Raw genomic sequence first — 469,175 nt, 5'->3', positions numbered from 1 at the left:
TTCTAATCAATAACAAATACTTTAACCTTTTTATTGTATAACATACATTTCATTGTGAGATGTATATAAGCACAGTAATATTTTATAATTTGGAAGTTTTTATCACTTCTATCTAAAACGTTTTCCCTTTTTGTGTTCTTTTTGTTGTATCCCATCATACCTCCTGAAGTGCTCTCCAAACTGTAGTCAACTTAGTAAATGATATTGATAGTGGAAGTTTGATAATTTTATTTTTCCTGGCTTTGGAGTTGAGGGATGTAATTGTTGAAAATTTTGTCGAAGATATATAGCTTCCATTTGGGAAGTAGTTCCTTCGTAAGACAAGGTACTAGGTGATGGGTCATATCAATGACAAAGAGAGAGCCACTGTTTTCCTGAGATTCCAGTGTGGTGGCAGAAACAAATAAACAAAAAATAAAAAAGTAGTTATTCCAATGTACTCTTCTATTGATTTACTTCCTGGATGGTGACAGGTTATTTTAAAACACTTAAATCAAAATTAATTTTCTTATAATAATAAAAAAGCACGATAGCCATTCCAGTGAGTTTTTTAAGTTGCCTTTCTCCCTTTTCTCTAGGTCACAGTATATAAATGGTTAATAAACAGGCTATTTTTAAAAGTCATTATACTGTGTCTACTTTTTTATTTAAGACATAAAAAAAGTAATTACATAATAGAGCTGCAGATATTTAGCTTCGTTAGCTACATTTTCCTCCATCTTTACCATTATAGGAATTCTTAAATTACATTTTTAGCACAAAGAAATTCCAGCACTTTCTTAATCTTGACAACTTAGTTACATACATTTCAGGTTATGTTTCTGCTAAGGTGAAGCATGTCTCTGACATCAGTGCCCTTTTTTTTTTCTTTTTTAAACAGAACTGGAAAAAAAAATCTCCCTCTTTAATACAATGATGGTGCTTTTTTAGCTGATTCTTCATGTGAGGGCTCCTGGGATGTTTCCTGACAATTTTCAGCCATGATTTTACTTAAAGCTTAAAAACAAACAAGCAAAACCCTCAGGACTCATAGAAGCTCCTAGAATGTATTCTCAGAGCACCTAACAGTCCAAGGGGAGAGAACGCAACATTAAGGGACAGGGAAGGTTGGGGGATGTGCCCAACATCACAACATGGACAACTCTTTGCTTGGCCAACCTGAAGTAACTCCTAAACTCTGCAGTCAGCAAGATCTAAGCATTTTAAACCAGCTGTTTAAATCGTTAACTCCAAAATGACTACATGTATATCTCAAAGGGCATTAATTTCTTTCCCTAGAGCGTAAATAAATCCTAACCAAATTGTGAGCAGAACATAGACTTGTGTTAAAAAATAAAAAAAAAAAAACAGCCAACCCAGACTTGGGGGAAGGTGGTGTAGACAAGGAGAGGGAGACACTGGCACTGAGGAGGAAGGAGGAAGGAGGAAGGATTAGTCTAAGCCAGGTAAAGGCAAGTGGAGGAAGAGCCAGTTGCCAAAAAAACACACAGTCCAAGAGCAGAGCAGGTCCTCGAGGCAAAGATTGTGAGGGGCAGTGATAAGAGACCAGACAGGAAAGGTCAACTGGAAACTGATGGCGAAGGGCCCTACATGCCAACCTAGTGAGTTTTCCTTTGATTCTAAATGCAGTGCGTAGGAGATTGATTTGATCATGTTTCATTTTAGAAAGATTACTGTGGCTGCTGTATGAAAATGGACTGGAGACAGTAAGGCTGCAGTTATAATCCCTGAGGCCATGGAAGAAAAGGTACAGACAGCCAGGATTAGACTGCGGGCAGATAGAGAATTTCCCAGTTATATGTCTCTACCTGGGACGCGGATATGCAAATGTGAGCCTGCTGTAAGAAGAACCAGGTGCACAATCATTATAATTAAAATAACTTCCTTTCATGATGAACGCTTTGCAGAAAACTTGGTTCCTGGTGACCTGACATCACTTTCTCTAACGAATGCAATATGAGTTTCATATTGTATCAGAGTTTTTCCTCGTTGCTAATACTGCTCCCCAATCCCAGTGGGGATTATGAATATTTTTTTAGTCATGTAATTGTCTTGTTAAACTGATTTTACATTTAAAATAGTAATTTGCAAAATTCCAGTGAATCTGGAGCAAAACACAATGTGAACATAACAACTATGCTTTTTCTGCCCCCAAAATATATATAGGGATTTAACTGAGTTGCTAGAATTTGCCATACATTTCATACATACAATTTTATTTAATCCCCTTGAAAATGTATGTATATTTTCTAGTTTGTGTATAAAGAAAGAATAAACTCAGAGAGATCATTCCTCTTGGTCAGGATTACGTAGCAAGTAAATAGTGGAGGCAGGATTTGAACTCAGCTCTTCTGTGGCTAAAACGCATGTTCTTACAACTATACAAAGAATTAGGTTAGTGTAAGTATCCCATCTAATGCCTACTGGAGTTAAATTCACATCAGCAGGCTCAAGGGAGCTGGCAATGGAGTTTTCATTCTGACAGTTATATCTAAGGGGCTGAATAAGAAAACAATAAGGAAGGCTGAGTGACTATGGGAACATCTATGCCCTTCCTCTACTCTGCCTTGAATCACAGGGGTGGATTCTTGCAAACTACCTCTTCCAGGCTTCTTTGCTGGGAAACAAGCTTCTGGCTGATGACAAGAAGGCACTGGAAGGAAACTGAAGGGCAGGAAGAGAGGCCACTCCAGGGTGTTTCTCTTCTCTCTCTGGCTCTGACCTAGGGGACACACCTCTTCCATAGCTCCAGCTGCTCCTACAGATCCCAGTGAATGGCCCTGTCTCCTGAGCCCCAGCAACACTAAGTCCCCCTTTGTCCCCACCTTGGGGGAGGCAATTGCTTCATCACTGGGTAGCTTCACCTTCCCCTGTTTGGTCTTTCAGTTCTTCAGCCTACACCTTTATACCTAGTTCTCTGTGTTAAATTCCCTCTTGAACTACCTGCCATGTGTGTTATTTTCCTATCTGGATTCTCACTTAATCCACACTTTTACTGATGAGTAAGTAAGAATCAGAAAGATTGAGTAACTTGCTAAAAATCACACAGGTAGGATATTATGGGGCTAGGGTGCAGATGAAGTCTGTTTGACTGTGAAGCACATCTCTTTCCTGGGCTAGAGCACAGTGGTGTCATCATAGCTCACTGCCACCTCAAAATCCTGGGCTCAAGTGATCCTCCTGCCTCAGCCTCCCAAGTAGCAAGGAGCTGGGACTAATTTTCCTATTTTTTTAATAGAGATGGGGTCTTGCTCTTGCTCAGGGTGGTCTCGAACTCCTGGCCTCAGCAATCCTCCTGTCTTGGCCTCCCAGAGTGCTAGGATTACAGGCGTGAGCCACCACACCTGGCCAGAAAATAAACAAGTTTATGGTTGTATCAGTCAGGAAACAGACACCACACCAATAATTTATTAGGAAAAGTTTAATATAAAACTTATTAACTAGTAAAACATGATTAACTATTAACAGAGGTAAGAGATAACTCTAAAGAATGGCACATAGGTCAATGCAAAAGAATAGAGAACCCAGAAATAAAGCCTACAACCAACTGATCTTTGAGAAAGCAAATAAAAGCATACATAGGGGAAAGGACTTCCTATTCAATAAATGATGCTGGGAAAATTAGATTTCCACATGCAGAAGGATGAAACTGGATCCCTATCTCTCACCACATACAAAAATTAACTCAAGATGTATTGAAGACTTAAAAAGTAAGACCTGAAACTATAAAAATTCTAGAAGAAAACCTAGGAAAAATTCTGTTGGACATTGGCGTAGGCAAAGAATTTATGACTAAGGCACCAAAAGCAAATGCAACAAAAACAAAAATAAACAAATGGGACTTAATTAAACTAAAAAGCTTCTGCACAGCAAAAGAAATAATCAACAGAGTAAATAGACAACCTACAGAATGGGAGAAAATATTCACAACTTGCATCCAACAAAGGATGAATATACAGAATTCAGGAATTCGAACAACTCAACAAGGAAAAAACAACAACCCCATTAAGAAGTGGGCAGAAGACCTGAATAAACATTTTTCAAAAGAAGACATACAAATGACCAACAAGCATATGAAAATACATCCAATATCACTAATCATCAGAGAAATGCAAATTAAAACCATAATGAGATACCACCTACTGCAGTCAGAAGGGCCATTACTAAAAAGTAAAAAAAAAAAGAAAAGAAAAGAAAAGATGCAAGATGCTAATAAGTATGTGTAGAAAACGAAACACTTATACACTGTTGGTGAGGGTATCAATAATAATAATGCAACCTCTATGGGAAAAAAATATGTTGATTTCTCTAAGAACTAAAAATAGATCTACCATTCAATCCAGCAATTTCACTGCTAGGTATCTACCCACAGGAAAAGAGATCATTATATCAAAAAGACACCTGCACTAGTATGTTTATTGCAGTACTATTCACAACAGCAAAGATATGGAATCAACCTAACTGTCCCTCAGCCGATGATTAGACATAGAAAATGCGTAAGACACAAACACACACACACACACACACACACACACACACACACACACACACACACACTATGGAATACTACGCAGCCATAAAAAAGAATGATATCATGTCTTTTGCAGCAACATGGTTGGAACTGGAGGCCATTAGTTTAAGGGAAATAACTCAGAAACATAAACTGAAAGATCACATGTTCTCACTTGGAAGTGGGAGCTAACTAATGAGTACACATGGATCTAGGGGGTGGAATAATAGACACTGGAAACTCGGAAGGGCGGGAGGGTAGAAGGAGGTGTGGGATGGGAAATTACCTAATGGATACTATGGACACTAATTGGGTGAAGGTTACACAAAGTTCAGACTTCACCACTATGCAATATGTCCAGGTAACAAATCTGCACATGTACCTTATAAATCAATTTTTAAAAAAAGGAATAGCAAATGTGAACAGCACCGCTACCTTTCAGGTTGAAGGGGAACACTCAGGGGAGGAATAAACTTGGAAGAGGCCTCATCCTGAGGCCAAAATTCAGACCTCCTTGAAGAGGGTGAGGTTGCAGCCCACTAAATGGCAGGGAGGTTCACAGGGTGCTTCAGCCCAGAGGTGGTGTGCAGCCACAGGCCACAATGGTGAGCTGGAAGCCAGGTGGTGCAAGCCTGCTGGAGGCTGAGTCCCCTAGGAGACAGGACAGGAACAAGCAGATCCAGGGGAGCGGGCACTGCCTCTGCTACGCCTGCAGTGTCCCTCCAGTGCCCTCTGCTGATAGGCCTAACCTCGCAGCCACTGGCAACTGAGAAATGTTCTCGGCGTCCAGATCTAGATCAATAACTCAGAGCAAGAAAAAGAAAGATGTCCTTGGAGCTGAGAGGCCATAAATTGATAACTGGCACAGTCCCGTTACATTTGTTTTTTTTCACTCCGTGCTATTCTGTCAATATCCATCCATGTTCTATGTGTATGCCATCAAATATTCTATTTTGACACACTTCCTGGTTATCTTTTCCTTTCATTGTTTTTTTTGGGGCTATTTTATAGCTCTGTAATTTGTAGAAAACTATAAATGCAAATGACTTTAGGCCATGGAAATGAAAATTAATTGTGTCTGGTGGAATGCAATGGATTACTTCCCTGCCGTTAGACCATTTTGCATCATTTTCATAAATTCATTCTAGCATTTCTTGTTGCCTACATATATGTGGCTCTTTGAATTCTCCTTTGAGCTAGTTGGAACATCTTACTGGTTCCCTCATTAATTAATGAGCTAAATAAAATCTCTCACACACACTTATTTTGCATTTGTATGAGAGTTATGATTTTACTTTTTTATTTTTTAATTTATTTTTATTTATTTACTTTTTTGGAGACACGGTCTCACTCTGTCACCCAGGCTGGAGTGCAGTGGTATGATCCTGGGGTCAAGCGATCCTCCTGCCTCAGCCTCCGGAGTAGCTGGGAATACAGGTACATGCCACCACACTCAGCTGATTTTACCTTTAAAAAAAATTATACCTTAAATAAGCCAGTCACAAAAGGGCAAATATTTTATGATTCCACTTATACAAGGCACCTAGAGTAGTTAATTTGTAGAGACAGAAAAGAGCCCCTATCAGAAAAACATGAATTCTGCAAAAATTGAAGCAACAGCAAACATCAAATTTATGGTGAAGCTTGGGTGGAAGAATGGTAAAATCATTGATGCTTTACAAAAAGTTTATGGGGACAATGCCCAAAGAAATCAGCAGTTTACAAATGGATAAATCATTTTAAGAAGAGATGAGACAATGTTGAAGAGGAAGCCCACAGTGATAGACCATCCACATCAATTTTTGTGGAAAAAACACATCTTGTTCATGCTCTAAATGACGAGGACCAACAATTCACAGTAGAAACAATAGCCAACACCACAGACATCTCAATTAGTTCAGCTTACACAATTCTGATTGAAAATTTAAAGTTGAGCAAATTTCCACTCAATGAGTGCCAAAATTGTTGTACCCAGATCAGCTGCAGAGAAGTGCAGAGCTTTCAACGGAAAATTTAAACAAGTGAGATGAAGATATTGAAGGATTTCTTCAAAGAATTGTAAAAGGAGATGAAATATGGCATTACCAGTCCCACCCTGAAGACAAGGCACAATCAAAGCAGTGGGTACCAAGAGGTGGCAGTGGTCCAGTCAAAGAGAAGTGGACTGGTCAAGAGGAAAGGTCATGGCAACAGTTTTTTGGGATGTTCAAGGCATTTTGCTCATTTACTGGAGAGCCAAAGGACTATAAGGTCTGCTTATTCTGAGAGTGTTTTAAGAATGTTAGCCAAAGCTTTAGCTGAAAAATGCCCTGGAAAACGTCACCAGAGAGTCCTTCGCCATGACAACATGACAAGGCTTCTGCTCATTCCTCTCATCACACAAAGGCAATTTTGTGAGAGTTTTGATGGGAAGTCATTAGGCATCCTGATTTGACTCCTTCTGACTTTTTTTCTTTCCTAATCTTAAAAAGGCTTTAAAGGGAACCCATTTTTCTTCAGTTAATAATGTAAAAAAAACCTGCACTGACATGGTTAAATTCCCAGGACCCTCAGTTCTCTAGGGATGGACTAAATGGCTGATATCGTTGTTTACAAAAGTGTCTTGAAATTGATGGAGTTTATATTGAGAAATAAAGTTTATATTTTAAAAAATCTCTTAATTCCATTCTCCACAAAATTTTATACATATCCACATACCCATATATACGTATGTACATATGTACTAATACATATGTCTTGACTAGCTCTGTCCCCTGAAAGGAACTGGGTGTAGTGACATCTCAATAGCAATGAGCAAAACTGTACCCAGATATTGTTTTCTAAATACCATTTTAAGAGCAGGCAAAGCATTAGCTCACAGACAAAGGCAGGCATTGACTATCGGGAAACTTACGAATTCCAGGAAGGCAGAAAGTGGAGCCACCTACAGCAAGAACACAGGAGCTGGTAGTGATTCAGGGACCGGGCTTTGGATTCTGACCAAGAAATGGTTGATTTCAGCTCTGGATTTACTAGCTAAGTGATGGATGAGCAAGGGCTTCCTTAACATTGCTGAGCCTTAGCTTCTCCTTTGTAAAATGTGACATTATAAAGATAAAAAGAGACAATGTAAGTAGAATGCCTGGCTTGTTGTAAGCACTCAGTATTCTCACTGGGAATACCAGGAAGGCAGGCTGTCCCAGCACAAATCACTCAGAGAAATAAGCAAAAACAAGAAAGCCCTCTGACAACTTTCCAAAATCTTCATCTGAGCTTAGAAGATCAGGGACTTGGGGGTGTTCCAGGGGCTTTCCAATCCCATGTACCAGCCACGAAATTAATATGCAGCACCTTCATGTTAATTAAACCAATTAAGAACATTTGACATAGGAGCTCTATCTGACCCCTGTCTTGGATATTCCCAAGAGTAGATGGGGGGTGGGATGAGAGGAATTATGCCAATCTGATTTTATTCCACAAAACTAATGAGCTGGGGAAATTCCTATGGGAAAACTGGGATCTCACAACTGCTCACACCAGAATCTTTTAAGGTTCCTACCTTCTCCGACAGCGCTTGCATCAGGCAAGTTACCAAGCCTGCCTCCTGAATTTCCCCACAGCTCTTCTTCTCTGCCTCTCTAAGGCCACTCTGGTTCCAGCCCTCGATTCATGCAAGACTTTGCATGTGGTCTTCCTGCCTCCAGTTTTCATGTCCTCCACACCAATCTCCACCCTGCCACGGAGTGGTTTCCCTTTCCTTAAACATAAATCTGGTGATGCGACATCACACTGACTCCTCAAATCCTGTGCGTGAGCCACACACAGCGCCTAGCCTTGTGTCTTTTTTAGGAGTGAGGAAACGTTTTTCCAGGAGCTTCTGGCCAATTTTACCTCATGTGTCACTGCAGAGAATATGCCACCTGTGCAAGCCTGAATCAGTCAGTGACATCTTGATTGGCTTGGACTAAAGACCATTCCCATGCAGAGGCTTAGGCAGCAGCCAGCATCCCTACGAGCATGTGACCAGGTGCAGGAGGGGTAGATACCCGAATAAAACTACAGCTGTGACAGCAAGGAAGGAGAATGGTTTTAGGAAGGCCATCGACAATGTCTACTATACTCCTGGAAACACTGAGCATAACTATTGATCTTGACTTCAATACAGTTCCCCAGCTGCTCACATTTTTAGATTTCTAACTTTGCATTGACTCCTGCTGTCCCTGTCACCCTCTGGAGGAAGCTGAAGAATGAGCTTGATTTTTGGAGTCTCTCCGGAAGTCATTTATCTCTGTGCACTTGACTGACATTAGATTAACCTTACACCCTCTATCAGAAAGTCAGAGTGTTGATACCTTTGGAGACAGCCAGGAAGCTGTGGTCCTATCCTCTCCCCTTATCTAGAAATGGACCCTCCCCTACCACGGGGATGGCCCTGGCTGCAGGTTTGTACCAAAGCTCCCCCTCTCTCCCTCCATCACCATCAAGGCTGAGTGGTTCAGGAGAAGATGAACCAAGTTTAACCAATCAGATTCTCCCATTTGGTGTTAGGACCAAAAGAAAGTCAGTTTCCATGTGCTTCAGAGTATAATTTTTTTTTGCCTACACCACCCCTCCCCCTCAAACTATAATTTTAAACTCAAGAGGGACATCCGTATTCCATCTCGTGCTTTGAAGAACAGAGAAATGGAGCTTGCAGGGAGAAGAAGCAAATGCAGAGAGAGAGGCAGAAATGAACCGGGGCTTGAAGAGCTCCCGGCTTGCTACTTGATTTCGCACCCTGCGGGAGGGCTGGCTTGCATGCTTGCACTTCTGTCCCAGGAGATAAGCCAGTCTCCTTATCGTAAATCCCCTTTTTGGTTTAAACTAGTTCCATAAAAATTCTATTTTTAACCAACGGACCTTAATTTAAGGGGTTGGGATCCATCCTTCTGCACTAAGATTATGAAACTTCAGAGCTTGTAACTTTCTGGCGTGGCTCAGGGCCTCTTTCTTACTCCCTTATCGCTGGGTTTTATTTATTGTAAACCTTGTGGGGAATCTCGTGCAGCTGGGAAGGGAAGTGGGGTGTTGTAAGCAAGGGCCGGTGGGAGGGAACTTGGTTCATGCAGCATTTGGTAGGATGTCTCACTTGCATGAGGCATATAGTAAGCACTTAGTAAATATTTGAGCAGGTGAGCATTCCACAGCATAAATCTGAATCTGACACAAAATTAGAATTTAAAGTGATTTTCAAAAATTTTAAAAAAAATTATTCTTTTTTTTTAGAGACAATGTCTTGCTCTGTTGCCCAGGCTGGTGTGATCACAACTCACTGTGCCCTCAAACTCCTAGGCTCAAGGATCCCCCCCCATCTCAGCCTCCTGAGTAAAGTGATCGTTAATAGCTGTTGTAGGCCGGGTGTGGTGGCTCACATCTGCAATCCCAGCACTTTGGGAGGCTGAGGTGGGAGGATCCCTTGAGGCCAGGAGTTTGGGACCAGCTTGGGCAACACAGGGAGACCCCATCTCTACAAATATACCCCTCCAAACCCCAGCTGGGTATGCTGGTGCACACCTGTAGTCCTAGCTACTTGCAACGAGGCTGAAGCAAGAGGATCTCTTGAGCCCAGGAGTTTGAGGCTGCAGTCAGCTATGTTCACTCCACTGCATTCCAGCCCAGGTAACAGAATGAGACCCTGTCTCAAAACAAAACAAAACAAAGCTCCTGGGCTCAAGTCATCCTCCTGCCTCCCCCTCCCAAGTAGCTAGGACAACAGGCACGCACCACTACGTCCAGCTGATTTTTCTGTATTTTGTAGAGTGGAGATCTTGCCATGTTATTCAGGTTGGTCTTGAACGCTTGGCCTCAAGGCATCCTCCTGCCTTGCCTCTCAAAGTTTTAGGACTATAGATGTGAGCCACCACACCCAGCCAAGGAGTTTAAAGTTACAATGAGCTATAATCAGGCCGCTGCACTCCAACCTGGGCAACGGAGTGAGACCCTGTTCCCCCTGTGTTTGCTGTGTCGGGGTATCAGCCTTGCGTTTATTTACCAGCTGCCTTCTACCTTCATGCAGCTAGTTTGCTGTGGGTGGGACCATTCTAGGGCTGACGACAGACACAGGGGACCACCCAGAGAAGATTTTGAAGAGCTGCAAACAGCTTGGGACCTGAACAAGCTCTTTTGCCCAGAATCTTTGCATTGATCTTGCAGCCCTCAACCATGTGTTGGCCTCCTGGGAATCCTCTTTCATCACTTCTGGACCCAGCTCCTCACATGGCTGTTACCTTGGCCAAGCTGGAACTACGGTTTCCAGGATCCCCTTCCTTGTATGATCTGTGTTAGAGTTGGAAAAAGAGAAGCCTGCATGAGATTTGGTAGGTAGAAGTAAACCAACGGCCCTGCTGTGGCAGAAAGACAAAGAGAGAGTGGCACATCCCAGCTTGTCCCCACTCTGCATCATATTGAGAGGCAGGCAAAGGTGGTAGTGGGTTCCATATGTCCTTGCCTCTGTCCTGCCTCTTTCCAACTACAGGCCCTGCTGCCCAAGAGTGACCCAGGCTGCAAGGTTCCACTCTGACAGCTGGATGTGCCTGGCTTCCCAGACTGGAACTTGTCCACCTGTGCCGGCGCTTCCGGAGAGCTGCTTAGTGACTTTTCTCTGGTCCTCCTCCAACTTCTGCTTCAGACCCTAAATCCCCCAGATTCTCCAACAAGAGTGGGTAGTGGCTGTATCTTGTTTGCTGTCCAGAAGTCATCACAGCTTCTAGTATATAATGAATCCCCAGTAAACATTTACTAAATTAATGATCTTTAGTTGAGAGAGAGAAAGAGAGATAGAGAGAGAGACAGAGAGAGAGAGAGAAACTATTCTCATTAAACTGGCCCAGATGGTGGAAATTCTCTTCTGCATACTTTTGGCTAAGAGGAAAAGGTGCTTTCCAATCTCTTATTACTTACTTCTTAAAATAATTCCATCAGGCATATTCCTTAAAAAAAAAAAAAAAGGCACCGTTGAAATAGAGAAACGAAAGTAGCTTGCTTAAGATCCTGGGGCAAGAGAGGAAGTAAACCAAAATTAGAACGTGCAGTCATGTCTTCCCTAAGTACAGCTCAAGTCTTTCCAGCAACTCGCTGCATTTTATCTCCCTTTCTTTGTCAAAGCCACTTTCTTTCAGCGCCACCTCTTTTGCTCTTGACCATATACGCTTGTTCAAACACCACCAACTCGCTATCTCTCTGTATGTAAATATATACATATATGTTGAAAGTATGGCTCTCCAAAGGAGAGTACATCAAAAACAATTGGACAAATATTTATTGTGTGTGAGAAGAACTGTGCTTAACGCAAAGCCAGGATGAGGACAGGGTGAACGTGCTGTGACCCTCCTGAACTGGAGAAACTTCATGCAAATGATCTGATGTGCTATTCTTGGTTATTACTGTCGTCGGTATTCTCAGTACCCCACCTCTTTCTCGTCGCTCACTTGAGTCTTGGGGTTGTGGTTTCCTCATGAACATACCCCCAAAGTAGCTTAATGAGGCTCAGCAGAAATAGGTCCCCCCAGGGCTTGGCTGCCTCCAAAGGAACACTTTATTATTACCTGGGCAGGTTGTTCTTAAAATTTACCTGTAAACCTTTAACTGGGAAGAGTTTTTAAAATGCAGAATCCTGAGCTCTCCTCCCCCCACATTTAAAATTCAGGATGTCCAGGGAATTTGTATTTTTCATGAGATTCTAGGGGATCATCTCACAACAGGGATTTTCAGGCCACTCTTGGAGAAATGTCCAAAAACATCTGAAAGAGAATCACCTGGGACACTTATTTTTAAAAAGCTGATTCTTGGTACCTATCCCGGAATATGTGAATGGGCATATTTGGTGGCAGGGCCTGAGAACATGCATTTTAAACTCATTCCCCACTTGATTCTTACGGACTCCAGAGATCTCCCTTCCAGAAGTATGGTTCCAGCTACTCTACATTAAAGCCCACAAAAACCTTCTGGAAAGAGAAATAGGAAAAACGGAAGGCCCTCTTCTGTAATAAGCATTGGTTTTAAAATCACCCCTTGCTAACCCTTAGAATGCGTTCCCGGTCGCTGCAGATCTGAGCATTTCCCGGGACGTGGCGAGTCCCCAAGGCCAGCCCACCCCCTCGCCCTCTGGGGGGGTCAGGGTGCTGATGGGCCCGTCCTGGATGTCACAGGGGGCTGCGCTCTCGGGGGGCCAACCTCGGGGCACCAGCCAGCTGCCCCACCGCACCCCAAAGCCCCGGCTGACGTTTCACAGCAGATGCCAGCTTTGTAAGGGGCACGACGTGGCTGCGAGGAATGAATGCAGGAGGACCCCGGGACGGACTCGGGTCACAATCGTGGCCTCACGGGGCGCTGTCCCGTGCAGGGACATTGAAGGGACTCGGTGCTCTGCGCTGTCCTCTCTCCCCGACACCCCACTTCCCCTAACCTCCGTCCTCCCTCTTCCCTCACCCTGCTGGGACCCACCGCCCGGGTGGCTTGTCCATTTGGGGAGGTCCCCAGCCGTCCCCCTGTGCAGGACCCCCCGCCCCGTCAGGCGCCACTTCCGCTCCGCAGCGTCCCGGCCACCCCCGGTCACCTCCACTGCGGGAAAACCTGCTTGTGGGACTGAAAGGGAACATTGGCTGAGCACCCCGCAAGTGCCAAGTGCCAAGGACTAAATAAGGTGTCACAGGAAAGGGGCTTAGGCCCACGCCTTGCTAGTGAAGGGCATTAGAGCCGTTGCTCACCGTGGTTATGTGCTGGCGTCTCTCGGTGGCCCTGCAGAGTGGTCGAGACTGCTGCTCACCTCCTCTTTGCAAGTGGAAAAACCTGGGCTCAGAGAAAGGAAGCAAATTGCTTCCCATCAGAGAGCCAGGAAGGGGTGGAACTGGAATTTTAACAAGTCTATGTGGTTCCAAAACCCATACTTTCCCCACCGCAATTATTAAGACCTCAGTCTGAGAGCTTACATTCGGAATAAGTAGAGGAAAACAAACTGACACAGAATAGCTAGTTCTGGAGGTATGTACACATATTTAATTTTTTTGTAGAATTAAAGTGATAATTAATTAAGGCATTTACCCAGTGTTTATGGGGAAAGGGACTGATTGTACAAGGTTGAAAATTTGTTGATAGTTGCTGACATTGGGTGATGGGTAGATGGAGATTCATTATATCAATCTCTTTGCTTTTGTATCTATTTAAAATTTCCTTCACTGAAGAATTAAAAACAAATTCATTCCGTGTATGCTCCAGATCTAATGACTACAGTAGCAGGTTATCTGTAAACGCTGAGTAGGGACTTGATAGACTTCATATCTTTGTGAGGATTCTGGTGCTTTTGAAGATTTTTGAATACTAAGTTTTTATAATACTTTCTAAACTCTCAAAATAACGAGAGTTTATATTTGTTACATAATACGGGCAAGGGATTCTCTTATGTACTTAATGGTGTTCTCAATTAATGACCATGATCGTCCTATGATGTAAGTATAATTATCTCCATCTTGCAGATGAGAAACTGAGGCACAGAGGTAACTAACCGGCTGGAGGGCTTCTAGCCTGGCGCAGAAGGAGAATTTGAACTCAGGCAACATGTCTCAGGATCTATATTGTTTTTTTAAAAAAAAAAATAATAATCCAACACTTCCCAGTCCTTGAATATGTGCTCAGACTAATGAAACACTTAAGCCATCCCTAGCAATCGCATCCGTCTTGTTAAGTGAGAGTAGTGAATATTCTTTTTTGCTTATGCCACTTAAGCCATGATTAGTATGGTTTTCTGTTATTTGTGGCAAAATAACATCATAAAATCCCCAACTGATACAATCAGCATTTGCTGACAGGTGGTACACTCACGTGCCGCTGCATAGCACGTACGGACCTGCAATTCTGAATGCGCAGTGTGGCACTTGCCAAGGGAGTGGGACATTTCAACCTAGAATCCCAACTAACAAAAAATATCGGGGACTGATTAAGACACCGTGGGAAAAAGAAAAGTCTTCCTTGTCTCTGGGTCTTCTCTGAGTTGTTCAAAACGAAGTGACTTGAAGAGCACAGTGACGAGCCGGCTCTTGGGTTTGAAGTCACATTCACACTGTGTTAGTTTTCTGTGCTGCAAATAAGCACCGCAGATGTTAGCAGTCAACACCCCACCCGACTATTATCTCACAGATGAGAAGTTTGGGTCTAGGATAACGGGGTTCTTTGTTCAGGGTGTTATAAGCCGAAATGAAGGGGTCAACTGGGCTGCATTCTCATCTGCAGCGCAGGGGCCTCTTCCAAGCTCGCTGGGCTATCACTAAATTAATAGTGGCATCTATTGTGTGTTAATTAAATGAGGCAATGTATATGAAATACACTGAATAGTACCCAAAACATAGTCAATGTTATCGCACTATTGCTGTTTTTGTTTTCTCTGTTATGATCATCATCTGCCTCTTTTGCATTTTTCTTTGTACCTTAGTTTCAACACTAGGTGGCAGCAATGCTCTCTTAACCAAGTAAAATGACATTGCTAACTTTCTGGAATAGGTGAGATTGGCGAAGGCATGCCTAAAAGGGAAAATATGCGTAGGGCACCAGCAAAGCAGGGGGACAGAGGTGGATAGAGACAGCGATGCGGATGGAGATGGAAAGGGAGGGAGGGAGAAGGAGAGGGAGAAAAAGAATTTTTAGAAAGAATTTGATATTTCAAAAGAAAATAGTGAAATAGTCACTATGGGGTGGAAGGTACCAGATCTTTACTGGACATCTTTCTGCTTCTAGAAAATTTAGTGTTATTTGTGTTTTTTGGATACTAGGTAATTTTTTGGTGTTGACAATGTTTAAGGATCTTAAGTGGTCTTGGATGAGATTTAGCAAACTCAGCAATACGGCAAATATCTGTAAAGCATAATGTGTTTTACTGTTCATTTTTATCTTAGCATTAATCTAGATTGTAAAAAACATGGCCATTATCCCCTATGTATAATACTCCTTCTACAGTAAGACATTTAGTGGTATATTAAGTGTTACCGATTGCTGTGTAACCATTACCCCAAAACTTTGGTGGCTTAAAATGAAGAACACGTATTATCTTATATCTTCTTAGGTCCAGGAATCCTGGAGCAGCAGAGCTGGGCGGTTCTGGCTCAGGGTCTTGCATGAAGTTTCAGTCAAGACATCAGCTGGGGCCGTAGTCCTTGGAAGGCTTGACTGAGCCTTGGGGAATCTGTCCAAGATGGCTCACCCACAAGGCCTCAGTTCCTCTGCACTTGAATTTCTCCATTAGGCAGCTCGAGTGTCCTTTCAGCATGGCAGCCAGCCAGCCTCTCCTAGGGTGAGTGACCCAAGACAGACTGCAAGAAGGAAGCCACAAAATCTTTTATGACGTCATTTCCGAAGACATACACGGTAACTTCCACCATATTTGTTCAAAGTGAGTCACACAGGAAATAACTAAACACAAGTGTCAGGGATTTTATACATATGCAGGAAAGAGAGTTCCCACGTAGAGAAATCATGGGCTGTCTGATCTCTTTCAATGTGGCCCTGGACCTATTTCTCCATCTCTAAAAAGAGAACAGGCCAGGGATCCACTTCAACTCTAAGGTGACCTGTCTCTGCGCCAGCTGGATATGACCTCAGATAACTCCTCTCTCTGTTTCCACTCCTCGGTGCTCATTTTCCATTGGTACTCGAACAGAAATGCTGAAGAGCAAGCCCATCCTCACCTAGTTTCTGGGAGGAACAAAAGCACCTTCTAAGGACGGGTCAGCCCTGCTAGTCTATCCTACGTAGGTAGGAGTTACTATCAGAGGTAGCTTGGCAGGTGGAAAGGTTACGGTGTTTAACTTCCAAACTTGGCCTTGCACCTTGCTCAGTGACTCTGGGCAGATCTTTAACCTCTCTGAGCTCATTCCTCCTCTCTACGATTGGCACAATAAGTAGTGTCCCCCTTGCCTATTTCATGAAGCTGTTACTAGGCTCACAATTAGATATTTAGGCACTTATGTGGCAGAGAATCTAAAGGCATTGCTACCGAAAGCTTTCGACACTTGTCTCTGCATCTGGCCAAATCAAGAACTAGGACAAGTAGTTCGAGGTTGGAGGAGAAGGAAAGGGGAGTTTATTAATTTGCCGGCAAATGAGCATGGCACACTCCCGTCTTCAAGTACCATTTTCCTAACTATAAGCGGAAACACAGAGCTGTTAAAGGGAGGGTTTTCAGCTTTAGGTGATTGCTATTCAACTACAGCAGATGCTTCCAACACATCCCACCTGTGGGGAAGACAATCTCCTGATCTCCCCCAGGCAATTCCATTGTTCCTTTGGTGCAAAGAACAAAGGACACTCCTGCTGCTCTGATTCCTGGTCTTGGGCAGGGAGGGATGCAGGTTTCAACTCCCAAAAACAGTAGGGGAGGCCTTAAAGGGACAGCTCCTAAACATGTTTGCCCTGTCTCAGGCGGTTCCCTCTCTTACAGCATGATCTCTAAGGTCACCGCGACCCTCCGAGACACAGACTATTGTCCTTGTTTTATAGATGAAGAAACTGAGGCTTCGAGAGGTGACATGCAAAATCTTAAGGTGAAATCGCAAGTGGCGGAGCGAGAATCCCAAACCAGTTCCGAGTCCCCACTCAGCATGGAAATGTGGACATTACCTGGTGGCCTTGGATGTATTAAAACAGGGACACACGCTGACCCCCCCCCCCCCCCCCGTGCACCAACTGTGCAGGTGGCCGGTCAGCACATGTCGCCTGACCCCGTCTCGCTCGCGACACGAGCACGTCACACGCCACACGTGGACGACCCGCGGCCTCTGCTCCTCGGGGGTCGCCAGTCACAACTGGGCGCATTTCTTTAAGTGGCGACCCCCCCCCCCCCCCAGCGAAGTCCCCAGATCGCTTGGATACGACCCTTAGCGTTTGACAGTGTCCTTTCTGGGAAGGCCCGGCGGACAGCCGTCGCTTTGGCTCGTTCTGTCGCGCGCGCCCTCACGGGGCCTGAGACCGAGGGGACCCGCCCGAGGGGACCCCCCGCGGGGCGGGGCGGACACCACAAAGCCCTTTATTGAGGCTCCGGGTGACGCGCGCCCGCCCGGGCCTCGGCGCGGGGAGGGTGGGAGGGAGGCGCGTGCCCGCGGCGCGTGCGCGGCCACGTGCGCTTAGCCGGGCGCGCTCTCGGCCTCCGCGGGTGCCCGCGCCCCGCCAGCCCCGCGAGCCCCGGTAACGAGGCCGCCCGCGGTCCCCGCGCCCGCGAGTGCGCGCCGGGAAGGGGACCCGGCGTGGGGCGGGCCGCGGCCCTGCGGGCGACAGAGGCCTCCGCCCCTCGGAGAACCGGTTCCTCCCGGTCCCGCACGTCCGCGGAGACGGAGGGACTCGCCCCGGGTCGCGTGCGAGGGTGGGGACGCGGGGGCGGTGCCAGGAGTCGCCGCCGTCCAAGTTCGGACATTTGAATGCGGGCAAACCTGAGCGGAACCGCCGCGTCCACGGGGCCGGGCGGGGGCGACAGTCCCTGTGCCCGCCGAGCCGCCTGGTGCTTGACCGCCACGACCACGGGGACGCAGTTCGGCGACGCGCTGCCTGAGCTGGTTGGGCAGGCTCCGTCCGGGACAAAATGCCATGACAAGACACCGAAACCTGGTGTCAGGATGACAACTCTTTTTTTTTTTTTTTTTGTGACACAGAGTCCCACTCTGTCACCTGGGCTAGAGTGAGTGCCGTGGTGTCAGCCTCGCTCACAGCAACCTCAGACTCCTGGGCTCAAGCGATCCTCCTGCCTCAGCCTCCCGAGTAGCTGGGACTACAGGCATGCGCCACCATGCCCGGCTAATTTTTTTTTCTACATATATTTTTAGCTGTCCAGATAATTTTATTTCTATTTTTAGTAGAGATGGGGTCTCGCTCTTGCTCAGGCTGGTCTCAAACTCCTGACCTCGAGCGATCCACCCGCCTCGGCCTCCCAGACTACTAGGATTACAGGCGTGAGCCACCGCGCCCGGCCTGGATGACAACTCTTACTTGGCATTTTCTCCTTCAGTGGTGGCAAAAAATGATAAAATCAGTGCATGGAAAACAAAAGAGAATACGGTTTTACCTTTGGGGTTCAAGTTCAACAAATATTTGTTGGACTGTCTGATATTCAGAAATGTTTTTTTTTTTTCTTCTGGGTCTTTTTATTATTTGGCTAAGAAAATATTCGAGTGAAAGCCATTGATTAGATGCGTTGCAATCATTTCAGGCCAAGTGAACCGAGTATCTGTGACATTACACCAGGCACCTATGTAAGGAAATTGGACTGTAATAACTCACCATGGCATATGGCCTGCCAAGAAAGAACAAGGTTTTGCGGGGCAGTTATTACACGGTGTAAGTATTTTTATTACGGTTAAATAAAAAGTATGGGACATGCCATGCTCCCCGTGAGATCCTGGACTATATGAGGTATTTGCAGGTGTCTGGAAGTGATTTTTTGAAAGGCAGCTGTTTTTATAAGAATGTATAAATTGTCTTACTTGGTCTTTACAACAAAACAACACTTTCACATTGAGGTTCAGAGATGTTTGGTCCAAGTCACAGTCGTGTAGTAAAGTACCAGGGAGAGTTTGTCTTCTTATTCTATTAATAAAACAGCATTTTCTGCCTTCTCCCACCATCTGAAAATACTTCTTTAGATAGGCGGAATCTACCTAAGAACGCCCTGGTGTCAGGTGTTCTAACAGAGCACTTAATTAGCTGGTACAAAGGATCACTTTTGCATCGGTATACTTTGGGCAGAATCAGGTGACATAAAACAATGTGTTTAACGTTGACAGTGATGAATGTGGTTTGGAGTTTCATCCTTTTCCCCAAGATCACACGTCAGCCTTGGTGTGTGCCAGGTGCTCTGCTCAACGTGTGATCATGCCATTCTTTCCTTCCTTAATGGGACCATATTTTTGATGAGCCATGAAAGGCTTTGGAGTTTACAGTTCTTATCTCTATTGTCTTACATGGCAAGATTGGGTTGCCTCCAGGGAGGCTGTGCTGTGAAAAAAACTTCTTGGCATAATTTCTGGCCATTTTTCAATATATCTCTACATTAGTTAGTATAAGGGTTCTCCTAGCTGGAGTTACAACTCTGGAAAATCCTGAATACCTGCCTGTAAACCAAAATGTCTAATGGCCAGTGGAACTGAGAATTAAAAGATGTTCTGTATGTCACACGGTAGGTGCTTAATAAATATTGATTGAATGAATTAATGGATTTGTCCCCCAGACAGGAACCATGGGATCTTGCACTACTTACAAAGACGTTGTACAATAAACTAGCCAACATCAAGTTGCCTTTCGTGGGAGAGATTACATTTGGGGGTCCTGTAAAGCTCACAACATGTAAAACCATTAAGGATGGTCTGATCCCTTCAGCAGAGGGTAAGTTCCTTAAGCTCTGCTTTAATACATTCTAAACTGTGTGTACCATTTACTTAGTATCAGAGAAATGTTTAACTATGCATATGCATATCCATATCCTCCTATCTCTGTAGCCCTGTCATCTTGTTTATTATCCAAGACTGTGAATTTTGCTGTATGATATTCAGTTTTGGCTTAATTATGTCTGGTAAGAAATGTCAGTCAAATTGCTTCGTGTATTTTATTTTTCAGCCATCCGACTCGAAAGGGAGTATGAACTGAAGCACCTAAATAAACTTAAATGTGAAGAAAATAGATCTGAGGAACTGCAACTTTTCCTAAGGGACAGGCAAGCTGGTTTGAGGAGACCTCTTCCACCTTAGTGACAATCATGGCATTATCAAATCTGTACTCTGTTTTCTGCACCCGAAGGGGATGACGGTCTCGGAAGCTTTCGCTGTGTAAAGTTCAGTGCAGACATACAGACACCCACTGGCGGACCAGTCAGTGCCCGTAGACGCGGGTTAGTGGACAGTTCGGACAGGTCTTCTGGGTCCCCGCCGGGCCCTTGTCCCTTTGTGTCAGGAGCAACAGCATTGTAAGTAGAGGAAAATACGTTTGCAGTTGAATCGTTTGTGATATTCATTTTGATTTTTATAAAATTACGCTGAAGGAAGGGAAAACTCCTTATCAGAGGCATTATTTTAAAGAGACATTTTCAACTTTTATCTTTTAGATCCCAAGGAGGGATCAAAAGGAAGGTGAGAGAGAACTTCTCTTAAAAATGATAAACTGAAACATTTTGTTTGGTTAAGATAAAGGGCAGATTTTATTTTAGTAACTCTTCTCCTGTCTTATTTTCAGTGAAACATTCATTATTCACATGTATTTTAAAGTAGTAAGTAGAACTTTGTTTTTGTTCTAAAAAATTTTCTGTCTTTTTCATCATGCCTAATCTCATATTTTCTGTCTGGAATGACCCGGAAGCATATGGAACATACATACATATGTGAAAGTGACATGCAAATACACAGAAGGTCTTATGAGGAAAATACGGAGTAGCTGGGGAATGGGGAATTGATTAACTAGAAAGTATTGGATTTAGATGAATGAATTTTCCTAGCATTTGAATCCAGTAACATATACTTGGATATTAATGTTCTATTTAAGAGCAGTTTAGTGTTTTTTAGATGATTCAGTAGGTGTTTTAGGATCTTCTTATATCTTATATCTTATGTCTTCAAGTTCACTGACTTTTTCTGCTTGATCAAGTCTGCTGTTGAAGCTCTCTAGTGAATTTTTAAATTCAGTTATTATATTCTTCAGTTCCAGATTTTAAAAAATAGTTTCCCGAACTCTTGACCTCAAGTGATCCTACTGCCTTGGCCTCCCAGAGTGCTAGGATTACAGATGTGAGCCACTGTGCCCGGCCTAAAAATGGTTTTGATAACTTTGTTGATATTCTAATTTTGTACATACATCATTTTATTTATTTTGTTTAGTTGTCTATGTTCTCTGTTAGCTCACTAAGCATCTTTAAGGCGGTTATTTTGAATTCTTTGTCAGGTAGTTCATACACCTGCATTTCTTTGGGAATAGTTTCTGGAGGTTAATTGTGTTTCTTTGATTGGGCTGTGCATTCCTGTTTCTTTGTATGCCTTATGATCTTTTGTTGAGATTCAGCATTTGGTTCAGCCACCTCTACTAATCTTTGGAGACTGGCTTCATGTAGGAGAAGACCTTTAGCAATCAGCCTGACTAGAATGTAGGGGAACCTCTGAAACCTTTCGGGGGATACATCTTCTCTGGGCTTGTGTGTATGATTTCCCAATTTCAGATGTTTGCCTGTTTCTTCACTGTGCCACATAATCTCAGGTTATCTCCTGTTTTCCCTGGGATCTGTCTGCGGTACTACAGTCTCTCTGGTGCTGTGAGAAGCTGTGGTGCTCACCTTTGTTCTTAGTGGCCCCCAACCTGGCATCCAAACTGCCATTCCAGCCAGTGTTCCAAGACAGGCAAGACAGAATCCAGTTACTTGACCAGCCCTTGAAGAACCAGAATATTGGACACACAGTCTACTCTTCTCTTTCCCTCTGGAGGGAGAAGTGGGGTTGGGATTTTTCTCCTAATTGTGTTGCCCTGTGCAGGGAAGAGGAAGAATTGCATTGGGTGTGTAGGAGACACATTGAATTTTAGATATGTTGGTGCTTGAAGCTCTTGGGAGCCACTTGCATGGACGTCTCCAGTAGCCGTGGGCTCTACAGGTGTGCTATTCGGGAAACAGAAAGTGGAGGTGAAAGTCCAAACCATGGATGTCTTTGAGCTCACCCAGGGAGAGTACACACAATGAGAGAGAGACAGCAGACACCCTAAAAGTTTGGTTGGCAGCATAGAAGAGGCAGAGCTTTAGAAAAAAATGGACTGGATACCGAAACCCCAAGTGCATTGCATGCTGTAATTTTTTTTTAACAAAAAATACTTTGGCATAGAAATTTAATATGAATAGTAAATGATTGGAATTTATGGAATCTTTTCATTTTCAGTTGACAAAGTGTATCAAAATTTCCTCAGTGGAAACATTTTACCTAGAGACAGAGGAGGAAGGAAAAAAAAAAAAACATTTAATAGGAATTTCTTCTATACTAGAAACTCTCTAGGGGCTCTATTTATGTCCTTTAGTCTTCAAACAACCCTGTGAGGGAGAAAGGGCAGGACCAGAGCGGAGTTCTAACCTCAGGGGAAGAAAGACGGAGGACAGGGCTGGGCCTGGGTCTCAACGAGGCAGGGCTTGTGCCAGCAGTTGGCCGGGTAGCAAGCGTGGGGGGGGAAAGGCTCTTCCCTTTGCTCGTTTTCCATAAGGATCTTAAGGTCTTGCTTTCACTGGGAAAGAGGTAACCTCTTTTCATCATAGTCTCAAGAACAGGATCTTCTTTCCCACTCCAGTAAATGGCACCATTTCCATTCCATTGCTTGGGCCAGAATCCAGGGGGTTGTCTGTCCTTCCTCCTGTCGCTCACCCCCTCTTCAGTCCAGTCTGTCAGCAGCTCCCGTGGGCTCTGCCCCTGAGTGTGTCCCCGTTGTATCCATTTCCTTCTCCACCACCACCACCCTCACCCAAGCCTCCATCATCCGTTGTCTGTAACATGGAGAAAGCCTCTTAACTGACTTCCGTGCTGGCTTTTCCTCGACAGTCACACTGATCTGCTAAAAATGGCACTCATGGTATTAGCCAAAAAGGTCCTGTCATTCCCCTGAGTCACGTCCTTTCCCATGGCGTGAAGTCCCTGTGCCGTGTGACACTCGCCTTCCTGTCTGACCTCATTCCTCCCACTCGGCGCCGTGGCCTACTTTTTGCTCTCTGACACATCGGGCTCGTGCCGGCTTTTGCGCTTGCTGTTTGCTTTTCCCAAGATTCTCTGCCCTGGGATTCTCACGGGGCTGCCTCCTAATTATTGAGGACTTCAATAATAAATACCTGCTGAGGGAGGCCTCCCGGGACCACCCTCGGTAAACTGGCCTGGCCTTCCACCCAGGCGTTTTCTGTGACAACACCCTGTTTTAGTTCCCTTACCACACTCATAGCTGCAGTTACTTATTTCCCTATGTTATTTCTCTGTGCTGTCTCTAGTGTCTACAATATCACCCACCCAGAGCAGCCACTCTGTCAGTATTTGTTGAATGAATGACTGTATTACCTTAAAATGGCTGAAAAGGGGCTGAGTACGGTGGCTCACGCCTGTAATTCCAGCACTTCTGGAGGTTAAGGCGGGAAGATCACTTGAGGCCAGGAGTTCAAGACCAGCCTGGGCAACATAGCAAGACCCTGTCTCTAAAAAAAAAAAAAAAGAAAAATTAGCTAGGTGTGGTGGTGTACGTCTATAGTCCTAGCTTCTCAGGAGGCTGAGGCAGAAGGATCTCTTGAGCACAAGAGTTTGAGGCTGCAGTGAGCTGTGATGGAGCCACTGCACACTAGCCTGGGCCACAGAGCAAGACCCTGTCTCAAAAAAAAAAAATTGAGCACACTTCTGAAGAGTGTGCTTAGAGGATTTGATTCTTGCTGTTCCCTTCTTATATATTCTTTGACACATATTTTTTCTGCTTTATTGAGGTATAATTGCTGACATAAACCTTACCTGTTTAAGGTATATAACTGGATGAGTTCTGACGTACGTCCGCGCCTGTGGGACCATTCTCACAATGAGGCTAACACGTACGACCATCGCCCCGGTTGTTTTGTGCCCCTTCTAATCCAGCCTTTCTCACTCCTCTTCCCCCACCCCTAGCCCCCTAGCCTCTAGGCAACCACTGACTTATCTGCTTTCTAGCACTATAGATTAGTTTGCATTCTTGAGAATTTCGTAGAAATGGAATCATTCAGCGTATGCTATTTTTTTGCTCTGGCTTCTTATGCTCAGCAAAATTATTTTAAGACTCATCCATGTTGTTTGCATGTGTGTCTCTTTTCATTGCCGAGTGGTTTTCTGCTGTGTGGACATACTGCCCTTTGTTTATCCACGCGCTTCTCGATAAATATTTGGGTTGTGTTCAGTTCTGAGCGCTCCCGAATGAAGCTGCCGAGAGCACTGTGTGGGTACGCGCTCTCGTTTGGGTAAATCCCTCCAGGAGAGAAACGGTGGGTTCCAGGTGCCTGTTTACTCAGGCACATTTGCAAATGCCTATTTCAGTTCTGAAGGAACTGGGGCCCAGGGGAGGGATTTGTAACTTATCCAAGGGGACACAGCTTTTAAAGGAGTGGAACTCAGATGCAAGTCTTGGCCCTGTGAGGACCTGCTTGGCCCACCTTTGTCCTGCCTGCTTGTGTGGCCTATTGGTGTCTGCTGAGACCTTGGTATCTGCTCAGACCATTTGCTCTTGTTACGGCCCCAGGCAGCTGCCAACCCAAGTGAGCAACTGGGACGTGTTGCTTACTTAGTCCTTGTGCAGCCATGTCCGCTGAGGCCACTTTCAGGGAGCACTTTGCTAAGTAAGGCCCTTGCTGGCCCTTATCTCTGATACAGAACTTCACTTAAGGTGGGCGAGGCCAACGTGCTACTGGCTTCAGGCCCAGTGGATGCTGCTTCTTTCTTTAAAAACCAGCTCCCGAAGAACTGCTGTGGCTTCAGTGACCAACCAAAATGAGAACGTCACGTGGTCAACACCTTGCCCAGGTCGCAGTAGTTAAAAATGTAACTGTGCCTTTGTAAAGTGCAGTCGCATTACCGCATAATAATCTTTGGAAATTTTCAAGGTCAAGATGCTCTGCCCGCCTCTTGAATCTAAGGCCCAAAGCCACCTACCCCGGCCTCAGCCAAATCCTTGTTATTTTGGTTCCTACATTCCACCCCCATTCTCAATATTTCTGGTCAAATGAGAGTTTGGAGGGGCATGAAAAACATGATACCCTTGTTTCTTGTCTAGGATTTGAACCAAACGTGAACTAAGACAAAGGAGTAAACAGGAAATCCAAATATCAGCTTTATATTACTGAGAGAGCTACCAGCGAAGGCCATGGCTTGTGTGGGGCAGGCAGGCCTCATACTAAACTCTGGAATAAGGTAGTTTTCTCTGTCCACCCTCTGGCACTCCCGGGCTACAGCAGGCCTTCTGGGCGGTAGGCCCATTGCCAGTGTACTGAAACCCGTCAACAGAACCCAGTGCCCTTGGCTTCCTTTATTTGCAAGAAAGAACATAATCTATTTCTCTTAATTGATCCCTAGAGAAGGAAAAAGCTTGGGTGGGGCACGGTGGCTCACACCTGTAATCCCCATGCTCTGGGAGGCTGAGGCAGGAGGATCACTTGAGTCCAGGAGTTGGAGACCAGCCTGGGCAACATACAGAGATGCCTGTCTCAACAAAATATAAAAAAACAGTTAGCTAAGTGTGGTGGCGTGTGCCTGTAGACCTAGCTATTTGGGAGGCTGAGGCAGGAGGATCGCCTACGCCCAGGAGTTTGAGGCTACAGTGAGCTATGATGGTGCCACTGCCCTCCAACTCTGGGTGACAGAGCAAGACCCTGTCTCTAAAAAAAAAAAAATATTTTATTTTATTTTATTTTTTTTTTTTTTTTATTTTTTAAATTTTTTTTGAGACAGAGTCTTGCTCTGTTGCCCGGGCTAGAGTGAGTGCCGTGGCATCAGCCTAGCTCACAGCAACCTCAGACTCCTGGGCATAAGCGATCCTACTGCCTCAGCCTCCCGAGTAGCTGGGACTACAGGCATGCGTCACCATGCCCGGCTAATTTTTTGTATATATATTTTTAGTTGGCCAGATAATTTCTTTCTATTTTTAGTAGAGACAGGGTCTCACTCTTGCTCAGGCTGGTCTCGAACTCCTGACCTCGAGCGATCCACCCGCCTCGGCCTCTCAGAGCTAGGATTACAGGCGTGAGCCACCGTGCCCGGCCTATTTTATTTTTATTATTATTATTTTTTTTTTTTAGCAGAACCTGATCAGCTAGAAAAAAAAAAAATATTTTAAAAAAGCTGTAGAAGCCGTTGTCCCAGGATCCTCAGGCTCTATTTTGGGATTTTCTCCTAAGAGGCTCCTACTTTCCATTCCTACGCTCTTGTTAGTGTCAGTCCCTTTCCAAAAGTTGCTTCTCTTCATCCACCTCTTCTCCAAAGACGTGCTTTTCACTTTGAAACGTTCACAGCATTAAAACGTGGGTGCGGTCTCCTTGTGGACGTCCATCGTAGGTGCCATGTTCTCGAAGGCCAGATCAGCGCCATCAAATCACCTCTCTGTCAAAGCAGCTTCTTCCAAGAGCCAGAAGACTCCCTTTCTCTAATTGTCTGAGAGATTACTCATCCTGTGGCTATTTCCTGTCGGAATCTAATCTCCTGCTCTCACCCACTGTGTAGAGCAGGTAAGACAAGCACACCTTGAACCCAGCGAATGACCAAACTTTTCCTAGCTCGGGTTCCCTGCACCACCTCCTCCCTCAGGTGCTCTGTTGCGTCACAACTCAGGTATCCCAGGAGAGCGACGGTCAGAATTCTAGCCCTGCCTTTTAACAATATTGAAATCACTTTACACAAGTAATGGAAATAGCTGACATAATTTCCTTCAAAATAAGAGGAGGGTTGTTTCCCAATGGTGGTCTTCTTTTATCATGGAATCACATAATAAATATATATATATATTTTGTCTTCTCATGACCCCTTTAGTATTTTAAAGAAATTTCTAGGTTTTATTAAAAAAAGGCTTTGAAAAAGAAATCAGAACATTGGAAGCAGAAGCAAAGGAAATTTTTTTTTTTTTTTTGATCCTGACGTGTTATTTTTCTGGGCTAGATGCAACAGATGTTATTAATAACAAGCACCACCACAATAACTAATATTCACTAAGCACTTACAATAAAATGCCCCAGGCACCGTGGCTAGAAATGGTCCGATTAGAAGGCTGGAAGTTTGTGCCAGATGCCCGGGATTGATCCTGCTTTTCCTGTGAAATGCTTGAGCTCAGCAAGACTCTTTATTCTGATACATTTTGGCTACAGTCCTATAGGCGCATGTCCTCCTGGCCTAGCCACTGAGAGTGGAGAAAAGCACTTCTGATCCCTCGTAGCTGTGGCTTTATGGTTTAGCTTCAGGTTGACAATGTGTAAGGAAAGGATGGATGTCACTTTGATATTATTGTAAAATGGCTCACTTGCTCTGGTTCCATCCCCTTCTTTGGGGGTAGCTGGTTGACGTGGCCAAGGATCTGTTTTGCTTATGGATTCTTTTAAGGAGGCCACTATAAAGTAGTTCAGAACCTATAACGAGGGCTAGGAAATGTTCTTTGTAGTTAGGATCATGAATGTTTGAATCAGGTAATTACTTAAAAAGGTTTTGCAGACACATAAATTGAAATATCCTTTTCAGCATGGATGTTATTCTTTCAGAATGTCAGTTAACATATTTACTGTGTACCTGCATTTAGCACCCTGTAAAGCACATGAGCTAAAGGTTTGGTAAGGCAAATAGTAGTGATCAGGATGGGATGTTTCGTTGGAGGGGCAAGAATAATATTTAGGTTATTAGGTATGAAATGTCTGATCGATTTCCTTAAGTATTAAGTTTGACAGTTGATATCTCTGATGGTTCACTTTGACACTTCTTGTTTTATTTTATTTTTATTGTGAAGGTACATCCTCAGTCTTTTCTTTTTTTTGGAGACAGAGTCTCACTGTGTTGCCCAGGCTAGAGTGCAGTGGCGTCAGCCTAGCTCACAGCCACCTCAAACTCCTAAGCTCAAGTGATCCTCCTGCCTCAGCCTCCCGAGTAGCTGGGACTACAGGCCTGTGCCACCACACCAAGCTAATTTTTTCTATTTTTAGTAGAGACGAGGTGTCACTCTTGCTCAGGCTGGTATTATCCACTACAGCTTCTTGAAACCTGGTCAATCAATTACAGCAGATGTCTACTGCAACCAGTTGGACCAAATGATGAGGATGCTTGTGATTAAGTCACTGAGATTGGTCAAGAGAGACAAGCCAATCCTCTTGCAAGACAACACTGGATCACATGTTGCACAAACAGCACTGCTCAAAATACAGAGATTGGACTTGGAAACTCTCTGTCATCCACCGTATTCACCAGACCTTGCACCAACTGACTAGCACTTCTTCCAGGCTTTGGGCCACTTCTTGCAAGGAAAAATACTCAATTCTCAACAGGCTGTGGAAAACGCCTTTCACAGTTTCGTTGCCACTTGCTCTCCAGGCTTCTTTGCTGCTGGCATAAGCAAGCTACCGTTAAGATGGCAAAACTGTGTTGCTAGTTTATGTCCATACTTTGATTCATTGTACTGCTTCTTGTTTGAGATATGATAAACTACACTTTTGATTCAAAATAGGCCATTTCATATTTAATGACCTAAAATATTTTATACAAGTAAGACTCATGAACTTTTGTTATTTCATTTGTTTTTGATAGAGAGCATAGGCTTGGGAGTCAACTTCTGTCATCTTGTTGTTTACTGGCAAGTCGTTTAATGGCAGTGAGCCTGTCTTCACCCACGGGTGAACGAGAGTAGTCATGGCTCCTGCTCGATAGTGTTGTTGGGAGGACGAAATGAGTTCCCCAAGGGACCTGTCACAGGGCCTGGTACACAGGAAGAACGCAATATGTGGTAGTTGTTATCATACAAAATCAGTATCAGTCATTTGCTCTCATGAGTGACAAATCCCATCAATCCCATTTATTATCAGTTGTCATAAATTTTCTTCTTGTAACCCTAGGATTTAAACAGGCAGTGAGAATTTATGGTTACAATCTTAATAACATCTCATCTGATAAGCTTAGCCCAGAAAAGGTTGCTGGGAAAAGGACCACAAATAGGATGCCATGGTGCAGGGTCAACAGGCCTTTCCAGTTGGTTTTGTTGAGTCGTGGCTTCATTTTCCCTCTGGTCGTTTTGTCCTGAAGGGGGAGCAGGGGCTGTTGCAGGCTAAACCCTGTGCAGTCCCATCCACCACCCTCCTCTGGGTCCTGACTGGGCCTAGCAGGGCTCCTCACGCCCTTGCATTCCATTTTCTGCAGGTATCTCATCCCTGGAAGCTTTGGTATCTGTTAGGCTCCCTTATAAAAACCTAAGAACAAAGACAATCATTGAGGCACCTCCACAGTCTGGTTCCGCATGGAGTCATGAGCCTGTTGTCAACCTTTAGGGAGCAACTGGGAATCACTACAACTTCCTCTGTTTTTATTCCTTTGCCTTCAGTTCCTTTTTGCTAGATTATAAAAACAGTAATTGACAGCTGTTGCAAAGACAGGAGCTAGGACACAAATATAAAGAACAAATCATTTCTAATCATACACACAGAAGCAATCATTATGAAAATGTTGGAGTCTTTCCATTTAGTTACTTTCCACACTTTTTATTTTAACATGGCTGGGGGCATTCTGTCTATACCATTTGGTCTTGATTTCGTTGTTTAAACTTCTAACATAAACATTTCCCCTTGTTAAGATGATGTCTACATTTTAAATAGCTCCATAATATCTCATTGTGTGGTTGTACCATAATTTACTTAATCAGTCTCTCTTTGGACATTTAAGTTGTTCCCAGTTTTCTGCTTTTATAAATGAAATGTTATTATAAATAAGAAAGTCTTTTTTTTTTTTTAGAGATGGGGTCTCTCTCTCTGTTGCCCAGGCTAGAGTGCAGCTGCACAATCATAGCTCCCTGCAGCCTCGAACTCCTCCGCTCAAGCGATCCTCCTGCCTCAGCCTCCCAAGTAGCTGGGAATACAGGTGCACCCCACCATGCCTGGCTAATTTTTTTCTTTTTCTTTTTTGTAGAAATGGGGTCTCACTATGTTGCCCAGGCTGGCCTTCAACTCCTGGCCTCAAGCAATCCTCCTGCCTTAGCCTCCCAAAGTGCTAGGATTACAGGAGTGAGCCACTGCACCCAGCAATAAGAATATCTTTACAATAATGCTATTATAAATAGGAACATCTGCCCCAAAGAAATATAAATGTTTGCTAGTATTGCAGCTTATTAAGAAAGCTCCTTAGACTTATAGTAACAAAGGTTATTGGTACATATTGCCGGACTTTTCCCAGTAGGATTGTGTGAATTTTCTATCCTACCTGCAGTATATGAGAATGTGTCTTTCACTCAGCTCTTAGCAGTGAGAAGTAAACATAAGATCCTAAGCCCCCCAACCAACTGAACAGACCCCTTCTTGGCCCAGGGGACCCCAGAGAAACTGTAAAAATTGAGTTCCCAGCCATGACGGGATGAAAGGTCAGACGCACCTCGCCCCACCACTGACTTCAGCCAACCACCTGACTCTGCAGCTGGACTCCCCGCCCTTTTTCCAGTTTTGACGCCACTGAGTAGCATTCCTTCCTGATAAGAGGCTCTGACCGTGAACTGGTTCTGGCCGGTTTGCCGAGGCTGCACAAAGATACTCTCGTGTCCTTTGCTTCACCTTTTGAAGTATAAAGCCTAACTTTACTGCATTTAAACGTCAAGTTCTCCACTCCAAAGTGAACTGTGAGATGTATGCAACGTGCGTGTTTACTTACCGTGCCCCCTTCATGACTATGCATAGCTCCTCCTATCACTTGTTAGATACGGATATTAGCCAAATTGCTCGGCATAAATTCCCGACTCACTCTGGGTTTCTGCTGGAGGTTATGGTCCCCAGCCTGCAGGTTGTCACCCTTTATAAGAGATAAAGTCTCCTCTCCAAATTTATGAATCTTGCGATACTTAATTAGTCACCAGCAGGAGATACTGACCTGAAAGTTTTTTTTTTTCCTTATGGATAGCCAAAACATTTTAAATTTACTTTTTAAAAATTACTAGGGATGTTGTCTGAGTTCACGTTCTGTGGCTTCAACAGAATACCTCAGACTGAGTCATCTATAAGGAAAAGAGATTTATTTGGCACACGGTTCTGGAGGCTGGGAAGTCCCAGGCGGAGGGACCCCATCTGGGGAGGGCCCCCATCTGGGGAGGGCCTTCCTGCTGCCTGGCGTGGCGGGAGAGCTCTGGAGGCACAGAGAGGGACGGGCCCCTCCCGTGGTCACTAACCCATTCCCACTAGAGTAGCGCCATTAACCCATTCAGGAGGGCTCTGCCTCTCAGCACCTCTTACTACTGTTACCGTGGCAACTAAATACCAGCGTGAGTTTTGGAGGGAACATTCAAATTATAGCAGGTGTGGATCACTGTAATATGTTTAACTGTTTTGTTGTGTTTTTTTTTGTGAATTTTCATTTTAAGTATTTTGCTCTTTTTTTTTTTTCTGTGAAGCCAATGTGTTTTTATTTTTGAGGGTTTTAAAAAAATCTTAGGCTTTTTACCTTGTGGGCCGTAACTTTGGCTGTGCCTTTTAAAATGTTCTAACTTGTCATTTGGATCACTACCTGCCAATAAGGGCAATGAGTCTAGGATCCCGTATTTGAAGCTTTTTTAATGAATTACCTGAAAACCCTGGGGGCTTACTGTTCCCAAGAAAGCCTCCCTCCCAACCCCAGATGGAAAACCACAGAAAAACCCGACGAGTCCACTGGTAGGTCCTGGTTTTAGCTGCTTTTGTTCCTGTTGGGACTTTTTGCGCCCATAGATTGTGCCCTCTCCACTCCCCCCAGTACCGTGTGCCACCAATGCCACCATTGCCACCATGCCACCATCGCCACCATGCCACCATGCCACCATGCCACCATCACCACCATTGCCACCATGCCACCATCGCCACCATGCCACCAATGCCACCAATGCCACCATGCCACCATCGCCACCATGCCCTCTGGCCCAGTCCTGGCACACAAGGTGGTACCCAAGCTCGGCCTCTCAAGATGACTACTCTTCCGGTCACATCCACATGCTCAGTCACTGTGTCCTGTATCATCCTGTGACATCTGTGCCAGGGTGACTGGCTGCAGAGGAACATGCTACCCATCAAGCTACCCCTTTCTCTTGGGGTGGGTGTCTTTTCCTGCTGGCACCTCCACTGGAAACATCCTAATTATTATTATTTTATTTCTTTTGTTTCTTTCCTCCCATTCCTTCCTGTTGTAGAAGCATCCCAATTAATTTGGGAAATTCTGATAATGCTACATTTCAAAAGGGAAATGGCCAAGGTCACCTTTCTATCCTCCCCTAGGAGCCTCCCTAAGGCCACCATGCAAATATAATCCCCCTCCTCAGCTATGACCACTGAGCACTGAGCAAATCACAGAAGTTTCCACCGCAGCATCCTCATCAGGAATGGGCGTGCTTACTCACCTTAACTTTGTATAACTGAAAAGAGCCAGTCAAGTGACTCTTCCTGGGAACAAAGAATGTCCAATGTGGGCCCTTTGATATTATCCAGACAGAAGTATCTGACACCTTCTCTTGCTAAATAAAAAAATAGGCAGGGTTTGGTGGCTCATACCTGTAATCCCAGTACTTTGGGAGGCTGAGGAGGGAGGATTGTTTGAGCCAGGAGTTTGAGACCACGCTGGGCAATGTAGTGAGACCCCCGTCCCTACAAAAAAGAAAAAGAAAAAAATTAGCCGGGCATGGTGGTGCATGCATGTCATTCATCTCAGCCACTCAGGAGGCAAAGGTGGGAGGATGGCTTGAGTCCAGGAGTTCAAGGTTACAGCGAGCTGTGACTGCACCACTTCACTGCAGTCTGGGTGACAGAGTGAGACCCTCTCTGTAAAAATAAAATGAAGTTCTATTTTGCCAGACATAGCCATGTATGCCTAAAGGACCTGGCTCATCCCTGGCACCCAGGAGAGCTCAGAAAATGTTAGTTCTCTCCTTCCCCTCAGCCTGACCACACCTCTGCATGATTCAAGCCGGCGACACCTGGCTTTCCAGAGCCCTTCCCTGTCCCTCAGTGCCCGTTCTGTGCTTGGCCCTGTGCAAATGCTCTCAAAGCTGACCACCTGTGGCCTCCAGGGACGTCTCCCATTCCGGCTGCTTTCAGGGTGTGTTTGCCTGAAGCAGTTTAGCCTTTCTTCTGAGAGTTAGAATTTACTCTGCATTTTTATACACCCAGAGTGCCCCGAGCATTCTGTCACGGAAAAGAATTTGCTAATCCAAGAATAAACAATACCTAGCTAGTGTCTCTCTGGAGACAGGTAGAGGCATTTATGAAGTGTGTCTTGTTGCCAGCCTGTGCCCCACAAATAAACCGTCCACTGTCTCTGAGAAGGGGCGTGGCACCTGCTTTTCGGGAGGTTTAGTTTCACGGAACCATATTGTCCTTGTCTGGTTTCGCCGAGGGTGCCTGGTTAGGGCACATGGAGGGGCCCCCGGGGCACTGCAGTCAGACCCCGTCCGTTCTAGATCTTGCACCTTACTGCAGCCCCCTGCAGAATTGCCAGGATTCCCTTGGAGGCCCAGGGCTGGGGGTCTCCGAGCAGACTCTAACCTCCCAAGGAAACTGGCAGCTTCCTTGCATGTATTTGGGTGAAGAATTGAGTTTCCACATTCCATGAGACATAATTAGGTGCTGAATATCATATTATTCTTGCAGGTGTTTAATTATTGCCTTGAGACGCAAATTCTAATAGAAATAGAAAGAAGAAAAACTGAGACTCATTCCAAAGCTCTCCTGAAATTAGTGGCCCTAATTGTCAGCCGTAAATGGCCCTAAATGTCAGCCCTCCTGACATTTCCTTACCCGGCCATCTTTCGCTTTAATATTTCCAACAAATGCTTTGCTAATGCTACGAGGCGTGGCTTTGGCTCAGCTGCCCGTGTTTTTTTTTTTCGGGAGTTAGCCTTTGTCTCTGCATAACATCGCATCCTGGCTCTTTGAAATCCCTACTGAATTTGGAGAAATTCTGTCTTGGCATCCAACCCACTTTCCTGGAACACAATGTGATGCTGACGACACGGCCCGGGTCACTCCCCTTGACAATAAGTTTGCTTGTCTCATTTCATGTAAATATTCAGTGGTGAGTGAGAACAGACGTAGCGAGCCTTACTTCCAGTTTGTTATGCTTCATGCGCATGGTAATTACTTTCTATAATGCCGCCCGTGAATAAATCGATGAGATTTGGCTGAATCAGCCGGCTGGCCAATAGCCGTTGGAATGATTCTTCCCGTGTGACTTCGTTGCATTATTACAAAATGTGGCTGGATAGACCTGCCCGGCCATGACTGCTGATGCTCACTTGCGACGCTGCCTTAGGGAGATGAGGAGATGAGAGCAAACTGTTCCAGCAGCTCAGCCTGCCCTGCCAACACTTCGGAGGAGGAGCTGCCAGGGGACCCGCAGGCTCAGGGGAGCCTCGAACTTGTTTTCACGGCGGTGTCCGCCCTGATGATGGCCCTGCTCATGTTCTCTCTGGGCTGCTCCGTGGAGGTCCGGAAGCTGTGGCTGCACATCAGGAGGCCCTGGGGCATCGCCGCGGGGCTGCTCTGCCAGTTTGGGCTCATGCCTCTCACGGCCTATCTCCTGGCCATCAGCTTCGCCCTGAGGCCAGTGCAGGCCGTCGCTGTTCTCATCATGGGCTGCTGCCCCGGGGGGACCATCTCCAACATTTTCACCTTCTGGGTCGATGGCGATATGGATCTCAGGTAAGTCAGGCGGGGGAAGCTCATTTTCCCGCATCCCGGCCTGGGGGGGGGGAATAACTGACACTTGGTTTAAAAACGCTTCCAGTCTTTTGGTGGAGATTCTAGTGGGAAAGATCCCAAACAGAACGGAGACTTGTTCAGCCATGGGAGGACTTTCTGTTCTGAGCTCAGAATTCACTGTGCTGTGTTCCTCCTTTGCTTTACTAGCAAGGCTGCTCTGAGGGGTGCGAGTTGGTCCCCGTGTGACAGGGGAGGCAGGTCTCCCCCTCACCAATGGCCCTTCCCAAGCAGGAGCCCCTTCTCTCACACACTGGGTCCTAAGGGGTCGTGGCTTGGTAGCAGTCAGCGCGGCGTAACAGGACAAAGCCCTCGTAGCTCTAATCAGGAAGTGTTGCCCAAGTACACACTTGATGAAATAAGTATTTTGGAGGCTGGAGGAAGGAGCGTTAGGGGTCTCTGATAGACAGATCCTGCTTTAAGTGCCGTGGTGAGCTGTTGGTTTGTGGTCTGATGGCTCCTGCAACTAAAATTGTTCGTTCTTGTTGCTTTGGGGCTGTTTAAGGTTCATCACTAGACTCGCATTCCTTTCAGTAAGCCAGTGACCTGGTTCCCAATTATGGCGTAGATAAGTACCCCTGGGAGACATTAAGCTTCATCATTCATTGACGCTTTAATGAGGACGAATTAATCACATAGTTTTTGGAGTACAGGTTTTGATGGGGGAAAAAAAGAGCATTTGAGGAAAGAATAGAGGGGCCAGCATTGGAGAATAGAAGGAGCTAAAAACAATGGTCTGTCCAGGTTCTCTGCTTACTTGTGAACACACTGTTTCGCCTCCTGCCCAGGGGCAGAACTGCATATAAACTTCAATCTTTATTTCCTGTGTATGTCATTTAGCTGAGATTTACTATACGACGCGTGAACGAGTCAGAGGTGATGACTGAGCTGGGAGTTGACATGGGTGAGGGTCAGCTGCAGGTTTGGGTCTCTGGTTTCCTGCCTGTGCCGAGTGTTTAGCCTATGGAACATATTTCACCTGTAGATTTTAATGGGCTCATGCCATGCAGACTAGGAATTCACTTTCATACGGCAATGTCTTTCAGTTATCCACTTACAAGAGATTTGGGAAAAAAAAAAATCCCTTGATGAATTTCGTATCTTACCACCAATGCCAGTGCATTCGAATGAATTGCTAATTCAAATTCAGCAATGTTGATTATTTACATAATTGGGAAATGATAAATATTCTTTCCATGAAGTTCACCTACCAGTGATAAATTCCAGAACCTGAAAGTTTTCGGAAAGAAAAAAGAAACTTATATTTATTAAGTGCCCCGATGGGCACGGGATAGATGTTTTCGTGCATATTTTCTTCTTTGCTCTCATAATGACCTTGTAAGTGATCTTTTATGACTCTGAATTTTATAGCTGAGAACACTGTGATTCAGTTTGGTTACAAAGCTTGCCAAATGCTACACATGAGTATGGCAAGAGCTCACATTTGAATTCACATCTGTTTTACATCACTTTTTTCCTATGACATTTAGCAACACAGCTAGATCTTCTGTTTTGAGTAGAAGCATAAATCTTTAAACAGTGTTCTCAAACACTTCTGTTCAGGGAAAGAGAACATTTATTACCTTCAGCTCTTATTAGTCAATATTGTAATAGGAAGTCTATGAAAGATAAAGCTAATTTTACTTCCCTTTGCAACCACGCTCTCTAATTAGATTTTAACTTTGGTCAAATTATTTAACCTATCTAAGCCTCATTTCCTCATTGGTAAAATGGGGTTAAATTTGTCTATTTGTTATAAGACTATATTTTAAGGAGGAAAAAAATACATGCATATGTATACGTACAGTATGCCAAGCATATACTAGGTATGCAACAAATATTATCTACTTTTCCCCTTTTCTTTTTAAATTTTAATTTTGAGTCTCACAAACAAAATAAAACAAAAACCAAGAAAAGCATACACTGTAGAAAATGAAATTTTAAAGTGGGGACTATATATTAAATTTTTAAAAGCTTATCGATATAAAAGTAACAAAATCTTAGTTCTCAGTAAAAATTTCAAATAGGAGAAAAAAAATCCCTATTGTTGTGTAAAACAATATCCAAGTTCATTACATTTCTTCACAATTACCAACAAAATCTTTTTTTTTTTTTTTGAGACAGAGTCTCACTCTCTCTCCCAGGCTAAAGTACCGTGGTATCATCATAGCTCACAGCAACCTCAAACTCCTGGGCTCCAGTGATCCTCCTCCCTCAGCCTCCCGAGTAGCTGGGACTACAGGCATGCGCCACCACGCCCGGCTAATTTTTCTGTTTTTTTTGTAGAGACAAGTCTTATTCTTGCTCAGGCTGGTCTTGAACTCCTGGCCTTAAGCAATCCTCCTGCCTCGGCCTCCCAGAGTGCCAGGATTACAGGCATGAGCCACGGCACCCGCCTTTGTAATATATTTTGAAGTCAGGTAGTGTGATGCCTCCCGCTTTGTTGTTTTTGTTTAGGATTGCTTTGGCTATTTGGCTTCTTTTTTAGTTCCATATGAATTTCAGCATTTTTTTTCTGTCTCTGTGGAAAATGTCCTTGGTATTTTGATAGGGATTACATGGAATCCATATATTGCTTTGAGTAATATAGTCATTTTAACAATATTAATTCTTCCAATGCATGAGCCTGGGATGTTTTTCCATCTGCTTGTGTCCTCTTCAGTTTCTCTCATCGGTCATATATCGACACTGTTGTGCAACTGTCACCAGCATCCATGTCCAGGACTTTGTCATCTTCCCACACTGGAACTCTGTTCTTATCAAACACTAACTACCCCCCCCCCCCAGCACCTGGCAACCACCATTCTGCTTTCTGTCTCTCTGAATCTGACTGCTCTAGGTATCTCATGTAGGTGAAATCATAAAATATGTGTTCTTTTGTGTCTGGATTATTTAATTTAGTGTAATGTCTTCAAAGTTCATCTGCGTTGTAGTGTGTATCAGAATTTCCTTTCTGTTTAAGGCTGAATAATATTCCATTGTATGTGCATATCACATTTTATCTATTCATCCATCAGCGCACACTTGGGTTGTTTCTACCTGTTGGCTGTTGTGAGTAACGTTGTTATGAACATGGGTGCACTAATACCTTTTTGAGTCTCTGCTTTCAATTCTCTTGAATATATACTCACGAGTGGGTCTTAGGTGAGGTATTAAGTATATTGTGACTATAAGAAAAGCAAAGCAAATTATGAAGTCCAAGCGACCCCCTTCCCCTACCCCAGTTTTGTCTCCTGAAACCATTCCACGGAGATGCCTCTCCTCTCTGTGCCCACAATGCCAAATATGTAGCTCTTTCTTACCTTCTATCGGAAGGCGCTGCAGTAGCTGGGCTACTTCCCTGCCTCACCAACTACGTGTGCAAGCTCCTTGAGGGCTTGGCCATTTCTGTGTGCTCAGTGGCCCCCTGGCAGTGGTAGGCACTCAGTAAATGTGAACGAACGCATGCCTGAATGGAAGTTTCTGATCACCTGTGCATATTACACAAGGACTCCTGAAATGCACGCCATTTATCAGTGCAACCCGGCACAGCTCCCACTGCCTTTAGTTTGCCAACAGATGAGGTCCGTTCTTCCCTAGGGTGTATCTGCATCCTCAGCTGCAGAGTAAGGACTCTGACACTGATGGTGGTAGGGCCTGTGAAGGTCCGAGGCCAACTTTGACCTTTGAACTTTATATAGAAGGTCTTGGTCCTTCAGCCGAGACCCTGGAAGCAGGACTTCAGTTTCTTCAAGCCTGCCTGACGTCCTTGTGGAGAACTGCAGGTCCTGTGTTTAAGGATTTGGAGACAGAAATGAGGTTGAATCCATGTGACTCTGTGTGAGCTTCTCTGACTCTCTGTACCTCAGTTTCATTGTCTATAAAATGGAAATAATACCTACACATAGAGTTAATGCATAGAGGAAAAGAGAAGGAATATACAAATCATGAGGCACAGCACCCAGCACATCGTGCTCAGTAAATGCTCATTATTATTGGGAGGCAGCAGACAAGAGTAACATTTATATTTTGGGATGGAAATCGGGCCTTGAACTCTTTTCTAGGTCAAGTCTATTGACGTGAACTTACAGACGCCCCATGTCCATCTGTTTGGCCAGATAATTTTTCATTTCTTTCAGTGGGGAAGCAAGTAGGTACTTTCATAGTTTGGAGAGTCAGAGTTCCTGATTTTCTGGGTTTGAAATTAAAACAACATTTGAATAATTTAAACCCCAATTGCAAAACATTATTGACAGTGCATTGTAATATAATGCACATATATGTAATTTCCTTTTTTAAAGGGAGGTTCAGGATTTACCTGTTTGTCCGGACTTGCTCTCTCTGTCTCCTTATTCTCTGTGATAGTTTGGAGACGATGATGCTATCCTTCTTTGTGCAAGTGGAATCTTGTTATGTTGAAGTTAGATTTTGCCAACGATCTTCCTGTACGTGAGCCGTCACAAGATCCAGTCAGCCACGTCCTCTGTTCATGACACAGCGGAATTTCATGGCAGAAAATAAAAGGTGTGACTTTCTACTGCACTGACACACATTCACCGTGTACTTTTGCAGCTTTGTTGGCATTTATAGCAGTTGGCAGAATACCAGGGTCATCTATTGCCATCCTTGACTGTTATGGTGAGCATCGCGGGCTTAAAACCTGTGCAAAGGATGGAAGCAATAACCTAGGTGGTCAAGGATGTAGAATTCATCTGATCTAAATCTCACACCTGCTCCCCACAATCATGAATCTTACCTTTCTGGTGTTTCAGAGAGAACCATACAGTGGGGAAGTGCTGTGCTAGTTCTCCAGAAGTTCAAGATTAAAGTGATATAACACGGAATTCCTTTCAGGGTTTGGTAACGTGGAGAGCCACGGAATGCAGCACTGTCATAGGCTACGAATTTGGAAAAGCTTCCCAGACACCCTCTTCATGGATACAGAGGTTTGAGAGCCGTGGCCATTGCTTTTCTTCCTCTAAGCCACCCTCTAGCCAGGAAGAAGTCTTTGCTTAAAGTAAACATTCTTAATAGGATAAAATAATTTTAGATTTCATATGAATAAAATGTATGCAAGAATCGCTAATAAAAATTAGAAAAGGAAAATTTATGTGAAGTCCTTTGCCTCACCATATAGGAAAACACACTACGAAAACAATGTCATTAAAACAGTTTGGCATTTGTTCAAGAAAAAAGAAAGTTTTTATCAATGGGCTAGAGAAGAGCTTCAAGAAAATATTTTTTAAAAATTTATATTTTTATTTTTATAAATGTAGGAGCTACAAGTGCAGTTTTGTTACGTGGATATACTCTGCAGTGGTGAAGTTTGGGCTTTTAGTGTCTCCATCACCCAATTAATGTACATTCAAACAACAAAACAAAAGAAACAAACAATGTACATTGTACCCATTAAGTAATTTCTCATCCCCCACCTCCTTTCCACCCTCCCATCCTTCCCAGTCTCCAGGGTCCATCATTCCACACTCTGTGTACACACATTACTTAGTTACCGCTTATAGGTGACAACATGTGATATTTGACTTTCTGTTTCTAAGTTGTTTCACTTAAGATAATGACGTCCCCATTCCATTCATGTTGCTGCAAAAGACATGATTTCTTTCTTTTTTTATGGCTGAATAGTATTCCATTGTGTGTATATAAACAAAATTTTCTTTATGCACTCAGATGTTGATGGACGCTACGGTTGATTCCGTATCTTTGCTATTGGGAATAGTGCTGTGATAAACATACCAGTACAGGCATCCTTTTGATATAATGATTTCTTTTCCTTTGGGCAGATACCCAGTAGTGGGATTGCTGGATCAAACGGTAGTTCTATTTTTAGTTCTTTGAGCAAGCTCCATACTGTTTTCCACACAGGTTGTGCTGATTTAGATTCCCATCAATAGTATATAGGTGTCCCTTTTTCTCTGCATCCTTGCCAGCATCTGTTATTATTTTTTTTTTCTTTTTGATCATAGCTATTCTGACTGGTGTAAGAAGATATCTCACTGTGGTTTTTATTTGCATTTCTCTGACGATTAGTGATGCTGAGCATTTTTTCATATGCTTGTTGGCCATTTGTATGTCTTTTGAGAAATGTCTGTTCATGTCCTTTGCCCACTTTTTAATGCGGTTATTTTGTTGTTGTTGAGTTTTTTGAGTTCCTTATAAATTCTGGATATTAGTCCCCTGTTGGATGCATCGTTTGCAAATGTTTTCTCCCATTCTGCAGGTTGTCTGTTCACTCTGCTGGTATTTTTGGTCTTTTGCTGCACCGAAGCTTTTTGGTTTAATATAGTCCCATTTTTCTGTTTTTGTTTTTGTTGCTCGTGCTTTTGAGGTCTTAGTCATGAATTCCTTGCCTAGACCAATGTCCGGAAGAGTTTTCCCTAGGTTTTCTTCTAGTATTTTTATAGTTTCAGGTCTTACATTTAAGTCTTTAATCCATCTTGAGTTGATGTTTGTATATGGTAAGAGGAAGGGATCCAGTTTCATTCTTCTGCACGTGGCTGTCCAATTTTCTCAGCACCATTTATTGAAAAGCGTGTTCTTTTCCCAGTGTATGTTTTTGTTGACTTTGTCAACGCTCAGTTGGCTGTCCAGAAAGTATTTTGAATACACTTGGACATTTAATATATGATAAAATTGGTAGTTTAGTGGAAAATGGTTTGTTTAGTAAATGATATTGACACACGTGCCTCAGGATGGGGAGGGATCCTTAACAAGACAAGAAACTCAGATGCCATTTAAAAAACCAGCTTTGACTATATGAATGTTAATTATGGCCAAAGTCATAAGCAAAGTCAAAGATATACACTAAGCTTGGCAGAAATATTTGCATTATACACGAGGATATGTATAATTTTGAAAGAACTCCTACAGGTTGAGGGATGGGGTCTCACTATGTTGCTCAGGCTGGTCTTGAACTCCTGGCCTCAAGCGATCCTTCCCACCTTGGCCTCCCAAAGTGTTAGGATTACAGGTGTGAGCCACTGCGCCTGGCCAAAGTTTGGATTTCTGGAAGGAGCACCAATTAGCTAAATATTTGCTTCTTAAAATTTTAGTCACTTTTGTCCTTGAAAGAGCAGGATTTTATAGAAAGTCTCTGTTTTTCTGGATCGCCATGGGGGTTGTCTACTGTTTGCATTAAGTGTCAAGGGGTCATTTCACTAAGATTTTTCCAAGGTTCACCTGCAGATATATTGCACATGAGGAAGACAGAGAGGACGTTTTCATCGCATCAGTGTATTTGACACACTGGTTCATTCTTTGATTCCTACATTTGTCCAATACGTAGCTAATGAGCTGCTCCAGTGTGCGGCAGCAAGAGGCTACCCCAAGTCCTAGAGATGCAGAGGACAGCGAGGCCTGGCACAGAGGGACAAGCACACAGGCACTTGAGCAGGGTTCAGTGTGTGTGTAGTTCATGAGGTAATGTCAAGATTAGTGTGTCCAGAGGGCAAGGGATTCAGTATCCCAGAAGCGGCATTGCTCATTTTGCCAGACATTGCCAAACTCCCTCCAGGGCACGCCATTTTCAGCAGCAATGAAGGAGAGTGCAGGAGTATTTGTAATATCATTGAAGTAAAATAGATGCTGCTTTGCCAATATAAACAATCTTCTGGCCGACAATGTTAAAGTCATCACAGACACGTTGTTTTATAGGCAGGGTGATGAGATGGAAATGTTGGTGACATATACTCTGAGGAAGAATGACAGGTGACCGAAGGCCCAGTTAAGTGCTGGAGGACGCTTGTCATCTCTGCACTAGACCTGAGACCTACGGAAGGTCTCTTTCCTCTCCGTGGTGGAGCAGGACGGTAGCCGGGCTCTCCGTCTGTCAGTCCTTCATGTCGTGAACACACATAGAGCACAGTGGCTCCAGACAGCGTGGCTGTGCTTGAACAGATTGTGCAACTTTTTCCAGCAATTGGAAAGAGAAAATATTTTCTTGGTCTGAAGGGTATCTCACTTCCATTTGTCTTATTTTCTCTAACTTTACTCATGCACTGTTTCACTGGTTCCATCAGCCAGCCTCCCGAGTAGCTGGGACTACAGGCATGCGCCACCATGCCCGGATAATTTTTTCTATATATATTTTTAGTTGGCCAGATAATTTCTTTCTATTTTTAGTAGAGACAGGGTCTCGCTCTTGCTCAGGCTGGTCTCGAACTCCTGATGTCGAGGGATCCACCCGCCTCGGCCTCCCAGAGGGCTAGGATTACAGGCGTGAGCCACCGCGCCCGGCCAAGGGTTACTACTTCTTGACAGATACTTTAACAACACTTCACATTGGGCAGGCGCTCAACCAGCTTTGTGGCATTTTAACTTGCCCTAATCCAATCCCTCTGGTGTCAAACCTAGACAAAGATATCACAAGAAAAGAAAACTACAGACCAATATCCCTTATGAATATATATGCAAGAATCCTCAACAAAATACTACCAAACTGAATCTGGCAACATAAAAAAGGATTGTACACCATGAACAAATGGGATTTATCCCAAAATGCAAGGTTGGTTCGGTATACTGAAAAATCAGTGTAATATACCATGTTAACAGAATAAGGACATAAAAGGAATGAAACTCTGATGTATGGATGAACTTTGAAAACATTATGCTAAGTGAGAGAAGCTGGACACACACAAAAAGGCCACATTAATTATATGATTCTATTCATATGAGATGTCTAGAACAGGTAATCCTAGAAGAACAGAAAGGACATTCATGGTTGCCAAGGGTTGGGGGAAGGAGGAATGAGGAGTGACTGCTAATGGAGATTGGATTTCTTTTGGGGGTGATGAAAATATTTTGGAAATAGTGCTGTTTTTGCACAATCTTGTGACTGTGCTAAAAACTGCTGGATTGTACAATTTAAAATGATCAATTTTATGGTCTGTGAGTTATATCTCAATAAAAAAGAAGTTGTATAAGAAAAGAATCCTGGCTGGGCATGGTGGCTCATGCCTGTAATCCTAGCACTCTGGGGGGCAGAGGCGGGAGGATCACTTGAGGTTAGGAGTTTGAGACCAGCCTGAGCGAGAGTGAGACCCCGTCTCTACTAACCATAGAAAAAATTAAATTATCCGGGCATGGTGGTGTGTGCCTATAGTCCCAGCTCCTCGGGAGGCTGAGGAAGGAGGATTGCTTGAGCCCAGGAGTTTGAGGTTGCTGTGAGCGAGGCTGACACCATGGCACTCTAGCCCAGGCAACAGAGCGAGACTCTGTCTCAAAAAAAAAAGAAAAAGAAAAGAAAAGAAAAGAAAAGAAAAAGGACAAGAATCTTGTAGCACCTAGCAGAATGTAGATGCTTAAATAAATATGAGTTAACGGATGACAAGGACTGCTGGAAATCTCTTCCCAGGGCAAAAATACAGCCATCCCCCATTGGATAATATAAGAGATGCAAGCTCCAAGGAGCTTAGCCCATGTAATCTCTAAGAAATTGCATCCTGGGAGTTGCTTTTGGTAAAGACTAAATTCTTAATTTCCAACTCTTCCTCCTAAGATTCATCTTAATTTTCCTTTCAGCATCAGTATGACAACCTGTTCCACGGTGGCTGCCCTGGGAATGATGCCACTCTGCCTTTACCTCTACACCCGGTCCTGGAATCTGCAGCGGAGCCTCACCATTCCGTATCAGAACATCGGTCTGTGCTGGGCTTGGGACCCGGAGTACTAACAGGGATAGCTGTTGTTCATTACCTATCTCTTTACCCAGGGATTTTTTGGGTGCTATATAATTTAAGTCACTTAATAACCCTACAGTATAGATTCTATTACTAGTTCAATTTCCTAGATTTTCAGGCTTAGCGAGGTTAAAGTAACTTGGCCAAGATCATGCAGCTAGTTAGCGCAGAGCTAGAATTCCAACCCAGCATCTGCCTGCAAAGGCCAAGCTCTTCACCCCTGCAAGAGTTCATTTTTGAAAATAAAGTCAGAGAACTTACTTAAAAAAAAAGCCCTTACATAGTCAGACTATAAAGCAATTGGACTCTTTTCGATCCAAAGTTAACTGGATCTTGTGGCTGTAATTAGACCTTAGTTCTCATTGACTTCACCTTTCTCCCTGCCCGTGAGCCTTGACTTTCTCTTAGACTGAACGTAAATGATTCTTCCTGGTGATTAAAGCTCATCCGCCCGTCACAACCATACCCATGTCTCTTCTCCTGAGTGTGATTTCTCATTAAACCTTGCCCTTTTCCGGAAGCTCTCTGTGGACTAACTCGGCTTGGAAGAGCAATGTGGTGGAATGATCTGCCTCTTCTAGTTGGGCCGGAGTCTTTGAAGACGTGTTGGAAACTATGGTTGTTATAAAGTGTCAATCTAGAGTCTCAAGTCAGCACCTTGGGGGTTTACAATCCGCAGCCCATAGTTGAAAACCATAGATAGAGCCATCTCCTGGTAATGGCTGGAGACCATTAAATTTGTAAAATTTGAGCGAAATCTAAATTTAGAAACCATGATTTCATGTGCAACTTTTTCTGATCAGTAAGGTATTTAATATATTCTGTTTTGATCATATGTTCTGAAAGGCACTCATAAACAATTAAAACTCAAAACATTATAAAAAACTCATATAACTTTGGAGCCAATATTGTAGGCGTTTCCTACTGGGAAATGTCAGTGTTTGGATCCTGTCAACAGGTGGGCAGTCACCTCTGCCCTACTGAGGCTGCCGTCAATGCCTTTATTCACTTGTGCTAATTAAAAAGGCATTTTTTAAAAACCATTTTGGGTTATCTGGCTATGAGAAATTGCTTTGGTAGTATAACAAATGCTGTTTCTATGTCTGTAATAGATATTCTTTACTTTGGAAGCAAATGACCCACTGGCCTCAAACAGGGAAATAATAGCTATGGCTGTAGGGGGGTGGCACATGGCCACCAAAGAATCCCATGAACTTAAAATGGTCCTCTTGTTGTCTAGTCCTTACGTATCTGGTTGTCTTTAAAGTTCCATGTGATTGCCAGAGGGATTCTGCAAGAGCAATGATGGCCCAGGGACGGTGGCTGGCATTACTGTCATACACTCTTCGAAGACTCTTTCCAAGATTCAAAAAAATGATCTATTGTTGGAGGTGGATGCAGAAATAAAATGCAGCTTTAGTTAAGGCTGTTTATCCAGTTGAAATAGAAATTGCTGAGAAGGACTGGCAGTTAGGGTGAGAGGGGAGGCCGGCTGATGGATCTTTCTTCTCTGTAGGAATTACCCTTGTGTGCCTGACCATTCCTGTGGCCTTCGGCGTCTACGTGAATTACAGGTGGCCCAAGCAGTCCAAAATCATTCTGAAGGTGAGCAACTCCATGGCCCCGTAGGCACAGGCTCAGAGATTTGAAAGACAGAAGTGGGCCATGGCTGGAATAAACAAGTCGCTCAAATACAGCCCCATGCCCAGCAATCTTCCTTACGTGTCCCTCGGTTTTGGGTCCAGCTCTCATATTAATTCCACTCCTCTGAGCCCCCTCTGTCACTCCCACAGGCCCACACACCCAGGCTATGGCAGCCTGGAAAACATGGGACTCAATTTAGTGACAGAAAAGCTAAGCCCTGTGCGTGGACAGAGGAGCCCAGGGCCTGTCCCTTCTCAAGGCCTCACCCAGGCACTGTCACAGCGAAAGCTGTTCAAGCTGGGGTGACGTGGAGCCCCGGTGTTCCAGAATATGGCTGCTTTCTTAGAAAAGTAGGGGCAAGGGCTGCCTTGCGGCACATTCCTGGGGGCACCTCTAAAGTTGTAGTTTGTACACATGAGCTAGGCTGCTGACCACGTGAGTAATGCTGTTCATTTTCTATTTTTTTTTTTTCTTTGAGATGGAGTCTCACTCCATCTGCCCTGAGTTAAGTGCCATGGTGTCAGCCTAGCTCACAGCAACCTCAAACTCCCAGGCTCAAGCGATCCTACTGCCTGAGCCTCCCGAGTAGCTGGGACTACAGGCATGCGCCACCATGCCCGGCTAATTTTTTCTATATATATATATATATTTTTTTTTTTTTTTAGCTGTCCAAATCATTTCTTTCTATTTTTAGTAGAGATGGGGTCTCGCTCTTGCTCAGGCTGGTCTCGAACTCCTGACCTCGAGCGATCCTCCCACCTCGGCCTCCCAGAGTGCTAGGATTACAGGTGTGAGCCACCTCGCCCGGCCTGTTTGTTGTTTTCTTTAGTTCCTCTTGACCACCTTCCTTCACACCCCGAATCATTCCAAATCAAGGTGGATGCCATAACGGGGTGCACAGTCTGCTGTCTGCACAGTCTGCTGTCTGCACAGTCTTGGGGGGAGCTTGCCACGACCCTGATTTTCTCAACGTATCCTCGGCCAGGCGTCCTTCGGATTTTTGTTGTTTGTTGATTTTTTGTTTCTTTTCTTGTTAAACAACAAAAGTAAGAGACCGTATCCGTTTGGGAGCGGATAGAGGTCTCCGCTGGGATTTCTCACATCACATGAACGTGAGCTTGGATTGTCTATTGAGGAAAAAGTGAATTCCATCTGGGGGCGAGAAGGGTAGGGCTCCGAGCATCGGGAAGCCGCTGGTGGTTGGAGGGAGGAGACGTGAGCAAGTGGGTGGTCAGGCAGTGTAGACCTCAGGCGACAGGTTACCAGCGAGAGTCTTGGAGGGGTGTAGAGGTGTTGGAAGCTTATCCTCAGATCCCACTTATTTCACAATTTTGTCGTATCTATGAAGAACTCTATCACCCGGTCCCCTGGCCAAATCCTCTACTTGAGGGGAGAAGATATGGATCATAAAATAGGAGGATTTATATCTGTGTCAGATTCCACCGATTTCTAGTGTAGCCAAGTCACTCGACCGCTTTGGAACTCAGGTTTCTCCTCTATAACATGCGACTGGATTCGGTCGTCTCTAAGTCCCCTTGTTTGTTCTAAAATTTCTAGGTTCCAGGCATTTTAGAGCCTTGATGGACGCTGCACCGTAGAGCAGGAACCCCGTGATGCTTGCCCGTGCTCATTTTGTTGGTCTGCTTTAGATTGGCGCCATGGCTGGGGGCGTCCTCCTGGCGGTGGTCGCCGTCGCCGGTGCGGTGCTGGCAAAGGGGTCCTGGAACTCGGATGTCACCCTTCTGACCATCAGCTGCGTCTTCCCCCTGATCGGCCACGTCACGGGCTTTCTGCTGGCACTCTGTACCCACCAGTCTTGGCAAAGGTACGGTTCGCTCATCCAGGAGCTGTTTTGACAGTGGTGGATTCAGCCGAACACTGCCGCGGGCAGGCTTTGCCCCAGCTGTGTCTGGAGACTTACACGTGGGGGGAGCAGAACAGCTGACCGGAAAGCGGGCGGAAAGATCACGGTCGTTCTGCAAACCAAAGGCCAAACGGATGGGAAGCTGCAATGCGTGCAGTCAGCAGTCGGTTAGTGTTCATACCACTTGTTGAGATTTGGACACATGTCTCTTCCTAGTCCAATAATTAAACAGGAGGAATGAGATTGTTTCCTTAAGCACAGAGATCATTCCAGGGCACGAGCAAGTTTCAAGGGATTAATTAGGTCCTTATCCATTGTCGGTGCCAAAGTTTTAAACATTGCTGGGAACAAGAGGCAGGTTAGAGAAAGGAGATCAACTTGAGAATAAAGATAGGAATTTGTCTTAAATATTATCATTACAATTGGGGGCGTGTGATTTGTAAACTGTGAAATATTAAAAGTGATAATCCTGCATGTTGGCATGCCTGTAATGAGGTGGGCATTACCACACAGTGACAGAGGAGACATAAATTGGTGTAAACCTTCTGGAAGGCAATTTAGTGTTGTTACCAAGAGCCTTGTAAATATTTATAGTTAGTCAGTTTAATTTTAAAAATCTGTTCTGAAGCTAGCACTATCAGATACGCACACAAATACTGATGTGTTAAGATGATAATTGCAGTGTTACTTATAAATATAAAAATGGAAACAATTTAAATATCTCACACTAGAGATATATTTAATTTGTGATGTATCCATGGGATAGATAAGATGCATCCATTTTTTTGATTTTGGAAAATAAGAGATACATTTCAGCTAAAAAAGAATAGAAAAGGGTATGTATTTTTATTCTCACTTTGTAGAAGCAAGCAAAAAGAATTCTATGCATGGAAAAATACTGGAAGAAATACACCATATGGTCACAGTTTTTAATTTTCAGTGGTGAGATTAATTTTAGTTCTTTAATATATCCTTGGTATATTATCTAAGTTTTTCAATAAGTATGTGCTATGTTTAAAATCAGAAAAGAATTATTAAAGAAAAGTAAACTATGCAGTTGAATTCCAGTGGTGGAGGTTGGGAATTTTTAATTGGCTTTATGCTACTTCCAATCCACGTGGGGAACATCTAGGATTCTGCCAAGCACTGGGTAAGTCTCCACCCTGTCTATCTCATTTACTTTTTACTACAACCCTGAGAGGTGGTTATTGTCACCGTCCTCAGTCTACTGATGAGCAAACCCTTCCGAGGAGTTAAGTGACTTGACCAAGTTCATAGAGCTAGAAAATAGGGGAGTTAGGATTTGAACCTGGGTTTGTTTCCAAAACGAACCAATAGGAACACAGACTGTTAAGCGGTTGAAATATGATCGGATTTGCAGAGAAAGTTCTCCTGTGACAAGACGCGGTCAACAATCTTGTCTTTTCATACCTGATTGCCTGACAGAGATCGGGGCTGAGATGTCGCATTTGCCTTGTCCGTGGTCCCGGTGTGAGTTCCAGCTTTGTAGCTTAATCTGAAAGAAATGAGGGTAGTTTGAGTAAAGTGTAGCAAGCAATAGGGTAAGTAGAAATAAAACATGAGCTTGCCCTGTACCATTGACGGTGTTTTTACCCCCACGTGACACACGCTTGTTACCTCCACATTCTAGTCCAGCTGGCGCATAGATGCTGTTTTGTCTTCTGAAACCCCTCTCCTGTCTCTTCACTTCCCAGGATAAAAACCCTGCAGGCTCCCTTTATAAATTGGAGACAGGTGAAATCGCTTAACCCAGGCCCCAGGGTCCTGCCCATGTTTCCCTTCTTCTTCCTCTCTTTCTCCTTTGCGAGGTTTATTTAATTTTCTGCAATCAGAAAACCAATAAAATATAGAAAAGTAGAAAGTAGAAAAAATTATTACTAAACCTTTTCACCAAAGGCAACCATTTTATACATTTGGTTTTCATTTAGGGTTTCTGTGTGTTTGTTTTCAAGTGTTGTTTAGTTTGTACCGTGTCATGTCTCTAACTCAACTTTGCATTCTCACCTCCTCCAATCCTCCACTCCGTGCAGCTTGGCTTACAGTATATGCAATGGTCCCTGGTCCCTGGAACTTTAAGTTCTATCGTTTGTCCCCCACATTGAATGCCTCTTCTACTCTTTCCGTCCTTTAATCTCACTCCTCCTCTGTGAAGCCTTCTCTAACCACTTCTCCTACTTCCCTGAATTTCTATGCATCTCCCTGGCCCTTGATCACACTTTGCCTTGTGTTGTTGCTGAACCTTTCCTCTGTGTGTGTCCTGCCTTTTTACCTGGATTCCTGGGGCAGGGTTTGCTAAGTCCTGCTCCACTGTGCCCCTCAGAACTACTGAATGAGTGTAGACCTTTTTAGTGGCCAGAGCTTCATAGCTAATGTTTGTTGTCATACCTATGAGAAAACTGAAGAATAGTTCTCATCGCTAGTATGCAACTCTTGCAAAATTTTTCACTGGTAGGTGCAGGACGATTTCCTTAGAAACCGGGGCTCAGAATATCCAGATGTGCGTCACCATGCTCCAGCTGTCTTTCGGCGTGGAGCACTTGGTCCAGATGTACAGCTTCCCGCTGGCCTACGGACTCTTCCAGCTGCTGGACGGGTTCCTCATTGTCGCAGGTGGGTGACCTTCCGTGGGGCAGGCGCCACTGAAAGATGCTCAGCCCGGCGTGCCGACTGTTTTCCAATCCACACGTGCACGTGCTGCCCCTGGGGTATGTTTTCAGCCTGACATTTCCAGGGACAGTAAAGTGCATACACAGATACTTTGACACGAGGGGGAGTTCCGCAGAGAAATATTTTTTCAAAACCTGAAAGTGAGCTTATATTCATAATTATAAACAAATATGCTTTACAAAAACCCAGCGCATTATCAGAACTTAGATTTCATGACATGTTAAGACAAGGTCTCCGTGAGTAACCGCTGATCTCAAAAGTGACAGTGCTTTACCGAACTGAAGCATTTATTCATGTGTCCTTAAAGGCCTTGAGGTTTCCCGAATGCCAGGTTCCTGCAGTGTTTCCGTAACTAAGACTTGTGCTGAATGGCTGCGAAACATTTTTCAGGTATAATACATATACAAATAGTGAAATACTATACATATATAGATATATATATTTTACCTATCCATACAGCCAAATATATATTATTTTGGAGTCAATCATTATGAAGGTTCACAGAAGTTTAAAAAATATGTGTATTCAAATCCTGCTCACAGAGCCAAAAAAAAAAAAAAAATGGAAAAGAAAAAAAAATATGTGTATACATACACATACATATTTTAATCTTGGGCCATTGTAAAGTTTTCCTGTTGTCAGAGAACAGACTCTGAGCGCGGTCAGTGGTTGCTGATGTAACTGATTATATACTGATTATAGATATAACAATCAGTATAACAATGACAGGAATACTTGGGGTTTAATTTTCCCACGAGATGAGAGAAATCCTAGCGGAGTCAAGCTCCTGGTTTTAGGTCCCCGTTTCTCTTCCCTGTCGTGGTCAGGCTCCTCCCGGCCCCCGGGGACGCCCGACTCATGGTGGGGACCCGGGGGATCTGCTGACCGAGCGAATCAACGCGCAGTCAGCAACCTGGTGAATCAGTGTCATCAGACAGGAAGTGCGCCCGACACGCCGCATCATTGTGTTCATGGCTCCCTCTCTCCCTCCTCTTTGTCCCGTGTGTTTATACGTGTATGATGCACAGCAAACAGATCCCAAAGTATTGACAGGTACACGATGTCCCCAGAGTGCACTGTTTGCTAAAGTGATTTTTAAGACTGTGTGTTTTGACACCTAGCATATCAGACATACAAGAGGAGGCTGAAGAATAAACACAGGAAAAAGAACCCAGACTGTGCAGAAGTTTGCCACGAGCAGAAATCCGCTTCTTGCAAAGAGACCGACTCTTTCTTGGAGGTGAACGAAGGTGCCGGAGCTCCGGGGCCATCGGGGCCAGCGGATTGCCACAGGGCTCTCGAGCCAACTAGCCACCTCGCTTCGTGTGAGTAGTGGGGACTGGCGGAGAGACCCCCGCAGCGGCCAGTACGGACAGCACGGAGCTGATGCATGGATCTCCTTGGTAGGGCCCGGGTGCATCAGTGTCAAATGTTAGAATACTCACGTCGTGGTGTGGATCGTGAATTGTGATAGGATCACTGTGTGAGAATATTCTGCACCCCTTTCAGGGAGTTCTTTGGGGGGTTTACGCAGCGTACTTACCAGCTGCCTTGTGTGTTCTTGTCTTCCCACGCCGCGAATGGTACCTGATTCTTGACTTTGGGGAGGCCCTTTGCAACGCTGGGGAGGAAGCACACAGCTCTACGGGCTTGAAAATCTTTTCTTGATTGTAGGTGTAATACAGGCTTAGAGGCAATTTAAAGAACACATGAGGTTAAAAGCTGAAGGCTCTGTATTTTCACTCCTTAGAGAAAAACACATGCGTATCCTTCTAAGCTATGTATATACATTGTATCATTTAAAAACACTGAGATCATTCTATTAATATATATTAGTGTTTGTAAGTCACCTGATGACAAATTAGGGAACATCTTTACTTGTCTGTTGACCTACCTCATTCTTTAGAATAGTGGCTACATAGAAGTATTCCACTGCACGGAAGGACTGTAATTTATTGAACCTATCCTCATTAATGCACATTTAGATAGCTTTCGACTTAATGGTGTTTCAGTGCTGCTACACACACTCTCAGCCTTGTGCAGGTATTCCTGCAGCTCACTCCCTACAGCCTGCACGGCCAGGCCAGTGGCTCATTGAAAAGTTGGACAAATTGCGTCTGGCCATGTTGCACTGCACCGCCCGAGAGGGCCTGGTTTCCCACAGTCGCACCAGGCTAAGGAATGATCAGTTTTGATTTGTTAAATCATCTTATTTAAACTTACATTTAAGAACTTATGATTGGGTCAGGTACAGTGGCTCATGTCTGTAATCCTAGCACTCTGCGAGGCCAAGGCAGGAGGATCACTTGAGGTCAGGAGTTTGAGACCAGACTGAGCAAGAGTGAGACCCTGTCTCTATTAAAAATAGAAAAAATTAGCTGGCATGCTGGCACGTGCCTGTAGTCCCAGCCACTTGGGAGGCTGAGGCAGGAGGATCCCTTGAGCCCAGGAGTTTGAGGTTGCTGTGAGCTATGATGATGCCACTGCACTCTAGCCAGGGTGATAGAGCGAGACTCTGCCACAAAAAAACCCAAAACCCAAAAAACAACAAAAACCCTTATGACTGAAGTAGAGCATTTTTCATTATCATTTACCTGTTCATGTCCTTTGCCTGCTTTTCCACTGTATTTTTTCATTTATGATTTATCGATTTTAACACATAATAGTGACTATGTATTTGTATTATGTATTGTTCACATTTTACCTACTGTATTTTATGTTTTTCTATAATGTCTTTTGCTGCACAGTTTTATATTTTTTATGTATTCAGCTTTATTAATGTTTTAAAAATATTTTTTGACCTTGATATCTACCAGATGTTAGAAGATTTATATTTTTTGTGTGGATCATGAATTGTGATAGGATCTCTTTGTGAAAATGTGTTTGGTCCCTTTTCAGGGAGTTCTTTTGGGGGGCTTATACCACATACTTACTAGCTGCTGTGTGTGTATTTCTTGTCTTCCCATGGAATAAATGGTGCCTGACAATAGGTAAAATCCATCCTCTATATGACATTATTAAACATTTTTCCCATATACTTTTCTATTACTTTTCTAGACTGAATATGTACATGTTCATTCCATTTGGAATTTATTTTTCTCTATGCTATGTTAAGAATCTATGGTGTTTTAAATAATTACCCAAACATCATATATTGAATCATTTATCTCTTCTCTACTGATTTGAAATGCCACCTTTATCCCATAACTGCCTGCATAATATGCTTTTGTTGGGACTCCGTTTGGTTCCATTTAGTGTCTATTCTTATTTGTACGTTTTGAAATGTGTGAGAAACTGTATTGTCTGAGATTTAATGCTTTACAATTTTATTCTGTAAGTATCCCCTGTAACTTATGGGTTGATACGATGACAATGATTTTTATGGTGTTTGTACAATTCAGAGAGCCTTTGTGGAGGTGCAGAAAGAGCTCCATTAAGCGTTAGAGCCACAAGCGCTTTCTATATGGAAAAGAGCTACGCAGATTTGTGACGTGATTGTCTCAGCTGTTGCTTTACTCCTTGGGGTTTCCCTTCCGTCCGCTCGATCAATACTGGTGTGTGAAGAAGCCGGTCTGTGCTGTGTGCAGGCAAAGGCGACACAGAAGAAAAGAGGCGGAGAGGTTCCTGCCCTCATGGAACCTTCGGGGGAGCAGCTCAGTGCAGTGGACACAGTAGAGTTGCAGGTTAACAGAGTCCCAGGTCTGCAATGAGCATTACCAGGAGTTTTAAAGAATCCATAAAAAAAGCATTTCTAGACGGATTCTTCACCTGGGCACCTGAAGCAAAGTGGTGAAATTTGACACTGCCTGAAAGCATTAGCAATACGGTCAGTGTTTACCACGGTCACGACACCTCCAGGACGAGGGACACGCCTACCAGTGACCACCCTTTCAGACAGAAGCAACACAAATCAACGCAGGGGCTTGAAAGTGGCCCTGTCGGAAGGCTGCCGTCCCCACTCGTGGTTTGTTGTGTCACTGCGAAGAACTAGAAAGAGCGAAGCTGTCCAGGGGGCAGCACGTTATCTTGAGGACAAAGAATAGAACTAAAAAAAAAAAAAAAAGGTCTGCTTGAATAAACTGCATTCTAATCGATCTAAATCGTCACGAGCTGCCAAAAGCGGGGACCTGCATGAAACTCGCGAGCGGGGCCAGAGCGAGCGGTGAGCAGAACGAGCGGCTGTGTCAGGAAAGGGCGGTCAGCGCAGCAGATTGGAGAGAACACCGGCTTCGCCAGGGCCACTTGTCACATTCCACTTAAACAGCCAGGACGGCTCCGGAGCCGTGGGTGGAAGCTGGTCAGAGGCGCAGCTGAACGCTTACCTGGGCTACTTGGGCAGCCTCGGGCGGTGACAATCCTGTGCTGCGGTCTCCTCTCTTCAAAAGGATGAGACACTCAGTCCTAAACACCCTGGAAAGGAGGTCACGTGAAAACACCTGGTACAACGCATGAGAAGTGACCAAGTGTCACACCCCATCTCTTTGCTTGTGCCGTCACAAATACCCCTAACGTAGAGAGGGCCATTCGGCCTAACCCAGCGTGGTGAATCACATCTCAGCAACCTCCCGACCAGCCCTTGCACCTACTTTACCCCTGGGGAGCCCGACTGGAGGGTCCAGGCTTCCCCGTCCCGCTGGATGGAGCTTCCTCGTCAGCTGACACATCGGCTTCAAATACTTCTTATCTGTGACTCTTTTCAACAGTTACAAATTCAAATATTTTGGGGGTTAGGAAAATCTTAGACTGACACCATTCCTTAGTCACTAAGGAATGGTAGAAACTGATGCAAAACCAGATAGGCACACACTGGTTGCTGCTACCCACATCCGTTGCTTTCTTTGTCCTTATGAACAGAACCAAGATTTTGTTCAGGACAGCACCATGCCTAGCTAAAAATAACTTTCTTTAAGCTGGAGGTCTTGCATGTGAACAGTTTTTGCTAAGATAGAAGCAAAAGCCTGCTCATGATTTCTGGGAAATTTTGCTTTCTAGCCCAGGCACTGACTGATCCTTTCTCTTTGTCAATTCCTGTTTCCTTTCTGGAATGCAGATGTAATAGCTGGAGCTGCAGCAGCCATTTCCAGATCATGAAGAAAAGGCCAGGATAATTATAGAGCTGTTGGCATTCTTGAGCTATAGAATCAATCCCAACAACTGCCTACTTCTGAACTTGTTTTCTTAAGAAAATAAATCTCTAGTTTATGTAAGCCTGTTTGGTTGGTTTTTGGTTACTTGCAGTCAAATACAATCCAAAATTGATACAGTAAATTTATGTGTGCTTTATTTTTTTAAATTTCAGAATATTATAAGGGTACAAAGGTTTTGGTTACATGAATTGCTTTTGTACAGATTGAGTCAAACTAGTAAGTGTGCCCATCACCCAGATAGTGTGTGCATTGTACCTGTTAGGTGTGAATTTACCCATCCCCTCCTCCCTGCTTCCACCTGCTTGATTTCCGTTGAATTTTACCACCGTATGTGCACATGAGTGTTGATCTATTAGTTTCAATTTAGTAGTGATTTTACATGGTTTTTCTTTTTCCATTCTTGCGATACTTCACTTAAAAGGATGGTCTCCAGTTCCATTCAGGTTGTTACAAAAGGTATTAGTTCACCATTTTTTTGATGTCTAATACTCCATGGTATACATATACCACATTTTATTGATCCACTCATGTGATACAGTGAAATTTAGATTGGCTTTAAAATATTATGCAGGCCAGCCCACAATTTGTTACATTTATCTCCACCATAACAAGGTACTGTGAATATTTCTGAAAAATGGGAACACATTCCTATCAGTGTACCTATGACTGGAATATACCTGTGGTAAGCTGTTCTTAATTTCTTGGATTTATTACATTACATTTACATAGCTACTAATTTTTAAACTGAAAGACCTGGCAGCTGGAACCACAGATATAAAAGAATCTGATCTTTTCTCAACAGCCATTTCTTTCCTGTTTATCATAATTCAGAAATATCTCTACATATATCAAAGTTTTGATTTTGGGATCAAATTATGTTTCTAATTCTTCAATGCTCAGGACCATACTAAGATACCATTCTTTTGGAATCCATAATTTTAGTTCAGTTTTATAGATATATTCTGTTACAATTTGTGCTTCCCTTTCTCTAGCATAGAGTTGTCACAGGGAACCAGCTAATTAGCCAACGACATTTTCCAACTTCCTCATACTCAGGGGCCATTGCTTGGCAGGTTCTTGCTGATGGACCGAGTGGCAGGTGAGCTTTGCTTCCAGGCCTGGCCCAGCTCACAGAACTCCACGGGTGGTCAGGCAATTCCTAGGCTGACCTTGAAGCTACGTGTCGATCACAGAACCTCCCTCAGCCTGGGTTCCCAAACACTGAGGGAAGGAGAGCTGCCTTGCCGAAGTGTCACCTGCCCAGAACTGTTAGATAAACTAGAAATAAACTATCCGTTTGAGCCATTATAATGTTGTGCATTTATATTTTTTAGTACTTAGCTAATACAAGGTAAGAGTGGAGTTGCATTTACTCATTAATTTAGCATTTGAATGCCCCACGTGCCATCCCTGGCTCTGTGGCCTTGGCCTTGCTCTCTAACCAGAGTGGCCCCTGCACGCCTCACCCCGTTCCATGCTGGTGGATCCAGCTTTCAGATGAGGGCAGCGACATGTTTATTGTAATATAAAGTTTCCATTCGGAGGTCCTAAACCTAGACCTGCATTTTCTTCCCACAGTTTCCATTTCCTAGATACATTTTTTTCCAGAAGAAGTTTCCTCCGGTTTTGCCCTTTCTCCTCCTGTTGACTTCGGATGGCGGCTAATCGCCTCCAGCTGTGCTGGCTCCTGGCGTTCTGCTGGCCTCGATTCACATGCTACGACAGGAAGACTCCAACACACTCAGAACGGGCATTTCCAAACGTCATTTAAAGCAACAGAAACCTTTTTTTCCAAATGAAATCTTCGGCTACCACACAATCTGTAAACACTCGTCTGACTGAAGTGGGAACGGTGGTGGGGAAGCTTCCCCTGCCAGAGTCAGGGCCGGCTCTGAGGTGAGGAGGATCCAAACCTGTTTTCTGGCGGGGAGTCGAACATGTCCCCACGGAGCCGTATGTATCCACAGACACCGTCTTCCACCTTCAGAGAGCCCCAGATATTCTCAAGAACAGGTCCCAGCAAGTCGCTGTCCTTGGGTAAGGTTAGAAATTCAAGCCACTTCGCTCAGAACTGGTGCGATCTGAGGGGGATGAGCCAGGCAGGTTCCAGGGTCTTGGAATGTCGCAGCTGACTAGAGCAATACTGTTAGAATTTAGTGAAATTTAGAGTTCAGTACTGAGAATCAGAGAACCACTAAGTGGAAGCAGGCTCTTTGAGGCCGATCTCTTTTCCTTCCTATTTGGCAGAAGCAAATACAAGCCCCCAAGGTGGTATGACATCGTTTTCTTTGATTACTCCTGAGTATTGCTGAGACTAGGACTTGAAAATATTCTGATTTACCTATCAGTTGGCCACAGTAAGCTGGCAGCACTCCCGGGGGGGAAGATGGAAGGAGACAGGCTCTGAATTTCTTGTCTTCAGCTACTGTTGAGCCAGGACATGACCCTCACGTCAGCCCTTAATGAAGATCTACCAGGGTTTCCGACACTCCCACTCCCTGGGGCTGGTGTGACTGGGGAGAGGGAAACTGGGGTCTGGAGGTCCCTGCCTTCCCAGGGGCCTGGGTGTTGTTAAAAAATAACACACTGAAAAGGTTTAATTGGTTTGCACACAGTTTTGGCTTGTTCATGTTTTACGGTGTCTTTTTATTTACAAAGTGAGATGACGCATTACAAACAGAGGATGCCGTTACAAACAGATAACCGATAACTCCATTTTCATGAAAAAGTATATAAATATATTACAGTAAATTGTATATAGTAAACATTAGAAATTGATACAGTAAACATTTGCTACTTTTTTTTCTATGCCAATATTACTGTCATTTAAAGCTTAAATACTGGTTTCAAGTATCCCCTATAAAATAACTCTATTAAAATACTGGAAAAAATTTTTGCTATAAACAAGATTGGTGCATTAAAAATAGACTCAGCGTGTCCTTATAATAATGTCCACTATAATAAAATGCTGCCTTTAGTTATCCCTAAGATCTGCACTGTTCAGTTAGTGTTAAAATTTTTTTTTAATAATTATCATAGGTTAAAGTAGCTGTAAAAATACAGCATTTCAACTCTGTTCATAATATTGTGATGAAGAATACTCCTCTAAGATAGAAGAGAATAAGCATAATGGTATTGTATGGGCTTGCTGCTCTGTGGTCGTTACTTTAAATAGAGAGCAGGAGTCGGCTGGAGGTAAAGGAGAGAAATAGAAATGCATCCAGGAGGCTTTTCATGTCATTTCAGAAGCTGAGGCTGCTCTTTTTGCTCTTCTTCAGCTTGAAGACGTGTCAGGACATAAAGGATGACTTGATAGCAGAAAATATATTGATCCTAAAAAAAAAAAAAAGAGAGACAGAGAAGTAGCAGACTTTAGATGTACAATGTGAATACTATATGTACATATATATCTATACCACTATTTGAAGTGATGTTTGAGGGGTTTTGAAAATACGGAAAAATTTTGCTGGGATGTTGAGTGTAAAAAGCAGGCCAGAGAATTGTGCGGTGTCATAAAAATTATAAGAACCAGAAACCAGATTGACAAAATGAGGAAAAAGCCTGAGGGGTAGGGGTGGAACTATCACCGGGTGCTAACTGAAGTTGTCTCGGGTTGGTGTGTTACTTCTATTTTTTGTGCTTTGATTATGTTTAATGGAAAAATAACCCTTTTACAAACTTTCTTCAAGTTTTATTAAACTCATCTTGCTCTTTTAAATGTCAAAAAGTTAATAGCTAAGAAGCTATTGAAAATAATTTTCTTTAGATATTTTGTAACAGAAGTATAGAAATCTAAGTTTTTGAAAATGAACTTTTTTGGTGAATCTATTCTTTATTAAGCTAATGGTGCAGGGATCTGAGTTTTTTTTGTTATTTGGCAAGGAATTAATGAATCTGAAAATAAATGAAAAAATCATAATATATTAAATGGAAAGTAATAAAACAATAACCACAGTTGAATCTCATTTAAAATAGTTGCATGTGTGTGTGTGTGTGAGCCTGTATTCATATACACACGCGCTTAGGACAAAGGATATAAGAACATCTCCTAAAAATGTTAACAGCTCTTTGAAAGTAGGAATACAAGAAGCCTTTTAAATTTCTTTTTTGCTTATCTGTATTTTAACTTTTCCACACATTCATCCTTGATTCTCTCTCTCACATCACATACAAGTCATTAGCAAATGTGCTTCATGTCAAGTTCTCCTTCACTATGGCCACACCTACCACTCCAGTCTGAGCCGCCCTGCTGGCCACACACTTGACACCTCCCAGCTCCCAACCCTGCGTGCTCCTCCCCAGATCAGGAGTCGTTTTCACACAACAGCCAGAGTGGTTCTTCAAAATGGGAATGCGATCCCGTCACTCCATGCTGTAATCCTGCAATGGCTCCCATTTCACTTGGAGGAAAGCCTAAGCCCTGACCCGTCACCTCCTCTAACTTCACCCCCTCTCTCACTCCCCCAGCCACGCTGGCTGTGACCATTTTTGAACACACAAGACCCACTTCCTCCATCTTGGATTCCACACACATAGTCCATTCTGCCTGAAAGGCGCTTACTCCCAGATATCTATTAATACTTGAGCCCGTCTTCCACCTCCTTCAAATCTTCGCTCAAGTGTTACTTTCTCAATGGTACCACCCTATTTAAAATTGCACCCCCTATTTGCCATGACTGATTCCCTTTACCTAGTCTCAATTTATTTTTCTCTGAAGCACTTATGTTCAGAGATTCTATATAATTTACATATTTAATGTGTTTATGGTCTGCCTCCTCATCACCACCCAGCTAGAATGTCTATAATTCTAGTAGGGATCTTTGTTTTATTCACTGATGTGCTCTAAGCCCCTAGAAGAGTTTCTGGTATCTAGTAGGCACTCAGTAAATATCTGTTGAATAAACAAATGAACGAATGAACTTCTTGAGTTTAAAGAGCTGCTTATACCAATCAATATGTTTTCCTTACCTAAACAGTTTGATTGTAAATCAGCTTAATATTTAGGAGACTTAATTTGAATTAAAAAGGTTTATAGCTGGAAGGAGGCAAATTCTAATTTTAAAGATATAAACTTCTGAATTTTTCAAGAGGCAAAAAACCGTGAATTTGTAGATACATGAAAACAGCTTCCGTATCTCCTCCCAACCCCTCCCCCCCCCACTAAACAAAAAGGAAAAAGGGATAGTGGAACTCCTTAGTGAAGACAGACACTTTAAACAACTCGCTCCCTGGGAAGGACACAACTCCGTGGGTGATAAAACCCATGGTTTGATTTCAGGTAAGAGAAATGAGAACGGGAGAATAAACGGACCCCCCATTCACTCTCCCTGCTCAGCTCACAAGCACAGCCTGCCGTGCTGTGTTCCCGTCAATGCTGATGAATCCGAAATTCCCCGTAGCAATACTACCTTCTCTTTCTTCCTTAGGTTGGAAATGGGGAAGGAATGCCATTGATTACATGGCACTTTGCACCACTCCCCATCTCTGCCCCAGCATGCCGTTCCATTCTGTGTAATCTACTCAGTGCAGATACTGCATTTCCTTGTTTTTTAAATTAAAAGGCAACATTTTAAAAAGCCTAGACCAATTTTAATTTTTTTCCTAATTAGCCGTCATGCTTTAAAAAATTTCCCCTCACTGCAATAAATGTTTGGTTTTATGCTATAACATGGGAACCCCCCCCAAAAAGAGAAATAGTTTAACAGGAACTTTTAAAACATTAGAATCTTTACAAAAATCCTTATTAGGAGACCCAACCAAGACTCGCCTCAGTCTGAACCATTCCGTGTCTTTGTAGTCTCATGCAGCGCACTACATCAGAGATGTCAAACTGCCAAAGAAAACAGAAGGTATGTTAGATAAAAAGGGAAATAGAATTTGAACCCCAAAAAGATCACAGAGGGATGGCTTATGTAGAATGCTGTACCCGACTCTTCTTCTCATGTAGTAGCCTGGGGAAGCTGTCCTGGACAAAATGACTTCATCATCATTTGGTGTTCTTATTTTTGATCTTTCTAAGAATTACGGAAGGTTATTCCATTTGAAAATCCCCAACAGAAATTTGACTAATTTCTAATATTAAAATAAAAAAATGTAAACTATTTCCCCTACACATTGTTTTTTAGAATAAAATTCCAGATCTTTTGACTTTCCTGATATTTAACAGTTTGAAACAACGGAGAAATAGATTATTTGGCTTTGTCCTACTTAAATTATTATAGCAGTTATAATAGAAAGTAAAGTACAAGATAGAACTGCTTTTAATTAAAATCCTTTAAGAGATGATTTAAATTACATATTTATACAGTAAGTTATTCTAGCATTTTAAGGAAGGTTTAAGCTGGGCGAGGTGGCTCATGCCTGTAATCCGAGCACTCTGGGAGGCCGAGGCGGGAGGATCTCTTGAGGTCAGGAGTTCAAGACCAGCCTCAGCAAGAGCAAGACCCCGTCTCTACTAAAAATAGAAAGAAATTAGCGGGACAACTAAAAATAGAAAAAAAATTAGCTGAGCATGGTGGTGCATGCCTGTAGTCTCAGCTACTCGGGAGGCTGAGGCAGGAGGATCGCTTGAGCCCAGGAGTTTGAGGTTGCTGTGAGCTAGGCTGACGCCATGGCACTCTAGCCCAGGCAATAGAGCAAGATTTTATCTCTTAAAAAAAAAAAAAAAAAAAAAAAAAAAAAAAAAAAAAAGGTTTACACTAATTTAAGTTCAAAAGTAAGATTATGTTCTTATAGTTATTTTTTAAATTGGGAATAATTGTTCAGAGATAGACTATTTAGCATTATTTTGCATAAAAATACACATTTCTTACCCATAGATAACAATAACAAAAAACACAAGCCTTTTCACTTAAAAATATACTTTCTTTTGTGCTTCTGTATTTTTATCCTTACAGTGGGATAATACTGAGTTTATCTTATATAAGCCTAAAGACTTTAAAGGGTAAAATTTAATACTGCCTAAGGGGCTCTTGAGTACATGGTTAAAAAAAAAAACAGTAAAACAAATATTACATTGAAATATTATTTTTTCTTGATTATGGCCTATGCAGTTTTGAATAATAATGTTTACAACTGGGGGGAGGGTGATAAAAGATTAAAAAAAAGAATAATAATGTTTAGTAAAATACAATTCTATATAACAAAAAAAGAAGGTATTCATATGAACTGATAAATAAAAAAAAATCCCAAGACAACACATTATTAAAAATTAGATTCCATTATTGCTCTAGCCAAATGCTCATTCAGCCTAGATCAAATACTCACATCAAGATCTTGAGTGATTAATCCCAGAACCACATCTATGCATATCAGGGTCCCTGAGCGTCCGATGCCAGCGCTGCAGTGCGTGACGACGGGGCCCGACCTGTGGATGTGTCTCATGTAGGAGATGAAAGTGAGCAGGTCGTCTGGCCGAGAAGGCGTGTCGTGGTCTGGCCAGGCAGTGAAATTCAGATGAGAAATATGTCGCACCTCTCCTGTCTGAAATTGTACAACAGAATAAGTAGGCAATTGGCACGTTCTATTGCTCACATACAACTAGTTCTTAGTATTATTTTCCCTCTCTGATTTTGACTCGTCCATTGGATTAGACCAAAGGCAAAGTGGAAGAGACAAAAAGACTCCATTAAGAAATACACAAAGGGCCTTTATCAAGAAGGTTGAGAGATTCACATTTTAAATATTGGCAAAAAATGCTTTTCGGGAGCCCTAAAAACAAATGACATTTTAATATGAATAACAACCTTTTTGGGTGGCTCTAGTCCAAATCTACCCCAGACAAAACTCAAGAGTCACTGCAACAGCCTACAAACCCTACATAATCTAGCCATGTTTCCTCTCAGACCTAACCTCTTTCTCTTCTTTCCCATGGCCACCTTCACTCCAGCCAAATGACCCTCTCTGTGGTCCTTTAAATACGCCGGGCACAGTTTGGTCTCAGGGCCTTTGCACTTGCTCTTTCTGACTGGCCTGCTTCCCCCCAGATATCTGTTCACTGCTCCTTCAACTCCTTTACAGTTTCTTCCCAAATGCCACTTTCTCAGGCCTTCTCTGACTCCTTGTTGAAAATTACTGCATGCTTCTCACTCTGCGCTAACCAACTACCCTTCCCTGCTTTATTTTTCCCACAGTACTAACACCACGAGCATCTCCTCATTAGAAAGTAAGATTCGTAAGGTCAGAAATGTCTTTTTGTCTGTGTTGTTAACTGCTGAATCCCTGGAAAGACCACAACAAGGTCTGAGCTCTATAAAAATGTGTGGATTAAATGAACCAATCATTTGAGGAATTTTGAACAACTGTGCCAGCCCAAGTAAAAGGTAAGCTAATATAAATCAACAAAGAGATATCATTTTCAATATTTTGTAAAATCACAAATCAAAAATCATGAAGGAAATTCTCAGGCTATGTTTACATGACACCAGTAGAATTGAACTGCTGTGCTTTGTTTCTATAAAAGATGACTGTTTCTTTAAGAAAGCTTAACTTCCAGTGGAAAACACATCACTCACAACTAGCTGGGATTACTGGGCAGTAAGGTGAGGGAGTGTGGTGAGGAAACAGCAGCAGCTTTACTTAAGGTATGATCACTTATCTAATTCAAGCTCAATTCCATACAAATTATCTCAATGACAACTGTTCATGCTGTAATTATCCTTGTATACCTAAATATGTTAAAAGTTGCCCCTTATGAGGGAGTATTTCCTATTTGCAGATATTTAAAACCAGTTTTAATGAGTTTATTTAGAGGTTTGATCTTTAAAAAAACCAGTTTCTAGCATGTAGCTTCCTGAGCCATTTTGTGTTATCACTAAGCAAAGGAGGATGGATAATCACATTCAAAGTCCTGCGTTTTCATCTTCATTTTAATACAGCACATACTGGAGGAACCTATTTGGCAGAATTCATGAAGAGAGTCACATTTAGACTTATACTAGATAAAAAAAGAATAGGTGGCATTAGTTCCATTGGAATGGGAACCAGGAAGTCACTGGCTTTCTAGAAATAACACTGGTGTAATCACAGAAAGATTCCAGGCTTGGATTCCAGCAAGGAGACATGCCTTGCTAAATGGAACGATTAAGTTCACTTACCTGAATATCTTCCAGGGTCATTGCTCTCACCACAAAGCCCTTCAGCTGCTGCATTCGCACAAGAGCCAGCCGAAGCCTGTCATTGACCATTGTTGTTTTGCCTAGGACGTTAGGCCAATAACGCTGGCATTTGATTTTTTCTCCTTCTACTTCTTGGGTCATCATGGCTATCACTGTGGACTTTTGTTCCCAAATCATCTGCCAGAAATCTCCGACGGTTGTAGGGAGAGGTCCTTGGCAGGCAATGTAAACGAACTCCTCTTTCCCCACTGGTATCTTAATGAAGCTGGCATTGATGTACCCACCTTCATCTCCTAGAGGCACTCTTGTAGCATCATCTGTGAATTTCCCACCACAGAAGAAAGAGAGTCATCTACATCATGTGTTTTATACAAGAGTCTTACAAATAGTATGAGTCAAAGATATCGAGAAACTCCTTGTAATTGTAGATGAAATCACAAACACATTTTTTTTTCATTTTTATTATTGTTTTTAAGAGATGGGGTCTTGCTACGTTGCCCAGGTTGGCCTTGAACCACCGGGCTCAAACAATCCTCCTGCTTCAGCTTTCCAAATAGCTAGGACTACAGGTGTGCACCACCATGCCTGGCCAAACATGCATTTTAATAGAAATATATTTTCAAATTGTGGCACAGCCAAATTATTTTATATTTACTCTTTTTGCTCATGTTACAAGTATATCTAAGATGTCAGCTCAGTGAGTCTCTGACATGAAATTTGGCATTTATTACTCATATAGATTGGGTTAAAGAAATTAAAATAAATAAATAAATACATTTAGAACTTCTTAATAAGTAGAGAAATAACTAAAAACAATTTTGGTGCTTATTCTCCATCATTACTTTAATGATGATGACAATAATAATAACAGTACCAAATGGCAATGCCAAAAATTTTTTTCATATAAAATTAGTATTACAATAACACTATTAAAGTACTTATATAAATATAATTGGCACAGTTCATTCCTAATAAAATTATATTCCTTTTAATAAGCAGTCAAAACAATAAATGAACACACTAAATAAAAAGGCAGCTCACTTTATTCTCCAGGCATAAACGCCCTTGTCTTTGTCTTATTATAATTTCATATAGTTAAAATATAATTTTTAAAACCAGATTGTCCCAGTGAAAAGTATATATAAGGTATCTTTTACTAAGGTTATACTGTCAATGGTTTATCCAAGAAAATAAATCTATAAGTTATTTCTATTTCAAATATCTATAAATTTAACTGGTAATTCCTGTGATTACCAAATTATAACCTTCTAATAATAGGTTTCAAAATCCTCTATCAATTGCTCTTTATTATTTGACTTCTACCTCTTAGTCCATACTGGTCATTTGTATCATGGCAACAAATCTACTCACTGGTTTTGGATTTATAGCTTGTCTTATTCTAACTTTCAGATATTCATTTGGCCATTTTTCTGTCTAAAATAACTCTCATATACATTATGTTAAACAATGATCTATTCCATCTGGCCAGGTACAGTGGCTCACACCTGTAATCTTAGCACTTTGGGAGGCCAAGGTAGGAAGACTGTTTGAGACCAGGAGTCCGAGACCAGCCTGAGCAAGGGCAAGATCCCATCTCTACTAAAAATAGAAAAAATTAGCTGGGCATGGTGGCACATACCTATAGTCCCAGCTACTCAGGAGGCTGAGGCAGGAGGATCTCTTAAGCCTCGGAGTTTGAGGCTGCAGTGAGCTATGATCACACCACTGAACTCTACCCCAGATGACAGAGCAAAACCCTGTCTCAAAAAAAAAAAAAAAAAAAAAGAAAGAAGAAAAAAAAGATTGACTTCTTATAGGAAGCTTTCTAAAATAAATGTTGTGTCTTCCATCTGGATTAGAAAACTTCAACTGCATTATTGTTTTCCTCAGGATTTGTCACTATTGACTTTGTTTTGTTATTTATTTTTGGATTTATGACTTCCTGGCAAAGATAGCGTCAGTGTATCATATGTTGAAATCCAAAGTGCTAATAGACATAAATGTGTCTGATGATAACGATAAAGTTGCTGGAGGTTAATATTTGACTATGTACATATATTCATTCATATTTTTTAAAAATCACACTGTTGACTGATGAAATGGGTAAAACATGGGTAAAAATAATTGCTTTTATTTCCTTCTTGTATCTGATATGATTCAAAGTCTAATTAGCCTGGTGGTACCACTATATATCTATGTACATGCATGTACATAGCTATTAATCACTGTAGACATTCTCTAAACTAAAAGAGTGGAATAAATTGATGGTGGTTATGACACATGAACCCAAGAAAATGCTTTATCTAGAAGCCAATTTGTACTTTTAGAAAGACTTTAAAATTAATGATTTGGCATCACTGGCTAATTTTTAATATTATTCTAGTAAAAATTTAGGAATATTTTAACAAATATTTAAGATTAATTGATTTTCAGAATACATATACTTTAAAAGAGAATTCATATTGACTATCTAAATTTATCTGTTGCTGATGTAAATCTCTGAATGCATGTTTATGCACATGGTTATGTGAGGGATAGGTAAGTTAAACAGGCATAAAAACTTTAATCAGTTGATATTAAGAACGTATTCAATTTGAAACAAAACTAGAACTTACATGGAAGTATATTTTTATATCTATTCTTTTTTCTATTTTCCTTAGTTTGTCCAATTAGACACTGATCCAAAGGTTTTAATTCTTGAAGATTCTGTAAGCAAAAATGGAAATAAAATTAAATTTGTTGAGATAAGCAGTAACTCAGTAATAGCTACAAATGCTTTAAATGCATAGGGTGCAAAATTAGCTGATTAGGGCTGATTTTTAGTATTAAGAAATAGAGATGTCCTAAATGAGCCTAAAATCAGTACAGATTTGATAAGGTAATGTTGAATATATTCTTTAATTGAACAAGTTGCAGTCAACTAACTTTATAAGATACCACTTTGTGTCTTAATTTTTAATTTCAGTTTAAAAGTGTCTATAATTATATTTTAGAAAAAAGTACAATTTATAAAAACATCTTTGCCTTAAGAGTAATGAGCTAGAGCACAATCTCTTGACAGTATTGTCTATGGGGGTCAGAGGATATTTCATGCGGTAGTGCTGTGGTCAGATCATCCTATGTTCTAAAGCCAACTCTTTCTCACTTTTCATTCATTCACTTACTCAAACAATAAATTCTTGAATGCTCATTTTATGTAAGGCACGGTACTAAGTTCTAGGAATACAGTGGTGGGCAAGAAGGTAAGATTCTGGCTCTTATGGCCCTTACAGTCTATTGGGAGAAAGGAGGCAATAAAGAAGTAAATAAATATTGTAATACATGTCTTGAAGAAATTGATAAGCTGCTGTGATGGAGAAACCCCTATAAACCATAACAGTGGTGATGGAAGTTCTCTGATGGTGACATTTAAACCTAAGAACTTAAAGTGGAAATCATTTCTGCAAAATGGAGATTCGGGGAGAGGAAGAGTACATCTTAATTACTGGGAGCTTTAGTTTCCAAATCTGTATAATGGAATTAATATTTTGAGGAATATAAAGAAAACAACCTGCACATAGCAGAAGTGCTTAAAAGTTATTAGCACATTGGCTGCAAAGCTCAGGAAGTGGGCAGATAAGCAGATGGTTTGAAGCAGAGGGGCGAGGTCAGCCTCAAAACCACAGTGGTTCTGCATTTCTCCTTTGCCTAGTGGTGCATATGGATGATGCCACAAGACCACCGGAGCAAGGTCTTTGAACTACTGCTGCTTTGAACTGGGGCGCACGTTCCTGGAGCTGTATTAAATTAGAAACTGCTGTTAATGATGAACCACATCTATAGTATGTTAACTAGGAAGTTAGTGGGTGCTTGGAATTGATACTTGGGGTTATTTTTTTTTTTTTAAACTTTTTATTTTTACATATGAGGTAGGGAGTATAATCCTCAGGGAATTTTATCAAGTTCTAAGTAGTTAATGTGATCTTCTTAAGTCAAATATTATTAGGACCCTAATTAGAAAAATTAAGTTACTGTTAGGTATGATAAGATGGTGCTTTTATAGTTCAAAATAAGTTAACTATAGGTAGAGTTGGAAAGGAATAGAGATTTTCAAAATTTCTCCTAATCTTGAGCTAGTAAGGACACATCTTCCTTAAAATAAATGCACAGAAACTTTGGGAGAGAATCATTGGCAGATGCCACTTACCTCCAGCTCCTTGGAAGGAATTCCTTGTTCTAGCAAACCCCGCAGCATTCGAATGACTGATTTTAACTTGGCACCAGTGTATTTACCAGAGGGAAGCACTTTGACGACAGGCAGTGCAGCAAGCTCCTCGTTTGTCAGAAATGGATGATCTAACAGGAAGACAGCAGCAATCGATTCTTAAAAAAAAAAAAACATTTTCCCCAAACAGATTTGACCAATAAATGAACTAATTTCAGCCTATTCTCATCTTATCTATTTTTACAAAAGGGGGGATCTTAAAATTTCACAGAATTAATAAACGCAATAGAATTAACAGGTAGGCTGATAAACACAAGCAACACCGGGAAGTCTTTGCCCTAGCATGGCTCTTGTACCCTACTTATAAGGAGACAATTCACTGACTGTTCAGAAGTTCTTAAGGTTTTTGGCTCTTATTTATTTACAGTTTCTAAAGGAGTTTATACTTGTTCCTTTTTCCTTCTCTTGACTCAAATGGCATTGTTTAAATGAGGAACCCATCTAGTCCTGTCATTACTTTGTATTTAAATTAGCCTCTATGCACATGGAAAAAGATGAGAGAGAACTCAGAAATTTCTTACCACGGAAAATATCTCTAGGAACACTGACTTCTCTCCTCACCACCCACCCTTGGCACTCAGTGCAGGCAACTCTGGAATTTGACAGTTTTCTCCAAGCAAATGAAGAAATCTCTTGGTTTTTCAGGAGTTGAGTCAAATAAGTATCTTAGAAGAGGTGTGGGTCTAACGTAGTACCTGCTCTATGGAAATTACTTATAACAGAAGGCAACTATTATTCTAGTAAAACTAGAAAGAGAAAGTTCTTGCTTGAGCCTGCACAAGTATACTAATAGTTTTAATTTATGTCGATCAGTTGACTACAGGATTTTGATGATGTAGCTAATATGCAGACAACAATGATGCTAGGCACTGTGGTACAAGATACCACAAAAGAAGTTTTCACATCTAGCTGGGGCAAAGGCTAGTTGGGAATACAAAATTCACGCATATGAAATGACTGTCAGCTTTCACAGAACTGAGTGTGGACGCAATAGGAGCTCGAAGGCTGGACAGACGAGCATCTGCTGCTGTGCTGGGCAGGTGTATCATACATACGCCAATGTCTGCCTAAGTCAAGAAAGTGTTAAGTCAACTTTGTTAATTTCTTTCAAAAAGAAAGACTTCAAAAAACAAAAACATGTTCTTCCATTACATTAATATAACATTTCCTTATATAAAATAAATAAAACACTGGATAGAATTTTTTTCCTTTCTTTTCTTTTTTGAGACAGAGTCTCTTGCTCTACTGCCTGGGCTAGAGTTCCGTGGCGTCAGCCTAGCTCACAGCAACCTCAAACTCCTGGGCTCAAGCAATCCTCCTGCCTCAGCCTCCTGAGCAGCTGGGTTTTTGCGTGGCTAATTTTTCAATTTTTAGCAGAGACGGGGTCTTGTTCTTGCTCAGGCTGGTCCTGAACTCCTGAGCTCAACCAATCCTCCCGCCTCAGTCTCCCAGAGTGCTAGGATTACAAGCATTGAGCCACCACACCTGGCACTAGATAGAATTTCATTTCCTCACTGGCTCAGTTATAAAATGAAAAGGCGGTAATAGAACAGACAAATTGACTCTTGATCATAAAAGATGAGGTTGGGATTCAAGGATAATAATTCCTTACCTTTCAGCTATTCTACCTATTTTGCTATAAATAAAATGTGCTCCTTGACTTCTCATTCCAGAATAGCAAAATTATGACTTCATGTTGCCATTCCAAATATTTATAGAATATTTGTATGTTTTACTCAAAGCTACTGAGAATTTTACGCTACAACTGTGCAAATATCTAGTTATATAAATGAATGTTGATGTCTGTCCAGGTGATTTAACCTTATGTACCAAATAATATACATATATGGTAAAATATCATATCCATATATTCTGAAAATTGTCATTTTTAAACACTTATTTTCCTATCCATTGTTTTTGAGGGAAAAAACTGCTAATAAAACTCTTGCCTTTATCAGAATCTTCGTGGTTTGTTCTTTCTATTGGCAATTCATCACTTCCCCATGTTATTTCATCCTCCTCAGTCTTCCTTTCTTGTGTCTTCTGAATTAAGCTATGACAACAAAACACATTTGTAATATGTTCTTCATTTTTGTCTTCAAAAATAAATTTAAATATCACAGCCCTGAATTTACTTCTCTACAATTATTATAGCATTTTAAAATAGATTTGATTAAAAAAATCAAATCCACAATTCTTAAAATTTATTGGTAAATGTAAATTGAACTGAAGAACAGAATAGTTCAAGACAGATTTAAATTTATCCCCAAACAGATCCTAAGTCTTTGAACCTTAGACTGAAAGAGTCCCTTTGAGGATGGAGAGGGTGGGGGTTTTGTTTCTATGTTTCAACATGGATAAGGGATTATAATTGTATCGGTATGTAGCTTTCTCCTTCTTTTCAGCAGATGCCCATTATTACTTGTATGGATGCATCTTAATTTATTTAAAAAAGTCCCTATTGATGGACATAGTCTTCTGCTACAAGAGGAGGCCAGAGGACACTCCTGTACCTCGGCACTCACTCAACGTAACGAGAGTCCGTACAAATTCTTAGTATTCCGGGAGTATACAGCAGATGCCATCCCTGGTTAAGGCAGATGGCTAGAAAAGAGAAATTACGTAGGAGTTCAGTGCTAAGGAAGACGAAAAAGGATTATGTAAAAGCCTGAATATGCTTTTTACTTTCTGATATCCAGGGGACCGAGGCAGAGTACTCTGGTCTGACGACAGCACTAGCAGCACACCGTTAGAGCAGGACATGGACTGACACCCCCGACACGTCAACAGGGCAGCAACTAGGCTGCTCTTATGACGGATGTTTTCCTCTGCTGCAACTCACTGTAGGTCACAGTTTACACTTAATTTGCAAGCTCTGCATCCGTGTGGTTGATTCTATGTCCTAGGATGAACACATAGATAGTCGTCCCTTGGTGTCTGTGTGGGATTGATTTCAGGACCCCCGGTGGATATCAAAATCCATGGATGCTGAAGTATCTGATATAAAATGGTACAGTATTTGCATACAGCCTATATATCGTCTTGTATACTTTAAATCACCTCTAGTTTACTTGTAATACTTAATACATTGTAATGCTATGTAAATAGTTGTTATACTATATTGCTTTTATTTGTATTTTTTTTTTTTACTGTTTTATTACTTCTTTTTGTCCCCCCTCCTTCCTTTTTTAATATTTTCAATCTGTGGTTGGTTGAATCCCTGAAGGGCTGACCACTGTTTGTTTCCAAGGACGTATTTGGAGGTCCTTCCATCGGGCATTCCCTTCCCTCTCATTCTTTTGAACAGCTGTTTAGTATTTCATTGAATGAGTACCTCCTAATTTGTTGTCTATATTATGGTGGTTTGCTACTATAAACAATTACAAATTGTTTATAGTAAATAATGTTCTAACAGAATATTCTCTTACAGAAATATCTTTGCAAATATATGGGAATGGGACTGATTCTTATTATTAGAAATAAAATTGAAGGGTATATACCACATTTCTTTGAACCTATGACCCTATCATTGTAAGATACACTATTGTTTTGTTTACATCAAAAAATAAATAATATTGATAATTATAAGACCCTTCATAATTTTAGAGATGTTAAAACAAAAAAGTACATCCAATGATTAGTAATATGCCAAAAAATTTATATTTTAATAGTGTTTCCAAGTGCCTCCCAAAGAGATCACACTAATTTACTCTTCCTCCTTCCATCCCTTTCCCTGCCCAACAAAGCATAAGAGGTACCCGTTTACTGACATCCTTTTTTTTGATATTTGCTAATTATTAGGTGTACACATTTCTACATTAATAACATGTACCCCCTTCTCTAATGCAGTCAAAAATTCACTGTCAATTTGCCTTTCTAGGAAAATGCAAATAGCTCCTTTTGACTGGCAGATTATGATTTAATATGAAGTAAAATTTACGTATAATCACTTTTTTACCGACTATATATAAAAAAACCTTTCCTGGATAGGTCACAAAAAAGATCTTATTATATATCAGAAACTGTTTGCAAAAAGAAGCAGTTTTTAAAAAGTTTCTCACCTTCTTTGATTTTATTTTGTTATTAATGAAAACTAAAAAATTTGAAAAGTATAGATAAATAAGGAAACTGAAAAATAAACGACCCATAATCCTAGCAGAAGAAGATAATTACTATCATTGTTGTTGGCACATTCCCATTTAGATATTCTTTCATTCATTTTTACCCCATGGTTAAGAGAATATTGCTAACTGTATAATAAACACATCTTTACATGTCACTAGAACCTACTCCTTATAACAAAAATTTTAAAACATTCCTAATATTCAACCAGTTCCATAATTTACCCAACACTCTTCATTTTATTGGAAAACAAATGGAAATCGACAGAATGTGTCTTGGAAAAAAGAGAATGGAAGCGTTGTAGACACTTTTAAAAATTATGTTCTTACCTTTCACTTTTTATGTTTCCTTCACAATGTTCTTCACAGCCATTTATTTTGGTAGACTACAATAAAGAGAAATAAAAATCAAATTAGTTCATTATAACAACAACAAAAAAATCAAACAATCTCATAAGGTTAATTTTCCTGTGAATTATTTCCTATATTTACTGTTATTGTTTATTATCCTAATGTTACAAAGAGACATATGTCATTCAATTAATATGTGTTAATTAATATTCAATTAATAATCCCAACAGTGGCTGAGGCATCTTCAGTGGCCCAAGATGTTTGCTGGTTGCACTTAGCCATCTTCATACTTGTCTTGGCTTTTCATTTCTTATATAAGAGATTTTAACAGTAAAGCAGTAAGGAGAAAGCAGGATAAAAATCTGAATTTATGATTATTCAGATATGCATATTTGGCATCTACTTTTATATCACTTTAATTTTAAAGTCTGAAAATGGCTCTCAAGAAGATCTTAGTATTTTCAAATGTGTTAAGTTATCTTGCCTTTCAAGATTAAGGATAATGAGGGGAATTATTCTAGAATACTAAGCAAAATTTGCTTTGTATAAATAGGATGATACTGAGTTTGACGAACCTTAAATATAATTTATCTACTATTTCATGATTTTCTTAGGCCAATGTCCCAGAAGATCCAAAGTTTTAAGATTTTAAATAAGAATTTGAAAAGTTTAGCAATACATTTTTGAAAAATGATCATTTATTTTCTTTCTTTTTTTAATTTGAGGGAATTTGAGTAATGATTCTTTCACTGGGATAGGATGACACTTTAATGTAACAAGTGAAATTATTAATAATATCCATTTTCTCCCTAAATGTAATCTTTCAGTAAAAAGAGCAATAATCTCTGATTATTTCACCTTCTGGATTAAAACATATAGTTCTAACAAGTTGTAGTATTCTGGGCTGTTCTACAAATTATTCTTACCTGAGAAAAATCCTCAGGTAAAGGTGAACCATCACAGTCTGTATCTTCTGCTCTCTCTTCTGGTAACTTCCCATTTGTCTTCAACATACCTGGGAAAGAAATACATAGGTCAAGAGGAATTAATAAAATTATTGAGGAGGTAGAAAAGTTTTCATTTGTCTGCAAAAGAAGGCAGTATATGGACCCATATCCACGAATAGTTTCAATGTTCTAACTAGAAAAGTTAGGATAAATGACACTATACATGCAGTATAAAATTTATGGTTCAACTTATCCACTAAAATTACAATACCTCAAGAATGGTTTAGTATCAACTGGGAGAATGTCTGGATTAACACTTCCAAAAGTAAAAGCCATAATGTTAATGATACATTTTGAAATCTCACTAATAATGTAACCCACTCACAAATATGGAAGAGAAAAAATAGGAGATAATAAATCTTATTTTATTTATGAAATATTACCCACTAATGAGGAACAGGGGAAGATACTAATGCATTACATATTTACACCAAAAATGCTCCCTAGAGATGGCCTTGTACTCCTTAGGGTGTCAATTTATTTATCTGGTTCATCTACCTGAAACACAGGCATCTCCTGCTGCATTATTGTGGTTTAAAAGATTCTGGGCTTCCTCATCCACAACATCCAGCAGAGACTGGATGACTTCAGCTTCTTGAGGGTCATCATAAATGTCATCTTCTTGTATATCAGATTCTTGAAAAGCAATAATTTACATGGGGTTTTACTTCAAAAATAGCGACATAAGAAAGGGACAAAGTGTTGAATAGAATTTGCTAGGTCCTTTCAAATTTTAAGTGATGGATACCCCAATTATCCTGATTTGATTATTTTACCTTGTATGCCTGTATCAAAACATTACATGTACCCTATAAAGATATACAACTATTATGTACCCATAATTAAAAATTAAAATTATAAAAAAAAGAATGCAAAAGTTAAAACAATTTTTTTTAAAGCATCCACTCTGAAAAGTAGCTATGACTGGAAAAGTAGTTTGCACTAATATGATCCAGTCCATGTTTAGTTCTAGAACTACTCTAGTTGCTATGACAAAAGATCACACAAATGCAACTCAAAAAAAATAAACCAAAACCAATGTCGATGATATACTTTTTTCATAAGACATTAACGTTTGTTTTTTTAAATTAAATGAATCTCAAAGTATTAATGCATGAAAGAAACACAAAAGTTATGTTACAAAGATTAAGAATATAATAGATTAGACAAAATATCCTAAACCATTTGGTAACTTATAAATTGCTACTTCACAAAATATAGGAAACACTATTAAATGAAACAGCTATCTTTTCAATCATTTAAAAATAGTTTTAGTCTCAGAGATGAGAATGGATGCTGGACCTTTGTACATTGTTCTTTTGTTTCTATGAGCAATAATCTTTCCTTTTAAAGCCATAGTAATATGTAAGGCAAATAAGTGTGGATACCTAATATTTCTTTATTATCTGAAGTATTAGGGCAGTTAGAGTAATTAGATGACTGATTCGGAAAACTACCTTTGTATAGAGTCAGGTTTGCTGATCCCTTCATTTGATAAGTAGAACATTTTCCTTCAGGGCACAAAACTTCAATGATTTCTTCCCCATCAACCTAAAGCATAAAACCAAAGCAAATCATCTGATTACCATTTTACTAACTTCCAGGATTAGGGAGGGACTGCACATTGCCCTTCTCCTCTTCTCCCTTAGTACAAGACCCCTTTTGTATCTTCCTTCCTTGGATCAGAGTTTCTCGGAAATATCAGTGCAATGAAATGTGCATAGGGGATGGAGCTTTCCATCCATCGTCAAATATGCCTGGAAACACTCGTTGAAACAACATTAAATCAGTATTTTTATTCAAGGAATTCTCGCAACACTTACTAATATAAATTTTGAGTTGCCAAAAGAGAAATTTATTATGTAGTATTTCTTAAACTACTTACATGACTGCAGAAATCTCTTTTTTGAGGCATATTTATAAGATTGTCTTCCATATTTTTGGTTTTTTTTTTTTTTTGGAGACAGTTTCACTCTGTTGCCCGGGCTAGAGTGCCATGGCGTCAGCCTACCTCACAGCAACCTCAAACTCCTGGGCTCAGTGATCCTCCTGCCTCAGCCTCCCGAGTAGCTGAGAGTATAGGTGTGCACCACCACGCCAAGCTAATTTCTTTTAGTAGAGATGAGGTCTTGCTCAGGCTGGTCTTGAACTCCTGACCTAAAGCGATCCTCCTGCCTTGGCTTCCCAGAGTGCCATTCCATATAATTTTTAAAAAATAATTTAATAGGATTACTAAAACTTAGAAGTTGAAAGAAAGGGGAAAATACATTTTTTAAGTATTTATGAAGCTGTTACATGGATATAGACTCCAATTTAGCAACCTGACCATCTGTTAGGTATACAGATTTTCAAATCTATTCTAAGTCCTATGTGAACTTAAGAAAAACAACAGACTCATAACTATAAAATAATTATTGAATAGAATGTAATTTTCTAATGCAATGGTAAATTGTGAAGTACTTCATGGAGTATAGCCTATTGAAAGAAAAATGACTTGAAAAAAATGCAAAATTAAATGATTAGAATAAATCAAAATAATTTTATACAAATAAAAGGTTCTGGTTTATTCTGAAGGTTTTACTCCTTTCATTAAGATAAAAAGTACTCATGGTAGATGCAACAGAAATATATTTTTATAAATAGTGGTAATATAATAGCAAAAGCTTCATGAGATTGTGAAATTCCATTCTAAGTGAGATATTCATAGACATTAGCATTTGAGGACAGAATATTATTTGAGAGACTTCCTGGCAGATTTTAACTTCAACAACAAAATGTTGGCAGTCATAAACAGCAAAAGTCCTAGTTTCTAGGGTTTTATGTTAATTTAACAGAAATTCTATCCTTTTTTCTTTCAACAACGGGCTGATATTTAAAAAGACAATAAGCGCTATACAACATGAATAACACTAGAAACAGATGAAAATTCAGTTGCTTGAGCTACGTGAAATGGAAGATTTTTGAATAAACGGAATAGTGAGTGGTGTTGTAGCTCGATTCCAACACACACAAATACCTAGAAATTTTTGTTTTTGTGTCCTAATCATTTCTGCTTTAAAATTCTTCTGCTGTAATGTTTTTCAGGACTTGTTAAACCAAGTTGCAAGTGTGAGATAACATAGTGAAATAAGAGGCATAGAATTTTGGGTTTCTGCTCACTACATTATTTTTCTCCTCCTACATTAAGGCCAGCTCATGTTGAGATAAGATTTTCAGATTACTAAGAGAGCAATCCCTCAGCCCTGCAGTTCACATGGAAAGCCCTTCAGTCATGAGGTTCGGAATAGACTGAATGGGGTACGTGTGGGATAAAACGATTCCATGAAACGAAGATCCAGCTGTGATCATTTTAGAAATGTACATTCTGTGCCAGGAAGAAAGTCATCAAAAGCAATGTTAGCCAAACAAATGGACATACAAGCAGACGTAAAGGGAGTATGAAGTGCAATTTAACTACGCATCAAACCAGTTTTGTTAAATCACCCCAAGATTTTTTTTGCATTAATCTTAACTGACTTAAGCTCTCTCATTTTAGTACATGGTAAAGCATTTTCTAAGTCTTTCACAAGCAAGTAAACCTATTTCTTTTGCCAAGTTTGTTCTTCCTCACAAGTTGCACAGATTTGATATTTGAGGGTCACTACTGGCTGACAATAACCCAAAGGAGCAATTTCACTCTTATATTCTTCTCTTCCTGTGGTCTAAGAGACAACCAAAAAAGTTGTGCACATTAACTAAAAAATCCCAGCACTAAAGGGATCTATTTAAGTGGTTAGCTTATTTAAGAGTATTTGAGTGTGTGCCAAATGATGTGGGGTTACTTGAATGAGGGTTCTATGTTGTGTGATTTACTTAGCAAGCCCTACTAGTTCACTAAAATATACCCTTATTATCAATATGTGTATCTAAAAAAGGCAAATATTTAAATGTGGAATCAGCTGATTATTTAGATAAGGAGGTGTCACAGGAAAGAAAGAAGGCAGGCCTTTCCTTACCTTGGAGAATGAATTATTAGGAGTGAGGGCAGGCTGGCCACAAGGTTCTGCACTGTGATGACCTGAAAGGACAACACAGGAAGTAAGAGGATGAGCCAGGCAAAAACCACAATAGAGACATCAAAATAATTAAAGAAAACCCACATTTCTGGGGATGTTGTTATTTTTATTAGTACACTAAAAGAGGTCATAGAATGAAGTGACTTAAAACCAGGTAAAAGAAATCAAATGTTAAAAGAAGAGTTTACCCCAAGGAAATAGCCAATTTCTTAAAAGAAAATAGTTCACATAAAAGCTCAGTTTGGACTGAATGGTTCAAGTGTGAGACACTGAATATAAATTATCCCAATTGAATGCGAGAGACATCACAGGTACTGAGCCATATTCACTTGACTATTTAAGGGAAGATAGCAAGCCTTTTAACTCATTTCATAAAGACTACCAATTTAACATAGGAAAACAAGTTATGGATATAACGGAAAAGAACTTTTAATGTTTTTAAACCAAATGGTGATTTTAACTCTTAGCTATCAGTACAAAAATTCAATATATATATTAAAAATGAGTAGATTGTGTTTCTATTACAGTTAAAAAGTCACATACTTAACCAAAATTCTTGATTCATTAAATTACATTTTCAAGAGATTTAGAAAGATATGGTAGAGGTTGGAAAAATTTAAAAGAAACCAAAGAAAGAAACAAACAAACACAGGAAAGTATATTCAAGGACTTCTATTTGAGAATGACCTAAAAATAATTCTGCTGAGAGAGATGAAGGTTGAGGTGGAATTATTATAGATAAATCTCTGTAATTTTACAGATGATATTACAAAGAGTCTAAGAATGCCTTTTAATATTACTTGTAAGAGATATAATAGATTATTAAACTTCTAGGAAAAATAATAAAAGAGTATTTCAATAATAAGCCACTGGTTCAAAAAATCACATTGGAACAGTACGAAACATACTAGTTTGTTTTATTTATTTATTTATTTATTTATTTATTTCAGCTTATCATCATGGGGGTACAAAAGTTCAGGCCACATACACTGCCCATGTCCCGCCTATCCCCCCAAGTCAGAACTTTAAGCGTGTCCATTCCTCAGACTGTGCACATCGCACTCATCATGTAGGTATACACCCACCCCCTCCCCCACCCCCTTTTTATTTGCAACCTCTCCTTCCTGTTCCCCTAGCTGCTTCCTTCCACCCTCTTTGCCCCCAGGCAACCACTGATCTGCTTTCTGTCACTATAGTTTGCATTGTCTGCAACTGTGTATAAATGGAATCATGCAGTATAAACTTTTTTTTTTTTTTGGTCTGGCTTATTTCACTCAACATATTTATTTTGAGGTTATTTTAGGTATTTTGTTGCATGTATCAACAGACTATTCCTTTTTATTGCTGAGTAGTTTTCCATTGTTTAGATATATTGCAACTGGTTTATCCATTGAATAGTTTTTGGACATTTGAGTTGTTTCAAATTTTGGCTATTCCAAGGATAATTGCGAGAGACATTTCTGTCCAAGTTTTTGTGTATGTAGCTTACTTTCCTCTCAGTAAACAAGAATGAGTGGAGTGACTGGGTCATACGATAGGCATATATTTAAATTTTTAACAAATTGTCAAGCTGTTTCCCAAAATGATTGCACTATTTCAAATTCCTGCCATGGAAGGAGAGTTCCGATCATGGATACTGTATGAGTTTTAGAACCTGTAAAGACACTGGTTCTCTGGGAGTCCAAGTCAGAGAACCCCGTACAGACAGATGACCAGGCAGCCTTCACAACGGCAGCAGGGCACAGCTGCTCTTTCAGTCTAGAAGTTACAAACAAACTCTTCTTAGAGATCACCAGAAAAATACTCTTCTGATTTAGTTCACTAATGTGAACTAAAACTATACAGAGCAGCAAAAAGGACCCCCGTGCTTTAGCTTTTAGAAGATAAACACCTATGACAGTTTCTTTTAGCTACCGTTGGTATTTAGAGACTACTGCCTGATAACTAAAAGATCAGTTATGTACGAAGTACTGAATTTACATTTTGAATACTGTACGTTCAACCACATTCCCCTGTGCCTAACCTTCTTCTTACTATATTAACACTAGCAATAAAAGCTGTATTTATTGAGCCTGATAATATAAATGAGTATGAAATCAGAATTCCTGGGTTTAAACTCTGACTCTTATTAACTGTGACCTTGGACAAATTATGAAACTTCTTTGTGCCTCAGTTTGACAAGCATTATGGGAAGTGTTTCACACGTACTACTATATTTATGCCTTGCTGTAACGTTACAAGGTAGATACTAATAATATTCGTATTTTACTTATGGGAAATAGAGGGTTATATGTGGCTCAAGTAACTTGCTAAGGTCACACAGGACTTATAAACTCAGGCCTATCAGGCTCTACATTCCATGGTACCCTCTGTTCTACTATTTTCTATTGTACACTGAATTTTAGAGATGCTTTCCTGTAAAAATATATATAAATGTATATATATATATTTTTTACACAGAAAGATCCTGTAAAACATTCTGGAAGGGCAATGAAAACATTTTAATGACAGTATCCAAATTTGCTATTTGGAAAACAAAATAGTTACCTCTCTATAACCCCAGGTTGAGTATCCCTTGTCTGAAATCTTGGGACCAGAAGTGTTTTGAATTTCAGATTTTTTTGGGTTTGTTTTTGGAATATTTGCATCATATTTACCAGTTCAGCATCCCAAATCCAAAAATCTGAAATCTGAAATGTTCCAGTGAGAATTTCCTTTGAGTGTCATGTCAAAGCTCAAAAAGTTTCAGATTTTTGGAGCATTTCGGATTTCAGATTTTTGGATTAGGGACACCTGTACTCGTGTCATAAAACGACTATATCCTTACCATTGGCTTTGGTTGACTTTGGAGTTGAAATGGCAGACCTCTTGGAACTGGGGACCACTGGATGACCATCTCTGTGTTGTAAAAACAGAAAAGACAATTGAAAACTATTTAAGATATTTATTTAAATATCCTTTGAACCATCTGTTAGGTAGCCTCAGAAGTTTTATTCTGGATGGGCTTCAGGGGGTCCAGCCACTCTCTGAAGCTATAGACAGAATTTAGAAGAGTCTTCATCTATGTATTTTCTGGAGGGAGAGACTCTTGACCCCCAAAACAGTAAGAATCACTTCTTTGCATAATCTTTCTTTGGGCTTCAGTTCAACATATCAGGCTATTTCCCCTTCCATTTAAAACACTGCTAATATTCATGACCAAATAACTGAGTTCACTGCCAGTTGATAGTTCAAAGATAGTTTAACTTAGAAGTCATAGATCACTAAGTTTTATACATATAAAGCCCCTGATGTTTTTCTTATAAAGTGAAAATCAAGATGAAATATTTATATTCAAAGGATTATAAGAAGAATGATACCACCCAAAGTAAAAAACAGCTCCCAAAATAGCACTTTGGAAATAGAGGATTGGAATGCCATCTTATTGTTTCTGATACCTGAGGGAAAAGGGAGGTTGCCTAAGGTGTACAGTGTTGGGAGAGGCAATAAGCCATGGGCACTAAGCATCCCTATACATTCTTCCTGGGTAGCCCCAAAATACAAGGCTCTAATCTCTTTTATCTGGGCTATTTATATTTATCAAGGTTGTGTTTGTAAACAAACAACTTTGAGGAATGAGGTAATTTCTCTCCCCCGCTCAAAAAACAAGCTTTCTTACAGGCTGCTATAAAGTGGCGGGTTGTACTGTATAGCAGTCCTCTTCTACAATACAACCCACTGCATGTGTAGGAAACCTCTAGGCCTACATACGGCATCGTTATGGGACTTAGAGGACAAGTGGAACTGTCACCAACACCATGTTCATGCTGCTTGCTGCGCATTGGTAATAAAATCTTTTATCTCTGATCCAGGAGTTTTATGTCCTCTGCTAGCATCCATGAAACAGTAACAGGCTAGTTTATTAACTTGCAAGTAGGGTAAAATCCCAGACCCTTAACAGTTCCTGACATACAGATAATTACCCTAAACATACATCCCTCCACTATTGCTACCCTGTGGACTTTAATAAAAGAGGGCAGATATATATAACTGTGGAGAGAGAGCTGGAAGAAGAATGAAGGAGAAAGTAATTGTAACTATTATGAATATATCTTTAGTGATTATAGCTAAAAGTAGAAAAATAAAAGAAAGTGATTTCAGGGATGGGGTGAAGAGTGCTCTACTAATTTTGAGGCAAAATATTCAGCTGGAATACATGCTAACCTAAGGTTAGCAGAAATGTTAATTTTCACAAAAATATTTTCATAGTTGTTTAAACACTTTCCTCCCCCACTAATTAACATTCAGCTAGACCTATGTAAATAACTAGGTTAGCCCAATTTTTGGAAACATGAAGAAATCAGGCCAGGGATTACATTCAAGGAAAAAAGTACCCAGTCTAACTTAAAGATTCAGAAGGAACAGATAAGTTTATTATCAATGACTTAATATCAAGGTCTCATATTTTGAAAGAAATAATTCATAAACAAAAAAGTGAATTTCCCCTTTATATAACTTAAGCCTGTAATCTAGACAGCCTGGATTCATATACATTGTGGTAGGCAGAATAATGCACTCCCCCCACTCCCCAAGATGATTATGTTCTAATCCTCAGAACCTGTGAGAATGTTACTTTATATGGCAGAAGAGACTGTGCAAATGTCATCAAGTTAAAGATTTTGATATGGGTGGGCCCACTGTAATCATAAAAGGCCTAATAAGTGGAAGGGGAGGCAGAAAACTCAAGGTCAGAGAAAGAGATGTAGCCACAGACGTAGAGGGTACTGCGGTTGTTGGCTTTGAAGATGGAAGGAGGCTATCAGCCAAGGAATACTGGCAGTCTCTGGAAGGTGGGAAAGGCAAGGAAACGGATTTTTCTCCTGGAACCTGCAGAAGAAATGCAGCCCTGCCGACACCCTGATTTTAGCACAGTGAGACCCATTTTGTATTTTTGACCTTCAGAACTGTTAAGATAATGAACTTGTATTGTTTCTGGCCACTAACTTTGTAGTAATTTTTTACAGCAGCAAGAGGAAACTGTTATGAGGTAGAGCGGATGTGTCAGTTCCATGCCTCCGGGGTAGCAGACCAGGGATTTGGGTAGGACTGACCCCACCCCAACTCTGGGGATGGGCCATGGCTGGCTTAGGCCAATCAATACTGACAGTCCCCGACTTATGGCAGGTGGACTTCATGACAGTGCAAAGCTCATACATGTTCAGTAGAACCATACTTTCAGTACGCATCCAACGATTCTGTGTTTCATTTTCAGTACAGCATTCAATAAATTACATGAGATATTCATCATTTTGTTACAAAATAGGCTTTGTGTTAGATGGTTTTGCCCAGCTGTAGGATGCATGATATAAGTGTTCTGAACACGTTAAGGGAGGTTAGGCCAGTAAGCTATGGTATTTAGTTGATTAGGCATTTTAAATGCATTGTTACTTATAGTATTTTCATCTTGTGATGGGTTTATCAGTATGCAACCCCATTGTAAGTCTAGGAGATCTATATATTCTTATTCCTTTGCCTCAACTTGGGGACTGACCTTAATTTAGGTCTAAGGCAATTGGCACACAATACTTGCTTTAGTAGTAGTGACTGGTGAGATTTCTCCCCCTGCCTGTTTTTTTTTTTTTACTTACTATGGATATATAATAGTTGTATATATTTATAGGGTCCAGTTTAGTCTATGAATTACTAATTCAGCAATATCTTTTACAAGTACATAAGTATAACCAACAACCTGAAACACACACACACACAAACAAAACTCACAAATAAATGCAGAGTACCTTGTTGCTTTCAACACCACTGAAGGAAGTGACATGTCTAATGCTCTGTTAGCTTCCTCTAAGGTCATTCCTCGTGTGCTGACTCCATTCACATAATGGATGACATCTAACAGCTGGAGATTACCCTCGATAGCTGCAGCTGACCTTGGATTGATATCATTAACATATACCACTTGATGAAGGCTGTCATGACCTCCGGATAAGGAAAAACCTTGAAAGAATACAAAATATTTGTTTTCTCAGTCATATGAGTACTTACTTTTAATCTAGCCAAGAAAACTATACTGCAAAAAGCTTGAATTTTCATTACCCAACTCCTCTTTGTTGCATGTTAATGTAATGTCAGGTAGCAAATGAGGCAACACTGGCATCCTGGGTAATTCTAGAACTCGCCCGAGGACTAATCTGACTGTCTTGGGGGCTGCTCGGAGCAGATTCACTGCATCTGTGTGAGTCATATTTGTAACGTCTGTATCATTAACCTACAAAAATGAGGAAAGGATTATAATTTATACAGTTAGGATTATAATTTTTACAACAGAGAAGCTAAATTGCCAAGAAAATACAATAATTTCCCTAACTTTTTATATAATATGTATTAGCAAGTATGAAATTCACAATAAAGAGTAGTTTCTAATTTATTGGTATTCTCCCTTATTGTGGAAATCACAGGTGAAAGAATCAAGCCATTATAATGAAACAATCATGTAAAATCCCTAATAAATGCCTCATTATTTTCCTAATCTAGGAAATTTATCATTTTAGTAATTTAAGAAAAGTTTCCGTACCTGAGAGCTGAGATAGCTTGTTGTATGCCTTAACTGAGATGAAAGGAACTTTAAAATTAAAAAGGAAACTTTAAGCATTTCCCAAACTGTTAACTATATAAGGCCTTTACTTTTAAGTGGCAGAAAAGGAAAGCATAAACCAAACAGAGAAATCCAGTGTTATAATATATTAATTCATCCTTTTTCTTCCTTTTCCTGCCCTGGCTTGCTCTTTGGCTATGTTTGCACAAATCTTCCATTCCTCTTAAATGTTTCACCTTTATGAGCCGGTCCCCAGGTTTTAGTCTTCCATCACCTTTGGCTGGATCCTGTATGACATCATGAACGTAACAACCAATGCTCTGATTGCCTTTGGTGACTGTAAAACCTAGGCTTCCTTTTTCTGATTTAATTAGGGTAATGAGGAGTTCTACTTCCTAAGAGAAGAAAACAGTGATTCCTTTAGGTTGTCAACTTTGCCCCACAGACAAACAGAAAGATGACTATTATTTTCCTTGATTAACAGAAGAGAAAAGCAAACCTTAAAAGGTTACTTAACTTGCCCAAGTGAAGAAGCCAGGTCTGTCCAACTCTAGATAGAATGTCCCCCCCTCTGCTCCCCATGGGAAAGTTGGGTTTAATACAACATTATGTGCTTGTCTAGATACAGCAGAGACAGAACTTACTTGGGCTTCCATTCTTATATTTTCAGGATAAACAAAGATACAATAGTGGTTATACTTTGATGATCAAAGAATCTTTTTGGAGGTAAGAGTCAGGAAAATTCTTCACATATTTCTAAACAACTGAGATAGATGCCAAGAGCCACAAAAGACAGTTTTCTTTTTGGTGAAAATATGAAGTCTTTTGGTGATTATATCTCACAACTTTATTCATTTAGTGTGTAAACAAATGAAATATTTTTGAAAGACTATGGTGAAATAGCATATGTAAAGCATCTACTGTAGTATCTGCTACAGAGTACTTAGTAAATAATATTTTGAAATTGAGTTGAAACTCAGTTGAAACTGAGATGTAGAGCTTGCTTATATGAGTGATGACAAATTTCTAAGAAAAATTATTCAAAGATGATTTTCACTGTCTTGCTAAGAATGCAACAGAAAATGTAGATGCTATACACACACACACTCAAACACAAAATTACAGGCAAGTGAAATAGCTGGGAAGATTAACTTCAAAATGTTAATGGTTTTGGGTAGTAAGATTGTAAGTGGTTTTAATCTTCTTTATAATTTTTCTACAACAAACATTTATTACTTAGGTAATAAAAGTAGTATTAAAAAAGGCTGACTTTTAATCAATGTAAAGGATATTACACTTGGAAATTTGGCTTCTAAATCTAATTTGTACGTTTAGAAGTTCTAGGGCTATTATTACAAAGCAAATTCCATTTGGGCACACAAAAAAGTGTGGAAGAGAAATTACGTTCAAAGTTGATTAAAATTTAAATAAGTAATCGGAATTTGAAAAACAGACAAAATATTATTTACTAAGTATCTACTCTGTAGCAGATACTACAGTAGGTGCTTTACATACGCTATGTCACCATAGTCTTGTGAGGCTGCCAGCTCCATTTTATAGCCAAAGCAACTAAGACTCCTAAGTGATTTGTCTGCAGGTGTCTGTCAAGCTGCAGCAAGTCAGTGGTAGAGTCAGGATTTATACCCAGGTCTTTCTCCCCTTTTCCCTAATTTCTCCACAGAGAAACATACCAGATATGTTATCCACTTAATAGACTCAGATATGGAGCAATTCTAAAAGATAGCTTTTTCTCTAACTAAAGGGAAACTGTGTCTACATCTTCCTTGAGAATATACGGAATTTAAAAAATACAAATGAAATAACTCACCAGCTCAAAATCTTCAAGGTGGTTTTCCAAGTCATTTTTCAGAGATGTCAAGTTTTCTTGTCTAGTTGGTTCAGACGTGTAATGCGTATGATATTTATCCATCGAATTAGAGGAAGCAGATTCTGATTGGGGTTGATAACTCTGCCCAGGAGGCACATCCGGTGGTGGAGGGGAAGGAGGATTACTACGGAGACAAAGAAGTAAGACTACTTTCAAATACATTTCAATGTCAATGCTGTAAGTTTGTGCCCAAAACAGAAAATGCTTAGGAAATATTCACGCCTGAATTTGACTGGGATACTAGCTACTTTTTGTCTGACTCTGGACTATGAATTTATTTCATATCCACTATATGCTAACATTACCAAGAATTTATTCTCTGTCTAGTTCTATTTTGAAGAAGCTCTTTAGGCTGCATAAAGTCAGTAAGATAGGTTAAATTAATATACTTTTGATTCCTAGTTGTTAATTCAAGGATGAAGCTAATGTTATCAGAAGCCTAATGTGTGTTTCGACATAAGCAAAAGAAGAAACAAGAGAAGAATAAAAGTCTTACACCTATGATTATTTTGGATGAAAGAACAGAAAGAAAAATAAAACTTGACCTGCATATGCACAGACATAGTCAAACAGTAAAATGCATGAATGACTATTAGCAGTGCAGATGTGGTCTTTCTCTTTGTATGCATCTATGCTTTCAATCATTTCTTCTTTCCCCATCTTCTGTGTCTTTTGCACATCTTTTGTTTATCTTTTGCAAACTCTGTATCCTCTTTTCCCCTCTTACCTTTACATTTCTGCTCCCTACTTTCCCACTGCATCATTACCTAAATAAGTCTCTTCTCTTTCTGGTTAAGTAGTGTGATTGATCATGAAATATAAATAACTTTCTCAATTACTAGTAAACATGCTCAAGAGGGAAGCAAGGCTCAGGCTGACTGGCTTGAGAGCTTACTGGTTTCGTAACTAAAACTGTCAGTCACAACAGCTAGACATTCAATAGAGTCATCACCAGCCTAACACTAAAGTTCACACATAGACACATTACATTCTTAGAGCAATTTATGTTGCTGCTACTGTTACTAACAACAGCCAGTTGCTTTCAGTGCTTCATACAATATGGATGATACCTGTCTTCAAATTCTGGTTTATTGGGAATTTTCTGAGGATGGTAAAACATGGTACAAATAGTATCTTCTTGACTCTTGGGTGCTTCTTGTTGAGTCTGTGCCTGTGACACCACGTTGCTTAGAGTGTGATGCAAAGCTGAACTCCAGGTCATATTTGATATCTTTGCTGGAGCTTTCAGTAAGTCATCTTCTCCACTCCCACTGCTGTCACTGTAACTGTTTCTTCTGGATGGGGACCTGCAACGTTTCTTGCTTTTGTCAGGCATTTCATTTTCATCTGAGCTAGTGCCTTGTTCCACACACGAGGGTTGAGAAGAGTCTTTACTGTTGCTTGGAAGCACTTGTGCTGGAGAGTGAAGTGGGGTCTGTCATGAACACATATAAAAAGATCAGAGTGTGACAACTTATATTAATTTTAGAAACATTTAATTAAAAATGAACCTATTGAACAACAGTGCTTTCTACCAAAATATTCAATTGATTTTCTCATAATAAAAGTAACATATGCTCATTAGAGAAAGTATTCATATATGAAACTATTAACTATTAATATGTATAATTTATACTTTAAATCAGAATTAGAGTAATACACATTATACTTTATCTCCTATTTCAAAATTTAGGTTTCTATCATGAGTATTTTCTGAAGGCCTTAAATATACTTTGAAATAATTTTAATACCTGGATAACGGTCCTATGGATGGCTCTATCTTTATTTCAGCCTTCTCCTTTTATTATTTACAGAGTTATTTCTAGCTTTTCACTATTAACAGAAATCTAGGAGAACTTCTTTGTAAATTTTCACCTGAGTTTCTATTTCCTTGTAATATTCTACACTGTCAGAATGTAGGATGTTTTTAAAAAGCCTTGTTAAATATTTTCCAATTGTTTTCTAGAAATCGATATCTATCCATATGCTCATCAAAAGAGTTCCATTCGGTTCTTGCTGTCAATGATTGAGATCCTAATCAATGTAGTCTTTAAAAATGCTATTTATAATGCATCTTACAGAAATGTTACTTTCTTATTAATGTCCTCCTAATACTTTCCCTTCCCCCAGTAAAAGGGTTAAAGCTTCTGGTCCAGATAATCCTGCCTTTCACATCCAGGAGTTACCATTCACTGGTAGTGGAAGACTATTTTAAGTAGAAAGGCCAACGGCAGTCTTTCTTTAATTATATTAGTATTCATCTATGTTTAGATTCTGACCTGTCAGTATGCAATTTGTAAGTTATCATCAAAATAGATCGTAGATTCCGTAGCTCTTTCTTGTCATAAGAAAGGGAAATGGGTAAACATATCTCTTTCTCTGTAACTTGTAGTGTTAAAAAAAGGCTAAAAATCTCAAATAACTCATTTTTATCCAAACTAGCTCAGAAGGAGAATAACTTTTCCTTGTTTGGTTCAATGAAGAAATAGAAAAAAGGTTTTTTGTAACCATTACTTTATGTCTTTTTCTATTTATGCTCAGAAAACAAATTCTTGAAATCCTAGAACTGGAAAGGAGAGAAGAGAAAGTAAATTGAATTACTTTATAACTATGGAACATACTCAAAGAGCTTAAGTGACACACACAAAATAATACTCCTAAAGAAGCAGCTACATATAAACCCCAGGAGATCAACCCACGATGAAACCAGTACAGCTGAATTAGTTAATCACTACATTGATATTCTATAAAAAAAAATAAATTAGTTTCCATAGGTCTCACCAGAAGAGCAGTATCAATTTCCGGCAGCACGCCAGGTGGAGGTCTGCAGAGTAGCAAGGATACTTCTGGGGCAGTTCCCCTGAGAGCAGATATGACTTCCTGGGGGGGTACGATGAATGACAAATGAAGGTACAGTATTAAAAAGCCACCTAGAAAGGCCAGTCCCATCTCATCATTAAAAACGCTACATTCTACGTTCTACAGGCTCACCTGCTGAGATAGTCCTTTCAAAGAGGCTCCATTCACTTTCAAGATAACATCTCCCACATCAATTTTTCCACTTTCTGCTGCTGGCTGTCCAGGAAAGAGCTTTTTAACCCTTACTATGCTGACATTCATTTGCTCGGGTATAAGATTATCTTCTCGAGAAAAACTGAATCCTAGGCCTGAGCTATTTTTAAACAATTTTACCTCAAATGTATTTTCTGGAGGAAAAAGATATAAAAAAATTTAAATACTCTTAACATGCTGTGATTATATATGAACATATAAACATAAACTTTCAGACATTTTAAAAAGCCCATTTCACCACAATATTTACAACTCTGTATGTACCCATTGTACCCTTATATTAATACTCTATTCAAATGCTATTTTATAGTATCTCCCTATCACTAAGAAACCTTAATTTAATCAACTAACTGCATGAACTAAGCTGTTTGAGCAGAAAGGAGAATTCTGAAAGCAGCGTTTTAAAAATGGAATTTTGCTTCAGTCCTATGTGTTTTAAAAGACAGTATAATAACAGAGAAAAAAACGGAAAAATCTAAGGAAGGAGAGGATGGGAGGAATTCATTTATACAGTGGGAGAGATAAGGAGCAAAATAAATGTTCGAGGAGGGTATGCGGAAGTAAGTTGACATTACGATATTTTGGTGAGGTATCATTTAATCCAGATAAATTGCAGTGGCATTCCAATAAAATTCTCATCAGCAAAATAAATTAGAAGACAAATAACCAGAAAAGAATTTAAAAACATACTTAAAGAAAGAATGATGGAAGAAATAAAGAATAAAGAACAGTGTGATGAAGTAGGCACGCTAATTTTATTTTCATAATCAGAAAAAATATAGTCTGGGCTATCTTTTCTTCTTATTCTTGAGACTGATTCAGAATTGCTAACATTTGTGTAATCAAATATGGATTTAAAATAAAATAGAAAACAATTACTGTATGCTACCACCATTACTTATAAAAGACTCCTTAAAAGGAATATAGATGGAATCCTACAATAAAGAGTATGAGGCAGTATTATGAACACATTTAGCCTTATGAAAAACTACTAATATATTATCCTTAATTTTCTTATTTTAATACCAATTAGTGATATGTTCAAAGGCTAGCATAGTTGGTAGAACAAAGACCAGTATCTGGGAACTACTAGGTGAATTTCTGCCTAGGGTTAGCTTCACTAGTCCATAAAATTAAACAGAAATACAGAAAAATCTAAGAGTCAAGGTTTCACACAGGGTTGAAGCCATCTCAGCAATTATTTCTACTTATTTTTCCCTTTTGAATTTTACAACTATTTAAGGCATTATTAAATGACCATCACCATGCATGACTTTGTTATCCAAAGTCTTTCAGACTCTGTGAGCTACAAATATGTTTCTGTCTTTTACTTCTGTATGGTGTTGCATCAGATTATTATTTATACTTGACCAGAATAATTAAAGAAAGTAGGGCATGAATTATAATCTAACACTTAAAAATCAAATTTAAATAAGCCAGGAGTAATTTAAATGTGAGATGATAGTCTCTCAAGGCCCGACCTTCAGTGACAAAGCTGTAGTCTTTAGCATGAGCTGTTTTCTTCATCATTTTTTCTGGGGCTTGATCTTGGGCCTTCTGATCCGAAAGGGTACACTGTGGTGTCACAGGGATATGTTCTTTGGATGCTGGAGGCTGTCCCTTTTCTAACAACAGATGGACCACCTGGATAAATGGAATAGCGCTTCATTAATTAGAAGAATGATAAGAAAACATAAATTTTCAGGACTTTCTATAGTCGATGGTATAAAATCATTTAAAGTAACTATCTGGTCCAACAAAATATAGGTAGAGGAAGAGAAAAATAGACAAAAACGAAGATTATTAATAAAAGTTTCAAAATCAAGTGTTCATTATTTTCTGTATGGAAAGACAGATGATTAGAAAGAAAAAAAATCTGTTACAAAAACATGTTAGAAATCTATGACAATAACAAATACGCTGTAGAAAATTTAGGTATTAGAAAAAAAATCATCATTATACTATAATACAAAAACCATTATAAGTAATACCGTAAACTCTCTGACCCAAAATGTATTTGAACATAATGAATTTAGCCTTTGGGCTAAAGAAGGACTAGGAGTAAAAGCCACTTGAAATTAGATGTTTATAAAAAATTTAAAAGATGCAATCTCCACCCTTCCCCCTGTCAGATCTTTTTGGTAATATAAGAGGTAAATAGGACATAGAAAGACAGCTTCCTGAGTAAAACCTCTTCTTATAATACTTGCTTCTCAATTTGGGAAGGAAAAAAACCCCTTAGAATGGTTACATGAAATCAGGCTTGGTTTTTTCATTAACTAATAAATATAGAGATCTCAATGAGAATTGATATTAATCACACATTATTATGTTCTTCTAAGGTACCTTAAAAGGTGAGAATGATGATCTGTTACCTGTCCTGTATTTCTCAGTGTTTCCACAGCTTGCTTATGGGTAGCTCCCTCCAGACTAACTCCATTGACAGCAAGAACACGATCACCTGTAAATTAGGCAGTTATTTTAAAAAACACAAGTCATAAAATAAAGATTCTACATGCTTGTAACACCTTGTGGTCTTATTTCATACTAATTTGTTTGAGGAGAGTCTCAAACAAATTCCGGACAAAGTTGTGTTCCAGAGTTGCTTTAATATGTTACTTAATTTCTTTCTCACTTCTATGGCTAATTTTAGGTATATTTTAGAACAGTATCTTTATAAAAATCAATTTAAATCATGAGAAAAGATAAGCTGACCTACAAATGTAGAGAGATTGAAGGATCCTAATTAGTTCTGATTAGAAATGTGGATGTCAGTGTTTTTACAATGGCACTAACCCTTCCCCAGTCTCTGGCAATTTGCTTCCTAGCACGTGCAAAACATGAATTAAAACACCGTTTAGTTATTTTTCGATAGTAGAAAATAAGCTGGAAAGAGGGGCTTCTGAAATGGCATCAAGGAGTTTCTTAATGTGAAGTTTTATAACTGAGTATGTCATCGGGTGAATTTGAAGGTCAATATCAACTTTGTAATGTCTTATCTATTTGTTGTGATATTCATCTATATAATTCCTACATACATGCAAACACTATACCTTTGTGAATTCTACCATCAGACTCTGCTGCTCCCTTGGGAATAACAGCTTTCACATAAATGCCACCATGTCTGACACTGGTATTCACACCTCCCTAAACAGGAAAAAAAAATATATATGAAAAATACATTCTATTTCAAATCTGAGCCCTAGTAAGAATTCAATTCATCAGCCAAAGCAGTAGCATTGCATCAGCATGTGCAATTATTTCAACCAAGAATATTGGTAGCTAAGTTTTTCAAATGGCAAAGCAATAGCAAAACTCTGTATTCAATTCGGAAAATAACAATATGCAAGATCTTGACTATATAAAGAGTTGCTCTTCCTTTGTAAGTCTACATCATGCATTATGAGCAAGCAGAAAGCAAAATCTATCTATGCAAAATTAGTGTGAGAATGTAACTATCAGAAAACGTATATAAAATAATATTCTTTAGAGCATATTTGCTAATCTGAAAGCAAATCCCATGTGTCAACAAAAACGTTTTTCTTTCATTTTAAAAAGCCTTTGGTAGAGAAAGCTTTTTTATGGTATAGATGAGATCTAATGAGTCAATTTTCTCTCTCTTAGAGACAGGCAGCTTTTGTCTCCTTTTACAATAAGAACACAATAAAATTCTAAAAAAATTAAGTGCCAGAGGAAAAGTAATACAATATTTTAAAATGTGCTAGAAAATTAGGTTTTCTTTTTCACCTCAATATATTTATAGTATTGTTTCTACTATGTTTCCAAATGGCTTTTTATAATTATTAATAACCGTTAAATCTGATAAACGATAATGTTACAATTTGGGGATAGCATATTCATTAGTAAAATTCTAAAATAATTTTATCAAATAGTCTATGCTCATATTTTAACTACCTTAAAAATACATATATTCCTTGGGAACTTCTCATTTTAAGATACTAAACATGTTTATAAGGTAGTATGTATTATGGAGAGAAAATATATGTAAATATACATGGTCTTTAATTATGCATGATGTAGGTTAACGATGTATCATCTCATTAATCTATGCTCATGCAGAAACTGTCAAATGTAAACAAAGCATATGCATTAATTTTATATATATTTTGCAAGCTTATATTCAGATCAAGCGAGTATGAAACGTATGGGGAAAAAAGGCAGCATTTGTCTAATTTCTTTTAAACCACAGGAAAAAAATGACTAGCACAATCAATTCTTTAAAAAGTTTTAGCCTATGATTCAATTTCAATGTTAGAAATATTTGACAAGTGTCCCTTTTGGAGCAAAATAACTCAAACAGTAAGGTGGTATACAACGGCTGCTGAAAATTAAGAAGAGAAGACATTTGAAAACCTTGTCAAACAGTACCGTGACACTTATCCCCAAACTGTTATCATTTTTAGCCAGTTCAACCTCAAAGATATCTCCAGGTTTAGGAGGTGATGAAGAAAAAGTTTTCAAATTCAGTTTGTTGCATGTATTCATTGAGGAAGAAGGTTCCTTAACAAAGAAAAACAAACAAACAAAAAAGGATTTCTTGTTAGAGTCAAAATGAATTATGACTAGAAGACAAACATACGTTTTTTGGAAACATTAAGAAAAAGATATTAATGATAGTGTTGACAAAGAACATAAGGGTTGAGAGAGATCTTTAGAGATCATCTAGTCTAATGCAGTCATTGATTCAAGATTAAAGGACTTGCTTCAGGATAAATAGCTAGATATGACAGAGAAAAACCTGGACAGAACCTAGTTTGAACCTGGCTTTTACATAATTCCCACTCGGTGCTTTTTATATTCCCAAATTTACAAAATATTTTCATTTCCTTCAAAAATACATATCAAGTCGTAGTTTTTAACTTGAGCCTCTGAGTAGGCTTCATATTTTCTTTGCTATATTTACAAATCTAGCATAAACACTGAAACAATACCTAAGCCTTATTTATAAGGGCATAACCCTCTTGTGAGGAATGTTGATTTTTCAGTGGAAAAAAAGGCATTAGGTTTTTTCTAAAACTGCTGGTGAATATGAGTTTAAATTTATACCATTTCTAGGAATGAGCGATTTTCAATGCTGTTGACATTGAAACACCGATTCAGAACTTCAGAAGAATTTAGGCTATGGATAGTAAATTCAGCTGCCCATTATATGAACTATCCAGGAACAATTTTTTCAGATATTAAAGTTCTCGTATTAATATAAACATTAAATATGCAAGAGATGAACTTGTAATAAAATCATAATCTGAATATTCTGTCCTTTGTGTTATTAGGTAGTAAGTTCACAGAGTGACAGCCATTTTAGAGTTAGTATTCAAAGCTTTTAATTTCTTTGAGAGTTAGCATCAAATGCAGTAGCAGTTAGTAGCAGAAGATATAGACTATTCCTCCTTTCCGGAATAATATAAGAAACTTGTAGTAGATTATTCTGCTCTGTAATATATTCACTGCTGTTTGCTTCGTTAAATTAAAAAAAACCTCAAAAGATTAAAATTAAACTATGCCTTTTTTGGTGTTTGATGATCCTGACTGCTGGAATAAGTGGCTTCATCCATGTCTGAATCTCCACGGTCAGAGAAATCTGTTGCATCTGCAATGCCTGGCTTTTTAGCTTTGCTTCGGTTACTGTCAGTGGAAATTCTCTTTTTCTCAGTGGCTTTGGATATCACAGATGGGGAAGAGCTGACATGTTGTGATTCCTGCCAGGTTTGGTCACCTAAGTGGCTGGCAAAGAAACCATTGACTTGGCTCTGGGACAAGCTGGCGCTCTCAGTCCTGGAATCTTGAGAACTCAGGCTTCCTTCCCGCAGGCCCCCGGACAGCCCAAAGGAGCTCTCCGAGATGTGCCTCAGAGTCCCACGTGGCCAGTGGTGATCCTCCGAAGAAGAATCTATAGCACCGTCTTGCATGTAGGAATGTTTCTTCAGGTAGTTTTTCATCCCATTGGCAAGATGTACAGGAGTAGAAGGCACTGAAGTCAAAATCCACCAATGAGAATAGCAAGTTAGTGACATACATGCTTGTGCTTAGACACGTATACAATGTTCCCTCAAGATTGTTGGGAGGATTTTACAAGGATAATACATGCAAAACACCTGACCCCAGGTCTGGAACCACTGTGGGGACTCAGTAAATAGTAGATTCTTGCTATTTCCTTCACTCTCTCCTTTGGTCATTCTTGTGGTAACTTCTGTTGAACTGTGTACCCCCTTTTGCCCTAACTCCCGATTTCCTTTTCCAAGACCCATTTCAAACCAGTCTCCTCTGTGAAGACTTTCCTGGTCCCAGAGATTTTATATATATATTTTGAGTCTCCAATATCCTTGGTCCTCATTAAATAGTTATTTGTACACTTGGTTTATATTGCCCTACCAGACTGCATTTTTCCAAGTAATTACCGGAGAAGGCAACTCCAAATTCATTATATATAGTTCTTATCAAAAGCCACTTAAGAAAGCTTTATGAAGACAGACACAAACCACAGGAGACATGTGGGAAAGAATTACAGATGTGAATGTGAATTTATAAGAAATTAAGTTTTATGTAGCAAGCGACACCAAGTAAAAAATTAAAAGAGTAATAAGCAACTGGAAAGAAAACATTTGTAACAACACAAAATAATCAAAGAGTTAGTATCCCTAATACACAAAGAGGTTCTAAAATTCAATAAGAAAGAGATTTTAAAAACTCCTATACAATAAGGGTATGATAATGTGGACTGGAAATCTGGAGTAAAATACAAATAACTAATAAATATATTAAAAGACATTCTCATTATTGCTCGGAGATATGCAATTTAATGCAGTTTTCTACCTATTTGGCTGACAAAAATGAGAATGACTGATAATTTTCAGTACCACTGATGGTGGGAGAAGAACACTGTTATACCTGCTTAGACTATAAATTGATAAAGCGTTTTGCAGGGCAATTTGGTGGCACTTGTCAAAACTTCAATGTACATACTCTGCAATCTAGTTCTGGGTATCTAACCTCTACAAATATATATACTTTCAAAGGTGTATAAACAACTGTATTTGTTGGAGCAACATTTGTAATAGAATTACAGCTAACCTGGATTAACACTAAAAGTTAGGTAAATTTTGATATGTCTATAACATTAGTGCCACATTAAAAAGATGTGTATGTTCACGGATGTCCAGAATATATTGAGTGAGCAAGTTAAAGAATGGTAAGTAGAGTATAAAACAAATTTTTTAAAAAATAGTATATGTTGTTTTATGTATGTATATCACACATACATGGATATGTGGTATATCACATATATTTCTATAATACACAAAAAGCTACATATATGCTAAATAATTTTCCTAGGAAATGGCGTAATTTCAATTTAGTTCTTAGTTTATAGGTTTTCAATAAATTGAATTTATTCTAATAAGCTAATATGCATTCTATAACTTTAAAGAAATTAGCAAACAAAAAGAAAAATAAAGACCTTTCTCTTTGGTGGTAGATAATTGAGAGGGATGGCCTGGGGTACACACTGGTAATTTCCCAGGTTCTTTAAATTTTACTTCTTTTCAAATGACACTACAGAATAGCTACACACCGTGATAAAATTAATCAACCTTTCTGAAGAAACAATTCCACAGAACTACACTTGAATATTATGCTGTTAATTTTAATTGAGAATGGATAGTAAAAAAATAACCATACAAAACTCTGCTGAGAAGAAAAGCTTCCTCTGCTCCTCATACTAGGTAAAGTTCCTCTGTTACATGCTCTCTCGGCACCTTGGACTTCTTGCTAACACTTATCATAGCTATAATTACAAATTTATTTGTCTAGTTAGTTGTTCAATACTTGTCCCCTTGATAAAGGAGGTCAAGTAAATTCCATGAGGGCAGAGGTCTTGCATCTTGTACACCACAGACACTCTATATTTGTTGAACAAATGAATGAATAACACATCTATTGAAAGCACAACTAACATGGAAATCCCTTAGAGCTTTATTCAGGAGGAAATAAATTTATTTGGAATCCACATGCTTACTTTCTAAGATAATGGTAAATAATGGAAACCAATGTTCTTTTAAAAAAAATTTTGGTCTTGGCTGCTTCAAACTCAGAGGTATGCTACAGCATTTCCAACTGTAGTCGTCTTCCTTTGCCTAAGATGACTAGACTATAATTAGATTATAAGGTCCTTATATTTCCCTTCTATCTGTTGTGTTTGTTCACAATAACAAGAGCTTAAAGTACTATTTATATAGGTACATATTATATATACAACATATATATTTAGTGAAAAGAAGAAAAGACAGTCAAAATGACTCAGCTATGTAAAATTTAGTAAATTTTCATGTCACATTGCAGTATCTATTTATGTTTTTTATCTTCTATTTTATCATAAGTATCTAAAGGTATGTTTAAAATTCACTATCTAAAACTTGTTTTTCAGCTAATTTTTTCTAATTCTTTTAAAAAGTATTTCTCGGTTATCTTTGGGATAAAAGTAACTTACATGTACCTAACATTTCAATGTTTTTGAAACATACTATTAATAATGTCAGCACTCACATTTAACTGATTAACATGTACCAGGCAATGTGCTAATTCTTCACATGCATTATCTCACTTTTACAATTTTCATAATCTCTAAGATAAGCACCTTTATAGTCACCATTTGATACATGAACACACGAGGCTTAGAAAGTGCAAGTGATTTGATCAAGGTACACAGTTTGTAGTGGTGAAGACAGAATCTGCCCCTGGGCCCTGGAGCCGTCCCTGTTGCCCGCTGCACTGTTCTGCTCCACAGGGGCCATGTGTGTGTTTTCACAAACACCGTCTACCACCTGATCCTCCTAACAACTTTGTGCAAGGTAGACAAGGCAGAGCAGAGATCACTGTCTCTTCTTTAAATAAAAAGCAGAACTGTGGCTCAGGAGTACTTAAGTCACACAGGTAATAAGTGGCACAGGTAAAGCTCAAATTCAGGTCATCTGATCTTCACCAGGTGCCTTTTCTACCACAACAGGCAGACAGGGACCATGAAACAAAATGATATGGTCTTCTTTTTAAATTTCTGGTTTGTTGTTGTTGTTGTTTCCTTTTTATAATTTACTTCAGGAAAAGACTTCACAGATAACTATTATATAATATTAATTATATGATGATAAAGAATTCTATTTCTGATTTGACCTAAGAAAAGATGGAACATACTGAATAATCAGAACTTAAGTGACATTAATTTTGCACAATGAATCAATTTTTGTACACATATGACTAAAGAGGAATGAGACAAAAATCTTAGGAGTGACGAAGGAAGAAATTATGCTGATGTATAAAATTAAAACAATTAGAACTACACATGTCAAATTGCCAGAAGGGAAACAAGAAGTGTAAATCTAATTTATTGGGCCACTGTATTGAAGTGCTTGTGAAAAGTGAAACAGAACACACAACTAAGAGACATTCAGAACATTACCTTTGGCTATCTTTTCTTTTGGCTGAGAGATGACAAGCGTCACATCTTCAGGTGCATTTTGCAGTATTTCAATTGCAGCATGGTGGCCGACTCCCTCCAGACTCACACTGTTCACAGATATCAACCGGTCTCCTGTATAAATAGACAATCCAGTATGTTCAACAACAAAGAGAAATTCATTCTAAATCTTAGCAATGTCATCCCCTCCTGAGTATTTTTGTTTAACTCAAGTTCTACTACTTTTGCCATCTTTGCAAATTCATGCCTGTTAGTAAGTGCTTAGAAAATTACCAAAATGTAAAGTACCTGGCTTTAAGCATCCATCCAAGTCGGCTGGCCCTCCAGGGGTGATTGAACTGATAAATACCCCTAGATCCAGTCTTCCCATCTTCTCCCCACCAATAATTTGAAATCCTGTAAAATAGCACATTTAAAAAAGATCTTTATGATACTCATGCTTTCAATGACTAATGATTAGCTTGCTTGAAACATAGAAATGTGGAGACTGTTGAGATAAAATATGATTGATAACACATGTTAGACACATCTTTGGCATTTAGTGATTAGGTGGGTGGGGTGACGGGGTTGTGGGTGGGCGGCCAGTATCTTGATCGGAACTGGGCTGGTGTCTCAGTGCCAACGCTAAGCTACAGACTTTTCTGTGAATCCTCACAGAACTTCCGGGATCTCACGGTGACTTACCTAAGCCATACTTTGCATCCTTTTTCAGGTTCACCAACGTGATCTCCCTTTCTGGTGAAGATACTATGCTCCATCTTTTGTGTAGTACATCTATTGAGAATTCATAATTTTTACAATTCACATGTTAAATCTTGTTAATAGATTGTTCAGTCATTAAAATTTTCATTTTAAGGTTATTGGTATTATCTTACATTTTTATAGTGATTTATATAGTTTTAAAAATGACTGTACTATCACACTTATTCCTCACAAACTATTTCCTTTGAAATCAATATATTTCAGTTACAGATGATTAAATAAATCTCAAGAGGTTAAATGATTTGAGCAGGCTTAGTGAGCTAATACAAGAAAGAGCTAAACCTTTAACTTAGGTTTTCCGACTCCATCTCTTTCTGTTCCTTCACAATTGACTCTGAATTTGACAATGCTCAATATATTAAGAATTTCCCTCTAATAAATAGTTGGCATTTTTATTTATCTTTAGAAAATATTCTTAGTAAGTTCTTGAGTAGAACAACAATAAGAAGAAACTGGATGTTTTTAAAAGTCCCACTAATAATGTCCCGTCCAGCACATCTACTCTCAAAGAATTTTCATTTATCTCACATTTGTGGAATAATCTCATGAGGTAAGTAAAGAGATTTTTAATAATTGTTTTGCAGATGAGGAATAACAGTTCGTTACTTGCTCAACATTGCAGCCAGTATCACTGCCCAGAAAAATGCCTAAAGTCAGTAGTTGATAAATGCTAGTTAAATAAATTGAATGAATGTCAGCATCAGAACTAGAATTTACTTTTTATTTCCACTAGGTTTTTTTTAAAGTAGGCTAATCACTCCCAAATATCTTAATTAAACCAATAAATATGATGCTTAATTGCCACGTTAGTCAAGTTAATTCATCTACTTAGCAATTCAAGCATTTACACACACACACACACACACACCTTTAATGTCAATTACAATTTGATAGTTTGAACTGGTCTGTATGTGAAGGTGGTGGTAGTTGTGGGGAGTGAGTTCAACATATTCAGAGAGATATTTTTGTAAACTGAATCTTCAAATTCAACTCTATATAGTTCTCAAGCGTATTTAAGATTTCTGAAAATTAGAGATACGGCTTCACTTAAGTATACAGAATTTCCTTAATCCTTCATATGCATTTTTATAACAATGAAATCATTATGAACACAGACCTCATTTCTGTATATCAAACATACAACTACCCATGGACTTAAAACTGTATTAGTATGTTATAAAACAAATGGTAATTTTGTTACACAACATATATTTATGCTTAAATGATGTAAGTATGGTACTTCATAATCTAGAAATAAAATCCTTTATTTTCAGAAAACAGTAACAACAATAATTTCCTCTTAGGAGTGAATTAACCTTGTATCTTAAGCACCACTTTAGTGCAAGTTTGCTAGTTCCCTGTAGTGTATATGCTCCTATTCTGTTGTTTCTTTGACTAAAACTTAGTTATAATTAATAAGAGTAATAGTAATTTGGCATTTCTTATTAATTTATCAATGAGATTACAAAAAAATCACTCCATAATGCTGTGAACAGCCTACGTATTAGGTAGTCCTAAGCACTAATTAATGCCCAGCTTAATGAGATTATCTTTATTCTAAAATAGGTAATTAGCTGGAACAAATACAAATTAACACAGAACAAAAATCATAAAATAAAACAAATAAGGAAGTTAGGTCACATGAGGAATTGAAATCTGTATAGCATTTAAGTGACCACATTGGTGAGGTGGTACTAGGGAACAGATAAAATCAAAGTGCTTTGTAAATGTGATTAAATGATGATACTGCTTTGAATTTCCACTTTCTAAGTTTCAGATTTAACCACCTGCTGTCCTGGAATCAGGATACCTAGACCCTGATTAAATTCATCATTCTATGGTACTTAATAAGTCCAAAGGCATGTAGTTCCTGGCAAAGCAAAATCTTAGGTGGTAAATATAGCATAAAATGAACGAAGAAGGAAGAGAAAACAGCTTGGGGGGAATGATGGCTCCTGAGTTACTCTGTTCCTCATCCCAACTAAGAATAGAAAAGTACTTAACCTTGCTAGGTTTTAAATGTCCTAATAAATGCACCGTAAGTTGAAAATATCATTAAGTCAAAAATGCATTTAATACACCTAACTTATCAAACATCATAGCTTGGCGTAGCCTACCTTAAATGTGCTCAGAACACTCACGTTAGCTTTCAGTTGGGCAAAATCATCTAATACAAATCCTATTCTATAATAAAGTATAGAATATCTTATGTAATTTATTGAATACTGCACTGAAAAGTGAAACAGAATGGTTGTATGGGTGCTCAAAATATTGTTTCTACTGAATGCCTGTCACTTTTGCACCACTGTAAGGTTGAACCATCGTTAAGTCAGGGATCATATGTAGTTTGTGGTTTGGACATTACAGGAAGCAACATGACAACAAACTGAGCTAAACCTTTTCAGTTGCTGTATAATAATCACAGAAAAAAAAAGAATCACTGAAAATAAATTTTTTATAATTCTTGTGGTAAGTTTTACATTTTTTTACTCTTAAAAAAATTTTAAATAATATAATTTTTTTTCTTTTTTACAGCCATATGCACTTGAGACATGCATGGCTTAGTCTTTAAGACAGGCACATGCTATTGGCAGGATCAAGCAGGTGGTTTTTACTCTTATAAAGGTTGATAAGGATGTTTTTTGAAAAGTTGAGCAACTTTTTCCCTGAAATCACAATCAAGGGATCATGTGGAATCCTTTCCACATCCGTTTCAAAGTGTGAGATTAGAAGACACATGACTTTTTTCTTTTACCTTCTCTTTCAAGTATTACATTCTTTAAGCATCTCTGGAGGCCATTAAAGGCAAGACCGAATTTAATACACTCATCCTCATTCTAAGTGAGGAATAATTTAACGTTAACTGATGTTCATTTATAATTTGCACTTAGTAATCTCACCCAGCAGGAAGAACACCGAAATTAGAATAACAAGTCCCATATTTGACTCATTGGCAAGTAATTTAACTTTTTGATCCTTTGTTATTTTATTTGGAAAAAACATGTTTGCCATGCATCTATTATGTGAAAACTTGATTTAGGCTACTTGGGCAGATTCAAAAGAAATGTTGAGGGAGACATGGCCTTGTCTGGAAGCTGACGGGGGCACACCTCCACAGGAAGGTGGCCTGGCCCTCCTATAGGAAGCAGGTGGGGAGATCAGCCTTCTAAAGGTTTAAACAGAGAAACTGCTCTGCATGTTGGATATCCAACACAAATTCAAATTCTTTCCCATCAGAACCTAAGTTAAGACACATTTCAAATTCTCATCCTTAAACAGATTATTATCCAGCTTCTTTCACAAATTTAGCAGGGAAACATAATACCTAGAAATACTTAGGCATTATCATAGTAGGAGGAGGTCTAACAAGTGGATCACAAAGTGGGCTCTGGAAACAGACTGCCTTCGTTCAAATCGTGGCTCCACCACTTGCTTTGTGACCTTCTGTACAACTCAACCTCGCTTATATTTCGGTTTCTCATTTGTGAAAGGGAAACAACATTAGTGCCCATCTCACAGGGTGGTTGTGGGGATTAAATGAGAAATACACATAAAGTGCTTAGAACAGTGATCGGTATATAGTACGCACTCACTAATTGCTAGTCAATAATTATTACCATATGGACATCTTCATTTTATTTACGTAGGTGTTCTGAATTCTGTCCAGGTAACCAGTTTGATCATCAAAACCTATATACCAAGGTCTTAGTAACTTAGGCCCAAGTATAAGTTCAATAAATTTTTCTTTAATGATAGGCCCTTAGGTTTTTAGAGGATTGATACATTTAAAAACAAAATGAGATGAAAAAAACCCTCCTTCATTTGCTATAAGTATTTAAGACAATTGTATATATTTTTACTTTTGGAAACAATTTTAATTCTAAGAGAAATTTTCCTTTCTTGAAGAATTTGTATTTCTATTAGAGAATAAGAATTATACAGAATAGAACTCTGGTGTTTGACAGTTTTGACCTATAAAAACAGCAATTCCATATAGTTCAATTTACTCTCATGCCTTCCTTTTGGCCTTAGCTATTAGGAAAATTAGAACTATACTTACATCAAGTTTAGCTACATTAATAATTTTGATTAGCATACTTGCTTCTTTCTCAATAGGCTTTTGATTTTTTTCAACTTTAAGAATCTGAGAGTAAGAATGAAACATTTTTGGAGGAAAGTAGCGTATAGGTAGTAATAAAACATTCTTTTCTACCCATGAAAGTTGTTAGAAAGGTCAAATACGAGAATGTATATGAAAGTACTCTGCAACCTAAATTCTAAAAGTTTTGAAGCTACTGATTTTCAAGTCACTGTACATTTCTGGTCTTCTTTCTACAACTTTGTTTCTTAGATTCCTTCTAAACTACCAATCTCAACACTTAAAGTCTTCAAATTCTCCCTGTAACAATTAGGATAAGATACAAAACCGGTCCCTGCTTAGTTCTCAAGCTTCAACCTGGCCCCCATATGCCTCCATATTAAATCTCTTGTAGTCCCCTAAATCTGTTAACTTCTCTCACATCTCCATGTCTCTGATCATGCTATGTCCTTGATCTGGAATGCTTACCTCCACTGTTCTGTCTGAATAAATCCTCCTTTTATTTCAAGATTCAGTTCAAGCATTGCTTTAAAATAACTGCCTGAGTTAAAACTCTTTTTAATCAAAATTGTCTCTCATCTGAACTATTATCTTAGCTTCCTGATTAGTGCCCTTAGCTGTCATTTGTCATTTCTTTAGTTCATTAACATCATCCTAAATCACAGGTGCCATCACATCACCACAATGCTAGAAAATACAACTCTCCTTTGATTTCAGTGTAAGGCCTAAATCCCTGGCCTTAAGGACAGAATTAAAGACTCTTCATTGTTAGGTCTAAGACTATCTCATAGGTAGAAGAAAAGAGAAAAGATGATGGAAATGAGGGGGAAAATATTAGGTAAACCTACCATTTTCTTTTAAGGATACTTGGGATGAAGCATTTCCAGAACTATGTATAGTCATTCCTGTGGTATAAATTAAATTATTAGACATTTTATAAGATGGTCAGATACTAGATACAGAAGTAATTTATTCTGATAAGTTCGTAAAAAATCAATAAAAATTAAAGCAGCAACATTGTCTTTTATTTACACTGAGAAAAATATGTCTTCCTCCATGGGGCATGTTTACAATTTTAAAATCAGAGTTAAGCATTATTAACTTGTTTTGCAGCATAAATTTAAACACAAATATATTTTGCTATATCAAATATGAAATGATGAAACTGAAATGAGTTTTGCATTTGTCCAAATGTTAAAAGAAAATTCAATATTCAATAAGAATGAATAATTTAAATTAGAAAAGTGTACAAAATTTTCCTTATAAGAGTGAATTTATCTGTTTTTCTATAAAATATTTGCTACTCTCCTTCTGGTATGTGATGAATTTTCATGGAGACCAAAGCCTTCCTAATGAAACTAGCTGAGTATCTATGAGATCCCATTTTATGTGAACTTATTTTGAAAAGTATTTCCTAAAATAAGAGGCTGGCAGCAGGGGCTCACACCTCTAATCCTAGCACTCTGGGAGGCTGAGGTGGGAGGATCACTTGAGGTCAGGAGTTTGAGAACAGCCTGAGAAACACAATCAAAAAAAGAAAAAAATTAGTGGGGCATGGTGGCATGCACCTGTTAGTCCCAGCTACTCGGGAGGCTGATGCAGGAGAACTGCTTGAGCCCAGGAGTTGGAGGTAGCAATGAGCTATGATGATACCACTGTACTCTACACCTGGGGTGATAGAGTGAGACTATCTCAAAAAAAAAAAAAAAAAAAAAATCTAATCAGTCTTTTAGACTATTTTCAACATATAGGGTTACCTATAGGATGAAACTTTTATCTGTTTAATTTTTTTTTAACTAATTCAACTTAAATTGATGATAGTATAATCTCTGAAAGTTGTAAAAGCCCATATTAATAAACTAATATTACTTTCCATAAATATTTATCTACTATAATGTAGAGTTCTCTTCTGACTTCATTTATTCCACATATCTCCAATCCAATTATAGGATAAAAAAATACTTTTAAAATTTCTGTTATTAGGGCTAAATTAACAAATTTTGGGCTTAAGGAGAGAGGTAAGTAGAAGTATTTGGTAAAACACCAGAAGGGGCTATCCTTGCTCCCCTTTTGTCTCCCATGCTGTGTCATATTTTGGGCAACAGTTCAGATTTCTGTGCTTAAATATCTACTCTTCTGAAAGAGTGACTCCAGTGCATTTACCTTTTAAGATACACAAGGCAACAGGAAACCTGAACTATTTATCTTCCAAGGTAGCATTTTAAATAATTAATAGGCTCCAGCTTGCTGGGAGAATTTGAAGAAATGTAAATCAACTACGAATTTATACCTACCAATCTATAGTACACTTCATAAAATTATCTAAGTTTTTAGAGATAATTCTGTTCAGGCTAAGGTGAAAGCATCCTAAATAAACCTTTCTTCAAAAAATATAGCATTACCAGAGTCCACTCACACAGGCTTGTCAGGAAAAGTCAAAGGAAGGTGATCCAAAGCAATAGTGTAAGACTGTGTTTCCTCAGTACGACTGACATGGCTACCAAGACCAAGAGGAAACTGAGGCATAGTCTGTGCCATTACTTGTTAATCACTTGTTAAGTCAACTTTGTTGACTTGGTGTATTTTAAGTAACCTAAAAGTTTATGTTCACAGTTTTGGAAGTTAGGGTATAGAATCCAAAATAATTTCTGGATAATTAACATGATCTCATTTACTTCGCTCTGAGAATGAGGTACGGGACAAAAAAGGTAAGCTTGTTTATGCTGACCTAGAACACATGCTTGACCAGGGTCTTCAATGGCTGAGGAGTCTGATTCATGTTTCCTCCTTTCAGGACTTCTATTTAAACTTGCAACAGACTTTGAACTAAAAAGGGAAAAGGAAGGTAGGAGGGAAGTGTCAATGTAAAAAAAATATGGTGAAAAGAATAAAACGTCAAAACAAAAACAAAACGTATGAAATGTATAATCTACAAATATGCAGTTTGGGTAAGTCAATCGTATTCTTACTTATTAAGGTTTGTGAATCCTGCCAAAGATTCTGTATCAGATCTTCCCACCTGGTGAAAAGGTTTTCCCACCAGCTCCGCCACGGTTTGTGGTGGGGACTCCATGTTAACAATGACATTTTTCCGATGAGGATAGAGAGAGGCCTGACTGAGATCATGGTATGATTTACTCATCCCTCTGGGCTTTTCCTCCCATGAAGCTTTGTCACTCTTCTCTTTTGAATTGTTTTGCAATGGCTGGTAAAGCGACAGCTCAGAGCAGGACAGCCTCTTCAGAATCTCAGCTTGAACTGACAAAGGTCGAACGGCAAGTTTGTTCAGGGTGCTGCCGGCCAGACTGCCAGTGCTGACTGCTCGTCCCATATTAAATCCTCTAACGGACTCTGCTTGGAGATTCAGGCTCCTAAACGAAGCTCTCTCTACAAGGAAATAGGATTGCTTTACATGATGGAAACACCGCAGAGTACCTTTATGAGAAGAGTTATTTTAATAAAGAAAAGACAGCATGCAGTTTTTCATCATTTTGACTGCCAGCATAAGTAGCTTTCAAAGTATGGCAATCAAGGGTTTTAAAGAGGAGGTTTGAAGATCCTGGCTTTCATACCATCTCTCCATCCTTTCAGCTTTCACCTGCAGCCGACTCAGTGTTTCCTACTTCATTTAATGATTCTCTTGGATCCAATAATATTTGGGGCTCAGGCTTGCTGACCCCAAATTCCTTATGGGTTTCAGTTAGAAATGAGAACGACATTTAACAGAGAAGTTTTCAACCCTGGGAGTGTCCCTGCTAAAATATCAGCAAACCAAAGATGGAGAGAAGGAGAGATGAAACCTAGATGAGTTGACACGGTGAATACAAGCCTGAAAAAGAAGCTGAGCAGAGGAGTTCTGCACAGGGAAAAAGTTCTTGATTATTATACTTTTAAAAGCTTAAGGCAGATTGTGGTGATGGTGAATTGTACACTATAAATGGGTGAATTATATGATATGTGAATTATATCTCAATAATGCTGTTACCCCCCAAAAAAACTCTTAAGGCAAATTATTTGTTATTTCAGTACTATGCCACTCTTAACTTCCTACCTTGCTGACTTGGAGGCATGGGAGAACCAAACAGTACTCATCTCTCTGTTTTGGTATCTGTCAATTAATAGGATCAGGGAGATGGGGATCTCTTTATGCTTCAATTCCTTTCGCTCCCAAATAAACATCTAAAGTCTTCTTTTTGAGGCTAAATTTAGAGATACTTTTTATAACAAGTGCTTGGCTATTCTGTTTTGTAAGAACCAATGTCGTATCAATATTTTAACATTTAGACTATTAAGAAAAGCATTGCAGCACATGTAAATAAAGGATAGAAGCAGAGAATTTCTGATGATTTAGTAACACATATTGCAACGCACTCCCTTTGATCCCTCCGGAAAGCAGGAACCCTGTGATGCATTCTATCTGGAATAAATCTTGAGGACTATGTAAAATAGTGGGGAAAAGTTCCTTTTGAAAAGAAAATGACTCCCTGCAGGGTCCCAGGTTGAAAAAAAGAAAAAGAAAAGAAAATGTCAAATGATTACTTAGATCTTTAGATTCTGTTTCATTTATCTTCTAATTCCTAAGAAGATTAATAACTGGTATTTGATCTCAATCATAAGCAGGCAGGAAAACATTGAAGATTTGTAATATTCATGCATAGGAATCAAGTTTAAATAAATATGTCTCATTGTCACCAGGAAAATTCAAAGTTCTTTCTCTGAAGTAGATGTAGACACCAAGTTAAAACAAGACATTAAAACACAAGACCTTAAAAAAAGACTTTCACTTAAAAATCCCCAGAATCATTTTTAACTTAAAATGTGGAATTAAAAGTTTTTCTTAGAGCAGGTAACACCATTTCTATTTTCTTTTACTTTGAGAGCAGCCTTTAAAGAAGCAAAACAGAATCTTATGAAGATTCAATTATCAGGAAATGCCTTTATACCCAATAGATTTTTTCATCCTTAAGAAAAATGTAGACCAAGCTTTGGAAAAAATAAGGACAGCTGGTTCAGTTTAGGTTTTGTCTGTTTTGTGAACATATTAGGAATTACGCTGTTCAAATCCATTCATAAGCCAACTCCAGGATAAGACTTAAAATATTGCATATACTCATGGGATGGGATCATAAACCATCCACTTATCTGGTCTGTCCTACTGCCTTTTACCTGGAAAGGACTCCAACATGGATCAATAGTATGGGAAAGGACATTAGAATGTGCCTGTATCCTAATACTAAAATGTTTCAGATTTGAACACAGAGGCTTACTAGTTCTACACTCAGTCTGTAATCCATGCTTTCTAATCTGTTTCTGCTATTGTTTAGTCCCTTATACCACTTTGTGCTCCTTATATTGTCAGCTTAATCATATGTTGATTAAGGGACTTTACTTATTCTGTTTATCTCACAGTATAAGTGATTATTAATCTTAATTTAATTCAATGCAAATCAGTTCTTGGGAAACTGATCAAACAGAAAGTATACTTGATTAGGAATTAGGACCAGGGTTGTAGTCTAGTGTGACCTCTAACTATGAAGTTAGGGTGAAACACTATCTTCTCTGAACCAGTTTATGCATTGGTAAAATTTTAGACTTAGTGACCTCTAAGATTCTTTCTAGAACCAACATTCAATGACTCTAAAGAAGCAGCATACATTTGTTAGCCTATCAACTTCCGACAGATAACCCCAGTTATTTTCACTTGTCTAGTACACATAGTTAAATAGGCACTGGTTACTTCTAAGCCAATTTTAAGTAGGTAATGATTCCTTTGATGGTTAACAAAATCTGGGAAAAGATGTAGACCACACCATCTTAAAGTGCTTTCACATATGAGTTCATGCATACATAGCTGTCGTGATCCTAGTGGCAAACCTGTGAGATATGTAGAGCACTGCCCCACTTCATGGATGAAGAAAATGAGACTGCAAAAAGTCAGTTACTTTCCTAAGGTCATTCATCTACTACTACTGCTGCTACTACTACTACATAGTAGAGTGGTATATAGTAGTGTACCATGTAGCACACAGTATAGTAGCAGTATCCTCTACTATTGCCGATACTCCTATTACTATGGTAGTGATAAAACAATGTTGATGATGGTGATGATGATAACAATAATAATGAATATTTACTGAATACTTTCTCTGTACCAGGTACTTTTAAAGTGCTCTACATGTATGAATTCATTTCCTCTATACAACCTTATGATTATCATTTTACAAATGGAGTAACTGAGCCAGAGAGTTTAAGCTTGCCTGAAGTTTTAAGGCTTCTAAGTAATAGAGCCTGGTTTGACACTTGCAGTTTGGCTCCAAAGCTCATGCTCTTAACTACTATTCTATATTGTTCTTCAGTATAAGAAATGTTGGGGATGGAAGGAAGGCTAGTTTCATACTTTTGACTTCCGACTGTCTTTACTATACCACATCTGTGATGAAGTAACCTTCAATTGTTCAATTCTGGTTTGTACTGAATAGAATATAAGTACAAGTAGGAATGCTGATGATACCAATACGTTTTATATTTCACTATCTTTGTAATTATATAAGAATACATAAATTTCTTAGCAGAGCAAAGCAGAGAAAGAAAAATTATGAGATTACTTTATAGTAGTGGTGATTACATTTTAGCATGCATAAAAATCATTACTGAAAAAAGCCTGTTAAAATGCAGATTCTAAGGATCCAGTTCCCAAAGACTGTGATTCTCCAAGTCTCTGGTAGGTTCTTGGAATCTTCCTTTTAAATACGCATACAACCCCCACCTCCATCATGATTCTGAAAGTTTGCAAAACATCCATTCATAGGTTGCCATGACCCCAGTACGATTCTATGCGGAAACTATTTTCCTTAAGATTTCAGAATGTGAAAAATTTTGGATTAAGAATTTATAGGGCTGTGCTGCACAAGCTCACCTATTCCATTAAATTTTTTAATCATACACTTCAGAATGTCTGGCTTAAGCCTATCAGAACTTACTTGTGCAGAATTGTGTTTTATATAACTTTAATCTTTAATTGCACAGTAAGCTTTAAATATTTCAGTTCTGAATGAGATATTTTTTGGGAGCCAAATCAGTTTCTTCTACTGGCTCCTTTTTTAAAAAGAAAGTGAAACCACTCTCCTGACCATTTATATTGGATACTGTGGTTATTCACCTCGATCTCAAAATAGAGATGCACTCAAGTAAAACTAACAGGTGGTACACATCTGCCACCCACATAAATGTATGGTCTGTCTCTTCACTCACCTGGGTGCATATCTCTCCTGTCCTCCGCCTGGTTTCCCATGTTCTTTCCCTCATCTGGAAAGTCCTTCCATTTATCTCCGACCTACTTAAATTATTTTTGTCTTTCAAATCCAATTTAAGTGCCATCTCTCCAGTACCCTAGCCTCTGACTTCTCTGTTCTCTTGTAGCATGGATCATAAAGTCTGTATAATAAAATCCGTTTCTAAAATCTAGAACCTCTATTATGTATTATTGTTTCACATATGTTGGTCTTAGCTTCCCAAATAGTGTGTAAGTTTACTGTGGGTAGATGTTACATGGCCCAGACTTTTATAATGTTTACATTATAAAATAGACATTTCAACAGGGACTGCCCCAGTGATCTGGGGTGCTTTTCTCAAAATGAACATGAAATTGAAACCTCAGCTTCATTTGCAACATTTTTATAGCCCTGACTTAGTCATTTCACATATATATACATTGTAAGTTTTTATCCTAAACATGGTAGTTCTTTTAAAATTTGTGGCAAAAACTGTGCACATACGCTGACAACATCTGAAATAGTCTGCTTCTCCTTACCAATATCTTGGGCATCTTGGTTGCTCTGTCTTGTTCTCATCTGCAGCTGGAACTTATGCTGGGAAGAGCAGAGGTGCAGCAGGTACTGGCATACCTTACTGTTTTCTGTCTGGAAGGCATGTTTTATTCCATCTGATGTATTTTGCAATGTGATTTTCTTTTTCTACAACATTAATCAAGAGTATTCAAAATTAGAATGCTTTCCTATAACTTTTTTACATGACCAAATACTATAATCTGTTAACAAGTAGAGATATTACTTATATTTCCCATTATTAGGGATTGGATATTTTTTGACCTACATCTCATATAAATATAGAAAATATAATCCTATACAGTCATGCATTGCTTAGCAATGAAGATACATTCTGAGAAATGCATTGTTAGGTGGTTTTGTCATTGTGTAAACATACAGTGTACATACATAAACCTTGGTGGGATAGCCTACTATGTACCTAGATGATATGTTATAGCCTATTGCTCCTAGGCTACAAATCTGTACAGCATGTTACCATACTGAATACTGTAGGCAACTATAACACAATGGTAAGTATTTATGTAAACATATCTAAACATTGAAAAGGTACAGTAAAGATAAGTATTAGTTGTATACATGGTCCACTGTTGACCGAAATGTCATTATGTGGCATGTGACTGTATTGTTATAAACAAATTCAGGAAATAAATTAAATTAATATTACTTGCCACTTTCAAAAATTGTCGCCTAAATCAGATTGTATAGGGATTGTACAGCCATGAGCAAGGGAAAAAATTTCCTTTAATAAGATTATTAATATTTTGAGTTTATGGCAATGTTTACAAATACCAAAACTGTTTGAAAAAGAGATGATAAGAAATATGTGTTCCACTCTATTGGTTAAAAAAATCTCTGATGTTCAATAAGAATTTTTTTTTTAAATAATATATAATGATTAGAGCTGTGATTCAGTTAAGTAGAATCTGGGTAGCATGAAGGCTGGACAGAAGTTGTGGGAAGTTAAAGAAAATGTGGGAATGGACAGGTATTGGATAATGTAACTGCTGGGTTGAGAGATAAAATGTGTTGATATTTTTGCCAAATACAGGGGAAGTAGGAGAATCACAAATCAGGTCTAGAACTGATTTCAAAGGTCTCTAGGTTGGAGATTATCCAAAGTCCTTCAGGATCTTGATATCTTTATAAAATTGTTCTGGTGAGAGCATATTTCAGCCCAAATATGAACTAAAGGTATCAACAGTCTCTGAATACCACAAGGAAAAAAATATCAAAACACATTTTTGATTCACCTCTGGGGTTTGCTATATGGCACTTCAATGTTCAGATATCCCAACTATGTCCTAAATCAACATATGTTTTTATAGCTGTTTCACAAACATATTTTCTAAAAATCACTTTTCTAACTTTATCTCTATAGACATTATACACTAAAATCTAAGACAGAAAGTCCTGGGACTAGTTCATAAAATCCAGTAAATCTCTGGACTGCTGAGATTAAAATAACAGTTGCTATGAGGGATCTACTACCGAGCTAGACAAAGTTCACTGGAGTTAAGATAATTATCTATCTTAAAAACTTTAAGGGGATTTCTCCAGGTAATAAGTTATGACCCTAGAATAAGTTCTGACTTAACAGAGAATTCAACTTGGTTGTAATTTAACTAAAGTTAACTGAGCATATAACCAGCTAGGAATGTGTAACACTCTTTTAAAAATCACTTCTTGAACAAACCACAAACAAATAAAATCTCAACAATACTTCCTATTAATACAACTAAGAACGAAGAGTTAAATTATATTAAGATATATTAGCTCTAAGGAAAGTCAGTTAATGTGCTACATTGGAAATCAATAACATTCACTTAAAAATATAATAAAAAGAGGTTAAATGGACATACAGAAAAAGAAATCTTCTTGGTTTCCCTCCATGGAAAGCGAAGGACCAATGTGCGAACTCCATTGTGAACTTCAAACACAAGGACACCTTTGGAACAGACGCCAAGCAATATTCCCGTTTGTGACTTTTTCTCAGGGTGCACTCGGTGAAAATGAACTCCATATTCTGTCAGTCTTTGGCAGACCTGTTGGAACAATACCACACCACAGCAATACACCTTGGTAAATGGTGACAAAGATACTGAAGCTGTACCAGAGTAGTTTAATGTGGAAAGAACAGTCTTCAACAAGTGTTGCTGGAACAATTGGATATCCACATGCCAAAAACATAAATCTCAACCCTTAGTTCACCCTTAACCCAAAATGATTGCAGACCTACATACAGGAGCTAAAAATATAAAGTTCAAAAAATTTTTGTGACCTTGGGGTGAGCAAAAATTTCTTCCATTTTTTTTAGGAGAAAAAAGTATACAAATTTATTTAATGTGTATAAACATGGCCAGATAGTTGAAGTTTAAATACCCTCCTATAAGGGAGAGAGAAATGGGGGGAGGGGTGCTGCAGGTGATTTTTAGACGGACAGGAAATGATTTTAGGGAAGATGAATGGATTTGCAAGACAGAAATATTAAATCAATTTTTCTGACTTCCCACCCCTGTGTAAATTAGTTGGTAGTTAGTGGAAAGACCATTTTCAAAGGGTGCAAATGAGTTTTAAGCCTTCTGAGAAAAGACAAAACAAAAGAATTTTAGAATCAGTGTGAACTTGCCTCTCATATCCAGCCATTCACCAAATTCAACTGTTTCTTCTTTATAACGCATCTTGATTTTGAGAGTATGGAATAGGATAAAAGCATAGAATTTATAGCCAGATAGATATGGATTCAAATCATAGTTTTGTCCCATACACTAGCCATTGACTTTGGGAACATTACATTGCCTCTCTGAGACTGAATCCCCTCTTTTATGAAATGAGAAATAAAATACCACAGTTTTAGTCAGCAATAAGTGAGATGAGATAATGCACAGTTTCAGTTATGGGCACTTGAGCTTTTATATATGTGTCCTCCAATACATTTTGCTTAGTTTGAAAAAGATCTAAAGCTTATCATTTGTAATCTTGCATGCTTACCTTTAAAAATTCTAACTCTGTCTCTTTTTCAGAAGCTCCCGCATAGGTATTGTGCAATTTGGGTAACTCTTCTTTAATATAGGATAAATCGAGTTTCTCCATTACTCTGGCAGGCAAATAATGTTCCAGTCTAAAATAAGACACACCATGAACCTAAAAAGGAGAATATTTTTGTAAGCAGTTCTGTTTGCCTTTTATTGGAATAAACTCTCTTCCTCCTATCCTGAAGTTTGTGCTTCAGCCAAGAGATAAAATACTTCTACGTATTTCTGCTTCTCTCTCTGAGGGATGAGTTTTAGAGGAAATGTTATCAGTCTTTTAGCGATGTTGAATGACTGAACTGATTAGCAAGCTTGAGGAGAGTGACATTCAAAGGTTTCAAAACTGGCCTCAGAATCTCCGTATCTAAACGTCAACCCCCTCAACCAGGTTTAGTCCTTAACTACACCAAATATAAGAGCACCAATACAAAAGTGGCCCTGGAGAAAAACATAAATCCTACCTCTGGTTGATAATCTCCATACTCAGCCTGGAGAGCCAAGGATGCCAGCAGTAAGGAAGTCTCGTCATCGCAGTGTGTCCTCTCCTCCAAAATATCTTTCCGCAGCTGAAGGTAATACTGATGACAGGTCAGAGTATGTCTGGAAACAATAAACAGACACACAAACATCTAGGCTTTTGATCTTGAACATTAAGGTGATTTTTGTTATAGACATAGATGTTTAGTTTCCAAGATGGTTTATTATTAAGCTTGTTTTTAAGGCATAAGGATTAAATAAACTATGTTGAAAGAAATATTTCTTTTATGATAAAGAAGACATTATCACTGATCAGAATCAAATAATTCAGTTATCAATAAGCTAAAGGGTCAAAAGACCAGTGGTCAAAAAGAGCAAAAGAGAAACTCTTGTGTACTCACTGTATTAGACTAACATCATCCATGAAAAATTTAATTCGGAAAAACAAAGTAAAATTAACAGTGGCTTTACTCTTTTTCTTTGGTTCTTCTTTCCATCCCTCTGGGGCCACTTTGGTTAATTTTAAATCAGGATCAACAAAGAAATACTCATTATCTAAAACAGAATCAGAAAAACATGCAGATAAAAAAATCTGCTTTGTCCAGCATGTTTAAGAAATTAGATGTATTACAAATAGAAATTCTGATTAATTGAATATCTTTAGGTAGATAGGATTACCTGATTAGTTGAAAAGTGAAATTAATAAAGTGATAGGACATCAGTAGGTACTATCTGAATATTAGATGACTTTAAAAAAATGAATTATTCATTTTTGAGGCACACGAATCCAATAAGCTATGAAAAATATTTATTTTGTGATAAAGAAAACATTATCATGATCTTATAGAGTTTCAGGATCATTTGACCCTTCAATTGTCATTTATGGTACTTTGTTGTTTAAGCTTTCCAAGTTAAATTTTGAGGTAAACAGGAATCTGAAATATTGAAGAGTAATTTATAAATATAATGATTTATTAAAGAAGATTCCAAAGAGTTTCTTATTGCTATGGCAACTATAATTGGTAAATAGGAGAGGTTTCTATTGAAGTTGTGCTCTGAGACTACTGTAGTTGTTAATGTCATGAAGTTAAGTGGATGCAATGTTAAAAGATACATGAAATGACTAATTCAGTTATCGACTATCATTTTAAAAAGACACTATGGTTTTAGGATAGTGGGCTAAAAAATCTGATGTGGAAATTCAGAAATAGGGTCCTGACATATATTAAGACTCATATTAGGATACTAATTTCTAGAGTATATATACAGGCAATTAACATAAATGGTTCCTAAAATATAATGATTAAAATCTATTTTTATATAGCCATGTAGCCAAAAAAACCCCCAAACCACTTCATAGTCAGATACAGAAGGTGCCTAACAAACACAGCTATTAAAATAATGAACATAGTTAGGAGAAGGAAGGGAGTTCCTAACTCACTCTTGCTTCTCAGTGCTGACTTGTTTATTTAGTTAATATTTCCCAAAATGAGGCTGGGCATAATAACAGGTATAGGAAGTCTGCTTATTGCCAAGTTTCCATATTATACTCCGAATTTAAAATGCCTTGGTACCTTTGAGGGTAGCTAAAGCAAACAAATGATGCTCCACTAAGCCGATATGGGCCACAACCATATCAAACACGTCTTTACATATAGTTTTGGTATCACAGGTCAGTTCCAGTCTCTGCCCACTCAGAAGCATTATGTTTACTTTCCTTCGGTTATCCTCATTCTTCCCTTTCTTGGTCTGCAATTGAAAAAAATAAACGGCATTTATTCAAATAAGCATGATAAGAATTTTAACTGGTTTTTTATAAACAGAATTACTGAAATTACTTCCTAAGAGTTACACAAATTGGTTTTATTACTTACAAGGATAGACCGTGGCAAATCCAAAGATATAAATGGTTCAATTGTCATTTTCACAAACTCAGGGCCGAAGAAATTCTGAAAAGCACATAAGTAGAATCAATAGCTTTTAATATTTATTCTAGCTCTTTCTTTGAAAGGAAAATAATGCAATAATAATAGATTACATATAAAACCACCACATTAGAACTAGGTGATCTAAAATAAATGCTGAAACTTTCAATGAAAAAGTACGCAGGAATTTAATGAGAAGAGGAATGGAATGTACCTTATGCTAACTTTTAACAGAAGTTTTTCCTCATCTTTGTTTTCTAACCAGTGATGTCAAATATAATGCCTAACTGTATGCTGTTTTATAGGATTTTCATTTGGCCTCCAGATAGACTCAGACGCTCAAAAAAAAAATAGTAGTCTTACTTATTAAAGTAATACACAGTTATCAAACTCACATAAGGATTAGGTTTAATGTTGTGAATGTATGAAGTGATTGAGCAGAATTTTATTGTTTTAGAGAGTGATATTCAATCTAAAACAGGTTATAGTTAGAGGACATCTACTTTGTGACTATAAAAAATATATATCCATCTGTAATCATGTTCTTAGAACCCTATGACACTGAACTTTCTGTTTTAAATAATGACAACTAGGGATAGTATCACATGTAGTCTCTGACACCCATCAATGCCACCAGCAAGAAAAATATCTCAAGAAACGGAGGGACCCAAGGGACAGGGAAAGTGGAGCCCACGCTCTGCATCTACTGCTTCTCAATCTACCCTTTCCCCTTTCCTGTTGTATTGGTCAGAGGAAGGAACTAGTTTAGGAGATAACTTTAAACAAGTTAGACTCTAAGTGGGAGCAGGGTTGAGAAAAGACTAAAAGATTATGTCCAAATGGGCAAAAGGTACAATGAAACAAAGACTAATCTTGAGCCAAAGGCAGGTGGTGCGTGTGTGCATGTGTTTGAACTAATGGAGTTTTGTTTTTATTGGTTTCTTCTTTGCATTTGCCTTTACAGCTCATTTGCTTGCTTGGTGTGGGAATTCTATTCAATTAATTGAGGGTGGAACATGTGACAGATACCATTTAAGTAAAAGTTTAACATTAAGGGTTTGTTAATATTCAATGAACCAACAGGACACATTTTAAACAAGAATAGAAACAGAGTAGACAAAATGAAAATGGTCTGCTATGGGAAGACCAGAATCTAATAATGATCAACTAGGGCAATGGGGTATGAACAAGTTAAAATGTGTCTAAGCCAAAGGGAAAACAGAAAACAAACTATAAAGGTATCATCTATAATTTACAAATTACAAATGAACCAAAGTTCTAGTTAGCTGTCTGAAACTGGCTGGGTGTGTACATACGTGTGCCATTTATGCAGCTGACTTGGAAGCCCACACTATTTTGTCTGACATCTAACCTATTGCTTAATTTTAACATAGATATTGGGTATAATAATAAATTGATGAAGCCTGATTGAATTCCTTCCTTTTAGTTGAAAATAAATCCAGTTATATTTTATTGGAATCTAGTAACTCACAAATTGAGCTTATGCTTATAAAAATATATTTAAGATCATATGTTGACAGTAAAATACCCCAACTAGAAAAAAAGACACATAAAAAAATCCTCCCACAAGATACAAGAGGCAGACTTGCTCCTTCCTATCTTTGGATATTGTAATGTAAGGATATTATGCTTGGAGCTAATCATCTTTTAACTATAAATTATTGCCAAAATTTTGAGGAGGGTAGAGCAGCAAGATGGAATGCACTTGATAATGATTCTTGAGCTTTCCCACCTACCTTGACTTTTCTATCTCTAATCTTCTCAATTTGTGGGATAATAAATTTCTTAATATTAAAATATAATCCCCATACTACTGAATGATTTTAACGATCATGAATATATTTTTAAAGTATAAAGTTAAGATACTTTAAACCCATAAGTTATTTCTAAAATAAAATAATAAAAACAGCTAAATATTTATTTTAATATCAGGCAACAATTAATCCTAATGGAAACTAATAAGGGATTTCAATTTTATCTACAGGCTACTTTAGGATATGTATTGCAATTTTTTGAAAGTACTTTGCCAAACAGTTCCCTGTGAGGGCAAGTTTAAATGTAGTAACCTGAGAATCAACTTACTCTCAGTTTTCTTTGGGTCATGGCTGTTTCTAGGGCAATTTCTCTTAAGGGATCCCTGGTGATGTCAAGCATGGAAGCTTTGATTGTGTCTCCTGGATACAGGCTCAACCGAGACTGTCTAAGGGCCATTCTGGCTTGCAGCTGCATCATTTCTTCTTCTTGCCGTTTTAGCATGATCTCTTGATTGATTAAGTTGCCTTCAAGGGGTGTTTCATATTGTCTGCTATATAGAAAAGAGGAGAAGAGTAAGGGTTGGGAAGAAAACCATTGTTTTAAGGCCAGTCAGGAAAACTACATGTTAAGAAGGTTGCAAGAATTTAAATAGATTTTACCTTTTCATCTGAGAAGAATCTTTGCATTATACAATGTGGCACAATAAGAAATATATATATCTGATATTTGTCCCTGGTTCCTAACAAAGAGGTTCTAAAACCCTTGAAATTTCCAGAGTGACAGGGATGATAGGAGAATCTTTGTTCTACTAACAGTATTTGGCGTTTGACCCTGGCTCCTAGAACTCTTGGAATTCCTGACTGACAGGAGCCTCTTCTGTTCTAATGAGGAAACTCTTGGTGGGACCCTCGATAGCTTCAGCTGGGGTCACCAGAAAGACCACGCCTTGATTAGAAGCCGAGAACTTTCAGCCCCACTCTCCCCAATCTCTGGGCGAGTTAATAATCGATCATGCCCATGTAATGGAACCTCCATAAAAGCCCCCAAATGATAAGGTTCAGAGAGCTTCTGGGTTGGTCAACGTATCCACATGCCAGGAGAATGACATATCCTGACTCCATGGGACAGAAGCTCCTGCGCTCTGGGCCTTTCCAGACCTTGGCCTGTATACCTCATCATCTGGCTGTTCATCTACACCCTTCATACTATCTTTTATAATAAATCAGCAAAAGTAAGTAAAGTGCTTCCCTGAATTTTGTGAGCCGTGCTACTGTATTATCATACCTGAGAAACCCCTCGATTTATAGCTGGTTGGTCAGATGTACGAGAAGCCTGGGATTTGTAACTGGCATCTCAAGTTGGGGCAGTCTTGTGGGACTGAGCACTTGGAAGACCTGACGCTAACTCCAGGTAATTAGTGTCAGAATTGAATTAAATTGTAGGACATTCAGCAAGTGTCCAAAGACTTGGGAGAACTGGTTGTTGTTGTGAGAAAAAAACCCCATATGTTTAGTGTCAGAAATGTTCCATTTTTAGTGGGTAGATCTGTAGCCTCCACTTCTCTGAACATTCCAGCATTCTCTGAAGACTGCTTCCCTTGTAGCTATTTCAGATAGGGGCTGGTTTATTCTTACAGGCCTGTATCACTGGGCCTTGGAGGCGGGAAGAGATTCTCCTTAATTCTTATTTCAGCTTCCAGACCACTGCTGACCCCTCCTCCAATAACCCTCAGCTCTCCTCAAGTACATGCCACAGAATCATAACATCTACTACTCTTTGTTCTAGACATTTATTGTCCTTTTGGTCACTGTTCCTTATTACTTAAAGAGTTAAGTGCCTGACTCAGCACCACAAATCCTGTCACCATTCGTCGTGATGATATATAGACTGAGGAGTCTGCTAGCACTCTAGCTTCCTCCCTGCCTCAGCCCAAGACCTACTCCCATGGTCATGCAGGCTATTAACAATAAGCATTCCATCTCCATAATTTCCTACTTCTATCCTTCCATGCTCTATGTAATCTCCTTATTTTTTCCACCTCACTCCCTTTAGTACCCTTCTTCAGATAATTCATTAACTCTGTCAAGAAATTTTAGGCTGAGCACGGTGGCTCATGCTTGTAATCCTAGCACTCTGGGAGGCTTAGGCAGGAGGATTGCTTAAGGCCAGGAATTTGAGACCAGTCTGAGCAAGAGCTAGACCCTGTTTCTACAAAAAACAGAAAAATTAGCCAGGCATGGTGGTACATGCCTGTAGTCCCAGCTACGTGGGAGGCTGACGCAAGAGAATCACTTGAGGTTGCAGTGAGCTATGATGACACCACTGCACTCTAGCCTAGGTGACAGAGTGAGACTCTGTCTCAAGGAAAAAGAAAAAAAAGAGTTTTGGCCGGGCGCGGTGGGTCACGCCTGTAATCCTAGCCCTCTGGGAGGCCGAGGCGGGTGGATCGCTCAAGGTCAGGAGTTCGAGAACAGCCTGAGCGAGACCCCGTCTCTACTAAAAATAGAAATAAATTATCTGGACAACTAAAAACATATATATAGAAAAAATTAGCCAGGCATGGTGGCGCGTGCCTGTAGTCCCAGCTACTCAGGAGGCTGAGGCAGGAGGATTGCTTGAGCCCAGGAGTTTGAGGTTGCTGTGAGCTAGGCTGACGCCACGGCACTCTAGCCCGGGCAACAAAGTGAGACTCTGTCTCAAAAAAAAAAAAAGAATTTTAATTCATTGACCCTACTACCAATTTCTCTGTGGCTATTACTCTCCTTTTGCCCTTACAGTGATTGGATCCTAAATTCCATCATTAAAATCACTCCTTTCATAAAAGCTCAGCTCTCATGAAACTCCAAAACCATGCTGTCTGGTCTCAGTAGGTCCTCAACCCTGCCTGGTGCCTCATTTTCCTGGAAAACTATTTTACATCTTCTTCCTTCTCTTTTGAAACCTTCAGTAGTCTCTTTTTCTCTCAATTGATGACTTTTCTTCACCTTTCTTTGTGAAATAAGAAACAATGAGGAAATAATTTCCTCATCCTCCAATGTCAAACCGTCCAAACCTATACCCAGATAGTCTACTTTTCCTCCTGTTATAATGGGTAAACCTCCTGCACTCTCATATAGGACTGAAACCTCCACTGCACATGGTATTCCACTCCTCTCCCCCCTCAAAGACTTTGCTCCTGCAATTATCATTAATAATCGCAAACAATAGCATACAAACATGCTATACTTTCCTACTTAGAACAAGAAGAAAAAAATCCTCCATTGGGTTCCACATCCCCCTTTTTTCTGCTGTCCTTTAGAGTAAATCTCTTCAAAATCGTCATTTAAACTTTATCTTCATCTTCATCTCCCACACTCTCTTGGACATAGACCCATCAAATTTCAGCCCCCGCTATTCCACCAAAATGGCTCACGAAGATGACTGACCTCCATGTTATATGAGCTGAAGGGTAATTTTCAATTTTCACCTTACTTGACCTCTCAGCATCATAAGACATAGTTGAACAATCCTTCCCCTTCTTGAAATACTTGGCTTCTGGGCAACCATGCTTCCCTCACTTTCCTTCTACTTCGCTGGCCCCTCCTTTTTAGTCTCTTTTGCTGGATCCCCTTCATTTCTAATCTCTAATGTTGGACTACAAGCACAGTGCTCAGACCTCCAGCTTTTTCTAATCTCCATTCACACTCTATACGATCATCTGGTCACATGATCTTAATTACTTATATAGTCCCTTGACTTTGATATGCATATTAGCAACTTCAGTCTCTCCCTTGAATTCTAATTCTATTCACCTGCATAGGTCAGTGTTCTGCTTGGATGTTAATATGCATTGTTAGCCTAACATTTCCAAACTCAAACTTTTGATACTTTTCCTCCACATCTAATCTTTTTTCTTAGTCATTTACTGGTTGCCTAGGACACAACTTGGAGTCATTCCTGATTCCCCTTTCTTGCAAATCCCACAGACAACTGAGCAGTAAATTCTGAAAGCATAACCTTTAAGATCTCCGTATCTGACTCTTCTCCATCACTAATAACCAAGCCTGTGCTGTACCCAGCTCTAATGGATTACTGTAACTGTCTCCTAACTGGTCTTTTACTCCTACAAACTGTTCTTCCCAGAACACACCAGAGTAATCCCATTACAATGTGAATTAGATCATGGCTTTCCATACTTTCAATCATCCAATGGCTTCCCGTTACCCTTAAGATAACATCTAAAATGCTCACCTTAGCTTCTGTGGCCCGACATGATTTGGGTCCTGGCTGCTTGGCTGCCATCCACTCCACCCTTTAACTCATTCTCCTGTAGCCACACTGCCTTTCTTGCCGTTCCTCTAACATGAAACACATCTCCTACACCTTAGGGCCTTTCTGCTTGCTGTTCTTTTTGTCTGAATACTCTTCCTGTTGATATCTGCATGGATTACTTCCTTACTCCCATCAGCTTTCTGTTCAAAGTCATTCCTTAAGAGAGATGGTCTCTGATCACATTACCTATATAAAATATAATCTGAACATTACATCCCTGCACTTCCTATCCCTTTAGGCAGCTTTGTTTTTCTTCAAAGCACCATCACTATATGCCATTACTTACTTTATTTTTATGGTTTACTGGCTGCATCTCATCTCCAGAAAGTCCCCCAGGGGCTGTGTTGCTCATAACTCTATCTCCAGTACCTAAAAGTACCTGATACATGGTAGGTGCTCAATAATTACTTGTGGAGTGAATAACTGAATATAATTTTCACTCTCATGTAAGGGGGGAGGATTCATGGACAATAAGAACTTGGATCTATACACTTAAACTTAAAATCTGTTATTTTTACCAAGGATATTAGCCTTCTTGCTCAAATTTTTTACGCCAGAGCTACTAACAGGTAGCAAAAATGATTATTATTTTATCTCTCCCAACACAGTATCTGGCAGAAGTTTCTGCAAGTACTGAAAAGTTCGAGAGGCAAAAAACAAGAAACAAAAACAACTCTGACTCTGTTTGGAGTCAGGATAAAAAAAAAGCTTACCTCAACAAGCAGAGAGGCACAGAAGCAATGGGAATGTACTATGTATAAACTGTACTTCAAAAGCTAACACATAAAAAGGCTTAGAGATTCTCTTTGGAAACGGCTTTGAATATCCTTTTTGGTCACTGAAAGACACTTTTGATAGCTCAGAATACAAAAATTACTCATTCTGCTGCATCTGACTCAATTTCCTGTTAATCTCCCTCCACCCCCTAGGATACAAATTAATAGCACTCTCTGGATCTCTGCCGCCATTTCATTCTAGCTAAAGGGAATGGAAATTTTTATAAAGAAGCATGCAACACGTATAAATACCGCAGTATTTATAGACCTTACAAATATGTGACCTAAAGAACAAAACTGGACCTCCTCATTATGTAGCAGCATGTTAAGAATATTATCAGAAACTTTGTACACATTCAGAAAATTCTGCACTTGAATAAGGAATGTAGCCAATGTCTTAGTTAATGTATACTTCTGTGGGCAGAAAAAAGATGGAAATAGTTTTAAGAAGTAGAGTTTAGCAGCTTACGTTAAGACAACACATACATATGCCTAATAATCCACTTCCCGAAATATTTTTCTTTTACCTATAGCTATATCTAACTCAGATGCGATGAACATCAGACAGGTTTTTCTTCCCCCACAAAGTGTAAATACAGATTTGACAAACTAACGTGGCCTTAATGTTAATATTTCTGTAAATAAAATCTAGAAACAGTGAAAATTAAGATTCTCTTATAATCCTGACACTTTGGAGGTTCCTTATCATGAAAATTAGAATAAGGCTCACAAAATGAGTTAACTTTGTTTGAAAAATGTCTTTTTTTTTTTTTGAGACAGAGTCTCACATTGTTCTCACAAATTTTTAATGTCATGCTTTCACCATCCTGTTATTTCATATTCATATTGACAATTTTAAAAATCAGGCACAAACTGTAAATAACTAGAGCCAATTCTGATTTTAAAAGATTCCAGTACCTTCTCTGTCATGTAATTGGGTGAATTTCTGAGAACTTAAAGAGGAAAGGAGCTAAGAGAAAGGAAGAGACAAGGAAAATGAAAACAATAAAAGGAATGAAAAAGAGGAGAATGTAAAAAACTACCGGACTTTAATAAAAGAAAACCCCAGACACCTGTCCCTGGAAATACATTATTAAAATTTTTTCATATGCATACCTTGGTCTCTGTGACTGGCCTTGACTTGGGGTTTCATCTACCCCTGGGAGACCACTGCTGGATTCAAACCTCTTTGAGGCTTCACTTCTTCTAACTAATTAGGAATGAAAAAGAAGTAATGATACAGGTCATAAAAATATGAAAGAATTCTTATTTAAAACTCAAGCATTTAGCAGACATATATTTGTACAAATCATATTCATAGAACCAAATTAATGACATTATTTTATTAAACTCTTTTGATGTAAGTCATGTTATTTTTTTTATTTTTATTTTTTTTGAGACAGAGTCTCACTCTCTTGCCTGGGCTAGAGTGCCGTGGCGTCAGCCTAGCTCACAGCAACCTCAAACTCCTGGGCTCAAGCGATCCTCCTGCCTCAGCCTCCCGGGTAGCTGGGACTACAGGCATGTGCCACCATGCCCGGCTAATTTTTTCTATTTTTAGTGGTTTCTTTCTATTTTTAGTAGAGATGGGGTCTCGCTCTTGCTCAGGCTGGTCTCAAACTCCTGAGCTCAAGCGATCCTCCCACCTCCGGCTCCCAGCGTGCTAGGATTACAGGCGTGAGCCACTGCGCCCGGCCAACGTTATTTTTAAAGACAATGAATTATCACCTCCATGATGAAAGTGACTGCATTGTTGTCTGATGAAACTGCTATTTAGCTCCTGTAATACTATCAATGAGTAAATGGCATCTTTTTATAATTTAAAAATTTTATATGGAAGTATCCTTCTTGACAACTTATAATTCAACGCTACTGAAAGAAGAATGATAATCGTGGTTTCAGATATATCTCACCTTGTCTGAAATCTGACTCAGAGGAAATAACAGATGGACTCTCACTGGAGGTACTAAAGATGTCACTGTGGTAAGTCTTGTATCTTCGAATTGGTTCTAAAGAATTGAAACAAAAACATTACAAAGCAAACTCATTAGCTGTTCCACACGCATCAAGTAACATATTACGTTTAATCTTGTGGTACTAGAACATTTTCTACACTGCTTTAAACTTACCAATTGGTGGACTGTATTAAAAAAATGTGGTCCCAATTTTGAGCTGGTTTGGTATACTGCTTAAGAGCATGGACTCTGGAGCCAGACAACCTGGGTTTGAATCTCAGCACTACTCCTTAAGAATTAAATGAACGAACACACGCAAAGTTCTCAGAGCACGGGAACAGAGTACATGCTACATATAAACATCACCGCTAATGAGCAGTTTTGGAATTCTTACTATGCAGAACTGTTAGGTGCTATAAGTGATAGAAAACCCAAAGACACAACCCCAAAGAATTTGAAATGTAGAAGATAAGACAAGTACACAAATACTTAATTTGAGACAGATGTTTAGCTCCACCAGAATGAGGTGATAATCACTGGAGGTAGGGTTCTCTGTAGGTTCGTGCAGTGTGCCCTGTACAAAGGGGTAGGGCCCAGCGCCAAGTGTAGACTAAAATTTAAATTCTACCTTCTAAGTATTTCTTTAATTTTCCCATAAATTTTATTTATTTATTTATTTATTTGGTATAAATTTAAGGGGTGCAAGTGCAGTTTTGTTACATGGATATGTTGTATAGTGGTGAAGTCTGGGCTTTTAGACTAACCATCACCCAAATAATGTACATCGTACCCATTAGGTAATTTCTCATTCCTCACCACCCTCCCACGTTCCCGCCCTTCCAAATCTCCAATGTGTACTATTCCACACTCCATGTCCATGTGTACACATTATTTAGCTCCCACTTATGACATTACCTCTCCTTCAGCCCACTGTCCCTATCGTTGAGCACTATTCCTCTTGTGCCCGGACTACTGCATGTCTCCTAAATCCCCTTTCTGCAGTCTTGCTCCTCACATATGATAATTCACATTACAGAGAGGTAAACTTTCCAGAGATGAAAATCTGAGTATGCCATTATATTTCTTAAATTCCTTTAAACTAGAGTCTTCAAAATACAATTTAAAACTCCTTAGGTTGGCATAGAAAGCCTTTCCTAACCTAGTCCCCAACTCCATTTGTAACAGTGGCTCTGCAAGTTTTGAAATCACAGATTCATTTGTGAGAATCAGGTAAAAAAGTATAGATCTCTCTCTCCCCACCCCCCAAAATTTATATATACACAAAAATTTAAATATCAATTTGAAAACTCAATTCAGGTAAAAGCTTTATTACCATCCACTCCTCCCCAAAAATTGTGCACTCACCTTTCTAAATTTGCAGATAATCAAAAGCATATTTAGAGATTTCTTCCTGAAAGATAATTTCTCTGCTAGAAATGCTGTTCTCCTTCTTCTTTACATGAATATTTTTTTTTTCCTTTAAGAGAAGCCTCGCCTTCTACCTAAAAGTTTTTAAGACCACCTAAAGGCTAAATTAGACATTGCTCTCTTACTTTCATATTACCTTATTCTTACCACAACTCTTCCTCTATTTTGTAGTTCTCTCTGTACTTGTTTGTGTCCCCTACCTAAACAATAAGTTATCTGACAAAAAAGATTTTGTCTTTCTTAGATGTACGTCTAGTATCTAGCAAGTATCTGGTGCATATTAAACACAAAGTAAATATTTTCTGAATAAAAAAATGAATATGTGCTACATAAAGATCACTGGTGACTTTCAAGTGAACTCTTTCCATTGTAAAAACAGGTCAGAGGCCAAATCAAAGAGGTTGTTAAAGGAGGACTAGATAGTCAGAAGTTGAGTAAATGAGTATACACTATTCTCTCAAGAAGTTTGAGGGTTTGGGAAAGGAAAAGATTTTTTAAAAATTGACAAGAGTTATGAAGGTCTTTCTTTTTGGCGCAGTGGAATGTTTGTGCCCAATTTCAGGCAACGAGTAACAGGCCTGTGGAGTTGGGGAAACTGAAGCTGTAAATGGTAGCTGAAAAAACTGATTAAAAAATGTGCTGAAGGAAACAGGAGATGGAGAAAAGATCACACAAGGGATAGTTAGTTTGGCAAGGAGGAAAAATCCTTCTTAAGAGAAATAAATTGTGGACACAGGAAAAGGTGAAAATACAGTGGGAAGCCCAAGATACTCATGTCAGAAAATTGCCTTTAATAAAAAGTGAATCACCTCCTAGGAGCCGGTTTGGCTGGAAGCTTGGGAAGAGTGGAGAAATTCTGCTGCGAAGAATGTTGATAAGGGTCAGCAGAAACCACATGAAAGCTCTCACGTAGCCACAAGGTTTCAGGGTAGGCTAGAATGCATGAATGTTAGTGGAACTGATTAGAATTGTTTCATGACCTTTTCTGAAAGTAGACCGTGGGAAATACCTGAAACTGAGGAGTGACACAGGATGTATGGCAGCAGAGAATCAAGAATCAAGGGAGGTGAGAATTCCTTTTCAGTAGTCTACAACACTAAGGACAGGGATTTCACACAATGAATTATTCCTTGTACTGGAAGGTGTTTATAATAGAGATTCCTTGAAATAAAAAAAATAGAGATTCTTAAAAGAAAAAGAAAGAAATGAATGAATTAAATGGTTAAATGGCATCAAAGGAACCAGGTTTGTGAAACCAGAATGAGGATGACGGGCTGGAAGAATTGAGATGTCATGCCCAGAGAAAGGACAGCAGTCATGTTCAGACAAAGCTGTAAATAGGTAAGAGGAGTAGAAGGATAGATGACCAGACACAGACTTGATGGACAGGAAGGAGTGCACAGTTCCTAGGATAATGTTTACCTGCAGAACTAGGTATAATACAGCAGACGTGACTTTGTCTATCTTTGTTTGCAGTGAACATGAATATCAGGTAATAATATAATTAATGAAGTTTTAAAATTGAAAACCAAGGTATTTACCAGTACTTTTTTTCTAAATGATTGCATTCTACTACAAGGAAGTCTCATGGTAAAATAAATAATTTTTTAAAAATCCTCTGATTTAAAACGATTATAGAAGATGGAAAACAATAGTTTTATCTAACACTACTTTAAATTTAACGAACACAGTATATTACACACAAGTGAAATAGTTACTTAGGAAGAAGTGCTATGTTCAAGGAGCCCCAAAATACTTTTGTTTTATTGTTATAGAAGCCCCAAGCTAAATTGTTGAGGGATTTGTCTAAGGAAACTGAACCAAATTACAGACCTAAAATTGCAGCATACAGGACAGTAAAACCAACAAGGCCAAGGAGAGGACCCAAACTTAAAGAATGGTTTTGATAACTTACCAGGAACAGTAGGAAGTCACAATATGCCTATTCAGCGAACTGAGTAGAGAACTTTCAGCCACTTAGATGTTTATACCTTGCAATAACCATCTCATACCCTATCTTAAGCAGTAAATGAATTTACTGTTTCACAACCATTTCTGCAAAGTGGCTTTAAGATCATAGATAAATTTTAATCTAAACTTCCTTCTTTGGTGGTACTTTTAATTGTTCTTATATTGTTTCATGTGTCCATATTTCCTCTCCCTTACTAACCCATAGGCACTAACCAGATAGAACTGGCTTTCTTCCTCTGTTTTGCTCTGCGGAAGAGGGGTAATACCTAATTTTCAATGAGGTGTCCTAACATTATTAATTACTTTCCTTTTTGGAGGATTCAGATAGCTCAAATACGTTTTCCATTTTTGAATGTATAATCCTAACACTTTAGGTTTGGTCCGGATCCCAGGAATGTGGTATTTACAGAGTAATTTTTTAAAAAATTGTTTATTACGAAAATTTCCAAACAGACACAAAAACGATGGGTATAATAAATCTTTATGTACCCATTTTCCGGTATCAACAAAATCTGACTGGTATTTTAACTAGAAAGTATTATGTTTTTTCAAAAGCAAAAAGATGTTCCTACATATTTACAGAATATTACAAAGTTTTCTGAATGCCAAAATTCCTGAATCATGTACAATGGACCTATTAAAGGATATCCAAATATGTATTTTATAAAATGCACTTATAACTACTTTCATTGCAATCTTATAACTGCAATAGTAAAATTTTAAGCTTTCACCATTATAATTGCAGAACTGAATTTAGTTGCCTTTTGTGGGATAAAATTAGTCTCAATATCTAATCTGTTGGTCTGCAAGTTTCTTTTCTCAGCTAGTAAATATCTAAATGAAGCCCACAATGCACAAATCAGTGTACTAGGGTCCATTTAGAGCCATGATTACTCCTCATTTCACTACACAATTTCCTTCCTTTTGATTTTCTATGAGTACTTATTTTTCAGATGCACAACATAGTTTTGGGAAAGAATCACAGTGTTAGAAATACAAATGAGTACAAAAGAGCAAATGGGAGGATAAAATCATCCTGGACACATGTCACCAAAAAAGTAGTACTAAATTGAGTGTATGTGAATGTATGTACATAAACACATAAAACATGTATGAATATATTCTCTCCAAAAATATTTTGCAGAATAGTCATGAGAGAATGAAAAGAATAGGGATTAAAGAAGGATGGCTTAAAGAATTAAGATTTGGAAGTCTAGTTATACAGCTAGTTATACAGCTTCTGTAATCATATATACTCTGAAATTAGAAGATATTATTTAATTTCCAGTACTATTTTACCATAATTAAGAATATACTATTTTTTGTCAGAATATAAGACATAAAAACCTCACCAATATTTTATTATCCTTTAAATATAATCTTATCCTTTGAACAAAATTCACACTGACTCTAACATCATATTGACTCTATATATACAGCAGCAATATACAGGTTTTCAATAGGCTACTGTGTTTTGCCATAAGTTCTTGACAACTAAGAGTTATAGTTTCTATTACCACTTACACTTAGCACTTTTAATCTATAATATTGTGGCATGTGATCATGAATATTATACTTTAAATTTATACTAGATTCCAATTATGAAGATTTGCATCATATTCTGGGCTTACATAAGCTACTTCAGATGAAACACTGAAGTCTACAATTTTCACATTAAAATGACTCTAAGCCAGAATAAACTGTAATCTAAAAACACCACTTACAAGTGATACATATTCAAGCCCAGACAAGTAATATGCAAAAAAGTGAGACTTAGCCATTTGCAACAGCGGGAATTAAATGACCACTTTTAGCTTGACATTTCTTTACCTTTAAATGTATGACTCTAATTACAGGTACAAGTTTCAAAGAGAACTAAACAAAAATGACTGCTTTTGTAGTGTGGAAGTACAAAACATTTTAAAACTCCACATTTTAAAGGATATAAGCCCTAACAGAATATTTTGATTTTCAAACAAAGCAGAGAAACACAAGTAATAACATTATGCATTCATATATTAAGTGATCTTCTCTGTGCTTCCTTTTTAGGAAATTAACTTCTGGAGATTGGAGTCTGTACCTTTCACGTGTTCACTAGCACCCGCTGTATTCCATATTATACCATGTTGCAATCAGTAGAATATGTTCTAAAATCTCTTGAGAGCTAAACATGATGAATAAAATTTTTAACCTAGGCAAACAAAGCTCATGCAAGTGTGAATGTATGTGAGTAAGGATATAGAGAGAAATGCCCTGTAAACTGTCAACCACTCCATAGATACAAACTCCACATACATAGTACAAATGGCAAAAAGAATTAACAGTTTCCAATTCCCTCTTTGGGAGTCTTGTGTGATGTGGAAACCACATATTTGGGCCATGACTTGGGTCTAGGCTTACTGTACCACTTTTCTAGAATCCTCTAGGATTCTCTGTTGTTATGACTTCACTGTCCCTTCTAAAGCCTTCCAAGAGTACAGAGTTCAATAGGAAATTGACCATATTTGCTGGTGGTTGATCAGGTTATGCCTGACAAGTATGTCATTTTACTCTTAGAGTTGAACAAAACAGAAAAGAAGGAGATGTGACTTCTTCTCACTATACATATACCTTGTTAGAGAATATTGTTGTAACCCATATCGAAACTGCCCACACTGCAAGTGCTCCATAGTCACATGTGCTAGTAATTACTAAGTTGTACTGTGAAGATACAGAACATTTTCTCCATTGAAGAAGTTCTATTGGACAACATTGGTCTAAATTATAAATCTCTTTAAAATTCAGCCCTGGAAACACAGTAGACACTTAATTTGTCCTAAGATGTTGATTCCATCTATAACAGTGTGTTCTTCAGGGATACCAACATATTTGCATCTCAGTAGAATAAGTCATTACTACCCGAAATGCATGTGATATCTGACCAATATCACATAAAATCCCTGCTTATTCATATTTACTTTTGTAAATATTTACTTCTGTGTAACTAACATAAATAAAATAGCAACTGAATACTAAAATAATTTATTTTAGCTCATGAAGTAATCTAAAGAATAATCCAATCATATATATATACATGAAATATAAGACACTAAAAGTATCACACATGATGAACCATAACATTTATGAATTCATCCCCTTGCTTTTCTTAAATGTAACTATAAAAATGTAAACTTTGAAATTCAGTCTTCTCAAATGAAACATTAAGGTGCCTCAGTAATAAGAATGGCTCACACACTCGAGTGTTTACATATTCTAGTTGCACAACACAGACTTTAAGCTATATTCACAGGGCAGTGATAGGATGGAAAAACTAGACTAGGACTAGAGGTTACAGCACTAGAAAGAAGGAAACAATATTTAATTTTGATGTGAAGTAGACTAACACCTCATTAAATAAATAACATTTAACCACAATCACTTTTGTAGCAATTAGTTTTATCTGTTTATACTTTCCTTTCTAGTATTGTGCAGGACACAGAGGAGTTTCGACTGTTGGAAGCAAAATGCTATTGATAGTCCCCACCCAGGGTGTGGGAGTACTGTTCATATTATACTCACAGTACTGTTTCCAAGTCAATCTCTCATAATCAGGAATCTACTGCCAACCCACAGAGCAATGGATGGGGTGTGTGTGGTAATTGCATCACCAGAAAGAGAGACAGAGATATTTGACAGATACTCCTATTAGAAAACAGACAACTTCTCAGATCTTAAGATGAAATAGAAAGAGGTAGAAAATATTTGGAGTAAGGAAGAAAAGCAGACAGAAAAATAGGATACAGTCCTATGCCGATGTGAAGAAAAAAAGCGAGTTTAAAAGAATAAAGCAAAAAAGGAGTGACATCAAATTTTAAAGATGGTTTCCACAAGAGAAACCTAAGTTATATTTCTTCCTGCCCCTTCCCTACTGCATCTTTAAAAAAAAATTTAGAAGTAACATGTAGTAGGAATTTTTAGACTAAACCTCTGAAAATCCATAACGGAAATCTACAATCTCCAAAATGATGGCAACTCTATTATTAACTAGTTACATGATCTTGGTTAATTATTAAATCTGTATAAGCCCAATAACATGTTTAGATAACATGTGCTCTAAGACCTCTTCTAGTTTTAAAATTACTAAAACCCATTAGCAACTGACAAATTTAAAGATCACAAAAAATCATACAGAACATTTATTTTTAAAAGTTTTAAAATACAAATATTTAAAAAGGAAATGTATACAATGTGTATTAATGACATTGACTGTTCCGCTTGATTTACTACATACACACAAAACAAGGATCCATGGAGCCTACTTTTCATGAGAATTAAATGAGATAAATGCGATTTATATGAATTTCTACTCTTTTGTCTTCTTTGCTTACTAGTTAAATCTTCATATTACCAATCTGCACATTTGTTTGCACAGCTAACATAAATTACCTTGCCTTTAGAAAAAGACGGCACAGAATAAAACCAACAAGTTACTCAATTAAATAACTAATAAGAATTATTGCTTTTGAATTCTAAACCTCAAACATTTCTTTCAAATAATGTTTTTAGTTTAAAGCAAACATAATTATTGCTACTTGCAAGTTACTATATAATAATGGAGATTTATTTAAGGTGGTGTATTGCCATAATAAACCAACATTTTAAGTGTTTGTTTAACTTGGTTGTAAAATATCCTCTGGGGGAAAGATGGCTAGGTTCTTTGTGAGAACAAATGCTTTTGAAAATTCTTCAAAAGCTAAGAAAAATTTCAGGATAGAAACAATTCAAAGTATATCATATTTTATTTTTAAAAAGAAAGCTTTTCCTTTGCTTCTATATCCTGTAACAAATCTAAAGTTTCTAAATCTGGAAATAATGTATAATAAGTAGTTACCTCTTGAACAAATAGAACTCTACAAGGATTAGGTATCATCTTTGCAGATACAAAGCATATTTAGAAACAAGTTGGTCTATTTGAGTTTCCTTAATACTTACACACATGTGCAAACACATTACCTGAGAAGATAATAGGATCACATGCTACAATAGTCTAATATATTTTGTTATAGGTAATAAAAAGAAATCATCTATTCAAAAATATATTAAAGACTATTATAGCATATTTTAACATATTAAATATTTTTCATCAATGTTTGATATCTTTCCTGTTTAACTCTCAAACCAGGGTTCAAGTGTAAAAATACTCTTTTGAAACTAGATCACATATGAATTATAATTTTATTTTTAATATTCATTTTTAAAAAGATATTACTCAACCTTTTAAATGTTAGAAATAGTCATCTAGATTGGTATGTATCTTCACTATTTATATTCTGAAACTATAATGGTTTTATCTGTTTGAATCATTGAGGACTGTTTTTATCCCCCCAACAATGAACCAAATTTCTTTAAATAAATGTCTCCATGAGGGCACATTCATAAAAAGTCCAGACTAAATTATTGTTGATATACTAGATGTTGTGCAACACTAAATAGGCATGAAAGGGAAAACTTTTTTTTAAGCTATAGGAAGTACCCACTCTTTGCTGTCACAACTCGAAAAGTTAAATATTGAAATTATGCATAAAACAAATTTCTAAATTTTTATTTCCTGTCTTTGAAAGTTTTCAGATCAAGATTATATATAACTATCACAGAGTTGGCTAATTTTTTTTGTAAAAAATGCATGTTATACAAAAATCTATAATATCAATTAAGTATTCAATAATTTCCTCCATAATCTGAAATTCTTTACTAATTTGCAATTGCTGAATTGAAAAAAAATTGCAAAGCTTCTTTTACTAGAAGTAAAGCCCAACTTGGAAAGTATGTTCAGCTTCAGAATTATGCTTAAAACTTCAGTAACAAAGCAACAGACTTTCAGAAGAATACTTTAAAAATATACAGGAACAACAACCTTAAAGATGAATATGACCGTTAATTATGTCACTCTTCTCTTTGAACTAGAAAGCACAGTAAAGTTCCCTTTAATCAGCTATGTCCTCACATTTCTCTAGGAGCCAAGGGCAGTTATAAAACTTTAATCTTAAAAAATGTACAGGATTAGATTGATAATTCTCTATCTGTTTTCTCTTGCATCTATTTATACTAAACATAGCCTCTATATGTCTAGAACATAATTTTATTTCATTCAGTATATTGAATTTTATGTGTGAATCAGGTACTTTTGAAACAGAGCTTTGTCCTGGAATAATAAGCATAACATTTATAAAGTTATTTTTATACTCCTCACACTAATAGTATGAATCACTTTACATTCGTTACATAATTAACCTATTTTTGGCAAGCCCATTTTACAGATGGGTAACTTATATTTGGAGAGATGAAGACCAAGTAAAGATCACATAGCTACTAAATGGAGTAACTAATGCAAACCTAGGCTGTCCACTCTACAACTATGAACCTAAACAGTACTACGACTTTAAAAATACAGATTAAAAACTTTATTCCAGATTAAGCAAATCACAATCTCTTAGAGTTGTGCCCCAAATTTGTTTTTTGAAGCTGGTGGTTGGGGAAGCATCTCACCCTCACCATGCTATTCTGCCTCCCCAGGACAGCTGATTTTGATTAACTGCTTATTTTCACGAACCCACTCATATACTGAAGCCTCCCACGAGCTAGTACATGACAGATGGTGCTGTGGAGAACTGAAAAGAAGTAGAAAACATGCCTCCTGCCCTTGAGAAACTCACAATCTAAAAATATATTACGCAAAAATACTGAGAGACTACAAAGTGACTGGACCAGGCATGTTTGGTGGGGACAGCTTTGTGGAAGCAGAGTACTTTGACTCGGGTTTTGGTGGAAGGGAGAACAGAAATTGACAGAGAAATAAGAGACTAATTTGGGTTCAAAGGTTTGGCAGTGAAGATAAGACTTGTGGCATGATTTAATAACCCTTTTTTATTTCAAAATGCAATTTTAAGTATTTCAATTTCAATTCTCTCTCAAATGCACACAACATTACTGACCTTCTACATTCATGGCTTCTCTCAGAACCTGAAGTTTCTTTTGTCTCTCTCGGATTCGGTCCAAAGCACTTGATATTGCTGTGGAGGCGGGCAATTCTCGAGTGTGATATACTGGATCCATTTTCTGAGGGCCAAAGATATCCAAGGCTATACTTCCATCTGAGTATCTTGCCTCCTTTTTCCTAGGAGTAGTTGAAGTCCGCACTGTAACTGCCTCAGGGTGACAGCGGCGGGACGTGCCAGTCTCTCCGGAAGAGAAGTCTCTGTCAGCCGTACAAAGCAAGTCCATGGATGAAGCCCAGATTTTCTTCTTAGGAAGCACATCAATGCCGGGGATAACTTTTCTTTCTGGGCCACTAGTTTTGAACTGGTAAAGGGAGCACATATTTTCTGAGTCTTCATGCCCAGAATTATTATCTGATAAAATGTCCTTGAAACAATCTTCCTCATCTTGTGTGTCTCTGATAGACAGAAATCCCATAGATTTACTAAGCCCTTTGTTAAGAAAGGTCTGATGAGGGAATGGAGACTTGTGTATGTCTAGTACATCAGAAGTAGAGCTTCTTCCTGGAATGATAAGAATCTATCATGTATGCACAGAATTTTTAGAAAATAAATCGGAATGCAACCCAACTATTGACAATAAAAGTGATGGTAATTTCCTAAATTCTCTAAATGGAAGATCAGAGATGAAATGGGATAGTGGTGATGGTGTTGGTGACAGTGGAAGATGAAAGAGATGCTATGTTTGCATAACCTTTCAAAGTCCAATGTCTCATAATAAAATCAATAATATATTGAACTTGCTTTTTTGACTGGTATTATTTTAAATTCATCAAAAGTAAATTACTTCATCTAAAAAACAGACAAAAGTTTCTCATACTATTTAGTTTGGTAGAATATTAATTATCCAAGAAATTATTTGGGGCAATAAAAGAATGTATAACGAACTACTTTAACTTCTCAAGGTACAACTCAAACATATGTCAGTATAAAGCCCTGGTATATTCTGGTCTTTCAAGTCAATATGTTTAAAGAAGAAACAAAGAATTCTTGCTATATATATTCTGGATGGAAATAAGATTGCAGCATTTGGAATTCTCAAGTACCAAAGTTTTATTATAATCAGATGTTTTTGGAAAATTTTATTATGTTTGAAATGCAGATTAATTTGATTGTGCTTAAGTTATACAAGAAACTTAATTTTTTCATGGCAGACCATCATGTACTACAACAGTTTTTTCCTCTAGAGCACACTGTATCAATATCCGTGAACTATAATAAAGTAGAATGGCTTACTGGTTTTAACTACATCAAGGACTAAAGAATGAGTGAGAATTAGTACATCAGTACGTGCTATTTAAATTCTCAAGATATTGTACTGTATGTGATTATTTCCATCCATCTGTCATCACCCTATTCCCAAGTACCACTACTGCTTGACCAGATCATGGCAGTGGTCTCCAGAACGGCCTGTTTCTTCTACTATCCTTATCCGACAATTCTCCAATTAGCATCCAGAATATCTTTTTAAAATGTCAATGCCAAGATGTCACTATCCTGCTTACTAAAGGCATACTATTACACATTCGATAAAATCTGAACTCCTTTTGAGTCTGCCACTGGAATCGTTTTTAGTCTCAGCTCGGCTTCCCTCATTCTACCCAGGCCACAGGTTTTTCTCTGCTAAGTTCTCTTATGCATTAGGGACTTTGTACATAATTTTCCTCTGCCCTGAATGCCCCACTCTAGACATTTCTTATGAATAGGTGCTTCTCAACCTACAGTTTTATTTTAAATATGATTTCCTCAAAGAAGTCTACACTGACATAACTGTACTATAAATAAATCAGTTTCCAAATGTATCACGAGTCCATTCCATTTCTAACAGGTAAATTTATCATTATCTTTTAGGTCATTAGCATTTACCTGCAATATACAAAGGGCCCATATTATCTTAAGAGAACTATGTCTTCTCACTAGCCACATGAGACTTAAAACTAAGTGCTAATAAAGTGGCTCTCGGATAGCTACTACTTTACAGATGCCAGGTTTTTATTGTCTTAATGCAAATTAATTGGATATCAAAATATTTCAGTCTGCGTTTATTAAAAATCCAAGAAGTTACTTTAAATTCTATCAGGCAGCACCAAATTATATGAAAGTACTTCATTTAAAAGTTTTCACTAATATTCTACTGTTCCTACAAAATATATCAATTTAAGTATGGCTCAATTTGCTCTGTATGTTTAAAATCACATTATTATAGCTAACAAAATATCATGATAATTACTTATAAAAGATGATTTTGAGTCATATAATTAAGATCTCTTCTGGTGGCCAGTGGGACCAAGAAAGGGATGGTAAAATAGAGGAGCTAGAAAGAAAGCTGGGCTGGGTGTGGTGGCTCACGCCTGTAATCCTAGCACTCTGGGAGGCCAAGGTGGGAGGATTGCTTGAGCTCAGGAGTTCGAGACCAGCATGAGCAACAGTGAGACCCCCATCTCTATTAAAAATAGGAAAAATTATCTAGGCATGGTGGCGTGTACCTGTAGTCTCAGCTACTCGGGAGGCTGAGTCAGGAGAATAGTTTGAGCCCAGGAGTTTGAGGTTGCTGTGAGCTAGGCTGACACCATGGCACTCTAGCCTGGACAACACAGCAAGACTCTGTCTCAAAAAAAGAAAAGAAAAGAAAGAAAGAAAGAAACCTAGGTAGAGTAGTAATACTGCTGAGGGAATTGGGCAAAAAGTTAAGCAAGTGTGACACAAGATTCAAAGTGAGATATATATACACACATAGGCACACACACTTGTCAGAGATGGTCTAAAGTAAAATTTTAAGAGCTATGAACCACAAAAGCATTAAAGGGAGGAACTGAGTATGGATGAAGGAGGAGAAAGCAAATGGTCAAAAAGAGATGGTTTGAGCTAAGTGGTTCCTCCAGTGAATCTATTAGCCCAGGACTGCTTTTGTTTGCTTTTGGAGGAAAAAGGAGACACATCTTCAGGTATGGTACATAGGTACATTGTAGAGAGGTGGATTTCAGCTGGTACAAACACACAGTTCTTAAATCAAATATTCCTAACTGGCAGGAGTCTCACTGCATTTTATCATGTTAATGATGCTCACTATCTTCAACTACACAACTGGATATGTAATTGCCTGATTAACACTTCACAGGTTGATAAAGTTCTTATCTTCTGCAAAGGAGGTTTCTTTATGTAAAATAAAATATGTACTATTTTTAACAAATAATCAGTTCTGACAATTACAAATCTTACTAAGTAAAGTGATGGTATAATGTAGCATTATAGTTGCTTTATGTTGCTAAAGCCCTTGGGGAAGTTTTCACTAATCTAGGAACTCAAAATCAGACTTCAAATATAGAATATGGCCATTTAAGTGAGGAGAAACATGGAATTCTAGGCTTGTAGTTATTAGATGCTTAAGTCTGCTACACCAGTCAAGATCGTGTACTGCTGTTAACACTAGTAGAGTCACTTAATAATTGCATTTGAGATGAGATAAAATGCAACTTCTTCAACCGCTTTCCAAATTTTTCTAAATATAGTCCAGGCTACTATAATTATTTTACCTAATAGGCAATAAATAATACTGAAATCATCGAGTACATCTAATAGCTATGCTTACTGTACAGTTTGATCACAGGAAATTAATGTTTTTTCTGAAAGCAATGCCACTGGAGCTACTCTTAAACTGTTTCAGGTGGAACATTCCTCGATAATTCCCCCATCCTGGCAGAGTTTCACTATATTCACAGAGCATGCTGGACCTCAATTAGGACCCTTGTCTCACTGTATTAAAATTATCCACTGTATTATATATCTGTCGCCACTCCCACTTGCTTCCCCCACCCCCACCTGGAACAATAACATAAGGACACAGTGTCTTACTTCTTTTTGTATTTCCAGTTTCTGATAAAATAGATTCCAAAAGAATTCTTGTAGAATGGATTGCTTACACAACTTTCTGCACCCTTTAAAACCAAGTTAGGTAGCATAATCTACCAGAAAGATTACTGTCAACAGAGCTGGGTTTTAATTCTGGCTTTCCACTCAATCTATGAGTTTGGGCAAGCCACTGAATTTCCATGTTTTTCATTTCCATCATCTACAAAAATGCATATAATTTATTATGCCTTCTTATAGATGACAGGATAAATGAACACATATGAACTATTATGAGCTCTTCTGAACAACAGCAATGTAAAATTCTAAATTTTGCCTCCCTTTTCTATTTCTGCTTTATTTTCCTAAGCACATAATTTTCTACTGAGCGGGGATTTAAATATTCTTTTGAAAGGAAATAATAAAGCCAGAGGTCAGAAGATCTCCCATAAAAGTTTTATATTTATTCCGTAATAAAAAGCATCACATTGTTCAAAATAGAGTGAGTAGTGACTATAAGTGGATTTTCCAGCTCTTGGGGAGGCTCCGAGTTCAGAGAAAGTTTTCAGATAACATTAGATTACATACAACTATAACCATACAAATTTAAAATAAATCCCTAAACATTTCCTCTTAGAGAATGCATAGCTTGCTAAAAGCTAAATGGGGGATAATAAATATACTTTATTTATAAATAAAAGATTTTGTTTTTGCATTCCATGGCTAAAATTTCAAGAACATAAAAAGCCTTTGTAACAGAACACATTCCATTTATTTTAGTTAAATGGGAAAAAAAAATTTCCTTGAAAAGCACATAGTATTTTAACTATTTTTGTTATATGTGATTAACATTATCCTAAATTGGATATTATCATTCACCTTTCTCCCTTATACACCGACTCAAAAATTCACAGCATTTCTTGAAAATTAACATCAAAATGACATTTCAATATTAAAAGAGGCTCCCCGATTCCCCATCTGTCCTGACAGATGTGTTCAAATACCAAAAAAAAAAAAAAAGAAGAAAAAAAGAAACATGATATTATCAATACACCCAAGTTCTGAAGCACCATCATGCTGATCTGATAATGGTGTAAGTTTCCACCTTAAGCTTGGCAGGACATATTTGATTTCTTTCTGCTCAGAGAAGCCATTTCCATCACTATTGGTTGTATTAAGTAACAGAGTGGGGGCAGACAGCCCACTAGTGTAGGCCTTAGCTTCTGTGATAGATCTCAGATGTAAGACACAAGAAGAGACCTTTTAAGGTCATTTACTCATAGATGAAAGATTTTATTCAGGTTTGGAAGAGCAATTAAATCATTAGATATAAGGCATTATCCCTAAATTTGCTTACGTCTTTTTATCTAATTCTGTCTCTCACTGCCTATCTAGCTTGACATTTTCTTCACTGATGACTGTGGTCAGGAGCCTAATAAACTAATGTTATCACTAGGTAAAGCTTTTAGGTTGGTACACATTGAAGAGAATATTTTACTATTCAGGTAGTCTCACAAGGTTACTTTGCTGCAAGTGACCACTGAGAGTTAAGAACTGGCATCGTCCAAGTATCTTAGAAGAATATTTCTTCTTCAAGACATAATTTTTGTCTCAATCTTAAACTTTTGAAATTAGTGTATACCACTGACTACAGCTGCTAATTACTTCTACCTCGTAATAGATATAATTAGTATATTTGATGCTGTCTTTGAGGCTTTATAAATTTGTAAAAGGTAAATTAAAAGAGCACCTGGGCAGGGTGTGGTAGCTCACACCTATAATCCTAGCACTCTGGGAGGCCGAGGTGGGTGGATCGCTCAAGGTCAGGAGTTCGAGACCAGCCTGAGCAAGAGCAAGACCCCGTCTCTACTACTAAAAAAAAAAAAAAAAAAAAAAAAAAAAAGAAATTATCTGGCCAACTAAAAAATATATATACAAAAAATTAGCCAGGCATGGTGGCGCGTGCCTGTAGTCCCAGCTACTCGGGAGGCTGAGGCAGGAGGATTGCTTAAGCCCAGGAGTTTGAGGTTGCTATGAGCTAGGCTTTCGCCACAGCACTCACTCTAGCCTGGGCAACAGAGCAAGACTCTGTCTCAAAAAAAAAAAAAAAAAAAAAAAAGAGCACCTGTATAATACTATTGTGGAAAGCAATGGCTAAGAAAGTCTGAAGAATCCTCTTCCATTATACTCGATCCCAATAAGGCTATTATTTAGGTATAAAGACTTCTAATTCTACCCCAAAATATGAACACAGACAAAATTTGATTTATCCTGAGTGACCAACTGTAATTCCTTACAAATTCTCTTGAGTTTAGATATAGGGGAGATTTTATGCTCCAATAAAGAGTTTATTCTCCAATACGACTATTATAGAATAAAATCAATGGACAGTCTATTTAAGGATGTGATTTCTCTGCTAATTTTGTAAAGTCATGACAGTCAATGCTTCATTATGTGCATTAGGACAGTCTATTAATCATAAGAATTCCAAAGAGCTATTAGACAATAATACTAAATCTTTCTTAGTATTATGAAAACAAAATCACAAATAAAAAAGCCATGAAAATTTCGTTTAAAACTTCTGATGACTTTATTGTTACAATAAGGAAATAGTCTAATAATATGGGCCCAAGGTGGTGAACTATAGTTTACTTTTCTCTTTATTTTGCAAACAACTTAATGTTTAAAATAGATTAAATAAACAAGTCATAGAGTCTCATATAAATTTTGTGAGACTATTAAAAGAATTATATTACAAATACATTTCAAAATCTAATATTTTTATAAAACCTTTTCTCATGCTCAATCAACAAATATTCACTGAACACCTACAAAAATTAATGTACTTAATGTAGTAGGTTTTTCCTATCTGTAGCACCTATATGTCCAGAAAGCTTAACTTTTATAAATGTCTTTTATTAAAAAATATATGAATAAATGTAAATGACAAGTAAATAACTTCCTATTTTAAGTATGTTACAGAGTAGGTATAGATTCAATTCAGTCTCTAATTGCTATCTCTAAAATAGTATGTGACAATTAATGTCTGAAACACTAAGACTCTAAATCATTGAAAGTAATATAAATTATATTAACATTTGATATTATTTAAAATTTGATAAACTAAATATGGCAGTGGTGATCTTTTTTCTTTCTATAGGCCCATGATGGATAGGGGAAATGGGAATCTCATATATATATAAATATTCTTATTCTTAGAAAAATAAAAATTATTAATAATATGATATTTACTAAATCAAGAAGTAACAAATAAGCAAACAAACTGTAATTCCATAACATGGCCGCCTAATGGTAGAAGGAAATGATAGTAGGAAACCCCAGAAAGAGATTAGACAAAGAAAAATAAGGAAAGAAGGAGGAAAGGAAGAAAAGAAGGAGGGAGGGAGGAAGGGGAGGGGAGGAAAGGAGAGGGAGGACAAAATAGAGGATAAATAAGAGAAATGATAATATCTTTTAAGTCTAATATTTCACTTATTAAAGTGTTCTTATGCCTCCTTCAAAAAGATTCTTTCAGCTCACTATTGACACTCATCTATAATTTTCTATTATTATTTAGTTCTAGAACAGGAGACTAACTGAACATTTGATAGATTAACAAATTGCTGTTCTTGTTAGCACCAAGGTTCACACTATATCCTATCTCAAATCCTAGTATAGTATAAAAGCAAACAGATTTTTATCTGTAAGAAGAAAGTGGGTCTCTATATATGGGGACATAAGTATAGTAAGGAAACATTTGCAAGAAAGGATTAAAAATACTTTCTTAAAGTGCCATCAAAGCATTGTAAAAAGTTAAGCAAGTCCATCTGTGTGTTTATTTTTACCCACATATAAACTAGTAATATATGTATTAGAAAAGAAACCTGATCTAACCAGAAATAAATTTATTATATTGGTGATATGAAAGCTGAAATAGCTCTCAGAAAAATAACCCTTATTCACAATAAGTAAAATGGAAGCACCAAAACAGACACTTAACTAATTGCACCATTATAGAATCACTCCATTAGAAACAATTTTACTGCTTTTCTTTGACGTCTCAACGTAAGCAGTATACTTACTTAGACACATTCTTTCCTGTCAGATATGAGAGTTCTGAATTCTATAAAACATTGGGTTCAGATGATCAAGTGCCTATATTTAGTTTTCACAGTGAGAGTTTCCCATAGGTTTTAAATAACACAGCTGTGCTCTGATGGTCTGATTAAATTTAAAAAATTAACCATCTTAACTTTTTAAACTATTTTATTAGACCATATGGAGTAGAATATAGAATATATTTAAGCAACCTTTACAATTACCTATCACTAGCCCCAAGATCTAAAACGATAAAACAGTTCACCCACAAAATATTTTTGTTAATGTTTAGATGATCATGATTCTCAATATTCCTTGATGAGAAGAGAAGAAAGACAATCAGCAAAATCAAAATTTTATAAATAAGCCAAGCCTGAAACTTAACACTGAAAAATAAGTTGTCATATAAAATTTATTTAAATACTTTTATTTCAAGTGTTTGGAATTTCCATTCATTTCTTTAAAAAAATCAATTTAATAATTATCATAGGACTCATAATTATATAATGCTATTGGCAAATAACAAAACCACTGTTCATCATTAGTTTTATTTACTAAGCATCATATAACCTAAGGTAGTATTTAATAACCCCAAGTCATGAAATTAGTCACGAAAGTAATTTAGTAGGTTATGACTAGCATTTAAGAAACAGAATAGAAAATATCAGAGTGCAGTAAGAATAATATTTCCTGAAACTTTTGTTTCAGTTGTGTTTATGTTCATAAACATATATATGTGTTTATTTGGTCATGCTTGAAAATGTATTTTTAATATAAAATATTGTGAGATAAAGTAAACGAATGATATTACTAATATAACAATACTGGAAAGGGAAATAATTTACTGTGTTATTAAAAACACTTTCTGCCTAACTTTAATGACATTATTTATGTAGCTAGTTTTCCTGTCTGTTCCCTGTCTCCACTTTGTACACTTATGTTCTAATCATAGTCACAATTATCAGATTTCCAAGCCAGTTAAGTATAATTTTGTATAGGAAACATGGAATAAGATTAAAGCCTAAAAATGGCCTATTAATACACTCTTACCTGTTGGTAATCCTTTTCCTCTCAATCGGTCTCGAATAGCCTGGCTTCGATCAGGCCTTTGTTCACTGTTACCGGAAAGTTCATCTGTCTGTACACAGGTAATCAAAAATCAAGTTTGACAAAGAATCTCCCTTTTGTTTTCACGGTAATTGTCTACAGAATGACCCTAGTTAGACATTTTTTGGAGGATATAACATTAAGAGACTCTATGTCCTATTGTTGTATACAATAATTTGTATTTCTTAGACAAGGTTTATGTAGCTCAATACTGACCAATTCATTTTCAGGAAATCAAAAGGCAAGAAACAGTTACCAAACAGTAATCTGCTAACTAGGGAACACAGGCAGATTAAAGCAGTTAAAATGAGTTCCATCTGAAAACAGTTAAACTTGAAGTGTTTTTTTCCCCCCCAAACTGACAACTACTTTCATCTCAAGTTAATTTATAATTTAAAAACCACATTAATTCTAGTATAATAAAGATTTCTCCTCACTATAACTATGCACTGAGGGATTTAAATTATTTTCAGAATTAATTTTCTAGGTATTGCCTGCCAGAAATAAGTTTGACAGAACATTGGTTTATTTAGATGACCAATTAGAGAGGTGATAGAAATATAAATGGAAGTAGATATAAATGAAAGGAGACAGAATGGTGAAGAGAAATTACTTAAATCTGGCATGGAAAGCATGTATACATGTTTGTTTATTTATATACACACACAAATATTTTTAATATTCCTCCATTAGTGAAACTGTTTTGAGTATGATTGATTAAAAACCTAAGGTAGTATATTTAAAGCTCAAGCATTATGTCTCCTACCTATAAGAAGACTTAAATGGAAGTATTTCTGAAATAATGTTATCATTTAAATACGATGTTAGGCCAGATTACACTATATTATCAGTGACTAAAAAAGATAGTGAACATCCTGCATCTTTGGAAGTCCCTGCATTAGAGATATTATTAATAATAGCTACTATTTATCGAACAGTTACTATATGCCAGGTGCTACCTTAAGTGCTTTACATACTTTATGTTATTTAATCCTCAAAACAGCCTTATATTGAAGATATTATTATCCTCATACCACAGATAAAAGGAGAAATGTCAAAGAAACATTTAAGGACTATAAACTAGCTCATCAATACTGAAATAATTGTCTTCACAACTGTTCAGTAATATGGGTGGCTGGCAGGTACTATTATTCCTATTTTATAGATAAGTAAAACTGAGGTCAAAATATTGTAACATTAAATCGGCAGAAGAACAAGGACAAATAAGCTGGCCTGCTGACTTTTACTCCACACAAATTAATTTTAAGAATTATGGTCACTTAGAATGAATTTCAAACTAACTGAAAGACTAACTCAATTTATCAGCTACCGGAGGCAACAACAGCTTTAAAGGAGCGTAACTGCTGAAGGCATGGGCTTTGGGGTCAGCGACACCCGGACTCTGACTATGTCTCTGTTATTTACCTCACATGTAGCCATGTGCAAGTTATTTACTCTTTCTTGGCTTTAGTTCATCATCTCTAAAATGATGATAAAAAGTATCTCTTTTAACCTGGGGTTGTTATGATGAATAAATGTGATTAATACACATAAACCACCTAGCACAGTGCCTGGCACAAAGTGAACACTTAGCTGTTGGAGTTACTTCTGTCCAGTGACATCTAGGAGACTAGGAAGAGCAACGGAAGGGTAGGGGGAACATTATTACACTTAGTAAAAATCTGCCTCTGTAAAGGCAGGCTGTCTATATGCTGATTCCAATTGATCCTCCTATTCTTCTCTTCCACTAAATAACCCCACAACACCACCCTGTATCAGACTGAGTACTGTTCCCCAAACATATCCTGCTGTTTCCCATTTCACAGCATTTACACAGGTTCACTTCTGTCTGCCAAGATTACTCTAAGCCCACAGGACTTAGTTCAAAGTGCTGTTTTTCAATGCAGTCATAAATCTGTGTCCTTTTCCCTCAAACTCTCATAGCTTTTAAAATTTTTACCCTGTTACTCTGCATAGTCTTCTTTGCATTTCATAATTAAGCAAATGGTTATAGCATTTTTAGATAAGAGCTCCTAGATCAAATATTTTATTCAAATTTGTATCTTTTACAGCCTATTTTTTCTTTATTAAAAACACCTTCATTTTGCTCAAAAGGGCAGTCATAGATACAGAGAAGCCAAAGTGAACAGCCTCCACAAAATAAAATTAACATCAGCAGCAAATCCTCTTGCTGAAGACTTCAGAGACAATGCACACGTGCCAAAGTTCTCCGCTGTTATAAGGGGCACATCGTCCCTCGCCTGTCAGTTTCACACATAGATGAGCAATTAATATCTACTGTAATAAACTGAACTAAATGCTAAACCTTAAAGGGATGGCAATTTTTTTATGTAATATGGGCAATTATTGGATAGACAATAGAATTTCTGTGGAGGAATATTTCTTCATGCCAAGACAAAAAACAAAAAAACAAAACAAAACAAAAAAACACTTCTAGCAATTTTACTATGGGAGTAAAATCAAACAGCACAAAAGTCTTAGACAAGGTATGGTGTAATAGAAAAGTCCCTGGACTGACTAATAGGAAACTAAAATTCCATAACTGTTCAGGTCTCCAAGTGAAATTTTATGGAATATTAGTGTTACAAGAAGATCGGTGAAAAAGACCTCCAATACCAAATAAGTTTGGGAGATGTTTCATCGATGTGCCTATATCCCTCTTGAAGGTTAGCAATACAGTCTAGTATATTAAAGGCTCTGAGAAGTTCTGCAGTGAAAATACATTTAATTCCTTTAAATAGTTTTTTCTCAAGCCTATTTGATCATAGAGGAATTTTTTTAAACAAAAATATATTGAAAACAATGCGAGACACTTTGGTCTGAACAGAGAGCTTTCATAGATTTTTAATAGCTGTATCTTTATTCAAAAAGCAATTACAGGCAGAAATATAAACAAATCAAATAAAACTGGAGTGCTCTGGTTAAGGAGGGGAAGTCAGCAACCAAGAACCCCATTTATTCAGCCTCTACTACTTCTACTCCCCTTCACTACAGAGCCACAAAGATTTCGTGGAGGACAGTTTACAAATTATTTGTCTAGAAGATCTCAGGGTCTGTTTCTTATAAACTGGCAAAGCATGTTGGAATCTGGATAGATTCCTGGCAGCCATCCACCATCCTGGTTAAGACAGGGGAACTAAACCCTTAGTGATGAGGAACTGAGAGGAAGCCAGCAAGAACACTACGTGACAGCGGCAAATTTGTAGCCCACACAAAAAGAAGGATCACTACTCAGGGATCATAATCCTAGAGAGTAAGAGGAGATAAAGTGTAGATCCAGATCAGATATCAAAAAACCAAGGAGTATCCAAACTGGGGCAAACAGGAAAGAATACAGTTTAAGAAATGCACAGCACGGGTAGGACCGTCAGATCCAGCATTTGTTTGTTGTTCTTGAGTTTGATATATTCTTCATATCCAAGACAAGAAAAAAAACGGTAGAGTCCAGGTCTTGGGGTGACCTGGTAGGGATTCAAGCATGGATCCTCTCTACACACCAGGTACAAGTGTCCAGAGAAGGCGGGATGGTAGGGCAGGTTTGGAGAATACCTAGGAGATCCGGACAAATCAGTGGCCAAGGAAGAGGTATAATGCAACAGAAAGTGAATTTTAATATTTTTAAAGCCCATTTTGCAAGTTAATGCATTTCTCTAAGTGCTCTCACAACAGATAGGACCACTTGCTAAAAGCCGAGATCTTAGGAAAAGATCTAAGAAAGGAGGCAGAACGGACATTTCTAGCTCAAACACGCTATGATTCTATGATATTTTGGGGAATAAAGTTCTAAAGAAGACTAACTCTTATGAAATCTGGAAGACTTATTGCAATGGGCTTGTAAATTTTAAGTACTGTTTGAAATAATTTACATTAGAACAAAAAATTCAATTTCCCACTTCTAGTCGTAATTGAGAAAAGGCTACCTATATAGTATCTTTAAAGAAAATTCTGTGATACGCTACTAAATTTTAAAATACAACTATATTTACTATTGCAACTGTAGCTTACCCCAGAAAGATTTCCCAGAACCAGTTTTACCAAGTGTTTCACGTAGGAAAATGAAGGTGCACAATTGCTATTCCTAATGTGCGCACTGCAGGCATCCAGGACAGTCCGAACAGAAACCCGAGCATAAATAACATCCTCACACATTCCAAGCAGTATGCTGTTGAGATGATCTCCAAGTTTGATAGGCTGAATATAGAGAAAGGAAAAGCCATGTTAAAAAACATGAGTAAATCTTCTCTTTAATATGAGACAAACCATTCTAGGAATCACAGGAACCACAATAAACATACTTGGAGGAAACGAATTCCTTTTCTATTAGCATATATATCTTACTGCATTTTACCTTTTTATGGTCCAAAAAAATTATTAGCAGAAGATGGTTAACTCACATATCCCTTGACAGGAAGTTTTAGAGAAAAACTCTGGGCCTTTTTTGTTGTTGTTATGATAAAGAAGTGGAACTCTTTGGTTATTCAAATATTTTGATAAACAGTTATTATATATACAACATTTTAGGGGAATAAACTATTTCCTAATATTCAATAAAATGTAATACATTCAACTTATAATTTGATACTCCCATGATGACTTAAAGGAGATGTGAAATATTGCAATGACCCAAGATCATTTAAATATAAATTCTCATTATGCTGGTCAGAGAAGCCAGAAAGTAAATTTTTTTTATTATCGTATTTTGTAGAATATTACATCTTAAATGGCCAATAAGCATATGAAAAGGTGGTCAGCATCATTATTCATTAAGAAATGAAAATCAAAACAACTAAAACAAGAAGCCACTACATTCTCAATAAAATGGTTAAAAAGAAAAAGATAATAATACAAAGTATTGGTAAGGAGTGGAGCACCTAAAACTCACATGATGATGGGAGTTTAAATCAGTATACTCACTTTGGTCTACACAAATGCTTTCCTTATGACTCTTCCACTTCTCATCCACTTGGGCATTATTTCAACCTTGAGGTCTCAGCTTAGATGCAATGTTCTTTAAGAAACCTGTCCTCACCCTCCAAGTCTACCCAGAATCTCCAACTCTGTTTTTCCACAGCACCCTCCATTTTCCCTAACAACATTCATGGCATCATGTTGTTATTGACTATTTAGCTGTCTGTTCCTTCCAATAGACTCCATAGGTAAGAGTCACTGTAGTCCTGAATGTCTAGTTCAGTGTCTGACACTAGGTAGGCACTTAATATTAAATACTTTAATTATTAAGATAATTAATATTAAATACTTTTAACATTAAATGTTTCTAAAATGATTATGATTTCTGATCATAAAATACAAGTTTATATTTCCTCTCCAATTTATACATTATTAATGTTGACTTTATTTCTAGCTAATAGAAAAGCATAGTGTTAATTATAGACTATGATCACATTTTACATGTAAGTTAGCTTGCATAATATGTGACATCGATATTTCCAGCAATAATTTTTCTCATTTATATTTAAAGAATTAAAACTGAAGTGAGAAAGAAAATCCACAGTATTTTTCACGATGTAAAATGAAACCAAACCAAGTTGAAGAATATCATTTATCTTTGATAGATCTTAAGATATCTGAATTTTAGGTAAAGCCTAAAATGCTTGTTATTTCTTATATTTAATAAGAAAAAAACACACCTAGTTATTTTTATTTTTGACTTCTAAAGGTTTAAAATATAATTCTATACATTATATCTTTGCCTTGATGAAATACAGCTATTTTAAAATTTTTAATTACTGTTTACTACTATGTTTATATTGGTCTTCAGGAATCAGAATTATTTTAGCAAATAATGACTAGAAGTAATCCAACGGTCATCAGAGCCTAAGACCTCAGAAGGCATTAATTTAATGTGTGTGTTGTTACAGGGGTAGTGAAGTACGATTCTGAAACGCCGATAGAAAAAAGTAATTAAGTTCTCTCATAACTGTATATACTCTGAAACACAGGCTACTATTCCTAGAGTTTTTGCATGAAAAAAGGTATTATTATTTTGCATGAAAAAAGGTATTATTTTTCATGGTATTATTTCATCAAAATAATACCATGGTATTATTTCAAGGTATTATTTCATCAAAAATATTTACAATCCCTTTTATCAGCCACTAAATTAAAGGAAATAAAATACGCTTCCATTTCTCTAGCTGTAATTTCTGAAGAGGCCAGCTCCATCTCACAAACTGAATTGTTGAAACCTGAGTAGTGTCTGCTACAATTCTAAGAATATCTCAAAAATGATTTCTTCAGTACTTTGTTAGTTCATTATGAAAGTGTGACATTATTAATGTGAACAACCAGCACCGAAATGCTGGTGTGCCTGACAGCATGCTGTAAAACACAGATAAATATGTGGAAGGGCTTTTTTTAAAAGTGTAAAATTATACAAATGTATAAAATGCAAATGTGACAAATGTAAAAACTGGACTTACCTGGCTCTGAGGTACTTCATGATCAGCCCCCCAGTACAATGTCATTCCAAGAGAATAAATATGGATCTAGGAACAGAATTAAAAAAAAATAATTTTATGGCAAAATAAAATAAAAAAATTTAGCAAGTACTATAAACTCAGAATTTTTTTTCCAAAGAAAATATAACACACGATATGAGAAAATCACCATTTTATATTTTGTGTAAAAGTATGTGAGAGCTTAAAACAGAAAAGAGGAGACTGGAAATTATTAGACTAGACTTTTTTCCAATTCCTGAGCCTTTATGAGTAATCATTTTTTAAGCTTTTATTTAAAGTTTCTTTATGCAAATTCAAGTCAATATGAATATGTATTATTATTCCTCCTTCTTTTATAAAAGGGCAAAAATTGTAAAAATTACTAGGCACTTTGTATTTTTAATTTATCAACAGAGATATTTCCATATGAATGCTTAGAGATCTTATCCTTTTTTCACTGCTGCATAAAATTCCATTATATGGTTGTAGTACTGTTTAGTTAGCCAATCATTATTAATGGGCAATTAAGATTTTTTCAAACTTTAGCTATTATAAATAATGTTTCAGCAAACAGCCTTGTGATACGTCATTTTGTACATACAAGTATTTCTCTTGAACTGATTCTGTGAGATTATCAAGGAAAGGGTAAATCATCTGTAGTTTTGATACAGAGTTTCAGATTCCCCTGTGTAGAAAGTGTACCATTTTATACTTCCACCAGCAACACTTATGAGTTTTTCCACAAGCCTTGTCCATGGAATGTGTTACAAAGATTTGGGGTTTTGCCAATTTGAACAGTGAGGAAAAAACCTGTTGCAGTTTTGATTAGCATTTTTCTCATTATGAATAGACGGCACAGTACAAGGAGAAGAAGCTGAATCAGAGTTTTCTTCTGTGATGTTTGCTTTGTTTGCTTCTTAAAGACTGGGGGAAAAAAAACAACATATTTTTATGCTGATAGCAATGACCCAACAGGGAAAACTGGAAATGCAGGAGAGAGGGGACACTGCTGAAGAACCCTGTTGAGTGGCAGGAGGAGATGGAAGCTAATGCACAAATGGAGGGGCTGGCTTTACAGAGAGCACAGACAGGTATTGTGTGGTAAGGAGGCAGGGAATATGGGAATTTATGTGGGTAAGTTGGTAGAGGGATCCTGGGAAAAGTCTCTCCTGATTCCTTCTACTTTTTTCCTGTGAAATAGGAAGGAAGGTTATTAATTATAAGTAATCATCTTTTTTTTTTCCTTCTGTTAAGAGATTCAGAGCTAAACTCTTAGCCCATCTCTGTCAGTACTGATTCACACCAAGGTTCTTTTTTTTGCACCATCCTCACTCCAGCTTCATCGTATTTGCTTGCCTTTATGTCACTCTGTTCCTGCTTTTTCACTTTATTTTTAAATTCTATAAACTGTCTCAAATCCTCTGTAGAGATCAGTGAGATACACAAATAAAACTGGGTACCCTTGTTATAATCTCACAGCACTTTAATCTACTCCTTAAATTGTTTGCTAAATTATAAAAGTTGTTCCACTTTCCAATTATTTTCATGGCTTTTAATTTTTAAAATTTAAATTTTTTTATAATGACATTCAAGTCTCACTCTGATCTGCCTCCACTTCCATTTTACAAGGAGATTTTAAAGTCTTCTTTCTGTCATTCCTCCTTCCCCTATCATAAGTGAAACACTTCAGCACTACTAGATAGTTTCCTGTTGGCAAAATACATCCTTCCCTTTCTCAACTTTTTTTGAGCTGTTCTTTCCACCAGTAATATTCTTTCTCCACCTCTGTCAGTGAAAGCTTACCCATTATTGATAACCCAGAGATGATGTTTTTCATTATATATGCCATATACTTTTAAATAGGATAAAACATTCTCTCTTATACAGTTATATTTCATTTGTGTCTCTAATAAACCAGTGAACTAATATCCTCTTGTTATTAATACATAGTTAGATGAGTCCTTGCTTGTCTTCCTTGAGAGGGAAAGTATCTGTTTTTTTTTTTTTTAACACATCTTAGTATCCCTCTCAGCTACTAACACAGAACTTTTACATAGTAGATATTCAATACATGTCTGCTGAATTCAATTAAAAGTGCATGAAGTTCAAGACAGCATAGTGCAGACTATTAGTATCATATTTCTCTTTAGGCTTCTTTTCAAAGAGGCTTATATGTAACCACCTTTTCAAAGAACCTCATACGTGAAAAATATTTTTCATAGCTTTAGCATAAAGGATGAATCGCATTCTCAATCATCTTAATTTTGATTTGTGATATGGCCAGTGCTTTATGATTCTTTATTACATTTACTTTTCAATATGCCAAATGAGTTACTATATGTTAATAATTTTTATATGTGACTATAGAAAATTAATAAAGTAATTCTTAAAGCTAAGTTATAAAATTGTATGCTTGCTAATCAACTACATATACAGTGTAAAGGTTAGTTGTATGTATCAACTTGACTGGGACAGATATTTGGTCAAACGTTGCAGGTGTTTCTGTGAAGGTGTTTTTGGATGAGATTAACATTTAAATCAGCAGACTGAGTAAAAGAGATTGCCCTCCTAATGCAGATGGGCCCCTTCCAATCAGTTGAAGGCCTGAAAAGAACAAAAAGGCTAACTCACCCCTGAGTGAAAGAGAATTCTTTCTGCCTGACTGTCATTGAACTGCGACATTAGCTTTTTCCTCCTTTGCACTCAAACTAAAACCTTCCAGGGTTTCGAGGCTGCCAGTCGTCGAACTAGAACTATACCATCAGTTCTACTGGTTGTCTGGTTTTCAGACTTGGACTGGAACTACACCAGCAGCTCTCCTGAATCTCCAGCTTGCAAACTTGCCCTGAAGATCTTAGGACTTGTCAGCCTCCATAATCACATGAGCCAGGAGGGATACCCACTCCCACCCTCTCAGTTATGACAAACAAAATTGTCTCCAGACATCGCCAAGTATCCTACGAAGTAAAATTGCCGCTGCTTGAAAACTACTACTTTAATCTGTATAATCTTTCCTGGAATTAGGAGAGATAAATGAATGTATATGTATGCATCTATGTATTAAACAAAAGTAGAAGTGGTAAATTTGTGCTAAGGAAATTCAAGGAGACAAGGAAAGATTACTTTTGACTATATTGGGTCATTAAATATGAAATGTCTGATTTCAAACCAAGAGTTTAGTTTATTATACCTCAAGCAAGAAGCAGTACAATTAATCAAAGTATGCACCTAAACTAGCGACGCAGTTTTACCATCTTCATGGTAGCTTGTTTATGCCAGCACGAAAAAGCCTGGAAAGTGAGTGGCAATGAAATTGAGAAACGCATTTTCCACAGCTTGTTAAGAACTGAATATTTCTCCATGTAAGAGGTGGTCCAAAGCCTGGAAGAAGTGGTAGTCAGTTGGTGAAAGGTCTGGTGAATACAGTGGATGGCAGAGAGTTTTCAAGTCAAGCCTCTGTAGTTTGAGCAGTGTTGTTTGTGTGACATGTGGTCAAGCGTTGTCTTGCAAGAGGATTGACCTGTCTCTATTGACCAATCTCAACTGCTTAATCACAAGCATCCTCATCATTTTGTCCATTTCGTTGTAGTAGACATCCACTGTAATCGATGGAGCAGGTTTTCGGAAGCTGTAGTGGATAATACCAGCTCTGGACCATCAAACAGACACCATTAGCTTTTTTGGATGAATATTTGGTTTTGGACTGTGTTTCAGCACTTCATCTTTATCCAACCATTGTGCCAAACACTGTGATTGTCAAAAAGAATCAATTTTTCATCACAGGTAATAATACAGTGTAGAAATGATTCCCCTTTATGTTGTGACAGCAAAGAAAGGCAAGCTTCGAGACGATTTCTCTTCTGACGCTCGCTTAATTCATGCAGTACCCATCCATCCAGCTTCTTTACCTTGCCCATTTGTTTCAAATGGTCCAATATTGTTGAAATAGTGAAGTCAAACCTTGTCGGTAATTCACGCATATGTTCAGATGGATTTTCTTCCACTACAGCTTTCAGCTCATCATTATCCACTTTGGTCTCAGGTCACCCACATGGCTCATTTTCAAGATTAAAATCACCAGAATGGAACTTGTCAAACTATCAATGTACTATGCATCCATGAGTCACATCCTTTCCAAACACTTCGTTGATATTTCGAGCTGTCTGCGTGGCATTGGTCCCATGATGGAACTCATATTTGAAAATAACATGAATTTTTGATTTATCCATAGTTTCACAAAAATTGCTCTAAAAATTTTTTTTGAAAGATAATTACAAGCCAAACCATATTCTTGAAAGACTGAGGGTGTACCTTCACAATAAAAATAAAACAAGAAGTGTCAAAGTGAAATGTCAGAGATATCAACTGTCAAACTATCAAAGTCAATGATATCAACATAGTCATACTGGATTATTTCTATCATAACTTTTCCTTCTTCTTCATTATTCCATCAAATGAACTGTCAAACTCTGTCAGTATTGCCTCCACTGTGTCCCCTTCATCTGCTCCCTTATATTCCTGAAGCATTATACTATTAATATTTTCACTTCTTTTCCACAGAATATTAAAACTCCCCAATTAGATTTCCACAAAATCTTCCATCGCCTCTAGGTATCCACTTTTGTCAAACTTAACTTTCAAAATCACAAATCACATCATATTATGCTTCTAAAAATGTGACAGATCCCTACTGCCTGAGAAGAAAGTCTCAAGTCCTGGAATGCCTAATCTTCATTTTGACCTACAGCCTCCCTTTCTTTAACCACATCCTTCCAGGTGGCTAATGCTCTAGCCTAACTGGTCCAATCAACCATTCCCCAATCACAGTGAACAATTTCTTACCTCTTGTCATTGCCCATACTAATGACTCTAAGTGGAATGGCCTTTCTACCTATTACCACTTATCTAAATTCTACTCATTCTTAAATGCTACCTTCTCTGTGATACTGTTCTATGTTAAAAATTAACTGCTCCTCTTACAGACTCTCAAAATACTTTATCTTGTTACATAGCCTTTGTTTCATCCTGCCATATATTATAGATTGTTCTACATACATTAATCAGAGTCAACTTTCCATTTATTTCTGTACTCTCCTCATGAGCAGTGTTTTATACACAGCAGGCATTTAATAAGTATTTGTAAACATGCATTAATAATGGCTAACATTTTTCCATATTTTTCAGCTCTATAAATTTTTATAGGACTATTTTGAATTCTTAGATAAAATAAATATGAACTTCTTGGATTACATGATCATTTTAAATTCAACAGACTTTTCAGAGGGTTGAGGTAGGGTAGCCCATTGTCTTTACTTGACCTACTTCCATCAAAATCAAAAACAAAATCAAACAAAAAAGATTTAACAGGTACCTTTTCAACATCTGAGAGAGAAGTTAGTGATTGATTTTGAAGAACCTCTGGTGCAGTGAATGCTCGGAGATCCTGATTGGAAATATTTTCATCTGTAAATGACACACTCCCAGACGGCAGCAACAGCAGAGACCATGGAGAAATGATGAAGCCCAGGGCAGCAGGATCAGCTATGCTTACTGAGTTGTAATTGCACCAAATAAAAAGAGAAAAAAAAGATAATTGCTTAAAATTATAATCAAAGGAACTAGATCACTTCAATGGATATCTCAGCCTATTTGTATAGATGCTAATGTGTAGTTACGTACACCAAATCAACATGCTACAAAAAGAGTAGGTTTCATATAAATACAACTGTTAGCGTTATTAACAACATTTGATTAGGTTTAACCTTTCAAAATCTGGATGGTAGACCCTAGAAACTAGAAGTAGTGAACTTAAGTTGTTGGTCATAGAATTAAACCTGGTTCAAGTGTTTCATCACAAGGATATACAGACACAGACAAGGATCAGTAGTTCTTAAACTTTTTCTGGATCATGGATTACTTTGAGAAATTGGTAAAATCTATGCTCTCTCTTTCAAGGACATTATTCATATATCTGTATATATCTTGAAGTTTGAGGGATCCATTTATGGACCCCAGGTTAAGCAAGACTCTGTGATTTAGATGATAGCATTCTGAAATGATGAGAAATCAATTCCTTTCAAAAATTCATCAGATTTGGAATTAGTAAGGTTTCTAACTACAATAAAATTTTCTTTCTTGAGTCAAAATATATATTTTGCTTGAATTTGGATTTTGTCTTGTTTGCATTTGTTCATTATTTCATTAGAATGTCAGGCAACTTGTTCTGTACTACCAAATGTGATCAATGGGGTCTCTTAATTTTTGTTTAATGTTTGGCTGTATAAGTGCCTCAGAGCTCATGCTTAAGAGTATTAACAAAAATAAATTCCTTAGACTTCAGCAGACCTCCCCTCAGAAGTAAAGCTATACATTAGGCTCAACAGAACAGATTGATTAGAAGGAACTTTATTCTTCCTCCCATATCAAAATAAAGTAAATATAGGTTTTAAGATAATTGCTAGGTGAACTGGGCTACAGACTCAAGAAACTGCTATTGAAAAGTCATGAAAGGCCTGTTACTGCCAATGTCATTACTCAATCTAAATAGGTTATACTGATATCACTGCATGTCAAATGACAAGAAATTGACAGAATTTCATGGAACAGCTTATCAAACATACATATAATATCTATGCTTTCCTGAAAATAACTTTCATCAGAACTGAATCATCATCTTTCTGACTTTTAAACCTCTACCTATGGTCAAGATCATCAGAATTGGACTTACGTCAAAAAAAAGTAAACTATTAAAATTCCTTCCTCCTCTAAACATTAAAAAGCTCCTTGCATTTTTGGGAATCTGAGACATGTCCTTAATAACTGTGTCAAGGAAGAAAAATGTGTTTGAATCTCATCTTTTAATTAGTCAGCACATCTTATGTTGCACCATAGTGGAGCTAGAAGCCTTAACAACCATACATCAGATCGCTGAAACGGCTCACAATTCTTATGGCAACATACACTTAAATAAATCGTCACAACATATATATACCTGGTAATGCTAGATATATTGTTGCCTTTCATAGCCACTTTACACATTGCCTGTTAAAAGCCTCTTCTTAGGTATTTCATGAACAAACAATACACAATCCAGCTAGAAAAGAACTCAAACAAGGCAGAACAATACTTTCCTTGGCAAAAGAAGCTATTCAAAATCTTGAGATTTCACATCACAGACATTATAAAGCAGTCTAAAATAAATTCCTGTCAAATTACCAAATAAGGGGAACAAACACTAAGAGACCACTTAAAGCCAACGTACTAATATCTAGTTTGAGATAATGGTTTGCACCCACAGTGGTAGCAGTAGAGGTGGTGAGAAGCTGATGGCTTTAGAGATAGTGGTAACAGAATTTCCTGACAAACTGGATGTGGAGGGAGAGAAAAAGAGGAGTCTGGATGATGCCAAGGTTTTGGTCTGAGTAATTGGAAGGCTGGAGTGCCATTAACTGAGATACAGAAGACTAAGATAGTCCACTTTGCTGAAGCGGGTGTTGGGAGGTGGTAGTGGGAATTAGAACTTTACTTTGAGACCTATTAAATTTAAGATATTTGTTAGATATTCAAATGGGGATGTCAAGTAAGCCGTTGGATCTGGAGTGTGGGAGAAGGGTTAGAACTGCAGATATATTTTGCAAGTCACTGGCCTAATAAATGGTATTTAAAGCCATTCTTCCTCCTCCTCCTTGGCCACAAACTGACCTTATTCCCTCCCCAATATGGTAGCACCAACCAGAAACTGTTGAAGGTGAGAGCAATTCATACTTGCTTATCACCCTGAAATTATTAAGAGATTTATTCACTTACCAATACAACCAACATCAGTAAAATTAATATTACTCTGGGAAGAACTAGATATTTCTTTTTTATATAAGTTTTGCTGTTTTTGACACTTAATAATTGTACATATTTATGGGGTACAGTGTGATGTTTTCATAATATATATATTGTGTAATGATGGAACTATATATTTCAACTTTTGCTTTACACAATAGGTTTTTATTTGTTTTTACTGAATATCTAAAGTACATCATTACTGTAAGCACCATACATATTAACATATTCTTCCCAACATTACAGGTCATTTGCTAATAGAATCCAAAGTATTATTGAGAATATAAAATATGTACATAAATAAATACAAGATAGAAAGTACAAGGTATCTAAGGGAGAAACATAATACAAAAGGGACTTCAGAGGACGGTAAAATTACTTTAACTACAATAGAGAATTAATTTCTTTTTTTATATGTGGCCCTTTAAGATAGGTAAGACTTGATCATGGCTAAGGATAGGATTCCAAAGAGAAGAAACAGCCAGAGCAAAGGCATGTGGTCAGGAAATTACTAACTTTGTAAGAGAAATAGCAAAAATCTTGGTCTCAGGGATGGTGGAGAACGGTGAGAAACAGAATTACCAAGGTGGGTCACACTTTGCTTGTTAAAAAAACACACATATTTTCAAGTATGATTTAAAGTAAGTGTATGTCATACTTCAACATTATTAAAACCCCTGTTAAGTATAAAAATTAAAACAACAAATATAGTGCATAAAATTACATTTATAATCCAAGATGGGACTAGAGAGCATGACCTGTTGCAACTTTCCCCTCTAACTATATGACTCTTTAAATTTCCAAAATTGTCTGTTTAGAACATCTAAAGTCAAAATAATTTTAAATAAAAGGAGTAAGTTTACTACAAGTGTTTGATACACTTGTCCAACAACCTACATTATTCATTTTAAGAGTGCTAGATATTAAATTTAATTTCATGTTTTATAGTTTGTTTCCAGAAAACACATGGAGTAATTTTATCTAGTTCAAACACATTTAACTTGAAAGACCTGTTAATTCTAGCCTTTGAATGCAGGGCAAGATGTAGCATGCCAAAGACAACTGATACACTCTTCTTTTTTTTTTTTTTTTTTTTTGAGAAAGAGTCTTGCTCAGTCGCTCTTGCTAGAGTGTAGTGGCATCATCATAGCTCACTGCAACCTCAAATTCCTTGGCTCAAGGGATCCTCCTGCCTCAGCCTCCCGAGTAGCTGGGACTACAGGCATGCGCCACCATGCCTGGCTAATTTTTTCTCTATATATTTTTAGTTGTCCAGATAATTTATTTCTATTTTTAGTAGAGACGGGGTCTCGCTCAGGCTGGTCTCAAACTCCTGACCTCGAGTGATCCACCCGCCTCGGCCTCCCAGAGGGCTAGGATTACAGGCGGGAGCCACCGCGCCTGGCCAATGAGGGTTTCTTGGCAGTGAGTACTCTCAGCTTTCACATGAGAATGTTTTTGGTTTGACCTTAATTTTGAACCACAGTTTAGTAAGATATTAAATTCTATCTGCACATTCCAAGGCAGTAGCCATTAGCCAAATGTGGCTTTTAAAAACCTGAAATGTGGCTACTCTGAGGAAATGAATTTTTAATTTTAATTTTAAAATGAATACTTCATCAGATATTGGAAAACTTCTAAGTATGCACATAACAATTTAGGTATGTAAATCTACTTTTCATCTGTATATTTTATGAAATCTTAATATTTTTGATGAAATTTAGAGTCTGAATTGGGATGTGCTATGAGGGTGAAATAGATTTTGACAACTTAGTACAAAAAAAATGTACAACATCTTAATATTTTTTCATACTGGTTACACATTAAAATGATACTTTTTAACATATTAGATTAAATAAAATACATATTGAAATTAACTTCATCTGTTTCTTTTCACCCTTTTAATGCAGCACCTAGAGAATATTAAATTATATATGTGGCTCATAGTATATTTCTATTAGATAATGTTATTCTAGGTTGAGTTATGTTGATAATTTTTTTTTCTTTTTTAAGTATGAGATATTCTCACAGCAGTTTTAAGATTTTATTTTTTAAAAATTATGTATTTTAAAAAATTTATTTAATGCTACCAAATTCTGATTTTATTATTGCTGTTAAGAATTCTGCTATCAACCTACTTTTTTCTTCTGTCATTGGACTTATTTTCATTTTTTAAATTTAATATTTTTTTTTATTTTAGAATATTACAGGGGCACAAATGTTTTGGTTACATAAATTGCTTTTGTACGGTTTGAGTTGAAGTTGTAACTAATTCTTTTTTCTTTGTAGGTAATGCATCTTTCTTTTTCTCTCTGCTTTAAAAATCTTCTCCTTGACTATGGTGTTCTGTATTTCCAATCTCAAAATCTAGGTGCAGATTTATTTTTATTCATTTTGACTGTGACTTAAGCTTTTAGAACACAAAGGATCTATATATTTCAGCAGTTCTCAAAAATTCTCAACCATTATATCTTCATGTATTATTCTATTTTCTATCTTTTTCATTTTCCTTCTGGAACTCATTAGAGGTATGTTGGATCTTCTCATTCAATGCTCTATGAACCTGAACTCCCTCACATTTTTAATATCCAGGTGATCTCCTCAGCACTATTGTCTAGTTTATTAATTTTCTCTTATTAAAGAAAAAAGAATCTGTTTAATCTGTTGAAGATCTCCACTGAGGTTTTAAATTTAGTGATGATATATTTCATTTCTAGAAGGTTTATTAAATTTTTTTCATTGTGTCTATATTAATTTGCTAGAGCTGTCATAACAAAGTACTACAGACTAAGAAGCTTAAACTACCGAAATATATTATTTTGCAATTTGGACTTCTTTAAAAATCCAAAGTCAAGGTCTATAGAGTTGGTTTCCTTTGAGGCCTCTCTCCTTGGCTTATAGGTGGACATCTTTTTCCTGTATCTTGACATGGTCTTTCCTCTGTATATGTCTGTGTCCTATTTTCGTCTTCTTAAAAGCACACCAGTCACACTGGATTAGGGCCCACCTTAGTAACTTCATTTTAAATATTACAATCTCTTTAAAAAGCTTACCTCCAAATATGGTCATATTTTGATGTATCGGAAGTTAGGACTTCAATATGAATTTTTGAGAAATACAATTCATCCCATAACACTGCCTATTTTTAAAATTCAGTGTCCTGAACTTTTTTTATGGCTTTTAAAAATGTTTTTAAGTCATTTTAATATACTAAATTCAATAAACTAATTTTAATATACTTATTAGATAATTCTGTTACTAGAATTAGATACTATTTTAAAAAATGAGTGATCTATTCCTGCTGTTTGATCAATAAAAAGAAAACTGAACCTCCGGCTCAAAATTCAGGTATAGCGCTCTATTAGAAAACATTTTTCTTTTAAAAATAGAGTTTCAACATTTATATCACCATAATATGCTGAAATAAGTAAAGAAAATTTTAAAAAATAATAAAAAATAAATAAAAATACAGAGTTTCAAATTAATAAGGAAAATGGTCAATCTCCAAATGTTTTGGAAAACATTTAATGATATTCTTTTTAAAGAAGATTTAAGGAATAATTGACATACAATAACTACACATACTAAAAGAGTACAATTTGGTATTCTGACATATGAATATACCTGTGAAATTATTACCGCAATCAAGATGAATATATCCATCACCTCCAAAAGTTTCCTGATGCTCTTTTATATTCTCTTGCTTAATCTCTTTTAATAACTGCAGAATCTGAAGTGATTTCACTTTATATTGTTTTTGTAAATATCCTGTTGCTATACTCACAAGAGAGCCATCAATGTTTAAACTTTATTGTCATGTACACATTAAGTGATTTTACAGCTCTAAATAGGTTTTTAATGACTTTCTTTAAAATAGTTACATTATTTCTGCTCTGTCAGTGTTAAAACTTGTGAGTCATTTAACTGGGCCTTCCTTATTTCTAAAATGATTAGTTACACTGAATGGATTAAAATATTTTTAGCTTCAAGAGTTTGATTCCATAAATTAAAACATATGTGTGTGGTTTTGAGTCTATGTAGGCATTTCTTATATGTTATTTTTTTTCCTTTTAGTAGCAAAGGAATTGTCCTTAAAGTATTTATGCAATGAAAGTAATTCTAGAAGAAAGAAAAGAAAAGAAAGAAAGAAAACAAACAATATTCACTTAATTTTGCTGAACTCTAATAAGTATTTTAAGTTACCTACAAATTCTAATTTTTAAATGCTCCTTAAGGAGAGCAGAGAAGTTTAATATCTGCCCCAGCTTTCTTTAGTAATTTGTCATTTTCACTCACAATAAGAAAAAGTTTATAATGAAACACAAAGAATTTTATACACCCTGTACTCTGCAACTTTACTCAAATTTATTTTCCAAATACAACATGGTTTTCTCAATTTTTGCAGGATACTTGCTGGTATCTCTTTGACTTTTTTTCCATATAGACAATGAACCTTGTTTTTTTTAATTACTCTTCTTTAATAAATACTTTATTATCTTTTTATTTAAATTACTCTTTTCATTAATTATTTTATTTAACAGGGAACCAGAAGTGACTATATAAAAAGAGATTTATATTCTTAACAAAACAAAGGAAATTGAGTCTTTTCCTCTGATTAGTTATGAAGAGGCCATTTTAGCATCAATTAATCAAAAAATCTAACATCTTAAAATCCCATAAATTCAAAAGAGCTGTTTTCTACAGAGAGCAACAGTTCCACAACTAGGAAAAAAAAAAATATAACTGTAAGCTAAATTTTTCAAGGCAGCGATAAGATCACTTCTAAAGATTATCTAGGAAGAGTAGAAGAATAGCATTGTTTTTTTATTACATAGGACCACTGAGTCCCTACATGAATTCTTCCATGATGTAAAAGCTAAAATCTTAAATGCATATTTTTTTCTGACATAAGCTATGCTTCTCAGTTAATAAGATGAACAGAGAGGTATATAATTAATAAGTCATAATATAAAAAGATCTTTAGTGAAATTCCTCCAGAACTTTTACTTCAATGACCACATTTCATTTCCTAATTAAAGAATAGCAACTCCTTAGCTAGGCAAAACATAAAATCTAGCTATCTACTATTTACAAAAAAAAAAAAAAAAAAAACCCAACCCAAATAAAAAACCTAAGTTAAAACACAGAGGATGTGAAAATAAAGGAAGGAGAAAAGATTTACCTGGTAAATGGCAAGAGAAACTAAGCAAAGGTGGCAATATTAAGAGCAGATTATATAGAATTTAATTGCAAAGAGTTGTAAAAAGATAAAAGAAAGTATATTTATAAAAGACGTAGTCCATTTATATTAGTCATTAGCCATTGTAAGTATGATACAAAATTACATGAAAATACACAATTACAGAGGAAGACAGACAAAAACATAATCATAGTCAGTGATTTTAAGTATCCCTAAGAATTCGACAGATCAAGCATACAAAGTAATAAGGATATAAAAATTTTTAAAGCACAAACATTAACAAGCTTAAGCTATAGCCTATACATAGAAAATACACATTCTTTTCAAATCACCACAGAATATTTACAAAGACAGACCATGAGTAAGATCATAAGAAAATCTCAGAAAATTCTAAGAAGTAATTAAACAGATTGCATGTTTTAACAACCACAGGCAATAAAACTAAGAAACTTATAACAAAAGGAGAACCACCTATCATCAAGTCCAACATCTAAACGTTTGGAATTGCATGATTCTTAAAAGTTTTACATGGCTCCTCCTCTAAAAAGAAACTCATTCGAGAAGATGGTGTCTTTCAACTTAGATATCATTATTCTGTCAACAGTAACCACAATGAGTTTGTTTGAAAACATGTTTAAAACCTTGGGAGGCTTAAAAAGATAAGGAATAGATAATTTTATTGACCTTTGTTCAAAATCCCAACAGAAATGCTTATTTCTAGCCTTCTCTTATAGAAATGTCAACAGCATTCTTGCCCTCATATAGTGAAAAAGACAAAGGAGCAACGTACAAGTTCAAGAGGATGGGGGAAAAAGCCATTGACGAGAACACATTTTAGAAAAACAAATAAACTTACAGGTCATTGTATTTACCTGCTTTTTACCCCTCAAAACTCCCAGGATTATTCATAAGAATGTCTACTAGAAAACTAAAACCACCACCATTCATCCAAAATATAAGCAAACTAATAATTCCAGTTTGTTACAAGAGACAGGAGAATGTGTGACAAAAAGACATTATATCATTCAATGCAAGACATGAAAAATCATAGATTTCAGATATTATTAAATCAAATAAGCATTTGTTTCCTTCAAATAAATAGAAATTTCCAATTGGCATTCATAATAGCTGGTAATCTCCAAACTGCTAAAGAAGCCAAATTCAATTTCTCTGTATTACTGATACTCCGTGAATTAGACTGGGAGCCTTATGGTAACCAGCTCCCTTTGGACAGTATTTAAGATGCAGCTACCTCACAATTAATTTTATAACATATTTGGTAAGTCTCTTTTAATGTGTCAATATGTTGTGCAGTAATTGCCTCTCAATGACAAGAACTTTATATTCAAACATTCAATCTCTATAACATTATGAAATTTGAAAAAAAAAAAAAAAAAGCCTTAGGTACTTACAGCATGCAAGATACTTTATAGTTTATGAGTCATAGCCTGGGCAGTGATCTTGCCATTAGTATAATAAAAACAGGTATTCTCTCTCCCTCCTCTGAACATCTGTACTACCTATTGTCTCTGTCACTCACCTGGCACACTGTTTTGAAGTGGTGAACTTTGCACATGCATCTGTCTTATCTGAATAAATCCCTTAAGGGCAACAGTGACACCTACTTATTGGGATCTTCTATATAATATCTCACAAGTAGGAGATGTTCCTTAAATATTAATTGACTATTATTAATTAACTGAGTAATGCCACCAACATACCTTTCCTTCAACAACACCTTTGGGGCATGGCTACCTGCTTTATACTTTCGGGTGCCCACACGTTTGAATTTTCTGAAACTTTTCTGAAAAATTATAGTGAAGCAAACAAAGCAACAGGGCTTATTTAAAATAGCCAGATTTTTGGCAAATGATGTTAAATAAAATGAATAAATTTTCTTTAGATTAATCCTAACTATAATCAAAGATCTTCAACCATCTAGGTTATAGCAAAAATGGGTCAACCCTAATATTGTTTTGTTCAAGTTCCTGTCCCTTAACTGGAAAACAACATCAACAACCACAAAGCTCTACCATTTGTCCCCAAAATACTCTTCCCCTATTCTCTTCACCTTCCTGTGTTCAGTCAGTGGTTAATCTTACATCTTTCCAGAAGGTTCTCATGGCTCCAGGTCTTTAGCAATTCCATCCTATAAATGGTTCTCAAACTTCAGCATGCACCAGAATGTCCTTGAGGGCTTGTTAAAACAAAGGCATGGAATACTGAACAAAAATCTGGTATCTGACCCTATATCTGTTTTTTAGCTACCCAATACTCAAAATAAAAAAACCTCAACTTACCTTTTCTGAATAATTCTTGGAGACTTTCAGCACTTTGATTTAGTACAGCCCATATTTCTTCCTCCTGCAGTGGCCCACCCCGAACCTCCAGGGCCTCAGCTAGTGACACGTGCATATTACCTGGGAAACAAAAATAAGAGATGGTCTAAGCATTAGCAACTCAACTGCGCTTGCACTGGTAAAAGCTCCACATCAATGAGAGACTATGGGCCCCCCGTCAATCTAATTTCTCAATATGGCATTTGATCTAAATATAATCCGGCAGTCGTAAACTCATAGAAGATAAAGGAATTGGAGGGAAAAAACTCTCAAAAGAATCACTTGCCCTAGTCAACCTCGGTGACAGAAGTGGAGAATAGTGGTGGTGACTACTTCATGGGAGAAGATACCAGGAGGCACCAAAATGCAGATGATTAAACCAAAGCAGTCAGACTGAATGGAGGCCTTTCAGATTTCAGTTCCAGGTTTCATCCTATTCATCCCAGATACAAAGAGTGGTGAGGAGACCCTATGGTAGGAGAAGTTGGAAGTAATATGGAACACATTTCTTCCTTCCATTCACTAATTGATTTCTATTATCTCTAATAATATACTATAACTATAAATTTTACGCTGAATGGAATTAACTATTTCTAGACTCTCCTTTGCTGCCAACTCGCCCTTTCCGCTGGGAGTCATTTTACCTCTAAATCTCAGTTTCCCTTCTGTAACACGGGAATGACAATAACAACACAAATGTCATTTTGAGGTGGCTATGCCAAAGAAAGGTTATACCTGTGAATATGCTTTGTAATGAAGATTCTACAGAAGCTGAACAAAAGATCAGAAAAGCGTCTCTGGTGACATTTTTGTAGTGTCAATTTTTCAAATGGCATTCAATTAAGTAGGTGACATACTGATAAAACTTAAGATCTTCTATAGGGCTCAATAATCCTATTTTTTTGTTGGAAGAGGAAAATGCAGCTAGTCAAAATCCTCCTATGTATATTTTCCTGAATTAACACTCCTTAAAAAGAAAATTGTTCTTTACAGTGATTGCTAAGACTTCTACCCAAACAAACCAATTTAAGCATAATGTGTACTGTATATCTACTGGCAGGCAGAAGAAGCTGAAGGATTTGGAAAAGAAGCTAGAGGGAGTTGAAAATGTTAAATACTTATTTTCTGTAATTAAGTCCCTCATTAAATTTTAAAATTAACCTATAAAAACATCTGTTTTAGACAAAAGCTGATTTTGTTTACTCACCTAACAAGAAATGCTACTATTTTCTTCTAATTTACATTTATGATAAAAAATCCAGATTGAAAAAAAGCAATTCCAGCTATAAGTGAGAGCAGCATTATCATTTCACTTTCCTTTCCAAATGTTTGCTAAAACATTTGAGGCTTAAAGTGTGCCTCTGAGTGGTGTCTACTTATGTGTACAATGTGATAGTTAAAAGGGAAGATATAAGATACTGCTTTGAAACAGCCAAAAGGGTTTTTATTTAGCTCGTACAAGAAGTGTATTTATTTAGATCCCTAGTCCACACCACAAATTTCTAGGTTCTCCTGTACTTTATTACACACTAGCACATTTACTCAGGGGAAAAACAGAAGCTTCATTCCTAAGAGACATTTGAGCTATTATCTTTTACATCAAACATAACAATAGCAGAGATGCCTCTGTTGGAAGTTTCAACAGAGGCATCAAGATACTATTAGCAATCAGATACCAGTGTGACCTGTGAGAAAGACTACCCTGTAGCAAATTTCCCAAGTAATATGTCTGAGAACCGGTTAGATGGCTCTAAAGCCTACACACAGTTAAAGAGCGGAGAGGATTGCACAAGAAGGATTTCTTTGAAGAGAGTTGTACTGATTTTCATGTCTCCTCCAAACCGGGAAGGGTGTGGGAAAGATGCCCTCCTTTCATCTCAAGACGCTTCAGTGGGACCCCTTGGAGTACTTGATGTATGTTCCCTGGAGTTTCGGGGGACACAGCACAAGGTACCTGATGCCCACTTTAGGATTCTAAGACTTTGGCTACCCCTGAGGCAGCAGCGAGAGGAAGGAGGGGAGAGGGCACACAGAGTGAAGGAGCACCATGTATCAGGAACCAGCTACGCTGCCACAGGCTGGCGGAGGACAGAAACAAGGAACTAGGGACACGCAGAGGGCCAGCCTGAAGCTAGATAAAATCCTACCGAGTATGAAAATGTCCTAAAGTTTGGATAGTGGCAATGGTTGCACAACTCTGCATGTACTAAAAACCACTAAAGGCACACTTGAAAAAGATGGATTTTATGGCATGTGAATTATATCTCAAAAAGCTGTTAAAAAAAAAGATCCTACCCAGAGCACCACCAAGAAGAAGGGACTCTTGTTGCGGCCGCCAACGAGCCGTCCAGACCGAGGAGGACCCGGAAGCTTCGGGGCCAGGAAAGCCAAGGCTGCGGCCTCACTCGAGCACCGGCAGCACGGGAGGCCGGGGTTACGCTGGTGGCATCATCAGCACAGGGCCAACTTCAACAAATATCACCCAGGTTACTCTGGGAAACTCCGCAGGAGACATTGCCACTTAAGGAGGAATGAGCTTTTGCCCAACTGTCAACCTTGATAAATTGTGGATATTGGTCAGTGAACAAACACCAGTAAAGGCCTCCAAAAACAAGACTGGAGCTGCTCCCACCACTGATGTGGTGGACCCGGCTACTACCAAGCTCTGAGGAAGGGAAAGCTCCCCAAGCAGCCGGTCATCGTGAAGGCCAAATTCTTCAACAGAACAGCAGAGGACATTAAGGGTTTGGGGTGGCTTGAAGCCACATGAAGGGGAGATTCATTAAATGCTAACAAATGCTGAGGTAGAAGGAGGAGAAGGAAGAAGAGGAGGGAGGAGGAAGAGGAGGGAGGAGGAAGAGGAGGGGAGGAGGAGCAAGAAGAGGAAGGAAAAAAAAGGAAGAAGGAAGAAGAATTAGAATTAGATTATTACTACTCTGTGATGGCTTTAGAGAAAACCTGGATAGAAGGGTTAGGGGTTACCGGCTAGCGCTGGAAGAAAAATTTTTCTGGAGTGTCACACACAGGTAGTAGAGTTTCAGTGAAAGACTCTGAAAAACCCACAAAAGTATACACAACAGCCTCAAACATATAGCAAGTTCATAAAGAGTGAAAGCTGTGAAATAATTTTACAACATGAGTCTGCTAAACACAAAAAACAAAACAAAACAAAACCCTGTTTGCCTTGCTACCTCTCTTCCTTCCCTCAGTTTAGGTCCTGATGGGGTCAGATCAGCAAGTTGCCAGCAGGTGAGAAGACAAGCAACAAAGAGAGAAGCTAAACACTCTGCCTCCCACCTCTAGCTAATCATAACTAGGGAAGGGGAAAGTTTTAGCTCTGCACGGAGATTTGTTTTTCAAAGTTATCATCAAGATAGCAGAATAGACTTAATATTTTTAATTGATAGCTCTGTTAGAAAAGAATTCTAAGATTTTTTAAAAACTGCCTTAGCCTGATCACTGAATCTCAGGACTTAATGTAGTCTTATAGCAGCTTTCTAAAAAAGAAAAATAAAACTATAAGCTTATAGATTGCCTACTATCACCATCTTTCTCTCTTACTTATGTTTATTCACCTTTACTATAGCTCTTCAGATCATTATCTCTGAGGGAATGAAGGAAATGCAGAAGTTGAAAAAAATGCAAAAAAAGAAAAGAAAAGAAAAAAGAAAGTGGAGGGAAGAAAGCCTGAAGTCAACCAACGGATGAGGAAAGAATTAGTTAGTAAAAAAAGTTTAAAGTTTATTGCTTCAATTGTTTCCTTTAGACTTAGTACTAGTTAACTTGGGGTACAGATAGGACTAGCACTATTTTACTATCACAAAGGTTGTGCTTTGCAATAAACATAACCATATTATGTATTTTTATTCCCTGGAATGTCATGTGCTACATAATAACTAGAACGTTTTGGGGAAGAATTTCAAGAAAAATAAATTATATTACATAACCAGAATCATTGTGCTTTTTGTTATCACAGGTATTATTGGCATGACCTTAAAACTGCCCACAGAATCAGACAAAGCCACAAAGGGATTCTAACAGATGTCATTTTAATCCTGCAGGACAGCAGCACTCACAGATAGGAAGCACATAAACGTGATTAAGAACAGAATGAAATAGTAAACAGATTAACTGAAGCCAATCAATTAATACAATAACCTGTCTGGGGGCAGAGTAAATAGAAATGGTTAACTTGAATCCAAGGAAACAGGGTATAAGCACCTTGTTTCAAGAACAGAGCAGCTATAAACTAGAGCTCCGTGTGTGCCACTGGTTTTGAACAAGGATTCACTTAACACCCTTGGCTGAAGCCTTCTTTGGTCATTAAGAGACCATAATAAGTTGAGAAGGCAACCCCTGCTTTTAATCTAGGAAAATTCAGAATTAAGTACAGAAAGAAGGAAGCCTATGTATTAGTATTTTTTAAAGAATCTATACTTATATGATATTTTAGCTAAGAGAAGTCAGTCAGTTAATCAGCCTTGTGATTGCAATTTAAATAGCGTAATGAGAAATGGTTGAGAGTTATATTTTAAAATGTAGGAGTTTGAGGCTGCAGTGAGCTATGATGATGCCACTGCACTCCAGCCTGGGTGAAAGAACGAGACTTTGTCTCAAAAAATAACATAAAAAGTAAAATAAAATAAAAATGTATAGAATGACACTGGAATATAAAAGAAAACTTAACGTCTTGCTAGACATAAGTCTCATAAATCTTCATTCATTAGACTACGGTTGCCAACCCCTGGGCCACAGCCTTGGCAGCCCAGTCCCGGCCCATGGCCTGTTAAGAGTCAGGCTATACAGCAGGAGCTGAGAGTTGGGCGAGCAAACAAGCTTCATCTGTATTTACAGCCGCCCCGCATTTTATCACCACCTGAACTCCACCTCCTGTCAAATCAGGAGCAGCATTAGATTCTCACAGGAGCGTGAACCCTACTGTAAACTGCACATGAGAAAGGTCTAGGTTGTGTGCTCCTTATGAGAAATCTGTCTAAAACCATTCCCTGCCCCACCCCCCCACCGTCTGTGGAAAAACTGTCTTCCAGGAAACCGATCGCTGCATTAGAAGATTTATTTAAGTACTTGGGAAGGTTTTTTTTTTAATCAGGCAGATACATGAAATACTTTAAAAATTGGCTTTTAATTGTATGAATGCAGTTGAAAATATTTAAGGGATTTTAATTGAGTAGATTTGAAAACGGGATTATGCACTCAATCAAAGGGCCTCTTAAAAGTGACTATTAAAATTTTCAACAAGTAGAACAAAATAATTAAATTGATCTTAAAAGCTTAGGAACTAGGTTTTAGAATTTTTAATTTAATAAGAATATTCATTTAAAAATAATTTTCAATAAGCTTTTCTGTGTACAATAATACCTTGGAGGCCCATAAAAAGTCGTGACCTGGGTTAGGCAATGTTTTTGTAGTTATGACACCAAGTGCATGATTCATAAAAGAAAAAAATCGATAAATTGGAATTCATCAAAATTAAAATCTCTGCTATTTGAAAAAAACTGTTAAAAAAACGAAAACGATGAGCCACAAACTAAGGGAAAATATTTGCAAATCACATAACTGATAAAGGACTTGTATCCAGAATGTATAATAGAAAAACAAACAATCCAATTTTTTTTTAATGAGCAAAGGATTTGAATTGACACTTCACCAAAGGAGATATATGGATGGCAAGTGAGTACACGAAAAAGTGTTCAACATCATTAGACATTAGGGAAACAAACATAAAACAATGAGATACGGCTACATAGCTATCAGACTGTCTAAAATTTTAAAGACTGACCATACTAAGTGTTGACAAAGATGTAGAGTAACTGCAACTCTCATGCATTGCTAGTGGGAGTATAAAATGGTACCCTTTGGAAAACTGTTTGTTAATACATTTTTCTTAAAAAGTTAAACATACACCTAGCATATGACCTAGCCATTCTATTGCAAGCTGTTTACCCAACAGAAATCAAAGCATATATCCATACAAAAGACTTGTATACAAATGTTCATAACAGCTTTATTTTGAGCATTAGCTAAAAACTGGAAATAAGCAAATGTCTGTCAACAGGTGAACATATAAAGAAATCTTAGTATATCCTCACAATGGAATGCTAATTAGCAACAAAGACTGCTATTGATACATGCGACAACATGGATAAATCTCAAATAATTATGCTGAAAAAAGGAAGCAAGACAAAAAATACATGCTGCATGATTACATTTATACAACATTGCAGAAAATGCAAATTAATCTATAATTACAGAGATCAGATCAGTGGTTGCTTGAGGTTGGCACTGTCCTATGGAGAGGCATGTGGGAAGTATTAAAAAGGGGTGTGAGGGAACATTTGGGGGTGATGGATATGTTTGTTATTTTGATTGTGATGATGGTCTCACAGGTACATACAAATGTCAAAACTTAACAAATTGTATACTTGAAATATGTATAGTTTATATGTCCATTACACCTCAATAAAGCTGTTAAAAAGGAAAAAAAAAAAAGAAACAAACTAAACCCAATCAAAGTTGAAACAGCAAATCCTTTTCTTTGTCCCATGAAGCTGACTGGTTTTTTTTTTTTATTGTCAATTGTTAACTTCAATTAACACATGCTTTTTAAAAAATAATAATAAATGAAGTATTTGTTTTCTAAAAGTTAACTACTCCCATTTTTTTACTGTGGTTAAAAAAATATAACATTTCAGTTTACTATCTTAACCACTTTTAAGTGTACAGTTCAGTAATGTTAAGTATATTCACTTCATTATGCAACAGATCTCTGGAACTTTTTTCACCTTGCAAAACTGAAACTCTGTATCCATTAATACTAATACCCATTAAATACTAATTCCCTCTCCCCCTGCCCTTGGGTAACCAACTTTCTACTTTCTGTTTCTATGATTTTGACTATTTTAGATACTTCACATGACTGGAATCATATAGTATTTGTCTCTTTGTGACTAGATTATTTTGCTTAGAGTAATAAATATCCTCAAGGTTCACCCATATTGTAGCATGTGACAGGATTTTCTTCTTTTTTAAGGCTGCATAATATTCATTGTATGTATACACCACATTTTCTTTATCCATTCATCTGTTTATGAACATTCAGGTTATTTCCAGCTCTTGGCTTTTATAAATAATGCTGTGATGAACATGAGTATGCAAATATCTCTTTGAGATCCTGATTTTAGTTCTTTTGGATATACAGTTAACTCTTGAACAACACAGGGGTTGGGGGTGCTGACCCTCTGTGCAGTCAAAATTCTGTATGTAACTTTTGCCTCCTGAAAAACTCAACTGCTAATAGCCTGCTATTGACTGGAAGCCTTAATAATAACACAACTTGTCAATTAACTCTTATTTTATATGTGACATACATTTTATACACTGTATTAGTATAATAAAGTAAGCTAGGAAAAAAGAAAATGCTATTAAGAAAATCATAAGGAGGATAAAGTATATTTGCTATTCAGTTAGTGGAAGTGGATCATCATAAAAGCTTTCATCCACATCATCTTCACATTGAGTAGGTTGAGGAGGAGGAAGAAGAAGGGTTGGACTTGCTATCTCAGGGTTGGCAGAGGCAGAAGATGTGTTGGAGGTGGAAGGGGAGGCAGGAGAGGCAGGCACATTTGGTGTAACTTTTACTGAAAAAAATCCACATACAGGTGGACCCACCCAGTTTACACCAGTGTTGTTCAAGGGTCAACTGTATACCCAGAAGTGGAATTGCTAAATCATATGGTAATTCTATTTTTTATTTTTTGAGGAAGCGTCATCCTGTTTTTCTTAGTAGCTGTACCACCAACAGTGCAAAGTGTTCCAATTTCTCCACATCCTCTCCAGTAAAAGCACTATTAGAGCTCTAGAAGACTAAGAGCTAACCTCTCTAATAAAATATATACATTAATATTTCTTTAATACCAAATAGCATGCATAATACTAACTTACATAATTATAATTAGTATTTAATACTAAATAATATACATAATACTAAATTATATAATGATTATGTTATAATTAATTAGTATGTAGTATTAGGTGGTTATAGATCAGGTAGTAGAGAAAAAATATTATTGCCTAGTACAGTCAGGAAATAAGCAAGAAAAAATTGGGATTTTTAAGGAGAAAAAGAGGTAAAACTCAAGTGAAATTTTAATTGGATGTTGCCTCAAGGTAGAAAACAGCACGTATCTAAATAGTTTTATTGAAGTTTGAGTAATGTTTAGTTTTTCAGTATTTGTCAACTCTTCCATTATGCTTTCCCTGTGAAACGGAGAAACTAAAATAAACACAAGTCTAAATTCCCTTTCTGGGCCTCTGGCTCATGTCAACTACTTATCTAAATAGAAATCATGTATGCCTGTTCCCTGCTTTCAAAGGACAGCTTCAAATAACAAGAAAAACTCAAATTCTGCAAGCTCTCTCTGCATCATTTACACTTGAGAGAAAAGTAAAAACAAGGAGGAAAAAATCCCTAATTTCACATTTTTTTCTCTTTCTCTTCACCAACTGGGAGGTACCAACAGAAAACAACGCAATGGGAGAATTTTGGTGTTGAGCATTGTCTTTCTACATCACCCTTCCTTTCTACTCACTAATTTATGTTAAAGTCATTGGCTTTAAGATCTTGCTGATCTTCCTCCAGAAATACAGACATAAAACGTCTGAATGGACAGCCACCAAAGGAAACAAATATGGATAAAGCACAAAGACCAAGTAAAAAAATTATTATTTGTCCTTTATGTTGTAATAAACAAATTAGCATGGTAGGTAAAATTCTGAGATTGCCCTCAAGATTCATGTTGTGAATCGCCTATGTAGGCAGGCACCCGGCAAGGACCTAAGGGTGGCCTCTAGGAGCTGACAGTGGATCCAGCTAACAACCAAGAAAATGGTCCTACAATCACAAGCACTGTATTCTAGCAACAACTAGTACGCCTGACAGAGGATTCTGAGTCTCAGATGAGATCACAGTCCTGGCTGACACCTTTACTTCTTATGTTCTACAGATCTCCTGTTTGAAACTTCTCTTTGATCCTCTCTAACGTAACAATCTTCTGTTTTTTCTTATTTTTCAGTCTATTTCTTTGCAGTTACCTTTGCAGGCTCTTTCTCCTCCTCTATCTTTTAATTCGTCTCCCTTAAGTGTCTATATTTGGCCCTTTTTCTTTATACAGTCTTTCTGAGTGACTTTATCCAAACCCTTGACTTTGTCCATCATTTGCATACTGATCATTCCCAAAACTGTAGTTCAATATCTTTATTAGTTCTACTCTATCTTGAAATGATCTCATAAAAATTCAAATTTTATAATTTTATGGCATGCCCTGAAACTTGTCAATGCCTTTCTCCATAGGCTTCAACATAAAATTCAAACTACCTAGCAAATCACAAACGATCTTTTAGAGATACAAAGAGAAGATTTTAGGAAAGAATAGTGTTTATTTAAGGTTCTGTCTGTTATGGATTCTATTACAAACAATGAACTACTGATTTTATTAGAGTCATTTAAAATGTATTAAGGATAGAACTCAGCATATTTGGTATCACTTGTTGGGTTATTGCTACTAACTATTTATTAGGAAGAAGGAAGAAAAATATGACTGACAATAGAAGGAAAAGAATGAGAAAGAAAAAGAAAAGAAAAAAAATCTCACCTCACTTTATCTGTCATGTGTACTCTTATTTACACACAGCTTCCCAGTCACTTGTGAGAAACTCTGGACCAGCTGTGTTATTTCAGAAATGTAATGAAGTGCTTATACTGTATGTTCTGAAACATCTCTAGCAAAGGTATGAGGCAGCACTCAGTAATCAAACACATTAACATCTCTGCAGTAAACCTATGAATATTCACACTAAATGGGATAAATAAAAACTATAAATAGCTTCATGTCAACAGAGTCAGGTTCTGTCACCCAAAAAAGCTCAGGTCAAGTTTTGCATTCAAGTGAGTTACAAAAACACTTTGCTTGTTCAGACCTTTTTGTATTCTAGAATTGTGTTCAAGGGACTGTAAACACATATTTCATTAAAGAGGCAGGCTAACTTTATAAGAAACTCTATTATCTTCAGCAGTGCTTTGCCATAATTCTGAGAATAGAGGGTCGAATTGAACCCAATTAAAATTTATATGGTAAAGTTAAGATGATATATAAAGGCTACATTTTTGAAAATGGAGATAAAATTTTTTTAATTAAACATTCCATTGCCTATTGTGAATACAAGAGTTTTTGATCCACTAATTGTTAAAATGATCACACTCCCAACAAAGGATTTATGTCTGTATCCATAGCCTACAGTGTGTAATCAATGTACACCCCAGGCCAGGCTTTGTCTGCCTTCTGAGCGTGCAGAATTTAATAAGCCAGTGAGAAATTGGCAGGACAAGATCCAGTAAAAAGTAATGGTCTGTGTTTTAGGGAGAAACTGGAGGCTTCAGGAAAAGCAGGGGAGAGTGAGTCTTCCAGAGGCAATATGTAGGTAAACAAAAAGAAGGAAACCATCAGCCCTGAGTAATTACTTCTAAACACTTGGGATTAGAAGTATATAAAGAAAACAGAGCTAAAGTTACAAAATGGTAATAGTTATTTGACATTTATTTCTAAAATCACCTCTATAATTTCCAGAGGTGAAACTGGCTAGCCATTAGAAAGAAGAGAGAGTAATGCACTGAGTTAGGGAAAAATATCTTAAACAAATACTATTTCTTTTGTTAAATAGGGAAATATTAAATGTATATAAGTAAGCACATTTTATGATGTAACTTGAAAGTTAAATTTAATTGAGGTCTAGTATATATGTTTCATTACATCAGCAATGTTGGCTATTTAGACGTGATGTTCTAACATACAGTTCTGCATCATGAAACTTGGAGAAAAGTTCTAGAACTTTTTTGCTCTGTTTCCTTATATAAATAGCTCATATGTGTAATGCATTAATGAACCATCTTGCTATATCACTCATTTTCTCTTAAAAACAGGATTTCCTTAAGCTTTATTTCCTACTCTCATAATCTTACCATATCCAAGTGTCATTTACTTAATATTTTAAAATATTCATATTTATCTTTGAATTTATCTATTTAAAAAGGAAATATTAGATCAATATTATTTCCTTGAATGGGAAACCAGCAAATTGCTCCATAAATAGAAGATTAAGTACAAAAGTCAGTATCAACATGATAAATGAAAACACAATAATGTTACTAAATATGAGCTACAAGAGGGTTGCCTGCCTGTGCAGCAACATTCCAAGCTTGGGTCATGTCTGGATTTGTTAAAAAGGCACATTAGCAAGTCAAACAAACAAACTAGCACCAAACTGGGACTTTCTCCATGACCTCATCAAAAGTACTGGAAGAGAATTAAAAAGAGAATAACTAGCTTATTGTAGGATTCTATTTTCTAAAATTTAGGGGCAGAAATGACCTCTCTTACCACTAATAAATATTACTCTTACAAAAGTTCCACCTTTAGCCAAATGTAATAATCAGAGATCTTAAAAAAGGCATTTAGAAACATGGAAATATGGGGCCTGGAGCCGTGCTCATGCTTGCAATCCTACAACTCCCGGGAGGCTGAGGCAGGAGGATCACTTGAGCCCAGAAATTTGAGAACAGCTTGGGCAATATTGAGACCTAGTCTCTACAACAACAACAACAAAGTTAGCTGGGTCTGGAGGTGCGTGCGTTTGATCCCAGCTAGATTGCTGGAGCTCAGGAGTTTGCAGTTGCAGTGAGCTATGATGACACCACTATACTCCAGCCCCAGCAACAGAGCCAGACCCTATCTCAAAAAAAAAAAAAAAAAAAGAAAAAGAAAAAGAAAAAGGAAAAGAAAAGAAAAAAGAAAAAAGGAAGAAGAAAAGAAGAAGTAAGAAGGAAGAAAGGAAGGAAGAAGAAGAAATATGGAAATGTGATTGAAATTTGGACTCTTGCTTTCCCCAACCCTCTTTTCCACTCCTCCTAAGAAGAAATCAATGTCCTCAGGATTTGGAAAGATTCAGTATGAATATCTCATGTCACTGCTTAGATATAAAAATTATACTTTTAAAAACATTTAAAAATGGAAACTGGTAATATGAAAATCATTTTTAGAATGGAACAATTTGAGTAGAATTTTGACTATTTTCCAAATATTAAGTTGAAATTGTTGCAATTACTGTAATACACATATTTATTGTGCTTCATCTGTGACTTGTGAAGTTATTTAGGCTTAGTTTTCCATTTATTTTCTCTAGAATCAAAATTGTTTCTATTCATAATTAATACACCTAATCTATTAAACATCATAGCTTAGCCTAGCCTATCTTAAACATGCTCAAAACACTTACATTAGCCTGAAGTTGGGCCAAATCATTTAACACAAAGCCTATTTTATAACAAAGTGTTGAATGTCTCAGGTAATTTATTGAATGCAGTAGAGTGCAGAGTGCAGTATCAGTTGTTTATCCTTGTGACTGCATGGCTGACCGGGAGCTGTGGTTCCCTGCCACCGCCCAGCGTCGTGAGAGAGTATCCTGCCTCATATTGCGAGCCCAGGAAAAGATCAAAATTCAAAATTCCAAGTACAGTTTCTACTGAATGTCTATCGCTTTTGCACCCTTGTAAAGTCAAAAAATCATTATGTTGAGAAGACTGCCTGTAGACACGTAAGGCTATTAAATCTTGAAATGTGGCTAGTGTAACAGAGGAACTGAATTTTAAAATTTTATTTAATTTTAATTAACGTAAATTTAAGTGGCCACTTGTGACCTGTAGCTAGCGAACTGGCCAGTGAAGCTCTATAAAGCTATGACAACAGGGTTATAACACATCTCTTTGCTTTCTCTCATGTCCCTTTGCAGTCTATTCCCACTAGTGATACTTTTCAAATGTGGATCTAATCATGTCATTCCTCTGCTTCATGGCTTCCTGTCACACATAAAATCTCAGATCCCTACTCAAGCTTACAGCTCCCTACATTTTTCCTCTCCACCTCAACTACTCTCTCTCCCCTTCAGTCCTGACACACTCAACTCCAGCCATAGTGACTCTTAAGCCCTTGCATTTGCTTAGAACACTCTTGTCTCAAGGATACACATGGGCAAGTCTCTCACTTCATTCAGCTCTTTGATCAGTTGTTACCGCACAGAGAGGCTTTTCTTGACCACCTCAATCTAAAATAGCAGCACTACCCACTTCCTCACTCTCATACCATTATCCAATTATATAACACTTCATGGCATTATAACACCTGATAATATACAATTAACCTTCACTGAATGTCTTTCACAACAATATGTAAACTCATGAGGGCAGATTTTGTCTTCTTTTGTTAACTGATGTGCCCCAAAATGTCTAGGACAGTTCCTGGCACATGATAAATTCTCCATAAATATTTACTGAATGACAATAAACTCAAATCTCATTTATCCTCTCTCAGTCTCACAGTCGTATAAAAAATATTCTTTCAGTGCTCATTATTTACAATGCACTGCAACAGGCAACATGGAGAATTCAAACTGAAAGTAGCTTAGACTTTGTAAATCAGATTACCACTGGAATAATCCTAATCCTAAAATTTTGAGCCTATGTCTTAGAAATAGCTGAAACTGTTTCTCTTGGGGAAGAAAGTAGGAGATATGATGTCTATCTTCTAATATTAAGACATTTGCCATCTGGAAGCAGTAGTCTTTTTATGGGATTCCTAACAGAATGCAGAACTGAGATCAGTGAGTTAAAATTAGGTAGCTTTCAGTTCAGTATATAGATCTTCTAGTAATACACAAAAACTCTTGAGATAATGTCCTGAAGTGGTTAAGCAGAGAGAAATCACCATCTGGAGGGGATGTCATAGAGATTTTTCCCATATTAGGTGAGTGGGGTGGCCTTAGAGGACCTCTAATATATGTTCCAAGTATAACACCTATACTATATCAAATGCTATAACAAATGCATGTTAATCTATCAGTCATTTCTGACAAGTTGCTTCCTGCTCGTTACAAGTAATAACTTTCAAGGTTGACAGACAGCAAGGAATGAAAATGAGAATCAAAACAGAGTTAACACAGATATATTCTACTGAATAATTAAGAAGAATTAATTGTACCTGGGCTTATACAAATGTACCCATGCAAATATCAGGTTTAACCATATGAAACTAACAATATTTGACCATTTTTATGCTTCAACTTAAAAATGACTTGCCAGATTTTATTAGTATAGCCATTATGTAATTTCTGTATCTGCAGTGTTAAGAGTCAGACATTCTTAAAAGTATTGGATTAATAAAAAACAAAATCAATTCAATAGCATTTGCTGCCTTCGAAAATTTCACTTAGACCAACAAAACATAAGTTCTAGTTTCAATCAGTAGACTATGAGTCACTCTTCAAATCTACAACTTACAGGTCAATTAATTCTTAGGATCTTAAAAAATCAGCTAACCACAAATGGTGTACTAAAATATATAATACTAGTAGACATGTTGTTCAGCAGCAGATTCAAACTTGTTAGTGAATAATCAGAATCTGGATGACAATCCCTTACTTCAATTAGTCATTACATCCTAGGTAATCAGTGCAATTATATTCCTACTAAGTTTTTTTCTTTTCTTTTTTTTTAAGGCTGGTCAAGTGAAGCAGTGGGAATGGAGAAGGAACAAAGGAATCTGTAACTGGTTGTGATCAATTAGTTGTAAACATCACTGCCTTCGGACCAACCCTACTAAGTTTTTTTTCTTAATTCAAAAACCAAGCACAAGTTCAGGTCTGTGGTTTTAGAAGGGCATTTCAGCTTTCTTAAACCTAAACCTCCATCTTAGCAGTCTAATGTTAGAGGTATTTCCAAAATCAACAGTACCTACTGGAATTGGTAGCATGCCCTTAGTACTGAGATTTTTGGATAAGCAAGTTTTATATTCTCCATTACAGGGCTGTTTTATTTTAATTCATGGCCAACACAGCACAACTTGCATTTCAGGAAATGTATTCTGATGTTTTTTGTTTCAGAGTAAAAACCCATTTTAGAATCACTTGATAATTCCAATTGGTTTTTGGATTGAGTTGACTATTTGACCATGTCAAGAGTATTCTGTTAGAAGTAAATGAAATTCTTTTAAGTCAAACCAAGAAATAATAACTTTACTGAGAAATGATGAAATTTCTTGTGGTAAAAAAAGCGATCCTTTTTGAAGAACAGTGTCTCATCAGTTTGGAAAATCAGCCATATAATAGTGTAGACGAAAACTCTTGTGTGAAAATAATGATTGCACACAATCGACTGCAGTGTTATAGTTTTAACAAAAGCAATTCCTTTAAACTAATGAATCAAACTAACAGCAATTTAGAGCGGGGTCACTTTGTTCTATTTATAAATGAGGGTAATTTGGGAATTTGTTTTCCTGTTCAGTTTAGTGGTAAAGACTTTGTCTTAAACATTGTTTTGTTGTTGTTTTTGAGATGAGTTTGCACCATGTTTGTTGCCCAAACTCCTGGGCCCAAGCGATCCTCCCACCTCAGCCTCCCAAGTAGCTAGGACTACAGCGGCATGCTATCACATCTGGCTGATTTGTTTTATCATTACTATTATTATTTTGTAAAGATGGGAGTTTCACTATATCACCCGTATTGGTCTTGAATTCCCAGCCTCAAGAGATCCTTCCACCTCAGTCTTCCGAGTAGCTGGGATTACAGGCACGAGCCACTGTGCCCAGCTTATCTTGAACACTTTTTCTACAAATCTGTTTTGTATATTAAAATACAACAGAAGCTCCTCTAAGTAACTGAAAAGTTGCTAACAAATTCTCCCATTATTTTTTATAGGAAAAGTACATGGCCATGGTGCTTATTTTTCCTGGCCATGTATCTCTTAGCACCTTACCCTTAAAAACACTTGAATTGACAATTATGAGTTAGAAAAATATTCAGCTTCCTAACAGACATTTTACCCCCTCTTCTGCTGTCCTTCCTCGTTGTTGGCAGAATCTGTCTCCCAGCACAGAGGCCAGAAATGCCAGATATTTAACTTAACAGCCTCACTGCTGTTAGCATATAAGCAACAACCTATCCTAGCTAATGGTCCTGAGACAAAATCTAGTGAGAGAGAAACCAGGAAAGATTTTCCTTCCTAATAAAAAGATACATGAGAGGAAATGTTTTTACTCTTTTTGTAGCTATGTAGAAAAGAGTTAACTGAGCAGGCTGCTCACAAGGTTGGCCTGTGGCTGACATCTGGGAACTAAGATTTCAGGAGGGTTCCCACCACTCCCAGAACTCTTAAGAGTGGTTCACTGTGTATAATTTGCTTGTGCAAACAATGTGGTTTATGCTGAACACCTGTTTCCCTGATGCGAGTCTGGAATTTTGGTTAAGTGCTAGGCAGAGGGTGCCCACATGATCAGCCCTCAATAAAAATCTTCCGCCACGAGTCTGTGAAGAGCTTCCCTGATAGACAACATATTACATATGTTATCACAACTCATTGCTGAGGGAATTAAGTGCATTCTATGTGATCCCATTAGGAGAGGATTTCTGCAAGTTTGTACCTGGTTTCCCTCAGACATAGCCCCATTGCCTTTTCCCTTTGCTGATTTCCCTTTGTATCCTTTTGTTGTAATAAGTCTGTTGTGCTGAGTTCTCCTAGCAAATCGTGGAATCTGGGAGGGCAGGAGGTTCCTAGGGAACCTTAACACTAGCCAGTGGAGTGTCTACAGGCAATACTTGAAACTGCAGCAGCTATATTTATTGCAACTACTAGAGCATAAAGCTTCAGAATTTAGAATAATATTCAGAACAACAGTAGGGGAAAAAATGCAGGAAAGAAAGAGCAACCTAGGTACCTTATGAAATGCATGACTGAACAAATTATTGAGCAAGACTATGAACCTCCTACTTCCAGACTTATGCTCACCATTTTGAATTCAGATATTTTATCATTTGCACTGAATTCTTACAAATACTTTCTAAAAAATTGATTCTGTTAAATTGAAGTCATCTGAAAGCATTGCTTTTTTGAGGGTTTTTTTTTTTAGTTTATTACGAAAAGAAATATAAAAGAAACATGCTCAGAAGATATTTCATTTAATAACATCTCTTTAAATAGTATTTAAATAATATCTAAAGTTGGACAGTACCTATATTTCAATAGGTTATTCAGAGCATTGTCCATTTCAGCTAAGTTGTCAAATTTATTGACATAAAGTCACTGATAATATTCCCTTTTATTCTTTTAATAAGTCTAGAATCTGTGATGATATCACCTCTCTCATTCCTGATATTGGTAAAATTTCTGTCTTCTCTCTTTCTGATCAGTCTGGTTAGAGGTTTATCAATTCAGCTTCTCAAAGAACCAGGTGTAGATTTCATTGACTTTTCACTATGTTTTTGCTTTCTATTTTATTGATTTCTCCTTTGATCTTTATTCTTTCCATTCAACCATTTACTTTTCTACTATTTATTACTTTGCTTCTTTTTCTAGGTAAAAGCTGAGGTCATTACTTTGAGACATTTTTTCTTCTAGTGTAGATACTTAATGCTATAAATTTTCCCTTAAGTCTTGCTTTAGGAGCTCGCATCCCACATATTTTCAAATATTGCATTTTCCTTTGTATCCCACATAGTACACTTTCTCATTTCCTCTTTGTTCTCCTGTTTGAGCCATAGGCTATTTAGAAGTGTGTTATTTAGTTTCCAAATAGTTGGGGATGACCCAAAGATGCTTTGTATACCTTGAATACTTTTTAATGTACTAAAAGTTGTTTTATGACTGCCATGGTTTAAATGTCCCCTCCCAAACTGTTGAAATTTTGTTGTCATTATGATGGTGTTGGGAGGCGTAGCCTTTAAGAAGTGATTACTTCATAAGGGCTCTGCCTTCATAAACAGATTAATGCCATTTACCACTCAAGTGGGTTAGTTATCATGAGAATAGGCTCCTGATAAAAAAGAAGAGTTCAGCCCAATTTTCTCTGTGATTTCCTCTCTCTATCCCTTGTCCACTGGCCCTTTGCTATGTTATGATGCAGCAAGAAGGCCTTCGTTAGATTCAGCCCCTCGATCTTGGACTTCCCATCCTCCAAAACCATAAGCCAAATACATGGTATTCTTTATAAATTACCTAGTCTGAATAAAAAACAAAAACGAATAACCCAGTATGTGGTAATTTGTTATAGCAATAGAAAACAAAGTAAGACAACGGCACAGAGTGTGAATATCTTGATAAATACTCTGTAAGCACTAGAAAAGAATGTGTACTCTGATGTTAGGTCAAGTTAGCTGATGTGTTGTTAAAGTCTTCTATATCTTACTGCCTTCTTATCTACTTGTTCTGTCAATTATTGAGAAAGGCATATTGAAATCTCCAACTACAATTGTGGATTGGTCAATTTTTCCTTGCAGTTCTTCTGGTTTTGCTTCATGCATCTTGAAGCTCTGTTATTAGGTGAATAAATGTTTATAATTGTCTTTGTCCTTTTGGGCTACTGTAATGAAGTATCATAAACTGGTTATAACAGCTTATAAACAACAAAAATTTATTTCTCACAGTTCTGGAGGTTGGGAAGTCCAAGGTCATGGTGCCAGCAGATTCAGTGTCCAGTGATGGTCTGCTTTCCCACAGACAGCTCCTTCTAGCTGTGTTCTCACATAGTGGAAGGGGCTAGCTAGCTCTCTGGGGTCTCTTTTTTAAGGGCACTAATCCCAATTCATCAGGGTTCTGTTCTCATAACCTAAACACCTCTCAAAGGCTCCACCTCCTAATACCATCACTTTGAAGATTAGGATTTCAATATATGAATTTTGGGGGACACAAACATTCACATCATATGTACCAAGACAGAATATAGTTGGGTCTTAATTTTTTTTAAATCAATCTGATCAGCTCTTCCATTGACTTTGGGTGCTCAAACCATTTTACATTAAATGTAATTATTGATATAGTTAGGTTTAAGTTGATATCTTGCTATTTGTTTTTTGTTTCCCATTTTCTTTTTTTTCTGCCTTTTTTTCTTTTCAGTCCACAGAGTAGGTATAATTTTTCTACCTTTTCTTGATTAACAATATTTTTTAAGATTCCATTTTATCTCCTTTGTTGGTTTATTAGCTATAACTGTTTTGTTGTTTCAGTCATTGATATAGCATTTATAGTATATATCTTTAACTTATCACAGTTTATCTTCAAATGATATTATACCACTTTATATAAGGACCTACAACTGTATAATTCCATTTCTCCTCTCCCAATCTTTGTGCTACTGCCATGCATTTTACTTTTAAATGTTTTTCACTCACACTACATTGTTATTTTTGTTTAAAGTCAATTATTTTTAAAAATTATCTTTAGAAAAAAGTTCATTGCATATAAGAAAATATAAGTACATTAAAAAGTACCAATCTTTACTCAGATATTTTTAAAAACATTCCCTTATAACTTCAACATTGTTAGTATAAGTCAGATTACCCATATTTAAACTCTATTTTTTCTTTTTTTTTCGCCCCTCCACACCCTCCCTAAAACTCTATTTTTCAGTTAGCTTATCTTGTAAGAAAAGTCATGAAATGTTCCAGTTGTTATTAATAGTGAAGAGAAAAATCATTAAATAACGTAGGTCTATCCTCCAACTAGTTGGAAAAAGACCTGGCTGAGATGACGCAAGGGACAGTTATCTGAAAAGAGGAGTTCCTTGACTCCCTGGGGCAGATGAGGATACATGTTTTTCCCCTTTCCTTAACTTCAGATGGCAAATTCTGAACTGTGCTAACCTAGAAACAAAGACCTGGGCTCACTGGCCCCCACATCTGTGTAAATTTTGCATTAAGAAAAATATTAGAGTTAAAAGTGCCAACTTGAATGCTATCAAACTAGAAATAATCTGTGATACTTTTGTAAGGAATTGACGAATCTACCAACCCCTCTTTAGTCCTTCCTCCTTTGACTCTTTACTTGATCCTCTTTGACCTATCCCCTGCTCTGTATAATTTCCTCTTTCCCTGGGAAGTCAATGTTACAAACTGGTAAAGTACCCAAGCTTTACAGTCATACAGAATGAGTTTAACTCCCAGTTTATCAATTTAACAGTTGTGTGATCTTGGATAAATTGTTACACTTTCCTATAGCTCACTTTCTTTTAGGTAATAGGGGAACAATAATGGTACTTAGCTATAGAGTTGCTAGATGTATCAAATAATATAGGTAATATTCCTTACCCATAGTAAGTGGTCAAGATGTTCACCATTATGATTCATTATTGAAGTTTAAGATTCTTACAAAGTAGGCCTATTAATTTACTTTTCTCAGCTTTTATCAATTACTTTTAAAGACACTTAAATAGTAAGAAAAGTATCATATACGTTTATCAATGTAGCTATCATTTCCAGTGTTCATTTTATACATAGATCTATTTGGTATCATTACCTTTGTGCCTGAACAATTGCCTTTAACATTTCTAGTAGGGCACATCTGCTGACTGTAAATTCTTTCAGCTACTGTATCTCAGAAAAGGCTTTATTGCACCTTTGTTTTTGAAAGATATTTTCTTTGGGTAGAAATTCTAGGTTGACAGTTTCTTTCAGTACTTTAAAGATATTGCCGTACTGTCTTACTTGCATTGTTTCTGACAAGAAATGTCATCCTTATCTTTGTTCCTCTGCATGTGTCTTTTTTCTTTGGCTGCTTTTAATATTTTCTCTTTTATCACAGGATTTGAACTGTTTAAACATGATGTGCCTTGGTGTAATTTTATGTTTCTTATGCTTTGGGTTCATGAAGATTCTGAATCCGTAGTTTTATAGTTTTCACAATATCTAGAGAAGTTTCAGCCATTACTTCTTTGTATATTTTTTCCATCATGCCTTGTCTCTCCTCAGTGATTCAAATTTCTCATACATTAGGCCATTTAAAGTTATCCCACAGTTCACTGATACTCTGTCCATTTATGAGTCCTTAGTGGTTCGATATGTTGCTGTTTAACTTTTGAACATACAGAATATAGTTATGAAAACTATTTCAATGTACTTATCTATTAATTCTAACCTTTGTGTAGTTCTGAGTCAGTTTTGATTATTCATTCGTATTCTCATTATAGGTCATAATTTCCTGCTTCTTTGCATGCCTGAAAATTACTGACTGGATGCCATATACTGTAAATTTTATTTTTGTTGGGTGCCAAATGTTTGTAAATATTCTCGAGTTTTGCTCATATACGAAGTTAAATTATTTGAAAACTTTGAAGTTTGATCCTTTCAGGTCTTATATTTAAGGTTTATCAGGCTGGTCCAGGGCAATACTTAATCTAGGGCTAATTATTCTTCACTACTGGGCAAGATTCTTCTGTGTACTCTACCCAGCGCCTTGAGAATTTTGAGCTTTTGCAGTCTTGCTTGTGAGAACAGGCATTATTCCTAGCTCTGTGTGAGCACAAGTCCTGCTTCTTCTAATCCTTGTGTGTAGCTCCTTCCCAGGCCTCTGGTAGTCTCCTCACACACATGTAATGTTGAGTACTCGGCTGCATGCTTGAAGGGGACCCTCTGTAGATCTCCAGGTTTTTTCTCTGCACTTCTCACCTGCCCGGTACTCTGTCTTGTTAACTCTAGCTGCTTTGATCTCAGACTTTCAGCTCCATTTCCTGAACTCAGGGAATCCACCATTTTCCATCTGGTTTCTCCCGCAATGTGCCACAGTCTGGAAACTCTCAATTTAGTACGCTGGGGCAGTCATAAGCTTCATCCTGCCTCTACCTCTCAGAGATTGCTGTCTTTTATTACCTGATGTCCAGTGTCTTGAAAATTGTTGTTTCACATATTGTGTCCATATTTTAGTTTTTGCAGGCAGGAGGGTAAATCTCATCCCTGTTAGTCCATGTTGGCTAGAAGTGGAAGTTTCACTAGGTTATTGTGCTTATTTCTCTGTACTGAATCACTGTAAATGGTATCTCAGTTCAGTCATCCCTGATGGATTGGGGTCAAATCTTACACGGTTAAGAGGTTGCCTCTCTAGATTATTTCTGTGGGTCTTTTCACTAACTGCCTTAAAGGCAGTCATTCTTCTGTTTAAAAAGCACATTTGAAAAAAATAGTATTAAGGCTAAGGAATTTTAATGCTATGGAGAAGAATGCCTGGAAGTTCGTGCAGCTAAGTCACTCGCAGAGTTATTTTCCTTCTACAGAGTTTCTATAAGAAAGATTTTTCTTTTTATAACTCTTGCAAATGAAAAGAACATTCATGGAAGAGCAGCGAAATACTGACTGTGAAAGCAAGAAGACAGGAGAATGACAGACTTTGAGAACAAAAGAGGTTGAGTATAACAGTTTTCTAAGAAAAATAATAGAAATCAAGTCTGATACATTTACAGATAAGACGTCATCTTTTGTACATTTTAGGAGCTAGTCTTCGATTCTCCTTTCTTCCTAGAAAAAATCCAATCATTTACTTAATAAGCTAAGATGAAGTATTAAGCAAAGGAGTCATCTGAAATCATTACTATCACCATTATCTCTTAAAAAATGTGAAAACAAGTTCATGCAAGCATAAGGTTGTTAAGATAATCTAAGGCATAGGTTGCACACTGGTGGCCCATGGGTGTATTTGGCCTGCAGACATATTTTGTTTGGCCTACAGGGCAATGGCCCAGGCACCGAGGTGGCAAAGTATGAATTTGTGACCAACATTTACAAATTAATAGACTTCACAAATTGGAGAGATTTCAGATAAAAATCTTGGAGAAAAAATTAGGAGATGTGGCAGTACTCAAGGGGGTGTAGCAGCTACCTACTTCAGCTAGGTCTGAGCTCTTTAGCTCATTAGTTTCTATCACTCACTATTGTTTACCTACCCTCTAAACTATCCCTGGCTGTTTTTTGCCCCTACATGCACTTAGGCTAATGACATTTGATCTAGGTATATATAATAATATCCTAACAAATTAATTTTTTTTTTTGAGACAAAGTCTCACTCTGTCACCCAGGCTAGAGTACAATGGCCTAATCATAGCTCATGCAGCCTTGAACTCCTGAGTTCAAGCAGTCTTCCTGCCTAAGCCTCCTGAGTAGCTGTGACTATAGAGAATACCACTGCACCCAGCTCATTTTTTTTTTTTTTTTTTTAATTTTTGTAGAGACCAGGTCTTGCTATGTTGCCCAAGCTAGTCTCAAACTCCTGGGCTCAAGCTACCCTCCCACCTCAGCATCCCAAAATGCTGGGATTACAGGTATGAGGCATTGTGGCTGGCCCTAATTTTACATATATATATGTGTATATATATATATATATATATATATATATTTTTTTTTTTTTTTTGAAACAGAGTCTTTGCTCTGTCACCCAGGCTAGAGTGGAGTGGCGTCATCATAGTTCACTGCAACCTCAAACTCCTGGGCTCAAGCGATCCACCTCCCTCAGCCTCCCGAGTAGCTGAGACTACAGGCACCCACCACCACACCCAGCTAAATTTTCTAATTTTAGTAGAGAGAGGGTCTCACTCTTGCTCAGGCTGGTCTTGAACTCCTGACCTCAAGGGTCCTCCCACCTCAGCCTCCCAGAGTGCCAGGATTACAGGCATGAGCCACTGTGCCTGGCCCCTAATTTATATTTTTAGCTTAGAGAATAACTGCATAAAAGCACGACCAAAGTATCAAATTTCTTTAAAGGGGAGATAAGATTCCTAGAAAAATGCCTTGAAAGAGTACTCATTTTCTACCATTAGCAGAAAAGCTATCTTTGGGGCACATTTTAAACTACAGATTCCTGGAGACACAGTAAGTATCCCAGAATGTTTATTTTTAACAAATTCATAGGTAATTCAGATATAGTTCACACCTGGAAACCGCAATCTACCCCACCTTTTGCCTATGTTTCAAAAGGTATACATACAATGAAGCTTAATTACAAAAGCCAAAATAATGTTATTAGAAAATTATGTTCTGGTATACTTTTCTTCTCAATGCACTATATTTAAGCAGGAAAAAATATCTGAACTTTACATCCGTAAAAGTAACTCCATATTTAGTCTTCAGTATTTATGCTTAAGCCAAGAAAACTAGGACAAACATATTTTTAAAAAATTCTATACACCCAAATTTTTGCAGTCAGCACTCTATAAAATGAGAAAGTTGAAATAGTTCCCCTTCCAACAATAAAATGATCCAACTTCGGTTGTACTCAGTATTTGTCAACTCCAGTTAGAAGAAATTTTTCAACTTAAAACAGGATAATAAATAGTGCTAAGACATCCAAGTTTGCTTTTACTAACAGATTTTTAATTGCTAATAAAAGAAGGGGATTAACAGGTCAAAAGTGGGAGAAATGCTTGACTAATGAGGTAATTTGAGAAAAAAAAAACAGAAAAATGAAGTTGTGCTATTTAATAGATAAAAAAGGAAGACTTTATCTGTATCAATTTTTTTCAACAGCCAAGAACTTTTTAGCATACTAAGAGGGAACATACAAAGTTTCACATTGAGAAAGACTAAAACATCAGTTTGGCATGTCATTAATGTTTCCACCTGGCTATGGTGACACTCCTGAAAATGAAAGATACAGAGAAGCACGTTAGGGAAGGGATGTGGAGATAAGAGTAGAAAGATGACTTGCTTTTCAATCTTTGTACATTTTGAACCTTGTACAATATACAACCTTTAATCTAAAAAATAAGATACTTAAGAATGATAAAACAAACGTTATCTGCTACAAAACCTGAAGTCTGCATAACTCATCCGCTTCAGAGGACAACAAAGCTGTTTCTTAATAAAAGAACTGCATGATCATCTAAACAATCTGCATGAGGATAATGATATATAACTCTTAAGTGAAAAAAAAATGTGAAGACAGTTGTGGGAAAGAGTTAATAGTGATTTTAATTTTGTCTCAAAGAACTCCAGGGTACAAATTTCACATCTCCAAAGAGAGCAAACGTCAACCCGTTGTACAGTGAATGAATGTTAAAACCATAAGATAAACTAAAATTTAGAAATTTTTGTAGTTCTTCTATCAGGCACAGTTGTATTCCACGACATACAAAGCATCTAACCCTACTGAAAGAGTTGATTCAAAGGAGAAGAAAAGAAACTTTGTTAGCAGTCACCAACAGTTTGGAGCTCTGTAAATAACAGCTGTCAACCAAATCAAAGGAAAATTTTTAAATGCACTAAGGAAGGAATGGAGACTTCGTCATAAACTATTCTTAGTGACACCACCTTAATAAAATCATTACTTCCAACTCTGAACTAAAAGTTATAAATGATTTTCACTGTTAAAATATCTAGTGTGTAGTGTTTAGGCACATAGGCTTTGGAACAAGATTGCCTAGATGCACTTACTGTCTATATTACCTTGGACAAGTTAATTAATCTAACTCCACCCTCAGTTTCCATTATCTGTAAAAACGAAGTTAATAGTATTTACCATAAAGCTGTTTTGAGGAATTAAACAACTTTAGCCATCTTGACTGTATTATTTGCTAGCCTGGGCAGTGCAGGGCACGACACATGGCTCAGCATTCCCCAGCTGTACACTAGCTGCCTCCAGAAGAGCTGCCTCTTTCTTCATTTTAATTCAAATTATACTCCTTATCACTCACCTTTCTAAAACATGAATAGATATATTATTTAAATAAAGCAAGCCCCCTCTCAAAGAATGGAAATGTGCTACTACAAAGGATATTTAAAACAATATACCATATGCTCTAAAAGTAATTCTAAAACTGGAGATGCAGTGTTCTCAACGTAAGTAGTTTGAACAAAATGACATTCATTTTACAAGTTCTAGTAAGTGTATAAAAATCAGGTACATGTCACATATGTCAACAAGCCCAAGTGATGAGTGGAAGAAACATATAGCCCAAGAAAAAAAGTAGGGCCATAAACTGTGAAACCATAAAAAACCATATTTAAGTTCATATATTACCTGTATCTAACGTTAAAAAAACTTGTATAAATCAAATATAAGTATACCAAAAATAGTAATAGCTAATAGTTATTAAACACATAGTATGTATTAAGCACTACTGTAAATGCTTTATGTGTATTAACTCTTGGTCCTCACAGCAACCCCATAAAGTAGGCCTAGTTATTATACTCATTTTGAAGATGAGGGAAAAGCAAAGATAAGTAACTTGGACAAGGTCATAGAGCTAATAAATCATAGAGTCAGAAATCAAAACCCAGGCATCCTGGTTCTAAATCTATGCTTTAAATATCATGCTATACTGTCTCTCTAAACCAAATGGGAGTGGTCAACACCATACACAGCAGCATCTATTTAATAAAACCAAATCATCTATATATATTTAGATAGGTACTCATGTGTCTATGAAGTTTCACAAGCCAATTTTACATATTATTTAATTTTATCTTTACAGGTATTCTGTGGAATATATCTTGCCAGTAGCTTGGTTTATTCAGCGTGAACTCAGATGATGAAAGGTATGTGGCCAAAAATTGTTCTACTAAGTCTTCTGTCTTGCAAATGTGTCCTTTTTATGCAGCACTAGTACCTAACAGAGTACCTGGCAAAGACTAGGAATTGATGAATAAAATAAGGAACAGTTAAAAAGGAAACTGAATGTAAGAATTGGGTTAGATCAGCCCAGATTCATAATTATAGATTCATCTAGAAAACACTCAAATGATGTGGCTTATTTACAATGATTCTTCAGTATTCCTGTAGGTGGAAGAACAGTATTCATTTTTCAATTAAATCTTAGTATCTCAATACAGTCTTAAAGTTCCTTTGAAGTTAGAAGAAGGCTTATTGTACTAATATAAACATTAAGAAAGATTCAGATGAAATCTTACTTTAAAAACAAAGCTCAGTTTGGTCTTTAATCCATATAAGTGTGATGTATTACATGACCACATTAAAATATTCCCTGTTTAAAAATTCAAAGAAATTCTCATTAAAATTTAATATTCTAGATTTATCATAATGGCTCTAAGAATTACATGATGTAAACTATGAACACAGGAGAATATGTTGACTTGAATTATAACTGAAGTTATAGTATTGTTGGGCACTATGCAATAACACATACCTTACTTTTCATTTCTATACTCCTTAAAGCAATACCAGAATTTCACAGCTCCAATTGAACTCAACTGCAGGCAGCTACAATATAATTTATTTAATTTAGATCTAATAATGGAACATTCTTGAACGAAAGTTTCCATTACATTTGTTGTATTAATTTTTATTTTTAATTTTTAGGTTTAAAAAGAAAACATCTATCCCAGCTTTCATGAAGAACAGCCTCAAATATATTAATACCTTTCAGCATTGGTAAATTTACATACAGTACTAACAAACTGAGACATGTTACATATGAATCACTGATGTAAGCTCATTCCTTGATCTAGGCATAGAAACCAGCATAAAAATAAAATTAAAATGGATTGTATGGCCCGGAGCGGTGGCTAATGCCTGTGGGCCTACCACTCTGGGAGGCCAAAGCAGGAGGATCGCTTGAGCTCAGGAGTTCGAGACCACCCTGAGCAAGAGCAAGATCCTGTCTCTACTAAAAATAGAAAAAATTAGCCAAGAGCGGTGGCGTGGACCTGTAGTCCCAGCTACTCGGGAGGCTGAGGCAAGAGGATTGCTTGAGCCCAGGAGTTTGAGGTTGCTATGAGCTAGGCTGACACCACAGCACTCTAGCTAGGGCTACAGAGTGAGATTCTGTCTCAAAATAAATAAATAAATAAATAAAAATTAAAAAAATAAAACATTGTATAAAGGATAAATTTAATCAATATTATGTTTAAATAAGTCCAGGAAATTACATCTCAGCTCAAGTCAGGAATACGAAAGACAGTGAGGAAGGAATTCATCTATCATTCAAAACTGAGATTCATGTCCCGAAATACCAATTATTTCTTCTCATTTCAAATACTGAATTACATATATGTTCCAGAAGAAATATTTAGCTACTAAGACCTGAAATAATTTGTTAATTTTTAAAATTACACTTTTCTAGAAGAAGCAAAATAGTATTTACATGGCGCTAAGAGAAACTTAATTTCTTAAAAGGATTCTCTTATTTAAAAACTTTCTCAGGCTACATCTTTTTCAAAGAACAAAACACAACTTTGAATATCTTTACAACAATATAAAATTATATAATCATTCTAACCTTAAGTTATTCAACAAGTATGTTTCATTTTTGTTCCATAGACCACATTACAACTAAGTGGAAAAGCATTAAAACATGAAAATGATACTGTACACAAAACATTCCATCAGGCATCCTTTTCACAACATGTTCCATTGCAAACTTTTCTGATCTAAGTAGGTAAAAAAGCGTGTATTTATGTAAAAAGAAATGTACCATCTACAAAGAAAGAATATTTTTAATTGAAATTAATTTTTGTTCTCAACTCTACTCAGAGCATACTAAATCAATAACACTTTGATTAAAGCACATTTTTCTTAGGCATGTTAATGAGGAGGTTTACAATGAACTTCACAGTACAGTTTCTTCTATGCTGTGCATCAGTAGTGAACAAGTGGCAAATACCATTAAATCAGATGACACAGTGTTAACTTCCAACCATCTGAAATTTTTAAGGAACCTCATTTTTTTCAAGGGGGCATGTGGGGGAAAAAAATAAAATTTCTCTTGCATCTGTACACTCATGTTAAAATTAACAAGACAGTTTCTGTTGAAAAATCATGTCATTTGATAATTAATTAAGGGTCTCCTTAGTAAAAGAAAAAAAGAAAACTATCTTTGCCAATAAGGAAAGCCTTTAATCAAATCCCAGCACTTCAGTTGAAATGATGACTATTTCTATTTTCAGTGTTTTGGAACATCACATTTCCAGACCCGAAACTTTTGTAGTATATAAGGGCAATTAAGCCTTTAGATCGAGAGCATACCAAGATAAGTAATAAAAACAAGGACACTAAATTTGCCCTTCTCAGTTAACTTTGAAAAGGAAAACATTATACCTAGGTACAAAAGATTGAGGAAATAGGTACTATATCAGAAATATAGTTATTTCTCATGACTTAAAAAAAATAACTTTGAAAAATAACACTTTATAAATTTTTAATTACAAATCTGAAGGAAATGACTTAATAAGAGGAATTATGTATATATTCCGTTTCAGATGATAGGAAATAGGTATACAAATTTCAAAACCTCTAAGCAGTACAGAACTTTCTGTGATGAGGAAATGTTCCATTCTAGGCTGTTTGATACAGTAGCTACTAGATACAAGTGGCTACTGAGCACTTAAAATATGGTTACTGGGAATAAGGAATAGCATTTTAAATTGTATCTAATCTTAATTGCCTAAAATATAAATTTAAATGCCCACATATGGCTAGGGATACTACATTGAACAGTACAACTCTAGGGAACTGGGAGAAAATATTTGTACCTTAAGTTCTCATCCAAATAGTAAAAAGTCCTATAGACGGGCATAGATGATTCTGAGACATATATATTTTTTAAAATTCTTGTGATTTATATAGATGAAAGGATTATAACACAACATAAAAAAAAATGCCGCTGCATTTGTGGGAACTAAATTGTCTATATTCAGCTTCTAGTGGGGTTTAGAACATTGGTTCCCAAGCTGGCTCCATGTTATAATTTAAATTCTTAAGGAGCTTCTAAAAATATGAATGCCTGGGTCTCACTCCCCCAAGATTCAGGTTTAATTGGTTTGGTTTGAGGCCTGGGCATAAAGATTATTAAAAGCTTCCTGATTCTAAGGTACAGCCAGAGTTGAATACCACTAAATTAGAAAGAAAATAAAAAACTGTTTATTAAGCAGAGATGCAGTATGGGGCTAAAGGCATTTCTTGGCTGGTAAGTGAAGAGGGCCTTTTGACAACTCAGATTCAAGTCAAAACCCCTGAAGGCTAAATATGAGTTACACATACTACACATTTAGGAATGATCTGAGTAGACAGTCATAAGTTTTTGTGATTGCTGAATGTTATTTAATTTTGTAAAAGAGATTAGCAAAGAAGGAAGCAAACTAAAAATTGAGTGTCAACTTGCACTTGCCACCTTTGCATATATTATTTAACTTCATCCTCAAAATACCTTGGGAGGTCGGTAGATATTATTAAATTATTTACAGATGGGCAAAGTAAACTTAAAGAAGGTCTCTAGGACTTAGACACACGTTTGTCAGACAATAAAAGTCCTCCACATTTTTTATACTATTCCAGAAGGATTCTCTTTGAGGCTGCTGGTTTCAGGTAATTTTCACACTTTACCAGTGTGAAAACAAAATGAAACAAAATAAAAATAGGAAAAAAGCAGGATTCGATGGCAGAGCACAGGATAAGGCAAACACATTTAACAAGTACTTGAACCAGTTCCCTGTTCCTATATTTCCTATGCATCTGATAGCAAACTCTGGGGAAAACATGTTAAGTTTATGGTTCAAATCTACACCAGCCTCTATACTAGATCATTCAGGAGTTACTGTCTTTTTAGCCTAAAAAATTAAACAATTGGTCTCCTACTGCCTCACAAACTATTAGTGATAGTTACACATTCTTAAGAAGAAGGTTGGGAATATTGCTTTTGCAGCCGGCCTGACACCAAACCAGAATAAGATAAAGAAAGGTTTATAAAGATGTTTTTTCATTTTTCCACTAAACTCAAAGGATTATTAGAACTTCTCCTCTCAAAGCAGTTTTGATTTGATGTGACGTCTTTACAGCAAGCATGGAACTTTTAACTTTAATTTAGAACATTAAAAGTTCTACATTAATTTACTCATTAAAAGCTAGCCTTTAAAAATCTAGTTGCTGAGTTGCTGGACCCATCTTAATTTTCAAATTAAAAGGGAAAGATTTTTTTCAGGAAAAAACAAGGGAAATCAAGAGCAACAGATCCTCAACTCTTCCCATCAGCACTGATCCTTCTATCCTGAGACCCAGTATCTATCTTTTCTCCTTTCTCAGGCTCCTACCTTGTAAAGTGACATTAACTCAAATGAGTCACACTTGGTTCATCAGAGATGACCATGAGAACACTTTCAGTGGCACAGAGTTCTTCCAAAGCATATTCCAAAATAAGAATATGTTGACAAGAGAGCAATTCTTAAATGCACTGGCTTGGAGTACGCCTGTGTTTGTTTTCAATTTCAAACGGTATTAATTATAATTTAATTATATTACAAAAAGTATTTTGTAGTTTTTTTTTTTAATTACACACTGTGTCAACAGAAGATGAGAAATAAAAAGAAGTAGTTGTAGTAGTTTAACCCTTATAGTCCTTTTCTCCAGTATGTTTGGAGCCGTGCAATAAGACGAGCTGGAAAAATATACACTTGATTGACATGGGAGAAGCTACCATGCTTCCCCATCCAATCCTTAACCTATCAAAGGTGGAACAAAGCAAGACCTGTTTTTCCTAATAATAAATAGAGAATGCATCATTCCATTCATTTAAAGATGAACACCTATTATCTATATCTACCCAAAACAACTGATTAGCCAATTCTCATATTCACATCCTGCATTTAGGAGGCATCCCTCCAAAAACAAACAAACAAACAAACAAAAACCAAACAAACAGAAAAACAAGAGCAATATAAGTTTTACAGCTTTTGACCCTTATCATAGTTTTAAGATCTATCCTTTAAATTGACATTGGTTTGAGTGGTTGTGTGTGTGTGTGTGTGTGTGTGTGTGTGTATTACTTGAGTCGGGAAAAGCCATTTATATTTTTAGATGCTAGTAATCATCCTCCAAAATGTAAGCAGGCTTTACATGCAAGTAAAAGTTTTGGTTGGACAAACGTAAATTCAAAGATAAACCTACACGATGGTAAAGGAAGTCATAATTCTCTAATTGTAAAAGGGAAAGACACTATGAAATTAGTCTTTTTTCTTAACAACTAGCCCCAGATATTTTGTATTTTTAATTCCACCTTCCATCCTGTCCTCTCCCCACACATACTCCCACAAAGCCTCTAGAACATCAAAGTTAGAACGCAATGTTATGAAAAAAGTATAATAAACTTAGGATTGGATAGTAGTCCGTGAGCCTCTGTATGAATTTACTGACTCAATATATGCATGAACTTAATTAAAAAAGGCTCCCAGAGATATTAAAAGGAGAAACAATTTGTATCATAGCACCACCACAAGCAGCCAATGACATGAAGCAAGATTTTACCTGGACCCTGCCAACCGAGTCATCAAGAATTTGGGAAAATACCAACGCCTGTTTCATAATACAGCGACTTTTATTTTATTTTTTCCAACCTTCAGTAAACTCTCTAGTTACAGATTTTAAAATCTTGCTGGGTGGGGTGGAGAGGGGAAAACCAAAATCTTGCTAATTAGTTCCCAGCGCCCTTCATGCCACAGATCAGCTGTCCTACATTTTGTTTAGGTCCCTCCTTGAAAACAAACCCGATTGCCCCATTTCCTGAGAGAGGTAAACTCAGCTCCAGGCAGCTCCCTATGAAGTCACCGCGTTGGTGGTTTCAAAGATGCAATTAAACCAACAAAGACACAAGGCTGTCGAAGAGATTAGCTGGACGTGTACAGTGCTGTCGATCATATGTAAGACGTCTAAGGTCAATGAAAACTGCATTGCTGTCAATCTCTCTTAGTGATGTTTCTTCCCCATTATCCCTTCTCCATTATATTCGCAACAGAAGAAAATTAAACTTCTTAAGACTTTGCTGGAGTTTGGTTTAATTTTAGCTTTCCAGCTTTCTGCATGTAATTGGAGGGGGGCGGGGGGCAGGGGGTTAGAGTGTTTTAACCAAAGAGGAGAAAAGCAGTAAAAGAGCCTGCACGGGCGGCGTGTCTTCCCCACCCCCCAACCCCTCTCCAAGCACACACATTCCTCTGCGCGGCCTCTACCCGCACCATCGCCACAATCATCTGCAGAAATTAGAAACAGACTCCGGGAGCCCGTCCCTGAGCACGCCCGGAGCAGGGCCGTGCGAGCCACTTGGGGCAGTGTCACTCCCCGGGACCCCCCCGCAAGCTCTTACTCGCCCCCTCCGGGCTTTCGTGCCGGGAACCCGGAGGAGACGGGTCCCCCTAATCAGCAGGGAAACCTCATCGCGTCCGTCCCCACGCCGGCCACCCCGCCTCCACCCCGACGTGCAAAACCTGCCCCGCCGCCGAAACCAAGGAGAAGTCCCTTCCGCCGGGGCCGGAGCCCACGCGGGGCCCGCGCTGTTCCGCGCTCGTGCACGCGCAGGGCCTTACCGGCTCGTCCGGAGACCGCGTCCCGCTACTGGGGCGTCGGGCCGGGCCGCCGGCGGCCGCCGCGCGCGCCGAGAGCCACCACCTCTTCTCCCCCAAGCGGCTGCGGGCGTGGGCTGGAGGAGCCGGAGAAGGAGCCTGGGCAGGGAGAGAAGAGGAGCAGCATCTCCTCCTCCTCCTCCTCGCCTCGGAAACGCCCCTCCTGAGGCGACCCCGCCACTGCCTGGCCCCCGCGCCGCCCCTCCGGGAGCTTCGCCCAAATCCCCAGGCGCGGGCGGCTCAGCTCCTGCCGCAGACTCTAAGCGCCGCTGAGGTGACCGAGGCGGACCGGGGAGCTACGGAGGGCGGCCCGCCAGCACGACGGCCTCCGGGCGCCGTGAGCATGGTGTGTCACCCTCGCTTCAGCGCGGCCGCCGAAGCCTACTCGCGCCCCTCGGGCTCCACCTCGGGCGGCCGCGCCGGCCCCGCCCCCCCGGGGCTGTCACTCAAGCCTTCCCGGGCTCCGGGAGGCCCACAGATCTTCGACCGCGCGCTCCCCTCGACCTCATTGGTCCGCCTTGCCTCCAGCCCCGCCCACTCCCCGAGGAGGAGGTCGCTGGGAAGCCCGGCGCCCCGGTTCCCATGACAACCGGTGCCCTGGGCCTGGCTTTTCGCGTTCCTCCGACGAGCCGGACGCTCAGGTTGCTAGCCGCGCGACCAAGTTCCTAGCCCCTTGCAATGTGGACGCGTACTTTTAGGCTGAGTGGGAAATGCGGCCGGCGGCACCTACACGTTCAACTGCAGAAACGTAACTTTACGGCGCTGCGGAGTGAGGGGGAAAGTTAAAAATGCGTAACTGCTGGCTCTTCCCCGCTCGCCCTCAGCTGCTGCTCGGCCCTGTTGCCACGTGCTCGCCCGGCGATCTGGGCTTTGAAAGGATGAGGACCAGGGAAGGGAGAAAAAGCGGGGGCCTTGCCAGCTCCCTGCAACAATGTAGCAACTTAGAAATGGCGGGGCCGACGAAAACAGCTCGGTGAGTTTTCCCACAGTTACAAAGTGATCTTTCAGCTGCACAACCCCAGATGCTCCGGGGAAAACTCAGATGCTCGTGTTTTTGAAAAAAAGTGTGTCAGTACTGGTATCGTTCTTTTCTCTAGGAAACTGAGGTGCTCCTTAAATTTAAAAATGGAAGGAAAATTTTTAATGTAATCTCCAAAAAAAAAAAAAAATCCTCCGTTTTTGTATGCGCAGCACAACTTGGCAAAGGTAAATACAGGTAGCTGGTCCCCTGCTGCCAGCTGGGACGTTTGAGTTTCGATAGTTTTTAGAAGAGTGGCTTTCTGAAGTCATGAGCAGGTGGTATCTGGTGACCTGGGTTTTGAAAGTTTTGGGTTATTTTCGAGTGGATCAGGTAATCTGGTCCACTCTAGGAAGGGGATGTGGGGTGCATTTAGTCCGGGACCCCTAATGTTGAGCGTTTATGTGAATGTGAATTTCATGGCTGGCTCCAAAATGGAGCGATTTTAGGCTTAACTGGCTTCTCCAAGCAAGTCCAAGCTGCAACCCTGAATTCCCTACCCCCTCACCCCCGGAGGCTGCCGTACAGGTGTGATGAATGAGGGAATTAATAGGAATGATTTACTCCTGGCGAGCACTTGAGTTTTCATTATAGCATGTACGAAGTGAGTAACTGTGATGGATGTCTGTAGTCACCTGTTCCTTGCAAGAATGTGATTACACACAGGGCTAAACACAAGGGAAAATGCAAAATAGAATTTTTAAGATGAGGCCCCTGCCCTCAAGGAGCCAACCATGGAGTATAAGAAAGAAAACTAGCCCTCTTGAAACAATTTGAGAACAATTATAGCTAAAATGGGCAGCCAAGGGCTGGCTTTAGCTCAGCGGTTCCTTCGACTGCGTTTGAACAACCTGTTTGCGGAGGCAGAGCGGTTCGAGACCCGCTGGCGCTCTCCAGCCCTTTAAAAATTAAAAAATATATAATAAAAAATAAATAAAATGTGCAGCCAAACTTTGAGTACAGTAGCAGATAAGAGAAAGTCTGGCATGCAGAATAGGCTGGCTTAGTCGGGTTATGGAGGAGGGTTTTGAAGGGTAGGTAGAGGGATGCATGAAGCAAAGAGGAGGAAAGACAGTTGAGAGAAACAACAACAACAAAAAAAACCTAAAGAGCAGCAGCAGGAATGAGTGATGAAAGTAAATAACAGAAGGTCAGCCTAGTTGGACTGGAGACAGAAATGAATGATTGGAGCCCCACTTCCAGCCCTTCCCCCATTATTCAACGTTCTGGTTCATCTACCAGGGAGGTGAGAAAGAGAGAGAGAGGCAGGCTTGGAAGAACAACAACAACAATAAATCTGCCTCTGTTTGCCCCTGAAAGAAAGTTTATGTGTTTATAGGAAAGAAAAGCAATATCTGTAATACCTGCAATAACTTGTGAATTCATGTTCAGAAAGAGGGTATAGAAAGTATAACATTGTAAATCTCTGCAAAAGTAGACAAACCACAGTGTTGTAAGCTTTTTTTTTCTTTTCTGTTTTCCTTGCATTTAAGGCCATTTCAGGTGGTTGCCCTCAAGGCTTTTTCACTGGTAATCCCTTTGTTTTGGATGAACTGAAAGGCTGTTTTTAAAATAAAACCTGATAAAAGAGTACACAAAAGGGAAATCTACAGGTTAATCTCCTTTTAGATATAATGTAAAAGTCAAAATAAAATACTAACAAATAGAACCCAGCACTACAATACAAATGATATGCCAAAATTAAGAGAAATTATTTCAGGTATCCAGTATAGGAATGATTCAGTAGTAGAAAAAAATTTCATGTAGTTGACTATATTAATAGGTGAAAGAAGAAAAATAATATGAGTGTCTCAATTGATGCTAAAAAGGATTTTGTAAAATCCAGCATCATTCCTAATAAAAATTAGAATTTGGAATAATTTTAATATATATATGTTACACTAAAGCCAGCAACTTCCTTTATAAGAAAATATTGTAATTATTCCCATTGAAATCAGGAACAAGGCAAGAATGCTCACCATCACATGTAACAATGGAAAGGATAGCCAATGTAATTAGATATGAAATAGAAATAAGAAATTAAATACTGCAAATAAATCAGGATTGTTATTTGTTTGCAAATGATATAAAAACCCCCAAGGCATCAACTGAAAAACTTAGAAGCAATAAAAGATGAGTTAAAGTAAGCAGTTATAAAATTTACATACAGAAATCAAGAACTTTCCCATGTATAAACGATAACCAATTAGAAAATACAATATAGAAAGAATCCTACTTACAATAACCATAAAAATATTATCTAGTGGAAAAATCAAGTATGGTTTTTAGTATGATCTGACTTCTGTTTAAAAGTATGTATATTGCCAGGCGCGATGGCTCACACCTGTAGTCTTATCACTCTGGGAGGCCCAGGTGGGAGGATAGCTTCAACTCAGGAGTTTGAGATCAGCCTGAGTAAAAGCAAGACCTGTCTCTACTAAAACAGAAAAATTACCTGAGCATGGTGTCATGCACCTGTAGTCCCAGCTGCTTGGGAGCCTGAGGCAGGAGGATCACTTGAGCCCAGGAGTTTGAGGTTGCAATGAGCTATGATGACACCACTGTACCCTGGCCTGGGTGACAGAGTGAGACTCAAAAATATAAAATAAGGAAATTGGAAAGCTGGCATGAACACAAATTTAACTGGCCTCCAAGTGGTATATTGGGGCCTCGGGATGTCATCACTTAGGGACCATCTGTGACACACTCTAAGTCAGGAATATTTTAAGTGAGACTCATAAGCCACCCCATAATGGACCCCCAAGACAGTATTGCAAATATGTGTTTGTGCTTTTTTCTAGGGAAAGTATCAATACTTTTTTTTCTTTTTAAAGATAGGGTCTCAGTATGTTGCCTAGAGTTGAATGCAATGGCTATTCACAGATGCAATCACAATGCACTGAGGCCTTGAACTTCCTGATCCTCTGCCTCAGCCTCCCTAATAGCTGGGACTACAGATGCATACCACTACATCTTGCTTCATCCATATGTTTTGATAAATTCAAGGGATCTATATCTCTCCAAAGTGTTAAGATTGTGTGTTTTAAATGCCAATGATTTTAAAGTACCATCTTTTACCTCAAAGGCTGAAATGAATGCTGGGCTAATCTAAATCTGTAAATAGTAATGTTTTCCCAGCTGGCTTCTTGTGTTCATCTCAATGTGAAATATTTGTCTTTTGGCTTTTACCAACTATGTTAGTGTTTTTCCCTACTCTAAACCCAGAAACACATTATCCTTTCTTGCTTGCAGAGTAAGAACTGTGATGGGAACTTTGCCCAGGTGAGAAGCAGAAGCAAGATAAGTAATCCACCAAAACATGAGCAGGTAATTGGAGTACAAACTCTGACAGTGCTTAAGGAAGACTTTGGGAGGCAATACTAACACTCCCAAGTGAACTAAGAATTAGCTAGGGAAAAAAAAATCCAGTGATGAAAACCAGATAGGACGAAAATTACCCTCATTGAATAAACCCTCCACAGCCTCCATTGAATAAACAGGTGGTTTTTTTTTTTTTTTTTTGGTAGTTTTTCTAAAATTTGAGAGTTCCCCTAGGATGTGGCATTACATGACAGCAATAGCACAGATAGCTGTAAACATTTGGAGGCAACCTGGTAGCTCAGTATGTTGAAAAGAGCATTGCATTTGCACTCACAAGACCTAAGTACAAATCTTGGCAAGCCAGCCTAACTTCTTTGATCATTTTCCTCATTTACAAAGTGACAGAAATAAGAATAGCTAATATGTTTCCACACCTGATAGCCTATAGAGTGTTGTTTCAGTATTCAGCAGGATCAAATGAAATATGTATTTGAAAAGTGTTTGTAAGCTTTAAAGCACAACATGTTTTTTAAAAAATCAAACAACAGAAACAAAAAGCTATGTGGGTTTTTGGAGTTAATGAATGTTTTAGACTTGAGATAATTTTTGAAAATAATCTCTTTCATTTGGAAGGTAAACTTTGGAAAATGTTTCTTTGGTATCAGGACTTGCTAGCCCTATGAAATACTAAGTCAGAAAAAGTTAATTGTGGTGCTCCTGTTAATTTCTACTTTTCCTTGCCAAGCTACTTGCTTTTGTTACTTAGCTCATTTCCACTTTTCCTCCCACTGCCCCCGCACTGACAAGGGCTAGTTAATTAGGGCTAGTTATTAATAGTTAGGGCTGGCTACATGTTAGGCTAAAAGCAGTCACCTGTTCCTGCTTGATTTGCCAGGTGCTGTGAGGCTCTGTCTGAACCAAAACATTTCCCTCACCTAAATTCCTTGGCTGGAAATTCTGACTTTTAGTCATTAATGAGTTAAACTGCAAAGGTGTTATCTTTAAAAGGTCATAGTTAAAATTCACTTTACCTTCTAGCTTTCTCTCTTAACACATTAATGTGGATTGTTTATCAGATTAGGTTAGTTGTCACTTTAAACCCTGAGGGAGAGAGATACTGGAGCAGCAAATTTCAATTAATCAAAGGGAAGGAGGAAAGAGGGGACCTCAGTTTCGGTGATGAGTGGAAGAGAGAGAGAGGCAGAGGAATTTGGGGGGAGGAGAGGTATGTGGCATGAAGGTGACCCTGAGGGCTGATGATACCAAGGCAGAGGATCAGGGAAGTAAATGTAGTACTAAAGGGGTGTGGCACTGTAGTCAAACTGCCTAATTCACAATTTTTACTAGGGTTGGTCCTGTCTCTGACTCATTTCTACTACTTGTCCCAGCAAGTTATGTAACCACCTATTCAATTTGGTTGACGGCAGTATGGCAAATAAGCACAGCCTTTCTGGTTTTTGAAACGGAGCCATGTTGGAGCATACTCTAAGTAATTTAATACGAATATGCTCTAATCCTGACCCATAGGGACTTGCCTTGGGGTTCATGGCTGCTAATCTTGATTTTTCAGAAGTGTTCCCAGAAATGGAGACCAAGACAGAAGTTAAGCTTTCTAGTTTATATTCTGTTTGGAAAAAAGTGATTTCACACTGTCTGGTGGGAGCGAACTGCTACACAAGAAAATTGACCATTAAAAAAAGCTTTGTTAGACGGAGTTGGAGAGTTTAATAAAACAAGGCATCATCTTGAAAAAAACTGGTTTTTAGTTTATTGCCTTGATTTTTACATTTCCCTCTTATGATGTCTAATAGAAAACTTAGAAGGAAAATGGTCTTCCCTACAGAGACTAGTTATCAGCTTAAGGCCAAATCCAGACTTATGATATTCACATAAAAAGGAGAAATGCTGAACTTGCCACATTTGACAGTAACACGAAGAGAGGAAATTTGTCTGAGAGAGTTGAAACTGTTAGAATGAGTAGTTCTTCAGCTACTCTAAAAAGTTAAAGTAGAGAACTATAAAATATATGTGTGTGACTTAAGCATTTCATTTTTACTGAAAACCTATCATTACACATTTGTTAGCCAATCTTTTGATGCTGTGCCAAGGCCATGCATCTGCTGTCGAGAGTTCTAGGTGGTTTTTTAATATAAACACTTGTCATAATGCAAAATCAACAATTTTTTGGTTTCTGTTAACGAGAACGTGTAAGTTGAGGACACTTGTGAAACAGTTTGAGTTTAGAATGCTTCTGTATTCATATCATACGTTCCAGTTTTCTTGCCGTGGTAATTTGTGGCAATAATTTGTCTTTCCACAGCACTTTATTTTTTTGTAATTGTGGTAAAATATAGATAGCATAAAATTTACCACTTTACCCATTTTAAGTATCAATTTTATTTTTGATAGGGGAAAAAACATCATTTTCACTTGTACTGAATAAAGTATATAAAAATTAAGTTACCTAATTACATTAGCAAGAATAATTTGTTATGAGTTTGGGAAACTAAAACAAATGATTTTTTTTTTTTTTTTTTTTTTGAGACAGAGTCTCGCTTTGTTGCCCGGGCTAGAGTGAGTGCCGTGGCATCAGCCTAGCTCACAGCAACCTCAAACTCCTGGGCTTAAGCGATCCCACTGCCTCAGCCTCCCGAGTAGCTGGGACTACAGGCATGCGCCACCATGCCCGGCTAATTTTTTCTATATAGATTTTTAGCTGTCCAAATCATTTTTTTCTATTTTTGGTAGAGACGGGGGTCTCACTCTTGCTCAGGCTGGTCTCGAACTCCTGACCGCGAGTGATCCACCCACCTCGGCCTCCCAGAGTGCTAGGATTACAGGCGTGAGCCACCGTGCCCGGCCCAAATGATTTTTATATAAGCTTTATAAGGACAGGAATTTTGTCCGTTTTATTGACGGCTGTGCTTTCAATTCCTAGAACAGTTCCCTCTACATAGTAGGCTCTCAGACACTATTAAGGGAAAGAATGAATGGCTCTTGGTAATTATAACTCGGCTAGAAGAAGCATAAGTATGCAGGCATACTATGATATAGCCCGTTAGTTTTTTGGTTTTTGTTTTGTTTTGTTTTGTTTTCGAAACAGCGTCTTGCTCTGTCACCTGGGCTCGAATGAAGTGGCGTGATCATAGTTCACTGCAACCTCACAATCCTGGGCTCAAACGATCCTCCTGCCTCAGCCTCCCGAGTAGCTGGGACTACAGGTGTGCACCACCATGCCTGGCTAATGTTTCTATTTTTTTTGTGGAGACGGGGTCTTGCTCTTGCTCAGGCTGGTCTTGACATAACCCATTTGCAAATGTTTAGAGGCCATGGGCATCAGTCTGTGTGTTTTATAGAGGAATGGAGAGCATTGGTTAATCTAATGGTTTAAGTGGAGGTCATTTAATAGAGCTTTGATTTTATTTGGAAAAAATCTGTGTATAGTGCTTAGCATAATATCTTACATACAGTAAGTATTCAGTAAATATTAATCTTTGTTAATTTGTTGGTTGATGTTTTTATTCTTATTACTTTACTGAGGGAGGAAGACAGAAAGAAAGGGGGTTGATAGAAAGGGAGAAAGAAGTAAAACAGGGAAAGCATCAGGGAAGAGCAAAGAGAAGAGATATTAATATTTTGTACAGAGTCTTGGAGTGTGGAAGGGAAAGGAGACTTTCCTTCCTTTCCAACAAAACAGTTACTAAACTGTGTCATTAATATGAACTCAAAGAAGAATAAACTTTATTCCCTTTGATCAAAGAATATACTCCAATTATTCAAATTTCAATAAGAATTTTCTTGCTTCATTGTTGTTTGAATGATCCTCTCTCTCTTGTCCAGTTCTCTTCATGGGAAAGTCTCCTCAAAACCACCAATGGCAACTTGAATTGGATGAAGAGTTAAATCATATGTTAGCCCAAAAAATCACTTTCTTTGTAGCCTTCACCAGGTTGGGCAGCTTGGCCTATGGATTAGAGTTCAGTTATATTAACAATGCAAATTTAGCCCCATCTGCTCTCACGGGACCTCCAGACTCCTGAAAATTTCTTATCTATTCCCAGTATTTCCAGAGTTCTCCAAGAGGTATTTCACTGTACAGTTTGTGTATGTTAAACACTTAAAGCTTCTCTAAAAGTCTAATGCCTGAGCATCACTTGCAGTAGGGTTGCCTGTCACTGCCACTGCTGATACACCCTCCATGGAAGACTCAGTGTTGGTGTTTTGAGGACTGTCTCTCAGTGATCCCCAAACGGCCCCCTGAAGGGTCAGAGCTGGGCTGGCTTGAACTGCAGCAGTGAGGCCACCAGTGTGTCACACTTTGTCACGTGGTTCTTGAAGCAGCACCAATTGTGTTCATTATATCACAAAGTCTCTGGTGAAATTAACCACTTTGTGTGGATGGAAGTGAAGGAAGGTATTCACCATGCCATACCTTTCGTATCATCACCCTGTACACACATGCATGCACACATACAACACACTCATTCTCTGTCCTTCAACCAAAAGTAAAAGCACTTTTATGCATAAACTCATTCGAATAAATGTTTTGAGAGGTCACCAGCCCTTTCTTTCAGCAAACAGCCAGACTCTGATCAGCAGAATATTGCAGGAGGCTAGAGAGTGGGTACCATTCCCCTTAATTAAGATAAGAGAGATATCTTTTATTTACGGCCTGTCACCTACTTTGAGCATCTGATCATATTTTCTCAGCAGAATATGAGCTCTTGTAGGGCAATGCAGAAAGACTACTCGCTCCAAGTAAAAGAATATCTGATAAACAGTGACCAACAAAGAGTTATTTTCTCACGTAAGAAACTAGGTGGTAGGCTACAGCTTCTGATGATGCAGTAGCTCAACAATATCTAAGCCAGGATCACTGCAATTTTTTGCCCTCCTCTTACAATCACAACAGGATTGCTGCAACTATAGGAATCCAATTCTCTTTCAAGACCAAAAGAATGATGGAAAACAGTGGGTCCAGCCGTGGCTGTTACTTTCTTTAATATAAAAAAAAATTGAAGATATCCCCAAAAGACTTCTCTCCCATATGCTTTCACCTACGTATTGTTGGCTAGAATTATATGACCACTTCTGATTGGAAGGAAAGCAAGAAAACAAGTACTTAGCTTTTCTGGCCTGTCGTGACAGTAGGCACAGGAAGCAGGGGTTGAAAATACATGGTGGTTTGCCTGGGCAACTGTCAGTCTCTGATAATTTAGTATCCCCAGCACGGGGAGAGTTAGTGTTCTATGAGTGGTGAGGGTAGGGTGAACAGGTTATTTGGACGTAGTAACAATAAGTTTTTCCATCAATCTCTAAGTAAACAAGCAAGATCTTTATGAGCAATTTCAATTTAAAACAATTTTAAATTATTTGGTTTTTGAACAATATAGTGTGTAATATTTTCATAAAATAATATATTCTTGTATCACCTCAATAATTATATTAATAACATGTTTAACTATAACCAGAGTAGTAAGATCAAAATGTAAATGTCAGTTACCAACTAAAATGCAAAAATCGTATAAAAGAAATTAAATTTTATATAAAGTGTTACTGGTTTCTCAGGTACTATAGAAAGTTTTTTTTTTTTTTTTTAATCAAATTACTAGTTTTTCAGGGTCCATTGGTTTAGTTCCCAATTTCTGTTTGGCGGTCATCAGTGCCAGGCCCCTGCCTCTCTCTCTTCCCACGGCGTGGTTCATACAAGTGTGGTTTCTATATGTTACACAGAGGATTATTTCAGTCTTTCTCTAGTTATAGATTAAGCCAAGTAAAATGTAATAGCACTAAGGCATAAAAGGCCTGTTTTGGAGGGGAAAACAAAGAGCCAAGGTAGTTATTTGATATCAACGTGAATGAAGTTAATGTTGTTGTATAATTTTGGTAAAAACAAAGTTTCAAATTTGTATTTGTGTGATAGGTGCAAAAACCCTTGCTTGGTTTTGCCTGTTTCCTAGTACTGTAGTAATAATTCTCTAAAAAGCATGTATTTATATTAGCAATGTGATATATAGCCCTTGAAAATAATGCTAATTTTATATCTTCTAGCAAAGTGAAAAAAAAAAAAGCATTAGCTAATTTGCCTTGGATTTAAAAATTTTTTCTTCCCAAAAGGGGTTCTTTTTGCCTTTGAAAGAGCTAGAGGTTACTTTTGGCTTCCCTTTTCTACTCTTTCCTATATGGATTTTATATTTGTTATTACTTTCATTTTTACAAATGACAAGTGATGAAATATTTCCTGTATTTTGAAGACAGAGAAAAGTCTATAGATTCAGTATGAAGCTCCTGAGAATTCCTGTTGTAGTTGGCACCTGATAAATAAATACTATTTTAACAAAAAATAAATTCCTATTTGGGTATCAATGGTGCAATCCACTTGATTTATATGCCACCTCAGTGTCAGATGATATGTATAAATGACTTACAATGTTTTAGTAATTTCTGGAAACTCCTCAATGCCAACTAATAACACACAAGAACATATAGTTCAGTTGGTGTGTCTAATTAATAATGTTTTTAAAAATTGATAGTCTATTCAAAAATATATAGATAGAAGTTGTGTGAAGAATTTAGAGTTCTTACACCTCATTTTCACCAGAAAGCACACACACATGCACAATGACAAACAGCTCAAAGAAAGATAGCTTGGTTATATAAAACTGAAGAAGAGTGAATATAACAAATCTGTTCAGATAGAACACCTGCTGGAAAAATTTGGTGTGATTGAAATATCATTGATTGAGTTTTGACAGAGTGCTTACTGTTTTTCTTTATTTTTATGTTTGTGCTTGTGAACATTTATAATTTTCATGGCAGAATCTTGATTGGATATCCTCAATTAGAGAGCTGATATAATCTGTATTTGACAGTTTTTATCCTATTTCTAATAACACATTATTATTTTTCAGCCTCTGGAGTATTAGAAGCAGCATTTGCTGACTTGCTTTGCTTATGATAGTTATTCAGTAGCTATTGAATTTCTTCTAATTATTTTATACATGTTGAAATTATTTCTCTCCCTGTTTTGGGTTGTGGAGCTGATCTTTCCATTTCTTTCTGTAGTTTTTCTTTTAATTTCAGAGAAGGGTATGTCTGTATGCCTTAAGAAATTCAAATAGACATGGTACAGTACCCTCTGATTGTCTGCTAGTTCATCTCCCTGTGTTCTGGGAATAAATTGAACCCGTAAAAGACAAAGTAATTTCTTTTCTCACTTGAAATAGAAGGGGGCCAACTAATTTAATGTATACTCTGAAGATAATATTAATTTGAATTGGAGCAGAAGACTATTTAAAGACCATTGACCATAGAATAGTGATTCTCCTGTGGCTTTAAAGTAGGCTTTGCTCTCTGGAAGAATCTTGGAGGGCCACAGGAAAACTCCCACCTTCCTTTGATTTCAGTTTCAGGCCAAACCAGCCTGACTGTTAAGCCCCAGGAAGAGGGGTATTAATGGGTTAACTTGGTGTATGGTTGTCATGTGCTGCATTTTTCTTTCTCTCCCCTAACAAGTCCCCATTCTGAGCTCCATTCAAAGAAATGTTTCCAACTGAGTTGTCCATGTTGCATAGGGTAAGAGGAAGTGTTTAATTATTTACATAATCCCAAGCCCCTTAACTCCCATTGAAATCTTCTTGGGAAAAAAAAAAAAACGATTTCAATGTGATCATTTAGTTATTTAGCATTTGTTTTATGATCTTTGACTAAATCAGGAATGATTTTTTAAATATGAGAAATTAAAATCTTTCATAAAGCTGCATATTACTTAAAATTTAAGTAATTACTATGTAGACATACAGAAAATAATACAAAATTGAGCCCACTTAAGAACATTGATTTACTTTAATACAAAGGATATTTTGTGTCATTATGAATTTGTTTCTAAACATACTACTTGTTAAAGTACAAATTTTCTTTAAGTGGCTTAACTAGTAACTTTTAAGAACAATTTAAAACACAGCAAATGTATACCTGATTTTAAAAATATTTTTCTTCTTTTTTCTTTGTTTAAAAATGTTCATTTATTTATTTCAGAGTATTACAGGGGTATAAATGTTTTGGTTACATACTTTGCTTTTGTACAGTTGAGTCAAAGTTATAAGTGTACCTATCACCCTAATAGTGTGCATTGTACCTGTTAGATGTGCATTTATTCATCCTCACCTCCAGAATCAAGCTCCCATCTGCTTGATTTCTGATGAGTTTTATTTCCACTTGTGCACGTAAATGTTGTTCAATTAATACCAATTTAGTGGTGAGTACATGTGGTGTTTGTTTTTCCATTCTTGTGATACTTTAGTTAGAAGAATGGTCTCCAGTTCCATTCAGGTTAATATAAAATGTATTAGTTCACCTTTCTTATGGCTGAGTATACATATACCATGTTTCATTAATCCACTCATGGATTAGTGTGCATTTGGGTTGTTTCCACATTTTTGCAATTGTGAATTGGGCTGCTATAAACATTTGGATGCAGGTGTCTTTTTAATAAAATGTCTTTTTTCTTCTGGGTAATCCCACCTAGAAGTGGGATTGCTGGATCAAATGGTAGGTCTATTTTTAGTTCTTTGAGGTATCTCCACACTACTTTCTATAGAGGTTGTACTAGTTTTCAGTCCCACCAATAGTGTATAGTGTTCCTATCTCTCCACATCCATGCCAACATTCGTTGTTTGGGGATTTTTTGATAAAACCTATTCTCACTGGAGTTAGATGATATTTCATTGTGGTTTTGAGTTGCATTTTTCTGATGATTAGAGATGTTGAGCATTTTTTCATATGTTTGTTGGCCATTAGCCTATCTTCTGAAAAGTTTCTGTTCATGTCTTTTGTCCACTTTTTAATAGGGTTGTTTGATTTTTTTTCTTGCTGATTTGCTTGAGTTCTTTGTAGATTCTGGTTATTAGCCCTTTATCGGATGTATAACATGCAAATATTTTCTCTCATTCTGTAGGTTGTCTATTTGCTCTATTGATTGTTTCCTTGGATATGCAGAAGCTTTTTAATTTGTTCAGGTACCATTTATTTATTTTTGTTGTTGCTGTGTTTGCTTTTAGGATTCTTCATAAATTCTTTCCCTAGGCCAATGTCTGTAAGAGTTTTTCCAACATTATCTTCTAGAATTCTTACAGTTTCATGCCTTAGGTTTGTCTGTTATCCACCATGAGTTAATTTTTGTGAGTGGTGAGAGGTACGGATCCTATTTCAGTCTTTTACATGTGGCTATCCAATTTTCCCAGCACCATTTATTGAATAGAGATTCTTTTCTCCAGTGTATGTTTGTGTCTGCTTTGGCAAAGATCAGATGGCACTATGTGGATGGTTTCATATCTGGATTCTCTGTTCTGATTCATTGGTCTATGTCTCTGTTCTTGTGCTAATAGCATGCTGTTTTGATTACTATAGCTTTGTAGTGTATCTTGAAGTCTGGTAAAGTGATGCCTTCTGAGTTGTTCTTTTTCCTTAGGGCTGCCTTGGCTATTCAGGCTCTTTTTGGGTTCCATGCAAAGCGTAGAATTATTTTTTCTACATCAGTGAAAATTGACTTTGGTATTTTAATGGGGATTACATTGAATCTGTAAATCACTTTGGGTAGTATAGACATTTTAACAATGTTGATTCTGCTGATCCATGAGCATGATATGTTTTTCCATTTGTTTATACCCTGTGCAATTTCCTTCCTCAGTGTTTTGTAGTTCTCACTCTACAGGTCTTTTACTTCCTTGGTTAAATATATTCCTAGGTGTTTTATTTTCTTTTTTGCTTTTATGAAAAGTATTGAGTCTTTGCTTTGATTCTCACCTTGATGCTTGTTGGTGTATAGAAGTGCAACTGATTTGTATACATTGATTTTATAACCTGAGACTTTGCTGAATTTATTTATCAATTCCAGTAGTCTCTTGGCAGAATCTTTAGGGTCTTCCACATATAAGATCATATCATCAACAAAGAGCAATAGTTTGGCCTCTTCTTTACCTATTTGGATACCCTTGATTTCCTTCTCTTGACTGATTGCTCTGGCTAGGACTTCCAGCACTATGTTGAGTATGAGTGGTAACAGAGGGCAACCTTGTCTACTTCCAGTTCTAAGCAGGAATGCTCTCAGTTTTTTCCTGTTCAGTATGTTGTTGGCTGTGGGTTTGTCATATATGACTTTTATAATTTTGAGGTATGTCCCATCTATTCCTCCTTTGTTAAGAGTTCTTATAAAAGGGTGCTGAAGTTTGTCAAATGCTTTTTCTGTGTCTATTGAGAGGATTGTATGGTCTTTGTTTTTGCTTCTATTTATATGGTGAATCACATTTATAGATTTGTGTATATTGAACCATTCTTGCATCTCTGGGATGAAGCCCACCTCATCTTGGTGGATTATTTTTTTCATGTGCAGCTGGATTTGGTTTGTTAGGATTTCATTGAGAATTTTTGCATCTATATTCATAAGGGGTATTCATCTATAGTTTTTTTTGTTGTGTCCTTTCCTGACTTTGGTATCAACATGATATTGGCTGCATAGAATGAGTTGGGGAGCATTCCTTCTTTCTCAATGTTATGAAATAATTTCTGCAGTATAGGTACCAGTTCTTTGTAGGTGTGGTAGAATTTGGCTGTGAACCCATCTGGTCTGGGACTTTTTTTGTTGGAAGATTTTTTACTGCTGCTTCAATTTCTGTGGTCTGTTCAGGAGTTCTATTTCTTTCTGATTGAGCCTACAGAGGTTGTATGTTTCCAGAATTTGTCCATTTCCTCAATGTTTTCAAGTTTACGTGCATACAGGTTTTTATAGCATTCAGAGATGATATTTTGTATTTCTGTGGTATCTATTGCAATATCTCCTTTTTCATTTATGATTGAACTTATTAGGGTCCTTCTTTTCTGTCTCTGGTTAATCTAGCAAGAGCCCTGTCAATTTTGTTCATCTTGTCAAAGAACCAACTTTTTGGTTTATTAATCATCTGTATAATTCTTTTTGACTTCATCTCATTCAGTTCTGCTCTGAACTTAGTTATTTCTTTTGTTTTACTGGGTTTGGATTGGTTTGCTCTTCCTTTTCCAATACTTTGAGACAATTCATTAGATTGTTGATTTGTCATCTTTTTGTGTTTTGGACATGGGCATTTAAGGCTATGAATTTTCCTCTTAGGACTGCTTTTGCAGAATTCCACAGATTTTTGGTAACTTTGTCCTCTTTGTCATTTAGTTTGGAGAATCTTTTGATTTCCATCTTAATTTCCTCCTTGACCCAATAATCATTCAGCAGTAGGTTGTTTAATTTCCATGACTTTGTGTAGAGTTGAGTATTTCTGTTGAAATTGGTTTCTAATTTTATTCCACTGTGGTCTGAGAAGATGCGTGGTATAATTTCTATTTTTTAAAATTTGTTGAGACTTCTTTTGTGGCCTAGGATGTGATCAATCTTAGAGAATATTCTGTGAGCTGATGAGAAGAATGTGTATTTGGTAGTTTTGTGGTTGAATGTTCTGTAAATGTCTGTTAGGCCCATTTGTTCTAGAGTCTGTTTAAGTCCATTGTTTCTTTGTTTATTTTCTGTTTGTAGGATCTGTCCTGATCTGTCAGTGGGTATTGAAGTTCTTGGTTAGTACAATGCTGCTGTTTATCATTTTATTTAGATTAAATAAGATTTGATTTATGAATCTGAGCACACTTGTGTTAGGTGCATAGATATTTAGGATTGTTACATCTTCTTGTTGAATTATTCCCTTCACCATTGTATAGTAACTGTCTCTGTCTTTTTTTAATTTTGTTGATTTGAAGTCTATGTTATCTGATACGACAATGGCCCCACCAGCTTTCTTTTGGTTTCCATTTGCATGGAATATTGTTTTCCATCCCTTCACTTTGAGTCTGAATGAGTTCTTGTGAGTTAGATGCATTTCTTGGAGACAGCAGATATTTAGCTTGTATTTTTTTATCCATTCAGCCAGCCTATGTCTCTTCAGGGGGGAGTTCAAGCCATTCATATTGATTGAAAGAATTGATCAGCGGGGTGTATTTCTGTTCTTCCTGTTTGCATAGAACTTTATTGTTTTGTTTTACCTCTTGAGCGATTGTGGTATCTGGGCTCTGAACTTCAGTTTTTGCATGGTTTTACATGGGCAGGTGTCTATTTTGCTGATCAGTGTATAATGCAGACCTGAGTACTTCCTGCAAGGCAGGTCTGGTCTTGAGAAATTCCCCCAGCGTCTGCTCATCTGATAAAGTCTTTATTTCTCCCTCACATAAGAAACTTAGTTTTGCAGGATACAAAATTCTAGGTTGGCCTTTACTCTGTTTGAGAAGACTGAAAATGGGGCCCCAGCCCCTCCTAGCTTGTAGTGTCTCAGTTGAGAATTCTGCAGTTAGTCTGACAGGTTTTCCTTTGTAAGTTGCCTGATGATTTCACCTTATGGTTTGTAGTAGTTCCTCTTTCATGTTAACTTTGGCCAGTCTGATGACTATACGTCATGGTGATTGCCTCATGGTGATGAATCTCCCAGGAGTCTGTTGTGCTTCTAGTACCTGGATGTCCTGATTTCTAGCAAAACCTGGGAATTATATATTTTATTCTTCACCCTCAGGGATGCCTATAATTCTTATGTTAGGCCTCTTTACATATATCGCTTAGTCAGAGAGACTCATTTGAGGTAGCTTCTCTCACTCTCCCACAAGGCAACGTCTATTGTTTTAAAAATTCCTTTCTTCCTTGACAATCCTCATTGTCTCAATAATTGTATTTTTGTTCAACGAGCAACTAGACCTAAACTGAATCCCCCCTCTGGGTTTTGACAACAGAAGGACCTTGAAGATCTTTTTGTGTCTCAACTACATGTCCCTTTCTTGAATCAGTTGTTATATTTTGGATGATTTGAATTGCTACCTTTTAGAGAAAATTCGTGTGTTTGAGAGTATCTTTATAGTCCACCATAGTGTAAGGAAATATTTATTTAATATCTTATACATTTAAGATTTATATCCTCTATACTCTTAGAATCATTACAAAGTAATACAAATGCCAGAATTTAAAACTTTTAGTTCAATTGAACATAGATTTATTCTTTTCAGCAAAGTGAGAAATAAAGATATGTATAATTTCAAAATATACTCAGCATTTTGCCAATAAAAATGTATTGTTCTGAACTATTAGAAAACAAGTTCATATATAAGTGAATTTGATTTGATTAATGTGTTGTTACTGTTGTTATTGAAAGCTTGGCACTTGTTCTCAAGGCTGCATCAGAAGGAGAACAGGTGGTTTGAGGAGGAGAAAAGAGAAATTTTATTACTTTGCTGGTGAAGGAGGAAGATGGAGACTCCTGTCTGAAATGCCATCGTCCTAATAATAATGAGAAATACGGAGCTTTTTAAGAGTGGCCATTCAGCATCAGGCAATTGCTATTCAATTACATCTGATGATTCTGATCTGTCCCATCTCTGCTGAGGACAATCCCGTGACCTCTGCCTAGGACCTCCCTTCACCAGGTGTTGGCTGGGCCATCTTCTGTCCCTCCAACCACTGGCCTGAGGCAGGGATGCAGGGTTTAGTTCTCAAAAGAGAGTGGAGGAAGATGTCTTAAAGAGACAGAAAATATTTTTGCCATTTTTTTAGGCCATTCTCTCTGTTACAGTGTATAGTAGGAGGCAGACTCATCTCTCCTGTCCCCACCACCTCAGAGTGAACATGGGAGCCATCTGGCTGCCACATGTGTAGCTACCTGCTCTCTCAGCAGGCCTGGGATAGGTAAGAGGAATTCTCACAGAAGCACATTTGTAGGGTTAGGCTTCCTCCTACTAGTCTGGATAAGCTCTCAGGATGCCAAATCATTAAGCACAGTTTCCAGTGTGGGAGGCCCTTGAACCTCCCCCACCATCTCAGGCTGGGATAAATGTAGATTGTTCCAGAAGTCTAAGCAAATACTCTATTGTGTTACTCTCCAGAGTGATTTGAGCTCGTACACTTTGAAAAATCCCTTCCCAACGCTCTTTTGCCCTACCGGAAATGCACGCTTTTCAGAGCTTTGAGGCCTAAATCCAGCCTAAAGAATATTTGCCTGTTTCATCTCCTTACAATGGTGGTGGAAGAGGGGGAAAGGGCTCTCTCCCCATGGCTCCATATCTGCATGGGATCACACAGACTCCTCTCCATGGCAGAGTGGGGAGTGGGAAAGGGGGATTCATTTGGTGGTGTCTCAGCAGTTCTTCATTCATAGGCAAATAAATACTATAGGCAACTGTTCCTTGCCTTCTTTCCGTGCTTGCATTCCTTTTCAATTCTATACTATGTCTTAAGGGAGGTGAGGGAGAGAAACTTCAATGAGGAAGCAAGTAAGAGGCTCTGAAATAAGCTGCTTTGGGGGAGGCAACTCCTGCACTACTAACAGTTTTTAGTCCCTTTCCTCTTTCCTTCTGTTTCTTTTTCAAAACACCACATGTCTAACACCTTTCAGTGGCCAGGAGACTGTTCACCTCGAAGCTGTGCAAACCAATGCAAAGCTATGCATAAAAGAGATATAAGTAGGTTAGACATGCAGTAGTCCCCCCTTATTGGCAGTTGCACTTTCCACTGTTTTGGGTACCCACAGTCAACTATGGTTCAAAAATATTAAATGGAGAATTCCAGAAATAGTCCATAAGTTCTAAACTGCACACTATTCTGAGTAGCATAACGAAATCTCATGCATCCCAGCTCTATCTGGCCTGAGATGTGACTCATCCCTTTGTCCAGGGTATATACTCTGTATATATTACCTGCTCCGTTAGTCACTTAGTAGCTCTCTTGGTTATCAGATCAGAAAAAATGTAGTATATATCAGGCTCAGTACTATGCAGGATTTCAGTCATCCACTGGGGGGGATCTTGGAAAGTATCCCCCAGGATAAGGGGGGACTACGATATTAAGTAAGCAGAAAAGTTACTCCTATCCTAAGTAGGCCTAGTTACCATAAACGTAGAAGACAAAAAGTGAATAGATATTTCAGCACGTAAATCTGGTTATTTAATTGGCTACTTTGAACAAGTTCTTTTTTAGATATTCTAATTTTCTTTGTTTCCTGGAATTTTCACAAAGATTTTATCCATTAACCTCAACACCTTTTTTTCACCTCCCCCATATTTTGTAAATGAATAAAATGGTTATGTTAGAAATTGAAAGTTTCTTGTAAGGAAACAATAAGTTAAGATACCATTATGAATAAAATTCTATTCTTCCATATTAAATTTAAACCCCTCCTCTTTCAGTTTACAAAGGTTTCCATGACTTTTATCTCCGCCTACGTATTTGCTCTCATCTCATGTACACTTGCTTGTTCCTCTCATTGTATTCATTTAACACTTCACAAATATTTACTGGTGTTCAGTATATATAAGACACGTACCAAGGGTTATGTCGGGGGCGGGGGGCGGGGGTGGTGGTTTATATGCCTGTAGGGAAGAAAGAGATAAACGTAGCAATACAAGGTAGTATTTGGTGCCACGAGAGTGATACAAAGAAACATTTAGATGAGAGAGATTGGTTTTAGCTGGAATTCTGGATAGGCTTTATGGAAGAAGTGGCATATGAACCTGTCCTTAAATGGGTAGGATTTCAGCAACGAAAATTCTAAACACAGGGAACAGTATAATCCAAGGTAGAAACGTGGGAAAGTGTGCCTCATATATAGGGAATTATTTGCAAAATAGTTTAACTTATACTGTGTGTGGGGAGAGTGCAGGTGGTAAAGTTGATGAATAGATTGGCATCTGATTTTAGAAACATTGATACTAGAAGGAAGAGTCAATCCAGAAAGTATCAGGTGGTGGAGATTTAGCAGAGACTGGATGACCTTTAAGGGGAGAATTGTGGTGATCCAAGAAGGAAGTGATGAATGCCCAAACTAGGATGATAAAAATTAGAATGGGAGAAAATGAATGATTCAACAAGAATTATAAGAAGAAATAGTTTCTATTTCTTCCAGCTAGATTGTCAGTTTTCTGATAGCTAGGACTATGTCTGCTTCTTGCTTCCCCAATACACCATTTATTGCTGGGCATAAAGAAGTACTTATGATGAGTGAATATCCTCCTTTATTATCTATTTTATCCACTTTCATTCAAGTAGTCATGTCTTACCTAGACTATTAATCAATCTACCTTCTCTTATCATTTCCCTCTCATGTATATATAGCCAGCACAGCTAGTTTTCCATAAAAATCAAAGCCTTAATAACACCAAATCAGTTTTTCATTAACTATAAATGAACAAGAGAGAGAACAGTGAAGAGCTGATTGTGGATAAGAAGGAGAAGGTTTTGGTGAATTGCTCTCAGTGAAAAATGAAAGAGCTTTTGAAATTGAGTTCAAATATGCCTGGAGCACGTGAGCGTCTGGACTGTTAAGGCATGACAGAATGATGATTTGGAATACTAGCACTACTACAAGGAAGTATTATATTATTCACATTTTAGCATAAAAACTCATGAAACACAGTACCTGACAGAGTCACCTAGGAATTGAACAGGGCTTCTGCTGCATGTGAGCAGACTTTGAGGTGCTTTGCTCTATTTCCGACATGGACTCTGTATCCGCAAACAGGCTTCATTCCTTGCACAGGTCATTACATATATTCTATTGTGTCCTAGGACTGCACAGGAAAGAACCTACTAAGTGTGGGGAAATGATTTTAAGGCTCTTTATTTTGAACTGATAATAATTTTCCAGGATTTCTATTCCTAACGCTGGTAAGGATTGTTGCAGTTTTTTCTCTTGTTTTGCAATGCTAAATTTATAGCTAGCTGCATTACTTAAAAGGGGGAATGCCAATGTATTACTAGTTAACTGCTTCAGATTAGCTGTTAGAGAGATAAGCGTGATGAATGGTGCTTAGCCCCAAATGGTGAAATTGACCTAGTTTGAAGCTTCCAGATAGAACCAGCAGGTTTATCAACTACTCCCTAAAATAAGTATTTGGGAGTATATGACAAAGGAGTGTAACTGATTCTATCCAAACCTTTGAACAAGAATTCCATTTTAACTTGCAATAAATATTGAAAGAAGATGGGTCCTTCTTTTGAAAACTCTCTTTTAAAGAAAGTAGAGCATATTTCAATTTTAAAAGGAAAAGATTATTTTGTAACATACCCAAGCTGTGTGGATACACACTGGTAGACTTTGGGAAGTCTTTAAAGTATCTACAAATTGAGGTTTGCTAACAACAGGTCTCAATATGACTCTGATTCTAAACCTTGGAGTAAATTATTCATTTATATTGAAAATTATTTGTTATTTTCCTTAAAGTATGTGTTTTTTTTAATATACATATAATGTGTGTAAAATTTAACAACTTTAAATTACCATGATTTAACTTAGCAGATTTTTAAAACAAAATATTTACTGCTGAAATCATATGACTGGTAAGATCCTAAGTAAAAAATTGGCTGGTTTTGTAGAAAGAAGGTGAGTGGGTATTAAGACTGAAATAGAAAATATTTGAATAGTGTAATTTCAAAACTAAAATGGAGCGTTTTTGCCTTTTCTCGCTTCATCTTTTCCTGAAAGTTTATCTTTTGTGTTGTACTTTATACAAACTATCCAAAGTAGAGCAGGGGAAAGAATACAATTCATTGTGGATAGGAGTGGCAGGGCAATTTTCTGGTATCATATTTAGTTTCAATTTAATGGAGTAGGACATCATAAGAAAACCAAGCAGCATAAAGCATCCAAACTTGGAATAAATCTTACAATAGAGATATCTCCCAATGAGCTTTTCATCTAGACAAGGCAAAATTAAATACAATATTTAAAATTTTGTAATTAAAAAAAATTTCTTTGGGAAGATAACATTATCTCTTTTAAAAAGAGTTGCTAGTCTTGTATGGGATAGAACAGCAAAGCCATTGGATTTGGTTACGTCTAAAAATAAACTTGGGGGGGGATGTCATTTCACCAAAAAAAGGGAAAAAGTGATAGAAAAAAAGTATTTTTTTTTCATTTTGCTTCAGTAGCAGACATATGCCATTGAACTCCAAACGAAAAAAGAATATTCAGGTTTACTTTAGCAGTTAATGTGAGTTTAATGCAATAGCAGAGAAACTAGTTATAACTGGGTTTATGGCAGGTCTTCAGTTCACAAAGAACACAAGCCTGAACAAGCCAACATGAGTCACTTCATGAGGTTGTATCATAATACTATTACCTAAAGATTTCTAGTTGAACGGCCTCTGTGGACCCAAAAATGTCCCTGTAAACAATCCAACACAGCATACCACACATTTCCTGCAAGTTTTATATCTAATCATAAGTAATGCACACTCTAATTTCCTTGGGGTACCAACCTGTATATTTCGTTGCAACATGTCAAAATAATGTCAAAAATCCATTTTGTAGCAAAGAGAAAGCAATGAAATAAATCCTCAAAGAGGCAATATAGATTTTTCAGAGTGAAAAAATAACTATGTTGCTAAATAAAAAACATTTTCTGTTGAGGATGTTAAAACATTGATACTGATAGGAAAAAGAAATGAAGAGAGCAACAGCATGTTTATCTGTGAGCAATTTTGTAGCTCACACTGAGTGTATCTCTGATTTATTCTACGTCACTGGGCAAATCTCATGCTAATCTCTTTTTGTCTCTATTTCCTCAACTATAAAGAAGGGATAATAATACCAGCCTGTTTTAGAGGGGTGTGGTGAGCATTAATTAAGGCCCATAAAGGCTTTCAAAGGCCAAACATGAAAGACACCACACTAAGTACAAAGCCTCATCATCAGCACTGAAGTTGATGGAATGTAAAAACTTGTTTATTGATAGAAAAATTCTGAAACATCAAATAAGAATACACTTTCTTAAATTTATGTGACTTAAATTTATGAATTGGTCTGTAAATGGGTTTTATTTAGGTGCTCTATATTTAATTTTTCAACCTAGGCTAATAGAATCAAAGAGGACACTGACTTGAAAATCGAACTTACGAACAGTTAGAATTAAAAATATAAATTTTATTTACTTGTTTCACTTCTGTAATGTGTCAATAATCTAATCAGGCATTTGTGTCAAAAGGATGATTAAGTCTAGAAGAGCTTCTTGGGGGTACATGAAAGAATGAAATATTTAATTTGTTGCAACCATTTAGCATCAAGGTACCAATCATCCAGTTTAGAATAAAGATATTATTAAATTCTATCTGAGTTAGGGCACTGAATCAAGGGAAGTATGTTTCTCCAAAGTGCCTCAGTGTAGGAGCCAACAGAAGGAGTGTATGAAAACAGCAATTACATTTTCAGAAATATGACTCCTATTACATACCCCACATAACATACTGAGTTTCTTGTGTGCCAGCTGACTAATACGAAAACAAAAAAACATGATGAATCAGTCACCTCTACGTTTTGTAATAAGAAAAGATAGTAGTTGTCTACCTTTGGCTGAAACTAAGTAGCATTTTGGTTTCCTTAAACAAACAGCTAGTGCTGAGTAAATGAACAATTTTACCCTTTGAAATATCAATAAATTTATCATTAGTTTGTAAATGATTGCAACTAGAGCCAAGAAGACTCTTGAGATATTTCCTAATTAAGTGATTGCTCAGTTGGACGAAATCCTGGATGGTATAAATCAGCAATGAAATTGTCATACCCCAGAGTTCTACTTTTCTTGGTTTTTGAAGAATGTACTAGTTTTTAGTGACAGTCTACAGTCTTTGCTTATGTCAGTTCGTGGGAACAATTCATGACTGATGTTTATTTTGCCTTGGGTTGGGCTGTAAAACTACTCTACAATAACATAACTTGTTATTTTAGAATTATTGTATATTATACTGGTTGTGGTCAAGAAAAAGACAGGCTGGAAAACAGGAAGTAGTAATACATCTTTAAAACATTTACTATTGCCATTATAAAAAAAGATTAAGTTTCACTCTAGTTAGAATTTCATTAATAGTCTACTTCATATATCTTTTGTTAAAAACTCATTTATCCTTTGTCCCAAATTTTGAATGTAAACATTAACTGTCAAGATTGATAGCCATGCAATCAACCAACTTAATTTTGGTTGGAAGATGAATGATTCACTGCTTTCTTGTGTCTGATGAGTAGGAAGAACATTGTATTTAAAATGGCTCTGTCCCAGAGGTTGAATCTTATGAGTTTCACTGCCCTGCCCACTCAGAAAAATAAGTCAGAGAGGTTACAGCAGAATACAGACTGAGCATGAAATTGTAAGGACATCTTATAACCTGTTTGCTTGCCAGTGTTATAAACATGGTTCTCATTTTTCACATTGTTAAATTTAAAATTTTAAAGATTTAAGAGATATTTTCCAGGTTACCTTTTGGTTCGGTTATTCTTTTTGGATCTAACACTTGAAAGGGCTCCACAAATAAATAAACATATTTTTGGTTTGCTCAGCATCTAATTCTTTTCAATCACAGCTCTGTATTCTGTGAAACAAAAATATTTCTCCTATCTCTGGTGTATGTTTTATATATTATCTCTTTTAGTTGACAGAAATAAGCTGTTTTCATCCCCAGTTACTGAATCTGTAACTACCTTGTGGGTTCCTCTGCCCCAAGATTGTCTAAAAATATTTCTCTACTTATTTCTGCTAAATATTAGGGTAAAAGTAAGACTTTTTTTCTTTCAGGTGCACAAGTGTTATATTTTATTATATCAGACAATATATAAATAAGGTTTTTTAGGATATCATCTAGAATTTTTTAAAGTAAAACATTCCATTTAATATAATTCAGCAAAGATGTATTCATAATGCTTTACTTAGAGAGGAGGAGGGATAAATAGAAGCTCCCTGTCTTTAAGGAATTTATACTTTTCTAGAGTAGCTGATGTAGGTAACTCAGATTTTCTCAAATTTCATTAACCTATGGATACAGAACAGATCACCTTAAATATAAAAACACATCTTCCCTTGCTCTTTCCCATCCTTGTTCATGAATTGTTTCCTGCCCCTCCTCATATCCCACCTGTTTCTGAGATGTTATAGGAGATGTTTTGAGCAGTTTGATAAAATGACCAGAATAAAATGCAATGGACTGTGCAATGCTTGCAATGCTATGGCTCAAATCATTGAAAGTCACATTCTAAGCAGAATATCATCTTAGTAGCTAGAATCATTTCTTGGGATATTTAAATTAAATAATTTGATTTTATTAATGGGCTTTCTGATATTATAAGAGATTATGTGGATAGCAATACATTTATATCTAGTTAAATGGTCATGTTCTTGATTTTTTTATGACCCTGAGGTATGCAGGGATAATTATAGTTGCTCCTCATTTTTACTTTAGCTAGTAGTTTCAATATTCTTTCCTACCCAACTACTTACACTTTCAGTAAGGAGCAAAACTATGACTTGTTTTCTTTCCTATGTGATATTTCATAATGTTTATTTAAATGAGCAAAATGAAGGTGGTCAGGGACAGAAGGATTCAAAGAATAAAATGTGTATAACATAGAATATGCAAAATATGTAAAATACCAGCATTTAGTTGCTTAAGAATTGATTCCAGGCTAAGGAGTTTATTAAATCTTGACAGAAAAAATTAAGTTATTAAGCTAATAAGCATTTATTTAGCCATATTCAAGACATTCTGCTAAGCACTCAGAATTCAAAAATGAAAACCTATGGTCCCTACTCTTATGGAAATCAGTCTAGTGGAAGAAACAAACACATGAACAAATAAATGGAATACACGCAAATAAATGGCATGGTAGACTCTAGGAAGGCCAGAGGTGGCCTGACAGAGCAGGTAAACTTTGGATAGTCTTGAAGACAGAATGGGAATTTGCTATAGACAGAAGAGGAAGAAGGGCATTTGAGGGAAGGAGAACAAAATGTGCAAAGGGATAGAGTTTTGAAAAGATATGTGAGAAGTTCACTGTGGTTTGGAGCTTAGAGTTGTGGTAGGGAGTGGAAGGAAATGAAATTGGAACAGTGTATTGGGGTTACATCATGAAGGGCAATGTATCCATACAGAAGACTTTTGACTTTTATAGGGCAGCTGGGGGGAAATCAGGGGAAGTCATTAGACAAAGAGAAGGGTGTAATCATTTGTTTGGTAAGAAGGTAATTATGACAGGAATGCAAAAGATGGATTACAGGAGAAGCTGATGAAGGAGACACCAGACAGGACAATGTCGTAGTAGTCTAAGACAGAAATCATAAGAACATGAATTGAACTAGTGGCAGAAAGAATGGGCAGATTCCGGACATATTTCTGATATAAAATTGACAGGATTTGGGTATAAGAAGAAAAGGGACTCCAGAATGAGTTTCTTACTTGTGAGACTTGAGAATGTTGATTCTATCAACTGTAATGGGAAATGTGGGAATATCAGAAATATAATGATCATTTCAATCTTTTTTTTAAATAAAATATATTAGGTTGAAGTGGGATAGCCAAGCTGACGAGCATTTGAAAAGCTGGTCTGGAATTTGAAAATAGTTTAGAACTGGGAATATAAACTTGAGAATCGTGAGCATATAAATGGTTTTTAGAATGCGGATGAAATGATACATTTAAAAATGTGGAAGGAACAACCCACCAAGGGGGAAACCCTGGAAGACATCAGCTCTTAAGATGTGTCCCTCATTCACTTTCAACCCATGCCTCATTTTGAAAATATAAAATTCTCAGCCTACTTCTAATCATGGCAGTTCAGATATTTACCCTTACAGACCCATGACTACTCCCTCTTCCTACTTTGTCCTTCCCTATATTTCTTTTAAGAATTTCTAATTTAAGAAGTGGTCTGAAAAGAAGGAATTATTGAAGAAAACCGAGGGGTACTCAGAGAAGTAGAAGGAAACTCAGGCGTAATTGGATGACATCCTGGAAGACAAGGTCATGTTAGCATCACATCCCCACTAGAAATCCTGACCAAATCCTACAAATTGAATTGGAGCACTGCCTGCCCACATGGAACCGTGTAGAATGCGTGACTTGGGTGTCTGTATCCAGCAGAGCGTAGACGTTTGAGTCTTTTACCTCCCTTAAGTTCTCCAGCATACTTGGAAGTGAGTATGTAGCTTTTGTTCCTCCTTGGGCTCAGGGAGACCCCCAACCTTACCTTTAATTGCCCTTGTCTTTTAAGCAGCTGAAGTCAGGGTAGAAAGGATGGTGGGAGGAACCTGGGGGTGTGCAGGGAGAGGGTGGCTCTGTGCCAGTGAGCAAAGCACATGTGTTTTCCACTTTGAGTGGCTGAGCAGCTGCTCATGGCTCAACTAAAATGAAGTTCCAATGTTTTTGGATCACTCCAGCCCTCTGTCAGCTTTGGGGACTCCTTGACCCTTTGTCCTTCCTCTCAGAGGAGAGTGAGCAACAACTAAAACACCATTTAGGTGACTCATTTCAATCTTCTTTCTTGGTGCTTGGACTCTAAATATTCATAAATAGATAGGACAGTGGGAGACCCTTACTCTTCCCATCTGCCCCACCTATATTTACTACTGGGTCCTTGGGACTCTTTTTAAAAACCCTAATTGAGTCCTTAGGATCTCTTATCCTTTCTCTTCCAGAAAGCTATGTCTGTCAGCATCCTCTTCTTTTTGCGAAAAGCTATCAAGTTAGCTTGCTCTACAGTTTTGTGGATGCTGGCAAAAGACATGAGATTCCTGGGTCAGAGAAAAAGGACTTAATTACTTGTAGCACAATAGGCAGCATAAGCTTCCTGTTCATGCCATTTATGCCCCCATAAGTCTCATGGATGTGATATGCAGAAACCCAGATCAACATTGCACACACAGTAGGTTTATATCACTGCTGAGGGACTCTGAGCATAGGAAACCTCAATTATACGGGGGCTGCGAGCAAACTCGCCCAGCGTTTGCCAAGGAGGGAAACATTATCTTAATTATACTGGGAAGCAAACAAACCTGCCCTCTTCTCTGAAGAGAGAGATACTCTCTTCTTCCAAGATTGTTCTCTATACAAACATGCTTAGAAAAATAATCCAGGGAAAAAAGAGAGTTCCTCTTCTCACAAAGATGTGCAGAAATGGGAGAGACACACAGAGAATTATCTTTCAGCAAGTAGGTTCTGGGTATTCTTTTCTTTCTCTTTCTCTTTTGACCATACTTCCTCTTTTTTTCCTTTTAAGATATAATTTAATCCATTCAAATTATTTTTAACAATAGGTATACTCTAATGACAAAATATGCAGAAATAAATTACCTACCTTTAAGCCTATGAAAATAAAATTTAGGCCCAAACTGTTATAGCAATGATGAATTACAAGGGAATATTTAGGAAAAAGAAAACCCATGCTATTTTGCGAAGAATATACTTTACCAACTGAAATGAAAATTCAAAATCAGGAATGATATTTTTGACAAAATTTCACTCACTAATTATGAGGCTAACTCAGTTACAATTATGCAATGAGTAAAGGCAATTCGTAAAATGACAACCAAAATTCTTTTATCTAGTTTTACCTAGTTAGAAAATTCATAGGCAAAAAGCAAAACAAAACTTAAAAAATGGACATTACTGCATTCAGCATATATGCTGTGATCATGCAATAGTAGAAAACACAAACTTCTGTAACATAATATCAGTGACGTGGTTTCATCTGATGGGCTAATATGTATTCATATGCAGTTTGGTTAGCTACCTGTCCTTTTCACTATAAATGTTAGAACAGTGAGGTCAAACTGTACAAGTTGCCACAAATCTGGATGACTGCAATGCACTATGGGTAGCATTACTGTGTTTACTAAGTTCTATATTTTCAGGTAAATGAGGATTGCACTTGCCTGCCTCCTTGAAATTAGGCTAGCTTTAGCCCCTGAAATGTGTGCATAAGTAATGCATGTCACTTTCAGGAAGTAGCGTTTATTACCAGTATTTAAGTGTGCAGCCCGTTCTTCCGCTGCTGGGGTACTTGTGGGAGCATGTGCTGATAAGGAGGTGCTGTAATACCGCAGCAGCCTACAAAGTGGGCGAATAAACGGAGGAATGTGAGCCTTAGGGGACTTTATGTGAGCATGAATTAAAATTCAGCTAAGCTCCTGACATTTGGAATTTTGCTTTTTTTTTTTTTTAAACTGAAGCTCCACTTAGTCCATCCAACTAAGATAATAATGCTACTGCGTCTTTTAAATTCTGAATTCTGAAGCGTATTGAACGCCAAATCAGTCTTATCAGTCTTGCTGATTTAGCACTCTAAAAAAAAATACAACTGTCCATTGTGATGCTTTAACGCCAATGAATCTTCCTGTGAGCCGTGGACTCCCCGGTGGGTATGGATAGCAGTTCTATTAACATACGTGTTTGCTCTTAAGTCCTGAATGAACTAGTTCACCTTGGCTGCAAGCTCTGAATGTTTGTGAGAAAGAAGTCTCTTAGTATAAATTAGCATGGAGAAATTCCTTGTCCTTGAAGCTGATAGTAAATCTATATACCAGGCAGTCATGGTGACTTGAAAGTTATCCTTGAAAGTTATCGATACATAATAACTTGTAGATCACTTGCAAGATTTATTTAGTTTCTGCCCTGAAAAGTTCCTAGAGGCCTCATTTTTAGGGTGTAATGTGTCTTATGTTAGTTTCTTTCTTTCTTTCTTTTTCCTTTTTACACACTCATCTCTAATGGGGATATAATTTTAAGGAAACTATTTTGTTTAAATAAACTTATGTTTTATGTTTTAAATAAACTTCTGTTATATTTTAACTGCTGATCCTTTTGTATACCAAGCATTTAAAATGAAATGTTTATAAATGAAAATAATAATAATGATTTATTAATTATGTCAACCAATAATTTTTGAGTGCCTATTTTCTGTGGAGAACGGTGCTAAGCACAGGGAATACAATGGAGAATGAAAACAGATACTATCCCGATTTTCAGAGAGTCAAACATAAATGATGAGTATATAGTTATAAACGCATAACAATGAGTATATAATTATAAACTGAGATGGCAGTCTAAAAGAAAGAAAAATGATTTCTATAAGAACATATAATAAAGGAAACCAACCTGGGTTGGAGATCAGGAGAGGTTTTCCTGATTTTCACAGTATGAATGGGAGCCAGTGAGGCACAGAGGAGATTGGAGGAAAGGGACAGAAGGCAATGACATGTGACAGGAATATAGGGCTAGGAAAAACTGGGCCAGACCATGTAGAGTTTCATGGTTCTTTTTAAAAAAATTAGTCTTTATCTTAAGAGCATTGAGAAGTCATTGAAAGATTTTTAGTATGAAGGTTAAGGTGACCAAATTAGGCTTTTGAAAAGAACATTTTGGTGACAGCATGAAGAACGGATTGGAAGGGAATCATACTAGATGTAAAGCAGATCAATTAAGAAGGCTTTGCGTCAGGTCAGAGAAGAAATGAAGGTGACTACGACTAGGATAGTAGCAATGGTGGTGGAATAAAGTGTACGCATAGAACCTTTGGATTCAGTTTCTAAGACTTCATGACAGACTGGGTATGCTCAGTGAGGGACAGGCAGATATTAAGGAAGACTCCTTGCATAACTGGGTGGATGATGGGGATTTTCCTTGAGGTTATAGTGGAAGAGAATCTGGTTTCAGTGGGGTTATATGTAGGAAAGATTGTGTAGTTAGTCTGAGACCTCTAAGTTACAAATGCCTTTGTGATATCCAAGGAGAATATAGACATTTGAGTTTATGTACCTGGAGTTCAGATGAGAGGTCTGAGACTTGAGGTAGAATTTTTAAAAATATATTTGTAGATAATTTGTTATGCTTAAGTTCAACTGTGGGTGTCAGAAAATCCAAAATAACAAGGGTTTAAGAAAGAAGACTTTTCTCACGTAAAAGTCTAGAACAGTGCCGTCCAATACAAATACAATGTGAGTCACATATATAATTTCAAATTTTCTAGTAGCCATACCAAAAAAGGAATAAGAAACAGTTAAAATTAATTGTATGATATATTTTACTTCACCTAATATAACCAAAATGTTATAATTTCAACATGTAAATATAAAATTAATGAGATATTTTACATTCTTTTTTCATACTAAGTCCTCAAAATCTGATATGTGTGTTATATAGACAGCTCAGTTTGTGCTAGCCATATTTCAAATGCTCAAAAGTTAAATATGGCTCAGGGTTACCGTACGGAACAGCACAAGTCTAAAGTTAGGAGGTCCAGGGCTGATATAGATAGCACCTCACAGTATCAGAGACCTAGGCTGCTTCTGTGTGGGCTCCAATTACAAGGTCACTTCTTAGTCTAGAAGGCTCATCTGGGTCCGTTCATCATATCTGCATTCCAATTTGCATGGAGGAAGGCAAAGAGAAAGGTATGTCTTTTCCCCCTAAGGCTACTTCACGGAAATGTATATGTCACTTGCGTCTATATCTTCTTGGTCAAAATTCAGTCACATGACCTGAAGACCACATACTTAACTGCAAGGGAGGTTGGGAAATGTAGATTTTATTTCAGGTGGCCATGTGTCTAGATAAAAATCAAGAGTTCTATTGCTACAGAACCTACTGGAGTCCAGTCATCAGTCTTTTTGCCAGTGTCTGCTCCTTAGATCACCTGATACCTGTATGCACTCTTCTTCCTAAATAAATAATACATTTGCTGCTGTCTTTTTAAGAGAGACAATTCCAAAATCTCAGATTAAAGTCTCAAAATCTAGCATCTGAATAATGTACAGTCTTTTCTACTGGGTTGATATTTGGTGCCTCTTGGTTTAGTGGCCCATAAATTAAATAATAAGTATTTGCATGCCTTTCCCCATACTGTAGTGATATAGGATAGGGTAACTAAAATAGAAACACACATTCTAGGAGAATGGGTCGCACCCAGTCCTAATGTACAGAAATGAGGAAGACCGTCTTCTCTGGGAGGAGAGGAAGCTTCTGAGTTAGCCATCCTCCATCCTTCCTCCGCCCCACTGCACGCCCATCCCCCTCCCACTGGAAGCCTTCATTTGCCTCCCTTGGGGGAAATCCCTCACCCATAAGCCTCTGTAGCCCCAGTCACTGCCCTATGCCCTATTCCTTGTTCATAATCTTCCATGATCACAACTGAGATAAACATTGGAAAGTACCGCATCAAATTCACTACTTTATGCTGGCTCAGGTTTAGATGTCTGGTGTGCTTTAGGAGTTGAATAGTCACAGCCTTTTGCAGGCTAGCTTTCTGGGAATTCTCTGCCAGCAAATTTTTGTCAAAAATTTCGTAGACTTCCAGTCTATTTGCTAGTGGATAGTTTCATAGACAAGTAACCACAGCTAAAATGCTTGTCTAGACATAATTTTTTACGTGAAGACTCTGATTTTTATTGGTAGCCTCTGAGTTCTGTTCATGCCTATTTCTTAACTTAATGGCAGCTCTGAAATCAACTAAAGCAAAGAGCTAGTTGGAAAATGCAAAATCTTAAATACTTAAGCGGCTTTAATAAGGTAGGACATACGTAAGATTGTAGTTTCTAAGACATTGCTTAAAACCACTTCTCTTGGGAGAGAGAAGGCTTAGCTTTTATTTAATAAATATCGGGAGGTTCTAATTTATCAGATTTTCAGTTTTCTTTGGTTGTAGGCTGTAGGCAAGGCAGGCCTCTCTCAGGAGATCTAAAGTCATTTCTGCTTTTGCTTGCTCTAGTTGAAGCTTGTAAGAATTTGATGCAACCTACAAGTATGAATATTCTGATTTTTTCTAACCATTTCCCAAGTACTACATTTATTTATTTATTTTTTTTTGAGACAGGGTCTCAATGTGTTGTCCAGTCTGGACTTGAACTCCTAGGCTCATGCAGTTCTCCTACCTCAGCCTGCAGAGTCGCTAGGACTACAGGTACGAGCCAACACACACCTGGCCCAAGTACTACATTCTTAATTAGCAAGTGATCTACCTTCCAAGTTATCATAGGTAACAGTTTTATTGAATGTTTTGCTAAGATATAAGAAAGGTTGCTACCTTTTCAGGCCTTAGGAAAATGTTCCTGCTACTTTTGTTAAGCCAGTGCCACGTATTTCAGGTTTCAGTATTTGAAACAGCCCACTTTTTATGTAGAGTTTTTTTTATTAGTTAGCATTAGATTTGACTCTGAGTGGCAGAACACTCCAAATAATGGTGGCCTAAAAATAGTTTTTTTCTCTCTTGTAAATGTCTTAAAGTAGTTAGTTAGTACAAGGCTGATTTGGCAAATCGTGTCAGGGATCCAAGGTCTTTTTATCTTGCTCCATAAGTGTGTGAACCTCCATTCCCATGGTTACTTCATAGCCCAAGCTAGCTGCCGGCAAAGAGTGAAAACTGGGTTAAAGATGGAGAGTCATTTATGTTAGACTCTTCAGCATACTGTGCCTGTTTTAAAATGGAAATATTTATTGATTGCTAATTGATCTGAAAACTCATTACCAATAATTTTAACCTCAGGGTTTTGATACTACAGAGTATCTCCACTGTTCTCAAGGACAACCTTGAAATTCTCAAAATAAAACTAACTTCTGTGTTTATGAAAGGAGTCGGATTACAAAAGCAAAGGAACCATAATAATGAGTACAAAACTGGTTTTTGTATGTAGGGAGATTTTAAATCTCCTAAATACTGATATTTTTGTTCATTTAATACCGTTATTTTATTGTTTAAAACAATTTCATATCTGAATCATTTATGACTTGAGATCAAGACCAATAACCTCAAAATTCTACCATTCTAGGCCGGGGGCGGTGGCTCACGCCTCTAATCCTAGCACTCTGGGAGGCTGAGGTGGGAGGATCGCTCAAGGTCAGGAGTTTGAGACCAGCCTGAGCAAGAGTGAGACCCCGTCTCTCTAAAAATAGAAAGAAATTAGCTGGACAACTAAAAATATATAGAAAAAATTAGCCGGGCATGGTGGCATCTGCCTGGAGTCCCAGCTACTTGGGAGGCTGAGGCAGAAGGATTGCTTAAGCCCAGGAGTTTGAGGTTGCTGAGAGATAGGCTGACGCTATGGTACTCTAGACCCAGGAAACAGAGCAAGACTCTGTCTCTGAAAATATATTTAAATATAAAATATTTAAATATTTCCGGGACTCTAGTCCCTGAAAAAATGATGGTCCCCAAAATTACCTTATAATTATCAAATAATAAATAAATGGAAAATGAAGAGGAAATTATTTGAAGTTGGCCCATGTAATTATTTCCTCACCATTTTTCCAATTGATGTATAGCCAGAATGGTTTTACAGTGGTTAAAAAAAACTGCACAAAATTTTGCTCAAGAATCAATCATGACATAATCAATGCGTTTGTTTTTATACTCCTTTTAATTAAAAGTACATTGCTTCAGTTTCAACTTTTTATGGTTAATTCAGTTATCTTAATTTGAATATAATGTTTAATGCATTATAGTCATGCAACGTATGATGACATTTTGGTTAATAACAGACTGCATATATGATGGTGGTCTCCGTAAGATTATAATGGAGTTGAAAAATCCCTATTGCCTAGTGACATTGTGGCATAAAGCTATGTGGTTTGTGTTGATGCTGGTGTAAGCAAACTTACTGTGCTGCCAGTCATATAAAAGTATAGCACGTACAGTTATGTACAGTACATAATTCTTGATAATAAACGACTACATTACTGGTTTATGTATTTATTATACTATACTTTTTCATCGTTATTTTAGAGTGCACTCCTACTTATTAAAAAAAAAAGTTAATTGCAGAATAGCCTCAGGCAGGTCCGTAAGGAGGTATTCCAGAACAAGGTATTTTTATCATCTTATCTCCATGTGTGTTATTGCCCCTGCAGACCTTCCAGTGGGAAAAGATGTGGGGGCGGAAGACAGTGATATTAATAATCCTGACCTTGTTTAGGCCTAGGCTAATATGTGTGTTTGTGTCCTAGTTTTTAACAAAAAGTTTAAAAAGTAAAAAAAAAAAAAAAAAAAAAAAAACCAAAAAATTTTAAAAATAGAAAAAAAAGCTTATAGAATGAGTTATAAGGAAAGAAAATATTTTTGTAGAGCTGTAACAAAGTGTTATTACAAAAGAGTCAAAAGTTAACAAAAAGGTTACAGTAAGCTAAGCTTAATTTATTATTGAGGAAATAAAAAATGTTTTTAAATTTAGTATAGCCCAAGTGTACAGTGTTTATAAAGTCTATAGTAGTGTACAGTAATGTCTTAGGCCTTCACATTCACTCACCACTTACTGACTCACCCAAAGCAATTTCTAGTCCTGCAAGCTCCATTCATGGTAACTGCTGTAGATAGGTGTATCATTTTTATCTTTTATACTTTATTTTTACTGTACCTTTGCTGTGTGTAAATATGTTTAGATACACAAATAGTTACGGTTGTATTACAATTGCCCACACTATTCAGTATAGTAACATGTTGTGCAAGTTTGTAGCCTACGAGCAACAACAGGCTGTACCCTATATTGTGCAGTAGGCTCTGCCGTCTACCTTTGCATAAGTGCACTCTGTGATGTTCACCCCAGGACAGAATTGCCAAAAATATATTTCTCAGAACGTATCCCTGTTGTTAAATGACACAGGACTGTATTTTGAATACTTTATTTTTAATAACTGACTCTTTGGACAATTTCCATCACAATAATAAGGTATGGTTAAAGTTAGAGTTTTTATTTCTACTTGATATTTAGTAATATATTTATAAACTTTTGTATGTTCAATGTATTAAATATTTAGTTTCACTGATTTTTTAAATTTTAAAATAAGATAGCACACTTATACTGGTATTTTAGCATTCCATGAAATACACAGTGACTTACCAGTAGTATTTTCACTTTGCTTCAGAATTGAAATCGTTAAACCCCAACAGTGAAAGCATACATTTAGTTGGGCCTCACAATGTTACAAAAACATAAAGGTATTTTAAAGGAACCCAATCTATTCAGAACATATTTTTAGTTTTTTCCATATCTGAGAGCTATATGGGATGTCCGTAGGCGCTGTCTCCTTGTGGCTAGTGTGCAAGCTGTGGTCTAGGGGAATCTTAAAAACTATCAGGATCAGATGTGCCACTGAGGGCATCTAGCCCTGCAACTGCTCATAGAAAAGCAGAGGATAACTGGTCTTCTGACTTCAATATTCTACCTCTTCAACTTTTACAGTAGAAGTTTACAACTGGGATTCCCCCCCCCCCCCCCCCCCCCCCGCAAATCCTTTATTGAAGCCATTCACATCTGATCTTAATTGTAGGGCAGGACAGGCTTCAAGGGCACATGACCTGTGGAGTCACATAGGACGAATGCTTAGAAGGGCCCTTTGCTTGGTTTCACTCTGTTTTTGCTAGCTTGAAATTCTCAGTAACTTTTCAACAAGGAGCCCTACGTTTTTATTTTGCACTGAGCCCTGCAAATTAGGTAGCTAGTTCTGTTGCAGTGGTTTGCTTTTACTTTCAAGGGAAGAATGATGTCGGTACTCTCTAATGCACGTCTAATGTATGACTAGTTTTTAAAAATCTGAAGTTGGTGTTTATTCTATGTGAATGCATTTAGGCGCTATGAGGAAAAACTCAGACTGTGTTTTCCTCTGCTGTCACACGACAACACAGCAACCAACACAGAAGACTTCTGTGATCCCCAAATATGTGGGGATTTCTCTCCACCATCAAGCAAGCAATCAAGCAGTAGACACCAGCCGGGTGTCCCCCAATTCGATCGTAACACTCGCTACCTAGAGATAGGTCAGATCCCACAGGGTGAGTGCCCAGTGGCCTCCTTCAGAGGGGCAAGTCTGGGTCTTTGGGCTTCTGATGGGCCAGCTTCAGGTTAGAATTCCCATGACCCCCTCTTTGGGTTCGATTACTTTATTACAGGGACTCACAGAACTCAGGGAAACACTCACATTTACCAATTTATTACCAAGGATATTTTAAAGGATATCAATAAACAGCCAGATGAAGAGATACACAGAGCAAGGTCTAGAAAGGTCCCGAGCACAGGAGCTTCTGTCCCTGCGGAGTTGGGGTGCGCTACCCTCCCAGCACATGGATGAGTCCTTATTCACCTTTTTGTCAGCCCCCATGTATTCAGCTCTCTGGAAGCCCCCTGAACCCTGTCCTTTGGGCCTTTATGGAGACTATTGGATAGGCATGATTGAAGCATGGACAACCCGGTCAAAATGTGACTGGATAAAAAGGGTATAATCTAAACCCAGCAAGGCCTGTCTGTTCAGATTCTTCTTGGCCTCTCTGTGTAGCATTCCTTTCTCCAGTGTATGAGGCAAGACCCCCCTGGAATGAGGGTCTTATGACCTACAATCAGATTAGAGTCCTGCCATGGGGGCAGGAGAAAGAACAGGAGAAGATCAGAGAGAGAGAGAGATTCTGTTTACTGTAGCAAGAACTGTGGGAGTTGTGAGCCAGGAACCGTGGATGAAAACCTGCATTTATCTCATAAACATATATATAGAGAGAGATATCTAAGTATCTCTCATACTGTCACAGGCACTAAGGCAAAATGTCCCTGGTCAGAGTTGAAGCTAAACAAATATTTGAAGTGCTAGAATGTATCCCTTCTTTCCATTAACACCTCTCTTCTCCTATCCATGCATTAGGATCTTTATGCTGCTTCCTGGACTTCCCTCAGTCTTTCTCCCTAATGTCCCACTATTTGCCCACCGTGAAAAATGCAACATGCATGTCTATTTTTCATTTAGAGACATCCCTATCAAGACATGCCAGTTTTCTCTTGTGTCACCACAGAGTTCTACCCTGTGTCATTGGAAAGCAGCCTCAGATGCTATCTTAGTGATTCTTCCGAGGTCTTTTCATCATGGCCTTAATCACCATGGAAAAGGTGTGGGTTTTCAAGAAAGTTCTCAAGCAGAGCACACCTGCTTCGGGCTTCCCCATCCTCACTAAAATGCCTTCTTTATTCTTTCTTAGCAAAAATCCCCTCCATGCCAAGGATGAGGGGAAAGAAAGGAACAGCAGGAGGGAGAAACTGTTACATCTTTTCACACACTCATTCCCAAGACTCAGTCCTTCAACCTGATGCATTGATTCTATTCCTTTAAAAGTTTTCAGGTAAACAGATCCTGGCACCCATTTCACAACAAGCCTGTGCCTTGTCATGTGTTGTTAGCCTTACGAAGATACACACATGGGCCTTGCAGTCCTTTTTGGTTCCTTCATTACCCAACAGCTTAATATTTTATAACAGAAAAAAGCAACACTCAGAAACTTGACAATGCCATTGCTTTCCGGCTTGATTCCGTCTTTCCATTTTAAATTTCTCCTTAGGAAACACGTCTAAAGATGTTGTTTCCTCTTGAAGTAGTGAAATTAAAAAAAAAAAATCATATTTCAGTTTTGAAAGACAAGAGTTTTGCCGGCCTTGTGTCTGTAACCACGAAGCTGCTGTATCAGCAAAAGTCCTTTGTTCACCACAGGAAGCAATCCGGTCATAACAACTTCCTTTCAATAGTTCAATAGAACTATTGTCTCTGAACTTCATCAGATAGACCTACTACCAGAAATCCCCGTGCACAACAGTATAAAAGAGCTTTTTTATAAGCATTAAACTATACTTCTCTCACAATGGCTACATTTACTTTTCTTTATATTTTCTCTGTTTATTAAATTACTTTGCATTGCTCAGTAATTTTGGTGAAAGAGTTGAAAGTGGAGAGTATACGTAGGTGATGCTTTGATTCACTGAATTAAAACTACATTTGTGACTTGAAGCAACTGACGAGAGAGATATAAATAACTATTTAGAAGACGTTTGCGGCTTCCTATGCTGCCTCATTTCCAGTAAGAATAGTTGGTAGGCAGTAACTATCAAACAGTCTGTAATGTCGGCTTCATCTGCAGTGTCAGCATGGTTTTACTCCCCCCCAGAAAGTATTTTTAAAATCATAATCATGTAAATGCCTTCCTGTTTTTGATTTGAAGGATCTTTATCCTTTCTGTTACCTCCTGCTCCCCTACTTCATATTAGAAAATTATTTTCTGCTTAAAGATTACACCAGTGAGACCAGAAAGACAATGCATGACCTCCTGGGTTAAGAATAATGACTTAATCTCTTGTGGAAAAAACTTCTTTTGGGCCTATAACCTTCTTATTGGAATTCCTCGGTCCCTCCCCCATTCCCTATTCTCTCCCTCCCCATCAGCAGCACTAAATTGGGCAAAGAGACAGATCATTTTTTTCCTCATTGCTTTTCTTCAGTCTTAGTTTAAATGACATTTCTACTGACTGAAGGGATCCAGAAATATACCACTGTGGAGAGTTTTTTTTTTTCTTTAAACTTCCTCACTGCTAGTTATGGTTTCTTGGTTTTTTTTTGTGTGTGTGTGGAATGACTTTTTTTTTTTTCAGTTGTTTTCTGTTCTCCTTTCCCTCCCTCACTTAGTGACTCACTCCATCTCTTCAGATCCCATCTTGAAACATTCCCGTTGCTGTTTTCTTTGGCCTGGCCTTGAGTCCCACACAGTCTCATTCCTTTCACACTCCCCACACTCCCTTAATGTACTTGCCAAGGTTGCAAGTGTGCTTAATTGTATCTTTTCTGCATTCAAATTTTAGTTCTCTTTTTTGTGTTTAAAAAATTCAAGTTTTTCTTGGAATATATTACCCAGTCCATTTCCATTCTATTTTTTTTTTCTCTTAGTTAGAAATAAAGACGAACAGAATAGAGGGCAGTAGACTTTCAGTACACAGAATCAAAGGTTTATTTAGGGGCTTACGTTTTCCTTAGAACCCTGAGATTTTGGTGTCTGTTAAGCCCTGTTTGGTGTGGTTAAGTTTGGTGTAGAATCTCGGGTCATGCATCACTCTGGTGCGTGGGAAGTTTGAGCCCAGCAAGCCAGGGAGGACTTTTAGACATTATATATTACAGAGAGAGGAAGAAAATTCCCAGAGGAAGTTGCAAGACATAGATATAGGAGTGGAAGAAGAAAAAGCTGAGAAATTAGTTTGATGAGGTCATGGTCAGCTTTGAACAGATGTAAAAGTTGCTAGTTTGGTCTTTGTTACTCTTATAGCTCCGTTCCTGGTGTGTACCTACTATGTGCACCTACTTCTTCTGGGCTCCATCTCAGTCCTCCCACCTGGAAAGACTGAGCCTGGGGTGTGAAATATTGCCCCACATCCTTTCAGGCTTCCTTGGCTTTGTGATTTCACGGATTGAAGCAGCAGTAGCAAATCTGCCTGGCACTGGTTCCCTCCCCTAAGCCCTTCCAAGCCCTCTGCGGTTCTGATGACCAACTGCAGTCTGCTTAGGGCAGCAAGAGACAGAGCACCCTCCAGCGTGATAGTACTTGGGTCCTTAGGCTGGATCAGGAGCTGAGGTCAGGGCTAAGCACCAGCTGCATTTTTGTTCTGGTGACGGGCAATGCGAGGTTGTGGTATCCCTTCTGACAGAGATAACATGAAAACAAGACGGATCACATCGAAGTGGTGCTGTTATGTTTCAGCCTCGGAAGCAAAATAAGCAGTATCTGTAGTGTTCCCTTGGAGGTTTTCAGAAAGTTGAGACTTTGGCTGGCATAACTGGGACATTTTGTCCTGTCATGCATATATCTGAGAAATGTTGGGAGTTGGAACCTGAGCTAGGGTATGGTTGAGAGGTCAGTCACCTCTGTGTGATATCATAGGAGGTTTGTGGGTTTTCGTTTTTTTGAGATGGGTTTTTGCTGTGTTGCCCAGGCTGGAATGCAGTGGCTATTCAGAGGCATGGTCGCAGCACACACGACAGCCTCGAACTCCTGGCCTCAAGGGCTCCTCCTCCCTCAGCCTCCCAGGTAGCTGGGACTATAGGTATGTGCCACCACACCCAGACAGGGAGTTTAGCCCTCCATTTTACAGATGAAGGAACTTTAGGCTCAGGCTTATTGGAGGCAACAGAGCGTATTAGTGGCAGAACCAGACCCAAACCTCAGGTCTCCAGTCCGGGTCTAGTATTCCTTCCATTACACCACCCTGTCCACCAACACTTGTGCTCACTTCTGCCTGGCCTAGGATGCCAAGGGACAAAGGCCTATGCCATATCTTTTTAATGTAATTGGGCTTCTGAATGTTATTTTTGTGGGAATTATGCATAATATTTCTATCTCCGTATTCTGAATAAAAATGTTAATATCATGCATACTCATTATGGAGAATAGAAAATTTAGAAACACAGAAGAAAATAACAATATTTTATGATCAACAGTACTGTAAATCACTACAGTACACCTCACAAAGTTCGATCTCATTTTCTTCCTGGATCTCATAGTCCTTAGTGCGTTTACTTACTTGATCAATTCCGTGAGGTGCACCAGTCTGCCTTTGCCACTGCCACCTCTCTCACAACAGTGACCTCTTTACCTCACATGGGTTCCGGCATCCCCTGCAGGGCTGCTGTTGCTGGACCCCATCACGTGGACTCCCTCTTCATCTTACTCGGGCTCTGGTACCCTGAGCTAGGCCACCCTCATGCCTGGGCACCCTCCTCACCCTGCTTAGCCTTGAACATCCCTGCTAAGCTTTCCTCCTAGGAAGATGTTCATTGTACCTCCCTGCAGGCCACCATAGCCTTCCCTATTCTGGTGCAAATGCCTATCCTACTCATCTTTCCCTCCTGGCAAAGAAGGATAGCAAAAGAGGAAAGAAAAAGAGCTGCCTCTAGATCTTTGTTTCAGTTTTGACTATTATCATGGGAATAAAATATGATTTAAAGGTAATTTTACTTAAATCATGCTTTGCTAAGTCATTCTTTGTATTCTCATGTATTTTTTGGAGTAGTATAATATACAACGTTGAAGTAAATGACTTTTTATTTTTGAAGAGAGTGGTAGGAAGAAAACCCGAGTAGTAAGAAAGCTAATTTGTTTGAGGATTCATCTGCAAATAAAGGAAGGAAAATAAAGTTAAATTTTAACAAGGCTAAATTTTTCTTCTCAGAAGACAGTATATAATGTCCAACTTAGGAAAGTTTTAAAATTCACTAGGGAAAGCTATCACTAAACCATGAATCCTCAGGATGGGTAAATGTAATCCTGTCTGGGTTCTGTGACTGCAGTATATTGGTTGCACATGAAGGGTTGTTCTCTAATACACATCTGTTTTCATCTAGAAAAATAAACAAAAAAGCCCTTTCTTACCCTTGGCTCCACTTCTTTGAATTATGTCAAGTAAAATTAAACATTGAAAATGAAAAGCTGTCCAAAGAAAGCATGGATTTATATGAGCATATTTACTATTGCAAGTATTACATAAGAAGACTGCCTGCTGGGTATTCAAGAGGTTTTTTTAGTGTAGACTATGCTTTTCTACATATCACTGAATTATTTAATAGAAATTGTTATTGCCTTAGTCTTGCCTTGAGCCAGACTATCTGTTCCACTTTCCTACATCAATTTTCAATTGACTAGAAAACCTCACAGTTGTCAATCTCTGGGAACATAGGGAAATAAAATGTCCCTATTACCTTTCTTCCTTATTACATTAGTGTAGGCTCACTGTGGACTTCTTCAGGGATACAGACCATGATTCTCTTGGGTCTATTTTATTCCCTAAGAGCACAATGGCTATAGACTTTATAGAAATCTTCTGGGATTATCTCTATCAGATTTGGTAAAATGTTTTGAATTATCTAGTACCGTATTATAATAGACAAGCAAAACATTTCAAACTTTCAGTCCTGGGAATTTGGTAGATCAGATTCTTTTAGCTCAGCTTGTTATGCATTTTTTCCCTGGAGGATTGTTTTACTACCCAGGTAAAGAGCATGTAGAGACATCGATATCTCGTAACATCACGAATACACTCATTTAAGTATATTCTTGATAGAAAGGAATATAGTTAACTTAGGCTGGGTCTTCATGTGATGTTTGGGTTGTCCATCTTGAATGATTGTTAACTCTGTTCAGGCAGTAATTAGATCATATTATTTTCTAGTAAATTTTGGAATTTTGTAAACCTTTTCTGGAACTTTCTGGCTTTGGCAGGAGAATCTCAGGTGATAACATCTCAGAAATAAATTTCAAGGGGCCATTTCTTTTCTGTTACCAATAAAACTCAAAATGGAAACAAGGACCTAAAAATACAATTCTGACGGGATAGAAAAAGAGTATTAAGCCATGTATACAGATGGACATGAGTCTGTGGTATTGGTCTTACAAAGTCCAGAGTAGAAAAGTGGCCTCTTCTACTCTGTATCTGAGCAGCGTCCGATACTTTATCATTTTTGTTCTAAAGATGACTGGAGAAGGTATGAACTGATTTTTTAAAAATAAGATTTTTATTGTTGAATAATTTTAGACTTATGGAAAGATTATAAATATAGTACAGAATTTCCATATACTCCTCACTTCATTTCCCCATTAATTAAACTTCAGACTTTAGTCAGATTTCACTAGTTTTTCCACTAATGTTCCTTTTCTGTTCCAGGATTCAATCTGGGATGCCACATGACATTATTTGTTACATTGCTTAGTCTCCTCTGGTTTGTGTCAGTTTCTCAGTCTTTTCTTCTTTTTCATGACATAGATAGTTTTGTGGTGTACTAGTCAGGTATTTTGTAGAAAATACATTAATTTTGGTGCATCTGATGTTTTTCTCATGATTAGATTGGAGTTACAAATTTTTGGCAAGAAGCACCCTTGTTACCACATCGTATCAGGAATACATGCATTCTACATGACTAACCCTAATCCTGGTGACATTATCAGCTCTTGTCAGGTTTCTCCATTGTAAAAATTGCTCTTTTTCTATTTTCAGACTCTATTCTTTGGAAGCAAGTCACTAACTCTAGCTCCTACTCAAAGGGGATGCGGCTTGTGGGGAATTAATCTTCACCTCCTGGAAGGGAAAGAATTTACACACATTATTTGAAATTCATCTGTGAGGAAGATTTGTCTCTTTTCCTTTATTTATTCTTTCATTCATTCATTTATTCACTTATTCATTTATATCAGTGTGGGCTCATGTGTATTTATTTTATACTTTGGGTTATAATCCAGTCCTACGTTATTTATTTTGTTGCTCACATTGTTCCTGCTTTGGCCATTGGTGGCTCTTCCGTGTTGGCTTCTCTGTACCTTGGACATGTTCTCATCCTCTTGTGTTTCGAGCTTTCTGGCACTGTGGGATGCTCTCGGTTCATCTTATCGTTGCCCTGGCCAAAGAATCAGCATTTCTCTGAGGAGTCCTGGTTTCACTTATTGGAGAATGTTATTTTGATGAATTTTTATAGTGGATTACAGCCTAGGTAGACTTGGGCAGGCGGAGCTCAGACAATTTTTACAATAGTGATCAACAACATGATCAGAAGTCTAAGAATTTCATGGGAAGCCAGCCTATTGAGAAATTTTATAAGAATTCTATCAAAGGCATTTTATTTTTCTTACATCATGATGTTCAATATCAAAGGCATTTAAGTGAATTATAGAATTGAAGATCAGTACTCAGATGATGCCACCTTAGGAATTTCACTACAGTGAGCAGGATTTATCAAACGGACACCGTATTAAATCTTTATGATTCATACCTGAAAGGTGCTTCAATGGAAGTCAGTGGACTCTGAGAACAGCTTGGATGCAATTTGTTGGAACTTAGGTAAACAGGAGAAAACTGTAAATATAATGAATAGATCCATACTTAAAGAAGTTCTTTGATTAATTTCAAAACTAAGTTTTCTTTTTTTCCTGGATTGGTATCATGATATGATTCCTGAAAATGTCTGAGTGACATTCTAGTTATATTTCAAAAAAATGTGGCGAGCATAGTCAAAGGCACTAGAGTATAAAGACATATAAGACAGTGTCTCTGCCTTCTAGGGAGGTAAATAATGTAAGGAAACATTGCGTGTTGGGAACAACAAGTACTAATGAGGAGCCTCGGGAGCCGTATGGTAAATACATTTAGTGGTTATGGCAACAGGATCCCTGGGGAGACAGGAGAGGGCTGTGTCTTTAGAGGCACTGAGAACCCGGGATTCTAAGCTGGGTGATGGTGCGTCTGGGAGATGGGCAGGGAATGGGGACACTGGGGGAAATTGGTTCTTCTCTCTCTCTCTCTTTCTCATGGGAGGAACATGCTCACAAGTCAGGGACCAAAGGACGTTGAGTCCATGGAGCATGAAGTCCGTGGAGGTGGGAAAATCAAACAATAGGACAGCGCGTAGGAAGCAATACTTCAGTGAAATATATTTGCTCAGTAACACTTGGCTCCAAACCACTTATATACTTGGTCTTAAAGTAAAGTCATTTAGAGTCAGTCCACTTTGTGGCCTAGAGTAAACTAAAGAAAAACCAAACATATGTGCAGAGCAAATATTCAGTCTTATGAAACCATTAGTAGGGGAAATACTTAGCCAGCTAGTTAGGAAACTCAAAAGAATGAGACAGTGGAGATCTCCATTTTGGTTTTCCACCAAACCCTCAGTACTGTACTTTTTTGAATGATTCATTTAACACATTTTTAAATTTATTTTATTGTGGTAAAATATACATAACAAAATTTACCATTTTAATACTTTTTAAGGGTATCATGTGTTGGCATTAAGTACATTCACATTGTTGTGCAATTTTCACTATTATCCATCTCTAAAACTTTTTATTCATCCCATACTGAAACTCTGTATCCATTAAAAAGTAACTCCTCACTCTGCCTTCCCCCAGCCCCTGGCGACCCCTGTCCTATTTGTGTCTATCTATGTGACTACTCTAGGTGCCTTGTGTAAGTGGAATTGTACCATATCTTTCCTTTTGTGTATAACTTAACTCACTTAGCATGATGTCTTCCAGGTTCATCCATATTGTGGTGCTCTACCTATATTCCTAAAGTAGTCACAGTCAAATTGTGTTCAGTTTTTGTTTTTACTGAGGAAACTTCATAGGCTGAGGTAAATAGCAGGACTCACAAAACACACACTGGAGGCAAGAGTGTCCAGAGTCAATAATGGAGGCAGATGGCCAAAACAAGGGTCCCAACCCCTTAGTTACTAGAGGTGGAGTTGGAGATCGAGGACCTGGCATAGCACTAGGGATGCAGGCAGTGAGGAACCAAGCCACAGGCTGGGGCAATGGTGTGAGGCTGGGATGCTGGACTGGGGCGGAGTTGTCAGATGGGCAGGACCTGGTAAACTTGTGAGCCCCAGAGTAGTAGTACATATGGAGGTTATTACAGGTTCAGAAAAGTAGAGAGAAAGACTCCAGTGAGTGACTCAGATACTGAGGAGGGAGAGACCACTTGACTCACATGCCAAGGAAGGAAAAGACCAAGAGATTGTTTGACCCACGAAAGTTTTCAAGGAAAAGTGGTATCTAAATGGGTAGCATTTGGATAGTGAGAGAGGACTGGAGTAATGATTTACTCAGAGGAGTGACATTGGCAGAAATATGTGGAAATTGCAACATGCTTTGGAGCTGAATAGACCAGTTTGGCTGGGGTTTTTATGGAATGCAGAAGGAGATAGAAGTAGGTTAATGGAGCCAGTTTATAGAGTGCAGTTATTGACAGATAAATGATTCAGATTACTTTGAAAGCAATAGATATCACCAGAAAATGAACCAACTTTATCCTTTCCTTTGCCTCAATTCCCATTGACCTTCAGTAGAACAGTTAGCATGTTTTGCCTTTTAGTAGGTTGGGAAATATCTGTATCTCCTAGGAGAATATAAACTGTCTGAAGGCAGCTCTGTCTTATTAAAGATGGCGTCGCTTGTATGTTAAGCACAATGTCTTGAACTTCTTAGGTCCTCATTAAGCATTCTTTGAATTGAATGGTAAATACAGTAAGAGGTTTTGATGGGGGAATGGGGTAAAATGGTTAAGCCTATAATTTAGGAAAGATTAATCTGATGACAATGTGTAGGGAAAATGGAGATAGGTTGACTAGTGGGGAAGGTATTTTGATAATGAGGTGGTGAGGTAACCAAAGGCATTTCTCTACTGGGCCTTTATTAGAAGGAAAGAATTTGAAGAAAAATCTGATACCAGATTACCCAGTTTTTACATGCCAGCAGTCTTTCAGAGGCAGCTCAAAGCAAAGGTTTGAAAGAAAAAGAGAAACAAAGAAAAAGCTAAGGAATGAATCCTGTTACTCCTCCTACATATTTTCTCCTGAGGAATTTTTAACAGATTACTTCACATACAGCCAACAAATATAGTTTTTTTCTTTCTGAAATCCTAGAAACTGGAGTTTCTATAGAAAATGCTATCTATATTAAGCAGAAGGAAAAATTAATCTAACTGTTCTAATTTTCTATTTGGACTTGTTTAACTAGTTGGTGACTTTGTAGATTCTTTATAAATGTGGGTTGTTTTTTTTTTTTTGGTTTGTTTTTGAGACTGGGTCTTGCTCTTTTGCCCAGGCTGGAGTACAGTGGCATCATCATAGCTGACTACAGCCTCTAACTTCTGGGCTCACGTGATCCTCCTGCCTCAGCCTCCTGAGTAGCTGGGACTATAGGCGGGCACCACTGCGCCTAAATTTTTTTATTTTTTTGTAGAGATGGAGTCTCGCTATTGCCCAGGCTGGTTTCGAACTCCTGGGCTCCAGCGATTCTCCTGCCTTGGCCTCCCAAAGTGCTAGGATTACAGGCATGAGCGTCCGTGCCTGGCTGTAAATGTGTTTAATACTGTCTGTGAACATTAGGAAATAACATTATATTTGACAAGATTTTGGTTGGCACAGTGAAGCACAGTAAAGTGTTTCCTAGTTCTGTGTAAATAAGATTACTTACTGAGAGTTAAGCCTATAAAATTCACCCACAAGCAGTAGATTAACTACCTGTACAAATAAACCCTGAGAGATTGCCTATAAGTCTCTATCTAAAGAGTTTGGACAAACTTTAGGAGACACAAATTTCTCTGCAATGCTTTGGCACAAGAAAAATACAGTGCTTCATTTTCCAAATCAAATGAAATCTGATTGTGAGCCCTCATTCATAAGGGGCCTGGTGTTGAGATACCAAATGCCAATCTGTATTGAGGATTCCTCCTCTTTCCTTGGAACTTGCCTTCAGTAACTGCCCAAGAACTTCTTGGGCCCATGGGATCCAGTTTGAAGCGAGTGGCTCCTCTCACCCGTTCCCGCTGGGCAGTGGGATCTTTCTGTTGAGGCTCCTCACCTATCCCTCGCCCACTGTGCATCCTCCTTTTCGTGCCATGCAGCTCCACCCTCCCCCAACCCTGGATGCTTTGCACCAGGAGAGACCATGACTTGCCATATGTGATAACTCCAGATTCCGTCCCCAGAAGAATGGAAGGGTTTAAATGGAGAAGAAAAAGAACTAGAACTAAAAAAACAAAAACAGAACCTCTACCAAGATGCCAACAAAACAGGAAAAAAAAAAAAAAAAGAAAGAAAAATAAGTTTAAACGTTTGGAGCTCCATCTTCTGGTCATGAAACAGGATAGAATTGAAATGTGATATTTATCATAAAAGCTAAAATGTATTGACAGGAACTGTGTTAAATGTATTATCTCATTTAAATCGATCTGTCCTGCCAAATAAGCTACACATTCTTTTTTTTGTTCTTATTTTTTAATTTTTATGTATTTTATTTTATTTTAATTTTTTTAGAGACAGTGTCTCACTCTGTCACCCAGATTGGAGTGCAACTTCCAACTCCCAGGCTCAGGCGATCCTCCTGGCTCAGCCTCCCGAGTAGCTGGGACTATTACACACTCACCACCATGTCCAGCTAATTTTTAAAAATTTTTTGTAGATACAGGGTCTCACTATGTTGCCCAGGCTGGTCTTGAACCTCCCATCTCAAGCAATCCTCTTGCCTCCCAAAGATATAGAGTTTACATGAAAAAAATGAACAAAAATATCTAGCAAAATACTGATAAAGAAAAGCAACGATGGGGGAGTAGGCCTACCAGTTACTAAAACATATTTTAAAACTTCAATAATTAAAACAGCTTTAAGAGGTACACCAATGAAATAGAAATTTTAAAATGGACCCCAAATGTAGAGATTTTGTATATGATAAAAGAGGCCTCCCAGATCAATGAAGAAGGCAAATTAGTCAATAAATGGGTTGGGAAACACAAACCACACCTGGAAATGCAGAGCCTACACTCTTGAGCTTGGACATTAAGGCACTTTACAACCTAGCTCCAACCTCTTTTTGTATCACCATTCATTTGTCCATTTTAACAAACATGTTCTAAAACCTACCAGGCAAACTATATTGTGTTTACCTGGCTGGGCTCTGTGGGAAGTACAAACCCATCAGTCTTGTGCCTGCTTTCAAGGAGCGACTGTTTAATTCACACGCCATCAAAAAGAATACATTAAGTATAAACTTCACAAATCATACAGGAACAGTGTTCCTCTCCCCAAACTGAAACTTGACACAATGGCTAAATTTTCCTTTGACTAGCACCCCAGTTGTAATCCCCTCTTCCTCCTATCAGTAGCCATAGCTGTGGGTTTGTGGATGCTTCTGGATATTATTTAAGTTGTAATACACATGTAAATGTACACATAGAAATTATTTGGTACTTCTTGTAAACTTGAGTATAGATGTATTACATATGTGAGTGTGTTTTATACCAACTGTCATCAACTTAAATAAAAGAGAATGAGACTCTCTAAAAGAAAACTATTTATTTATGATAACATTGCAGTGGGAATATACATACATGCCGTAGTAAACTATATGCATGTTCAGGAAGGTCAAGAAAACAAAGGGTTTTAAAAGAAAAATGAGGAGGATTACATAATTGTTTTGAGATAATCATCCTTGGAGACAAGGTTTGATAACAAGAGTGACACCAGTCTGAGGCTGGACAGGCAGTTGCTAGGCAGATGTGTTTACACAAATATTATTTTGTGTGAGATTGTGATGGTCTTTATGCGAGGTTGTGTTTTTTGCAGGGTCTTTTGTAATAGTTCTTGCTTTCAGGCATTGGTGTTTGAGAACCCTACCTCCATGGCCTTCCCTGGCTCTGTTTTTCAGGGTTTTTAATACAAGTAATTCCATTTTGACTCTGAAAGCTTTCACATTTCCCCCTTTTGATTAAGATCTTTCTCTATAAGCATTGGTGATCAGTCATCCTGTAGTTAGGTTTTGATTGTCCCTTCGTGCAAGGGACACTTATATCCCCTTGGGCCTTACCACTTAGCACAGCTGCCTTACCTGTGAGCATCAGTGTGTCTTTTCCCCAGCACTTTCTCCTGTCCTGCAGAAGAATTAATCCCTACTCCTCACTCTGGGAGCTGTTCTAACCTTGACTGTTGTGGTTAATGTTTAATTCCCTGGTCCCTTGCCCTTTGGGTGGACCCTAGCTCTGTAAGTTTCCAGCTGGATTGAGCTCAAGTTTATATAGTGGTAATTTACTTAATAATATACTCTTTGTGTGCTGACATCCCTTTCCTGACTCCATTCCCCACTTTCTTTCCAGTGGATCCTGGGTCACCTTTCAAATAAACCATTTATACTTGTATCTTTGACTCGTGGTCTACTTCTGGGGAAACCCAAGCTAAGTGCTTTCAGTTGCTAAGAATCTGTGCCAGGAGTCCTTTGTGAAATGCGTAATTACATTAACTCCACTTTATAAATGAAGTTAAATAAGATACTGGGGGATGCTCAGCAAGTAAGTGACAAAAATATAATTTGAACCAAGTCTCTCTGACGTTCAGAACCCATTTTTTGACTGTTAGATTGAGAAACAGCTGCCTTTCTAGAGTATCCTTCACTCATTTTTCTCATGAAAATTCTCTGCTCCTTAATGGTTCTGTTCAAAGGACAGTTCCTCAATAAAGAATTCCCTTACAATATGTTCCTGTTCTGGATTAATATTCCCTTCTCTAGATTTCCGTATAACTAACTGCCTGTCGTGTGGAATTTGATACTCTGTTTTATAGGTGTGCATGTATCATTTTCTATGCTGTATAGAATCCTAAGTGCCTAACCATATCAGGGGCTTTAAAAAATTTTTTTTGAAGGAATAATTATAAATTCCTGAGGCCAAGGATCGTGTCTCCACATTGCCTAGCTCATGTCTTACATTAAGGATGAGTTCAACGAGAATTGAGCTTCAGGAACAGTCATCTGCTAGAGAGTATAGTATGTATACTTGAGAATGGACAGGGGAATGAAGTAATTGATAGATATTTTCACAATAAGTAGGGTACTTCATGATTTAAAGAAACTTTAAAACTAGTATAATTTGAATAGACCAATAGGTTTGTGAATCCAGCAAAAGGCTAATCTGGTGTGTTCACAGGCTGTCTTTCAGTATTCCTGCTGTACTGGTCCAGTACTAGGCATTATGGTATAATGGGAAGATACATATAAATGTCTGAAGCTCTTACATCTTAGGCAGGGATTCACATTTAAGAGAACGAATGAAAAAAATGAAACTTAAAAACAAGTTATCAAAGAGTAGAAAATTTGTTTGAGGAATAGTTTATTAAATTGCTGAAGGGCCATAGAGGAATGATGAGGTTGTGCTGTTGGTTAGCCAGGGAAGACTTCCAGGAATAGGTGAAGGCTGAACCCAAACAAAGATGTGATGGGTGCTATTTGGCAGAGAGCAGTGGGCAGAGCACTCTGGCCAGGATGAAAAATAGTTCAGCGTCTAGAATTGCGTGTTGTATTTGTGGGGAATGCAGAGTGGATGGCTTTGCTGGTGGCAGGGCTTTGCTGGGAACATTTACTCACCCGAGGGGGGACTCCAGGCAAACTGGGAGTCAGGTGATGTTGGACTTGGGAGTTCTCCTGAGTCTTTCAGCACCTCCTTTCCCCCTGCTGGCTCCTCCTTCCCTCCCATCCCTCTCCCCAGGCAGCTCACTGTCTCATTGCCAGCTCTCACTCAGGGACGTGCTCACTCCGGTGTAGACGGTGATGATTTAGGATGTGGAAAGGCCAAGCAGTTGGAGGGTGGGGTGGGAGGAGGAGGGGAGGAAAAGATTTTGTAGTTAAGACACAAACGTTAGCAAAGGTACAGGTGTGAATGTTTGTAGACGACTTGATGAAAAGGTAATGGTTTCATTTGGCTAGGGCAGTGGGGTTCCTAACATTTTTGAGTATGAGAACCCCTTGTTAATATGAAAAAAAATTGGTAGGCCCCTACATTATAGTGACCGCACTATTTATATCCTTTGAGAAAATATATATGATAAAATAGACTTTAATATTTAAAGCAGCAGTATATATAGTACTTTACTTAGTTCACAGACATTGATTGAAAGGATGTGGATTCACAGACCCCTTTATGTTACTCTAATACTTCCCAGATTCCACTGGGCTGGCATAGGATTTCCACAGGGAGGTTCATTCTGTTAGACTCATTCATTCAACAAATATTTATTGAGCATCCACTAAGTACAACATGCTCTTTTAGGAACTGGGAAAATACCCATAAGTTGAAAGTTGTTGAAGACTGCATATGAAATAGAATGCACCTCAACATAGGGCACATGGAAACTCAGGAGGCATCAGTTGAACTAAACTTTTAAGGTTATCAATTTAATTTTTCAATTTCCTATGAAATTCAGGTCATTATTGCTAGTTTCAATTGCAAATGAATCAAATAAAATTTAGTTTTTCAAGTTGTAGTTTCACCTCACTGCAGATGGAATCTTCATCTACATAATAAAGTGTAAAGAATTTCATATGTTTGCCCAAGGCATCATGTTTTTACCATTACTCTAACCTTCTAATCAGTTTATATTTTTAAATGTTAAGGGGTTTTAAATACTTACTACAGAGAAAAAGCATACTGCTCTGTTAAGGAGTTTCAGGTATTTACTTTGTAGATGCGATTTAAGTTGCTCTGGGATTTATATTTGACCTAATGTGTATCCATAACTATTTTGGCTGTAGCAACATGGCTTTCATTTTGCATAACTAATAAGGGTAACGAGTCAGACTAATGATATTGCTTTCTGCTTCTTTAGCATCTTTCATCTGTAGCTCACTAAATACTTTATAAACATTAATTAAAGATCACAACACACCTTGGAGGAAAGGTTAGCATTATTGTCCTTTTATGGGGAAACAGATATGGAGGGCTTAGGTAAGGCACATATTAAATATATAGAGTTCTATAGGGTAAAGGTGCCAGTAACGCTTCTTCCTGGGTAGGGAGGGAGAAGCATAGGTGTAATTACTACAAAAACCCGAAAGTTTATGGGGATGTGAGTTTCAGGAAACCCAGAACCCTCTGTGAATTTAATTTCGGAGACTGGGTATTAAGCTGCAGTTCCTGGTTAGAAGAGTGCCCAAACTTATCTTTTTCCTGACGAAGTGGAAAATCAGGTCAGGATTACTGCAATGTGCTTGAACTTAATAACTGAAATAGAATCATATGATCTGGGTGTTCTAGCACAGCCCTGGTTTCAAATAAGCTGATCTGCTTCTCCCATAAGTGGATTCAAACTGTTCTTATCGTGCGACCTAATTTTTAGTTTTGAGAATCAAGTCGCCATAACTATTATAGCCAGTTTTAAGACTTTGTTTCTATCTCCCCAAATGAGGTGGGTATTGAGCAATTATTAGATGACTTGGATGATTCAGATAGCAAGCATATCAATTGTAAATTTCATTCATTTACTAGTAACACAGAGAGGAATTCACCAAGATAGAATTTTATTTTGTTTTCTTTCATAAAGAAAGGCTGAAGAGAGGCCGATGTGGTAGCTCTAAAGTGGTGTCAGTGACTCGGGCTCTTTTTTTTCTTCTCCACCATCCGTCGCGTGTGGTTTCCATTCCTAAGATTGTCCTATGGTCCAAGATGGTTGCTGGGGTTCCAGATATCACATACATGTTCCAGAGAGGAACCAAGAAAGACGAAAAGGCGTATTCTAGCTGTTTGTCTTAAGGAAGTTTCTCTAAAGGCTCACTTACTATTCCTCAACCATCCCTCGCTTCAGGAGAGGTTGGTGAATGCTCATTTAGCTGGATACATTACTACTTGCAATAAAATTAAAATTGTATCATTAAAGAAAATGAAGAGAGTAAATGTTGTGTAGGTGAATAGTGGTCCTTGCTATAGCAAGAAACCAAAATTAACAATTAAATTAACAATAAACTGTTCTCTGGACAGTGAATTATATGGTTTGGCTTTTGGTCTTGCTGATATTGACTGAAGAACTGACACATTTCTGCTGCATTTCGTGATCTGGAGGCACCGCCTATGGGTGTGTACGTGTGGCCCTGGCAAGAAAATAACTGAACCAACAAGTGCATCAGCAGAATTGTCTGGATATGTTCTTGCTCTGTTCCTCCCCACCCTGTCTTTGGTCATGAACTTAAATTGAGCTTCCTGGTGTGCTTGCAACTCAGCTGCTGCTGCTTATAGTTAGGCAGATCGAGGACAGTGTACATCTCTCCTTAAGTGTTTGCTTATGATAATCTGAAATGTAGAGCTGCTCTCCTTCTGGACAGCTTTCTACACTGTGCTCTCTCTGAGTGTGTGTGTCTCTGTACGTGTGACCCTATCCTAAGGTTCGCCAGACACTGACGTTGGGAGGAGTTTGAAAACATAGGTAATGGCTTGCTTGCTTGAAAGCAGTACTTCATTTAACAAAATTGTAATTGCAAAAGGATGTGGGCATCCACTTGTGATTCTTTGTAATTGGATATGGCCTTTAAGAAGCAAATGATCAATACCCCATTTGAATTAAACATATGGTCAGGTGAGCTTTAAGAAGAGGGGGTGTTTTGGAGACGCAGTCTGAAAGAACGCATGTTTAAGTGCTTCATGATTATTAAGAGCATTGTTATTTTACTTTCTCTGAGTGCCACTTCGGTATTCCACAGCTTCATCTATATGGATACACAGGGAAGGGGCTGAAGAAAGTTTGCAGTGTATTCATGGGCAAAAGAGCTGTCAAGGTTGGGTAAGAATGACATTGGGAGATCAGAGGGTCCCTCTACTGGTAGCTGGCAGAGGTACACTTAGCCGACAAAACAGTCTGGAGTATCCTTCATATTTGTGGTGGTGACTTAGAGTTTAGAAAGTAATCCCAGTTTAACTCTAAATTGTTACTATGGCAGGGTTGTTGACGACTAAATTCTCACTAAAAATTTTAATGTTTTGTTTCCTTAATGTAGATCTGGGAGTTTGTGGGTCATTGTCTGAATGAGCCTGGTCTCTTCTCTATCTCTCTGTGTGGATTTGCACTTTCTTCTTGTCCAGAAGTCACAGCCAGTCACTTTTCAGGGCACTCAGTTTGGCTAAGTTTTAAGGGTCTCCGTAATAATGCCTCTGTTGTCACTCCCTGGGCTTGGAACATAATTAGAGCTAGATAAAGAGTCAAGCGGATGGAGCTCAAAATGTCAGCTTTATTACCAATGACAGTGATAGTGAAGAATGTGGCTCAGTTTTGTGGTAACAGCGGATTTCCTAGGGCTGTGGCCAGAAACCAGCAGCCTTTCTTCTGGTTGCCTGCAGGCTTTGCTCTGCAAGGCCGGCCCCTTTTACCCAAGATGACATATAATCTGCTGTGCAAACCAAGACACTTGGGAGAGTTAGAGGGGGCATTAGTAGAATGAAACCAGGACTGTCCTGGGAAAACTGTGGCATAAGGTCACTGACTTTTATCTCGTAACAACAGCCAAAGAAGAAAGCACATCTTCAGGCAGGCAGATTCTCCACGGAAATGGGAGAAAGGGGCTTAGTCTAATGCACTCAGTTCCTTCTTTCGAACACACCAATCAGATAAATCAGTTCTTCTCCCCTGGGGAGAAGCGAGGGATGGTCCAAGAATCCAGCCGTGTTCATGGAAAATCCATCCTCACAGATTCCACAGGAGTATAGAAAGGTTTTCCCCATCAGGCCTGCTCCTAATGTTTGCCCAGCCAGAGGAAGGCCAGAGTAGGATGCTGTAAGCATAGGGCCGGAGGAGTGGTGTGTCAGAGCTGACTGTTGGCATTTCTTTTCAGCTCCATATTCAATGATGCGATGCTTGGTGGACTGAAATAGGCCATGGTGGGAGTATTTATGCCATGGGAATTGGCAAACTACAAATGAGGGACTTCCTTTCCCTTTCTCCAGTAGAGCTGGTTAAAAAGTCATCAGCATACCACTTGCTGCTGGACTGGAATTTTATTTCCCCTAGGCTTACAGTTTATACTTCCCCCACCGCCATTCTCTATTGAGGTTGTTCATGATCCGTGATTATCGGCCCACTTCTTACTGCCATGAAAAAACTCCAACCTCTGCAGCATCTACGTGCCTCTGAGGGATGCACTTCATTGGTCCTGCTCCTTGTGGTCTAAACAGCTGTCTGTGCCCTGAGTCTTCTGTCCTGGCAGAGCCAAGGAGCCTGAAGATGGGTTTCCATTTGGTGCTAAGACTGGCCATTCCGTGCATGCCTGCATAGTTCCTTGCCAAGTCTACAAAGACGGAAAGCGCAAATGTCACTTTGATGCGTTTAGAGTCTTCCAGGCATTGGCAATGAGAAACAGCACTATAAGGAGTGTGTGTATTTTGTGGCAAAAAGGAGAGACTAGTTTTGCCATTTTTAGCTAATTGTTTGCAGCAAGGGAAGTAGAGCTGGATTATCTATATGGCTAAGTGTATGCCTAACCTTCCAGTAAAGGACTATTGACTTATTTTATTTTGGGGGGAGAACTAGATATTTATCTCCCAAACCCCCAGAATAAGTTAATTATCATTGGGAAAATAAGTGTTGGATTTCTTTATGCTTATTTTACAGTTTAGTGTTTTAAAATTAGAAAGGGAGTTGGGGTGTTGCATTCTTAAAAAGTGCTTAGAACCTCTAAAAAAGCTTAATTCAGTCACCATGAAATAATTTCTACTTGGTTTCTTATACTTTTCCATGGCTTGAAAGGGTCTGGGGTGAAGAGAGACTTCAGGAGTATATTTTGTATCATGTACTTTGTACAGAACACAGCAGGACTGCATTATTCCTCCACATTGCAGGCAGATTCCAGATATAAAATTACTTCAGTATGATGTTTCCTAGTAAAACACAAAATAAATAATTTTTATTTTTAAATTAGTTAATTAATTCATTTATTTTTAGAGATGAGGTCTTGCTCTGTCTCCCAGGCTGGACTGCAGTGGCATGATCATAGCTCAGGGAAGCCTCAAACTCCTGGGTCCTCTCACCTCTGTCTCCTGAGTAACTGTGACTACAGGCACGCGTCACCACACCTGGGTTTTTTTTCTTTCCCCATGTTTTTCCCATCTCACTATTCTCATCCAGGCTGGTCTCAAACTTCTGACCTCAAGTGATCCTCCTGCCTCAGCCTCCTGAGTAGCTGGGATTATAGGTGTGAGACACTGAGCCCAGCAAAATAAATAATTTTTAATATTGACTAAGAACTGTGTTTGATATTTTAAAAAGAACTTCAGAAAATGTAAATCTTTTCAGGTTGAAGACCTGTGTTTTAGATGTGGATTTTTCAGATGTATCTTGGCCTCCCTCTAGTGGTAGCTGAGGAAAACTGAACCAAAACCTGGAGCATAAAGCTCATTTCTGAATCAGAAAATAGTTTTGAACAACTAAGCCTCAATTTTAATGGCTAGAAAGCATGCTATTAATCTCAGGTTTGGGCATTCTTTAGATAGTCAGGTTAATTTGCACTTGTTATTCCTATAGTTTTTTGGGCTTGTTTTTGGTTACTTGAACTTTTCTTGTGTTTATTTTTGGTGGTAGTAGAGTGTGTGAGTATGTGTTCTTTTCCACAAAACACAAAGCTGTTGTTCAGTTAGAAATGTCAAGTTTTTGATGTTTTATGTAATATCTTCTGGTATGAATTATAGAAAAAAGAATTTGTTAATAAGTTGGCAAAATCTGAGATTATTCTGTTTTTTTTTTTTCCCCTTGGTAAAAATTTATTGCAAAAAAAATTCAGCCTAGATCTGTTCAAGCCTTTAGATCCAACCATCAATTTACAGAAAATCCAGAGGACAGACAAACATGGCAAAATACACCATGGAGATGTAATCAGCCAAACTCAGACTATGAAAAATTCTAGAGGACATAAAAGCACATTTCTTTAACAAATAAATTTCAAGAGGGGGGAAAAAAAGAGAGATGAAGATGGAACTTAAACATTAAAAGAGACTGCAATAAAATGCTGCGATAATTTACCATATCTGGCCCTTATTTGGATGCTAATTAAAATACACACCATGAAAAACACCTATTTGTCAGATTTGTGAGGCAACTAAAAAGTTGACACTAGATGTTTGATATCATTAAGAAATTATTTTTAGGTGTGATAATGGTATTTTAGTTATGTTTAAAGATAAGCTATTGTCTTTTAGAGATTCACCCTGAATTTATTTACTTATAAGTGAAATTTATAATATTTATAAGTGAACTCATGTGATATCTGTGATGCTTCAAAATAGTCTTGGGCAGAGGGATGCAGGTGTGGATGGGGCGGTTTGGCCGTGGGCTTGTGGCTGTTGGTACCGGATGGTTACTTGGGAATTCATTGTATCATTTCATCTACTTTTGGGTATGTTTGAAATTCTCCATAAAAAACACTAAAAATATTAATACGTTGTTTATGGCACCTTTAATAATAGCTATATAAGTGACTACTGCACATCTTACCATATCATTAAACATCATTGTTTTATGGACTATTAAACAGTTCTCTCCTACCATCCTTGACCCAAGCCAATCTCGTTTTAGGCCTCATCTTAGAGGATTACCCTAAACTTGTTAGAGCATCCCTGAGAAGTCTGGCTTAGTCCAAAGTGAGCCTTGATTTGTCAGATCTCTAAGAAACTGGGTTAGTTAATCCATAATGTTGGAGGTAGGGGATTGACTACTGACAATGGAACAGAAAAAGGGCCATTTGAAGGGCTTAAGTGTTCAGAGAATGAGTTGGAAAGCACTCAAGACATGTTGATTTTGGTGGAAAAAGATTAATCAACTCATTCAGAAGCCATTCAGATCTGCCTGGAGGGAGAGGAGATGAGGAGTTGGAGCAGTGATTTCCTATCTTGAGTACATTTAAACAGATTCTGTCTCTAATGAATATAAGGATGGGTACATTTTTTTCCTTGGGAAGAGAAAAAAGGGACAAACCCAGCAATTCTCAAAATGCTACTTCAGGGGAAATCCTTTCCTTTCACTTTTGGTATCAGTGACAATGTTGCACAAGAGAAAGAATAACAGAGGAAGTGAGGAGGCCCATGGTTGTGCTTTTTCTTGGAGACTACGTGTGTGTTGTCTTATTTATTATGCTTCAACTGCATTTCTAATTTGTATTAGTTTATCAGCTTAGTCAAGGATTTTGAGGTCCTAAGACATGAAACAAATGAGTTTTGATGGTGGAGGAAAGATCAGCCATTGGGTTGGTGGGTGACAGTGGGGTGGAGACGGACCCCCGGGAGGGAAGATGCCAGCAGCACCTGCTTTGAGGACTTGAGTCTGTAATCAGTTATCTATCGTTGCATAAATAATTAGCCCAAGACTAAGTGGCTCAAAAAAAAAAAAAACAAAGTCATTATTAAGCTCACAATGAAGGTATGGGATCAATTTGGTGGTTTCCCCGCTCGTCCTCTCTGGGCTTACTCATGAGTCACCTGCCGTTTCTGGATGAGGTAGTGGGTCAGCTGGGGCTTGGCTGCTCCTCGGTGGCCTCCCTCAGGTCAGGGGCGTGGTTGGCTGCTGCCAGCATATCTTGGCCGTCCTCCGGCCTCCTACCCTCTAGCAGGTGAGCAGTAAGGCTGAAAAGCGCTCGTCTTAGGATTCCAGGTGCAGGCAGGGAGCGAGCCCGAATGCACAAGAACTTTTCAAGCTCAAGCCTCTGTTTATTAGTTCCTTGCTAATGTCCCATTTGGCAGCTCATGTGGCCAAACCCAGATTCAAAGTGCAGAAAAATGGAATCCGTCTCTCAATGGGAGGGATACAATGTCACAGAGAGGGGAAGAATATGAGGTTATTTTACCATCTACACATGAGTCTAGGCTGAGGGGAGGACTGCAGTTTGGAGAGGATGGAAGAGAGAGGTGCAGAGAGGAGGAAGGGTGGGGCACGTCTTTGTCTACTTCACAGCCTTTCCTGGGGCTGCCTCTAACTTGGTCCAAGTGCCACTGTGTAGTATAAAGGACTCTGGAGATATACCCATCAGGCAGATTCCGAAACCAAAGTTAGCAGCAGAAATTACTGGGAAAGGGAAAACTAGTAGAAGAAAGGCATACAGGTGATTAGAGGATACATATTGTAAGAGTATTTTAAAATGCTGCACAAGACAGCCCTAGATATTATTTTAACTCAGCCCAGTAATCTAGAGCTGGTATTATCCTCCCATTATCTGCATAGTAAAACTGGGTAAGGGGATATTATCCAACTCATAAAATTTTGTGCAAGGAGCTTGAGAAAAACAGAATCGTGCTTATTAAAGCTGAAACTCTACACTGATGAAAAGGTATCATTTCTTGTATGGTACCTTTTCCACAGTTACCATGGTTTTCCATGGTTGTGGACAACTATGGTTAAGAGTAGGTGTCTTACAATAGTTACCTCTTCGTTAGCTGAGTCAAGAGAATGAAAGGACAATGTCTATGGCCAATATTACTGAACTGTGCATGCTGGAGCCTTAATGAGATGAAGAACATCTGGGCAGAGTGTCATTTCAGATGTAGGAGGTGGTGGGGGGTGGCGTGAGGGAGCTGCTTTTCCTTCAGTGAGCTCATCTACCAGGGGACTGAACCAAGACAGCAAGTGGGGCCAAGGGAAAACTGCCTCATTCTCTCCTCAGCTGGCCCCCTCCCCTCCCCTCCTCTCCCCTCCCCTCTCGGTAGCTTCCTCGGTGAAATGAGGACAACAATATCTGTCTCTCATACTATTGTGCAATTTACCTTAAAATCAAGACCTGAACTTTACATCACTCAGAACTCCTTTACCTCTCATCTTTTTTGATTGTTCACTTGATTTTTTTTTAAAAAAGTTTTATTTTAAAATAATTTCAAACTTATAGAAAGTTTGAAATAATAATACAGGTCCACCATATACTCTTCATCCAAATTTAACAATTTTTAACCCTTTGTAACATTTTAATCCTTTGCCACATTTGCTTTATTATATTCTCTCTCTCTCTCTCCATCCCCCCAAATTTTAATTTATTTCATGAACTATTTGAGAGTAGCTTGCAATATCATTCTATATTACCTCTTCGTACTTTACTGTGTATTTCCTAAGAAAAAAAGGATATTCTTATATTACCGTAGTACAATTGTCAAATTCATAAAAATTAACATTAAAACGATACTTTAATGCAATTTACAGTCCATAATCCAATTTGTTAATTGCCCTAATAATGTCTGTATAGCATTTCCCCTTCCAATACAGAATTCAGTTCAGGATCCTGTATTGCAACTGATTGTTATCCAGATCTGGAAGATTTCCTCAACTTTTCTTTATTTTTCATGACATTGATATTTTCAAAGAATACAAGAAAAGTATTTCATAGACTGTTTATCACTTTAGGTTTATCTGATGTTTCCTGATAATTAGATTCAGATCATGCCTTCCTAGCTTCATATGACATCAGTGATGTGTCCTGAGTCTCAGGCACATAATGCCTGTCTGCCCCTCACTGGTGATGTTAATTTGATCATCTCGTGAAGGTGTTGCCTGTTTTTTCCACTGTATGGTTATTATTTCCCTCTTTCACCCACTAAGTAATCTCTGGGAGATATTTTGGGACTATGCACATATCCTTTTCCTCATCAAACTTTTCCCCCTGGATTTTGCATCCACTGCTAATTCTTATCTGAATGAATCTCTCTTATGATAGTTGCAGGGTTTTCTTTATTTATCTCATTCTATAATTTTATCTTTCTTTTTCCATAGTTGGAGCTCAGCTCCCAAAATTATCATGTTGTTCATTTTCTCAATATTGCGATACCCAAAAACTAGTTTCTGAATTGCTATTATCCATGTCACAGTGAAAGGTAAACCTGCTAGAAAGTAGCTCAAGATTCGTTTGCAGTTTTTTTATTCCTTAGATTGTGGATCTATCGTCAAGATAATGTGCTCAAAAGTTACTTCCTTTCTCTCCTTTTTCCATTCTGTGTGATGTTTACCCTTTCCCACTTCCCAGTGTGGTTATTTATTTATTTATTTTTGAGATGGAGTCTTGCTATGTTGCCCAGGCTGGAGTGCAGTGAGCTATACACTCTATCTGGGTAAAAGAGTGAGACCCCATCTCTAAAAAAAAAAAAAAAAAATCTATGTCATACCGTATTAGTCTGTCCAGGCTGCCATGACAGAATACCACAGACTAGGTGGCTTAAATAACAGGATTTTATTTCTCACTGCTCTGGAGGGTGGAAGTCCAAGATCAAGGTGCCAGCTGGGTTGGTTTCTGGTAAGGCCTCTCTCCTGGCTTGCAGATGGCTGCCATTCACTATGTCCTCACGTGGCTTTTTCTCTCTGCCCGCACTCTTGATGTCTTTTCCTTTGCTCATAAGGACATCAGTCCTGTTGAATTAGGGCCCTACCATTATGACCTCATTTAATTGTAATTACCTCCTTAAGGGCCCCTTTTCCAAATACAGTCATTGGGGGTGAATTTGCAATGACATGATTCAGCCCATAAAACCCACTATCCTTCCAGCTTTCCCATTCTTTCTCCTGTAAAGCTCTCAAAACTTCTTTTGAAACTCATTGAGGCTCCTGATTCCTTTTGGTTTATTTCCTTCCTTGTTTATCTATTTATTTGCTTATTCATTCTTGTGGAATTCATCTGATCATTCATTAATTTATTTATCTAAAAGCTATTTATTGAACACCTGCTAAGGGATAAGGCACTTCGCTAGACATAGGAGATATGATATTGAGGAGGAAAACAGAAAAAGGCTATATTCTGGAGCTTCATGTCAACTGGGGGAGTCTGACATTAAAAAGAGTCAGCTAAGTAAAAATTATATTTTTAATTTTTTAAACATGTAAAATTTACAATGCAGTTGTGCTCCAAAGAATATGCATAAGTAAGTGCAAGAGGAGGGAATTGACCTAGTTGAGGTGGTCAGGGGAGGCATCTCCAGTAAAATGATATTCATGCTGGGATCTAACAGAAGGCTGAGGGTTAGCTGGGGGAAGGGAAATAAAGAAAAAGGGAGGTGGAGGTAGTAGGGAACTGATAGTTCCTGCCAAGGGAACAGATCACCCTAAGGACCATCATTTTAATGATCTGCATCAATGCCCTCAAGTCCGTTGCCAAAGGTCCAGCACTGTTCGCTTTTTCCATATCCGACAGGCTATGAGGTCAGTCATCTACATCTCTGCTCTTAGGACAACATTGCTGTAAGTCACACCTCTATGTGAATTGCAGTGACGTGCTACGTAGGAAGTTTTGGTCAACAACAGACTGCAGATACCATAGTGGTCCCATAAAATTATAATGCCGTATTTTATTGTACCTTTTCTACGTTCAGATATGTTTAGATACACAAATACTTACCATTATGTTAAAATTGCCTATAGTTTTCAGCATAGTGTCATGCTGGACAGGCTTGCAGCCTAGGAGCAATGGGCTATGCCACATAGCCTAGGTGTGCCGTAGGTTATACCATCTAGGCTGCTGTCAGCACACTCTGTGATATTTGCACAAGGATGAAATCACCTAACAAAGCATTGCTCAGAAGGCATCCCTGTTGTTAAGCGATGCATGGCTTGTAGTTCCATCACAGATTCATCATTTCCAGTGTGACACATGATTGTAGTTCCGCTGCAGATTGGTTACCTTCAGTATTAGTTGTCTGCTTGCTGATGTTTTTGTGTTTCTGGGCAATTCTTTTTCTATTGCTGTTTCTCAACAGCTATTTTAAACCTGGTCCATTTTCCTTGAGCAATTTGGTCTATTACCTCCTTCTACAGTGTGAATGAATATACCTAACCCATAGAGAATAGAAGCTATTATAGGAGAATATCTTAAATATCAATTGTTCCATATGCTAGTAAATTTGCTGCTATCTCTTCAGCCCCCTCACCGCCCCCAGCACCAGACTTATCTGTATCTTCTCTCATTCTTCTCTGTTCCTCTATTATCTCTATTGAAGAGATGGTTTTCTTCTTTTTTGAATACCTGCCAAGAAACAGACTCTCTACCTCTAATTTGCACTTAATCCTCACACATCAAGCATTCAATAAATATTTTCCAATATTTTAATAATGTTTGTGTAAGATATTTATTATATGGTATATTCTATTGTAATAATATTATTTATTAATTATTTATAATATTAGGGTGATGTTTGTAGCTTGGCACTCTGTGTTACTCTTTGTTCCCTCGTACACATTTCAGAATTTCAGCAACATGTTTAGTGAAGTCTCTCTGCTTTAAGTTTGCTCTGTATTCTCACTTAACAGTAAAAGTAATTACGAAGTGATTCTGCAAACTGCTTGCTTTCCTCATTATCCACACAAAGTGAAAGTCTCTAGTTACTTGGATTTTTTTTTTCAGCACACTCATAAGCAAAAGTAATGTCCTTTGTTAAGTTGTTGACTGACCTAAAATATGGGCATTTCCACTAAATCAAACTGAAAATAATCAGCAAGGATTCTGCAAAAGAGACATAAAGAAATAAACATGACAATCAACACAAAGAAGGTTGGAAATCCTTTTAGAGAGATACAGTTTGCTAATCTGACTATGTCTTCTCTTTTCACAAAGATTGAGTGCCTGGAGCCCCTGCTGGGGAGAGGGTAGGGGAGGAAGGGAGGAACTACAGGGACACAATTTAAATGTTTTGACAGCTTAGTCAAAGAAGTGAATTGCCGCAGGCATTTGCACATTTTAACCCCTGCTGTGACAGCTACAATTCTTTTTTGCACTGTCTAAATCCTAGAATCAGCTCTTTGGAAAGCTCAAAAGTCGCATGCCTGACACAAAAAAATAACATGAAAAAATATGAAAAAAATCAGATGAGCAAGTAATTAAATACGCTCAAATCTCTGTTAGGTGCCAGTGACTTACCTTGTCTTAATTTTCCTACTTTCATTTTTCATGAGGCATTAACCTAGAGTGCTGGAGCACTGTGCCTTATTCTCTTGGGCCCCATGTGTAAAATTTCAACAACACATTGTGGCAGGGTGAGCAGATTTTATGGTGAAGAATATGATTATGATATGCTACAATTCGGTTCCAAAGTTTACTGAGCTTGTCCTTCATAATCCATAAATGCGTCTGCCCATTTCTTTTGTCAAAACAATGCTTATCAGAACAGGCAAGTCAACCAACAATAAATTTCTCATTGTTGGAACAAGGCATGGTTTTTAGAATGGCAGGAGCTCTCCTTGTTGTCTCTTTGTCTTTGAGTATCTCTTTCTTCCTTTCTCTGCACCCTGTCCTTTTGCTCCTTATCCCTCAAATCATGGCACCTAACTAGACAGGCAGTAAGAAGAATAAAGGAAAAGAAGAGTATGGTATTTAGGGCATTGACTTAACACAGCATTTTATTCTATCAGCAGGATTTATGTTGTTGATCTGACTATTGTTTGAAATGAAATTCGGTAGCACTAAGCTTTGGGCAGCATTAAAAAATTTCAACTCACAGTTCATAATCACCTACTGCTGTGCTAAGTGCAAGAGAGAATTTACGAGATAAAAAACAATGGCTACATGCCCTGTCCCCCTACAAAGGAACTAGGCTGGAGTGTACAATTCAGCAATTAAAATGCCTGTTTTATAGTTTATTAAGCTAGTAAGAGTTTTTGTGAATACATAAGGCCAGCATTTAATCATTTAAAATAAATTCTCTCCCTGAAATGTTGTACTTAATTGTATTGTGAAGTCAATTTCCAATTTCTTGAAAAGTTTGATTTCCAATAAACTGCAGTATTTTCCCCTTCTCTTTCATTACTGTCATTCTTTCCTGTGTCTTTTCCTTTATAATTACTAAAACTAGATGATTTACTTCCACTTGAATTTAAAATAGTAAAGGGAAATAACTCAAAGTGCTGAGAATTTAGAGGAATCAAGCAGACCAGCTTGAACAGAAAGTATGTATTGCTTTGCTTGTCAGACTGGTGGTTTCTATTAGCTGGCTTCATGGGGTTAATTTGAATTTCTTGCCTTAAAATTGTAAGACAACCACAATCTTAGGCACCTGCTTCTAGCAGTACATACCTGCCTTTAAATCTCTCTATTCATTGTAGTGGACTAAGTGGTTGCTCAGCCTTGAGAACAAATAAATCTCCTTAAGCACTTACTACTGGGGAAAGATTTCTGGAACAGTTCATTACATGTCACAGCAAGGGTCAACACTCAACTACTGAATGAGAACAATACCAAATATTTTTAATAGAGACTAATTAGGAGGTAAGCAAGAGGAATTGTGTGGCCACATGTTGTTGTAGAAATAGAATTTTAGAGAATGGAAATAACAGTAGCAAAGGTTTTTATTCCTCCACTTCCACAACTTTCATGGCAAAAAAATCTTTAGCCTTATCAGGGCTCAAAAACAACACCCTAAAGTACGGTGCTTTGGCTCGCTGAGCACCTTGACCTAAAGGAGGGTGGAAGGCCTCAGAAGCAAGTCTCTCTGTCTTTCTCCTGCCCCCGTCTCTTCCTTCTTCCCCTGCCCCCAGCAAGCCATAGAAACTAGAATTCCTCTTCCCCAAGGTGGGGAATTAGAACCCCCTTTCCCCAAAGACAGCCAAAAACCCTAGAAATACTATTCTAACCTCCTCCCACCCCTTCTGTGTAGGAAGGAGCTTGCCATAAAGAAATTATCTGGCTCACCTTGTCTGATAGTAGATCACAAGACCCTCATTCTAGAGGGTTCCTACCCTCTACCTAGGAGGAAGGAATGCATGCTCAGAGGGGCCAAGAAGGATGTGGACAGACCGACCTTGCTGGGTTTCCCCTTTCAGTCCATTACCTTTTTGTCCAATCACATTTCTACATGGCTGTCCGTTCTTCATCAAATCTAAGCATAAAAATGAAGTTTTCCCTGGGTCTTTATTTCTGAAGTCTTCTGTGTTACATAAAAATTAAAAAAAAATTTTTTAATGGCAGGATCAACGAGGTAAAAACTTTGATTAAATAAAGTTGTTCTGCTTAACCTATCTTTTGTTATAGGAGTGTTGGACATGACCCTTACAATGGGTGAGGAAAGGTATCACTTTTCTGCCCCTACAGCCTGAAAACTGTCCCTGACAAATTGAACTCCGCAAGTTAATTGAATTTTAAAGCCTAAAGCTACAGTTCTTGTCACCTTTGTTTCCATTTTTTTTTCCTTCATTTTGTGCCAGGGTAGAAGGGAGTATTTACAAAGATTCCTGAAGAACTGTCAAAATGTATTCACTCATTTATTTATCCCCTCATTTATTTGGCCAGTCAAGCTTCTTTGGAACGCTCGTTTTTATTAGCTGCTGTGCTAGTCAACGTTTTGCCCTCAGCACACTTTCTGGCTTTGTAAACTAAACTGGGGTGCTGTGGGCTGGGTGGTCCAGGGTGATGATGAAGGTAGTAAATTAATATTTTCAGGGGCTAGTCTAATGTTTGGTGCATGAAAATATTCTCAGTATATTTTGCCAGAGACATTTGATGGAAAGTGCTGAATAATGTTGGCACATATCTACGCTTTTGGAGTAAAACTGCTGGGTCTCTGTTGATAATAACTCCGATTTAAATATTTCGTTTGAGTTTCATCTCATTATGTAATCATAGGTAAATAAATTTTTTTAAAGAAGTATGTTCCAATACTATTGATTCCATCTTGGGATGTCTCAATTATTGTATATACAAGCTATATTAACACTGATTCATTGTCAGAGGTTGTTCCCAACAACCTTTAAAACTTTTCACATTCACCAGAAAAATAACCAAATGTAGGTTTATAGCTACTTCATTCATCTCTAACAAATAATAACTGTGTGCCTATGACATGGCACAAACTTCATAGCTTAATAAAACTGAAGTCCTGATGGAAATACGTACATGACACACTGTGAAAGAAAAAGCAGGTTGCTAAATTATATGTAGTACCTGATCCCATTTATGGATAACAAAGTATCCATACATGCATAGAAACAGGTAGGATGACGTTGGCAATTGGTCTTACCCCTGGAGCACAGCATTACTGGCTGCCCAAATCATCTCACTTCTCTGGGAACGTCCCTTTCAAAACCAAAGGACAGATTTCTTCAGTCACAGATGAATTACAAGCCCCAGCCTCTCCCTGACCTCAGCTAGTGGCGTGGGCGTCAGAACCAAGGAGAGCCAAAGCATTGCCTGGATTAAACCTGTTTGGATTCACTCTGATAGGGAGTTAGAATTGGAACACAGAAATACAGATGAATCGGTAAATTTGCTGGAGCTGGGAGGCTGAGAGTTGGGGCTTGTGTGTGAGGAGCAGAGAAAACTACGCTGGCAGTGGAGGAGGAGAGACTATTTCCTGATTTCTTTCCAATTCTGAGACCCAGCTGTGTGAATCTTTCTGCTTGTACTTTCTGCCTTGGAGTCCCTTGAGATATTTCCTATTTTTTTTTTTTTCTTTTTAAATAAAAAAACCTGTCTGTACTCAGTCTAGTTTGAGTGGAATTTTTGGTAACTCAGAAAACCTTTACAGTAGGTCACTCATTTCTTCTTTCTGAAAACTTCAATCCTGCTGCTCTAGGATGCCATCCTCTATGGTTGCTATGTGATACCCATTCAGACAGGGCCAGTTTTGACCTCCAAATAGAAAGACAATGTTTGTGGTTCCAGCATATTTTAAGACCACTATTTCTCAGCAAAAATTTTTAGAAAGACTTTAAAGTTTTCATAGGTTCTAGACAAAATGTCTAGAGAAACAGCATTTTCATTGTCAAATATAAAGGAATTAGAAATGACATTATTTCCTCTGAAAAATGCCAGGGGATAGTTTCTCTGCATATAGTTTATGGTATAATGACTTTACACGTTTCAGAACCTTACCCTGTCCTTTTAGTTTGCAGCTTTATCTCTTTTTCTGTAGTCTTTAATTTTTTTTCTTTACTTCGTTGTATGAGTAAAATTCTAAACCACTCTTCTCAGATGTTCACAAATGGATAATTGAAAAAACCTGTTAAGCTGTAAGTACTTAAAGATCTCTTAACAAGATCCATAAATACCACTTAGAATTGCTTTTACTAGTTTAAAAACAGTGTAGGAAAGTAAAACTTCTAGAAGACATAGTATTACTCTACCGAAAAAAGGTATTTAAATGAACTAAAATGAATGTCTATTATCAAAGTAAGTTTATGTCTTCTCAGAGTTCTATTTTTTGAAAAAGAAAACCTCTTTAACTTCGAATGTTCATCAATTTGAAGACTAAACCAGCCGAAATAATATTAGAATTTGATATATGATGCACTTCAGTCTCCTGTAGTGTAACTCAATTTAGTACATCAAATCAGTTTATTATGACAATTGGTTTATTTCTGATGAATGTTGCTATCAAATTTTCTCAATGACCACAACAAAACACGCAAACTCTTAAAAAGCAAATGACTGGACTGTTATTTTATTCAAAGGCAAATTTTTTTTAATTACTCTGAGTTTCACATATTTTATTTATACTTTCAGTTTTTACTGTCATCCTCCTTGATTTCATATTAGAGAGGTACCCAGAAGTCACCTGGGTTCTTCTTTGTTAAAAAAAAAAAAAAAAAAGGTGAAACATTTTAGTAATTATATAACACATTTCTGCTGTAGGCAAAAAACATCTTTCAGGCATTTTAATTAAGCCAACTAATTATGCATGCTAACAAATGAACTCCATTTGATCTTCAGAAAATCTATGTTATAGCACATATGATAACAGCAATAACATGGTAAATGTTTTATATTTTGAGGAAATAGGCTTTTTCATATAATCAACTTCATTTTAAATTGTAAATGTATTTCTATTTTTCAAAATAAACTTAGGAATAATTATGTGTAATTTAAGGAAAACAGAGGCCAATTGTTTTGAGGAGAGATGGCTTTGTGTGCAGATTCACTTTTCATTGGTTTATCTCTTGTAAGAATAGATCAGTTTCACACTATGAAATAAAAATTTTTTCTTAGTGATAATTTCTCCATACTATCACATTTTTATTGCAATTGTACTGTATTTTAATTCTCAATTAGCAATAAAATCGGTGAATATTTTAGTAAGAATAGAACTTATATTTGGATTTGTTTGGGTAAGTTGTAATAGCCACTAATTAATCTTGATTTTGAGTCACCTGATTTTTTGCTTTGGTTTATTGGGAAATTCTTTTACTATTTTTTCATAACACCTTTCAACTATCTTGTATGATGAAATGTTTTTAGAAGTACAGGAGGGTCTTCTCTTCTATACGCAAAGTCATTTTTTCACCTAGCATTCAATTCTTTCCCTTAGTATTGGACAGTTATGAATCCTTTTGGTTGTAAAGACAGAATAATGGAGCACAAGATACAGGATGAGAGAAAAGGAAGGCAGGAAGAAAAATAGGGGAGTTAAAATGGGAGCAAGGCAAAGAAACTTTAACAGAAAGAGGTGTAAGTGAAAAGATTAACTTTGGAGAAGATGAACAGATTAAAAGATAAGGAAATAGATAAGTATTGAAAAGGCAGCATGGGATAAACAAACATCCTGTGTTATTTATTTAAGTTAAATCAAAGATAATTTCATGAATAAAAAGAAGTTAAATTCTCCTAGAAGATGTTAATGTTAAAATATCTAGTCAGACTTGTCACAGTTTAGATAAAAGCATAATCTTGAATCATGACAATATTCTGATATTCTTATTTTCTCTGTAACCATAATTCTCTAGGACAGGAAACTCCAAATGACATCAACTTCATGTTTCAATTACAAACCAAATTAAAATTATTTTAGAATAAAAATGGGATGCATCTTCATTTAGAAGCCAGATGTCTTATTAAATATAATTTCCTCTGTTGGTTGCTTTATATTAAGGGCAGATTTAAAACAAGAACAGCTTCTGTGAAATATAATTATAACCCCCTTGTATGACTTTCACGGTCATGAAGGCTGGAATAGGAAAGTAACTGACAAACGAATCTGCAAAATAGTGTTTATTTTTTGTCTAAAGGAGTTGCTTAAAACAGCTATCATTTTCTTTTGCTATTCTAGAACCTTGTATTGTCTAGATGATATTGGATTGATTGATATAACCATTCAAATTTTCCTTCTATGGCTTTTAGAAAAAGCCTCATTGCCTTCTCCAATGTTCAGCCATCAAAGACTTCTTTGGTGGAGCATTTACATTTTTTACAATTTTCTTTGCTTCTTAGTCTTATAAAAGCTTCAATCGGATGCAGTACCATCAAAGACAGAAGCATAAGCTACATCTGGTGTTTGGGAGTCAGAGTTCTTTTTGTTTCTTTCTTTGTGCACATTCTGGTTTTGTTTCTTCCTTTGTGCATATTCTTGATGGTTTTGATTTTGTTTTCGCCTCTTTTTAAAAAAAAATGTTTAAGTATATATGTCACAATGAGAGGTATTTATTATCCTCTTTCTGTCACTTATGCTTAATGAAATTGGAAATTATTAGTATTTGGAAAATCTTGGCAATAAGAGATTGCTTGATTCTCAAAATAAAGTTCACCCAAGTGGTCTCTGGATTACCCAGGAGACAGAACTGTAGAATCTAGAAGCTGTCTGATTACCTGGCTGACAATCTGTCCAGTGCTCTTGTTCTAAGTGTTCATACAGATTGTGTCTGGGCGCTGGTGTGGTGAGGAACTGAGGACTCGCACGGTAGCCATTCCACCTGTGGACAACTCTGTCAGACAGTTCTTTACTAGATGGTGCTGAAATCTTCCACTTATTGATCACAATTCTCTTGGCAACATACAGAGACTTCCTATTCCACTTCCCACATAACAACCCTTCAAATATCTGAAGGCAGCTGCTCCGCCCCTCTGAGTCTTTTCTTTCCCAGTTTCTTCAGTTGTATTTCATATGAGTCCCCTGGCCAGGTGGCCAGTTGAGAATTCTAATCCTACCTTTGCCAGAAAGTGGATATGAGTTGAGTTCTGTTGCTTTGTTTTTTTTCCTACTCGTCAGAACATTTTCAAAAAACTATTCTGTTTCAAGTTTTTAAAATGGCCATTGTTTTTATTTAATAAGAAGCTCTTCAAAATCTATTTTGTATTATAAAGTATTTCAAGATGCGAAAAAGTATATATACTCCATTGTCAAATAAAAAACAAATCCAGACTTAGTAAGGGGAGACTTTATTTGAAAGAATTATTGCAAGGTGGGGAAAGGGACTATTGCAATAGGGAAAATGTCTGGACCATAGGATCTGCAAGCATCTCAAGAGTTAGGCAAAAAGGGATTTTCTTTTATGGGGAGGAGTAACAAGGCTAGCAATTATCAGATGTGGGGAAGAGCGATGAAAGGGTAGCAAGATCAGATAGTAGATTAGAGAATGTTTTACCTTGAGAGGGTCTGGTAAGGAGGTGTTGTATGCTGGCCAAAGTTCAGAGACCTGGAAGAAGGAGAGAAGCTAAACCAAAGTTTGGTTAATAAGCATTTTGTTCCAACTGATCAGTGGGGCCAAGTAGTTCAGCTAATGATTGATGAGGCAGAGAATGGGAATTTGGAGGATCTGAGTCTGACCTTGTCTCAAGGTAAACAATGGGCACGTTTATCTTATCTCATTTACATGGGGACTGGAAGTTCTTTTCAGTAAGCCACTTTCTGGAACACAAAAATGTGGGTGTGGGGGGCTTCTTTAGCCACTGCTGTTTTCCAGGACAAGTGGGCTCAGGTAAATTCAACATTGTCTCTGCTCATCACCTGATTTAACACATGTTGACGTTTTTTTTTTTTTTGGCCATATTTGCTTCAAAAACATTTTTTAAAGGAAATATATACCACAAATACAGTGAACCCACCCAACCTATTTTATTTCCTTACCTTTCTCCCGAAAGTTAACCACTATACTGATGTGCGTATGTATCTTTCCTTTTCATGGTTTTAAACTTTGCTGCTTTTGTATGATGCACCTAATACACACACACACACACACACACACACACACACACACACACACACACACACACGAGTATTATTTGATGTGTTTTAAATTTACTGAGTGGTATCATACAGGTTATATATGTGAAACTTTTTCACTCAATGGTGAGTATTTGAGATCTATACAGGTTGACACATGTTTCTCTAGATCATTTGTTTTAATTATTAAATTACCCTATTGGAATATTCAATTTTTAAAATCTATACTCTCATAGACACTTAGATTGTTTTAATTTTTTTTGTTACTACAAACAATAGGGTCTTTCTTGTATGTTCCTTTTAACTTGTATACATGTAAAAGAGTTTCTCTAGCATGTAGAGAAGTAGAATTTCTGAAACTTTATTAGTTACTGTGAAATTTTTTTCAAAGTGGGCTATGCCAATTTACTAGATACTGTGAAATTTTTCTCCAAAGTGGCTCGCAATTTATAATCCACCCTCCCACCCAGCAGTCTATGACTTTTGCTCCACATTTGTTTTTTTTTTTGGAGACAGAATCTTGCTCTGTTGCCCGGGCTAGAGTGCTGTGGCATCAGCCTAGCTCACAGCAACCTCACACTCCTGGACTAAAGCGATCCTACTGCCTCAGCCTCCCGAGTAGCTGGGACTACAGGCATGCGCCACCATGCCCCGCTAATTTTTTCTGTATATTTTTACTTGGACAGCTGATTTCTTTCTATTATTTCTACTCCCCTCCCTGGCTCCCCAGGCATCAGACACTTGGGTTGCACCTACGTCATGTTTGTCCGACACTGCAGCTACAGTGGGATTGAGTCTCCTCCTCTAATGTGGCTCACGCCTCTGCCTGGCCTCCTTCCCTTTCCAGTCTCACTTCCTCACTCCCATTGCTCCTGGAAATGCTTTGTATTAAATCATTTTCACACAAATCCTCGCCTCAGGATCTAGTTCTGGGGAAGCCAACTTATAGCAGTTGATTCGAGTTACTATCTACATAAAGTGCTTTGCATGTAGTATGTTGTATAAATGTTGGCTGTTATTATTCATGTTACTACTATTCTACGTCAAGGTAGTTTGGTGAAGGTCCTGTTTCCTCACCGCCTCTTCACCAGAGTATCTATTTAATTTTACTTAATAATTCACCATGGAACTGCAAACATAAGGCTGTTGTGTACTGGCTTTCTGGAAGGTTTGGGGATAACAATGTAGGACATATAAACTTAAAAACAGGATGATGAATATAACTTATTTGAAGAGTCCAAGAGAACCCTATTTATTTGCAGAGGACTTTATGAGTACATAGAGTCTGGCCTTTGTTCCCTCATTTATGGTCTATGCTTCTCTCTGATCCTCAGTGAGGGAAAGTTCCTTTAAGTCTTTGTGACTGTAAACCTCTATCCTCTACAAAAACCCTTTCATACTCCCCCCCACCCCAGGATCTCTCTGTCTTGACTTTGGATATAGTTCCTTTCTTTGAGTGGTTGAGGGTTTGGGTTTACATCCAAATAGCATGTCAGACACTAGTTTCATAGCTTTTTATAGTATGTGGGAGAAGAAAAGAAAATAACTTTTAATGGAAAGAATACTTTTGAATACTAGGACCGCAAGCATTAAGGGTGTTTGGTCAGCCAACATTTTATTTTGTAAGCCAACATCTTAGTGTTCTTTTTGAAAGAGATGGAACAGTTTGCTTTCAGACTGAGACATTAAGTGTCAAGTTTGAACCCATATGCTGGGTTGTAAACGTTCAAATAGCTGTATTATGTGAAATTCTAGAAAACTGGGTTTTCCACGGAAATGTTATTATAGCTGTAACTATGGGTAGGCTATTGTGGTTGCATCTCTGACCATAACAAAAGAAAAACACTGAAATTCATATTCCAGGGTAACTGAAGAGGCATAAGCAGAGATAATTGAAGAATTTAAATTATTCTAAAATAAAGCTCTGTTTTTGCCCTCTTTTTTCAGTTGTAAATTAATGTAATACTTTTTTTCATAACAGACTCTTATACTTACAAAAGATTTCAGTTTAGTCAAATTCTGAATGCTAATGATTAATATTTAGCTTAGGTTTTTAAATATGTTGTATAAGAGGGTTATGTCAAAATTTTGAGCTTTGGCGTGTCTGAGTGTATTCTGGAATTTCCTAATCACAGCACTGTAAATTTAGAGAGAGAATTAAACTACATTGTACTGATATTTCACTCAGGACTAACCTCCAATATAAATTTACTAAACTGTAAGAGGTATTTATTGTTTGTAGTTGTAATGTTCAGGCTCAGTATTTGACTTAGTATATTAGTTTTCTAGTGCTGCTATCACAAATTACCACAAACAGAGGCTTAAAACTACACGTTTATTATCTCACAATTTTTGTGGATTAAGAGTCCAGGTATAATTTGGCTAGGTCCCCTGCTTAAGGTTTTACAAGATTGCAAAGGGTCAGCTGGGCTGCATTTTTTTTTTTTTTTTTTTTTTGAGCTCAGGGCCCTCTTTCAAGCGCCTGTGATTATTGGCAGAATTCAGGTCCTTGAGGTTACATTATAGTACTGAGGTCCTTGTTTTCTTGCAGGCAATTAGCCAGGGCAACTCTCTGCTTCTAGAGGCTGCCCATAGTGCTAGACATGTGGCCCTCTTACAACATAGCAACATACTTCTTCCAGGCCAGCTGGAGAGTCTCTCCCTCCAGTCTGCTAGGATGGAGTTTTATATAATGTAATGTAATCACAGGAGCGAATATGTCATTGCGTTTGCCATATAATTTAACCTGATCAAGAAAGTGACTATCCCACTGCCTTTGCCATATTCTATTGGCTAAGAAGCAGGTCAGTGTCCTGCACACTGAAGGGGATTTTGCAAAGGCATGCGTGACTCGTTGAGGGTCATGTTACGGTGGGTCCACCACACTCACGGTAGCCCAAACTATGTAATTTGGCCAGATATCAGAGTTGACTGGGGTCAGGTAGTTTTTTCATTTTATGTCATAGTATGGTAAATTGAGATATAATTAAATAAATATCATATTATTGAAACACATGAACCACTGAAGCCATTGGTGGTCTTGAAGAAAACACTCTTTAGCTTGAATTTATGTTCTAAGTCCCTGAAATAAATAGGAGGTCCATGTTACCTTCATGACCATAGTGATTTTTTTTTTTTTTTTTTCCGGACAGAGTCTTGCTCTGTCACCCTGGCTAGAGTGTAGTGGTGTCATCACAGCTCACTGCAACCTCAAGCTCCTGGGCTCAGGCAGTCCTCCTGCCTCAGCCTCCTGAGTAGCTGGGACTACAGGCAAATGCCTTCATGTCTGGCTAATTTTTTTGTTGTTTTTTGTAGAGATGGGATCTTGCTCTCGTTCAGGCTGGTCTAGAATGCATGAGCTCAAGCAATTCTCCCATCTTGGCCTCCCAGAGTGCTAGGATTCATAGTGACATTTGTTGTGTTTTTGGTTAGTACCTATTGGTGAACTCAGAGCTTCAGATGATTTTAATGGATTTTGGGGGTTAATAAATATTAATAGAGGATCAGATCTGGAGATAAGTAAATGAAACTCCAAAAACAAGGAACACACAACAGTCAGAAGATATAACAAAAGAAAATGCCCTTTTATAATAGTGATAAAAGATGAAATATCTAGGAATAAAATTAACAAAAAATTTACAGGATCTACATAAAAAAGTTAAAATACTAGTAAGGAGCACAAAGAACACTTGCACAAATGGAAAGGCATATCATGTTCTCGAAAAGGAAGTCTTAGTATTACAAAACTGACATTTCTCCTTAAGTTAATCCATAAATCTAAGCCAAAATGCCAACAGAATTCTTTTAAATTAGACACTTTGACTCTAAAATTCATGCGGAAAAATGATCAAGGAACACTAACCTGGAAAATTCTAACAAAAAAAGAGAAAATTTAGGGAACATTTGCTGAACACATATTAATAGGTATATGCTACAATAAAGCCATATTAGTTAAAAGTGTGGTACTAGTATATGAATAGAAAGAAGAGAAAGCTATGAAATAGATGCAAATACATATGGGACCTTAATATAAAAGTGATATTTCAAATTAATGGTGAAAAACTGCTTATTCAATAGATTGTTAAGGGAGAACTGGATAGCTTCTTGAGAAAAAGTGTGAGTGATCCCTGTCTCCCCCAAGGTAAATCCAGATAGGTCAAAGCCATAAATACTAAAATAGCAAACCATAATGGTTCCAGGAGGAGTCATGGAGATGGTTTTAAAACCTTGCTGTTTAGAAAGCCTTTCTAAAAATGACACAAAACCCCTAAAATCCATTAACAATGATTAAATTCAATTTTATGAAAATAAAAAAACCAAAATAAAAACACTATGAACATAGGAAAACATTAGAAATATATTATGAAAAAGTGATAATTCTTAAAATATATAAACTACCTATAAATCAATTAACAAAAATACTAGGGACTGACCAAAAAAATGGGGAAATTTCACCAAAAAGGAAATAAAAATGACTGAGATGAAAATACTTCATTCATAATAACAGAAAGACAAACACAAAATAATAATATCCTGCTTTTTTCACAATATTTAAGTTGGCAAAGATGAAAAGTTTGATAACACATGGTTAGCAAGACATATGGAAACATAGTCATACATTACTGGTAGGAGTAATTGATGCAAATTCTTTGGCGGGTAACTGCAATATCTATCTAAATAAGAAATTCATATAACCTTTGATCTTGCTGTGTATATCCTGTGTATTGATCTTAAGTATACCCATACATGTGCAAAATGAATATATACAAAGATATTTATAGCAGCCTTGTTTATAATAGAAACATTTGGAAACAATTCAAATATCTTTTAATAGAGTATTGGTTCATGAGAATAATAAGAGCTAACTTCTTTGAGTGTTTATTATGTGCCAAGTACTATACTAAGCACTTTATATATATAAAATCTAATTTAACTCCCGCAACAACTACATGAGGCAGGAACTGTTCTTATCAACTTTTGCTGAGCCTCTTTCATTTTTGTTGCCATACTTTAATAACTCATAAAGACCCTCCTCCTTTTGTGCCCCTAGATTAAAGTAAAAATCTTCTCAAAATCCTAGTGGAATCTACTACTGTTTCTATTCATTAACAAAATACCAGGAAGCAGTAGGAGAGCCTTCAATGGGGACAATAGAGGGAACCAGGATGCTCCTTGAATAGGCTGCTTGTCCATTCTGCTTCTCCTCTGTCCCCTCGTGTGGTTGGTGTTTCTGCTCTGATTGACATCCTAGTCCATGTTTTTTAAATCACCAGGGTCTTCATGGCACATCAGGTTGATGTGACCTTCCTTGAGATTGCTTTGAAAAGTACAGTGCTTTCGAAAGACTTGGAAATGCCTCCTGTTTAGGAAAACGCTTGTTGTTCTGTGCTCTGGTTGTCAATAAGGCTGAGACTATGAAAAGAAGATAAAGTCCTCTGGGCATCATGTTCCTAGCTTTGAGTGAAAAGAGATCTACACAGCCATCAGCCATATGAGCTATGAAAGCCGCAGTTTGAAGCCTGAAATTTCTATTGTGAAATAGCATGACTCTGGGATACGTGATTTGTGGCCAAAAGGTTTGTGTGGTTTCTGTAACTATGTAATGCAAAAGTAGGTCTCTTTGAACCTAAACTGAGGGAAACTGTTGAAGCGTGAGTTCCTCCGTGTACTCCATGCTTGTAGCAGAGTAAGAATAAGGCTATTTTAGCGATTCTGGTGCAGGCCTTGGGATGAATCAGAACGTTGCCCTCTGGGTCAAAAATTCTCTGACTAAGTGAGAAAACTTAGGCAGTCCCAGGTTTACTTTGTAGAAACAAGACAGTCATGCACACATTCATGGCATACACAGGCAAACACGCACACAAAAATATGACCTCTGTCCTTTATCTAGCATTGCTGAGGAATGAGATTTTCTCTGTATAAATGCAACTTACTTAATTAAACATAATAGTTTAATATTTTATATGAATCTGCATTCTTTAATAAGTATACCAAACACATTTTAGCTTTTTCTTGGTGATTCATCCATCACTATTAATAATTAACTATGTTTTTATTTCTCAGTAATGCTTTGCTTTTATTCTTCTCCCCTCTCCGTTGCTAAAGCAATACTCATGTCAGAAAATCAGAAAATACAAAGAGAAAAACACCAATTATTACAATTATTACTCTTTATATAAATAGTTCCAAACACACTCATATGCACAGATGTTCTTAAACAAATAGGAACATGCAATACCTTTTATGATCTTCCTTTTTCTCTTAGTAATGTATCATAAATACTTTTTTTAGTATCTATAGATCCATACTTGAAACATCATTTTAAATGACTATATGATACTCCATTGTATGGGTATATTATATTTTATTCCAACAATTTCATATTGTTGGACAGTTTGATTGTGTTCAATGTTCTTCCATCACAAACATCACTATATTGAGTGTATGTGTGTTTTGGTATGTATATATGTATAAATATATATATGTATCTTTATGTTTCTTACCTAGGCCTTTATAGTACAATTTAATATGGAATTTATAGTTCAAAGAACATACACATTTTTGGGGCTTTTGATATGTTCTGTCAGCCAGGGCTAATATCCAGCTAATATATTCAGATTTGGCTACACATTTAGTCTACAGCTGGTGTCTATTCTGATTTTTCAGTGTTTGTGCTGTACCAGTGGTTAAATATCTTGAAATACTTATTTTTTGCAAACTATCTCACAGGCAAGTTAGATGAATTTGAATTCCTACTCAGATTTACATTTTGAGGAGCAATGAGAAGATCTCCTTTAGAGATTTTTGTGTTTATTCTCCTATAAAAGTAAATACCTGAAACTCAGAAAAATGTTTGAACAGAAATTTTGGAGCTAGAAGGTGGATTGTTTTCATAGATTAAAATATACAGTAAGTTCTTAAAAATACTTTGGTGAAGTGAACAGGACTTCACCAAAGAAGATACATAAGTAGTAACTAAACATATGTGAAAGCGTTCCACAGCATTAGTTGTCCCAGCTAGGGAAATAAGGCAAGAAAAAAATGGTATAGGTATTGGGAAGGAAGAAATAAAACAGTCATTATGCACAAAATGACATGGTTGGATGCATATGAAGCCCAAAAGACTCTATAACTAAATTTTAGAATTAAGCGAATGTAGCTGGATTGTTGGATACAAAGTCAATATGTTAAATTCTATTTCTACATGCCAGCAATAAAACTGTTCGAATATAAAAACTTTAAAAATGCAATTGAAAATAACATCAGAAAAGGCTACTTTGGTGCCTATACTAAATAATCATAGGCTTCCATGTGTTTGATGTCTTGTTAAAGTTCTGATAGTTTTCTTATTTCTTGACTCCTGAGTTGTTAGCTACCATTTCTGTTGCTATCATTATGCTTGCTTGTAACTGCAACTTCTTTTAGTAATTTTCTGCCTCAGATGTACTGTGACTAGATATTCAATAAAAACATAAAAAAATAGAAATTATTATAATAAAACTGAAAAGATTTCAGTGCCCCAAATTTGCGGCTTTTATTTTGGCTACCCAGCACTTCACATTTATATTCCGGGTCTAGTTTTGCCCAAAGTGACTGAGATTGCCAAAAGTACAGACTCCAGGGAGAAGTGAGGATGAATTCTCCAAGTTCCCTGCTTGAATAGGACATTCTTCAAAGTTTTCTATGAGGTTATTTTATCTTGAAAGGTAAAGAAAGAGGAAAATTGGTTTCAGCTTCTGTATAAGAATTTTAAACAAAATGCTGTGATTATTTCCTTTTGGGTGAACATTTGGTATAAATCTAGTCAGTAAGTTTGAGGTTAGATATTGACTCTTATATGATTTAAAATGCATAATGATTCTTAGATAATGCGTACCAGCTAGTTAGTCCTGGCTTTAAGAAGGTTTTGTTTCTAATATTAGTTGAATTTGGCTCAGCTCGGTAAATAAGATTACAACCAATAAATACTATTAACTCAGTAAGCCAATAAGTATCAGAACCCCACTCCAAAAATTTGGTTTTAGAAGGATGTAATTCAATGAGCACTAAGTCTCTATAGCTAAGGTAATAGCCAGAGCGAAAGGCACCACTGAAGAACTAGCATTTTCTGGTTGTCAGGAGCCAGTGGGGCTACATTATTAAATATTTAAATTCTGGTCATAGCCTATGGGTGTTCTGATGGCATCGTGTCTTTTCTAGTTAGATTGGTGGCTTTAAAGTTTATTGAATTTAAATTTCAAGTATATATTTTACATAATTACACACATAAACATGCATCTGTATAATTGAAATAAGGGTTTAATGGAAAAATGCTTATTTTTTCTTCATGTGATACACATGGATAGTTTCTATTGTATTGTAATTTGTTGCATTTGGTTTAAGAAACGGGGGTGGTAGCTCCCTAAAAAATGATTTCATTGTTCATGAATGTATCATGAGGTTCAGTTGAAAAACACTGTTTAGATGACACAGATCAACCTTCCTCCTTCAGTGTTCCCTTGAATTGGAAGCATTGGCACTGGGCCCAGCTCAGGCCAGTCACAGTCTAGCAGTTATCAAAGAAGGCCTGAACTGTAAGAATATTTTGACCCTGGACCACAGAAGGGAAAATAAGATGATGTGTAATTAGTGTTACATTTTTCATTGTTTACAGAGCTCTATTTATTAGTCCACTTTCTACTTTTTTTAAATTTCAAAATATTAAGGGAGTACAAACATTTTTGTTACATGGATAGCTTTTATAATGCTTAAGTCAGGACCATAAGTGTGTCCATCACCTGAATAGTGTTCAGTGTACCTGTTAGGTAAATTTTTACCCTTCCCCTTTTCCCTTCTTCCCCCTTCTGGATTTCCAATGACTTTTACTTCTTTCTGTGCCCAAGTATGTCCACTGATTAGTTTTAAATTATTAGAGAGTACATGTGGCGTGTTTTTTTTTTCCCATTCCTCAGATAGTACACTTAGGATAATGGTCTCCAGTTCCATCCAAATTTCTGCAAAAGACACTAATTCATTCCTTTTTGTGGCTGAGTAGTACAGCATGATATACATATACCACATTTTGTTAATCCACTCATGAATTGATGGGCACTTAGGTTGATTCCACATCTTTATGATTGTGAACGGTGCTGCAATAAACATTCGAGTGCAGGTGTCCTTTTGATAAAATGACTTCTTTTCCTTTGGGTAGATACGTAGTAGTGGGATTGGTGGGTCAAGTGGTAAGTCTATATTTATTTCTTTGAGTAAACTCCAATGTATTTTCCATAGAGGTTGTACTAATTTGCTGTCCCACCAACAATGTAAACCATTCCTTTCTCTGCATCCACACCAGCATGTATTGTCTTTTGACTTTTTAATAATAGCCATTCTGACAGGGGTAAGGTGTTATCTCATTTAAACTAGATCTGAGGCACCACACTGGGCCAAGAATTTACTTTTTAAAAATTTTATTTTATTTTATTTTTAATTGACAAATAATAGTTGTGTCTATGGAGTTAAGATGTTTCAATACATGTATACATTGTGGAGTGATCAGATCAGGCTAATCAGCATATCTATAACCTCAAATATTTATAATTTATTTGTATTGAGAACATTTAAAATTCTCTTTTTGCTTTTTTGAAATATACAATCTATTATTAACTATAGTCACCATGCTGTGCAATAGAACATCAGAATTTATTCCTCCTAGCTAACTGAAACTCTGTAACCATTAACCAACATCTCCCCTTTCCCTGTCTCCAGCCTCTGGTAACTATCATTCCATTCTCTACTTCTATGAGTTTGATTTTTTAAAATTCCACATATAAGTGAGATTATATGGTATTTGTTTCTCTGAGGCTAGCTTATTTCACTTAATGTTTTCTAGGTTTATCCATGTTGCAAATGGCAGAATTTCCTGTTGTTTTTTTTTTTTAAAGCTGAATAGTACTCCATTGTGTGTGTGTATGTATTAATATATGCATATGACATTTTTAAAATTCATTCAACTGTTGATGAACACTTAGGTTGTTTCCACATTTTGGCTATTGTGAATAATGCTGCAATGAACATGCAAGTGCAGATATCTCTTCATCATACTGATTGCAATTCCTTTGGGTATATACCCAGAAGTGGAATTGGGGAATTGACTTGTGATATCCAAACTTAGAATACAATAACTTAAAAGCCAGAATGCTACTTACTATGTGTAAAAGGTTGTTTGGCTATCAGTCCATTTTTTTTTTTTTTTTTTTTGAGACAGAGTCTTGCTTTGTCGCCCCAGCTAGAGTGCAGTGGTGTCATCATAACTCACTGCAACCTCAGACTTCTGGATTCAAGTGATCCTCCGGCCTCAGCCTCCTGAGTAGCTGGGGCTACAGGCACCTGCCACCATGCCTGGCTAATTTTTTTTTCTATTTTTAGTAGAGATGGTCTTGCTGTTGCTCAGGCTAGTCTCGAACTACTAACCTCAAGTGATCCTCCCACCTCGGCATCCCAGAGTGCTAGGATTACAGGTGTGAGCCACTATGCCCTGCCTCAATGAATATTTTTATATGAGATAGTGACCTTGTGGGTAGACCCATTGTGAAGACTAAAAGTTAATTATCAGTTGATTCTTGGTGAACTTGAAATTAGGCAAAGGGATATCCAAAAACTTGTCCAACAGACTAGAATGAGAGAAAACTCACCCAAGCCTTTCTTTTTCTAAATTTCCTTCCTGAATAAAACAACAACAGCAAGAGCCACAATAAAAACAACAAAACCTTGTGTGGTACCTTACAGTTTTATGATGTATTTCAGTGTCTACAATCATTGTTGAGTTTACATCTGTTGCATGTTATATCTTTTCTCTTTACATATGGAAGAAGCTCCTTATTCATATGTTAGTTCAAAAACATAATGTAGAATCATATAAAACTCAGCACTATTTGGTTGCAATAAACAGAAACCCACCTCAAAGGTATTTAAACAAAAAATGAATTGGATAAGATTATGCAACTTGAGAAGTCCAAGAGCTGGGATTGGCTTAAGCAAAATTCGTATTGAAAATTTCCTGTTAAAAAAATTGGTAAACTTAATTTTTAAAACAGTACTTGTACTTTTCCACTATTCCAACTGCCCTCATTCTAAGAAACTATTATTTGTAGATATTAAAACTATATGGAGACTTAAAAAATAGCCTTATAACAGTCAAAGGCAGAGCAAATTACTTAAATAAAATTGAGATATTTGCCCCAAACAGTGCATTTTGCACTATTGGTTTTCTAGAAAATTATCTGCAATTAAAAAAAAAAAAGAACTGTGATTTGTTTACTCACATTATCAGTATTTTCTTTCTGTACACAGACTGCAATTTAAATATTAGTCTGTTGAGTTTGGTTTAGTGGGTATTCATTTACGATTTTTATGAAAACAAGGAAACAGAAGAATAGCGCTGTGCAAATGACCTCTGGGGTTCAGGCGCGGCTCAGATGCTCACTTCTCCTCCGAGGTCATCACCGCCTCTTGCTTGTTTGACATTTGGAGATGCTGTATGCGATAGCAGCAGAGCAGAGGTTGACTGAATTTCCAGGGGTGTTTCGGTCAGCTGGCGCTTGTTCCCCGGGGCTGCTGTGCAGAGGGCCCGGGCTGCAGCCGGAGGATTGTCTCTGCAGGTCGCGCAGGCTGGCTCCCCGACGTCTGACGCCGGCTGCGGGCGAGCCCTGTTCCTTTACATTTTGCCTGGTCCTCCTTTCCCCGGAAAGCACAGTAGCTGTGGCTGCACATAGACTTTCCCTCTTTCTCTTTCCCCCTCGTACCCCTCCCTAGACCTCGCTGGGCTTTGACGTCATGTGCGCTCCTTTCAGTTGCCATAGCAACCCCATTCCCCAAGCCCCGTGTCCGTCTCCTCCGGTAGGTTCCACAATGGTACAGGCAGCATCACGCTGCACAATGGTTTCCAGGCAGTGAAAGAGGGTGATTCAGCAAGCCACTCTTCCTCTTTTTTTTCTTTTAGCCTCCCCTTCTCTTTTTATTTTTATGGGGGTGGGTGCTGCTTGTTCTACGCTTACCTTTTTCTTTCCTTTTTTCATTTTTACAAATTTCCTTTTTTCTCCTCACCCCTCAATTATCAGGGGCTCGAGTGAGTTTAAGATTGTGTTTTCTCGGAAATCACCAGTACATCATTAATTTTAAACAATCTACTCATCTCCAAAGAATCTCTTCCTTATTGCAGTTTGGAATGTGGTTAATGAAAAACAAGTAGGGAGGATTTCTGGGGCAAACACTGCCGGATCAGGACCGTAGTTCTCAGGCACGGAATGGTAGGTGGCTCTTTGCTCATTCTGGGTTCTAGCCTGTTTTTGGAGGGTGGGGTGATGTCTATTGATTGCTCCTGGTGGGGCAGGAGGAAGGGTATGGGAGAGCTGGGAGAGATGGGGTGGAAAGCACGTTAATCAAGTGCACTATCTCTGAGGCAGGAGGCCACCAGCATTTCCCCCTGTGCAGAACATCTCTTCCCAGGCTGGGGTGTGTTGAAATCTTTCTGTTTGGAGTGAGGGGTAGCTGGGGGTGGGAGAGAGCATTCTTATTGTGACTAGGGGTTTTTAGACCAATGCAGAGCTACAGGATGGAAGAGAGAAAAACACACACACAGAGAAGGGGGTGGGGGGTTGGGGGGGAGGAGAGAGAGGAAGAAAGAGAAACAGCTGTGCTTGTTAGAAGTGCTGACCTCAGTTCCATGTCTGAGAAATGATATGGGTTCCATAAAGCAGTAAAAAATAATGTCTTTTAGAATGCAGATATGTTTGCTTCCTGAGAGCTACACCTTAAATAAATGTTTTGGAATGTATTTATGCATTTTACTAAGGAATGATATTTATATATTTTTTTTAGGTGAAAAACTAATGTCATTACTCTTACAGTGTGACTGTAGGTTAAATTTGGGCTGAGGAGAGGAAAACAGAACAGGGGTCAGGTTAGAGATAAGAGGAAACGTTGGCACTGCAGTCACATAGGTAAAGGGTCCCTTTAAGAAAGTGATCTCCTAGTCACAGCAGGCAGCATTTTTTTTTTTTTTTTTAATGGCAAGGTTCCCAGGTATTCTGTGTTGGGATACTGTGTCCCCTAGAAATGTCAGAGCTCTTTTGGGAAAAAATTAATCAGAAATGAGCATGGCAATATATTTATTAAAATCTATATATTTGTGCCTTGAGCAAAATAAATGTGATTTACTGGAAAATCTTCAAATAAATCAGGTTAATGATATTTCAAAAAATTATACATATCTATTTTTTTCTTTTTTCCCCCCTACATTTAAATCTAGAGAGAGACTGAGTCTCTGCTTTTGCCCCCTTAAACAGATAACTTCCCCAGCGTACTGCAATTTGTCCACAGAAGAAGAATGGCTTATCCCATGGCAGTAGCTCTGAGGCAATCACAAGGTTGTTTACATGGGCTGCCTTTGCTGCAGAGCCCGACAGTGTCTGTACAGCAGCCCTGCCTGCTTCCGCCGTTGATGATAACTTTTATGAACGAACTGGAAAGAAGCAGGCTAAGTCATATGGGACAGGCCGCAGTTCAGGCTGAAGGAAAATGGTTGCAAGCGTACAAGGAATTGCCAGCCTAAGGTCCAATATCTCGTTCCATCCCTGATCTGCTAGTTATCAGACCCTGGAAGATCTCACTGGTGTTCTCCCTGGTCAACATATTTGAAATGGTTGCAGTAATGACCATTTCTCTCAGAGAAGCTTCTGTAAATTTTCTACCTTAGGTGAGCATGTATGTTATAAATATAGATAACAGTGCTCATGAATGAGCTCACAAGCTTCACAAGCCTCTGACTCCACTTGGGAGCCATTGGATTTTAGGGGCTGGACAGTTTGGAGGTAGCAGTTTTGCTGCCCGTGGTATGTATTCCCACCTCTACCTTGCTCTTACCCTTAAAATTGACAGAAAGTATTGGATTGGCTTATTTTATAACAGGGAGCAAACTGGGTTTTCTCTCCCCCACCATGGGACCAGAAAATCAGATGACAAAGGTGGTGTGACCTTAAATATTCGAGTCTTCATGCTTCCTCATTTGCATATCATTCCCTCCTGCTGTTGCAAAGTACCTTTAATTTGAGGGGCTCCTGTTCTTAGAAAATCTTTGCAGTTTCAGTAAAAAGATTTGGTAATGAGGCCATAAGAGATTATATGTAGAGTGGAAAAATCAGCTGCCTCCAGCTTCCTGCTTGCTCGCCTCAAAACAGCATCTGCTGTTAGGAGTTGTGTTTGCCATGCTGGAAGGGGATGTTTATGCACAGGTCCCAGAGGGACTGAGTGTGTTTTTGCTGTCATTGTCTGGTACGTCTGCAGCTATTAGTGTTTAATGGTTTCATAGTATGGGGTCAATGTTTTTCAAGGTTAGAATGAACTGAGAGTTTATTGTGGATGCTATAAAATGTAAGTATATATTAAATTTATAGGAAAATTCACAGGATTTCCCTTGTTAGCATATCCTGTAGGAATATCATAAGCAAAAAGAATTTGCCCAACCTAAGTAATCTGAAAAAGCCTCCCATGTTTAAAGGTGTATGTATATATTTTTAAAGTTTTATTGTGGCTTCATGTAAATGAATGTTTCTTTGGATGTAAGCTTAGTTACCAAGTCTTTTTTATAGTGATGATAAAAGATAAAGAGACATTAAGGAGAAATTTCTTGTTTTTTAGACATGGGGATAGATGTTCTCCCTTCTTGCTTTCATTCTGGCCTCAGGTCACATTTGTACCTAAAGGACTTTGAGTGGAATTGGTGTGTCCAGATCAAATGATTGCTTGGTTGCTTATTAGAATAATGGACTCACAGCAAGAGAGACTTCCTTCAATTAGAATAAGAAGCAAAGAAATTGATGTTTTAATTTTTTTCTTTATTGCTCTATTTCCTCTTACAGTCTCTTTTAAGCTTTTGGTTGGACATTGCAACAATCATGCAAAAAGAGGTACAAAAGTGTCCAGTAATGACAAGAATGGAGTACAATGCTCTATTTGCTACAAGCTTGCTTGGTGCCTCCCTCCTACCACACACACATCTATTATTGTACCTTCTCCTTTGGACCAAGCACTTGTGGAAAAAGTTGAGCCTATAGACTACTGGAGCAGATGTTTATTGGTAAAGGAGAACAGAATCCATTTGTTTCTTTAGCATATTGGATATATCTATTGCATTACATAAGTCTGAAATGAGACACTGTACTGCTGATTCAGATAAAAGATCATGCTGCATATTGATTGTTTGAAAGAGAAAATGTAATTTAGAATTGGAGCCTGTATTTTCAGAAATTCACCTATCTGTACATGCTTTTACAGTGAAGTTGTAAGATTCTGACTAAAGATTTTTCAGTTCGAGTACATTTTATCCTCATGAGCAAACCAAGGCAAAGGAAGGGAAAATGAAAACTCTATGTTTTGGCTACCATTTTTTTTTTCTGTATTTAATGGAGAGAAGCTTCATTTCTTATTGTGAATCTTGGTAAAAATTCTAAGAGGAGACATCAGGAGACACTGAAAATCCCTAAATAGAAATAAACATTTAAGGTTTCAAAAGCTGACCTCAAACATAAACTTATTTTTGGTAAGGGATTTTCTCATTTAATTGACATTTTGGATCAATGCAAGCCACTGTGGCCTTTCTCACTGTTTTTATCTCTGGTGACTATGAGATGGAAAGCCCATAGGCTTATGGAAATAATGCTCCTAGGAATGGAAATTAAAGCTTTCAATGGAAAAAGAAATGACTGAAGCCTCCTTAGAAGCATTTCTAACCACAGCGCTCTCAAACCCTGTGTGGTGTGCAGGTTTAAGGTGAAGCTCCCCTGTGGGACAATCAGGCATTTGCAAAGTGGCCTAGAGCATAATAAACAGAATTTTTACTACTTTTTTTTGTGGTAGGAAGGAAAAAAACAACAGTGACTTAAAAGTTTTTGAAATCCATCCAGTGACTTGTCCTCGTGGAAGTAAAACTGATTCCTCATTTGTAGATGATAACCTGCCTTGGCCCTCTATGTGCTTCCTGAAAATGGGTTGATTAAAGTAATTGTTCTCTTCTTATACATTGAAAATAGGCTCTGAAAGCATTCATGGTGAAGTAAAGCTCTTAGGTTTGTTTACTTGCCAATGTTAATTCAGTGTTTGTAGGAGGAAGCTCTATCACAGCATTTGTTGTACAATGTGGAAATGGCCTATTCCTGTATTACCTGTATTTGCTACTAAATTATCATCTCTGTCAGGGACTGACTTTATCTGCCGGGCACACAGTAGGGACACAATAAATGTTCATGCAGTGAATGTCTCCCATGTACTGAGTTCTCTGCTAAGTGCTATGGGTAGGAGAGACTGGGAAACTGTGACACAAAGTTTCTGCCATGTACGCTTATAGTCATTTGAGGAGATGAGGTTTAATAACAGTAAAGATGGCGTATGATCAAGGGCCCGTATTAGTGGCTTGAAAGTAAGTGCAATAGAAATTCAGAGGAGAGAGAAAGTCGCCATCTGTGAAATGGTGGTAGGTGAGAATGGGGGCCACATTGGGATGTCAGTAGGTGGTGAGAGCAAGATGCTGGTCTTGGGAAAGGTATTCCTAGGAGTAGTTGTAAGCACCTTGCCAGGGAAGAGACTCTTGTTTGGGGCAGAGAGGAGGTTTATTTGGGGTATGGTGACCATAGTTTCCAAACTGGAAATCAAAACTTATGGTTTGATAGCAGATAGAATGTTGGAAACTGGCACAAATTTTGGAGAATCTGGTCCAATGTAATGTTGGGAAGTAACAGGCAATAGATTGAAAAAATATGTTTGTAACTAGAGCAGATTATGAAAGAATGTAAATACAGGTCTCTTTCCAGCTTCAGATCAACTGCATTTTAGGTTTACTTCATTTCATATATTTCAGAGGTTCTCAAAATTCTCCTCATTCTTTTATTGGTAACTAAGTAATGCATTGTTTCACTGAAATCTTACATGAAAGGCAGAATGTGCAAACGTATGTAACAGTGGAGCTATCCCAGTTAAGGATGAGTGGGGTGCCTTGTCTTAGAAAACCAACTCCATATCACAAAATCCCAAATAGCATATCAACCCTAATAATAATTTGGGTTTGTGTTACCAGTTGGGTTTATGTTCACATTTAAAAATATACAGGAGTTCTGGTACTGATAACATCAAAGTTCTTGTGCTTGCTATATATTATGAAGTGTTAACCATCGTGAGATATTTTATTTTTTCTCCCTGCAACTTCCACACCTGGTAACCAATTATTTTTGATGTCAGTGTTTTTGGTCTTCTAAATGCAGGTAAAATTCCCATTTAAATCTTAAAATCAAACTCATCTGTCTTTTTGCTTTGATTTTAGGCTAGTGTGAGAAACACCAACGGCAGGACCATCTCAGATCTCCGCCATGACAACTCATGCAAGAAGATGTTGAATTAGACCCATTTCCTATAGATGAGAAACCATACAAGCAGTGGTAAGTTACAAATTTAAAAATATTCCATAGCAGGAATCCTATGATTGACATAATCAATTTAAATATTGCATATGGTTTAGTGTACGGATCTGAAGAAATATGGCTCCAAATAATGTCAACCAAAGAAGTGAAAATCAATAGAACAGAGTGTTTAATTGGTGGTGCAATACTGCTAATATCACATATGGTTGTGCAAAGTCTTGAGTTGTGTGGGTGCAGCATGAAACACCGTGATACTACCACCATGAGACCTGCAATTAACAATTTCATGTGGCAGAGTAACAGTTGGGTACCATTATTTTAAGTGACTTTTCTAATTTGCAGCATAATATATTGTATTTTACTGATCCATTTCATTTGGTGGAAAAATTGGTTTTGAGCTAAATTATGATGCTCAGTTCCTTTCAGAAATACACATGCATGCGCACACACACACATACCCCACACAACATTTAGATCTTCAGAAATAAGGGAAGAGAAATCACAGTTTCATAAAACCCAATTTATGGACATTTTAGCCTACAAATCCTTTTGCTTAATGAAACAGTATTAAAAATAGATCTAGTTGGTCTGCCTAGTTGGAATAATTTAAAGAACTTGTTATTTTATAAAATATTAGCACACACAGGCAAAATACCTTTTTAAATCAAATACTTGATGCTTCATAGTCACCAAAGTCAATAATCAATAGATTCCAGCAGAGATGAGTGAGTTATAATCTGTCAAGTAACATCTTTGAGAAATAGAGTATGACAGTGATGCTTATAAGACTCCAAAAGAAGCTGTTTTGAACGAGCGATCAATATCTCTCTTTCATTTGCCTAGTGGCTTATATAATTCTAGATAGGTAGACTGCCCTGTGAATTAATGCCTAGCTTATACCTGTAGAATACTGATGAAATGAATCCTAGAGTTACTTCACACCATGATTTTAAAAAAATACTCTGCCTACAATTACACTGAAGAAGCAGATCTAATAGTTATCACTATGCTGTGCGTAATCAACATGTATTCAATGAGTTTGTTAGAAAGAAGGAATCATCCATAATTGCCAATAACCAGCCATTCTGACCTAAAATAAGGGCAGTTTTATGTGATTGAACTTAATATGTTATGTGTTACTTCCAGTGATGAAACAGCATATATTATGTTCCCCCATCCTAAACATTAACTCATTAAGCATTTATCGAGAATCTGTGGTGTAGGTGTCATGCTCAGCTTTTGGGATAGACGAAAGACTGCCCCTGCTTTACAGGAGCTTTCAGTCTCAAGAGTGTGATATTTATACTAAAATGTGCTATTAATGGGGTAGGTGTATTCTAAAGAGTGTAGTACTTGTGAAGTGCTATTCCATGGGCAGACAGGCAGTGCCAAAGGGAGGGCAGCAGAGGAGAATCTAACACAGGTGTGGCAGGGATTAGTCAAGAAAGACTTCCCAGAGGAAGTGATACTTTAGTGAAGTATTAAGCATGGTAAGAGTGTAGCCAGAGGAAGGGAGCAATCAATGCACAGCGGGAATATTTTTCAACAGACCAGAAGTTTGAGGAACATGATTGTTTGAGGGGACTAGGTGTCATTTACTATGCTGGAGTGTAAGTGGTAGTGGCAGAGATGAAGCTGAAGAGCGGTACCAGAGACAAATCATAAAGGATCTCTTAGACAAAGCTAAAGAGTTTGGCTTTTATTCCAAAGGGAAGAGCTTTTGAAAGATTTTAAGTAGAAGAATGCCATGATCAGTTTATTTTTTAATTGTGAAATATGTCATACACATAGAAGAGTGTATAAAACAAATACAGGTTAAAGGATAATTAAAAATCAAACATCTACCATATAACTACCATTCGTATTAAGGAATAGACTCCCAGCAAGCTTGTGTGTCCCTTTCTGGTTACCTACCTTTCTTTTCCCACCAAAGGTAACCACTAACAGCTATCCTACTTTTTGTCATGCGCATTCCCTTGCTTTTCTTTGTAGGTTTTCCACATGTTTGCATCTCTACACTATAAACTTTAGTTTTGCCTATGCTTCAACTCCATGTATTTGTAATCATAGCGTGTATATTCTCAGTCACCTGATTATTTTGCTAAACAGTGTGAGATTCTTCCATGTTCATGCATGTAGTTTATTCACATAAATTGTTTTATAGTATTCTACTCTATGAATATGCCAACATTTCTACTGTTGATAGACACTTGAATTGTTACATATTATATAGAAATATTTATGTAATTTTTTTATATTTATATAAATTATTGCTTGTAGAGTCTATTACACATGTGCAAGAGCTTCTATAGGAAAAATATCAAGGGAAGGAATTGCTGAGTTTTGTGGAATGTGTACCTTTAATTTACTATTAACTCCAAAACATTTTTCCTAATCAGTTGCATTAATTTTACACTCCTAGCAGCAGTATATGAGAAACTCTACATCACCACAACTTGATTTATAAGTTCTTAAATTTTGCTAATCAAGTGGAGACATAATTGTACTCACAGAAGCATTAATTTGCATTTCACTGATTACTAATGAAGAAGAACATCTTTTCATTTTTTATTGGCCATTTGATTCTCCTCTTTTGTGAAGTGCATGCCCAAATCTTTTTGAGATTTGTCCTTGAAAATGATAACTAGCATTTATTGAGTTCTTACTGTGTAATAGGCAGTATGCTAAGCACTCTATAAACGTTTAATCTTCATATCACCTCTATGATTTACAGATAAACCCTGGTTTAGAGAGGTGAAATAACTTGCTGACAATCACACAATTAAGAAACAGTAGACTAAGCATGTAAGTCCAAGTCTTTCTGACTCTAGAGTTCTTGAGTTTCTCAGAGTGTTTGGAAGATTTGATTAGAGCCAGAGAGAACACTTAAGGTGCTGCTGCGGGAATCCAGTTAAAAAATAAAGGCATAAACCAGAGAATTGCCAGTAGGGAACATGTAACAGGCAACTGGACTTGGTAATGAAGTGGTGGGTGAAGAACAGGGAGGATTTAAAAAGTCTCCAGTTTTAATACCTATTAGCTAGGTAGATTCCATATTAGTCATATGATGTATATTTATAGTCCAGGTACTGTGGTAGCTTCTAAGAATACATTTTATGTATGATTCATAAATTGATTCTGTGATTCAATAAGAGATGAATTTAGTTCATAGGTTCATAACTTTTAGGGTTTAAAGAAATTGCAGTGTTCATTTGGGTCAATTCCTCACTTTTTTTTTTTTTTTAAAGAAGTGGGACAAGCTGCTAAAAAGAGGGTAAAAGTCACGATCACATGTTACTAAGTGTCAGGATTAGAATAGACATCCAGCCTGCAAAAGGTGCAAAGAAATCACAGCTGCCTGATTTTTAAATTAATAAGTAAAAGTACAATCAACTCATTTTATTTCCTAAACATTTCTCATCAGTTCCCTTTGATCTAAACCGATTGTCAGTGCCATAATTTAGACCCCCATCGTCATTTTTAGCAGGTCTATTTAAGTAACCTCATGGGTTATTGTCCGTGATTCTACCAGATTTTTTATTTGATTTACAGTTGTTAGTATATAACTGGCCCTTAAAGAATCTTTGATACACTCTCTCACCCATGTAATAATTTCCCTTCTCCTTAAAATATGCTGTACTTGTAATGAAGAATTACAATAGTGACTAACAGTTATTGAGTGACTACTTCATGACAAGCACTGTTCATAGTACTTTGCATGCACTAGTTCATTTAATCCTCACGGCAATCCTGTTGAACATTTTGATTTTACAGATCCTTCCTTCCTTCCTCTGTCCCTCAGATATTTATGGCTGCACATTCTGTGTTGAATGGGGTAGAAACAAAGGTAAATTAGACTTAGTCTCTGCCTTTACACACCTCACTGTCAAATAGGGGACTTTGGGGTGGGGATGGAAGTGGGAAAACTTGTAAATAAATGAATCTCACACATAGGGTAATTTCTTTAATAGAGGTTAAGTTCAGGGAATAGTGCAATTGTAAATGACTCACCCTCTTTGCAGGCGTTCTTAAATGGGGTTCTGCAGAGAGATGCAAGCCTGCTATCCTAAGGCAACGATTCTCAAAATTTCTGGTCTCATAAACCTTTTACATTCTTGAAAATTATTGAGAAACCTAAAGTGTTTTTGTTATAGCCACTGGTATTTAACATATTAGAAATTTAAAATATAAATTTTAAAATATTTTTGTAATTTATTAAGAAATTAACAATTGTAAACCCATTACATCTTAACACAAATAGTTTTATCTTTCTGTGAAAACTATTTTTTGTGAAACAAAAATAATTTAGTGACCAAGTGGCATTGTTTTACATTTTTGCAAATCTGTTTAATAGAAGACAGCTGAATTCTTCTATCTACTTATGCCTTTAATCTTTTGTTATATCACACATCATGTCACCTCTGGAAGACTCTACTGTATACTTGTGAGAGAATGACAGTGAGAGTGACAATGGTGAACACGTCTTTATATTATTTGAATTTAGTTTTGACCAATTTGGAGGCCCCCTGAAAGGGTCTTGGTGACCTTCAGGGGTCTCTGTACTATATTTTGAGAACCATTTCTGAAAGGTATCTGTTGCGCGCATTGAATTAATATCTCCTTTATGCATCTGGAATGGTACTATTATGTACCACCTTTGGGAAAATTGAAAACATAGCATGATTAGCCATTTAGATGGGGTACTGTAGATGAAAAAGTCTGCAGACTATAATCTCTACAAAGGCCGGGATCTGTTTTCCATTTTCACTCATCGCCTGTCACAGGACCTGACACTGGACCTGACTCTGAATCTCAGTGACAGAACATTCTACTAAGACAGATGTACTTTCATGGGTCACTATTGTCCTAAGTAGAGTGTGGTAAGTGCTATAAATAAAGGTTAAGCATGTGCTTCAGGAGCTGGAGGGAGCAGTCCTTTCCAGCTGAGGTGTCAGGTGGGATTCATGAAGAAGACAGCATTGGAGAGGAACTGGGAACATATTTTTGTTAGTCAGTGGTGGAGTTGGGAAGGTAATTTCTGAAAAAGATGGAACATCATGAACACAGAGCAGGGTGGGTTTGGAGTCCGGAAGTTTAGGCTTGTGTGACCTGTATATAAAGGAGAAGGCAGTCAGAGACATGGCTGGGAAAATAGACTGGGGCCAGACTGAGGGAGGTCTTCAATGATCTCTGAAGGAATTTGGGTTTGTTTCCATAGACAGTGAAGATCGACTGCTGTTTTCTGAGCAGGCTTAAGAAAATGATTCAGGCAGTAATGTTGAAGGTGGTTTGAAGAGAAGAGATAATATCAGCAGGGTGAGCAGGTAAAAGGAAGGAGGGAGGGATTGAGAACTGTTTGAAGGAGAGAAAGTAAAAATCTGTATGGGGTATCTAGTAGATAGAGAAGGCCTCCATGTTTCAGATAATTTGTAGTAAGAAGCTGTCATTGAGTTAGGGTTTTACTCAAGGGAAGGAAAACACTGAGTTCTTTAAAATTTCTGTCTAGGCCCAGGCACAATCTTGCTAAACAATAACGCATAGGTCCTTGGGCTTTGGTTTTTCCATATGTAAAGTGTAGAAAGGCATTGCTTGCCTGTTTGTGTCACAGGAGTCTGTGTGAGGATTAATGAGCTCTTTGATAGAAAGGCGCTTTATTAATCTAAGCCATCAATAATAAAAATGAGAATGTTTGCCAGGTGCTTTTGCTCCTATGTTGAAGGCTGCTGTGTAAATATGAAATACTGCCTGGAACTATTGTCATTGTTAATAATAGTAAAGTCATTACCACAAAACGCCAACACAGCAAACTTGTTTTCAGTCAATTCCAAAGAAGGAAGATGAAGCCAGGCATGGAAGTCCATTGCATTTTGTTTATTATGAATCTTCCTTATTGTAAACTATTTTCCTGGTTAGTAGAGAAGTCATTTTAAGAGTATGTAAATTTTACTCATATTTCCATCACTGTATTCTGGTCAGTTATTCCATCACAATCAGGGACATTATCTTGACTTTTCCCCATGCAAATGGAAGTGGGATAACATTTGCTGCGTCTAGTAACTGCATCTGTGTTCTTGCCAATTTTGGCTACTTTCATTAATTTAACTCATAGCCATATAGTACCGTGGTCAAGCATGTAAACTTCACAGTCAGACTGCCTGGGTTCACATCCAAGTACTGTTACTTTACATGAGATCCTGGCTACGTCACATAACCTCTTAAGCTTCAATTTCCTCACCTGTAAAATGGTACTAATGATGGTGCTGATTCCATAAAGTTACTGTGAAGGTAATAATGTAAAGCAAACAGCATTAGCTCAGTAACTGCCAGGGGCTTTTTTTTTTTTTTGTTTGTTTGTTTGTTTGTTTGGTCAATTTCTATTACCATTATTATCAGCATGTCTTCTCTTTTCCAAATCAGGGTCCTTTTCCATTCCTTGTTAATTGATTATTTGTCTGCCAGTAGTTAATTTGTGACCACACAATATATCATCAACCTTTTCATTACCTAGAATAACGTTCTGAAGAACCCACTAAAATCTTGAATTTTATCCATTGTCCCTTTGCATATTCCTATTGGGCTTTCTTTTGTCCTAGCAAGTCAAGTATTAATTCTGCTGTAAATATAAGGGATACAATAACTTTGTCTTAACTATTGACAAGTATTATTTCCCACGACACATTACCCTCTTCACACACAATTGTCCTATAAAGAAAATTGGCTTGCCATCTTTTTTGGCTTATATGCTTAATCTGTTTTCAAGATCTGTAACAGTATGTCTCGGTCCTTGCTGTTGATCCCGTCTCTCTGAACTTCTAAAAGTACCTCCCATGTTATCTCAGATCCATCAGATCTGTTTGGAACACATACCAAGCCCTTCATATATAGTGCTGAGGCTCAGGGGGTGGTTGGAGTGACAACCACCACCAAACCAAAGCTCATTTTTCTAATTTGCACAAAAACTTCAAGAGTCTATTGGGCCACTGTGTAGTCCTCTTCAGTGCCCTATCGATAATTACCCATTGGTATTGATAAGGGATGCCTGTAAATTCCTGTGGGTTTTGGTCAAATATATCGTTGGCAGATTCTCCTATTTGTCATAGTTGCGTGGAATATTCTGCCACCGTCTCTCCCCATATTGTTTTTAACTTGTTTGAGTCAGGGACCAAATAAAGACAATGGTATTGCTCCCTATGAAAAGTAGATCCACATTTGCTAATAGTGAATTACATTCTATTCAGATTGTATAAGACAGATGGAAAATGACTATTGCAAATAGCTGCTAGTAGAGGTGGGAAAATGATTGAGTAGTAAGGCAAATCAGAATATATTAGCATTTAATCAGTTCCTCCTTTTATTATTCCAGTATTGAGTCTTTATCCTAATCACACTGGCTTAGAAACTGTTTAGATGAACAAACCAGGAGGGAGTTTCCTTTTTGAAAATTGTTGTCCTCTATTTGGCATTAGGTTGCAGAGAATAAAATTTAGCATCTCTACTTTATTTGCTTTTTAGTATGGGGTGTGCTTGCCTTCTACCACATGCTACATGTGTGATCTTGGCCAAATTACCAAATGCCTGGTCCTTTGGTTTTCTCATTTGTAAAGTGGAAACGATAAAAAACACCTGTCTCATAAGGTGGTCATGAAAATTAACTGAGGGAAGAGATGTAAAGTTATTAGAACAATGTCTGGCACAGAGCGCAACTTTAGTATCTGTTAGCAAGTATCTTCACCCAGTTGAAATATTATAGTGACTGAGAGCTTGATCTTGGAGTTAGACTGCTAGGCTTGAGTACTAACTCGATCACTTACTGTCTGGGTAATTCTGGACCCTTTCATTACCTCTCTGAGCCTCTGTTTCATGTAAAATTGGTATAGTAATAGTATCTACTTTACAAAATTTATATGAAGAATAAATGGAAAGCACTTAGCATAATTGCTTATCAAATATTAGTCACCATTTTTGTAATCCTTGTGACACATGCATTATATAATAATTATAATAGCAAATACTTGTAGAGAACTTACTTTGGCCAGGTGACATCTCAAGTATGTTACCTCTGTTATCTGTCTGTCCTGCCCCTTTTTCAAGCCATAAATCTATTCATAGGGTCAGGTAAATCTGATTACAGTGAAGATTGGTAGGCAGCCCTAAGGAAGAAAAGAAAGGTGAGGCAATGTCTTAAAAGGGACACCTGAAACCTCCATGGTGTGTGTGGAAGTGAAGTCTCCAGTCCTTTTTGCCCAAGAGAAGATCGCATTGTCTTGGGGACGAGGTGAGAGCGTGGTTTGCTTGAACACTTCCGGTCTTGCTTGCTTCAGCCTCTTCTCTTCTTGCCTGCTGCTTCCTCAGTCCCTGCGGGACTCTGCCTGCAGCCCTAGGCGACTGCACACATTGGCTTTATACCCTGAGTGTCCCTCGTGATATTTTGGGTGTCTTCGTGCTGTATGGCAGCCCTGCTGTGGGACAGAACAGTGCCTGACTGCAGAGTGTGGTGCCCGCGGGCTTTGGCTTTCCAGCCACAGATCAGATTTAAATTCTCAATCTGCTTATATTGGGCAAAGTAGTCCACACTTGTAAGGCTTCGTTTCTTGATCTATAAAATGGGCATGTAGCACATACTTCATAGTTTCTGAGAGAATTGAATGTAAAATGTTTTAACACAGTGTTTGACGAGAGCAAGGAACTAAATTTTGTTATTGTTATTATAATACTAAAAACTGAAAAAGATCAGTTTGCTTTGGATCATTACCAAGCAGTTTCATCGCTGAAATAACAAAAGAAACTCAGCCGCTACCATGAAAAATGCCCTGGGGTGCTTTTCTGTGTAACAAAATAATTTCATTTTTATCCTCATTAGCATGTGTTCTCCTGGGTGACCCCTGCTCGGATTGGGGAGAGCAAGCTGTAGAAAGCACACAGGGCTGGCAGTACAGGAAAGAAATGGGTCTGCAATATAGCACTCTGCTGTTTATTTACACAAATGAGATAGCACATGTGAATGCCAGGCAGCAGAACTCACCCCAAAAGTGGCGGCAGGGGAATTTCTACAAGGGAGAGCCCCAAACCCTCCTGAGATGGGGCTGGTTGGGATTCTAAAGAAGGGAGCACTAACCCCCAGGGCGACCATTCCAAAGCATTTACTGGGGCGATTTACAGAGTGCTGCAGCAATCCTCACGAGGGACAGAGAGAGAAAAGTGGTGTTCTTCCTACGTATGTCTGCAGCGAGGGGCTCAGGGTATGAAGTTTATGTATATGAGGGTTTAAGAAATGTCGCTAGGACCAGGGCCAGTTTCTTTCAGTGTTGTGGGCAACGACCTAGATGCCTTTATCAGTGCCTGGAAATGTTCAAGGCCCGGTTTGGGTGGAAGCCTGCTGGGAAAAACCTGCAGGTGGCCGGGTCACAGAGCAGTCAAGGCACTCGGATTTTTGGTCAGGACACAGAAAGAAGGAAGTGGAGTTGGGGGACCCTACAGTGAAATGTGCATTTCAGATTCTCAAGTGCATTGCAAATCTAGGATGTTATTTTTATAATTTCCATAGGAAATCTGAGAAGAAGAAGAGTGTGGGATTAGATTAGTCATGGAAGGCAGAGAGAAGAGGAGGGTCTTGCATTATATCTTAAGGAAAGAATGGGTTGGGTTTGAGGAAATTGGAATTTTGAGCAATTGGGTAGCTGGAAAAAGGAGAATAGATAGATGTTGGAAAAGCATGACTGATAAGGATGAAGTGGCACCATAATTGGGTCCTCTGCTTTAGCTCTTGATCCGGGGGCACTGATACAATGACTGCCATAGTCCTTCCTGTAGGTTGCAAGCTTGCTCTGGATTATCTGCCCATGGCAAGCTCCAATGTCCACCATTTTGAGGACCCAGACTTCTCACCACTTTGTATTTCTCCTTTCCATTTCTGGTGTGAGGTGGTTTCTCCTTCATGATTCTCAAACATAAAGGGACTTACTACACATCTTCTTCTGGACCTCTACTCATGTAAATGTGGATAGGGACCTTGAGCAATTTCTGAGGAGTTCATGTGAAGCGACTCATGTATGATTAGCACTTCTTAGGTGATCAAGGTGATCAACGACCTCTTATCATTAGTGCAGAAAACCATTTCTAAATCTAATCTATGGCAAGACTTCTATCCATATTAAACTGGGCCATGTGGACGTAAAGGTAATCTGGGTGTACCATGAGTTACCATACAAATTGCAAGGGGAGATTTGATTTCATTTATTCATTCAGTAAATATTTATTGAATGTCCACTATGTTCCAGATCCTGTTCTAGGCATGAGAACACAGTAATGAATATGATAGAATAAGAAGTCATTCCTGACTTCATGGAGTTTATGTTCTAATGGAGGGAGACAGACAGGTCAGATGAATAAATATGTGCTATATTAGATGGTAGAAATGGCCAAGGAGAGTATTAAGCAGGAAAATGGAACAGGGAGCATGGCAAAGCGTTACAATTTTAGATAGGGTAACCAGGGAAGGCCTCTCTGGAGTGTCACTGAGCAAAGACCTTATTTGATATGGCTTCATAGGCTTGTGTTCCCCATCTCTTGAAGATTCCATGCTTGTCCTGTCCAAAGCTGTATACTTGATATAAGTTGAAGCACTTTTTAGATAATGTTTTTCTCTATTGAAGGGTCTGTGGGTAGCCCTAATTGCTTGATAGAACCTCCAAATAAGTTCTCAAGAATCACTTACAACAGATAGTGAGGTTGTTAAAGCTTAAGTTAAAATGTTTAATTCGGCTTAAGACCAGGTCTCAAACAGCTGAGACCAACTTCTAGAGTGAGTCGTCTGGTTTAGATTTCCCAAAATACACACACCACTAGTTTAAAAGAAAACAATTTAAAACTTTTTGTGTTATCTCTCTTCCATAAAATTGATTCTGCCCTTACTTAGAAATTATCTGACATTAATTTATAGAAGTAATTTCATGTCCTAGTTGTTTTCTAAAGGTCATTGTATGGCATTTCCTGTTCATACATTTATTATTTGATCTCATACTGATTTCAGCACAAATTATAATTTTCCTTTTATATTAGAAAATCTTTCATTTCTAGTATGATTTCCTTTGACTAATTTTCAATTCAGGGGGACATCTCTGACATTATATGAGTAATGTAGCACATTATACATTGCAGCAATAGAGAGAGAGAAAAAAGATAACAGGAAGAGTGGAGAAAGGAAAGGGTGAGAGGAAGAGAGCAAGATGATAAAAAGCAAAAAGATTTTAAGAATAAACATATTTTTAGTCTATCATTTCTATCTTTAGCAAAATTATCTGTTCATCTTTTATTACCTGGCATTCTAAAGCAGGATCATTATGGACAGATTTTACATTTTAAAAATCATTCTTCATATGGTGTTTGTATACCAACATTTTGAACATGTTACATATAAATGGCATGTACGTTTAGTTTCGAAGACCTTTGTGGTTTTTAAGTTGGATTAGAGTTCAGGGCCTACCACAGTGAAACATGCACAACAAATTATTAATATTTCTTGACCAAATCAAAGTGCCTATCAGGGATTATCTCAGCCATTTTATGAATTACCTTTCATTTCATTGAAGCTATGGAGATGATGTTAGAGGTGCAAGTTGGTGTGTGGAGATGGGTGTTGATAGTCAAGGCCTCAGGTGAGTTCTGACAGGAAGTTACGCCATCTTTCTCTCTTCCTTTGCCCTCAGTATTGATGATATTCCTTTGGCATGGATGATATTCCTTTTTTCTGTGGATTTATGAGCGACTATTATTCTAGGCACTGAGTTCAGAAAAGGTCTTATCCTTATGGGATTATAGTCTGATGAAGAAACAGACATATTTTCCTTCATAGCATATATCACAGTTTGGAACTATGTAATTGATTTATGTTTGCTTTCAATATTTAAATAAAGCATGAGAAATAGTATTATTGAGGGACTGCAGTATTTTTCATGAGCATATGACAAGTGTATTGAGCATAATGTAAGTGTGAGAGAAAGTCTCCTGGAGAAAATGTGGTTGGGCAGGAGGAGCCGGATTAAGCGGGCAGGTGGGTGGAGTGGGAAAAGGTTCCAGGCTGAGGAAACGGTACGTGAAGGCCCAGTGGTGACAGACATTTGAGGAGCCGCAAGTTGTGCAAGAGGAAGAGGGATAATAAATGATGTTTAAGAAGTATGCTGAGCCAGATTACATTATGAAGAGCTTTGTGCACCATTTTCATTGTGACATGGAAGAATTTTACACAAAGAATTGGAGACGTGACAGATTTGAGCATGTGAAGAGTGCCTTCTGCTGCCATGCACAAAATGTTTAGAGAAGGATAAGACTGACAGTAAAGAGACAGAGTGACCCAGGAGTGACACAGAGGTGGCCTGGACTACGTTGATGTGGTTAGAAGAGAAGGGGATGTGCCCAAGGGATAGTCAGGAGGTAGGCAGGATCTGAAGGACTTGGGTGCGTTTGGAAGATGCACGGAATGACAGGCACGATTCTCGCTTGCTGGCTTGTGTGACTGTGTGGGAGGTGGTTGCAATTTTAGAGAAAGGGAACACTGGAGGAGGAACAGGCTTGGAAGGAAGAAGATGAATTCAACTATGGACGTGTTGAGTTTGAGATATCCAGCAGGCAGTTGCCCATATGTGTTTAAAGTTTGGAAATAGGTGTGGGCTAAAGATTATGTTTAGGCCTCATCATTAAGTGGAAGGATACTGGGGGAAAGAGCTTGGGGGAAGTGAGATTCTAGGGACAAACCTCAGTGAACACCAACAAAAAAACGAGTGACTAGAAAAGGAGAAAGAAAATTATAAAAATGGTAAAAGCTAAAACACTTAGGACATTTACAAGGTGCCAGGCACTGTTTTATGTGCTTTTATATATATTAAGTCAATTTAATCTTCTCGAGAGGTTGGTGCTACTATGATCCCTGATTTTATAGACGAAAAATACATGAACCCCAGAATGGTTAAGTAACTTACAGACTGTCACATGACTAGTATATAGCAGGGCTGATCTAAATCCAGGCGTTCTGGCTTCAGAGTTTGTGGGCTTTTCCTCTATACTCTACTACAGGCCATGGGAATACAAAGTCCAGAAACTCTGGGAAGAGAGGGAGTCATCAGCCATATCACTGCTTAGAGGTCAAGGAAGATTGAGGCTAAAAGCTGTCCATTAGGTTTACTGTCATTTGCTATTAACAAGAACATGTTTGCTGTTGTGGTAGGTGGCCTAAGACAGATTGTAGTAGGTTGAGGATGTCCTGGGATATGAGGAAATGAAGACAGCAAGTGTAAAAGATGTTGTCCAGAAGTTTGGCTGGGAAGATGAGGAGAGAGGACTTAGGGAATTCTTAACTCCTTGGGATAGGAAGAGAGTCAGGGAAAGAACTTAATATGGGGGTAGAGCGGAAAGGGGGTTTTTTATATGAGAGGAATAATAAAATTTGAGATCCTTTTTTTTCCAAGAAGAAGGGCAGGTATGACCTAAAATAATAATGAAACAATACTTGGTTATAAATTATAGAATTTGTTGCTTTCTTAATATCTCTGTAGCCCCGTGAAGGGGTGCGTATCTGTCGTCCAGAACAGTGCCTACTACTTGAGACACTGAGGAGGGAGGATTGCTTGAGCCCAGGAATCTGAGGCCTGCCTGGGCAACATAGTGAGATTCTGTCTCAAAAAAAAAAGAAAAAAAATTCTCTACAGCCATACAATGATTAGTTAACTACCATTACCCATTAGTCCGCAGCATTAAAATTGGATGCAAAACCTATGGCCAGAAAATACTGATTTGTGACTTTTCTCTTGAAAACCTTGGGAACAAATACATTATGTATTCTAACTAGTCATAAGTAGAGTGCTTCCACCCAGGACAAATGACAACCATCTTTTAGTGCATTTCACTCCATTTGCTCACTCCCTTCCATTTATTGCTCTAAAATTACAGATGGCAAGGATTGCCTTGAGGAAGTTTCCTTAAAAATTATTTTTCCTTGTAACTTCTAATCAGGTTTAATTTTGACCGTAGGCTTTTGTCTAGGTTTGTTGGATCACCATCTCTGCTATAACCTCCAAATTATTAAGAAGCCCTTCTGAAAGATGTTGTGGAAAGTTACAGCATGAACCGGCCTATTTCTTTGCAGGAAGTAGGGCTCAGAAAAATGTCACAAATGTCACACTGGAATTATGCTGTGTCAAACCACCATGCCACCTCCATACAAAGGTGGACTAAAATGTGTCCTCTTAAATTCTGTGTAACTTAATCAGTGATATTCTTTTTGTTTTTTCTATTAAAGAGAGCTGAGATTATTGAAAATACATTTTTACTGAATCTTAAAGGTGTGCTGATTCCACAATTTCTCTTCTTCCCAAGCTTAAATCCACAGCATGGATTTGATGAGCTTGGGAAACTTTTCAGAATAATTTTAAAAAAACCAAACTTCCAGTGAAGGGGAATGATTAATAAAATGATGCATTAAAGTGTAAAGGTACATTTAATGTTAAATGTTATTTCAAATAGAGTTTACTTAACATTTTATTAAATTTTTAGAATGTAAAATGCATTTAAATGTAAAGTTTTATTGGCATAATACCCTAATTTTGTTATACTTCTAGCTTATGTTTTTTTTTGAAACATTTGCAGTATATTTCTGTATTATTTGAAGAAAAAAACATTGTGTATCATAAACGGAACTTTGCTATTTGGGCTAAACTTATATTTTTAGGAAAGAATAATGTGAGAGATTATCTGTTAGTCACTTCAGAATACCATTTAGTCATTAATAAAGGAAAAAGGAAAAGGAAACAAAAGTAACGATGGAAAGATACAGTTAATGGACAAGTGAATTTTAGTTACAAACCCAGCAAAAGCATAAGTAAAACCAGTTAAGGAATCAGTTTGGGACAGCTTTTTTCCCTTCTGAATAGGTCTTGTAGGTAATTATATTTGTTGAGTCATTTGTCACATCGTACATTTCCTCACATTACCCATAAAACATATTTCATGAAGTTCATTTCATGATTGATTTGTTGCTCATAATAAAAAGTGCTTGAGCCTTCCTCTTTTAAAAGAATTCAGTGAAATTCATTGTACATGTTCTTTGTCGGATGAAAAACAAGGCAGTGAAGCCAACTGAGAACATTTTTCTTTGCAGTTCAGTGACTGGTTACGAGAGTGAAGGAGCACCTTGTGCGTTCATACGGCACCCCGCACACTCTAGGCTCAGCATCCTTTTCTAAGAGAGAAACAGAGATGTGGTTTTTCTGGTCTGGGCTTATTCTGATGAGACACTGTCTCGAGTTTATAGGCTAATGAAAGAGTGCAGAGGGAACTCTGTAATCATACTCATATGTGAACATGGCTGTATGTTATGTTGGAGAAATTTCCTGTATTCAGAGAAAATAAGTTTGCCCTGTGTTTTATCTGTGTGCCACTAAATAGGATAATGTATGTTCCTTTCCTGCTTAGACTATTGTCTATTTTGTACAGAATTTTCTACCCTTTTGGAAATTACTCTTTTTCTGGCTGATGCTTTGGTGAGAACCTGAGAAAGATTTTGATTTTAAGAACTTTCCTAGTGGTTTAAGTAAAGCTTGAGAGAGCAAGTAATTGTTCTTCTTACTGTCCTCATACCTCCTTTTCTAGCTTCCCCATAAAGATGGGTAGTTATGACATGTACTCTGAGTTTATAGATATAGGTCATTCACAACATTGATAAGTTGCTTGTCAATATTTTTTCCATTGGTAATTTTTTTCAAACCATTATTCAAACCAATATGTTCAATATTCAACAAATATTTATTATCTGTTATGTGCTAGGCATTGTGCTATAATACCAGGATAAAGACGAATAGGGTATAGCCTCTGCATATAATCTTTTTATACTCAGAAAAAACATCAAAAAGTATATTTAACACATTTTAATTAGTTTAAGGTTTCAAAAATAGATTCAAAATATTAACCAATCACTATGACTATGTCAAATTAACTTACAGAAATCAAAGGAAACTCTTTAGCAGTGGTCCCTATAGCTTATCCTAGTCTGTCCAGAGATTCCCTGAGGTGCGGGAGAGAAGAAAGAGAAAAGTAATAACAAAGATAAAATCTATTTTGAAAGCCTGGTGCTTTGCATCTGCTTTGATGCACTTGGTAATCCTATTAGGGTGAGTTCGTAAAGCTAGCACATTCCTGAACGGTTTCTGAACTTCTACTTGAACACAAAGAAACAGAAAATAAACACCATATTATTATTATTATATTAATTCCAGTAGAAAGACACTGATTATTCTGAACAAACACCACAGAATACACCTTTATGTGGCTTATTACACATGCAGATGCTCATGTAAAGGGATAAGGATACATAAGTCACACACTCACACATAGTGAGTACATGCCACATGCATGTACATTCCTGAATGTTCTCTTTGGTGGCCCCCATCAAACTGAACTTTTCTGAATTAGGGACATTAAATTCTACTATATTAAAAGTCAGAAAATAGATGCCTCTGCCAGTCCTTATCCCAGTAAGATTTGCTTACTGACTGCATGGCTTGTGATATTTGTAACTTTGGGTGTAACTGCATTTGAAAATAATAGAAGGCATTCTTAAGATATGATGGATTTTTCCAAAAGGGTGATTTATTTATTTGTTGATTTCATCTTCGGAAGGTAGAAACGAGGTTACCTGTGAAGACTAGAGGATGAAGTTATTCAGCAAAACTAGGGGAAGAAAAGACTGCAGATCTCTGCATAGGGCATGGCAGATGGAGAACAAGGTGATAAGAACAGCAGAAAAAAGTTGCACTGTTGTAAGCCCCAAATTGGGATCTCTCATTTCTGTTGGCTTGGAACAAGCTCAAGACCTTGCCCTTGTCCATAGTAACAGGCTGCAGATAGGAAAGGGTATCTTTCTTCTTATAACACAATGATGATTGTGCCTACATAAATAAAATTGGAATATAACAGCATAATTTAGTGTCTTTACATTAAGTGTTATTTTTAATCTCTATACTAGCAATAATATGAAAAAGAAAGAACAAAGAGATGAGTGAATTAAAAACCAGCCAACCAGCTGATTGAGATGTGTTTAACTATGTTTACATTTTTGGAGAAGGTTTTATTATAAATAGAGTTTATAACATTTTATAAACTTTAAATAAATACTGAGATTTGTTGTAGTCTATTTTGTGCTGCTGTGATGGAATACAACAGGGTGAGTAATTTGTAAAGAACAGAAATTTATTTCTCACAGTTCCGAAGGCCGGGAAGTCCAAGGTCAAGGTGCTCACATTTGGTGTCTGGTGAGGGCCTTCTTACTGAGACCCCACATGGCAGAAGGTAGAGGGCCCAGCTAGCTAAACACTGTGTGAAACCTCTTTTATATGGGCCTTAATCCAATTAATTAAGCATCATGTAGGAACTGAGATCATATTTTCCTTCAAAGAACTGTCTTTAATGCAAGAGTGAAAATTATAAATGTTTAAACATTTGCAAAAAAAAAGTAGTGCTGTAAGTAATCCAGGGGAACATGTCAGATAGAACAAGATAGAATTCTATGAAGTTTTACTATAGCGTGTTGTCTCTGACTAAAGAAAAAAATCATAGTTTTTAAACCTCAATGTGAGGTACTTTTTTAAAACTCAGGATGAGATAATCTATACTAAAAAAATTCACAGTATTTCATAATCGGTAAACTTCACTTGGAATATTCAAGGTTTCTGAGATTTGTAAAATTTAATGAAGAATTTGACTTTAAAACAGATAGATTACATACTATATAAAATAAAAGGACTTTGAGTCCTTGTACATTACATGCACTCCTGCTACAGAGATATAAAAAGGTTCTTAAAGTTGATTTAAGAGTGCTGAAAGTAATATAACAAGGAACAAGGTACTTAAATACTTGCACAATGTAGATTTAAAATCAAGTAAGTGTGTATATTTCCTGTAGTACTAGGCATGTTTATACAATTGTTAGCATAAACAATTTACTCTATTTTTCATTAGCAATTTTATCTTCCTACTGAATGGTAGACTTTGAGTTCTGTTATTTGTCATTGCTTAATTTGTTTCCTAATAATGAAAAGAAATATAAACTCGTTTGGTAGATTTTCAGCTATTTCATCTTAAAAATCCAGTATAACCTGACTATAGATGACTCTGGGGGCATATTACTCTAGAGGGAATTTGGACTATTATCCTGAAGTCTTAAGACATCCTCGTTTGTCAACATTTAGCGGGAGTTGAGAGAGGAAGAGAGAAGCCACAGCAAGTCATCTTGCTATTAAATCTCCTCTGCACCACTACTGCTCTGGCTCACACGCTTACCATCTCTCAGCTGAGCTACCGCGATTACTTTCCTATTGGTCCTCTGTCTCGGCTCTCTCGCGACAAGTGTGAATATAGCAAACACATTGCTGTCGGAGTAAATTTTCTAAAATGGATTAGACCATGTCTCCTCCTTGCTTGTGTACATCCAGTGGGTGCGCTCATAAAGTCCAAATTTCTTAACGCCGCAGTCAAGTCACGTTATGGTCTTGCCAGCCTCATCTCCTGCCCTTACAAATCCCTGGTTATTCTCTGAACAAGCCACGTTCTTTCATGGATTTCCTTCTGGCTGGAATGTTCTATGCCTTCTAACTCCAGTCTCTTGACTGGGTAAGCCACATTCATTTTTCAGTATCACTGCCTGTGTGAAGGCCTTTCTGGGCTTTCCCATACCCAGAAGAAATATTGCTTCACTTTCTTGGTCCACATAGCTCTACAATATATCTGTATTATAGCCCTTAACATTAATTATAATTTTGAAATGTCTACTTCCCTTTGACTGAGAAATCTATGAGGATAGGGCTATTTTCTTCTTAACATTCTTCTAGCAAGCTACATGAACATGGTAGGTTCTCAGTTTATATTGGTTGACAAATGAATAAATTCTGCTTAGGGTTTTTGCTTTGTAAAAGTTTAACTATTCTTTTCTTTGTGTATAACTTACCTCATTTGATGCTGGCAAACATGTATTAGTACTCTAAGTCATTGTATTGCTGTTTAAGGAAATAATGAAGGTAAGATGCATTACGGTACAATATTCTATAAAAAACTGTTTTTACTTAAAAACTTCTTTGCATTGAAGCTATAACAAAAATAGCGATGTTCTAACACTTTTAATTTTAAAATTCAGATACAGTAAAATCTTTTTGAAATCTAATCTTTTTCCTTAACATAAGCATTTTTTATAATAAACACTCATGAGCAGGGCTATGCTTAGTAATATTATTTGTGAATGATGCTAATTCAGTAAATAAAATTTGAGAGGCAGCATAGTATGGTGGTTATGCAAGCTGACTTTTAGAGCCAAACTATCTGAATTTAAATATTGGCTCCACTAATTACTAGCTGAATAACTTTGGAAAGTTATTGTACCTCAATTTCTTTTTCCTTTGAATGGAGATAATAGTGGTTACCTTTCTCATAAGATTGTTTTATGATTTAAATGAATTTTCATGTAAAAGTGCCTGGGTACCCAGTAAGGTTAATAAGTGTTAGCTATTATTATTATTGTTCCTAAATTACTGCACTCTCTTTTCTTCCTCTGTGCTCTGTGAAACCCTGCTTGCTTAATTACTGGTGTAGATTGCTATATCCTTCCTAAGGTATTTTCCGGTTCAAGTTGCAACTTTAGTTGGAAGCTCTCATGTACAGAAGAAGACTGAAGTAAAATTATAATGGAGGGAGAGCTGGAAATTAGAAACTAAACTGAACTCCCTGTGTCCTTTGTGTAAAAGTCCTTGTCCAAAACAGTATACAATTTAGAAGTCCATATACACAGAGAGTGTGATGGCTCAAGTCTGAGAGCTTATTTAGACCATTAACTAAAAAAGTAATCTTGAAATGGACACGTTTTGCTATGAAGAGCAAATTTTGTAGGGATTGTGTTTGTGTGTGAGTGTGTGTGTATGTGTGTGTATATAACAAGACATATTTTAGAAAGTGCCTAGATTGTAAGAAGGTGCAAGGAATTCATAGTGCAGAATTCCTGAAAAGGGGACTAAGAAATGGGGGGAGGGAGCGGAAACAGGTTCATTAATAATGATTTTTATGATAGAATCTATGCAATAAATTTTATTGATAGTGTGAATTTATGTTTACAGAGACAGAACATATTCTTTTTAATATAGTAATTTATTTGATTATCACATGAGCAGAAAATAATTTCTCAGAGGAAGGAGAGATGAGACTGAATGAATGACACTCCAAATCTCCCAGCTGTAATCACACCTCTGCTTATCGTTGCCTTTTTACTAGACCCCTCTTTGTAGTAGCTATTAGAAGTTGTGTCCATGTATTAAATATTATGAAGGTGGGGTAGTGTAAGGGATATGAAAACAGTCTACTACTTGGTTTCAAACCTTGATTATGCCATTTACACATTTTATGATTTAAACATTTTTAAACCGCAGTAAACCTCAGTTTCTTCCATAAAATGGGGATAATGATAGTGCATAACAGAGCGTTGTAGTGTGGACTGAGATAATCAATGAGTGGTTCTAGCACCTGGCACACACTAACTGATAAATAAACATTGTTTGTTAGGTTTATATCTTGTTATTCTGACGCTGAACTAGCCCCTGTAGAGTATAGCATGGCCCTACTCTTAAACTCTGATGTTGATATTGCTTCTCCAAAACCTTTGCTGGGAACTTCCTACCTCAAACGGCGGCTGCACGGTGTTTTTCCATTTTATCATTTAGAATTGCTCAGTAATAGACTCAGCATTAGTTCAATCCTGCGTTCTAATGATGGCAAAGAAATACACCTGTGATAGCACTTTAATTTCTTACAGGTAGATTATTTCTCTTTAGATTAAGATCAGCATTATTTTCACACAGACTTTCTCAAGTATATATTTTTAGTGGTTCAACTCTGTTATTTATCCCCAAATCAACCTATTAATTCTACACATAATAAATAATATGCTATTGAATATAATAGTAAAATAATTTTTGATGATTCTATTATTGTGTGGAAACTTCTAACCAGGCACTAAAACCACACAGACTATAATAAGGAATTATTAGTTGATCTCTTTCCTAATTAGCAGTAATCTCTCCAGAATTTCCAGTATTTGGAAAGGTTATGATTTTAAAATCTGGTAAATGTGGTTTAAACTTTGATTCTGACACTTGCTTGTTGCATGGTCTTGGACAGGTTAGCTTTTCAAGATGCACAACATAATTTGGTGAGGTTCAAATGTGGCTACGTACATAAAATGCTTAACTCAGTGTCTGGCATGCAGTTGGCAAACACCATTTCTAATTTATGTTTAGATTTGTGCCTTGCCTTGCCTACCCTGGGTTTACGATGGAAATGAAATGTGAGACCACTTTTAGAGACTTAGTGATTATGCAGATTTTGCTTCTGATGGACTGTAAAAACGAGAGCAAAGAAAAAGTTCACTTCTCATAACCAGCGTTTCCTTTCCAGCACGTGCAATGGATTTCTGCTGTATGATAAATGCTATTTTTCAAAATGAACTCCTTTCTTCTCTTCTCTGAGATCTGCAAAGCCACATTTTTCTATTTCCTGGCCTAAATATTTCAAATTTGGAATGACTTCGGTGAGCATATAAGCCACAATTATTGACTTTAAATTCCACAGGAAAGAGAATGGGGCTTCTACAGGCCCAAGGGCAGGTCAGTAATAAAATGCTATAGTAGCATAGAGGACAATCCTTACCTGATACAAACCCTCAGAAACAAACAACAAACCTCTGCTGTTGCTGCTGAGGTCGCAGAACAGGGTACTTAGTTACATGAACAAGTGTGGGATTGAAATGGAATTTGGCTCTAGGGCTGCCTCCCGGTTACTGTCTCCCCTTCCCTTTTAAGCTCTGCAAGGATACTTGAGTAGAAGGCTTTTAGACTTCTGTATAGGCATCATTCAGTTGGTTTGCCTCCTCCCTGCCGATTAATTTATGTTAGATATTCAGAACTTCATGTCTCCTTTTTCATGCTGCCTTATTCTCTGAGTTCTATAAATAGAATCTCTGCAGAATGTGTGCTAGCTGACTAGATTAGATTCTAAAATATTTCACATATAAGAAATGCAGTCTCCCGAAAGGTGAGAAGCTGATGTAGAAAAGATAGGCCAAGGACAACCAAATGCAGAATTTTCTGCTGTTTTTCTGGTCTGTAAACAATATTGGCAGCAGCTGTGCCTTAAATGCTTCCTCATGACTCAAAACATGCTATAGTGCTGTTTGAACATGTGCATTAATTTGGGGCTATATTTTAGTTATCATTGATTGAGACAGATGATTTTCTGGGATTATGAACATTTGATTTACAGTGGCATTAATCTGATTTGTTTTTTTACAGAACTCCATTTTTTTTTTTTTTACAGAACTCCATTTCTCCATTTAAAAAGGAGATATGTTACAAATGAGACCAGTGCATACCTTAGAATTACAAAACAGGTACCTTTACAATTCATTTAGGATATTTAGTAAACCCATCCATGTAGATACTTTATTATCCAAGACTCTAAGTCACTGATACTATTCTTTCTGGCAATAAACGTAGATATTCCACTTGATTTGATTATTAGAGTATGTGGGAACCTGGATTAGAAATACTCTTGAAAATATGAATCAAGTTATATCCCTGGAGGCAGTCATTAAGGTTTTGAAATATAATAGACCGTAGCTGAAATTACATCCCAACAATCTAGGTGCAGTGGAGCCTTACCTATTTGGTCTCATCATTTCTGAATTATGCATTGGGAGATATATTTTCAAATTAAAGACTATTTTAACTGGAATAACGTAAGATATCTAGTCTGACACTTGTATTTTACAAGGGAAAAACCACAGATCGGACAGGTTAACTGACTTGTCCAAGGTCATACAGCCTCTTGGTAAAGAGCTAGACTCCAGGTTTCAAGCCTCCCAATACCACTGTTGCTGTTGGTATTTGACTACTGCTTGTTACTTTCAAGAGCTTCGTTTTAGGAGACAAGTCTTCACAATAACTGAGTCTGCAACGGAGACTGAGAAGGACTTGGGTGTAGGCAGTGTATTTTGAAAGTCATTTCAGAGAGCAGGAGCGAGGGAGAAGAGAAAGTGAGATAGAGGAAGAGGTCTCTGCCATGGGTAGAGACTTCCTGAAGGGCAAACATTCGGGACCTCAGGGTTGGCTGTGCAACAGCCTGAGGCAGAAGCACTTGGGAATAGTGGCTGCTGTCCTTTATTGGTTGAAGGCCACCCTGGGGCCATTAACCCTTCCAGCACTTTCAGGCTGGGCTTGATCAAGGGCTGAACAGGCTGGCTGGGAGGTGGAGAAGATCCTAGAAGAAGAAAGAAAAGAGAAGGAGAAAGAGGAATGGTGCCTGCTGAAGTCAGGATGCTGCCAATATAAGTCGACTCTCAGCTCGGCTGCAGTTGTGGCTGGAAAACCCGAGGTGAGGGAAAGAAGAGAAGCTAAGGGCACCTTTGGGTCTGAGTTTCTGGGAACAGTGTGTGATCACACTGCTTCGAATCTGTGCTGTGGGATGACTCAGGACATTGCGTCCCTCACTCAAGAGTATTTATAATGGCTATTTTGCATAAATTTCCTAAAATGGAGAACTCACATGTCTCCATCCTTGCTAGGTGAGGACCTGAATTTTCAACAGTTTCTCTCTAATTTCTACTCTGTTCTTTTTCACTTCTGGCCCCTGTCCCTTCCCTGCTTCTCCCTTTACCCTTCTCAGTTAATCTGCCCTGGCTACTTCCCGTTTACCTCTTTGTTCCCTAGTTCTTATGTCCCAGGTCCACTTTGCTTGTCTCCCTCTACCAATAAACTTGCCATTCTCTAACGCAAGTTTTACTCACCCTGTTTCAGTGGAAGTGAGGTATTAAAATGCAATTCTAGTCTTTTGCAACTTTGAACTGAACAGTGAGTGTTGGTGGTCCCTTCTGCTGTTTGACTTCCGAGACACCCTCTAACCCAGAGGTCCCATGTATGTAGACATCCCCCCTTTGCACTTAGAGTTGGAAGGGACTTTAGAGATAATCCAGGCTGTCTCACTTTAATTGTCAAGTGAAAGAAGTGCGGTATAGAGAGGTTGAGCAAGCTGTTCAGGTCCCACAATCAGTAAAGGCAGAGCTGTGACGAACACTTAGGAACCTTTCCTAGGTACCCTACTGCCAGCCTAATATAAATTATTAGTTGGTGTGAATGTCTGTAAATTGCAAACTTCTGGTAGCTGGAAACTGGATCTATTTCCTTGACTTATGCAAGTCCTACAACGGGCGCGGTAATAGATGACTTAGTAACTCTCAGACGAGATCAGAGAAGCCCTTCACATGCTGCCAGGCAGTGGAAGAGGCGGCCTTTCTATAATCCCTTCCTTTCCCTTCTTACACTGTCTATTCAGCTTTCTCAGCGGGGCTTACCATGGATTACTGAAGTGTTTAAATCTATAGATAGTTTATGTATGGGCAAAACAGCCTAAAATCAACTAATTTTTTTATATTTCTGAATTTTCTCTTATTTTTTTTTTCAGTTTTGTTATTAGTGGGTTTCTCCATGTGCGCCAAATTATAATACTCCTTCAAAAAAAATGTAGGCAGTATATAAGCTCATTTGATTTATTTTAGAATCTTGTTTATTCTGCAGCAATTACTGATATTTCACATTCTTCATAAAATCAACCCTGAATAGATTAGCTACTCTTTAGGGTTCAATAGTGTGCCCCCAAAATTCATGTCCACTTGGAACCTGTGGGTGTGATTTTTATTTTGTTTTGGAAATAGGATCTTTATAAAGATAATCAAGTTACAGTGAGTTTCTACTGGCTTTGGGCAAGCCTTAAATCCAGTATAACTTGTGTCCTTATAAGAAGGGGGACATTTGGACACAGAGACACAGGCACATAGGGGAGAAGGCCATGGGAAGACAGAGGCAGAGACTGGAGTTTTGCATCTGCAAGTCAAAGAACGCCAAGGATGGCTGGCAGCCAGCAGAAGCTGAAAGAGGCGAGAAAGGATCCTTTATAAATCCTTCAGAGAGAGCATGGTCCTGCCAACAACTTGATTTCTGACTTGCAGCCTCCAGCCCTAGGAAAATCACAGAGATGCTAAAAGAGTATGGCAAATAATTCCCAGGGTTATTTACAGCATCCTTAGCCATCCTGGAAGAGCTGTGAGGTCAACCAGTCAACACTAATTCTTGAGCCGTTAGCACCTGCTCAGTAATATGTTAGAATTAGAATTAATATTAAATATATTAGAATTAGTAATATGTTAGAATGTAGAGAGTACAGAAGAAGAAGAAGACAGGATTTTAACTCTAAAGGAATTTATGGTCAATTTGAGGAGATTAAACAATACAAAACAGAAAGCATAATTAATAGAGAATATGGTACTGTACTGACTAAAACTGCAGTGAAATTTCAAAGAAGGAAGCCTTCATTGCGGGCTTCCTTCACTGTCAGGTGCCTGCAAAACTGCATGAAGAAGAAGTTTATTGACTGCTGACCTAAGGAATGAGTTTAGATAAAGCCTTATGGCAAGGAGGAGATGGTGGACTAGAAGCAGCCTGTGCTAGCTGCTCTTAAGGACAGGGTCAAAAGTTGCAGCTGGACGCCCACCTATGGATGGGCCTTCATGGAAAGAGCATTGTGAGTCACTGGAGAAGTGACAGGGGACATTCACAGCAAAGGAGGAGGTAACAGGGCGATCCATTCTGCAGGATCGAAAGGTACCTGGGAGAGGCATCCACATTGTGCGGGAGGCCAGGAGGAGAGAGCCCTGGAGCGCCACGCTCTCCCATGCAGGCACTGCCCCCGGAGCTGGGAGGGAGGCCCCCAGGGCCACCACAGACCTCCGGACTGATCAGGGAGCTGCTCGTAGTCTGTGCAGCAACACTGCATGGGAGAGTGGAGCAGCAGGGAACGGGTTGCTTCTGTTCCCAGGTTACTGAAAATGATGCATCCTGAGCTCTCAGGTCCAGGTTGCCAGCTCTGCGCCAGCTCACTTGGCTGCAGCTGCCCCTGCATTGCCCCCGCTGGGTCAGAGAAGGAGCTGACAGAGCGGATGCTCTTCCCGGCCCTGCCCTGTGGCTGGGAGCCAGCTCCCCTCCCCACCAGCAGTGGGCTTTAGCAGAATGGGAACCACAGACGCCACACACACCACCGGAGAAGTCAAACGCCAACTGCCTCCACGGGACCTGGGCAGGGGGAGAGCCCTGGCTGCTCGGCAGCTCCAACTCTGCAGCCTCACACTGTCACTTGGCCCTGCCTGACTCCACCGCCATAGTTCCTGTGCTGCTGTCCACCCCCAGGGCCCCGCTACACAGCTCCGGCCCTGCCTCCAGGCCATGGTCCCAGCTCCAAGGCTCCCACTGCCACAGGCCCCAAGTCTCTGCTCCTGAGGCTCCACTGTTGCCACTGGGCCCATGGCCCTGCCCCTTGAGGCTCCACTGTTGCCACCGGGCCCATGGCCCTGCCCCCTGAGGCTCCACTGTTGCCACCGGGCCCATGGCCCTGCCCCCTGAGGCTCCACTGTTGCCACCGGGCCCATGGCTCTGCCCCCTGAGGCTCCACTGCTGCTGCCAGGCCCGTGGCTCCACCCTCTGAAGCTCCACTGCTGCTGGGACCTATGGCTCCACCCTTGAGGATCCACCACTTTTATTTCATAGGAAATAAAAGGAACTATCAATCCCTTGATCAGACCCCTGTCTTGTTCTCCTACAGCTTCTATTTCATTGTGTTCCAAAAGAATAAAAATACAAACTAGCCAAGATAGAGGAAGGAAGCATTTCAACATGGGGACAGACACGTGAATGTGGCCTTATTTGATTAAGTCATGGTGGAAAAACTGAGAATTATGGAACAGGTAAAGATTCACCTTGGATTATCTGTAAAACTAATTAATAATAGGAAGAGAGCCTAGGATTTCTGGTTTATAACTTTCTCTTCCTTAATACTTCATCTTTTACGCTTCTTTATTATTAATGTTGAGCCATTTTTGTTGATCTTAATACATTTATCCTATTCAAGCAATATAAATGTGTTATATTTGTTAGCATATGAGTAAAGATGTTTTGTTTTGAGAACAAATATGCTCAACCTTCATGATTAACTCTGTGTGGGGGGGTATGTATGTGTGTGTGCGCGCATGTGTGTGTATGTGTGTGTGTTTAAACTTAAAACTGAGTAATCATGTGGTGGTTGGAATTTGATTTCTTCGTATTGTGTATCTCTCGGTCTGTCTCTGACCTTGAACTCTCACAGGAAACCTATGTAACAGCGCATCTTAAAAGTAATGTTCTGAGCCGTGTCACGGCTGGAGATGTGGAGTAAATAATTAAAATTGCCTTCATGAAAAGCATTCCACAGCGGGAAAGGAATAAAGAATCTTCCTTGGGAAGAAAAACCACTAAATCATACACTGAGAAATTAGGAAAAAAAAAACACTCAGAGCAAGCCGTCATAAGTAGTACCTCCAGGAAGTGAACTATATTTTAAAAACAGAACTCAAGTTTAGGAAGGTGGAGACATCTCACCGTCTCTGAGAAAACATTTCAGGCTGCTAACGATTTTAGAATCAATTTCTCCCTTGACGTTGTACACTAACATTTTTTACAAACGTTGGTGTCATATTTATGTTGCTTATAAGGAAGTTACTAATGGTGAAGCCAATGTGCTATGTACCTTGATGAGAAACCTTCACACTTCATCAAGTCACTTTATTATATATTATGTGGTAATATATAATATTATATTTAATAACATATTAAATAGATCACCCATATTGAAGACATATATTCCCTGCATTTTTGAATAAAAACAAAAATAGAGGGTATTAAAAATTCACTAAAGATATTACTACTAACATGTGATTCTAACAGTTCAAAGGGGAGTGGTGCAGTACTTAATCGTTAGGCCTACGTGTGGCCTGGCCCACATCACTGCAGGGTTAGGTTGCGTTAGTAAGCACCTACTATGTGCCAGGCACTGCTTTAACTTCTTCCCATGTCTTAACTCCTTGATTCTTCTTAACAGTTCAGTGAAGAATGTCCTTCTGTTATATCTGTTTTATGATATCATCACTGAGGAAGAAAGAGCTTAGTAACTTGCCCGGTGTCACACAGCTTGGTGACAGTGCTGGAACTGAACTGAGACCACCTGGCTTCGGAGGCAAACTTTTAACCACTACACGTGGTTTCTAGGTTACGGCCAGGAATGGGAAAGTCCCGGTTGTTGCTTTTATATTCACTTCAGTAGTGCTGGAAGCATGTCCCTAATGCAGTTCCCGGGCAGACTGTTGAAGGTGGCAGGTGGCTGAAGGCAGTGTGGCCCTCGGTCTTGACTTCCTGAACATACGCCCCCTCCACTCCCTACCTTGCTGCAGGGCTTGTGCACAGAGGCGTCTAGATCTGTGTGCCAGAATTCCTCTGCTCTTTGTGTATCTGACTGTGATTTGCCTCTGGCAACGGTGGGGAGGTGGAGAAGTTTGTGTTGAACAGCGGCAGTGGGGAACGTGGGACTGCATCACAGCCCCAATTAGTTTTCATTTTAGCTACAAAGTACGCAGTAGAGTTTTAAAATAAGGAGGCAAGTTACAAAATAAAAAAAAAACAAAAAACCTGAAATGGAGTCCAGATACCAGCAAAGAATACTCTCCCATTAGACTTTGAATTTGAAAGAATTTTTTTTCTACTTTAATGTGAGGATTATAGAATATATATATTACATATATTTCAATTTTATAAATGAAAGAAATTTCAGTGTCTAAAGTTTTTAGTTATTGATGAGTAGGATGATGATGATGGTGATGATGATAATAGTGGAAATTAAAGAGCACCTATGTGCTAGGAGAGCTGTCTAAGAGCTTCTATATGTTAACTCATTCATCATCATATTGTATGTTTTTAGCATTATGAAATGAAATGAAGTTCACTGAATACAATTTAAATATCAGAAGAAAGAGTTTTAATAACTTCTTCAATTGAATACTAGGTCATATTAGCAAAATTAGCATAAGAGATAGATGATTATTCATTTTTAAGTGGTATCCTTTCTTCCCAATCCTAGACAGCTTTGAAATCTTTCTCCTAGGTCAGCAGAGCAAATGAATTATTCTCCTAGTTTGTTCTAAACTAAGCTAAAAGCCTGATGATTCATCAGGTAAGTAGCTTGTGGGTATTATTCTTGGATAGATGCACCTAAATAGGCTATTTATAATTTAACTAAATCATGTCATGAGACATGTTTTCACTTGCAAAGAGGGGTTGGCCTACAGGAATTCATGTAAAAATAGAGGCATAGAGATATTATATCATCATGTCCTCTTACGTTTTTTTTTTCTGTCTCCTGTCCTCCTCTAATCTTCAAATCAAGACAGCAATTCAGCAAAGAAAGGTAGCAGCTTTTGTGGAAGACCTTACTTATGTTAAAATCTAGCAGAAATACAGAATAATGTCAGATGTTTCACTTTTTGGAAGAAGATGCAATGATAAAATCAATCTATTTTTAAATTAGATAAAAAATTCATTCTTATGTCCCCCCGCAGAGGTTTAAGATATTAAAGAGATGTCTAAAGATCACAAATAGAGGCGCCTCAGTCCCTATTCCCTATTTTCAAATGACTACTTAACCTCCATTCTGAAATTTAGCATGTTCAATAACCATTTTCTTTCCCCCAAATCAATTGTTTTCTTTTTTGTACTTCCCTATTAATATTAATGATACCATCATTTCCCTAATGGACTAGTGTCAGAATCTGAGTCATTTTTGATAGGTCATTCCCTCTTAAGAGTTATAGTCACCTGTTGGTACATTTTATAGTTTCTTCCTGGAAAAGGTCTCTTGCCTCTGTAATTCCACAGCTAGAGCTGTATCCAGTTCAGGACCCATTCATTGCTTCTTGCCTTGGCTGGGATAACTTCTACTTGCTGGTATCCAATCTTTCTTTTCTCTAATCTATCTGATGCAAGACTGTGAGACTACTACTTAAAAATCTTTAATGCTTCCCTCTTGCCTCAGAGTCAACTACAAAATTCTCATCCTGGAATCCAAGGTCTTTTATTATAAGCTACCATTGCCTTTTTCATGCTCATCATTTTGGGAATGTATAGTGAAGTTTTCCAGAGGTTACATGATATGTGATATCACAACAAAGTGAATATAAAAATATGGGAATCTAGCTGTGTTCTATTAAGCCTGATATTAAATAGATTTCAAAAATATAAAACAATGCCACTTTTCGCACTCATGTTTTTCAAAATTTAGTACTTTTTAATAAAAATGCATTAATTTTGTTAATATTTAATATGTTTATTGTGGTTATTTAAACTAATGAATATTTTAAAAATTTTCTTAGCTTAATTGCTGATATGGTAAGTCTGATAGATATAATGATCATAAGCAGAAGCTCTTTGGGGTCTTCAATTATTTTTAAGAGGATCTGGAGAAAAAGTTTGCTAATTGCTTTATTAGTGTATATAAAATGAAGTCCCAATGTTATTAAACAGAGTATCTGATTTTTATTTGACAATTGTATTATTTTAAATTGTGATAATATCAAGCATGGCAATTGATTGCATCTCCTTGATTTTTTTTAAAAAACCATGTGCATCAGCACAAACCCTTGCTTGTCTTAAAAAGAAAGTAATTGTTTTGATTTTGTTTTTATTGAAACTTGAGATAACAGTAAAATGAAATATCTGTTCTGCTTTACCATTGTATTTCAGATTTACCTTTTCTTTGATTCTTAATAATTTCAATTCTAGGGTATGACTATTGCTTGGTTACTGCAAATGATTCTAATATCTTACATAATAGAAACATAAGCTTTCTCAGGTGACTAATTTTAAAACAACACAGTGAGAATTGCTTTAATTTTCCAGAGTCCCTGTGACTTTTTCCTAGGTTAGCATTTATGGATGGGTCTTTTCTTGATATGAAACAAACAAGGATATAATAGAAGTACTATTATGTATCACATCATTATAGGTAAAATATGGATTAACAATGGGTTAAATATTTTTAAAAGATTTGGAAAAAAAGCTTCAGTAAAATAAATATTACTGTTCTTTAGTTATGATACACATGCAATAAAACTAAACAACCAACAAGTACCATATATTTTTTATTCAGATAACACTGTCCCTAAAAATGGGTTGTCTCTCAAATATATATACCCTTGAATGAAAATTATGGTCATTAGATTTCCATGAGCTAATGTATAACTCATACTTGGAAAAAGTATAGAGATAACTAAGAGGCTAGAGAGTAATCCAGGGCCTTGAATAATTAAAAATATGTATCTGAAATAGAGACATTTACAAAGTTAAGAAAACAGGAAAAAATTAAATATTGAATTAAGAAATACTCCAAAACAAGCCATAATGGTAGAAAATGTAGATTTGAATAAATTAAGCATGAGGGCTGAGGAAACAAAAAGCATCTTTTAACTTGACATTTTAAGATATAAAAATTTTCAATGGCGTTCCATTATTTTTGGACAAAATCTATACTCTTTGGCATGGCATGTGAGATCTTTCACATTTTGGCCCCAAATTCCCATTTTATCTTTTCTTTCCATGAAAAGAAAATGTGATATCATATACTTTCTTCTCTCTCCTACCATTGCCTCATCTTTAGTCATATCCAAATGCTTACTTTTCCATATCTCTTTGTTTTTAATGTATTTTCCTCCAAGTCTGGAATGCCTCTTTCCTCAGTTTGAAGAAATTGTTCAAGCCTTGAAAATGAACTAAAAAGCTTACTGGGTAATATGTAGAGGATCCTATGGAGATTGTTGATCGGATAAGTGTGTGCAGAGCTGATTGACTTTCTATAGACTTTTAGACTATTTTACGACTTTGGTAGTGGTAGAAGTTGTAGAAAACTGGTAGCAATGCAGATGATTCTTTTCTGTAACAATACAGATGATTCCTAGTTGTAGCAGTGCAAATGGATTTTATCCAGTAAAGGATATAAATCTCTGTAAGTCAAATGAAATATTTGACACATGTTCATTTTATATATGAATGAGAGTAATGTTTTTAACTTTTTGAAAATTATATTTTAGTACCTGCCTTTTACCATATATAAAACTCCTATTCATTCTTTAAAATATAGTGAAAATACCACCTTCTCCACGTGACATTCTCTATTTCCCTAAGCAAAATTAGATTTTCATGTCATGATGCTCCCACTGCACTTTTAGTCTACATTTATGACTAAGTTTACCAAATTGTTATATATTTCTGTTTTTCCCGCTAGAATAGCTCTTCAAAAGCAGGAAACATGTTTTATTCATCTTCGCATCACCTCGTCCTTTGCCAAGCATGCAAGGTATAGCATATGACACATAGATATTTGCTTGGTAAATATTTATTGATGGATAGAAAGTAGAAGTCACAGAAGAGGTGGCATATTTGAGCCATGGTTGATCAGGGGGAATTGGATTCTTACAGCAAAAAACAAAATGACATTTTCACTGTAGACTTTATGGAAAAATATAATTTAGCATGAAATTGGAAAGAGTTGAGAAAAGAAACTTACGGAAGCCAGAATGACCTAGAAAAGATATGGATTAAGAGAGCTGAGACTTAGAGGCTTGCACTATGGCTTTTTTCCTGAATTGCCTTAGAAAAGGCATTTTTCTTCTGTCATACTTTATGCATTTATAAATTAGGGATAATAATTATTTTAATTATTCAGACAGAGGAATTCCCGTAATGGGATGTCTGAGACAAAAGTGGGCAGAAGGCAGCCTTACTTGGCTCATTTGGCTGCATGTGAGTGTGGGAGAAATTTAAGATGAATGTGGCTTGAAATATAACTTAAAAGTAGCTTGAATCCTCACTGCGAATTTGGAAAAGTCTTTTTCTTGGTGATTAGCATTACTTCCACTTCCTTATAATAATTTTCATTTTTTTTTAATTTATGTATTTTTAGGAACTAGTTTTGGGAAAAATAAGCAACTGTTAGAATGAAGAGATAGACTGGCTTTTGTCAGATGTTCTGCACAGTTAAATTTGTGTTTGGATACCTTAAGATTCATATATTTTTGCAAATGCTTGGATATTTTTTCCGAAGCAGAGAGTGATTTCTAGTATTTACTCCATAAACAGGTCACTTACAAATCGTAGACTTAAAATTCAACAGTAAATTCTGAATTTATGTGCTGCCAGGTGAGAGAACCCAAACTATTTACTAACACAGTTCACTGCCATTTCCATGGCAACAGAGGCCAGTTGCTGTCAGTCCAGAGACGCTTGGCCAGCTGACTTCAGCAGTGAACTTTGTGTGATGTTGCCAAATGTCTGGCTTTTGTGTTTCCTGTTCCAAGCAATTGTTTCTTATTCTGAATACTAATGAGTAGTCTACAAAGGCCGTGGTTCAATATCACCGAAGATGGGACTGTGAGTCATATATGGAAAAGTAGTGAGCGTTTTGCCTGTCGTGAATTTAAAAATATATGTGATTGGATTGTACATTCTCTAACAAGCAATGCCAGTAATTTATTAATAATGTTACCTTGTTATTATTAGGCAGCTGGGCTTAAATGAGCAATGACAGCACCTCTGTCACCACTGAGTCAACTGCTTTTTCAGACAGGCTTGCTGACTTTGGCTGGTTTGCATCATCACGTAAATCCAAATGATTGCGCACATGTATGCCAGCAGAAAGATAAAATTGCAACTGGAGTGCTTTTTTGCTTTCTAAAATGTTCATATATTGATTGGTCTGAAATGGAGAAAAAGCAGCTGCCTGAAATGCCAATGAAATGGCTGAGAAATTTAAAATGAGAGGAAAAAAAAATAAAAGCATTTGAATAGAGAAAAAAAGCTAAGCAGTTTTTGCCTTTAAAGTGAAGAATCCTGTGATTTTTAAGTTCTAGCTGTTAGTTGTTACCAGCGTGGAGAATTGGGACCCTTTTTGCCTGGATCACACCCTAGGCCAGAAATCTGGGGACCAGAGTTGTTGTAATTATGTTTCTCTCTAGAGCGCAAGTTTCTTGAGGGTAGACTCTTTTCATCATTGTATTCCTGACAGCTAGCACAGGGCCTGATTCACACTGAGTGCTCAATAAATATTTAATGAATTAAATGAAACTCAGTGAATCCCCTGCAAGGAGTCTCTGGTATTTAGGCCCATCACATTTCCTGGAAGAAGCCTGTTAGACTCTTCCCTTCATTAAAGAGCATAATAGCCCACTACCGTGACCCTCACTGCTAAGTATGTGATGTGGAGCTTCTATTGGCAGTTGTACTTACGGCTGTGGCAGCTCCAAGTGTCTGTTCCAAGCAGACATCACTCAAAGGTGGCTCTTCTGATCAGCATTATTTTCCCCATCTAGTGGATCCAGTTAATAAATGCTTTTGGTGGCATCTTTGCAATTTCTAATTCTTAGATTGCCCATCGCCTCCCCCTCTTCACAGTAGTTGTTGTAGGCAGCCATTTCCAACATTGTTCCTCTCCTTGTGCCAAATACCGTCCCTGGTTCTCAACCGGGGACAATTTTGTCTGCTCCTGTCCCCTACTCCCCAGACCTTTAGCAATATCTGGAGTCATTTTTGGTTGGCGAGGAGTGCTACTAGCGTCGAATGGGTAGAGGTCAGAAATGCTGCTAAACATCCCACAGTGCTCTGGATGGTTCCCACAACAAAGACCTTTTTTTGCACAAAATGTCCAAGGTTGAAAACCTTGGTACTTTAAGCTGTTTTATGGAACTTGTGCAAAACCCTTTTGAATCACAACCTACACCCTCCTCATCTGGGGAACTGTTCCTTTCCTTCCCCTGTAGGCTTAGCTTGTTTTCTTATACTTCAACAATTTGATTTCTCTTCCTCAAGATGTCAAGATGTTGTCATGGAGAGAGACTCTCACTCTTTACTACCAGTGTCTGAACTCATAGGTATATAGTTATCTTGCCCCAAATTCCAGACGGTGGAAAGGCTAATATGTAAATCAATTCTAGGAAAAATCAATCCTGAATATATCCCATTGCTTTTAAGGGAGGCATGTAAAGAAAGTTCTCTAATATACGACACAGAGTGAGTGTGGAGGCTACTCTATAAAGAATAAATATTTTCAATTGTTTTGAACCTTTTTTCACTGTACAGGAATTTTAAGTTGGGTATTTGTGAATTACATCAAATTCTGGAAAGCAAATGTGGCTCAACAGTCTTAATAATATCATTCCTAGGACTGGCATTTTTTTCCTTCGGAAACACCAAATTAATCTGAATGCTATTTCAGGTCTTTGAAAACAATGATATTATAGGTATTTTTATGCATGAATATGGGGCTCAAATTTTGAATCCTAACATGAGAATGTTAGATAATTGCACGTCACTAGATAGACCTTTCTAAGATTTTAAGAAGGGAATACTGATTATCATTTGTTTAATGATTTCAGTGACACTTGAAGAATGGAGGGAAGCATTTCGCCTTTAAAACTCTTTACAAATATTAACTATTCCTCATAAATTCTTATAATAGGAAATGTATTATTATCTTTCTTGAAAGATCTAATAGAGTTTACCATATAACATTCCTGTTTAGCAAATTCATGAACAGTGATTAAGGGTAGTGTTTCTGCTCTCAAATACTGTAATTAAATCCCCTTCCTAGACGCTTTCTTTGTAAATAGTGTAATACACTAATTTCTAGTCTTTGCCTTTAGGTGATTAGTCTTGACTAGTCATTAGAAAGGAAACTTAGATAATAAATTTACAATGTGTCTTAGTCTGCTTGGGCTGCTATAAGGAACTACTATAGACTGGGTGGGTTATAAATAACAGAAATTTGTTTTTCACAGTTTTGGAGGCTGGGAATTCCAAGATCAAGGTACAGGCAAATTCCTTCTCTGGTGAGAACTTGTTTCCTATACAGCTATCTTTTTGCTATAACCTCATATGGCAAAGGAATGAGGGATCTCTTTCCAGCCTTTTTTATGAGGGCACTAATTCCATTCTGGAGGGCTCTGCCCTCATGGCCCAATATCTCTCAAAGGTTCTACCTCCAAGTACCATCACCTTGGGGCTTAGGATTTCAACAAATGAATTTTGGGGGTTCATTCCGACTATAGCACAAATTAGATATATGTTGTCCAAATCAAGTTCCCTTTCATAAACATTCACATACCTAAAGTTGCAAAACAAACAAGGTATTACTGTTACTGCTTTTATTCTGAAAAACACATTTGCTTATTTTAGTCTAATCATTTATTGTACCACTAAGTTGATTCAAATTTTAAACACATATCAAGAAGATTATGTCTCACAAGTATTCCAATGATGGGTAGTTATAGAGTTTTATATAACTATAAAACCAACAGATTTACAAATTAAATATCAGCCAAATCTAAAGTAAAATTCAAAGTAAAAATGTTAAATTAATATGATAAATGGTGTAGTTTTGCTAAAATACATCCCTGATATTAAGTTTTAGGATAGAAAGATATATATTTTGGTATTTTTATGTTTCACTTGTTTGCTTGATTCTTGTTATTAATATGATGTACCATCATTTGAGTCATCATTATAGTTGCTGATTTCTTTTTTTTTTATTATCGAAACAAATTAATTTTAAATGACCAATCTCTTATTTATTTATTTCAGGATATTATGGGGGTACAAACATTTTGGTTACATGTTATGACTTTGCCACCCCCAAACCATGATTTGAGGAGTGGCTTCCCCCCCACACAACTATTGGAGCATCTTAGATTTCGTAGAGTTCAACATTAGTGACATCTACTCAAATGCCTTATTTTACGCATGATGAAGCTGAGGGCCAGAGAGGTGGTGCGATTTTCCCAAATGGTGACAAATTCAGAGCTAAAGGTAGGATACCTGATTGCAATTCAGTTCTTCTCACACTGCATCATTCTTCCATATATTACTCTATTTTCTTTATCTTGGTCACCACCTTTCCAGTGATAACCTCAGAAGACTGCATGTATCTAAATGTCTTCATTCTATCCTGTTTTCACATATTAGATTTTTTCCATATATTTAGAAGCCTTAGTGGTCCAGTTCAGTAAGGTACATTTTTATTACAAGAATATGAATAACACAGATAGATTTGATTTTTAGACAAATTCTAAGCTGTATCTTGACTCTAGATACCACCAACATTATTGAAGATAATCCTTAACTGGAATTATTTCAGGTAGTGATTGGGTTTTCTGGTGGTGATTTAGGTAGATTTATGCAGTAGTGTGTAATTTATGGATTACTGGGAGTAATTTTAACATAAGCATTTGAATAATGAAAATTGCATTATGCCCAGAACATATAGGGACAAAAAATAACAACTCTCTTGAGCTTTTTAGAATCCCTGATGCTTCAAAGTGTGGTATAAAGCAGTATTCATGACTCTTTTTTCCTAAAAGGATGGCAGCTGTGTTTTCTATCTTGTGATGAATATTCTTAAGATTATCATACAGAAAAGAGCAAGAATGTATTTAGATCCCATGTAGAGTTTATATGGCCCATTTTTGGGACAAAAACCCAAAAAACAAAACAAAGAGCAAAAATTTGTGAATAGATATTTTGATAAAAATAGTTCATAGTTAATATGTACTTAGAAAACTGAAAACTAGAATCACTTCCAACAGAATTGTAGTGTTTCTACTTAACTATGACAAGCAGAGACAACATTTTAAAAAGGATTTTGTTGATTGATTATAAAGGTAAAATGCTGGATTTACTGGTCTATGATCCTAGAAAATGGATTTTGTTATTTTAAGCCTTCCATGAAGATCCTCTTTCCTCACCCAGTTGAGTAAATGTTCCTCCTATGTCCTCTTAAAACACTTGGGGCAAATCATGCTCTTTTCCTCATTGAATTGAAATGGCGGTTGTTTACACTGTAGGATTTCCTGAATGCAGCTTAAAGTCCCTGAAGGCAGACATCTGATTCTCCATTCCTGTTAACAGTGCCAGCATTCTCCCAAACAGGCTCTAACATGTTCTCTAACTACCAGTTTTCAAAATCCTGTTGGTTTAGCTTTTAAATTCCTCTTCCATTAGTCTTGACAGACACTGGGAATCATCATCAACAAACCAACTGGGTTGCTCTACCTAAGGCTACTATTAGGTGGAGAGGCGGATGTGTTCAGGCTCTAGAGATGATGACAACCTTCCTCCTATCCTAATTTCTGATGTGACTGAGGAAGGCACACTGCCCTCATTTTGCACAGCCTTGTGACTAAGAGCAAGAACTCTGGAGCCAGGTTGCCTGCTGCCTGGATTTGGATCTCTGCTCTGTCGTTTACTAGCTATGCCACTTGTGAGCTGTGTGACCTTGAGCAAGTTTCTTCTCTTCTCTCTGCCTCAGTTTCCTCATCTATAAAATGGGGATAATAATAGAACCTATCTCATCTAGTTGCTATAAGGGTGAAATTAAATGAGTTAATTACGTATGTGTGTGTGTGTGTGTGTGTGTGTGTGTGTGTGTGTGTGTGTGTGTGTATAGTGCTGGGGACAGTGCCTGGCACAGAGCAAGTGCTACAAGTGGTAGCTGTAATTACTATTATCATTACTGTTCAGTAACACTGAATCACCAGGTAGTGATGGGAGAGAGAAATAACAGAATCTATATGGAAATAAGGCAGTAGTTTCTAAAAGACTGCCCCTCAAAGCCCTTATTCAGGGACACTGCTCTGGGTTAGAAATTCAGTGATGCCCCAGGCACTGGACAAGTCAGCTTCAGATCCAAAGAGTGGGAAGCAAGCTGGCGATAATCTACTGGTGTGTAGATCAAGGGCTGCAAACTGATGATTTGATTTGTTAGTCCATACAGTTCTTTAAAAGTAGATATAACATTTAATTTTATGTGTCAACTTGACTAGGCTAAGGGATGCCAGATAGCTGGCAAAACATCATTCCTGGGTGTGTCTATGAAGGTGTTTCTGGAAAAAATTAGCATTTGAATAGGTTGGTAGAGTGAGTAAAGAAAATTTCCCTCACTAATGTGTGGGGGCATCATCCAATCTGTTGAGGGCCTGAGTGGAACAAAAAAGCAGAGGAAGGGGCAAATTTGTTTCTGTTTGAGCTGGGACATCCATCTTCTCCTGTTCTCAGGTATTGATCCTCCTGGTTCTGTAGTCTTGGGACCTGAATTGGGACTTACACCACTGGCTTTCCTGGTTCTCAGTCCTTTAGGCTCGAACTGAATCACACCACTGGCTTTCCTGGTTCTCCAGCTCACAGACAGACCATGGGACTTTTTGGCCTCCATAATCATGTGAGCCAATTGCTATAATAAATCTCATATACAAATCCTATTGGTTCTGTTTCCCTGGAGAACCCTTACTAATACCATAGCTATACAGGTCTTAGGCTTCTTTAAAATCCACGAATGAAGTGACACTAGACTTATATAATTGCTCTGTTCAAGTAAGTAAATCTCCCTGAAATCTTAGAAGTGTTTTAAGAATATGCAAATTTCATTGAAGTATATCACCTTTCAAAGCGAGATTTCATGATTTTGGTTAAAAATAGCACCTCATTGGCTTACCCCAATGCATTTATTCCTACCTTTCAACTTACATGTCTATAAAAACAGAGGAAAACATGAAAAGCCACAATGGGAACAGAAACGAGGATTGCTTACTTACTTTTGCTGCATTCTAAGGACTTTGCATTTATTGCAAGGCCATAGACATGAGACTGAAAAAAGCAATGTGGATAGCCATGCTTTTCTGAGAATAGGTAGGAAGACCTTTTGTTCCTCTCTCACTCCATGCCCTTGGCAGAAATAAAGATCTATACCTACTCATAAGGGATTCATAAACCCGCTGTGTATATGGACGACATTTTTAGGCAGTCAATGCGATTATCCATCTCTTACCAGTACATTGTTTTCTGTATCCACGAAAAGACTGACTCTGTGTAGAGACAGAATCAGTGATGACAAAAACAGTAATTCAGATAATGACCATCAGCATCATCAATATTTACTGGGCTGCTGTGCAAGCAACTGTTCAAAGGACTTTTCACTTTAGGTCTGGTTTATTTAAGCCTCACAATCACCTATGAGGCTGGTAGTATTATTCCTACTATATAGATGAGGAAACTGAGGCACAGAGCTCTGTGGAAGAGAAATTTCAGGGACATTGCCAAAATGCAGGGAGAAAGGACAATAAAATGATGACATCAAAGCTGATAGGTATGAAAATCAGGAAACATAACTCCAACCAACCATAGAATGGAGAACAAATGAGAACAACTGAAGCGAAACAACAACCTTTCTCAGGGAAGGAATGGACTGAGCCTGCACGGCTCTCCACTGAGGAAGGAGAGGTAGCGGAGTGGAGTCTCTAGAGTCAGGTTTCCCAGATGTAAGTTCTTCCTCTACCACAGCTGTGTGTCCTTGGGCAAATTACTTAACCCATCTAAGCCTCAGTTTCTTCATTCGTAAAATGCAGGTGATGACAATATTATGTTTTTTGTGAGGACTGAGTATTACATTACATGTAAAAGAGTACACAAAACTGACACATGGTAAGTGTGCAATAAATGATAGCCATTATTATTGAATGGTGATAAAAAGGGGTGGAGAATTCATGCTTAAATAATTTGAGAGGTTCTGATTGATTGCATGTCTTGATTACGGGTCTTCACATAATCTTTAACATGCTAACCCAGATTTTAAATCTTCAAGAAGGAGATTCCCAGATGTATTTGAGCAGAGAACCCCCTTTTTCCTCCATGGAACACAAATAATGTCTCATGAGACGCTGGTGTTACACAGATCACAGTCTAGGAAATGTTCTTTATTTCACACACTTTGTTCACAAGAATAGAAAAGCAGGTGAAAAAATGTCTTTCATTGATAATCTGCACTGCAAGCAACTAACCCTCAAAGAGCCTTTTAGCTTTACAAAGCATCATGGATACACTTCTTTCTCCATTGTGCAAGCCGTGGCACTCAAACCTTATGACCACTGTCTCTTGTCAGCAACATCACCTTTAACGTTGAAAGTTTTCTCAGCACTTTTCCAGAGTGCTACCAAAAATGAGTTAAAATTGGCATAGCTCCAGTTAGCTGGGAGATTTACTTTATCAGATTATAAATCCTTCAAAGTGTTTGTATTTCGTTGTCTGTTATAATGTTATAAGGACACTATTATCTTGGGTGTTGGAATTAAATTTCTCTACTGTGCCTTACTGTGGTATTAGAGTGATGCTGAAGTAACATCAAAAGAACACATTATTTAGCAGTTTTGTGTCTCCCCAACCCAACACTGCTGGTAGATTATAGTGATCAGTTTTTGTTTTATTTAATCTTTTTGTGTCTAATGACATATCCTTATGTGGCTTTCCAGAACTGGGCATGGGTTGATTCAGAGAGGTTACATAGCTTCTGTAGAAATTATGCTTATTGTACCCTATTACAACTAAGCCGGGTTAAGGAAATATGATCAGAAATAAAAATCTCCTGCCAAACCAGTGAATCCTCTCTATAAAAATGTAGAAAAGAACAGAACAGTTTTATTATTAAATAAGCATTAAATCAGACTGTGATGCACATCACAGGCAATCTGCTAAGGAGATTGTAAAGAGAGAAAGAATTCTCACCCTTTTATATAGCCAAGCAGATATAATTTATTACATAATTGTCTTTTTCAAAAGAAAAAAATAAAACTTCTTGAGTCTTTATGACAAGTAGGCAGTTACATCACGGAGCCAAGCACCCAGGCTTAGATTCTGCAGGGATAGGGAGACAAGACCACCTCCATCCTCCTAGCCAAAGAAATGTCTCTGAAGCCTCAAGAAATACATTTCTGGGATGCAGAACTAGCAAGGGGCTTAGTAAGCTTTTAGAAAGATTTATATACATCTCAAAGAGACAGAGAACGCATGTAAAATTTCAAGTTTCCTAAGAAGAGGAGAGTATTCTTTCCCTTTTGACACCAGGGAAGATTTTAAATTAAGTGTTTACTTTTAAGATCTGTTTTTACCCTTACAATTTCCCTTTTCTCTTACTATTTTATAGTTGTAGTATAATTTTTTAATTATTTCCATTGTCGTTTCTACTTTTTCTGGCTAGTTTGAAGTTGTCCAAATATCCAACAAGTCCATAGTAAAATACAGAACCAAGCAATTATCAGAATTAGGATAGTTGAATTAAAAAAATTCAATACATTATTTTACTTGGGGGAGTAACTTTTAATATTATGCCAATGGTATGATTCTCCATGTAGAATTCTTAGTTCTTGATTAGCAATGCATAAAGATTGTCACACATTAAATTCGCAAACCATTTTAAAGACTTCTGCTTGTGCATTCAAATGTTTAACTATTTGAGAATTATTTTGTAGTTTCTTATGAAATCTTGCCCAATTTAAGCCTAAGGAGTAGTTTAAGTCTATAATCTGATCATCAAAGTTTTTCTTGTAAGGCCCTCCAATTTTTTCCTGACTTTATCACCTAAGTAATATAATGTTTACATGTTAATCTAGGCCTTTCAGTAATTATCCCATCTTCCCAAATTTTTCCTAGATGGAAAAACAAAGAGATCCAAGGCCATTATCTAGTATGAAGGTCTTATTATAAGGTATCCATTAAAGGGTATAGATTGAACTTCTAGTGTTTAGTGTATGATGGGTTGTCTTGAGGAGAAACCCAAACTATGGGCCTATTTTTTGCATCAGTCCTATCAATAGCTGTGTTATTATGACAGTCAATTAAATCTCCATGAATAATAGACATTCACCTTTGTTTACTGTCTATACTGGGACTCCTGGTGAGAACTTGCATCATGGACAATTGTGACATGGCTGAAAAACTGTGTACTCTTCCTCAGAAAGCTTACATTCCAATGGGATTTTTCTTTCCCTTTATCCTATTGTCTCAAACATCAGCTTAACAAATTTAATTTCTGTTCAATCACAGTGTGCTCTGTGGACCACATTTTCAGAAGCAAGGCTCAGGGACACTGCTCCTTTAAGACTTTAGAAACGGAATTGTTGGATAATGGTATTAGTATAAACTCAGCATGGTTATGGTTGGCTGCAAATATCAGAAATCAACATTATTAACTTAAGTGGCAAAGAGATTTGTTGGAAGAGTATAGGGTGGCTCACAGAGCTGCAATAGCCCTGGAGACCCAGGGTTGAGAGATGGGCAGGAAACAAAAAAGGTAGGCAGTTGAGAGTGCAGCCTAATTTCCACTTGGGGAGAGTTTGGCTAGAATGCTGGAGCAGGGAATTTTCTGCTCCCTTGATTCTGCTAATGCTGCCCCTTCACACGTTATTTCTTCTGGAATAAAAATTCCAGTCAGAAGTGTCTGAATAGTTGAGCCACCCTCTAGTAATGTCAGCTTCATTGGGACAAGAAGGTAGAGGGAGGGAAATGGCTGTCCAGTTTTGTTTTTGATGTAAGAGACATTATTCTGCCTCCAACTATTTCAGTATTTCTGTCAAATGGTGCTCACTCTGGGCACACACTGCTCTAGCATATGTTTTGCATATATTAACTCATTTATTTTTACAACAACACTATATGACAGATATTATTCTTCTTGTTTGTACCATAAAGAAACTGGGCACAAGAAGTTTAATTTAATTGCCCCAAATCACACAGTAAATGGTAGAAATAGAATCTGAAGCTAGGCACTCAAACGCTGTAGAATGTGTGCTCTTCTCTATCTGCTCAGCCTTAAAAAAGACGAGTTAGGAAAAAAAGAAAGGAAAAAAGACCAAAAAAGAGAAAACAACAAATCAGCAAACAAGTCAACAATCAAACATTTGCTTTGTGTGAAAATACAATATACACATTTCTATTTTTCTCTACATTTTATATGTTGTAAATTTATATACTTTTAAAGCTTAAAATTTCATTATAATGTTAGACTTATAGATTTACAAAGATAGTACAGTTTCCATATGGTCTTCACCCAGCCTTCCCTAAGGTTAACACCTTGTATAACCATGGTACAAAGAGCAAAACAAAGAAATTAACATTGAGATCTTACTATTAACAAATGATGGACTTTAAATATTTCCCCAGTTTTTCCACTAATGTCCTTTCTCTGTTCTAAGATTCAATCCAGGATCGCACATTGTGTTTACTTACCATGTCCCTAATGCCCTCCATCTATGACAATTTCTTTATCTTTGTCTGTCTTTGACTTTTAACATGTAGAAGAGTAATGGTCAGGTATTTTGTAAATCATCCTGGTCAGGTATTTTGTAAATCGTCCTTCAACTTGAACTTGTCCAGTGTTTTCTCATGATTAGATCGAGGTTGTGAATTTTTTTAATGTATTCTATCGGGGGTACATAATATTGCTATGATATATTATTAGTGACGTTAACATTGATCACTCAGTTAAGGCGAATGTATGTTTATTTTTTAATTATATTTTCCTTTACTTTTTAATATGTTGCTAAGTTAATATTTTTGTTTGAAACTTTAGTTGGATTAACATTTACAATATCTAGTAAGTTTCATTCATTTTTTACTAGTGGTTTTTGCTATATTGCAAAACCTTCCACTCGTATGATTCTTAGACTACACATAATGCCTTTTGCCTTTCAGCATCTAAGATTCTGTGATTTAGAACATAATCAGTTCCCTAAACCACACACAACTAAATATTCCATCTGATATGTAATAAGCTAAATGAAAGATGAGTGGTCTACTACGTCCCTGTTTTGGAGTAGACTCCATAGCCAAAGGCAATCCTTGCTGATACAAAATGTACTACCGCACTAGGGAGTTAGTGAATTAGAGTCAATACTGTCTACTTGATCGGTATTTAGGCCATTTGTTTTATTGTTTTTGAAAGCTACATTTGTTAGTAAGACCTTCAGGCCAATTGGGCTATTAGCCTAGGTTTTATGATACTACTTATTTGAAACAATCCTGCATTTGTAAAATTGTACATTTGTCTTTTGATATGAGCAAAACACGTGCCAAAATAGTGATGTAGACAAACTATTGTTAAAGAAAACCATGTAGCAATTAATTGTCCCTGTGTAGACCATGATCTTTTGTAATTTGTCTGTTTTACTTATTATAGAAGTACATATTTTTAAAAATCATGATTTTATACTTTTGTAATATATATCTATAAATTCTCCTTAATTTTTTGCGTCCTTAGGAGTAGTATTTGCATGTTTGTGTGTGTTTGTTTCCTCTTCAAAATAAATGGTAACATCTGCTCCCAACCTCCAACAGATAGTAAAAATTGTTAATGTTTGTTTAAACTGTTTGTTCACAAAATTAAATTTAGATGGTTTATAACAGAGATGTGGCTCAGGGTAGGAAAAGAATAAAATTACATACTCATAATAAGCCAGTGTTTCCTGTGCTACCCATCCTGGCAATGCTCTTAGATTTATCATCTTGGAACATGGTAATACTTGTTATTAAGCATCTTATTCTGTGTACTTTGTTTATGCAAAAAGATCTTAACATTTAAAAAGTCACCATCTACTTAGCCATTTATTCACATAATCATTAGTTTTTATCTCAATATTTAGGCATTTTAAAAAGCTTTTAGTAATCTTAGTATTAAATTTAAGTTTGTTATATTATTATATATTATTGCTTTCAAACAACTTTATTAGTTTGTCACTGCTAAGAGCTAATATGGAACCCGGGGACTCTGGATTTTAATCTTAACATTAATATTTAAGAAATCATAAAAATTAAAAATAACTCAGTTTACTTCCCCAGGTGTGCCACAAATAATATGTCTACAAACCATTCTTTCCTTTTCCTTTTTTTTTTCACATGGGTGATGGGGAAGGAGGAGAAGCTATTTGGCAGCAGGGGGGAGGATGCAAAATTAAATATTTCTATAAATACTTGTTGGTTTCTGGACAGATTAAAGAGCCTTTGCTCAGAAAAAGCATACAGCAGTGGTGTGCTAGAGATGGCTTGTACCAGCTTGCAAGAACCAAACCATTTATTAAATCTAAGAAATTTTGTCAGCTAGTTGTTAAATACACCCATTATTAAACATTAAATTATATAAACTCACAAATAAATATCGTTAAAAATAAAGATACCAAAATCTCAAGACTCATCAGTTCCTAATTTTTTTATAGCACAGTATGGCTTTTTTTTTTTTTTTTTTTTTTTTTTTGAGACAGGATCTTGTTCTGTCACCCAGGCTAGAGTGCAGTGGGGACATCATAGCCCACTGCAGCCTCAAACTCCTGGGCTCAAGCGATTCTCCTGCCTCAGCCTCCCAGAGTGCTAGGATTACAGGTGTGAGCCACCGCACGTGGCCAATTGCTGCTATTTAATTTACACTCTTGAGGTTATTTACTCTGTTGTATGTGTGTCATTAAAAATGTGTATAATGGTGTACTACTGTGCATCTCTTCCCAGTTCTGCACACAGGGTGTTCATGTTGGTAGTTTAATAAGCTCATGATTAAAAGTATGAGTATGTATTTTCTTAAAGAAAATAAAATTAATTATTGTGGGAGACCATGTGGTTTAAAATCACTATTCCCCTTTCGTCACTGACTTTGTCATTTATACGTCCTATATCCCAATGTATCTAAGGGTATTTGAGGTTTTTCTTTCCTCTCCCTAGAATACTTTTCCTTCTAACATACACTTGGCTAACTTTTTCTCATAAGAATTTATATGTCACCCTTTCAGATCAACTTTGTCTGATTATCCTATGGAAAATAGCCCACCCTGTTCTATCTGCTCCTTGACCCGGCAACCCTTGACATTCCATCATCCTGTCTTTATTTTTGTTATAACATTTACTACTATCTGAAAGTAGTTCATTTGTTCATATGTCTACTGTCTTTCTTCCCCCCTAAAATGTAAATTCCCTGAGGGAAGGAATCTTCTATGACCTTTTCGTTTCTGGTTTCTCAGTGCCTAAAACAGGGCCAGGCACACAGTAGATGACTACTACATTTTTGTTTTAAACAATTATTTAATATTTGAATAGACTATATCAGTGAAGGGCATCTAAGGGTAAAATAGTGGCTGAGAAATCGTTAAAATAATTTGAATATGAGATAAAATGAAGTTAGTCAAAGTGCTGCCACTTGAAATAAGCAGGCTCGAAGATGATGATACAACTGATTCCAGACAAAACACGGCACTGTTTCACGTGTGTATATGTAATTTACATAAATAAAAAGACATTGCACTTTCATTAAGTTTCTTAGGGGATGGAATTTGGGAATAGATTATGTAAAAATTCTAGTTAGAGGATTTGTACACTGTATTAGTTATGCTGTACTCATCTGTGGAAATAATGCCTCTGAAGCAACATTAATTACATGAGTGGGGAAGAGGGTTTTATTTTTAGGAACAGCAGCACATTCGGATTTTTTGTGGCACTTCTCCGGCTACAGAAGCTAGCTGTCAAGAACCACCTTCTTTCCCAGAAGACTTTTATGAGGTGGAAGCTGAGGCTGCAATTCTATTCCAAGCCAAATTTGTACAATATGAGCAAATAAAATGCAAAGGAGCATTTTCAGTGACTTTGATGAGGATGGCTATTTCTAATATTTAGGAGCCTAGTCAACTTTATTGCTGACGTTTTAGAAGTGTGATCCAGGGATTCTGATAGATTGTCTATAACCCATAAAGTCCTGGAATGTGTGGTTCGTAAACTAAGGGATAAAGAGTAATGGGGATATTGCTTAAGAGGAGTGGCGTGAAGATTAGCAAGTATTTGAGAAAAGCATTTTTATTTGTTATTTCAGTCATTTACCCAACAAATACTTGATAAGCTCTAATTAGGTGTCAGGCATTGTTTTAGGTGGTAGGTATACAATGAAAGAAATATTCTCCTCAAACATTCTAATGGGTGAATAAAAACAAGTAAACCAACTATTGTACAGTATGATATGATGAGGAAGTTCAAGGCCTTCTAAGAATACATAAAAATGACATCAATTCCACATTTATGAGGTTTGAAAAGTGGATAAAATGGTCATGATTAGCCTTGCGGATTAAAATATGTTTGACTGGCATATGAAGAATAAATTGAAGAATAGTGTGCTAACAAATGTTTAAAAACTGGCTCTTTAGGGAAAGAAAAAACCCCTGATTTCTGGTGTTTGCTCATTTTTTTGTGCTGTAAATATGTCCACCATTCTGCTTTAAAGCCACCAATATGATGTTGGTGAATTTGAAGATGAAAAGAGATGGACACAGTTGGCTTTAGTGGCTGATATGAGCAGGTTCCAGGACATCTCTGGTTGGAGAGGACAGAGCAGAGGCTTAGAGACTAGTTAGAAGTCACTCTACTAAACCAGGGAAGGAACAATGTGGTCTAAATTGGTGACATTTGAGCAACTTGTGGAGTTATTGAATGTACACAGAAGCAGTTTGTAGTAATGGTTAAGAGTTAAGACCATAGACTCAGCCAGATTTTGAGTTCAAATCCTGGTGCTACAACTTCGTTAGCACTGTGATGCTGGGCTGCTCATTAGCCTCTCTGGGCTTCAGTGTCATGTTTATAAGTTGATGATAATGATAGTACCAGATACTCAGGGTCGTTATGAGGAATGAAGGAGCCAATATACACAAAGTGCTTCAACCAGTAAAGAACACTGTAAATGTTATCTTTAGCAATACAGAGGAGATATTGGTAATTAATGATGACTGTGTTGGTGGGTAGGCAAAGAAGAAGAAAGAGGAGTGAAGGTTGACTTGTGGTTTTTTAGGCTGTCCAAACAGGTGGATAGAGATGTACTTTTCATAATCTGCCCAGTGACTCGTTGCCTATCTACCTTTGCAACGTTCTGTCAGAAGCAAATGAACATGTATCTTTTTTAAACACTGAGTTTTAGGGCCTATATGTTATAGCAGCGTAGACTGCACCCTGACTAGTACAGTCAGATTCTATTTCTCTGTGAATGATGAGAAAAAACTATTTACTGTGAATTAAAAGTTAGTGGGAAAGGGTATAAAGTTTGAAAAGAGTGAAATTAGTTTGAAATAGTTAGTGGGTGGGGGCCAGGATAGCAAAAATAGGTACTGGGAAAATAGAGAAACATTGTGTGATAATCTCGGGGAACTAGAAGAGGATTGATTTATGGAGAAAGGAAACAATATAAATATGAACTAACTAAACTTAACAAAATAGAAAAAACCTAACAAACAATTTTAATACAGGCCACAAAATTTCTATCAGAAATATTTATAGTTTTCAGACTTAAAGTTATAAAACCTTTCTAGACAGTGATGATCAAAAGTATATTTTTAATCTTACAATAACTATTAAACAGCCTTTGAGGATCCTACCAGAGAATATGCAAAGCTTAGCCAGACGTGGCTGCTAGGCATAGATAGCTTATGGGCTTGCACAACTTTGAAGAAGCCAAACAGGCATTGAGTGCCAGCAATATCTGATATAAATAACATATTTGTTATAGGAACAGTGTTAGGAACATTCAGACTAAATAAAATGCAACAATGCATTAACTTTATCCTGGGGAACTTGCTGAAAGTCATGGTTTTTAAATTAAAACTCAAAATTCATATATCTTTATACTTTGGAAGCCAAAGCACATGTCATTGATTTTATGCTTCTATTCTCATACATTTTTTTTTTTTAGTAGTAGTAAAGTGTGATGTTCCTGGCATAGACTATGTAGAAGTACTTATCTGGGGTCATTCTCTAGAAGTGGACTATATCATTTCTTTGTCATAGATTTCATTTTTATCTAATCTGAAAAATTATAAAGATTATTTTGAGTTGTGACCTTCTTTATATTCTGGCAAGGAAAGACTTAATGACCCTACGTTTCACGCAAAATTAGCTACAGTCTTATTCCCCAAGTAGATACTGAGATAATGGTTTTCATGTTTTTGTTTATCAAGTAGTATAATTTGAAGTGATTCTTTAAGAATCCATCATGATCAGAACTGCTTATTTATCCTGTGATAAAGCAGATCCATGCTGCACAGTTTAGTGACTGCACAAAATTATTATACAGGTTTAATTTTCTTAATCAGGCTCCTTAGTTTTGGTAAAGTGAAGAAGGTTTATTAATGGCAGTGAAAGCAGTTTTGAAGCCAAGTAAGGTGTGTTTGTACATGTAAAGCCTTAGAGAGGCTTTGTGTTCACTGGGGAAATATTTTAATTTGGGAGAGAGAGCCCTAAGCCAAATTCCTTATTATCATCCATTTAATTGAGAAAATTGCTTAACCTCAGTCTTTCTGTCAAGTCTGATTGACAGATAACTACCAGCTGCGAGGTGCACTGTAATGATGGGTGCCTTAAAATATCTTGAGACTTCTTGAAGAGAGACGATGTGTATGTAACAGGGACAGAAATCACCAATGTGTGGGAGACAGGGTTTTCTCTGTTTCCCCGCGTAACCAGTTTACTATGCAGACTGGTATAATCTTTAGAGGCTGGAACAATGGAATAAACTTGCATGAAGATAATTGTCTTGAGAGAAAAAGAGAACACCTGGGGATCAAAAGGAAGAAGGAAGAGAAAGGGAAGTCCCACTGGGAAACAAAGAGGAAAGGAGGCTTAGGGGAAAGATTTCAAAGTGAGATGTGAGCAAGCTGAGGGGTGGCGAAACTTGGCAACTAATTGGAATGAGAGAAAAAAAAGAGAAAATTTTAAAGAAGTGAGTTATACGTTGATTCTCCTTTAGTGTTTTCCAAGAGGTGCAATTAGGATTTAGAATTACTTTTAATTACTTCTGATTGCTCAACTTTGTTTTTTTTGACTATAAAACTTAGCACCAAAATCACAAAAATTACAAATTAGCTCCCTATTCTGAAATACTTTAGATTAGTGTTGTATCAAAATCATATGTGGTAAAAGCAAATATTTTCAAACAATGTTAATATCTGATTACTCAGAGTCTCTAATTTGCATGAAAGTCTTGGGATTATTAATTTAATATATATATCTCCAGCTAAATTAATTATTATAATTTATTGTAATAATTATATTTTATTATAATTTTATATGTATTTATTATATATTTAAACAGTTTTTATAATTTAAACAGTTTTAGCGTAAGACAAATTCAGTTTTAGACATACTATTGTTTTTTCTTTAATTTTCTAACTTATAATTCTTGTGAAATATATCTTTCTTACTCTTTTATAGCTAAATCAATAAAATCCACTTGAAGAAAACCATTTTCCAAACAAGAATATTCTCAAAGCATTATCTCAAAACTGGAATATTATATTTTGATAAGTATCAGTAAAACTAGTAGCTCTCTAAATACTGACTTTCAATTTACAACTCAGAGATTCATTATGCTCAGAATGCTAAAACTTTGTAATGTTCTCTTCAAAATGTAAGACTCAAAGCCTCTGGGACATAAACAGTAACATACAACTATAAGGAAAAGCGTCACACACTTCACCTCCCAAGTTATTTTAATGGAAGGGAGTATGAGGAAGGGGGTGTTAACTGAACACAATGGCAGAGTCAACTAATCAAATGTTATGCCTACCTCTGATTGAATTTAATCAATAAGGCTGTTTGATAACTATGTCAGCTGACTCAGAAACCAGATCTAGAAGCTACGAGGCGGTTTTTATGTATTATTGTAAGTTAGACTTGGTGAGTGATTCTGGTAGTAAATTCTCTGGAGATAATAAACAGCAAAATTTTGTATGGGTTTCTCCTAAAATATTTCATTGATTTCTGTGAGGCCATGAGCCAATTAATATCTATGCTTATAAAAATAAAAGCGAAACATGTTTACTATTATTCCCTGGTTGGTTTTATTTACAGAATTTTAGAGAAGGATGAAATATGAACTGTTATTTTAAGAATTTTTGGATTTTGCTAATAGGTGTGGCTTTTGTCTTAGCTTTGTTAACTGCTCAGAACAAACAGTCTTTCTTTTGTTAGGCCTTGGGCAAGATAAAATTCTTTCACACAGCCCTTATTTTCTTTTTATTACATTGGAACTTATGGTTCCCTAAAGCAAGAATGATGCTGCATACCTTCTTTTAAAAAGAAATTGCAGATTTAGAAAAATTTTAGTAAAATAATGAGATTTTATAATTAAATATGTTAAGGTATTACTCTTTCTTATTTTATTTTGTAGCATTTTTAGAACGCCCTGCAAAATTGCTTGTGGTATATTTATTAAAGAGAGGGCGAGTGTCTGAGCCATTGATCCACTGTCCAGAATGGGCAGCTGTGCACCTTGCAGATGGCTGCTAATGTGAGCGTCTGGGTAGAAGATCAAATCATTTGTCAAGCCTAGTGCATTTCCTAAGAGCAGCAGATGATGTAATTAGCTCATCGTACATGCAGACTCCAGGATGTGTGAGACCCTCCTATGAGACATCCTATGGCTTGGGCTACCCAGCAAATTTCCCTATAAAAGGTGAAATTTGACCACAGGCAAATGTCACATATGGTTTGTTCTCCCTAGACCTATGAACCATTTTTATCCCACTTCTGTTTTGACTATTGTTTTATAGATAAGAGCTATATTAAACAATAATAAAAAGGCTGACAAAGTGTTAAAAAATTAATTTTTAAGTGCTAATCTTAAGTATGTGGCATTTTTCTGTTTCTCAGCAAAAATCACTTAATACTGAATAATTAATATAAATGTATAAAAAAACCCTCAACCCCTATTTTATTAATCGATGGATTATAGACTTAAACATATAAGCCAAAACCACAGAACATTTGGAAAAATACAAGAATAAAAGGATATATTTTCTACCCAGAGGTAGGCATAAACTTCTTGGAGAGGAGCTAATTATAAAAGAAAAAATATAGTAAATCACTCTTCACCAAAATTTAAAGATTCTGCTTGTCAAAAGATAGTGCTGGAAAAATCCAAAGGTAAGCCACATGCTGGGAAAAGATATGTGTAATACAAAATCTGACACAGGACTTGTAGAATACATTTAAAAATACTCCTATGAATCAATAATAAAAAGACAAACCAGGTGAAGAAATTGGGCAAAAGACTTGAACAGATATTTCACAAAAGAAGATATAGACAAGATCAATATACACTTAAAAAGAAGTCAACATTATTAGTTATCATAGAAATGCAAATTAAAACCACAGGGAAATAGCATACCATGCCCACTAGAATGTCTACAAGTAAAAAACTGACCATACCAAATGTTGGTGATGATGTGGAGCAACTGGAGCTCTCATATATTGCCCCTGGGAGGATAAAATGGTATAACCACTTTGGAAAGCAGTTTGGTAGTTTATTATTAAATTAACATATACCTAATTTTGCCTCAATAATTTCACTCCTAAATATTTATTACCCAAGAGAAATGAAAGTCTATTTTCACAAAAAGATTTGCCCATAAATGTTCATAGCAGCTTTATTCATAATTGTCTCAAACTGGAAATAACCCAAAATTTGAAAAACAAGTGAATGGATAAACAAACTGTGCCATCTTCATTCTCAGATATACTACCTATTAATAAAAAAGAATCAACTATTTTTGCAATTTGCAGCATGCATGAATCTGGAAAACATCATTCTGAGAAAAATCAGACAGGCACAAAAGAATACTTGTGGCATGATTCCATTTTATAAAGTGCAAGGATAGGTAAAGCTTATCCATGATGATACAACTCAGAATGGGGGCAGCTTATGGGGTATGAGGATGATCTAGAAGGGACATTTGGGAACTTTCTGGGATGGTAGAGATGTTCGATATTTTTATTGTGGTGGTGGTTACAGGGCGTATGTGTGTATCTGAAATCAAGACTTCAGGTCTGTGCATTTTACTTTCTGTCAATTTTACCTGAATTAAAATTCTTAATTATTATAGTGTATCCTAAACAGTACAAGAAAATGGGAGTAAGTTAGAATAGCATTTTTGTCTTAAGGACAGAGTTATGCAGAAGACATTTGATTTAACTTCTGCTGTTTTATTAGGATGAGTTGATTAAGTAAACCTTTGAGATTTCTTAGTACTTAGCTTCCCCTCCCCCTTAATTTTATGTATTTTACAACTACCTGGATTCTAGAAATTTTTATTGTTGCTTCTATATTCTTCTACACACAAAATTCTAGTTACACTAGGCTATGACAATACTCTGCCTTCTTAAAATTTTGATTGAGATTGCAAAATTTATAACAGCATTCTTCATATTTAGAAATAGTACTCATTTTTGCTCATTTTTCGCTTTCTTTCACTTGTTTCTTATTTCAGGCAGAGTAACTAAAAATTACCTCCTAAGAGATATACTGAAATGTTTAGGATCATTAAGTCAAACTAATCTCTTCATATCATGTGTCACAATGCTGAGCAACTTTTGAACTGTAAGATCCAAAATTTCTAGTTTGAATTAGAATATAGTAGAATTTTGCATTCAATTTTTTTGCCTAAATGGATGCTATGATAAATTAAACAGTGTTAATGTTTTTATAATACTTCTAATTTTTGGAAAAAGTAGTTTTAAGGTATTTTATCATAATGTTTTTATTTTTCCTTATTTAAAATTGAAAACTTTCTAGGTAGGTATAGTATCTTCAAAATACTTTTCAGAATCTGTGGACTGTAATATGCAATTTAATAGAAAAACAGTCTCAGGGATAACATATCTTACTTTAAAAAATAAACATTTTGAATTGTTAAATTTAGGCCTGCTCTCTGTACAAATATCTTTCAATCAGAATTTTCTTATTAAATATATTTATTACTATTATACAGGAACCTTGCTATTAATATTACATTTCCTTAAGGACTGACATCAAATATTGAATTTCATGTCATGGTGGCTTATATTAGGATGAGGTTTAATTGCTTTCTTATAACCTGTAATTTGTTACCTAGGAATTTATTGTTAAGTGGACTGAGTTTGGGTTTGGCTAAGCAGGTGGGAGCAGAGTGATGCAGTATTTGAAGTGGAAGTGCTCTCCAAATGGGAGTAGACAAAGGGAGGAAAAAAAGAATGTGAATTAATAAATGGAGGGGGCTGAGTAGCGGTGAGAGACTAGGTATAAAGACGCAGGGCTTTGAGGGCTGAGACAAGATGTGCAGACTCTACGTGCTTGTAGCACACAAGCACTTTCTGAATTGAATTATTAAGACCTAGGAAGTCAGAGAAAGAACTTAAGGAGTGTGGTAAGGTAGTCATGGTGATAAAAAGGGAAGATTTTAGAAGATGCAATTTGAATTAACTGGAAGAAGAGATCTGAAACAGTCTAGTGAAGAGAATTTTAAATTTCTAAAAATGACAGGAACCAAAAACATTAAGGAGTATAGGCATATGTCGTAATGACAGGGCAATGTACTCACTCTACAGCCTAATAGCTCACTCTCATAGACTAGTGGGTTCTAATAATTTATATAGTTTGTGTTTAGGAAGTGTGGAGAGAAACACAGAGAGTATCACTTTGCATGCAATCATTTTTTTACTTATCTTTTTATCTCATAGTATAGGTACTTGTTACTTTCACCTTTGTATACCCTCAGTGTTTTGAATACAGAAAGGTGAATTTTAACCATCAAAAATGTTGGTAGACATGAAGTCAGCCAGCAAATGATTACTGAATATGTAGTACTGGGCACTATTCTAAACACTGGGACCATAAATGGAGAACAACACAGAATAGCCACTTTCCTTAAGAAGTTTATATTTTACTGCTAATGAGAGAGTGGAGGAGACAGACCATTCATTAATTCACTGATTCATTCATTCATTCACATACTGATATATGCTATGAAGCAATTAAAAATGGGACAATATATGAGAAAGTGACAGGACTGGGCCAGTAACTTTAGTTAGAACTGTTGGGGAAGGCCTCTGGGAGGCTATGATACTTCAGTTAAGACTTGGTTGGGGAGAAGGCAGCCACGTGAAGATCTGGGAAAAGCATTTCGAGATGAAGTAGCATCAGCTGCAAATGAACAGAGGCGGAGATGAGCTTTGCATGTTCAGGAGAGAAAGAAGGACAGTGTGATTGGAGCACAGTGAGTAAGTGGCAGAGGATGGAGGGGCATGAGACCTGGGAGGCAGTGAGGGATCATGAATGCTGAGCCTGTGGGCTGAGGTGAAGAATTTAGATTTTATTCCAGCTGCAGTGAGAAGCCGGGGAGACAGGAAGTGACATGCCTGTGCAGGGTATGGGAGGAAGACAGGAACCAAGGATCGCAGGTAAGTTTTCCATTTGAGAAACTTGAGGGATAGTGGAGCTATTTAAAGAAATGACAAAAGTTAGGCGAAGTGAGAAATTTGTGTGTATGTGTGTGTGCGTGTACACACATGCACATGTATGTGGCAATAGTTCCATGTTGGCCGTGTTATTTCTCCAATGAATGAATTTCAATAAAAATTTCCTGAGCACATCCCGTGTTCTAGCCACTGGCCTAGATGCTGGAAAGACACACACAAAAAGAAACTAGAAAGACTTGCCTACATAGAGTTTACACTGTAATATACAGAGAGAGACAAACAGTAAATAAATAAATACATACTTCAGTTTGTTAGGTGTGGATCGTGGCTGTGGATAAATGTCAAAACAGAAGGGGGATGGAGAGCGCTGCAGGTGGAGGTAGGTTTGCTGTTTGTTTTTAGTCGGATCATGGAAGGCTGTTTTAATAAGGTGACATTTGACCAGAGGCTTGAAGGAAGTGAGGGCGGCCATCCACGTGGGTATCTAGGACAAAGAGTTCCAGACAGAGACAAAAGCAAGTGCAAACACCATGAAGCAGGCACGTGTTTGGCTTCTGGAGGAACAGCAAGGAGAGGAGTGTGAATGAACCAGGGATGGGGAGAAAGGCAGCAGGTGAGACCAGGAGAGGCAGGAACCTGGTGATTTAGGAAGCAAGACAAAGCCCCTACCATTTGAGGGCACCGTAAGCAGTTCATAGATAGAACTGCATAAATAGAGCACACAAATACCTCTGTTTGTGGATCCAGATGTCAATTACAGCAAGGTGAGGAATAATTTGAGGATACAGGTGGAGGAGTTTGCTGATGAAAGACTTTGAGTTCCAGAGGGCAAAGTAGAAAGATTTTGGAGAATGGAGACAGATAAGGGGATGTTCAGGGCAGCATGGGGCCCTCCCTGACAGAATGGATGATTTGGGGGGTTTGGACTTCTAATAGTGACAGAGGGGAGTGGAAAGTACTGGCACCATACGATTGGTCCTGCAGGTCTCAAAGCAAGTAGTTCAAGACCTCCGGGTGACTGATCTCTGCCTTCAGGGGAAGAAGTGGCTCATGCAGACAATGAAAGAAGCCTTGGGGCAGCTGGGGATGCTGGTTAGGAGGAAAAGGATAAGATGGGAATAAGTACGTTATTTATGTGGTTTTTGATTCAGAGGCTGTGTTAGCATTTTTCTTTTGGCTATCTACGTAAATACTGAAGGAGGAGTTTTTCCAGAAGCAAACTGAAACACTTGTGGGACATCTATCTAAAATAGTAACTTCTTTGAGCCTTTCTGTTCAGGACAGGATTTATTTTGTAGCCATTAATTCATTCCAAATGATTGCATACATTTGCATTTGAATGACACACCTGTTAATTAGTTTCATCTAATCAGTCAGCATAGAACCTTTGGCTGGAGACCAAAATGATCCAAATAGCTTGGTTCCTCAAGTAGATCTGAACTCTGATTTAAAAGAAAATACATAAATACATACCCGTACCACCAAAGATGTATTTGATCAGCGTTGAAATAAAAAATGCTATATTTTGGCAGATAAACATTATATAACATTAATATTATATAACATACTACTTATTATGCTGTTATACTTTTAATACTTTTCACTGTCTAGGCCTGGTTGTATAGATATAAATTTAGTGATTAATTCAAAACTCAAGAGAGTTAAGTAAAATTTCAGAGTTAGAAACATAAGCTTCTCAAAATCTTAGTTCATTTATGATTCACCAAAAATATTATTAATACACACCAGCCAAAAATCAAATAAGTGTCATATAAGTTTCTGTTACTTATTTTTATATAATTTGAATGGATATTTGTAGGATATGTACCAATGGCTACTATAATTGACTTGGAATAATAGAGGAAGTAGGAAATATCTCTTTGGCTTTGAGGATGCTAGTTAACTTCTGTTTCCAGATGTCTCTGACATCACCAGCCTATTTGTACAAAGGGGAACAAATTATAACACTCAAATGTTTGTCATTATTGCTAGTTACGCCTCTGTTTTGCATGTATTAACCCTTAAAACCTCACAGCAATGCTGTGAGGTAGGGACTATTATTACTTCCATTTGACAGATGAGGAAAGTGAAATATTGATTGTTAAGTAACTTGCTGTGTGCCAAGGTCATACAGCTATTAAGTAGTAGGCCAGCATTTGAAAGTAGAGACTGACTCCAGAGCCCCAAACTTACTGGCTGTGCCGGATTATTTCACATATCATGGGAACTCTCAGTAGCTGACCTGCTGAAACTGGACCTCTTCCTCTATTTACCAAATAGCCGTCTCTTCCCCCGGTGTTTCTTACACCTAGTGAGCATTTCACAGAAATCCCAAAAAGTTCTTCACATGCTCTCGTGAATTTATCTGCCAAACCAGTGCACCCCATTTCTGCCTATTCTCCCTTTTCTGTTCCGCCTTTCCCTTACCCATATCTCAGTTCATGAAGCAGCCCTGTTGTTAGGTGTGACAACGCTGACGTGTGTGTTAAAGGTGGAGTCCCTTGCCGCTCAGAAAGCCATTAGTCGTCCAGGTCAGAGCGGCCTGGGAATCATTTAGAGGGTAATGGATGAACCCTGACTCAACACTGGGTGGCATGCTGTCACCTTGACACCGGAGCAGCACTGCTGGTGGACAGCATTTCAAGAAAAACCTCTTGAAATTAGTTTCTGCGCTTCTGCCGCTATTGCAGCTCTCAATTTGTGCTCCACGTATCCTAAAGGGTGGAAGGGGAGCATGCGCATTCGCCCATTCTTTACATCTTCCTTCCGTGCCCATGGACCAGAAACAAAGCAAACTGGAATGAAAAACGCTTTCCTTTCTTTGTCACCAAGACCAGTGCATTTCAAGTTATATAAATGAATACTCAAAGAGGTCACTCACCAGTCCCACAGCCTGGCAGGCCACCTTGGGGTTTAATAGTGACATTGAATCCATATTCTTTGCAACAGCATTTTCTTAAAGGCTGTTGGGCAAAGAAGTGCTTCTGAGCAGGCTCAGAATCCCATATGAATTCCAGGGCCATCAAAAACCAGAAGGGGACATATTTTAGCAGAAAGAAACATATCAATGGATTCTATTTAAATATTGAAGAGATGGGTGCAAGATTAGCCTTAGGAACAAATGTGAATTCCATAATGTTTGTCTTCAGGGTTCCCAACGATCCAGTTTCTTCCTTGGTGTAGTCCTTTATTAGAATCAGGAAAAAATAAAAGCAAATCTAACTGTAAATTTAATAACTTTGTGTGTTTTAAACTTATTTGTAGTTACGAGATGTCAGGCTTCTTTCTTTATTATCAAAGGAGCTTCAGATATCATTGAGGGGGACTAGAAAGAAAGGAAGACGATTTAAAAAGTCCTTTCTGGCATCCTTAAAAAATCGCAACTCACAACCTACCAGCTATTCAGCCTATCAGGGTGATTCAGTTAGTGGGGTTATTTAAAGATTTTTCTAATGTATGCCAAGAAGCTAAACAGAAGTATCATGTCTCTTCTTGTTCCTGGGTGGTGTGAAATTCATTTGCCTCGGAAAGTTTTTTCACTCTGTGAATGTTTGTGCTTTGAAAGACCATATTCTTAATTTGGAATGGCAACGGTGCCAGATATCTTGGCAACTGTACAAAAAACTGGCTTTAATGGTAAAGGAAAGTCATAATATGCTGCACTGATAGGGGACAGAAAGGAATTAGTATGGCATTTTCTTGTTTTCAAAATTAAACACGTTTTATTACAATCAAGAAATAAAAGTCTCAAACATATAACTTTTCTGCTCTTTATATCTGTAGCTCAAAACAATAAAATAAAATTGAAACAATAAAATATTTACTTTTTTCTTTAAGCACCAATCATACCCAATAACTGTGATCATTTGCTTTTTCAACTGTACTTTTTGGATTAGAGTTAATATTGGGGATTAATAAAAATGCTAACTTATTGGTCGTATATAGTTGAGGATATATTCATGCCAGTGTCTTATATCTTCTACCTTTTCTTATTTAAAATGGCACAGTAAGTAAAGACATTTGAAATAAAGGCAGAGGAATTGAGATAGCATGGCCAGTCACCGAATGCAACCCTTAAAAATGGAATGTAATACACAAAGTTTCAGATACCTGATAATATATATTTGAAAAATGTGATATTAGTTTACCTATGATGTGGTTATTGGCTCAGAAATAAACTTAGGTACTTACTAAATAAATTGAAATATTTGCTCTGTTTGATATATATAACTTATTTTTACGAAGGTCTGAAAAAGATTTTTTTCCTCCAATTTTAACGGAACTGTCTCAGAATAAGCAAAATAGAAACATAATGTTGGTAATTTTGGCCATTTTCAAAACAGGCGCATTTAAGGAATGGAAACTTTTATAAAACAACTTTATAGCTGTAATTTCCTCATTGTAGCTATAATTCTGTAGGTTTTGACTGTGGGCAATTAACATAAGTAGGCCAATTTTAGTTAAAGGTATACTTTCACTATTCTCCGGAGAGGATGAGCAAGCTACTGACACGTTCGTGCACCGTGGGGAAAGCACTGGCTCAGTCAAGTGCGAGACGAGCTGATTGAAGACAAAAGCCACTGACAATGTTGTTACATACGAAATATAATAAAGATTACTTGGGGAAATGGGGAATATCTTGATTCTAGTGTGCTTGAGGTTCCTAAATATAGAAATTTTGTCTGGTGCCTGTAAATGCTTCATTCAGTAATACTGTACCTGTCTGACAGTTGCTCTCCTCCTTTTCCATCATTTGTCTGCTCCATTTCTTCTTCTTCTTCTTTTTTTTTTTTTTTTGCATTCTCTTACATCTTTTTTATTGAATAATTATAGTTTAAGTATTAAACACATGCCAGAGACTTTTGGTACTGTGAATAAATATGTAAAATATATTCTCCATCCTTAAAGAACCTATATTCTATTGGGGAGAAAATTTAGACAGAGAGATATATAAGAAGAGACAAGCACTGTTTCTAAAGCTCAAGGCAGTGCTAGATTACGTAGAAAGCAGATTTTAGTTTATGTTTCAGGACTTGGCAAAGCAGCGGAAACTCTCCCAACCCACCCCCCAGAAAAAGGAAATTTGATTTTGATATACTTTTCTGGAATTTGACAATCAGAAAAAAATAAGAAAAATCTTGATTTTTAAAAATATTCAATATAGATGTTAAATTTGACATTCAAATAAGATTGTAGCTTGAATTAGATGTATAGGGAGGTCTCCAAAGTCCCCTGCCTGGCCCTGCTTAAGAGCAGACTGAATGGAAAATGCATTATCAGGACAGCATATATGCCTTGGGAAAGGAATGACACTCTTCCACTTGAGCATGTCTTCCTCTGACCCAGTACCCTATTTTGAAAGGTCATGGTGCACTGAGAAGGAAGAGTAAGAGTCAGAAAGAATGAGAGATGTCACACGCAGCGATAACCTTCATATCAAATTCCATTCGTGCTCTTCATTCATTGACTCCAGGAAATACATTTTTAGAAAACTCTTTACAGTACATAGAGCAAGTGTGTTTATTTTGGAACCCACAGTGAACTGCTGTCAGTAAACTGGAAGAGGGCAATAATCCTAGACAAAACCTCCGTTTCCCTACTCTTCGCCCACCCCACCCTCTATCCTACCCAGGCCTCCATTTTTGTATTTTCTTTCTTTTTTTTTTTTTTAGTTGAAAAGAAAATAAACATGATCATAGCAAGTGTTTTGGTATTTCTGAGAATATTTACAAAGAGCAACAATTTGTTTTAAGCCTTTTAGAAAAGGTGTTTTATTTAACATTGAGAATGGAGATTGCAGTCTTTCCTCAATGATTTTAAGAATCAGCATCTTTTTGGCTTCTAATGTGGGGACAGCCACCTTTTGTGACGGACAATTCCTTCACTTCTCTGGGTTGCTCCCTGAAGTTTTATTTCAGGGAGAAAATTATTGGCCAATTGGTTTAAAACAACAGTTTAACTGCATGATTGAGCTCACTTCTTCCCAGCTATGATTTCAACAGTTACAACATTGGCCACAGAGGAAAAGTAATAGACGTCTCCTACAGTCGATCCGTCATGTCTCCTGGCTGTGCTGTGGCTCATGACCACTGGTGAAATTAATCAGTTTGTCTCTTTGAGAACATGTTTCCTTGACAGTCGTACATTGTTAAGGCCCCGGGAAGCATTGTCCATGGCTTGTTTACAGCAATGGCTAAATTTCCAGAAACTGTGTGATTCAGTTTTTTCTTCTTTCTTTGCCACTTTCTCCATTCCACAATAAAGAAATTTAAAGAGTCAGGGAATGCTAGATGACTCTTCTATGAAATTGAGATATAATGTAATTAAGTTTTCAGAGATACCTTGATTTCTCACTCCAAAGTTGGGTAAATGTTGCCTCTTTCGGAATTTTTTTCACATGAAAGTTCTTTAGACTTTCAGTCAATATTAATAGCAGGAGAAGCATAGTTCAACAGAAATAAGAGCTATTTTTTGTGTTATATTTAACTTGAGGTTGTAGAATCTCCCTCTGTTAATGTTGTTTAAAATAGAATAGATCTATCTGTCTGGGATGTCTTAAGACCTCTGAATGGGTACTTAACATGACCACAAATATAGTACAAGGGTCAATTGGAAATCAGCCACTTGCATCCATGATTGCTGGAGAGAAATGTTCACTTCAAACCCCCCTGTAGCCCAAAACAAGCAGATTTATCTCATCAATGGTCATGGCTCCTTGGATGTGTTAAACTCCCTTCAAACATTTGTGAAGATCAGCATTTCAGGGAGTTTCACTGGATTATTTACTATGAAAAGACCTTAAAATATCAAAATTAGTCTATCTTCCTGCTTTTGGGCAAAGGCAAATTACGAGACATAGTCATCAGATATTATTTCTAGATGCTCTATGTTTGGGCATTTGTGTCCCTCCTCACTTCCTGTGATTTCCTCCCTTTTAGACATGTGGCTTTTTGTAGTTCAGTTGCTTAGCATTTTTGTTTAACATTCTCATTATGGTTCTATCAAATGCAGGCTACACAGTTAAGAATGAGGTTTGTTTAGGCATCATTCTACAGTCGTGAGGTTTTGGGGGTTTGCTCCCTTAGGTATATAAACATCTTCATTGCAGTTGTCATTAGGGTGCCCACCTAGCCTAGAAATCTATCTTCAAACTATTTGAAAGGACTGTTTAATATGGGATTCAGTACAATAAAAATTAGTTGACCATTTATTGGCAATGGTCAGACCCACTCTGTGTACCAAAAAACTCTATCTCATGTACTGGTCAGTCACTGCAGCCTGCATGCACAGGCAGACCTGGTTCTGACAGACCCCAAGTTACTTCCAAACCCTTTTCTCTCCTGCCTTCTTCCACTATAGGGGCTGGAAAGTTTTTTAAAAAATTCTCTTTCTGGCCTCCTTTTCTGAAAGAGATGGCATGGTTCTACCCAAGTGGATGTCTGCTAAGAAAATTTCACTTTCCAAATTAACAGGGACTATTTGGTGGGCACAGGTCCACCCCTACTTGTTTTAGCAGCTAACAATGATGTGATGCCCAAAGTTGCAGCCACTGTCTTATGATGACAAAGGAACCTGCACAGGAGAATCACAGAGACACTGGCCTTACATAACTGAGCTACTAAATCAATGCCAGCGGCCGCCCACCTCCAGATGTCTTTTGAAGTAATAAAAATAAACTCCTATTTATTTTAGCTACTGTTAGGTTTTGTTATATGTATCTGAATGCATATAGAGTGTGTGTGTGTGTGTGTGTGTGTGTGCATAAAATTCTGGTTTTAGCCATCAGTTTCTCTTTACTAGCGAATTGATAGAAGCCAGAGGTTGAAATGGCCAAGGAAGTTTTCTTGGGTCTATTTAGATTTCTTTTCCTTTGTTACTTTGTTTGCTGACTAAGATTAATTTCATATTCACCTGTGCTAAATTCTACTTTTTTGAAACTGTTTCAGAGCCTTCTAAGTCTTTCTGAATTCGTGCAAAATTTAGATTTCCAATGGTGTCTTTGTGGAAAGCACTTCTAGGCTCTTACCATTACAATGCTGAGATTTATGGTTCATTCTCCTTTGAAATATTTAGTAAGATTACAATTTATCAGCCTTTTTTCTAGAAATAAAGGCATCACTGCTCATTGGGCTTTCCAATCCATTTCTCTATGCCTCTTTCTACGAGGTTGAAATTTTCAGGTTGGCCCTGCATTATGGTAAAGGGAGAGCTTATGTCCCAATTCTCAATTTAGGTGTGTAAGAAGAGTTGCTTGGTAGAGTTTGACCTGAGAAAGTTTCTTCTTTGATGGAGTCATAAGGTCTATGAAACTTCCTCTGTGATAAAAAAACAAAACAACCTTTTCTAGTTGTAAACATTTGAGATTTTATATTTAATTATTTCACGTCCACTTAGCTCTAGGCTGCGTCCTCATAAAATTCCCAGTCATTGAATATGCCTATGGTAGGTGCTCAGTAAAGGAATATTGTTTAAATGTTGAATGATGAATTGAGATTTAAAAAAGAAACTTTACTGAGTTCTCTTGTTAAGTTTTCTGGACTCTCTGTGTTAGAATATAGTTTGTTTCTAATATAAGGTTGTGAACTGGCTTTACAGGAAGATGTTAACAATTTAACATTTTAATTTAAATAACCAGCAATTTTCAAATAATACCTCAAAACTGATTGTGAAAGACAGGCTTAGAAAAATTAGAGAAATAACAATGTAGCACTGAGAAATTATATGATTATCAAGAAAGTAACCACAGGGTTTCACACATATCAGGATCTCATAAATATCATATGGGATTAAGTATATTTCTCGAGATTTTAGTCATCAGTCTTAGATGGAGAAATAGAGAAGCCAAATAAACACAGCATTGACTTGTTATTGATCTCTGTCAACCCAACAGAGGATAATGATGGCTGAGGTGAAGAAAAGTGTGAATTTACTTGATGTATGAGAACAACAACAGCAACAACAACAAAAATCTTTGAGGGTGGCCAGGCCGGGCATCCTAGAACTTGTCTCTTTTTTAAATTTTCTGAAGCACATCAACGCTTGGAACCTTCCACCATTCCCAAACATTCCCAGCACTATCATAGTTCCATGCTGCTGGCCATGTTTTTCTCGCTGCCTAGCATGCCTTTTCTCTACTGTAAAACTTCTAGTCATTCTTTGAGACACAAATAAAATGTCACCTCTTCTATGAAGCATTCAGAAAGTCCTCCAAAGCATCTTAGAAATTCCATTTTCTCTATCTTCAGAATACCTACACAACACACACACACACACATATACAATCACATATACATGGTCTTTATATGTTATAGCACCATCATATGTTATGGTAATTTGTTGATTTGTATGTCTTTCTCCCTTCCTAGACTTTAACTCTATGAGGGTCGGGGCTGTGATGTATTTATCTCACTAAATCAGAACCTACCAGTGCCTGAGATGGAGTAAGTGCTCAATAAATCTTTGTCAAATGATCGAGTCTCTTGGAAAGGCAATGGCTCAGCAGTAAAGATTCAATGAGTGTTAACATAAATGTTGTATTACAACAGGTCTCTAGATCAGGGTAGAGGGAAAATATGGGTTAGACCGAACAATGATTATTAATGATTTAGGATTTGTAAATAGGGTGCTTAATTATACAGTATTTGTCAGGATGCTTTTAAGTATAAGAAAGAGACACCCTGGGGCAAGTTGGCTTAAACAATAAGGGAATTTGTTATCCTACACAGAAGAAAATACAGAGACAGAGCAGGCTGAGGGTGCAGTAAAATAGGAGCTCCAGTTTCTTAATGCTTCTTTTGTCTCTTCCCTCATCCTCCATGTGGCCTTTGACCTCAGACTGGCTTCCTTCAGGACGGCAGATTGGGTGACTGTCAGCAGAGTTGGCAGTAACATGCATCTTCGTTCCATGTAGCTGAAACTGGAGCAAAACTCACCTCCCTCTAAGGAATAAACATTCTTACCTATAGTCTGACTGGTCCAACTCAGCTTGTACACTACCCTGGAGCATCATGGGGTCAAGGAATACTGCTTAATGATTGGTAAGGTGGTTGGGATGATCTTGACTGGCTTACTGATCAAGAGACCCTCTCCAAGTTTTAGGAGATTAACTTCTACCTCAGTATAGGAAGAATGGAATGGTTAAGAGATTCTGGTACCCCACTACCTGCCTTCAGATCCCACCTCTTCTATTTCCCTGCTCTGTGCATTTAGGAAAGGCAACTCTCAGCTTCCTCATTTTTAAAGGGGTTGATAACAGTACTACCTCATAAGGTTACTGCAAAGTTTAAGTGTAAACTTTTGAGAACACACGGTAATCACTATTGAAGTGTTAATTCTCACTTTTTAATTATTTAACCAAAATTTGATAGATTCTAAGTAAGCAAACAAAAGTGTTCATTACATAAGTTTTTGCTTTGTTTAACAACTTGACTTTTAGGGTTTATCCGGTTTATTTTTGAATGCTTATCACTATGCGATGATGAGTTTCAAATTTTAAATGGAAGGATAACAGAGTAGAAAAGCATATGATTAACTATTAATCATGTCTGGAAATTAAGAAACAATACCCATGTATTCTAAGAGTGTGTGTTCTGCCAAACTGATAGCCATATAAACCAATTACAGACAAAATACCAAGAAAATAATTTAGACTAATATATTTTAGGAATTAATTAGATTCTTAAACATCTACTTTACCCTTTCATTTTGCATATAAGAAAATTGGACCACAAGGAATTAAGTGGACTTGCCAAAAATTGTATAGAACTGGTTTTAGAAGCAATGGTTATGAACTTCACTGGCATATTGTTTTACGGGCCCATATAACATTCCCCTTGAAGGGTAGACTCAAACACCTAAATAATTAAAGATAGAGATGTGTTCTCTTTATTAAGAATTGGCACTTGTGCTAGTGTGTTTTCTGTAATTTGTAGCAAAGAACCATGTACACAGTTGGACTTAGCAAATCAATGTCTTTAAAACACTTGACTATAAGCTGTATAAAAAGCTCTTACGATTAGTATCACGACATGTATACAGGATTAAAAGAGACAGGCTACTGAATATGACTTATTTAAATCATATTTTTCTAGAACTTGGTTGCAAATACTAGCTCAAATTTTTAGATGTATGAAATGGCATAGAATGTGAAGTAGATTTCCTGGAGACAACTATATTGATGTTTATAAAGAGTAGAAAAAAATGCATATCTAGACTACATATTGGATAAAATTTCCAGATGTTAGATATTACAAAGTGCAACAGAAAAAATATTATGTCAATGCTGAAGGATGGGGTGGGGGGCACTCTAGAGCTTTCCATATTTCACAGTAGAGTTAAAAAGAAAATTTATCAGACTCAAAGGGATCACATGATACAATTCAAACTGGAAAAGGCAAAGACACTTAATAAGAAGCTCAGCCCTGATTATCCCAAATAAAGCTGCCTTTTAAATTGGTTGCTAACATTTTATTGCCTTACCAACATGTCTTCTAGGAATCACAAAATGCACATACACACTTTGTGTGACACTTTATAGACCCTTCCTAATGTTCACTGGAAGCATCATAAGCCACTTTACAATTCCTGCAGGACCCTGTTTTTATTAGGGCAGCTTCTGAGCTGGCAGTTCAGTTATTCATGCTGCAGAATGCTATTAAGAACTACTGTGAACTGAAACACTAAACGGCCCTTTGTTTGATACATAATTAAATAGAGACATAAGATCAAGTAAGTGTTAATGAGCAATAATATATTTTCAAATCTATTTTAGAAATTGCAGGCATCTCAAATGCAAGAAGCTTTACCTTTCGTATATTTGCTATTGCATAGGTTTTGCACAATTCAGCTCATTCTGTGGTTTCATGTTATTGTTAATTAAAAATCATCTTGTGTGAATGTTATAATTCTACAAATTAGTAAGAGGTACAAAGTGGTCAACGTTTTTTTTCCAGGTTTTTTTTTTTTTTTTAAGTCTCTAAGCACTTTGCTTCTCTTTTTCATACAGACTTTCTCACTCCTCCCATTTTATGCTTCTTTAGTTGTAACCTAAGAAATCTGGCCTGCTTGGAAAACACCACGCTCTCTTAAGGAAAGGCTGCCAAGCACTTGCTAGTCACCACCGGGTTAACCATCAAAGATGCCCTATCGAGAGGCAGGGAGGCTGATGCCTGGGAAGAAGCACACTAGCTGAGACAAACCCATTCGGCTGAGTGTTTGTGGCAGTCAGTCAGAGAGTTTATATAATACTTTTCACCAGCATGTTTTTAAACTAGCTCTTCCACACACTATAACTTCCAATTATTTCTGTAACTAGGCCACATATAGTCATCATTTATTCCGATTTCACGGAGTAATTAGACTATGTAGATGGATTTCTACGTAACCCAAACTAGATAAATGTATGTTTTTGTTCCTTGGGTCTTCGTGTTTGGTTCATTGTCCATGTTTTACTCTGGGCAAAGATTTCTGCAGTTTCTGTGATGCCAAGAACTCAGAAGATTGCAGCCTAAGCCTGGCTTTTCTATTTCTGACTTAGGACCCTGGGCAAGACATTTAACCTCTTTGGATCTCATCTTTAAATGGAAATTATAACAACTGTTTCACCTATTTACGATATAAGGGCTTATATTGCCTGAAAACTCGTAGAACACCAAGAAGATCTTTGGGACTTGTGGACAGCCTCCCTTTCGACCCTGTGTGGACAGCCAGGCAGCCTTCACACTGAAAGAGCCGTCCACAGCCTCCACATAGCCATGCCTTTCCTCAGGCTCTTGCCTTTGCCTCTAAAGTTTTATTACCAAACGGCAAAGCATGTAAAAGTTAATAAAAATTAAACAGAAGAGGAAGGGAGCACATATCACATGTTTCATTAGGTATTCCCTGATATATATATTTCTAAGGGACCTAGAAGAGTAAGGTAGTGGCTTGATTGAGCTCAGTGTTTGAATATAGTTTACAGATACATAAAGAATAGATTCTGTAATGTATTTATGAAAAAATGTTTTCATGTCCCAAGGAAATTTTTACCTGGTAATACCTTCATCTGCATAGAATCTAAGCAAACTTAACTGGTAATTTTTGCTCATGTTTGTAGTGTACACCAGGCATCAGCAAATTTTAGACCATGGGTCAAATTTGGTCACTAGCTGTTTCTGTGAATAAAAAGTTTTATTGGAATACAGCCCATGCTTATTTGTTAATGTGTTGTCTGTGGCTCTTTTTCTGCTATAGTAGCAGAGTCAATTAGTTGTGGCAGAAACTGGACGGCACTCAAAGTCTAAAATACTTATTATGTGACACTTTATAGACAAAGTTTTGCGACCCCTGGTATAGACAAAATCTCAGTTATAACAAACTCATCTATATTTTTCTGTAACATAAGGGCACTTGATTTATATATCCTAATGCCTGGGGTTCTGAATCTCTAAGAACAGGGCTGGCTCCAGGGCACTTGGCCTAATGCTCTACTATTGCCCTCTTGAAATGATAACTGTTGAAAAAGGGCCCGGATTTTCATTTTGCCTCAGGCCCCACACGTTAGGTAGCTGGTTCTGTCTAAGAACACACGTTCTCACAACGTTTAGAGATCGAGGTTTTCCCTAATCCCCATGTGAGGAAAAAATGAATTAGTATCCCCATAATTACACTTCTCCATAGGTTACCAGATTTGGCAAATAAAAATACAGGATGCCCAATTAAATGTGAATTTCAAATAAACAACGAATAATTTTTTAGTATAAGTGTGCTCCAAATATTGTATGTATTTTGTCTGGCAAAAGCTCTTTAGGGGCAACAATAAAGTATGGACCATAAATATCGGCAGTGTAATTACAGGACATACTGTAAAAATTATTTTAATAACCAGGGTAATTCATTAGACTATTAAAAATCCCCTTGAATTTTGGCTTTCCTGTTAGCATTGGTTTTGGTTGAAGATTCTAAAGCCAATTAATATTTTTCTGATGAGATGTTCAAATGAAACTAAAATTGTGATTTTTCTTCCACGTGCCTTTTCTAGTTACCTCAGGTCTAAATTTTTAGACCACTTTTCCCAGAGCTGTTAAACTGCCATTCCTAACTGAGCAGATAAAAAATGTCATTAATAAAACAGAAAGCAGACTGAGCAAGTATTTAAAAGTGCAGAGACTTTATAATTGCCAATAAAACTAGGTGATAAAAATGTGGACTAGATGTCATTTTATATATTTTGGGATTAAAATCATTGAAGTAGTAATATTTTGCTGAAACTTAAATTACCTGAAAATAAAGGTGAATAGATCAAGCATGGTTTTAAGGAAATAATTTATAAATTAGTTGTATACTAAAGAAAATTAATAAGGTGAACTTGTACAAGTACAGTTTCCTTAGTACAGAGGTATATTACTTTTTATGTATTTAGGAAGTATTAGGTTGATGAATAATATAGATCAATAATTCCAATTATTTATCCTCATGATTTCTCACATGTACTCTCACATGTAAGCAGACTATTCACAAAAATGCAGTTTTGAAGATGTTTCCTTGTGAGTTAACAAGTAAAGACCATTGTTAATTACTATTTTGTATGAATTTTGCTAAAGTTAACTATAAAGAAACACCTGCTGACTTACAATTTGAGGGAATCTATTCTTCCCATTTCCAAACCATGATGTGAATGGGCGCTGACATGTGGGAAGAATAGATATTTGTATGTTTGCAATGTGTGTTCTAAATAAATAGGATTGGATATTTAAATTAGCGTATTTGTGAATTTAATAGCATTAAGATTACCACCAAGTGAAAATCTCAAAATTCCCCCCAAAAATGTATTTCTGAGGGTAAAATTAGTAGAGATGGTCTATTTTAAAAATTGGTAGCAAATAGCAGATTATCAGGATATGTATATGTACTTCACAATCTTTTGAACATTCCTTGGTGAGACAGATGCCAAACTTCTCTTTCTGTGTTACATGCTACTTTTATTGGTATAATTTAAAGTCATATGGTAATTAATATACTGTCAGTTCACACACTTATTTCTCATTTAAAAATGGAATTAATGACCTTCAAAAAGAAACACAGTACTCAGTGGGAAATACATTTTATAATCAAACTGTATAAATTTAGCTTTTCTGTAATCACTTAAAGAGAAAAACTGGGAATTGCTTTGTTCTAAATCATAACTGGTTACTTTCAGTTCTGACAATTCAGAAGCATTCTATGAACATGTCATTTTGATTTTAATTTGAAAGGTATATTATGGATATGGTTTTTCATAAAACAAAATCCTAGATAGTTGCATTTCTCATCTTACAGAGTCCAAAATAAGAGAGTTCCTACATATTTAATATTTTAAATCATGCTCACAATTAAAAACCAGTTGTTTTCCTGAATTTTTAGTGATTCATTAGGAATGTTAATTTTCTTCATAACACAGACTATATCAGTTTATGCTGCTATAAAATGAATAGCTTTAGGTAGTGATAGAAACTGGAAAAAAGAAAGTCTGGATTCTTATATGGTTATAAGTTATTTCTGTGTGATTGAAACTTGGTAAGCATTTACTAATATAATAAGGCTTCCCTTTTCAGGTGGGGGCATGAGGTAGATTCATCTTAATGACCTCACACACATATTGCTGCCATATGATCTTTTCACAATAGTTATCCCATTATTATATTATAACTAAATTTCAGCTCATTAAAATATTTTAATGGTGTAAAACTGAAGTATTTGGGAATGTCGGCAGTAAAATGTTTTAATGGTGCATGATTGTTGTATTAAAGAGTGTGGGATTGTAAAGAAATTAAACTTCACATGGATCATGGAATGTGACTTTGCTCTTCCCATCGGGATTTAGCCAGGATCTTTATGTTTAAACTTATCAAAAGTTCAACGGGGTGTTGATGGGCAACCTTTAGTTACCTCGCAAACTCATAATGGAGGTTGAAAATTTCAAAATACGGAGTATTTGTTTAAATTTTTGATTTTGCTTTCTCTGAAAGACAGTGAATTTAGAGGCCTTGTAGAACTATTATTGAACATTGCTGTTTTGAAGTGTGCATAGTCTTGTATTTAATAAAATTAGTGTAGTTGAATATGTATGTAAACTGTATTCTGTAGTCATTGTTGCTCTTGGAGTCAAACTAAGACAAACTAAGACAGAAACCATAGCTTACCTGAGAATCTGTCTTCATTCATTCAACAAATATTTAATGTCTACTATGTGCCTGATACCGTGTAAGGTCCTGAGGGAATAAACATGAATAAGAGATATTCCCTTCCTAAAGAAGTTCATTGTACAGTGGGTAGCAGACATTTATAATTGTATGGTAAAAAGGCTGATAGAAACACGCCTATGATATCTTCGGAGCACCCTGGAGTGGCAGTTTGCTACTCTAGATCTATTAATAGCAGGAGGGCTCTGACAAGGCTTCTGAGATGAATTTATATCTTAACTGAGTCTTAAAATATAAAAGTAAGTTAAAAAGTTAGAAGTATACTGGAGAAAGATTGCAGGTAGAGGAAATTGCATGAGGAAAGGGGAAAAGAGAAAGAACATGGTATTGTGGGATACTAGATTTATTGCATTTTCTGTGTTTCTGAGACTCTGGCATTTAGGACCTTGACCCTGGAGAGGCTGCCACTCCCAGGGCTAGTGAATTGCTCGAGATAGCAAATGACTTGCCTGTGAGCACACGTTTCATGGATGTAAAAACCAACCAATCCAGAACCCACGCCCCCAACCATTTCCTTTATCAAACTCTTACACACCAAGACAATATTCTCCATACTCTAAATCAACCCAAGGCCGGGTACCAGACAACTAAGGACAGTTTTTATAGCCCAGAGCACTACAAAATTATTCAAACTGTTCAAAGCTTACTCAGCATACCCACCTTGCCCCACCCATTGCCTCCTGATAAAAGGCCAATAAAGCTTGGGACATGCTCTCTCCCCTCACCTCCTGACTGACTCTGGTGCTTCCCCACCTGGCTCTGCATGGCATGCCATGCCTCCTGTTTCCAAGGATCTGTGAGTATGAACTTCTTCCTTTATGAAAATCATTTTCATGTGTATGTATCTTTTTTTTTTTTTTGAGACAGAGTCTCACTCTGTTGCCCAGGCTAGAGTGCCGTGGTGTCAGCCTAGCTCACATCAACCTCAAACTCCTGAGCTCAAGTGATCTTCCTGCCTCGGCCTCCCAGAGTGCTAGGATTACAGGCGTGAGCCACCGTGCCCGGCCTACATGTTTTATCATAACTGATTAAAACAAATCCCAGGTATAGTCTTAGAATAGACATCATAAACAATTTAGGGTTATTAAAACAAAGTGCAAGGTAAGAATAGGAAAAAGGTAGGGCCAGAGGGGCAGGCAGGGATCAGATTGTGCAGGACCGAGAAACTTATGTAAGGTGAGCAGATCCACATCAATGTTGTTTCATGGGTTTTTTGGTCCCTGTGTGAGTAATGCCATTCTTGGAGTATCTCTCTTTTTTAGTTTGGTTATACATAATTCCCAAGGCTAGTCTAAATGTCTTTTAGGACAGATCCTATCTTGTAATTGATGTTGCTGACAGATGGGAAAAGAGTTTTAGGCACCTGAGAATAATACCATCTATATGTCTTTTTTCAAATCATTTTTTATATTCTGAAAGATATTTACGGTTTTGTCACCACCAGGAAAACAAATATGTGGGCAGCAGTGTGAGAGAGCCCCTTCTTATCTCAGTTCATCAGGGACTCTGTGTTACCATGACTGACAAGACATATTGTGACATTCACAATATGTTATTATTGGACATAAAACCATGTTTTTTAAAAAAATCAGGGAAGGCAATCCATTAAATCCAATGAAGATATGTTGCCAGATGGAGCCAGGGAAATTGGATTTGCAATGCCTTGGGAGTATATACATTTCTCCCATGGAGCACCTATAATCATTTGAAATGATATTGGAAATTGAGAGACAGCTGTATCATACTCTCCAGGAATTCACTGTCGCTATGGAAATGGCCTTCAGACCTACTTGTAATATAGAACACTGAAGTCGTCCATGTATTGTCCTAACATGGACTATAAATTAAATTCGAGGCACCTCTGTCATTTCTTATTTTCTAGAACTGCCTTTAAAATTCTTGAGGAGAAATTAAGGTGATAACTTTCTCCTGGAGTTTTACATTGTTGGGTAGCTCATTCAGAAACTGATTGAAGTAATATGCAATTCAAAGTATTGAATTAAAAACCCTTAAAGGGAAAATATTTTCAAGGTTTGATGCTCTTTACTATACTAGCTTGTGTCCTATAAAGGAATTTCAAAGTATCTTAAAACTCTGGTATAATGTACTGTGATCCTGGCCACTGAAACTAATAATGTTTTAACCTGCCACCAATAACATGCTAAGTTTTTCTTCTATTTTTTATGTGCTCCATTTTATTTGGCATCATCTAAGGACTTTAAAATGCACTGTGATCTTGAAATACAACTTTCCACTGAAAGTCTGGCTCTAAATGGGGAGTAAACATAGGCTACTTCGACACCCAAGTGATAGTTCAGAAGCTTGCCTCTTAGTTGTCATGTGAACCTCTTGCAGACTTAGATTTATTTTCCATAAAATCATGCCTGCCAAGCTCATTTCAGTGAGGAACAAGTGTGTGAGTACATGCTGAAAGCCAAAAGTCCCTGTGTAATGAAAAATATTTTTAGCTTTTTAAAAACGAAATTCCATATTTAATTAGTGTGATGCCACTTGCATTATCCTATATGTTGTCATAATCAAAGCAATTTTCTTAATCTATTCTCGGAGAACTCTACTCTTAGACGTCTCTATCTCTACTTTCTCTTTCTTAATGTATAAGCATATGTATGTCTATGTCAATGTTTGTATCTATATCTATATTTATATTTACATATCTATCAGGAAAGATATTTTTGGAAACATTTACAGAAAATGTGTAGGAGAGAAACTTAATAACTAAGCTTGTATCAGTGGGCACTAACAATACACTGCTTTCTGGAAATACTCCCTATTTTATATATGACTAGGTAAATAGTATGTCAATATTTTATTAATAACTTTTAAGTATAAAAATTTTAAAACAAGAATAAGTGATATATTCACTCTCTCTTATTGCTTTACTGACAAAATATGAAAAATGTGTTGGGGAGTCCCCAAGACCACCGCCATGTTTGGTGACTTCCTAGTAGGGCCTGCAGGACTCAAAACATAGTCATACTCACAGCTATGATTTATTACAGTGAAAGGATACAAAGCAAATTAGCAAATAGAGAAGGCCCAGGGATGCAAGGACAGTTCGACATATGCAAATCAATCAAGGTGATATATCATATCAACAGAACAGAGGACAAAACCCATATGGTCACTTCATTTGATACTGAAAAAGCATTTGATAAAATTCAACATCCCTTCATGATAAAAACTCTCAAAAAACTGGGTATAGAAGGATTTTACCTCAACACGACAAAAGCCGTTTATGACAGACCCACAGCTAGCATCATACTGAATGGGGAAAACTGAAAGCTTTTCCTCTAAGATTTGGAACAAGACAAGGATGCCCACTTTCACCACTGTTATTCAACATAGTACTGGAAGTTCCAGCTAGAGCAGCGGTCCCCAACCTTTTTGGCACCAGGGACCAGTTTCATGGAAGACAATAATTTTTCCATGCACCGGGGGTGGGGGAAGGTGGAGCTCAGGTGGTGATGCTTGGCCCAGGGGTATATTGGGCTGGTAATGGAAGAATACTTGCAATATTAACTCCTTCCTTAAATAGGCCTTATACCAATCTTTGAAGAGGAAAGTCTATGCAGTTCCATTCTGTCAAGCCAATTGCAGGTGCCAAAGACTTAATTTAATTTTAATTTAGTACTCTTTGTGTCAGAATGTCCATGACTACTTCAGGATATTTCAGAGCAATGGATGCTGTGACTGTGAGTAATTTAGGCAAGGCAATAGTTCTAGTGGTTAAGGCGAGGCCCATCCATTTGCCTCTGTTTTACATTTTGTAACTCCCATACGAGTAAAAAGTGTGCCTTGTTTAAATTTAGTAGTGTTTCCCAGGATAACTGTTCTGTGAGCCGTAGTATTGATTAAGGTCGTGATAGCTCTGCAGTTGGTACATTTCAATGTATGTTCAAGTTAATTCAGAACCTATATTACAGAGGCACAAAAGCCAATCAGTTCCTTTTTCTTTTGTTTGTATAAATTCTTTTAGTAAAATTTGGATTCCCAACTGAACCAAAGTATGGACCTGCCTGTTTCAGTTTTTTGTTTCCATCCCCTGTATCAGTTTTGTTTTTGTTACTGTTCATTACTGCATATACTTTAGCGGGAAGAAGGTCCTTTCTACTCTGCTCATATTTATTAATGTCTTATTTCAGGAAGCCTCAAATCAGCATATTAAGGGTTAGGGACCCTCCGTCATGTCAGTTTTTGCTTTATAGGGTTTAAGGATCCCAGGCATCTGTTGGGTTTAAATTACCACCTTGGTTGTGTCATTGGCCGTGGCGGGGGGATTGGGTGTTTTCCACTATACGCCTGTGAGTCAGGATCTTTGATGGTGACAGGGGTATAGGCAGCAGCAGCAACAAAAGCATTTTGTAGTGCCCTAGTGAGCCATCTGCTTTTAGGAGTGTGCCACGTAGTGACTGTTCTTCCTCCACGTAAGAGACCAACCAGTGGGGCCCGTATGTTGCACGGGATGTCTGCCTTTCTCCTGATCACTCTGTAGAAAGAGACCAACGCCTGGTCGAAACATACACCCAGCAGTCACAAGGCAAGAGCCCCTTCCCTGAGCCTAGTGTCAGTTGTGGCACTCAGCAGATGCAGCACAAAGGCATGCAGCTCAAAGCCCAGGCTGGCCGGCAGGCGACAGCTCCGAGTGCCCTCCAGCAGGCAGCAGAGCCAGTGAGCAAGCCGCAGCAAGAGAAGAAAGAGCCTTGGTGGTGGTAGTCACAGTCTAGATATCCTCTCGCCGCACCAATTATGGTCACCCTGCAGAAGGGAGATGGATCCCCCAAACCCAAAATTAGCTTCAGATGTCAAGACTAATGATGCCATATGCACACCATGAGGGTAGGAAAAGGCTTATTACTCATATAATGAGGCTTTCTGGGGAGAGAAGGGCAGGTTCCTAAGGAGGTAAAAAATGGCTTGAGAAGGCAGGGAAAGGAGACTGGCTTGGGATTTCGTTGTGACTAGGGATGGGGCTAATGAAGGTTTCTGTGTGCAGGGAGCAGGGCTTGTGTGCTTTGAACTTCCTGCCATCGCCAAAGGGGGCGGCATCTGGGCTTTCTTACCAGCTTGCCTGGATGTATTGCGTCCATCTGACCCAGATGTGGAGCAGAAAGGGGAGGACGGGGTAGAGGCTCGAAAACTGTCAGCAGTCGGACATCAAAAGTGGAATTAGACTCTCTGTTACAAGGAGGTGGAAAAGAGCTGCAAGGGTATTTCTGAGTGATCTATTGGGGTGTTGGAGATTTTTTTTCTTTTATAGGAAATGTTGGGTATCTTGTTTTTAAGTAAGTGATCCTTTTACTCGCATGAAAAGCTGTGCTTGTGATAACCTTTGTTGCTCTCGTTTTTTAATCCTCATATTTAATATTAACTGATATAAAGATTTACTATATTGCTGATTTACCAAGTCAGTTAGCATTACAGAACTTAATTCCTATTCTATGAATCTAGTTCAAAATCGTGAATTCTATCCGAATTTTATTGTGTTCTCCTACAGAACTCAGCTAGGAAGTCAGTCAACCAGAATGGGGATGAGTAAATAAGCTTCCAATTTGGGATAGTCATTACAAGCTGTGACTTATCTAGGACCTCACGATGTAATTTGTTCTTTAAAAGGTCAAACGTAAAACTCAACCAGTGGGCCCATTTAGTAAGAGTTCTCATAGGAGTGGTCTCTTTTTCGATTTATGTGAACAAGCTTGTTCAGCTCTGGCCTTGCAGTTTGAATTTGTGGTTTGGCACCATTCTGCTAGAAGTTGCCTTTTGGAATGGTCCTTCTTCTACACCACACTTAATTTATTTTCTAATTTGCCTGTTCTCAACAGAATGTAAATTCGATGGGAGCAGGAATTCTTCTTATGTTTTGTCCGTTGCTATACCTTTGGGACCTAAAACAATGTGATAATAGCTACTAAATACATATTTGTAATTGAGGTCCTAGACAAAAGGTACATTTTACCTCTTTTATAATTAAAATGGTTAATTATAATTTTCATAATTATAACCCTAATTTCAATTTCTGAATTTGGTGTCATGAGGATTGTTTAAATTTAAAGATATATACCAACTAATTAGAAACTGTAAGCTACTAGAAACTTTAGAAGGAATCATAGGTAAAACAATTTGTTAACTTTATAAATGTACACATACTAATTATGTTTTATTTGGTACATTTGGTTTTGAGGATATAAAAATCCAATATGAGCCCAAGAACAAAATGTATATTATTGTCAGTCTTCAGGGGAACTGGATATATAAGATTCGTATTTCAGATTCTCCTTTTTTTGGAAACAGCATGATCTTATGGTTTTTCTTAGTTTTCCGTTTTTCTTATCACTTGCTAGTGCTGTGTAGTGGATAAGAATAAGGTCTATGGATTTAGATTGCCGGGGGTTGAATTCTGATTTTACACAAGTATGTGACTTTGGGCAAGTTCCTTATCCACTCTGTGTCCTTCTCTGTGCAATGTGGCTAGCAGCAGTGTGTGTTTCTAGGGTTGTTGTGGAAATTAAGTAAGATAGTGCCTGCAAGGCATTTATCGTAGTTTTGCTCACATAGGGTAAGCATTTGATGAATTTAGCCATGATTTTTATTGTTTACATGCAGGTGGCTCATCATGGCTTTTCTCTTGCTCTTTGATAGCCTCATTTTCAAACACAACTTACACCTTCATTTAACTTACCAGACTACCAAGAAAGGAACATGACCCAGATCATAGTTTTGAACCAGACTACAGAGGTTATAGCTGTCTGTCCTTGGGTTAGCATAGTCCAGTCAACAGTGATAAAGAGTGGGCTATGGCTGAAATGGTACAAAACATTGCTGTGGGCTCGAGGACCAACATCTCTAGTTTAGTAACATTATATACACAATTAGACATATCTACAAATACATATGTACGTGCACTTTTTGTTTTTAAATACTTGCCTGGATTTGCAGTCAAATAACATGTAATATTAATTAAATCGTTCTATTAGTGGAAATTATTTTATGATCAATCAATGACCAAAATCTATTTATACAGTTGGTTTACCTAAAAAAATTTGTTTGTTTGTATGTTTTATCTCCCCATTTGGGACTATTCAACAAAAATATTTTAAAAATTTAATATTTCAACAAAATATTAATGATTCTTAATAAAGAATTTCAAAATTGAAATAATTAAACAACTAGAGGTTATTTGAAACTTAATTGGAAACATTTTGTTTTATCAAATGAATACATTGACATATAGATTTTAAGAAACAAAAAGCAAAATTGAATAAGAGATTAAATGTGGCTTAAAGTAAGGAGGCTGGGAAAATGTTGGATATGCTTTAGCAAAGCAGGCTAATGTTGTTCTTAAATGTTGAATCTGTGAAGAGATGGATTTCTGGGGAAATTTTACTCTGCATTTTGCAGCTGAACATTTCCATATGTTGGTAGCTTATTCTAACAGCCTTTAGTCTAGGACTATCTATATTGAATTTAAAATCTTCTCACAGCAAGTAAAGGATGTCCTCACTTGTACTTTTATAGGTTTATCCATCTGGATAACATAATACTGATTTTAATTGTCCATTCCTAATGCCGTATGTAAAAAAGGAAAACCTACATGGTGTCATTAACTCAGGATATTAAGAAGATGATAACAGAATTTGTGGAGAACGCCAAACCAATTTTCCTAACAAGATTAACATACAGTAGAATAATGAAGGAACAGTTTCTCTCCATTAAAGAACTAGTGATAATCTTTAACTATTGACTGGGAGAGTCTCTATGTTGGTTCTAACTGGATCTTCTCTTGTTCTGTAAAATCTCTTCTCTGCAAAAGTGTTTTTCTTGTTCTTTTGGGTCGAGCAGAAACGAATTTAGTAAAAGGACATTAGGTGGTGCATAGGCCTTCTGAATGGCTGGAGGACCAGCCAAGCACCAAAGTAGACAAAGCGTTTGCAGGAGCCTGAAGGGCCCATCCTGGACTCTTCTGCTTCTGCACATCCATAATCACCGCCCAGTCCCGTCACCCACTGCCGCCACTGTAGTGACCCCCAGATAACCTATAGATTTGATCACTGCCTCAGGAGGAAGAAATCTTGGGCAGTCACATCTGACTGGTAGTTAGTTTGTTTTTATACTGGTCTGCAAGCTGTACTGTATTACGGGGTCTTAGTCTTTGCTTAGGCACCATGTGTGCAAAAGCACATGTGTGCTCATGAAGTTTATCAACAGAAAAAGGAAAGTGGAGGGGACAGAGAGATGTATGGATAAAAGGGAAGAGAGGTAAACCTTGTATCTGAGGCTTTTGTGTGGTGACAAATTCCTGCCTGCAAGAAGAGTTGGCTTGAAGCCCTGGATAAAGCTGCTTCCACTTCCAGCCTCCTTTTCACTTATCTCTACTACAGAGTTTATGGTTACTTATTTTTACAAATCATTTCCCTCTTGCCCTCTTCACTACAATTCAGTTGCTAAGTGACTGGAAGATAGAGTGACCTCTGAATTTATTCGGCTCATTATATTGTTAGATTTTTCCACGTCACTTAAGGGATGGATTTGTTCGTGTAAGTTCAGCACCTCTCCAGAATTCAAGTTAACATTTCACCTAATTAATAGCCCCTATTGGCCTAGTTATTCTGAGATGCATAATTAAAGCAATAATACTACTTGTTCAGGGGAATTAAGATTTCATTTTGCCTTTTAAATTAATTGCCCAAAGTTTTATTTCTTTTTCTTGCTTAAGGCTTATTATTATGCCCATCTGTGTCATAATAAACATATTTTAAGGGACCATCCTTAAAAAAATTAAAAACTTTAATAGAAAATTGTGAACTTTTAGGATTTAAAAATAAACCTACATAACATGTACAATACTTTAATAATTCCTTAAAAGCACTAATTTTGGCTTTTTATCTTTGAGTTTTAGTCCGTGGAGTCTCCAGTAACAGTGACTAATACTGACACTAATAAATATTTATAGAATGAATATATATTTTTCAATGAATCAATGTGATGGGAATTTGAATAAATGTTTGTTGTAAAATGAGGTTAATATTAAACATGATTATTCATATTATAAATAATTCTACTTCGCTTCATAAGTAATTCTAAATAAAAATCAAAATGATTTTGTGAACAACATTCCATTGCTATTTTTAGTTTGGGGCTTGCAGTCAATATGTATTTATCCTCTGTGATGTGAAATGTTATTTACTTATCTATCAAGCTGTACATATAAAAGCCCATATGTAGCATTTACTATACATAAGATAATGTATTCGGTGTTTTACAAATATTATCTTAATGGGGACTCATTAAGGGAAAAATATCATCTTCTTTTCCAGTAAATATTTAGAAAAAAAGACCACGTATAATTCACACATGTACACACAGCAACCTAGAAATGAGTACACATATGTGGGATATAAAGATGTTACATGCTGAGTATTCTGTATGTAGGGTGATGGCTATGGTGGTGGTACACAGGGTTTCTTCCAGAAACTAAGGAGCTGAGTTGTATACTCCTTGATAAGTATAATGACAAAATATATTGAGAAATGTTGAAGAAAAAGATGTAACTAGGCAAAGAATAATGGTTTGGGTACTTTACCTGGACAAATGGCTTTAGTGATTGATCGTGAAACCTGAACAAGTGATACCTGTTGAACCAATTAGAAATAATTCAAGAAATATTTTAATGTTACAAATTATGAGGATGATCAAAAAGTTTATTTCTCTATGTTAATATAATTCTGTACAGGATGTTTTAGAAATAAGTAAAATACTTGTGTCTAGGTTCAGGCCCCAAATACATGAATATTAGGAGCAATTAAGGAAAAAAAGATTATCACATCTTTTCATAAACATTATTTTAATATATTTTTATCAATAATTTTCTTTAAACTTAATATATTTATATATTATATATGATGTATTTCTCAGACATAGTCAACCATATTTCCTTGTGTATTATTTAAAGTTTGACCTTTCCTGAAGTTTTTAATCCATCTGGAATTATTTTTTGTGTACAACTTGAGGTAGGGATCATCAAGAATTCTAGAGAGTCGAGATGTTACTATGCTTGCAGACTCACAAGTTAGCCTGCCATGGGTTCATGGGTACCGGCAGGAGACACAAGATTCCTGGGTCAGACACAGGGTCTTCATTACTCACAGCAATAACAGCAGCTAGAGTGTCAGCATTCATGCCAGTTCCTTGTGCCCTGGTTCCCACAGGGTGATGCAAAGAAGGTAAGGTGACAATGCACACACAGTGGGTTGCATTATTGAAGAGAAACCTTAGGGAATCAAAATCTTTTATAATGGGCAGTAAGCACACGTAACCTTTGCCCCAAAGAGACTTTATTTTTATTCTACTGGATAGTAATCAAACTAACCCTTTGTAGCAAAGGGAGGTACTGTCTCTGTCTTTCAAGGCCGCCTGCTGTATAATCATCCTTGAGAAGATATTCGGGAACAAAGACAGCCAGTGCTTCTGTTTGAAAAACATGCGGAAATGTGAGAGGCCCTTGGAGAATTGTTGTTCAGCAGAGATCTGCTTCCCCCCCATACAAATGACCAATCAGCTCAGCATGACTTAATGTATAGTTTCTTTCCTCAGATGTCTGCAATGCAGTCCTTAACATAATCAGGTTTCCATGTATGTATGTGTCTGTCTCTAGGCTATTTTATTAATTGATAGTCTCTCTCTGTATCAATCCCACATATTTCTACTTATTACAGCTTTATAGTAGATCTTAATGTCTGATAGAGCAATTCCTTCCCGGACCCCAGGCAAACACTCATCTAATTCTTCTTCAGGAATATCTTATATATTCTTGTCCATTCATCTTCCTTAACTTTGAAAAATCTGCACATCAAGTTCCAATGCAAAACATCTTTTCTTACAATTCAGACCTTTTTTCCTCCTGGGATGATTTTTCTTCCTCCTGAAGTTTATTAAATAATTCCTCTAGTAGGCTCAATTGTGTCTTCGATGTGACTTTGCACCATAGGTGGGTCTAAGCCTTGTCATCAGACATCAGCAGATGGCCTTGGACAAGCAGAAACTTCAGCTCATTTGCTTCTCTACATGTATCCTTTCACATTGTTTTCAACTTCTCAGAACTTTTCTTGCCTTTTTTTGGCAGCTCATCTGTGCATTTTAAAAGATGTTTTGTATATTTCATCTAACATTTTTAGGAGTTTTGCATTGAGAGTGATTTTCAGGATGTTTAATCAATTATACTGCTAGAAACAGAAGTCTTGCACTGGTAGTGTATTTAAAATAGTTAAATCTCACAGAATTGTCTTGCACACAGTATGCATTCAAAAAAGCATGTTTAATTGAACTGAATAGAATGTCAGTGGGGTTTCTCTGATGATGTTGCATCATTCCCAAATAACCCAGTAACTAATTTGGCATTACCACCATTAGTTAACTTTTTCCTCTTAAAACTTTACAAAATTATAAAATATTTTGAACATAGAGAAAATAATATAATTGAAATCTTTGTACTTCCCATCAAGATTAAAAAGATAATATATGATGCTCAATTTTTTTTACTCTGTGGTTATTTGTACTTAAAAGAAATATATATTTTCATTTTTGTATATTTAAAGATTTTACACTAATATAGTGATCTTCATACCCTTACGAACTTGCTGTTTTTACCACTCAACATCATGTTTGATAAATTTCTATGAATATACCAAGCGCTAATCTAATTATTCCAAGTCCTATATAGAATTCTATGTAAATTATATATTTAATAGTACTTTTATTCTATAATAAACATATTTCTATATATTTTCTTGAGCATATGTTTGAGTTATTTTTTTAATTAGATGCCAAGAACTCAGTGCTGTACAATAGGATGTACTTCACTTTAACTTAGATGTATCCAATTTCTTTCAATTTTATGATTGCGATGACATTGATCACCATAAAATATAGGAAATTTTTACCTTATTTTATTATTTTATATTTAAAAATTTTGAAAAATACCTCATATTTGTCCGGGTAAAGATTATGTTGAATATATTTTGTGTATAACATCTTGTGTATAATTCAAATTATGTTAAAATCTATGCTATTAAGTAATGAAAAGTCAGTGACTTGGAAATTCATGACCCATTTTTTTCCTGCAGGTATTTATGAGCCTCCATTTCTTATACTACTGCAGTGAACCAACCTTGGATGTGAAAATTGCCTTTTGTCAGGTGTGTGTTCCTTACAGGTAAAACAAGGTACAGTATATTCCCTTGTATTTCCATTTTTCCATGCCATTTTGCATATATTCCACAGTAAAACTAGTATTTATATAATCTTAAAAGTAGCTTAGGAAGTAAAAGTGGATACTTAAGATTTTTTTCCAGTTCATTTAAGTTAGAATAGAAATAAAGATATTTTATTGAATGATTATAAATATAGTATTTAATGATTGAGTAAAGTGATTTCTTATTAAATCATTGTATATTTATATGTAGAGTTTTTAGTGTTTCTTTTAAATCCTTGAAATGAGGCTTAATCATCAAAATAGCTGTAGTGTGCATAGTAGTCCTCCCTTATCTGTGGTCTTACTTTCTAAAGTTTCAGTTACTCATGATCCACTGTGGCCCAAAAGTATTAAATGGAAAATTCTAGAAACAAACAATTCATAAATTTTAAATTGCATGCTGTTCTGAGTAGCATGATGAAATCGCCTGCTGTCCCTCTCTATCCTGTTTGGGATGTGAATCGTCCCTCTGTCCAGTATACTCATGCTGTAGATGCTACCTGCCCTTTAATCACTTAGCACAGCGGTCCCTAAACTTTTTGGTGTCAGGGACCACTTCATGGAAGACAATTTTTCCACTGTGGCAGAGTAGGGGGAGTGGAGCTCCGGCGGTCGTCCTGCCAGATTCTTAAGAGGCCATGGACTGGTACTGACTGGTCCGTGGCCTGGGGTTTGGGGACCACAGACTTAGAAGGTGCCTCGGTTAGCAGTTTGACTGTCGTGGTATCACAGTGCTTGTGTTCAAGTAACTCTTATTTTACTTCATTGTTCTATTTTATTACTAGTTATTGTTGTTAATCTCTAACTGTGCCTGATGTATAACTTAAACTTTAACATGGATGTATATGTATAGGGTTCAGTACTATCCACGGTTTCAGGCATCCACTGGGGATCTTAGAATGTATCCCCCAGGGAAAAGGGGGGGGCACTACTGAATTATTATTTCTCATCTTAAGCACTCATGAGCCCTAAATAGTTATCTCCAATACCCACCCATAACAGCATACAGGTAGTGCTCAGTTTGTTTTCTGATATCCAGTTCTAACAAGTAGTTAGTAAAAAGACTAAATAACAATAATGACAACTAAAGGCATATTTAACCCACAAGGAACAGTAAGAAGATGGCAACAACAGTTGGTAACATGCATGGATCAGATAAGACAGTGCCCCCTTGTATTCATGTAAACTCTATTCGTAAGGAAGAGGCACCTGCAGACAACTGCATGTATGTTTACAGTAGTTCTAGCTTAAACCTGTTGTCATGGTATAATTGATAGTGCTCACTTTTACTCTCAAGAATTATTATAGTTTGGATGGTAAATGATTTGCCAACTCTATTCATACTCCCAGGAGGGAGCTTCACTTCAGTTTTTTAGTAGTGATTATCATCGTATCTTTTCATTCAGCTGTGTTGTAAGCAGAGAATGACATGCACCCATTGAAACAAGGTTTAAAAAATAACTCTTCTGTTTCTTTTATTTTAATGCAGTCTTTCCTGGTTCTATAATTAATATTTGCTTGTTATAGAAAATAAAGAAAAGCATGAAGAGAAACAAAGCATTATTTTTGTATCTATTCTCTGTGTCTACTGAGCATAGTTAGAATTTCTGTGGGAAAGTCAAATGTGTTACCCGCTATGAATAAGATTTACTGATCTGTCTCATCTCCTTAACCTGTAAATATTGTTCCTAAAGTCTCAGGCCTTTAGACAAATTCTCTGACAAAAACTTTGGCTCTTAGACAGCCTTGATTAGAAATTCCAGATCTAACACTTGTTAGCCATTTACTTGTGAACCTGAACAAGCTACTTCACCTCTCTACGCTTCAGTTTCCTTCTTTGTAAGAGAGGAAAATAATAGTACCCAACTCCTAAGGTTGTTATGAGAATTACATGAGTTTTTCCTTGCAAAGAACTGAGAACAGTGCTGGAACATGTGCTTGTTAAATAGATGGCTAAATTTTAAATAAATTTACATTCACTCTCCTGGTGTTCCCACTGAGTCCCAGTGATTGAAATATACCATTATCTTGAATACTCCCACGGTTTTATCTCCAATCCAAATCCCTTCCTGAAACTGGACTCATATACTTAACTGCCTGTTTGACATCTCCACTTAGATGTTTAACAGGCATATCAAACGATACACATTCCAAATCAAACCCGATTTTTCCTCCAAAATTGCTTATCCCATTGTCTGCTCCAATTCAGTAAATGCATCCTTCCACTTAGAACAAAATCCTTGGAATCATCTTTTGGGACATACCTCACATCCATATGTCAGCAAATTCTGTCAACTCTACATTTTAAAAATATCTGGAATCTCACCCCTTCTCACTGTCTCTCCACTACCACCCTGATCCAGGCTACCCTTATCTCTTGCCTGAATTACTGTAAGAGCTTCCACTTTTGCCTGCCCTTAAATGGTTGATTCTCAAGACATCAGCAAGAGTGATCTTTGAAAAATGTAAGTGAGAACATGTCACTTCTTGACTCAAAACAAAACAAAACAGGAAAACCTTCCAATGTCTTCTCATCTCACTTGGTAAAAATCAAAATCCTTTTAATAAATACTGAAGCCTTTATCATCTATCCCTCTAGAACCCCGTCCCCTGAAATGTTTTTCCTGTATTATCTACTTGGCCCACTCATGATCTTCAGGGCTTTGCTCAAATGTCATTTTTAAGGGAGTCATTCCTGACTATTCCATTTAAAATTGTCCCTTCCTACCCATCTTTTCTGCCTTTTTCCCCCCTCCATAACATTAATCAGTATCTGACATACTACATACGTTGCCCTCTGGTATGTTGCTCCTCTCTCTCTACAAGAAAGCATTTTGCACTTGGACAGGGATTAGTGTCTTGCTGGAGCCGGCTCACACAGGCTCACAGGTTGAATATGCATGTCTCTTTCCAAATTCAAGTTCAATGACGTCAGGTTGGTAGCTTGAAATCTGTCATGACAGGCATATTTACATTATGGAAATGAGGAAATATGACAAATAAGTCCCTTTCCCCCTACTTTCCTCCCCAGCAACTGGCACACCAGTAGAATTTCATCTCCTGTTCGCTGCTGTGCTGCAGCCCTCATGATAGTACCTGGCATAAGGGTAGGCGCTCACCAAATATTTGCTTAATGAATGAATGAATGATGTATGTTCTGTTTATGTAATCAGTTGCTGTCCTCTGGTGGAAATGAGCAGACCTGAATTTCTGGGTTAAATATCTGGGCCCCATCACTTACAAGCTGCGTGTGACTGTGAGCTATTTCCCTAGCCTCTGTTACGGTAGCCATTTACTATGAGTATTAACGCTGAGAAAACCAACCACACAAAAACCAAAAAATGAAGTTCATGTTTTTACATATTTCAAGATTAAGTCTGAACCTCAAAAATTATCAATAAAAAAGTCTTAAAATTTCAGCCATTCTTCTTAAATCCAAAAAGGCTTTGTGTAGGTTGAAGTTATTTTTCAAATCAACTTCCAACATTTGGGTATGGGTGCAGAATGTTCCTAGGGAGAGTTCTTTTAAAGCAAAGGAATGAAGAGAAGTGAAGCATGAGCTTTCTTTGTGACTCTGGAGTCTCTTGCTTACTATGAACTTTTAATGCATAGACAATATACATGCATATTACATAACACTTAAAAAATCTAAAAAATATCATAGTAAGCAGAATATTTCTAGTTGTGACTTGGAGCATTTTATGGACTTGACATGTAGAACTTTTTTGATAATAACATTTATTTTTATTTTTCCTATAGCTCTGTGCCTCATTTACTTCTTTAGCAATTTCAAGAAAATAGTGTATTTACTTTTAGAGGGAGAATTATCTTACTGGGTTTTACTTTCAAGCTATGTTCCTTGGAAGCATCTCATTTCATAGGGCATCTCACAGGTATTTTATATGCTATGGTGTTTAAACTGATCACCAGCAGGGCTAAGATTGCTCCCAACTTTTTGCCCACAGATAGTACTAAAGACCTTAAGTAATTATCAATAATTAATTAGTGATCAAGTGTATCCAGATCTCTTGTGGCTTTTTTCATTATGTCATATTTCTACGTTTTTTCATTGTTGTCCATAAGAAGTCGCAGAAAATATAGAAAATAAAATTGCCTGGATAGTATCTATCAACAGAAAATATGTACATTATCTATAATAGTTTTAACTTTAATTCTTAATTGAATTATTTAAGAATATGGGAATCACTGGCTTTTTTTAAGCAACTCTTATTTTTTTTTAACCCAACCAAGCAGCATTTGCAGGCAAGAGATTTCTTGTTACATTCTGGGGAGAAATTTTTCTTTGTAATGGTAGACAATAAAAGAATAATCTTTAGCTTGCAGTGGTATGAATCCTCTACAAAGATATAGACCTACAGGGAATTTAAAGTGCAAAAATTATTGATCCTCCTGAGATACAGGTAAGCAGTCTTAGCTTTCTTTTTTCAACTGAACAGAGGGACAGAGCTATTTCATTTCACTCTATGAATTTAAAAAAATCTGTGAAAAATATTTTTGGAACTCTGCTGTACTGAACAGATGAGTCAGGGTTTTAACGAGGGAATATATTCACGAAAAATAATGTGTGTTGGAAACCTCACACACTCCCACGGGTGTCTACAGCATTTATCTCATCCCGTGTGCATTACCCTTAGGTTTGCTGGTTTGTGTTTTCCCCAGTCAGTGGTGCTCAGAGGCACGACCAGGGCATCCTTCTTAACTCCCAAACCCAGAAGTTTATTTTACTTCAGTAACTGTTCAATAGATGCTTTTTTTGAATAAAAGAGGGAAAATAAAAACTTAGCAGAAAACACTACTTCACAAGGCGAAATTTGTTTGCTTGCCTTTCAAAATCAAATCAATCTTTCAACATCTTCGCATCTTACAAATATATATCAATAGATTTAATTATGTTTGGGTTATTTTGCTAATCACAAATCAGTATGCACCTAACATTATCTAACAGTTATTAACTTACTGTCCTCTCTAAATATTTCTTGATGATTTAGTTATGAATAATTTTAATGATTTTCTGATTTTGAGAAAGCCTGAGACACAGAGGGTTCAAAGTAATTAATCAACAAAACATAAGTCTGAGTAGCACTAGGAATAAAAGGGACTGAGCTCAGACTGGTCGTTCTTTTGGTTATGACACAGAAACTCTTTGTGGCTATGGCTACAGTTTGAATAAACTGAATAGAGAACCCAGAAAAAAAAGCTATATAGTTATTACCAGTTGATCTTCAACAAAACAGACAAAAATACACACCGGGGAAAGGATGCCCTATTCAACAAATGGTGCCTGGAAAATTGGATAGCCACACGCACAAGAGTGAAATGGGATACATATCTCTTGACGTATATAAAAATTAACTGAAGATTGATTAAAGACTTAAATGTAAGGCATGAATCCATAAAAATTCTAGAAGAAAACATAGGAAAAACTCTCCTAGATATACGAGGGCTGTCTGGAAAGTATCCAGTCATTGTTAATATAGTGAGAACGGTTTGTGAGGCATCGATGTAATTTGGCAGCCAGGGAGAGTAGTCTGTGATGTGCGTGTGTGAACAGCGACGTCTTCACTGCTGGTCTGAGGGGCGCTAGATGCTGTTGACCGAGCATGTGCACTGTGTGTGAGGTAGCATTTAAAATGACTGAATGAATCTACATCAAATTTTGCGTTAAGCTTGAACATTGCTCCATGGAAACTATTTGGGTGATTCAGAAGGCTTCCGGGGACGATGCAGCAAGTGCAGAGCAAATAAAAGTGTGGTGCAAATGCTTCAAAGATGGGCAAAAATCTATTGAAAGTGATCCATGTTCTCCAAGGCCTGTAGCAAGCAGAGCACCTGAGAATGTTGAACTTGTATGGGTCAGGTTGAGAGATGCGGGGAGAACTGTGTGAGGTCCCAAGGTGCCTACTTTGAAGGGGACGGAGGCGTCATTGTCCTACGTACATTGTTTCTTGTCTCTTGTATCTTCCTCAGTAAATGTCTCTATTTTTCATATCACATGGCTGGATACTTTCCCAACAGATCTCATAGGCCTAGGCAAAGAATTTATGACTAAGACCCTAAGGGCAAATACAGCAGCAACAAAATCAATTAATTGGACTTAATTAAGTTAAGAAGATTTTCCACAGCAAAGGAGATAATCAACAAAGTAATCAGGCAAACTATAGAATGGGAGAAAATATTCGCAAACTGTACATCTGTCAAAGGACTCATTTTCAGAATCTATAAAGAACCCAAACAAAACACAAGAAAAGAAAATAACCCCTGAAAAGGTTGGGGACTGCTATTCTAAGGGACAATTTAATATTAAGTTCTGACTTATCAGAACAAAAGTTCATTTCCCATCACACAAATTCCATTTCAAATTAGCAAGGGCTCTCCTCTATCTGGTGACTCAGGAACTTAGGTTTCTGCCATCGTATGACTCAGGAAATTGAGGCTCCTGTCATCCTGTGATGTGCTGGCTGAGACACCAGAGTGTGCGAAGAGCTGAATTATGGAAGTATATCACTTTTTAACTGCCTCTGCATTTAGGTGACACCTGGCATTTCTGTTTGTGGATTGTGAGCCAGCAATTGTCACATGGCCCCAACTACAACTGCAAGGCAGGCTGGAAAATGTAGTGGGGCACATTTGTCGAGCACTGTCTGTACCACAAATGAAAACACAGAAAAAATATTTTGATACCTGACCATTCTGAACACTGTTGGTTAAATGTGGGTTTTGTAGCAGTATCATAGTGCCTTGGAATGGCACTATGGCTCAGGAATTAGGCTAACTTTCGTTCAGAGCGTTTTAAAACTCTATTTAGCTATGTATCTTTAAATGATATCGAACTTCTGAATAATAATGATAATTATAGTAATAATAATGATGGTGATAAACTGAGAGTTTCCTGTAACATTGTACCATGCTAAGAGCTTTACATAGCTTACCTCATTTAACCCAAAAGTAGATTTTTATCCTCATTTCATAAATAAGGAAACCAAGGCTAAGGTTATAAAGAAATTGCCCAAGATCTCACAGTCAAGATTCAAAGCCAGACAGTTAAATGAACAGCTGAATTTTTACCCTATGCTGAAGTGTTCTCAATCTAGAATTTCTCATTTGCAAAATTAGAATATTAATTCTTACATGAAATGATTTATTAGACATGTAGCAGATTGCCTGATCCTAATACTAGCTCTGTGCCTAGTAGGTATTCAAGCAGTACTAGTTTTCTTCCTTTATACATAAAAAACAAGCAGGCAGAAGCCATACCTGCTCTACTATTGATTACTGTTTTATGCTTTTTTACGTAATTGAAAATAATCATTAAATATAATTTAAGTCTTAAAATTTTTGCCGCATTATTGATTTTTTATAAGTCATTGATTCCACAGAGTAACCATCTCTGGGCCAACTAATATAAAAGTGAAATAGATTCCATAATGTAATCCTCCTTAGAGAGTAATACTTCAAGAAACAGCGGGGAAGTGTACTCTTAACAGAACAAAATCTAATCCAAAATATCATTAATATTATTGTCTCCCTTTAAAATTCATAGGTAAATAGTTTGATTCAGATTTGAAGTGGATTGAGCACGTGCCTTTCTGCCACAACAAACAGAATAGCAGGCACTGGTTCTGCTGACTTTATACTGATCTCGGAATGTCATCATGAAGCCACTCGGTCTGCCGGTCAACCATGAGAATGAACAGCTCAATGTCTCTTGCTCCAAAAGCAGAATCACGACTTTTGGCAGATAGTTTTCCGTATCCAAATGACAATATTAGAAGTATATCCAACACATTGGCTAGTTTTCTGAAGGTGCATTTTGTAGCTAATTACCTTGTTTGTCTTACTGAGATAGATCAATTTCATATCCACAGCACCTTCAATAGTGCCTGACACACAGTAGGTGCTCAGTAAATATTTAACAAATGAGTGGAATTAGGCTCTTTACATTTCATGGTAGCTCTGAAAATCCAGCTTTCCATTACCACATGCGATTGTCTACTTTAATCTTGAATTATTTAATGTTCAGTTACGTTTAAACTTTATGTGGAGACGATTGATAAATGAAGGAATTTGTAGAGGAAGACATGCCATTCATTTATTTCTCTTGATTTTCTAAGCTTTATTTGTGTAGCTCACCTTATCCTGAGAAAACCACATCACTTTTCTGAATCATTTTAGCTGAACTAAAATGGAACTAGTATATGGTTTAGTTAAAAAGGTCACATGTTGTGGAGTTGGAAAAACATTAATTTATATTCATTGGTATCACTAATTAATAGTTCTAAGACTTTGAGCTAATTAATAAACAGTTCTGTATGCTACTTTTGTCATCTGTTTTGAGTGTGCACTTTATACTGTTTAACAGAATGCAGAGCACACTGCTAGTAGGTAAACATTAATACTGGTTCACCTTTCTTCTCTCCTTGCCTTATTGAAAGGTGATATCATATAACTCATATAAAATATGTTTCTGTGTCTTTCATTAAAAAATATTGTTATCTACTGCCTGTTGTTTGATTCCAAGTTTATATATAAAGAACTATTGAATACATTCTTCCTGAATTTAAGTGCTAAAGAAAATTTTATCTTTCCTATGAATTAGTATGCTATATTTTATGAGATCAATGAATTCAAATTTGCCACTCACTGTGGTTTTGTTGTTGTCATTATTTTTTCCCTTTGGGTTTCCAGAAGCATGTCACTAAGTTTTGTGCTCAAGGCAGTAGATGTTCATAACTTAAGTCTTCTGGTAAAACGGTTACCTCCCAGCCTACTTTATCTGACGTTTGTTCTTAAAACTGGATTTAATGGTTTTATTGTTTTTATATCTTTTATGTTGAGTTGTACAAATCCTTTATGAAGCTATGCAGGATATCAATAATAAATGAATGAAATAATAAAATGGCTTTCCCAAGGTTTCACAGCTATTAAGTACATAACTGATCCAGGTTTGGTGCTATTTTCAGCTACATTATTCAAAAGAAACTAAGAAAACTGAACCTCTAAAAATTCTTAAAGCTCAGAAACTACCGGTAACAGAGGACAGTCATCCACAAATGAAAACAAGGGAGGAGTGCTTCAGGAGTATATGTTATTATATTTGAGAAAAGTACAATTGAGGCTTTGGATACCTGCAGGATAAGATCAGTAATATGGAGCATTTTTCTTTGCAAAATTCCATGGCCATAGGCTTGCAACTGAATTGGTGATGGAATTCTTTGCATAATATCCTTTCTCACAGGTCTGTACAAAATACAGTCTTTTTACAGAACAGATTATATTCAGATTTCCTCTCTGCCTACCAAAATGCCAATAGCAGTAAATGCTTTTAATTTCATTTTAAATTTTTGGCAGATGGGGGATGTGATATGACTTCACTTGGAATGTTTGCCAAGGAAATTTGATTATATCTGCATAGAAATAACATTGAATCATTTAAATGTAAGTGTAATATTAAATGAAAAAATGAATTTTTAAAAATAATTTAAATCAATTGAATAGACTGTTCTAACATATAGTTATTCTGGAACCATATTGATTTCCAAAAGTTACCACTGTGGTGATTTATAATATTTTAAATATAATATTCCTTCCTTATAATTAACTTTTAATCAACATATTAATTTCTTTCCTGGAAGGATACTTTTGATGAACATTTATAAATCCCCATGAGTTTCATACATTCTTCTCAAATGTTTTAGTATAAATTTAATATAAATAGATGATGAGGTGCTTATTGTCACGAGCTAATTGAAATAACATTGATCAGGTACTATATTGTACCTATGAGATGGGAAAATATCTCTGGGCCTGCTAAAGAGGTACTAATACCAAGGAGTCTTCCATGACATTATTTTTAACTCCCACATCTTTTGTTTACTTGTTGATCTGCATTGCTTTACGTTTTTATTTCTCCAATTAGCTCTCCTTCAATGGTGACATTTCTTATATCTACTCGTCTCTAAAACAGTGATTCTCAAAGTGCGGAACTTGTTAGAAATACAGATTCTTGGCCCTTACTCTAGTCCCAGTGAAATCAGAAACTATGCATCGGGGTTCAGAAATCAACGTTTTATAATACCCCCAGATAGTTCTGATCCATGTTAAAACTTCAGAATCTCTGCCTGAAACTAAGTATTGGCTAATCGTGCCTTCCTGACATGAATTTTTGGTTTTTCCCTTCTTGAGTTCAAATTATCAGCTATCTTATCCTATGACCTGAACTCAGGAAATACTCAAACATTTAACTAGAGACAAGTGATTTTTAGTGTTCATAGTATTTTCCTGTAGTGATCTTAATGGCTTATTTTCATAGGCATAGTTTATAGAGGAAAATTTATATTTGAACTTTATAGTCCTGACAAGGAAGACTGTATGGAAGTTGAAGGATAAAATACACTAATTAAATATGTCCTGAACTTTTCAAAATTCAATTTACATTTGTAGGCTTGGGGCACAGATGGAATCTGGGGGAAGCTCTTCAATACAACACATTTGCCATCAGATTTTTGGTTATGACATCAACCCAAGAAAATTTCCAGTGTTATTATCTCCATGTCTTACTGCTTAACTAATAATTAAAATAGACTTTTACCAGTTATTTGAGATACTTTCAAGAATGTATTCTCCAGCTTCTGGATTACACCTAAAGCTTAATTCAAAACTGGGTATAAAGAAGATATTTGAAAGAAAATTGTGTGTTTGTATGTGTGTGAACAAGAGTGATGACAAGCCAAATAAACACAAGCCACATCTACCATCATTGTGGCATTCCACAAAATGTCCCAAATGCCCCAATGGGTTAATGCCATCTCTAAGGAGAACAACTGGATTAAGTTAATTGATTAATTTCCAATTGCTGGTATTGGGGAGGAACCCACAGAAAATGTGGGTGCTTAAAATCTGAACAATATCAGCAAGAAGAAGGAGAGGATCACTGTTGGGTAGGCATCCACCAGTGTGCCCCAAGGAATGGGCTAGATGATATTCTGTGAGGTCCCTTCTAGCTAGAGTATCCATAATATTTATGTCTTAAAGTGCAATATAATATCATTTATGGATAAATAATCATGGGTAATGGATATTTACATTATATATATAATCATTCAAAATTTTAAAGACAAACTCTTCAATTGCTAAATATGATTGATAGATGAACTTCTCTTTTTTTTAATTATTAAGGGAACATAGTACTTGTGTTTACTTATAGGGTACATGTGATATTTTGATACAGGCATACAGTGTGTAATAATCAAATCAGGGTAATTGGGGTATCCATCACCTCAGGCATTTATCATTTCTTTGTGTTAGGAACATTCCAATTCCACTTTTTTTTTATTTTTAAAAACTTCTCTTAAAGATAAGTAAAGCATGCAACAATTGAGATATTTAAAATCTAAGCCTTCAAAAAATAGTGTCATGTAGCATTTTAGAAGAATCTTAATCGCAACTAAATTTTTTCTGTGCTTAATACAGGATAATGGTATTTTTGGTATTAATGAGAACATAAGTTAACACTGTTTAATTCAAATTTACCTAATTAAAATAATTAAAACTTAGTTTTTTTCTGAGGTAGGGCTGTAGATACAATCTTTCATTCTTCCTCATATGATGGTCCATGACCCCCTCTGTCTTATTTACTTGCATCGTGAAATACCTTGATATAGTCTCTGAGACAGTACATGTTTAGTAGATGTTTGTTCCACAGGTGAATTGTTTTAATGGGACACTTCTGGAAAGATTATATGTGAATCAAATCTAAGATTATTCTATTATAAATAGTTTTGATATTGAAAAAGATCCCTTTGCATTGTTTTTCTAAGCTCTTTTACTCCAGGTAATCTTGTGTGGATTAATACGTAATTTTTCCTATGTGAACTTCATGAACTAGATGATAGATGGCTAAGTATTAATAATCATTAAAAAACACGCTTCTCTACATCTCATCATTTCAGCTTGTTTGCGTCTTCATGTTTTTGTTGTCCTTCTATTTGACAGGGATTCGATAAACAAGTGGATGTGTCATATATTGCCAAACATTACAACATGAGCAAAAGCAAAGTTGACAACCAGTTCTACAGCGTGGAAGTGGGAGACTCAACCTTCACAGTTCTCAAGCGCTACCAGAATCTGAAGCCTATTGGCTCTGGGGCTCAGGGAATAGTTTGGTAAGTAGAACGAATGCTGTATTTTTAAAGGGAGTGTACTGTGTGCATCTACTAGATACAAATACACTAACAAACAAAGCCCGAAGAAATAAATAGCATGACTCGGGAGGGGAAAATAATCCTTAAAAAATAAAATTATGAGAATTATCTGTTATTCATTGCATACCTGCTAACGATGTACAACTTGGCTTGTGACGTACTGGCACAAGAAAATTAATGTATTATATGACACAAGAACCATAAAGAAATTAAGAGAACAAGAGGTTTTATAGCTATTGCTCATGTATTTAAAGAATTTTTATTTTTATGTTTCACAAAAAGAAATGAGGGGATATGTCTTAATAGTGAATAAAAACCCCTACCTACTAGAGAGGGATAAATGATATTTTAAATGTTCCCGTGACTTTTAAAGTTCAATGTTTAAAATCAAGTTACTGATTTAGAAAAAGTAGCATTTTAAACATGTTTGCTTAATGTTTCCAAAATGGGAAGATTCTGGGCTCCTTAGTAACTATTCTCTTATGACATTTTTGAGTGGCTGATTGAAATCATGAAAAATCTAGGTCTGATTCTGCTGTTATAAAACTCCTGCAAAAGTAATGATATCAGATTAATTGATAAGTATATTTTTAGAAAGTTTAATTTGGAATGTAGCAACCAAATATATTTAACATGAACTTATTAGTGTAATAATTTTTAATTATTTTGATGGCTCACACCAGTAAGTAAAAATTTAGGACATGCACCCTGAATATGTATACTTATATTTATATATGTATATTTATTTATTTTTAAAGGATTTTTATTTATATATTTATTTGTTACTGCTATATTTACAATGTCCATTTAAAAACACAAGTATTTTTAAGGGGTGAGATGAGGATGAAATAAACATTTAAAATATCTTTCATTTTAAACTTCTTTTTTTACTCATTTGAAATATTGGCAATATTTTAGTGATAGCAATGGATAGCTTTTATTATTTTTTAAACCTTTGTTTTATATTATAATATTTCATAAACCTATTTGAAAATATGGCTCACTTCCTTTTGACAGGTGGTTTAAGTTCAGTCTGAGTACTTAGTCGATGCAAATGCAGAATTGCACTGCTGTTGTACTTGCTAAATACTAGGATTTAAATCTCATTTGCCAAATTCACCAAGGCTTTTGTTGAAGTTCACCTGGTAAACTTCCATCTTTCCTGATGTCAACTAGTAGTTGGTTTTTGCAATTTGAAAGATTAAACATTTTGATATTTTTGGCAATGAGCCAAACCTTTCAAATAGTAAACATATTTAAACAGGTAAACAGATAAAGGCATTTTTTATTTTTACTTTATTTTTGTGGTGCAGAGATGAGGTGAACCTCTTTGTGGCATAAAATAGTTTCATGGTGTGGTAGGCAGAATAATGGTCCTCCAAAGATGCTTAGGCTCCAATCCCCAGAATCCTTGGATTCAGTGTGGCAAAAGGGATTTTGCAGATATGATTGAGATTAAGGACCTCATTATGGGGAGATCATCCTGGAATACCAGATGGGACCAATATAATCACAGGAGCACTTAAAAGTGGAAAAGGAAGGCAGAAGAATGGGTCAGAGAGATGCAATAGGAGAAGATGAAGAGGAGATGAGAAATATGAGACAGACTCACGTTGCTGGCTTTGAAGATGGAGGAAGTGAGGCCCTGAGCCAAGGAGTGCGGCTGGCTTCTAGAGACAGAAATGGCTGACAGCCGACAATCAGCAAGGACGTGGAGACCTCAGTCCTACACCCCCAAGGAACTGAAATCTGCCAACACCCAAATGAGCTCCGTCAGCCCCTCCAGAAAGGAACTCAGTCTGTCAACATCTTGCTTTCACCCCAGAGAAACCTGTGTAGGACTTCTGACCTACAGAATCATAATATAATACATTTGTGCTGTTTAAGTAGCTAAGTTTATGGTGATTTGTTGTGGCAGCAATACTAATACACATGGTAGAGTAAAGATTCTAATATTAAGATAATTGCTGTAAATCTAAATTTAACAGGAAAGGAAGACAGTGAAGCGATTTCTGGCTCCCTTTCTTTGATGGAAAATTGTAGAATATTAACATGAGAAAGTGTTCCTGACTGAGATTCTCAGTTCAGATGCTCAAATGCTCCTCGGGGTAGTTGCATCTTACTTCAGATAAAACCCCCACAGTAAGTGAGGACTGCCTGTAAGAGGAAACTGAAATACTTTTAATGGCCCCCAGAATAGATTCAAAGCAGCGTTTTGCCCAAGAAGTTAACAGATTGTCACAGAAAGATTTTAAAATCTTCTAAAAATGTCGTAGCATGTTTTATAGGACATTTTGGGCCTCTGCTTCTCCTTCTATGAGACGGAAGTCATCCTCAGTCTTAGATTAGTAACTGAAAATACACTTCAATAAATGAAGCGTCCCCAAGTAAAATTTTTAATCCAGTGTTAGAACAGATTTATCAGCACATTCATCAGTAAAGGGACATCTGAATTTCAAAATGTTAGCTTTGGACTTTCCTAAGATTAGTCTTTTCGTTGATAGTTGAGGGAAATAAAGTCATATTCAGGCTAACAAAGAGCAAGGTGAAGGGGCAAAAAAGGGATGGTGTATTCCTATCTTTCTTCTTCCAGTGACCACTGTACCATGTGCGGGGACACTGCAATTACAGCACACAAATACGGTTGTCCCTTCCTTGTCCTCAACCTAGGCTTTGAGATACCATTGTTTACTTGAGTCTGTAATGTACTACTTCTCTTGCAGATCTATTCTTGCATTGATTTGTCTTCTCTCCCCACCTGCCTTTATTAATTTCCTTTCTCTTGCCTTTGTCCATGGTGAGCCCATCTACCCCTCTCACACCCGACACACTTCCATTCCCAGACACGCTCCTGAAATCCACAGACCTTTCCTATGTTTACAGAAACTGTGAGATCCACATAATATCCTGAATGTAACATACAATCCTGATTCTAGTGTCTGGTTGAAATTGTAAACTGGGGATGTGTGAGGTCTCTGGGAGACAAAGTGAAGCATATATCATTCATTTAGGAGAAACTAATTACAAAAGAGATATCATCCAATTTTTTTTTCATGTGTCACCATAGCATTGTGTGTATGTGTGCAAGAGGAATTCTGATTCTCCAGCGTAAATGTTGGCATGTTGATACCTATGTCACAGAATTGCCAACCTCCCAACTTATTTGAAATTGAATTGCATTCCGACTGTTCCAATTCCCTTAAACTGGTTATTTGGTTCTAACAATTTCTTACCCCTGTATGAACTGTTTTATTACTTACTTATCATCAAGGGAAAAAAGGAAATACTAAAATATCTTCTAAAGAAATTAACTACTATTATACTATTTTTTAATTCACTGTGGATGATAGACCAAAAATGCCATTGTTGAGAACCATTAAATAAAAGCTAATATAAAATCTTTTGGAAAAAATGAACATTTCTTTCCACTTTTGATGGAAAGAAAAGATTATCTGTTGAAGCAGAAATAATGAGAATTGTTCTGCTTCACTGTGTGAGCTAAGAAGTCCTCTGTAGCCTTACAGGTGGGGAATTGTAGAGTAATCTGTAAGATGAGTTTTTAGCAACAGTGGTCAGGATCCAGGATGAACAAATCATTTCAGAACATTTTTCCAGTCATCAGAAGAGAGTCTCATTAGTGTTTTTTTCTACTGCCAGCTCAAGAACAAAAACAAGCTTAGGAAGAAATCAACAGCAGGGGTTTCATTGTCTTCTCTCACTTCCACCCTGCTATTCCTTGCCAAGCCAAGGAACATTTTCTGTTTTCTCACTTCTTTCTCCAAAGATGATTCAAACTGACAGCAAAAGTGGTGGCAAAAGTTAATAACTAAGTTTAGCAGACAACACTTGCTAAGGTAGGTCTGCTCTTTAACTGAAAAGAGCTGATTATATAGTTTTAAATGATAGGAAGTAAAGCCTTACTCTTTCTTTGTGGTGTTACATACCATTAGTTTGTAAGTGGTCCCAATTCAAGTTTGCAAGATGATGTTTTGCAGAATATTTACAGCAGAGCGGTAAGCTTAATACAGATAAAAGCATAGCATTGTTGTAAAAAATTTGTGCCTTGGAAATTAAATATTTAGAAATAAGATGATATATTTTATGTTAACTAAAATTTTTAAAATCCCAGTTACAGCTAGAGGATAGTGTTTAATCAAATTTGAAATAAGTGTATTTATAAGATGCCCTGGAAATAATCCAGTGGATTAGTTTATATGAAATGGAATATATATATATCTACAGTAGTGGATATATATACACAGCAGTCCACCCTCATCCGCAGTTTCACTTTCTGCGATTTCCGTTATACATGGTCAACTATGGTCTGAAAATATTAAATGAAAAATTCAATAAGTAAACAATTCGTAGGTTTTAAATCGCCTGCCATTCTGAGTAGCATGATGAAATCTGGCTTTGTCCCGCTCCATTCTGCCTGCTGGGGACATGAATCACCCTTTGTCCAGTGTGTCCACGCTGTAGACATTGCCCGTCTGTTAGTCGCTCAGTAGCTGTCTTGGTTATCAGAGCGACTGTCATAGTACCACAGTGTTTGTGTTCAAGTAACCCTTATTGTACTTAGTAATGGCCCCAAAGCACAAGAGTAGTGATGCTGGCAATTCAGATATGCCAAAGAGAAGCTGTGCAAAAGAGCTTCCTTTAACTGAAAAGTTCTCAATTTAATAAGAAAAGAATACAAATCGCATGCTGATACTGCTGAAATCTCTGGTAAGAACAAATCTATCTATGAAATTGTGAGCAGAATATTGTTACAATTGTTCTATTTTATTATTAGTTATTGTTGTTAACCTCTTGCGGTGCCTAATTTATATGTTAAACCTTACCATAGGTATGTATGTACTATCTGCAGTTTCAGGCATACGAGGTGGGAGGGTGTCTGGAACATGTTCCCCACAGATAAAGGGGACCATCGTAATGAATATGTAACCAACATATTATTATTATATATTATATATGTATACACATACTGATCCAGTGTATTAGTTCGAATTAATTGGATGGATATCATCTATGCTATTTTAAATACTAATATATACATTATGTATATAAGACATATTAGGATATATATCTTTTTCACAGAAATTTGACAAATCATTTTTAGGGAATTTCCTTCAACGAGTGGTCTATAGTAACAAGGCCCTATGCAGATAAATGATTTAAGATTTAAATTGTCAGGCATGTTCAGTGAATCTCAGGTATTCACATATTCTTATTTGAAAACGACCTTGTGGTTTATCTCACCAACTTCCTTGGACAGGTGGACGCTGGTGGGTATAGCGAGCTGGTTAGCAATGTCCTAGCAGCCTGGTCAAGCTAAGGATAGACTAAAGAGAAGTCTAGAATTTCTGTACTTTGGACTTTTAAAAAAAAATATGTGTGACCTACACTAAAGAAGGACGAGGATAGAAAACATTCAATAAGTAACACTGTGGTGCATGAAACTAAGTTTATTACAGCATTTTATTTAGCAGATCCTTCATTGGCCCAGCATCTGATACTGCAGTTACATTATCTTGGTGCATATGTACCAATGCATATGTGTTTAAACTTCGTTTAATCCCAAATAGAATTTAAAGTGATGAAAAAAATAGATGTGACTTACTATACAACTAACAGGGAATGAACTTTGGGGAGTGATGGTTAACAGAGCTTTCAGAGTAGAGTCTAAATTGACAATGTGATAAAGTAGAATAGTCAAAAGTACTTCCCAGGGAGTTACAAATACACTTATATCCAATTAATAAATAATTGTTTCCCATTGTGCTTTATCAGTGATAGTATTTGACTTTCAGTTTTTCAGAATCTAGGATTATTCACCTGTAAAATGTAATAATATTATCTCATGGTACCTGAGAGAGTACACAACAAGCTAATGTATGAAATTGCCTTATAAATTTGGAATTGTCATGACATTTAGTGGATTCAAGGAAGGTAGACTTATGTTACTCTTTTCTAACAATGGAAAATTGTAAAAGGTCAGTATAGGTAACTCAGGAAGATGCCTGATTGTAATAGTTGCTTAATCATCAGATTGTATGTATTGTATGTATATTACAGTTGAGAATGTGGGATTTGATAAAATGACTTTACTAATACTCCATCACTGAGGCTGGCAAAGAAGAATATGAACCATTTTTTCCCCTATCTTTCCACCTGGGGTTCAGTTAACCAACATTATTTACAATATATAAGTTTTAAACATTAGTTTTTAAATCTGCGACATGGCTACACAAATAAACCCATCTGACTATCTTTAGGCACAGGATTTGGATGGTAGCATTTTATGATTATGAGGCTGATAATATAAAAAGAGATGAGTAAAATCAGCCAGAGGGTTTTCCAAAGCATCAGACTTCCTGAATATAATAACACAAAAGAGTCTTGATCACTGGGCCCCAGATGATTTTATTTTGTTTCTGGAAACATCACTCAAGCTCCTGTGGACCATTTCTTCGTTTCTAATGAGCCATTATGCTAAATGATGCAGCTTTAATCACACATTTCCATTTAGCCCCTGACAGGTAGAAATGATTATCCTTTAATGCACATCTGGAATATCTGCACATTCTTCATCCCTGGTATTTTCTATTAATTTTACAATTTCTGACCCTTAATTGTAACCTTCCTGAGATAAGGAGCATTAAGCTTCAAATGCTGTCTTTTATTTTCTGAGAGGTTTAAGGTGGTGATGGCCCAGTGAAATGAGACAGAATAAGACACTGTATTTTTCTTCCACATTTTTGCTGTTCTTCTTCTAGGCCCCTTTGCATAGCACAGTCCCAAATACTTATTTACCGTATTTCTTGATTGATGAATAAGACTTGTCAATATTTTTTTCCTTCACAGAGAAAATGTACTTAGAAAAACAATGGGTTTTGATGGCAATGTGTTTATAGGAAAAAAATTATACATATAGAATGTCCATTTTTTTATGTATAAATACATAATTGTCAATAAGCTAACTGATGCTGAATGGGTTGGTAGTTCATAATCTTTAAAATTATATTTGGCTTGGAAAGTATCATGGACATTTATTCCGAATTCCGTCATTCTCCAGTTAATTTGTAATTTATTTGCATCCCTGTAGTAATAACTGACAGTAAGAGTCTGTAGCCTAGAATCATTTTTCTTAGCAGGTTTGAAAAATAGTCATTTAAATTTCCATAGATAATTATTCACTTATAGATGATTGAGTCTTCTCCATAAATCATTTTTTGATATAAATGCTAATGTACCCATCAGAAGAAATAATTAGTAAACACATTATTTATTTTTCAGTTTCTGCTTCAGTCGCAAAAATTAAACGGTTAAGTGATGCTGATTCTTATTTCTTTTAGGAATTGTCTTCTAGGCCATCGGTAGATATTTTTGTTGCTAAAATAAGATAAGTTTATGGTCCATGTATTATTTTGTCAGATGCCTAAGCCCTGGTTAATTGTTAGAATTAAAGTATACTCATGACTGTATTAAAACATAACCCATAACCCAAATATAAATATCTCATGGCTTGATCCTACACTATCCAGTGCGTCTTGGAAAAGCCAAAATTCCTCACAGAAAGAAGGCAGTTTCATCGGTTAAATTAAATTATGCTAAATAACAGATGGTGATTGCTGTGCCTTAGATTCTGGGAATTATTCTCGTTTGCTGCACCAAGAGACCTGTCCATTCCATCTGTAGATAAGGTGGCTCTTTGTTTTTTAATGAAGAGAGCAGGTATGTGTTATAAATATTGTAACTAAAAATACTAAAGCTTAGAGGAGCTTTTTATAAAACTTAAAGGGAAGGTAGTTGGCCCTTCTCTCTGCAAAGTCATGCTTCTAGCCCATTCCAGCATCACATTCTGTTTATAGAGTCTGAGCTGTCTTGCTAATCACAGATTTGAATGTGGGGGCTGAGGACAAAGGAAGATATCTTTCAGATTGGAAGATGGAGTGACAGCCCTATCACTCCCTTTGTCTGCTCTCTACTTCCGGATTCATACTCTCCCCTGCAATGAGATTTAAATTTATTTAAAATATTTGACCTTGTCAAGTGAGCTTCACTTTATATGTCCCAAGTTATGAATCCAGCACTGAATCACTGCATTTTAAGCTTCTGTGTACGATGGGGGAGTCTAAACCACCATCAAAGCGGGCACTCAGCCACTTCATTGGACGTGGAGTTTTCTTTTATTTAAAAGCATGAGCCTTAGGGTTCTCATGGCTGTGTTTTTTCTGATTTTATGTTCTTTCTTATTTTTATCATTAAAAACATCTTTCTGCAGAAGATTTTAATATGTCCATTCATTAAAAAAAAATCAAGATTTTACTCCCAATCCAGGGAGATACAACCCCAAATATATATATTTTTAATTTTCCTTTGGGTTTGCCCAGGGCAGCAGAATATGGTTGGGGGTGTGTGTGTGTGTGCCCTGCACAAGAGCACAGGCACGAGGGCTGAACTCCAGCCATGGGCCCCGGAGGGTGGTCCCTTCACCTTGAGTAGCTGCCTGTTCTCACACCCACACCAGAGGGGCTAGCAGCTGATACTGAATCAATGAACTTTGGATTTCAAGTGACCAGTGAGAGAAATTCAATGTAACTAGCAAAAATATTATATACAGTGTACTCCACTATGTTAAATATTAATAATTCACCATGATGGTGGTTTAAAATAGATAAGAAAATGGAAAGAATCAGGGAGGAGAGAAAAATTATAAGGCAAATTATTGTCATGTTAACAGTATCCCTCCTCTTCAGCAACCCTTCTCCCACCCCCTTTCTCTCCCTACATCTTCTGTGGACATCAGTCTTTCAAGGCCTCCCTGTTCTCTGAGCCTGTCACCCTCCTGCTGGATTAACTTCCTCCTTATCTAGCCAGGAAGATTTCAGACACTTTCAGATGTTCTCTATTTTCTCACCTCCTTGCCCTCTGCAGCTTTGTTTTCCAAACCTTCATCCGGATTAGTCCAATTGGCTCTTTTCTCTGCTCCTGCTAGAAGGCTGAGCCCAGCTGGAGAAATCCTGTAATCATAGCTGATTTCCTCCATGATAAGCTTATGAGCTTCTTCCTCAGTTAGGCCCTTGTTCCTGCTTAGCAACCATTTTATTTATGTCTTGTCAGCTCCCTAGCCCATTCCCAAGGTGGCTGTTACAATCCTTTTACCACTTGCATGCAAGCTCTCAATTCCACTCCTTCAGCTCCATTCCTACCAGAAGGCCTCTCCTCCTACTTTCCGGAGAAAACAGATGGCCTCAGGCTGTGAGCTCTCAATTTCCCCCTCCCCCTCCTAACTCCTTGTCATCTACAGTCTTCCCTGCCCCATTAGTCCCTTCATGAGGAGCACCCCCAGCCTGGCCGCCCACCTGTGTTCCTGATTCTGTCCCCAGCCCCTGGGGCCTAGCAGTTTTTCTCTGTCTGATATCCTCGACCGAAGCTAGTGTTGACTGAATCTTCTTCTCCCCTGCTATGGAAGACTTCTCACCAACATGCCTGCCCCTCAAACTACTGCTCCATCTCTCCTTCCTTTTTCATCAAGTTTCTTGATAGTGTAGCCTGAGGTTGGTGCCTCCACATACCCTTTCTGTCCCTGTTTCACAAACAGTCCCAGTTCTATCACCGTTCCCCTGTGATGAAGTAGGTTGCTCCGGGAAGGCAGCCATTGACCTTCTAAGTGGCTGATCCACTGGATTCTTTTTCAGCTCCCATTTTTAACTTCTCTGCAATGTTTGGAAGCGTTGAGTATCCAATTCTTCTTGAATTCTGTCTTCCTTTGAATTTTAAGCTAAGAATTTAAAAAAATCTGCTCCTTGTTTGGATTTGGATGGACTGACCAGCTCACTGAGGGGTAGCGTAAGGCAGTGGTGAAGAGTGCAGACTCTGGGACCCTGGCTCCCTCTTCCCTGTGTGCCATCTCAGTCACCTCACCTGTGACAGAAGAAAGGGCTAGCAGAAATATGTATGTATGTGTAGAGTTGTCATTAAAGCAAACTAAATTAGTTAATACAGTGCCGGGCTTTAGTCAGTAGTCAATACATGTTAGTTTTCATTATCGTAGCTGGCGTGGGTCATGCCCAAATTCTAAGGGGTTGTTGGCTGGATAGTGTTACTGTCTCTTCCAGTTTGATGTTCAGAAAGCCAGTAAGAGAATCCAATCTAAAGCTGAGGAGGGCAAAATTTGAATCAGGAATGAGAGCAAAGGAGCCAGAAAGCCACGTACTAATTCTCAAGTGTAAACAGAGTAATATCTAAATGAGCTATGGAAGGCAAATGCCCAAAAACCAGGACAGAACTGGATCAGAGTGGGAGAAATTTGGGAACAATGGAACGAATGTAGGACAAGTGTCATGAATATTATTAGCTGGTGGGTGAGTGGTAGGGATGTTAGATTGGGTTGAAGTCAAATGTTTCTTGGTTCCTTCCTACTTCTGTATTCCTTTATTTTTGTCCTGAAAGCAAACATAAGGTCTCTGGATCAGAGGCAGAGTATTACTTAAGGCAATAGCTGTATCAGTTACTCATATCCCCCTTTCCCCCATTCAGGACAATGCTATAAAAGCCAAATACTGTCCTTTACATGCAAAGGGGGTTTGGTAGTACCAAGAAGAAGAAATTATGAATCTCAGAGTTTATATATAAACTACTATACAGCTGCCACCTTAGGCAGGGGAGAGAAAGAAAGAGAGAGAGAAATATCTAACCTCCCTAGAATAAACAAATATTCTCTCTGGAGGCCTCTTAACTCTTTAACTTTCAAGACTTGCCCTTGAAGTTCTAGTTTTCTTTGCTCAGAGAGCCCTAAATGTAGAAACATTAAAATGCCCCTATGAGGTAGGTACTATTATTTGCATTAATAATATAAAATTACAGCTTTTAAAGCAATAGCATTTCTAGATTCAGATAATGTTGTAAAATTGCTATTTTAAAAGGATTTAAAAATAATTGTTGTGTTACAAAAACATGCTTATTTTTAACGACCTCCACTTAACTGGAATGCAAGATCTTTTAATGTTTTAATTAAACCAACTTACAAGTGCATGTGCTGTGGTAATATATACATACTTGTTGAGTATGCAGAAATCAAAATTACTCCCTCGAACACACCAACAAAAATGGGATCACTAATTTCATACTTTTTCACAGAAATACTTCTAACTCCTCTTGTATACATTCAAAAAGTATTTAGTAATTTAGCTTGTAAACACAATAATATCATAAACAATAGGATTAAGACTCTATGCTATTTTCAGCCTTATTGTCTAATAAGCTTAGCACCTGATAACTATTTTCCTTGGTTATCAAAAAGCTTGCCAGAAGAATTTTAGTTTTTGCCAATGTAAGAATTCTTTTTCATATAAGACATAATATATCCTTAGAGAATTGGAAGAATATGCATTAATAAGATATTGAAAAAGAAAACCATCCTTTACTTTTGTTTTATGTCTGTTTCCTCACACTGTAGTGATTTTCCTTGAAGTCAGGAACCCCATCTATTTTATTCTATTCTATATAATAATTTTTTTAGCACCTAATAGTTACCAGGTACCATGTTGGATGTTGGAGCTACTGTTGTGAGCAAAAGTGGATATGGTCTGCGTTCTTTTTACAGATTTTGGCCTAGCAGATACGATCTGTAATAGTTATGGATATCTGTCTCAGATAGGATATACTCTCTAAGATGCCCTAACAAAGAGATACAAAGTATGGTGGCTTGAACACTTCTCTCCATTAAAGTCTGAGGTGCTGCATAGTTCCAGGGGATAGGGCAACTCCGTCTCATAGAGACATGGGAATCTTGACAGTGTTGTTCTTGTCCACATGGCCAAAGCAACTAGGGCCACATTCCAGTTTGTGGGAAGAAGAAAAAAGCAAGAAGAGAGTAATCCACCTCTCTATAAGGATATAACTTAGAAGTTGAGTATTTCCCTTCTGCCCTCATCCATTGTCCTGAACCTAATATAGCTGCAAGGAAAGCTGGGAAATATACTGTTAGCGGAACTCCATGTGCCTGTGTAAAACTGGGGAGGTTCCTATAAGGAGGAAGGGAATGGGTGTTGGGAGACCATTAGTCTCTGAAATAGTTAAGTCTCTAGTTTTTGGATCTGATAACTGATATCCAGTCTCCCTTCTTGTTCATCTGCCTCTGACTTGTGGGCCTTGCTTCAAGTCAGCGTGGGTTTTATTTCTTGATCTCTCTAATTTGTGTCCTAGCCAACTGCATTATATGGATTAGAGCCAATTGATTCTCAAGAAATGATACAATGTTACATAAGTTATACGCAAATGAGTAGATTAGATCTTGCTAGACTGGTGCAATCACCCAGGATGATGTCTCCTTCACCCTGTTTCCCCAAGACCTATCACAGTGTTTGGAACATAAGAGGTATACTGAAAGAAAAAAAAAACAAACACGAAAACTTCATTAAATGAATGAATAAAGAATGAATCCTTTGGAATGTTAATGAGTGGCTCTGGGTTTCACACACTTGGAAATACAAACACATTTCTTTCTGGAGGTCTCTCTTTACTCACTCTTTAATTCCAAGATTTGTTCTTTAACCTGGTTCCAGTTTCCTTTGTTTAGCAAACATTAATGAGGAAGAAACATTAAAATACCTCTAATGAGGTAGGTACTTTGTCTCCACCAAAACTCATGTTGAAATTTGATCCCCAGTGTGGCTGTTGTTGGGAGGTGGGGCCTAGGGGGAAGTGTTTGGGTAAGGCGGGTGGATCCGTCATTAATGGCTCGGTGCTGTTCTTGAGTTTTCACTCTGCTCTCTTGAGAGACTGGAGTAGTTATTTCAGGAATTTATTACTTCCCAAGACAGTGGGTTGTTACAAAGCCAGGATGCCCCTTGGGTTTCCTGCTCTTCACACATCTGCTTTCCCTTTGACCTTCTCTGCCATGTTGTGACACCACACTAGGGCCCTCTCCACAAGCCAGGGCCGTGCCCTTGAACGTCTTAGCCTGTGGAACCATGAGCTAAATAAACCTCTTGTCAGTTACCCAGTCTCAGATTTTCTTTTATAGTAACACAAAATGGACTAAGACAGTACTATTATTTACATTAATAATGTAGAATTCCAGCCTTTAGCACTAAAAGGAATTTATGGGCTACATTTTAGATTTAGCCTATAAGATTACCCAATGTGCATTTTAGAAAGTGTAATCTCTATCCGTGAATTCTACCGAGCTTTGTTTTCTCCCATAAACTCTATAAAATATCTGGGCCTCTAGCCTTGGTACCACAGGAATGGCTTCTCTTTCTGTTGTGAGATTTCTAGCTCTTCCTTGCATGCTGTAACTGATATTCTTTGCTAAATTGAGAAGAGAGTGGTGCTTTAAACTTCTTTAGGCTAGAATGAGTGACTGTGAATGGTGTTGAAATTGAAGATGGAATTTTTCCCCCCACCCTGGACAAAGATGTGGACTTCATGACACAGTCTCCTCAGGTCACAAAAGCTCGGGGGATTATTTTGGGTCACTATATGCGAGGCATGCATTATATCTTAGTATCTTGTTCAATGGTCAAGTATCTCATGTTCACTATGAGACTATCATTTTTATAATTTTTTTTAAGATACCAGTATTATTATTTTTTTTGGTAAACTTTATTCTTTTTGTAAGGTGGTTAACCATGCAGAACTTGACTTGTACATTTTGATGTGGCTGAACTCTTTAGAACATAGGGCAAGGCCTTATAGAACCTGAGCCGCAAATAAACTGTGTGATTTTAGACAAGTTAATTGTCTTCCTTAGCCCTTAATTTCGTCATGTCTAATTAAAATGAGGACATTGGTTCAATGACTAAAGGTCTTTCAAGCTAAAAATTCAGTCTTGATTTGTAGACTATTTGCTATTTAGAGAAATGCATAATTTGCTTTTTCTTCTGTTTTGAAAATTGAGGTTGACAAACACAGTGCTATTGATACTTTGCAAAGTATTTATTGTGCATGTGGTAGGAAGCAGAACTTGGAAGCTTGGGAAGTAATTACTAAGTCTCTAGCAGCCAATAGTTTTGTGTGTGTGTATGTGTGTATGTATGTGCACGCATTTGCCTGTGTATACATGTGCATGTAAATCGCAGCTGATTGAAATCAGAATGTGTACATAAATTTCATTTAATTTGAATGACAAGGGGAATATAAAATTATTACTACCAAAGGTAATATTTTTCCATTTTCTTAATTTCTTACTTCCTTTTTTTTTTTTTTTTTGGTTGAGAAATTTCAAAACAGTTGAATGTTGTTATCAGCTTACAGATCAAGTAGAAATAACAGATTGGAAAAAGTTTGTGTATGTATTATGGTGATATGGCAATGGGGACAGAGGGAAGGGGACAGAGATTTTAATGCAATTTTGCAAGATTTGGTTATTAATGTCTATTGATGTTTGAGTTAGACATTTTCAATTTCTCTGGCTGTTTCCATTAGTGGTCTATGAATTCGTAATTTAGTTATCACACTTCCACTTCCTTGAAAATATACATAGGAAAAGAATAGTTAATGAAACTAGAGCTGGAGATACTTAATTTGGAGAGAGGTTGAGTCTGGGGAGACAGAAGTTATCTTTAAATATTTGAATTCACAAATGTCAATAACTGAACAAACTTAGTTTGACTCTGGAGAACATACATGGAATTAATAGAAGTTGGATTTTGGCTCATTGTAAGGAAGGACTTTATCAGAGTGAGAGCTACTCATCAGGGGTTGTCTTCCTTGTGAAAGTGTGAGCAACAGTTGCTGAGAGTTTTCTAGCAAAGGCTAGCTGGATGAACATTTCTTAGGGATGTTGTATTTTCATAGAATTTCTTCATTTGCTGGAATGGTGGATTAAATGAATTCTTAAGTTTTCTTCCCATTCTAAGATTATGTAGTTTTCTGTTACCTCAGAGTCATTATTTATAAGTTATTAATACTTTTAAGCAGAGAACTTACTGCTAGAAGGTGTCTAACGTAGTTTTATGTTTAGCTTTGGAATGGAGTATCTCCTTAATTTATTTATTACATTGTCAGTAAGGACAGACTGAATCTCAGATGGAGCCATAAGCAGTATTTCTGGCTTTACACTCAAAGTCTGAACCCAAAGTTCTGGCTCAGTGTGCTGAATTCAGATGTGTTAGTACTCATAAAAATAATTCCTTAGAGTTCAAACTCTCCTCTAAGCATAAGACTGTAGGCTCATTTCTTTGAGAAAAGTCAAATAGTTTTGTTCTAGCTATTGGTTTTACCCAGTAGACTGTTTTAGCTCTAGGCATGTGAAAATTTATGTTATTGACAGGAAAATTTATATCATGGTTGGGCTTTAAGCTTATAAAATTTTGGAGGGCTCTCTTTCAGAAAAATCATAAACATAAAATTAAGAATGAAAATGAATTATTTATTTAGAATGAACTATAACAAATCACAAATTGAAAAAAGCTGCTAAATACCACATAATCATAAAATTTAAGAAGATAATATTTTTATTAACTCTCTGATATAATATCCATTTTACTTTATTTTTGACTACATATTCCAGCATGTCTCCATATGAAAATGATTTTATAGTATTATTTATGGAGAAAATATAAAGAAATTTCAGTATGACCCTTACCATGGTTAGTTAAAACATCTTTTATTATTGATAGTTTAGAAAAATATTTTGTCAGCCTCATAGTTCATTACTGATAATGTCATATACATGTTTAGAATCATCAAATTTGGAAAAACTTTCTAGTTTCTTTTGTACACAGGCTGCCATATTTGAAAAAGTTGTCTGTGGATTATCTTCTGACTTCATGCATTTCAAACTTCGTTTCTCCATTACTCCTTGCATACTTCTCGTGTCAGGCAGCGTCCATATTGTGATACAACTTCTGGCCCTGCCCCTTCCTGTCACAAGATCGGACACCTGGTGAATACACCTGGAGGCAGCGGTATTCTTAGAAATCATACCTACCCTGTGAAAAGATTCAATGATTTAAATACATGACTGCAAAGTATTCAATAACCCACTCAATCAAAATAAACATATTCCCAACTTAATTTTTCCTTTGTCATATGTCAAAACATCTGTAGCCACTCCAGTTCTACCTGATACACTGGGATATTGATAAAAGGGAAGCTGCAGTGTAAAGAGACAGTGAAAATGTAAATATAAATGGCCTATGACTTGCTCTTTTAAACCTTATATTATTTATAAGTTAAAGTAATTGGTGTAGAAGTTAAGATCAGAAAATATTAGTGGCAAATTTTTGTTGAACTTCATGAAAAAATCAGTTTGACTTCTATAGTCTTAAAATGCATTTTTATGACTGTCATAGTCGATCTATAGGTTCAAAAGTCATATTACCTGTGAGTCTTCAATAAGATAAACATATTTGGTTGAATGCATTTGCCAATACAAAAAGAAAATATGTGTTCTGTTTGAGTTTTCTTTTCAACAGTCAATAAAGAGCAGTATAAAATCATTAGAAGAATAGCTACTACACTACTCAATATTTTAACTCAATATGTATCAGTAATATTTCTAGAAAGAGTAAGAATAATATAATTCTTCTTACAGAAGAATTATAGCCAAGTTTTGTATGTGTATGAGGGATTATATAAGCAGGGTATTGACTCATGTGATACCTTGAAGGACTAAAATAGTACATCATCTACTGACTAGAGGCAGAAGAGACAAGGTGACTCTTGACATTAAGTTCCAGGTTAGAATTCCTTTTTGAGCTCTTATTTGATAATCCTTTTCTGATCTGGTACATTTCAATTTATTTTATGGCTCTTATCAAATATTTTTGGGTGTGTTTTCCAAGTTAGTATTTTGGAGTCCTATTTCATAATTTAAATGTGGTATTTTGATAGTCCGTGTCAGCATTCATATAAAATGTTATTTGCATCATCTCATAAATAACATGATTTAAAAATATTTAGTGTCAAGTAGAATACTTTTTGACATTAACATTTTGCATTACTTACTGGCCTATAAACAGGATTTATGCTGAAACAATTGGCTAATTGCATTTTTGGCACAATATGCTGCCCATAATTTCATCATAAACTCGTGGGACCTCTAGTTTTTCTTTTTGTTTTCTATCTTAAATTTTCAGGAAAGCTGTAGTTTATGATAAAAACTAGGGGAGAATTATATTTCTTGTTGTAAAAAATACAGCAACTATTACAGATCCCAAGATAAATCCCTAGCTAAGTAGGTCTTTTCCTAACTGTGCTTTTCAAAACTTGGTGTATTAGTCTTCAAGTGCAGTTTGGGTTTTATTAAATCGTCAAAGTCAATCCCACATTCTGAGCGATAATTCTTCATGTTTACTATTTTCTATACTTCTCCTTGATTCCTAAACTTCCTGTAGGCCTGTTAGCTAGACAGTAAACACAAAACAAGTAAAACATCTCATTGGTATATGTTTTTCAACTATTGAAATGAAGCTAACTATCTCAATAGCTTGAAAATTTTGTTTCTAGAAGTGATGCATTTGATTTGATATTAGTACTTTATTTTCAATAATCCTTCAACCCTACCAGAATCTACAATCTGCCATCATTTTTCTGTTCTTGTCTATCCTTGTGTACTCATTTTCCTCCTTACACAGTTCAGATGTTATGCCTCATATTATAATCGATCCCATGTATGAACTTTCACTATCTTCCCCTCTTCTTTCCCAGCAAAACTCAAATGGTAGTTAAATCCAACTCCTCAGTTCTAGGATAGTTGACGAGGCCTGGAGAAAAACATTTACTTTGTCTGGTCTCTCCTAAATTTCAGACCAGCAAGAGTAAGTGAGCCTTTATGTCACTGTCCAGGATCCCTAGTCTGTTTACCTTCCTCCTGTGTCAGGTGACAATTTCATCCCTTCCCCTCTTCCCTTAAAACTCCAACACCTTTTTCCCCATCCTCTTTCTCAGGATCTGATGATCTTACTTCCCGTTTCACAGCAAAACTAAAAGCCCTCAGAAATGAATACCGTACGCTCTGTACCACCGCCACATTTACCTACAGACTAACATCTGAACCCATTTAATTTTGTTTCCTTGCTGAGGCTATGTCCCAAAGCGTTTTATCCTGCATAAGTCAATCTTACACTTGTGACTAGATCCCCCTTCATTTCATCACCTCAAGAACATTTCTCCAGCAATTGTTCTTTGCCATTCTCCATTTTTCCTTAAAGCTAGATTTTTCCATCAGAATCTGGTATTTTCTCGTTTTGACCTAATACTTCGATTTTAATCTATTCTGTATTTCTCAATATGTTACAATTCTTTGAGTACAAGAGACTTAATTTGTACTGTTCTGTACCTACTACAATAAATATAGCAAGTTCTTGCTTGATTCTGTAACATGACACAATTTATTAACATTTAAATTTAACCTTCTATGAAGTCTTTTATCCAAATAAAAATATCCAATAAGTGAAAAAAAAAAGAGAGAGAGACATTGTAGAATACCAGCAAATTTTTGATGAATGAATGAAGAGATAGCTCACAAAAATCTGAAATGAACTTGGTTTTCAAAAGTATTAGTTCAAATTAAAAAGAAACATACAGTAGAATTCCATTTCCCTGTAATGCTTAGCAAAGAGACAAAAAGAGGTATAATTTTTATGTTCCCAGAGGACACAGAATTTAAGTGTTCAAGTGATTTCACGTATGTAGCAGTTCTGGTGTCCTAGAATAAGATGGGTTAATAAAAATACATACACACACATGCACATGTGCACACACACACACCCATACACGTTTTCATTTTTGCCAATGCCAAGGAAGAACATTGGTGAGAAGGCAATTTTTATTATTGTTAAAATGAGTGTGGTGCATTCTGACCTTTCTCTAAACTTAGGCTGCATCACAAAAGAATACATAAATAAACCTCCTTTCCATTTTCGTGCTTATTAGTGTTTCCTGTTGTGTTCCTAAACTGAGCACACAAAACCGCAAAAGCAGGATGCTGTGGGGAGGGCTGTTAAAACCAGCTGCTCAGGAAATCCATTTAGGGTCAGTACACTGGTTGTTAATGACACCAAGCAACAGGAAGAAAGGTGGAGAGTGCAAGAGGAGGATTTGCATTTAGGAGTAAAATCAATACTCAAGTATTTGATTGGTGTGAATGGTACTTTTTAGATAATTGTGCAAAGAAATTCCAATGTGTGGTCTCAAAGTGCCAATTTTCAGTGGTTTAAAATACTTAAGGAAGTAGCTTATGTGAGAAGACTACTATATAGACCAAATCTTGGCTGAACAATCTTTACGTTTATTTAAAATAAACAAAAACCAACTAACAATAGCAGAATTTACTTGCCATTTATCTGGTTTTACCATGTTTCTCAGACATTGGTCTTGTTGAAACAATTTTGTGATTTTTCTAAGCTTTTGGTTTTTAATATTTTCTGCAAGCTCAATTTTTTTTTCTTTTACAAACACAAAAAAGCTTGTATAAAGCTGCAACAGGAGAAAACTCTGCCTGTGCACTAATTGTTTCATGAGCACATTACTTAACCAATTCTGTGCCTCAGTTTCCTTATCTCTACTAGCTTGTCAAGTTTCTGTAAAAATACAGCAAGTTAATGTTAATATCTTTCCAGAAAATAAGTGCAAGTTCTAGTTATTAACATGAAATGATTTTTGTTATCAGCTCTCTCAATTATCTAAATAAATATTACTTAACTCTTTGTTGAGCAAATGTATAACTGAATAAAAGAATGAATTAACTGTAAAATTAGAATCAGAAAGGCATGTAGGAATTTTCTTGTTTACAATTTGCAGCATTCACTGTAATGAGAATGATGCTGCTGTCTTAGTGGAATGGCTTGCAAACATTTATAGTTTTTGCTTTAATAATAAAGATAACAAAAATTATAGGAAATCCTAAGTCCTGGAAAAACCAAAGGGAAATTAAAAATCTCACAGTGTCACAATGCAATGATATCAGTTATATTTTAATTTTTTCAATATGTGTTGTGCACCTATATATACATAATATAAATATTTACCTTTTATTTCTAAGTAATTTCAAACACAGGAAAGTTGCAGGAATAGTAAAAAGAACAAGGACAAGATTATAATAATACTTATTTCATGCGGTTTTAGTGAGTATTAAGTTGCTAATATATGCAAAGTATGAGAACTTTAAAAACAAACTCCAGTTTCTAAGATTATTTTAGTAATACTACAATAAAATCAAGATTGCCTCCTTATAGTTCTTTTTTGATCTAGAGTCAACAATTGTCTTTACAATTTAGGTTTACCTAAGCTTTACATTGATGATTATCAATATGAGAATGAATTTAGTTGATCTCTGCTGAAATGAATGGGGTAAATTACTTGATATTTGGAAAATATTTACTGGTGGAAGAAAATATAGTCATATTATGGTTGTATAGAATATGCTAGTCAAATTTTAGTAAAAAGGAAACAGTCTATTAATCTTCCAGTTTTCAAACTGAAGTCTTTGTGCCTCAGGGTGGGGGCCCCACAAGGGAGGTGTAGACACAGTGTGCCAGGAGCACTCAAAGCCATGAGATAAACATGGCAAGCCTTCCCGGAACCCAAATTTCATGAGAAGATGAAAGGTTGTGGATAAATGAGATTTTGTATTAAAATAAGCATGGAGATATATACATGGGATTACAATACAAATTTTACAGGAATTTTAAGGAAGCACATAACTTCAAAAACATTGAGAGGCTATTTGAGTCATGTTTATAGAAATCTAATAACTATAAATTCACTCTCCTCTACCATTAGGAGTATTTCAATCATCAGTTAGTTTACTTGTTTAACAATTTATTCATCTGGGGCCAACTATATGCCAGACACTGTACTATGCTCTTGATTCAAAAGTGAGCAAGATCAATGTGGCCCCTGCCCTCATGGGACTTCCAATCAAGAAATGGGATGAGTTGTTAAAAATTAAGCTAATATAATTCTCCTAACAAATTTATGAGGTGCATTCTATTAGTTATTTTATTCATGCTGTGAATAAGACATTTTCTTAACAAGGGCTATGTATATAAGAAGCAGAGTTCTCAGACACAAAATAATATGGCAGGAATAGTCTAATTTAGAAGAGACCCTCTAAAGATTGTGAGGTATGGGTTGGAGGGAAGCAAGGATTAATGCAAAGAGATATATAATATATATGATATATATATTATATAATAAGGGGCAGTCCCTGGAGTGACGAATGGAGGTAGAAATAGACTGAGAGTAAAGCAGACCAATTTGAAAATATACCCTGGAGGTAAAAACAGTTCTTCATGGATTGGATATGGGGAGGGGACGAGAGGAGGAAAACGAAGAAGACTTCTGTACTTGATTGAACCAATAGGTATTTAAGGGAAAGATTGGAGAAGGGCAATTTAAGGTTAAAGAGACAAATCAAAGGTTCGTTCAGTGTGGGGCAAATTAATTTTGAGATATTTCTAAGACATGCAGTTAGAGGTGTTTAGTAGACAGTTGTATATATAAGTCAGGACTTCTGTGAAGGAGATCTTAGGTACAGATAAAATCTTGGCATCTTGAGTAACACAGCATTAAGTTAATAGATGTTGCTTAGATTATTTAAGCTTTTGTCTTTTAGCTCCTACAATGCTCTTTTTCTAAAATATTTAAAGCTCTGGAAATAAAACATTTAGCAATAACCAATATTATTTCATGCAACAAACATGTAGGGAATACAGAGCTAAATCCTTCAGGATTTTGGCCATTAAAGAACACAACAACTTTGAGGATAGAAAAAAAAATGCAATAAAAGGCAATATATGATAAATATATCACGATTATGGTACAAATAAACTGCTGCAGAAATAGAGTTCAATTTCATAAATGTCAGCTTAAATAGTGACTGAGTAGAGGAAACAAAAAAAAGAAAAGATAAATAGTAGACAAAGAGGAAAAGAGCGGTAACAAAGGAAAGAAATCCAGGGCATAAACATTAGCGAACATCCATTTTTCAGAGGCAAGAGATGTTGGGAGTCAGGCATAATTAGCGGTGCTACATCAGATGTCAGGCTAGTGGAGGACAATCGTAAAGTAGGAAACACTGTGCTGGCCGGGCTTACGGGAAGGAAAAGTAGGCCCATGGGCTGGGCGATGAAGTTTATTCTTATCACGATTGTATGCCCTATGTGAGTTTGTAGTTCCTGTAGACCACTTAATGGATCTAATCAGTTCTAAAGCATAGTTATGGAATTTCAAAACTAAATCTCATCCTCTCTTTGAAAAGTCATTATTTCATTTGATTTATCCAGTTACTTTCTTGCTTCAGTCCCTTCCATCACATTCTAGTGTGGTCCTAGTTGCAAGTTTTGTTTATAACAATAGCTATTCCTTAAATGTTTCAAGAGCTGAGGTATTGGGGTGCTCCATTTATTAAATACTATGATTAAACATTTCTGTGTGGTTTTGCAAGAAGAGCATCCAAAATTTAGAAGATTGCTTGTAAAAAGTTGTTCTTCAATCAGAATTATGAGGGTTGCCAAGAAAATGCCAATTGCCATGCTGAAGTGTCTTTATTTTTTTGATTCAACATCAGCTTTGTCTCCAAAATTTTGCAATAAATTTATTCTAATTGTGTATATATTTGTAAATATTTGTAAATCTTGGCACCTACACCTCTATTTTGATTTGCAGAATATTGCAATTTATTTGGACGCAACATGAGTTATATTTGTACCACAACCAAGTCAAAGTCCATTTCTACTCCATAGATTTGTTAGTGTGGTAAGAACATTGGTTCTAGTATGATTTTACTCTGCAAAAGTTTTGTATTTGTGTTATCATTGGAAAAATAAGTAATCTATCTTCAGTGTCAACATTTTGAACTAAGTGAAGTAGTGTCTCAGGAAGGGAAAAACAAACACCATATGGACACTCTAATAATTGGGAACTAATTGATGAGCACACATGGGCACAAAGAGATGTAAATGTCATTGGAAATCAAGAAGGCAGGAGGAGGAGGAGGATACGAGTAAAAGCCCTACCTACCAGGTACAATGAGTGCTATTTGGGTGATGCGCACACTAATAGCCCTGACTTAAATATTATAAAAGGTATCCATGTAACAAAAACATTTGTGCCCCCTTAATATTTTGAATAAAAACCACAAAAAAGTATTTAATTATAGATTTATGCCACAGAATAAATCAGTGTAGCAAGGATGTCCCTCTACATTTTGTAGCAAGACTGATCAGTCTCTATGCCCCTCGTATATTTCAAATCAAGCCAAATTATAATTTTCCAAGTTTCAACTTATCCTATCAAATGGCAGCCTAGCAGCTTTGTGGATTTTGCAGGACTAGTTTGCTGAAGGGCTATAATAAAGTACTAGTTCGTGTTCTAGTGTTTGGAAGAGGTGCTGCCTCTGCTGCCGTCTTTGAGCACTTGGCTCTGAGCCCTACTTGTTGCCCCTGCTTCAACTCTGTTGCCCGTCAAGTTCAAAGTGGTTTTGATTGAAAACTCTGTAACTATGCTGGGTCATCTAGGTTAGTTGGATTGTAAATGAAATGGCTTCCCTTGATGCTGAGCTTGGAGTCAAGCCACCTTTATGCACAATTGGGTCCAGTCTTTTGCTTAGAGAAGCATCCAGGTGAACTCCACAGCATGTTGCTGTCTTTGGCCATGAGTTACTGCTTGTCAAACATAGTATTCCCCAGGAAGTACACTTTGAGATGGTAATTTCATGGAGGAGATTTATTCTAGAGTGTTTAAGGGGTCAATGCCTATGGAAAAAGAGGGAAGAACATAGAGGCAGAAATTCAGCTGCAATGCAGTCGCAGTGGACGGCTCCGCCGAGCTCATTGAGAGTTCTGGAGATGGATTGAGCCTGGCCATCTGTTCCGAGTTGGCATGAACTGGCCGGGCTGCTATAATCCCACGTTCAGCAGTCACTGAATGAGGCTGCCTGTGCAGAGGGTGTAACCGTGGCTTAGGCTGCTCTTTTCAGCTGAGATCATCCTCAAAGAGGACTAACGGCTAAGGGGCTGCCTGCCAGCAGCAGTCCCAGGATCTGGGGCAATAAACCCTCTATTCCTTATTGGGAATCTCTGTGCATCACAGCACCTACAGCACTGCCCTTTGAGGCACTAACGGAGTTATTCTATTATTGGCTTCTTGTCACCAACTTGCTGAGAACCAATTTGCAGAAAACCAGAAGATAAAAGTGCCTGGGGCCCACAAAAGTCGTAATGTATCCCTGAAACCTGGGTGAGCCTACTTCCAGAGTTTCTGTTATAGGATATAATGAATATTTTTATTACTTGTTATTAGTCAGAATTCTATCACTTATAATCAAAGCATCCCTACCAAAGGTAACCAAACCGATACAACCAAACCATGCAATGACAAAATAATTAACCAACATGTCAACTGTTAACTTTTGACTGGGTGATGAAGGAAGGCCTCTCTGCGGAGATGATATTTGGGCTGAAACCTGAATAAAAAAAATGGGGTCAGCCTAGTGAGGATGCAAGAAGAACATTCCCGGCAGAAAGAGGAGCAACTGCAAAGCCCTGAGGCAGAAGCAGGTTCAACAACACGGTTCTCTCGGTTTCCGGTCCCAGCCTTTGGAAAGGTCAAGTGAGATTGCGGGATTATGGAAACAGCAATGAAGGGTACAATGTCAGGACAGAATGTGGCTTGCTGGGCTATGGCTTAAGATGTTTAAGATGCTCCATTGAGATTTTTTTTGTTGCTTAAGAGATAAAGTTCTCATCATGCCTAGGGATTTTCCCCCCACAAACATATTAATATGATCAAGAACATTTTAAATGTGAAACGGAAGGGGGATAAGAAAAAATACCAAGTCAATGATTATGATTTAGGTGGAAAAACATTTGTGTAAGAGGTTGTGTGTGATTGTATGAAGAAAAAAATAGCTAATAAATATGTTGAGAACAAGACTTGGCTGCAGGGATCTGCCAGTGTATGCGTGTGTTTGTGTGCATATAAATACATGCAAGGAGGTAAACATAGCTTTGTAGCATCATCAAAAATGATAGGAGCATAACCACAGAAGGCTATATCGTTCTTTTCAGAACAGAGCTGGTCGAAGTGGAGGTGTGTTAGTACTATATGTTAAGAAGTTGCTAGACAGTCTTGAATAAAATGGCTAGAAAGTTCCCGGCACGTCTTCATAAAGATTTATCTCTGTTTTTATCTTCATAAAGATAAAAGAAAGAAAAAATTGCTGGGAAAAAAGTAAGATTTCCTCCCCCCCCCAAGACACTTAGGGGAAAAAAAGATGATTCAAGAGTAATGGAAAAGTTTCAGACATAATTTGTGACTGTACAGCATCAGTGATGCCAATTTGCAGATGTATTTGCTAAACTGCTGCCCGTAATCACTGAGGGATTGCAGAAAATTGGAAAGATTGTAGTGTCAGCCAGGGTCCATGGCAGGAGACAGAAACATTTCAAACAGGCAGAGATTTAATACGGTAAATGGGTGCCTGCAAAATCACTGGAAGGGCTGGAGGAGTGGGCTCTAGTCTGAGTCTTCTGGAATGACTCCCAGACACCAGAGAGCTGAATCACCAAGGAGCTCCCACTTGTGAAAGTGTCCTAAAACCACCAGATTTCCAGAACGTACAACCAAAGCTGTGATTAGGGAATCATAGCCCGGGAACCGCGCACTTGTTGCTTCTGCCACTGCTCTACCATCGTGCTGCCAACTGGGGACTGGACCCTGGAGTCCACGGCTGCCTCTGCTTCACTCATCTTCTCACCAGGAATCTGGAGAATGACATGAATCATTGCTTCAAAAGAAAACTTCTTATCTCCATAAGACCTTGCTTATCAAACAAGAAATGCCAGAAGATGACGACCGTCCTCACTTCTGCCTTACAAATCTCTCATAGATACACCCGCAGGACCTTATTGGAATCCAGCGTGCTAAGCTGCAAAAGCCCTGGGAGTTGGACACTTAACTCTGAAGTCTCTCTAACACGGGAAGGAATGACATAATGGAGTCAAATGGAAGTTCAGTGAGCCAAACCACAGTGTTCCACCCGACTGCAGATAGGCAAAAGTTCTTATTTTCCTTAGAAGGAAGAAAGGGATTATAAGAGACACCTTTGAACTTCACATTATTCCTTGTGTTGGTTAGAAAAAAATACCCTGTGAGCCATTAAGATAATACGCAATGATCACTGGGATTAGGGGGTTCGTTAAAAACACATCATATCAGATAGCTTATTAAAGTGGTAAGTCAGAGAACCGTATGGCTATAACGTATCTAGATTTTTAACAAAGCTTTTGCCTTCTTTCGCTATGTTTTATGGTATCATGAGACAAACTTGAAAAATGTGGTCAAGAAGTTGGTACAGTTGAAGGGATTTATAATCAGTAGAAAGACTAAAAACTGGTGATTAGTACATAGATGTCCAATTGTTGCATATGCTGTAGGAATTTAGTCTGCCCTACATTACATAATGAATCTGGAAAGAACATTGAATTTAAAAATAGCAATAGCCACCATTTACTGAGTGCTAACTCTAGGTGAGGCCCTATAGATGCATTATTAACTCTTTTACTCCTTTCAGCAATCTTGTCAGGTTGTTATTATCTCCATTTTAAATATGAGGAAACAGATGCCAGAAAGTGTAAATGACTTGCCCATAACTACATACCTAGTGAGCAGCAGAGCTGAGATTCATACCTAAAATTGCTTTAAGGAGGAGGTACTAGAGGGAGGGAGAATGTCACATTTCTAGGAGAAATTGGCCAGTCATTTGCCTACCAAGAACCCCCAGAGAGTGACATTTTCTCAGTTACTCCACAGGAGGTAGGGAGGATGTCCCACTACCTTGCATGATCTGGTCAGTATCTCAGGGACTCAGACTCACATAGAGAAGCCTCACTAACATCTCACATATAAAATCAGATGCTGATTTATTAAATCATGAGAAATGTTACAGTCAGGCTGACAAAATGTGAGCAATATTCCTACATACATGTTCTGAAAGAGAGCCTGGTTAGTAGAATGTTGCCTGCAGAGGACAGATTCAGCCCAAGGAGACTCTGATCAGATTGCTAACTGGCTATAGTCTCTGGCAATCACAATATGGGTGTACCGGTCTGTCTGGCTACCTGGATATCTGGACCTACTTGGGGGCTGGTGGTGGTGGTTATTAGGCTATTAAGTATGAAATGTCCTGTTTCCTAAAGTACTAGGTTAGACAGCTGGTATCTCTGACATTTTGCTTTGAACACTTCTTGTTTTATTTTTATTGTGAAGGTACATCCTCATTCTTTTAAGAGCACAGTTTGGCTTGTGATTATCTTTCAAATTTTTTTAGAGCAATTTTTGTGAAACCATGGATAAGTAAAAAATTCATGTTACTTTCAAATGTGAGTTCCATAGTGGAACCAGTGCTGCACAGACAGCTCAGAATATCAATGAAGTGTTTGGGAAGGATGTGAGTAATGAACACACAGTACATTGATGGTTTGAGAAGTTCTGTTCTGATGATTTTAATCTTGAAAATGAGCCATGTGGGTAACCTGAGACCAAGGTGGATAATGATGAGCTGAAAGCTGTAGTGGAAGTGAATTCATCTCAACCTACGCATGAATTAGCAGCAAGGTTTGATGTTACTATCCCAACAATATTGGACTATTTGAAACAAATGGGCAAGGTAAAGAAGCTGGATACATGGGTACTGCGTGAATTCAATGAGCATCAGAAGAGAAATCATCTTGAAGCTTGCCTTTCTTTGCTGCCATGACATAAAGGTGAATCATTTCTACACTGTTATGTGTGATGAAAAATGGATTCTTTTTGACAATCACAAGTGTTTCACACAACGATTGGATAAAGATGAAGTACCGAAACACAGTCCAAAACTGAATATCCATCAGAAAAAGCAAATGGGGTCTGTTTGGTGTCCAGCACTGGTATTATCCACCACAGCTTCATGAAACCTGGTCTGTGGATTACAGCAGATGTCTACTGCAACCAACTGCATGAAATGATGAGGATGCTTGCGATTAACTAGCAGAGATTGGTCAACAGAGACACACCAATCCTCTTGCAAGACAACGCTCAACTACATGTTGCACAAACAATGCTGCTCAAACTATAGAAGCTGGACTTGGAAACTCAAAATCACAGAGATGGGGAACAAACATTTTGTGAGTGCATCATTGGGTATGATGGCAAGAGGCACCCCTCTCACTTTCTCATGTGACCTCCAGACCCATGTATTCCGAGTACAAGAGAATAGTGCCATATGTTTAGATTGCTTTTTCAAAGCATGGTAAATTATCATTCTCAAACAATTTGGAAAGCTTCAAATGTTAGAAGCATTTATTTTTGTCTTTGTATTTAAATGCAGTTATTTATGTTTCTGAAATTCCCTCTGATTGCATTTTGTATTTTGAGCTTTGTTACTGTTAATGAGTGCATTTTGATCATCAACCACCTGTGCTTTCATAGCAATTAACGTCACATCTTAAAAACCGGTCCTTGTGAATGAGAAAAGAATAAATGTCCATTTAAAATAACCAAAGAACAATGGAATTTTGTAGCCAGAGAAAACCTAAATATCATATATTAATAGATTTGAAACTCAAGCCCAAAGAGAATAAATGATTTGTCACAGTCACTTGGCCAGTGGGAAATTTGAGCACTTTTCTTTCTTCTGTTTTCCTCCCACTCGCTGATGCAATTATATGCTGTACTTTTGGCGAGATCTCCCATTCTTCCTCTTCCTCCTTCTAGCCCTTCTCTTCTTTCTTCTCCCATTAAGTGGAATTTTTTTTTTTTGCAAGTCATTCATATCTTTACTTACAGTCTGATTGGCGTGTGACCTGAAGAGACAGAATATGAGTAGGATTCCAAAATAGTATTTTCTTTACCCACATCCTTAGTTGGGTAGGCAGCACTTCTAAGGGATCCTTTGTTTTTAATTCTGGGTTGCTCTTGGCTCTCTGCAGTGCTGCGTACGATGCTGTCCTTGACAGAAATGTGGCCATTAAGAAGCTCAGCAGACCCTTTCAGAACCAAACACACGCCAAGAGAGCGTACCGGGAGCTGGTCCTCATGAAGTGCGTGAACCATAAAAACGTGAGTTTTGTTATTTTTAAACCTTGGCAGTGGGAGGTTGTGAGATTGGAGAAAAAAAAAATGTGTCCCAGTTGAGTAGGAAAGGCTTTCTTTACTTTGCAATTTCTACCTCTTAAGATTGTTTATCCTGCCTGTATGCTAAATTTGATTTCATGGTCCTCGTGGTAGCTTTCTGCTTAAAAATCATCTAAAAACCATATGATATGGAAGGGCTGAGCTTTATAGATATTTCCCTGTTAGGAAACCAAATTAATCAGAGAGCATGTTTTTTAAAAAAGAAACAAAACAAAACAAAACCAAAAAACAAATCAAATCCCCTCCCTACAGAACAATATGCTACATTTCTTTATAATTTAAATTTAATTACTAGCAGGTGAAGGTCTTTATTCATCGTGTTATCTCCTTTTTGTTTTAGCTGTAGTCTGGTGCTGGCCTCCCACTGTTCCGTGTACACATTGTGTATTGGCATCTTGTTGTTCATAGGGTCGGGCGAAGATGCAATTACATGTTCGCAAAGCACTTCAGATCAGGATCATCAAGAGCTGTTTCTCCTTGGAACTCAGCTGGGTCGACCATTATGGGACTTTCTCCCCTTCAGAGTCTCAGCTCTTTCAATCACAGGCAAAGGCCTAGGGAATTCTTTTTTATTTTTTTTCAAAATAAACTTAATTTATTTATTCAACACTTAGAAACAATCAAACCTCCTTTAATACTAGAAATTCCCCAATTCTTCAAAATTAAAAGCTGCAATGGCTTTTAAGACTACATGGAATCAATGTTTCCAGATTATATACTGTCTGTAAAATTCAGTATTAATATTTCGTTCATATCTAACCTAATGGGCATCCAAAGATTTTAACAATATCCTCCCCAGCAATCCTACCTTTCCCAGTCATGCTTAATATTCAAGTTTCAATTTTTGGCCCAATCTATTAAAACTTTTTCAGCATTTTTCCTTTTTTCAACCAAACACAGTTTTACTCTACCTATGCCTCTAAGTAACTGGGGAGCTACTTTCAAAGCACTGGGCAAGCCACCACCAGAGCAGTGGGATAAATGCCGATGATTCGGATAACTGCAGAAAATGGGATTTACCTTCCTGTGGCTTTCTCAAAACCAGGGAAAGAAACATATATATCCTGTACTATTGTTGTGATTTGTATGCTTGATTTGTATAGCACATAAATTTCTCTTTTCCGCTAGTTTTCCAAAAATATTAAAATATCAGAAAGCACTGATTTTTTTCTAAGTTTTCAAAATGATTATGAGATTTTTCACTCTATTTCATAGAAAAAGAAAACCAAGATGCCAAATTTATGAGTTAGGCAATAAAAAAGTTTTTTTCAATAAGACATAGAAATGTTTTAATTTACAAATTACAACGAATCAATATGAAGTCAAAATCCACAGTTACACGTTCATAAAAACTCCACACGTCATCCTCAGACTAATCAGTTTCTGTACAAAGATTTATAGATGTCCAAGTATGTAGTTTTTCTTGAGCGCGCTACAGAGTTTAGAGAGGAAGCGCAGAATCTGTCTCTTCATCAGTTTCTCCAATGAACTGCAACATTGTCACCACTGAAATGTACAATCCTAGTACCGCTTGCTCTACTCCCTGTGAAGAGCTGAGTACTTGTTCATGGCTTTCATCCAAAATCAAATTAATGGTCTGGTCAAAACCTCTCAGGGTTCCCACAATCATTCCCCTATCAGAAGTAATAACAGCAAGAGCTCGGTTGATGTAATTCTCCAGGGCAGACATCATGCTGTTCTGCCCGGCAATTCCTAGAATTCTTTCTCTACCCCAGTTCTTCTTAGCAAGGATAAATGGAGAGAATTGATTATTTTAATAATGCCTATTATTAATAAATAAATTATAATAAACATATTAAATATATTTTGTGACATATAAATATATAATACATTATAAATTAAATTTTATTTTAATAAAAATATAAACAATTTTATTATACATCAAATTATTGTCAAATATAATAGCTATCATCACTCTCTACAAAGTTCTTGTTAAGTAGGAAAATAAATGCTTAAATATACTTTTAAAATAATTCATTCTCTCTCTTTTTCTTTCTCTCTTTCTTCTGTCCCTTCCACTCTCTCTCTCTTCCAGATTATTAGTTTATTAAATGTCTTCACACCCCAGAAAACGCTGGAGGAGTTCCAAGATGTGTAAGTAACAAAACTCACGAAGGAAGGAAGAGCACAGCACTCAGATAGCTCTAGGGAAAATGACATGCACACACACACACACAAATAGATGAAATCCCTTGTAGAGAACAAAGGTAGGTAAGAGCTGGGATCAAACGACAGGGACCCAATCATAAGTGGAGAAGATTCTGCTTGTGCTGTTACTTCCAATTAATAGAAAGACATGTCTGCCCCATTCTGGCCTATGGCTCAATGTACGTCACTGTTCCATGTTCTTGGCTCAGTCAGAGAAAGCTTATTTATGTATTATCATTAATTGATTCCACGAGTTTTCTAGAATGAGTCAGTTCATCTCGAGAAATAGTGATAAAAGTGACATGATAAAATTATCTTTATTCTTTATTTCCATTTTTGTGGTGCCTTTGATTCTGCGCAAAAAGAGTCTACCTAGAAGCATAGTGATGATAAGCAGAGGAGAGGAAGTGATTCCCTTCCACATTATCTTCTTTAGCACAGCTATGTTGAATTTAATGGGAGAAATGATTCAGAGTTTTTTTCTTGCCTGTAATCATAATACTCAGGAAAGTGTCAAGGGTATACAGGGAAAAGTGAGAGCAAGATGAAGGTAAAAAATACATGAGTGTCAACCACATGCTAATAAATGCTGCTTCTATTAGCAACCTGGTGGTAGAGTTACTATAGCTAACACACATGCAATACTTGGAAATTTTTCATATTCTTGCTTCAGTCAAAGGCAGAGCTGGGAAGTTCAGAAGACTTACAAAGTTAGGTGAGGATGATGACTAAATTGGAGGACTTCATAGATCTTGTGGCCTGGAACTAACATTGTGGATTTACCTTCTAGTTACTTAGTAATGGAACTGATGGATGCCAACTTATGTCAGGTGATTCAGATGGAATTAGACCATGAGCGAATGTCTTACCTGCTGTACCAAATGCTGTGTGGCATTAAGCACCTCCACTCTGCTGGAATTATTCACAGGGTAAGAACACCTGCTCCAGAATTCTAATTAAGATGCTTTCAGAGAAGAGAAAGAGCAACTGCAGAGTATTTTCTTTATGCTCGGGTCTTGGTCAAATACAATATACTTCCTCATTTCTTTGATAACAGGATTAGCACGTAGTTCACTGGTATGTAGAAGGAAGTTCTATCTGTACTGTAGTTGATCTTGTTTAATGTTATGTTTCAGCTCACTGGGAGGCAGCTTCTGACAAGCCTCATGCTTTGTAGCTCCTTGATTGGCAGAGGTCATGCATGCTGTTGGAATAAGACAATTCATTTCCATAGACAGCTGCCCTAAACTGTTCTTCTGTCAGACCTAGAAATGAAACATAAATGAAAGATTCATATTTCTCCCAGGAGAAACCCAACAGATGACAATAAATGACATGTTTTCTATTTTTATATATATTTTAAATGTTTTTCTATTGTTTTCTTTTCCCAAAATGAGCCTAAATTGTAAAAATGTTAATACAATTCTCTTCTGGGTTTAAAAAGCTTTCTGGGCATATTAAAAAAAAATGCAAAAACTAACTGTTACCTTCTTTGTAGCAGTCATCAGTTGCCTCGTGTAGGAATTTGCAGGCCGGGGGGGACCCCGTCAGTGCTATTGCAAGGCTGTTTTGTTGATGGAGTCGATGAATCACATGTTCCATTTGACACTGGCTTTTTAATGTCTTCCCTGTTCCCACTGGCAGGATTTAAAACCAAGTAACATTGTAGTCAAGTCTGATTGCACATTGAAAATCCTGGACTTTGGGCTGGCCAGGACGGCAGGCACAAGCTTCATGATGACTCCGTACGTGGTGACGCGTTATTACAGAGCCCCCGAAGTCATCCTGGGAATGGGCTACAAGGAGAACGGTAGGGACGCCCCTGGGCGGCACCATCCAGTACCACGTGTAAAGTGGGTGCACGTTTTACATAGCCAAGACTCATGTTCTCTGTAATGTATGTGGTTCTTTTAAATAACAGGGCTGCCAGCTTTCATATTCAGAGTTTTTTTAAATACTACTGGTAAGAATCACTCATTAAAAATATGAAGAATGTTTCTGAGAAGTAAGCTTTGCTGGAAGAGCACTAAAATGCTAAAAGCTAAAAAGAACTGTAAATGGAGTCTGATGAAACAGTCAAGTGGATACTGATTAGCACACACGCTGCAGCTACGGAGAAACATTGCCATTTGGGTTGCAGCTCAGCTCAGTGAGTGTGAAAACAGGAAGGAATCTATCTGTTGCATTTAACCGTTCGGCTTCTATGTCGTGTCATAGATTGATGACTCTAGTCCTAGGGAAAGAGAGCTAAAAAGATGCCACAAATCTTTGGCGTGAGAACCTTCATAAACACTAAATAGTCAATTTGAAATAATCTAAATTATTTGAGTTGAATAAGAATTTCTTTAGTACTTTAAGCTGCTCTGTAAGTAATATTTAGAGTAGCAATTGCCTAGTAAATCTTTATAAATTCCAAAAACCGTAAGAGGGGAAATATTAAATTTGATACTACTGCTTTCATAAGGAGAATCTAATATTTGTGAACACTTTAAAAGAAAGGGTATGGAAAGAATCTTCAAAATATATTACAGTTGGATTTTAGTAATTAAAATTAATTCATTAAACACCTGTTAGAAAACATTGCAATAAGTTATTTTGATGAGAATATTTCTTATAAGTAATGAGCCAGTATATTAAAAAACATATACAATATAGTTAGGAGTTAAAATGGTTTTAAAGTAGGATTGTATATATGTACTCAAAGTACCTTTCATATTTATTTTTATATTCTATTTAGTTCCTAGCAGAATATTTTTATAAATTCTATAAAAATAATCAGAATATTTTTATGTACAGGTGCTACAGGGAGGGTATTTTATGAAACTTCCCCGGCCACTGAAGTTTACAGAAACTTCTTTGTGTACTTCCAGATTAGAAGACAGACAATACTTCTGTGCATTTGAACAGAAGAAGGGAAGAAGTCAGCTCTTAAGGGCAGGTTCACCTTGGTGGGCAGTGTCAAAGTTCTGGTACCTTTTGACTCAGAAGAGATATATCAAGCCCTCCTCCCACATCTAATTTATTCAGAAAAGAAGATATTTATACACATTCTCCACAAGAGAATGTATTTTTAAAAAGTCAAAGGGGAAACAAAGAAAAGTCAAGAATCAAGAATGTACAGGGGACCGGAAGGGAGGTACCTGAATTTGCCTAGTTTGGCTTTGGTGTTAAAAATCCCTCCTCCTTCCCTCCCTAGAAGGAGTTGCAAGTTGCTGTCTGGGTGTTTTGGCTTCTGTAGTCTGTGGAGGGGGCACGCCCGGCACCCCTGTGCTGGTCTCCCAGCAACGGGAGGAAGGTCATCATGCAGAAGCACCTGCTTGCTCCCACTTCAGGCATGCCCCGCCGTCCTGTGCACCTAACCCTGCCTGCCTTCCCCACGGAGCAATTCAGCCTAATGTTTCTGCCCCAGAGTCCCCTTTGTCCTTAATCAAAAGCCAGTTGGAAGGGGTAAAGGTCGGTAGAAGGTAGAGCATGTTTGCCTAACGAGTGTGACAATTTGGAAATAAATATATGTCTATAACAATTTTTTAACACCTTTAATACTTTTTTTTCACTTTACTTCCAGATGACATCTTTATACGTGTGCTAATTCATCATATATCTTTTTTTCTTGAAATATTTCAAATAGAAACTAAAACTGATGTTTATTTACAAAGATAACTTCTGAAGGAAAAGCTAAGTCCCAAATACCAGGGATTCCAATTTTTCTGCCTGCAAACTCTAGTCCCAGTCATTTCCTAGTTTCTTGGATTTGGTTCAATGTACCTTATTTTGGACCCCAAAATAAATAAATAAATAAAGGTGGTCTCTTGTTGCCCTATTACATGTAAATGAATAGAATAGAAGTGGGAACAGCCAGCCCTACAGGTTAATATTGCTTTTTCTGCATCCAGCAAATGACATCAAAAACTCCTCAGTCACCTGTCACAAGGTATTTTGGTTTAGCTGCTTTTCCATGTCCCGGGTATCACCACTTTGTGGCACTACTGAGGCAATCTAAGGCACCAATAAAGCAATTGTTTAAATGTTAATTTGAGTTCTCATACTAGACACTGTTAATGTAATAGCGTAGTGCTGGTTTTAATTCATTTTTTGGCCAGCTTTTGGTGGGAGGTGGAAATTGTACCTTCTAATCAAACTGTTCTTTTTCTTCCTCCTTCAGAAGTCAATTACCTTAGTTAACTTTACTTTCCTCCCTTTTCTTCACTACCCTCTCTCTCCTGTTCTAGTGGATATATGGTCTGTGGGATGCATTATGGGAGAAATGGTTCGCCACAAAATCCTCTTTCCAGGAAGGGACTGTATCCTTGTGCCTTTTGCTACAGCTTTTCCTGTTTTGTTCTCTCTCCCTTTAAACACATAATGATTTTACAAGGAGAGTAAAGATAGAAGCAAAGAGTTGGGTAAGTGGTGTCATTATAATAAAAAAAGTGATGATTTCTATAATCTGACCAGTACTGAAAATTACCTACCACAATGATTTCTTTTCATTAAATACTCAATGGGCTTTTTTCTTCTTAAATTATTTTCTTGCCTGTAACTCAAAATAGGAATGCTGTCTTTTCCTTTAATAACAGAGGCCACTAGACCCCAAATGAGTAAAATATATTTATTTTTATAACTAGCAAAAGAAGTCACTATTTCCAAGTCATTTTCCATCTCCATTCTAAAACTATTTTATGCTTCTGCAACATTGAGGCATTCTCCTTGCGGACATCCTAAGCTTCTATCTATGGTTTCATTGATTTAAATTACTCTTGACACTATATCGAATCTTTAATAGGTCATATAGCGTATCCTCCTCAAATAATTGTAATTATTCAAATTGCTGGAGGTCAGGTGAGTTTAGGGTTGTCTCACTTGATTTGGAGATGTGACATAAGCATAGATACTTGTTTTTCCAACCAAATTTAGAATTTTATAAAGCAGTGTTGATTTGAGTTCTACCACTGAGCCCTGTCATAGATTCCATCAACAATTTCTTGGAGAACCATCCATGATTTAGAATTAATAGATGAGCTGGTATATTTCTTAAATGGCCAAAAGTTCACTCTCTAATAAAGGCACACGTTTGGGTTTATAGCATATAGATAGTAATGTTTACATATTAATATGAGAATGTACTTTCATAAATACAGAGGTACCTTGCTAACAAACGCTAGTGCAAATCTAATTACAACAATATTTGACAACTTTAGCAATAATAATTCAGGATTGAATTTAGAATATTGATTACATATGAATTTTTTGGAAATTGACAATGGACATATGGTCCACAACTCTTATTAACCATTCTATTTGATTGATAAGAAAGCTCTATTAAGGAAGTCTTTTATTATGTAGGAAAGATTATGGTTTTTATTTAAGTAGAAGAAAAGACCAATAGTTCAAAAAGTTGGCTCAATAAAAAGTTGACACTATAATGAACATGAATTTAGGCATTTATCCATTCTGCTGGATATTAATGAGATATTCTCTAAATTCTACTAGTAATGTAAGAGTAATGACATATTCTAGAACTTCACTGCCCACTGAGGTATACTACTAGCTGCATGTGGCATTTCAGCACTTTAAATTACAGCTAGTTTGAGTTGAGATGTATTGTATGTGTAATATGCATACAAGATTTCTAAGATATTTAAAAAAACATATAAAATATATCATTAATAATTTTAATTGATTATGCTTAAAATGATAATATTTTGAATGTATTGGGTTAAGTACATATGTTGTTAAAATTAAGATTACCCATTTCTTACTCTTTTTAATGTGGATATTAAACTTAAAATTACAGATATGATTTGCATTTATGACTATCATTTTTCTTTTGGACAGTGCTGGTCTAGAACATGAGATAACCAAATGGCAGCCTCTTATTTACAGCCAATCTTAAAGTCTTGAATCACTGTTAGTTCCATGTTCCTTTGGTATCTATAGTGTGAAGTTCCATTTTCACCATCAAATTTCATATGACTACTTAGGAAAATTTACTTTACATTACTTGTTTATACTTTGGAGATCCATTATATACCTAATGTAGCTGATTTGAACAATATTATTCTCTACATTCATATTTAAATGTACTGATTTTGTTCAAAAGTAGAAATTACTTTCTTTATGCTTTTGCCTTTGGGGTATAACACATTTTAGACAGTAAAAGAAACCTCTCAATCAATACTCAGTGTGAAGTTGCACAGCCACATTTCTGTAATGCACATTTCATAGCATATATGTTGACATAACATGGTGTGTTGTATTATTAAAAATTCTTAGACCCATGCTGACTTTCAAGTTAGAAAGTAGTAAATACGCCAAGTTCATTATTTTCTTTACATAGTCCAAAGAAGAGATAAATCAATGACTTGACTTTAACTTTCACTCATGTTTTGTTCTTTCCGTTAAAATTTGCAGTAAAGCAGTTTTTACAATGCTTTCTTAGAAGTTTTTTTCTAAGAACTCTCCAGTTACTCATGCCCTCCACCCACCTCCAACCTCAGCCAGGGCATGCCACCTTCTTGATTACCAAGGGCTCCTGTAATACCAGTGTACTTTTCATAAGCTCTTTTCTTAGCCTGCATTCTTCAACCTTTGTTTTTTCCATTCTACTTTAAATGTCAGGACCTTCTTTGAGCAAACCCTGTAATGTTCCTTCACCTAGAGTTCTTGGCCAGAGTTCTCTGGACATGGGTGACGTTAAAGACAGGCACGCCATACTCATTTGAAAATTCCAGACCTCAAGTATAGTATCTCTAATTAAAGCGGGCAGTTGGACTGCTGCAACACCGCCTCTTGCCTTTCCCTCTGAAGAACAAGAGATTTCGATTAGAATGAAGAATATTAACATATAAGCTTGCCAGGGAGCCAGGGTATTAAGGAATATGTGAATGGTTTTCCAAAAATATATTTGAAGAAATAAAGAAAACAACTGAATGCCTTATCTTTTTAAATCTTAAATATGAAAATTAGGAAGGATAAAAGTAAAATAAACAAAAATTGGTGGGTAAAGATTGTTATATCCATCTATTACAGAGATATTTCTTAATCCTTCTTACCTCTTTGAAATAACCTTGCTTACTTCCTAATAAACTTTTGCAACTAATACCTTACTATATAGTCAAAGTTTGTTCCTCAGCATTGAGGCAATATGTAGTTATCTCAAATGATATAAAATTTACGGCTTTAAATAAAGTTGGGATGTAAAAATTCAGTAGGTATTTTTTCATATCTATAAGCAAATTGCAGATAATCACAAACATATTTTTAGAAATAAAATTATTTATTATTTCTTGAATTTGTTTAAAAGAATATATTTTTACCATTGTTTGCCTACTACTTTTCTATTATTATTTTATGAAAATATGAGTGAGACATGATTCATTAGAATGGGAACTGGAGATTCTGAGATTGTAAAGAAGTAAAAGCAAATTTAATAGGTAGACTCAAGAAGAAAATTTTTCTCTGGTTTCCTGTCATTAGAATATTTAGCATTCTGTTCCATGAATTGTTTATTTTTCTACTTAGATATACATGTGCAAAATATGTACATTCTTATTTTATTTATACATATAGGTAGTCTTATAATTCCATCTTTGAACTAAAGTTTAAAATAAATGTATTATTTTTGAAACATAAAAATTTCAAAGAAATGTTCTCATTTTAGAAAACTATATTAAATCTTCTTGCTATTGTACTTTGAGGTATTCATTGAAAGAAAATCTATGAAAGCACATTCTCTAAATCCTGTGCTAAATAACAGCATAATTAGGTGTGTTAAAGAGAAAGGCAGTGTAGTTTCAGAAATTGTGTTAAAAGAGCCACATAATCTCCTAGATAGGAAACATTTTCCAAGTTGCTGGATAGAAGTTCATGTAATCCAAAAATTACTTAGTCACGGATCATGATCCAAGCCATTAGAAAGAGTATGAAAATAGCCATATGGTGCTTTATTTATTTAGATTTAAACACCAGGGCCTATATTATTGGCTAGAAGTAGAAAAAGGACAATTTAGTCTTAGCTAATTTCTGACAAATAATATGAGATTTTCAGAGGTCCTCACTCAGAAAATTGATAACCGTATTTTAGTAACACCAAAGCTTACTTAACATTTCCCCTAAAAAAAAGTGACTCAGTATCTGAGTGTTACAATTGCAAATGAATTTACTCTCTTCCTGTGGGAATACTGATGAGGAGAGGGAGGATGTGATGAATCAAAATCATAAAAACTGCCAGAATTCTACTTGGGCAGCATTAGTATGCAGAACTCTATGGAGACCCAAATGCTGTATCACATTGTCTCAGAGAGCACAGAATCCAGTTTCCAATGGTGATCGAATTTGCTAATAAATTCAAAATCTATGCACAATCAGTATTCACTGCATTATCTTGAAAATTTCATAAAATAATCTAGTTTCACCTTGATAAACAGAAATATAGAGATATTATTAATATATACTAATATATATTATGTTGGTATGTATATGTACTAGCATATGTATTAGTAGAGAGAAGGCTTACCACTACTTCCAACTCCTTGCCCAAGAAGATTTAGTATCAAATCTTTTATTACCTATTTCCTGTTGGTTGGGATGTCAAATTCATAAAATTTGATATAATGGCTTTATCTTGAACAGTCCTATCTTGAGTACATAAAAATCCACATAAATTTTTGTGCATATATTCCACTCTTATAATTCAAGATGACAAAGCTTATCATTTCCAGGCACAAGGCTTAGCACTTAGTTGACGTAAGAATGGATACTCTCTAGGAATAGTGAATGGTGAGTAAAGTTAAAATGGAAATTAGAAAGGTTTCCAGGGTATTATCACCCAGAAATATACATTCAAATAAAGAAAATGGAATTCAATTTGTACATCTGAAGTTCAGATCTGAGTTTATGCTTCCATATTATTTTTTATGCAAAAGATTTGTGATCTATTAAGTCTATTTTGAGTTGTGACCATGAAGATAAATTTCATAGAATGTTCTCATTTTACTTTGGAATTTCAGTATCCCACAGAACCACACAAAAGAGGACTGGGAGATATACCAGTTATTAAACCAACAATGGCCTAGAACCAATTGGGATTAAAGCACCATAGGGACTAGGATTCCATTTAGGCCGTCTGTTATTGTTGATGCTGTTGTTTAAAGCCATACGTGAAGCACAGTAAAAAAAAAAAAAAAAGTGATTTTAGTCTGAAAGATAAAATTGTCCAGTTGTAGGAGAGGAATGGTTCAGGATTACAGGTTATATTCACACATTTTTAATGTTATTTGGATGAGGAAACAGAGTAATTCCTGTGATTCAATATGTAGGACGTCTTTCTAAGTATTAGCAGTTTCAACAATAAAATGAATTACCTAATGAGTGGTGAGTTTTCATCATGGGAAAGATTTCTTAAATATATATAAACATATAATTACATAAATGTATAACAAACCTTTCTCACATATATTTAATTCCTATATAGAATTTTAATATATATGTATTTAATACATGATGACACATAACTAATATTTATTGAGGACTTACTATATACTAGGCAATGTGCAGGGATCTTTGCCAGGCATAATCCTTTTAACTACTTTAAAAAATTCTACATTATAAGTATTATTTATCATTGACATTTTAGGGGATAAAATTTGAGGTTCAGAGAGAAGTAACTTGGCCAATATTACGCAGTGGAGTTGGTTCTGCAGCAGAAAAAGATAGGTATCTGCCAGAGATATTGAAGAATGTATTTTTGTGCTAAGTAAGAACTAGAAATAGATGTTTTCGAAGTCCCAGATAGGTTCATGACAGAAACAGTTTTTTCCTAAATGTTTGAATGAAGACAGGCAAGAGAAAACACTGCATATTGAGTTATTAGCTCTCTATATTTTTTGTCTATCTCTTCCACAATATCTACAAAAAGACAGATACACTGTAAATAGCAACTTAGTCAGTCTGGTCACTTTGGACGGTATGATAAGAATACTTGCGATTTAAAAATAAATATGTTTTCAGAGATTTTTTTCTTTTTTCCTTTAATCAAGGATTCTCACAATACCAGCCTCTTGTGAGACAGATTTTGCCTGAAATTGCACACACATTAATAATGAAGGGATGCACAACTGTTTGCTCTATCTTTCCCTGCTATTTTTGCATGTCACTTGCTTTCCTAAAATGAAAGCAAAACACATTTGCTTCTCTGGGTATGCTCATCACCTTCAAAGCTGTAACCATTTCTTTGCAGTGATCACTTTGTTTAGGTATTAAATCAAACAATGGAAACTTTGGGTTTAACCTGAGTGAGATTTTCACATTGGAAAGAATCTCATGAGGAATTCTTTAAGGTCACTGCCAAATTACAAGATGTAATTTGAAAAGTAAGTGCAGAAAAATGATATTGTGCTGCTATCTTAATGCCTTTCCCTATTTGCTCGCCCTCAACATCCCTTATTATTCTAGTTTTTCCCCCCCCCACAAGAATGACCTCTCTTTCTGACTTTTCAGCAAGAACAAGTGAGTAACCAAGTAGAGTTCAAGAGAGAGATTTCATTTTCTTGCTTCACCCTTCCCCATTTTGCCTCTCCCTGAGTTCCACTCTGGCCTGGCTTCCTGGTTTTAAGTTCTGGATGATACCTGGCAATAGCAGAGAGACCATTGTAATTTCACCTTGAATTCCAGATTTCTTTTGATTCTCAGTCTCAGGAGAAGTGTCAGCTCTTTGGTCATGTTGTTTTTTTCACGTCTAACCATCCCATTTGGAAAGCCAGCATTTCTTACCATTGTACAGCAACCATGTTTATGAGACTAAGACAAGGCTTCCTGTTCAGAAACATGCTCCTTTGGTGAGAGTCAATGAAACTGAGCCGGCATATTCCAAAACATTCATTCTTGAACTGGCATTTCACTTCTGGAAACTTAATTCATCTTTATCAATAAGAGTAAAAATGTGTTTTATAAAGGAAACACTTTTGAGGTTGCCGGCAGCTCAGCTTTTCTCTATTGGTTTTTAAAATACGTATACAAAAAGATAAAAAGGAAACTGGTTTGCATGTTTCCCATATTAATACTGTCTAGAATAATTTACAATAAAAATCAGTAGTATTCTAGTAGATGAATGCAAATTAGACCTTTTAAATAAGAAACAAAATTAATCGTTGAATTATAATTGCTAAGTAATATTAATATTCATGTGTTAGGTAGCATTGGGTAGCATTGCTAGTTCAGTAAGATGGCAGAAAAGGCCTTGGCAGTCTGTTCTCCCCTTTTCACTGTTCTAAAACACTGATGATTATGAGACTGGCCTCTCAGTCAGTCAGTGAAAGGGCAGACTGTTGCTCTGTGGCATGGGTAGCCCACTGTTTTCATTTATTTGTTGTTCTATTCCTGTGTTCTTGTTTATGTTCATTTCATTTTTGTTTTCAGTTGACATGTGGTCGGTAGGGTGCATCATGGGAGAAATGATAAAAGGTGCAGTGCTGTTTCCCGGCACTGATCGTATCCTTCTTAGCAGCCAGTGGTCTCTACGGGTGTCATTCTCGATTAATTCCCTGTTGTCTCAAATGCAATACTGCCGATGGTACACATTCACTGCCCTTAGAGGGTTTCTGTGAGACTCCAATGTCAAATATTTACAGGTTGGCATCATGGTAGAGTAACTTTTTCTCCTAACAAGACTTTATGTGAATAACACAGTATCAAATAAGAGAGATTTGACATGATGTCAAAAAGTCATCCTTAATTCAGTCCTATCAAACTAGTAACATTGATATACTCTTTATTGCTTTTCATTGTTGTAGACGTTTCAAAATTAAGATGTATTCATAGCTAGATAATAAGTAACAAAGTCTTTCAGTTTTAACACTGAAGATTGATACTTTCATATCCTAACAAATATTCAGTTGGCATGGAAATATTTAATCAGATTCATATTTACCTGCAAATACAATTGGGTTATTTTAACATATATTCAGAAAGCATGCCTATGAGTTTCATTTTAAAATTGATCACCCTCTTCTAAAATTCTTTTCTCATTCACTTTATGGGAATAATATCTCCAATTTCTTCTCTTATTTTCTCCATATTATTAATAAGTACAATAATTAAAACCTCATTAATTAATAATGATCATATAAAATATCTGAAGAAATACATTTAAATCACTTGTATAAGTAAGCAAATAATTAACAAGTAAATATTCCAGAGGCTCTGCAGTATTAAATGGATATGGATAGTATGTGATTACTATATGGATGTGTAATGGCTCTCGACATAAGAATCAAAAATAACTAACTCCCTTAAGTTAGTTAAATATCCCCCTACACTTATGCAGATGTTATGTCTTTATCCTACTAAAGGTAAAACTTCCACTTAAAAGATACAATTCAAAAATAAAATTGAGCCTATAATAATGGGGTTTTAATGTCTAATTAGACTAAATCAAGTTGCTAATGTAGAATATCTATATCATATTATGATTAGCCATTGGCCTTGTTTCTAACACCTATTTTACAATTATTACTGTGTCTATAATGCAATGTGCCAACTTGAATTTTTATATATATATATATATAAATGGAAATGACTGAATTAGGCACTCAATTTTTGTTGAATGAAAGAACTTAAAATGTTTCATTCAGGCAAAAATAAAGCTACTGTTTTTACTCCTGACTTCATGCTAAAACCTATTTTCTAGTCATATATATGACATACTTTTTTAAAAAAATCTTTGTGTTATCATTTTGGCTTCTATATATACATTTTGTTAAATGACATATATAATTTACCACATTAATGTTAGTGCTATTTGAAAGTATGTTGGCTTGATAAAAACTAAATTACTTCATATTTCTAACAAAACAGGTTTTAAAATTCTCAATGAATTATAAACTCATGTTTTGCCTTTGAGCATGAATGTGAAATAGTCCTTAAGTTTTGGCTAATTTTAGAGAATTTGATAAAAATAGGCTCAATTTGTTAATGCTGTACTCTTTGCTTTTCCAGAAGTTCATTGCAGTTGAATAATTGATGACTGAAATGAGTATTTGCCTCCTGTAAAATTAAAATGATTCTTTTACATTACTATTCTTAAATTTTGTATTAAAGAAAATTAAAACATATTTCCACAACTGAATTATTTAATGCAGTTTAACATTTCTTAGAATTGTTTTCTGGGAGAAGTTGCTTTGGTATCATTTTTTAACTTGGGTATAAAAATCTCTTAAATATAATGCTTTAGGCCCCTGATGGTGTTGCAGGGTCATGTTGGGTGCCCTTGACATTTTGATATTGAGTTCTTTCTGGAGCTTTAGTATGGAGACACATTTGCAAATTTCTTGGAGGATAAAGAGAAATCATATTCTCAAGTGGCCTGTGGTCTGTTAATGATTTCAAACATGTTGGTTAAAGTTTTAAATCAGTCTTTTTAAAGGAAACAAATTATGAGCACTGACTATCACTAAGTTGACCTCTTAAAGTGCAAGATAGATTATTTATTTTAAAAAGTTCTCTGTTATTAGAAATGACTTATCTGAAGAGAAAAGAAACTTATCTATTAGTTAAATAAAGACTTTAAAATGGAGCTGGAGATATATACCATATATATATTATACATCTATATAATACATTGTAAGGAGTCATATTATTTTAAATCAACATATCCTCATTTATTTGAAGGCATTCTCAAAATAGATGATTTCCAAAAGTCCTCACAAGATGAGCTATGGTTATGTTTTTTTAATACATAAACTCAACAGCAAAACTTAAAATATTTATAAGGTCTCATATCCTTTCTCTTTCATGAGGAAAAAATTTGACATATTATTTTTAGTAGTGAGAAATTTAGATAGCTAGTTTTTTAAATTTTATATGCTAGTTTATTAGCAGATACTTAAAAAATCTATCTGCTAATTTTGTTCAATCAAATATGTTTTTAACTTCTTACAGAAGAATCAGAATTCAACTACTGAGGTAATTTTGGGGAGATACATAAAAAATTTCATCATAGCTCACATTTTTACTTTAAGATTACAAAATATTTCACATTATAAAAATGAGTTAATATTCTAAATGTATAGCTTTTGAAGATTAATATTAATAAAATGAACACACAGATACTACCACTCAGTTTAAATAGAACATTACCAATACCTTCAAGTATTTTTGTGTGCTTCAGTCTAGCCCTATCCTTCCTTTCCCCACAGAGAGAATCACAGATTCCCTCAGTCCTAAATATTTATCCTAAATATCCTAATAAACACATGAACCACAGTCCTAAATATTTGTTATACAATCTCCTTGACTTTCCTTATATTTTTACCACAGGCATATTTATCCTTTAGCAATGTATGGTTTAATTTTATGTATTTCACATACCATACTGTCATTATATCTTGTGAATTGCTTTTTTTTTAAAAAAAAAAAACCAACATATCTTTTAAATTTATCCATATTTATGGATTGGAAATAGTTAACTCATTTTCATATTCACTATGAATATTCTACATATAACTCATTCTCCTATAAATAGACTTTGGAATAGATCCAGATTTTTTATTTTTGTTTTTGCATTTATAGATAATGATGCTATGAATATATGTCCATATGCTATGATATATGTTACAAGAGCACATGTGCAAGGTTTTCTTAATAATAAATGCCTGGGGTCATAGATACACACATTTTTAACCTTGCTAAGTAACACCAAATTGTTTTCCAAAGTAAAAGCATATTTTTTATTTTTCTTTTGAGACAGTCTCACTCTGTTGCCTGTTTATATGTAGCTGTCTGTTCAACATCCTCATTAAATTTTATTATTGTCAGATTTGTTTTTAAATTTGTTACTTATCTCTTGGATATAAAATACCTCTTCACTGGAGTTTGAAGTCACGTTTCCTTGACCACAGGAGAGACTGAGCATCTTTTCCTGTTTATTGGCCATTAGTATTTTCTCTTTGGTAAAGTGTCTTTTCTTAAATAGAAAAAAGCCATTTTTTTCTATTCTGTTATTTTTTCCTATTGAATAGTAGGAGTTCTTTATTTCCTGATCTGGCACCCAATCTTTGTCAGTTTTACATGTTGCAAATATCTTCTGTCTGTATTTAGATTATTTTCCTGTTTTATTTGATAGTCATTTTAGAATTTGGCAGTCTGTTTCTTTGGTTCATGTATTTTTCTGTCTTAAGAATCCTTTGGTGTCTTTATATTCTGTAGTAATTTTACTATGCATGTTATAAAGTCTAATCTTTTACATTTCATCCTTGAGTTCACTTGGAATTAATTTTTTTGTGTATGTTTGAAAGAGAGATCCACTTATATTATTACAGTTTCATTTATTGACTAGCTTATTCTTTCTAGCTAGTTATAATGCTGTCTCTCATGTTTCCACATATTAGGGAGAAAAATGTTAAATTCTGGGCTTTATATTCTATTCCACTGATCCGTTTGTATATCTCTGCAACACTAATACCGTCTCTTAGTGAATACAGGGTATACAATGCACTTATAGTAGGGTAGATACCCCTCCTTTTTTGTCTTCTTCAGAAGTATTTTGACTATTAATGCACCATTGCTTGTCCATAAACATTTTAGAATTAGTTTGCTAACTTCTACAGAAAGATACCTGTAGGTATTAACGCTGGAATTGTATTGAATTTAAAGTTCAATTTGTAGAAAATGCTATTTTAATTAAGACCATTTTAAAAAATCTTTCTTTTGAACATACAAGGACCTTAGAACATGTTAATTTAGATCATTGCTATCCCAATTTAAATATGCTATTGATGTTCAGTATTTTAGTTCCCCTTTTTTAGGATCATAAATCAATAATATTATAATTTCATTTCATACAGGTTGAGTTTGTTTAAATTCACCCTTTTGATTACCATTTTCTTGGCTTACCAATACTTCTTACTATTTGGCCTTTTAAATATTTTGAGAATATTTTCTTTCCTCCTGAAATCTTTGATAATAAAACCCTGTTTTTTATTGGATTTCCTTACTTGAAAGACAGTTGAGTTAGCTACAGAATTTTATATTGAAAGTCGTTTTCTTCCAGCATTTTAAAGATATTCTTGTACTTGCCTTTTCTTTCCAGTGTTGCTAGTGAATAATCAGCTGTCAGTGTAATGGTCATCTTGGGAGATAGTTTGTCCCTTTTCTTCATTTGGGACTCTTTTCTTTATCTCTGGTTATCTGCTGCTTTTCTACCATGTGACTAGGTGTGGATTTCTTTTTATTTATCTCCTTTGAGATTCATTGTTTCCTGGACTCCAACCTTTCCTCAATTACTGGAATTTCTCAGCTCTTGTTTCTTTGAATATTTTCCTTCCTTCATTCTTTATATTATCTCCACACAAAACTCTGATTGGACATAAATTTAAACATTCATTTATTACACAAATGTTTTTTGAGTACTACTGTGTGCTGGGCACATTTTGTCTTCAGAGGTTTATCAGTCAACAAAACTGACAAAAATTTTTATCATCATAAAATGTACAAGAAAAGGCCCAGTATGTTAGAAGGGGGTAACAGCTACAGGATAAGAGGGATCAGAGTGCTAGGATAGAGGGCAGGGATTGCCTCCTTCTTCCTTTTTAAGTTTAAACCTCAAAGATTTTGTCAGCTATGCTTCATGTGTCATGCTTTCCTGACCTCATATAAGCTTGACTGCCCCTTCTTAACCTCCGTTGTATGTGGAGTTATACCCAGAAATGAATGTAACTTTCTAGAGATGGTCTCATAGAACAGAGTACAGTGTCCCTAAACTTCTCTTAAGTATTAAATAGATTCTATTTTCTGTTAGCGTAGGCTGTTTGCATTAGCTTCTTTATAATTTTATTTACCAGTTTGAAAAGGACTTTGATATTTTTCAGCTCTAAAATAGAGATTTCAAATTATATGATATCCAAGGCCTCTTCCCATTTTCAAAATGCTATCACATGCAGATAGAGTCAGAATCTAGCATTTGTGAGGTGAGATTATCATGCAGTTGGGAGAGGGTGCGATTTACAAAAAAGAATAAAAATCACAAATATAAAATTAGGTACACTGTCTTAAATGAGAGGCCCCAAAGATTAACCTTCCATAGCTTAATGAAAATTCTGCCACTGTGATACATATTTATATACCTTGGATTTGCTTTTATGTGAAATAGCTCTCCATTTTAAAGTTTAAAGTAAAGATAGATCATAATAGAAAATAGATTTATGAGATGAGATAGATTGTACTAAGATACATATGCATCAGGCTTCACATATCAGCCTTTGGATATTCCATGTCCCATAGTATTAATATCACACTAGCGATTTGCTAGTGCCAGTGTACATATGGCCTTTTACTTAATTTGTCAGCTTTAAGTTTTTGATGTGTTTTGGCTTATAATAGATCCTCTTTCTGTGCTCATTTATAATGAAAACAGATGTTAGTTACAATTGCACATTAAGTCCCATATTCACATTTCATGTTACCAGAATTTGAGGGGGATGTTTGAACGGAAAAGAACACTTTCACATTAAAAATCCCCTAAAAACCTTTTTAAAGGAACAAAACAGGCCGGGCGCGGTGGCTCACGCCTGTAATCCTAGCCCTCTGGGAGGCCGAGGCAGGTGGATCGCTCAAGGTCAGGAGTTCAAGACCAGCCTGAGCGAGACTTCGTCTCTACTAAAAATAGAAATAAAAATTATCTGGCCAACTAAAAATATATATAGAAAAAAAATTATCCGGGCATGGTGGCGCATGCCTGTAGTCCCAGCTACTCGCGAGGCTGAGGCAGGAGGATCGCTTGAGCCCAGGAGTTTGAGGTTGCTGTGAGCGAGGCTGACGCCACGGCACTCACTCTAGCCCGGGCAACAGAGCGAGACTCTGTCTCAAAAAAAAAAAAAAAAAAAAGGAACAAAACAACTCAAAATATAACCATGAAAATCTAGGTCCAATACTCTGTCATATATATTTATATTTCTGTCCTTATTTTTACAATTGTCCTTGGAAGTAAAAGTTCTTTTAAGAACAGGTTTTATCATGAAGAACTATAATTACTGAAATACATTATCAAGTATTTTGAATTTTATACTGAATAGCTTTTGTACTTTCCATGGGTAGTACTCCATGGGTAAATAGCAATATATGTTAATAATTTCAATTCCCTCATAGATGATGATAGGCTTAATCCTTCTCCCTCTACTAGGAGCCTACGTGTGCCACTTACTGTACTTTCCCCTGGACTTTGCAGGAAAGTGACATGGGGGAAAAAATAAAGGTTAGGATTTTTCTTTCCCTTAAATATTCCCAGTTGAATGACCCCCAAGTTTTCCTTAGCAAATAGATGTGGAATAATCTTTTGGTGAATTTGAACCTATTCTAATTTGCATCATAAAACTGAAGCATATGAGTACTTTATTCTTACATCTAGACTTAGTAACTCACAAGAAACTGTTAGTATATTCTACATTGGCATTTCTCAAAATATAATCCAGGGACCATCTGGATTATAATTACCGTTGGTGTTTTTTATGATATCAGCCCAGACCTATGGACTCAGATTCTTGTAGATCAATGAGAAGAGAAGAGAGGGATCTGTGTTTTTCTAAGTTCCCTATGTTATGAATATTCAAGTTAGGGAACCACAGTTTCATATTATGATGCCTAACGCATGGCAGATGTACCTCCATTTCCTTTTTGCACATTAATTGCAGACACTACTAATTGATCACAGCATTCTTTCCTACAGAGCTAATGTAAAGCCATATAGCTGTACTCAGCATTGTGCCTAGGCAGCTGGTTGGCTTGCAAGATAAAATATCCTCTCCTGGAACAATTCTATACAGACATTGCTATTAGGCAATATTATCTTTAAGATATAGCTAAGAATATAGAGGCTAACACTGATATTCTTTAAGTTGTGAATAGAGGTCAGAACATTGTTGCACAAGGATTGGATATAAGGCCTAGAGCAGAGTAGAAAGCAAGTAAAAAAAAAAACAAAAAACATGAGGGTATCAGTTCTGCAAATTACATTCATAATAACAAAAAGTAATCAGTGACAGAAGAAAACATAACAAAGAAGATACAGTACTTTAAAGGGCCCAGTAGAATGAAGTCATTAAACAGCTCTTTATGATTACACTTAGTAGCTTCTGAAGGCTTAAATGTGCGTAGTATAAATTGTGTTCATAACTATGACTCAAGGTATCCAGAAAAGGATAAGTTTTGTAAGGGGCCTGTGCAAATAAGAGGCCCCAAAGATTGACTTTTTCATACATTACGTTCAAGGCATTATTATTTTTAGAAAGTTTCCCAACCAAGGAAGCTAAAGTAAGAGAAGTGCTTGAAATGTAAGTTCTTAGCTAACTGACAATATTAACTGTAATAATTTTCAGTCTGAGGATTTCAGGTACTCATCTTTGCTATTCACACTTACTTTGTTTTATTCTCTTATTGCAACAGTATTTATTGAAGACCTTAGTAATCATCACATGTGCCCATTATCTTGTCATCATACTCTACTTGTAAAATGAAACGTTTACAATATAACATTTTATTTACTGAATTTAGAATTATATGAGGAAAATTTCTGTCAAATAATTCTTAGTTAATGTCATATTTCCATTTGTATCCAATGCCTTTGATAATTTATTTTGAGGGTGATACTTTCTGAAACAGTACATCAAAAATATAAAAATAAATGTTTATCTTTTTTGACAACTGCACAGGTCGAGGGTCTATTAAATATTCAGATCCTTAGTCCTATGTGGTAGAACAATGATGACTTATGGGTATTCTAAAGCAAATAAATCCTTTTATAAAAATAATTTTGCTCATTCTTTTTAAAAACAGGTTTACCATGTAATTAATATTTAATGCTTAAAATCTAGTTAATATTTTATGTATTTTAAAAAGTGTAATCATTGTGGAAATCTGAGGATTTTTCTCCTTTTAAAAATCACCTTACTTCTATATAAATTAATTTTTTTATGGGAAAATGTTGACTTGATAGCCTAGTGAAGGAGCTTCAGGGACATTCTTCAGGGAAATTGCCTGTGACAAAACATAAAATCAATTTTATGGCCAAATAAAAACAAAACTTTTACCACATTAATTCCAAATTTGCTCTTTTCCTTATGGAAATTACTTGGAACAAGCAGTGAACTTGGAAACAGAAGATATGACTTCCAGTCTTGGCTTATATTTGATTAATTGTGATTATAAAGAAAAATCATGTGCTCAGCAACTAAGTCAGACCTCATTGTTCATGTTAGAGTCCTATGAACATCTGGAAACCAAGTACTTATCAGTTAAATGTGTACATGTTTATGGGAAGAAAAAACTTGGAATAGATTGGTTAAAACAAAGGCACTGGCTTTTAAAGATAGCTATACCTCTTTTTTCAATATGAACATTTATTTCATTGACAATAATAGTCTTCCCATTCTTCTTTTTGTAAACTGTTGCATCAAGGAACACAATAGTGTTTTCACTTGAAAGCAATCTAAGCTAGGAAAGTACCCTGTGTCTTTAGACTAATTATGATTTGTGAAAAGAAACATTTTAACTAATTCTTATTTAACAAACTCTAGAATATTTGACTCCCCTTAAACTTTACTGTAAAAATACCATTTTTTGTTTTGGGAATGCTACTTTTTTTTTTTCTTTTTGAGACAGAGTCTTGCTCTGTCACCCAGGTGTAGTGCAGTGGCGTCAGCCTAGCTCACTGCAACCTTCAACACCTGGGCTCAAGCCGTCCTCCTGCTTCAACCTCCTGAGTAGCTGGGACACAGGTTCATGTAAGGAAACGGATAATTTTTCTATTTTTAGTAGAGATGGGATCTCTCTCTGGCTCAGGCTGGTCTCGAACTACTGAGCTCAAGCAATTCTCCCACCTTGGCCTCCCGGAGTGCTAGGATTAAAGGCATGAGCAACCACGCCTGACTGGGAATGCCACTTTAAAAGCAATTAATTCTTTACTGAATAACTTTATAATTCTAGCCAAATGTAACTAGAATACAATAGTGTATTGGGATTATTTTGCCTATTTTGTTAAACGACTTCTTTACTGAAAATCTGACAGTTTTTTTTGCCTCTATTTTAAATTCAACACCAAGACTTTAGAGTTCTAAGAAGTCTGACAAATGATTAAAAGATGGATTGGTGGGGCGTGGTAACCTAACTATATTAAATAATAGGCCTCTTTTCATAATTTACAATGACAAGCACTTGAGTTTATTTAACTACACTAATATTTTCTATTTAAATATGTCTAAGTAGTTATAGGTAAGCCTATATCCATCGTATTAATGTGGATTTTTGTCTAAGAGTAACTTGTTACTCTAACCTTATATAGTATTTGTCTTTATTTACAGTGATTCTTACTACTATATTCTCATGCACACAGTAATTTAGATAAACTTTTATTGAAGTATGTTCTTGTTTATTTATTGCTACTATTCTGTAAAAGAATGTTCTCAGTTTTTCCTGCCCTCATGTCATTTCTTAATAGTCCATAGTAATACATTTTTTCATTCCAATAACTGAAAATATATATAGTAATTTAAGTTTTATTCAGCTAGATTATAAAGGAAGGTAGAAGAGGATTTGTGAATTAATTGATCTTTTTTCAGTATCCTATCTACTGTATTTGCATTATATGCTTATTTTAATTTGTCAATATAGTTAATTTTTTCTTTCATCACGACTGTCAATCCTTTTTTAGTCCAAATAAACTTAAGTAAGTAATAGTATGGTAAGGGTCTTTGGACTGTCACATATTAGATTAGTGGAAATGAATTAATTAACTTAACACAAAGGATAGAGTTGTAGAAGAATAAACAATGTAGGAGAGAACATGGCTTATAGTGGTGGGTTAAGAAGAATTTCTAGGGTCTCTGTCATTCACTAACACATGGCAAGGAAGTCTGTCTGCAATCAGCTGATTCTTCAAAGTATTCATGGGTGATGTTTATCATTCTCAAAGCTCTGATATTAATATATCAAATATTAATGATAGATGAAAAAGAGAATCTCAATCAGTGGATATGTCTGTCAAAAGAGCTAGCTCCAAGTTTTGAGGTATTAATTTTCAAAGAGGTAATATTTTTTCCTGTGGAATTCCCTGTGCTTAATGTACTTACTGAACTTGGAGGTACTTAGATGGAAATCTGTTGTCTTCAGTTGAATGTCCCTCTGTTTACCCTCATATTGCATTGAAAACAATATTCAGATATCAGAAGTAAAAATGATTGGTTTTAAATAGGTGACTACTTTGATAAATATAATTTTTAGGTCTTTGTCAGAGAATTAATGAGTTATTTTACTATTAAAATTATATTGATCCCATACATAATGTACATGAGTGGAAACATTAACATGAAATTTCCAAATTTTTAGGGAAGGAGGAAAAAAATTTTAAAGGTAATTTAGGAAAAGTGTAAATGAATTTTATTTAAATAATTTGTGTCCTTGTCATTTTTAGAATATAAATAATTGAGGTAACTTCAGGATAAAAATATCACTACCATGTGTCATTATATTTTTTCTTCTAAATCACATGATTATATAGAAGTTTATCTCAATGTAAGAGATTTTTTGTGTTATTTGAATAACTTTTTACCTTTACAACCCCAAGACTATTTCATGATATCCTATTTTGTTAAATAATTCTAGTTCCCCAAAAGTATGTAAGTTCCAAAAGTGAATTTAAACTTCCAAGAGGATTCAATCCCTGACAATTCTGATTTATATATTTTTGTTCTTTATTGCTTGTTAAACTCCACTCGTGTCGACTGTTCAGGATTCTGAGAAGAGTTAGCTTCCTGACTATTGAAAGGCAGGAGCTAGTGGTCTGCACTTCCTTTTTCCCTTAACGATTCAATTCTCAGATATTGACCAGTGGAATAAGGTAATTGAACAACTAGGAACACCATGTCCAGAATTCATGAAGAAATTGCAACCGACAGTAAGAAACTATGTGGAGAATCGGCCCAAGTATGCGGGACTCACCTTCCCCAAGCTCTTTCCAGATTCCCTCTTCCCAGCGGACTCTGAGCACAACAAACTCAAAGGTATGCCCTTCATGGATTACTTGGGAACCACTGTGCTAAACAGACGATGGGTTAAACAAGCACACAATATTGATCTCTCTCTCTCTCTCTCATTTTTTTTTTATTTTTAGTTGACATGTAATAATTGTACATATTTATGGGACGCAAAATGATATTTTAATACATGTATACGATGTGTAATAGTCAAATCAAGGCATTAGCATACCTATCTCCTCAATCATTTATCATTTCTTGAACTTGAACTACTTCAAATTAAGGAGAGGTATTTATTAAAAGATTTTTCTTACAAATGGGAGTAATCAAAGATGTTAGAATTCTCTGGATATTCAGAGGGAAAGATACGTGTGTGACAGTAGTGTGGGTTAACTATCTCATGGAGGTCTATTTGGAATCTTAAATTTATTTTTTGGAGTGTACTTCTAAAAGACCAAAATAATATACATTGAAATCATTGTTCCAATCCTTTTTGTTACTTAGAAAATATTTTTGACACAAGTTTTTAGTTGTAAAATCTTGGAGATGCAGGTGTCTGAGTTTCTTTTATTTGTTTTTATAAAGTACTTAACCACTAACTTTTCATTATAGAGTAGTAAATGAGACTACATATTTTTTAGTCAATATAAACACTTCCACTAATAAGTAATTGAATATTTTCACTGTTTTACTTTCAAATAAGTTGAGTAACAATATTGATGTAGGATATTTCTTATTTCTCGTAAAACCTGATTTTATATAAAATTTTATATATTTTTAGAGATTAAAATTAATGTATCTTTTAATAGTGTTATTAAATAAACATATATACTTACTGATTATTACCATATAATTTTATAACTGCTGTTGCCCACAACCATGAAATTAATCATGATAACATGTGTATAATAGTTTTTCATTACTGTCTGGTGTAACATTGGACTGGCTTCAGTCTCTAGCTACTTGATTTCACCAAATCATGATTTCATGGATTAAAAATGCCTGATGATTAGAGAATGTTAAAATAAAATTCAGTAGTTGAATATTTCTATCACATCCATTCCTCAGGTTGTTTTTTTGGTACATAGGAAATTTGTAGTACGTGATCTCTTAAGTTAATTTGAATACTCAAATTCTAATAATGTCAATGCATGAATGAGAATATAAAAACATACACATTGATTAACTTCAAACAGCCATCCACACATTTGTTGAACATCATTCATTTGCATTTCCCATGCTCTTCATCCTATTTTCACACAGATTTCCCAAGCAGATTACTTTGCCTATACAGATTTTCTGGGTTGATGAATTTTACTTAGAAATCTTAAGTAAATGATCATACTCATATATTCATAGCATCATGGCCCATAAAGAACCCCAAATGAAGCCTTAGACTTGGAGACACATGTAAAATGCATTTCCTTTTCCAGCACATCAAGAAATTTACCTAATATTTGGAAGGAAGATATGATTTGATTCTTCGTCTTGTGAGTTCTCTTTCCATTCAACAAATGTCTTTACTAAGATAAAAATCTCACTACTTGTTTTTCTCATTCGTTGTTTCAGCTAGCCAAGCCAGGGACTTGTTGTCCAAGATGCTAGTGATCGACCCAGCAAAGAGGATATCGGTGGATGACGCCTTACAGCACCCCTACATCAACGTCTGGTACGACCCTGCTGAAGTGGAGGCGGTAAGGCATGCGCTTCTCATGCTTTCCTTCTGCAAACAAATCACAGCTCATGGTGAAAACTGAATAGGGTTAGAAGCCAAAAGAACACACTAGGGACTGTCATAAAATTCATGAGTCAAAAGCCTATTACCTGCCCCTCTACTCTATACGGACTCTGTCTCTCCCACTGGGAGGAAAGAGGATTGAAGTCTTTGTCATTGACATTTTCCTTTGATGAGTAACATCAAAAGGTTAGGGCATGTCCTCAAGTCAGTTTCTGAATAATAAATCCATTTTAAGTTCTGAAACTACTGTTTTTGTTTCCTGATTTTCCCCACATGATACGGACATATGTTTAATACAGTTAATAGGCATTATTTTTGTTTGCCTGAGAAGAAAGTCAGTTGACATATGAAGTTTATTATATAAGATTTAATAGCAACTCTCAAACTATAGAAAATACTTATCAAATATTTAAATAAACATCAACTGCAGAACTTGAATTATTTAAGGATTTTTTAATAGAAATTTGAGAATTTTTATTAAGGAAGAAAAACTTTATTTTATTAAAACAATAAGAAAACTAGTTTCTTTTAATATTGCATGGGTAGAAAAAGCCTCTATTGCTTTTTGCTAATAGAGAAGAGGACTTCACAATGCCTGTCAGTATGACCTTAGATTATACAACCAGTTTGTTTCTTGATGCTATATATATGAACCCACTTTTTTCTTCTTTTTTTTGGAAAATAATTTCCCTCTTTATTTTTTTTTTTAGATTTTTTGAATCATTATTATTGATTACTTTGGATTTCAATTGGGAAAGCTTGTAAAGAATTTTTCATATTTACAACTAGACATAGTGCTGTATTTGATAAAGCACATGAATTGAATTCTCAGGGAAGCCATATTTGGAGCTTTTATAAAAGAAATTATTTTCAAAAAGATTTCTCAGATTATTTCTAGCATTTTAGAAGTATAAGAAAGTTATATCTAAGTTCCCTTAAATATTTCCACAAGTGGGACAAACTACCCCATTTCACAGCAAGGAAGAGAATAATTAACAATGATATCTGAGATATTTAAGATGTTAGTGATTTCATTTTCATACTATGTTATACTATTTTTTATGTGTTTTAAATTTGTCAGTCTAAATATTTCCCAAATGCTCATCACTAGTTTGGTCTATGTCCATTGTGCAGGTCACAAGTGACCTTTTGTTTTCAGGCGGTGGAAAGACAAAGAAAGAGGTTACTGAGTGATGTTGTAACGTGAAATATTATTCTTATCTCCCCATTCTAAAATTGCTGTAGTTTAAATTCTGTTTTTCAGACTAAATGTTCCTACGAATTCTTTTAAATATGATTTGTTCTACTCACATGGAGTTAACAAACTGGCCGAATTCCTCCCTCAGCTGTTCTCTCCATCTGTCCTGACACAAGAACTAGCTCTTTGAGTCTTAGGATTTCTTATTATCGCAGCATGTGTCATGCTGTGGAAAAGCTTGTGCGACCCATGGCAGACTTAACTTGAGAAATAGTTTACTGCCATCTATCTGTCATGGCAGACCCTTTTAATGTGGAGTTGAACTCTAAGTAGGTTTGTTAGACTTAGAATGTATAATATATAAATTTAGAAAGACAGAGGAAGAAATGTGAGCAACAATGGATAGGAATTTGATGCACTCTAATTATGTGTTTAATTATAGAAAGAGCAATTCATATTTTGTGGCTTTCATTTGCTTGGTGAGAGTTAAATCAATGTCTCTAATTCCTAATATCTGCCATTTGTAGAATTCTGAATTTCCATCTGTTTATGCTGATGTATTCATTCAGCAGCAAAATGTGAGCAATTTACTAATTGCCTTCTAGAGAAAATATAACTCCACTACATTTTGCATGCCCAGTGCCTCAGCTGTTAAAGTGAAGATATCTTTTGAATCACATTTGGATTGTTTTGTTGCCATGTATTGTGTTGGCGGGAACTTGTCAAAATGTTTGTTGTAGACAGAGGTAGCCACCTGCTTTTAGGGGCCCCTCTCCCTGTGTGACTTACAGCAGGAATATGTACTTCACTGAAACACTAATTCATTTGTTCCTATTTTTAGCAAATTTTTTTCTTGATTTCAATTCAAAAGATATTCAGAATTCACTGAACATATAAAGGTCTCAGGTGTCAAAGGCTGGAATGGTTGAATTGTTTTATTGATGAGTAGAGTCCATGCTCCAGATTCTCTTTTCAATATATTGTCCTGAGCACTTTAGATCATGAGTGCTGTTAATCTCTTGAACTGAAAGAACATTCTTTTAAAACAGGAGGAAGGAACAGAAATTATTTTTCTAGAACGTTCCACATATGATGCTCTCTGAAAGGCTGAGTTATGGCTTAGGTATCCTGTCAGGTTCTTCCAAATACATGATTTTATTTCTTCTCTCCTAGGTGATACTTTAGATATTGTGACATCCACCTATTCAATTCAGGGTAGTAGGCATTTGTGATGGTGTATTTTATTTTCTTTTGTTTCATCCTGGAAAGAAAGAAGTTATCCAACTGTGGCATCTGTCTAGGATGTAATCCATAAACCATGGGAGAAAAAAATAAGTAACGTTTTCCCCTTTTAGTGTTGCTCCTAAGACATAAGCAAAGAAATCAAGTGAGAACTTTGAATTTGACAGAACTAAGGTGTTCTGTCAATTAAAATTTGCCAAATTGTATACTAAGAGGAAGAATAAAAAGGGGAAAAGAATAGGATTAGGTCAAGAGAGAACCTCTGTCAGACAGCTTTGCCTTGAGGCAAATAGGGGCCATAAAACTGGCTGATTGCTAGGAAACATAGCTCCTTCGGTCCCCTGCTCTGTTTGGATACCTGTAATGTTGCTCCAATAATCAAACCAGACTTAAATTTTTTGCAGTCACAACAGAATCTTCTCTTAAACACTATGTATACAAGTTCCAGGGCAGCTGTAAAGCACTCCTACCCATCCTTACATCATTGTGAGTCTTTTCAATGTGGAACCCGTATTGATAAAGAAACTGACACTGCCCTTCAGAGGTGACATTGTTTTTCTCATTCTAGGAGAGGGGGAAAACATACTCAGAAAGTATAATCCCTAATGATAGTGAAAATGAATGTGTTATCATGTGAAAACAAAGTTATTAAACACTGTATGATGTTTCTGTTGACTTATTTTTAGCCTCACATGAAAACTATAGAGATGAAGTCAGAATGTCATCAAAACTATAAATAGATCAAAGCCTATAGACTGGAAGTTGAAGAGCTACAAAAAAGTCAGAAAAAGGCTAGGCAGGAAGTATTCTTAGGTGCTAAATCATGGTAACCTTCAGATTCAGGGAAAGGGCTGAATCTGAACATTTTCTTCCTGAGTGTAGAACCACTGCTTAGGCCCTAGGGCATCCATTATATGTGAGGAGAAGGTAGAATAGATTCATCCAACGATGAGACAGAATATTGAAAAGGTTACACTCCCTTTTTACAAGTCTATTAAAAGTTTATGGTCTTTTCCAGAGTATGTGGTATAATAAAATTATTATGTCCCTTTCTAATGGCAAGGAGCTTGTAAGAATGATAAAAACCACTTCCATAATTTGCTGGAGGTTTAATATGAGACTCACAGGGTCATTTCTAGAATCGTGGCCCACAATATCTTGTGAAAGAGAATGAAATTTATTGTTTATGAAAAATGTCTCTAATCAATGACCAGAGGAAACTTCACACAGTTTCTAATTCCAGGGAGAATCTGATTTCTACCACCAGGTGCATTTTGAAAACTGAATTTCATTTGTGTTTCTCTATAAAAAAGTGAAAGATAAAATAGCTATGCCTCAGAAACTTTTTCTGAATATTTCTTATCTCATATGTGTGTTGTTTTGGACTAAGTTCAGCAGAAAGCATTTTTGATGACTTTGTTTCATGACATATGTGCCAGAATGCTGTTTCATAGTACAACAATCTGTCACCACATCTTTTTCTGAAGTAGGTTTGCTCACACTCTTGCTCTACTTCTGTGTGATTCCTGTTTAATCACAAACAAGAGTTTATTCCCACCCAGGATTCTTATACCCACACTCACAGAGAAGTTCTTAAATAATAAGTAGCTCTCCCATGAATGGAAGGGTTAGCTACAATCTAAGAAAAAAACTTGGCTGACAATGACTTAATTTAAAATATGGTCACATATGATCTAGCCTTCCCAAACCAAGGTGCTCCAGGCAATGGGAGAAGACCAAAAGCTACAGAATGTAGAAATCAAGGTAATGACATGGGGAAACAGTAGAGCACAATGGAAACCACTTAGGGTCAAAAATTAGAAGACCTAGACTTGAGGTCTTATCACATCTTGGACAGGTCCACTCCATTAGTTCACCTAAATTTGTACTGTGCTTCAAGCATACACTGCCATTGAGGATTCATTAATTCCCATAATAAAAAGACATAGTTCCTGCTATTTAGTAGTTTATAGTATAGTAGAGTTGCCTATAATATACTCACTTGAGTGATAAAGAGTTTTAAAGACTCAAGGTAAAGGAGTGGAAAAGATATTCCATGCAAATGGAAACCAAAAGTAAACAGGAGTATCTATACTTATGTCAGATAAAACAGACTTTAAATCAATAACAGCAAAAAAGGACAAAGAAGGTCATTATATAATGATAAAGGGATCAATTCAACAAGAAGGTACAATAATCCTAAATATATATGAACCCAACACCAGAGCACCCACATTCATAAAATAAATACTATTAGACCTAAGAAAAAGATAGACAACAATACAATAATAGTGGGGACTTCAGCACCCCACTGAGAGCACTAAATGGATCATCAAGATAGAAAAGCAACAAAGAAACACTGGACTTAAACTGGATTCTAGAATAAATGGACCTAATAGACATTTCCAGAATATTGTACCCAACAATTGCTGAATATACATTCTTATCAGCACATGGAACATTCTCCAAGATAGACCCTATTTTAGGCCACAAAACAAGTCTCAATAAGTTTTTAAAAATTGAAATCATATCAAGTATCTTCTCAGATGACAGTGGAATGAAACTAGAAATTCATTCCAAGAGGGACAAAACTATGAAAATACATACAAATTAAACAACCTGCTCCTGAATAGATCTTTGAGTCAATGATGAAATCACGGTGGAAATTTTAATAGACTTTGAGAGAAAATAAAAAAGTGACACAACACATCAAAGCCTCTGGGATACAGAAAAAGAAGTACTAAGAGGGAAGTTTATAGCATTAAATACCTACATCAAAAAGATTGAAAGATCACAAATTAACAACCTAACATTGCTCCTCAATGAACTAGAAAAATGAGAACAAACCAAACCCAAACCTAGCAGAATAAAAGAAATAACAAAAATCAGTGTAGAACTAAATGAAATTAAGGCCAAAAAACAAGACAAAGGACCAATGAAACAAAATATTGGTTCTTTGAAAAAATAAACAAAATCGACAGATGAAGAGAGAAGATTCAAATAAGCTCAATCAGAAATGAAAAAGAAGGCATTACAACTGATTCTACAGAAATACAAAAGATTGTCCATGACTACTATAAACATCGCTATACCCACAAACTAGAAAACATAGAGGAAATGGATAAATTCCCAGAAACATACAACTTCCCAAGCTTGATTCAGGAAGAAATAAAAACCATAAGCAGACCTATAACAAGTAGTGAGATTGAATCAGTAACAAAAAATCTCCCCCTCAAAAAAGCCCTGGACCAGATGGATTCACAGCTGAATTCTTCCAGATGTACAAAGAACTGGTACCAGTGTTGCTGAAACTCTTCCAAAAGATGAAGAAGGAGGGAATCCTCCCTAATTCTACAAAGCCAATGTCACCCTGATACCAAAGTCAATATCACCCTGATACAACGAAAGAAAACTATAGACCCATATCTCTGATGAACAAAAATATCTGTACTTGTATGTTTTTCACAGCACTATTTACAATAGCGAAGGTATATAATGAACCTAAGTGTCCAATAAGCAGTGTTTGGATAAGAAAATGTGGGGGGGTGTGTGTATAACACACACACCATGGAATACTACTCAGCCATAAAAAAGAATGAAATAATGTCCTTTGCAGCAACTTGGATGGTACTGGAGGGCATTATCCTGAGTAACTCAGGAACAGAAAATCGAATACCTCATGTTCCTGTTTATAAGTGTGAGCTAAACAATGGGTCCCTGTGGTAGTAGAATAATAGACATTGGATGCTGTAAAAGGTGGGAGTGGGTGAGGGCTGACAAATTACCTATTAGGTACAATGTACACTATTTTGATGATGGGTCCACTAAAAGCCTAGACTTCACTACTGCATAATATATCCATGTAACAAAACTATACTTGTATCCCCTAAATCTATACAAATAAAAAAAGTATTTAAATAATGTCAAACATCATCTTTTATTTCATCTCTTTAACTGACAAGTTTTCCCAAGTTAATAGATAGCATATTTTTGAACACAGTAATTTCTCTTCATTCATTTGCTGATACTTGTTGAATGTCTCATATGTACTACTTCCTGTGTTAGACTGGTGAACCAAGATAAAATCTTTGTCCCCGCAGTCTAATGAAAAGAAAAACAAGTAAATGTTGAGTGATAAGTATTCCAAATTTTAAGCTTATTGTACAATAGAAGCACATAGAAATAACTCAGTAACATAGGCTAAAGAAGGTTCTTTGGAAGGACTTATATCTAAACAGAAACATGAAGGATAAAGCAGGAATTTGTGTAGAAAGATAGGCAGAAGAAATGCTATATGCAAAAATCCCAGGGTCAAAAAAGGATTGGGAGAATTGCAAATCTTTGGGAGTGACTTAATGGAGAAGAGTGAGAAATTATTTTGAGCTTGTAAGCAAGGACCAGATAAGGAAAGAGTTTCTAAGCATTGTTATGGACCATGCATGCTACCCTAGGGTGAAGGGAAGCCATTAGCCTACCAAGCAGGATAATAGCATTATCAGATTTGAACTTCCAAAAAGTCACTATTATCTGCAAATTGGGATGAAGTAGAAAAAAGGGAGATGGAAGGGAGGGGGATAGATCTGTAGCAATCTAGATTAGAACTGATGGTGGCTTGAGAGTAGACAGGGGCAGAAGATTCTAGAGATGTTTAGAAGCTAATAATCAACATGAATTGTAAATAATTAGATTTGGGGTCAAAGGAACATGGAGTTCAAAGATGACTGATAGCATACAGTAGTTGGTTAATATGCGTTAAAAGAATCAAATAAAGAAAGGTTTATGACTTGGGCACTGGGTAATTGGTGGTGCAATTACTGAGCCTTTTCTGTTTGAGAATGATAGAAAAAATTAATTTCCAAGGAGCAGGAAAGAGAATTTCCATTTTCAAGACATGATCACAATTTTTGATGGTCTAAGGCTAATAAATTTGCAACCTAACAAATGAGAAACCTACAGAACAGAATGAAAAATAAGGAAAACTGAATCTAACTTCCTTATGAAACCACTGGAGCATTACTTAATTAAGCTTTCCAATTACACTCAATTCACATTATAATTAAAATTTGCATTACTAGCTTTCAAAGTTTCCTATGGTCACCTACTGCTATGATGTCTCCAAGCAACACTAGTGCTTTGCATAGATAACACATCATAATGCAATGCCTTGCACATGGCAAGTTCTTAAGAGAGGTTTGACCAATTATCTGGTTAGATATTTGTTCTACATTTGGAATTAGGTTTCTCTTAAAGCAGTGTATGAAACTCTTTCATTGCAAACTAAGTGACTTGCCCAAGGTCACTCATCTTACTAATATCAGGGGCAAGGGGGCTCCAAGTTTAGTGCTCTTTCCATTGTTCCTTTTAGGAAACCTATGACTTATTCAAGAGGCTCAGAGATTCTTCTTGCTTACTTTGGCCTACAGGCTACATTTGATTATGAGGCTCAAATCTTGTGTCCACCTTGATTGTAATTCATAAATCTCTTTGTCTTATATTTTAAAATCTTAGCCCATGATATTTCTGTCCAGAAGTCATTTCATTTTACCAGGAAATAGACATCATTGAAGACTGAAAGAAAATCCTTACTTTCTCTAGAATATTTTCTTTCCCATCTATAAAAATGAAGCATACTTAGGCAGATGACAAAATTTGCTCTTATTATGGTATAAACGGTTAGAGCAGAAGTTTTAATCTTGCTGCACATTAGAATCATTTGGGGAGTTTTAAGTATCCTGATGCCCAGGGTTTACCCCAGAACATTTAAGTAAGAATTTCTGGGATGGGATCTAGGCATTAGTGTTTCTAAGGCTCCCAGATGATTTCAATGTGCAACCATAGTTGAGAATTCCTAGGTTAGAGCAAATTGATGAAAATGATGAACTCACACCCAAGCGCCTCTTACTTAATGTTATTTTCCAGCCACGAGGTGGCAGCATCACAGTAGGGTGCACATCCTGTCACCTGTACTGAGTGGACATGGAAATTTGTATCCGTGATACTAATTAACAGTATTTTTGAGGGTCCCTCCAGCTAGAGAACAGCATTGACTTTTCTTCCTGCTAATCTCTGTTGCTTTGTTTGTCTAACAAAACCTTCGATTATGTTTCTCTCAACAGGTTGAATTAGCAGGAACTATATTATAAGCCATAGTTTAGTAGAAAAACACAAAGAACACACATTTCGTAATTTTGCATTCAGACACTTTTGAGTTTAAATATTGCCTGCACCACCTACTCATATTTAATCTTTTTGTGCTTCAGTTGTGTACGTAGGAGAGGAGGGTTGTCCTAAGGACTAAACAAGATAATATATGAAAATCAGCCTAGTCTGAATGGTACTAGGATGATGAAGATGTTGAGGAGAAAAATGATAATACCAGGATAGAGTCAGTTATACAAGATCCAGGAAAACCCAGGATACAGTCCTCTTTTGCTTATGGTCTTTCTTTTCTGCATGTGGGTCTTTTCCTTCCCTGTTGTGTGTGTTTCCTATTATTCAGATTCCACTGGGGACTACTTCATACAAATAAACATGCTTTAGCCTCTTTCATTTAAAAGAACAAAGAATCAAAGCCAACATTTTTTACTCTACCTCTGCCTGTAGCAATGGAAGTTCGTGTTCCACCTTTCTAGCCAAGTCTCTGTAAAATAGTAGTCCTTGTTTACTCACAGTTATTCTAGTTCACTTCTCAAACCGTGAAACTGCTGTGTCTAAAATCAACAGTGCCCTCTTAGGTGCCAAGTCCAAAGAAAACTGGCATCTGACGTATCTGTCCATTTGAGCAGTCTGACAACACCCTCCTTCCTGCACTTGTCCCCTTGGATTTCTGTGGTGACCACTCTGCTCTTCTCCTCCAGCCTCCATTGCTGGGTCCAAGTTGTTTTCTCTTCCCTTAGAATCGTGTATCCCAGTTCTCTCTCCTTATAGCCCTAATTTCTTCTCTCCCTGGAAGTCTTACCTTCTACCACAGCTTTAATTTTAATTGCCATAAATGACTCACATCTATATATTGTCCCATAGAGCTGTTTTGAGTTCCAGATCTATAAATCTGGAATTTAAATTGGCAGCTCACTATTAGCATGTTAAATATCAAGCTGGATATATCTCCTATCCACGCAAAATCTATTCCCCCTCCTTATGATTCGTGGCACTACTTTCTACCCAGGTGATATAACCAGATACCCAGGAGTCACTTCATACTGCTCCCTCAGCCATCTTCACGTCTAAGTTAATTGGAGAATTTAAGCCTTTTGCCTTCTAGGTAATTATTGATAGGTAAGGACTTTCTACTGCCATTTTGTTCATTCTTTTCTGGTTGCTTTGTAGATTTTTTGTTCCTTTCTTCCCCTCTTTCTGTCTGTGTTTGTGATTAAATGATTTTTCCCTAGTGGTATGCTTTGGTTCTTTACATTTTATCTTTTGTGCATCTACTATAGATTTTTGTCTGTGGTTATCACAAGGCTTACAAAAAACATAACAGGGCACTTTAAGCTGATAATAACTTAACTTTGCATTAGAAAAGTACACTTTTACTCCACTCTTCCTCTCACACTTTAAATCTTTGATGTCACAATTTACATTTTTTTATGTTGTGTATCCCTTAACACGTTATTGTAGCTATTATTATTTTTAATAGTTTTGTCTTTTAACTTTCATACTAAAGATACAGGTCATTTACACACCATCATTATAGTAGTACTAAAATGTTCTGATTTTCACTGTGTACTTATTTTTACCAGTAAGTTTTATACCTTCACATGTTTTTGTGTTGCCAGCTAGCATCCTTTTCTTCTGGCCTGGATAACTCTCTTTAGCATTTCTTGTCATACAGTTCCAGTGGCGATAAACTTAGCTTTTGTTTATCTGTGAGTCTTTATCTCTTCTTCATTTCTGAGGAACCGCTTTTTCTGGTTGTAATATTCTCAATGAACAGGTTTTAAATTTCAGCACTTTGATTATATCACCCCACTCTCTCCTGTCTCTGAAAATCTTGTCCAAAGCCTTTCCTACAACAGCTGATTTTGAGGGATCCATGTTCTCCTGGGCTTGAGTCATTCTTGTTGAGTGACTCTTAGTTTCTCACAGAAACGATTTCTTTTGGAGTATTGGACAAGGACTAATTCTAGGGTCCCCTGTGTCATGGTGCCATAAATTTTATAGCTATTCTTTGTGCTTAACCCAGTGTCAGCCAGAGTAGCTCCTCAGCCCCATCTTTCTCTACTCCATGGTGACTTATTTTTCCAAGAGATTTTTTTTCCCCCATGTTACTTAGCCTGAATTGGAGCTACTCAAGCTACCACAATAGATCTCCCCAAGTAAATGTCAGGAAGAAGAGGTCAGGGAGTTTATTTGAGGCCCTCCTTCCTGGAAGGCATATAGATTGGTGAAAATCTCTCCTGTTCCATATCTGAACTCCATAGAGGAAGAGGCATACTGACTCCATAAGTCAGACGGGAAGCCCTGTCCCATCATTTGTCCTAGAGAGGACTAAGCAGGGGACCACTCAAGGCGTCAAAGTGGCTCACCTCAATAGACAACTGGCAGTTTCTTCTGCCCAAGGGGGGAAAAAAGCTTGAAATCATTTAAATATAGGACACACAGCAATAAATAAAGGTATTTTTTGATGCTTCAAGAAAAATAAAAGGCGGATTTGGTCTAAATATTTCTTTATATTGAGGACTAGTGCTATGGTTAGGAGATATTCTGGATGGACTTCTTCATAAAAATGCAACAAAATCCTATCAGTTTGGGATAGTTTGGGTATGGATCTGTTATAGGGCAAGTGAGGGGGAGACATTACAGCAGCTTCTGGACCCTTGTAATGACGTGTCTTGTTTGCTTTTTAAAAGACCAGTGATTAGTTGCCCATGCACGGGTTGTGAATTAGATTTTGGGAAGTGAACTCTCAGGATTTGGGTTGTGCTGCTTTATTTAGTGAGCAGAATATACTGAAATATAAATGAATCCCCAAGAAGTTTGTGCGGAAATTTTAACTTCTGAACCACTGTAATTATCTTGTAATTTATAGAACATTCCACTCGCCACCCAAACCAGTCAATGACAAGGTATTCTCATGCACTGTAAGAGTTTAGTTATGTTTAGGTTTTGCAAAGTTGATTGCTTGTTTTTTTGTTTTTTTTTTTTTTACTTGACAGCCTCCACCTCAGATATATGACAAGCAGCTGGATGAAAGAGAGCACACCATCGAAGAATGGAAAGGTGACTCTACTTTAAAAAAGTACACTATGTTTTTAATTAACACTCAGAAAGTATCCTCAAGGCTTTTCCTCTATTGGTTTATACTAATAGTAATATAATTGCATTTGCTAAGAATGAAAGGAATTAACTATTGATACCTTTTTAAATAGTACTGATTGTTGAAGTGTTTGTCATGGTGAGGGGCAAGCTTCAGTTCAGAATTAAACTTTCCATGTTTATACATAAAATTATCACAAGAAATACAATCTTACAGTTAATTCTGAGATAATTTTAGACTTTAGAAAATAAAAGATAGTTAATACAGGAATTCCACTGGTTTTACAAGTCTTGATGATTTAAATAGAAAATATGTGTATCTAAGTGGCTTATTTCTTATTTATTTCTTAAAATTAAAAAAAAAAGGAATTAATGATTGCATTAATTCATTTTTTTTCAGCAAAGTGTTTCCAAACACATACTACATCTTGAAGATTATACTCAGAGTGAAATAAAGCAGAAAAACAAATTAAGCTTACAAAAAATGATTAAACTAATACACAATAGAATAAATATGAGAAAACCAAAGCGGATTGTAACAAATGATCAGATAAAAATGGGGAGGAGCATAAAGGAAAGCTTAGAAGGGAAAAAAATTTTAGGCTACCTTAAAAGAATTAAATGTAAATTTGGAGGGAAAAAAGGAAAATACCAGATGGGAGGCTAAGAGGAGAATAAGAGTGGAACGAAACAAAAACATGTTATAAGAATAGTAAAGAGATTGTCAAGGGGTCATGGTGAATATGAAAAAATGAGCATATGAAAAGATTCCAGATGGTAGATGGAAAAGTCTTGCTTTGGTCTAAGTAAGGACAGGAAGATAATCCTTAGGAATTCATGAATAAGATATAACCATCATTTGAAGATATGGACTAAATAGTGAGAAATTTGGGAAATGACTACTTACAAAAGCTGGTGATATATTGTAAGCCATTGCAAAGCAAAAATGGGTAGGGCTACATGATTTTTAGATAAAGGGAGCAAAGTAAAAAAGGACTGAATACATCTAATTTAACTCTGGCAACAAGAAAGCCAAAAATGAATGCTAGATTAGGAATGAACAAAATAAATTTTTTATGTGTTGGGTTTTAGGCAAGTTTAGATGTAAAAATAAAAGATATGAGTCTGGGAAAAAGATACAGTAAGACATGAAAATTGTAAGGGTTGGAAATAATTTAAAATTATGAGAATATTTGCATCTCCTAGGGAGTGAGTATAAAAAGAAAATGGATAATCAAAAACACAGCCATTAAAATCCTTAATAGATGAAACTAGAATGCATCAGAAGTTCCCCCAAAGATTCAGAAAACAAGTAAAATGTGTATTCTGCATACATTTATTTATCCAATTGCCTTAATGAGCACCTACATGTGCCAGGCTCTATGCTAATTGCAAGGAAATAGAGAAATAGGGAAATAAGGGAATCCTAATTGATTTTTCTTTTACTCAACTCCATCAAAATGTTATTATTTTTCATTCACTAATGAATCTCTCTGTAGATTAAGGAGAAATTTGTTTTCTGTAATAACACAGATAACTGTTTCTTACAGAACTTATCTACAAGGAAGTAATGAATTCAGAAGAAAAGACTAAGAATGGAGTAGTAAAAGGACAGCCTTCTCCTTCAGGTACTCACTCTCAGTGAATAACTGATAAACCAGTACTTGTGTAATCTCTGGCTTTTGTGTAGGGATTGCAGCCAATAACATTGCTTATCAAGCATATGGACAAATGTCACATGATTGTTTCCCTATAATGATTTCAGTTTTGTTCTTTTCGATATCTGGGGTGGCATTCATTCTGATTATTCTGAGTGTAATGATTCAGCATAAAACCAATCAGGGCATGTTTTTTTTCTCCTGGAGAGCCAACTGTTAAATATTTATTGGTACACCACTGTGTGTGTGTGTGTGTGTGTGTGTGTGTGTGCGCACACACGCAGTAAATTATGCTGGAAAGAAAAAGCAGTTACTGAAAAAAAAAGTCTGAAAAGTCAGCATTTTTGCATTCTCTGTTATATTCATGTTTTATCATTAATGTTTGTCTAGCATATTTTATTTTGTAAATAGGTAGGATAACGTAATTTTACAATGTGGACTCTCTTACTATTCAGGTATGGCAACACTGGGAGTCCTGCAGCAAGGGAATAAGTTAATGCAGTTTCTCAGGGATAAAATGGTTCTGATACCCAGACCCATGTTATAGTGATGCTTTCAAAATGTAACTAGGAAGTTAAATGTGCACTTGTAGAATAATTTATAGGTTTGGAATTTGTTGATGGAATTGTTGTATATCAATAAGAAATAAATCTAAACTTCAGTTACATTTCTAAATAAATAATTGTACTCCCTTCTGCTATGTGATTTCACTTGCTTAGTGATTTATTTTCAAGGATGGCATAGCTGCATGCTTCCTGAATTGATTTGTAAAGATTGCTGAGGGAATAGCAGTCCATGAATAGAAATTAATTTTCTTCTAAAAGCATTTGTTATAGAATGTTAGAGCTATCACAAATATAGGAGGCCATCTAATTCAGCAACGCTCATGTTTGTTCACCCACCCCTATTCCACCTGAGAATGAAAGCTCCTGTAGCAATAATGACTTACTAAGATAAGGATGCTGAGTGTAAGGATGGGCAGAGCTTTGTCAAAATCTCTAAATCAAAGATAAAGCTCCCTTGGCGATTTTAATATACAACCTCCCCTTCCCCAGCGTGGCCCATATTCCCCTCCATGGGAGTATGTCTTAAGGTCTCTAATGTAGTCCAATAATTTTATTTAATTTTCATTTAAAAATATCAGATAAGTTGACACTCAAGATCATATCGATAGTGAAGGGACTATAGCTCAGTGATTTCTGCCACTCTAGTGTTTTTTTCTAATTCTTTTTATCTACCTTATTTTTTTGGTAGTGGCTGTTGTTGAGGGATCAAAATAATTTCCTTAAAAAAAGCAGAACAATGTTTTCCCCTGAGACGATGAATATTTTTTATTAGATAACTTCTAGCTGAGAAATTTTCACTAGCATAAATTACTTCTTTCTGTGAAGCCTAATTTTTTTAAGAAAGCTGAAAGCAGCTAATATTCCTCATTTATAGCCCTGCTAGTATTTTTGGTTTGTTTTCAGTGACAAAAATTTGTGATGCTTTATTGATGGTATAACATTTTTTTAAATGTGTATCTCTACTGGTTTCTCCCACGTAACATAGAAGGAAGGGATCTTTACCACATTGCCTGGATAAGTAGACATTACAATCAGATTCAATTCAGTTCAATTCTGTTTAAGAGATTTTCACAAATTGCTTGGCAGTAAATTAACAACTTAAAGCCAAGGTCCATGGCTGGTCACTTATATTGGTGTTGGTTTTATGGTTTACAAACCTTATTTATTGCCTACATGAAAATAGACTTGAATGGATCATCCAGTAAAGCCAGAAGGTGCTGCAGCCAGGGAGACATACAGAAGTAAATATTTTTCATCTAACAATGGTGTGCTGGTTAATATCTAGCGACCATCATTTAAAAAAAAAAAAAAAGAATTGACTAGTAGCACTTACCAATTTCTATGGTGTAAATATTCTCACCGTGACCACTTTTAAGCTACCAAAGTGACATCAATGAAAGCAGAGTTGGAAAGGGATGCTAACAATTGGCTCTAAGAAGCCACTAAATCTAGCTCCAGCATCACAGAGCACATCATTTTCCCACCGTAACACTAGAGAGGAACCGTTCCCATAAAACAAGCAGATGTAATGGGAATTTTATAAAGGAAGCACTGGAAGAATTTGTGCTATATAAAATCAGGAACAGTAGTCCGTGGACCCCTAGAGATACCAGTGATAAAGACTCTTGACAGATTCTGAGCTTTGAGTAATTGAATAGTAATTGTAATTTGCATTCAGCATTGATAAAGTAGAGGGCAGGATCATTGCAACACAGAAGGTAAGCATTACAGAGAACCAGCTGATGAGCAAAGGGAGAAGACAGACAGCGAAACAAAATGATTTCCTCTGGCCAAAAATAGTTTAGCAGTTTCACTAGTTTAATAGCAGGGAGAAAGTTGCTTCCCTCACAGAACCTACCTGGAAGAGTTCACATAAAAGACATTCAATGCCATTTTGTTAAATTGAGCACTTACTTTGCACTCAGCAGTAGACACTATGGAAGACAGGAGAAATAAAGTACAATATAATGAAAGAAGTCAAAAGAAGCAAGGGAAATGCAAGCATGAGGTAATCACACAACAAAGCTATATATGTAGTGAGGGGCTGACTTGTATGGCATAACACTCAGAATATTCTAGAAGTGTGCTGAGAATATGCTAGTTATTAAAATAAGTGCAGTAGGAGTGCTGTGTTTTTTATAAGCACAGACTGCAGCAAAATCCCGTTTTTGCAGAACTTATCAAAAGCTACTTTGGCTTTTGCTGCCTTCATTTGGTATTGTTTATACATGTAAATTTGTGTTTTGCTGGAGAAATTTCCTCAATATTCTTTGTGTAATTTCTCTAGCTGTCGTTGTGGGTTTGTGTTTATTTGTAAACATCAAATTGCATTCCTATAAGGGAGCCTTATCTCAGCTAAGCCTTATCGCACTCTTAGTGGATCATTACTGAGCTTTAACCGTGACAGTCAGAACGTATCCACATAATCAGCTTCAGCCAGGATAGGAGAAAAAGCCTATTTCAGAAGAGCAAGACTATACTTTTTTGGTTGGCGTTATGCCAAAACTTTATTTTAAAACTTTCAAATTTATTATTTTATTGTTATTTAAATAAAGCATGCTAGCAAAATTATTTCTGATTCCACTGGCATTTTGATTAATTATAACATTCATAAGATGTATATGCCATCATTTGATCAGTTTCATTTCCAAACCACACACACAGAGATTTCTTATTCAGATAAATCAGTGTATTTCTGCACACTAGCAGTGAACAGAAAACAATTCATTTATAATAGGATCAACAAGAAAAAGATATTTAGGAATAAATTTAACAAAATAAGTACAAAAGTTTGTACTCTGAAAACTGCAAAACATTGCTGAAAGAAACGAAAGAAGACCTGTATAAATGGAAAGCCATTCCATTGTTCATGGGTTAGAAGATTTAATATTGCCAAGGTGATGATACTCCCCAAATTGACTTACAGATTAAACACACTACCTATCAAAATCATAGCTGCCTTTTTGCAGAAATTGACAAGCTGATCTTAAAATTCACATGGAAATGTAAGGCACGCAGAATAGCCAAAACAATCTTTAAAAAGGACACAGTTGGAGGATTTACACTTCCTGATTTTAAAACTTACTATGAAGCTACAATATTAAAGATAGTATGCTGCCTGCGTTAAGATACACAAATAGTTCAATGGAATAGAATCCAGAGTCCAGAAATAAATCCTCACATTTATGATCAATTGATTTTTGACAAGGATGTCAAGACAATTTGATGGGCAAAGAATAGTCTTTTCAATAAATGGTGTCGGGGCAACTGGATACCTACATGCAAAAGAACAAAGGTGGACCCCACCTCGTATTCTATACAAAAATGAACTCAAAATGTATCACAGACTTAAGTGTGAGATTTAAAATTATGTCCTAATAAAGTTGTTACAAAAAGATATATGGGCATCATTTTATATCTCAAGTCAAAACTAAATCTAAACCTGTGGCACCGTGGTTTGAAAGCCATTCTATAATGTAGGAATCTATCATCCAGGAGACAAATGGACAGTAAGAGAAAAAGCGATCTTAAACTCTATGGGGCCCGCAATTGATCAGGCCTTTATTAGAGTCCTGTATCCAGTTTTAATCTCTACCCTTTAATAAGGATGTGGAAAAATTGAAGAGGCTTCCGTGAAGTTCATCATAGTGACATTAAATTATTGGAGACCAGAAGTTATAAAAGAACGAGAAGGCTGTAGCTATAATTTAACGCAAAATCAGGGGAGAAAAACAACCAGAACTGGGCATTTGGGCGACGGGAGGGAATCCGGGCCTGTCTGCTGTCAGACGAAATCTTGTCACGAGAGGAAATGAACTAACTCTGCACCATATCTATAAGGGATATAATCAAATAAAGCTGGAATAAATTGAAGCCAGATAACTTTACATTACACATTCTGAGAGTGAAAGTAATTATTTGCAGGAAGACAATGACGAGAGCACTTGAAAAATCTCTTCTAGAGACATTTAAGATCAGGAAGCATGGACAACGTTAAGAATGTAATGAACGTGAAAAAATGCCTAAGCTTTTCTGTATATGAAAATATCAGGATATGAAAGAATACATATTAAATGATCACAACTAGGGAAACTTCCTAGCAAAAAGACTGGAAAGAAAGATACCAAGAGTTTAACAGTTCTTATCATTTATTTGAGGATCAGTGCATAGCAGTATATATTTTCCTGTATTTTTTTACATTTCCCATAGTTTACATAAATATATTTATAATCAACAAATACAACTTTAAAATATTTATAGGATACACACAATCTGTCTTAGTTTGGGTGTTTGTATGCTCTCTGGATACTGTCACATTTTCATCACACTTTTTCCACGGGCAAGAAATGTCTACCCCAGAAACACAGCAGATTGTGTTAGTCCTTCCGCTTCCTTAATGTAGTTTAGTTTTGTCTTTCTGACTTATTAGGTCTATATGATAACACTATTGTAACTTATTCTGGATTTATTATTTGTCACCAAGTAGATCTTGCATACTATATCTGCACAAGTAAGATGCAATTCTAGTGAGAATTCCTCATCTCTTATTTTATTAGGTGATTCTATTACAGATATTCTTAATAGTGAACTATTTCACAAAGCAAACATTTTACCTCTCAGTTTGTTTAGGCGTAATGAATATATAGAAAGTAACAGTAAATATGTTTCCAGGGTGCCATGATTTAATTATACTTTTGCATGCTTTTGGCTCATCTTTCTTCTGTTCTCAAAGTGGTTGTAACTCAGCCAGCCTTTGCTGAATGATTACTATGAGCAAGTTTCTGCTCAGAGTTTCAAAATCTTTATGTTCCCACATAGCAGATAAATAAAAGATTTTTTCCCAAATTAATCCAAGTTAAAAATTCAGAGTTCTTATTGGAGATCCTAGGTAAGCTGGAAAATAAGAAAATAAGCAAAAGCTATGCTCTGGCCTCTCCTATTCTTGTGCCCCCTGCTTTGGTAACTTTCATCCATAGTCCTACTTGGCTTTTCTATGTGTATTTTAGGTTTGATGTTATATTAATGAATATTAATAATATTTACTTTGTATACCTTCGTTTCTCTAGAGCTGTAGTCTTCAGGTAATTCAGATTTCTGGACTTAAGCTCAGCCCATACTTGTGGGAAAACACCCGTGCATGTGTTTGTTTTGAAAGCTCCCTGCGGTAAAAGCAGCCAGGCTCAGATGGCTACATTAAAGGGTTTTTGCTCATCTATCTTATCCATAAACCAGCGGTTTTCTATCTGTGATGGTCTCTGGAGAGCTTTTAAAAATTGCAAATGCCTGGACCAAGGCCAATTATATTACAATACTGGAAGAGCAGGAGGAGGGGAGCTGGTATGACTGGATATTAGTGGACTTTTTCCTAAGTGTTACAGGTGATTTCTAATGTAGAGTGAGGTTTGATAACTACCGCACCAGCCTGTGAATAACTTGTGACCAGAAATGCTGCGTTGTTTTGTCTTGATTTGCACCGTCTACTAGAATTCCCGGTATCCCTGTTTCATGAAGGTTCATCAAATGGGTGAGGGACTAGACACCCCCCATTGTGTTTGTCCATCCCTGAATCCTGACTGGCACGAAGATGGGTCCGGTTCTAGATTTAGTCATGTTGGTCTTCATTTTCTTAGCACAGGTGCAGCAGTGAACAGCAGTGAGAGCCTCCCTCCATCCTCGTCTGTCAATGACATCTCCTCCATGTCCACCGACCAGACCCTGGCATCCGACACTGACAGCAGCCTGGAAGCCTCGGCGGGACCCCTGGGTTGTTGCAGGTGACTAGCCGCCTGCCTGCGAAACCCAGCGTTCTTCAGGAGATGATGGGATGGAACACACACACACACACACACACTCACACACTCACACACTCACGCACACACACAAATGCAGACACGCCCCGTCAAGAAAACAGCAAGGGAATTCGAGCCTAAAATCGAAACAAATCTTTCAGCCTGCTTCTTCCCCAGAGTCCTGTATTGCAGCTCAGCTCAAATGCATATTTAACTTCTAGTTGCTCTTGCTTTGGTCTTCTTCCAACGATGCTTACTCCAGAGAGCCAATCAAACACAATTAGAGAAGCCTTTTCCATAAAGTGTCATTTTAATGGCTGCCAAACCAGCAACCTGTAACTGCCCTCTCAAACGGCATGACAAGGTGTGCAGTGGCCCCGTCCAGCATGTGTGTGTCTCTATCTTGCATCTACCTGCTCCTTTGGCCTAGTCAGATGGATGTAGATACAGATCCGCATGTGTCTGTATTCACACAGCACTAGTCACGTAGAGATGCTACTGCCAGTGTCCTCAGGGCTCTGCCGAGACATCGCGCACTGGGGTACCACCCGGTCCATTTCATGTGATCTATTACTCTCACATAAACCCATCTGTAATATATTGCCAGTATATAAGCTGTTTAGTTTGTTAATTGATTAAGCTGTATGTCTTATAAGAAAACGTGTAAAGGGGGAAAACATGGGGGGGAGTGAGCTCTCTTGGACCCTTGGAGATGTAGCTTCCAAGTTTGAACCGATTAAATGGCACCTGTATACCAATTTGCAGAAAGAACATATTTGATGCTTATGTAAAGTGTGGGGGGAGGGGGTAAGAGTTTTCAGGCACCACGTGGTTTGGCCTTTAGAAGGCAGGTGTGAGCAGAAGCTGAGGGTCTTTCCCGTGACAGGGGACAGTAGGCGAGACTGGAGGGTAGTGCTGCAGCGCAGACTAAGACAGAAGGAAGATTGTTACCCAGACGCTAGGAGATGCCGACATCCATATTTTAGAGAGTTGACCCAACCATCTGTCATTTCCAAATTATCTGTCACTACAGGAGGCTACTGGAGCAAGTGGCAGGTGGCAGGGCCGGGTCATTGTGTGCATATCTGATGGTAAGAATCGCTCCCCAGAACTGAGCGGAATTGCCTCCGTATGATTTCCTGAAACAGCAGAAACGAGCCTACCTGGATCCCTTTCAGATTGTCAACTGTGTTTTCCATGTGTGGTCTCCTTCCCAAGTTCCTACCCTGCAAAGTTTTATTTTTGAGAAAAAAATATTACTTTCTTCTTCTGGAATTAAAAAAAAAAGTAATTAATAAAAATAAAGCCCCCAAAGCACAGGGTGATCCTCAGGTTAGCATTTGAAAACATCTCCAGAGACATTGTTATTCCTCAGGGGTTTCCCTGACTCCTTCATATGGCCGATGTTTCATGTTTGTTTGTTTATGTTCATAAGTTTGAACAATCGAGGAAGGGCTGATCATCTGAATTTTGCAGTGCGGCAGGGCTGAGAGCAATAACTCTGCCCGTAAGGTACCGCTGCTGCACAGCTTTAGCAATATGAGTTTGTCTTAAAAGCCATGAAATATTAATGTCAATGTTCAGCAGAATCTCCTGAATTTAGGTTAAATTAAATGAAAGTGCTTTTCTGCGCACTTAAGGCGGCACTGTGAAACATCTTGGTCATACACAAGGTGACTTCTCAGCAATAATAGGTCCCAGGTATGGGCTTCCCTTCTTACTTGCACTCTGACCCTCTTGGCGCTCACCAGCGTGGTGATCTTTCACCTGAAGCCGAAGTGAGACGCAGGAAACGGGTGGTTGATGAGTGTGCTATGACTGGCGAATGGAAGCCCCCCAAACAGAGCAAGCAAGAATGTGCTCTGAAAACTGCCTTAAATACAGCCACGGGGAAGCTCTGTCCCTCTCCAAGCAATAGCGTCCCCAGGGAACTGCGACCCCGGCGATGCAGCTGTCTCTGGACTGCAGCACCCTGGGATTCAGGACAAAAGGCTGTTTGTTTAGGACGGAGAGAAAAACATTAGCTTGTGCAGCTTGTCCCGTGGAATAAAAACAGCCCAGTTTCTCTGTTTTGCTGCCATTCTCTTTAGTTGATCTTGCAGACAACCTGATTTTCAAAAATGCCTCATTCACATGTGTTCCCTCACTCTTCTTTCTGTCACATTCCTGGTTTTTTTTTTTTAAAAACTCCTCTTCTCTGTCTCCCTAATTCTTCACTTATCTCCTCTCTCTGTCCTTTTCTCTTGCTGCGTCTGTGGCCTCTCTGCTCCCCTGCTGTCTACCACGTAGGATTAAATGCAGAGAGGAGGCAGCTGCTGGAAAGCCAGTCCCAAGGGGAACTTCAGCAGCCCCAACGTGCCGCCACAGGACAGAAGGATGTCTCCTGCCAGCATCTTAATGACAGTTAGACTCTCTCTCACGCCTGCAGAAGTGGCGATTTTCTTCTTTTTTTTCTTCCACTCAGATTAAACCAGGCAAGAGCTAGACAATGCCCCTCCCTACTATTGCCGCCTTCCCGAAGCTCAACTAGTCTCGTATTTCTGTTTTATGGCTCTTGGGAGCTGATTACCCACAGCCATATCCTCCTTATGGACGAGAAAATAAACTGGAACAAGCCCCTTGGATTTAAGTATCATTTACAAACAGAGGTAAGGCTTTGGTCCCCGGACTTCTTGCAGGATCAATTTTACCAGGTGATTGAAGCCAGACAGACAATGGAACAACAAAGAACAGCCGCTTTACAAGCCCACCGGTCCTTTACCGTCTTAGGTACACTTTATTGTAATATCATTAGGAGGCGATTATGTTATTATCAAATTCGCAGAATATATTCTGCATCGAGTCTTATTTTCTTAAAAAAATATATCTATGTCTTCTGTAGTCACCTGTTACTTTCCAAGAACATTCTTGCTTTTCAGGCAGGAAGTGTCAAGTCACCAGGACAATATTCCTGGAAAGGGCAAAGGCCCTGCCTGGGGTTGGGTCTCGTTTTGGAGCATGAGGTTGGCACTCTGAGAGCCTAACCTTCTGTCAGTTCCTCTAGGGCCCTCGGTTTAGCAGTGACCCTCATCAAAATGTTTTGTCGTATTTTGTAGGAGGAATGGCTGTGTGCAGGGAGAATTGCTGTGAGAGTCTGATGACCCACCACCATTTTAGCTATGTGTTTGCCATTTTTATATACATTTTGTGGGTCAGTGTGTTCATTTTTAAAAAGCAGTAGATACACTGGCCTTACAACAGAATTTCTTCTTGTGGAATAAAAACCGATAATAATATTTCATCTTCAAGAATCTGATGACTGAGCTTTGTAGGAACGTACCCCACCGTTGGACCAGGGCCCGGCCACTTCCCACCAGTTGGAGGAAGCTACTTAACTGAAGGCCGAGGAGGTGGGTAGTTTGGCTCAATCTGTTATCATTATCAGCAAAATATTATCTAAAGATACCGATAACAGCTGACTAGCAAATCGGAAAATTGGCCTTGGCAAATGGAACAAGTAGAATAGATGAGAATATATAAGTCCTTCTATGACCTTTCAGGGGGAGAAAAAATAAGCAAAACTGATTTTTAAAAAAAATTTAAATATTCACTGCAAAACCTAAATTATACAAAATCTATTTCTACTTAAATCTCTTTACATATGAAAATCCACATCTTTGAAAGCATTATGCTCTGTAAAGCATGTTGTCAACTGTATTTGCTGAAAAATACATCTTCTACAGCTCAGAGGGAGAAGTAAAATGGCTCTAGGAATTTTTGATCCCAGCCACTTTGGGTCAGAAGAGGAATTCCACATCCCACTCACAAGTCTACACATACATTTTAATTGTAAGAGTCAACACTTTCCACAGATAACACTAAACAAAGCAGGGAAACTTTCTGTAAAAACAACAAAAAAGTTACAATGTAAATAGTTATATTAGTTACTTTCCTTGTGATTAAACTATAGGATTTTGTTATTTCTTTTGGAACTTAGTTCTCTGTCTGAAAATGGTTCACTTTGACCTATTTCTTTGGTCAGTCAAACTGAAGTAAGGGGGCTTGTTTATATAGAGATTCCTGTATATTTAACTTTTGAGTATGTGGGACCAATGGCCAGTATATTCTAATAGAGACAAACCTCCCAAACCTTACCTAGGATAATCTGTTCACCCCGCCATGTCCATCTTGCAATGAGACCTAACTTGCACCTGCCTGCTATTCTGCATGAGTGGACTCCAAAGACTATTACCAACGATGGGAATTGTCCTGCGTCATTGTTATAAATGGACTGAAAGCGCACACACACACACACCTGCACCCTTGCAGTTCTAGGTCAACCCTAGAAGGCAAAACCATGCACGGCCAGTTTCTTTGCAAGGTCTTAGTTGTGAGAACTAAAGTCAGCCAGCCCGATGGATAAAAAATGCAATCTCAATGATGTTTGAAAAGGACTTGAAATCGTTCAAACCATTTCTGTGTTCTGTCTCACACTCTTTCATTTCTATTTTTTTTTCCCTTTTATTTTCAAAATGTCTGTGGAACAAGAGGATGAACTGGGGGAGAACTTTGGCTTCTTTGACTCTCTGTAGGTGGATACTGAATTGATACATTGTGATTTCTGTTTCTTATGGATTATTAAA

At 37.2% G+C, this 469,175-nt stretch overlaps 4 protein-coding genes and 1 pseudogene across 23 annotated transcripts; 4 read left to right on the top strand and 1 right to left on the bottom strand.

Moving 5' to 3' along the window:
- The first annotated feature begins 18,782 nt into the window (after positions 1-18,782).
- On the top strand, positions 18,783-20,468 carry C24H4orf36 (chromosome 24 C4orf36 homolog). Its single transcript, XM_045536635.1, has 3 exons — positions 18,783-18,838; positions 19,728-19,882; positions 20,114-20,468. Exons 1-3 carry the CDS (start codon positions 18,783-18,785, stop codon positions 20,242-20,244), a joined length of 342 nt encoding a protein of 113 aa, XP_045392591.1. The 3' UTR covers positions 20,245-20,468.
- Positions 20,469-34,268: 13,800 nt separating this feature from the next.
- On the top strand, positions 34,269-53,113 carry SLC10A6 (solute carrier family 10 member 6). Its single transcript, XM_045536782.1, has 6 exons — positions 34,269-34,883; positions 44,454-44,572; positions 46,128-46,216; positions 47,905-48,080; positions 50,593-50,750; positions 51,929-53,113. Exons 1-6 carry the CDS (start codon positions 34,507-34,509, stop codon positions 52,138-52,140), a joined length of 1,131 nt encoding a protein of 376 aa, XP_045392738.1. The 5' UTR covers positions 34,269-34,506; the 3' UTR covers positions 52,141-53,113.
- Positions 53,114-58,569: 5,456 nt separating this feature from the next.
- Positions 58,570-201,754, bottom strand: PTPN13 (protein tyrosine phosphatase non-receptor type 13). 9 transcript variants are annotated; one of them, XM_045536772.1, is made up of 48 exons: positions 201,374-201,754; positions 168,158-168,277; positions 158,196-158,374; positions 152,807-152,872; positions 150,372-150,557; positions 146,289-146,376; positions 137,232-137,798; positions 126,820-126,915; positions 126,023-126,116; positions 120,147-120,369; positions 117,993-118,067; positions 117,693-117,867; positions 116,520-116,673; positions 116,103-116,241; positions 115,601-115,753; positions 114,472-114,654; positions 112,576-112,738; positions 107,735-108,152; positions 107,494-107,591; positions 105,614-105,670; positions 100,589-100,678; positions 100,193-100,300; positions 99,887-100,018; positions 95,940-96,406; positions 94,789-94,935; positions 93,468-93,561; positions 92,790-92,875; positions 91,896-92,058; positions 90,334-90,548; positions 90,124-90,222; positions 88,413-88,777; positions 87,283-87,466; positions 85,691-85,849; positions 84,956-85,127; positions 84,646-84,856; positions 81,696-81,766; positions 78,809-78,870; positions 76,271-76,364; positions 75,312-75,449; positions 74,733-74,821; positions 73,786-73,841; positions 71,284-71,387; positions 69,257-69,432; positions 67,686-67,776; positions 65,050-65,387; positions 63,221-63,436; positions 61,722-61,784; positions 58,570-59,287 (listed from the first exon to the last, which is right to left on the bottom strand). In XM_045536772.1, the coding sequence occupies exons 2-48, from the start codon at positions 168,270-168,272 to the stop codon at positions 59,192-59,194; spliced, it is 7,515 nt and encodes a 2,504-aa protein (XP_045392728.1). In that variant the 5' UTR covers positions 168,273-168,277; positions 201,374-201,754; the 3' UTR covers positions 58,570-59,191. The 9 variants fall into 9 exon arrangements, with proteins under 9 accessions (XP_045392728.1, XP_045392732.1, XP_045392731.1 ...); XM_045536776.1 differs by having other exon boundaries at positions 69,257-69,405; XM_045536775.1 differs by having other exon boundaries at positions 94,804-94,935.
- LOC123627197 lies at positions 170,380-171,005 on the top strand (annotated as a pseudogene).
- Positions 201,755-202,007: 253 nt separating the features above from the next.
- On the top strand, positions 202,008-465,311 carry MAPK10 (mitogen-activated protein kinase 10). Of its 12 annotated transcripts, XM_045536764.1 has the most exons (16): positions 286,530-286,831; positions 291,895-292,009; positions 357,453-357,527; positions 357,922-358,124; positions 376,445-376,516; positions 388,585-388,754; positions 417,719-417,848; positions 419,980-420,038; positions 420,883-421,021; positions 421,737-421,902; positions 424,322-424,393; positions 442,952-443,134; positions 444,677-444,801; positions 456,441-456,504; positions 458,091-458,168; positions 464,400-465,311. In XM_045536764.1, the coding sequence occupies exons 5-16, from the start codon at positions 376,451-376,453 to the stop codon at positions 464,540-464,542; spliced, it is 1,395 nt and encodes a 464-aa protein (XP_045392720.1). In that variant the 5' UTR covers positions 286,530-286,831; positions 291,895-292,009; positions 357,453-357,527; positions 357,922-358,124; positions 376,445-376,450; the 3' UTR covers positions 464,543-465,311. The 12 variants fall into 12 exon arrangements, with proteins under 12 accessions (XP_045392719.1, XP_045392717.1, XP_045392716.1 ...); XM_045536763.1 differs by lacking the exons at positions 286,530-286,831; positions 357,453-357,527; positions 357,922-358,124 and adding exons at positions 202,008-202,382; positions 205,680-205,709; XM_045536761.1 differs by lacking the exons at positions 286,530-286,831; positions 357,453-357,527; positions 357,922-358,124 and adding exons at positions 202,008-202,382; positions 205,680-205,754.
- The last annotated feature ends 3,864 nt before the right edge of the window (positions 465,312-469,175 follow it).

The sequence above is a fragment of the Lemur catta genome, chromosome 24 (assembly GCF_020740605.2).
Source record: "Lemur catta isolate mLemCat1 chromosome 24, mLemCat1.pri, whole genome shotgun sequence".
NCBI classification, from domain to species: Eukaryota; Metazoa; Chordata; class Mammalia; order Primates; family Lemuridae; genus Lemur; species Lemur catta.
This window is presented reverse-complemented; position numbering and strand designations above follow the sequence as displayed.

Excerpts from the sequence above, each read along its gene's own strand:
- PTPN13 (XM_045536772.1), bottom strand. The coding sequence starts at position 168,272 with ATGCACGTGTCACTAGCTGAGGCCCTGGAGGTTCGGGGTGGGCCACTG. Across the intron at positions 108,153-112,575 it reads CCAAGATGCCCAAGATATTG|AGAGAGCTTCGTTTAGGAGC; the intron begins GTAAGGAGAAGC and ends ATTTCCTTGTAG. Across the intron at positions 92,876-93,467 it reads TGATGGTAGAATTCACAAAG|GTGATCGTGTTCTTGCTGTC; the intron begins GTATAGTGTTTG and ends CCTAATTTACAG.
- C24H4orf36 (XM_045536635.1), top strand. The coding sequence starts at position 18,783 with ATGGCATATGGCCTGCCAAGAAAGAACAAGGTTTTGCGGGGCAGTTAT. Across the intron at positions 18,839-19,727 it reads CGGGGCAGTTATTACACGGT|ACAGGAACCATGGGATCTTG; the intron begins GTAAGTATTTTT and ends TTTGTCCCCCAG. Across the intron at positions 19,883-20,113 it reads TCTGATCCCTTCAGCAGAGG|CCATCCGACTCGAAAGGGAG; the intron begins GTAAGTTCCTTA and ends TTTATTTTTCAG.
- MAPK10 (XM_045536763.1), top strand. The coding sequence starts at position 376,451 with ATGAGCCTCCATTTCTTATACTACTGCAGTGAACCAACCTTGGATGTG. Across the intron at positions 388,755-417,718 it reads GGGGCTCAGGGAATAGTTTG|TGCTGCGTACGATGCTGTCC; the intron begins GTAAGTAGAACG and ends GGCTCTCTGCAG. Across the intron at positions 417,849-419,979 it reads AGTGCGTGAACCATAAAAAC|ATTATTAGTTTATTAAATGT; the intron begins GTGAGTTTTGTT and ends TCTCTCTTCCAG.
- SLC10A6 (XM_045536782.1), top strand. The coding sequence starts at position 34,507 with ATGAGAGCAAACTGTTCCAGCAGCTCAGCCTGCCCTGCCAACACTTCG. Across the intron at positions 48,081-50,592 it reads ACCCACCAGTCTTGGCAAAG|GTGCAGGACGATTTCCTTAG; the intron begins GTACGGTTCGCT and ends TTTCACTGGTAG. Across the intron at positions 50,751-51,928 it reads CGGGTTCCTCATTGTCGCAG|CATATCAGACATACAAGAGG; the intron begins GTGGGTGACCTT and ends TTTGACACCTAG.